The sequence below is a fragment of the Pezoporus wallicus genome, unplaced genomic scaffold (genome assembly GCF_028554395.1).
Source record: "Pezoporus wallicus isolate ANWC-B61680 ecotype Strahan unplaced genomic scaffold, APGP_CSIRO_Pwel_v1 contig_6464, whole genome shotgun sequence".
Classification (NCBI taxonomy): Eukaryota; Metazoa; Chordata; class Aves; order Psittaciformes; family Psittacidae; genus Pezoporus; species Pezoporus wallicus.
In genome coordinates, this window is record NW_026642130.1 from 1 (window position 1) to 482,599 (window position 482,599).

At 50.2% G+C, this 482,599-nt stretch overlaps 17 protein-coding genes and 2 long non-coding RNA genes across 48 annotated transcripts; 13 read left to right on the forward strand and 6 right to left on the reverse strand.

Annotated features, from left to right (window-relative positions):
* Positions 1-198: 198 nt before the first annotated feature.
* On the forward strand, positions 199-1,990 carry CHRNA2 (cholinergic receptor nicotinic alpha 2 subunit). Its single transcript, XM_057427572.1, has 2 exons — positions 199-1,287; positions 1,796-1,990. Exons 1-2 carry the CDS (start codon positions 223-225, stop codon positions 1,919-1,921), a joined length of 1,191 nt encoding a protein of 396 aa, XP_057283555.1. The 5' UTR covers positions 199-222; the 3' UTR covers positions 1,922-1,990.
* Positions 1,991-3,778: 1,788 nt separating this feature from the next.
* PTK2B (protein tyrosine kinase 2 beta) lies at positions 3,779-32,401 on the reverse strand. 7 transcript variants are annotated; one of them, XM_057427569.1, is made up of 31 exons: positions 32,285-32,401; positions 17,409-17,656; positions 16,407-16,585; positions 16,214-16,301; positions 15,745-15,824; positions 15,484-15,546; positions 15,104-15,158; positions 14,391-14,531; positions 13,769-13,843; positions 13,585-13,686; positions 13,229-13,346; positions 12,972-13,011; positions 12,837-12,883; positions 12,517-12,570; positions 12,090-12,187; positions 11,914-11,998; positions 11,364-11,464; positions 11,160-11,275; positions 10,869-10,969; positions 10,596-10,685; positions 9,936-10,140; positions 9,390-9,498; positions 9,195-9,260; positions 7,960-8,085; positions 7,049-7,195; positions 6,334-6,369; positions 6,035-6,062; positions 5,616-5,671; positions 5,201-5,347; positions 4,857-4,937; positions 3,779-4,769 (listed from the first exon to the last, which is right to left on the reverse strand). In XM_057427569.1, the coding sequence occupies exons 2-31, from the start codon at positions 17,613-17,615 to the stop codon at positions 4,554-4,556; spliced, it is 3,057 nt and encodes a 1,018-aa protein (XP_057283552.1). In that variant the 5' UTR covers positions 17,616-17,656; positions 32,285-32,401; the 3' UTR covers positions 3,779-4,553. The 7 variants fall into 7 exon arrangements, with proteins under 7 accessions (XP_057283552.1, XP_057283549.1, XP_057283548.1 ...); XM_057427566.1 differs by lacking the exon at positions 32,285-32,401 and adding an exon at positions 32,021-32,141 and having other exon boundaries at positions 5,616-5,662; XM_057427565.1 differs by lacking the exon at positions 32,285-32,401 and adding an exon at positions 32,021-32,141.
* A 2,067-nt stretch (positions 32,402-34,468) lies between these two features.
* LOC130609027 (uncharacterized) lies at positions 34,469-35,167 on the forward strand. Its single transcript, XR_008974701.1, has 3 exons — positions 34,469-34,552; positions 34,640-34,825; positions 35,121-35,167. It is a non-coding gene; the product is annotated as an uncharacterized LOC130609027 (long non-coding RNA).
* Positions 35,168-40,993: 5,826 nt separating this feature from the next.
* Positions 40,994-54,302, forward strand: DRC1 (dynein regulatory complex subunit 1). The gene is made up of 17 exons (XM_057427690.1): positions 40,994-41,143; positions 42,425-42,518; positions 43,549-43,661; positions 45,259-45,442; positions 46,042-46,179; positions 46,909-46,995; positions 47,584-47,706; positions 50,319-50,458; positions 50,778-50,912; positions 51,038-51,267; positions 51,638-51,810; positions 52,175-52,264; positions 52,685-52,771; positions 53,110-53,273; positions 53,649-53,810; positions 53,917-54,019; positions 54,140-54,302. Exons 1-17 carry the CDS (start codon positions 40,995-40,997, stop codon positions 54,194-54,196), a joined length of 2,229 nt encoding a protein of 742 aa, XP_057283673.1. The 5' UTR covers position 40,994; the 3' UTR covers positions 54,197-54,302.
* A 1,683-nt stretch (positions 54,303-55,985) lies between these two features.
* Positions 55,986-60,793, forward strand: TRIM35 (tripartite motif containing 35). Its single transcript, XM_057427677.1, has 7 exons — positions 55,986-56,073; positions 56,964-57,411; positions 58,373-58,468; positions 58,884-59,114; positions 59,259-59,281; positions 59,725-59,846; positions 60,145-60,793. Exons 1-7 carry the CDS (start codon positions 55,991-55,993, stop codon positions 60,708-60,710), a joined length of 1,569 nt encoding a protein of 522 aa, XP_057283660.1. The 5' UTR covers positions 55,986-55,990; the 3' UTR covers positions 60,711-60,793.
* Positions 60,794-64,915: 4,122 nt separating this feature from the next.
* Positions 64,916-70,665, forward strand: STMN4 (stathmin 4). Of its 6 annotated transcripts, none has more exons than XM_057427679.1 (6): positions 64,916-65,071; positions 67,711-67,769; positions 68,194-68,289; positions 68,928-69,136; positions 69,333-69,524; positions 70,004-70,446. In XM_057427679.1, exons 2-6 carry the CDS (start codon positions 67,757-67,759, stop codon positions 70,148-70,150), a joined length of 657 nt encoding a protein of 218 aa, XP_057283662.1. In that variant the 5' UTR covers positions 64,916-65,071; positions 67,711-67,756; the 3' UTR covers positions 70,151-70,446. The 6 variants fall into 6 exon arrangements, with proteins under 6 accessions (XP_057283662.1, XP_057283664.1, XP_057283663.1 ...); XM_057427681.1 differs by having other exon boundaries at positions 70,007-70,446; XM_057427680.1 differs by having other exon boundaries at positions 68,931-69,136.
* A 4,776-nt stretch (positions 70,666-75,441) lies between these two features.
* LOC130609090 (angiopoietin-related protein 7-like) lies at positions 75,442-86,030 on the reverse strand. The gene is made up of 6 exons (XM_057427693.1): positions 85,599-86,030; positions 81,015-81,237; positions 79,420-79,557; positions 77,838-78,054; positions 76,246-76,441; positions 75,442-75,808 (listed from the first exon to the last, which is right to left on the reverse strand). The coding sequence occupies exons 1-6, from the start codon at positions 86,028-86,030 to the stop codon at positions 75,662-75,664; spliced, it is 1,353 nt and encodes a 450-aa protein (XP_057283676.1). The 3' UTR covers positions 75,442-75,661.
* An 11,447-nt stretch (positions 86,031-97,477) lies between these two features.
* On the forward strand, positions 97,478-100,687 carry POMC (proopiomelanocortin). The gene is made up of 3 exons (XM_057427594.1): positions 97,478-97,564; positions 99,220-99,408; positions 100,064-100,687. The coding sequence occupies exons 2-3, from the start codon at positions 99,280-99,282 to the stop codon at positions 100,685-100,687; spliced, it is 753 nt and encodes a 250-aa protein (XP_057283577.1). The 5' UTR covers positions 97,478-97,564; positions 99,220-99,279.
* A 4,526-nt stretch (positions 100,688-105,213) lies between these two features.
* EFR3B (EFR3 homolog B) lies at positions 105,214-143,523 on the reverse strand. Of its 5 annotated transcripts, none has more exons than XM_057427588.1 (23): positions 143,410-143,523; positions 130,826-130,902; positions 129,699-129,826; positions 126,038-126,188; positions 120,933-121,054; positions 117,789-117,938; positions 116,400-116,534; positions 115,976-116,054; positions 114,232-114,367; positions 113,551-113,712; positions 112,822-112,933; positions 110,971-111,022; positions 110,600-110,772; positions 109,847-109,922; positions 108,885-109,046; positions 108,419-108,550; positions 108,240-108,307; positions 107,780-107,907; positions 107,282-107,373; positions 106,683-106,731; positions 106,242-106,348; positions 106,004-106,053; positions 105,214-105,682 (listed from the first exon to the last, which is right to left on the reverse strand). In XM_057427588.1, exons 1-23 carry the CDS (start codon positions 143,414-143,416, stop codon positions 105,577-105,579), a joined length of 2,454 nt encoding a protein of 817 aa, XP_057283571.1. In that variant the 5' UTR covers positions 143,417-143,523; the 3' UTR covers positions 105,214-105,576. The 5 variants fall into 5 exon arrangements, with proteins under 5 accessions (XP_057283571.1, XP_057283572.1, XP_057283569.1 ...); XM_057427589.1 differs by lacking the exon at positions 143,410-143,523 and adding an exon at positions 142,143-142,192; XM_057427586.1 differs by lacking the exon at positions 143,410-143,523 and adding an exon at positions 134,094-134,534.
* An 8,643-nt stretch (positions 143,524-152,166) lies between these two features.
* Positions 152,167-157,588, forward strand: DNAJC27 (DnaJ heat shock protein family (Hsp40) member C27). The gene is made up of 7 exons (XM_057427593.1): positions 152,167-152,305; positions 152,757-152,839; positions 153,397-153,466; positions 154,402-154,566; positions 155,008-155,130; positions 155,681-155,841; positions 157,195-157,588. The coding sequence occupies exons 1-7, from the start codon at positions 152,270-152,272 to the stop codon at positions 157,325-157,327; spliced, it is 771 nt and encodes a 256-aa protein (XP_057283576.1). The 5' UTR covers positions 152,167-152,269; the 3' UTR covers positions 157,328-157,588.
* A 3,936-nt stretch (positions 157,589-161,524) lies between these two features.
* Positions 161,525-175,550, forward strand: ADCY3 (adenylate cyclase 3). The gene is made up of 20 exons (XM_057427601.1): positions 161,525-162,901; positions 166,680-166,829; positions 169,245-169,375; positions 169,710-169,821; positions 170,198-170,325; positions 171,014-171,172; positions 171,248-171,410; positions 171,489-171,647; positions 171,772-171,914; positions 172,001-172,162; positions 172,242-172,329; positions 172,424-172,540; positions 172,777-173,036; positions 173,121-173,202; positions 173,570-173,728; positions 174,072-174,218; positions 174,349-174,462; positions 174,537-174,663; positions 174,890-175,014; positions 175,277-175,550. The coding sequence occupies exons 1-20, from the start codon at positions 162,227-162,229 to the stop codon at positions 175,457-175,459; spliced, it is 3,384 nt and encodes a 1,127-aa protein (XP_057283584.1). The 5' UTR covers positions 161,525-162,226; the 3' UTR covers positions 175,460-175,550.
* A 2,159-nt stretch (positions 175,551-177,709) lies between these two features.
* On the reverse strand, positions 177,710-182,662 carry CENPO (centromere protein O). Its single transcript, XM_057427546.1, has 7 exons — positions 182,546-182,662; positions 182,089-182,281; positions 180,940-181,109; positions 180,445-180,556; positions 179,382-179,641; positions 178,744-178,915; positions 177,710-177,843 (listed from the first exon to the last, which is right to left on the reverse strand). The coding sequence occupies exons 1-7, from the start codon at positions 182,660-182,662 to the stop codon at positions 177,719-177,721; spliced, it is 1,149 nt and encodes a 382-aa protein (XP_057283529.1). The 3' UTR covers positions 177,710-177,718.
* On the forward strand, positions 182,660-186,048 carry PTRHD1 (peptidyl-tRNA hydrolase domain containing 1). 2 transcript variants are annotated; one of them, XR_008974703.1, is made up of 3 exons: positions 182,660-182,913; positions 183,590-183,861; positions 184,776-186,048. XR_008974703.1 is itself a non-coding variant. In XM_057427600.1 (2 exons), the coding sequence occupies exons 1-2, from the start codon at positions 182,704-182,706 to the stop codon at positions 183,758-183,760; spliced, it is 381 nt and encodes a 126-aa protein (XP_057283583.1). In that variant the 5' UTR covers positions 182,660-182,703; the 3' UTR covers positions 183,761-183,942. The 2 variants fall into 2 exon arrangements, 1 of the variants encoding a protein (XP_057283583.1); XM_057427600.1 differs by lacking the exon at positions 184,776-186,048 and having other exon boundaries at positions 183,590-183,942.
* Positions 186,049-186,335: 287 nt separating this feature from the next.
* On the reverse strand, positions 186,336-317,804 carry NCOA1 (nuclear receptor coactivator 1). Of its 9 annotated transcripts, none has more exons than XM_057427580.1 (22): positions 317,660-317,804; positions 251,437-251,543; positions 245,424-245,590; positions 222,111-222,205; positions 219,406-219,583; positions 217,497-217,676; positions 216,432-216,527; positions 215,484-215,624; positions 214,835-214,982; positions 212,819-214,163; positions 207,145-207,328; positions 203,124-203,309; positions 200,428-200,554; positions 196,073-196,241; positions 192,528-192,842; positions 192,259-192,360; positions 190,791-191,193; positions 189,912-190,086; positions 188,580-188,763; positions 187,667-187,756; positions 186,672-186,728; positions 186,439-186,578 (listed from the first exon to the last, which is right to left on the reverse strand). In XM_057427580.1, exons 2-21 carry the CDS (start codon positions 251,520-251,522, stop codon positions 186,684-186,686), a joined length of 4,416 nt encoding a protein of 1,471 aa, XP_057283563.1. In that variant the 5' UTR covers positions 251,523-251,543; positions 317,660-317,804; the 3' UTR covers positions 186,439-186,578; positions 186,672-186,683. The 9 variants fall into 9 exon arrangements, with proteins under 9 accessions (XP_057283561.1, XP_057283557.1, XP_057283560.1 ...); XM_057427579.1 differs by having other exon boundaries at positions 186,441-186,581; XM_057427578.1 differs by lacking the exon at positions 186,672-186,728 and having other exon boundaries at positions 186,336-186,578.
* Positions 317,805-335,155: 17,351 nt separating this feature from the next.
* PNOC (prepronociceptin) lies at positions 335,156-451,724 on the reverse strand. 4 transcript variants are annotated; one of them, XM_057427597.1, is made up of 4 exons: positions 451,599-451,724; positions 447,697-447,833; positions 443,861-444,287; positions 441,774-442,649 (listed from the first exon to the last, which is right to left on the reverse strand). In XM_057427597.1, the coding sequence occupies exons 2-4, from the start codon at positions 447,814-447,816 to the stop codon at positions 442,600-442,602; spliced, it is 597 nt and encodes a 198-aa protein (XP_057283580.1). In that variant the 5' UTR covers positions 447,817-447,833; positions 451,599-451,724; the 3' UTR covers positions 441,774-442,599. The 4 variants fall into 4 exon arrangements, 3 of the variants coding, with proteins under 3 accessions (XP_057283580.1, XP_057283581.1, XP_057283582.1); XM_057427598.1 differs by having other exon boundaries at positions 447,697-447,897; positions 451,599-451,670; XR_008974702.1 differs by lacking the exons at positions 441,774-442,649; positions 451,599-451,724 and adding an exon at positions 335,156-335,166 and having other exon boundaries at positions 443,644-444,287; positions 447,697-448,051.
* On the forward strand, positions 376,562-378,654 carry LOC130609046 (uncharacterized). Its single transcript, XR_008974704.1, has 2 exons — positions 376,562-377,199; positions 377,376-378,654. It is a non-coding gene; the product is annotated as an uncharacterized LOC130609046 (long non-coding RNA).
* Positions 403,079-411,534, forward strand: LOC130609042 (uncharacterized). Its single transcript, XM_057427595.1, has 5 exons — positions 403,079-403,371; positions 404,467-404,597; positions 404,953-405,010; positions 408,973-409,024; positions 410,876-411,534. The coding sequence occupies exons 2-5, from the start codon at positions 404,491-404,493 to the stop codon at positions 411,349-411,351; spliced, it is 693 nt and encodes a 230-aa protein (XP_057283578.1). The 5' UTR covers positions 403,079-403,371; positions 404,467-404,490; the 3' UTR covers positions 411,352-411,534.
* ZNF395 (zinc finger protein 395) lies at positions 425,799-437,842 on the forward strand. 3 transcript variants are annotated; one of them, XM_057427592.1, is made up of 10 exons: positions 425,799-425,918; positions 430,874-431,132; positions 433,014-433,243; positions 433,620-433,732; positions 434,453-434,688; positions 434,808-434,908; positions 435,902-436,166; positions 436,941-437,033; positions 437,250-437,353; positions 437,540-437,842. In XM_057427592.1, exons 2-10 carry the CDS (start codon positions 430,884-430,886, stop codon positions 437,649-437,651), a joined length of 1,503 nt encoding a protein of 500 aa, XP_057283575.1. In that variant the 5' UTR covers positions 425,799-425,918; positions 430,874-430,883; the 3' UTR covers positions 437,652-437,842. The 3 variants fall into 3 exon arrangements, with proteins under 3 accessions (XP_057283575.1, XP_057283573.1, XP_057283574.1); XM_057427590.1 differs by lacking the exon at positions 425,799-425,918 and adding an exon at positions 426,071-426,306; XM_057427591.1 differs by lacking the exon at positions 425,799-425,918 and adding an exon at positions 426,489-426,630.
* Positions 451,725-461,091: 9,367 nt separating the features above from the next.
* On the forward strand, positions 461,092-470,051 carry LOC130609085 (serine/threonine-protein kinase PDIK1L-like). The gene is made up of 4 exons (XM_057427689.1): positions 461,092-461,755; positions 463,456-463,672; positions 465,637-465,886; positions 469,323-470,051. Exons 1-3 carry the CDS (start codon positions 461,210-461,212, stop codon positions 465,867-465,869), a joined length of 996 nt encoding a protein of 331 aa, XP_057283672.1. The 5' UTR covers positions 461,092-461,209; the 3' UTR covers positions 465,870-465,886; positions 469,323-470,051.
* Positions 470,052-482,599: the final 12,548 nt, after the last annotated feature.

A 482,599-nucleotide genomic window follows, 5' to 3' on the forward strand; every position in this document is an offset into this window, starting at 1 on the left:
TCCCGCTACCCCATCCCATGCTCTGGATGATGCCCAGGAAGGCGAGCCCAGCACTGTGCAGGGATGCTGAATGGGGCCAGAACCTCAAACTAAGGCTCATTCCATCCCTGACAGTTGAGGGACCTCCTGGCCCTGCTTCTCCCTGGGGAAACGCTTCATCCCTCTCTGACCTTCACACCTCTCCATGCCTGCAGTGCTGACGGGGAGTTCGCTGTGACCCACATGACGAAGGCCCACCTCTTCTCCAGTGGGAAGGTGAAGTGGGTGCCACCCGCCATCTACAAGAGCTCGTGCAGCATCGATGTCACCTACTTCCCCTTTGACCAGCAGAACTGCAAGATGAAGTTTGGCTCATGGACCTATGACAAGGCCAAGATTGATCTGGAGAACATGGACCACCACGTGGACCTCAAGGATTACTGGGAGAGTGGTGAGTGGGCCATCATAAACGCCATCGGCACCTATAACTCCAAGAAGTATGACTGCTGCACCGAGATCTACCCTGACATCACCTTTTGCTTTGTGATCCGTCGCCTCCCGTTATTCTACACCATCAACCTCATCATACCCTGCCTGCTTATCTCATGCCTGACCGTGCTAGTCTTCTACCTGCCCTCCGACTGTGGGGAGAAGATCACTCTCTGCATCTCTGTCCTGCTGTCCCTCACCGTATTCCTGCTGCTCATCACGGAAATCATCCCATCCACCTCACTGGTCATCCCCCTCATCGGAGAGTACCTCCTCTTCACCATGATCTTCGTCACGCTCTCCATCATCATTACCGTGTTTGTCCTCAATGTGCACCACCGCTCCCCCAGCACCCACACGATGCCACGCTGGGTGCGCACCTTCTTTCTGGACTTCATCCCTCGCTGGCTCTTCATAAAGCGTCCCCCAGCGCTGCCTCCACCCGAGGGGCCCGTGGGGCAGTACGACCTCCCTGGGACGAGGCTCAGCACCTCCCGGTGCTGGCTGGAGACCGATGTGGATGACAAGTGGGAAGAAGAGGAGGAGGAAGAGGAGGAGGAAGAGGAAGAGGAGGAGAAGACGTACCCCAGCCGCATATCCCAGGCGGGGTCCCACACCCAGGGCAACCAGTGCTGCTATAGCTGTGGGCAACAAGCTAGGAAGACACCAGGGGGGTTGCCCCCCCGGGTGCCCCCCAAGAGGGAGGAGGAGCAGGAGGGCTCAGACCAGGGGCTGCTGCTGTCCCCCAGCATCCTGAAGGCCCTGGAAGGGGTGCAGTACATCGCGGACCACCTGCGAGCAGAGGATGCTGACTTCTCGGTGAGTGGGTGCCCCGAGGGTTGGAGGGAGAGGGGGGTCCCCTGCCCTGGGTGCTGCCTCTTGCCATGTGTACCTCCATGAAGGGGGGCAGTGCTGGGATTCCAGATTGGTTCCCTGGCTACTGAGGACCCAAAGCCACAGAGAAGATCAACAACCACCTCCTGGGAGATGCCCAGTTGAGGGCTCTCTCCGGCTTCTATCCCTGCTGGATGTGAGGATGTCAGAGGTCCCTATTCTGTCCGTGGTATCCTGACCTTGGGGAGCAGAGATGGCCCAGCCTTCCTGCTGGGACACAGCTCGGAGGCTGTACTCTGCTTGTTCCCAAATGATTTCAGAAAACCCTGGGTGGGATTACCTCTGCCCCAAGCAGAGAGGTCCATCCCCCAGCCCAGATGCTCCAGGGGTTTCCCAAGAGGCACACAGCAGATGTAGAGGAAGCCCAGGGTGTTCTAACCTCAAGGGGTCCTGCATCCTCTGCCTGTGTTCACAGCCCCTCTCTGCTCGGCAGGTGAAGGAGGACTGGAAGTACGTGGCCATGGTGATCGACCGCATCTTCCTCTGGATGTTCATCATTGTCTGCATGCTGGGTACCGTGGGGCTCTTCCTCCCACCCTACCTGGCAGGGATGATCTAGGGCCAGGCCAGGCTGCGGTGGGGATGGCAGAGAGTGGTGCCCACATCCAGCCTGACCCTGGGAGGACACGGTGGCAACCATGGAGGACCCTGAGATAGGAAATGTAGGGTGAAGCAGGGGCTGTGCCCTGGGGATGGTGGGGGATGCCTGCCTGCTATCCTGCCCAGGGCAGTTGCAGCCATTGCAGCGTTGAGGAAGGTGTGGAACAGCTTCCCCATTGCTTGAGTTCAAGCTGGAGGCATCTAAGAGAGTCATCTGCTTCCTCAAGCTGCTCCAAGTCCTACCGAAAACCCAAGAGCTGTGTCTGGTTGTGACTCCAGTGTGCTGGGCAAGAAGAGAGGACCTTACAGCCACTTTAGGACATGTCCTGACTGCAGGGTGTTTACTATGACAGGGTCATGTGGTCATCCATGATGTGGGGCAGGTGGTAACACTTCATGAAGAAGGTCCATGAAGAAGGTCCATGAAGAAGTGGTGTGGTCCTGGGATGGAGGGCCCTGCTTGGACACATGGCATGGGGGTTGCAAAGCACAGCCCAGGCACAGACCCTCTGCAACCTGCCAGCACTAGTGGTTGCTTCCACATTTTCCCACAGATCAGGTCCAAAACCACCTGGCTCCCATGACTGCTGCAATCCAGCTTTTAACCTCTAGCTTCCATATAACCTGAAGGACCCATACTTACCGAGCACCTACTCACTTCTTATATGCCCCAAGAGGCACCAGATTTTCCTGCAATGCTTTCTCCTCCAGGAGACCGAGCCATCAGAGCACCAGATGTGGTCTGCAGGGGTTTGGAAACACTGTGCTCTCAGGAGTGAAATGGGCTGGAATAAATGATGCCACAGAGGGACACCCACATCCTGGGGGTGTTGCAGCCGCTCGTGTGGTCTCCAGTGCTGGCATGCTCCGGTGTACACAACTGGGATGGGATGTGTGAGAGAGCAAGTGCCCAGGCACAGCTGGATGTGTGTGGGTATGTGTGTGCATGTTTTTAACATGGTACATGGGTTGTAGTGCTCTGCAGAGCTCTGCTCTGCTCTGTTGAGATCCCCCCCCCTGCAGTCCAGCATCCAGCTCTGGGGCCCCAACATAAGGACGTGGAGCTGTTGGAGCGAGTCCAGAGAGGACACAGAGATGTTCCGAGGGCTGGAGCACCTCTGCTATGGAGGCAGGCTGAGAGAGCTGGGCTTGTTCAGCCTGGAGATGAGAAGGCTCTGGGGAGACCTTAGAGCAGTTTCCAGTGCCTAAAGGGGCTGACAAGAAAGCTGGAGAGGGGCTTTTGACAAGGGCCTGTAGGGACAGGACAAGGGGGAATGGCTTTAACCTGACAGAGGGGAGATTGAGATGAGCTCTTAGGCAGAAGTTGTTCCCTGTGAGGGTGGTGAGGCCCTGGCCCAGGTTGCCCAGAGAAGCTGTGGCTGCCCCATCCCTGGCAGTGTTCAAGGCCAGGTTGGATGGGGCTTGGAGTAACCTGGTCTAGTGGAAGGTGTCCCTGTCCATGGCAGGGGGTTGGAACTGGATGAGCTTTAAGGTCCCTTCCATCCAAAACCATTTTGTGATGCTGTGATAAGATCATGGTTCAGTTCTCTTCTCTGGGAGCTGGGGGAGTCCACAGCCCTCATACAAATTGTGAGCTCCACAGGAGGGAAATGGGGCTTCAGAGATGATGTGGATGCAGCAGACCCAGGTTCATCCCAGCAGCTCTCCCAGGGATGCCACCACTGGGCAAGCACTTCCCCGTGATGGCAGACAGCTCAGAGCTCCAAGCAGCACAACCCTTACTCTTTCTAAGGAGGTGCTGGTGACCAGGACTTGTCCCACTGTATGGGGGTGACAGGCAAGCACAGGCACAGCATGACTTTGTGCATGGTTTATATCAGCCAGAACGAACAACGCTGTGGGAAGTTGCTGGGGAAAAGCCCGAACCGTATGGTTTCCAACTCAAAGCACAAACCGAATGGAGACTTGGTTTGCCATCGTTGCTTACACAGAGCAGCTTGGAGAAAACTCAGCTGGAAGAGGCACCGCTCTCCTGGTTTGTGCCACCAAAGGCTGTGGTCCATGGGGTCCCATCCCTCCCCATGCTCTGCAGGTTTAGGGCTGGGCGTGCTCCGGCCACAGGCGCTAGAAGCGGCTCCGCTATGGCGCGCGGACCCGCTTCCCATCATTAAATAGACTCTTGTATACAATGTACAAGGAAATGCAAACAGTCCCTCCAGCCACCACTCCGGTGGCCCCTGGGGACTCCCGCGCAGCCCCCCACTCCCAGCAGTGGGGAGCAGGGTCCAGGTCCCCATCACAACGTGCCGCCCGCGGCTGGCCATCCTTGGAGGGGCTGATGGACGGACACACGGACCTGCTGGCAGCCAGGGAGCAGAGCTGCCGAGCCAAAGGGATCTTCAGCCACCCTCAGGGATGGCCAGGTCCCCCCTAGCCCCTTCCATTCACCAGATGCCTCCCTTCTTCAGAAGACTGACAAGACGATGCTAAAGACACGAGCGGCTGCAGGAGGACAGGGACAGGAAGGGCAGGACGGCGAGGCAACGGGAGACACAAAAGCCAGCTCCTTTGCAATGCTCTCCCTCTTCTCCTTCCCCACCCCTTCTGCTTCCCTCCCTCCACCCCTGCTCTCACTCCAAGCACAGCTTCACCAGGTTGGCCTGGACCTTGGCTTGGTCCACAGCATCCAGGAGGTTCTTGGCATCCACAGCCAGGGTGTGGGAGGCCGTCAGCATCTGCCGCTTGCACTCCTCGCTCAGCGAGGTGATGGCGTTCTGCTGTGCCAGGCGCATCTTGTTGATGAGGTCAGCCAAGTCCTTGTTAAGCAGCTTCTGGGTCCCCTCGATCTGATTGTGACACACAGGGGTTACAGACAGGGGTGCCACCAGCACATGACCCCATGCCAGATCCCTTTCCCTCCTCCCTGGACCTACCTCAGTGCGGGAGGCAGCGGGCAGGACAGGCAGGATCTCATCGACGCTGCCAATCAGCTTCCGCAGGGACAGGCCCACGTTCTGCCAAGGACACCAATGGAGAGCAGGATGTATTGATAACTCTCAATATTGACCCAAGGACCCAATGGAGGAGCAGGGCATGTTGGAAACCCTGCCATCATTGACCCAAGGATCCAAAGGAGGAGCTGGGAATATTGGAAATGCTCCCTCCTATATATGCAAGACCCTCCTGATATGGATGCTTGGTGGGAACCACTCAGCAGACTCATTCCCAACTCCCCTGTTCCCCATAGAAGCACTGATGTTGTCCCTGTCCTCCCTACCTTCACCACGAGGATGTACCCCTCTGGGGGCAGGAGGCCGATCTCGTTCTTCAGCTGCAGCACAGCCCGCACCAGGTCCATGACATTGCTGTACACCATGTCATCTGTGCGGTCCAGGTTGGCAGTGGGGGCAGGGTGGATGGACTGCTGTGGAGCAGGGACAAATGGGATCAGATAGACCAAGGGGGCAAGGAGGGAAAGACCAAGACCTATGGGGAGCCCTGGCCAGACTCATCCACCTCCCACCCGTCACCCAGATGCTGCTGGATCTCTGAACCCCATGGGGCCTTGGGTAGTCAGAAAAGTGCCATCCTGCAGATGCAGGGGGATGATGGAGATGCAGGAGGCACAATGAGGCTGTAGAGATGGAGGCGTAGGACTGGGACCATGATGGCCCGATCCAGGGAGGTCTTACCTGTGCCCCGAGTCTTGGAGGCTTCTGGGGGGGCCCTGTGAACTCCGCTATGCCATCAGTAAGGGAAAGGAAGGAGAGTCACTCCAGCTGCACCCAGTGACATGAGGGCATGATGCAAAACCCCTGGGACCTGTGCCACATCCCACACCGCCACGCAGCAGTATATCCTTGACCCATCCTGGTTGTTCCACCTCCCTGCAGGGTCAGACCCTCCCTGGACCCCCATGCCTGGGACAAGCAGAACCCCCTCCCCAGGGCAGGCAAAGCTGCTCTCCATGATCTGGGATTTCTTTCATGGAGGAGCCCAAAGCTGGGAAGGATACAGCCCTGAGGCTCAGTGCAGGGCTCCCCACATGCAGCCCCAAAGCGGGTGCTCCTGGGTGGACAGCCCCACTCCCCATGCATCACTGGGCACTCACTGTAATCCATCTCCTTCTCCGGGAGCAGCTGTGGGGGGAAGAAACAGCAAATAAGAGGCACAAAGTCCTGGCTGGAAGCATCGCCATCCCCTCCCAGGGCTTCTGGTGAGGAGCTCCGCACCACCAGTAACCCCATGGACATTTGCAGATTCATTTTCCCAGTGCAAAGGGAATATATGTAAGTATTTATCCTCCTTCCATGCCAAAGCAAATGAGGATCTCCAGACACCTCTAAAAGAAGGAGCCCCTGCACCCAAATACACCCTTAACCTGGGTTCTCCAGGGATGGCACTACTCACCAGAGGAGCGTTGTTGTTCATAAACACTGTTGGGTCCTGCAAAGGGGGAGAAGCTTTGTGAGAGGTGTGGGAAAAAAGGAAAAACAGAGGAAAAAAGGGATTTTCCTGATTTCTGGGTGACCCACGGAACACATCACAGGAATGCAACTCTGCAGGGTCTGGGAATGCAGGTGGGGAAGGGGGTTTATGCCTATTGCTGGTCCCATCTCCACCCCACCCCATCACTCCTATCTGCTCCCCGCCTGCTCCTGGGGCACCAGAAACTCAGTGTGCTGCTCAAACCCCCTCGAAGCTTAATTCAAGAAGCTGTGTGCAGCTGCTCAGGGCAGAGGGGAGCTGGGCTTTGCTTTATCAACTGCACAAGTCAATTGAATAAAGATTTTCAGCCTCCTTCCAAGCCTGTTTCACCACTAGCTGATGCATTAATCACGTGTTAGCTATCTTCAGTCCTGACTTCAAAAGCATTATGAAATCTCATTAAGACATGATTGAAAGCATTTAAAAGTTGCCCAAGTCTCAAAATATCCACTTTGAAATGAAGCAGCTCTGTGACATCTTTATCAGGGGTGCAAGAGGTTTGGCTGCTGGAGGAGCTGTTCCTCCAAGGAAAACCGGGTTTTCCAGCCATGAAGAGCAACCTCATTGCCTGCAGTGGCTCTTTAACCACCTTCACAACGGTGCAAGACCTGGGAGGCCCCAGCTCGTGGCCACTCACCAGGGACTTCTCCTCCTGCCGCAGCCACTGGTAGTCCTCCACCATCTGCTTCTGCTGCTTGTCCAGGACCTGCCGCATCTTGAGCCTCTCCATCTCCCAGAGCTTCTGCGCCTCCTCCCTGCTGCTGGGACGGAGGAAGTCTTCCTCCTGGTGTGCAGAGACAGTGGTGATGGGGGGGCCTCAAGGAGCCAGAGCCCCCCACCCCTCAGTTTTGGCACAGGAGCCAGAGCCCCAGTCTGCGCATGCAAGCCATGCACCAGAACCCAACAGCCATGAACACCCAATCTGGGGAGCACTTGGGTTTCCAGCAGGGAGAGGAAACTATGAGCTGGCCCCACATTTCCCACCACCGCATCCCAGCCACCCTAGGAGCAGCTCAACATAGAGGCACTCAGCAACGTGGCTGTGTTAGCGTGACAGGCAGAGCATCACAGGATGCACCCCAATACCCAGCTTATTCAGGGATAGAATAGCCAAGCTTGGGCTACAAACCACCAGTGGCATTTCAGGTGACAACACCGAGCATGAGGAGGTGACCCAAAGCCCCAAGGAGTGGCAGCCACCTATCCCTTGCTTGGGTTTGGGGACACAGTGCCAGGCGCTCATCCATTAACATGCCTTCACCGGGATGTGCGTGCAAACATGCAGAGCATGGGGCTGGAGACACCCTGGAGCCCTTCACAGGCTTGATCCCTCCAGCCCACAAACAGCACCCATGGGGTGACAGGATTTGTCCTTCCTACAGCAAGATCAGAAGCAACACAGAGCTTGAAGCGTTGGAGGCAGCAGCACGAAGCAGCGTGTGGTACAGCAAGCATCCCTCCTGCAAGGTCCCCGGTGTGCCTGGGATGAGGCCACCCAGGACCAGGATATCCTCTGGATGCTGCTGGATGGGGGGATCCCTCTCTTACCCTCATGCTGTGGCGCTTCAAGACATTGTGGCGGTTGAGTGGTGGGGTGTGCAGGGAGTTGGCTGGAGACTGGTACTCGATGGGGCTGGTGAGCGTAGGGGAGCTGGCACACAGACCCTCGGGCACCTGCGGGCGGGCAGCGGGGGGTGCAGGCACAAAACAGGGCCACGGAGGGTTAGGTTAGTGCACACAGACAGAGCAGACAATGTGGGGGAGAGCAGCTTTGGCACCAGGAACAGCCTTTGCCCTCATGCCTGTCTGTGCTGCAGGGATCAGGACGGTCCTCCCTGCTCAGCTCTTTCTTGCACTGAGCATGAGCTTGAGGCCTCCTGCACTGCTGCTGGACCCCTACCCAGCCTCAAAAGAGCACCCAGAATAGTTCATAGGATCATGGAATGGTTTGGGTTGGAAGGGACCTTAAAGCTCATCCAGTTCCAACCCCCTTCCATGGGCAGGGACACCTTCCACTAGACCAGGTTGCTCCAAGCCCCATCCAACCTGGCCTTGAACACTGCCAGGGATGGGGCAGCCACAGCTTCTCTGGGCAACCTGTGCCAGGGTCTCAGCACCCTCACAGGGAAGAACTTCTGCCTAATGTCTAACCTATATCTCCCCTCTGTCAGGTTAAAGCCATTCCCCCTTGTCCTGTCCCTACAGGCCCTTGTCAAAAACCCCTCTCCAGCTTTCTTGTCGGCTCCTTTAGGCACTGGAAGCTGCTCTAAGGTCTCCCTGGAGCCTTCTCTTCTCCAGGCTGAACAAGCCCAGCTCTCTCAGCCTGTCTCCATAGCAGAGATGCTCCAGCCCTTGGACCATCTTCACAGCCCTTCTCTGGACTTGTTCTTGAGAGCTTACCCAGATGCTCCAAGGACCAGCAATGGTCCTTGCAGAGGCCAAATTCAGCCCAGGTAGCACTAGAGAGCAGCAAACCTCCTCTCCTGTCAGCACTATGTACAAACTTGCCAATGCCAAGCCTGAAAACCCCCCTTCCCTGGGGTGAGAGCCTCTGCCAGCTCCAAGGGGCGGACAAAACAAAGGTCAGGCAGGGCAGGACAGGGCTGAGCCCCCAGTGGTGCAGTGTCCTACTGGCAACATGGTGGAAGGCACTTGGTGATGGTGCAGAGCACCTTTGATCCCCCAAAGCCATAAGCCCCTGAGGGCTTGGGCTCCAGACAGGGTTTTCTGGTGTTGACCCCTTGTTTATGTTCCTGAGGGATGATTTGGCCATGCCACCTTACCTGGAACTGCAGCTTGGGAGCCAGGAGATTGCTCTGAGGTGGTGGCTTGTACCTGGGTCTGCTGGGCTGCAGGGTGCACAGGAGGCAGAAATGCATGGTGGGTGCGAGCCCAGGGAGGTCCCCCTTCTGCAGCACCCACCAATGGGTTGAGGCATGGAGATGAACCTGCCTGCATGGGCTCTGCCCTCTGCTCACCTTTGGAGGCGGCTCCTGCAAGGATGGCGGCTCCATGATTTTGGGAGGCCGGTGGCGGTTGTTCCTCTCCTGGTCCTTGGCCAGCTCCTTCTCCATCAGGTAAATGTCACTGCACAGGGGGAGATGGAGAGACAGACCCCGGAGGGTGCTTTGCCACATCTCCCATACCCCAGAGACCGAAGATGCTTGAGATGGATGGGCCATGGAAAACACAAGGGAGCAAGGAGGGATGGGAAGAGCAAAGGGAAAGGACTGGGTGGACATAGCTTGGTCCTGGCTGGCCACACCAGCATCACCAGTACCCCTGCAAGACCCTTCCATGGGAAGCAAAGTGTTTCCACTTCAGCCCAGGCACTACCACCCCTCAAGGCAGGTGGGCTCAAATGGTCTGAACAGTTCTTTGAGTTCAGGCTTGTCCAGAAAACACCAGACCCAGAATCTTGCCCAGCATCATTTTCTCCTTCACTCACTTGCCCACCCCTCCATCAAACCATCCCTCCCCCCCCCAGCCCATCATCATCATCAGTCCCCTGCCTTCCCGCTCACCTCAAGCTGCAAACCAAGTCCTTGAACTTGGGCCTTTCACTGGGGTCATAGTCCCAGCAGCGCGTCATGAGTGTGTAGAGGATGGGGGGGCAGAGGTCAGGCTTGGGCAGGCGGTCTCCCCTCTCCAGCACTCCTATCACATCCTTGTTCTCCAGCCAGAAGAAGGGCTGCTTGCCATAGCTGAGGATCTCCCACATGCACACGGCTGTGGGAACAAGAACAACCTCAGACGATGCTGAAACTACCAGTGCCATGCTTGTGGTTTTGGGGACCTGGTGACAGTGTCATGCTTTGCTGTGTGACTCCAGGTCATTTGGCTCCTTGGCCATCCTGATAGGGATGGACAGACACCAGGGGCTGTGGGATGTGCGCATAGGCAGCAGGATGGATTATTTGCAGGGAGCAGAGTTTAACTCAGCCCCACAACATCCTGAATTCACTGGAGGAGGAGGATGTTCCTAGATAGCACCTAGCGATGGTTGAGTGGGAGGAAGCTCTGCCCAAGGAGCCCTTTCTGCAAGGGCAAGGCTGGGCTAACCCCCCTGCTCCAGAGCAGGATTTGTCCCTGTTCAGTGAGACGATGCCACAGGAGGTGGATGAAGCCCAGGACCCCACTCTCTCCATGTCCCACCACGCTCCATCCCTGTCCCAGCCACGCACCAAACATCCAGACGTCACTGGCCGTCGTAAAGCGTCGGAAGTTGATGGACTCGGGGGACATCCACTTGATGGGGAGGCGAGTGACGGACGCTGGAGGGAGAGATAGGACAGTGGCAGTGCTCAGAGCAGGAGGGCACCGTAGGGAAGCCAGGTCTCAGCATAGTCCCTGCCTCAGCTCTTCTGTTGCAGGGAGTCCCATTGTGTGCCGACTCTGCTGTCTGCTCTACCCTCACAGGGTTGGAAGAAGCCCCAACTCCATCACACAGCTCTTACCTTTATAGTACTCCTCATCCTCAATGTACCTGGAGAGCCCAAAGTCTCCCAGCTTCACACATTCTGGGGAGGCCACCAGGACGTTCCTCACAGCAATATCCCTGCAAGGAAAGAGACCCTTGGCTGGGGAGAAGGGATGGAGAAGGACAGCTCACAAAAAGGGTCTGCAGCAAAGGATGCTGCCAGCCTCAGCCTCTGCCTGCTCCTGCTACCCACCTGCATGTCCCCCATGGCCCCTGCCTTCCCTGCTATCGCAGCATCCTGCCCAGCTCCTTTTCCCTCCTGCCCTACCTGTGCACGCAGTTGATGGCCTCCAGGTAGGCCAGAGCTTTGCTGATCTGCAGTGCGTAGAGGATGAGCACGGGCACAGCGAGACAGTGCTTGTTCTGCTCCAGGTACTGCCCCAGCTGCAACAGGACAAGCAACAGGGACTGAGCAGGGGCAGGAAGAGTGGCAGGGGAACAGGATGGGTTCCAGTGTCAGAGCCCCTCTCACCTCTCCATAAGGATAGAGCTCCATGATGATCCAGGTGGGCTCCTCTTCTGCGATGCCAATGAGCTTCACGATATGGGGATGGTCCAGCTTCTTCATCAACACTGTGGAGAGACCACATCAGCCCCCCTGCAATGGGGGGACTCCCCTCTTCAGGAGCCCCAAACTCTGTCCTGGGGTGGAGGGGCAGGTCTCTCCATGAAGCTGGAGACAGAGCAGGAGGAATTCCTAGTAACAGCCTCCCGCTTTCCAGCTTCGGGATCTCCATCCAGCTGATGGATGGATCCAGCTTTTCTTCCTGCCCCTGTAGCTATCCCTCCCATAAACCAGGTATTTTGGACATCAGCCCTGTCACAGGGGCTAGGGCATGGGCCACCTCCCTCCTGCCCTATCCTGCATTGCATCCCCAAGCAGGGACCAGATGATGCCAGGACATGGTTTTGTTTCTAACACCCCTCCACTGCAGCGCTGCAACCACCACACTGGTCCTCTGCCTCACTGTGTGAGCCCTGGTGGGGATCTGAGCAGGCTCTGCCCCCACCGAAAGGCATACCTGCTTCACTCAGGAACTTGTCCTTGTTCTCCGGGCTGCAGTCCTTCTTGCAGGTCTTCACAGCCACGTTAATCCTCTCCCCTTTCTGCAAGGAGAAGGCAGGGTGATGGCTGCGTTACCCCACTCCCCCCAGCCATGGAGGAGGCAGGCAGGGCAGGGAGAGGGAGGACGCTCACCGGGGTGGTGTAGATCCCCTCGTAGACCTCTCCAAAGAAACCTTCTCCAAGGATCCTGCCCAATGTGATGTCCTCCCGGGAGATCCCATAGTGCTGGACTTCATGGACAGGGAAACAGGGCAGAAGCAGCAGTGAAGCTGCCTGTACCCCTGCCCATTCCATGGGCAGAGCCCCCATGCTAAGCAGGAAATGGTGATCACCGGGTACCCATCCTCCCATCACCCCCTCAGCAAGGGTCCACAGATCCTGTCCCATGGCACAAGGGGAGATCCCAGGTCCTTCAGCCCCTCACGGTGGTAGGCCAGGTAGTGCAGGCAAAGGTGGGCAGGGCAGGTGGGGATGGGATGGTTGGGGTAGGCAGGAGGAAGTGGGAGGACTTGGATGAGATGTTGACGAGCTAAAGGGCACCCAGGGGGGTGGCACCTACCTCCAGACCTTGGTCTTGAGGACTCATCAGGGATTTCACAATAAATATCAGAGTCTGGAGCAAGAAGGAGGTTGCAGGCAGGGATTCAGGCAGCTCACCAAGGTTCTTGCATCCCAATGGAGTCCAACCAACCCACAGACACGAGGGCCTTTGGGATGCCAGTCTGGCCCTCCCCTAGGATGCTCAGCTACATCTTGACCTCCCAGGCAGAGGGCTGGGGGTGTCCATCTCCACCAGACCCCCAGATCCCTGGACACTGTTGTCCCACAGACCTGCCGGCATCCCCTGGGCTGGTGGGAAGGGAAGAGCTGAAAACTCACCCATGCTCATGCTGTCTGACAGTGTGGACTGCCTCTCCTCCAGGTGCCTGTGGGGCAGAAGCAGGTCAGGGTGAGGGAGCAGAACAGGGTGCAGGATGAGGTCCCAGCCCTGCTCTGGGGCCAGGCGGTACTCACGGGGCTGGGATCTGCGGCAGGCTGATCCTCTTCTCCCGCTCTGTGGAGAAGACAACAGACAGTCATCTCTCAGCCACCCCATCACAGCCTGAGGGGTGCTGGGCCCCCCTGCAACACCTCAATCACATGTGCAGTGAGTTTGGTGGGTCTCAGCTGGGGTCGCTCCAAAGCCATGGGTGACACTGTGGCCATGGAGAATGCGGACTGGGGACATGAAGAGGGACCCTGCTGGGGTCGGTGTCCCCCAGGGTGCTCACCTCTCCTGGGGAAGATGATGAGGGAGGTTTCCAGGTCCCCTTGCAGCCGGCAGTAGCCATCAATGAGGTCAGCCATGTTCTCCGCCTCAGCCAGAGAAGCTGTCTTGATAGCCAGGGACTGGGGGAGATGGTAGGGATGGGGGACAGGTAAGCCCAGAGCTGGGGCAGGGGGCTGTTGGGATGAGGGACAGCCTCTCCTGAGCCAAAGCTGGAGGCAAGACCTCTCTCTGTGGAAATGGAGGTATCCACCAAGTCCTGCCCTGCCCGCAGGGATGCGACGCCACCCCACGGCACCAGGGGATCCCCCAACCCAGCACCCCCTCAGCTCCCTAGGCACCCTCCCAGTGCCTCCTCACCTGGGGGGTGCCACTGAGCCCCAGCTGCAGCACAGCCCGGCCCTCTTCCACACTGGAGCACTTGATGGACTTGATGTGCTTGAATTCAGCCAAGCACGTGGGCTGGGGAGAGGTGTCAACTTTAACGACCAGTTTAAGAGCGGCCAACCCCGCTCCCCAGCCAGCACACAATGCATGCCCATACCTTGGCCTCTTTGCTCGTCATCTGCCGAATGCCCTTGGGTCCAATGACCAGGTCCACTGTGATGTTCCACCCTTGCTGAGGGTAGAAACAGAGGGAGGATGCAATTTGGGTGGGAAGACACCAAAAGGCAGTTTTCCCCTCAACCTGCTGCAATGTGTGAGACACCCTGGGGGAAAAACAGCTTCCCAGAGGAACTTAGAGGATGGTTTGGAAAGCAGATGGTGGATGGTACAAGGCAGGGAGCCCATTGCAGGTGTTCTTCCTCCTCCTGGCCCCGAAGGGGTTCCCAGCACTCCTGGTTTGACACCTTCTCACCCCAAAGGGGTTCAGCAAACTTCAGGCACTGGCTCATACCCCCCAGGCTTGGACCCTGGCATGTGGAAGGTCCCCAGAGCCCCCACCACATCCCCAGCCCCTCTCAGCTCACAGCATCCTCCAAAGAGAAGCCCCCAGAGCTTTCCCCACAGGGACCCCTCTGAGTTGGGGGTGGCCAAGTTCCCATCCAAGTGTGGGAACCATGGCAGGGGGCAGCCCACAGCAGGGTGGCTTTGTCCACCCATCCTATCCTAACCCATCCCATCGCACCCCATCCCACGGATCCCATCCCACCCGGCAGACTCACAATGAGCTCGCAGCGGTAGCTCTCCTGGTCAATGTTGGCGAAGCTGGCGAGGGTGTGGAGGAACTTGAGGATGCATTCCTCCTCCCGCAGCAGCGCGTACTGCTGGAAGGTCTGCTGGATCATCTTCCGGAACTGCTTGGGCTGCGGGCACAGCGGCCGCTGGGAACACCGGGCACAGGCCGGGCACGCAGCGGGAATGTGGGGTGCAGAGGGTGCACACGGACACAGGCACACACGCACACAGTCATATGCATGCACACATTCACCTGCAGATGTTAACCTGCATCCATGCACATCCACACGTGTGTGCAGGCCAGGCTGCCTCCATGTGTGTGCTCTCCTTTACATGTACACAAGCGTGGGCAGATGAGTGTGTGCATACGGGTGCATCAACACATGTGAGCACATGTGCCTGCATGCATGCAGCATACATATACATGCACATATGCACATGCATGCACATACACCTTCACATGTGTGCAGACATGCCTATACACGTATACACACATGCACACGGGTATGCGTATGCAGATACGTCGTCACATGTGTGAGCACAACCGCACGTATGCACAAGTGCAGGCAGATGCACGCACACGTGCAAATCTGTGCGTGCACTTTGAGGTATGCACATGAGCACTCCCAGCCAGGCCTGTGCACGCTCACCCACCCTGCAGCCATGCACCAGCCTGCACGTACCCACACATGGTCCTCACCTTCAGGTTCTCCTGCATCTGCCTGGGGAAGAAGAGGTCCAGACCCACCTCCTTCCTGAGGATCAGAAACCCCCCATGCACATTAACAGCCCCATGGGATCCCTGCTCTGAGTCTGCAGAGCAGTGGGGGGGGGGGGGGATGCAGCAAGGAAGGTGGGTGCTGAGGGGGAATGGGGTGCTCTGGGGGAGAAATCACCCCCATAGATCAGGGTGAAAGGTTCCCATCTCCCCTTCTGTGCACAGGGCAGATGGCTGTGGGAGGATGAGGAGATGCACAAGGGTGAGGAAAGCCATCTGCAGATCCACATCCCCTCAAGACAGAGTGGGGGACTCAGGGATAAGGGGGTTTCTGCCCAGCAGGACAGGCTGTGCCTACTCACTCCAGGAACTCAAAGTTGGATTTCTTATCCAGAGCATTCTGAGGCATGTCCTTATAAAATCTCCTGTGAGAAGGGAGGGACATGAGAAACCCACCTTGTGCTCGCATCCCTCCATCACATCCCTCTGCCACATCCCTCCACCATGGCAAAGAAAGAGCTGGAAACTTTCTTTCTCCTGCAAAACCCTCCACAGCCCCAATCCTGTGTCCTCCCCAGCCCTCCCACTGCAGGAGATGGGTTAGGACAGAGCGAGGTACGTACCTGAGCTCAAGGCAGCCCAGCTGCAGGGCCATGCCTTCGCTCACCTTGCTGGCGTAATTCTGCATGTACTCGCTCCGGAGCTGCCAAGGAGATGAGGGAGTCAGGAAGTGGAGGGGATGCTCCCAAGGGATGCTGTCAGGGATGCTTACAGGAGATGATGGCAGGGGATGCTCCCAAAGGATGCTCCCAGGGTCCATGCCCTTCTGCATCCCACACTGGGATGCAGTAGGGACAAGAGAGGGGTGAAGGGGTTGGAACTGTCCCTGATGGAGATGTACAGGTCTAGCAAGTGGGATGGGACCACAGGGTGTGGGTGAAGGTAAATGGGCTGTAAGGTTCTTGGGGCTCTTGGGAATCATGTTTTCTGGGTTGGAGAGGAGGAAACACCCTCCTGGAGCTGATGGGTGGCTCAGGGGGGTTGCAGAGCAGACTTGGTCGGGGCTAGGGGACCCCCAGGGCCACCCCTGACCTGCTGGTAGAAGTAGAGCAAGGTGGTCCTGTCCTCTTTGAAGCGTTCTATGAAATCCTCTGGCAGATAGCGGATCTGGAGATCATACCTGGCAACAGAAGAGCCCCCGATGAGGACCAGGCTGGAGGAGCTTTCCCTCTAAGGGGACTTGGGTTTGGGACACAGAGAGGGACAGCACCACCACAGGTCCTACCTCCACTCAGCCTCCAGGTGCAGGCACTCGTACTTCTCCTGCACCTCTCCCACTGTGAGGTCCGGGTGCAGCCAATGGATCTCATCTGACTTCACGTGTTTCAGCCGCAGCCCATAGCACTCGGCCAGCTTGATGTCAGGCCCGATGCGGCCACTCACCAGGATGGACCTGATCACCTCCTGGGGTGGAAAGGAGCAGGGCTGAGACCCAAACATCCCTGGCCAGGCTCCAGAGGAGCTTTGGAAAGCAGGAAAATGAGCAGGAAATACAGTACAACTGCAACAGAAATGTCCCTGGAGTGAAAACACAGCCCTGGGGCACATCCACCTGCCCCAGTGGTATCCATGCAAAGCCTCCAAAGATGCCTCCTGCTTGATCTGCAAGAACCCACAGCCTGAACACAGAATCACAGAATGGTTTGGGTTGGAAGGCACCTTAAAGCTCATCCAGTTCCAATCCTCTGCCATAAGCAGGGACACCTTCCACTAGACCAAGTTGCATCTCCCTTGGTGGACACTGTCCCTGCAGCACCCAAGCACAGAGCCACAGCTGGTCCCCAGTGCCCATACATCTTCCCCCAGCTGGAATGCCACAGCGTTCCAGGTAGGAAGGATGAGGAGGACATTGCTGGCCCAATGCCACCATGACCACGATGGAAAGGCACCAATATCACCTTCATTGTACTCCCAGCCCCATGTCTGCACAAGCAAAGGGCAGATGTTGGGTGCAGAAGTCCCACTGGGATGAGCAGAAGGACCTGGGTTCTGGCTGGCAGGACAACAAGAGCTGCTGCTGGCCACAGAGCTGGGTGCTTTGGACTCCCCATGGCTGCCAGAGAGGGCCAAATTTTCTGTGTCCTCCAGGTTTTGGTGTTTCTCAGCCACAGGGCTCTGGAGGCCACCAACGCCATGGGAAAGGGTGTCTGGAAGGGAGCTATCTCTGATGCCAGGCAGAGAAAACAGCCCCCCATTCCCTGCCCCATCCAACCCCCTGCCCACATACCCGGATCTCCGTTGTCACAGGGCACTTCACCAGCTTGAAGTTCTTGCCCATGTTGAAGCTGTTGCTGTAGAAGCAGACCTTGAGGATGCGCATCTCCTCCTTGTCCATCTCCAACGTCCCCATGCCTATGGTGGCCTCCAGCGTCCCGGCCAGGCTGCGAGAGGAGCTGCTCCGTGGGCGACCCAGTGCCTCGGGGATGGTGGACATCCTCAGCACACCTGGGGTGCTAGGAGCTGAGCATCCCTTCCCTGCGGGAGAGACCGTGGGGAGTCACCTGTGGGGTGGGGAGAAGGAGGGTGGGGTACAGATAGCAGGGACACCCCAGGGAGGGTGGGGAAGGGAAGGGATGGAGAGGTGGAGATGGATGGAGGTGGATAGAGATGGACAGAGAATGTAAAGAAAGAGAGAGCGTGACAGAGGTTGTCCTCCCTTTCACAGCACCTCCTGGCCATGCATGGCCACTGTCACCACCAGGACCCCACGGCCAGCTCATCTGAGCCAAACCTTGTGTCCTTGTCACCTCCAGAGCAACACCTCTGTGTCCCCATCACCAACAAAGCAACACATGTGTGTCCACAGCACTCACCATTTTCTCCCCCCCACATGAAACCTGGGTGAAGGTTTCAGGCTGCAGCTTCCCACCACAGACACCTGCAGCTGCAGTTCAACAATGTGACCCCTCAACCAAGCTGAATTTAGCAGAGAGCTTTGGAAAAAAACAGTAAAAAGCACAATGGGGCAAGCAACCAGTTCCCTTCTCCCCTGCAAGGAGGATACTGATTTATATTGATTTGTTCTTTTATTTTTAGAGGAATAAAACCCTCTGAACCCCAAAAATGTCATTTGAGCCAGAAGGGAAGAGGCTTGAGCTCTCCCTCTGCTGAGAATAACAATTAATGTGGCGTGTTGTTGGAAGATCCAAATGGATCCAAAATTATCCTCTTTGTGTGGCTTTCGGGTTTCAAGCTGGGCAGGGCTGGCACAGAGGAGGGATTGCTCCAGGTGGCTTTCTCCACCTATCTGGACATGCAACTGTCTGAGGCCAGGCAAACTCAGCTCGCATAACCCCCAAAGAGGAAAGGAGCTTGTCTCAGCCCAGCCACTGGCTTCCTGGGAATGCACAGGGCTTTGCAAGGAGTGAAAACCAGCCAGCACAGACAGGTGCATGGGATGGATCCAGGTCTGCAAAGAGCTGCTCCAAAGTCATCTTTATGGAGCATGAAATCAACAAGAAAGGTGGAAGTTCACCCGTTAGGGTGCTCCTCAGCTAGAGCCCCACCTGAGCTCAGGCTTTGGGTTACTGATTAAACAGCTGAGAAGCTGTTTGCAAACAGGAGCATTGCAGCTCTCGTGTGTCACACCAGATCTGCTATACGGAAATGTCTCAGCATGGTACAGGGATTCCTGGCAAGGCTGGAGGCAGTTTAAAGCCATTCCCCCTTGTCCTGTCCCTACAGGCCCTTGTCAAAAGCCCCTCTCCAGCTTTATTGTCAGCCCCTTTAGGCACCAGAAGCTGCTCTAAGGTCTCCCCAGAGCCTTCTTCAGGCTGAACAAGCCCAGCTCTCTCAGCCTGACTCCATAGCAGAGGTGCTCCAGCCCTCAGAGCATCTTTGTGGCTTCCTCTGGACTCGCTCCAACAGCTTCATGTCCTTCTTATGTTGCTGTCCTAGAGCTGGACACAGGCCTGGGGGGTGTCTCACCAGAGCGGAGCAGAGGGGGAGAATCCCCTCCCTCGACCTGCTGGTCATGCTGCTGGTGATGCAGCCCAGGACAATGCTGGTTTCTGGGCTCAAGCGCACACTGCTTGGTCGTGGTGAGCTTCTCATTGACCACCAGTCAAACAGGATCAGAGCATCCTTCACTTCACCCATGATAACACAGCCCAACCTTGCTGCCAGCTGCCTTGGCACTGGACCTCTACAAAACCAAGTGGGAGACGGCAAGAAAAACACACAGCAAGGACCTTCTGGCAGAAACCTTTCCCCAGCCTGGCCACTGAGGTTTTCTCTCCCCATTCCCCCATTTCCCCTTCCTCATTGGATTTGCACCATCATTTGCACAGAGCTTAGCGGCAGCTCCACTGTAATTACAGCCTGGTACAGTCCTGTGCGCTCACGGGATGCTGTGTGCTGCCTCCCGCGAGCTTTGGCTTTTTAAAGCAGCTCTCCTGAGTCACTGCCCTAAAAATAAGCATGGCGTAGCCTGGCACTTTCAGGTCTGTACAAAGGGGTTTGCCAGCAGCGGTGCAACATGTGGATGGTGCAGACTTTGTTTTCCAGGTTTCTCTGAGGGAACAGGGAATGAAGCTCTGCATCTCCATGACTGCGATGGAGCATCACTACGACAGTTAACAGGATGCTGGGATGTTAACCCTGGACCTGAGCAAGACTCAGGCCAGCAGCGAGTCCAGCCACACCAATGGTCACACGCAAGTGAGTGAATATGCATCTCACACTGGTCTGGGCCTTTGTTTCACAGCAGTGTTTCAGCCTGCACAGTCAGGACTGTGCAGCAACCCACATCCTTTGCAGAACATCTTGATGATCAGCTCTCTGCTGATGCTCTTTTTAGCTAAGACCAGTTCTCATGCAGGCTCCAAAGGCTGGCTGAAGTGAGGACGACCACAGCACCCCCTCTCTCCATCCCGTCATCAGCCATGACGGTGGGGTGAAGGTGAAGATGAGGCCAACACTGCAATCAATATCATGGATGCTCCATCCCTGAGTGACACCAACTCATGGACTGCATCCACATTACGGCTGTCCAGCACTGCAGTGTGCTAGACAAGTGTTTCCAGTTCAACCAGGCTCAACCAGCAACAGGGTCAAGCAAAGCCAGCAACTCCCTCATCCCAGCTCAGCAGCACACACGGAAACGCCTCCCTTCAGGCTTTTCTGCATCTCTCGCTGCTCTGCAGCAGATGCAGAACCTAAAGAACTTCTCCTGCAGAAATATCTAAAGTAAAGGTATTTCCACTAAATAGCTCAAAAATGAACCCTACATCCTCTGGGTTTCAGAGGGGCCATCCTGGGGTTGGTGAAGTGGGATGACGGCCCAAGCCAGCCCCGGGGAGGGGGAACCCAGGTCTCAGCAGAGGGGGGCAGTGGCTGCCTTCACAAGTGTGCTGGAATTTCTCAGGGCACACAGACCAAAAATATTTTGTTTTGTCTCTTTTTTCTCACTTTCTACTTTCTTCCTCCAGCCCCATTCCCACAGTGCGTCCCTGCACACTCTCGGTGAGCCCATGGGGCCAGGGCAAGGGATGGATGTCCCCTCTGTGTCCCTACCCTGATGAGAGGAATGCAGGGAGCATCCTGCAGGAAGCATCCCTGACCATCACAGTCAGACAGGGCTGGAGGCAGCTGGCATAAGCAAGGGCAGGTCCTGTGTCTCAATGTCCCCTCAAGGCCAGCATGGACAATGGGGGATGGCTCCATCCCTCCAGCAGAGCACCCCCCAGCCTTGTAGTCCCTCCATGTGCCAAATGCCCATTCCAAATAAAGCCAGGAATGCAGTAAAGGCAGCGCCTGCACCCTGCCTGCACCGTCGTTGCACAACGCCTGGGGGCATATCGCTGTGCCGTCTGGCTGGGGGGGACGTGTCCCATATGGACCCAGCCATACTCTACCTCTCAGTTTTGGGGCTGGAGAAGGGGCCATGGCCACAACCTGAGCCCCTTGAACCTCCACCCTCTGCCCACTCAACTCCCCTCTGGCATGGGGCTGCTTCCCACGGGACCCTGTCTCTGTCCCCAGCAGGCACGCTGGGGATCCATGTTGGATGCGTGACACAGTACCAGCCCAGACACTTCCTACTGCGGCTGATAAGTGTGCGCAGAGGCATTTGCATAGCACCCAGCAGGCCGGGACCCCAGGCTGGGTGGTCCCAGCAGGGCGCTGGATGAAGGCAGCAGGCGGCGCTGGCATCTCACATCCCCTTGTTCTGCAAAGCCAAGAGCCTGGGTCCCACCAAGCAAAACACAACCCCAAAGCGGCTGTGCCGAGGGGAATCCAACCCAAGGACATGCAGGGAGCAGGGGATGGGGTGACCTGAAACTTACCCTGACCACCAAGGGGGGTCTCAGCTGCCAGATCAGCCCATGGGGTCCATCACCTCTCATACCAGGACCTGGCACATCCCACCCCAAACCGTGCTGCCCCTTCTTTTGCAGCCACCAAGATGAATCCAGGCTCCATGCAAGGAAAACACACCCCCAGGAGCCACCTTGTCATGGGGACTCCAGCCCAGAATGAGTCACCCCAGGAAGCAGCATTCCTCAATAGCAGGCGACAGGTAAGGCAGGGCACTGCAGGCAGGTATTTAAATGACTCATTACTTTATTGCTCAGGTTCCCAGAGTAACAGAAACGCTCTCACCATGTTTGGCACCTACAGCACCATCCTCCAGCCCTGCTTCAGCACTGAAACCAGGGAGTTTCCACCATGTTACTAGGAGCAGGAATGGATTCTCTCCAAGAGATCGCTGCAGTGGTCCACCATGCTCACAGACTTGTGTCTCATTCCCCATTATTTACCCCAAACCTGCCGTGCCCAGGTCCCATCCATCATTTCAGCCCTGTCCCCAGCGGGCAGGGGGAGCAGGTTTTTCCCTCCCTGCTGCAGACCCTGGATTACAACACAGAAATGCAGCATGTGGCCTCAGGGTGCTGCTGGGACCTCTGCAGCGGCTGGGAGCTGAGCTTGAGCCAGACATGAAACTGCCATGGGTGTAATGACACTGCCCTGCTTGCCATGCCACAGCCTGCTCGACCTCAGCCCCACTCCCTTGCACATCCCGTCCCTGTCCTCCCCCAGTACTGGCACTTGGAGCATCTGTCCCCAACATAAGAAGGACATGGAGCTGTTGGAGTGAGTCCAGAGGAGGCCACAAAGATGCCCTGAGGGCTGGAGCACCTCTGCTATGGAGACAGGCTGAGAGAACTGGGCTTGTTCAGCCTGGAGAAGAGAAGGCTCCACAGAGACCTTAGAGCAGCTTTCAGTGCCTAAAGGGGCTGACAAGAAAGCTGGAGAGGGGCTTTTGACAAGGGTCTGTAGGGACAGGACAAGGGGGAATGGCTTTAACCTGACAGAGGGGAGACTGAGATGAGATCGGAGGCAGAAGTTCTTCCCTGTGAGGGTGGTGAGGCCCTGGCCCAGGTTGCCCAGAGAAGCTGTGGCTGCCCCATCCCTGGCAGTGTTCAAGGCCAGGTTGGACGGGGCTTGGAACAACCTGGTCTAGTGGAAAGTGTCCCTGCCTGTGGCAGGGGGCTGGGACTGGATGAGCTTTGAGGTCCCTACCAATTTAAACCATTCTGTGATTCTGCCATTCTGTGACTTCAGGGGATGTGAGGATGGCAGCAGGGCGCGGGGCCCAGCAGTGGGAGCTGGCTGGGGGGCACAGGGACAGTCCCACTGCCCCAGATCCCAGCCCTGAGCAGGCAGCACTGGGGCTGGCTGGGGAACGAGGGCTCCTCACGTGATGTGTGTTTGCAAAGCAAAGGAAGTGACACAGGCTCCGGATGGAGCTGCCTCATGGGGGGTTGGAGCAGGTACAGAGGTGCTGTGCCCTCTGCCAAGGGACCCCAAAACATCTCACCCCCTTAGCAGCATCTCCTGACAAGGGCCAAAAACACCCCCAGTGGACAACAAGCACCCCAGCCCTCCTCAGGTCCCATCACATTTCTGCCCATCGGGCATCCATATTGCTACAACAGGGGGGTTACCCCCTCAGACAGGCACCCCCCTTTTCAGGCTGGAAAACCTCCGTGTGGTTGGGTTTGGGTGCAAGGCTGGACATGGACTCACATCCCATTGGCCCCCCCATATCGCATCTCCCAACACTGCAACAGCGACCTGCACCCCAACAGCCAGTGAGACGATCCCGGGAATTCGAAGTAACACCCGGAGAGCTGCCGTCAAAGCCCACGCACACAGCTCAGAGGGAGGGGGTGACTCAGGCACGGGGGAAAGATCTCCATGTTCCCAGCACAGAGCAGCACTGTTTATCTGGAGCCGGGGATGGGACGAGGCAGGCCCATCTGGGGAGGAACGGCTCACCAGGAGATGGGGACAGCATGCTGCTGGCAAAGCCAGTCCCGGAGGCGCTGGGATGCTGGTGCAAGGCTTCCCATCAGGGTGCACCGGCACTCCCAGCCCCACATATTTTGGACATGGATAACACAGTGCCTGGTCCTGAAGGCAAAATATCCCCCTGAACTCCTGCTAACTGCTCCCAGCCACCTGCTCCCCGGTCAACAGACCCCAGCAGCCACCCCACAGCCTTTGATGTGCCCCATGGCTGCAGTGTGGGGAACAGAATCCTTCCACCATCACCCCCCCAACCCTCCCCCCCCTCCCGGTTTCAGATGCAAGAAGGTTTGCTACGATGGTCCCTTCTGGTCTGCACCCCGATGGAGATGTGCCAGAACTGCCTGCTTATCTGAGCTGCTCCAACTGGGAGCAGTGCAAAAAGACGCAATCCCCCAAGTAGCCCCAGGCTTTGCAAGAAGAGGGTTTCACCCTAAGTCCCTCATCTGTAATGCCGCAAGAGACACAACTCACAACTGAGCCAGCAAACTGTGTTTTACATTCCCCTGCCCACCGCCTGTAGCTGCCAGACACAAAACTGACCACAGACCAGCTCTGAGATCTGGATTCCTGCCTGTCTTAGGAAGGGACCAAAGTCCCACAGAGGTGCTACAATCCCGTATCACAGGGCTCATCCTGAGGTTCCCATTCATTCTTACAAGTAATAATGTATTTACCACTTGGTGCTTGGGTTTTTCCATGTACATCCACCACCAGAAATGGATCCAACCCTACCCCAGCCAAGAGCAATGCAACTGAAGCATAAAGAAAAAGGGTCAAATGTGCCAACAGCTCCCCACATCAGGCCTGGGAGTCTCTGAAAGCACTTGAGGGTAGCTTTAGGGGGGATGCTAGAGATGCTTCTAGCACTGGGATGATGTAGGAGGATGGATGGGGCTGAGGCAGCATCCCCAGGGCATGGAGCTGGTGTGGGCTCAGGGCTCAACCTTCCCCACCAAGCCAAACCACTCAAACTCACACAACACTGTCAGGCTAAAAACAACCCATGAACAGCACCCAAAGTTTCCCTTTGGGGAAGGGAAACAGCTTCCTGGGAACAGGGTGAGTGTATTTCCCGGTAACCTTTCTGTAGGAGAAGGAAGCAGAGCAGGCGAGAGCTTGCAGCATCATTTCTGGCCTGGCGGGAAGCGTGCTGGTGGGTCCTGGTCGCTAAGCATCCCAGTCGCCAAGCAACCCATGGGAATGGCAGGAGTTGCTGTTCCTGCTTCCCTTTGTGAAGGAGGAGGAAAAGGAAAACAGAGGGTCTGGGGCAAAACTGCCCGATGAGTGAGGCTGGGATGGAGCTGGCATCAGGATGTGCAGTGGCATGTGGTGCCCATTGGGATCCCTCTGCAGGCAGGGGACTGCTCCTGGCTACTTACACTAATTCCACTTCAATTCACCTCAGCTTCATGAAGCAAACTCATCTCCCCTGAAACTCTGGGCTAGGTTGTGGCTTTTTCCAGCAGTAATTTCCAGGGAGGGTGCCAAACTGCAGTGCTTTCCCTGCACCAACTGGGAATTTCAAGCTCCAGCCACTTCTCCACAGCCTGGAAAAGCCCTTGTCTGGGCTCACACCACACCGTGATGACTTCTGTGGGTGAGACACAACCAAGCATCAGCTTGGAAGTCACCCCTGAGCCCTACTTTGAAATTCAATTCCCTTTCCAAACTGCCAAGCTCCACTATTATACTTGGTAGGCAGCTCTGGTGCCACCCATCACAGAATGTTTTGGGCTGGAAGGGAGCTTAAAGCTCATCCAGTTCCAACCCCCTGCCACAGGCAGGGACACCTTCCACTAGACCAGGTTGCTCCAAGCCCCATCCAGCCTGGCCTTGAACACTGCCAGGGATGGGGCATTTTATGTTCTTGCTTGTCAGTCATTCCTAGCACTGCTGCACCGCCTCACACGAGCCTCCACTACCAAACTGGAACTTTTTTACCCTTTGCAAAGTTTTCAGCCTTTCTCTCATAAAGACAAACCTTTTAAGTATAATTGAAACAACAAAATAAGGCAGACGACTCTCTGAGGTACCTTCAACCCTCTGCCTGCCTGGCATGAGCTGCAGAACCACCACCTCAAGCCAAAACAGGACATTTATTCCCCTCGAATTCACCCAAATTCGTTGATTTCTGATTTATTTTCACCAGGAGGTCCTTGGTTTTTGACCTCGAGGTTTTCTTTTGATTTGGACCAGGGCAGCAGGTCCCAGGAGTTCATTTCATGGCACCCATCTTAGCGCAGGGCCAGGGCAGTGATGCTCTCAATGCTGGAGCTGGTTCAGCATCCCAGGCTGTCTCTGCAAGTGGAAGGTCTGGGGATGGTGGGGGATTTCCCGTCTGAAATCCCTTTGTGCTTCAGCCTTCACAGATAAAACCAGACAGTAAAATGCCCCGGTTTCTGCCAGGTGGAAATTCCCAGTCGGCTGGAAGCGGCCCCAGCAGGGCGCCATGGGGACAGGCCGGATCCTGGCAACCCAGGCAGGTATTTTGCCTCTGGCTGCAGCGGCAGAGGGAAGTGAAGGCAATCCCCCTTCCTCCCCTCCTCTGCCCTGCTGTGGGTCACAGCAGAGAGAGGAGCCCCAGCGTGGCCCCAACCAGCTCTCCCCCAGCTCTACCTCATCAAGTGCTGTACAGAGAGGGGGGAAGGAAAAGCCTCTGTGGGGCTGACCGCTGTGAAGGGAAGAGATGGTTTTCTTCACAGAGGCCTGCAAGGGGTATAGCTGGGCAGGGGCAACAGGGTGTGCAGCGTGGAATGCTGTGCAGCATGGCAGGGTGTGCAACAGAGCACAGTGTGCAGCGTGGTCAGGCATGCTGCACGGATGGTCATGCAGTGTGGCTGGACATGCAGTGTGGCTGAACATGCAGCATGGCTGGACATGCAGCGTGGCTGGACGTGCAGTGTGGCTGGACGTGCAATGTGGATGGATGTGCAATGTGGATGGACGTGCAGCGTGGCTGGATGTGCAGTGTGGCTGGATGTGCAGTGTGGCTGGATGTGCAATGTGGCTGGACGTGCAGCGTGGCTGGACGTGCAGTGTGGCTGGATGTGCAGTGTGGCTGGATGTGCAATGTGGCTGGATGTGCAGCGTGGCTGGACGTGCAGTGTGGCTGGATGCGCAGTGTGGATGGATGCGCATGGACATGCAGCGTGGCTGGACGTGCAGTGTGGCTGGATGTGCAGAGTGGCTGGACGCGCAGTGTGGCTGGATGTGCAGTGTGGCTGGACGTGCAGCGTGGCTGGACGTGCAGTGTGGCTGGATGTGCAATGGGCTGGATGTGCAGCGTGGCTGGACGTGCAGTGTGGCTGGATGCGCAGTGTGGATGGATGTGCATGGACGTGCAGTGTGGCTGGACGTGCAGCATGGCTGGATGTGCAGTGTGGCTGGATGTGCAATGTGGCTGGATGTGCAGCGTGGCTGGACGTGCAGCGTGGCTGGACGTGCAGTGTGGCTAGATGTGCAATGTGGCTGGATGTGCAGCGTGGCTGGACGTGCAGTGTGGCTGGATGCGCAGTGTGGCTGGATGTGCAGCACGGATGGACATGCAGCGTGGCTGGACGTGCAGCATGGCTGGACGTGCAGTGTGGCTGGATGTGCAGCGTGGCTGGACGTGCAGTGTGGCTGGATGCGCAGTGTGGATGGATGTGCAATGTGGATGGACATGCAGCGTGGCTGGACGTGCAGCATGGCTGGACGTGCAATGTGGCTGGACGTGCAGCGTGGCTGGACGTGCAGTGTGGCTGGACGTGCAGTGTGGATGGATGTGCAGTGTGGCTGGACGTGCAGTGTGGCTGGATGCGCAGTGTGGATGGATGTGCAATGTGGATGGACCTGCAGCGTGGCTGGACGTGCAGCGTGGCTGGACGTGCAGTGTGGCTGGATGTGCAGCGTGGCTGGATGTGCATTGTGGCTGGATGTGCAATGTGGCTGGACGTGCAGCGTGGCTGGACGTGCAGTGTGGCTGGATGTGCAGTGTGGATGGACATGCAGAGTGGCTGGATGTGCAATGTGGCTGGATGTGCAGCATGGCTCGACGTGCAGTGTGGCTGGATGTGCAGTGTGGCCCCCCCTCTGCAGCAGCTTGCACAAGGCTCAGAGGCAGAACACCCCAAATACTTGCTGGAGACAGTTTCGAATGCAAGACCAGGGTCAGGTTGCACATGGCAAGCTCCTGCCCATGGCAGTGCTTGGGCTGAGGCTGGATGTTGGAGCTGGGAGCCAAGCGGGACCAGTACCAGGACTCTCTGCCAGGCAGACACGTGAGCAGGGAACAGGCAGAGCTCTCGTCCATCAACAAACAGGGCCAAGATGCTGAAAACCTCCATGGACATCACCTCCTGTCCCCACAGCAGGGCAACACCGTGCAACTCTCTGCTCTGAGCAGCGACGTGACCCTTCTAGGGATGAAATAACTCACACCCTGAACCCTGCTCATGCTGTCAGGCAGCTCTTCGCTCACACACGCTGGGCCTCCCAGGCGCATGTGAATCTGCAGCACTTCCTTCTCTGCACAGCGGGACCATCCCAGTTCAGCCCAGAGCACCAGCTAACCTGCCTTACTGGTGGTGGTAAGCAGGGAGAAGCTTCCCTCCACCTGGGATGTGGCTGCTGGGTTTTTCCCTGTGGTAACCTAAGGTCTGTTGAAACTATTTGTTAGCACAAGCACAGCAAACCGCTCGGAAACAGAAAGCCCAGCCGAGCCCTGCGAGGTTTCACCGGGGGCTGATGGGAGCTGCACTCCAACACGTCGTCCTGTTCCTGTTCCCTCTTTGAAACCTCTTCCCCAAATGGAGCCGGGTGGCCTCACTGCGATGCCACCATAGCCACCGGGCCTCTCCCTCCATGCCCCATCCTAGGGGAAAACACAGCCATGCCAGAGGGATTGACACCCCTTGGGAGGATTTTCCACAAGAAAAACCTAATTTACCCCTGTGGCTGCCCAGGGAAAGGTCTCCCTGAGTTTTTTATGCCAGGCATCCCAGGTTACACCCCTGCTGCGTGCCAGGATGCCTTGGTGGAGGAGACGTGGGTATCACATGAGGTCTGCCACCACTGCAATGTGAAGCACAAGCAAGGCTTTGCACGAAAGGTTCCCAGCTCCGTCTAACCCTCATGAGTAATAACTCTGCCAGGGAAAAAGCAAAATGATTCAGACATCGCTTTCCCAGCCCCCAGCGCCTGGAAGAGCCTTTATGCTGAACATTAATAATAGCTAAGCACGAAGGCATGGAAACGCAGAGCCTGGGGACAGTGGCACTTGTGGCCCTGTGCACCAGACCCTTGCACACCCATGTGTCTCATTAGTGTGTGTGAAGCACCACTGGCAAAGGTGAGGGTGATATCCCATGCATATCACCACCATGCACCGTGTCTGCATCCCTGCCTGTCCTTTGAGATGCTGTGCAGCCCCTGTCCCCTGCAGTACTGCCACCGCCTGCTGCCCCACACGTCCCCTGCTCTCCACTGCTCCCCAGGCACATACACAGCAAGGTCCCTTGCAGCTCTTCCTGCTCTGACTCTCACCTATGCCCTTACAGACAAGGTTGTGAGCTGTAAACCAGGGCTGCAGACTCCAGCCCGAAGGATGATCTGCATCCCGATGCTGCCGTTCCCTGCCCGGCACCAGCAAACTCTCAAGCGCCTGGGTTTGGCTCCAGCTATGAGGATCTCTCATCACAGCACCACAGAGGTGAACTCACAGCATCCCCCTGGCCTTTGCCATGCGGCTGATGCCAGCAGGAGCGATGGTGGGGACGGGGCTGTTCTTGGGGTGTTCCTGTGCCCTGGCAAGTCCCAATGTCATGCCTTCCTTGGGCTTCCTCCAGCTCAAAGGAGGGGTATGTGATGGATGCAGTGGGACACTGCACTGGCTGTCCCTCATCCAACAGATCTCGGGGCTCCAATGGCCACCTTGTCCTTGTGCTGGGCCCAGATGGAGGTAGAGGACACTCTCTTGAAGTATTGCCCTGCTTATGAAGCCACCAGACACCCCAGGCTCAGGCCCAGCCACCAGTGCTGACCTCTCCCCACCTCCTTGCCCTATCGCTGGTGCCTTGTCCAGCGCAGTCCCAAGGCACACAACCATCCTTCCCTGCCTGCTGCCTGTCACCAGCTCCTCATCACCCTGGGACAGTCCAAGCCCCACACAGCACTTCCAAGACTCCCAAGTCCATTGCAATCCATGCCCATAGGGTCAGACATCCCCTGGACGTCCTTGTCCCGCGGGACCCGACAGTAGGGCCACTCTTTCCATCTGGGAGAGGTGGGGCAGTTACCCAGCCATGGCTGTGTTAGCGGAAGCGGTGTGTCCCGCTGGGACCAGGCACCCCCGGCTGCATCGAACCCCAGCACAGGGCTCTTGCATCACCCCCTGGTCTGCAGAGCTCCCGGCTCCGGCTCCCCCCATGTGCCCCCGAGCACGGTGCCGGTGAGCGCAGGCAGGAACCGCCCCGCCGCTGGGCAAACATTGACGCCGGCAGGAGATAGCAGAGCCCGGGCACCTCCCGGCACCCGGCCATGGTGCCCCAAACTCCTCACCCAGCACGGCGGCAGCAACACGCCATGGGCCCGCTGCCCCTTTCCTGCACCCTCTCCTTGGCTCTCCTCCATCTCCCCAGCATCCAAGCGTCCCCCCCAGAGCGGGCAGAGGCTCTCACCTTGGCGAGGGCACCGGAGTCACCGTTGTCCCTTCGGGCCAGCCCCGCTGCTGCGCTGCCGGTGCGGAGGGTGCCCCGATGGGTGCGTGTCCCACGGGTTGGTATTGGTGCTGAAACCACTCCTCCCCGGTGCCTGCTTCCGGAAAGGGCTCGCTATGGGTGCCCCCGACGCCGGGACTAGGAGGCAGGAGGTGAGGAAGGCCGGGGACCCCTCACCTCGCCTTCCCCACCTCGGTCCCGCGGGCGGGTCGGAGCAGGCCTTGGGATCGGTCAGGAATCTGGGCAGGGAGCCCAAGGCAGCCGCGTTCCGGCTGGTCCCGCTCGTACCTGGGGGGAGCTGGCTGGCTGCCCGCTGCAGGGCCCCCCCCACCAGAACCATGGGTCAGGGGGGGCCGCCCCGGCACCGCGGAAGATCCCGAAGCAGGAAGAAGGAGAACGGTGCCAAGAGGCGGCCGGGTCACGGGGCACCGCCACATCCCCGGGGCACAGCAATACCTCCCTGCGCCTGGGGTGCACTGGGCCCCCCTTCAGTGCTTGCTTTAAGGCTCCTCCGAGGACCCCTCTACAGCTGGACACTGAGGTTGGCCACACAGACCCCCAGAAGACCTGACCCCGACCGCAGGGCTCTGATGGAATGGTTTGGGCAGCACTGGGGGCTTCTGTGGGCTGAGGAAGAGCTGGAGGAGGAGGGGAGCAATGGGGTGCATGCCATGTACTCAGCCCCACAGCATGCACTGGGGCAGCTGCCGTCCCGGATGTATGGTGGAGGTGGCACTCCCGTGCCGAGTGGGAATGGGGAAGTGGTGGGGTGAAGCTGGCTGGGCAGTTACTCAAACCCCTGGCAGGAGCATGCAGGGTCCTGGGGAGCTGCAGCCCCCCCTGGATCCCATCATCCGTTGCTCAGCAGGTCCCTGCTGTGTCACCCCATCAATGGCTGCACCCTCATCACACAGCCTCATCACCGGCACAGTGGGGTCCCCCACTGCGTGGCATCCCCTGACTCGGAAGGGGGTTCAGAGACAGGTCTCACACAGTCTCCTTCCCATCCCTTCCTCCTCCATTCAGCTCCCTCTCTTCCCTGCTGCCCCTAAATTAACCCTCCCTCTATGCATGATGCCTGGGAGACACTGGTGCTACACCAGGCACAACCTGCTACAGCCGCTGGAGCACAGCTAGAGCATCCCTGTGCAGCTAGGCACGGACCTCCCTGCACCCCAAAAGGTGCCGGGAGAAGAGGCATAGAGACAAAAAGCTTCTGGGTACGAGCAAGACCCTCTGAGGCACCAGGAGAGGTTTGGATGGACATGGGTCAAGCACTTGTCACCCTCTTCCCAGCCCAGCTGAGCCACCGGCGGTGCCGGAGCTCCCTCAGCAGCTCTCCCACACACTGAGAGCAGCTCTGACAGCCTGCGCCCACTCTCCTGCCCGGAGCCAGCCGAGCTATTCAAAAGCTGAAATGCAGTCAAGGGGATGAATGGAGCTACCTCCGCATGCCTCGGGTGGGATGGCATCTCCTGGCAAGGGGCAGGGGGAGGCATGGTGGACAGTGGACAGCTGGAGTGGGGAGAAAGCACCAGCTCCAGGGACCCCGCTATTTGCTGCTGTGGCTTCATGTCTGCCCTGCACACCCTTTCCTCCGCACCCCTTTCCCTCTTCATCCCCTTGTCCTAGTCCAGTCTCATCCACGTACTCCCAAGGAGATGCCTGGGCTCTACACAAGTTTGGGAGAGACCCTGGCACGCTGCTTCCATGCCCTGGCCAGCACAGCCCCCAGGGAGCAGGGCATCCTTTCCCACCTGCTAATCCCTGCCAAAAACTAACCCAAGAGCCCCCCGGAGCCCCCAGCGGATTCATCCCCGTGACTTACAGGAAAGCTGGTTGAACAGTCTGCTGAGCCATCCCATGCTCCTGCACTGAGGGTGAGCTCGTAGCTACGAAACGCTCGAGAGAAACAGGTTTCCCCCCGCCTCCCCCCTTCCATAAACCACCCTCTTCATTGGCACAGAGAGAAGCGATAAAATCTGACGGGATTTATTAATAGCACCTCTCCTATCACTAGGGAGCGGTGCTTCTGGAACGGCTTTGAGCATCCCAGTGTGGGGCTGCTGGAGGGAGGAGAGCAACAACTTACTTTTGCCAGGGAGCAGGGCTGGGGCCGGAGCCGGAGGGTCGGGGAGATGGAGGAGGGCACCAGCTGCAGCTCCGGAGCCACCAGCAGACGTTTAGGAGCACCACGAAGGAGCAGAGGAAGTTTTGTCACGCAGGAGTCACACCGAAGAAGTGGGGAGGCGACGCCAGGAGAGGAGGCTGAGGATGTCCTTCGAGCCAGGAGGGTTGGATGGAGCGGTCCCCACTCACTCCAAGCAGGTAGAGGGATGCTGCAGGTTATTGCTGCCACCTTGAGGCCGGCCAACCTGAGCTCCTCTGTCCCCCCCTACAGCACCCCAAGGATGTGGGGCTCCCCTGCCCCCCACAACCTATAGCAAGTTCCAGCCAAGCAGTAACTGTATTATTTACTTTGATAAGTGGAGCCAGTTTTCATTGGCACAGGTTGCCCAGAGAAAGCTGTGGCTGCCCCATCCCTGGCAGTGTTCAAGGCCAGGTTGGAGGGGGCTTGAAGCAACCTAGTCTAGTGGAAGGTGTCCCTCTCTATGGCAGGAGGCTGGAATTAGATCTCTAAGGTCCCTTCCAACCCAAACCATCTTAGGATTCTATCGTTATCAACCTTGTTTTCACTTAGAGGGGATGAATAATTTTTTACCCAAGTGGCTCAGGCCCCAAACCCCTGAAAAGAGCAGGAGTCAGGGCGGGTGGGTGTCTGCTATGGGCAGCGATGAGGAGACCACAGGCCATGGCAGCACAGGGTGTTGGAGCAAGATTCAGATGCTGGAGAGAGATTCATGGTTCTCAAGTGTTCTTTCAGGAGCTGTCAGTAGGAGCTGGGACCTCATAGGAATATCACCGCCCATGTGAGCATGGGGGGTCCACAGTGTGGGTGCTCCCTGCCAGCACCCCAGCTCTCCTCAGCCCTCGTGAGTGGGAGGGTCAGGCTCTCAGGTTTGGAAGCGGTTGGGGAATCAGGACGTGAGGATTAGCAGGAAAGCACCCGCCATGGTGCTGGATTTGCTCTTCTTTTGCCATCTGGCAGTCCCTGGTGAGGAGACTGCATGTCCCACTGTGTCCCGGAGCACTTTCACCTCTTGCACATCCAAAGGGGCCACACAGGCAGTGGGCAGGGCCAGCTGGGATATCTGAGAAGCCCATAGGGTCCTCCACAAATTATCTACGGGCATATCTCTGCTCATTGACCCCGACTCAGGCCATGTCTGCAGACCCTGGGCTGTCCTTCCTCACCCAGACCAGCCATCCCCCTCCTGGTGCCTCAGTCCAGCCACAATGGGTTCACTCAGCCCTGCAGAGCCAAGATCCTGGCAGGGGCTTGAAGCAGCCCCAAAACCCATCCCCAACACCCCACTTTTCTGTCAGGTTCCTGTCCCAGAGAAAATAAGTGCCCCATAAAAGGGGCTGCCTGGGCTCCAGGTTGGATGTGAAGCAGCTGATGCAGACCTGGAGAGGAGGACCTGCTCCATGAGGGTGATGGATGAGGCTAAGATGATCACGTCTGGCCACCTCCGGGCAGCAGGACCTCTTTTCCTCCATCCAGAGCTACTGGTGGTCACCACTGCAGGGCTGGGAGGCAGCCATGAAGCCCAGAGGAAGAGATTTCCAGCTTCAGCACGGCCAGGAATGCCCGCCTCCGGGCTGTGGGAACTGGTGGCATTGCTTGTGCTGTTGCCATGGGGTTGCCATGGTATTTTGTATTTGCTGTTGTCATGGAGATAAGAGGAGGTTAGGAGTAGGGGCTGATGCCAGGGCTAACAGGATGTACCCCAGGCCCCACACAAAGGAGTTAGAGGCCTGAATGACCTATGGTTCCCTATTTTGTTTGGTTTAACTTACTGGTTCCATGACACCCACTAGCACCACAGGAGGGGTCGGGCCACTGCTACTCCATGCCTGGTTGAAGGACCATGTGCTCTTGAACACCATGGCAATGGAAGCAAGGGGAGCACTGCCAAGAAAAGTCACTGTGACAGCTCCTAAGTGGGGTGGGAATTGCACTAAAAAACCCTTGAGATGAGTTGGCCTAACCATCTCCCATCCTTACCTTCAGGTGCCCCTGGCCAGTGAGAACCCTTGCAATGGGAGTTGTGGGATGGCCTTGAAGTGGAGGTGGGTAGCCCAGAGGGATCATCCCAGCCCACTCCCCACAAATATGCATCACAAACATGGCCTGTACCATAGGAGGTTTTGGGGAGACTCAGGTGTCCCTTTGACAGTGTATAAGCCAGCAAGCAACTGGACACTGTGAGGGATGGCAGGAAAAGAACACAAGAAGGTCGGAGCAGTGTGCTTAGTGTCACCCCAGCCTCTCCTCGCCTCGGGAGGTCTCCCTGGCCTCCCCGATTGACCCCCTGTTGTGTAGAGCTTCTGGAGCAGATGCTGGAAGTCCATGTTAATGATGGAGGAGTGGAAATTGGTGTTGCTGATCTTGACGGCAACCCTGAGCCTTTGGGTCCTCTGCATGCTCGTGCTGCCCTGTGCCACTGGCTTGTTGGCTGCAGTGTGTGTGAGCACCCTCATGTCCTGTTGGCCCAAGTGCAAGTACAAGGTAGGTGTCCACCCTGGTACCACCCCAAGCCCTCCCAGGGCAGGGTTAGCCCAGGACAAGGCCCATCCGTGGGGTGCTGGGAGGGAGCAGTGAACAGTGGCTGCTGCCCACCCAAGCCAGGCCCCTGCTCCAGAGCCACAGAGCAGCTTCTGCTCAGGCACCAGGCTTGCGGCCATGGACACTCCTGTGCCCATGACTCCGCTTACCCTTCCCAGGGTCCTGTTTGCCATGCAGGGGCCCTCCTGGCTCATCGGAGACACCCCACAATAACCCCAGGCACTCTTTCTGGGAGCAGGGAACCTTTGCCAGGAAGTGGAGTTGGAAAAGCTGAGGAGGAAGAACCCAGTAGGTGAGCAACCCCATCCCAGAGCTGCGCCGGCTCTGCAGGGGCTCCTAGCCCAGAGATACCGTTGCACCAGGAGGCCCCGCAAAGGCTGCCATTGCTCATTCTCCCTCTGCCTCCTCCTTTCCCAGGAGCCTTCATCGTGAGGGATGGCACCAGGGGTCTAAGGAGAACCTGAAGGCTAAGTAAGCAAAGCCCTTCCCTTTGCGGGGGCAGCCCCATACTGGACCCCTGTCTGGGGAACCCCACATGTGGGTCCCTCTGACCGTGCAATTGCCAGGGGACGCAACAGGTGGGCAAGGGCAGGACCCAGCACAGAACCAGGTCTTGGGGTCAGCCCTGATCCCCTGAAGAAGCCGAGGAAGGGAAGAGCTTGGGGGGCAAGGGAAGAGGCTGGTGGCTTGGGAGGGCCAGGGAAAAGCTCTGCAGAGATGCCAGGTCTCCAGGGCACTGCTGCTGCTGACACCCACTGCACCCCTTCCTGCAGAGCCCACTGGTGGCCCTTGTGCCCCTCTCTGTGCTCAACCTCTGGCTGCCAAGTGCCTGGCCCCTTGCTCTTCATCTCATGCTGCTGGGCTGGACTTGTCCTGAGCATCCCCACGACCCCACCTGAGCCAGAGCACCCCAGGGTGAGCTGGAGCTCACCAAGCCACTCAGGAGAAGGCAGAGAGAAGATGCTGGGCCCCACAGCCAGCCATTATTCCCCCCACAGAACCCATGCTGGGGATGCTGCCCCTGCAAGGGGACACCAGTACAGGACAGGATCCACGGATGAAGGTGGAGATCTTGGTGCAGAGCTCCTCAGGAACCAGCCTTCCATTGCCAGATCCCTGGTGGAGTCCCTGAACTTCACCCAAATCTACCTTGACCTGCTGGATGAGCTGCAGAATATTCTGGATAGCGGTGCCCTGGGGATGGCGAGGACTTGCAGGCATCATTCTTCGACCTCAATGACCAGGGGACACTGGCAGCACACTCAAGACCGGCCAGGCAGAATGCAGGGGCTCCGCAGCACACCCAAGGGGGCAATACCAGCAGTGCTACCCTCCCCAGCGTGGACCCCACATTGTGCCAGCGCCTGTGGGCATGGGCACCCTCCCCTCCGGCCCTGGCCTGGCTGCACAGAGCTGCCATGGAGCCCCTGCCCTCTGTGGACTACAATGGCCTGGACCAGGGGCTCAGGGTGCAGTGCTTCAGGGAGCTCTAGGCCAAACTGAAGAAGAGCGTGCAAAGCAGCATTTTGGCCAGCTCAGGGGGCTCAGCACCCACAGGCACCACGGATGGGGAGCAGGCAATGCCATCCAAGCTCCGGTATCAGCCTGTCAATCAGTTCAATGCCAGGCCAGTGAACCTGTGAGAAGCTCAGAGAGAGCAGGTGGAGCTGTCGTGGGCAGGGTGAGCACAGCACAGAATCACAGGATACCTAGAGTTGGAAAGCACCTTAAGATCATCCAGTTCCACCCCCCCTGCCATGGGCAGGGATGCCTCACAACAGACCATATTGCCCAACGCTCTGTCCAACCTGGCCTTGAGCACTGCCAGGGATGAGCATTTACCACTTCTCTGGGCAACTCGTTCCAGTGCCTCACCACCTTCACAATAAAGAACTTCTTCCTTATACCCAACCTGAACTTCCTCTCTTTAAGTTTTAACCCATCACCCCTTGTCCTATCACTACAGTCCCTAATGAAGAGTCCCTCTCCACCATCCTTGTAGGCCCCCTTCAGATACTGGAAGGCTGCTATGAGGTCTCCACACAGCCTTCTCTTCTCCAGGCTGAACAGCCCCAACTTTCTCAGCCTATCTTCATATGGGAGGTGCTCCAGTCCCCTGATCATCCTTGTGGCCTCCTCTGGACTTGTTCCAACAGTTCCATGTCCTTTTTATGCTGAGGGCACCAGAACTGCACACAATACTCCAAGTGAGGTCTCACAAGAGCAGAGTAGAGGGGCAGGATCACCTCCTTCGACCTGCTGGTCACGCTCCTTTTGATGCAGCCCAGGATACGGTTGGCTTTCTGGGCTGCAAGTGCACACTGAAGCTGGCTCATGTTCATTTTCTCATTGACCAACACCCCCAAGTCCTTCTCCTCAGGGCTGCTCTGAATCTCTTCTCTGCCCAATCTGTAGCTGTGCCTGGGACTGCTCCAACCCAGGTGCAGAACCTTGCACTTGGCGTGGTTAAACTTCATGAGGTTGGCATCAACCCACCTCTGAGTTATGTCAAGGTCCCTCTGGATGGCATTCCTTCCCTCCAGCGTTATCAACTGACCCACAGTGTTGTTGGCATACTTGGTGAGGGCACATCAATCCCACTCTCCATGTCGACAACAAAGATGTTGAACAGGATCAGGCCCAACACCAACCCCTGAGAGACACCACTCGTTATCCGTCTTTAGTTGGACATTGAGCAATTGACCACAACTCTCAAGTGTATGGCCATCCAACCAGTTTTTTATCCACCAGGTGGTCCATTGTGGAGGCAGTGTTCTCACAGGAGAAAGGATAATTGGTACATAAACTCTGAATAATCCTGAAAGATACAGCAAGACCATGAGAGGCCCAAGGAAGCTTAAGCAAGCAAGATAAGAAGAAGCTGGAATTCACTGAGTTATGAGAACTGTGGACTGTTGGCAAGCTTTCGAGGTCAAGTTCCCACACCTGTGCTTAACCAATTATATGTTAGTCACTTCAAGACATGTATCCAATCATAATATGCCAAATCACTGTAAGTGCATGTAAGAAATACTATAAAAGGCATGGATTTTGTGCAAATAAAGCTCAGCTCTTGATTACATTAATCGGTGTGCTGTCCCCTGATCTTCCGCAGTCCACCCCTCAGATTTTCATCTCCAATTTAGAAACAAGGATGTGGTGTGGGAAAAGCATGGAGGGAGGGATGTGGACAGAACAGGACTGTCTTGGGCAGCCATCAAAGCTGTGGTGTTCAGGTGTTTCTGTACAGTGATATAGTGTAGCCTGGGAGCATTGGGATGGAGGTGAGGGATGTGATGGCTTCTCCCTGACTTCTGGTTTGGATGGGGCTCTGAAATGGGACTGACACTAAAGTGTTGACTCCCTGCAAGGTGTTGTCCCTCTGGCCCCTCTGGAGATGGATGGTCAAGCTGACAGCCACAGGGTTTCTGTGTGCACTGAGCCAGGAGACCATCAACCTCCTCAGCCGCCCCTCTGCCTGGAGGCAGTGCTTCCTGTGCACACGCAGTACTGCTGGGAGGGAAAGCAAGTGGAGATGCAGGATCCGGCACAGATCCAGGAGGAGGCACAGGGCCCCGATGTGTGGAAGGGGCCAAGGAAGGTGGAATCCTGAAGGGCTTGCAGGGGGAGAGGGTTAATGCCAGGGAAGTCCGGGAGATGCCCATGCCACAGCTCAAGGGTAGCCCTTTGCTCAGGGCCCCTGTTTGCACCTCAGGGCCCCCCTCTGCCCCCAGCCTGGGGCTCTGAGGAGCCTCCCTACCCCGGGGGTCCTGCTGGGGGACAAACGGAGCCCTGGTGTCCCTCCTTGCCTCCCTTCTCTCTTCAAGAGTAGCCAAGAAGAGCCTTGGCTCTGCTGGGCCACCCCCCATAGAGAACAGAGAAGTCACTGTGTCTTCCCTGTTCGAAGCAGCCCAGAGTTCCAGCAGTGGCTGCCCAAGACCTGCAGAAGGTACAGGTGAGGTGCATGTGGGCATGTGTCTGTTTTGGGGCCAGGGAGATGGTGGACCTCAGTAAGGAAGTCCAGGAGCTGCTGGACTATTTTAGACCCCCTGATGACAGCCTGGCTCAGGTTGCAGAAATGTCCCTCCTGCAGGTGCCACCAGCACCACCAGTGGCTGCAGGACCTTGCTGCCTGCCTGCCTGCCCCCATCCTGCCCAGAGGGGAAAGCAGAGGCCAGGCTGGTTTGTTCCCTGCACAGCCCAGGACCAAGGAGTCCTCGAGTGCCTTGTGCTCTGCTAGGATGGTCACCTCTGGAGGCCCTCAGCAGCAGAGATCCCCGAAGAGCAGCCATGAGCACTTTCCTCAGGAATGCAAGACCTACGTGGATAACTCATGGTGAAACTAGGCCTTTACCAGAGTAAACCAGTAACATCCTTAAAACATGCCTGAGAGCTCTTTATTTATTGAATGAACAGGTGGGCAATGCCCTCCACGGCTACAAGGGTATCAGGGACAGTGCTGGCAGGGGGACATAGGCACTGGGGCTGTTCTGTGCCTCGTCCCCTCCCTGAGAGGGGCTGGCATGTAACCCCAGCTATCCCAGAGCCCTGCTTCCTCCTCATTTCTGGGCTCCGAGACTTGCAGCTTGAGAGCCCCACAGTAACCACCGGGCACCTCTCCATTCATCATCACTCATCCCCAGTGAGGGATGCACAGCCTTGGGATTGATGTCATCCTCCCGCCTCACTTCTCTAGGACTAAAGCCATGAGTGGACCCCCAGAGGAGGAACGCAAGAGGAGGCCCAGCAGCAGCAGAGAAGTCCCTTGAGGATGCTGGAAGTCTGCTTGGAGAAGTGCACAGGGAACCCCTATTTTCCCAGTCCAAATGCCTTCCACCAGCAATGGGGCCCTATGGGCTTTTCTGGAGATCATCACTGTTGTGGTTTAAACCCAGTCAGGTAACTCGTTCACTCACTTCCCCCCCTTTCTTGCCCTCCCCCTGCTCCCGGAGGGACAGAGAGGAGAATCAAAAAGAATGCAACTCCCACGGGTTGAGATAAGAACAGTTTAGTAACTAAGGTATAACACAAATCACTACTGCTACCACCAATGATAATAATGATAAAGGAAATAACAAGGGAAGAGAATACAACACCTCAGCACCAGCCGACCGATAACTTGCCCCCCCCAGCCCCGACCAAGCACCAACTGATACCTCCTCCAACCCTGCAGTCTCCCAGCCCTTCCGGCTAACTCCCAGTTACATCCTGGGCATGACGTGCTGTGGTATGGAATAGCTCTTTGGTCAGTTTGGGTCAGGTGTCCTGTCTCTGCTTCCTCCCGGCTTCCCCTCCTCCCTGGCAGAGCATGAGGCTCACAAAGTCCTTGGCCAAACCAAAACATCTCTATCAGCTCTGTTCCCGAGCCGAAAGTCAAAACACTGCACTGCACCAGCTACCAAGGAGGAGAAACATGACTGCTACTGCTGAACCCAGGACAATCACCCAGGGGCTGTGGGCATGGGAGAACACTGAACCATTCTCACAAAGCCTTGACCGTCTCATCTCTGGTGGCAGTACTGAAGCTGTAGCCATAGACAATCCCAACACTACGTCTATCAAGACATACTGTTCCCCACTGGAATGCTTCAAGGCTCTGACGTAATCAATCTGCCAAAGGCTCCAATGAACCTTGCCTTACGTTATACACTGGGCATGGGTTTGATTTGCGTGGTTGGCCGTGAGCTTTATCTCATGTCGCCGGCAAGCGGCGAGGATCGCTTCACAGGTGTCCATGGGCACGGGTGTCCCTGAGGGTGGGTGCTGCCAGAGGCGCAGGGCACACAGGACCAAACCAGCAGTGCGGCGCAGGGCACACAGGACCGCGGTGGTGCCTCTGGACAACCCGGCGGCCACGTTCCAGCAGCGATAACTGCCCCGAGACCCCTCACCTGCCCCAAGACCCATCTCCTGCCCCATGACACCCAGGACCCTCCCCTACACCATCCCCGCTGCCTCAGCACCACGACGGCAGCGCGCATGCGCGACAGCGCCCTCTGAGCGAGGCGAGCCGAGCCGAGCCGGGACAGGTGCGCATGCGCGGTGCGGGCGTTGCCTGGCGACGGCAGGACGCGGGTGAGCGGTCTCGGCAGCTGCGGCCTACCTGTGCGGGATGAAGCGCGGAGCGGGCGCGGAGGGTCCGGCGCCGGGATGGCGGGACCCGGGACAGGGCCCTGGCGGCACCGACCCCGGCCCTGGTCCCGAGGAGCGCATCGCCGCTCGCCAGCGCCGCATCGCTGCCCGCCTCGATGCCAAGCGCCGGTGAGAAATGGGGCCCGATTCCACCGCGGTTATGGCGGCTGCACCCCCCGCTGTCTCGCCCTAAATCAGAGCCGGGTCCTGGCGCCTCCGTGCCCTAAACCGGCACCGCGTCCCGCACCTTCCTCCCAGGCCAGCGTCTGGTGGTAGGTGATCTCCTCTTCCACCAGCTGGCACTGGGCATGATGTCCCCGGCTCCAAAGGAGTGCCAGTTCCCCATCCCTCACCCATACTGGGGGGAGTCCCAGTCACCCAAACCCACTGACCGCCAGCACTGGCTCAGAGACCATCCCCACGGCTCAGAACATCCCCTGCCCACACCAACACTGGGGCACAAACTGAGAGGGCAGGGGCCTGACGTGGCCTTACCAACCCTCATGGGATGCAGGATCTCTCCCCAAACCGGCCTTGGGTCAGGGACCACTCTGAACCCTGGACCACTCAGAGGCATTCTGCATGCCCTGCCAAATGGCAGGAGGTCAGAGGCTATGCCTCCAATCCCAGCTCAGCTCAAATTAGCGGATATCCCTGTTGTGTCCCCAGCCTATCTCTAGGGCAGCAATAACCCTTCCCCAAGATATGGTCCTGTCACGGACACTCTGCCCCTGTGGCCGAATCAGCACCAGACCCATGGCATCCGCAATCTGTTGAGTCCCAATCTGGGATGCACCAGCAATGAAGCACACCTTTCCCCAAACCAGGTCTGAACCCACCACCCCCTCCACAGCCTAGTGAACTCTAGGAAAGTGCCTGCTGACCCTGTTACCAAACCATGGGGCCAAAACAGACCTAGGTCACTGACATACACCCCCATTCCAACAGGCTTATTTCCCCCTTTCCAGTCCCAGACCCTTTCTTAAAGGTCAAATTGAGCCCAAGGATCTAGTGTGGGATCCATGCCAATGCTGAAATGGCACCAGACAGAAGCTGGCTGTCTTCATGGCTGAACAAGGGCCACCCCTCCCACCTCCCCAGGTAGTCTCTGCCCCCTGCTCTCCTCCCTCTGGGAAGCAAACAGGGGAAACTGGGACCCCCAAGCCCTGTGCAGTAGCCAGCCATGGGCTCCCCTCCCGGCTTCAGAAAGGGAAGCTCAGAGCCTGTTTTCCCTCTGAGGGCTGTCCCACCCTTTTGTGTCTCCTTTCTGCAGCTGTGGGGACTGGCCTGGGACTAAACCTGCACTGAACTGTGCTGTCTGGGCTGGGATCCCAGGTCCAAGGCCAAGTCTGATCATTAGGAAGATGGTTCTGGTTCAAAATGTCCTGTCTTTTTCCCTTTTCTGCCCAGAGAGGCCCTTGGAGAAGAGCCGGAGCCAAAGGTAGTAGAGAAGAAGAAGGAAGAGCAGAGAAAGAGCCACCAGCAGATTGAGGAGAGCCGGCAGGTGCGGCAGTAGGGCAGGAAGGTCTTCCTGGGGCCCTGATCACTAGAAATTTGGCTTTACCCTACTTTTAGCTTTGTGTGGTGCTCAGAGTTATGCAGCAGCATTTATGTGAGAAGGTGAGAAGAAGCAGGGAAAGAAACTCCTCAGGACTGGGTTGAGGCTGATTCTTGGGCTGGATCCTGGGGATACAATTTTCCTGTGACAAACAATCCATATATTGGTACAATCTGGGACTGACACCATGCATCCAAACCTCAGCACAACACCCCTGACCCATCTAAATATGCAAGAGAAGCAAACCAAGAAGGTGCTCTGTGCACATTCCTCTGTGCTGATGGCCTGGAAGGCTTTGCAGGAGAGGGAGGACCCATGGGTGCATTGAAGTCACAGAATGAGAGAATGCTTTGGGTTGGAAGGGACCTTAAAGCTCATCCAGTCCCAACCCCTGCCACAGGCAGGGACACCTTCCACTAGACCAAGTTGCTCCAAGCCCCGTCCAACCTGGCCTTGAACACTGCCAGGGATGGGGCAGCCACAGCTTCTCTGGGCAACCTGTGCCAGGGCCTCACCACCCTCACAGAGAAGAACTTCTTCCTAAGAGCTCATCTCAATTTCCCTTCTGTCAGTTTAAAACCATTCCCGCTTGTCCTTTCCCTACAGACCCCTGTCTAAAGCCCTTCTCCAGCTTTCTTGTCAGCCCCTTTAGGCACTGGAAGCTGCTCTAAGGTCTCCCCCAGAGCCTTCTCATCTCCTGGCTGAACAAGCCCAGCTCTCTCAGCCTGTCTCCATAGCAGAGGTACTTCAGCCCTCGGAGTATCTTTGTGGCCTCCTCTGGACTGGCTCCAGCAGGTCCTTGATGTGCTCATCAATACTGCCATAGCATGATAAGACAGGGCCTATGGGTCCACACAGGCACCTCAGCATGTGGACAGGAGCCAGACCCTGGGTGGGCATAGCAAGAGTTCCCCCAGTATGCTTTCCTCCAGAGCTCAGGTCCCTGTGTGTGAGATGTGTACCACCTACTTCACAGAGGCTGGCCAAGCTGCAATTTGAGAGCATGCAGATGGTGACAAATATCCAGGTGGCTGCTGACTTGAGGGAGACGCAGAGGAGGGCAGAGAATGAAGATCTGAAGCTGCAGAGGTAAGAGACTGTGTGGTGGGTCTGCACTGTTGGGAAGGAGCAGTGCAGATGTGGTGCAGCTTTCTTGGTCATCCAGGAGCACTCAGCAATCAGGGCTACACTGAGTTTATGTTTATAAGGAAAACTGAGGCAAAGAGCCTCCAGGTCCTACCTGCCACAGCGCGATCTTTACAGAGCTCTGAGGGTCAAGGCTGGTGGCTTCCCCAGCTGGCACTGCAGTACTATGGATGCCTGGTTACCAGTGTCCTACAAACCCATCACATCTTCAGCTCCAGAGTTGCAGAAACACAGCTGGTTCTCAACTTTTCATCCCAGGAGCCTTTACCGTCTATTTGTGGTCCTCCTTGCTCCAGAAGCATATGCACATTTGCCTTTGAGTGTTCCTTGCTGAACAGGTCTCCTGAGCCTGGAGGTGAAACCATGGTGGAGAACGTGCTACTGTTGTGCTAAGAGGTGGCCTTTTTCCGGAGGCTGCCCTCCAGTCATGGAGGTAGAGGTAGTTATTAGCCATAGCAAGGGAATGGGCTGGGACAGCCACATCAGGACGTATGTGAGGAGGGGGAAGAATGTGAGGATGTGCTCATTTGGTGAACTGGATATTAAGGTCTTTGTGGTGAGGGTGGTCAGATGCTGGGTCAGGGCCCCCTGATACTGTAGAGATCTTCTTCCTTGCAGATATTCAGTACATGCCTGGACAAGGCCCTGCACAACCTGCTCTGACACTGAAGTTAATCCTGCTGTGACCGGGGGCTGGTGATTTCCTGAAGCCCTTCCAGCCTCGATTATTCTCTGATCATCTCTGTGTGCTTTCCTGGGCAAACCTGCCCTGCTTCACCAGAGGAGCTGGGCAGCCTCCAAGGGACGGGCTCTTTCAGCCCTGTCCCCAGGACTCGATCAGCTAGGAAACCCTGAGTCCTTGCTCCCGCTGCCTTTGGAGGGCACTGTAGGAGCAGTTTGTGGAAGGCTGGCTGTAGCAGGATGCATGTCCCTTGCTCAGTGCGCTTCCCCGTGGGAATCTCATTAAGGAAACAGGTGCCGTGTCCAGGAACTGCCCGTAGAGCAAATCTGAGGGTGGCAAAGATAGTGGCCGCTGTTCAGCCTGAGCCAAAAGCCATTCACAGAGCACATTGAATGGTGTCTCCAGAAGAGGAATGAGTTTTGCTGGCTGTTCAGCACCGTCTGGCTTTAGCTGGAGTATGGTCTCTGCATAGTTTGACTACCAAGTCTAGAAGTAGCTGGGAGGCTGTTTGGCACTGCTTGTCCATCTCCTCTTGCCCAGAGACAGCTTGCTTGGCAGAAGCAGTAGTGCTTCTTACAAAGGTGACTGCTGCTTGAGCTGAGCTCCTCAGCCTTTTCTCCCTTGGGTAAGGGCAGAGCTGGAGAAATGCCTGTCTGAAGAGAAGGGCATGCAGGATCCCAGCTCTAACAAGCACTTGCAAGAAAGCTGCTGTTCCACTGGCATCTTGAGGCCATTTTGAGTTCAAACTGGGTTATGCAGGAAAAAGTGCTCCTGTAGGCTGGGCCACCAAACCATGTCTTAAGCACTTGCTGCCCTGCCCCAGCTCCCCATTTGCCATGTACTCCTTATTACATGCAGGATGCAGAAGCTGGAGAATGAAGCCAAGTCTAGCGCACAGAAGTTTGCGGAGATCACCTCCAAGTGGGCCTTGGCCAAGGACATGACGATCCCACAGGATCTGTGGCAGCTGCTGAACCAACAGCAGCAGCTGTGTGTGCTGCTTCTGGAGCAGAAGAACAAGCTCATCAGTGAACTGCAGCAGGTAGCATGGGGACCAGGCAGGAGCAGCTCCAAGGCTGGGGAGGGTTCAGGCTCTGGAGGATATTATTCTAAAGCATCCCAGTGTCTGGATCTTCAATTCGCCAGCAGGTGGCTGGGGTCTGTGCAGTGTCAGTTTCTTTGAGTTGAAATCGTGTCACGAGTTGCAGTGCCAGTGTCCTGACATGAGTGCTCTAGCGATGTGCAGTGCACAGGGACAGACACACAGGACACTGGCAGAAGTATGACAAGCTGGCGGGGCCCAAATTACACGACAAAAATAAAAGGCACATGAGCAGAGAGGGGGAGTGGTTTTGTAGAGGGGAAAAAGGCATTCCCACATCAGGTTCTCTTGCCCTCAGAGAAGGAGTGGTGTGTTTGCAACATCTGTCACCTCTCACTCCATCTCACCTGGACCTTTGGCAGTGATGATCTGTCTTTCCTCCCCTCTCTGGCTCTTTGCTCTTAACACCTCTTATTTGGAAAAGACAGAGTCCTGCCCTACCTAGTAGGACCCATCTGGGTCCTACCCTTTCAGTTATCCCCTGAGGATTCCTGGTCAAATCCTTCTCTCTGATTTCAGCATCCACTCTTCTCCTCCAGGAGCTGAAAAACAAAGATGAGCAATATGTGCAGGCCATTAAGAAGCAGTCAGATGATATCCACTTGCTTTTGAAGAGAATGGAGGAACAGATCAGGACCATGGTGAAAACTTACCATCATAACTTCCTACAGATTGAGGTATCCAGTTCATATGGTGGAGGAAGAGCCCAACAACAAAGCCTGCAGCCGCTTGCTTCTCCATACCTATGTCAAAAAGATCTCAGGCTCATTGCACTGGCTGGGTTGACTACTGTGCAGAGCAGCATGGCTGATGTCTTGGTGAATGAGGCTGAAATCTGGCCAAGCAAGAGTACTGAATGGTGCTGAGTGCTGAGGGGCTGGTTTATACCGTGCTGTGAATGACTGTGGTTCAGTGCAGAGCAACTCAGTCATGTACGAAAACTGCTGCTGCTTGATGGCTGGTTATTCATGTCTCTAAAAGCCAGAAAGTACTATTGTGGTTCTTTAGTCTTACCTTCTGCAGAGCACAAAGTCCCACCTCACAGATCAAACCTGCACTTGTTGCTGAGTGAGGGCATCCTTCTCCATTCAATGTCTTGTAAGGTGGAATCAAATGGCTGCCTGATCCAGCTTCACTGCTGATTACCAAGCAATGATTTCCAGTGAGCTGACATTGCTACCCACCACCCAGAGCATCCCTCCCAGCTCCGGGTGGCTGATAGCAGCAGTCCCCTTGGGTTTGCAGAGGGAGGTCTCCTGTTATGGAGACATCAGGCCAGTGTTTGTTCATCAGACAGCAGCAGCAATCTGCAGCCAATCCTCTCCTGGAAGCTGCTGGCCTGGATTAGTGAAAATTGGCAACGAATGGTGCCAACATGATGGTGAAGGGCTCTGTCTTCTTCACAGAAAGCTTTTGAGGAGGAACGGAGAGAGCTGCTGGACAGCAACAGGAAGAAATGGGAGGAAGCCATCCAGGCCCACAATGCACAGGAGGTAAGGTCCATGTGGGATTTAGAATCACTCAATAGTTTAGGCTGGAAAACACTTTTAAGATCCTTAAGCCCAAATGTTAACCGAGCACTGCCAAGAGCACCAGTAAACCATGTTCTTGAGTGCTACATCTGTACATCTTTTAACTTCCTCCAGGGATGGTGACTCCACCACTGCCCTGGGCATCCTCTTCCACTGCTTGACAGCCCTTTCAGGGAAGAAATTTTTCCTAATATCCAATCTAAACCTTCTCTGCTGCAACTTGAGGCCGTTACCTCTTGTCCTATTGCTTGTTACTTGGGAGAAGAGACTGACCCCACCTCACTACAACCTCCTGTCAGGCAGTTGTAGAGAGTGGTAAGGCCTCCCCTGAGCCTCATTTTCTTCAGGCTAAACAGCCTCAGTTCCCCATAGCTGCTGCCCATATGGAAGCAGCCTGTCCCTCAGGAGTGTGGGGAGCAAAGACGCAGTTTTTCAGCCTTCTCTGCAGGGGAATTATCCATGCACGACCTTGCTTTAGGCTACCCAAAGGAACTGATCACAGGAGGAAGTTGTCACTGTTGATAAACAACATTCTCCTTTTGCCCATAGATGGAATACCTCAGTGCCCGCATGAGGAAGGTGGAAGAGTTTGAGAAACAGTTGAGCCAGCTGCGGGTGCAGGATGAGGAGGAGTATAACACCATGAAGATGCAGCTGGAGAACGATGCAGAGGTACAGAAGAGGCTGGTGTGTGCCATGTGGCAGTGGATCAGATCTCCCTGGGCTTTTCTGTGTGTAGCTGGCTCTGGTATGAAAGCTGCAGCTGGTATCTGGTCACCTCAGCTCTTCAGTGTGCACAGTCCAGGCCTGTGTCAACAGGGTGAGTGAGCTGCTGTTCTCTCCATGGATCCTATACCATAGTGTCCCTCTGCCCTTGGCTCTCAGAGGTCTGTAGCACCTGAACTAGGTGTATAAAACATCTGAGAAAGTCAAGGGGTTTACTTCTGACATCATGATTGAGAGGAAGATCAAATTGTGCGACTGTCCTGACACTACATCATTTCAGATCAGCCCAATTTCCTCCTTTGTCAGGGTCTTGGCCTAGGAGGTGTGAGCTTTTTCTCTGACATCTAGCCATCTCTAATGCCCTTGAAGCCCACGTGGTGTGAGAGCTGTAATGAGTTTGCCCATACTCAGGTAAGAGGGCATGCTATAGAAGAGCACAGTCCTCCTAGGAAGCCTAGGGAAACACAGGCAAGGGTTGATGTCTGGAAGGTTTTGCACAACTGCAGGTGAAATATTACTGTTTCAAGGTCCCTGTCAGCCTGAAAGGGCATGTCCCGGGGGGACAGTCCTGACTGTGGGTTCTTCATGTTGATAACCTGGAAGTGACAGAGTGTGTAACTAGCAGCGTGCTGGAGATCAAGGTTCACAGATGGTGATGGGGAGCTGTTGAAAAAGGCACCTGCTGCCTTTAGCTGTAGTTGTAGGAGGGTTTATCTGTAAGGCAGGGGAGGGAATTATTCTTCCTTATATCTATGTGTCCTTGTCCAGGTTTGACAACATCCTTGGGAACAGGTGAGATTGTCTAGAACAGACCAAGCAGACAAATGACCCCTAAGAAAAAGTTGCTGCTTAGGCTGGGAAAGAGTTCTGTAGGGAGATATCTACAGATACGTGTCCTCTGTAAATGCAGGAAAAAGTAATGGGGTTGAGTTTTGGTAGGAAAGATTTAAATTGGCATTCAGAGTTTGGTTTGAAATTTCAAGCTAGGAAAGTGGCAAGGGCTTGGTCAGCAAGAGTGACTGTGACCTTGATTTGCTGCTCTGTGATACATGGTTTTAGGAACAGCTGAAGTCAACTTCTGCTGGGACTGATTTGGTGAAGTTTTCTCTCTTTGGGGCAGAGGGAGGAGCTACACACCCTCCTGGTTCCCTTCAGAAGAAAAGAGAAGTTGGAAGTACCTATTTTCCTGACTAACCTGTGGTATCATTATCCTGAGGTATCTCTGAAGCAGAAGTTTAGCTAATACCTAACAATGAAGTCTGTGGTTTGATGGTTATTGAATACTCACCAGTTTCACTAGATGGGAATCAGCATTTTAAATACAGGTTTTGGGCCATGGCTTTCCTCCATCTGCTATAAGGAGGAGGTCCCTTGGCCCTGCTGGGATTTACCTCCATCTTTTCTTCAGTCAAGCGCTGATCCTAACCAGGTGGGACAGCTTCTGGGTGTCTTCTCAGGCTGCGTGTACACTCTCTGTTGTAAGTAGGGCTACCCGGGAGAGCTCCAAGCCAGCTAACTTGGGTACCAGTGTCTTGCCTGCTTCTAGCCTACCGCTCAGGACTCTTTATCTGCCCTCGGAGATGTCCCTGGGCCTAGAGAGACCCTGCTGGGTATCTCTGCTGTGCAGACTGCTGTGCACAACCAAGCCTGTAGCTGATGCTGTAATTTAGGGGCATGCAGGAGCTTCATACCAGTCACTTCCTAATGTGGAAGAAGTCCTTATAGGCTCCTCAGTAAAACACAGTATTATGAGATTTTTTTCAGACTCCTGCCTCCTTTTGCACCTGGAAAACACACTGATGAATTAAACCACACCACCTCTTACCCATCCATGCAGTCATTCTGCCTGTGATGCCACTGTGCCCCTTGAGCTCATTTCAAAGTGACCTGTAGAGCTGTCAGAGAGCAGTTCATTGGCAGGGTGCAATACCTCCCAGCCCAGAGCAGCCCCAGGAGACTATAACAATCAGCCCATGAAGTGGCTCTTCCTTTCTATCAGCTGTCAAGCAAACAAGGTGCTGGGAACTGAGAGAGATGTCTCCTCCATTGCAGATGTCTCCTCCATTGCACCTGTGGAGCAAAGGGAGCAGAACTCACTGCCTCTGTCCTGTGTCCAGGCTATGCAGTGTGATGCTGCCAAAACAGATGCTTTGCTTGTTTTGTTCTGGTTTCATTAAGACCTGGAGCACAGGCAGTCCTGTGTGTCCTTTCCTCCAGCTTGCCAAATAACTTCTGAGCCTCTTGGTTAATTGAGAGACATGCAGTCCTTAAAACTGACATACAAATCAGCATCTGCATTGAAGAGAGAGCCCAGAATTAGTGCTCCACTGAGTGCAAGTTGGATAAAACATGTCTGCTCTCCCTTCCCCAGACATGGCCCTGTAGCTTGTACTGATGGACAGCCAACATCTCCACCACTCACACATGAGGGATGCCACATCAGCTGGGAAAATGTGTGTGGGAAGATGGGGTTTGGAGACGTAGGATCAGTAGGATCCAGGCTTCAGTGTGGCCTTTGCTTATGGCACAACTTGTTCTCATGTTTTCTGGAATGTCAGAACCTGGAGAGGCAGCTCCAGCAGATGAAAGCTGTTTATCGCCTGAACCAGGAGAAGCTGGAGTTCAACCTTCAAGTGCTTAGGAAGCGGGATGAGGAGAACACCATCATCAGAGCCAAACAGAAGAGGAAGCTCAACCGGTAAAAAAACATCCCTGGAAGGTGGGCTCTGGCTTACCAGCTATCACCTCCCCTGGGCCATTTTTTGGGGAGCCTGTCACCTAGCACAGGCCAACAAGCTCTGTCCCAACCCATCCCCGGGCAGGGGTTAGCCCAGGGCAGGGTCATCCCCAGCACACTTGGAATAGGCTGGCCATGGCCAGCTGCATCAGGGTCACTCAGGCCTTGTCACTGAGTCATTGCTAGTAGATAAACAGCCTCAAGTCCCAAAGCTTTCATACAAGCCGGGTATGCCCAGAAGTGCCTCTTTGGGGTGCCCAGCTTTGCTGTCCCTCCATAGGCTCCACAGCTTGCTCAATAACCTGAAAATAAAACTGGCCAACCGAGAGAAGCAATTCAGAGAGGAGAAACAGAGCATGGCGGTCGACTGCGAGAGCATCAGAGTGCGGTGCAAGGATGTGCAGAGGAGGATGAGGTGGGGTGTGCATGGGCATCCATCCATGACAAAGCCTCAGAGCACCTAAGTGAGGTGCAGGGGGAGCCAGCTCATCGTTCTGAGGCATGGAGCCTGCTTCCATGGGCCATCTCCCTTCTGTACAGGCAGTTTGCTGTCACCAATGCCGAGAAGTTCATGGAGGTCTGGCTTATGAATGAGGCAGAAGCCAAAGGCCTGATGCGGAAAGCCCTCGATGCAGATCACATCATACACACCCAACAGCTGGGGCTGCCCTGGGAAGAGCCTCATTACTGGTTCCTGAACAATGTCGGCCCCCTTGGGCATTATAAGGTGAAGAGGAGGGCGACCAAGCTGGCTGCAGAGGTCCTGACAGGTGGGATGCACAGTGCCCTTGTCACCCTTGTAGCAGTGGGAGAGCCTCACCTTCCTCCGTGATATCTCCTTCTGTTACTCCTGTCCTTGCCATTGCAAGGTAGGAGGTGACATTTTGAGCCCAAGCAGAGGCTGTGCCCAGCCCTGAGCTGGCTCATGCCAAAGCAATGTGAGGATCTTCGTGCTGTACTTTAGCCCAGTGTTCCCAGTTCTGGACAAGCTGACCAGAGATTGTGTCCCAGGTTCTTTGGGGCACTTTTCAAGTCACAGGGAATAATTGTGATTTCCCTGATGACTCCTGCAATGATGTGACTGGGGAGCACAGTCAAAGCATAAAGGCGTTTGTTCGTCCTTCTTTCTCCATGTTTCAGAGGGCAGCTCTGGGGAAGGACAAGAAGAGGAAGGGAGAGAGGAGAAAGAAGAAGTGGGCAGCAGTGAAGGGGGAAAAGAAGACACAGTGAAGGTTGAGGGCAGAGTCACAGCCCTGGGAAATATCTCAAAGAAGACTGCTAAGAGGATCCTGGAGCTCGTGAGCAAAGAGTTGGTGCGTGATGATGTAGCACGTGCCTTGGTCAGGGAGCGGCCATATCGTCCCCTGCTTGCTCCAGCTTGTAGGGGATCTCTTCTGAGCTCCATGTCTTGGGATGAAGGCTTCTGCATGGCACTGCCTTGCTGTGCCAAGCAGCCTGTTGTCAGCTGCCCCAGGGGCTGGGAGAGGGTCTCCAGGTGTCTGTTCCAGAGCCCCCTGGCCCTGCCCAGCTTCACACTGCCTGGCTGCTGTCCACCCTCCCTGCTCAGCTTGCCACCACAGAGATGACACAGCTATAGCATGGCATGGGCTGGCCTCTGGGTAGGGGCAGAGACACTCACTGTTTCTCTGCACCCTCTTCTCTTGCCTGTCTCCCTAGGATTTCCTCATTGAGAACAAGCTGCTGAAGCCCTTGAAAGCGCTGGAGAGGCACAACCGCATCCTCATAAAGCTCGACTACATCTTTGAGGTGAGCTGTGGCTTGGCCCATCAGGGGCTGCAGGGAAGGAAAGCTCTCTGCCCCATGTCCATGGGGTGTAGGAGTCTCAGCCCCTCCAGTGAGGTCAGGCTGGGCTTCTGGGAGTACTCTGGGGCAACAAGGGGAGAGGAGCACTGTGAGAGGGTGTGAAGCACTGTGGCTGGATGCTTCTCAACTCAAGGCCGTCCTGCTGACGAATTGGACATCTCCAGGGCCCCTCCAAACTGTCCTCAGACTCTCCCATCCACAGATAGCCCCAGCTGTCCCACACTATCCCCTTCTTACCACTCGCTCCTGCCTTGAGTGGCATCGCCGGAGGGGTACCCTCTGCTCCTGGGAGATGCTCTTTGTTCCACTCCAACTCCCGTGATGTCTCAGGGGGAGGCTGACCTGGTTCCTCTGCCTCCCCAGGCCATCGGAATCAACAGTGAGGATGACCTGTACCAGCTGCTGGACTTTTTCCTGAAGTACAAATCCCAGGAGGTGGCTGCGAGCCAGGTGGGACCACCAGGGGCAGCAGTGGGGAAGAGCCCAGGTGTTCCGGGAAGGAGGAGCAGAACATCTGAACACCCAGGGAGGGCAGAGAGAGGGAAGAGGGTGTTGACTCTGAAATGTTTCTCTATGATGGGACAAGCGAGTTGAACATGCCAGGGCTGAGGGGATGTAATCTTCTGTTTTGGCCAAATAGAGCCTCTTGCACATGAATTTTTGCATCAGCTCCCTAAATTTGCCAAGGCAAAAGGCTATGGGCAGCTGGAGCTTTCAGGGGGAAGGTGGCTCTTGGGGAGGAGGAGGTGGTCAAGGCACTGTGCCCAACTTGCTGGCCTTCCCTCCAGAGCCAGAGCAGCCCAGGTGGAGATCCAGCTGAGAGCAGAGAGGATGATGGATCTGGCACCCAGAGGGACAAATCCCCTCAGAGCTCGCTCCCATCTGTGCACATCCACACTGATGATGTCCTAAAGATCCTGAAAGCGTTTGTGCGGGACTTTGACAAGTTGAGGTAGGACTATGGGCAGAGTGGGGCAGTTGTCACTAGGAGGGAGCTGGGCTGGGGCACAGCAGGGGCTCTGGGTGGACTGCATTGCCCTGGCTGCAGTGAGAGCTTCCCCCTGCCTGTCCTGCAAGATTACAGAGGGGTGAGGAGGGTCCCACCAAGGCAGGGGTACAGGCAGTGCCTGTGTGAGGGATGACTGGGGATAACGAGGCAGGAGATGAGCAGCAGCAGGGGGAGGGAAGCAAAGCCCTGGAGCAGGCAGGTACCAGCTGTGGGGTCATGCTCATCCATGTGATGATGGCAGTGGTGCTCAGGGCAGCTGAGGGGCTGTTCCTCTCCAATGAGGAGCTGAGCCCCAGGGCTTTGTTCTCTGTCCCCCAGGCAGAGGAAGGGGGAGGAGAAGGAAAAAGACAAGGATAAGGAGGTGCTACAGGTACGGGACAGCTCCAAGGATGGGGAATACTGGGAAGCTGTGGCACATGTTATCCCCGAGACGACGCTGAAGCTGTGGGATGCGCTGGCAGCAGCACTGGAGGACTATTAGTGAGTGCCTGGCAATGACTGCTGGGGACAGGGCAGGCTGGTGGTGTGGCTGGGGAAACCACAGTGGGGCTGGCACCACCAACAATCCTCTGCCCTCCTTGCTCAGTGAGGTCCTCAGGCGGAGGGCCATCCTGGTCACCGAAGCAGGCATCCTTCAGCAGCAGAACTCAGAGCTGTGCCGGTTGCTGGAGAAGTACATCAGCTCTGGGGTGAGTGCATTATCCCCCTCTTTCATCCACCCCATGCTGTGTGCCCCACACAGTGCTCCCAGACATGGGGCCACTGCCCAGAGCCCATCGCTGTCAGGCTCAGGGAGATTTTCCCTACAGTTGAACAGCAAACTGATCTGCCCTCCCACACAGTGGATGGATGTGAACCTGTCCTGACCTGGGGAAACACAGTGAGTGCCCAGGGCCAGGCCACAGCTTTTCTCTGCCCGGAGCTGAAGCTGTGTCTGGGGCCAGGGCTAATAAACCCTTCACAAACCCGGCAGTTTGTGTGTGAATCCTGAGCGCCCTGCTTACCTCCAAAGATGCTGGGGAGCCACAGCCAAGCATAACCCCAATCCAGGGGACTCATGGCACTGTGGGAAAGCTTTTCCCATATCACTTATGCTACAAAGCCATGTGGTCAGTGTCGTCCCTTCTCTCCATGCAGCCCAAGCCAGGACCCTGCACCTCCCAAGGGTCAGCATCCCACTGCTGTGTCCTGGCTTTGGCAGAGCTCACCTTCTTTTACCTGTTCTTACACCTTATTCCCTACTTTTCCTTTTACTGCCCCAACATCTCTTCCCCCCCCCAGAATACCCCCAAACAATCCACTCCCAGTTATTTTTCCCTCAGTGGTCTCAGGGCTGCTACATCTGTACCCAAATTCTGCATTTTGTTGTGGCCACCTTGCATCAGTCAGGCCACCCCCCTGGTTCACACCAGTTCTATCTCAGTCCCAGTACAGACTTTATCTTTAGCCTTGACTCCCGTGCTGAGTGCTAACACAGCACATGCAGTTTCTCATACCAGAGCAGAGTAACACTGTATTGACTTTTTTTTTGCTGTCCTTGAATTGTTTTCACCTTTCTCCTGGTCCCCATGAGGGATCCAGCCATCTCCAAGGGCCGGTGATCCTGTGGGATGGCTTGCTGTCTGCACCCCTGGGGTACAGCAGGATCCATGGGGCAGGAATTCAAATAAAAATGCCAAGAGTGTGAGGGTGGAGGACAGGAAAAGGGTTTTGGGGCAGGGGAGGCAGGGATGGGCAAGCTTCCTGGGGCAGGAGAGCAGCAGACACCACCCAGCACATCTTGGTCTGCTGGGCTCCCAGAATTGCCAAGGCAATCCCCAATCAAGGAGTCAGGGGATGTTCCACCTGCAGTCCTGCATCCAGCTCTGGAGTCCCCAACATGCGGAAGAGGGACGTGGAGCTGTTGGAGCGAGTCCAGAGGAGGCCATGAAGATGCTCTGAGGGCTGGAGCACCTCTGCTATGGAGACAGGCTGAGAGAGCTGGGCTTGTTCAGTCTGGAGAAGAGAAGGCTCCAGGGGGACCTTAGAGCAGCTTCCAGTGCCTAAAGGGGCTGACAAGAAAGCTGGAGAGGGGCTTTTGACAAGGGCCTGTAGGGACAGGACAAGGGGGAATGGCTTTAACCTGACAGAGGGGAGACTGGGATGAGCTCTTAGGCAGAAGTTCTTCCCTGTGAGGGTGGTGAGGCCCTGGCACAGGTTGCCCAGGGAAGCTGTGGCTGCTCCATCCCTGGCAGTGTTCAAGGCCAGGTTGGATGGGGCTTGGAGCAACCTGGTCTAGTGGAAGGTGTCCCTGCCTGTGACAGGGGGTTGGAACTGGGTGAGCTTTAAGGTCCCTTCCTGGGATTCTAGGATTCAGTGTTTGGGAACCTCATTCCCGACAAGGGACGGAGCAGCCTCCAGCTCTTGTAGCTACAGAGGGAAGTGAGCAAGTGGGTGTCAGTGACTCCAGTTCCACCGGGGGAAGGGGGCACAGGAGAGCCCTAATATCCAACACACCCCCCCCCCCCCCCCGACCGTGCTTGTCCCGGGAGGACTGTCATGAACCGTTGAAGATCCCCCCTCAGCACCCGCCCCGGCGCCTGAGGCCCGGCCCCTGCTCCGCCCCGCTCCGTCCCTCTCCGCCCTACCGCTGCCAGCCCTAAACGAGCCCCGGCACCGGGATGCTGCAGATGTCCGCCCGGACCCCTCGCCGCCTGTCGCGGTGGAGGGGCCGCTGCAGGCGTTGCTATTCGCCCTCGGCAAGGTAGGAACCCCCTAACTCCCCTATTCTCCTTGGAACCCGGGAGCACGGCGCTGAGCACTCGCCGTGCACTAGGGGAGCGCCGGGGTCCGGGCACTGGGGCTGCCTCGTGGGCTGCGGTCTGGGCTGTGGGGCAGCCCTGGACGTGGTAGTCCCGGTCCCGGTTAGGGCACCGGAGCAGTACCGAGGTTGAGGATCCGGGGCTGGCGGCCTGGCTCCGGGCCCCGGGTAAAGTACCGGGCATAGGGATCCGGGTCTGGGCACCGGGGCTGTCCTGAGCTTGGGGATCCGGGCCCCAGGGTAGAACACCGGAGATGGGACCCCGGATCTAGGCACCGCGGCTGTCTCTGGCTTGGGGGTTCCGGTCAGGGCACCGGAGCAGCGCAGGAAGTCTGGGTCCGGGTCCGGACCCGGACCCCGCGGGAAAGCACTGGGGGTGCGGGTCCGAAGCAGCGCCAGAGGTGGAGGTGGCGGTCAGGGCACCGGAGCAGCACCGAGGTTGGGTGCCGGCTGCGAGGGTCCTGGTCTGGGCGCTGCAGCAACACTGAGTTGGGGCGCCGGGGTTGCCCCGGGGCTGCCGGCCTGGGTCCGGGCGCAAGTACCGAGTATAGGGACCCGGGTCTGGGCACCGGCGCTGCCCTGGGATGGAGGAGAGCCCCGAGCTGTGGGTCCGGGCCACGAAGCCGCCCCGCGCGGGGTCCGGCCGCTTCCCCGCGCTGTCGGAGCGCGTTGTGGAGCGCGCCCTGGGTGGTGTCAGTCAGGCGAGCGCTGCCCGGGGCGGGAGCGGGTGAGTCACCGGCAGGAAACCGATTGCATCAGGAACGGGGCTTTTTTTCCAGCCGGGAATCCCGGAAAGCGCCGCTCCAATCTCTCTCTATCCCCCCTCTCCCCAGCGCCATGGAGAAAGGAGCCAGCGACGGTGGCAGCAGCTCAGAGGTCTTGCCTTCGTCTTCCACGGCCACCTTCAAGGAGGAGCTGCTGTGCCCCATCTGCTACGACCCTTTCCGGGAAGCCGTGACACTTTGCTGCGGCCACAACTTCTGCAAGGGCTGCGTGAGCCGTTCCTGGGAGCACCAGCGCCACGTCTGCCCCGTCTGCAAGGAGCCCTCCTCCTTCGATGACCTGCGCATCAACCACACGCTCAACAACCTGGTGGAGATGATCCTCAAGGATGAAGGGCAGCGGCAGGGCCGCGCGGCCACCCTCTGTCCCCTGCATCACGAGGAAGCCAAACTCTTCTGCCTGGAGGATAAGGAGCTGGCGTGCTTTGTCTGCCAGAGCTCCAAGCAGCACGAAGGACACAAGATGCGGCCGGTGCAGGAGGTGGCGACGGACTTCAGGGTGAGGAATGTTCTAGGCATAGAGGGAGGAGGGATGGCGGGTGGAGGCACCCCAGTATCTGGAGGGGTCCAGCCCGCACACCCCATGGCACCAACTTGCCAGCACATGGCTTTGACTCGCGCCAAAGTGTGATTGTACCCACCAGTGTGCTGGGATGAGGGACAGAGCTGCCGCACTGCAAGAGTGAGTCCCACAGGAGTGCCCCCAATGCGCTCCCTGCCCAGTAATTACTCAGTGCCACCCCGGTGGTGCTTTGCCCCACGGGAAAGGGGAGCAGGGCGATGCTCTAGGGGTTTGGAGAGCAGCCAGGTCCCTGCATTTCCTCCGCTGGGCTGGGCTGGATCTGGCCACGCTGGTTGTTGCAGCAGCTGATTATTGCAGCAGCGCCTCGGGGTTAGGAGTGTGTTTGGGATGGGGGTTGCACAACTCCCCCGGCCAGGGAGGGATGTGGGATGGGGAGGCAGCCCCAAGCCCTGTGGGGCCAGATGGGTCATGGCTGCATGGGGAGGAGGAGGGGGAGGAGATGGGCTCTGGCCAGCAGCCGGGCATCATGCCAGGATCCACCGTGTTTCCTGGCTGGGAAAGCAGCCGCTGCTGCCCTGACTCAGCCCACAGGGACGAGCCAGATTTCAAATGTGGCGGGGCAGACGTGGGGCTGCTGCTTTGCAAGTCTTGACGGGCTGCCAGCAGCACCAGGGCAGGCAGGGACTTGATGGTGCATCAGTAGAAGGGCTTAAAACAGCAGGGAGGATTTGTCAGGGAGCAAAGCTTCTCTGCCTCACAGCAGCAGCGTGTTTGCATGGCCCTGTGAGGGGCTGACCTCAGCCGCAGGAGGGGAATGTGTGGATGGAGCAAGCATCCTGCTTAACCACATCCTACTGGGCTTGGAACTCTTGTCTTTCTGCACTGGAAACCCTGGGTGTAGGCTTGTGAAGTTCCTGAAGGCATCTCCTCCCCACAGGCCAAGCTGAAGAACATGGAGTCTTCCCTGCGGGATAAGGCAAAGGATTTCGGGGCTGTGCATCGCTCCTATGAGTCCATCTCCAAACACAACCAGGTGCATGGTCCCTATGAGCAGGGAGGCAGTGGATCCAGACGCACGTGTGCAAACACATGCATACATGTGTAAATGCATGCACATGCAAGCACACACCCTGGTCAGGAGAGCAGGTGGCTCTGATGTGGGACACTGCACCCACTCTGGGATGCTTCATCCCTCGGTGAGGAGGGTGATGATGGGGGAGGAAGGACTCAGATGGGGACTTGAGGAGCAGGGTGATGGGGCTGTGCCTGCTGTGGGAGCAGGAACTGGGATCTGGGGAGGGCAGCATGGTCCTGGTTGGAGCCTGGCAGGTCCCTGAGTGCTGGAGCTGGTTGGGGGGGGCTCCAGAGAAGTGCTTATGGAAAGCTGTTGTGAGCCCAGAGGAGTGGGGTGCTCCGAAGGGAGGTGCTGACATCCCCACACGGGGCAGGTGGAAGTGATGCGGCTGGAGGAGCAGATCAGGAAGGAGTTTGAGAAGCTGCATGAGTTCCTGCGGAGTGAGGAGCAGGCACTGCTGGCCCAGCTGCAGGAGGAGGCGCGGCGCAAGCACAGCACCCTTGAGGGCAAGATGAAGCAGTTGGCGGATGAGAGCCGGGCCCTGCTCAACGAAGCCCGCCAGCTCCAGGTGGACCTCAAGAAGGATGACTACACCTTCCTCATGGTAAAGCCCTGCCGGGGTGCTGCCCCATGCTTGGCATCTCTGCTGGGGTGCCAGCAGGGCACTGGGTGATCCTTTCAGTGTTTGCAAGCCCCTGTGAGTCCTTACAAGCCAGGGTCTGATGCCTCGTGTCTCCTTCTCTTTCAGACCCACAAGAACCGCAAGCGCAGGTAAGTCCTGGTCCCTGCTGTGTCCCCTGCCTGGTGGCACAGGGTGCTCAGGGTTGTTGAGCCCCCATATCCTCTCCTTGGGGGTGAATGGGGTCTGGTGCCTGGCTGCAGAGCAAGGTCTCTGCCCCAGGTGAGTTCCTTTTGTGTACCCCTCAGGTATGGGTGCTCCAGCTCAGAGGGTCCCCAGGGCCAGGCAGCACCCCTAGGTGCCTCTGGGCAGGATAGGGGGCACATATGCAGAAACAAATCAAAATTGCAGGTGTTGTGGGAAGCATTAGAACTGTGATGTTGGGGGGATTTGGTGCTGGGACCCTTGTGGGGTGAGAGCTAGGTTTGGGAGATGTGGGGTGCTGGTGGGGAAGCTCTGGCTAAAATGCAGATGCCAGGAGACCCAGTCAGTCCCTTCATCCCTGACCCATCTCCGTCCTCTTCCCCTGCCCTAGGATTGCCTGCACAGCTGAGGAGCCAGAGCCTGTGCAGTCAGGGATGCTTCTCGATGTCCCCAAGTACCTGGGCTCACTGCAGTACAATGTGTGGAAGAAGATGCTGGACATCATCACTGTAGGTGAGGTACTGGGTCCACTCCAAAGGGGTCATCCCAGGGCTAAAGCAGCCTTTGTATGGGGCAGCCTAAGGGGTGGTGGGTGCTGAAGAGGAGCATGGAGCAGCCATGGCCATAGCTGGGATGTTGGAGAGCATAAAGGGTGCTCTGGGGCACTTGCATCCCAAAAGGGAAGCCCTGGAAGGTGCATTTCTCCATGGTGAACTGGGTTAGGAAAGGGAGGGAGGGTGGGTGGACGGGTGGGTGCCTGTAAGCTCATCACTGCAGCAAGCTGGGCTCCTAACACACATCCCCACCACAGTGCCCTTTAGCTTCAACCCTAACTCCGCGGCGGGCTGGCTCTCGGTGTCCGAGGACCTCACCAGCGTCACCAATGGGGGCTACAAGCTGCTGGTGGAGAACCCCGAGCGCTTCACCTCAGCCCCCTGCATCCTGGGCTCCTGTGGCTTCTCCACCGGCTTCCACACATGGGAGGTGGACCTGGGCACCATCAAGAACTGGAGGGTGGGGGTGGCCCGGCTGCGCAGTGGCAGCCACTGGACCTTCCACCATGATGCTCGCTCCGGCTTCTGGTACATCTACAGCCTGTCCGGGAAGGACAGTGAGCTGTGCCGAGCATCCAACATGGCACGGTCTGAGACGGCGATGGGCAACGTGAGACGGATCCGTGTGGAGCTGGACTGTGATGAAGGGGAGCTGTCCTTCTACGACGCTGACCACAAGACCCACATCTACACCTTCCATGAGAAGTTTGGTGGCACTGTCTTCCCCTACTTCTACATTGGGGGTAGACCGGTGGGTGCGATGCCCAGTTCGCTCCGCATCTGTCCCCTCCGGGTCCAAGTCCATGAGGATGTGCCTGTCTAGTGGCCACCATCTCCTGCCACCACTGCCTCTACCTGTATTTGGGGTTCTTCTGGTGCTCTTTTAGCTTTCCTCAGGAAAAAGAACAGGACAAAAGCCATGTATGGATGTACTGTCTCTTCTTTATTTTTTTCTCATTAATAAACATTTTGCTCTTTTTCCATCTCTCGGTGTTCAAATCACTTTTGTTCCTTTCCTGCATCCCTCCTGAATCAAAGCTGGGAAGGCTTTGCGGAAGAGGTATCTCCCTGCCAGGGGGCTGTAAATAGGAAATTAAACTATCTGGGGGCTCCTGAACTCTGTGGGGAGGGAGGAATCCCACGCAGCTTGGCTTTACTCAGGCAGAAGCTTGTCTTTCCCCTCTACAAGGAAAACTATTAGTGGGGACATCCTTGAGAGCAACAACCCATCCCCTCCAACCCTTATCCCCATCGCTTCACACCCCTTGAAGGACTTTTCCATAAATCCCCATGTCCCAGAGCAGGGTGCCGATGTGCAGTTGGGGTTTGGAGGTGGAGGAGGCTCAGAATTGGGATGGGGAGAGACAAAAACAGCCTCTACAACCCCTTGCTGGGTATGGCCTGACATTAATAGTTCCCAAAAGGCTTTTTCCTCCAGCCTGGTGAACCCTTGGGGTTTGAAGATGATGTCCTGGGGAAAGGGGGGGATGCCTGGGGAGCCGAGCTGCCCTCACTGCCTGGTGCTGGCCCAGCCAGGACCTCACCGGCAGGATACTGATATTAACGGGTGGTTTCTATGGTTTCTCACCATTTGCATAGGATGCTTCTTAGGAACTAGAGCTGGGGGTGGAAAAACAACAGGGAGAGTTGGAGGCGTGCGGTGCGGGGGCCACCCAGGGACTCCTCCACCTTCTTGGCTTCAGCTCATGTTATCTGTTTTCAACTGAACATCCCTGGATACTGGGAAAAGAGGAAAATGAGCACAGGCATCCCATCTCCTGCCCTGCGCCATACCCTTATGCTGCTTATCACCCCCTTACAAACTGGCAGTGTCTGGAAATTCGGGCATCCTGCAGCCGGCTTAGGCACAAGAAAGGTGTTGTTTGGGAACAACAAAAGCCAATGGAACTCTCTGGGCTGATGGGGCTGGAGCAGGAGGAGGTGTTTACTCTTTGTAAGGCCTGAAGGGAACATTTACCTCCTGTGGCTGCAAGTGCCAGAGCAGGTGCCCGGGGTGCAAACAGCAATAAAAAGTGAAAAGAGACATTGCTTTGGGCAGTGAAACAGAAGCATTTTGATTTTTTCCAAATCATTCAGTGAAAAACTGGTTTGCAGGAACCGATAGGAATGAATGAACCAGTTGGATCCTGAAGACTCTGCAGGTGTTAGTTTAATAAATGGTACCTGCATCTTCCCCTGGGCTTGATTTTGTCCCACAGAGGCACATAAATAGGTGATGCTTCCCCAGGACTGAGCACTTGCTGGCACACCCGATTTCATTTATTATGATTATAATGATGTTTATTGGTTTAGCCTCATTTTTGGCTGCTCTTGCAGAGGGTGGAGCCCTCTGGCTGCCCAGGATCCCCATCCCTATCCACATCCCCATGCATCCCATCCCCATCCATCCTTCCCCTGCAAGTGGGATGGCTCCATGGGTGCGCATGGGACTCCCTGGTATCCGGGTGGGGAAGAAGGAGTGAATCTAAGCAGGTGAGGGCTGGGGTTGCTGTATAGACACCACCCCCCCCCCCCCCCATCAGGCTGTACTGATCTCCCCTCCCAGCGTTTTTAGGACCGGATGATATTTCGGAGAGGCAGGCAGCTCTCCCATTGGCTCGCAGCCCCGCGATGATGTAATTTCTGACCAATCCGAGGGAGAACAGCACCTTTCCCCCCCCCCCTTCCCCCCGCCCGCCTTCCCTCACCGCTGGTACCCAGCGCTAGGGCTGGTGCATCCCGGAGGGGTGGGGAGCAAAAATGGAGGGGACCCCCCAGAAGGAGGATTCCCGGGATGGCCCAGCCCTGGATGAGGGATCCTGGGGACGTACCCTGCTCTGGGTCCTGAGCGCTGGGGAAGGTGGATGGGGCTGAGACTGCGGTGACTGGGATGCTCCACGTCTTCCCAGGACCATGAATCCTCTGGGATAAGGGGAGTCCAAACCTGCGGATCTTCTCGCTGAAGGATCTGTGGATATTGAATGTTGGAGGGGTGGAGGTCGGAGATGTCCAGGGAGAGGAATAGAGAGAGGGGGTACAGAGCCCTCCTCCAGCCCTGCAACCCCCCGAGTATGGCTGTAGGACGGCAAAACACCAAATACACTCGCCCCATCCTCAGGGTCCCCCTGGGGTGCCCACTCTGGGCAGAGGGGCATCATCCCTGCACACACGGACCTTTCTGCACGGCCAGCCGGATGGAGCACAGCCTGCACACGGGGTTTTCCCGATCTCTCCTATCCCCTCCGCCCATGCTGGCACTGGGATGCTGAGCAAGTTTCCCTGAGCCAGCAGGCTGCAGCCATAGGAATTAGCAAACCCTTTTCTTCATGTTTCTCTTGTGGAACTCCTCTTGCTGCCGGGGCTCTTTCCACCCCAAAACCAGCCTGGCTCCATGGCCAGCCTCTCCTCCTGCCACCTCCTATCCTGGAGATGGTCCCAAACCCAGGGAAAGCTTGAATGTGAAAGAAGTGGTCCATGGCAGCCCACAGTCCCCACCACCCTGGGCAGACCCAAATCTCCTTGGTCTCCGTTTTTGCACCTTGTTTCACTGGCACCAGCACACACTGCCAGGGAAAAGCAGTTCCCTGGGGCAGCCGGGAGAGATGGCAGGGCAGAGGGTGGAAGCCCTCAGGGATGGTGCCCACCAAGTGTCCCCAGAGCCACAGCCTTGCACAGGGTCTCCAGGGACTGAAACCAAGCTCCATTCCCCAACATTGCTGGTCTTGTGGAGCCAGGGGACAAGAAGACAGCTCCAGATGAGACCCCTCAGAGCATCTGCAGTGGCTGAGAGAGCCATGATCCCTGGTGCCAGCCGCATCAGGGACCATCCTGCAGCCATGTGGATCCCCACAATGGCTCTTTGTCCCCCAGTTGGCTGCTGCCTCTTGACTCTTTCTTCCCCTTGTCCAGTCTGTCTCAGGGCTTCAGCTCCTCGCATGTCCCAAGGGCATTCCATCCATGGCACCCACATCTGCATGGGCACATGAGTTCTGTTGAGCTGGGGCCTGGGGCATGGAGCTCGCTCATCACTCGTGCAGAGAGGAGCCTGTTGGAGGGAAGCAACACGTCATTGATACTGTTTATGCAGGATGTGATGGATAACTCAAAGCCAAGCTGCGGTGTCACATGTATGATCTCAACCCCATTTCCAGCTGGGTCACCCTGTCCTTCCTCATGTCCTGCAGCCATGGGCTTTGCAAAACCACCCTACATTTGTTTTCCAGGGGGAACCACCTCCCCATATTGCCCTTATGCTCATTGCATAATAGAGGAGACCAGCACCTAAATATACCCACACGGTTTCCCAGGGGTGCCGGGCCTGTGATCACCGTCAGGAGCCGCCGTCAGTGACAAATAGGTCAGGGTGAAGCAGATCTGGGGAAAGGAGAGTCAGTTTAAGGGAAGGGCACAGCTCTAAAGGGATGTCTGACTTCTTCTGGGGCTCCCTGGGGATCCCCTCTCACCTCAGCATCCGCAGCAGCATCACACCAAAATAGCTTCAGGATTTGGGACTCGGCCTCTCCAAGCTCCCCTTACCCAGTTTGTAGAAGAAGGATAACGAGTCTTATGTGCCACTGGGGCTGGGAATGGGTCACACCGCATCCCAGCCCTGGGAGGATGGAGGGGACACCCTGTTTCTCCCCGCCATGGAGATGACAACCCATGGGTGTGAGGTGGGGGATGCCATTAAGGCCCATTAAACCCTCTGTGTTCCCTTCTTTGTCATTTTGCCAGTCTCCAGCTTTGTCCTGCTCTAGCAGAGAATCAAACCTTGCATTCCATCATGCCCACACCCCTTTCAACCCATCACCCCCCCCCCCAGAACTCCACCAAAACCCCTTTTTTTGGGTTTAAATGCATCTCCCCCACACACCCCCTTTCCCTTTTATCCTTTTTTTCTTCCCCCTTTTAAATACGTTTTCCATTATTATTCCCCCATCCCGAAAATAGCAGTTGGGTGTGATGTCACCGGGCTGGTACCCGGTTCGTAGAGCCCCCGGGCCAATCAGCGGCGGCGGCGCTGCTGCTCCAATGGCGGGCCGGGGAGGTGATGTCATGGGGGCGGGGGGGTGATGTCATGGGGGGCTCCGGGCCCCCCGGCTGGGATGCTCCGTGCAGACCCCCCGCGCCCGCGTTAAAGGAGCCCAGAGAGCGCGGAGGAGCAGCCTGAGCGCCGGCGGAGCGGTGAGTGCGATGGGGGGGACCGCTTTGCTCCACGGGGGGGTGTCTGTGTGTGGTGTGTGTGTGTCTGGTTTGGAAAGAGAAAAGTTCTTCTGGGAGGGGTTGAGGAGGGGGCATTTTTCCAGGGGGGTACCTGGATGCCGCTTTGTGCCCGCGACACCCCTCTTTTTCCCCATCCCTCCATCGTCCCCCAGTACATCCCTTTTGGGACGCACCCGCTGCGACCCGAGCAGGTACCTCTTCCCGCAGGGGGCTGGTGTGTGTTCCCCGCCTCGACAGCCGAGCTCGGGCTGCTGGAGAGCTCCTCGCATTCCCTTCTATCTCCCTCGCTCCACGGGCTTCATCCAGCCACGCGTGGCAGCCCACGCCCATGCTGTGGGGATACAGGGATGGGGCTCAGCATCCTCTGCCCCAGCACCCCTGGGGGGAGCCGTACCCCACTATCCCCAGGACCCCGAGGTGGGGGCGTCACCCTGCCCGGAGCACACTCATCCCAAACGCGGGTACAGGAGCCCCCACCCGGAGGGCAGGGCTGGTCTGAATTATTGATGGTGGCAGGATGCTGGTGGAGGTGACCTGCTCCAGCAGGCGCTGAAAGATTTATTCCAGGGAGGGAGAAAAAGAAAGGGGAAGGGAGGGAGGAGGCAGCTGCCACCCTGTCTCTCCTTTGGAAAGATGGGGTGAAGAATCCATCGCTTCAAGGGGGGGAGTGGGGAGCCCCTCCATTCCTCCATCACCTCCCTCTGCTGCTTCTCCCAGGGAAGGGGATGGAAAATGGGGGGTCCCCACCGGCTCAGAGGATCTACAGTGGAGATCAGGGCGTGAAACCCAATGCATGGGTTTCAGAGATGCAGCTCCTTGGGGTGGCATCGCCCCCTCCGCCATGTGCTCTCCAGGAGCAGGATCATTCCCACTGATTCCCAGTCAGTGCATCTCCCTGGGAGCAGGATCATTCCCACAGCCTCTCCACACTGGGTTTTGAGCGAGGTTTCAGACCGGGGGTGACAGCAGCAGCAGGTCCCAAACCACACCCCGCTCCCCTTGGCTGGCCATGCAGGTCGGGGGCACTGGGGTGGCAGAGAGGGAAGGGAGCTCATCATGGAGGATGTTTCCTCTCCAAATGCCTTGAACAGCATCTTCATCCAGCGAGGAGGAGGAATGGGGCTGCTGACAGCATCGCTGGTCATGGACCCCATCCTCCTCCCCATTTCGGGTCTGATGGGTGATGTCTTCATTTTATCCTCCAGCCAGGGCATGAACGCCACGTGAGGTCTGGAAGCAGGGGTTTTTGTAGCACAAAATGCATCCAGATACCAGGGAAAATGAGGATTAGGGCTGGTTGTGCAAGGGATAGGGAGGCACGAGCAAGGCAAATGGTTTTTCCAGCCAGGCACATCCTCGTGCTGGCACACGATCCATCAGAGCATCCCCACCCTGCTTCGGCACTGTGCTTGGCAGGAGCTGCCCTGGGCAAAACCCTTCAGCCAGGTGAGGAGCAAACCCCTGTGTAACCCCCAAACCCAACAGCCCTGGCTCCAGGGGTCACTGAGAAGAGGGGGGCATCTCCAGGGAAGCTGTCCCCAAAAGGTGCCCCCACATTTTGTCCCTGTGTTTCCTCCCCAGCAATCCCTGGAAGCTGTGGGCAGGTTATTTGTGCAATCCCAGTGTCAGATCTCAGCAGGATGAGGGATGAGGGGCTGGGATTTCTCTGGACCCTCCCTTGTTCAGCTGGGTTGGGGGTGTTACTGCTGTGGGACAGCAGTATACAGATACTGCTCCTTCCCTGGGAGGCTGCAAGGATTTAAGACCCTATTTTAAAGAATGGATTTTTTCTTTCCCTTAAAAACAAAAGCCATGAATAATTCCATAAAACAAACTCAGCCCCCATTTTGGCACAGCTGGGAAAACCCTCTGATGCCACTGACACCCCACTGTGTCCCCCCGAAACCTCGAGAAAGGAGGATGGCCCTTGTTTATTCAGGTTTTAATGAATCTCTGGGTGCTGCTGCCCCATGCCAGCTCTTGTGCTCACTCTGGCAGACGGATGGGGAGCCCTGGGGATGCCCCCACACCTCACCCACAGCCACAGAGACCCCTGGAGAGGGGGATGCAAGAGGTGGTCCTTCTGTGTGTGGTCTGGCAGGGGCTGAGCTGAGGACTGCGGCTCTCTAGACGTGAATGGAGGGGCAGCAGGGGTGTGCTTGGGTCACAGCAGAGGCTGTGCAAAGGGGTCACCCTTGTCTGCGGTGCATGTGTGTGCGCATGTGTGTTCCTGCTGCTCCCGGCACATGTGTGCACATGTGTGGGCTGTGCAGGCTCCTTCCCCACCAGCTGCTGCCATCATCCCAGTGCGTGCCCATCTCACCACCAGTGTGTGTCCACCCTATCTGGCGAGTGCATGTCCAACCCATCACACCATCCCAGGGTATGCCTATGCCAACAGCACATACCCATCACACCGCGCCACGTCTGTGTGCCCCTCACACCTCCCAGTGTGTCCCTCACCACACTGGTGGGTACCCATCACACCAGTGTGTGCTCATTCTGGTGTGCAGGGTGGGAGGCTGTGCATGGGCAGTGGTCATGGCAATACCCCCAGCCCCTGAACACCCAGCACTGATCCTGGCTCTTTCCTTCTCCAGGCCCCAGGAACACTCTTTGCTGCAGACACCCAAGGATCTTCAAGCCATGACTCTGGCTGGTACGGTACCATCATAGGGAGAGGGGACAGCATGGCTTTTCTGGCCCTATGTATCCAACCCTCGCACCTACCCCATGCTGGGGCACCCCTAGTTTGAGCAGGACCCCATCCAAACCACCCTGGGGATGGCTGTGCCCCAGGCTAAGCCGTGCCCTGAGATGCTCACAGCATCCCAGTGGGGACAAGCAAGGTGTCATGCGTGTGGTTAACACACCAGGACAGACATAACCCATGTGGCCATCAATAAAGCACCCCACCCCTGAGTGCCTCAGTTTCCCCTTTGCACGCTTTGCTTCCCTAGGTCAGTTCACCCTGCTTGCAACATCTGGGCACATTCAGTGCCGGCCACTATCCCCATCCCTGTCCTCCCCTGGCACATGGAGCCTCCCACTCTTCTGACCCCAATCCCACCGTCTCTTCCCAGCTTATAAAGAGAAGATGAAGGAGCTGCCTCTCGTCTCCCTCTTTTGCTCCTGTTTCCTCTCAGACCCCCTGAGCAAGCCTGCATACACATATGAAGGTAGGACCCTGCTGCCCACCCGTGCAAAAGGGGTGCATGAAGGGAGGGATGCAGGGGTCTGCAGGAATCCCTTGGCATGAGCAGGGTCACCTTCAAACCAAGAGGGGTGGCTCCACAGTTTCTGGCAGTGTCTGGAAGCAGGGGGCTGGGTTGGGATGGGGGGGCTCTGGCAGCTCTGCTCCTTCACGGCTCCACCACGGCTCCACCATTGCACGAAGCACCAGGCGTGGGCGCGGTATTTTTAGGCAGACGGTGCCGGGTGATTCAGGCTGATTCATGTCAGCAGGTTCAGAGGCGACAGCGGCGATGGAGGGGGATGCCCAGCCTTGGGGTGCTCATCCTGGGTAGCTGGAGGTGGGGGGGAATCCGCAGAAAAAGGAGCTTCACGGTCTTGTTCCCATTCCCTGGAGCAGGGTGAACTCTGCCTTGCTTGCTCACCTCTCCCTCGGTGGGATGCACAGCCCCTCATCTCAGCCTCATTAACAGGTGTGCATATCCCAACGCATGACAATGGGGTGCTATAGGGTATGGGGATTTGAGTGAAGGTGGTGGCCCTTTGGTGGGGCTGCAGGTGGAGGTGGTTTGCCCGAAGGGATGGGATGTGTCCGTGCTGGTGGTCACCCCGTGTCCCTCTCCAGCAGACACGGTAGACCTCACCTGGTGTGTCATCTCCGACATGGAAGTCATTGAGCTCAACAAGCGCACCTCAGGGCAGTCCTTTGAGGTCATCCTGAAGCCCCCATCATTTGATGGCATCCCTGAGTTCAACGCTTCCCTGCCCCGGCGACGCGACCCATCCCTGGAGGAGATCCAGAAGAAGCTGGAGGCGGCAGAGGAAAGGAGGAAGGTAAGTCCAGTGGCTTCTGTGTAGCAGTGCAGCATGGGGACATGCCATGGGGACATGCCATGGGAACATGCAAGCTTTCACTCAGCAGCATACACCCACCTCTGGGGACAGTGCTGAGTCTGGAGAGGGTGGTTTTAGCCAGGTGGGGATGGGACCCATGGTCCCCATGACCATCATGTTTACTTTGTCTGCGCAGTACCAAGAAGCCGAGCTGCTGAAGCATCTGGCAGAGAAGCGGGAGCATGAGAGGGAGGTCATCCAGAAAGCCATTGAGGAGAACAACAACTTCATCAAAATGGCCAAGGAGAAGCTGGCGCAGAAGATGGAGTCCAACAAGGAGAACCGTGAGGCCCATTTAGCAGCCATGCTGGAGCGCTTGCAAGAGAAGGTAAGAACCCAGTGAGGAGGGATGGGGCAACATGCTGGGTCACTGGTCCAGGAGGGTGTCACGGCACACTTGGGCACCCTGCATGGCTCTTGGGCTGGCTTTATCCCCTGGGGACACCACCAAAATGGGAGCCACCTCTTCCCTTCCCACCATGCAGCAATACCCAAGTGCAGCATCCCACCCGGGGTGGGGGGTCCTGCCCAGGGATCCACCAAGCCTGACGTGTCCATAGGCTCACGAGTGGTCGGCGGGTGGAGAGCTGGGACCCATACCTTTTGCTTTCCCCATGTCCCACCATGATGGCTGTGACCCTTCACTTTCAAGCTTTCCACCTCCTGGGTGGCAGATCTTCCCCTGGTCCCTTCCCTGGAAGCTGTGGATCCATCAGCTCCCTGGTGGAGCTGGAGGGGTCCGTGCTGCCGTGCTAGGAGATGCTTCCACCCTGCCAGCTTGTGCAGACCTCTTCTCTCTCCCCGAAGCAGGTCTGTTCCCAACCTCAGCATGGAAGGTCCCACCCTCACCACCTTCAGCTCCCTCCAATACATCCCTTCTGCAAGGAGCTCGCCCAGTGCCCTTCTCCAAACGCCTCAGCTAGCCTTGGGTCAGAGGCAGAGAGCACGAGATAATGAAGGACAATCCGAGCTAACCCCATCTCCTTGGGGCTCCCGGTCCATCCTGTCTGGTTGACGTCTACCTCCTAGCTAGAGGGCGAGGACAATCTGTCCCTGAGTGCCTCCACAGTCCTTAAAACACCCCAAGGGGAGGAGAGGACGCTGTTGACCCATCGGTGGTGTCCCTCGGGGGATGAACCTCGCGAACGCCCTCGTGCCTTCGAACCCCTCTGAAGCCGCTGGCCTGCCCGTGGGGACCCTGACGTCCATCCAGCTAACGCGTGTCCCCCCCTCCTTCCCTCCTACCCCCTCCCACAGGACAAACACGCGGAAGAAGTGAGGAAAAACAAGGAGCTCAAGGAAGAGGCCTCCAGGTAAAGAGGCAATGGTTGAACTGACAGCTCCGGGGAGGTGGCAGAGGCTGCCGCAGCGCAAGGTCGGACGGTGGAAGGGTGGACGTTCCTCTGCTTTCTTTGTTCGTGAATGTAAAGAGTTGACCAGTGAAGCCATCCTAGTCGTTTTGGGGTGGGTGGGGAGGGAGCAGAAAGGAGGGAGGGTGGGAGGGAGGGAGCCGGCTTCGGGATGCCCACCTCCTTGGTGGGTCTCGTGTGCCACCCATCAACCAGGTCCGGAGAGACAGCCAAGAGCTGGTGAAGCGGAGGAGGTGAACCCCCCCCAGGGAAAAGCTGGAGGGGGATGAAGTGGGTGGGGAGGGAAAGGGGGGGGAATGTGCGTTGTGTGTGACTTTAATTTGGTGCTGGGCAGGCAGGGCGGGCAGGCGGGCATCCCTCCGGCATCACTCTTCTCCTTCATCCCACCCCATCGATGGGCACCATCTTTTGGCGTCCCTCCCTCTCTTTTTCCCGCCTGGACTCAAGGTTTCTTGCCCCGAGCGAGCATTATTTGCCCATAGACCTTACAGAACCATTTTGGGGAAGGGGGAGAAGAGATCCCCTGCCTTGGAGGTGATCAGAGAGTGAGGCTCACCAGCTCCAAAGGCTTTATGTGTAGGAGATGCTGATGATCCTTTTCAAGGGAAAAAAACTGAAAAGCCCATGACTTCCCAAAGAGCTGGTGGGTTTTTTTTTGGGGGGTGGGGTGGTAAAAACCTCCTGAGAATCATCTCTGTGGGAACTCTTAGATGAAATCCCCTTTTCTGCTTTAGAGCAGCTGGAAAGCCATCGGCTTCTAGAGGTGGTGGCTCAGATGGCTATTGAAAAGGGAGTGAGAGCAGGAGAGGAAAACAGGGCAGGGCTGTGGAAACCATGATGGAAGGGACAAGGAAAAACAAGAGGGAAAGCAGCAGCAGGCAGCGGTCCCAGTGCTGTGGTGCCCTGGCACCTCATCAGCCTCCAACCCTGATGCTAGCAGAGGGTTTGCTCTCCGCTATGGCCAGACAAGGCTTCCCAAGCTCTGATTCAGGTCTGGAGGGAAACGCATCTCTTTACCGGTGCTCCAAGATGCTCATCCAGGCCCCAGAGCCCTGGGGGGAAGAACACGGGAGAGGGCAGCGGGTGAAGGAGATGGGGGGGCTGTTCCAGCTGTGGCACGAGCTGTCCTTTTTTGTATACAACAGTTGTAAATAAACTGCCTTGGCATTTCTTTCGTTTTCTCATGATCTGTGCAGTGTCTTCCGTGTGGCTTTTTTTAGAAGGGGCATCCCAGTGTCAGACTGGGAAGGGGAAAGCGACCAGGGCTGGGGCAAATGAGGGTGGGAGGGAGCTTTTGTATCAAGGGGATGGGTCTGTTTCACCCCCACGGCCCAAACCCCAGCGTGGTGGGACTGCTGCAGCTTTGGAGTCCTTTGGCCCTCCAGCACTATCGGCCCCTTGCACCCAGCTGTGCACCCTGGGCTCATGCACCCCTGGGGCACCCAGTGGTGATGCTCTCCTACACCACACCTGAAGCAGGGAGCTGGAGCCAGATTGCAGCCATGTGCTGGGAGCTGGCTGGCATGGCAAGGAAGCACGGAGGTAGCTGGAGACATGCCGAAGTCTAAGCTGAGGCATTCTGTCTATTCATGGAGCAGGCAACAGGGAAATGTCACATCCTCAAGGCAAGGGGAAGAGCCAGGGATTTCTTGTTCTCCAGCCCTAAGGAGGAAGCAGCACCAACTCCCCTCTTGTTTTTCCTCACCCTGAGAGAGGTGACGGCATCAAATGTTAGGATTAGCACTCCAGAGGGGACAATTGCCCCTTCCTCCTGGTCCAAGGAGGTCCTCCCTGCCCTGATCCTCTCTGATCTGGGCTCAGCAGGCCCTCTCTGACCCTGGGAAGCCTTGGAAGGTGAGTATCCAACCAAAGAGCTGGTGGTCCCATGGGTGTGGGATTCAGTGCCAACATTAAAACAAAGGCCAGGTGGGGACTCAGACCTCCCTGTGAACACAGCAGCCGTGCTCAGGGTTCCCATTATGGGCAGGTATAACAGCAAAGGGGCCGTATCAAAAGGAACCATTCAAGAAAGGACACAGGACCAGTGTTCATAGAATCCTCGAATGGTTTTGGTTTCAAGATCCAGCCCTCACCAAGGATTTCTTGATGACCACCACCCCAGTGCCCCTTTCCTGCATTTTTTCCAGTCTCAGTCCAGATGCCTTTCCCAGCCATGGGACTGGAGACTGCAGAGCATGGGCTGGTAGCCCTTATAAACCACCTCCATCTCCAGTAAGGACACTAGGTCCTAATTATCACAGAGGTGGAAATACTTGCATTGACCTAACACGTCAGATGTAAACTGTCCTTGGACCTTCCTCTGTTTTGAGTAGCTGTGAGCCAAAACAATGTAAGGTCCTGTAGCTGTTCCCCCAGCAAGATACACACATACACACAGAGCTCAGCAGCAGCTGGTAGCCCAAGGTATTCTGCAGCAAGAATGGGCACGTCCAAGTGTGCAGGGGCCTGCAGGGCTGTCTGGTCAGTGCAGCAATGCACAGACCCTGTGGGGTGTCTGCCTCATGGCTGCACTCAATGAGGCTCTGTCATTGTAATTTCCTGCCCCATATCACTTTAGACAGCTCTATAATGCGACCAGCCAAATTAACAAGGCAGGGGTTAGCTTGAGTATGAAAGGGAAGAGTGGAAGAAGGAGCCAGGCTCGCAGTAGGGCATCCTGTCCTGAGGGGAGTCAGACACACTTTCCTCCCCCAGTCAGGATTGAGTGTACAGGGTCATTTGATTGAGTGTTTTTAGTTTCTTGCTTAGCCACACACTGCTGTGTGCTGCCCAAAGCCCAGCACCCAGCAGATCATAGACTCATAGGATGACAGAATCATAGAATGAATCATAGAATGAAGCAGAATGATTTGTCTTAGTGTAGTCCAATATGAATCCCTTAACTTTAGGGGAGTTTTGGGGTGCAGAGTCTTGCAAAGCCACCTGTAATCAGACAACTGTATCAGGAATGCCATAGACGGCCAAGACTGCCAGTCATGACATCAGATACAACAAATTTGATTATGGATGTAACATGATTTGGACCAATAAATAAAAAATAATTAGGGGCTGATTCGGCTTAGAAAAAGATGTGATAAAGTAGAAATAGAGAGAAAAAGAGGAATAAGTTATGGAACTGGGTAAGGAACACGGGAGAATGGGATCTTTCAGTAGATGGAGGATGGATGCCTACAGACAGTGGTGACTCTGACCTGAGTACTCAGTTACATGGGATACCCTTGGACAACCTGCTAGACTCTCCATCAGGGCTATGTACAAAAGGTTTAGCGCAAAGGTTAAAAAGGGAGACATTTGCACCCTGGTATGAACAGATGTGGAGAGGGAAGGATAGTAAAGTAATACAGCAACAGTAGCATGTGATTCATAAGATTTGCAATACCTTTATCATTGTGTTCAATAATGTGCAAAATCAGACTGTAGATTAATAATGATAACATTAATTAATTAGGTTGTTGCTTATTCAAGTGATTTATCAGTGTCTTAGTAGAGGATTGCTTAACCAGGGGACATCATGGCCTTTTGAACACCTGCAGTCCAAAGAGGGAAGGTCAGGTCATGAAAGAAAGGCATTATATTAGAGATGCATATGCCATGAGCCAATAAAGCTCTCCTCCCACTGCTGGTAGTGCCCAGATGTTCATGATGCATAATGGTACAACCGCATGTAGGCCAGCCCATTGCAATTCCCAAACATCATCAGACGTGTCTTAGGAACATCCCCTAAGGAAGACTACCAAGACAAACCCAGCAGAGGGAAAGACAAAGGATGCTGTTTCATTATGTTACAGATGTTAGTCTGTAGGATGCTTGGAAGGTAACTTTTCTGCTTCATTTGCCCAGGAAAAATGAAGTTCCAGGAAAAACGTAGTCCAGAATACTGTAAAAAACCTACAGAAACCATCAAGGAGTGAGCAGAGCATCAGTTGGGAGGCAGGTTTTTGAGAGGAACAGTGCTTTGTCTACAATATATCTGCTTTTCCCCTTTGCTGAACCCTCTTTGAACTCATCTGTGCACATGAAACAGGAAAAAGAGAATCTAATTAAATATCCATCATCAAACACAATAAGGGCTGAGGCCAAGTCCCAGCCTCCATCTCTTGATAACTGCAAAGAGGCAAAGTCAGGAAAAAAGGAGGGTCTCTCACTGCAACTACAAGTGGAAATGTAAAGACAGCAACAATGACTTTTCTTTATCCACTGTAAGGCAGTAAAAAAAAGACTTAAAATCATGTCTAATCATTCCTGTAGACCACTTTTAGGGTGCATACAAAATTGGTTACAAGTTCTTTGCCAGAGAAAGGACATAAAGGTAAAAATGGAATGGAAAAGTTGGAAATCTTTTCATTTTGAGTATTATTACTGCAGCTAGCTCATGTCCACATGTGTAACACAATCTCTGCCAGACAAGGTGAGGGTCACTGCACACCTTTCTCCTCATTTGCTTGTGACACTCTTCCTGGGTGATGCATGCTGGATTTCCTGGCTTTCCCCAGGGCCATCTCAGCACCCTAGCACAACCCTGCAGTGGTGGACCTTCAAATACGTACTCGGTGATGTGAACAAAGAAACTCTGCCAACACCAGAAAGTCCCACCTTACAGCACAGTAACTGGTTTATCACATCCCATGTGGAAAACACACACAGAATTGTTGGTTCTTTGCTCCCTTCTAAAATACCATTGGGTTGGTGGCCAGAGCACTCAGCATCTCCCTTCAGCTTAAGGTTCAGCCTCAGTCCATCATCACTCCATCAGATTTAGTCTCAAGCCTTGGGGATGCCCAAGCCTGGCAAGGACTGCTGCTACCCAGTGAAATGGCAAGCCAAATGCTTGTCTTTGTAAAGCCTTTCTCAGCAGTTACCTCCACATTTTTAGAAGAGCTTTTACCACCCAAATGCTTGTTGAGGGTCTTGACACCTCTGCTGGTTCAATCCTCTCAAAGGCAAACAGGCAGCAAGAGGCATGGTGACATGGTCCCTCCAGGTTCTCCAGCATCAGTTTTTGCTCACAGCAAACTATTTCCAGCTCTCTATCCCCAGCGTTCAATGCGAAGAGAAATGAACACCCCAGGTTCCTTCACGGGGAGAGGTGAGGTCGGAAAGTGCGCGGTCGAATCATCATCACCACCTTCCTCAGGGAGTAGTAGTCTGTGTCCTTCCATGAGTACCACACGATACCATCCGGCCCCAGGGCCTTGCGATTTTTAATGGAGTATCGGCCGCCCTGTGGTGCAGAGGAAGAAGGATGGTCAGGTATGGGAAACACACGGAAGTATCATCAGGAAGGGAGCATCAGAAAACCAATTGCTCTGAAACACTGGAGCAAAGAGCTTAATGACACTATGGTGAAAACAGCACGTAAAACCTAGCATTTTCCAAATGGTCCCAATGGAGCTGGCTTCCATCCATCTCAGTATGGGTCACCTGTACCACAAGTTTCCACCATGCAGCCCCATCCTCAGTGTGCAGAGATGTCACAATACTTGTACCTGACCCGTGGCACAGAAAAAGCCAGGCTGCCTTGGTGCCCAGCACTCATTTTGTTCCCTCCCTGGACAGCAAGGCAATCCAGGAAGGACTGCTGTGCTGTGAGGACCAGCAACCTCCTCCCAGCCCTGGATCTCATGTGCTGACATCTGCATCCTCATTCCTCCACCTTACCTTGTAGTACACCCCATTGAGGTTGGAGAAAAAGCACTGGTGGTACCACCAGCCTCCATGGGAAATCTCAGCACAGATGTTCCCTGTGTCGGGTGTGCTGAAGCTCCTCTTGTTGTGGTACCAGGCAAACGAATCCTCCACTGTCCCGCTGAACCCATCCACATGCAGGCGGTAATAGTTTGCCTCGTCCTCAATACTGCAAGCAACAAAGGTGGAAGTGTTCAATAGGGAGTGTTTGAGTCTCCTTTCCAACCTGGTTGTTGCATTCCTGGTGTGGACACCTAGCAATCATCTTGCTGCTCTGGCCAGCCTCCCTGCTATGATTCATCACTCTAAAAGCCCAAGATTGTGTGTTTTTCCCTTCAGTGGGATGTGCATGATTTTGTCATGACTCAGGGCACTTGTTATAGGGCTGAACCAGGCAGGCTGTGACTCTAAAACCACAATAAAGGACTGCAGCAGCTTTGGCAAGGCAGTCCCTCTAATTACACAGCACTACCTCCTCTCCACATAACAAGCATCCTGCTCTTCACCTAAATGGAGCTAATGAGTAATCTCTCCCTGGGTTAACAAAGACTGAAGGTCAATGCCATTGCACATGACATCTGATGAGAAAAATCAGGATGGCCATTCAGAGCACACACTTGCTCCTGGGGGATGCTCTAATGCACACTTAGGAAATCGGGATTTAAATCAAGTTCTTCCCTGTGAGGGTGCTGAGGTGCTGGCACAGGGTGCCCAGAGAAGCTGTGGCTGCCCCATCCCTGGCAGTGTTCAAGGCCAGGTTGGACGGGGCTTGGAGCAACCTGGTCTAGTGGAAGGTGTCCCTGCCTGCGGCAGGGGTTGGAACTGGATGAGCTTTAAGATCCCTTCCAACCCAAACCATTCTGTGATTCCGTGATGATTCTACTATATTTTTTTTTTCCAGCAGTTTTGGGGTCTATTCAAAGACCTCAGGCTTTAATGTATCTAAAGTTCAGTGCTTCCCTTGAACATCCTCCTGTGGTGGATTACTTCCACAAGCATTTCCAGTAGAGACAGGGAAGGAGTTCATTTGGGACAGTGTAGACAGATCTGGTCACCTCTGATTAAGAAAGGGTGTGACGGGTGTAATATGGATAAATAAAACACCAGTGGAGGGGAAGGGCTATAGACACTATAAGACATTACATCGGGCCCAGCAAGCAGAAGCCATGAATGGAGAGGGCAAAAAACAAAACATGACTAAAATAGGGAGATGCAGGAGGGCCTGCCCAGCAAGGACTCAAAATCCTGGTTTTGACATAGAGATCAATAATTTTTGACAAAAAAATCATATCCCATAGCAACTAGGGACTGTCCATTGCGTCCTGCAGCTCCCTTCCCCTAGGGATGCTGGCCAGGGCTGAATGACACTGAACATTCCCTAGCTTACACAGCAGAAATTGATGGTCAAATCCCGGTGGGAAAGAAAGGATAAACAGCCTGGGCTCAGTCTGAAATATATTCTAGACAGTGTCACTCTGACCTCAAAGGGGTTCCCATGCCTCAAGGTCTCCCAGCACTGAACCAGTTGAACTATGAGAAACAGGGACGGACACCCCAATTTCTACCTGAAGGCCTGGTAGAAGGCATGTTTGTGCTTGCTGTTCCAGTCCTCAAGGTCGATGCGAAGAGAGTAGTCCCCTTGGTTTGTCATCTTGTGGATGTTCTCATTGCCCAGCCAGAACTCGCCATTGAGGTCCCCAAAGCCCTCCTTGTACTCGTTCCAGGTCCGGTTGAAATCAACTGAGCCATCCTGACGCCTCTGGATGACTGTCCAGCCCCCACCTGCCAGGAGAGACATAATGCAAGCTGGGAGCATCCAGGGAGCATCCACGGGGTCCCAGACAGACTCCTTAGTGATGTCATCTAGAGGTGACCACCTTAGAAGGATCCATCTGCAGCTCAACAAGGTAATGCTGCATCCCACCAAGTGGCAAAATAGTGTTGGTTATTGCACAGGGATAAAAGGTCATAGAAAAGTGCTCCCACCTCTCCCACACTGGTTCATAATGATGTTCCACTTTGACTGTCTCAGATTTTAAGGTGGTTTTAGATGAGAGGGAGCTGGTAGTTCTCAGGAGGCAAATGTTTTGGGCCTGGAACAAACCAGAGATCCTGGAGTTTGGAGATTATTATGTACTGTTCCTGCAGCACCACAGAGGCACACGAGCTCTCCCAGTATTGTCTCACTGTCTCCATCTGCTCTCCCATCTGTCCAAATTACTCTCTCCTCTCATTTTATTCCAATATTGTAAGCTGGGGGGGGAGACTGAGAATTGGGACCATCTTTCTATTTGCTGTTTGTACAGCCTGTCACTCTACAGTGTCCAAGATTGTGTTGATGGTCAGGCAAATAATAGAGATGACATAACAGAGGCCACATTGTTTGAACAGCCTGTTTCTTAATGACCAAGGCTGTGTTCACCTGTAGATTCCCCAACAGGCAAGATGCCTACATGTAGGGAGCTGAACCCCTTCCCCCAGAATAGGGTGCGTGGATGAACACATCCATCCAGACCGGAGTAGATCCATGGGGCAAGGAACTGCCCCATTTCCTTGCTGATTGACATTGTTCCTCCAAAACTGAAGTGTTGCACGCTAATTTTGTTAGTAAGTTTGTGCCTTGTGATGACAGGACTGTCTCCATATGAATATTTAGATAGAAAGGGTCGGAGAAGGCACCTGCACCCTCGTTTACAAAAGAAATGTGGGAGAGCATTTATGTCCCTCCTCCTCACTCCAGCACAGTTACAACTGGTGATTGCCCACACATAGCTTTCAACTACACAGAGATGCTCCAGATACCCCCAGTGAGCAGCTGCTACCCCACAAGGGATTATTTTCCCCTAAGCCCTGTGTCATGTTCACTAGTGCAGTGCAAATATCTTGGATGCATGAGGACATCCTAAAGACCACTGAACACCTGCATTCAGGCAACTGAATTTGAGCAATTTGAATTTGAGCAATTCATCCAAACCCTTTCTATATCCAGCAGAGAGAACAAGTCCTCTGTCCTTGGAGAAGAGCCCTTCTGCTCCCACTGACTATAAGGTAGCCTCAGAATAACTCAGATATGAGACACAACTCTCAGGTGGGACAAATCCCACCCAAAGCTCTGCTGGAAGATGCTGTCGGTGCCTCCAGGAGTACCTTCAGTGTCCATCTCACACAGCACTTCAATAGGCATCCCTCCGACTATGGGCATGATGCTGTAGACACCAGACCGCCGCAGCCCATTGTAGTAAACTGAGGCACAATCTATGGGGCAGTTCCTGCCGTGCCTCACCTCTAGGAAAGGAAGCAGAGAAACGCAGTGTTTAGTGCATGGTGTGGAAGAAGGGGCACACAACAAAAGCCAGCACAGTGTTCATGCAGTCAGTCAAATAATCCTGGATTTAGACCTTCTTCTGGAGCTGAAAACCTCCGAAGCACACTGGCTTCGTGTCTGAGGGTAGTGATCAGTGATAAGGTTCCTTAGCTGAGCTCTGCTGGGGCTGGAGAATGGTCTTTGGTTCAACTCTTTTGTTAATGGCAACACAGAAATTATATGAGTTTCTCAAGGCTCAAATTAGATGGTATCTCACACCTTAAAGGTCTTCTACACTGATAAAGAATAGGCTGGTTCTCCAGCAATGGTCAGTGCAGACAAAAGCAGGTGGCTTTCCCTCTCCTAAACTGGTGCTGTAACACAAACCTGGGTTCTGTCTTACAAGGGAAGGGGATCAAAACCATTCTGGTGAATCTAAAGAGGTTTTTAATCGGGATATGATCAGAGGGCTGGAGCACCCCTGCTATGGAGACAGGCTGAGAGAGCTGGTCTTAGTCAGCCTGGAGAAGAGAAGGCTCCAGGGAGACCTTAGAGCAGCTTCCAGTGCCTAAAGGGGCTGACAAGAAAGCTGGAGAGGGGAGATTTAGATTCAATATATGGAAAAAGTTCTGTCCCTCAACCTGAATTCCAGCCTCAAGGGCTGGAAAAATATGCTGGAAAAGTATCAACTCATCCTTCTCCAATGCACCTCCTAGACACGGGATCTGGGGCATGGGGACCAGACTGGCTCATCTAGTTTTGTCTTCTCAAAGACCACCACCCCTTGCCATGGACCCACAACCATGAACTCAGTTTCCCTGCTAGCACCTCCAGGCTGAGCTTTGCAGAGGCTGGCTAGCCTGTGGCCCTGTTCAATCTTGGCATGGGAACCCCTCTGAGGAAAACAACCCAAATCCTGGCAAAAATCTAAATGCATTCATTAAAGAAAAGTGTGAGTAATAACAGAAAAGAGGTTTGTTTTTTTTTCAAAGTCATAGAGTTTCATTAAAACCCTAATTTCATGCTGTGATTTTTGAAGGAAAAAAAAAATTGTTTATGTTTTGTGTGGTTTTTCAGATGACAAACAGTCCCTGAGTCTGTGAGGAAAGCTCATGCAGCTGACTGCAGTGGGGTGATGGTGGGAACAATGCCAGCCTGGTTGTCAGAGCCCAAGCAGGTCCTTGCGAGCATTTTACACTACCCATAGAGACAAAAAGGAGGCACTGAGGGACAGGACCCATCTCCTAGACAGCATGAAAGCCATCCCTAGAGGTGTCCATTGCTCTGAGGAGCCCTCCTGGGAAGGCAGGTTGGGTGAGATCAGACTCCTGGCCAATGCAAAGGAGATTTAAAGCAGTTTCCCCACAGCCTTTTCCTTCGCTACCCGTGAGGGAGGATGAAGTATCCCATCCCATCCATCCCAGCAGCTCCCCGTCACCTGGATGGTGCATCTCCTCCTGCAGCCTCATCTCGGCAGGACCCAGGCAGGTGGGGTTGCGCCAGGCCCAGTCAGTCAGGACAGAAATGTTGTTAATCTGCGCCTGCATGTCGTAGAGCAGCGTGGCCTGGATGTGCTGCAGGGTGCTGGCCTCGCTGTACCGATGCTCCAGGTCCTGCACCCGCTGAACCAGGCTGTGGTTCCGGCTGGATGCCTCCTCGTGCTGTGGTTAGGGAGAAAGGTGCCATGTGGGAGATGCCTGGGGACCGACATGGCCCCAGGACCTCATGGAGATGGGCAGTCAGGGGAGCAAGAGGACAGAGGAGCACTTGCTGCGTGCATCAGCAGAGATAAAAGACCCCAAGGATGGTGCCTGCACCCCATCCCCATACCAGCCCCCAGCCCATCATGGGAACCATAAGTAGCTCAATGTTCCCAGGCTCTGGTGCAGGCAGGGCATGCACAGGCAAGCTGCAAGAACAGGGAAACATATAGGATATACAAACACCCTTCAGTCTGCAACCTGTTGCAACATGGAGGCAGCCTGGAAGAACATGGAAGTGTTTAGCAATGCACCCCAGCTGGGTTTTCCTTCCAAAAAGTTATCCAGTCTCCTCTTGAATCATATTATGTTTTATAACTTTGCAAGGAGCTCCACAGCATCTCAACATGTTGCAATATGAGCCATCTCCTGCTCTCGGGGCATCAGCTGGTGTCCTGTAAACAGCAGTGACAACACCCATGCTATGCAAGGAGGGGATGTGATGCGGGACCCCAACGCCTTTCGTGACCCTGTTGCTGCTTGTTTTTAGGACAGCCAGTCTCTAATCAAATATAAAATACTCAAAAGCTGGCTGGAGATGCCCTTAGCTCATAGCAGGAGAAGGGCACCCCGAGCCCTGCCAGCGCTCACAGAACTGAGTCCAGCTCTGGGGCCACCAATATAAGGACGTGGAATCGTTGTATCAGGTCCAGAGGCCATGAAGATGCTCTGAGGGCTGGAGCACCTCTGCTATGGAGACAGGCTGAGAGAGCTGGGCTTGTTCAGCCTGGAGAAGAGAAGGCTCCGGAGAGACCTTAGAGCAGCTTCCAGTGCCTAAAGGGGCTGACAAGAAAGCTGGAGAGGGGCTTTTGACAAGAGTCTGTAGGGACAGGACAAGGGGGAATGGATTTAAACTGACAGAGGGGAGAGTGAGATGAGCTCTTAGGCAGAAGTTCTTCCCTGTGAGGGTGGTGAGGCCCTGGCACAGGTTGCCCAGAGAAGCTGTGGCTGCCCCATCCCTGGCAGTGTTCAAGGCCAGGTTGGACGGGGCTTGAAGCAACCTGGTCTAGTGGAAGGTGTCCCTGCCCATGGCAGGGGTTGAGACTGGATGAGCTTTATGGTTCCTTCCAACCCAAATCAGTCTAGGATTCTACAATTCTATGATTCTACAAACACGCCCCGCCACCCACTGCAGACACACTCTCCTGCCTTGCTCAGTGCTCCCTGTCCATTAGATGGCAGAACAGGCCTTAAACAGCACCTCCAAAATCCCACAGCAGCCTGGGAACCCCCCTTCCCTCCCCTGGGCAATGCAACAGCTCTACCCCGTGCTCCCCAATCCATCCTGTGTGGGTCTGGCAACCCCAGACCCCCATCTGCAGTGCAGGGGTGCTGGTTCTCCACCAGCACTGCTCTTTTCTGTCCCGAGTGCATCATCTCTTCCTCCATCACCCACTCGGTGTCACTGCCTGGAGCTCACAAACCACCCCAAGACCCTGGAAAGAAGTGAGCTTGTTTATTTTCTATGTCACAGCACCAGGGGCAAATCTGGATTATTAGATGTCTGTGCAAGCATGCAGCTTATTGAATATCCCTGGGAGCAAGAGATTCGGCACTTGAAGCATCCCTACAGGCAAAACTGCCATGGGGCTGCCGAGGGACAGGGATTTCCTTCCGCTGGAGGGTTTGCATCCCAGAGTATGTTTTCTTCCCTTTCAGCTGCTCCCAGGACTCAGCTCACACCTCGGTCCCCATTCCTGCCAGAACACATCTCAGATTGCTGTTCCCAGGAGATGGCATCACCACTTCTGGGTCATTGTACCAGCAACTAACAGAAACTCTATAATATCTTTCCCAATGCTGCTTGAGCATCATCTGTGTGGCCCTGCTGAAAGCCCATTCAGCCTGCCTGTATCCCGAAATCCAGAGCAGCTAGATAGGCAGGGAAGTGGGAATTACAGCATGCAACGCCACGGTGCTTTCCTTTTCAGGACTGCAATGTCTCCAGCTCTACCATAAATCAGCCACGTCCCCCCTGACCTGCTCTGTGAGCTGTGACTGATACAGGCTCCTTCCAGCTCCTTCACCCACACATCAGCTCTCCAAGTAAACCCCATGATGAGCTCTCCCAGACAGTCCCCTCCTCCATAGTTGATACCTTTCCTTTATTCCTGCTGCTGATTAAAGCCAGCACAACCACGACAGCGACCTGGTGCTGCTCCCTTCCCTGCATCCCCCTGCACTGGTGGGACCAGGGCTGTGGTTTTGCACCTCAAGGTCCTGCTCTGTGCATACCCCAGCCATGCAAATGCAATAAATAGGACTGGCAATGCACAGGGAGGGCTGGGTGAGGGGGTTCCTTATGCTCCCTGAATTGCACTGGAAGAAGGGAAGCATGGCAGAGATGGGGGCAACCTGCCTGGCCCAATTTGGTGTCCCCATAAGCCCGGGAGGAGCTGTGACCTGGAAGAGCCTGTTGCTCTCACTCAGCTCAGAAAGGGATGCTGAGCTCAGAGAGATGTCTCCGCTTGGACAGACAAACCCACGCTGAGCTCCACAGATATACTGATGGCAAACCCCAGGGATACCAAGCAGCAGCAGCCGGAGGCTGATTGATGAGGGCGGATTAAGGGAGCAACAGCTCCTCAGTGGGAGGAGATCTGCCCAGGCTGACACAGCGGTGGAGATGCAGGCATGCACGAGGAAAGCAGCTTCCTGGGCTGGGCACAGGCATGGGGAAATGGCCAGAGCAACACCGCAGGTAAACTCCTTGTGGGAGAATCCTAACACTGGCGGGGAGCAGAGGAAAGCAGCTTTGCTGTTGCCTCTGGGTTCCTCCATTCAGCTACAACAGCCTTTGCAGCATGGAACTTTTCTTCTTGTTTCCCCCACTATCCAGTGCTTGGAGGGTGATGAGGCACACTTACTTCTCAGCTAAACTCTCCTGATTTTGAACAGAGCCTGGTGTGACCTGGTCTAGTGGAACGTGTCCCTGCCCATGGCAGGGGGTTGGAACTGGGTGAGCTTTAAGGTCCCTTCCAACCCAAACCATTCTGGGATTCTATGATTCTGGGCCTCCCATCCCTTTGATTTTAGACTCATGGCAAAAAACTGAGGTTGGAAGGAATGGCTGGAGGCCTTCAGCCCACCCCCCTGCAGAAAACAGGGACAATTTCCAAGCTGGATCCATTTACTCAGGGCCTTTTCTGGTCAAAGTCTGGAATGCTCTACAGATGCTCTCAGAGGATGTCCCCTTTCTGAGTGGGGCAGTATCTTGGTGGTTCAGATGTTGCTGGTACTGTCCCCCCAGGTATAAACTACTTGGAGACCTTCAGGTAGGACCTGGGACCTGGCTGCTCTGGGACACCTGAGTGCATCCTGCATCCCTCTACTCCCCGCTGCTGGTGAGGAGCCCAGCAACACCTACAGCAGCCCCATCTCCTTCAGAGCTGCTTCATGGTGTGGTTCACACAGCTTGGCACACTCCAGCACCCTTGAGAGTAACTTGTCATAAAATCACACCATCACAGAATCCCAGATTGGAGGGGACCTCAAGGATGATCTCGTCCAACTTTTCCAGGCAAAGCATGACCTAGACTAGATGGGCCAGCACCTCGTCCAGCCAAATCCTAACCACTTCCCTAGGGAGATTATTCCAATGTCCGATTGTTCTTACAATGAAAAACTTGCCTCTTGTGTCCTGTGGACAAAACCAAGATGGTCAAGTCCGTGCCCATCACACAGCTGGTGTGTGCTGTCCATGCAGCCATGTCTGTCACACACAGATGGTCAAGGCCATGTCCGTCATCGACACAGCCTTTGTTCTCCCCATTTCTTAAACCTAGCAATCAGAAGTATTGTGAGGATCCTTAACCTTAGGCTGTGGGGCTGGTGAATGGAGCTGGGGTGGGATGAGCCTCAGAAAGGACACAGCAGGAATGGTACCATGGGCTGGAGGTCAGGGATTCTCCTGCTCAGCTGTTGCTGTCTAAGATGTGGTCCTTCACTGAGCACCTGAAACTCCACGTGTAATCTGGGATACTGTTATGGGCAATGGGATGGATCAGCAACCCAAGGCAGGCTTGGAGGTGGAGGAGACAGCACAGATAAAACACTGAGGGGTTTGTGGCTGATGTTAAGAAAGATCAGCCCTGGAAGGCTCCTGAGCCAGGAGCAGCTGGGTTTAACAGATATCCCAGCCTGTGGTCAGAGCAATACCATATGCTTCACCGGGCGTCTTCACCCTGCAAACTGCTGGGAGCTGGAAGGAACCACGGGGAGGGACTTACAGGGACGGGAGTCTGCGAGGGGCAGCCCTTTACCTGGAGCTCAAGGGCTTTGATGCGGTGCCGGTGGTTCCTCAGCTCCTCCTGTAGCTCTGAAATCAGCTCCCGCAGCTCCAGGATCTGCTGCTTGCGCTCCTCATTCTCATGGAGCCAGTAGGACACCTCGTCGGTGCAACGGAACAAATCCGGGCACCGCTGCTCGTCCCCCTGCGGCAGCGTGGCCACGATCTTACAGCGGCCGTTGGGCAGCACCTGGTTGCTGTACTCCCCGCACTGGATCAGGCCCGTGCCATCCTGGGGACCCTCGTGGTCTCTGTACGCCGCAGGCAGGGATTTCTGCAGCGAGGGGCTGCTCAGCGTGGCCACGAAGATGAGGGACAGCAAAGCTGCCCTGGCTGAGCTGGTGCTGGGACAGGCCTCCGTCAGGCAGGGGAGGATGGTCCCCAAGGGGGACACACCGTGTCTCATCATCAAACAGTGCTGGGGAGAACGGTGGCAGTCCTCAGGGCATAACATCAGGTCTGCTGAGTGAGGCTGTAGCTATAAGGGAATCAGTAGGGATTCTAGAGCCAAGGACTGAAGGCAAAGGAGCTGCCTGTCCCCGCAGAGCATCCTCCTCAGTCCCAAGCCAGGATCAGTTCCAATGGGAGCTACTCCGCTCTCCTGGTCAGGCTCCACGTTTTCCCCTCCTGCAGAGCTGCCGGTTGGCTTGGAGGGTGTTAAGGTCTGGCTGGGGATGGTCAGCCCTTCGGGAAGGGCTTACTGCCCATGCAGGACCGTGCATGGGAAGGAGCTGGCTCCTGCGAACAAGGCATTCCACTATGCTGCTGCTCCCTGAAATGGGAATCAAAGCAAGGAGATGGATGATGGAGAGGAAGGATAAACAACCAACCCTCCCCACCATGCTGCCTGCCTGCAGCAAACTGACAGGTCCTCCCACCTTCCCTGGCACCCTCCAGCTATTCCCACAGCCCAGGGACAAAGGGCACAGATTTAGGGCTCTCTCCTTGCCCCTGTGCATGACCTTTTCTTGGCAGATGTAACATAGATGGAGTTATCAAATGAACGGAGGCCATCTACATGAGAAGCCCAGACCATCCCTGGACAGGATCAGACTCCCAGTCAACCCGTCCCTGGGGCAGTCTGGATGGACCCTGGCTGTGGGCTGATTGCCCCACATGGGCTCAGGTCCAAAGGGGGTGGAGGGATGGTGGCCTGACCAGCATCCAGAAGAGACAAATACATTACTTTGTCCCTTTTATCCAGAGAAATCAGGGTCCCCTTGAAGCCAGAGGTGCCCAACAGGGACTCCCAGCTACAGCATCATACTCTGGGTCTGCTCCCAAGGTTTATCCCCACCAAAAGCCGTCCCCATCCCACTGGGATGAGGACAGGAAACTGTGAGGGATGTCATGGCTCCCCAGGGGCACCCAAGCTCCCAGCAAGAGGCACCCCAGCTCCCAACATACCTTCAAAAGTCCTGGCAAAGCTCTATGGTGGTGAGAGCAAAGAGCAGCGAGCACTGTCTGGCCATGGGGATCCTGGTGTGACTGAGGGGGCACTAAATGCTTATTCCCCCTGATCCTATCACTGCACTATAAATAGGGCCAAGAGAGCCGCTGGTCTCTGATGACACACAGGAGGGAGGAGCACAGGTCCTGATGTGACCTTATCAGAGTATGGGGAAATAAGCTGGTGCCTCAGCAGGAGGGCATGGCTTTTTCTTGCCTAGAACTCCCCTGTCCCACCCTGGGAATGGGTTTTGGGGAGAGGGCAGGTTCATCCAGCATGGAGTGACCTGCTTCACCTCAGCAGTTTCAGAGAGAAAGCTTTCCAACCTGGCCATGGAGGGGCCTCACGTCAGAGAACAGCCATCACTTATATTGTTCACTAGCCCGGGGCTTCCTCTTTGCTTTTGCAAGGGAGTGATCATAGAATCATAAAACAATTAGGGTTGGAGAGGACCTTAAGTTCATCTGTCAACAGGCTTGCTTGATTACATATGATAACCATTCAGATGAATGAATGAAACAGGAGGTTTCCATATTGGACAAAGCTGTTGGCTGTTGAGTTTTCTTCCCTTAATGCAAAGAATTTCCAGATTATGTTCCCAGACTGATTCCCATGAATGAAACACTGAAACCAGCTCAGGAGGCATCCAGGAACAGAGGAGCTGCCTGGAGAAGGGGAACTTCATTAGCAAACATCTGCTGGGGTGGCTTGGAGAGGCACTAACCTCACTGGTGCTTCGGCATCTATCGCAGTTGGCTCTGCTTTCAGGGTGTAAAACTTTCAGGTGAAGCAGTTTTATTTCTGTTCTTTGTCTTTGTGGGGCCTTGGTTGGAGCAGAGCAGGAGGATGTGGAGCCTCGGAGTCCTGCCAGCTGAGGACATGTTACTGTGCCCTGCACTGATCTTCTCTGTCACAATAAGCATTTGTGTCTGTATCCACCACCCTGGGTGCTTGGAGAGGAAGGATCCAGCAGCAAGGCCTTGTGCAAGGGGAACCTTCCCCAACCTCATGCTCACTAATGAATGGAGAGCAGCCAGCCCAGGCAGGGAGCAGATCACTCCAGCTCCCCCCAGATGGGAGAACATCCTGAGAACACTCATCTTGCTGGGGCAGGGACCTGGATTCCTCCAAGAATCACACCTCTTCGCACATGCTGCCTCCAGCCAAGCTACCTCTGCTCTTCTTCAAAGGGGGCTTCAACTTGTGGGAGGGGAAAATAAGGCTGAAACATCCTTCCTGGAGCTAGCAGGAGCTGTAGAACAGTTCTACAGCTGTAGAACAGTAGAACAGGGGAATGGAACCTGGAGATCAGCCAGCAAACTCTGCTATGAAGAACAGCAAGAGAAGTGCTGTGTGAAGGCACACCATGGGCAGACAATGGGAAAATGGGGCTAGGGGCCAGGGAAAACACAAAAGGTCCTTTCAGGGAAGGGAGAAGTGGTGGTCCATAAGGATGTGATGGATGTGGAGACCTTTCAGTACTGGCACACCTCTTTGGGCTGGATTTCACTGCTGCACCAGCAAACTCAACTCGCCACCACATGAGTTTTTCCTCTGGCCAGACTTTTACCCTCCAGGGTTGTCCTGAGCCACCCCACACACAGTGGAAAGAAAAAGGATGCTATGGTAGATACCACACCAAAATGATGATAAGATGAATTGCACCCCACAGACTACTCTTCATGGGGTGGTGTGAGGGGGTATCAGGGCAGGGGACCCAGAGGAGCATCTCACTCTTGAATCCTAGCCAAGAGCTCCTCCAGCACAATTAGCTAAAGACCATCTTCTCCTTATTGCATACAAGTGGATAGACTTTTAATATACTTGTCTATAACGAAATCCATTATCCTCATATTTCACAGAGGTCCTACAGTGCTGGTTCCCCCTTTTCATGGCCGGAGGTGGTGGAGGAGAGGAGGTGGAAGAGGGATGGAGCCAAGTACAGCCAGGCCCTTTGTGTGACCACTCAGGAGGCACTCTCCCCATAAAAGTTTGGGCTCCTAAATGGATCTGACCTCCCCTCCTCCAAGCCCCTTTCCCTTTCATTTTCTTTTCCTCATTATTCTTGGAAAAAGAAGAAAAAGCCAACCCTCATCTGGATCATTAGCGTCAGAGGCGGAGACGGCTCCGAATGCCACATGGAAGAGGCAAACATATATTTCATTCAATGCCCCTTGAGTGGTGTTTCACTCAAGGCTGCTCCTCCACAAAGAGAGATGTGAAAATGGTCCCCGCTTGCGGCTCTGCTCCCAGCTGCTGCCCTGACAGGGCTTGATGCAAAGCTGCCTCTTCAGGGAGACAAAGCGCGGCCATTTCTTCTGCCTTCGATTGATGTCTGAGTTGTTTGGGGAGCATTTAGCGAGGATTGGAGGAAAAAAGGGGAGGGAATTCAATGAGAGAGCCTGGGTGATGTTAATAGATAACGGCTCTGAAAGACCCAAGGTTGAGTGCTCAGCCTTTGGTCTGCCTGTCTTTGGCTTCCTTCTCTACTGTTTGGAGGGACCTCAGCCACAGTTCCTTCAGTGGTCCAGGATTAATTGAAGCCAACAGCAAGAGCCCTGGGTACCCCTTGGCCAACTCTTTGCCAAGTTATAGATGCTGATGACACCACACTGGTGGTCTTCAGACGTCCCAGTGAGTAGCCCTCTCATCCCAAACACGATGTGCAGAGCAGAGCCATGAAGCCTGTGCACTTCCATGGTCTCCCATTTGCTTCCTTCCAAATGCAGGAACACAAAACATTTCCATGGGCATGCAACATCTTTTCTTCCAGTGCCATCCCTCCATTCACTCCTCACTGCAGTTTCTGGAGGAGAAGGGGTCCCCACCACCATTGCCCAGGTCTCACCTGTGCTCAATGAGCCTGTGGCCAGCCTTCACCAACTTATATGCCCCTGGTGTGCAAACAAGCCGCTAGCTCTCGCATGGTCTCTCTCTGAGAGAGAAATGTCAAAAATCGCAATACTTTTCCATTTCTCATTCCTGCCCATTGGAGTGAAGAGAGTCCCTCCAGCTATCCCTGGATAATCCTCCACCCCTGACCCTGCCTTGGCCTCCCAGAGGAAAGGACAAACTAACCCAGCCCTACCCTCCCCACTGTTCCAGAATTGCAACGCCCTGAAGTAGGTCCCACCACTAACACCAATAATCAGTGATTTGCTATAAAACAATCAGCAGTAAGAGGTAGTTCAGAGGCTCCTTAGGACCAGGGAACCCCAAATGAGACTAAAACCTCAGTGCTGCTCCACTGACAGGGGTCACGCTCCACGGATACCATCAAAAGCCATACCCTGAGGTACAGGAGCCATGGGTTTCCAGGGCTCATGCTTTCTGCCTGCTCCAAGCCCTGGAGAGAAAGCTGCCCTGGGGAAGGGGTGCTTCCACTGGATGGAGACCTAGCGTCCAGCTGGAGCTGGGGAGCTGCTTTGTGCTCAGGAAGGCACCACAGGGCTCAGGGCTGCTTTGGAATCTTGCAGGGATCTGGCTCTGCCCAGCAGCTTTATTAAGTGCCTTTGCCCTTAATCCTGCTTGAGAGCACCAGTCCTGGGCAGAGGTGACATTCTGAAGGAGCAAGCTCTTGTCTTGGCACCCTGCAGCCTCCCCAATCCCTCTCCCATCCTCTCTTACTTTCTGCAGTTCCAATGCGTGATTTAAAGTGGGTTGAAGTTGCAGAGAGGAGGAAAATGACACGGCTGAGTGCCAAAGGGGCTGGGTGCAGTTCTCCCATGGGACCCCAAAAGCACCAGAAGCTCTGGGTTGCAGGGATGAAGTCCCTGCTGGGCTCCTAAACCCCACCAAAAGCCAGCTCCCCCACCTAAGAAGCTGTAATCCCTCTTAGGGGCATGGGCAGTAATCAGGGATTTGGCTCTGGGTGCGTGTGTGTGTGTGTACAGCATCCGTGTGTGTGTGTGTGTGAGTGTGTGTGTGTATGACTGGCTCAAAAAGTAAAGAAAGGCTCCATGAATGAGGAAAGAAAATGCTGAACTGGGCAATTTTGGGGATGGTCCTGCCTTGGGCTAATCCCAGGGCCTGTGCATACCCATGCCAGGCAGGGGGAGATGATCCAGTCCTGGCCCCAGAGGGATAGCAGGATTTATCCCTGGTGTGTTTAGCCAGCTGAAAGCCAGGCAGCTCCTCCCAGCCCATGGTCTGGTCTGGCTTTGCTGTCACCAAAGAAGGAGCCACATCCCAGGGGACCTCCATGTCCTTAGAGGGAGAGCCGGGACCCAAGGAGCTGCTTTCAGAAGGAGGGGTCTTCCTCTGCAGGGACAGGACCACCAGCTACATCTTCACCAAGAGCAGATGCTGCCTGGGAGCATCCCCAAGCATTGCACGATGGCAACCCAAGCCCTTTTATTCCAGTCAAGTATCCCAAGGCTCTGGGTCCCCGTCACACTCTGCTTGGTGCAACAAATCCTGTCCTGGTGCAAGATGTGCATAATTTCTAAGGGAAACCAGGGTCACGAAGAACAATTAGGAGTTGTTATCTAAGGCAAGCATCCTTTTGAACTCTTGTGTCATTGTAAATCATAGAATCATCATAGAATCACAGAATGGTTTGGGTTGGAAGGGACCTTAAAGCTCATCCAGTTCCAACCCCTGCCACGGGCAGGGACACCTTCCACCAGACCAGGTTGCTCCAAGCCCCATCCAACCTGGCCTTGAACACTGCCAGGGATGGGGCAGCCACAGCTTCTCTGGGCACCCTGTGCCAGGGCCTCACCACCCTCACAGGGAAGAACTTCTGCCTAAAGTCTCATCTCGATCTCCCCTCTGTCAGGTTAAAGCCATTCCCCCTTGTCCTGTCCCTACAGACCCTTGTCAAAAGCCCCTCTCCAGATTTCTTGTAGGCACACTGCAGCTGAAATCAAAAGTGAGGCACTTCTTTACAGAGCAGGGAAGTGGGCCGAGCAATGCTGCTGTAGGCACCGAAAGTCAATTGGCTTAAACAGAAAACTGGAAGAAATGGTGAAAAACAATTCCTTGAAGGGCTATTAAACACCATGACCCACTAATTATCAGCCTCTCCTCCTAACAAGCACAAGCTGCTGCAGCGAAGATGCGTCTTTCACCATGAACTCAGCAGCAGAAAGAAACCTGTTGAAGCTGAAAAGGCTTTCATTCTTATAGGAGCTTGTACGAGTAAAAGGTTCGCTGCAGTCCTTCATGGATCCTGCAGTTATAGTCAGTGCATGATCTATCCAGCGGGGTGATGTGACTCAAGCTCTGTGCAAATATCTGGAAGAAAAGATGATGCCAGAAAACACCTACATTGAAATGTATCAGAAGTCATCCCAGAAAACACCTACAGGCAAAGATACCAGAGTGACAGCGTTCAGGTCCTCAGATGCCTTCAGCTGGCTGTTCTTAGAGAAGTGCTCAATTTTGGTTCGAATCAGAATTAGACATAATTACAGAACTTAGTGTATAAATAGGGCTGAGGAGAAGGCACTGGCATCAGAAAGCTGAAGTAGAGCAGCAAAAAGCGCTATTAGTTCACATGCCACACAGCCCTTTATTTCTTCCATTTTAAGTCTGACCCTGCTTTTATCAAAGGTGTAGGAAAACCAGTTGACCGCAGTAGAAAGGAAAAGAACCTCTCTCTCTGCAATGAAACTCATGTGTGCCATGAGGGAGTTTGTTTTCTACTGGAGGCTGCCCTGGGCTGCTCTTGCTCTGGAGCTCAGCACCTTCACATGAACTTGAGCCTGGTACAGGTGCCTGCTGGGCCAAGGAATCAGGGGTGGGATTCCCAGTCCCTGATTTCAGAGCTGTTCTTGCTCCTAATGAGAGGCTATGACCAAGCAAGCACCAGCATTTTCCTCCAAGAGCAAGGTGCAGGGATTATGTTTCACTGCCTGCTGTGGGCACGGGGGCTCAGAAGGGCTACCTTGATCAAAGCCAGCTGGAAAACACTGCTGCAGATGTGAGAACCTACATTTATGCACCAGGAGAAGCCCTAATCCTGTGACTGACCTGCCAGCCACTGGTCCCAAGGCTCAGATTTAAGATCAATAGGTCTCTTCTGGATTCAAAATCTCCAGGCAATGGAGAAAGATTATTTTATGCTGGTGTCTCCTGCATTATATCCTGCACAAGCCCTTAATGCAGCTGCCCTGCAGATCCATCCTTATCTGCTTCGTCAAACACAAGATGAAGATAGTCTGGATGGAGCAGAGTCCTCAGCATCCTTCCTCACCCCACCTGAGTGCTGCACCTGGGCAGGAGCAGAAGTGGGTGCTGAGCCCAGGAGACCTGGTCGAATGGTGGAATAGACTCTGCTTTTGTGAGAACCCCCTGCAGTCCTGTGTCCAGCTCTGGGGCCCCAACATAAGAAGAACGTGGAGCTGTTGGAGTCCAGAGGAGGCCACGAGGATGCTCCGAGTGCTGGAGCACCTCTGCTATGGAGACTGGGCTTGTTCAGCCTGGTGAAGAGGAGGCCCAGGGAGACCTTAGAGCAGCTTCTAGCATATAAAGGGGCCAACAAGAAAGCTGGAGAGGGGCTTTTGACAAGGGCCTGTAGGGACAGGACAAGGGGGAATGGCTTTAACCTGACAGAGGGGAGATTGAGATGAGATCTGAGGCAGAAGTTCTTCCCTGTGAGGGTGGTGAGGCCCTGGCACAGGTTGCCCAGAGAAGCTGTGGCTGCCCCATCCCTGGCAGTGTTCAAGGCCAGGTTGGACGGGGCTTGGAGCAACCTGGTCTAGTGGAAGGTGTCCCTGCCCGTGGCAGGGGTTGGAACTGGAGGAGCTTTAAGGTCCCTTCCAACCCAAACCATTCTGTGATTCTATGATGATTCTATGATTTACAATGACACAAGAGTTCAAAAGGATGCTTGCCTTAGATAACAACTCCTAATTGTTCTTCGTGACCCAGGTTTCCCATGGCAGGGGTTGGAACTGGAGGAGCTTTAAGGTCCTTTCAAACCCAAACCAGTCTGTGATTCCATGAACTGTCTGCAGAGCACTGCAGGAAATCTCTCCTCAGATAACAGGGAAGGGGACTGACTGCATCCAAGGGCACGTGTCTGTGCTGGAGCGACATGCAGGTCCTAGAACAAACCTGCATGGACGTCACAAGGTATTTGCAAGCCCCAGAGCACATCTTGCCCATTGACGTGGCTGTTTACAGCCTGGCAGGACGGGCACCTCGCATCCCGTGGGATTTGAGCAGAGCTGTGATATTCACACCTCGACCTGGAGCTGATTCACACCCAGGTGTGACCTTGTTCTCCAAATTAAAACAGAAAGGCCAGAAGTCACACAGGTAAGGCACCCCTTCGCCCGTGGATGCCTCAACCCTGTCCTGCCCTGCCGGGAAAGGTCTGCACGTCCTGAACGTGTGGCTTCTGCAGGGACAGGTTGTGATGGAACCACCAGGTCTCATTCAATGTAACCCTCTAGAAACTCTCCAGAGCTGAGCAGTTTGCTGGAGCAGAGCCCTGGGGCCATGCCGTGGTGCTGGTCCACTCAGAGCCAGGGGTTGGAGGATGCTGCACTTGCAAGCATGTGTACAGTGTGGTTACATGGTCCTGGATAGGCTTCATCTCTCCCCTGCTCAAGAAGAAGAAGGAAGAGGTTCCTCCTAATGGGTTTTCTCATTGCTGGAGGGTCCTTTTCTTGTTGGCCTCCTCTTTCATCTGCCTGGGAGTTGGCTGCACCCACTGGTCATTTACACACCTTCCTTGGAAAATACAAATAAGCTGTGTAATAAACTATAATGAGTATTGTGTATTTACACTGGGATAAAGCCCTGCGCTGGGAGGGGGAGCACCCCAATTACAGAGGTGGCACTCCTGAATCCTCCAGAGATGCTGGGTCCCCAGGAGATGCTGAGCTTCCCAGCACTGGGAGCAGGGAGGCTGAGCTCCATCTGCAGTCGTCTCCTGGAAGGAGGACTGAAAGCACCGGCTGCAGGACCGGTGAGCAGGGAGGCATCCAGCACCTAGGGCTGACAAAGCACAGGATGCTTCATCTCAGCCCTCACCTGCAGCTGCTCAACCCAGTGAGGTTTTCTAAATAGATTTCCCATCTTCTTTATAAACATAAACTGCTCACATTGGCCTAATGAAGATGGAAAAGCCTTTAAAGTGGGAATCATAGCTCCAGTTTGGGCTATAAAGTACCTCAGAATAGCTCTCCATCAGGGATAAATATTGCAGATTGAGGGATCTGTCAGGGGGAGGACACAGAGGAGGTGTGAAATGCTACAGAGGCCATTACAGTATCACAGTATCACAGTATGTTAGAGATTGGAAGGGACCTCGAAAGATCATCTAGTCCGATCCCCCTGCCGGAGCAGGAACACCTAGATAATGTTACACAGGAATGTGCGGGTTTTGCAGTTGCGGGCACTGCGGTGAGACGTGGATGGTTTGGGGATGGATGTGAGTATGACAGGGGTCCAGAGGAGGTGTAAAACGCTACAGAGGCTATTCCCTGAACCTATGGTGCTTTGCTGCCTTAATAACCGGCTATGGAAGGTTTCATCCAGTCTGGGGATAGTCAGGTGAATCTGTTGCACCCCAGTATCATTTGTCAAGGAGGTGCACATGTCTGCAGCCCATTGAAGGACAGCCCACCTCCTTTTGGTTTTCCTCAGCTTCTTCCCTGGCTATTGGGAAGAGAGGAGCACCTCCAGAGGAAATCCCTGCAGGATGGAGCATCTCCATCCTGGGTTCCTCCAGCTCCAGCCTCCTGGTTATGGGCTGTTCTCCCTGGGAGGTTGCCTTTGGGTTGGCCTCTTTCCCTTCTGAAGACTGCTGAGTAAAACAGGAGCAAAGCCTTCGCCCGCCCAAGGCAGGACCGCATCTGCTCCCTGCTGGTAAGATCATGGGCAAACCTTCCCATGTGGCTTTGCTGTGCCCTGTGATTTATCTGCTCCTAAGCATTCAGATCAGCCACTGTGGTTCCTGCAGGCAGGCGGGAGGGATGCTCACATTCCATGTACAGCTCTTGATTGAGCCCAAACCCAACAAACATCAGTGTTAGGGGCTCCAGGAGGATGGTCCAGCCTTCAAGGGCCACCTTGGCATTACATCCTGGGGATGGAAAATCCCAATGAAGATGTGTTTCTCCACCTGAGTAAGCCCAGAGATGGAAAAAAAAAGACTTTATAACCTTAAAATCATCCACTGATCCTGGTGCACAGCTGAGGACTGGTGTCATCACCTGGGAGCAATTTGTGCCCATCACCTCTTGTCTTTTCCATGGGATTCCTTTTAAAATGGGAATCTCCATCTTCTTTCTATCCACCCTTTAAATACTGGAACATGGGGATAAGGTCTTACCGGAGCCTTCTCTTCTCCAGGCTGAACAAGCTCAGCTCTCTCCCCCTTTACTCACACAGCTGCCCAGTGCTTGGATCATCTTTGTGGCCCTTCTCTGGACCCTCTCCAGCCCCTCCACATCTTTTTTGTACAGTAGGGATCAAAACTGCACACAGTATTCCCAGTGTGGCCTGACAAGCTCTGAGTAGAGTGGAGCAATGACAGCTTCATCTCTGCTGGTGATGCCCTCTCTGATGCTCCCCAGCATCCTGTTGTCTTTCTTTGCTGAAGCTGCACACTGTTCACTCACATTGAGCTTGCAACTGCTCTTATATAGAGAGCTGCCAAGGCCAACCCGCCAGAACACAAGTTCTGCTGGGCTTTGGGCTGCTGTGAAACAGGGAAAACATCTGCAGCCCAAAGCTGTTCCAGCTTGAATGGAGTGGAGAGGCCAAGGTCTGCTGTGCACAGAAAAGGAGCAGTGAGCTTGGCCAAGCCATATAAAACGTCCGTGCTCTGGAAAAGCCACCCCAGGCTGGAAAACACTCTCCCACTGCTTCTTCCCTCGAAGCCAGGGGCACAGGATTCCCTGGCACATCAGGCAGCGATATCCGCTGCTGCACCCACCTGCCCTGCCCATGATGAGGATCCACTGCCACCCTGAGACATTTGCTTTCAAACAAATCCCCTTTTATCCCATGGAAAGACAACCCCAAATCCTCAGCACCCATCGGAGCATGAAGCCCTCCCACGCCGGAGCCCATGGAGTGACGGATGCTCCTGTCCTGCACACCAGTAACAAACAACCTGTACCAAACCCACCGCGGTCGGAGCCGCCGGGTACCTGGCGCAGGACTTTCCATCCACACCCCCCCTTCCAGTTCCAAAGCTGCAAAATCAATTAGCAGCAGCATCAAGAAAACTTTGCTGTCTGTTTCGCACGGAGATGCTAATCTCCACACACACACACACACACACACACGCACACACCCCGCGGGGCTGCATCCGGAGCACGCCTGTCGCTTGCTCATCTTTTGTACCTGGAACGGTCCCTCTCGCCCCCCCGCGGCCTCCCCTTCCCTCCGGCAGACGCAGTGGATGTGATCAGGTATAAAAGCCCGCCTGGACCAGCGGCCGAGTGGCAGATGCTCTCCGGGAGCTCTCAGCAGAGGGGGACGGAGGGTGTGCGGTGGCAGCGGGCAGGCTCCCACCCCAGCCACAGGTAAGCCCCGAAAATCAGTGACCCGGCTCTATGGGGCTCCCTGGTGTGCTCTGGGGTGCCTGGGGAGGGAAAGGAAGTTTGGGAAAATACAGGTTTGATGAATGGTGGGGACAGGTCGCTGCAGGGGGGTTACAGGTTGTGATGGATGAGGGCTTCCCAGCACGGGATGGGCAATAACACATCCTCTTCCCTCCCTGCCTCTGACTTATTGCCCCCTGCACCTCCATTCACCATCAGGTTTATTTGCACTATTGGGTGTTCATGTGTTACTGTCCGGACTGTCAGGGCTGCTGTGCTGGGGGATCCAGGCAATGATACCTGCAGATTCAGGCAGAAGACAGAAAGACAACCTTTATGTTTGAATCTGAGCTGTCTCGCTCTTTTATGCCCCTTTCTGAACTGCTGTTTGCTGTCATACCCATCAGGGTCCTTTTTGTGCTGCTGAAGAAAGTCCCCCTGCATCCAGGCTTGAGCTGGTGGCTCTTGCACCAGAGAGAAGGATCAGCTCTCCCCTTCAGACACACATTTTGGGCCAAAACCAGATTTTTCTTCTATTTCCTTTCAATATGAGATGAGTTTTCCTCCCATAGAGCACAGGGAGAGGTGAAACGTGTGTCCACCCTGAGTTAAATACAGCTGCTTGGGAAAGAGTTGGGGTTTACAGAGGGAAAGCAACCTGGGCATCCTTGGGGAGCTTGGAACCTTGGTGACCAGGAACCAACCCCAACCTCATCCTTGATGGCACAGCAGCCATGGCCACTTCAACCCCCAGGTTTCAGCTGGATCCAGGTTAATGTTGGCAGCCCCTGGCATACACCATATCTCAAACACCACCAGCACTGGCCATAGCCCTTCACAAAAGCCACTTCAATATTACCTAATGTAAAATATTCATGCCTTACTCTTCTAATGCTCATTTATTAATACTTATGTTGTGTCTCCCACCACGCAGGAGTTCTGCAGCTGCTCCAGGGGCACGGCAGGGCAGGGCAGGGTAGGAGGGAGCACATATATTTTAGAGGAATCAGCTTGCAAGCCCAAGTGGTTGGTGAAGGATGAAACCTGAAAACAACTCCCTAACATGCTCCCCTTGCAGCATCACTCACCTTTATGGGGTTCTTAGGAGGCAGCAGCAATCCCCGCTGACAGGGACTGTCACCCATGGGAGCAGTGACAAAAGATCCAGGCTCCAGAGAGATGCCTTTTGGTTCAGAAGGCAAAAGGAAGAGGCAGGAAGCAAACGTTGTCCATTATTTGGAGCGGCTGAGCAGGAGCAGAGCGATGCAGGAGGCAGCTTCAGGTGTTCCCTTCCCTTTCCCATGCCTCAGTTTCTCCTCCGGCAAAATCAGCCCCTTGCTCCTGGGGCATGGAGAAGAGCATCCCTGCTTAAGGAGCTTGAAGCAGGAGGAAAGCTTTGAAGAATGAAGGGTTTGCAGCACTAAAGTATCTCCCAGGGGAAAAGCTGCAGCCCTGGCAAAGGGTAGGGCTGGGGGAGGCAGGTCAGTGCCGTAGGAGGGGACCCTACTCCTGCAACCCAAACAGAAGTAGCATAGAGAAGGAAAACACTAAGGTGGGTGCATCAAAGGAACCAGTAAAGAATCTCCTGAACAAGAAAAGGGTGATGTTTTCCTATTTTTCTTGTTTTTTCCCCATAGTTTGTGCACGGTTTCTGGGCCCGCAGCCCCTTGTATCCCCTGTGTGAGCCCCCGGCCAGGATGTGGAGCATGCTGTGGAGCTGCCTGCCCGTGGTGCTGGGGCTGCTGTTCTGGCACCCCACTGATGCCATCAGCCCTTGCTGGGAGAGCAACAAATGCCAGGACATCACCAGCGAGGCCGGTGTTTCGGTAAGCTTGGGGATGAGCACTGCATCTGTCTGCTTTGCTTTCTGACCCCCCTTCCACAGGGACCCCAGGGTGGGCTGGGGGATGAGGGGATGGGGATGCTGACACCATGGAATGAATCACATCAATGCTGGAGAACGCTTCAGACCCTGGACCTGCAGGTTTCAGTATGATCATGCCTCGGCTTCACACTGGGGAATGATGCTGAAGGAAGTTTTTGAGCCTGCAGCATTTAAACTGACAGAGGGGAGATTGAGATGAGCTCTTAGGAAGAAGCTGCTCCCTGTGAGGGTGGTGAGGCCCTGGCACAGGTTGCCCAGAGAAGCTGTGGCTGCCCCATCCCTGGCAGTGCTCAAGGCCACGTTGGATGGGGCTTGGAGCAACCTGGTCTAGTGGAAGGTGTCCCTCCCTGTGGCAGTTGGAACTGGGTGAGCTTTAAGGTCCCTTCCAATCCAAACCATCCTATCGTATGAACCAGCAGCTTAGGTATTGGCTTTACCTCCACCCAAGGGTGCTGCAGAGGGTGGTGGGGACCAAGGGGGTGGCACCCGCATGGGGACCTCAGCAGGGCACAGGCATGAAACCAACTTGTGACAGGTCCTGCTCCATGCAAGCAGCTCCCCTGCAAACCCCTCCTGTACATCTCACCCCCATGCAGGCGTGTGCTGCAGCGTGTACAGCCGACCTGTCAGCCGAGGCGCCTGTCTACCCAGGCAATGGGCACCTCCAGCCCCTCTCCGAGAGCATCCGCAGGTATGTCATGAGCCACTTCCGATGGAACAAGTTTGGCCGGAGGAACAGCAGCAGCGGTGGGGGGCACAAAAGGGAAGAGGCCACGGGGGACAACGCACCCCCAGCATCCCTGCCCACCATCCCACTGTCCCGCCACGAGGAAGAGCAGGGAATCGGGCTAGAGCGGGAGGAAGGCAAACGCTCCTACTCCATGGAGCACTTCCGCTGGGGAAAGCCAGTGGGACGCAAGAGGAGACCCATCAAGGTCTACCCCAACGGGGTGGAGGAAGAGTCAGCCGAGAGCTACCCGCTGGAGTTCAGGCGGGAGCTGGTGCTCGATGGCACCGTGGCATCGCCTGAGGAGGAAGAGGAGGAAGGCCAGGAGGAGAAGAAGAACGGTGGCTCGTACCGCATGCACCACTTCCGCTGGCACACCCCCATGAAGGACAAGCGCTACGGGGGCTTCATGACCTCGGAGCACAGCCAGACCCCTCTAGTGACTCTCTTCAAAAACGCCATCATCAAGAGCGCCTACAAGAAGGGGCAGTGATTGGGGAGAGCCCAATCCCCTCCCATAGCTTTAGTGTCCCGCTGGCATGTGTTTCACTTAGAGATCACTCGTTGTGTCCTTCTTAAGTAGTACTCCCAAGGGGTCTGCTCCCGGGTTCTGCTGGCTGGGAACAGGTTAGGGATACAGCCATCCACTGCTTCGCTGCTCCCACTGGACATGCGCAGGGAGCAGGGATGATGCCCAGTTGGGAGCGCGCCGCATGGTTTTGGTATCCTCACTGAGCTGTACAATACTGTAAATGATAGATTAAAATAATAAGAATGATAAAAATAATAATACATTTTTTTTGCAAGCTAACCAGGTGTCAGCAGTGTCTCTGGGGAGGGCAAAGGGGTGGGAAAAATAACTGCAAAGTAAACGCCTGCAGCTGTGGGGTAAAGAGACATGGCTGGGAATATGGAGCGGGATTTGGGGAGAGGGGGAAAGAACAATCTTGCACCTCCAGCTTGGGAGCTTCATAGGAGCCGGCTGTGGGGCTGCGACAAGGCCAGAGCAAGCACTGGGACTGCGTTTTGGAAGGGTCCAGCTCCTGCTCACCCCAGCAGAGTGTTTTGATCTCAGAGAGGAGCCCCACACTGATGTGATGGCAGTGCTTGCTGGCAGCAATGCAGCACCCTCAGGGTGCTGCCACAGGGAGCAAAGCCACTGAGCTGGGCTTCCCCAGGTAAAGCTATTAATTCCCCAATTGATGATAATGCTGAAGAGCCTGGGTACCAGGGAATCATAGAATCACAGAATCCCAGGTTGGGAGGGATCTCAAGGATCATCTGGTCCAACCTTTCTAGGCAAAGCATGACCTAAGACTGACTGTATGTCCCAGCATCCTGTCCAGCCGGAGATTAACAGTGTCCAATGCTGGGGAGTCACCACTTCCCTGGGGAAATTATTGCAGTAGATGACTGTTCTCATGGTGAAAAATTTTCCTCTTGTGCCCAGTCAGAATTTTCCCAGCAGTAACTTGTGCCCATCGCCCCTCATCTTTTCCATGGGACTCCTTGTAAAAACAGAGTCTTCTTTGTAGCCACCGTTTAAATACTGGAACATAGGGTAAGATGTCCCCTGAACCTTCTTGTTTCCAGGCTGAACAAGCTCAGCTCTCTCAGCCTTTCCTCACACAGCTGCCCAGTGCCTGGATCATCTTTGTGCCCTTCTCTGGACCTTCTCCAGCCCATCCACATGTTTTTTTTGTAGAACGGGAACCAAAACTGCACACAAAGTTCCATGGAAAACTTCATTGCTGCCAAAGCATAACCAGGCCCCTTCCCCCTTTTGTATACTTCCCAGGCAGCAAACCACCAGCATTAATATCATAACGTTGATCTCAAAGATGTCCCAAGGGCTGGAGCACCTCTGCTATGGAGACAGGCTGAGAGAGCTGGGCTTGTTCAGCCTGGAGGAGGCCCCAGGGAGACCTTAGAGCAGCTTCCAGTGCCTAAAGCAGCTGACAAGAAAGCTGGAGAGGGGCTTTTGACAAGGGCCTGTAGGGACAGGACAAGGGGGAATGGCTTTAACCTGACAGAGGGGAGATTGAGATGAGCTCTTAGGCAGAAGTTCTTCCCTGTGAGGGTGGTGAGGCCCTGGCACAGGTTGGCCAGAGAAGCTGTGGCTGCCCCATCCCTGGCAGTGTTCAAGGCCAGGTTGGAGGGGGCTTGGAACAACCTGGTCTAGTGGAAGGTGTCCCTGCCTGTGACAGGGGGTTGGAACTGGGTGAGCTTTAAGGTTCCTTGAACCAAAACCATTCTGTGATTCTGCGATTCTATGAAAGTAGGGCTCATGTCGGCATTTTCCCCCACTCCTTAGCTAAGAGATGGCCCAGGTCACCCTGTAATGGTGCAGGGGCAGCTTGCACATGGCACAGTGCACTCAGTGCATGGTTTGGCTCTTGAAATCTCCATCTGGGTGGTTGAATTCCCATTTTGACTCTCAAATGTGGTTTGTTCACATTCAGACACACACACCATGAGCAGCAACCCAGGACCTTTCTCCACAGCCACATCATTGCAGGGAGATTCTGTGGGACTGGGGAAAAATTGAGGAAATAATTCTAAAGGATGATAAGGATGAAGCCCAGTTTGAGCTGGATCCTGGGCACAGAGCTGGGGGAAGGAAGCTTCTCCATAGCCAAGACCATCCTCCTCCTCACCCCATGGCTTCCCTTCTCCAGCCCTGAGCAACCAGCCATGTATCCTCTTCCAGAGACACGCCAGGACAGCAGAGCCCCAGAGGTGGCAACATCAACATTTATTGGAAAAGGGCATTAAGATGGTGTGTTTGAAAACATCAACGGCCCTTTATACCTGCCTTCTCCTCCCCTGCTCTTGGCTACACACGGGAACGCCACAGTGCTCCAAAATACAGAGATGGAAACGCACACATGCACCGGAACTGCCAACTGCATAGAAATATACTTTGTCATCTATATGCACACAAGTATCTAAACTAAACGTGATGTACAAACAGGTCACTTACACCACGGGTGGGGGGCATTTACAGGTGGAGTTTGGGTCCCAAAACATGGAGGGGACATGGTGAGACATGCCGGGGTTGCAGCCAGCCAGGAGGTGATGGCACCGGCCCTGCTGCAGGGTCCCGCAGAGCAGACAAGGGGGAAGCACTGCGAGTGGAGGGACAGGAGGATGCTGTGCAAGGATAACCCCCGGGACAGCTCCTCAAAGCAGAGGCCGGGGTATTTTCTGCCCCTCAGGACAATGGGCACCCCGAGATGTGCCCTGTGGTTCCCTTCCTTCAGTGTGAGCAAACCTTGTGCTCATTTTCCCACCTTCTTTGTGGTTGTTGAAGAGGTTTGGGGTGTTTTCTCCGCACTGACACAAATTTGGGCATTGCTTTGCCTACTGTGTTTTGTTAAAAGATGGGAACAGCCACAGGAGCAAACGCTTCCTCCCCAAGCAGCCAGCTTTGTGTTCCTGCTGCTCGCCCCAAAACCTGCCCCAGCCAAAACTCAGGCTTCAGCAGGACCAGCTATGACCCAGAGAGGAAAAGGGGCTCAGGAACAGGGGACAGAGACACACTGGGACACTGAGGAGAAGCAGCAGCGAGAGGAGAGCAGGACTGGCACAGGCAGTGCTGTGATCCAGCCTAGAGACCGAAATAAACCCTGTTTTTTTCCTGTCCTCTTAAGCTAGATCATTTCCTAAACCCAGATTAAAGCATGACCACACAAACAAGCGGTGACCTCGGGGCAATCTTGAACTGTATCTGCCGCTGAGGAAAGAAAAGGGGATGGTAGTGTGTAATTACAGCTTAAAACAGCAGCCTGAATCTCTGCAGTGAGGTGGCAGAGAAACAGGTTGTGGCTGAAGCAACCAAGCAGCTGCGTTTACCTGAGTCCCTCCACCACATGCAGAAGCAGCTCCCATGTCTCCAGCCTTAGATCTTTCTGTGCCTCTTCGTGTGGCAAATGCAGAAGCAGCGTGTCCAGCCAGAGGGGAAAGGGATGCCTGAGCTGGCAGGAAAGACCCCCCTCCAGACTGCAAAGCAAGCCCAAGCTTACCTTAATGCACCGACATTTGGGAGCAAGACAGATCCTGTGAGCAACTAACCCCCCCCAAAATGACCTTTCCTCCCCATCCTTACCATCTTCACCTTCCACTTTTGGTTTGGTAGGATGCAGAATTTTCAACCACATGTATCAAAAGCAAAACTCTCAAACATGGGGCCTCATCTCCCCCCAGCCCAAATCCAGTTATCCAGTTCTGTCCTATTGCACAGCAAGAGGCACGATGCAGGGCCTGGAGGGCGGACCCTCTAAAGTGCCTCTTGTCACAGCTAAATCTTTCAACACTGGGGTGTCTTTGTGATTATGGCTCAGGTGACTGAAGATTGGGCTTTGTCAAAGTGTTCTGCTGATAAAAATAATTCAGCAATTCTTTGAGACAGGAATCCCAGGACTGTGAAAACCCAACCCAAGAGTAGGAAAACAGGGGGTTAATGTGTTTCATATTCCCCAGCACGGTGGTTTCTCCTGCCTTGTGTCACTGCCCTGGGTCCCCCAGTCCCACTGGCTCCGCAGGTGCAGCCCGGCTGTGACCAGGGCGAGGGACACGGCTCGTGTGGATTTTGCCAAAAGAAAAAAAAAATGAAAAAAAAGTGGGTTTTCCCAAAGAAATGGTGTTTTCAGGTGACCTGGGACCAGCCAGGCTTCTGTGCGGCCCCGCACTGGGATGGGGAAATCACCACCCTCGTGCTGCACCAGGCAATCCCTTTGTCCAGGGCATCAGGGCACAGTGAGGTACCCAGGGGAATGACCCATGTGCCTAGGGGAAGGTCCAGACTCACAGGCCAGGAGCCAGATGCAGGAACTGAATCCCCTCTAGCAACCTTGCTCAGGCACCATCTCGGGCAGGTTTTGGTTTTGCGGCTGGACCTGGCTCGGGCACACTGCACCCCATCCCTGCTCCTGCCTTTCACAGTCTCCCACCCTCCAGCTTCAGCCCTGCCCCTTGCCAGGGGCTCTTGACATGGCTGACAGATGATGTGGGGGGGGATTCCCCAGAGACCAGGTTTGCTTTATGCCAGGAAGATGTACATGAACAACGTGCTCTGCTCGGAGCCAGAGCATCTCCTCTCCCCTTCCCAAAAACGGAAACCAGCGATGGAGGTCACAGCGAATACCCACCTCCCCGCGCTGCTGTGCCTCCTGCACCACCAACTGCTGTGAAACATGGACACAGAATAAAGTACGGGAGACGGGTTTGTGGGGCCAGCGAATCTGAGGGGTGGCCTCAGTGTCCATGTCCCCACCCGTCCTGCAGGAGGATGTGCTCCCCGCAGGGTCAGCAGTCTCTCCCCGAGAGGTCCTTTGGTGCGAGCTGTGCAGCGGTGGCTCTGCCCTACCAGCGCGGCCACCTTCAGTACACGCACAGGTCTGGGAACTTCATCTCGTACACCGGGATGGAGTGGTTTTGGGGCTGGCCATAGGCAGCTGTGATGGTGCCGGAGGGACTTGGTGGTGGTCTGAAACACAAGAGGTGGAAGGAGGTGGTTTATAGAGGGGTCTGGTGACAAAGGAAAGCTTGTGCAGACAACGTGCATTCCTGCAGCATTGCAGGTCTCCACAGCACCACCATAGCAGAAGGGAACCGAGGCAAACAAACCAAAGGCTGCTCCAGCAGCCCTTGTCCCCTCTTGCCAACCCCAGGCTAGCACCCTTTCCGAGCACATAAGCCTCCTTGATAAGGGACAGAAGTAGCTCCCATTGCCTCAAAGCCAGTGCTGGCCTTGTGGTCAAGACCCCCCCACACTTGGCACAGCATCCTCGGCTGTCACCCAACTCACCGTATGGTGATCTCGAAGATCTGGTTGAGTTTGCTCTGCAGCAGCGTCGCCTGTAACACAGACACAGAGGCTCCATTAGAGCAGCTGTACCCAGGTACCACAGTAACGCAGACGGGACAAACACCCCAGTCACAGCAGGGAGAAGGTGGCCTGGCAAAATGCAGAGCCACACTGCCACTGTCCTCCTCTCCCAAGCAGAGGAGCCACAGAGACGCAGCCTGCCCTGGTCCCCACTCACCCGAGCACCGCAGTGGGCAGCGATCTCCTCGAACGGGGCTTTCTGGAATTTCTCCACCACTTGCCGCCTCCGCTCCCGCTCCTGCTCCTCCACGGCGACGCTGTCTACTGAAGCAGAGGGGAGATGGCTCCCAGCTGCTCCTCACCCACAAGGACCACCGCATCCCCACCTCCCCAGCAGACAGCATGGATTTGGGCATCACTGGAAAGCCAAGGAGAGGGTCTCCAGGATGTGGCTTTGGGACCAGCCTCTCCCAGGGACACCACCAGGGCCAGGCAGAGCTATGAGGTTGACTGGTTGACCTGCAGTCCGGGTGCAATTCCGCCAAGGGGACCCATCCATGTGTGGCATGCACGCACAGATGCGGGGCTGATGGTACCCATACACACACACACCATGCCAGCCACCACCTCTCCTTATCACGTTGGTTCCCCCCCTTACCTATTGCCTTCTTTAGCGTCTCATACGTGATTTCTTCTGCTGGTGCTCTCTAAAGCAAGGGGAGAAGCAGATGAGGCTCAACACACAGCACAGGACACTGTTTTGGGATGACAGCAACCCAGAACCAGTGTCCCAGACTATATTCTTGCACCAAATGAGTCTATCCTTAAAGATCAGGGATCCCTTTCCTAGCAAGCTGTGCTTTTAAAGTGTTTTTTTTTCAGGCTGGACTAGCCAGGCCTTACACCTCAGTGACAGCTCTTGTTGCTAAGAAATATGCTAGGAAATAAAGAAGGAAAATAAATTTGCCACGCAAGCAGCAGTGGATAACCCTTCCAGCTATGCAGCAAACCTTGCAGGCTGGGATCTGTCAGTACCTGGAGGGAACATCAGGGGGAGTTGTTTTTTTTTCTGACCCCATTCACTGCCAGACAGGCCAGGGCTCAGTTACGGGCTCCTGTACTCACAGCCAGAGGAGCAATTACATATGCAGCCAAATGATGAATTAGAGAGGGTGTAACCTCATGCTGTCAGGCTGCTGAAAGCACGGAGTGCTGAAGGGATAAGGCAGCCTCTGCAGCTCTGGTGTAACATGGTACCTGCTCTCGCTCAGGACTGTTCCTTGACTCCACCTCGACCTGCAGGGAAATGGTCTCACCAATGCTCTTCCTCTTGGACAAGCGATCTTCATCTGGGGAGGGAGAGAAAGGGCAGAAGAGCTAATTGCAGCCTCTCCATGGCCAGCAGGATGAGCACAGGCAGCCCCCAGAAAATACAGCCTCACATCTCCTCCCCAGGGTATCCGTCCATCTAAGCCATTCACACAAGTTTATCCAAACCAGCAGGACTGAGGAGTGAGCCAAGCCCAGCAGGGCTCATGGATCCTTCTGCCCAGCCAACTGTGAATGTCACAACCCCAGGAGGTTCCAATTAACCACTTTGTGCCTCAGTTTCCCCAAGGCTGCATCTTTAACAGAGCACCAAAAAACAACGGGGCCAGGTGTAGGACAAGAACTTTACATCACTGTAACTGTGCAGAGCAAGGGACCAGTTTCATCCCTTCCCATTTCTCCAGGATGCCCCAGGGTACTGCATACCTGTCAGCTGGGGAACGTAGGGTGTGCTGAGCCGGTCTGAGTTGTAGCCACTGCCTCCCAGCACCTCACTGATCTTGCTCTGCCAGAAGAAGACCTCTGGGCCCAGGCGGTCAAGGCTCTTGCTCAGCCTGTGGAGATAGAGAACAAACAATGAAGATGGCAGCATCTCTCCTGCTAGGGAACAGTGCCAGCGGGGTTTCTGGTCCCTTTGGGTCAGGAACAGAGAGCTTTCATGGTTTCACTAAGCTCCAGCACAGCCAGGTACATCACACTATTTCTGCACACACCAGCACAAAGCCAGAGGCCAGGAAGGGCTCTCAGCCCACCACAACAGATACAGTCCTCAGGGAGGACCACCCTGAGATAGGGAATGTGTCAAGAGAGCAGTGATGCTTACTGAGGTCCGTGTCTCTGTAAGGGGCCTCATCACTGGGGAAGAAGGTATTTTCAAGGCTCATACCTGGGTCTCTCCACAAACACGTCTTCAGGAAGTAGGTAGGGAGCTTCCTTCTGCCGCATCTGGATGACCTGCAGAAGACAAGCAAGGAGCCAAGCTCAAACCCAGAGGTGGCTTGTAGAGTCAATGCCAGAGGTGCTGCAGACAAGGCTGCAGCCCTGTCCCCAGACCCTCCCTCTCACCTCATGGATGTGCTGGCAGAAGGTGGGCACGGTGGTGAGCTGGCTGATGAGGTTCAGGTACGCCGCACCAAGGGCAAAGAGTGCGCAGCGGTTGTATGCTGTCAGGTTATCCTCGTTGATCTGGGCAATCTCCTGCAGCAGAGACACAGTCCCATGATGAGATACAGATGAACAAGGTCCCAGCACTGTCCCCATCCACCTTGCGGCATCACCTGCCCTGCAAACATCCCAGCTTTTGGAGCTTGAGTTTTGCAGCATTTCAGAGGCTGGGGCAAGGTGACTGAGGTCTATCCCCAGTGTGTTGGGCTGATCCATGGTAGGAAACGCTTACAGCAGATGAGGTGCTTCCTCAGAGACCTCTACTCCAAAACAATCTCTCCCAGAGGCTCCCTTCTTCCCATCACATCCCAGCCTGCCCACCCCAACAGTGCCAAGTGCCAGCAGCACACCCAGCTCCCCTACCCACCTGCACTGCCAGCACCAAGCGGATGAGGTCCACCATGACCTCCTCGTTAGCCAGCTCAATGCTAATGAGCATCAGCATACTGTAAAGAGCCTCATAGTGAGCCTGCACGTTGCTCTCCTCCTTGCAGATCAGGTAGATGTGCCGGTAGAGCTGCTGGCCATGCTGTGGGGACATGGACGGATGTGGTTAGCCCCTGAGCATCCCCTGTGAGCAACGCTGCCATCAACACAGAGCAAGAAGAGCAGCAGGGCCCAGCAAAGGAGCCTCCATCCATGCAGGAGGGAGCAGAGCTCCTCTGGTCACCAAGGTGTGACAATCAGGTGGCATTTTACCATCTGATGCTGGACCCTGATGGGGAAGAGCCACCAGCAGGTCCAAGAGCAGAGCCCAGGGCAGACACAGAGCACTCACAGCACCACGGCCAGGGAAAGGCCTCTGCTGCACAAGCATTAGAGAAATGCTCAGATCACAGCAGAAAAACAAAAGCCGAAACACACTGCTTGACAGCAAGACACAGGACAGAGTAGGGCATACACTGGCACAAGGGAAACTCAGCTCTGTAATAGTTTTTGGTTTGGGGGCTGCATTGCTGCTCCCCAGTGTGTGCAAGGAAATAAACTGATCCCACCTTGCCTAGATGAGCTCCAGAGAGTTTTGCTGGAAGTGTTTTAGGGAGGCAGTGGAAGGAATAAAGTCAGGCAACTTTGAAAGCTACTTGCTAAATAGATTTTGTGATACCAGCACATCCTCGGGTACTCATTTCTTGGGGCAAATAGCTGATTTAGGAGTCTAGAAAGGCCCACACATGAAGCACTGATAGAGACTGAATCCCACTGGCTTTTCCCAGGGACATCCTTAGGTTTAGAGGCATCACGGTACTCCAAAGACTCAGTGTGACTTGGGGAAACAGAGGCACAGTCCTCGGCCTGATCTGCACAAGGACAGCTTGATCCAGACACTACCTTCTTCATGAAGACAGTATCCTGGCGTGAGCACTTGTCCACTTTCAGCTTCAGGACTGAGATGTCGCTGATGGTGCTGCAAGAAAAGGCCAAGGGAAAAGAAAACCTCAGACACTGGAGGGAAGAGGTGCAATTCCTGCATCCCTCAGAGCTGCTGGTCAGGAATGAGATGTATGGGAGGAACTGCTAAAAAGCCAACAGTGTCTTTTAAAACCCATCTGAACAATTCAGATATTCAGGAGTACTGAGCAAAATCACTACAGGATTTCAAGGCAGTGGCACTCAGGAACACAAAGGCAAGTTGACAAAGAAGTGTGAAAGCAAAGTGGGTTAGCAGAACCACAGCAAAACCCATAGAGATGTTTCCATCTGGGATTACAGTCACCTTCCTCCAAGGTAACACAGCATGGACCACATGAGTGCCCAGAAAGCCTCACAGACCACGAGTGTCCAGCAGGCCTATCCATGGCAATGCAATGCAGCCATTGCACCTGCACAACCTCCTGGGACCATTGACTAACCAGTTACTTTCAGCAGTGTTGTCTCATGTTCCCTTGGGCACAGTCTCTCACATGTGGGCACACCTCACCCATATGGCTCTTAGACCACTAATATGCAGTATTAAACTATCCCAGAACTGATACCAGATTTAGTAATAATCCTGCCAGTGCTCCCAGCCCAGCAGATCTCCTCCCAAGCCTGCTCTGCAGAGTCTGCAGGTCCCAGCGCTGTTGAGGAGTCCCCAGGACATACCTGATGGTGGAGAATTTCTGCCTGTTTCCGTGACGGTCGATGAAGCTGATGAGGATCTCCAGGACAAAGAGGCGGATCTCAGCATCCTCCATGAGGGCTGCAGAGAGCAGCCTGTCCAGGAAAACACTGGGAAGTGCTGTAAGCATGTTACTGCACTGGAAGCCCACAGAGACCTGCAAGCATCAAAGAAAAATGGTGGCAATGTGAGTGTCACTTCAGAGGGTTACCCTCTTTCAGTTTAAATCCACCCCCCTTGTTCTATCCCTCCAGGTCCTTGCAAAAAGTCCCTCTCTGCTGCCATGCCAGCAGCTGAGAACCCACAGGTCTTGTGAGGGAGGGATGCATCTGCAGGGCTAGTGACAGATTCATACCTGGAGGAGGGACTTTAGGAGCATTATCTGTGTCAGCCGATTCCGATTCTCCCTGCCATGGAGAGAGGAAAGAAATGGTAAATCCAAACGAAAACAAGACAACCCTCCTTCCATACAAGGATGGAAAAGCCTCAGAAAGGGCAGGACCAGTTTCCCATGAGTCACCACCACAAAGAGCTATGCCATAAAGGTCTCTAGCAGATGAGCTCCAGATTTAACAGCCAGCAAAAGACTGCCAATGAAATGATGAATACCAAAGTCCACATCCTGCCACACACATCAGAAACAAGGCAGCACTCGCATCTCTGGGCAGGCACAAGCTGAGCTCAGGATGATGAGCTGAGATCTGGATGTTCCCATCCCCATCCCACAGTGACTCCCAAGGCACTGGTTTTGAACAGGCTCCTTACTTTAAAGCAGCTGCAAATTGGTGAGATGAAGTCCAAACTCCCCTGTCCATGGAGGTACCCCTATTCCCTGCTCCCATCTCACTTCTTACGAACCACACTTCTGCTTCAGCAGCATGGAGCGGGTTATGCAAAAAAGGAAATCTTGAAAACTCAGTCTTTCCTGGCCCCGGGGGACACACAGGGACCTCCCAAGGGATTTCCAGCCTGCCCCACAACACACTGCTTGTGCTGCCTATCTCTGCTTAGGGACTGAGCTACACCACAAAGAGCAGCATCCCTGTAAGCTGAGCTGAAGGCTGCCGCTCCTCTGCAAACTCCTGGTTCACACGCAGCGCAAGCACCATCCTTCACACAGTGTCAGATGAGATTTAAAAGCTCTCCTGAAGGAAGCTCATGAGCTGACAAAGGAGCAGTGACAAACAGCCTGGCACAGCCAGCCTGGTACTGAGAAGTGACTGCCACCCTGGAGCTATGAGCCCAATTGTGCTCCTGCAGCAAGGAAAGCTGCCCTGGCTGAATGGCACCCAGCACCTACTGTGTCTCCCACCGTGCGAATCGGGATTGAATGCAGGAGTCAGGAATCACCTCCACGTGAGAGAGGAGCAGAGCATGTCTCCTATCAGCCAACAAAGTCTCTCTCCCATCAGAGACAAGTGGGAAGAGCCTGACCATACTTAGAAGATAAATATAGCATGAAAATCTGTTTGCTCCTTACCTACATGTTTCAGCACTGACACCCTGCTCCAAATAGCTCTCATGGTCTGTTCCTACACTTCTTAAGCAATTCTGTTGTTTGGGTGTTTTCCCTTCCTCCTCTTTCTCCACTGCTGGGTATAAATATCACCTCCCGCTAAGTGCTAATAAAAGCTCTGAGGCAGCTCAAAGGGGCCACACACCAGTGGTTGGAGGCAGGGATGAGCAGCTGGTCCCATAAGCCCATACTCAAGCTTCTCAAAAGCCTCAGGCAGCCCCCACTCACCAGCAGCTATCCCACTGCCCTGAGACATCTGAAGTCACTCCCCTGAATGTTATTTTCAGTTCCTGGCTAGTTCTGGGTGACATGCCAGGACGGAGCTCCCAACAGCAGGTACCTGAAGGAATGCAGAGTTCATGCAGCATAACTGCCTGCAGACATCTTTCCCCCTTGATGCTCTGGTGTTTCAAGGGGCATTTGTCATCGTATTTGCAGCAGACAGCAAAGCATTTGAAACAGGAATCGCACATTGCTCAGCTTCCCTTGCTCAGTTTCCCCTCAGTGAAGCTCTCAATGCTCACACTTTCCAATAACATGCCCAAATCCCAAAGACCCATCTCAAGGTGGGAACAGTTTCAGGAGCTCCCCAGCACCTTCAGCGATGTGTTTAAAGCCCTAACACAGAACAGTGGCAGGAAAAGCAGGGCAGGGGGTAGAATAAGAAGGGAAGAAGGCATCTGTACTCACCCAGCTTTGCCAGCCTCAATGGATTGCTGTGTGGAGGGTAGTGGCACCTTGTTCATGATGAAGACCATCACCTCAGACTGCTGGTAGGTGGGCAGTGTGCTGGCGAAGGACCCTGTGAGAACAAGAGCAAGCTGGCAATGTGTAAGGCACAACCCACCATCCTCAGGAGGACACAGTGACATGGGGTCTGCCTGCCTGCCCTGCTCCAAGGCAGCTGCCGGACCCTATAGCCAGACTGGGATAGCACAAGGCTTGCCTGGATCCGGCACTCGCAGGCAGATTTACCTTCAGGGTGATTCAAGGCCCATCAAAACACCTCACAGGTGTGGCAGCCCCAGGCTAGGGCAGGGTGAGGCTGTGAGATGCCAACCCCTGCCTTTGCCCCTTCTTTTTTGGGGTGCATCCCCATCCTCAGCAGCTGCAGCAAACTGACACCTGCTCTCTTTCCCTCCTCTCCCTCCTTTCCTCAGGGTCTCCTGCCCATGGAGAAACAGGACTCTGGCAGCACACAGCAGATCTGCTGGGGATGACCGGGGTTGTAATGCCACCTGCTGATAACACACCACCACGCTTGCAGCACGCCACAGAGAAATCTGATTTCTGTCACCTCTTTTAGCATGAGAGTGACTTAGTTTCACCCCAGATAATCCTGCAGATGCTCAAGGCAGAAACCTATCACACAGGGGGGCCACCCACCAGCACCTTCGTGGGGCACTGCAGGACACTCACCTATGGTTTTAATGACGGCCTCCTGAAACATCCTCTCCTCATGCTCTTTGATGATCTTGGTGCTGACACCGGCACCGCAGTCATAGCTCCCCGTCAGCGCATAGTCAATGCTGAGCCTTAGCTGCCTCAGCAGGGTGTTAAACACCTCCAGCACCGTGGGGCCTGTGGTGGTGAGAGGGAAAAGAATGGAGCAGCACCGGAGGAGAGCAGAAGTTTTCCCCATGGAGATGGAGGGATGGAGGCTGTTTCCCCCAGAACAGCATGGTTTATGCATCCCAACACCCCATAAGCAGGTTAAAAACCAGTTTGGCCACACACATAGTGACTTCTAACCCCCACCACCTTCCTCAGTCAAGACAATGGAGAATTGTCCTTCCAGGAGCACTCTCATCATATTTACAGCAAGCCTTGAAAACCCCTTTTCCTCCTGTCACAAAGGCTGCCATTGCAGCCAGCCCTCTAGGTTTAGGTCGCTGCATGTGGGCATGGGTGCTGCTTTCAGGAGTGCTGAAATGGCACTGAAGAGATCCCCAGCATTCCTGGACCTTCCAGGATCCCCCATTACCAGCTCATACCTGGGGTCAACCCAGAACCCAGCCCAAACCTCTGGCACCCCTTCACAATTCCCACTGCAATAAAAGGGTGAAGAGGTGGATGGAGAGAATAAATTTATCTACTTACCAACAGATCCGGAGGCTGCGATCACCGCTGCCTCCGAAAGGACCTCTACGATGCCCGCACGCACGGTGGCTGCGCTCTTGCTGTTGGCATCCAGGTGTCCCAGGAGCTGCTGGATCACGAGGTGGGAATGCTGTGGCTGGAAAGAGGGTGTGAATGTCAGCATGGGTGCCGCATGCAAGAGGTGACAGCCTGTTCGTGTGACCCTCACAGCTATCAGGGATGGACCCTGCAAATGCACCCAGCTGCACCAAGTCCCTGCCTGGCTCTTTCCAAGACAGCTCCAGATGCAAAATGAGAGGAGGCTGCAGGAAGCAGCCTGTTTTACATAACTGAGCAAGAGCCTGGAGCAAGTTGCAGAGTAAAAGAACATCTAAAGAGCTGTATAGATCTAAGGAAATTGTGAATTAATCCCAGGGATTTCAGAGAGAAAGGACTTGCTTTTGCCAGGGTTTCCCAAACACATCTATACTTCAAGTTATCGTGACCCTACACCTCCAGTATGCATTAACAGGATTTTATAAAATCTAGTAGCAGTGTAAAAGGGTTTAGGCAGTTTACAAGATTAAAAACAAGAAACAAGAACAGGGGGTTGTGATCTGCTTTTCACTGTAAGAGTTCTCCAAGCAGAGCCATGGCTTGGCTGAATCCAAAAGTGAAGCAAACTCCCAAAGGTATGAAGTAGGACAGCAGGTCTGGGGCATCCTCAGCAGACTGGGAGCAGGGTGGGAGGCAGCACCATGCCCTACAGCACACAGGGATTCATGCAAACAGAGCTGCATTGAGATCCATGTGAAAGAAGAAAGGATGGACATTTTCCCATCTCTTTGGGATTTACCTAAACTGCATTTCCAAGGTCCGCAGTGAAAAGGGGATCATAGAACTGTAGAATCACAGAATGCTTTGGGTTGCAAGGGATCTTACAGCTAATCTAACTCCAAACCCCTGCCATGGGTAGGGACACCTTCCACTAGACCAGGTTGCTCCAAGCCCTGTCCAACCTGGCCTTGAACACTGCCAGGGATGGGGCAGCCACAGCTTCTTTGGGCACCCTGTGCCAGGGCCTCACCACCCTCACAGGGAAGAACTTCTGCCTCAGATCTCATCTCAATCTATCCTCTTTCACCTTAAATCCATTCCCCCTTGTCCTGTCAAGAGGAAGAGCCTGGCGGGGTCTGTCTCTGAGCATAGCCAGGTCTAAGGACAGGGATGCTGGGCTGCAGGCACTGTAACAATGCCTGGTTTGCCTAGGGCACGTTTTACCCCTGACAGCCCCTCTCCTTTTCTTCAGGAATGAAGAGCTCAGACTGATTTACATAGCAGTGATCTGAAAGAGGCAGCTTTCCATTGGAGCCCAACTGCTTCCTCTGGAGGGTTTCACAGCATTCCAGCAGCCCGTCTGATTCAGCAGGGCTTTGCTTTCCACTGAAAGGGAGGGAATTGCTCTCGGGACTTAGATACAAGCTCCATGAGCTGTATCACACACCACACACAGCTGGCACAGAGCCAAGCTAACTAACACCTACCAGCCACGTCCCTGTACACCCCCCAGCCCACACTGCCATCCACATGGACTCCGCTTGTCTCCAGCCACTTTGGGGCACGCTCGGTGAGCGCTGGAACTCAGCACTGCCGGGATGCGGCAATGCAGTGGCAGCTGCTCTGACTCAGCCCAGTCATGGTGGCAGATGCAAGCACTCCCAAGCATGCACGTGTGTCCCCAGTCAGAGTCCCGCCAAATCCCTACCTGGATTGAATACATGATGATCCTGAAGCAGCACGTGGCAAAGATCTTTGGCTCCCAGAGCGAGTGGTTATCCAGGTGGCTGGAGAAGAGATGGAAATGGAGGGAAAAGTAACTGTAAGTCCCCCAGAGCCTGCAGGGGTGCAAAGCAAACACCAGGGATAGCCAGAGGCAGCAAGGATCTAGCACTGCAGCAGAGGGCAGGTACACAAACTCCTTGCTGGAGTGACTTTTCTCAGTGACAGCTATCTATCCCATGCCATCTTCTTCGCTGCATCCAAAAGTGAGAGCTCAGCCTGAAATGCAGTCCCCATCTCCACTGCCAGGCTGAGGGGAGCCAGAGGAGTCCATTCCTTCACCCTAGCTCTGGCCTGCATTGGCTGTTTCCCCGTGCCTCAGTTTCCCTTATGCCAAACGCATGACTTACATGAGGACGGGCTTGATGGCGTTCTTGATGTTGCCGTATGCTGCTCGGCCCAGCAGCTCCCGCAGGCACCTCTCCGCCAGCTCCGTAGGACTCTCCTTCTCCTTCTCAGTGGCTTGCAGCGGGGAGGGGGAGCGGCTGTGAAAGCAGAGGAGGGCGATGAGAGCGGTGCTGAGTTTGCAGCAGCAGTGGGGGAGAAGAGACACAGAACCCGGACAGGGAAGGTTGGAGCAAAATGGTCGTGGCATCTGCCTGCACCCCATGCAGCACAGGGCTGTGGGCTACCCCTTGCACAGCCCGCAGTCACCCCGCAGCAGCCACATGTCACCCTGCCAGGCAGATGGGGTACCTTCATCCCAGCAGAGCCCGATGATAAAGCGCTGCTGGAATGGAGCCAGACCAGAGAGCAGCATGGTGCATGGATTGTAGAGGTGGGGGATGTGCCAGGATGGCCCTGCTTGCAGCACCAGGCTGTGCCAGGCAGCAGGGATAGCCCCCGCATCCCTGGGACCGGGAGGATGATCGCAGTGCTCAGTGCTGGAGCAGGAAAGGATCTTATCAGCGAGGACGCAGGACATAATGTCCTCCCAGAGTGGACACATCTTCCCAGGGGAGGAAGAGCAAAGCAGTCACGGCCTGGAACAAATCACCCTGAAAACGCACACCCCAGAGAAGATACATCCCCTTTTTCCACATTCGAACTTGCTTGGCATCACACAAACACCATGCATGCTTTTATCACCTTGATGCTTCTGTTTACAAGAAAAAAGGAAAAGGCATCTGGCCAGAAGTCAGCTTCTCAAGGCTGATATAGCTCTCTTAACTTTCAAAAGGAAAATCTCAGGAGGAATTCACACCTACTTCTCTGCTCTTCGCTTCTCAGCTAAGTGACTCCCCATCAAATACACAGCTGGTGGCAAACACGCAACCAGCACAGGGTTACACCAGAAGAATGGAGGGTCAGCGAGCAAAGACACATTTCAGTTCCTGAAATCCCTCTTGTCTGGCTTTAAAATAGCTCTTCAGTACCATTTAAGCAGAAATCCCTCACAAAGGTCAGCCCACTGAAAGGGCAGCTCAGAGCCTTTGCAAACAGCATCCCTTAACTGCAGGGATGGCACAGAGAGATCTCTGCTCCATGGGAGCCATGGTGTCCTGCAGCGGTAAAGACAGCAATAACCCTCACAGCACTGGGTAACATGCAGAGCTCCTGCCACCTGCAGCACCCTTCACCGAGGTACATAAAAGGTTTCCCCTCTGGCCACTCATTGCATTTGCCATGAGCTGCAGGCACAAATCAGCCTGCAATGCCTCTGCCCTGCAAAATCTTGCTGAAAAGGACCCTGAAGCTGCTAGCAGAGCAAGTGGGTCAATGCAGCATCAAGTTCTTACCTTTCAGACTCCTCCACATGCTGTAAGTTGAAGAGCAGCGAGGGCACAATTTTGTCCATGTGCTGAGGGTCCCAGATGTTGGCTTGGAGCTCATCATTCACAGTCTTTCTCACCACTCCTTGGAGGCCTTTAATGCCAGACATTCGGATCCTGAACAGCAGATTTACACCAAAATGGCACGTATCTACACAGTATACATTATTTTACATCTGCATAGACAGCTGAAAATGTGCAAGAACTTGGAGAGAAGGTACTGATTTACATGTTACCAGAGGGATTCATGCAGGTGATGCCCTACTTCCCAGCTGCAGGCCTGTTATACCCCAGGGCAGTCTTCCTGCCTCATATCCCCCAGATATGGGCTTCCCACAGCCCAACATACATGAGCAAGAAAGGCTCTGAACCAGCTAAAATCATCCTGGCAGCAGCAGCCAGCTCCCATCAATCATCTTTCCCAGGACACCCTTGGGCTGCATCACCAGCAGAATGATCAGCAGGTTGAGGGAGGGGATTCTACCCCTCTGCTCTGCTTTGGTGAGACACCCCCTCCCCACCCTTGCAATACTGTGTCTAGCTCTGGGCCATCAACGTCCATCCAGTAAGGATGTGGAGCTGTTGAAGTGAGACCAGAGGAGGCCACAAAGATGCCTTGAAGGTTGGAGACAGCCCGAGAGAGCTGGGCTTGTTCAGCCTGGAGAAGAGAAGGCTCCGCAGAGACCTTAGAGCAGCTTCCAGTGCCTAAAAGGGCCGAAGAGAAACCCAGATAGGGGCTTTTGACAAGGGCCTGTAGGGACAGGACAAGGGGGAATGGATTTAACCTGACAGAGGGAAGATTGAGATGAGATCTGAGGCAGAAGTTGTTCCCTGTGAAGGTGCTGAGGCCCTGGCACAGGTTGCCCAGAGAAGCTGTGGCTGCCCCATCCCTGGCAGTGTTCAAGGTCAGGTTGGACGGGGCTTGGAGAAACCTGGTCTAGTGGAAGGTGTCCCTGCCCATGGCAGGGGATTGGAACTGGATGAGCTTTAAGGTCCCTTCCAACCCAAACCATTCTATGATTTCCCCCATTCCCAGCAGCTGTAGAGGTGAGCTGCACCCATGGGGATTCTGGATGCTAAGGACAGTGCTTTTTGACACCTGTGTCCTTTCTGGGTCCAAAGATCCTAACTCTGCTCTAGTCAATAAAGTCATCAATTAAAATTTCCCTACACAGCAGGATTCCCAGGTCTGAAACTAAACTCCCAACACCCACTCAATGCCCAAGAAACATAGCACGTCCTGATCTGCAGGAAAAAACACATTAAATAACCTTTTCTGAGGTCTCCCTAATGTATTTTTCAGATCTAATCAAGGCAATAATCTGACTGACACACAATTCTCGAGAAAGGAGCTTTGAGCAGGACCAAGAGCCCAGGAAAGTAGCGTGCTCCTTTTTAATTACAGGAGCTGCAGATTTTCTCTCTTCCAGTCTCCAATGCAATTTAGCCAGCATCACTGGAGCCCTGAAGGTCAAGTGAGAATAATGAGCCTTCTGCATTATTTCCTTATTAAGAGGGGAAAAAAAACCCAAACCTGTCAGTCTGCAGTGTTAAAAAGAGGCAAGCCTGGTCCTTGGAGACAAGCTGCCATGAGAACTGGCAAACCTCAAGGGTTCACCCCTCTGCAAAGCAACCAGCCCCTGGTGCAGTAGCTCTGGGAACAGCAGCAACATGATGTGCTGGGCTCTACTTAAAACTAGTCCATGGCAGCAGTGGCCTCCTGCCCAGAGCCTCCTGGTGGGAGCCACAGGTTCTATGCCATCGGTGCCTCATGGGGCCATTTCAAGCGCTGGATCTTTTTAAATACACCACCAACAGGCCTGGCCTTGGCAGCAGTAAACAACATTAATCTGTCTGCTTTAGTCATAATTAATCCCTCTGGGGTATGTTTCCCATCACAGCAAAGCAAATCAGTCCTCAACGCTGTCTAGAGAGATGGAGCCACCTTTAAATGTGGAAAATAACAGACCACATGGCTGCAGGAGGAAGTTTGTGAGAGAGCATTCATTCTGCTAAGAGCAGGAGCCTCTTCCCATCATCACCATCCTTCCTTTGGGGGCCAGGATAACTTCTTTACCTCCTAATCTGAGTTCCTAGCTGTCCACAGGCCATGGCCCCAGAGCAAAGACGATGAATGCTTAAAGATGCACTGAGGCAGCCTTGTAATGGGCAGACTCCAGGGGTTACCTGCTCATATTTTGCCCAAAGAAAAGAAGTTGGAAGCCTAAGGGCATGTCACTGGCTGTGGTCAGATTGAGTACAGCTGCTGTGCTCTCAGGACATTTGCAAATGAAAACCAACTTCTCTCACACCATGTCCTGAGCTGCAGCAGCAGCAGTGTGACCAGCAGATTAAAGGGAGAGGATTCTCTTCCTCTCCTCCACTCTGGTGAGACTCCCCCTGCAGACCTGCATTCAGCTCTGAAGCCCCAACATAAGAAGGATGTGGAGCTGTTGGAGAGAGACCTTGAAGCAGCTTCTACTGCTTAAAAGAGCCAACAAGAAAGCTGAAGAGTGACTTTTCACAAAGGCCTGTAGGAACAGGACAAGGAGGAATGGCTTTAGACTGACAGAGGGGAGATTTACATGAGGTCTTAGGAAGATGTGAGGGTCGTAAGGCTCTGGCACAGGTTGCCCAGAGAAGCTGTGGCTGCCCATCCCTCGCTGTGTTCAAGGTCTGGTTGGATGGGGCTTGGAGCAACCTGGTCTAGTGGAAGGTGTCCCTGCCCATAGCAGAGGGTTAGAACTGGATGAGCTTCAAAGTTCCTTCCAACCCAAACCATTCTAGGACTCCGTATTCCCACACAGCAACAGAGGCTGGGTATGTGCTGCACCATGATTTCTAGGCTCCTGTTTCATCCTCCCATACAGTTAGCAGGGTTTAATACTTAGTAAATAAGGGAGGATAGAGAACAGCAGCCTGAGTGCACCCAACTCTAGGGAATCACTGTGCATCTCCATGACAGCACAAAGCAGTCCTGCAGCCTGCATTAAACCTGTCCCCAAAAGCAGGTGCTTCTCCAGGGAAGGCAGAGGCTGGGAGCATAGGAAATCCTCCAGGGTACGTTCACAGAACCAGCAGGACCAGGGACACCCTGCTCACAGCACTCACTTTGTCCGGATGTCCAGGTCATCATGGCTGGAGTGGCACATCTCACTGAAGCGGGAGACGAAGAAGTCATAGCTGCGGTGATAAGATGGAGTGTCCTCTTCTATGTTGGCAAACTTCACAAACTGGGTGAGAAGAAAAAGGAGGTCATCCCTTAGGGCATGCCAACAAAAATATTTTTCCAATTCCTCTCCAAACCACCTTTGTGGGCTTCACTGCAGCAGCTTGGTGTGTGCCGATGGATAACAAATCTGGCTGCCTAGCTGCATCTAGGACACAGGTCCCCAAGTGGGAAGTGTCCCCAAGTGTCACCACAGAGCCCCACTGACCTCCAACAGTACCCAGGCCCAACCAAACATCACTGCAAGCCTCAGCTACCCCTGTAAAGGGCATTTAGAGGTGCAACAAGGCTCTGAGTTAGGGATCCTTAATATGTTATATGCACTAGTAACAGGAGATAAATTTGCCCCCAGCTTCTTTCAGTCCTTCCAGATGGCAATAAAACCCAGCCAACACTTCCCAAACACTGCTGCAGGGGTGAAAACAGCCTTGGAAGTGCCAGTGGATAAACCAGCCGTGAGCAGGTTCTTAACCACATCCCAGATCTCGCCTGCAGCACCAAACAGCACAAGGTCCCATTGCTCCTTTCCAGTACAGCCGCTCCAAGAGGCACAGAGCTTGCCAGAAATGCCAGCTGACCAACAGATCTGGCTGCTAAGCTTTCAGGGAAAGAATTTAGGAGGAAGAAAGGATAAACATGTTTGCAAGCTTTCTTCTTAATTCCCTAACTTATTCAGAGCTGGGAAAGCCCTTTGCAATGGGAGCAGGGTCTCCAGGCAGCACCCACATCCTTCTGCCAAGGCCCAAACTCCATGAGAGACTGGAGAGGTGCCACTTCTGTGCCATACAGCCACAGAAGAAAGGAGAGGTGAAAAGTAACTTCATGTGGGTCCTGATGGTAGAGCTGGGCAAGATGGGTATCATATTATACACAAAGAATTAGGTATCTAAAGTCTAGTAGCCTAACATGACTCTCAGGAATATCATTATTCTGATAAAAGCAGAGCAGCCCCCATGTCAGTGAGGTTGGAATTGGATGAGCTTTAAGGTCACTTCCAACCCAAACTATTCTGTGATTCTATGATTCTATAACTGCTGAGTTCCTCTTCCAACTAGAGGACCTAGCCCACTTACAAGGGGTTACCTGTCCACCTGGCATTTCTTAGGGTGCTCAGCACCCTCTGGACATGCCATGCTGCACAGGAGCTCCTTCTTTACCCTAACCCTATCCGCAGGCTTTTCTCACTTCTTGCTCTGCATTTGCTGGCATCCAGCCCCACCAGGACAGCAGCAGGCAAATGGCCCACCAGTGCCCCTCCACAGCTGGCAAAGCCAGCCCAGCATCCCAGTGCATCACACAGACACTGATTATCATGCACCCGCTGTGCCGGGCTATTAATAATGTCAGCTGCAAGGGCTGGCTCTGCACAAGCAAAGGAGCTGCTGAGCCCCGCCAGGAATTGTTCCCAGAGTGCAGGGACTGGCTCCAACTGATAAACTCTTCTTACTCACCAGAAAAATGCAGGGCTGTTATATAAGAAACCTCTGTATCAGTCAGCGCACAAAGTGGCTATTTTAAGCTCATAGCAACTCCACGTGCAACTAAAGGCGAAGGCAGGGTGCAGAGTCAGGAGCAGTAATGGGACTCCCCTCAGCAGCTCTGGGAGAGCTGTTTCAAACATCCCAGGAGAGCTGTTCCAAGTGTCCCGTGGATATGAAGCACCATGAAATCAAGGAAGGGAACAGCTTCTCTGCAGCTAGTATCTGCAGGTATCAATCACACAGCCACATGAAGGACAGGAGCTCATTTCGTGCCATCAGGACACCAAACAGGGTCACCTCATCAGAGCTCCTGAATCTGCCAAGGCCCTGAGGATTGCCAGCTCACACATCCACACCAGCAGCACCCTTGGTTCAGCTCCCTGCCCCAAGGGCAGCTTCTCCAGCTGGCTCCCAGGCACAGTGAGCCCTGCCATCCTCTGTACTGGGGCAACAGACTTCCCACAGCTATGCCCAGTGACACTGGATGCAGCACATTGGTCACATCTGCCAACAGCTGGAGGCAGCTGCCTTCTCTGCATCCATTTTCACAGCCTCTGGCAGGGTCAGAACTTGTAAAAAGCATCCTAGAACAGCAAAAAATCAGCCCCAAAGCCTCTTCATCCTCCATCTATAGGAAATTTTTAGGAGTCTCCCATTTGCTCAGACTGTTGGATTTTTCCAAGACTTGGCTGTCCCTGCAAGGATGCTGTACCAAGCAGCAATTACGGGAGATGCCCACCCTGATCCCACTGCCAACCCATACCCAGTGGCTAAAAGCAGCACCAGGACACATGGAAATGTCCCAGGGAGAGCTGGGCCAGCAGGAAAGAAGGCACTGAACCTTCAGAGAAACCTTCACTAACAGGCACCACAACTCAGCTGAAAAGCTGCTCTACAGCTTCACGTGGGATTTCCACTGGGAAAACTGTTTAAAACATTGAAACACAACATGATTTCTGCTGTGGTTTGAGGGGGTGCAGAGCTGGGCAGTTTAGGGCTCCCCTGCTTGAAGCCAACAAGCTCCAACTGAAACACGGCTGGGAGCAGGGAGCAAGCGCAGGGGAGATGAGAGGAGCACGGCTGCCTTGGAGAAGCAAAACAAGGGCTGGGAAGAGATAACGCTGCTACCTATAAATACATCAGACATAAATACATCAGAAGAGAAACATCAAGGCGGGGGAAGAGCTGTTTAAATGAAAGATCAATGGTGGTTTGAGGAAAAATAAAATGGGAATGACATCGAGCTGGAAATTAGATGGTTCCTACCCAAAGAGGGGAGGTTGCCCAGCAGACTCCTAACGAGGATGAGAAAGCAAAGTGGATTTAAACTCCAGCTCCATATGTTCACCCTGGGGATTATAGGATGGGGTTACAGTGATCATGGGATGCTGGATTTTCGCTGCTGCTTCCAGCGTGGAGCCTGGAAGGCTGGTCCTGGGATCAGCCCCACCACAGCCGCTTGGGATCAGCCTCGGCTCTGCGTGAGGAGGGAGATGTGTCTCAGGCGAGATTTCACACCACGGAGAATGACTCACTTGGAGCAGGTTTCTATAAACAACCTCCTCCTGCCTTTGCCATCAGCTCCATTATTGTGAAGATTGCTTCAGACAGCACTCTCTAATTAAGCACGAGCCTGAGGCACATTCCTCATTAGCAGATATAGGAAGAAGTGTCTCATTATCATTAGTCACTTTCCTACAAAAGCCCTCAAGTTTTCTGTGCTATTTGCCCTGTGAATGCCGCCACGCTTCAGAAGGGAAAAAAAAACCCAAACCATCACTAAACCGTCATTCCTGATCTGGATTCCTCATTAAAACACTCGCTCCCAATTCCTGACTGCAGTGACAGCAGTGCTAAGGAAACACCTATCTGTGGCCTAGGACAGGCTGAGGGAGCTGGGCTTGCTCAGCCTGGAGAAGAGAAGGCTCCAGGGAGACCTTAGAGCAGCTTCCAGTGCCTAAAGGGGCTGACAAGAAACTGGAGAGGGGCTTTGGACAAGGGTCTGTAGGGACAGGACAAGGGGGAATGGCTTTAACCTGACAGAGGGGAGATTGAGATGAGATCTGAGGCAGAAGTTCTTCCCTGTGAGGGTGGTGAGGCTCTGGCACAGGTTGCCCAGAGAAGCTGTGGCTGCCCCATCCCTGGCAGTGTTCAAGGCCAGGTTGGAAGGGACTTGGAGAAACCTGGTCTGGTGGAAGGTGTCCCTGCCTATGGCAGGGGGGTTGGAATTATATAAGGTTTGACGTCCCTGCCAACTCAAACCAGTCTGTGATGATTCCATGACCATCCCTCCTCTCCATGTGTGCTAGAACATGGGAGGTTTGTTCCATCTGTGCAGGAAACATGAGGCAGGGCTCTGTCTTGCCTTGACCCAATGCTTGTGTTGGGGCTGGTCTGCTGAAGCCTCTGCCACAGCACTGTGAGGCCCTGCAGCAAGGGCTCTCCCTTCCCCAGCTCCATGCCAGCAGCTCCCATTGAGATGCAGCTCCACTGAGCTTGTGTCCTACAGGAACTTTTCCATACAGGCAGATCCCAGCCTGTACTGCACTCCTGGATTGTGTGTACTCAGGTGTAAGACCTTACACTTGTTCGTGTTGAACTCCATAAGGTTCTTGTTAGCCCACTCTTCCAGCCTGTCCGACTCATCCTGCAGGATGACTCTCCTTTCCAAAATGTCCTCTTCTCCACTCAGTTTGGTGCCATTGGCAACTGGTAAAAGCTCAGGGCTGAGCTGTCTACATGTTTCCAAGGCACAAGAGAGAGCGCCAACCCAGTCCACCCTCCTGCCCACAGGATGATCTGCGCCATCTAAACCCCACCTCTTATAAAGCAGCAACAACAGATGCTGCTTGTCCAAGGCAAGCTACTGGGCACTGGCAGAGCCCTCACAAGCCAGGCTGTTATTTACACCCAGTATTCCCAGTAAAAAACAACAGAAAGGCCAAGCACAAGTGGCAGCTAGCTCTCAGCCAGGATCAGCAGTTTGGATGCTGGAGGATGTCAACTTTGTTCACTCAACTTTGCTCATTCCGCCTTTCCCCTCATTTTATGTGTGTCATTGTCACATCCCCAGTCCACCTAAGCCATTTATTTCAAGCAGCAGCTCTGTTTAAGCCAGCCTTTTTCTGAGCACAAATAGCTCTCAAAATCCATGAGGATCATCTCCTAAGTTGGTCTATTGTGCAAAACTGCTGACAGCCCCCGAGTCCTCATGCTCATTTAGGAAAAGCTGAATTCAAGAGAAGAAAGGCATGGCAGAGATCAGAGACCAGCGACTGGTTGCAGACAATAAAAAGGAGGGACAGCACACACGCAGCACAGCCAGGGCCTTGGAAATTTCATGCATGGCAGGAAACGCGAGGGGACCCCATAAATCCTCCCCTGTTACTTCTCCCCGTTCCTCCCCAACAAAGTCTCCTGCCCTGGTACTGTAAGAGACAGTGGTGACAAGCAGGGCTGAAAGCAGAGGAGAGGGCACTGCCACCTCCTGATGCACTGCTACTCACCGAGTTGGTCCCCAGGATCTGCAGGTTTGGCTTCTCTGACTCCAGCAGCTTTGCCACCATCTTCAGGAAGCTCTCCACGAAGAGGTTGATGCTCTGGCAGTGGCAGGCCATGAGGAGCTGGTCCAGGGCCTCCATGGCAATACACACATACCTGGGAGTGGGCAGAAGCCAGGGTAACTTCCCGACAGCAGACTAGGCACGCGGTCATCCCTCCTCCTCCCCTCTTCCAAACCACCTGGGTGCCCACCAGCAAAACAGCAACCACTTTTACACCCAATACACTCTCAGGATATTTTTAGATGGTGTTTGCTGCACCCAGCACCAGCCTAGCAAGGATCCAACAGCCTTGGGACCAAAGTCACCAGCAACACCCTGCATCTACCCCCACACTGCCTGTGGGCTTCCCTTGCCTGAACTGGTCTTTATATCCTGTGAGGGAACAGTGGACTTTGTACAGGGTGGACTCAGCATCAAAGGCAACTATTCTTGCAGAACACCTAGTCCTGCCAGGGATAACTCAGAATTAGACAGACGTGCTCCAGAAAAGCTCTGCCTAAAGAAAGCAACCCTACAAAGCATATTCATATCACCAAACTACATACATATCTGTGGAAGCTCCTGCAGAACCCACCCTCTGGCAGCTGGCTATGCTGCAAGCTGCCACAGTGCACTTTCAGGCTATTTATTAAACCATCTCTGCAACGCTTACCTCTGAGAGGAAGCTGGAAAACCTTGTGCCCAGTGATGAATCTCAGCTGGGTGCCTGATACAGAGGTGACAAGTTTCCATGCGGAGGGACACCTTCCACTAGACCAGATTGCTTAAAGTCCCATCCAGCCTGGCCCTGAACACTATCACGGTCATGTTGAGCTTCTCATCAACTGCAGGGTCATGTTGAGCTTCTCATCAACCAACACCCTCAAGTTCTTCTCCTCACGGCTGCTCCCAATCCAGCCTGTATTTGTGGTTGGGATTGGCCCCGACGCAGATGCAGGACCTTGCACTTAGCCTTGTTGAATTTTATGGGGTTTGCATGGGCTGACTGAAGAATTTGTCAGGTGTTGCTTCACATTTTCAAGACAAATTGGTTCATTTGCTCTGGCAAAATCTGTTTGCACACTGGTGCTGCAGCTCTTCATACATCAACAGCATTTGGTCTGTTGCCAGCAAAGTGGCAGATAAATTTGGCAGTGATCACACTGACCTCCAGCTGCTGCTCACCCACTGCACAAAGCCCAGTGGAGAAGCAAATTCTGGCCTCTGGGCACTCTGGGCAGGAAATGCCCAGAATATAGAAAACCAACAAATGGTCATTGGACCAAGTCTCACAGCTCCCGTTCTTCTCACAAGACTTCTGAGTACCCAAACACCTGACAAGGACCTGGTACCAGGACACTGGGAATAAAACAAGCTTTACATCTCCTTACCACCTCCCTTTGGCTTCTACTCTCCACACAGCTGTGAATCTTTGTACCTTGGCTGCTCACATCAAGACCCAATCTCCTACCATGGCTGAAAGCAGGAGGTAGAAATCCCAGATCCCTTGACATCAAGCATGATTCCTCCTCTAAGCTCCATTTCTCGAGCCAGCTCCTTGCACAGCTGGATTTGCAGCCTGGGTAACATGAAGCAGCCACCAGTTTATGCTGCAAGAGGGAAACCCGAAAGTACCAAGCTCACCAACGGCAAGATGAGCAGGAGCTGTCCATCTACTTGCACCAGCTCTATCTGCACATTCAAGGGATGCTGTGGAGGCAACTGCCCTCTCAGGGTAAAAGGAGGGGTCTGATAAACCCCTGGACTTCCAAGTTCCAGCTGGTAAAAACATGAAAGATTGATCCGTTGAGTCCTCAGAACTGCTGAAACCTGGCTCCAGTCTTAAGTAGATTCTCTGGTGTCTTGTGGCACAGTTGAGCTCACACTGCAGTCTGTCCTTCAGGCACCATTACAGCTCTTCAAGACACTGCAAAATAAGTCAACTATTCCTGGATCCATGAGCAACTACCCATATGTCAAACTGGGTTAAATCTGACCCAGAGGGAAAAAAGGTACAAAGAGGTGACTGACAATCAGCATGAGGCATCAAGCTCCTTTCTCATAGGAAACAAGGCTGAAAACAACATTCTGTGCCCAATATTATTGCAACAGCATGGCTTCCTTTTTGGGGACGGCTGGACACAGGCCACCAAGAGGGAAAACCAACACTTGTGCAGTTGTCACCTCCGACCTACTCCAACCATCCTCTTACAGATGGTGGGTTGCATTGCTACAAACTCAAACTGGAACACTTCCTCCTTTTAGCAGTAAAGGTAACAAAAAGGTGACAACCAACAGGCCTGACATCAAGGCTACCTTCATCTTGCATGCAGGAGAGGAACCCACGTGCTCTGCTGCTCTTCTGAAGCCCAGACGTGGTCTCTGCAGCAGCTCTGCTGCTCCAGCCACCACCAACCTACAAGCAAAAGGTTGATCCAAACCCATTTCAGGCATTTCAAAGTTAGACTTTGAAAATTAGCTGGTGCTCCAACCCAATTATGTGCCTATATGCACAGGCAGTGGAGGAAGGAATATATTCCCCCCTTCACCCACCGAGGCTTGTCATTAGATGTCAAAAATCTTTGAAAGCCATTCTTTTCCCAACACAGCAAGCAGAGCCTGTTAACATCCACTTAACCGCAGATCATCAGGCAGAGCTTTGAATGTCCTGTCACTCCCAATGACGGGAGATGCGGATGAGGCTTTGAAGGTTTTCCAACTTTAACACTTCTTAGGCAGGCTGCTGGCTCCTCTTCCCCCAGGATAAAAGGCAGGCTGAAGATCATGGCACGAAGCTGAGCTGTGTTTGTCTACCACGGCTTTGTTCAGGAGACAACAAGAATCAATCCAGGAGCTATTTCAAAGGGAAGGAGCCCTCCCAAGCTCCCCCAGAGTTTCTAATGAGGGCAGTCAGCTATTTCCAGACAAGTGCTGCCCTCATTGCAGTAAACACGCAAAGCCTTGCTGGAAGTGATGGGGGAAGGAAGATGAAGGCAATAGGGCAGCCAGGACCATACAGTCAGACAGAGCAAACACATCAATCCCCATCCAACCCAATACATCCTGCCATGTGTTTACTGGAAAAGTGTCAGCATGCTGCCCCTCATCCTTGTTCCCACTTATGCCATGTCACCATGCAAGTAGAGATGTCCTTGGGGTCCAACACACCCAAGCTTGTCCTAAATAACTCCCAGCAAGCTGCAGACAGTTTAGCTGCTTGCCTGCACCTAGCCAGGCTTCCATCTGGCTCTGGAAGAGTGTGAGCTTTTAAAGGCCGGCAGGGTGCCACAGGCTCCTGATGATGGCAGTCCTGCTGCTGGGGACAAATACCATACACACATAGGCTCCCCAGGCACAGACAGCACAATGCCAGAGAAATACAACATGGCTCCCAGGTTGACTGGTCCCTTGCAGCTTTGCAAGGAGTATGCACATCCCTGAATGCTCCCATGTCTCCCTTTTGGAGGCAGGACATGCTCAAGTCTGTCACAGCGTGCTCACAGATTCAGGACAGCCTGGAGCAAGCAGAAGTTGCATATCCCACATGTGCCACCCCTTGCCTGGGCCTCCTCTGTTATCATCATGCCAGTCACTGGGGTGACTGAAACAGTCTCCCAGGCCTTACCCATATCGGTGCCGGCTCACATCTCGGATGAGCCGCTCGGAGAGGTAGGCACCAATACGATCCAGCTTCTCCGGAGCAGACAGGGCATAAAATGTCAGCTTCTCCATGTTGGTCTTCACCAGCCCATCCTGAAACAGAACCACACAGGGCATCATGGCCTCACACCCAGACCCAGCAATCATCAGGAGCATCTATGCAGCAAACACTGGCAGCAATGCCAGAGGTTTGGAGTAGATCCCAGCACTTCCCCACACCTTGTACACAAGGAAAGGCAAACGAGGACTGCATTTAGCCTTGGCTGAGGGCTCTCTGATGCTCCACATCCAGGGGTGGCCTCCGTGCAAGCCTCCATTGAGTACCCCAAGAATCATTTGCTATTGTCTAGCAATGCCCCAGCACGGAGGGGGACAGGGACAGACAGGGACATCAACACCTCCAGGCTGCTGTGGCCAAACAACACAAACGTGCCAAGCTGCCAGCTCCAATCCCCTGCACATGGAAAACTGCAGTGTTTCCTCCTCCCTACATGGCTCAGCATCAGCTTCTTCTCTTGTTCAGCTTTGCTGCCAGTGCCATAACAAAACAGGCACTCACTGTCTCCCTGGGTGACCCTAGTCCTGCTATCCTCAGTCAGGAGCCCCTCTCTTCCACTGCCTTCCCATCTTGGCTGTGAAAATGAGGTCAGATTTGGGATGCTCCAGACACAGCTGGCAGAGCATTCACCATCACCAGCTGAGCGAGGCAGCAAACAGGGCACCAGCTTCCCCACATCCTGGAAGCATAAGCAGCTTTTGAACTCAAAAGACTGGATGAGGCCCCAGGAGAGCCCTTGCTGTTAGAAGCTGCTTTCCTCATCCTGCAAAGAGAAGGATGTACACCTTCAGGTCCAGTCCCTCATCCTCCCATCCCTTCCAGCACCTTTGGGAAAGGAGGTCTGTCCCTCCAGGGAAATGTGGCTGGAGGAGCTGCTTCTGTATTCCTGCTCACAAGCAAGCTTTAAAGGAAAATTCAACCCTGCAGGCATGGTCTTATGTCAAAGATCACCTGCCTCCCAGGATCTGTTTCTGGACAGGTCACACCATGTCCCTGCACCAGAGCTGCAGCACATGAAGCAGTGCCTCATTTACCTCTGGGTCCTCAGGGAAGATGTTGTCAACGAGTCTTTTGTAGCGAGGACGCAGGGCGCCGCAGCAGCCGCACACACCTGGAAGAGAAAAGACAGAGCTGGTCAGCTTGGACAAAATCCTCACAAAGGTGCCTTTGGTGGAGAACATATCCTTGGATTCAACAAGGAAGCCTGGGAAGAGGACAGGGCACCAAGCTGGTGACATCCCAGAGTTCTGCAGCCAATAAAAAAAAAACAAGGAAGAAAGTTACAGCTGAGAGGCAGGGAACTGGCTGGTGACCAGCATCATTTGACATAGGACGGCAGGGTTATCTGCTTTTCTCACCCCCAGAGACCAAGATGTCCAAAGTTCCCCTAAATCTGTGCCTCTCTATCTCACAAGGTCCTCCAATGCAGGTCCTTGGACCAAAAGTTCTTTTCTCCTACCATTCACTCGAGGACACACTCCTCACACCCTGCCCCATGCTCCCCATCAAGCCAGCAGCGATAAAGAGAGCACACACTGCTGGAAACAGCAAGACAGAAAAAGACAAGAGAGCATCTTATGAAGGCTATGAAAGGAAAATGCATTCTGTTTGCAGCTCCAAAGCTGAGCTGTTGAGAAACACCAAACACCTTTGACTGCCACCCTACCTTTGGGCTGCTGGACCACCATCCCTGGCCCCTATGGGGACTATCAAATGACCTGTGTTTCGCAGGACACCGACACAACCATACCCAGACCTGGCAGTGGCTTCTCCCCCATGCACAAGTCATGCCCTGCGCAGCCTCTTCAACACCCAAAACCCCTCACAGCAGCAACTCCACAGGCCAGCAAGTGGCAGAAAAGGCAGGCATCAGCCTCATCCCAACCCCAAGCAATGCAATCAGCCATAGCCACCAGATACCCCAAATGTGGCTGTGACGCCCTGCTTCGCTTTCAGGGAGCTGCCAAGGGAGGAAGGGATCCTTTGCAACCTGGATATTTCTCCCTGTGCCATCTTCTGCTTCTCAGAACCACAGCACACCCTCCGCAGTAGCTGGGGATCGCCTCATCTTCAGCTTGGGAACAGCCGGCGGTCCAGGTTGGTTCTAGAGCATCCATGGTGCTCCCACATGCACCAAGCATGGGAACACCAGAGAGTTCAGCATCCGTGGGCACCTCCACCCTGAATAAAGCATACCAGTGCTGCCCTGTCTCCTGGATGCTGCTGAATATCTGCAGAGTTTGTTTATTTAAGAAAAGGGAAGCAGGGGAGGGAGGATTGTTGGATGCTCTCCCCTCCCCAGCACTGCTCCAAGGACTTTGCACGCCAGGACCCCCTGCTCCAGCACAATGCATTTTTCTCCAGGGTCTGGCGTTACTCGGGTGCTGCACCCTGTGGAAGGACACTGATGTCAGCCACCCCAAAGAACCAGCCTTTGCGAGCCCAGGGAAGCGTGAGTAATTCGGGGCTGCTCTTTGGCAGCCATCACCAAGAAGCAGAAGCCAGGGGGACAAAGGCTGTGCTGGTGGGAGCCAGCGACCGCTCCCACTGGAACGCATGAGCTCACGCCTGCTCGCGCCAGCTCCTGGCACCGGCACCGCTCGCTTCCTGCAATGCGCTCGCTCGCTTCCTGAACACGCTGCCTCCGCTTGCTTTGGGGTCCCCTTGGGGTCTCCAACACCAGCACTATCCTGGCAACACAGCGGTGGCAGAGAGCTCCTTCCATCTCTCATGCTTTCCCTGCCAACTCCTCCACACCTTCCCACTCTCCAGTATTTCTAAGTCTCGTATCCACTGCTCTCTCTCCTCCCTTCTCCGCTGCCTCCAATCGATTTTGTTCTTTTTCAAAAGTACCTTTAATCTGGCCTCTTAATAAATTCTCGTTTGTCATTCACATAAACAAGCACCTGATGATCTCCTGAATGCTGTTAATGAATTCCCCTTGGTCAAGAGAGCCGAGGCAACATGGCTCATCTCACCTTGCCAGGCCACATGCATGAAGCTTCAGCATGGACCAGGAGCTCGCCCTGCAAAACAGCTGGAGAGTTTCCCCATAAGGGATCCTATTAGCAAAAAAGCAACATCCCCTCAACCTCCTGCAGCCTCCTTGGTAATTATCTCACCTCCAGAAATGTGACTTTGGAATTTTTTGGGGATTAATGCACATTTCTAGCCCTGGGAGAGGAGCAAAGAGCCCAGCCAAGCTCCCAATCCATCACCCTCACCCTGATGAATGAATCTGAAGAGCAGACTCAGCACAGATCCCATCAATAATAATTGCATAATTAAATGTAATGCTTTCCCTCTCACCTAACAAGACCTCTTCTTCCAGAAGTAGGAGATTTTTAAGGTCTCTCCTAAAGAAAGCAGCAGCAGGGGAGAGGTGAAGACCTGAAGTGCATGCCTGCAAAGGGGACCCAGGGGCCCCATTAGTTCCACAGGGCAGAAGGATGAACATGGTCCAGAGAGGGAAAGGCAGGAACATTGTTCAATCCAAAACACATCAGGACACTGGTGTGTAGGATCCCACCATGGCCCAGCAGAAGGACAGAGCCCCTCCTGCATTGCAATGTCTCCAGGTGAGACTCTATGATGTCTAGTAAGAGGGCTGAGCTCCCTGCAGCAAGGCATAGAAAGGGTCTCTTTCACTCTGCTTGCATGAAACCAAGAGAAATGAGAAACTTTCCTGCTCCAAACCCTTGCTTTCTGTTGGTTTTGCCCAGCACAGACATACGTAGGCACAGACAGGAAGACTGCAAATCCTTAAAAAAGCAGAGTATAAATGACACAGACCTTGAGGAAAGAGGAAGATTTTCCTTTGTTTTATTTCCCCCACTCCAAGCTGTCTCCAGAGAGCAACAAACCTAAGTCTGGTCCTGATGCCAGAGCTGAAATCAGCCCTTTACTTGATCTATACAGGACCACCCCCAGCACCAAACCCTAATGCTGGGGCTAGCAACGACCCCCCCCAGCCTGGCTACTGACAAGGGTCTCAGACAGAACATTTCTTTTTCCAGACACTGGTTTCCTTTAGCACCCACCACACTGATCCCATGCACCTTGTACCCCTGCACCAGCACCACTGCAGCCACAGCTCCAGCCCTGAGCAAGGCACTGACTGGCAGCATCCCCCTGCGAGGACAAAATCCTGCAGCCACAATGCATTCCTCCAGCCCAAGCTGGCACCAGGTATTTAAAACAATAGAAAGATGACACCAAAGGTCATCGGCAGCCACAGCAGCTTCCCCCTCCCAGGAAATCCAACCCCACACACTATGGAAAAGCAAAGCCAGGAGACGGTACCTGCTCCGGCCACGTGCAGCATCTCCCAGGAGCAGACAGGGCCGGCGGCACAGAGCCGCAGCGCGGGGCCGAGAGCCCAGGTAGTCAAAGCCATCGCGTCCGGAGCGAACCGGGGGGCGCGGGGTGCCGGGTACCGCTCTCCTCCTCGCCGAGCGGCGGCCGGGGCCGGCCCAGCGGCAGCATCCCTGCAGGAGATGCTCAGCCGAGCGGGAGCAGCCGTTTAAATAAATAAGGGAGCTTTCAGCACGGCTGCTGAGTCACCGAGGCGGCTCCGATGGCAGCTGGGAACGGCGCTGGCTTTGCTCTGCCCGCGTCTGCACCGGTACGCGGGGGTGGCCGCGGAGCTGGGAATTTCGAGGGAATGGGGGCAGCTTTTCAAGGTCCCTTGAGCCCAAAGCTCTCCCGCTGGGCACACGAAGCATCGGTCGTTTGTGGGCAGCACTAACAAGGGGGGGAGGTTCAGCAGGTCGGAGCCGACCCCGAAACAGCATCAGGGATGCGATAGAGACGCAGGCATGGACCAGCACGGTGCGTCACGCTCTCCTCCTGCTGGCAGCGGGAACCCAGGATAAGGGTTTTCTTAAAGATCAGGTAAATAGAGGCACAGAGAAACGTGACTCAACCCTCTCCCTATGGAGGGAGTAAGGTGGGAAACCCAGAAGCGGCACTGGCTCCCACAGCTACCCATGGTACATGTGTCACCTCAGTCTGGGGCACCCCACTCTTCACCACCACTCTGAGCCACAGCAGGTCACACCTGTGCTCTTGCAGGGGGACAAAGCAAGCCAAAAGGGTCTTTTCCTTTGATACCGCAGCTCTGAGAGAGTCGATCTAATTGGGGATAATGACACTCTTCCAGTCCCAGCGACTGCTGCTCACTGCTATAACCCCCACTTAGCTGCTCAACTGGCTTAAGCCCCAAGGCGTTCAGATAAACTCGTTGCATGTGCTTCCAGGAGGGTGGTTCGCTGGTACCAGCTGTAACTGGGACTTTTGGGATCCAGCATGACCAGGTGAGAACAGGACACAGGCTCAGCTCACCTCCCAAAATGACCTTGCACTCCCAGGGCTCCAACCTTAAACCTTTTCTCATTAATACCCCTCCCCCCTTACCATTTTAATAGCATCCTGGCAATAAGCATGGCTGGAAAACATTATGGCCATATTATTTGATGCCTAGAATTTACTTCATAAAGGCACTCCAGCTGATTGCAAATAAATCTTAATTAAATCATGCAAAATCCCTCATTAAACCTAATATCCCATGAAGGTCACTCTCTTAACCCTAGGCAAGCACCAGCCTGAAGGTAGGGGTTGTACTGCCAGCCCAGCCCTGGCATCCTCCAAGCCCTGCACTGAACCAGAGACCTTTCCCTAATCTGCTTAGCAAAATCTCATTTATGCAAGAGTCTCCTTCATACTCATCCTCTGACTCCTTCAGCCCTTTAGCACCCAGTGGGTGAGCCTGCCTGGGGAAAAGGATGAAGTCTCCCTGCTATGTGTTAGAAATGCCACTGAGCAACATTCAAATTGGCCCAGAGACCAATGAGCTTTATTTTCCATACACCTCAGGATGAGCAGAGGGATGGAGTGAGGAGCCCCAGACCATGGGAAAGGAGAGAAAAATATCAGCCAAGGGATGAAACAAGTGATGCTGGCAGAGAGAAGGGACAAGCTCACTGCTGCGAGGATGGCAGGCACTGAGAAAGATGCAGGGCACTGCTTGCAGACCTCCTCCTCCCTGAAAGCTGTTCCCAGGGGAAAGCCTGGAGCCATAAGCAAGCATGGCTGGGAGGTCCTCAAGGAAAAGGCTCGCTCAGGCTCCTCTGAGCTCCTGCCACCAATTTAAGAGGCAGGAAAACCTCTACATTAAATACCCAGCTTCTGTGCCAGCCAGCTTCCATGTGCACCCTCACAGGGGCAGGGCATATCCCCATGTAAATCAGTGCAACCCCACAGGCAGGCAGAGCTGTAAAGCAAGCTAGTAAATCTCTCTCTAATCGTGTTTAAGAGAGCCAAACACACTGGGCACCAATTAAAATGCAGCCCAGCACCCTCCTTGCAGCGTGTGGTGCCGGGAACAGGGCAATGGCATCCCCCAAGCCAGGAGGGGAATTAGATCGAGCAGTTCAGATCAGCCCAGTGCAAAGAAGAGCTGTTGGAAAAGAGAAGCTATGAAAAGATGTGGGACCTTTACCACCTCTAGCAGGGGAGGAAGAACTGGGGAAATGGCTAAACCCAGCTCACTCTTGCAGCTCTGTATATCAGAACAATGTCCTGATGTTAGTAGCTCCCCCATCCCTGGCAATGTTCAAGGCCAGGTTGGATGAGGCTTGGAGCAACCTCGTCTAGTGGAAGGCGTCCCTGCCCATGGCAGGGGGGTTAGAACTGGATGAGCTTTAAGATCCATTCCAACCCAAACCATCCTGTGATTCCATGATTCCTGAACAGCTCATGCTGCACGGCTGTGGCTTGTTCCCTTCCCCAGTCATTAATTGCCACTCATCCGAGTGTCCTTTGGCAAGAGTCAGCATCTGCAGTGGGGGTGTTGTAACAGCTGACAGCTCAGCTGTGAGCAGGGACACTTCCGAGGACATTGCAGAAGACCCAAACCTTTGAGGGCTTGTCACAGGCAGTTCTGTCTCTTGGTGGCAGCATGAAAGTACAGCAAAATAGTTCAAGGCACCAACAGCAAAGGAAGAGCAGAGATGCCGGGGACTGGCGAGCCAAGGCTGCCACTGCCAGGATGTACTTCTCATGTGGCTGAACAGGATGGACAGGAGCATGCTGGAGAGGGAAACACTCACCCAGACATTGCCTGCAGCCCACCGGAGCCGTCACCTCACAGCCTTTTAGCTCAGCAATTAAATTCGCAGCTTCCCCCTGGCACATCTCCACACGATGCTCTCGCCTCCCTTCCACCAACGCAGCCAGGGCTTGCTGGGGCAGACACCACAGTCATGGGGTGCAAAACAGATCCATGCAGAGCCCCAGCATACAGCTCTGTGCACGGGCTCCCCCAGTCCCATGCAGGGACCCCCCAAATGGGAGCTGTTGTGGAGGTTGAATCCATGCTGGTGCCAGCAGGTCTGAATCCCACCTGGATCTGCCCAAACACCCTGCCATCACCCCCTTTCCGAATGCAAACAGCTTGAGGCACACCAGCACCGAATCTAGCTTTAACAACTCCATGGTGAGTGGTGGGATGTAAATCAGCCCCGCTGCCAGCTTATACCAGCAATGGATTTGGCTGTCCATTATTCACACTCCACTGCTCGGCTGAGCCTGCCGCTCCGACACCACAGCACGCACACAGAGCTTCAATAGCAGCCAGATTAATTAATATTTCACAGCAGTGATTAGACTTGAGCATTAAGACCACACCAGCCCTTTCGGACACAGAGGGAAAACCACCCATTAAGGTCTGAGCTGCGTGCTGTGAGGTTTGTGTTACATATCTGGCGTGCCGGCAGTGCCAATATGAGGGGAGAAGGGGAGTTAAGCGCCTTAATGGGTGCCTAGTTTCATTACACAACACATGGCAGAGAAAACGAGCATAAATAGGAGGAAAATCACTCAAACTCTGGCCTTGATGGGCTCCTCAATGCGAGGCGTTCACCTGTTGTCTCAATGACATGGTGTGTCCCATCTGGACCATGTAACCACATAGGTGTGGAAGCTCTGGTGGGTCTGAGGGTCCACCCAGCATCAGGGCCAGCCTCTGAAAACTACTTAATTAAGAACCAGGTTCATTTAGCAAGCCAAGGGCCTTGCCCCATGCAGCGATGGGTGCAACAGAATAGCTCAGGACATTGTGCAAGGTCCTGCACGTGGGTCAGGGCAGTACCAAGCACAAACACAGGCTTGGAAGACTGGATTGAGAGCAGCCCTGAGGAGAAGGACTTAGGAGTGTTGGTCAGTGAGAAGATCCCCATGACCCAGCAATGTGCACTTGAGCTCAGAAACCAACCGTGTCCTGGGTTGCATCACCAGCAGCGTGACAAGCAGGTCAAGGGAGGGGATTCCACCCCTCTGCTCTGCTCTGGTGAGACCCCTCCTGCAGTCCTGCATCCAGCTCTGGGACCCCAACATGAGAAGGATGTGGAGCTGCTGGAGCAAGTCCAGAGGAGGCCACAAAGATGCTCTGAGGACTGGAGCACCTCTGCTATGGAGACAGCCGGAGAGAGCTGGGCTTGTTCAGCCCGGAGAAGAGAAGGAGAGACCCAGGGAGACCTTAGAGCAGCTTCCAGTGCCTAAAGGGGCTGACAAGAAAGCTGGAGAGGGGCTTTTGACAAAGGCCTGCAGGGATAGGACAAGGGGGAACGGCTTTAGGGGGAGGTTGAGACTGAGGTTAGATTGAGATGAGATCTGAGGCAGAAGTTCTTCCCTGTGAGGGTGGAGAGGCCTTGGCACAGGTTTCCCAGAGAAGCTGTGGCTGCCCCATCCCTGGCAGCGTTCAAGGCCAAGCTGCACGGAGCTTTGAGCAACCTGGACTAGTGGAAGGTGTCCCTGCCTGTGGCAGGGTATTGGAACTGGATGAGCTTTAAGGTCCTTTCAAACCCAAACCATTCTGTGATTCTATGATAACATAGGGAATGCTTGCAATTTTGAAAGGTTTTTGGAGAATAAAAACCAGAACAGCCATGCAACACCCTCTGCCCAGTTTTGCACATTAAATAAATAACACAGTAAGGAGACTTGTGAGATGCTGACCACATACATTTCTGTTGTTTCCTATTTCCCCAAGATAGGCTACTTTAAAGCCCACAGTCAGTTTTAGTTTTTGGCAGAAAATCTGACTGAACACCCTCATTTACAGATAGACAGAAATGTGATGGGACACACTTTCTCTCCAGCCTTATCTGAGTTGCTCACACTCCCTGCCAAGTGCGAGCAACTCCAATCCAAAAGGCAAAGCAAAAGAGCTACAGCACTGCAAAGGGCTCAGCCCAGAGCAGAGCATCTCTGCAAGTGTGTTTTCTCATGTGATTTCTGATGGTGCAAGCGATTTCCAGAGTCCTTAAGTGGTCAGACTTGATCAGTTTTGAGGGGAGCAATGCCAGCTCCTGGCCTGGCACAGTCCCCTCTAGCATTTGCTCCAGACAGAGGAGTCCTCATCTTCACAGGGAAGCTGTGACTGCCCCATCCCTGGCAGTGTTCAAGGCCAGGTTGGACAGGGCTTTGAGCAACCTGGTCTAGTGGAAGGTGTCCCTGGCTATGGCAGGAGGGGTGGACTAGATGAGCTTTAAGGTCCCTTCCAAGCCAAGCCCCTCTGATTCTATATGATTCATTGCAGGGGTCAAATCCTGCCTGGATACAGCAATACCACCTGGAAATGAACCAGGAAAAAAACAAACTGGACTTAGCCACAGACATTGAGGTTTAACACAAACCTGCATGAGAATTGCAGCTGGGTGCCTCAGGAAAGCCCCCAGTGCTGCCAGCACCATAAATAGCCCCTTTTCCTTTACGAGCACTGAATTAATTTGCAGATCAATTAGTAAAAAAGCATAGAAGGAAAAAAAAAGCCAAAAAAAAAAAAGAAAAAAGCAGTTTAATTGCATTTCACATTCCCCTGCTGAGCCATCCAGTCCCACCAAGTGCTATTTATTTAGCGCAAAACCCATCCGCTCGCGCGGCTGCTGGCTGTGACTCAGTGGCACTCAGACAGCTCACAGGGACCTTGCTGGCACCCACCACCGACACCACCTCCTCCCTGGGTACCCGAAAAACCTCATTTCCCCTGCTCCAGCTGCTGCCAAGAGAAAGAAAAGGGAACCTTCTCTATTTCCAGCTCTGCTGATGTGGGAGGAGACAGCTCGTGCCGGCTACCAGAAAGCAAAGCGAGGAAGCATAGAGGAAACAAACTGTGGTGAGTGGCTGCGGGGCCGGACAGTTGGGATACAGCTCCCAAAGACTTGCTGATGCTGCTCTGACACATGCTGCCTTCTCATCAGTGCCAAAAGCATGGCAGGGGTCTTGAAGACAAGCCTCAGTGGGAAGCCCCCCATGGAAACATACCCCATCCCATCTCCGCAGCTTCCTTTCTCCCCGCTATGATCTCCCTACAGCCCTGCCCCTGCTCCTGGAGTGTTTTCAGTTCAAGGAGCTCGCCCTGCCTTTTGCACATATTTCTGAATTAAAGCCCAGCCTCCTGGAGACGCGGGAAGGTTGCTGGCAGCTGAGTACACAAAGCACTAGGCTTCTCCTGCAGCCAGGGCCATGGCACAGCCCCTGAGCATGGGGCAACTGTGTTCTCTTGACAGCCAAAGCTTGATCACAGTACCCCAGTTCCCATGGTGCTAAATCTCCTGTGGCGCAGCTAATCCTCAAGCCTAGCTCAGGACAGAGCTCCCATCAGAGATGGGAACACTGACCTGAAGGCTCAGCTCACAAAGCTGCAGTTTGCACAACTCCAGCCACCCAGCAGGGTGGTCAAACCTTGGCTCCTGCATTTTCACTGGTGACCACAAAAGGTAACTGAACCTGGGCTGAAACCAGGCACATGATCCTCAGTAACCCCGCTCCACGTGCATGGCCACCACCACAACATCACACCACAAGACACGGGTGGAGGTACAGCCATGCCAAGCACACCACTCTTGCCCTGCACACACAGACACCAGCCTAGTGTGAGGTGCCAGTACTGCAGGATTAGAGGGGATGTGAAGGACAGGAGGGTGGCTTGTGCCCCCCATGCTGCCCCTCTGACCACCTCCCGGGGAGGCAGTGGTTCTCCCCCATCATGAACAAGTGTCCTCCACTGCTTTGTCCTGTTCATGGAGAAAAAATCATCCCTGCTCACCCATCTAACCCTTCTGCCCAGGCCAAGAGACAGTTAAAAGAGAGATTAAAAAGATACCGATAATCCTGTGCATTCCTAATGCAACTTTCATCTGAAGTATCCCACAGAGCTTTCCAGCTCCTGGATGCTTTCCAGGATCACAAGCAACAGCAGTGCCTGGCCAGGAGCACTACCAGGGAAGGGACAGCCTGGCTTTTGTCCTCAAAGTCACATTCAGATCCCCAGAGATGCTTTGCCCTTCCCACCCTAAGGAGACACTGGGTATTCTGGAGCAGGGGCTTCCCTAAGATGCTAGCAGAGGGTTCACCTGCAGGTAAGAGGAGCCATGGTCCAACGTGGCATTCTCCATTGGCAAGACAGGCTGGCCATGCAGCCACGGTCCCAGGGGACAGCCAGCGCATGTCACACTCCTCAGGACAGATCATTAAAGTGACATCAGGGGGGCTGGTGGGGCGTTTGGGGTCCCATGGCTCAGCTCTCCCCCAGGGCTGTGGAGGGGCTGGGGTGCACTGCAGCTCCCCAGCAGAGATTACCACCTGCTCCAGGTTGCTGCAAATTGTGCGGATGATGACAACAGCTCCCTGCAAATTCCTGTTTGCCAGCAGCCAAAAGAACACACACTCACATACACACACCCCCCCCCCCCCCCCCTTCCCCCGCGGCCAAAATCAGCCCAAGCCCCATTGGATGCAAAAGCCCTGAGCAAGAGAGAGGTAAAGGGCACCGGCCAGAGTGTTTGGGCAGTGCGACTTGCTGTCCTGCTAGGAAAGCATCACCAACCATCCCACACCAGACAGAGGGGCGCTGTGGTGGGAGCAGGTGAGAGAACCCCAGCATGGGGGGCCGTGGGGGACCATGTCTCCAGGGCATGCAGCAGGCTCCTCGCAGGCTGCGCAGCCAAGGAAAGGAGGGAGGCATCCCCCTCGTTTTGCGGGTGGAAAAATACCAGCTAAAAGACCTGAATGACTCAACGGAGGCCACGGAGGAGTCAGCACCGTGAGGCAGAGAGGAAAGGAACAAGAAATGAAACCCTTGCATCCTGCCTCAGCTTCCTTCCATCCCAACCCCACTAGAAAGAGCTGCGCTCCCCAAGCCCACCAGCTCCGACATCCCAGCGCATCTCACGACCTCCTATCTGCGTGAGAGAAGGGCCCCACTGAGCCCCCACATGAATACCCCATCACCCGGGGGGTTGGCACCCTGCCCACCCATCTCCCTCCTGCCACATCCCGCTGTGCACTCACCCCTGGCACCAGAGCACCTCGCAGAGAAGGGGGCTCAGCCAACAGCACCGAGGTGACCTCACAGCCCTCGGCGGGCTGGGAGCCCCCCCCAGGAAGGGCACTGGCCAGAGGCTCCCTCCTTGCGCCCCTCGCACAGCACTGACAGCCCTGGGAAGGATGCTCGGGCAGCGGGTGGTGAGGATTTAAGAGCCACCCGGCCACCCCCCGCCCTTCCCAAAAGCTCCCAGCAGCTTAATGCGCCTCTGTCCCGGCCGGGGGGGCCGCCAGCTGCTCCACCAGCTGCTCCCCATTACACACCCACTATCACCCTGCCATGCACGGGGGACCCCATATGCCCAAACTGCACAGAGTGGTGACAACAGCAACAGCACGGCACGGGGACACCAGGGGGGCAGCAAACCCCAAACACCTCAAGGTGAATGGGCCCAGATGGGGATGGGGTCTGCTCTACACCAAGGACCTGGCAGCTCCCCACCACTGCAAGGAGGTGGCTGGATATAGGGCCAGGGTCTCCCAGTCTGGTGAAGAGTGACATCCTAAACCTCCCCCCCACACACTTCCCAAATAACCAGGTGGAGCTGAAGAGCCCTATACAGGACCCAAGGCTTGCCTATGCCATGGGCTGGGTGATCGCAAGCAGCATGGGGGTCACTGGCTCTCAGAGAAGCAAGGTGTTCCCATGCCTGGGGAGCTGGCGCCCAAGGAAAATGCCCCAGTGACAGAGAATGCGTTTGCAGCCCTTTATGGGACCACGGCGTGTGTCCCAGACCCCAAAGAGGTGACACCCTGCAGAAACTGGGAGGATGCACAGCTCTGCAAAAGACCCAGGTCCCCCCAAACCCAAAGAGGGGTCACCTCCAGTACCTACAGAGATGCATAGGTCTATATTAGGACCAAGGTTGCCCCAAACCCAAAGAGGCGGGTGACCCCCCCCAGTAACTTAGGGTGTGTACTGCCATGCAAATGACAACGGTCCGCTCAAACACAAAGAACGATCACCCCGGTAAACGACGGGTGCACGGTGCTAAACAGGTTAGAGATGCCCCCCACCCTCAAGAGGAATCACCCCCAGTAAGTGGGGGGCGCACAGCCCTGCAAACAATGAGGTCCCCCTGCCCCGGAACGGGAGAGCCCCTAACCGGGCCTCGGGGGACGCACAGCCCTGCCCCGGGGCGGGGACGAGCCCAAGTCCCCGCGAAGCGGGGGGCACGCACGGCCCCGGCCCACCAGCACCGCCCCGCCGAGCTCGCCCCCCGCGGGCACTCACCGTACATGGCCGCTGCCGCCGGCCCGGCGTGGCTCGGCGCGACGCGGCGCTGCCCGGCGCGGCTACAAGCGGCGGTGCCCGGCCCGGCTCTGCCCCACCGAGCGGCGCCGGCCGGGGGCGGCACCGGGGGGCGGCACCGCGGCGGTGGCTCCTCCCGCCGGCCCGACCGCAGCAACCGCCCGGCACTGAACGGTCCCGCCCGGCCCCTGCGGCACCGACCCCGGGCCCCGCGCGCGGTACCTCCTCTGCATCCCCGCCGTTCCCCCGCCCGGCACCCCCCAGCCCCACCGACACAGGGCAACCTGCCCGTGCCTTGTTCCGCACCCAGCAGCGGGTCTGCCAACGAGCCGGCATCGGTAACACACCAGGGATGCCCTGAGCATCCTGCCCTTGATGGGGCACAACCCCGAGTCCCAGTCATGGAGACCGAGTGATGAGTGGTGTCCGTCAGCGGCAGGTGTTGGAACTGACGCTGCTCAACATCTTTGTCACGACATGGACTGTGGGATTGGCCTCAGCAAGTTTGCCAGTGACACCAAGTTGTGTGGGGCATCAGCACCCTGAAAGGAAGGGATGCCATCCAGAGGCCCATGGACAGACTGGAGAGGTGGGACAGTGCAAACCTCATGGAGTTCAATAAGGCCAAAGGCAAGGTCCTGCACATGGGTTGGGGCAGTCCCAAGTACAAACACAGGCTGAGCAGAGACTGGATTAAGAGCAGCCCTGAGGAGAAGGACTTGGGTGTGTTGGTTGATGAGAAGCTCCCCATGACCCAGCCGTGTGTGCTTGAGCCCAGAAACCAACCGTATCCTGGGCTGCATCATCAGCAGTGTGACCAGCAGGTCGAGGGAGGGGATTCTCCCCTTCTGCTCTGGTGAGACCCCACCTGGAGAACTGTTCTGTGGTTCTGTGACCCCAAATCCTAGCAGAGAGGTTTCCTTCCAGAGCTTGCAGTGCCCCATGGTCACCATTCACACCTATTATCCCGGGAATGCATCCCTTGGAGTGTTGCACCCAGCTGCTTTCCCCCATGGGGAAGAAACAAGGCAGGTGATCCTCCTATCCCACTGCCAGCCCCATCAAGCACTGGCATCTGCAGCCTCCTGAGAGACAACCGTGAACATTGCAGCCTTTTCCTGCTCTACCCAGCCAGGTGGGAGCTCTGCCAGGCTCCTGAAATACAGAAGTGTGCTCCTGCTGCCAGCAATGAGGGCTGCAGACAGATCTGGGTCAGCTTGGCTGCTTCTAGAAAGTCCCGGAGAGCAAGATGGGGAAGCTTGGACAGGCCTGGGGAGGCAGGGACACCAGGGAAAGCCCTGGGAGCACTTGGGAGGAGGTGCAGGGCAAGGACAATTCCTCCCCGAGGTGCTTTCAGTTTTCATTACTGCTGCAGTGCCCTGAGCAGCAGCGAAACAATGCAGCCATGCCCTGCTGCTGAAGGGGAAACTGAGGCAGGGAGCCACCCTGTCCAGGCTCTGGCAGCTCTGGCCGCACCACAGGCACTGCCCTGGTGTTCCCAGTGTGCAAGTGCATAGCTGCGGGCCATGGAGGTTAGCACTGATCACTTCCCACATTTCACCTGGCTGTGCCATTGTTGTTGTCACCTCCCAAAACCTGTAACTCCCACTTGAGACCACAAATGCCAGTGTGGGATGCCAGCCTGCCCAACACCCCAAGCAGGGAGGATAGGGAAGAAGCATAGCACAGCGCAGCACAATATCACACAGCCTGACTCAACATGGTGTTTCACGGCACACTACGTTGTGGCACAGCATGTTTCAGCACAGCACAGCCTGGCACAAGAAATCTGGCATAGTTTGGCATAAGCCACACACCATGGCACAGCACTGCATGACACAATGCAGTGTGTCACTGCAGAGTACTACACAGCAATGCCCAGCACGGCAGAGAATCCCAAGGCCATGGCACAGCACATCAAGGCACAGCACCAGCTCTTCTCCTTTACATCCCACCATTTGGACCCATCCCATCTCTATTCCCTGCTGTACAGACCAACACAGAGACTTTGTGCTGGAGCCTGTCATGCCCTGGAGCCGCATGTACCTCCCACAGCCGCCCCACAGCCACAGCATGTCCCACGTATGGCAAGACTGACACCACTGCAAAACCTGAGCCCTTCCTGTGCCAGACTCCATTACAAGCATGAGTGACACAGTGAAGAAAAGATGCTGCCCCTGGACATGGCTGGGGATAAGGCTCGAGGTGACAGGGTACTTCGACCAGGGAGGGACAGGGGACCAGGGAGGTGCTGGCACCAGTACGCTGGAGATCTCCTCCTCCCTGGGCTTTTTGCTGCATCTCTTCCCACACAGCAAAGCCCCCCGGGCTGGATCGTCTAATTAGGCAATAGCTGGTGCCTCACAATCCTCTTCGCAGGAAAATGACGTTTTAATTAAAACATTTGGGAAGTTAATTTGGTTGCTGATTCCCCGGGTGGCAGAGCAGCCGCATGATGAGTCGTGTTCCCAAGGGACTGCGGGGCTTTCAAGGGGGACATGGCAGCAGCCACAGCCAAGGGATGGGCTCCTGAGCATCTCTGGTCAGGTCCAGATTCAGAAGCAGTCCTAAAGTCCTTTTTATTGTGGATTAAAAGCCTCAGAGTAAAATCTGATGATGAGGGAAGGATCTGAAACAGACATGGCAAATCCCTCCCAGCTCAGAAGCCCTCATCCCCTTGCTCACAGGGATTTGCGAGGCCATCGGACACAGCAGTTATCAGGATGGTGCTGCAGGGCAGCCAAGGAGAAGAGATCTGGGGCCAGCCAGCACCAAACCCACCATCATCAACAATCCCTGACCCCCCCACCCCCCCACCCAGCCCACACCCAAACCATGTAGGGCTGGTTTGAAACCCAAAAGTTGTTGCCACTGGAAAAGCCCAGCATAATCACTGCCCTCAAAGAGCAAGGAAGGACATGGGAATCCCTGCCCAGGGCCAGGATGAATCCACAGTGGTTGGCGAGGAGGTTGAGGCCACCCCTAGCACGTGGCTCCTCCTGATTCATGGTGTAAGACAACATGTACAGTTAAAATCTGCCCATCACCAGTGCTGCCCCATAGCCCCTACCTGTCATTGCCACAAAAGGGACACCAACATGCTTTGGCCTTGCCCAGAGGGATCAAAGCACACTCCCCCTCATCTCTCCAGCAGCTAAGGGGGCTGCTGAATCACTCGTGGCCTGGGATGCTCTGGGGACACATGGATGTGTCCCTGCTTAGGGCTCAGGAATGTTGTGTGGAGCTCGGCATGGTGGACAGGGTGGGTACATGGGGCACCAAGATTGGCCACTGAGCCCTGGGATCCCTCTCTGGGATGGCTCAAGGGAAGCTGGATGGCGGGCACAGGGGGAAGGCAGCAACATGGAAGCAGCCAGAACTGTGACAATCACACCGGTGGGACAGCATGGAGCTGCTCACCACGGGCGCCTCCTTTGTTAGACACGTCCATCCCTGGTCCATCTGCTCCCTCCTTCCTCACATCCCCCCTGCTCTCCTGCAGCTGTTTCCATGGCCACAGAGCTGCTGCAAGCAACTGCAGCAACTGCAGCAGGGTCTTCACCACTGAGCCCTGCATCCCTCCTCCAGCCACCCACCTGGGATGGAACCAGAACACGGGCTACTCCCACAGCTGCTCCTACATACCAGCACCTGGCCTTAGGGTGTTTGCTCCAGCTCACGCACACACCTGTGTCCACTCTGGTGCCAGCCATGTCACTGCATGATTCTCAGAGATGGGCTCTTCCTATGCCCTGACACATGCAGCGTGCCACCTCTCACAAGCCTCTGTGTTACTTCTTGCACAAGGATCCATTTCTTGCACATGTGTGGCACAGGAGGAACGAGGACCTGTCACAGTGCAAGGTGATGCTGCCTGCATGTGGCTCACTTGCAGCAGCAGTCTATGGAGAAGCTCCACTGAAAAGCCAGGGGCTCCAAGGAGTGCATCTGTGGGTATCTCTGCCGGGAACACTGGTGTTTCCAAGGGTATCATCCCGAGATGCCCCAGGTCCAGAAAACACTGCAGGCAAATCAACAGGTCACCTGAGCCTGAGACACATCTCCTTGATGCTCTGGGCTGACATGATAGCAGTGCCACAGAGAATCCTACAATCCCAGGTTGGAAGGGACTTCGGGGATCATCTGGTCCAACCTTTCTTTGCAAAACATGACCTAGTCTAGATGTCCTAGCACCTGTCTAGATGAGTTTTAACGGGGTCCAGTGTTGTGGAGTCACCACTTCCCTGAGGAGATTATTCCAACGGCTGATTGTTCTCATAGTGAAAAATTGTCCTTCGTCATAGTGAAAGCATCCAACCAGAATCTCCCCCAGAGTAACTTTTGCCAATCACCCCTTGTCTTTTCCATGAGACCCCTTGCAAAAAGGGAATCTCTGTCTCTGTAGCTATCCTTTAAATACTGGAACTTGGGGATATGGTCTCCCCGGTGCCTTCTCCAGGCTGAACAAGCCCATCTCTCTCAGCCTGTCTCTATAGCAGAGGTGCTCCAACCCCTGGAGCATCTTCGTGGCCTCCTCTGGACTCGCTCCAATAGCTTCACATCCTTCTTATGTTGCGCCCCACAGCTGGACACAGGACTGCGGAGTGGGGGGGGGGGGGTCTCACCAGGGTGGAGCAGAGGGGAAGAATCCCCTCCCTTGACCTGCTGGTGATGCAGCCCAGGACACGGTTGGTTTCTGGACTCAAGCACACACGGCTGGGTCATGGTGCGCTTCGCATTGACCAACATCCCCAAGTCTCTCTCCTCAGGGCTGCTCTCAATCCAGTCTCTGCCCAGCCTTATGTGTGCTTGAGACTGCCCTGAGCCATGTGCAGAACCCTGCCCTCGGCCTTGTTGAACTCCATGAGGTTTGCACTGTCCCACCTGTCCAGCCTGTCCATGTCCCTCTGGATTACATCCCTCCAGCATGTCAATCGTACCACGTAGCTCAGTGTCATCAGCAAACTTGCTGAGGGTGCCCTTGATCGCACTGTCCATGTCATGACAAAGATGTTCAATAGGATCCATTCCAACACCGATCCCTGAGGAACACCACTTGTAACTGGTCTCCACTTGGACACTGAGCTGTCGACCACAGCTCTTTGAGTGTGACCATCTAGCCAATTCCTTATCCACCAAGTGGTCCATCCATCATATACATACCTCTCCAATTCAGAGACAAGCATGTCATGTGAGACAGTGTCAAATGCTATTCACAAGTCCAGGAAGATGACTTCAGTCACTGTTCCCTTATCCACCAACAGTGTGGCCCCATCATAGAAGGCCACCAAATTTCAGTTACCTCAGTACATATTAGTACTTTGGTTTCAGTCTGACACCCCCAGGGATAGAGGTGGGTCTTGGCCTTATGCCACCATGACAAGACAATAACCTTTTCCCCTACCAAATAAGGGATGAAATGCAAGGCTAGCTCTGCCTCATACATTATTTCCAGACCCTGTGCATACGAAAGACAGAACTGGCACAGACATAGAATGGAGGTGGGAGGTGACGAGAGGTTAACAAGCCCAGATGGTGCTTCTGCAACACAACAATTAAAAATGATGGTTCTATCAGGGAATTTGGGATTCCTCAGGCTGGTCCAAGTTTCCTGTATGGAGAAGAAGCCATGCCCTTCTCCCTGCCTGCCTGGTATCTGCCGCCATGTCAGTCTTTGCATGCTCAGATATTAAGTCCAGTTCCGCATTAGTGAATTACAGGATTTGTTGTCATTATGACCTGGATAATTGCACTACTGATCTGTATTTATAACTGTACTGTTATTTAGAGATTGAAATTGTTTATCCCTAAAGCTGCTGGTCTGGTGTCTGCCATATCCCAAACCTACAAGTCAGCAGGGCTGCTGTAAGCCCTTTCACTGCCCAAACTCAGTGAAGAAATCAGCACAGTGCTAATATATCCCCCTCACCCTCCTGTCCAAGCACAGAGGGGCTCTCTTCCTCCCAGCCCAGACAAAACCCCATAGGGGGCTTTATATATGATAGCAAAACAGAGACGAAATAAATTGCCTTCTTCTTTTCTCCTCTTTTCCAAACAAACTAAAGGACACACTTGACCCAGAAAGAAATGCCCAAAGAAAACCTTCACTTCATCTCCCTAACACCGCTGGGATCAGGGCAGGACAACGTTTGACTCCTGCATGGCAGTGGGAATTATAAGCCCGTTCCCACGCTACTGCTGAGTGGGTAGGATCCCTGATGGCTTGCAAGGGGGCACAAGGTGAAGAGCTGCCCAGAGATGTCCCCAGTAGCATCCCAAGGAGGAGAAAAAGCCAAATTCACCACATCAGCTTCCAGATGGATTTGTAAAAAACAGTAACACCCGTACAACCAGGATTGTCTGATCAAGGGTGCATAGGACCAGTGGAGGAAGGGTTAAAAGTATCAGCTTAAACTGGCACAGAGGCATGTGCCTGGTTTCATCAAGCAACCAGACAGCAGGAAGATGAAGAACAAATCGAAGATAAGAAAGGAGAACAAAGCTGAAGATAAGGTGACATGAAGATGAAGAACAGAGCTGGAGCCATAAAACACCCAGAGATGGATAATGGCGAGACTCTTTTGGCAAAGATTTATGAGACCAGATAATGATGCAGAAGATCCCAAACAGCCCGTAACAGACCTGTCAAAAAGCAGCATCTGGTTGCCATTCAGGAGAAAGCCAGAAGAGGTGATAAAGAACCAACAGCCAGTGTCCCCAGTCCATAGCAGATTAGTAACCCCACACATCTGCAGCACCCACTTCAGCCACCTCCACCTCCAGACAGGGCCTCTCAACACCCAGTGCTCCCAGCAGGACATGTGTGTATGGGGGGAGGCCATAGGTTCCCCAAGCTGAGGACAGAGGAAGCCCCTCCCATATCCATCTCTATCTTGATAGTGAAGTCCTCAGAGCCAGCAAGTGCTCAAACTACACAGGCCCTGCCAAGAGGTGGCTGTGACCACCCTGCAAAGAGGACCTCAAAAACCTCACCTGTGTATCCCCTCCTAGAACCTTGTGTCCAAAGCATGAGGCAAAGGTTCCCCTTCTTCATACAATCTTGCTGGACTACAAAAAGCAAATTAGGACACTACTTACAAGGATCCCTATGGATGGCCCTGTTGCAGGCTACCCCCTGCACAGTGATGGGCCCCTGTACTCAGACCCTGTCCCAAGATACCACGGGACCACTGCTAGCTCTGGTGTCACCAAAGGCCCCCTGTCCCAGCAGTAAGCAGCATCCTCCCCTTAAGAACCTTTTTCACAAGGGGCTCATCCTTTAGGGAGGTTCACTTACCCCTCCAAGAACTGATTCAACACCAACCCAAATAGCTCATAACCAAGACCAAAACAGCACCTCCCATCCAACCCCCCCCCCCCCCCCCCTCCCCCCAGGTTGTGAGCTGAAGCCCACCCAACCTCCCCAACCTGGCCTATTCTCTATCCTCCACTGACACAGCTGAAGCAATAGAGGCTCCAGGCTGGGGTGAAACACCTCCCACAGCAAGTCATGGGCAACAAGAGATGTAACTGCTCTACCTGCAGCCCTCCAGGGCCACAGAGACCCTCCCAGCTCAGCCTTCAAGGACAGTGGGATGCCCTGGGAACACCCAGGACCATACTATGCTATATGGTGCTGCTTTGGAGCCCCTGGAGAGGCTGGGGTAGGGCTGGGGACGTGCTGCTGAAGGCAGTATCTGAGGACAGGCCCTGGCAGATGTGCGGGGGTGGCTGCCCGGGGCGGGAAGGGGGCCCTAGGCCAGGATGCCCTTCACATGGCACCTCACTGCCGACCCCCAGAGCAAGGCAAGTAGGTTAGGGAGAGAAGGAAAGAGGGAAGGAAAGAAGGAGGGAAGGAAGTAGGGCTGACACCCGGGCCCACACCACATCCATCCCCCCGCCCGCACCTCACTACCGCCCCCTGCGGGACGTTAACAACACCTGCCAGAGCCAAATCTCGCGAGAACCTCGACTTGAGGCTTGAGGGGGGTTAGCGAAGTCTCGCGTGAGCGGAGGCTCAGCGAGCTGAGGCGGCCCCGGGCCCGCTGCGCTCCCTCCCTCCGTCCCTGGATCCCTCCCGCCATCCCTTCTTCCGCCGCCTCAACAGGGCCCGGCCCGGCCCACACCGCCCCGGCCCGCCATGGCTGTGCCGGCGGCAAGGTAGGCGCTGCGATTGGTGGGAACCAATCAACGGCAGGTTTCGCCCTGCGGTGCGAGGCGGGATGTGGGGGTGAGTGGATGCTTGAGAGCTCTGGGGGCGGGGCCTCGCGCCGTAACGCCGATGTTTATTGGCTGCATGGCAATGGGGCGGGGAGTTGGCGGTGGGTGGCATGGTGGCGGCCTCACCCCGCCGTGGTCTCCTGCGTGCCCGCGGCAGACCCGGTGCGGAGCTCGGGGTACCCTTCCGGGCCCCTCCATACCGGCATGGGCGGGCAGGGCCCGGCCCGCGGTCCCTCTCTGTGGGGTTGGGTTTCTCCGCTATCTGCCAGCTGAGGAGCACTCGTTCCTGTGTCGGCTCCCTTTAGAGGGAGCCCGCGTCACCGTGCTGCAGTCACAGATACCGTAGTGCAGCGCCTGAGGGCAGGAAGCGTGCATCCGGCCCTTAGTGCCCTCCTCGGGGCAGCCGGAGGTTGCTGGGGTTGACCCAGCCCTGCTCAGCTCACCTTTAGTCAGGGGTTCACCAGGACCCCTCCTTTCCTCCTGCGGTGGTGGATGACCCGGCTCTTCTCCAGATGTTGTTCCTTCTCCCAGCCAGGTTCTGTTCTGAAGTGCTGCTCTTTTTATTTGCTAAACAAATGCCAACAGCACAAGGACTCCCTTGGGGCAGACAAATGTCTCGCGGATGGCAAGCAAATCCAGAATGATCTTGCAGAACAGAGTGAATGGGCAAAGAGGTTGCAGGTGACATTTATCCTTACAGCATTTATATCCTGATGGCTGATAGCAGCCAACTCCTCTGCTTGCACTAAACGGTATCTCTGCCAGTCAGGGGCAGAACCAGGGCTGGAGGGACCCCATAAATGCACGACTCCTTCAGGCTGGATGTTTTCTGTGGGGGAATAAATTAGAGTTCTTGGCACTCCCAATTTGCAAGCAGGTAAGGAATAACTGATAACCAGTGGCTTTCCCTTCTTTTTGCAGAAAGAAAACTGCTCCTGGTAAACATTGGTCCTTTGGTTGTGGGTTAATTATCTCATTTAGGGACTTAGGACAGAGTTGATGTCTTTGCAGCCATCCAGCTGATGGAGGCTGTCAGCAAAATCCATGTTAATGTGAATATTATGGTCTAAGGTGCCATCCTGCTGAGGGTCCCTTTTCTTTTCACCCAGAGCTGCATTATAAAGCGTTACTGTGAGAAGAGGTTCGTTTCCAAATACCTGGCAACTATCGGCATCGACTACGGCGTCACAAAGTACGTACCTTTGTGGTGAGGAGCAGCAAGTGCTTGGCTCTGCCAAGGCTCCTTGGTTTCCACAGCATAATCTGAATTTTTGCCCTGTTGATAAAATAATCTGCATAATCAGCATTCCTCTGATAGCACAGCTGCCCAGTACCATGTTACATCCAGAGCTGGTGGTATCCACCTTGTATGAAAGGCTCTAGGGGTTCTTTTCTGCCCTGGCACTCAGATCTTCCTACTGAATTTACTGAGGATGTTGAGGCCCTGGCTTAAGTTACCCAGAGAAGCTGTGGCTGCCCCATCCCTGGCAGTGTTAAAGCCAGGTTGGATGGGGCTTGGAGCAACCTGGTCTAGTGGAAGGTGTCCCTGCCCACAGCAGGGATTGGAACTGGATGAGCTTTAAGGTCCCTTCCAGCCCAAATGATTCTGATCCTATGATTTTTCTGTCCCTGATCACCCAGCTCTTTCTCTGCAGAGGGCTGGCAGCGATAAGGGGTGTTCCTGTGGGGACACAGACTGTGCAAGGGCTGAGGAGGAGCCTTCTCAAGCATTTCCCACTTCTCTTTCAGAGTGCAGGTCAGAGACAGAGAGATCAAGGTGAACATCTTTGACATGGCGGGACACCCGTTCTTCTATGAGGTGAGGCAGACCTGGCCTTGGGAGCACACCACAAGGCTACTCTCAGCGGACCCATCTCAGAAGCGTTTGGCACCCCTCAGCTTTCCTCAGATCTGCCTGCAATTGGGTTTCGGGGTGGGAAACTTGAAAATATATTTCTCCAGGCTAAACAAGCCCAGCTCTCTCAGCCTGTCTCCATATCAGAGGTGTTCCAGCCCTTGGAGCATCTTTGTGGCCTCCTCTGGACTCACTCCAGCAGCTCAAAGTCCCTATGTTGGGGCTGCAGAACTAGTCAGTACTCCAAGGGGGTTCTCAGCAGAGCAGAGAGGGAGAGTGGGTGGGTCCTGTAGCTGACTGTAAACACTATTCTAGCAGCTGTCCTGGGGGTCTTCGGACTCCCCAGTTGCTGGCACTGGGCATACAAGCCACAGAGGCTGCAGCCTCACTCCAGCTGCTGGTACAGACCCCCTTATGCACACCTGCATGCATAGAGACATGTTGCAGGTCCCTCCAGTAGCTGGGCTTAGACATGTAGTCAGTAGGTCAGGTGGCTGGCGCCTGGATCTTTGCTTTGCCCTGCTGCTGACACACAGCCTATGACACACAGGGTATTACACACATCCCAGCGAGCCTCTTGGTGGGCTCACAGACCTTCCAGTCTCCCCAGGAGCTGGTCTGACACCTTGTCTGCCGTTGTGCCTCTGCTTTTGTGTGTTTGTGGAGATGAATCTTTTATGGGTTGGTCACAGTCGTGGTGGGCCTGAGGGCAGTGTGCTCAAGGTGTTAGATGGGTTCCCCATCTGTCATTTTTATTCACTCTTCTGTTTGTGAGGAGATGAGATTTTTGTCACAGAGCCACATAGGTGCCAGCTAAATGATGATCACCCAAACCTACCAGGCCCTGTGCACTCATCCTGGCTGTCACCAATGCCCGTGCCCTGCCTTTGTCCCCACAGGTGAGGAATGAGTTTTATAAGGACACACAGGGAGTCATCCTGGTCTATGATGTTGGACAAAAGGAGTCTTTTGATGCACTGGACACGTGGCTGGCTGAGATGAAGCAGGAGCTGGGCCCCCATGGAAACATGGAGAACATTGTCTTCGTTGTCTGTGCGAACAAGGTGGGCTGTGGGGGGAAGCCAGGCTGCTGTGTGGTCCTGATCAACAGCCCTCGGGGCTTGTTGTGTTCCTACCTGAGCCCAAGCTGTTGAGCTACAGCAAGGGAAATGTTAGGTTGTAGGAAAGACCTAAGAACCAGATGTGTGTGTGAGGAGCACTGGAGACCACATTTCAGAAGGGTTTTGAGAATGTGGTGGCCACATGTCAGGAAGGGATCAAGTAGAGGTGACATTGTCTCTGGACTAAACTCAAAGGCCCTCTTCACTTGTATTTTCTGTGTTTTCTTCCCACGCTGCCTCCATCCCTTCAGGGTAAGCAAACAGCCTCTCCAAACAGACAGGCCTCTTACCTGCTGTTAGATGATCATCCTTGTAGCTGTGTTCCTCCAGCTGCCGCTGCATACCCTGGCTGGTCTCTCATCTCTGCCTTTTCTCCTGGTCTAGATTGACAGTACCAAGCACCGCAGCGTGGATGAGAGCGAGGGGCGGCTCTGGGCGGAGAGCCGGGGCTTTCTGTACTTTGAGACATCAGCACAAACAGGAGAAGGAATCAATGAGATGTTTCAGGTGAGGGGTAATGAAGGTGGGGAGGGCACAAACACCACACTGAGCTGGGATGCGATGGCAGGGTATCCCCTGAATTGTTTCCTACAAAACCTTTTGGCGCTTTGCCCCAGAGGTGTCTTCCCAATGAAATGTTGCCCTGAGAAAGCTATAGCTGCTTAGCTCAGGATTAGTATTGGTCCTCCAAGACCTGAGCTGGCCCTAGCATTTTGTTGTTCAGAACTAATGATCCCACTTGCTGCACTGGGGAAATGAAGCAGAGATGCTTATATCACCTACTCAGGTCTAGCACTGTTCTGAAGTGGGTTTGAGATAAATGTAGGGCTTAGCCTCCTCAGTCTGTCCCACAGTCCTTGCAAGGACTGGATCCGTCCAAACTGGGAATCTCAGCTCCACACGGCCCAGGCAGTGAGAATTGAACATTCATCAGTCGCACAAATGCTCCCCCAGGCTTCAGAGGATGAGCCTGCAGTCAGCAAGGGCATTGGGATCTATGCACTGCCACCACCTTTGGGGACCATTCGTTCCTGCTAACTCCTCCCTGTGTCTGCAGACTTTTTACTCTGCCATCATTGACCTGTGTGACAACGGCGGGAAGCGCCCTCCTTCCAGCATGGGTGTTGGCTTCACCAAAGAGCAGGCAGATGCCATCCGCAGGATCCGCAACAGCAAGGACAGCTGGGACATGCTGGGGGTCAAACCTGGAGCCACGAGGTGAGGAAGATTGCAGCATTTGACTGGCTGTCTGTAATCTTTCTGACCTGGCAGGCTGGTGGCATCTGTGATCTTTTAGTGACCTACCTGCTGATAAGCTCATGTTGGTTTATATAGCAAATGGGCACAAATATCTAGCCACAAAATTAAGGCAATGCAAAAGAGCCCCTTGGTCCTGAGCACCAAATTTCCTTTTAACAGACAAGCCAGGCTGGAGGAAAGGGGAAATGATGAACATGAGAACCTCAGGCCTGCCAGACTTGCATCCTGCCTTCAGGCCAAACTATCTCTGGTCGCTCCCTTGCCAGATGTGTTTGGAGCAGTTCCTTTCCCTGCTCTCCAGTCTGGAGAAGCTTTTGGGCTGCTGTAAAGGCTGCTGCCCACATGTCAAGAAGAGATTGATTAAAAAGCTCTTCCACCTGGAAATGGTACTCCCAAAATCAAGCTTTCTCTTGTCTTCCTCAGAGGACCTCTACCCAGGTGGAAGTGGTCATTGCCGGTGTAAGAGTTTGGATATTGAATCTCCCAGTTCTGCTGTATGACTTGAGCAGCTGAAACAAGCTTCCAGAGCTATGCCTTGCTCTCCGAAACATGAGGACTACCCTTGTGTGCTCCATGCAGTGGGACTAGAGAGGAGATCTGGGGATAACATATCGTTCAGGACTCACAGTTCCTCCTGTTGGCTCTCTGAAATGTAGATGTTAAATCTAACCACTTCTCCAGCCCCCTGTCATCCATGGGGAGAGATAAGCAGCTCTGCAGGGCAGTTTGTGCTGTGATCACCAGCCCACACGGACTCACCTCCCTCAGGAGGTGCTCTCCTCTCTCTACAGCCTGCAGCTGGAGCTGTCTGCCTTGGACCAGGCACCCAAGGCTTAAAGGGCTGAAGTGATGTGCAATGCCTTCGCCCAGAGCGTGTAGGCGGTTTGATGTGAAGCTGAGTCAGGGTGCGTGTGCCCCCACGCTGTCTCCCAGCTTTCTGCTTTCCTGGTGCCAGAGGCTCAGCACACCAGGACACGTGTCAGAGGCACATGTCTGGCATGATGGCAGCGTTTGTGCTCACATAGTCCCGTGATGGAGGGGGTGTATCTGCCCCAGGAGAGGGGTGCTGCCTGTCCTCTGCTCATGCCACAGCAAGAAGTGCCCTGTGTGCTTCTCTGCAGCTCTTTCTTCATAGCAACAGCTCAAAAGCCCAGAGGTCTTTAGTGCCATTCAGGGAAAGGTTCAAAAGCATCTCCACAGGGCTGTTGAGCACCAGGGGAGTTCCTGGTCCTGCTGTGCTCTGCCAGCAGAGGCAAGGCTGAGCCCGGCTGTGTGTCATGTGGGTCTCCTCACTTTTGCCTTGTCTCCTAGGGATGAAGTGAACAAAGCCTATCGGAAGCTGGCTGTGCTGCTCCATCCTGATAAGTGTGTGGCTCCTGGCAGTGAGGATGCCTTCAAAGCAGTGGTGAATGCCCGGACTGCGCTTCTCAAGAACATCAAGTAGGGAACAGAGCTGCTCAGAGCTGGAAACTTTCCCCTCTTCCCGTGGGGCACCTCTTTCCTCCTCCTGCTTACTGCTGGCATGGACGCGGGCTCTCCCAGCACCAGCCGTGGCAGCAGGACTGCATCAACTGTAGCACCCTTGCGATGTGCTGGAAAGGGGCAGAGTGCTGAGGAGGGCAGAGGCACCCCAGAGCCCTCCCTGCGTCCATGGCCCCAGGTCGTGGTTGGTGTAAGTGCTGAAAACAGTGAGGTTCCCACCTTCTCTACTGTGTTACACCTCAAGAGAGTTACCAGCCATGGAGGAGTTTGGGTGCGTGACTAAGCTGTGGATGCAGCAGGGGCAGAGAGAGATCTGATTTGAAAGCATCGGTGTCATGGGTGGAGGATGCCTAGGAGGAAGCCCAGGAGAGCAGTGAATTGTCAGTCGTGGGTTCTCCTAGAGCCGCCTCTGCAAGGCTGGAAGTGTTGGGATGCACTTGCCAAGCACTAGGGCACTTCAGCATCCTGGGCAAAGCTGTCTTCTGCCAGCTGACATCCAACAGTACTGCTTTTGACAGTGAGGAGAAGGGCAGGTTGCTCCTGCTTACTGCAGGGAGAAACTGGCTCCCAGAGTGTCCTTTTCCCCTTCCTCCCCAAGCTGTTGTGGTGCCAAGAACAGTCCCTTTGGCAGGACTGGGGCTCTTCCACCTACTTACCACACAGCACAGAGTCTCCTGCCACTGTGTCCTTCCACCTCCCTGAGCTCAACTCCTCGGGAAGAGCCCCTAAGGCTCTTCCTCAAGCAACTGCTCCCTCTCTCTCATCCCTCTATTCACACCATGCCAGCAAGCTCTGGGTAGGTGCCACCACCTTCTATGGGTGACAGTCCTCAGCTGTGGGTGGTCCTGGGTATTTGCAGGCAGGAGGAGAGTGCCAACCCAAGGGGGAGGCAGTTCACCCTCCACTTGGTTGCCTGTCAGCTCTGCCCTTCCTCCCCTTGGCCAACTTCATCTGAGCTTCACCCACACTGCAGAGCTGTGTGGGTGTCTGCAAGCTGCCTGCTCACTTGGCATCATGTCACTCTCATGTTAAGTGAGGGGTGGAAGGGCCGTGTCCTCCCCCAACCCTCTCTTCTCACAGTAGCATATCACCCTGCTTTGCTGGTTGTCTTACAGGTTGCCGATCAGCAGGTAGGTGCAGGTTGCCCCCTTGTAGTCGCAGCTGCTGTTTGATTTGAATAGTCTTGTTGATTTAGATGGGAGCATTGCTGGTCACCCCAATAAGGGCTTGCAGAGGCTTGAGACCCGGCTGCTGTGATCCTGAGGGAGGTGAGAGCTGTGAAGGCTGCCAGGCTCTTAGGAGAGACCAAATGGGAGATTCCTTGGGCTTCAGTGTTTTTTTCAGGACCCAGTTTTATCTCCTTGCTGCTGCATGAGCTTGGCAGGTATGGTCAGGACACAAAGCCATGAAATGAAAGTCACTCAGTGTGTCTATGTGTGTCCTTACCTCACCCCACAGATACCCTGTTCAAGTGTTTTCTCCTGTGGTCAGTGCAATATGTTTTGTTTTGGTTTGTTTTTTTCCACTTCAAGGCAGTTTTTCTGTGTTTCCCCTTCAAAATACATCAGAAATCAACAGTAGATCCCACACACACTTTTTGACAGCAAACATTAATGGACTTTAAAGCCAGTATCATTTTGCTCTTGCTCTGGTTTCTGGCGTTGGGAAGAAGTAAGCTATCCTGCTGGGAAACACTTTTTGCTCCTCCAGTGTAAAAATGACCAAGGGGATATGTTGCTACAAGAGATTAATGTTTAAAATAGCTCCATTTTCCCTCTCCTGGATGCATAAAAAGCTGGACTGGGGGAGGTCAGCAGGGCAGGCACTGCAGCTGTGGCAAGTTACGCTGACAGGGTCTCGTTCCACACATTTTGTAATGCTCTGGAGTTCACTGGAAACCTCCCTGCTTGTCTGGTGGAGGAAACCACTTAATACTGGCTTCAGACCTATTTCTCTGTATTTTTTTCCCCCATTGAGAAAGGTAAATAATCCTTTTGCTGAATGGTGCACTTCATTTCGAGGGTGAGATCTCAGTGCCTGGAGTGGTTTAAAGGCTTCCTGCTGCTCAGGGGCTCTCCAGGTCTTTTGTGCTATGCATGGTCGCTCCTATTTGCTCCTCAGGTGACTCTGGCTGTTAGTCTTGGGGTTTCTGCTGTCTGTTTACAGAGCTGACTGGACCTTTGGAGACCATTACACATGCATGTCACATCAAGCCATGTCAGTGACCTTCTGAGTTGTGTTATTTTTATAAATTAAACCCCCCCTTTGGAACAAAGGAAGCCCTGTGAGCTGTCCTCCCGCCTGCTGTTAATGTTTAATTGCCCTTTGACTCATTTCTCTCCTCCCCAGCTGGGTCTGGCCAAGGCTGGTGGTGAAGAGCTGCCCTCGGGGGTGATGATGGAGGTTGTGAATCAACTCCGCAGAAGTGGGAGCTGGGTGAGAGATCTGTGCAGGCCTGGGAGTTCCACAGGGATGTGATGTGGGATGCACCCAGCTGTGCTAGAGCCTGGCTGTGGGCAGGGGAGGCAAAGGGGTAGCACCATCCTTGCTCCATGCACACACACCTGTAGCATGCTTGCTCCGTGCCAGCTCCATCAGGACCCCAAGCTCAAGGTCCTTGCAGCAAAGCTGCTGCCATCTAGGCTCTGCCTCAGGCCCAAGAGTCCTGTGTCCTTCTGCCTCATGCAAAGAGCAAGTCCTACTTCTGAAGCATGTGTCCTGCTGTGAAAGCACCAGGATCTGAATCCAGATGAAGGCGCTTCCCGTTCAGCATCCAGAAATGCAACCAGGAGCCACCCCTGAAGATCTGTGGAATGAGAAACCTCCCTCAATATGCCTAGAGGTGCTGCCCTGCCTGTGTTCTGCCTGGCCCTCAACACTCAATGGAGCCGACAGGCAGGGAGGACACAAGGATTTCTGGTCTCGCCCATGCCCAACAGCTGCTGTCTGCTCCTTGCTGCCACTCTAGGCGCGTGCACCCTGTAATGTGTCCAGGAATTAACCCTCCTCTGGAACAAGGCTACGCTCATCCTGCTTCACAAACCATCAAGGTCCCCTTGCTGGCCTTCAGACCAGTTAACCTTCCCAACCAGGGTGCCCTATCCATGGGGAGCCTGGAATGGGTTGGCCTGGGCTCCCCATGGTAGAACATGTCCCAGGGCGGGTGACCAGGACTCCTGTCCCTGTCTCGTGCTGGCCAAGGCACGGGCAAGGCTGGGCAGCAGAAGCCCCTGCATGCATCCCGCTTGCCTGCGCTCCTCTTCAGCTGCAGCAGGATGGGAGTAACACTGAGCATGCCCCAAACCTCAGGGGAGCTGTGGCATTGGCTTATCATTTTGTATTAATTACACAGAAGCAATTACTTCCCTGGCAAAGCAGCCAAGATGGCCTCCTGTTAGAGCTGCTGGGGTAAGGACATGGGGGAGTGGAGTGGCCACAGCTTGATGGGGCCAGGTGTGGTTCTCCAGTACATCCGGGAGGACTTCTTGCAGCATGGTGACAGGAGTGATTCAGGGCACCTCCATCAGCTCTGAACTGCAGCCAGTGTTCCAGATCCAGGGTGCAAGAGGAGAGCTGAAACATGAGGAAGAAGAAGGGTAGCTTTCTGAAGAGCTTTCAGGGGGGTATCATCAGTTTTGGGGATGATTTGGGTAGTGTAGGCAAAGGAGGATGTGCAGGGGGAAGTCCTGGTGTTTCCCTGCTCCCCTGTGGAGGAGAAGCTGTTGTAAGGGGTCTGTGACCCCGGGGTGGGGGGGAAGCAGAGTCGAGCTGAAGACAGCCTGGCAGGTTTTAGGATGTATAGCCTGGCACCCTGCTCATCCCCCAGGGTTGGGGTGCCTGGCGCCTAGCGAGTTGGTTCAGGACGTGTGGGTCCCTGTGGCCGTGCAAGCTGCTGGAAGCAGGTGATGAAGAGGATAGAGTTGACAGCAGCAAAGCTGCAGGAGCGAGGGAGGGACACCGTTGGGGGCAAATCCACCCGGGAACAGGCTGGGTTCCCGGTCCCCGGCGGCAGTGGGGCCACCCCGCAGCCGGCACCGACAGAGTTACTGAAGGCGGAGACGCACCGGGGCGCACCCGTACCGGCACGGCCGGCGGTGGGGGCCCGCCCCGGCCCCGGGGAAGCCCTGCCCGGCCCCTCCGTCCCCAGAGCCGCTGCCATGCACCCGCCGCCGCCTCCGCTGCCTCGTACCCGGCCCCGCGGAGACCGAGCGGGCGGCGGGGCAGGGCGGCCCCGGGCGTAGGGGGCGGCGGAGGCGGGCGGCGGGGCCGCCGGAGGATGCGGCTGCGGCCGGGAGAGGAGAAGCGCAGCGGATCGGATCGGATCGCTCCTGGCAGCGGGGCGGCACCTGCGGTGGCCGGGCTACGGCCCCTGGCCCTCCGTTCCTCCGTCTGTCCATCCTCTCCATCCCTCCACCCATCCGTCCATCCATCCCCGTGGAACGAAGGATCTCGGAAAGGGGCAAAGACAGAAGGAGCGCCGGGGATCGCCCCCCGAAGCGGTTGCCCTCGAAGGAGGAGCAGGGAGGCATCGCGACATCTTTCCGCTCCGCGTCGCTTCGGTTGCAACCTGGCAGTGCGCAAGGGCTGGGGAGAAAGCTGGCAGGGAGCTGGGCAGGAAAGCTCCTTCTGCTCCCGGCCTCCTAGCACCGCACCGCCGGTTGTTTATACTCATCCCCGTTTCCCTCCGTTGGCCGCTCTTCGGCTCGCAGCGGGATTGAGGGTTAGGGCTGCGGGAGAAGGCGAAAGGCCTCGCTGTTAGGTGGCCGGTGAGACGGGGATGCTGCGGGCATTACCCCACTGAGCATCGGGGCGCGGGGGACCGCGGCATTTCTGCGGGGTCGGAGCAGGGGAAAGCACCACGATGCCCAGGAACAGGGCTTTTTCAGAGCCCGAGTGCTCGGCTGAGTACTCCGCCGACTATTCGGTGAGCCTGCCGTCGGACCCTGAGCATGGCGTGGGGCGGACCCATGAGGTGACCGTGCGGAGCTCGGGACCCTGCCTCTGCCTGCCTCGCTTCATGCGCCTCACCTTCACTCCCGAGTCCCTGGAGAACCTCTACCAGACCTATTTCCGTCGCCAACGCCATGAGACCCTCCTGGTGCTTGTGGTCTTTGCCGCCCTCTTCGATTGCTATGTCCTCATCATGTGCGCCGTGGTCTATGCCCCTGACAAGCTGGCCCCAGTGCTGGCAGCGGTGGCCGGACTGGTCACCCACGTGCTGCTCTTCATCCTTTGCAAGTACAGGCTGCTCCCCGAGCGGGTGGCGCGCAGGTTCCTGCCCTACGTCCTCTGGGTCCTCATCTTGGCCCAGATCTTCTGCTACCTGGGTCTCAACTTCTCCCGCTCGCCCGAGGCCAGCGACACGGTGGGCTGGCAGGCTTTCTTCGTCTTCTCCTTCTTCATCACTCTGCCGCTGCGCTTGGCGCCCATCGTGCTCATCACCGCCATCTCCTGCGGCATCCACACGCTGGTGCTCGGTGTCACCGTCGCCCAGCAGCACCAGGATGCCCTGGATGAAGGCACACTGCTCAGACAGGTACAGGGCCAGTGAGGGGACATGGGGTTCCCTGTGGTGGTGGGGTGATGGGCAAGTAGTCCCCATTTGGTGCTCCCATGAGTTACTGTGGGGTCCATCTCCGTCCCTATGCCCTGACCCTAAAACTAGGTTTGATCCAAACCCTGTAAGCTGATTGTGGTGTTTGCTGGGAGCAGGGGACTCCCCATAACATATCTGGGGTATTGGGGTGTGTAGGAGCACCCACCTGTGCTGGGGCACACAGCCACAGACCTGACCTTGCAAGCACAGATCCGTCCCCAGGAGCCACCCGGGGTGCATGGATTCATGGAGTTAGGCTGCTGGGGAAACTGAGGCATGGTGTAGAGTGCAGGCTCCCTGCCTGGAGGCCTTGCTTGCTCCAATTCCCCTTTGAATTGCAAAAATGGCTAAAAGTGTCCCCACATGGCCATTTTTGGCAGAAAGGTGGCAGGAGCTCAGCTTCCGGGCTCACAAGCATTCACTGGAGCTTTCGCAGGAGGAAGAAGCTGGGCAGCCACTTGGACCCAGTGTGGCTCTTGGGCAATGGCCATCACCGAGCCCTGCGCCTGTGGCAGAGTCCAGGCTTGCTTTTTGGTGACTTTCTGCCCAAGCCAAGCTGGAGAAACAGACTCTCCAAACCTAAACATGGCCATAAAGATGGGCTAACTAATTCATGTATGCAGTAAAGGAGGGGACATGGGGCTCAGACTGGGGAGAGCGATCCCTGGCCCATCGTATTCTTAATATTTCTTGGGAAATATCCCCCTGGAGCAGCTAGAGATTGTTTTTATTCCTTAAATCAGTGGGTTTCATGGCGTGGCCACAGCTGGGGTGGAGGGGGAAAAAAACAAGCCAGAGCTGAAAACTTGTGTGCCAGTGGCTGCTGATGGCAGCAGGGAAAATCCCACTGGAAGTATCTGTTCTGCCCCTAATGGCTTGGGCTCCGTGGGAGGATGCTATGGGAATTTGGAATGCTCTGGGTCAGGTCCTCAGAGACCTCCAGTTTTTCCCAGCCTACATAGGAAGGGGGGAGGGGGGTGTATTTATTTGTTTTTTTGTGAGGTTTGGGAAGCGTTGAGCCTGTGATCACTCTGAGGATTTGGAAAATGGAGCCTGTTCTCCAAGAAGCCCAAAGATACTGGGTTTTTCCTGTCTCTGGGTGGGTGTTTTGGAGCTGGTCCCCTGGCATGGGACATCATCTGGTGGCACACAGGGCTTTGCAAAGAAAAGCGCTTTTTGGGCACCATTCCTGGAGCTTGCTAGGCTGGGTGCTGGGGCGGCAGCATGAGTGCCCTCCCAGTAATGCTCGGGCGGAAGCACTGCACCAAGCAGGAGAAATCCCAGAGCACCAGCAGCTTTCCCAGGTTTTGCTCCTTCTCTGGGATACAAGGAAAACTCTTGCTGCCACCTCCCTGGGATGCAGGAGGAGAGGGGCCATGTGGGCATCCCCCTGGCTGGCAGCAGGCATGAGCCGCTCTGTTAATCATTGCCGTGGCACGGAGAGTCCAGGGCCGGTAAAACCTTGGCAACGCGGCATGTCTCTGCCTCTGCCTGCTGCAAAAGGAGGAACATTATGTCCAGAAATAAACATCATATGCTTTATTATTATAGCTGGTGGTGCAGCTCCCGGAGGGCATCGCTATTAATAGGATGAACCAGAGGATGTTGCTTGAGTGGGGCCGGCACAGCCTGGCAGGGTTCATGAGAGATGCCGACAGCTTCTGTCCCGCTGCTGGCTGTCGAGAAGGAGCCCAAAGACTGGAATCATGGCAGGGGTCAGGATTTGGTGGTGTTTGAGGCTGTATCTGCCACGGTTGTGTGCGAATCAGCTGCAAAGCATCCCTGGGCTTGGCCAATGACCTGGTCCCCGTTTGGATGGCCCTTGCGTATCCTACCAGGATCTTCCCTCCGGGACATGGATGGGGTTGGATGGGAAGGAGGGATAAGGCTTGTTCCACTGGCTCTGCACCCTCCTGTGCATGTCTTTCTGCCCCCAAATTACTAAGTGCAAATGATAACCAGTGGCTGTGCCAGGAGTGAGGTCTCCTTTGTGTTGGGGATTTCCCTGCAGCATCTGGAGTCTTGAGATGTGTTTTGCATTTCAGAGCACTTGCTGGTGGAGGTTTTTTGGGGCTGAGCATTCATTGCATGGCTGCAGGATGCAGACGGAAGATGCTCAGCATGGGACTTGGCTGTACTGGGCAAGCAGATCCATAGGTTTTCTGGCAGCCCCAGTGTGCTGAGCTGTGCTGAACAGTGACAAGCTGCTCCATGCCCATCCAGCCTGGGCAGAGCATCCCTTTGTCATGACAATCCGAGAGGCTGGTTAAAAATAGCAAGTGTCTGCTTGGTTTGGGGATTTCTTTCGGTGCCCACCTCCAGATTGCTCTTTGCTCACAGTCTGCTGTGCCATGGGTGCAGGGGCTTCCCAGGGATCCCCAGCTGCAGCAGCGGGATCTGGGGCAGGATCCAGTCCTGAGGCACCAGCTGAGGGTCCTGGCTGCTCTCCCCTGCTCCTCATGTTCTTTTCCTCCCAAGAGAAGTGAATATTTCCTTGCTGCAAATCATCTTAACCCCAGTGTGGTGCTGAGCCAGCACACAGTGACAGGCACTGTATTTACTGCTGCATGTGGCCTGTTTGTCTGTGCCTCAGTTTCCCCCTGTGTGGAAAGGGTCAGCAGCTCCTCCCTGTCTCCGTATGGTGAGGCTGAGCTGCTCGGGGCTCAACGCTGCTGGGTGATAAAACCTCCAAGGAGAGGACCAGGATCACATTAGGACTTTCCTCTGACCACGCTGGGCTATGGGGGACCAGGGATGGGAAAAGGTTGGTACAGGGGAGTTGGGATCAGAAGGATGTGGAGCATGGCAGCACATCCCCAGTGGAAATGAGCCCAGGAGCAGCTCCGTGCTCTTCCCACTGCCTCCTCCACGCTGGCTGTGACACAGCCCATGGCCCACGTCCCCATTGCCACTTTGGCATAGCTGGAGCCTGTTATAACATCCACCCTGTCCCTCATCCCCTTGCTAGACTAAACAAACCAAACACATTCAACTTTCCCTCATCAGTCAGATTTTCCACGAAGGACTCTTTGCTCCCATCTCCAAACCTGCTGTGTCCCTTCCTGGGCTGCAGGGACATGGAGCCCAGTCCATGGGGACAGGGTCCAGCCTGGAGGATGGGGTCCAGCCCATGGAGCTGGGGCCTAGCCTGTGGGACGGGACAGGTCCAACCTCAGGGGCACTGGGAGGGATGCAGAGGGGCAGGAGCATCAGTAAACCCACGATTTTAGAGTTTGGCCGCGGTTTCATTCAGTTTTTCTGCACAGAGGGCTGCAGTTCCTGTGGAAGGAGCGGGTGGCACGTGAGAGCCACCTGCCTTCAGCAGCACCATCCCCTGGGGCTGCACCCAGTCCCTGCCAACCTGCTGCCTTTTTCCAAAACATCTCTGCGAGGTCTAATGAAGTGGCGTCAGCCCACGGGGACCACGCGGCCTCCAGGGATGCTCAGGGCATGATCCATGAAGGGTCTTTGCTGCAGATCCCTCCTGCAGAGCCGCCGTCACGTCCCCCATGAGCCCACCAGCAGTTCACAGTGGCTGGGATTTGGTGATTGATCTCCAGGGTGTATTTTATGTCCTCCTCCAGCATTTTTCCAGTCTAACCTGTCAGGCTGTGCTGCCCACACAGTGCTGTGCGGTGATACCAGCACCATCCCTGGGCCATGCACGGACTTCCTCTTGGCTCCACTCACCCCCATCTCCTTTTCTCTGTCCCCAAAGATCCTGTCCAACGTTGCCATCTACCTTTGTGCCATCACGGTGGGCACCATGTCCTACTACATGGCTGACCGCAAGCACCGCAAAGCCTTCCTTGAAGCGCGCCAGTCCCTCGAGGTCAAGCTCAACCTGGAGGAGCAGAGCCAGCAGCAGGTAGGAGCCACGGCTGCGTGAGGTGACAGCATGGGGACAGGGCAGGGGATGGTGATGGGACACTGGTGTGGCTTTGAGATATGGATAAAGCACCCTCAGACTGCACCCTGCATGGTGCTTAGAGACTGTGGTGGGTGGTGATGGGAACAGGAGGACCCATGGTGGGAAATACATTTGCAGCTTTGCACCCTGTGCCCAGTTTTGGGACTCTCCATGTCAGCGTCCTCTTCCAGGGTCTGCCAGCTCCTGCCATAGCCACCACCAAGCTATCCCCATCCCTGGGCATGGTGACAAGCAGGTCCTCATGTCCAGGCAGGGCCATGTGGCATATCCCTGTCACTGGGCACAGCCACACAGCAGGTCCCTGTCCTCAGGCACAACCACAGGAGAGGTCCCCAACCCCATGCACAGTCACACAGCATGTCCCTATCTCCAGGCACAATCGCATGGTGGGTCCCCATTGCTGACCGTACATCAGGTCCCCATCAGGCCCCCAGCCATCTCATGGGCTTCTCCTGCAGCAGACCATGACGGGAAGGGCGAGCTGACAGCAAGCACAGCCATCCGCTCTGTGCTCATCCCAGGGGGGATGCCCCATGCACACGGCTGCGCCGGCACTGTGCTGCGGTGACCAGGCAAGAGCAGCGGTCAGAGGGCAGCAGGCAGTGTGGTGCCAGCCGGCTGTTCCAAAGCTCTGTTGTCTCCAGCCGCCGTCCAGTGATGAGCTGGGCTAATTTTAGAACCTTATCTGGGGCCTCTGTCTCCATCTCCCGTCTCTTATCTGGTTGATCCGCTGCCAGCAATTTGCTCCCAACGGCAACAAGAGACACGTGGCAGGGCCCGGCCAGTGCCACTGGCATCCTCTTTGCTGCAAAACCTGTGTGGATGCTCTGATGTCTAATAAGGGATTAGATAAAGGGAGAGGTTTAGGAGAAGGCGGCAAATCCTGAGGCTGGGGGATGCTCAGAGTGAGAGCGCTTTGGAGGCTCCAGCTTGCGGGTTTGGAGGAGTATAGGAAGGAACATGGGTTTATTACCACATAAGCTGTTTCCTTAGGGAATTGAGCTAAAAATAGCCTGTGATCTTGCAGGAAAGGCTGCTAGCAAGAGGCTGAGTGGCTCGGGGCAGCGGGGCCATGGAGCAAGGAGCAGTGCTCATTGCCAGATGTATCCTTCCTCCTTCCGGGCCACCAGTGATGGCTGAAAAGACAGCCCCACAGGCAGAGCTAAGGGTTAATGGAGCTGAGAAGCTCCTGCACTCCTCCCCACCTGCACTCCCTGGGGATGGGGACTGGGATGGGGACACAGTGCCGTTCCTCCAGCAACAGCCCTGCTGCGGCTGCGCACAGACACCCCCAGTCCTGGGGGAAAACCCACTTCAGTAACCAAGTTACTTACATTTAGTACGAATCCCCACGCACAGCCACATTCATCTATCCCTCCTCCAGCTCTGGGGCTGCTGGGCCAGCAATGGGTTCCTTTCCCCAAGTGGGCTTGATCCTCCTGGGATCAAGTTGCTTGAGTCCTATGCTGGTTATGGGGCACTCACCATGCTTTTAAACTGTTAAATCCTCCCTGGCGTGGTTTAACCCCAGTCCCTGCAACCAGCCCTGACCCAATCAGGCCCAAGCTGGGGCAGCTCAGAGGGACCGTGTGGACATTGGTGCAGCCCCCAAGGTGGCTCCCAGCCCCATGTCACAGGTGTATTTGGGCTGATAAAAGCTTGGCCAACCCAAATCGTTTTAATTCTCAAGCTCCCAGAGAGGGGCTGGGCTCTGTATTGTGCCTGCAAAAGGGATCTGGGGAGCACAAGGAAACTTGCAGCTCATCAGCTGGAGTGCAAATAAGTGTGTGAGACTGTCCCTCCTTCCCACAGCTCCAGGGACAGGCTGCAGTACCCCTGCACTCCTACCCTCCCATCCTCCCCTGGCTGGGATTTATTCCCACTTGCCAGTTTATTCTCAATCTCAATGAGAACTTGTGAAACATGGAGGAAATGGCTAGAAGCAGAGGTTGGCACCACCATGAAAGCATGACCAAGGGGGACCTACCACCTGTGGGTGCATTCTCTCCATCTTTATGTGTAGGTTTGGGGTTGGGTTGATGGCTCCCAGTGCCCTGGGGTGCCCTGGGGCACCCTGCTCCAACCTCACTCCTTCTGCCTGGAGCAAAATTCACTCATGGCTTCTTCCCTACATGTGGCTGAGAGCTTCGGCTAAAGACCTGTCTGGGCTCTGGGATCCACCCAGGAATAGTCAGGCCCAGCAGTGAGGGCCCAGGAGCTTGGAATTGGCACCATGTGTTTGGACTGTGACTTTGTACTGTGTGTTGGCACTGTGTATTTGCACTGTGTGTTTGAGCCATGACACGCTTGGCTTCGTGTCATGGCAATCTCTGTCCCCTACCCCGTCCTCAGGAGCGGCTGATGCTCTCCATCCTGCCCAAGCATGTGGCTGATGAGATGCTGAAGGACATGAAGAAGGACCCAAGCCAAAAGGAGATGCAGCAGTTCAACACCATGTACATGTACCGTCACGAGAACGTCAGGTGAGACTGTCCTGCCTCCCCCTGTGCCATCCTTGTGGGGAAAAAAACTTCTATTTTTTTTTGCAAAAATGTGTGTTTTACTGTCCTGGCTAGAAACAGGGGAAAAATTTGTGTGGTTTGCAGCTAAAGCAAAGTGTGACAAGGGACAGCCACCAGCCAGACCATGGCTTGGGGCGCCTTTTTGCTTCAGCCCTGGTTTGCAGAGCATCATTTTCAGCTGCATCCCAAATCAGCCTTTTCTTTGACTTGGGTGCCCTAGTGCAAAGGGATAGCAGGGAAGGGATGTCCCAGGACACACACTCCGGGCTGATCTGCTCACCATTGCTCCCCACAGCATCCTCTTCGCAGACATCGTGGGCTTCACCCAGCTCTCCTCCTACTGCAGCGCCCAGGAACTGGTGAAGCTCCTCAACGAGCTCTTCGCCCGCTTCGACAAGCTGGCAGCTGTGAGTGTACCCCACCATCCTGACACTTGACGAGTGGGGCAGGTCTCAGCCACTGTCCTGCTCCAGCCCCAGCTGAATGCTGCATCCCAGGATGGGGATGTGGAGGTTAAAATTTTACTGTTCTGGGATGCTGGAGATGCCCTGCCCTCTGTTGTAAAAATAGAGTTGGGAAGCAGGGGGGCCTCCCCCAGCCAGGGACCCACTGAGCCCTGGGGGGAAGTGGGGTGGGAATGGAAAATCCAATGATTTATGTCCCTGCTGGGCGCAGGATTTCTGTGTGGGTCAAGGACAGCCTGGGAGAGGGATGGGGGCAGTGAAGGAGTTGGGGATGTCTCAGCTGATGGTTGTGGGGCTGACAATGCGCCCCCATCCCCAGAAGTACCACCAGCTGCGCATCAAGATCCTGGGCGACTGCTACTACTGCATCTGCGGGCTGCCCGAGTACCGGGAGGACCATGCCGTCTGCTCCATCATGATGGGGCTAGCCATGGTGGAGGCCATTTCGTAAGGGCTTTCTCTTTGGGGTGGGTGCCAGGGTGGGCAGGGGGCACTGGTTTGCTCAGGTGCAGCTTCTGCAAATGCCAGCCGTGTCCTGGGCTGCATCACCAGCAGCGTGAGCAGCAGGGCAAGGGAAGGGATTCTCCCTCTCTGCTCTGCTCTGGTGAGACCTCCCCCTGCAGTCCTGCATCCAGCTCTGGGGCCCCAACATAAGAAAGACATGGAGCTGTTGGAGCAAGTTCAGAGGAGGCCATGAGGATGCCCCAAGCTGGAGCAAGAAAGCTGGAGAGGGGCTTTTGACAAGGGCCTGCAGGGACAGGACGAGGTGGAATGGCTTTAACCTGACAGGGGAGACTGAGATGAGTTCTTAGGCAGAAGTTCTTCCCTGTGAGGGTGGTGAGGCCCTGGCACAGGTTGCCCAGAGAAGCTGTGGCTGCCCCATCCCTGGCAGTGTTCAAGGCCAGGTTGGATGGGGCTTGGAGCAACCTGGTCTGGTGGAAGGTGACCCTGCCTGTGGCAGGGGGTTGGAACTGGATGAGCTTTAAGGTCCGTTCCAACCCAAACCATTCTATGAATCTAAAAGTCATTATATACTGAGGGGTGGTAAATAATGATGGGGAGTCAGGATGGGGATGGGCTATGGGGTGGGGATGTGTTGGGACCCCCCCATATTGACCTTGTCTCCCCTCTCCAGCTACGTACGGGAGAAGACCAAGACAGCGGTGGACATGCGGGTGGGGGTGCACAGCGGGACAGTGCTGGGGGGGGTGCTGGGGCAGAAGCGCTGGCAGTACGATGTGTGGTCCACTGATGTCACCGTGGCCAACAAGATGGAGGCGGGCGGCATCCCCGGGTGAGCATCTGCAGAGGGTGGTGGGGAACCAGGTGCCCTGCACCCATGGGTGACACTGGCGCCCGGTGCCGGCAGGAGGGTGCACATCTCGCAGAGCACTATGGATTGCCTGAAGGGTGAGTTCGAGGTGGAGCCGGGTGAAGGCGGTTCACGCTGCGAGTACCTGAAAGAGAAGGGCATTGTCACCTACCTCGTCGTGGTCCCCAAGCAGCCCCTGCGCAATGGCATCAATGGAGTGGTGAGTGGAGGCAGCAAAGCCGTGGCAAGCTGCGGCAGGGGGGACACCCCACTGTGACCCACCACCTTCACCTTGCAGAAGCTGTCATTGGCCTCAACCCATGGCGGCTCCCCACCATTGGTCAACACAAAGGAGCGCAACGGCAGCCTCAGCCTGGCCTACATCAGCCCTGAGGAGCCTGAGGAGCCTGACTCCAGGGTGAGGGGCACCCTGGAGTGCGGAGAGGATGATGGAGAGGTACAGCCTACGTAAAGCAACCCCATTCCAGCAGCTCCAGGGGCAGCTGTTAGCCACACCGTGGTGGTTGGACATCCCACTGACGCTGGCATGGTCTTGCTGATGCTCGGCTGTGCCGGCGCAGGCAGTGAACCCCTCCTTCCCCAACCCTCGGCGGCGGCTGCGGCTGCGGGACCTGGCCGAGCGGGTGATCGACGCCTCGCAGAACGAGCAGGAGCTCAACAAGCTGCTCAACGAAGCCTTGCTGGAGCGGGAGTCCATCCAGGCGTGAGTCACCCCGGCCGGCAGCAGAGTCCAGTGCAGCTTAGCGCAGCCCAGCGCTGGCAGGCACTGATGGGTGCTGTTGCCAGCAGGCTGAAGGGGAAGAGCACCTTCCGGCTCTCCATGCGCTTCATTGACCCCGAGATGGAGACACGCTACTCAGTGGAGAAGGAGAAGCAGAGCGGGGCAGCCTTCAGCTGCTCCTGTGTTGTCCTTTTCTTCACCGCCTTAGTGGAGGTCTTCATTGACCCCTGGTATGTCAGGGAGATGGTGGGGATGGGTGGCCTCAAACCACTGGGCATGAAACCCATCCCACCTTGGGCTTTTTGGCAGGTTGGTGGCCAACTATGTGACCTTTGTGGTGGGGGAGATCCTGCTGCTCATCCTCACCCTCTGCTCATTGGCTGCCATCTTTCCTCGGGTGAGACAGGATATCATTCATGGTGATGGGACACCGTGATGTCTATGATATCCCATCACTGTGTCCCACCTGAGCAACTTTCCTCTCCCCTCAGGTCTTCCCCAAAAAGCTTGTGGCCTTCTCCACCTGGATCGACAGGACCCGCTGGGCACGCAACACCTGGGCCATGGCTGCCATCATCATCGTCACCATGGCGGATATTGTGGACATGGTGAGCCACCAGCCTGGGTGCCAGCAGGGCTGGGCCTGCTCCAGCCTCCATCCAAGCAGTCCATAATTATGCATAGTTGATAGTTAAAGCAATTAGCAGTGCTGCACTGTAGGGGCAGAGAATTTAGGTTGGGTGTCCTCCTCCTGCTCTGCAAAGCACCCTGTTCCTTTGGGTGGCCATGCAGCCCATGGAGAGGTGCACCTTGACCCCTCCTCACCCTGCCCTCATGCCCCCAGCTCAGCTGCTGGCAGGACCACAGCGGGATGGGCAACGGGACAGCAGGGCCACCCCAGGCAGGCGGCTGCGGGGAGCAGCCCAAGTACTACAGCTACATTGCCCTGCTGGCCTTGGTGGCCACCATCATGCTGGTGCAGGTCAGCCACATGGTCAAGCTGACCCTCATGGTGCTGATCACTGGGGCCACCGGTGCTGTCAACATCTACGCCTGGGAGCACATCTTTGACCAGTACGACCGCCGCCATGGCCAGCAAAGCACGTAAGGGGTGGCAGGGGGGTGGGCACGGGTTGCGGGGCACAGCCATACCCACCGCACATCCATGCTGTGTCACCTCTGCCACAGGTCCTTGCTGGTCCCCTCCAAGTATTCCATGACAGTGATGATCTTCATCGTGATGCTCAGCTTTTACTACTTCTCTCGCCATGTGAGTGACTTGTTCCCCTCCCCTCTGCGCCTTCATCCTCAGCCCCTGTCCATATTGCTTGTAAGCTCCAAGGCAGCATCTCCAGCTCTTCTCTGAGGAAGCCCATCTAAGGGCTCTCCAGGACCACATCACTTCCATCTCACCCCCACGGTTAGGAGTGGGCAGCAATATGGTGGCCCTAAGGCCCATGCTTGCCCCGCGAGGATTCTGTTTGCGCCTTGGAGCAGGTCTCAATTCCCCAGTTAGGGCTTCACCTTGTGCCAGAGCCTTCTTCCAAGCTTACACCAGCCCCACAGGATGCTCCCAGCACTGGAAAGGACCCATTGGTGGGTGGCAAGTGGGGGTGAGCCCGATTCCCCACCCCCAGGTGGAGAAGCTGGCCAGGACCCTCTTCCTCTGGAAGATAGATGTCCATGACCAGAAGGAGCGGGTCTATGAGATGCGGCGCTGGAATGAGGCCCTTGTCACCAACATGCTGCCTGAGCATGTGGCCCGGCACTTCCTGGGCTCCAAGAAGCGGGACGAGGTGAGGGGGCACCCAGGAGGGGGCATTTGCTCCCATTTTGGGAGTGGATGGGATAGGCTTTGGTTTGTTGAAGATGATGCATGGTTTCATGGGAGGGTTTAGATTTGCTGGAGGTGCTGGTGTCATGTGTGGGCACTTGTTTGGTTGCCCGAAGTGGTGAATGCTCCATCCCTAGCAGTTTTAAAAGCCAGGTTGGATGGGGCTTTGGGCGACATGGTCTTGTGTGAGGTGTCCCTACCTGTGGCAGGGGGTTGGAACTGGATGAGCTTATGTTCTTTTCAACCCCAATCATTCTATGATTCTATGTCCCTGGCCTACAACCACCATCCCATCCTGTACCCAGGAGCTGTACAGCCAGTCCTACGATGAGATTGGCGTCATGTTCGCCTCCCTCCCCAACTTTGCTGACTTCTACACAGAGGAGAGCATCAACAATGGGGGCATTGAGTGCCTGCGGTTCCTCAATGAGATCATCTCTGACTTTGACGCAGTGAGTTAGGATGGAACCGGCCGTGGGGATGGTGTGGGGCTTGGCTAGACTTTCCCTTCCTGCCCCATCTAGGGGCAGAAGGACCTGCCCTGGCCCTGGGGTCCCTGAGGGTCTTGTCTCCATGACTCAGCTCCTGGATGAACCCCAGTTCCGCTGCATCACCAAAATCAAAACCATTGGCAGCACCTACATGGCCGCTTCTGGAGTGACTCCTGATGCCAATGCCAATGGCTACAGCACCAAGGTGAGGGGTCCCCATGGGGATGGGGGACAGTAGGGGCAAGGGGTGGGCAGGCCTGATCCATGCTGCTCTTGCAGAAGGAAACCCTCTCAGATAAGGAGCGCTGGCAGCACTTGGCTGACTTGGCCGACTTTGCCTTAGCCATGAAGGTGACACTGATGAACATCAACTACCAGTCCTTCAACAACTTCATGCTTCGTATAGGCAAGTCCAGTAGCATGGGGCAGGGTCTACCTCAGCCTCCCTTGTCCCTCCTTCCCCAACAGTGATGGCACACTGGGCAGCAGCTGCAGTTCAGCAGCTGAAGGCAGCAGGGCTGGGGGAGCCTCATTGTCCCCACAGCTTCCCTGGGACAGACCCTCCTTCCAATTAGGATGTCCTATCCATGTCACCAGGCACAGAGATAACCTCTGTTCCCTGTCTTTTGCAGGCATGAACAAGGGGGCCGTGCTGGCAGGTGTCATTGGTGCCCGCAAGCCACACTACGACATCTGGGGCAACACGGTGAATGTGGCCAGCAGGATGGAGTCCACTGGCGTGATGGGGAACATACAGGTGCAGTGATGAGGAGGGGACAAACTGGCTACCCATGGAGGGGTGCAGCTCTCAAAACACCCCAGGCTGTGGGTGGGAGGGGAGAAGTGCTGCTGGGAGCACATGGGAGGGTTAGTGCTGGCTCCTCTGAGCTGGGCACAGGGGAAGGTGATGCTCAAAGGGCACCCCAGGACAATGGGATGGGAGCTAGGCCCTGGGGGTCGCTGCTCCCTGTGCCATGTGCCATACAAGGACCTCTCAGCCTCCCAACATTTCCCTGCAGGTGGTGGAGGAGACCCACCTCATCCTGAAGGAGTACGGCTTCCGCTTTGTGCGCCGGGGAGCCATCTATGTCAAGGGCAAAGGAGAGCTGCTCACCTTCTTCCTCAAGGGCCGGGAGAAGCAGGGCTCCTTCATCAGCGGCTCCTCCGTTACCCTGCCCCATCAGGTTGTGGACAGTTCATGAGGGTCCGGTGCCTACCCACCATCACAGCCACTGCCTCCTGGCATTGAGCAGGGCGGCTCGGGGAGGGACCTGGACACGTCCACCCCACCGCCATCCGGATCTGAAACCAAACTTGAGAAACCATCCCCTTGGCACAGCCCTTTCCAAGCCCCTGCTTGGATGTTCCTGGTGGGGCTTTGTTCTACTGCACCTGCAGCTGAGCAGGAGGGAGACACGGGCTCCTCCAGCCGCTCACGCTCGAGTGCAAGCACACACCAGCTCTCAGCCCCTGGAGGGCATGGGCCTGGGGACATGCAGCTGCACCACCAGCCATGCAAGGGGACAACATGACATTAAAGTAGCACCACGGGCCCTGGCTGCCACATGCTCGGCACGAGGAGATCCAAACTCAGGGCCGGATGGGAAGACACCACGTCTCTTCTGTGTGCCGGGAGCGGCAGCTGCAAACTGAGAGCATCCGGGACTTGCTGTTAGTTTGTACCAAGTTCATCCTCGTCACAAACCACGGTAGTTAGGAGATGGGGGAGCTGGAGAGCACACTGCTGCCTTTGACTTGGGAAAGAAGAAAAAGGAACCAATATTGTGTATTTCAGATATATAAATATATATGAGTACAGATTGACATTTATATTTTTAACTGTGCCTGTTCCCTCCCTGCAGCAGGGTTTGCGCTTGCCTTGGACACTGCCCCGTGGATGCTGCAGTCACTTTGCTCTTGCTTGATGGAAAAGAGGACAAAGGACCAGCTGAGGAGGGGACCGGTGTGTTAAAGCTGGTGCTGCCAGGGCTGGGAGAAGGGAGGCACACACAGGGTGTAATTATGCCGCTAGTTTCTTGAATAGAAGCAGTTGAATTTCAAAGCCTGATTCTGCGCCTGCTTTGTTGTGGAGCTTTGGATATAGTGGGAAGGGGTTGGTTGCCTTTCTGAGGGCTTTGGAGGGATCCTCAAAGGGGAGGCTGAGCACCTTGCACCAGTGGCATTCACTCCTCTGCCTCCTTGGGGCTCCAGTGGCTCTGGCAGCAGAGCACCTCTACCTCAACATTGGGAATGGCAATAGAAGGAAATCCACATCCACAACCCTGTCCTCACAGGGCCTGGGCTGCAGGTGCAAACAGCACCCACAGGGACAAAGAGTGATGCTGGAGAGAGGAAGGCACCCACACCACCCAGCACATCCCTCCCAACAGTGCTTGTACACTGGGATACAAGCCCAGAGGCAGGATGGGTCTTACAGCCTGGACCTGCCTCCCTCTGTCCCCCACACACAGGGTGTTATGCTCAAGACTGGTTAAGCCTGGCTTTACCACAGTGGCCTCAGTGACAAGCTGTGGCACTTCACTCCAGCAGCTTAAAGGTCTGGCTCCCACTGACTTGCCCCTAAAACACAGCCCAGCCCTTCACCCCACATCTCTGCCTCCCCTCAACAGGAAGGTGCACAAGGTTAGAGCAGAATCCTTTCTGAACTCACAGCTGCCCCTCAGATGCAGTCATAAGAAATGAGAGATGGGATTTAAAAAACAGTATTTTCTCCTATTTTATTCTACTAAACCACATTATAAAGCTAAAGGAAATTAACAGATGATTTTTTTCTAAACAGGACAATTTTGGTAAAACAGAACTTTTATTAAAAAGATGTTAAAGTACTGTTACAAGGCAAGTTTTAAAGATCTGACCCAGACTTGAAGCACAACAGGGCACCAGTGAAGCTGCCCCGTGCCTGAAGCGCAGGAAATAGCAGGTGTAAAGGCACTACTGGTATGAAATTTCTGGTAAACTCAGTGTTGAGGCTCAGGGGTTGGGGGTTAATGCAGCCCTGCTGAGGGCAGGGGCTGCTGCTGGCAATAATTAAACCTCACCTCTGTCCCTCAGCCCCTTCCAGCTTCTAACACAAAGTCCTTTCCTGGCTATAATAAGCAGAACACCAATTTTGCTGCTCACTCCCCTCTTTGTGGGGTGCGCTGGACGATCCGCAGGACACTGCCCCCAAAACACCGAGATCCTGAAGTTTTAATACAATGTCTAATCCCAGATGTGAGATGTTTCCTGCAGCCATGAAGATCTGTGGCACCAACCACAGAAGTCAGCATTCAGACACGCGAGCAGCACAGCGCTAGGGAAGATTACCTGCAACAGGAGAGCCTGAAAGCCTCGAGGAAACATCGCTCTCAAGATTCAGTCACTCGCTACTTGGGAGGTTCCCAGCAGAAGTCCATGGAAAACACCTGTGCTTTGAGATCAGCTCCCACAGGCAGGGCAGCTTAGGGTGTCCTATCCAGGGTTTCTCCTGCACTGCTGAAGGAGCGGAAGGCTTTGTGCAGGGGCACGCGGTGGAACAGGTCCGAGTGAGCTGTGGCAGCCTCTGTTAGAATTGGAGCAGCATCCGCTGGCAGGGAGAAGGATGGATCAGCGGGGAAAGGAACACCACATTGCCAACAGAAAACTATTTACTTCTCATTCTTCTCCTGTTCTGAGGGAGTCTCTTGCTCTCCCTCACCACACAGTTTTAGTTCTCATAACCCTTCACCCTCCTTCCCGATCCTTCAGAATGCTGCAGCTCCCCCACGGGATTTGACGGCTGCGGAAAGCAAGTGCCTTAAGAAACACCCACTGCCAAAAAGTGAGGACAGCAATGCAGGAGCCTGGGCCACCTCACTGCTCTCTTATCTCAGAAGACACTCATTGGATTTAGTCTGCAGGAGGCCACAAGGATGCTCCAAGGCCTGAAGCACTTCTACAGAGGAGGAGAAGCTGAGGGAGCTAGGCTTGTCATTGAATGGTCCAAACCATTCTATGACTAAGACTTGACAGCTTCCAAGTTTCTGGCTAGATTTGCTTGCCAGACTCTCCCACGTGCACAGAGCACACTAGTACAGGCTGGCCTCTATCTGTGGGACCTGTGGAAACAGTGTCCTGATCCAGCTGGGACCATACCAGACTGCACTTTGAGTAAGCGAAAACCAGGAATGAGCAGCCTGTCCATCTGAAGCAATCCAAGCTTGCACTCAAACTTTTCCTTCTCACCCCCATTGTATTTCCCTCCCTCCAGCCATCCCATCTTGCCAGTGTTGCAAGAGATCTGTGCTAGGGATGAATTACAACTGCTTCAAAACCCAGCACTGATTACACACAATTCCTTCTATAATCTTTTCTTCCTCAGAAATATGACAGCTTGCTCCCTTTTGTCCTTAAACTCAACAAGAAAGAACCCCCACTCATCTGCAGAACCACAGTACGCTTTGCCCACCCCATCTGCCCCAGACAGACCCCTGCAGGGTCTGCTTACGTGTGCAGGAAACGATGACTTCAGTGGGGAGGCTGCGACAGAGATCACCATAAACCAGCCTCACGTTGAATGGAAATGTCTTGCTTTTACTTGACACGTTGTAATTAAAGACCAGCAAGTTACACAAGGAGTTTCTCCGCAAGGTTCCTTTTATCTGGTCTGAAAAGTGCTCCTGAAGGGACAAAGACAACTTCTGAAATGTGAAGCTAGGAAGGAAGTCCATCAGCACAGGGCTGGGATTTTGGTAGGCGCAGTGCCCCAAGCACCAGCCTGGCATGCCCTTTGAGCAGTCTTTGCATGGAAAAGACTTAAATAAACCAGTGTTCTTAAGAGTTTAATAAGCCCCTAAGCCATGCCCTCCAGCAGCTTTTTACAAGATCACAGCTATTTCTGCTTAGGGGCCTCAGGAGCTTGGCAGTAAATGTTAACCGACCGACCAGACAACACCCAAGTACGTGACAGTGGATGGAACTGAGTTTACAGACATGAGGTAACTTAGCAAAGTTCTGAAAACCACAACCATCAGTGCTTCACATAAAGAAAACTGTCAAGTTTCCCCCCCAGCACTTCAGACTCCTAACACTTGGTATACCACAGGGAAAAGGATGGGTGAAGAGTATTGCTGCAGCCACTGGTACCTGTAACTGGTCTGCTTGGTACCTCCTCCCAACATAAGCATTCAGGTGGTCGGACAAGACGGATAAGAAGCGCCTGATGTCCGTCTGCAAGTACTGCTTGGCGATCTGCTCCAGGGGGATGAAGGAGGGGACAGAGTGGTGGTAAATCTGCACTTCTGACTTGGTGAGCAGGTCCAGGGAGTAAGAATCCAAGTAGGTGCCCTCGTAAGCTGTGCTGATGCAGAAGCACACTCCCTGCCTGGTCAGCTTCCCACTGATCCCTTGGGTCCAGAGAGAGAGGGCTTTACTGAGCAGTGCTTTAACTCATTGCCACAGGACATCTTTGTTGAAGCAACAAAGGCTGTATGAGGTGCTGGGTCCTTTTCCTAGGCTTGCTCAGGGAGCATCCTAGGAGGACTTGCAAGAGTTTAAAGACATAAAACGCAGCAACTTTGTAAATAAGGGACCTCTAATATATTCAAGCAGCGTAATGGTAGCTTAAATTCCCAATAACCAAGTTATGCTGCCAATTCCAAACACAGTCCTGGCTCCAACATGATAGGGAGAGCAGTGTGTGCTGTGTGAGGAAGGCAGTGCCTGGCTGCCTCAAGGAGAACAACAGGAGTACTCATGGTGGGGCTCAGCCCCCTTGCATCAGGCAGGACTCACATCCTCACACTGTCCAGAACAAAGGTGATTCTTTTTGGAAACCAATATTTTTAAAAGCCCAGAAGCAGATAAAAAGAGGGTGCTGACCTCACAGGCTTGCTTGGAAGACCCAGAGTACTGGATACTTAAACTCCCTAATTCTCAAAGATTTCATTCCTAAGGCAGTTACACATTTTCCAGGATCCAGGTCTTAGTCTAAATGATGTGGTTCAGTAAATAACAGTTCCTGCAACATCCCAGAGGCCTCCTGTGAAAGGCAGGAAACTACAAAGCTACTGCTCTTCCAATGGTTTCAGACTCTGAAGGCTTCAAGCACAAGAGCAGCAGTTACACTTCCCATCAGGCTCTGTTTCCAAAATTTAGCACCCCAGAAATGCAGCCATTGGCAGAACACACACAGATCTCAGGGTGTTACCTGTGAGGTAAAAGACCTGCAGCATTGCCTGAAGGCTTTTTATCTTCCACTGTAAAACAGTCTTAGGACTGGCCTGTGCTGGATCTGATGTGGCTCCTTCTTTGTCAAGTTGCTACAAATGCCAGAATAGAAAAAGAGATCAGAAATCACTGACACAAATGTGTCACCTGCAGGGAACAGGATACAGAGAAATAATAACCTGGCTCTGAGAAAAGCAAGACAGCATTTCAAGCAGAAAAGGGGAGAAATGAAACAGAAGAGGAGGGAAGAGCTCTTTCTTGACTTCAGAAACAGCCCCACAACCTGCAAGCAAGTAGACACAAGAGTTCTGGACTACACGGCACTGAAAACAGGGGACACCAGGACTGTGTGTCACTTAAAAAGGGAAAATAAAAAAATGATATGAGTCTATATAAGTAACCTCAGTGAATACACCCCCTGAGAGCAGGAACAAACCAGAGCCCTCCACCAGATCTGCAGTGAGCCCTTTATCACCTTCTTTTCCAGCAGATCCACTTTAGCCCGCAGCTCATCCCTTTGGAGTCTCAGCTCCTTCACTCTTGCTTTCAGCCTGGTGAGCTTCTCTTCTTGCAGCTCCTTTTCATGTTGCTTCATGGCTGCCTCATGAACCCGCGCTTCCAGCATTTCCAGGTGAGCAAGCACTCCTGTAAGGAAAAGCACAACAAGCTCAAAATTCCAGGCTAGGATTAACAGTGGTCTGCACTATGGAATCCAAAACAAAGTAGGTCCAGTGCAGGTTCATAAAGAAAGTACATACAATAACTGTTCAGAAAGAGAGAGGGCGGGCAAACATTTGGTGAAAAGGCTTTGGGGAATCTGGGATGGCAGAGTTGTGGTCAATGGCCTGATGTCAAAGTGAAAGCCAGTGGCATTTCTCAGGGCTTGGTGTTGGGACTGAGCTGTGTGATACAGTGGACATGCTGGAGGGAGCGGATGAGATACAGAGAGACCTGGACAGGCTGAAGAGGCGGGATAGTGCAAACCTTTTACAGCTCAACAAGGCCAAGGGCAAGGTCCTGCACATGGCTCAGGGCAGTCCCAAGCACAAACACAGGCTGGCGGAGACTGGATTGAGAGCAGCCCTGGGGAGAAGGACGTGGGGTTGTTGGTCAACGAGAAGCTCTCCATGACCCAGCAGTGTGTGCTTGAGCCCAGAAACAAACCGTGTCCTGGGCTGCATCACCAACACTGTGACCAGCAGGTCGAAGGAAGGGATTCTCCCCTGCTCTGCTCTGGTGAGACACCGCCCTGCAGTCCTGCATCCCAGCTCTGCGGCCCCAATGTGAAGGATGTGGAGCTGTTGGAACGAGTGCAGAGGAGGCCTGGAAGATGCTCCAAGGGCTGGAGCACCTCTGCTATGGAGACAGGCTGAGAGAGCTGGGCTTGCTCAGCCTGGAGAAGAGAAGGCTCCGGGGAGAACTTAGAGCAGCTTCCAGTGCCTAAAGGGGCTGACAAGAAAGCTGGAGAGGGGCTTTTGACAAGGGCCTGTAGGGACAGGACAAGAGGGAATGGCTTTAAACTGACAGAGGCTTTAACCTGACTGAGATGAGACCTTAGGAAGAATTTCTTCCCTCTGAGGGTGGTGAGGCCCTGGCATTGGATGTCCTGCCCCAGACAGCTCACCATCCCATGCATTCATATTCCCTTTGTCCATCTTCCCTTGTTGCTCTCCTGCGAGCAACAAGACAGACGTCAGCCTTCCTTGGCCACACTCCACCCCTTGGGAAGTGGTGACGTGGATGCAGAAAGCGCTCTTCCTCAGGGAACCTTCCTCCTGCTGCTGCAATGAGACCCCCGTGAAGCGGCGGGGGCCGGTCTATTAGGCTGAAACGACACAAGTTAACACGTTACTTGAAACCAGCCCCCTCAGGAACCCTGCACCCGGCCGGGCAGGGACGGACGCGACTCGCGGGACATGGAAGAGCCGCCACAGCGCCGGGGCCCTCCCCACTGGGCCGCGACCACCGGGGACCCCACCGAAGGACAAAGGGGGAGCTGAGGACCTCCGCGCCAGGGCCCCGGGGTGCCCCAGCCGAGGGTGCCCTTCCTGGCCCGGCCCCACAGCAGCTCCCACACTCACCGCAACGACTGGCGCTCGAACTGCGCGCCTCCACCCCGCCGGAAATGCGTCACCAGATCGCCCGTCCGTTCGCCGTACAACAAAATGGCGGCGGCGACGCTGCCTCTCCACAAGCATCACTCCGCCTCCCAGTAGGCTGTTCGGCGCCGTACGGCAGCATGGCGGCGTCCGGAGCGGCAGCAGCGGCGCTGGTGCAGTACGTGGTATTGCGGGGGGATCTGGCCCGGCCGCCGCGGTCGTGGCCGCTGGGCGCGGTGGTGGCTCAGGGCTGTCACGCCGCTCTGGCAGCCGCGCACAGACACCGCCAGCACCCCGACACCCGTGCCTACCTGGAGCTGGGCGGTGCCATGCGTACTGTCGTGCTGGAGGTGCGTGGGGCACGCCGGGAGCCGCGGGGCATGCTGGGAGCGCCGCCTCAGCGGGGCGGCCGAAGCGGAGGGGGAGCGGCACAGTGCTGGTGGGTGGGAGTGGGGCCGTGGGTCTGTGGGTCAGTGGGCATCCGCGGCCTCAGCCGGGCCCAGCGGGAAGGGGGAGGTCGGCTCTGAGTCGCCTTACCCTGGGCTGCCCTCGCGGTCCCAGGCGTCCCTTCCGCCACACCCGGGGAATGAACCGCGGCCTCATGCCCTTCGGGGCCGCACGGCAGCCCCTGCGTGAGGGCGAGGCGGGGTGGTGACGGGAGCAGCCCCGGTGTGGGTGTAGGGTTGTGCAGAGTTGTTTGCTGAGCCAGGCCAGCCTGCCAGGGAAGAACCTGTGGGTTTGAGGGCGTACAACCTGTGCTGGCTCACAACCCCTCTTTCCTACTCCAGTGCTTGCAGAGGCTGCAATGCAGCCAGGATCTGCCAGAGCAACATGCTTCTGGGGTAAGAGATAAAGTATGGGGATTGTCTATATTAACTGTATGCAGGCAGCTGGCTGCCTTCCTGGCCTGGCCTCAGCACAACCTCCCTTGGTTTGCCTCTTCCCCGTGGCTCCCACCCCAGCCCTTGCGCACACTGTCCCTCCCCAGGCTCCGGGTCTCTCACAGCACACTTTGTCTCTCCCCAGGCTCCGGATGAGGCCGCCCTGACGGCACTGGCAGAGACCCTGAAGCAGTACAGCATTGACCACGAAGTGTGGACCGAGCAGCCTGAGAACACGGCCACCTGCCTGGCGCTCAGGCCCTACCCAAAGGACCAAGTGCACCAGCACCTGAAAAAATTTAAGTTATTGAAGTGACCGGGCACTGGCAGCTCTCCTGGGCCAAAGCCGAGTTCACCCCTGGGTGGGAGTTGGGAGGAAAGCTGCTGTGCCTCAGGAGTGCTAATGCTCAGCAGCAGGTAGTCATCTTGCACGGTGATAGCATTTACAGTGTGAAACACCTCTTTGGTGGGGAGGATTAAATGTTATTCTGTGCAGAATGTGACTTTGTTATATTAACTTGCTGTGAGCCATCAGTGTGCTTTTACATCTCCACCCTGCAGTGTGAGCAGGTTCAGTTTTTAGGTCCAGCTGCATTTGAAAATCTCTCTGCTGCTTTTTAGGGCTGGGCTTTCCGTTGAGCAGCCCTTTATGCTTCCCTGTTGCTAAAGAAGTGGTAAGTGTCCCATCGCTGGCAGTGTTCAAAGCCAGGTTGGACAGAGCCTTAGGTGGCATGGTTTAGTGTGAGGTGTCCCTGCCCGTGGCAGGGGCATTGGAACTGAATGATCTTAAGGTCTTTTCCAACCCAAACCATTCTATGATCCTCACGGCTGCTTTCCCTGTGCCCGTGCTCCACAAGCTGCAGACACAGTGTCCCGGTCCTCCCCAGGGATTCTGGGCAGTGTTCCCGGTGTCTCCCACCTCCATGGCTCTGGCCCCATGCCGCATACCCTCTTCCTCGCTCGCACCAGAGGGGCCGGTTTATCCATGGTTCAATTCTCAATGAACCCTGCCAGGAGCCGTGCGAGCAGCAGAGGGCGGCAGCGCCCGCCGAGCCGGGACTCGCTGCACATCCCGCGCTGCCCCTACAGTAAAAACGTTTGCAACGAGCGGCTTGGTTAACACAAAAATTGCGTTGTCAGCTAGAAACACGTGTGCCCCAACTCTCTCCGTCCTGGGCGTGCTGTTAATGTCATTTGTAACCCCCAATTTCCCCTTTTTCCACCACTAAAGATGAATGTGGAGCAGCTCCTCACCGCCTTGAACTCAGGGCTGGAGGGTGTGCGCTGGCAGGACTAACCACACGCATGCCATGTATATATTTTCTCTACAGCGCTTTGGGATTTAAGAGGCCCCCAAAACTCTGTGCAGTCACTGATTTCCAGCTTCCCAGGGCCACGAACCGTAGTGACAGAGGAGTTCCCAGTGTGAGGACGGGGTGACCCCCCCCCCCCCCCCGCTGCCAACACCATCGGCACTGCTCCGGCATCCCCACCAGCATAGAAACACCAAAACGTTCGCTGGAAACTCGGGTTCTTTGTTTTGTTTCTTTTCTTTTAACTCTTGCAAATGTCAATCGATAAAGCCACACATTTTTCCACACACCAGCGCGATTTTAGAGGGGACTGGGGGGAAAAAGCCCCTCCACAGCCACCCTCCAATAAAAGTCAGCAGTAAATATTAAAAGCAACCCGGATTAAAAGAGAAGAAACCAAATTTATACAGAGCTCAGAGCTATTTACAGTGACAGGCTTGAGGGGGAAAAAAAATAAGCTGTCTCCCAGCAGAGAATTCAATTATTATTATTATTTTATTATTATTATTTTAAATAGTTTAAGCTACCTCAGCTGTTAAACACAATCAAAGCAGAAACAACCGACTGCTTAATTTTATTTCATATTTAATCAGAAAATTTTATCTACAATAATTGACAGACCCCTCCCCCCATCCTTCCCCCTAAAAATTATTGCAGTTTTCTCCCCAAACTGTTCTGTTCTTGTCCTTTTTTTTTGTCTTTTGTTGTTTTTTTTTCCTCCTCCTGTTGCAATATACAAGTTGTAACCCCCCCCCCCCCCCCCCCCCCTTTTCGCTTGGAGGCCTGAAACCAGCATAAAACATGGAAAAAATGGTGGGTCAAAATACTCTGGGTTTTGTTTTTTTGTTTGGTTTTCTGTTTTTTTTTTCTTTAAAACCGACAAACTCACGATTGCTAGAAAAAGCTGATTGTACGCACAAGCGGGCTGGGGCGGAGGGGAGAGAAGGGCTTTTGTTTGAAGCGTGAATAACAAAAACGACTTTTCCCCGCACAAGTCCAGCGCCGATCCCCTTCCGTGCCCCGCGCCGAGACGTGATCAGTGACAGATCCAGCTGAAACTGAGATTGCTCTTCCTCCTCCTCCTCCTCCTGCCGCCGCCGCAGTCCTCCAGCTGCCTTCTCCCCCTCCCCGCCTCCCCGAGAAACCTTCCTCCGGATTAAGAAGCCAGCAAAATGATTACAAAAATAAGAATCATCTGTAATTTTGGCTCGAGTAACCGACCGTCCCGCCTCGTCACTTCGCCCACATCCAACGCTTTGTAAAATAAAAAGAGAAAATAAAAGGGGGGGGGGGGGGGGAAGGGCAGGAATTTATAGGGGAAAAAGGGGAAAATAGAAGGGAGGGAGAAAGAGGAAGGAGGGGGAAAAGGGGAAGAGGGGGAAAAGTGGAAGGGGAGGCAAAAAGGGAAGAAGGGAGAGGAAAAAGGGAAGAGGAAGGAAAAAAGGGGAGGAAAGGGGAAGAAAAAGAAAAAAAAAAGATTAAGGGGAAGCCCCCCACCCCCTCAATAAAACACCCCCCCCCTTTTTGCTCCAAACACTACGAGCTGAAGAATGGCTGCGGGTTGAGATATCAAAAATCTCAGAAAAATATATAATATATATATTTATATATCTCTGTACGTCTTCTTATTTAAATTTCACATTCCTCGAAAAGCGGTTATTCAGTCAGTAGCTGCTGAAGAAGGCTCTTCTGCTGGCCCGGTGGCGGCGGCGGCCCGGCGCCGTTCTTCGGGGTGCCCAAGGAAGCCGGCGGGTTGAGGTAGGGATCTCCTACCAGATTCACTGTACACTGTACGTCGGCAAAGACCTGAACCTGTTGTACCTGCTGGGACACAAAAGAGAAGAGAGGACTTAGCGGGGCCGGGGCAGGGGCCGGCGGCGGTGGATCTGGGTACTACGTGAAGTGGAAACTCACTAGAGACTTCCTCTAGTCTGGAGCCACCCCAGAGAAGAACTCTTCTGTCTTCTTGTCCTATAAAAAGAAAACCGCTGCAACTCATTCGGCTCTGCGAGGTTCATAACGTTGCTCATCCAAAAAAAAAAAAAAAGAAAAAGGGAAAAAAATGGGATTTTGGGGGAAAAAACACCCCCAAAAAACCAGCCCAGCCTGGCATCCCCTGGATGGAGGGGAGCCGCAGTATGGCGGCGTGCCAGTGGTCGTGCCACGACGTGGGGTGGTAGCGGTGGTGAGCGAGGTCCAGCGCGGCTGTTTGATCGAAATTAAGAGCTTTGGTGCGTCTCAGTGGCGCTGCCGGTGTGTCCCTATAGCTGAGCAGCTGGGAAGGGAGACGCAACGCCGGGACACTGGTGGATGTTGGAAGAGATGGGGATGGAACCAGATCGTCCCCAGGAGCTGGAGGCATCAGTGCTGGTGTGTGGCTGGGCACACTTTGGTAGTGCTCAGAGGGATGGGCAGCATCCAGCAGTGCTGCCTGCAGGGGTGGATGCAGCCCCCAGAGCCTCCCCCATCCAAATTCCCTCACTCCACCACTCTTTTAACGTGGTGGCCTGACTGCACCCCGGTGGCGCAGGCACCAGCAGCCGCTCCAGTGATGGCCGAGCCTAGGAAAGAAACTATCCCCCTTTGCTGTCAGCTGGGAGCCGGGGAGAGGGGCATTTAACACCAACACTCAGTTGTTTTTCCAGCTCAGCTGCGGTGCCACTGCTCTTCCACACCAGCGAGGAGGCTGAAAGCGCTCACGGCAACAGTGTGAATTTTGATGTAAAGAGAGTTGGTGAGCAGTGCTGGCATCCCCAAGGGCTGCTGTCACCCAATGCTGGTGGGACCATGGTAGCTTCAACTCAACTGGGGCCAGCCCCAGCAGAAACCAAGCGTGCTGAGCCAGCATGGCTGGTGACCCGTCAAACTCCTTGGGGTACCTGAGATGTGCTTAGCAGTTTCTTACTGACCTGCGCCCCATCTGCTTCTGTTTTCAAAAGGTCAGTGGAGGAAAGCTGGTTGCAGTAAAGGCCCGCGGGTCTCAGCGCCGGGTCATTTACCTGTCAAAAGCAAGATCCAGGCTCAGCCAGGAGGATCGCTAGCTGCCCTCTCGAGCTGAGTTTTAGGGGGATTTGGGGAAGGGATGCTCAGGATGGGGCAGTGCCAGGGGACTGTGCTGCCAGCATCCTCCCTGCACTGTGACCTGCACAGTTTTGGGGCATCAATGCGGGGATACCAGTGGACCTGTTTCACCCTTCTCCCCACCTCCTGAACCTCTGCCCGGTGCCACTGCTGGCTCCGGGGGCATCTCACCCCCAGGGACTGTGAAATGCCACCCAAACGCTTGGCAAGAGGGGCAAATGCCTGCAGCTCAGCCTGTACACTGTGGCCAGCTTATGGGAGGGACCAGTCCCCTTCCTTGCTAAGCCCTTTGGCTTCTCCCCAGGGAGACTGCAAGCTGGAGCCCGCAATGTCCAGCATAAAACCAGTAGGCCAGGAGTTTAATGATGCCGAGACAAACCCCAGCAGCTAAAATAGTTGGAGGCATCTCAGTCTGGCCTGGGGAGGATCTCGCAAAAGGTCCTGTATCCAACCATTTCTCATTCCCAGTTTTCACAGCTCCCCAAGGATGCATGACTACACATGCACCCACTGCTAGCCCACTACAGGTGTGGGAGATGCTCAGCACAGCCCTACATTCCTTGAGGACACAGGGGACACACTAGTGGTCTTAGGCTCCAGCACAGTGATAATGCCAGTGGAGACAGGCAGACCTTTGGTGTTTTTCTTTTGGACACTGGTAACCCCAGGGCCAAAGGAGTGAATGCTAAATCCCTGTGAGCTGAGTGAGCATCCCAGGGGCAGGGATGACATGGAACTGACCTGCTCTGAGCACATGGAGTTCATCCCAGGCATCTGCAGCGAGTTCATCTGCATCTGTCCAGCCATGGGGTTCATGTTCTGGACATTGGTGTTTCCTCCCGCCATGGAGACAGTGATGCTCATGTTGTTGTACATGCCCTGCTGAGCAGGCGCTGGCTGGCTCTGTCCCGCTTGGCTGAATACGCTGAGGGAGGGAGAAAAAAGCATCACCTGGGTGTATGTGGTGGGGAGAAGCACCTCGAGGTGTGGGTCGAGACTCGGGGGTGGCCTGAGCTGCCACAGTAGCAAGCCTGTGTTTTGTGAATGCCAAGACTGACTGTGGCAGGAGCCCTGCTGGTCCTCGGGGGACAGTGGGAGTGTCAGGAGGACATTAGAGGTGCTGCCTGCAGCAAGGCTGAGCCAGCATGGAGGCTGGAGGAAGGGAGGTGGCTGCTGCAGAGTCATCTACCCTCTGCTCCTGCTGGAGCAGGAGGCTGCTCAGTTTGATAGGGGCTGGTGGAACACCAGTGCCAAGAGAGGGATCGTTACAGGGCTTTGTGCTGCATTAAGGGTCAGGCAGATGCAAAGCCCCATTTGATGTGACACTGAGTTCACCCCTTGACACTCCTTCCTGTGCCCTCCTCAACACCCAATTGATTCCAAAGCTGCTCCAGGCAGAGGGAAAGCTCTCCATCGCAAGGCATGAAACATCCCAGCTCCAACAGAGCTCCCATCTCATTCCACCCAGCCCAGTAAACCTCCTGCTCTGTGCTGCTGGACCAGGACAGGCTAGCTGGGTTAACTGGACATATCCAAGGCAAAACCAAGGCAAACCACGTGAGGTTTTGTGTTTCTCCCTCTGCCCCATTTCTGGAGATCTGATGCTCAAACGTGACTCATGCAAAAAAGGCAACAAGTCTCGTGACTCTTCCGTTAGTTAAAGCTGGACACATCTTAGGAGGGACAGGCAGTGACCTGGGACTGCTGGTCTTGACTTGCTTTATTGTTGTGTTTTCTAAGGCCACTTTCATGAGACATAATTAAGCCACTTGTTTAATTAAAAATGAAAGACATGCTTCATGTCTTCCTCAACACAAATGCTCATTCATTTAAACACTGTGGGCTTTTGGCTGCCTCCAAGCTGAGGCAAAGACACGGGCCCGGGTTTATGGTGACTTCTGGAGCACATCATGGTAGGAGAACATGGCCTGAGCTCAGCAAGTGTCTTCAGCCAGGTGTCCCCTACAGGCACCACTGTCCCTTACAAGGGCATCATCACCTCAGTGTCAATGTGCCACCTGCTCTGTGTGTGTGTCACCTGTGTGCTCCAGGCTATCCCCACCATGATCTTACTTGCTATTCCCCATGGCTCCTTGTTGCCACGTTTTCATGTCAGGTGACTGGTAGCCCGGTGTCGGTGGAGCTGGCTGCAGCATAGGGCTTTGCGAAGGTGGGAGCTGGGGTGACATCAGGGGGCTGCTGGGGCTGAGTGATGGAGCAAAGGTGGGTTCGCTCTGCTGGCCCATGCCTGGGGAAGGACAGACAGTGTCAGAGGTGGCCAGACCCCTGCCATCAGCCCCGATTCCCTCCTCCTCCCTTGCAACTGCTGGCATCAGACCAGAAGCATCAGCCGTGACTTTCGGTCTCAGAGTCTCTGGTTTTCATTTTGAGCAGCTGTATCGCTCAAATGCAAATATTTCAGGGATGAAGGAGCAGGGAAACCCCCCTCAAGTGGTTTCCATCAGCAGGTGTTCCGCTTTAGCATCACACCTGGCTGGAAACTAGCCAGGGTAACGATGAGATGATGCCAAAGGGGGTTCCTGTGGGGCTATCGCAGCCACTGAGTAGTTTTGTCTACTCACTAGTGATGCTTGAATGTGAAGATATTCAAGACAGTGCCCATCTGCACTGGCTCATCTCTCAGGAGCTTGGTGCCCACACAAGAGGCATAAGATGCCTGCAGCTAATTTCAGCCATTCCAGCAAGGCTTTGGCGTTTTTTAGAGCACAGATATTTAAGGAAGGGAAACGTAGAGGACTGCCTTGCAGATCCATTAGCAAGGAAGAAGTTGTGGAATTATTTTCCCAAACAATAGCTTCTTTTTTTATTGAGATTTGACCAGAATAGGTCCCCCTGGGAGGTGGAAACCAGAGACCAGACCAGCACGCAGGCCAGGTGAGATGGCTGGATGAAGCCAGACAGCTTTCCAGCGCAACCAACTGCTCAACGTACCTGATCCTGAATACTGGAAGATGTTCTGCTGCATTTGCGGGGTCATCCCAGCGCCGAACTGCCCTCCGACGCCACCCATCATCCCCCTGTTCACCATGCTGCTGCGGTTAGCCAGCGCGGCGGCCTCGGGGTTGGATGCCAACGGCGAGAAGGGGCTGGTGGAGGTGGGAGGGTTTCCCGGGGTCGTACCGTAGTTTGGGGGGTAAGGGAACTGCTGTGGGGGTGCCTGGGGCAAGCGAGCGGCTCCGATCTGTACCGGGAGCCCAGCGGAGGGTGGGAGGTTGTTTCCGAAGCTTTGCTGCCTCATCAGGATGGCTCGCTGCTGCATGAGCTGCCGCTGCCGGTGCTGCTGGCTGTAGAGCTCGCGCTGCCGCTGGGCCAGCATCTGGGCGTTGAGGGGAGGCTGTGGAGGAGGAAGGGGGATGCCCTGGTTATCACCCTCCAGTTCTGGCAGGCAGCTCAGAACACCCCCAGCTGCAGGTGCTCCCCTTCTCTGGCTCGGGGTGCCTGTCCTCCTTTTGCAAGGAAAGCTGGAAAAGCCCCAGAATGCTCAGAACTGGTTCATTTGCAGGGCAGAGCATGTTAGAGCTGTTAGAGCTCATCCCCTGCACGTGTCAAATGGCAGCACTCTAGGGGTGGTAGCATCGCCTCAGCCAGGAAAACAGGCTCTCAGTCACCTGGCTGCCACCGACCTCCCCTCTCTGCTGCAGGACCCCCTTGTGCCCTCCCTCACCGAGATGCTCCCACACACCAAAGTCTGGAATCCCTCACTTCAACTCTTTTGGTTGTGAGATGTTAAACCCCCCCGCCATTCCAGGAGCTTCTCCATCACTATGGGCTCATTCCCCCTATGGCTGAGCCAGATGTGTTGGAACTGATCATCTTAAGAAGCCTGACATCAGCAGCTGAAATTGGGAGATACAACGGGAACCATTCGGACCTCTTCCCTACCACTAATGCTCCCCACAGCACATTAGGGATGCCACACCACTTCCCCAAAGGCAGAGGCTTCTCCAAGAAATGGAATAAAGTCACCAGAACTTGTTTGTGCTTTTCAACTTCTCCTCATACCCAGCAGCTGTTTTATCCACTTTATTAGAAGCCAAACAAGAATTTATGTGCTGGGGATTTAAGAAGGTTCACCAGAGATTCTGCTGTTTAAAGGATGGCACCTATTTCCTAAAGATCCTTCTCAATGAAACACATTAGCACATCCTTCTCTAAGCATTAATATAATTATTTCTAAATATAAGTATTTATACCTTAAGCAGGTGGAGGAGCTGGAACAAGGGTGAAGAAGATAAACCCAACCTACAGCAGCTTGTTTTGTAGCCACCACTCTGCATGCAGGAGAATTTCTCTCTCCCGTTAACAAGAGAGAGGAGAGAGCCAGGCTGTGCTAACAGGGTGGGCATGGGATTAACCCCCATTTTTTCCGAGCTGGAGGACCATCCCGCATCCCACTTACCTGCGGTGTGATCTGCTGCTGAATCCCTGCCCGCATGTTGATGCCCACTGGGGAATTGGCTGCAAACTGGTTGAGGATCGCCTGCCGGTTTTGATGGATCAGCTGGAGGGGAGAAAGAAAACCCAGGGACATCTTCAACACTCCAGTGCAGGAGATTCCCACCTATCCAACCCCCTTCGACTGGGCTGCATGGGCTGCAGGCAGGATGGAGGGTCTCTCCATCCCCCTTGCCTGCAGCCCTGGGATGTGAAGGGGGGGGGAAGAATTACCTGCTGCTGCCCCTGCAGCCGCTGCTGCAGCTGAAGTCGCAGCTGGTTGGGGGCCGTCGGGGGCCTGTTGAGCGTCTGCCGGGGCTGCATGGCCATGTTGGTGGGGAAGGCGCCGCGGGGCGGTGGTACCTGCACTGGCATGGGTCCGAAGGATGGCTTCTGCCTCACCATGCCAGGAAAAGCGCCGGGGAGGTTGGCGGTGGGAGAGGCGGAGGAGTAAGGCTGGGGGTACATGCCGGGTTTCTGCTCCATCATGAGTGGTGGGGTGGCTTGTTGGGGCTGGAACCGCTCCGTCAGGGCTTCCAGCCCACCTCCCTGGTGAAGGCAAAGGGGAAGAAAATATCACTTTGGAGCTCCACCAGACACTGAACTCCCATGTGAGAGCTCAGAGGGGATGAGGGTGTGTCCAGCATGGGGAAGATAGCTTGTAAGGATGCTGCTGCCTGGAACCCTCATCCCCTGCGCCAGGCTCCAGCCCAAGCGATTCAAGTGCTGCATCAAGGAGAGCATTAAACACCTGCTCCCTGGGGCTTAGCAAACCTTGGAGGGATGGAAATAATTTCTTTCATCTTGTTTGGGAGCAAAAATCAAAGCCAAGCCAAAGGGCTCAGGGCTCATCCCCCTGTGCTGGTGGGGGGCAGCAGGGTAGCAGTAGGTGATGCTGTCTTCCTCTGCCTTCCTGCAGGGTCTGCTAGCACTGAGCTGTTCATCTGGGCTCCAAACTGCAGCAGGCCTGGTTGGACAGACCCTAAGGCTTGGAGGATTGACCTGAATCACAGAATCACAGGATGGTTTGGGTTGGAAGGGACCTTAGAGCTCATCCAGTTCCAACCCCCTCCCATGGGCAGGGACAACTTCCACTAGACCAGGCTGCTCAGAGCCCCACCACAGCTTCTCTGGGCACCCTGTGCCAGGGCCTCACCACCCTCACAGGGAAGAACTTCTGCCTCAGATCTCATCTCACTCTCCCCTCTGTCAGGTTAAAGCCATTCCCCCTTGTCCTGTCCCTACAGGCCCTTGTCAAAAGCCCCTCTCCAGTTTCTTGTCAGCCCCTTTAGGCACTGGAAGCTGCTGTAAGGTCTCCCTGGAGTATTCTCTTCTCCAGGCTGAACAAGCCCAGCTCTCTCAGCCTGTCTCCATAGCAGAGATGCTCCAGCCCTCAGACCATATTGGTGGCCACAGGAAATAGTTTGTGCTCTCTCTCCTTTCCTGTTTTTGTGCAGTTCAGAGGCTCAGCTGGAGGCAGAGGGTTCCACCTGCCCCAAGGGTACCTCAGACACAGCCATGTCAAAGGGTGGGAGCCGTGAACCCCCAGGACTGGGAGAGCTAACAGAAGGCATGGCTTTACTTCTGCCCTGCTCACAGACACCCCTTGCTAGTATCTCATGGGAGACAGGACCTTTTGGTCTGTGGTACAGCCATTCCTATACAAATGATCCATTTTACAGCCAAGGGACAATTTCCACACCAGCAGATATTCTGCACTGCTCTAGCTTGGCTCAGGCACAGAAATGTGCTGTTTGAGCTATGAACCCATGGAGAAGTAACAACTTGGAGCCAGAAGCCTGAAGAGAAAGCTGTGTGAAGAGAAACCACACACAGCGCATCCCCAAATCCCATTGCCTTTAGTATTTAGGTAGATGGTGCCCATCAAAGCACTGAGGCTTGAAGGCAGGGATAAGGCTATGTGAATGGTGGTGAGGAAAAATCTATTGCTTAGGATCAATTAGATAGAGCTTACACAGTTCAAGGACTGGGTACCAGGACATAAACCAGCACCATGCAATGGTCAGAAATGACAGACCTGTTGAAATGAGGATTTTTTACTCTTTTCTCCCCAAACTACCCAATCTCCAGCTGCCTCTTGGTTAAACTGGGTGTGGATCAACCCATCCCACCATGGTAGCACAGAGAAGACAGTGGGTTTGGTGAAGTCAGGCAATGTGAACCCCTACCTGCCAAGAACACAGTCTGGAGGGGAACTACCAACATGTTTTCTTCCCAAAGATGCCTTTATGCTGACATGTTGTTTCTCTAAAGATATATTTCAAGCAAATATTTCATAGAACTATTCAAAGTATTTCTGAGGTTCAGCCGAAGCCATGGAAAAAAACCAAGATTCCCATTAATGAAATTATCCCTGGATGGGAGAAAAGCTGGGTCAGGGTCCAAACATGAGATAATCCCCCCGAGCTGGGTGTTCCTTGTCAAGGGAAGCGCCAGATCGGTGCAGGGATGTGTGGCAGCATCAGGTGCCATCCGAGGGCATCTCAATCCAGTGGTCCGATGCTGCTGGAGCCTGTCTGGTGCAGGAATGGGTTGCTGTGGAGCTGTGCCAGCTGAGTCTGCAAAACCCTTGTGAAAACACTGAGCTGTTGCAGCTGCATCTTTGGCAAAAGCATCTCTGCTCCGAGGCTGAACTCCCTACCCCTAACTCTCACAAATAGAAAAGGGCAGGTGGTGATTTTGGAGACACAGCCTTGAGAAGAGGGATGTGGGAAATACCCCACTAAGGCATCAATTCACTGACAGGTCCCTCAAATCTCCAATGAAAAGATAAACCCTCACAGCCGTGCAGCACAGGGCATCCCACTGGGGCTACAGGAGGAGATTTCCCACCCCTGGGCTGAAATGATGCAGGATCAGGTGCTGAGCAGTTGGAGGGATTTGCTCTGAGAAGCTTCTTTCTTAGGACACACCATTTATCAACAGGCTTTTGATTCTGTTCCTTGTTTTGGAAAAAGCATGTGTGTGGGTGCTATGGGGCACGGAAAAAGAAACCACTCAAAGACAAATCCCAAGCGATCCATCTCATTTTCCATATCCCTTACGAGCTCCCCTGCAGCCAGCTTCCTCCCCTTGCCATACCCTGTTATTTATGAAACCCTGGACCCTTCCAAGGCATCTTCCCCAAGGGGTATCTGCAAAGAGGGAGCCTCCACTGGAGCTCAGCTGCAGGAACTGAGGCCCCAGCACTATCTGAGTAAAAGCAAACCTCATTTTTGCAGTTTTTCCCTGTGGTTCAACCCAAGACAGAAGGGCAGCTGCACTGTAAGCCAATCTTGACAGTAAGGGCTGCACGGTTTCATACCAGCGAGGCCATTAGATATATTATTAGGCAGCACAACCCAGGCTCAGGAATCCCAGGCTGTGGGATTCCAGCTGGAAGGCTCCTCCGTGCCCTAATCCCCCTGGTAAGGTGGGGAAGCGGCACAGCCTGCCAGCTCTCCCTGTTACATGAGCCACCCGGGGCTGAAACTGCTTGGCCGCCTCTCTGCCAGGCTGCTGGTTCTCATGGGGGATGGAGTTTGAAAAGCAGAGAAGTGAGATATTGTATTTCATGGGGCTACTTTCCAGCTTTTTTGGCGCGGGGGGAGAGAACAGCGTGGTGTTAAGTATCATCTCTGAATCTGATGCACTCGTGTGTTCCCACTCGTATCTGGCCTTACCAGATGTTGGAAATCCTCCTCCATGCTCATGTCAAGCCCCAGCATCTGGCCCCATATATGACCTCAAGGAGGTCCCATGAGTGGGTCTCTCTTTACCTGGACCAGTTTGTCGATCCCTAGAGCTCGATCCAGCTCAGCCAGCTCCGTCTCGTCCTTGCCGCTGAGGAAGGAGACGAGCTGCTCGAGCAGGGCTTTCTCATCATTTCGCCCCTCCGGTGTGGTGGGAGGACACAGGAGCTCATCCAGCTGTGAGGTGATGCACTGGCTGCAGAGAGAAGTTAAGAGGAGGCATGTTAAGGTTTATGAAGCAGGGAGGAGGTTGAGCTGGGTGATGCTCGAGCGACACAGCCCCTGCGGCTGTGGGGACTCGCTCCCACCCTGCAGCACCATGCAAACCCTATGGAATGCAGCCCCATCCCCTGGCTCTGACACCAGCTGAGCCCACTGAAGATCAAGCCCCGTGTCAAAACCTGCTTATAGGGATGAACCTCTCCACAAAACTGTTTTGGGCAGTGTTTTGGTGAGGTTTGGGAAGAGAAGTTTGGTACTTTTGCAGGCTTTGCTCCCACAGGCATTTTGGGCAGGACAGCAGGAGGCAGAGCAAAACTTCTGCCGGCACGAAAGCAGGGAGGCTTGGATGGAGCTGGAGCAGCTGGAAGCAAAGCAGCTGAAGGCAAAGGGGAACCTTTGGGCTGCAAAAATACGATTTCTGCAAAGCTCGCTCAATATTCTTTGGGAATAAGATTAATATGTAATGAGAGACATTCCAATGATGTGACTAATTGGAGTCAATCGGATTTGCCGGGTCTGTCAGGATGAAGAGCCGTGGCACATCACGCTCGCAGAGAGGCACCAAGGCGAGGGCTCGAACGTGCCAGCAGTTCCCAAACAGCAGACATGTTTATCCTTTTAGCTCCAGATGAGGACCAGATGTACAGTAAGGAACTGAAGCCAATCTGACCGAGACCGCTGCAGCCAACACACGCAGCCTAATCCAGGGAAAAGAAAACTCAGCACTGGGACTTCTTAAATTGCAGAGCATGAGCAGAGAGGGAAATGGGGAGACAGAGGTGAAAAGCAGGATTAGGTTCACTCCGTAGCCAAGGTCCCTGGTACTTGCTGCTTTTATCAAACCCAGTTTTCCAGTGCCAAGGCCAAAGGACAAGGTTTGCTGCACAGACATCATTCTTGATGAGGAAGGAAGGGACAAGCTTCTGCTCCATGTTAACAGGCAGCTAGAGTTAAACTTCAGGTTGGCACCATCTCTTCAGCCCATGCTGGATTACTGCATGGATGGCAAAAAGTTGGTTTATAAAGAGATTGTGGGGATAATACCTTTATGTAATAAATAAATCTTCAGCACATCCTGCCTTGCAGCCCAATCCAGCTTGCAGAGCTTTCCTCACTCCTCCTCTCCTCCAACTCCATGGGATGGTGGGGTTCAGATGAGGCTCCAGGCAGGTGACAGGCGAGCAGAGAAGATCCTGGACCCTGTGCATCCTGTCCTCAGTCCTACTGGCTTGGTGTTGCAAAGGTTTTCTATCCACCACAACCCTTCAGGCTTTCTTTAAGGTGAAAACTCTGATTCTGCATGCGGCAAGGAGGAGAAATTCATCTGCTTGCAGAGATGGTGTCAGATGTTGCTTGAGGTCCTGTAAAACATCTCCCTGGCATGGCCTTCAAGCGCTGTTCCAAAAGGCTGCAGCTCTCCAGCCCTGCACAGATGGCCTGGAAACCTCAGGCATCTCAGATGGCACAGCATGAGGCAACCGAATCAGGCCCTGGGTGGCACGTTTGACCTTGGGGGATTAGAGAAATGTGTGAGAGAACGGTGACCTGGACTTGCTTTGAGGAGCTTTGGATCTGGTCCAAGGTGTCCCTCTTCCCAAGAAGAAACAGCAGCAGTTATGCTCGGGACGCAAGAGAGGGGATGTTGTAGTTGTCCCACTTGGTCAAGAGGCAAAGGTATGTGAGGATTTGGGGAACAGGAGAATTTGAAAAGGAAGCTCCCATTACCTAGGACACACCATACTGGGAGATCTGGGTACCACCACCTCCTTAAACAAGTCCAGGGCCTTAGCCAACCTCCAGCTAACATAAACCTCCCAGATGGGAAACCTTTACAACCCCCAGAGCAAAAGCTCTGATGGTCTGATATTAGCTTAAAATATTTCTTGGTCCTGTAATATCCGCAGAACAAAGGCTCGGTCTGATTGCTCCAACTGTGGTCTCCACCATGTGGATGGGCAGCTGCTGGGATCATTGACATGTCCCAGGATGAGTGTGTCTTCCCGAGCTGGAGCACATCTGCACATCATGAGGACCAAAGTCCAGAGGCTTTCCCTAGCAGAACCTCTTCTCTTGGCTGCAATACAAGTGGGATTTTGTAGCTGATGACCATGCCGTTAGTGGAAACGTTTAGAGACCACCAAGGCGCTGCCAAGGCAGGTTTCACCCGTGATGCTTCATCAGACCCACAGCTAATGAAGATATGAGAAGGAACTGAGCTGGGAACCAGTTTCTTCCAGTGTTGCCTCTGCCCACCACCTCTGGTAGGAACCACCATTGCCTGGAAACGCTAATTCAGAGGAACAGAGGCTCACCAGGAGGAGCTCTACCTCTCATCTTGCTGTCATCTCATGGCCCTGGCTCCACTGGAGGCTCCACTGTGTGGAGACCAACTTTGCTGTCGGGAGCTGATGGAGCCATGTGTGGGAAAACCACACAGCATGGTTTTCCTTGCTTTCTCCCCCTTCAATGATGAGAAAATTAGTACCTTGTAAAACCCTAACCAGGCTGCAGTTTTGAAGTGTGGCTGAAACCGCTGCTCTCCGAGGCAGGGACTCTGTGAGACTTGTTACTTCCACGTCTCACCAGGCTTTGGGCAGATGCAGCCGCTCCATTGCTCCGACCTTGTCTTTGGCACAGGCTCTGCCCTGAAAACCACCTGTGGTGTTTTTCCCACCTGAGGACTCACAGGGTGCTGCTGCCAAACGCTTTCCTCCTTGATACCCGTGCAGGTCCCAAGCCTTCCACACCAACCTGGGTCCTCAATAATCCTGCTGCGAAGGGCGAGCCAGAATAAGATCCATCTCCCTTCCAGCTGCACCAGCTCAGGGAGACAAAAGTGTCTACACGCAGCCAGACCAACTCAGTGCATGGAGCACAAGGCTGCTGAGTAAGGTAAGGTCATTTTTACCCCATAAGCAGCATTTTAAGGAACATTCATAGCTTAAAACACAGGTTGATGTTTCTGGCAGCTTTGCCCTTTGCCAGGTGTGCCCCACAGATCAAATAATGACACCATCAAGACTTAAAAGGAAAGTTACTCCCTTGCAGCAAGGGCTTGGACTGATGTAAATGCTCACATAAACCAGGATTTATCTCACAGCTCTTTCAAGCAACAAGAGGCTAAGTCTTTCCAGCAGAAGTCCAAGATCTGGTTGCAGCACTTGAAACCACTCTGCAACTCTCTTATTTGGCTGAGTGAAGAGCTTTGAGAAGTTAATCTGAATTTAGCCCTGGGAAAAAAAGATGTTTGGCTACTGTGTTGCTCAAATACAGCTCTTACATGTATCTTCTTCATAACTGGAAAACAGAGATTGTCCTCATCTGCTAAAGACTTTAATTAGTAGAGGAAACTCTGCCTCTCCAAAAATCAGGGCTGGCTTTGGCAAGAGGATCCATGAGGAGCTCATCAGTGCTGGCTCTTAAAACAGGTCAGGGTTAGGTACCAGAAGCCCTCATCAAGCCAGGGGGAGGAGTCAACCTCTGTCTCTATCAAATCTATCTCCATGAGCACTGCTGCCAGTGCTGCTGCTTCAGAGAGAACTTTGGAGTCCCCTTGCTCAGCAGAGCTGGGACCCCTGCACTCCATCAGCACAGCCGGGCCTGCTTCTGACCTCTCATCCCAAAATATCTGACCTATGGTCTCCTCCAACCCATTTATAACCAAGGAGTTGATACCGGAATTTGGTGACAGAGTGATGTTTTACTTTGGGCAGGTGATGACCCCATGTCTGCTCCATTGGACATGGACCCAAAAAAGGTGGTTAGAGGACAGGAGGGGGTTATTTTACCTTGGATTAGAGCTGTAATAATTTTAGCTGAAGCCAACCAAGCACATGGGGACTGCAAAGAGCTGCAATTGCACGGAAACATAAAACTGTTCTGGGGTTCGCCAGATCCCACTGCCCCTGGTGAGAAGGGATGCTGGAGAAAACCAGCCCAAATATTGGCACTGGCAAGGGATCATGGGGACCTGCAGCTTAGAATCATCATAGAATGTTTGGGTTGGAAGGGACCTTAACGCTCATCCAGTTCCAACCCCCTGCCACAGACAGGGACACCTTCCACTAGAGCAGGTTGCTCAAAGCCCCATCCAACCTGGCCTTGAACACTTCCAGGAATAGAGCATCCCTGGGGGAAGCCACCAGCCCTGAGGCACTTACTCTTCAGGTTTATTCAGTGTGGCTCGATTCATGGCTGCCATACTGTTATCTGTCCAGGGCATCTGGTCCCCCATTCCTGGCTGTCCAAACTGGTGATCTGGCACTCCCATCTCCAGCTCAGGCATTCCTGGGGAGAAAAGAAGGATGCAGGAGGGAAAGGTTAGCTCGTGGTCAGGACTTGGGTGCTGCCATGGGGACCTGGCAAGCTCAGGATGCTGATAGTGTCTTAAAACATCCCTAAAAGGGATGTCAAGATTCACCAGTTACGGCTCTTTTCAACACTAAATTACAGATATCAGGTGTGGTTTCCTAACCATTAATTATAAGCATGAAATTCTGTGTGAAAATCCAGGCCAATACTATACACACTGCAGACAGACATGACCCTGTGTAATCCATATGTACAATGATATTAAAAAGTTTCCCTTTACAGCACATTTCTAGTGAGAGTTTCAAAATTTAGCCAAGTTAGAGGATTTCTTATTGAAGGCAAATTGTTACTACTGATGATTTTAGCTTAAAAAATAGCCCACACCCATGAGCATCTCTTGCCTCTTGGAGAAAAGTTAATTTGCACAGGGAAAGAAGCCAATGCAATTAAGTTAAGTTGCAGCAGAACTCGGAGCCCAAGCCCAGGACAGAGAGATTTATAAAGCTGGAGCCTTTACGTCATCCCATTAGAAATAGGAACGGGGACTGAAGATCAAACAGCATCTCAGCTGGACCAGCCCATGGAGGTCCAGGGAGATGGAAGCTGCAGGGGTAAGCACATTTCTGGCTGGGATGGCATCTCTGTCACATTGAGATGTGCTATCAGTGCAATCCCTATGCCAAAACCCCTGAGTTTCCAAGAGAAATGCTGCTGGAGGTGGTTGCTAAAGATGAAAATCTCTTTTCTTTTAACCAAGCTCAGCTGTGCTGATTCTTTTCCCAATAAAACACATTATTTGATTAAAAATGTCTGTGGTTACCCAATGCCTGATGTCCTCGCTGTTGTCACAAGGAGCTTTATGAGCCACCCAGGCCATGGGGGTTGTTTCAAGAAAGTGAAAATAAGATCGCTAAGGGGAGGCAGAGGAGGGAAGTCCAGCTCAGGGATGCTCAGATCCCAGCGCAAGCATCGGCAGAGCAGCTCCTGCCAAGCACTCCTCTATTTCCCGAAATTTCTTTAAAAAAGCCGTAAGGTTGCTTGGCAACAGGCAGAGCCCAGCAGCACCAGTGGCAGCCAGGCCCAGGGGGCTCACGGCACAGTTGCGGTGCAGCCTGTCCCCAGTCCTGCCTCAACTCACCCAGAGATGGTCCCCAGGCTCATTGATTTCTGGTTTATTGATTTCATGCACAAATGTATGGGAATAGATCAGATGCAGCTGGGTCCTGAGGGAACTGTCAGATGAAGTGGCCAAGCCACTGTCCATCCAATTGAGAAGTCGTGGCCGTCTGGTGAAGTTCCCACTGACTGGAAAAGGGGAAATATAATCCCAGCTTTCAAAAAGGGAAGAAAGGAAAACCTGGGGAACTACAGGCTGGTCAGTCTCACCTCGGTGCCCAGCATGATCACGGAGCAGATGCTCCTGTAAACTACACTAAGGCACACAGACAATAAGGAGGTAAATGGTTACAGCCAACATGGCTTCATTAAGGGCAAATCATTTCCTATGGAGACAGGCTGAGAGAGCTGGGCTTGTTCAGCCTGGAGAAGAGAAGGCTCCTTAAGGGGAGACCTTAGAGCAGCTTCCAGTGCCTAAAAGGGCCAACAAGAAAGCTGGAGAGGGGCTTTTGACAAGGGCCTGTAGGGACAGGACAAGGGGGAATGGCTTTAACCTGACAGAAGGGACATTGAGATGAGATCTTAGGAAGAAGTTCTTCCCTGTGAGGGTGGTGAGGCCCTGGCACAGGTTGCCCAGAGACGCTGTGGCTGCCCCATCTCTGGCAGTGTTCAAGGCCAAGTTGGACAGGGCTTGGAGCAACCTGGTCTAGTGGAAGATGTCCCTGTCCATGGCAGGGGGTTGGAACTGGAGGAGCTTTAAGGTCCCTTCCAGCCCAAACCATTCTGTGATGACTGCAGCAACTTTTCTAATTCCATAGTACTGCCATGAAAAGATGTGATCTGTGTTGCTTTCTGTACATGCAGTCAAGCCATTGTGACAATGGTGACAAGGTCTCTCTTCCAGGTCATGTTCAGCATTGCATGATGCATCAAGGGAAGCATCAAGGGAAGCAGAGGAGGGCAGAGAAGCAGAATCCACAACCCTCTGGGGCCCAGGCTGGCTCATAGCGAGGTCTGCAGTGCTTCACCATCGACAGTTTCAGCAGGGTGATATGCGACTGCTGCTACTGCAGCTCTTCTCCTGACACACCAGCTGTGCACTGGGTCCAATGGAAATCAAACAGCCACCAGAGCCTGGGGAACCTAAGCCACCACCACCCATCCAGGCAAGGGGATGCAGCTTCCTCCTCCTGCCTCCCCAGGAACTGGGATGGACAGAAAGGTCTTTCTTTTGTCTGAGACTCTAACAATTTGAACACAAAGGAAAGAATAAGCACAGCTTGGAAGCTCGCTGCTTGGGAAGAGCTGCTGGTGAACGGTGATGCTCAAGCTTCAACCTATAATGCCTTTTCTCCCATGGGACTCCCTGGGAAACCTTAGCATGGCCTGAAGAAGGTGGAGAGGAGTGGGTGCCTGCAGCTGTCCATACCTGTGTCGGCTGGGTAGGGGTTTGGTGCAGTCACGGTGCCCCTGCCCTGCTGGGCTGGCCCATGGGTGTGCGGGCTGGTGCCATTGCTTGCAGGACAAGGAACCGGCCTCATCTGTGCTGGCTCCATGGGGTCGCAGAACTCAAATGGGGTCCGACCCGGCTGCACGCTCTGCCCACTGTTCATCGCTGGAGAGTCATTAAATCATAAAAATAAACAAAGAAAAACCAGCACAAGTCACATCTCTTCCCAAGGCTCCTTGCAGTATCACAGGTACTTGGCAAAGTCATAGAATCATAGATAAGTTTGCATTGGAAGGGACCTTCAAAGGCCAACTGGTCCAACACCCTTGCAATGAGCAGGGACATGCTCAATTAGATCAGGTTGCCCAGAACCACATCCAGCCTGGCCTTTAATGTCACCAGTGATGGTGCATTCACCACCACGCTGGGCAACCTGTGCCAGTATCTTACCACCCTCATCGTAAAAAAGATGTTTCCTCTCACCCAGCCTGAATCTCCCCTCTTTTAATTTAAAACCATCACCCCTCATCCTGTCAGAACAGGCCCTGCCAAAAAGTCTCTCCCCATCTTTCTTATAGGCCTCTTTTAAGAACTGAAAGGCTGTAATAACGTCTCCCCAGAGTCTTCTCCAGGCTGAACAACTCTCAGCCTTTCCTCATAGGTGAGGTGCTCTGTCCCTCTGATCAGTCCTAGCCCCATCAGGGACAGCACCAGCATTGGTAAGCTTGGAAGAAGGATGTTGTGGTGGGATGCCACCTCACCTAAAGCTGAATACTCAGTCCCACGTGTGGCTTGGTCACTTGCAGCCACCCTGGGGGAACCACCACAGGTGACAATAGCCCCAGGCAGCACTGGAGTCCCTGCAGGCTGTGACACACTGTGTAGGCAAGGGGACCCAGGAGCTGGGCTGGTACCCAAAAAAGAGTAGCTGGAGCTTCAAATAATCAGCTGGGCATGAAATTAACAATAATCAACTGGATATAAGAAGGGCAGGGGGCTGGAGGTTGCATCTGTCTAATATATATTGACAGTCTGAACACTGCTGAATGGAGGGTATCAGGACCACAGTGAATTAGAGACACAGCTCTCTTGCTTGATAATAGCCAGATCAACCAGGCTCTGCTCCCTCTGGGGGTGACCCCAGTGCATGAACCATGCCCCCCCTTATGCCTGGCAGCTGGAGGGGAGCCCCAGCAGTGCTGCTCCCCATGCCGGCTTCCTGCCTGTGCAGCACTCATCTATCACCTGCTGGCTTTAAATCAACTAAAATGACGTTGTTAGACCTTGCATTATCCTAATCTTTATTTAGATAAGTTTTTGCAAGTTCAGCTGCTGTTTGCCACCAGGGAGCACATCTCAAATGCTTACATTGAACTGAAAAATGAATGCAAAAGACAGCCTTGCAAGTGGGTGGCTGTGAGCCATGGCTGTTGGCAACCCCTCTCCCACTAAACAGCACCTCTAAATCCTCGGGGATCTGCTTAGGGGTGCCCCATGGCTTTCTCACACAAGTTAAACTCAGTGGTAGTGCCTTCAGCGAGGCTTGTGATGAATCTCCTGGGTGGTAACTGCTATTTTGGACGCTGTAACCCAGGAGGGCAGCAGTTGGCATTTCAAGCTCTCGCAACTGCAGCCCCTGCCACAGACATGCTCACCCTCCTCCCTACTCTAACTTGGATGCAGGATTCCCTTCCCTCCAAAGTCAATAAGCACCACTCTTATTTATGTCAGAGCACTATGAGTGTCCCTGCTGCTGAAGCTACCAACTGTCTCAGCCCTGGGACAAGAGGGTCCTTTCCAAGGAACTATTAAGCTTGAGCAATAAGCTTAACGGTGAATTCAGCTCAGAGGTGAACCAGTACACAGCTACAGCTACAGCGCTGACAGCTCCTTTTCCCCTCCCAGACGTTTCCCTGATGGAGGGGAGGCACAGCATGGCTTCCTGATGCCTCTGCGCTCAACGCAGCTGTCACTCATTGCCCTTCCAGCATCCATCTCTCACGCCCTACCCTGTACATCTTCTGGTAGCTGATACTCCAGTTTATGAGACCCCAAACTCTTTCCCTGTATGGCAGGCAGGGTGATGTTTCAGCCCATAGCACTTTGCTCCAGAGCCTGCCTGTTGCTCACAGAGTGGTTTCTTTTGGGGTTAGAGACCTGCAAGCCAATGCATTGTGGTCCGAAGCTGCGCTGCCCTTGGATGGTCCCCCCGATACCCCACTGCCAACTCAGCCTCCCAGGGGGGCTCCAGCCCACTTCACAGCAGTGTTTGGGCCATGCTCACACCACCACATTGGTTCCCATTCTGCTGCGATGCTCCTACCCTTTTAAAGGCTCTGCTTCTGCAACCCGAGTCCTCCGAAAATATCCCAGCCCTGCCAGCCAGAGCTGCCTTGCGGGCTTTGTGCTGGGCTGGAACCCAAAACCTCCTCATCTCCATTTGCTGAATAAGTAACAGGGCAATTATCCCGCTGTCGGTAGGATGTGGACCAGCAGCTAACTGGTTTATACCAGGCCCCGCTTCTCACCCTTCCTCCTTCTTTCTGCTCTAGAACCTGCACTTCAGCATTCAAGACTCAGTGTGATTTGTAGTAACAGTGATATCATAGAATCATAGAAGCAATAGTTTGGAAAAGACCTTTAAGATCATCAAGTCCAACCTTTAACCCAGCACTGCCAAGACAACCACTAAAGCGTATCACTGAGGGCCTCACCTATGTGTTTTGTGAACACTTCCAGGGACAGTGACTCCACCACTTCCCTGGGCATCATGTTCCAATGCCTGAGCACCCTTTCTGTGAAGAAATTTTTCCTAATATCCAGTCTAAACCTCCCCTGGCGCAGCTTGAGGCTGTTACCTCTTGTCCTATCACTTGTTACTTGGGAGAAGAGACTGATCTTCACCTCACTACAACCTCCTTTCAGGTAGTTTTAGAGAGCTATATGGGGGATGCGACAGATAATTATCTCCATGAAAAGTCAAGTGCAGGATGGGAAAAGCCCCATGGGGCCAGGACTCGCTCTGGCACACTGCCCTGGGGATGCTGCAGTACCAAAGGGAACAGAGGAACATCCCTTGCACCGCTGGGCTTGGGGCTGGCATGGCAATGTCCATTACAGCAAGTGAGCAGTGTAGGCTCTGATCAAGCACACCACCATGGCAGGAGCTGCTGGGTGCAGTTATTTGTGCAAATTTATGCTGTAATCAGTAAAAGCTTGCTTTCCCCATGGCAGATGGGGGTGGTTTGCTGGGAATAGCTGTGCCTCTGTTATTGCCCACCCTGGGGAAGCCCACCCCAAAGAGCCCCACCTTGAGCTTCTAGACATGGTTTTGCTATAAAACACCCTGAATTTATTACTTGCCTGTGGGCTCCTTCAGGAAAGAAATCCTACTTATTGTCATTAATATTTTAAACTGCTCACTTTGGAGAAAAATCAGGTCTTTTTATTTTTTTGGGTGCCTAGAAAAAGGTCCTGATGCTGTATCCAGGTATACTAAGTCTCAAAACCCTGTCTGAAGTGCCAGTGATTTTTTGAAACCCCAAACACAGAATCACAGAATCATTAGCGTTGGAAGGGACCTTTGAGATATTTAAATGCATTAATGAGACCCCCTCTCAGTCTTCTCTTCTCTAGACTAATCAGACCCAGCTCCTGCAATCTCTCCTCATAACAGAGATGCTCCAGACCCCTGATCATCCTTGTGGCCCTCCACTGGACCCTCTCCAGTAGCTCCTGACACCTCAGCCTGAGCCTGCCTGCTCCCTTGTGATCAAGTATACATGTCTTGGAAGGAGCGTGTCCCTCTCCTCTTACATCATGGCTATTTGCAGGTGTACCAAGGGGTTCACCATCACTGGTCTTGCACCAGGTCCCCCAGAGCATCCCCATGGCAGCATCCAGGTTGGTGATACCCTACCCACCTGCAGCTGAGCTGGTGACAGGGAAGACCCTCCCCTCCCAGCCCCTGTAAGGGACCCAGTTTTGGGTGGACACATACGGTTGAGTCCCGCGGGGGCTCTGGCAGCGGTGCTGGGCTGCAGGGGAGCTGCCAGCATCTCCGGTTTGACAGCAACGCCGGCCACGCTGCTCTCGTTCCTCTCTGGTCCACACAAGCCAGGCAGCTGAGCCGCCTTCTCCAGCGAGGGCAGGAGCTGGTCTAGCTGCTCCAGCTCGGCAGCGAACTGAGGAAGGAAAGAAAACCATCAGAGGTGGGTGATTCAGCCCAAATACAGCATCAGTGAGACCGAGTGCTGCTTTCAGATGCATGCAGCCCCCCAAGTGCTGCTCCCCCCATCCCTTTGCTTGCTAAAATGCCAAGCATCTTGAACGGATAGAGAACCAGCCCCACATCCCTCTGCCTGGCAGAGCCAGGGGGTACAAGGACTGTTCCCAACCCGCACACAGGTCCTCACCCCAGAACCTGTTCCTCGGCAGCAGCTTTGAGATGCTCGCACACTGCAATTAGCATAATTATTAACGGTATATTTAACCTCCAGCTATTTAAAACAGGAGATAATTTGCTTTGTTAATATACATATGCTTAGGCTGAAATGATAATAATTAAAAAATGGTCTTTTCTAAGAAACAGAAGTGACTTTTTGGAACAAGTGTCCAAAACTGACACGGGCCTCGGGCATGTAATTACCCTCAATGGGGTAGTAAAATATCATTCAGCTTTTCCAGCCTTCATCATGGCTAAGAGTGGAAAAGTTTAGCCCGGGGACTCAAATAAATGGGAAAGTTACTGAGCAAGGAATTTGCACCAGTGGCTATAATAGTGGTTGGGATTAAAGGGGTTGAGATAAATGAGTTTTAGCTAAAAAGAAAAATATCTCAAGGGTAACTAAATGCTTCAAAATCCAAGGATGCACACTGCTTCCAGAAGAGCCACTCCTCGGCACCAGGGAAAGTCTGGCCATTAGCACAGGGTAATTAATAGAAAACTTGACAGCACTAGGGAAAAACTTTGCATTTGACAGAATGACAGAATGGTTTGGGTTGGAAGGGACCTTAAAGTTCATCCAGTTCCAACCCCCTTCCACTAGATGAGGTTGCTCCAAGCCCCATCCAGCCTGCCTTGAACACTGCCAGGGATGGGGAGGCTACAGCTTCTCTGGCCAACCTGTGCCAGGGCCTCACCACCCTCACAGGGAACAACTTCTTCCTAATGTCTCACCTAAATCTCCCCTCTGTCAGGTTAAAGCCATTCCCCCTTGTCCTGTCCCTACAGGCCCTTGTCAAAAGCCCCTCTCCAGCTTTCCTGTTGGCCCCTTTAGGCACTGGAAGCTGCTCTAAGGTCTCCCTGGAGCCTTCCCTTCCCCAGGCTGAACAAGCCCAGCTCTCTCAGCCTGTCTCCACAGCAGAGGTGCTCCAGCCCTTGGAGCATCTTCGTGACCTTCGCTGGACTTTCTCCAACAGCTCTACATCCTTCTTATGTTGGGGCCCCAGAGCTGCAGGGAGAGTTCTCATGAGAGCAGAGTAGAAGGGGAGAATCCCCTCCCTTGACCATTGATGATGCGCTGGTCTGGAGAGGATGGAGAAATCTGGCAGGAATTGGGATGCTGGCTCAACAAGTGGCTCTGACATCAGCCAAGACACGAGGCTGCAGGCGACAGCCTCTGCCTGTGATAAACAGCTGGGAGGCCACTGGCTTTGAGCATCCCAGGGATACCTATACACTTCCCTGGCTGAAGGAGCGACATTAAAGATCTCGGTTCACCAAGGCAACATATTTGCCCCTTGCCAGAAGAAATCAAGGGAAGTTTTCCCCTAAATCCTAGCTGGAAATATTTAATACATCAGATCTGGTGTCTACAGGAAGCTCCACCTTGGGATGGGCCCTCTAATAATGGTGGCTCCATTGAAACCACAAGCCCAGACCAGCACCCAAGACCTGAAAGACTGTGCTCATGCTCGCCACCACGGCAGAGATTTCCTTCTTGAGCTTCACTGCTCTTTTCTCCCCTTTCCTACAGCCTCATGATAGCACCTGGGTAGATGAATTGGTATTTTTAGTATACGTGACAGGGCACATGCTTGTTCTCCCTTTACAGTAGCATTTTGTGAATTAAATGATGTTTAGATGACACTGATGATGAAAAGTGCACTGCGAGCAGCAGGCATCAATATTACAACTTATAATGGACTAACCAGTCTTTTTCTTCCCCCCCCCATATCCTTTCTATCAAATCCTATCCCCAGAGCCCTGACAAGCAGAATATCCTCCTAAACCCAGGCTCACAGAGAGAATTAAATGCAGCAAATTCAAGTCCTGCAGTGGAAGTTTGCATGTCTCAGCTCTTCCAAGTAATGTAATTTCTCGACCAAGCAAAATTTCTTTAAAGCTCAAGTTTGCAAAACAAAGAGAACTGAAACAAGTTGGAGACATCCACAACACAGCAGAAATACATCTCAACTCCACCTCCTCCTGCAGGGAGGTAGTTTTGGAAGCAGAGGGAGAAGAAAGGCACAGAGACAGCTGTGGGCATCCAGAACAGATGTTAAGTGGAGATAAAACAGGAGCGGTGATGTTCTTGCATTGCTCACTGGGTATCCTGAAGAGGTTGGAAAATGGAGAGTTGGGAATGAAGGACATGTGGTAGGAGCAGGGTGCTTATTAGTTGTTTTCCGGAGCACTAAACTTGCACCTGGAACCTGTGCCCACTTTAATGGATATTTGATTTCTCCTCCACATCTAGAAAACACATGGTGCTGGGGCAGCTCAGGCCATCCAGAACTGCTCCAAGAAGACTCAGATCTCCACGACCTATTTCTGTCCCCAGATGGGCAAGAAAAGCCATGGTGTGAGGGACGGAAGCTCAAGGTGGCTGAATATTTCTGAACAGCTTCTTCTTCCCCCAAACTCCAGCTCCCAGCAGAAACAAGGTTCTAAAACAGAGCCAACCAAAAGGCAAACCAAGGGAGAGCATCTCACTTCTGGCCTTCATCCTTCACACAGCTGGTTCCTAGGATGCCCATGCAGGAAATCAGCTTGGTGAGGAGAACAGAGATGCATCTAGGTGGTACCCACCCAGCAAACCTGGGACACCTTCCACTAGACCAGGTTGCTCCAAGCCTCATCCAAGCTGGCCTTGAACACTGCCAGGGATGGGGCAGCCACAGCTTCTCTCTGGACTCCACTGTCCACACGTGATGGAGCACTACCAGGCTCAGGCTCTCCAGCATCATGCTCAATGGCAGACAGAAGACAATCTGACCCAAGGAGAAGTTTCCTTTTCACAGAGCTGAAGTTCAGCTCATGTCTTGAAGCACAAGGATGAGAAGCCCTCCCAAAACCTTATTCTTTTCCTTCCATTTTTTTTTTTTACACTTTTAATTCCTTTAGCTCTTTTCCAAGCCCAACCCAAGTATCTTCTTTTTTTTTCACCCTACAATCAGGGGCTCTGAGCACCCCCAAGGGTATCTCCATAGCATAAATGTGGAAAGGAAATAACTCCTTCGAAGCTGAAGGCACGCTGCAGAGCCTGCCCCACAATTATTTTGCTCCTCATTGACATTTTGATTCTTCAAATAATCACACATGAAAACAAAAATCTAGCAAGTGCTAGATTTTATTTGGAATGGCAGCTCCTCCTCCCCACACCGCACCAAAGCAGCCTGTAACAGAAAACACGTGGAAATGGAAGCCTGTCCTTAGCTTCTGAGCAGTGAAGGGTTGTTCACTCCTCAGAAAATGCATTTTAAGACTCCTCTCCAGCCTCCTTTATTAACCCTTTGGAAGCATTCGGTACGGTCCAACGTATAATCCTGATGCTCTCCAGCTGCCTGGGTAGGGAAACTTGGAACAGAAAAGCCACAAAGGAGCCTAAAAATGTTTGGCTGCTTCTAACAGTGTAGGAGAGGGGCTTATAAACACATCCAGGCTCAAGTCAGCCAAGCTGTGTGTGCTTGTTCAAGAGCTGAGCACAATTAGCTAGCACAAGCTCAATTAATTGACAGGGCTTTCTGCCCTCTCCAAGGGATGGACTACCTGAAATCATCACTGGTGGTCAGCAAAGAGCCTGCCTGCAAGTGAATCCTGCACACAGATGTCTGGGAGACCAGGCAACGAAAGCTCTTCCCATGTCCCAGCATTTTGCTTGGTTTGAGCTATAACCGTGCTCCCCAATGTGCTCCCAGCCCTGTGAATTCAAATTGGGGTGGCTCTGTCCAAGAGCCCATGCATCTCCCAGGAGGATGCTGTGCCTTCTGCAGGAGCACTGCAGTGGGGACCCGACTCACTGGTGGGTAACTGCTTCACTGCCGACCTGTAAGCTCCCATAATAAGCACATCATGCTTTTCATGCTTTGGGTCTTCCTCATCTAAAGGCGCATTAATCTTTATGATGGATCTCAAATGGGAGATGACAGAATCACTAAATGGTTTGGGTTGGAAGGGACCTTAAAGCTCATCCAGTTCCAATCCCTTGCCACAGGCAGGGACACCTTCCACTGGACCAGGTTGCTCCAAGCCCCATCCAACCTGGCCTTGAACACTGCCAGGGATGGGGCAGCCACAGCTTCTCTGGCCAACCTGTGCCAGAGCCTCAGCACCCTCACAGGGAAGAACTTCTGCCTAAGATCTCATCTCAATCTCCCCTCTGTCAGTTTGAAGCCATTCCCCCTTGTCCTGTCCCTACAGGCCCTTGTCAAAAGCCCCTCTCCAGCTTTCTTGTTGGCCCCTTTAGGCACTGGAAGGTGCCCTAAGGTCTCCCTGGAGCCTTCTCTTCTCCAGGAGGAGAATACTACTATGTCCAGGGAGGACATACTACCTAGCAAGCAGATGACACCGGGAAAGTACATTACAGACAGAGATGAGGAGTGTGATTCGCACTCGCCCGTAGGATAACTGACCGTGGCTCCCAAGCCAGCCCAAGCCCTTAACCTTATTAAGAAACTTATTGTGCTTTTGTTGTTCGAGGTGCTCTGAGCACTCTGTTCCTCAGCCTGGGTCTCCAAGAGCTGGCAGCCTCATTTGCCGCAGTCTGTAAGCAGGTGATCAGCCCTGCTCTTCATGTCAGCCGCTCTCTTCTCTTTGCTTAAAAAGGATTAAGCAGCTTTATCCATGTTACCATCTCCCCTGGCTTTCAAAAATAAGAAATCTCTTCTATTCATAGCTGTGGGTAATGAATATTTATGCACCCAAATCTCTATTGCAGAGATCTGTCACTGGATTATTCAATTTAATAATACTTTTAGGATAACTAAAAGGCCCATATAATTGCTTATCTCAGGCAACAAGAGGGCAATGGTTTGAAAATTCCCTGGGACACGAGGTCTGAATGCGCCCAGAGGTGCAGAATTAAGAACCTTTTTGCATGGCAACATGCACGTGGTCTCCTCCTCACTCAAGCTCACCACCTGCTGCGAGGAGCTGCATTTCTTTCTCATTTTTATACACCTTAGTGAAGTTTTTTCCTTCCCTTCGCACCACTGCCTTGTAGAACTGTGCAGCCAAAACATGAAACATCTGTACAAAAGGGGATAGCTCTGGTGCTGGAGAAAGTGGCATCAGCACAGAAGGTTGCAGGACATTTCCCCACACTTCTCCCAGCCCCACCGCCTTGCTGTGGAGGGAGCACGCTAGCAGGTTTGGGGGAAACTGCTCGCAAAACACAACTTGTCAAGAGCATCCCACCAGCACAGATGCAGATTCAGATGGGTCAACTCACCTGGCCCTGTGTCTCCAGCTTGACCTCCTCTGCAGCAGGAGGCTTCGCGAGTGGCACCGGGGCTGTGTTACAGGGCTCCATCTGCTCTGTCTTCTCCACCTTCACCTTTACATCATCCAGGCTCAGTGCCGGGGCTGCAGCAAGCTCCTTTTCATCCTTGTCCAGCAGATAGCGCAGGAGCTGGTGATCCTTGACATCTTTTTTCTTCAGCGTGTCTGGCTCCAGTTTGATGTCTGGGTTGCCTGGCAGCTGGTTATGAGCCGTGGGAGTGGTGGTGGGGTTTGAGGTGCTCTCCTTCTTCTCGTGCTCCATGGCCAGGCTGGTAAGATCGGAAGGGCTGCCCTCCTGAAGGAGTCTATGCAAAATCTTGTGCCGCTCAGTCAGCGAGCTGTGCGAGGAAGGGCAGGTGCTGCTGGGAGGGTTGCTGGAGGCCAAGGTGGCCCCGGTGCCTGCGCACACTAACGAATCTTTGCAGCTCGTGTCCGCATCAGCATGTCGAAGCTGCTGCTCCGCCGTGGTGGCCAGGAGCTGGACCAGCTTATGGCTGGTGGCTTGGGAGCACTTGTTGTCCCCCTCCGAGAGCCTGTCGCCTGTGTGCAGCATGCCCGAGTCCAGCGGTTTGCCATCCCCTGAAGCACCATCTGACTGGATCATCTCGCTCAGGATGGAGGCAATCTCTTTGCTGTCCTTTGACTCTGCTTTCATGGATTGCATGGCAAGGCGGCCGGGTGAGCTCTGGGAGCTGAGCTGTCTCAACACGGGGGGTGGTGTGGAGTAGCCCACCGGCGTGCTGGGACCTTCGGTCAGTCCCTGCATAGAGTTTATGGGGGCACTGGGAAAGGGTCTGTTGCCACCGGTCCCACAGCTGCCCCCACTGCCACTGTTGGCCATGCCCACGGGAGAGTGCATGGTGGGCATGGTGGGTGAGAAGGGATTGCTGGGCACTCTGGGCCTGGGCACCAGCCCTGGGCTGACCCGATGCCTCGGAGACATGAACTGTGGTGGCGTAATCCCTGGACTATTCATGGGGGAGCTATTGAGGTTCAATGTGTGGTTACTGTTCTGGGGACCGGCTTGTCCCTGGCTTAAGGCAACGTTGGCTCCTATCTGGTTCCCAGGTGAACATCCAAAGCTGGTTTGGCTGGTGCTGGAGTTGCTGTTGTGGAGGCCGGCGCCTGGCTGCTGGTTCACGTTGGTGGCCAACATGCTGCCGTTGGAGGGAGGGATGGAAGGTGGCAGGGCCATGCCTTGCCCCGGGGAGATGCTGGGGTTCAGCGAGGGGCTGACCCGGGGAAGGGACATTGCCGAGTTAGTGTTCTCCTGGGGTGAGAGCATGCCATGATCCCTGCAGGAGACAAAAAGGAGAGGAAAAGTGTCACTCAGGCAGCTCCTGCCACCCATCCATGCTGCAGAGCTCTGAAGCTTGGAGAACAGGAGCTCTGGTGGTCTTAGCCTTTTCCACTCCACCAGCACTTCTGGATCTATTTCAGTAGCATGGACAGAGTGCAGAAGCTTTAATATATCCAGAAATGTGATGCTGCTCAGAACTGCAGCCACTCACTGGCTAAACCCTGAAGGCATCACCTTCTCTGGCTCTTACTTTCCCACATGGCTATAGGATAACCATGCTTCAACAGCACTTCTTTCTGTCCCTGCCCCCTCACGTTTCTGCAGCACCACCCAGGTCCACAGCCTCACCTCTCCTGTCCTGCCAGTTTGTCAGAGCCTCTCCCTCCCCAGATATTTTAAGTTCTCCAGGGCAAGGCAGAAATGTGAAGCACGTCTATAAACCTCCACCTGAACTCCTGGGGCCACCTCTTTGCAAAACAAGAATAAACAAGAGCAACAGAGCTGCCTTCATGCTGGTTTTCAGCCTCAGGTTTCCCATGGGGATCACATCTCCAAACCAGGACCACGGACCACCAGTGGATCCTTCTTCCACTGTATGGAACAGGAACTTTGATTCCTGTATCGTCCACTCAAGCAGAGCTCAGTAGCAGCATGTTGGGAACGTACCTGTCAATGACATGGATGCCCATGATGAAGGGTTGCATCTCTGGGCTGGAGGGATAGCAGAGCTTACACTTGGTGTGGGCACTAAGCACTGTCCCGTCGCTCAGGGTGAATCGGTATGAGGGGCTGAAGGCTGTGCCACGTGTTATCACTGAAGGAGACAACCAGAAACATATCAATCCCCTTAGAAACTCAACCACCAGCCTATAACACACAAGCTGATGAAGTCCAGCAGGCTGGGAAGGTTACAGGGGCCGAGAGACCTCCTGCTCCTTCATTCCTGCCTTCTCCACACCCCTGCTGTGAGCATCCTCGCTGACACAGCAAAGATGCTCGTGAAAGAGCTTCCACTTCTCCTGCTTAGACACTGGGGGTGGTATTTGAAGACGGCAAAGGAAAAAAATAAATCATATTTAGCTCCTGTTCGTCTCAATTCTGTATTTCCTGAAAGGTGAGGGGAAACCTCCCGGCTGGTGGAACTCCTCCAGTGTTACTCAGCCCTTTCCCCTCTCTCTATGGCACTTCATAATTATTATTGCAGCGTTTGTTTTTCCAGAAAGCACTTATCCAGCAAGGAGGATCGTGCCCCAGCTTCTCCTTGCAGATCCTGCTGCTTGGCAAGACATGCCAGCCAGGAACAGAAGTTCCTTACCTTCTTGAAAGAGCTGTTTGGCGTAAGATGGCTCCCTGCCCTGCGGCTGGAAGAAAGCATAGATGCATTTCCGCACCAGATCTTCCCAGCCTGTCCTCCCGGCGGCTCTCAGGGAACTGGTGTCAATGGAGATGATTTTACCTGGGCAGAGAGAGAGAAGCCATGTTACTCAAGGACCACATGAGAAGTCTCTCAGCGCAAATAGGTCCATAAATGTGGGAAATGAAGCCACGTCCTATTTGGCATCAGGCAGCACGGGCAGGAGCACAAAAGGAAGTGGAGGTTCAAGAAGTTTGCTCTGGAGCATGCACTGACCTTTACGCACACCTTGGTCAGCCGAAGCGGACGTGAAACCTAACAAGAAGCACTTTGGTGCAGTAGGATTCTTGCCACCCCGGGACTGGGGTCCCCAGACTTGATGTGTTCCCAAGTGGCAGGACACCTTGCCAGCCACCTTGCCCACACCTGGGGAGTCACCAAGCAGGACCTACTACCTGTTTTCTCCCTCAACATGAAATGCTAGGCAGTTTTGTTGGCTGCTTACAGCCACAGGCAGGGAGCAGTGAGCAGAGAAAACATTCATTAAGGGTTGTAAGGCTGCAGGCAAGTCCACAGTGATGATTAACTACCAGAAATATGGTCACCAGAACAGTTAGAAAGCTCCAAAAGGTGATGACTGTTTCATTCCCATCAATCAGCAACCTTAACAGCCCCTGAAATTCAAGGGCGCAGAGAGGGACTGAATGTGTTGCATCAGTTGAGATGTAAACTCAGTTGAGGTGCCTCCAGTTGAGGTGTGAACCACATCGGTCCTAGCAGGCAGCACTGCCATTTGGAAAGCACAGGACTGTGTTCATGCTATGGGGTCCTGCACTGGGCCATTGTCCTCTTATCCCCAGCGAACAACTCCTCCAGATCCAGGATTCCCCAGCATCACCAGGATGTTACCTGTGGTGTCCTGCTTGGTCACAAAGGATTCGGAAGGGGCGACAGCTGCCGGTCGAGGTAATCGTCTCGCAATGCATATCAGACACGACTGGAAATCTGCCAAAGTGGGAGAAGGGACCAACAACGTGAACATCAGACATTACAATCACCACCTGTAATTTAAGGTTTTAATTAAAATACCACTGCTGGGCTCAATTGCTGTGTCCTGCCCTGGAAGTGTTTACCCTGAGCAATCCTCTGGCCCTTCAAACCAAATAGGCTCTGTCTAAACTCTACAAAATTTGCTGGAAAAGAGGCTTCCAGTGCTTGGAGAAATGAATTGTAAAGGCTTCTTGGACCTGGCAGTATCGTACAATAAAAGTCAGCACTAAAAGCCAGCAACTGTCGGCTTCAGGCAAAGCATTTGGTCATAAAATACCATAATTTATTCCTTCCAGTCATGATCTCCTGTGTAAACCGCAACGGATTAATCCAGCTAATGCACTGGAAAAGAATAGCCAGGACATTGAAAGGAGAGTTAAGGCACTTGCAGGAAAACAATGGCCCTCACAGTGCTGAGGAAATCCTGCCTGTCCTGAGTCCCCAGGGAGATCTGTCTGCAGGCAGCTGATTCAACCCCAAAACTGTGTGGGTAGCACTGTGGTCCAGCAGTGGTGAAGGCACAAAGTGGGGCATCAGGCACCCAAGTGACTTGCTGAGAAGGTCCTGCAGCCCACTGGCTTTGTGGGTAATAAAATACTGTTCCTTCCTTAAGGAATTCCAACTGCAAGCAGCCCCAAAGGTGGCTCTGGAGAGGCAGAAAAGCCAGGATGGCTGCAGGACGTTTGCTTGGAGGGAAAGGGAGAGTGAGAAGCCAACAATGAACTTCAGGCATCTCCACCAGTATCACCACCATGCTGGGCAACATTTGTGCTGGGATAGGAATAACCAGCCCTACCAGGCAGCCCTGTGGGATGCTGGTTGGCTCTCCTCCTGCCTGCACTACTGTCCCCATCCTGCTCCTCCTCCTGCACTGCCATCCCCATCCTGAACAGAGGGTCAGAAGCAAAGGATGCTCTCTCTTACCTTCTCCTTCCTCCTTGAAGGACTTGGGCTGGGAGACAGTGAAGCACTGCATCACCTCGTAGCGCTGACGAGCCTCCTGGTTCTCCACGCCTGTGTCGTCGGGTGGTCGGACCAGCATCCTGCAGCTGAAGGTATGGCTGCTGCGCCTGGTTGTTTCTTGAGGCCAAGGAACTCCATTTACTGAGGGATGAAGAAAGGAGAGAGAAAAGAAGTTGTTGGGAGCTGCATTGTGCACACATCCTCCCTGACTTCCCAAGGACCCCTTGGATAACAGGACAGAAGGAAAAGTGATGGCATGGGGGAAGAAAGCAGTTCATTGTCCAGGTCAGGGGTGAAGACCCCATGCTCAGGCCCACACTCCCAAATGGGCCCTAAGAGCACCTACAATCCCAAATGAGATCAGCACATTGCTGTGAGACTCATCAAGCTGACATTTATTAATTGCTCCTTACATCGCTGGTTAGTGCTACCATCTCCATCTTACTGGCAGGGAAAATGAGGCAGTGGGGCTCTGAGTCACTTCCAGAGCTTGGGAAGACTCCTGCCTCTTGCTGTTCTACTTGAAATCCCGCTGAAGTGATGATCCAGGGACTTCTCCAGCAAGTCCAGTTGAGCATCTCCACAGAAATGAAGTTTTCCTTTGCTTCCTTCTCATTTCTGGGGTAGCTCGGCAGCAAGTTCTTCTGGTACTGCAGCAGCAAAAACCTTCCCCTTTGATTTTTTTTCCTATAACCTGGCTTTTTCCAGAAACCTGTGGACACCAGTTGGCTGATTTTTCTAACCCTCTACAATATCTTTGTAGATATTCATGTCCGACCCAAAGGATTTTGCCACCAGCAGATTATGAAGCTTCCATGCAAACTGATCTACAAGAAGTGCTGAGGGGCTTGTAACATCCAAGAAAAGACAAAATACCCAGCCTTAAAATGGGCAATCATAGGGAAATGATGCCTGAACCTCAATAGGCTCAATGTGATGAGTGCCCATAGATTTAGGTGGTTTAAGACATCGTTGTATTTACTCAGAAAGAATACAAGTGTGAATTAAAAAATCCCAACCAAACTACCCCAAGCTACTTGGAAAAGGCTCGTTTTCCTTTTGTGTCCCTTCAAAGGTGTGAGTGAATGAGGGACAAGTGATGTCTCACCCATGTCAGCCACCAAGAGAATGCTCGCCTCCAGTCAACAAATAAAACCTTCTGCTTCACTTGCCTCCAACACCCCCCAGTGCCTTCACCACACAACGCTTCCTCCCACCCTCACAACTGTTCATTTCCTGGTGCAGGGAACCACTGAGAGCTCAAAGTTTGCACTGTGACCTTTTCTTACACCCCAAGGTGCAGCAATCCCCACACCATATGCTTGGCAAACTCTTGACAGGCTCTGAAACCAGCTAGGAACAACCACCCTCCAGCTAGGAGGACATCCTGAATGAACTGGGATAAGCCAAGAGGCTCAGCCGCCCCACATCAAGGCCTCAGAATCTTCCTCCTCATTTCCCTAAAGCTTCTATAATGGTCCTCACTTTGGGCAGCTGAGTTGATTCTTCCCACACACAAGCCAAAGTTGAAGGCAAAAATTTTTGTAGTAGAGAAAGACAAAGGGAAGATGACTTGAATATTGTCATCCACCAGGTATTTATTGAAAAATACAATACTAATTAATCTAATATTAAAAAAATTAAAATTAAGTGGCAGATTCTCACTGGTAGGATGCATTCACTAGGCAAAAGTTTAGAGATTATTACCTGGCTTGAATATACCTCTGAATTTAACAGTAAACAGTACAGAAATTAATAACATACAAAAATAATTTATATAAAAAACATTATAAGGCCAGCACAACAGCATTTTTGATAGCACCCTCCAAGCACCAGCTAATAAAAATACCCACCTCAAGGGTTTTCTTACCTAGAGACTTTGGCAACAAGTTCTTGACGAACTCAGCGTGATCCCCCACGTGCAGGATGCTGTAGACGCTGGTGTTCATGAGCTCCTCCTGGTTATAACCCAGGTAGCTGGTCACATTCTCAGAGACAAAGACGATCCTCCCTTCACGGTTCACAACAAAGAAGAAGCCATCCAATGCCTGCAATGGGAGTAAACTCGGTTAGTGTGTAGGCAGAAGGTCCTGGAGCAGGTCAGGATACTCCTTGACCATGGGCAACATTCCTCTGCCTCTCACACCTTGGCTTCATCCCTGCTCTATATTACAGCAGTGATCAAATACAGCACATTTGCTTAAACACTTATTCAGGTCTGTAACCTCCCCTGCTAAGGACCACTAAGGATGGTGCCAACCGAGGAGAAAAAATCCTCTTCCAAGGGTTAGAGCAGTCAGAAAGGCTAATTTGGCAAGTCACTGAAATTAAGCACATGCCCGATTTGCTTAATTGAGAGAGCCTTTGCATTGTGCAGAATAACAGTTTTTTTTCATGTATTTAGGATGCAAGTGACAATTCAGCCCTGCAATTAACTGGAGAAGGACAAGTGTGACCCAGACCCAATCATACAACACGGGGAGAACTTTTGCTGATTTTAATGAGGACACCATCAAGGTTTTTAATTCATGGCTGTGGGAACAGGAGAGGTAATGCTTTCTGGTGCTGAGAAACAAGCTCAGAGCTGCAGAGCCCGGTGCTTGTGTGAGGAGCTATTGAGAAGGCTGATTGTTGATTTTTACTCTTCCAGGCACGCATTACCTAAAATGCTTCATCCAGGCAGGATGTGGTTTTCCTGGAGTGTATTTCCTATTTAGATTGCTCATCAACAGTAAGCTCCGATGGACCATGATCCTGCAAGCAGATCTAGCCATATCATAGAATCACAGAACCACAGAACCACAGAATCATAGAATCTCTTCTCCAGGCTGAACAAGCCCAGCTCTCTCAGCCTGTCTCCATAGCAGAGGTGCTCCAGCCCTCGGAGCATCTTTGTGGCCTCCTCTGGACTCACTCCACAACTCCACATCCTTTTTATATGGGGTGTTCCAGATATATATATCTTAAGTTGCTCCCTTGACCTGCTGGTCATGCTGTTGGTGATGCAGCCCAGGACATGGTTGGCTTTCTGGGCTGTGAGCACACACTGCTGGGTCATGAGTAGCTTATCCTGGAGTAGGAGGTGGTGCAGGTACAGGAGAAACTCATGATACCCAAACAGTGGCACCTGCAGCATCCCCTTCTCCTCCTCCCCATCCTCCAACTTGCCTGTGCCAGAAAAGTTTCTCTGATGGAGAGCATCCAGGCCTTATTCTATCCAGTTTCTAAAAATCAAGATTTACTGTAGAGCAACATTAAGTACAAGAAACAGGAAGCATTTAGAAAAGAAAAAAAAAAAGATAAGAAAGAAATCTTTTGTCAAAATGGTTCTGGCAGATTGACTGCAATTTTCCTTATTCCCAGCTGTTGCCAAGACAACCAGCCTTTGCACTTCAGATTCCCAAAAAACCAGCTCTAGACTGGATGGCAAACCCTACCTGGACCCTTCTCCCCAAGGAATGCTGCTTTTGAGGGGCTGATGGAGTGGGAAGGGGCAGGGGAGCTCACAGGCAGAGCAGCCGGTGGGGACCCAGCTTGCACACCTCCCCCTGAGCCCCCATTCCTTCAGCAGAAACACCAGACATTTATCCATGGTTTAAATATTAAATCACATTATCAGCTGAATTTCTTATAGAAGTCAAGCTGAAATAACAGGTCAAGAGGCAGAAATCCTTCCTAAAAGTTAATGAGGTGCATTTTAATAGCCTTTTTTTACCTTCACCTTTCTGGGTTTGAAAACCTCACCTGAGCGCAGGGCATCCGGAAGAAGCTGGAAGTCATTTGGGGAATGTTTTTAGGGATGGGAGGTTAAAGACTGCTTAGGAACCAGAAACCACTAATGGCTTCTTGGGGTCAAGCTGCATGGAAAATAAACTAAGGGTGGTAGGGGCTTTCATCCAGAGTGAGTCCAGAGAAGGCCAAGAAGATGTTTCAAGGGCTGGAGCACCTCTACTATGGAGACAGGCTGAGAGAGCTGGGCTTGTTCAGCCTGGAGAAGAGGAGGCTCCTTAAGGGGAGACCTTAGAGCAGCTTCCAGTGCCTAAAGGGGCCAAAGAGAAACCCAGATAGGGGCTTTTGACAAAGGCCTGTAGGGACAGGACAAGGGGGAATGGATTTAACCTGACAGAGGGGAGACTGAGATGAGCTCTTAGGCAGAAGTTCTTCCCTGTGAGGGTGGTGAGGCCCTGGCACAGGTTGGCCAGAGAAGCTGTGGCTGCCCCATCCCTGGCAGTGTTCAAGGCCAGGTTGGAAGGGGCTTGAAGCAACCTGGTCTAGTGGAAGGTGTCCCTGCCCATGGCAGGGGGTTTGGAACTGGGTAAGCTTTAAGGTCTCTTCAAACTCTAACCATTCTGTGATTCTGTGGTTCTGGCTAAGACTCACTTTTCAAACCACCTGCTGAAACAAAGGTCTAACATCAGTTTACCTGCAACTCAGGCCAGGGATCTGCTTGGGCTTAGAGCATCCCAGCTGTGACCCACTGCCTTCCTCCTCTGTATTTCACTTTCTTGATGTGCTGCTTTGTTTAGGGCAGTAGCAGAAGCACAACAGCATCGGTAACAACATCATAGCACCTACCTCCAGAAGAAGAGGTCCCAGAGACTCCTTCTCAATCACCCCTTGGCTACTGGATGAGATGTCAGACTTCTGGACTTCATCATCAGCTGCTTTCTCTGTAGCAAAGGAAAAGGGACGTTTTCAGCCTAAAGAATGTCAGTGTACTACTGAATCATTACCAATAATAAACAGAATATTGACTGCTTGTCATCCGGGCAATGCAGGATGTGCACCAAAAGACTCCAGCATTTTCATTTCATCCCTCAGTCCTGTGTAAGTATAACATAATTTCTAACGATTTATTAATTATTAAAAAATAAAGGCACTTATTGATCACAACCTACTGCTAGCAAGAAGGAAAAACCCATCTTAAGGAGAAACCTGCAGAAAGAGGCATTCAAAATCAACATTTTGAGAAGGAAATGGTGTATCCAGTTTAGCATGAGCTACAGTATTTAATCTGGAATTTTTCGGACAATGCTTTAAGAAATAACTGCTGGGAAGAATTCACAGAGAATGGGCTGTGCCAAAGGAAACGTGCTGGAGAAAAAATGTGCAGGGAGCACCCCAGATGGCTGTCAGCTAGGAGCCAGTGGGAATGGGATAGGAGGAGAGCACCTGACATGGAGCGGGTGAGGATGCTGGAGGAGCCCAGCCCCAGCCCTGCCAGAAACTCTCATAATGTGTTGCTGAATAATCCCTTTAGGAAAAAAACAACTCAAAAAACACACAGAGAAGGCCCTGTTATTTATCTTGCACTCCCCCAAAAGGTGCTAGCCATGTTGTGCAGCTGCGCCAAGGAATTTGGGATAAATCCAGTAGTGAAATGCGGGTGGTAAGTGGGATGTGAGGAAGCCAGAGATCACGGGCCAGTAAGCCATGATGTCACTGCCACTTCAGGGTTGTTTCTTTTTGCTCCTCCATATCCATGACTGTTTTCCACTGGGAAAGCTGGGAGAGTCCCTTAGTCTCTCAGGATATGATCCAGGAAGGATGGGGAGCACAGTAGCCCTTGTCTCCACAGGATGCAGTTGAGGATAAACCCTGATGGCTAGGAGTGACTTGGGAGACTAGCAGCACAAGCCTGGGCTGGGCATTCTGGGGCTATAGAAGTATTTGCAAAAAAGTATTTAATTACTGTTTTATCACATGGTTTGGGTGAAATAAGTGCAGAAAGAGGCAAATGGGAGCTAAAACTTGATGGAGAGGACACCTGCTTCATTGATAGGGCATCAGTTAGCAAGGGAAAAGCAGGGATGTCTCTGGTTGCAGATGCTTTTTGCCACAGTGATGTTTTGCTCTGAAATGTGAAAATGCAAGCTCCTGTGGGGACAGCTAGAGGGGCAGGGTATCACCCACTGCATGTCAGTGCCCATTAGCACTAGCAAAGGAAATTAGCAGTCGTGCAGGATGCAGAAGAGTCCAGGAGTCCGGAAGCATCTTTGGTCCAGGCTCACAGGGCAGCTTCAATGCAGGTTTTGATTAAAAATTAAAAACACTGTTGTGGCTAGATGAAAAATGACTTAAACATGGTCCTCTATTAATTTTACACCATTTACAAGATTTTCCCAGGTACCAGAACCACAAATGCGGCTTTACAACTGAAAATTAAGACATGTTCTTTCTGTCTGTTAGTTATTGATATAAAGATGCTGGGGCTGGGATGCAGTGGCGATCCAGGGGACAGTCCAGGGGATGCAGCCACATCCCTGTGGGCTGTGCTTTCCCGCATGGCAGGAGAAACAACCTGCCAGAAAACCAAAGGGATGCTCAGAAAAACCTGAGGACCACGTGCGTAGTGCTGGGAGCTGGAGGCAGAAAATGGTCCCAAATTGGTTCTAAGAGGGATGACAGCAGGACAAGGGAAAATACTCCTTAACCCACAGTGTCTTGTGTTAGGACCTGGAAACCTAGATGCATCAATAAATACATGTTTATCAAATGCATTGACATGTATCAACATGTCTATACACATATCAACACACCAGGCTGACCAAAGAGCTCTGTTCAGCCTATGTCGGTCCAGCCCAGAGGGCAGGACATGTTTTGCCATGATAAACATCCATAAAGCCCAGTGGGGTGCATGCCAAAGGAGCAAGACGAGAGGTTTCTAGCACTGCTGAAGGTTTCTAGGACTGCTGAAGATTTACTTCTTATCTCTCTTGACACTGGTCTTTGTTTCTGGTCATCTCGGAGTCAAGGAAGCCGGTGCCCTGACTTGTCTGGAAGCAGAAGCTAAACTATTCGCTGTTTTGCAGCACATGGGATGCACTGTTTATTATGCTGCATCAAATCCCTTAAAGCTCCTGCTCACCTCCTCTGTGGTGGCACATCCCAGCAATGCAAAACTCCTTCAAAGTGTCAGTGATCTCCGCTAAGCACTTCAGTTAATGTGCTTAAACACAGCTCTTCAGCTTTTCCATCCTGAGCATGTGAGGAATACATTAACTCATTAATTTCTATTTCCTTTATTTCCAGCATTAATTGCAGTGGTGGCTCTGTGCTGGTGACGGGATGATGCTCTCAGAGAGCACCGATCATGGGCCAGGCATCCCCTGTGTTCAACACAACCAAGGACAGAGCAAATTCCTAGTTCTCCAAGCTCATAATCTCATTATAAAGCTGGACAGACAGATTCACATGAAAATAAACCATCAGGAGCAACGTGAACCCCAGCGCTGCTGCTGTTTGAGGCTGCCGGGATCCAGCTGCGGGGGCTTTGGCAGCCTCGGGCATCATAAATCCCCATCAGACAATAAAAGCCCGGCACGCCAACGGCCCCGATTGGAATCTAATTGCTGCAAACATAATTAAAGCAGGTTGTGTTTTTTTTTTCTTGCAGCATAGAAAGGAGCTATTTTAAAGGCACTCCTCAAATTACACCCCAATTTTATGACATCCAGGGAGATGTCTGGGTGCCTCCAGATTCTATAGGAGCTGCAAGATACTCAGCACCCAAAAAATATTAGGTCAGTGGGCTTGAACTGCGAGGTAAGTGTGTTACAAACAGGTCACCCAACACCACTGATAATTGCAGCGGGCACAGGACCCAACACCCACTGCGATGCCTGGGAACACCGTGGTCACTTTGAAAACAGTCTTGTCCTGTGCCAACCCCATGCAGCCAAGCTTGGCACAGGCAGAGGTGACAGTCCCAGCTCAGCCCTGCTATTTCACAGCCACACGAACCTCCTGGCTAGAAGCCACTGATTCTTTGCAGGATTAGAAGGGATGGGGAAGGCACAGGGCTGGTAAGAGATGGAGGACGCTGCTAAAGCACACCAGGACTGGAATATTAATGAAAAGCTTGGATGGCCTGATGCTGGACATGATGGCCAGCTGCACGAGGTGATGGGTACAGATTCTGCATCACTGAGAGCTGCTTTCCTGGTCCCTCACCCTGGTGGTACCCAGATGTGGATGGGGCTGCTGGCCAGGCTGCTCTCACTGTGCAGCCCCTTCCAGGCTCAGCATGATGAAAGGGAGGCATGGAGCAATGCTGGTGGAGGGGAAAGGGGTGGGAGCTGAGCAGAGTAAAGAGTTAACAACCCTGGCAAGCTGCTGAAATGGGGGGATGCCGGCAATTTGAGATGTGCAGATGGGTAGCTGACCCATTCAGAGCATTTTGCCCCCTGATTTTAGAAGACATCAATGTAGAAAGTCTAAATCTTTTGTTGATAAAAGCCCAAAGCCAAGAGCACACACAGGAAAGGCAGCTTGCTCATCCAGGGTGTTATTTCTTCCCCCTGCAAAACGACAGTGCAGTATGTAAGCCTCCTCTGAAAACTGGCTCAGATCCTCTGCCTCAAAACTGCATTGCATGGAGCAAAGCTGAAGGATGTGGCTTCAGCAACTGGGTACTACCATCCCCATGCCCACACTGGTGCAGGGTCACTGGTGGTTTCCCCTTTCTTTGCCTCTTTTCTCTCTTTACATTATTATTGTTCAATTTTCCAACCTCCCTAGTTCACCTTGGCTGCCTCCATCCCTTTAGCAGGTCTTCTGCTCTTTCTCTACCACCATTTTTGGTGGCATAAAGCACACCAAAATCATCCCCAGGATCCTGCACTTGCCTCCTTCCACTACCAGACCTCTGTACCTGAAAAACTGTACCTGGAGAAAATCACGCATCCAAGGGAGGGAAAAGACAAGTGTTGTAGAGGAGCTGTGACCTCAGCCACAGCTGGAGACCTTATCTGGACCAATGCTGAGGCCTTGAGGATGAGAGCCAGATCCAAACAATAGGAAAAGTCCCCCCAAAGGACTTAACTCATCACTTTTTACTCAAAACACAACAAAGTCCCATGTCCAGGACAGCACCCACACCCCAAGGGGTCAGAGAAGCAAGGATGTGGCACCAGAGCGATGGCAGGACCACAGGGAAGGGAGTTTAGAGGACACCACTCAGAGTCACTCCAAATGGGGTGCAGGGAGTGGAGGTGGGAAGATGTCCACCACTGATGTACATTTGGTGTCTTGGGAAGTCAGCATCGGCCCTGCAGGCACCATTGCATGGAGCTCCATCCATAGCATCCAGGGCAGGCACTCCTGCCTCCCCATCCCTTAAATCTGCAGTATTAAATTAAACTAATACAAGCTATCTGATTCTGCTCTTCATTTCAAATTTTGCAGCTAAAATGCCTTTATTTTTGCCCCATAAAGGAGAAAGTAATATCTGAAAAATAATTTGTTGCATGTGGGGCTCCTAAACCAGGAAATAAAAAATTCAAAACAGGATTTTGTTGAGAAACATCATGAACACAGAAGACCAGAACAATTGTTTCCACTTGCCCAGCACAAAACTTTGTAATATATTGCATTTTGAGTTGTGAGAAGCTTGCTGCTGCTCCCCAAGGAAGCCTCATGGAGAGGCCCCCATGGTTGCAGGCATGATGGCCAGGACCCAAACACTGCTCCATGCTCCCCAAGGCTCCTTTTCAACCCAAAATTTCTATGGTCAACATTAATTTTTCATTTCTTATGGTAGAAACATGAAAAGTCTTTGGGTTTTGAGTTTGTATTAAAAATTCAACATCTTAAAAGCAAAAAGCCCAACTGAGGAGGACTTGCAGTCTTTCCCAGAGTGTGTTGGGTACCCCTGTAGGTACCAAGGATGAGAGAGCAGGGAAAGGTCTTGCATCTGGGTTGGGGCAGTCTCAAGCACAAACACAGACTGGGTGGAGACTGGATTGAGAGCAGCCCTGAGAAGGACTTGGGGCTGTTGGTCAATGAGAAGCTCCCCATGACCCAGCAGTGTGCGCTTGAGCCCAGAAACCAACCGTGTCCTGGGCTGCATCACCAGCAGTGTGACCAGCAGGTCGAGGGAGGGGATTCTCCCCCTCTGCTCTGCTCTGGTGAGACCCCCCTGCAGTCCTGCATCCAGCTCTGGGGCAACAACATAAAAAGGACGTGGAGCTGCTGGAGTGAGTCCAGAGGAGGCTGTGAAGATAGTCCAAGGGCTGGAGCACCTTTGCTATAGAGACAGGCTGAGAGTTGAGATTTAGAATCATAGAATCAACTAGGTTGGAAAAGACCTCTAAGATCATCAAGTTCAACCATTATCCAAGCACTGCCAAGACCACCACTAAACCATGTCACTGAGGGCCTCACCTGCACAGTTTTTGTACACTTCCAGGGATGGTGATTCCACCACTTCCCTGGGCAGCCTGTTCCAGTGCCTGAGCATCATCTTGGTAAAGAAATTTTTCCTAATTTTTCTGAGGCAAAAAATTCCTAAATTCTTCTTAACTGCCTCCTGTCAGGCAGTTGTAGAGAGAGATAGGGTAGCCCTGAGCCTTCTCTTCTCCAGACTAAACACCCCCAGGTCCCTCAGTCGTTCCTCACCACACTCGTGCTCCAGACCCTTCACCAGCTCCATTGCCCTTCTCTGGACTCCCTCCAGCACCTCAGTGTCCTCCTTATAGAGAAGGGCCCAGAGCTCAACACAGAATTCGAGGTGCAGCCTCACTAGTGCCCAGTACAAGAGGATGATCACTGCCCCAGCCCACAGCCCTTCCCTCATCAATCAGGTGGTTCAGCTTATTTTAGAAGGAGATAAGTTTAGTCAAGCAGGACCTGCCCTTCGTGAACCCATACTGACTGGGCCTGATCCCTCCATTTCCCACATGTCCTTTATGATCTCACTTAGGATCATCTGCTCCATGACCTTCCCTGGCACTAAGGTCATGCTGACAGGCCTGTAGTTTTCAGGGTCTTCCTTCGTGCCCTTTTTGTAGAGAGGCATCACATTGGCCAACCTTTAGATGAGCTCTTAGGCAGAAGTTGTTCCCTGCGAGGGTGGTGAGGCCCTGGCACAGGTTGCCCAGAGAAGCTTGTGGCTGCCCCATCCCTGGCAGTGTTCAAGACCAGGTTGGATGGGGCTTGGAGCAACCTGGTCTAGTGGAAGGTGTCCCTGCCCTTGGCAGGGGGGGTGGAACTGGAGGAGCTTTAAGGTCTCTTCCAGCCCAAACGAGTCTGTGATAAGATGAAGAAGGTGATGCAATGCCTAGAAAACACAAGGGAGCACCAAGCACAACAGTTCCCCATCCCTCTCCCATACAGCGCAGATCCGCAGGCTCCCTGAGGGCCATGCTGACTGAACCCCCCAGATCTCAGACAGGATCTGCTCTATCTGCTTCTTAAAAGATGCGTGAGAAAAAGAAAAAACAGATCCACATCTGTAATTTCCCAAATGAGGAGCTTTGATTTTTAGTTAATTAAAATCAGATGGAACAGACTTGGTGCACTCATGGATTGAGAGCGTGACAGAAAACTGTGTCATTAATTACTGCCTGCTATGAGGTTCATCAGCCCAGTAAAACCAACATGAAAAAGACCCTACCATAAAATAAACTCATTGGCAGAAGCTGTGCACTGAGTGCACCTTCTAGTGGGGCAGGGAAAAAATGGTTTAAACAAGTCAGGAGGGGTGAAAAAGACAATAGTATTGATATAGGAAAGCAGCAGGCGAGAGGATCTAGACCACAGAAATGGGAACACTTTTGTCTTTTTAAACAGGTGTCTAGGAGGAAGACATGTCTAGGGCCATAGGGATATGTTATGGGAAAGCCTCCGAGGACCACTGGCTGCTGCTAGTGGTGGTGTCCCAGCTATCCAGGGGGACTTGAGGTCCTGAGCTCACTTCCAGCCTCCCCTTCAGTCTCAGCAAGCCCGAGCACTCTCCTCCCCATCCCTAGGGGTCAACATGAAGAGGAAGATCCAACCTCAACTGGGGGATGAAGCCAATTTCCAAGGAAGACCATCCTACATAGCCTCCAGGGCTCACATGTGGACTACAGCAATGATGGCTTCTTTGGAGGAACTCTAAATCAAAATTCAATCTGTGGAAGCTGAGATTTGCCCAACGCCCCCCTGTTCAACGTCAGCATATTCACACAGAGGCAGATGCTGAAAACCCAGCCCAGAGTCCTCTCTTCTTCACTTCCACAAATACCAGATTCCTCTCAAACACTGTATGGAAATCAGCAGCTCTTAGGTTGTATAACTTTTTATTCTAGTAGGAGGAAGGAAATTATCTGATCTATGAATTTAAAAACTGTGGAAAAATACAATCTGTGAGATTCAGAGCTTGAAAATACCAGTGCAAGAAATAGCAGAGCAGATCTTGGCTTTCAGAAATCAGCACAGCTCCTTCAGAACCCTGTACTCGCCTGCTTTACACCACCCATCACAATGATCTACCAGTGACAAGCCCCAGGGTGCTCCCCAACCATCTGCTGTAATGCCAGGTGGGAGTGCCAGGATGCTGAGATCCCTCTGATGGACCACTGGATGGAGATGTTTCCACCTGAGCTACTTTGTCTCATGCTCGCTTTATAGCCAAAGCAGAGAGGCATTTTTAGAGGAGATTCACCAGATCCATTTTAGAATCCTATTTTAAGATAGATTCTAATTTGGGGTCTTTTGGGGGGTGCTGTTATCCATTAGCCCTCCTCTACAACCAGCAGTCAAACATATTTTGCTCTCTTTCTCTTTTTTTCAGTGAGAGCTGAACACCTGACTTCACCATCAAACTCCATCACTGGCCCTAAAGAAAACAAACCATGCACCTTCAGAGTTGGCAATGCATCGCTTGCTCTAGCCCTGAGTATTTCTATGCCATCCCAGAGAATGTCCTCACCAACACAGCCCCAGGTGGCTCTTCAGACACACCTCGAACCCTTATTTTTTCATCAGTGCCCATGCAAAGGTACATGTCAGGAGGACACATCTAACCAGGCAGACAGCCAGGGAAGGAAACTAAGCCCTTGGGGTGTACAGAACCAACTCTAGTGCCCATTGGTGAGGACCGAAGACTGAAGCTGGTGGCCACTCCAGTTGCATCAGTACTGCCAACAGTGAAGACAGATCGGCAGAGAGCAGGACAGTGGGGATGTCCTGCTGTTCTCCATGTCTCACCTGAGCTTCTTCCTTTGTGACCTGGCTAGAAAAGCAGTCAGAAAACAGTTTTCCATTGCTGCTGTACTGGGAATGATGACAGCTCTATCTAATGCTCTTACAGCTATTTTTCATACTACCTGCAGCCCAAGAGCCCATCCTTAACAACCCGCAGCAGCACTGGGAATTTACACTAAAGCCCAAGGCCAGTCCCAGCAGATACAAACATCTCCAACGACTGCATAAAACATCAAACCATAAAAGGATGAAACCATGCAGAGTTATTCATATAGCAGCACAGATTTGCTGGTGGGACACAGGATTTATGTCAAGGTTAGTGATTTCAAAGTACCTTTTAAATTGTATGAGGAAAAGCTCCCACAGGCCAGCATCTAGATTAACACAGCAGCTTAACTTCTCCTTCCACTTGCCTAAAAAAACTTTCAACATGGATATTACAAAAACAGCACAACATCCCACAATGCTCCAATGCAATTCGGCATATGGAACTGTGGCAGGCCCTGTCAGCAGGAGACCTGAGGGCTACAGCCACCTCCACCATGCCTACAACCAACCCCAGGAAACAGGCACTCCTGTGTGCAATATAGGCAAAACCCATCTCTGTACCAGGTCTTCAGACTGGTGATCCAAAGATCAAGCAACATTAATTCTGCACGTGTCTATGGGCTGCTCCCCAGTTTTGGCTGCTCCTCCAAATGGTATTTCCCCTCTGTCCTGGGTTCAGCAGTAGCAGTCATGTTTCTCCTCCTTGGTAGCTGGTGCAGTGCAGTGTTTTGACTTTCGGCTCGGGAACAGAGCTGATAGAGATGTTTTGGTTTGGCCAAGGACTTTGTGAGCCTCATGCTCTGCCAGGGAGGAGGGGAAGCCAGGAGGAAGCAGAGACAGGACACCTGACCCAAACTGACCAAAGAGCTATTCCATACCACAGCACGTCATGCCCAGGATGTAACTGGGAGTTAGCCGGAAGGGCTGGGAGACTGCGGGGTTGGAGGAGGTATCGGTTGGTGCTTGGTCGGGCTGGGGGGGGGCGAGTTATCGGTCGGCTGGTGGTGAGGTGTTGTATTCCCTTGTTATTTCCTTTATCATTATTATCATTGGTGGTAGCAGTAGTGATTTGTGTTATACCTTAGTTACTAAACTGTTCTTATCTCAACCCGTGGGAGTTGCATTCTTTTGATTCTCCTCTCCGTCTCTCCGAGAGCAGGGGGAGGGCAAGAAAGGGGGGGAAGTGAGCGAACGAATTACCTGACTGGGTTTAAACCACGACACCCTCTTTTCCAACATAGAGGATAAAGATTTTGAGGACACGAATTCTGGTTTGGGGTTTTTTAAAACTTCCTTTCTTACTTTTAAACCCAGCAACAGACACAACCAAGTTCCTCAGGACTATACAGTGCAAATAAATTAAGAGTCTTTCTTTAACCCATTTGGCCCTTTCTATAAATGGCAAAGAACATATTCCAGCACTGCCCTTGTCCTCACCAACTGCTACATAATCAACTGAACGGCAACCTGTGACATCCTTCCAAGTGAGGGATGATGGACAAATCACACACTTTTCTTTAATGAGCTTAAAACAGTACTCCCCATTAACACTCCCATTTTCCAGCTGAAGAAGTCTCATGCACAATGACACACACTTCTGCAGCTCTTGCTGGAGTGGATTAAGTTAAGTGACACCTTCTGAACTGAGATACTGTTACATGCCATACAAGTGATCACAACCCAAAAGCCACCGGGGCTAGCTTTAACCACTGCTGCTTTCACACACTTAGCAGTTCACCAGCTGGGGGTTCTCTCTTGAGGGACTCCAGATGGACCTGCAAGAGCACATCTGTCCATGCCCCAAGGCAAAGAGCATCATGCACTGTCAGTGTACAACAGCACCTGGTGTATAGATGAAGATCCAAGACACAAGTCCCTGCTCCGACCAATAAACACCACTTTCTTTAGCAAAGTTTATATGGAAAACTGTGTTATTCTGCTTCTGAGAAAATCCTTGTGCAATGGCAAAGAGCACAGAGCAAAGCATGCTGCTGCTAGAACAGAAAGAAAAGGGTATTTCTTTCTGTCTTCACACCTTTTACAGTTAAACATTAATGGTGTCGAGATGTCTTAAGTAAAAAAGGCTGGTTGTCTGAACAATGTCAGGAAAAATTATACGGTGCTGAGTGAATGCAAAATTAATGAGCACTGAATGCTGACAGGAGAGAACAGGCATAAGGAGCAGAGACTTTTTTATAGTCGATGCTGAGATCAAGCAGGTAGAACATCTCCATCTTGCTGGGGGAAGGAATAAAGGGAGAAAAAAGCTTTCATCTCGAATCTGAAGAATTTAATTCTTTCAAAAACTGTGTCAACTCTGCATGGCCAAATCTGCAGAGATGAGAAAGGGCTAGATGTAGTGTCCTCCCCAGACTTTAATTCAGCCCTGGCATAGCCTTCATTCTCCTCCTGCAGGCATAAAACACATTGCAACACGATTTTAACGATCAAACTTAATTAATTTTGCAAAGAATGAGACTGTCTTTTCTCAAGGCGTAGCATCTCGAAACCCTGGTCCACAGCATGCTGAAGTCCATGAGAAGTTACTACTAAAAATTCACCCGTGTCAACCGTTAAACCAGCTTTATGTTCAAGTTGCACAGGCACGTCAAATATGTGAACTGCACCGGCAGGAAGACGCCTGCCAAAGCGTGCAGACAATGCAAAGCTCGAGCACGGCGAGGGGGGAGCTGACGCTTCCCATGCACAGAGCAGCACTCCCCTCCCAGCCCCGCTCCTCCAAACCCGGCTTTCTCGCACCTCCCATCTGTCTCTCCTCGGCTGCAAAGGGAGAGCTGTCAATCGCAGCTCTTGACGGGATCGACTTGCTTTTTCTGCTACGCCAAAGGGATCTGTTTGAGGTACAGGCAGACTTCATGGGGCAGTGTGAATGAATTGAGGGCACTGTAACGTGCATATGAGCGTGGTCAGCAGGTGCAAATGCAGCTCTGGGTCATGAGGTGCCCCCAGGGGGACAGGCATTGGCAGGAGCAAGCTATGTGGTATGCAAAGCTAACTAAGGAAGAAAGGAGCAGCGTGGTTTGGGAAAGCGCCCAAAGAAGATGGAGCCTCCTGGTATGGGAATCTACCCAGAGAAGGTGGAGCCATGTGGTGTAAGAAGCCACCAGAGAATATGGAGCCTTGTGCCATAGGATTCCACACAGAGAAGACATACCAAGACATACATGCGAAGACTGCTTTCTTGTTGATCTGCACAGAGCCTGCTCAGGAGGACCTCACCTCCAAAATGAACTTTAACTCTTCCAGTGCAATCACTACCTGCAGAACTGTGGGAGCAGCACCAGATGCTGGATGCTCATAGTGGGTACACGAAGGCACAAAGGGTGCAACTACTTCTGTAAGAACCATATCCATTATTTCAGAAATTTGGAGTGGTCCAAACTATTCCCTGCTTCTATAAGAAACCATCCACCCATGTAATTCACTGTCTCAGCAAATCCCCTGAACCAAACCTAGGACAAACATTAGCCTGAGGAACCTGATCCACTATTCCAGTGTTCATCTACTCCGCTCATCACAGTACGGACTTAACGATTTAAAGGGTAGTTAGCTGAGACTGGAGGTTTAATTAATGAAAACCTGTCTTGGAGAGTGGACTTCCTAAACAGCAAGGGCAGAAGGAACAGTGAGAAATACCATTTAAAACCAGCCAAACAGTGTCATTTGCTCTCTACCCAAGGCTCTGGTGAGGCTTTAAGTGCCACCAAACACCCCACGATGAAATCCTGGGGCTTGGGGGAAGCAGAAGAAGCCAGATGGGGAGCTCAGCAGCTGAGCACCAGGGAATAACGTAGCCCCAGAGGGAGCAAAACCACTCCTGCATCTCTCATGCTCATGTCCCAGCAAGTTTGTTTGCTTTGCCCAACCATACAGCTTGGCATAATAAAAGCTACTATCTCATTGTACAAATCTCCTTTTATTTCCTATGCTTGCAGGAGCGTTAGGAGGATTAAGGTCTATAAACGTCTGTTCAGGGGAAAATCTGGAATGAAAATGGAAGGACTTGCATGCCTGGCTCCAAGTTCGGTTTGTTGTTTGTTGGTTTTTTTTTTTTTATCCTAAGAAAGAGGTTTATTGTATTACTTCTTGCTTTTTAGGCATGGAAATGCTTGTACTGATGGGTGCTCTGACGGGTTAATAACTCAGATGAGCACTTGCAGAGATGTGTTGGGATGAGCTTCCCTTTGAACCAGTGTCTTGCAGTTACTTGATGACTAGCTCAGATGACTCGCAGCTGCTGGAAGAGAGGTGGGATGGACCCTTGCCATCCTACTTCTGCACTCAAAGGGCTGCCAGGCACAGATGAACCTTTCTGATCAACCACCAAATGAGCCAGGGTCCGGAGCAGAGGGAGGACAAGCAAAATCCTGATGGGATGCCATGCTGGGGGAGGAAGAATCTTAAAACAGGTTTTTTCCATCTCTATGAAGGATAAAGAAGGCCAGGTTAAAGGCTTTAAAGAAAGAGGGTATTTTTTCCCTCCTCCTTTCCTGCTTCTCTTAAAAATGAGATTGAATCAAGAAGGTAAAAAAAAAAAAAAAAAGGAAAAAAAAAGCTAATCCAGCACAGCAGAAGGCAAGAGGAGGAGTGATGAAGAGCGATTTCTACAGGTGGTTTATGACTCTCTGCATGATCCACACGCCTATTACATCCTATCAAATCCTCTTACAGTGAGGTGCTAAAGGATTTATTAGTTCTTGACAGTGTGAGATGTTTAAAAGCTTGAGGATGTAATAACCAAATGTTCACTTGTTAAAATCAAGGCACCGTTTGGAGAGGTCTGTGCAATTCTTAGCAGCCTCCCCTTCCCCTTGGTCTATATTTAAGTTGCCAGCTAGATTAAACCTGTCAGAGCAGGGATGAGAATTTTATTGACATGCTCTTTAGGTGGTACGGCTCCATAAAATAAACATATACAGAGGATGCTCCCTGGTGTGGCTGCACAGGCAGAGATTTTTATAGTACTGACCTGGGGGAGTTTGTATCTGAAATCAATCCCTGATATAAAACAGATTCCAGAGGATACGGAGAGACAGACTTCACAAATGTCTGCAGGGAGTGTGGGCAGGGATGCAATCCGTTTAACATTTCATGTTGAAACCAAACTGCAGAGAAGGAGAGGGTGTGAAATTCCCCAAACCTGCTCCAACAAACTCTTCACCTCTTGTGTGTGAGGTGCAATTAATTACTTTGATAATGTGGAGGGTTTAATCCCAGGAAGGGCTCAGGATGCAGTGTGGGGCAGGGGACCAACAAGGATGTTCAGGAAGCAAAGTGAGGGCTCTCACCCCAGCTTTGCACTGGCAGAAGTTGCTGCAGACAAGGGACCCAGCTCTCGAGGCATTTCTCAAGATATTTAGATTTACAGAGATGAAGGCCAGGAGAGTAGATTCTCCAGTCTGATCTCTTGAATATCACAGAGCCATCAAAGTTCACTCAATTCCACCAACACGAGTCTTGAACTTCTGTTTGGCTAAAACCTGATGCAACCCACTGCTTCCCTTGGCAGCTGGTCCCCAAAGCAATCACCCTCCCAGTTGTAACTCTGGGCCTGAGTCCTAATTTGTTTTTGTCTGGCTTCAGTTTTGAGACATTCTCTGTTATGCTGATTTAAAAACCTCTTTAGTAGCCAGCATTTTCCATCCTTGTTAGTGTTTATAGTGTCATCACCATGTACCCACTCCCTTTTTTTGACAACCCTCGGATACACTCAACAGAGCTCTTCAGCCTTCCAAGCTGCAAGACATTTTCTCCAGCCCCTGGCTCATTTCTGTGGCTCTCCTCTCTGCGTCTCTGGATTTTACAATCTCCTTCCAGCATGGATGCCATGCCTGAGCTCCAGTTTTGTCCCACCAACTCCATGCACGCACAACATCACCCAAGATGCAGAATAGTACTGAGATCTAGCAGAGACTCCCAAGATCCTTCTATGAAGTTCCTTTCAGATCTTCTGTATGAAAGGGTATATATGAAGATCCTTCTATGGTTGTGTCAAGATCCTTCCATATGATCTGTCCAGAAGGATCATACCAACCATAGAAGAAACTCAATTTGGAGAATAAAGGTGTTTCATCAGCATAAGGAGAGGTCACCAGTGGTGTTTCCTCTAGCACCCGAGATAAGGTACTCATGCAGGGAGAAAATACAAACCAGAGGGTGGGCTGACCCATTCACATGGAAGAGGACCAAATGGTACAAAACCTACCCAATTGCTCTGCTAAACTGCTAATTTTTTCCTCCTTCTACTACTTTAAGGTCATGCACTCTCCATTCAAGAACATGAGCTTTTGCTACAAGTTGGGGATGGTTTAACGGAGGTGACAAGAGGAGACAAAAACCATTACCTCCAGCATGCTAGGAGTGCTACTGGCAACAACCAAATGCTACTGGTAAGATCTGGTACGAAAAAATCATGACAGTTTGAACCAATTCACTCAGAAAAAATGAAGTTCAGTTGGAAGAAGTACAGAGAAGAGCTATTGGGTTGATTAAAGGAAAAACATAGCTATCACACACCAAGATCCCAGGAGAGCTCGGTTTGTTGGACAAGTCAAGTGAAGATGGAGAACAAGAGCAAGAGCTTCATAAAAATACCTTCATAGGGAAGGGTGGAATTGCCAAACAGAAGGAAGAACAAACCAAATTAAAGGGCAATATTGGCACAGGAATGATCTGAAACTCATTTCCACCGAAAATGAGCAGGTGGTTTCATTGTCTTCAGAATATCATAAAGATTCCTGGAAGGATGAAGTTAAACAGTTAAAAGGACTGTATCTGTTTGTACTCTGTTTACCTTGGATCAGCCTCACACTTAAGGGCTTTCAGCGGGCACCTACAAAGCCAAGGAGGAATTCCCCCTCCTCGCTGATGTCTGATCTGGCCTCCAGGGTTTGGTTGGTTTTCTTTCTCTAAGATGTGACAATAAATTGGCTATGGGGATGGGATGAAAGCGGTGTTCATCCCCTCCCTCTAGTAACTGGAGCAGCTCCATCAGGGTTAACCCAAACACCAGATCTGGGATGAAGAAAGAGCCTTCCTCTCAAGCACCTGGCCAAGAAGGTCCTTCCTGACCTCAGGAATGAAGGTGGAGAGACCCAGAGTCTGCAAAACACCGCTCTAAGGCAAAAGCCCTTTTCTGACCTCCCTTGAAGCAAACAAAATCAGGATAACTCCAATAAAGTCAATGCATTTAAAGAGGAGATCACAGCACCAGGCTGACAGTTGTAGCCTGAAGAGATTCCAATCTAATTTTAGATTTGACACAAACCTTAATGTGGTTTTAATTAATTAATTAAAAAAAATCCTTTAATTAATGTAAACCCCTTAAAGCAGTTTTCATTTACTCCATTTCCAGGAGACATTTCCACTTACATTGCTCTCTCAGATGCCATTCTGCTGCTTGCTTTTGTTCTTCAGTCAAACCTCAAATGTTAGACCTAAACTTCTGTTTATAATACATCCCTGGCCTTGAAGGCTGGGCTGCTTTGAGCTTAGGCTATTTCTCGAGCCTTCACTTTAACGGCTTTCCGAGTAATGGGATTTCCATCTCTTCTTTGACTATGCAAAAACTCTGCATCTTATTCTTCTGCTACATGAAAGTGTCTTCTTTTGGGTCCACTGAAGGACCTCTGTGTTGACTCAACACACAAAAGCTACCAAAAACTACACTTGAATTCTCTGAATCCTAACAGTTTTAAGTTTACCTTGATTTCTTGCATGCAAGGCAACATCACCATTGCTACTGTGATTAGCAACATCATAGGAAGCCAAAGCCATGATGCACGCTCCACCTTTAGCTGGCATCAGTGCAAATTCTGTGTCCTCTTGGCCACCAAGCCAAGTCAAGCGTGCTGTCACCTGCCCTCCTGGCAGCAACACCCACCTTGGGCAGCTCTCCAAGCCACCAAGGAAGGAGCTCAAATGTGATGTGGGAATGTAGTAGAACACCCCCAACATCCAGAGTCCTTGGAATCTCTCTCTCTGTTGGCTCTCTTGATGGCTACTTGTACTTGGTAGAGTGGCTACTGGCTCATTTCTTCAACCTGCTCCATCTGCATGGCCAGCTTGGGTACCACATCCAGGTGACTACCACATACTGCACCCAGTTTTGGGACCCCAGTGTAAGACAAACTGGAGTAAGATCAGCAGAGGCCACCAAGATGGTCAGGGCCGAAGCACTGATCCTGTGACCAGAGACCAAGGGAAGGGGTTGCTCAGCCTGGAGCAGAGATGGCACTGGGACAGCTAACAGCAGCCTGCCCATGCCTACCAGAATTTATGGAGGTGATGGAGCCAGGCTCTTCACAGGGATGGATGGTGAGAAGATGGAAAGCAATGAGTACAAGTGAAGCAAGAGACGTTCAGGTGGGACAGGAAAAAAATCTTGTTCACCATGAGGCCAGCCAAGTGCTGGAGCAAGCTGCCCACAGCACTTGTGCCTCTCCATCCTTGGGGGCTTCCAAAGCCCAACTGGGTAAAGCCCTCAGCAACCTGGGCTGATCCCAGAGCTGCCCCTGCTTTGAAGCCATTTATCAAACACCACCACTATCAGAAATGGAAATGAGATGGTTCCAGCCAGCCAGCCAGGTAAAATGCGAGACTTCTCCAAGAGGAGACTGGATTACAATATAGGGAGAGGGAGGTACTGAAATGAGAGAGTATTCAAAATATAAAATGAAAGAAATAATGCAAACATAAACAAGGCAGAGCACATTATGCAGAAGGTACTTTCCCTTGGCAGCATGAAGGCAGCAGTTCCAAGGACCTGGGAAGTTTAATCAGAAACTGGAAATACTGCCTGTGCTTCAATGCATGTCTAGAAAGATGCATTCAAATTGGAGCTTGTGAAAGAAGGATATGCAGACCGTTTAAGAGGATTTGAAACAGAAAAAAAAAAAAATGCCTTAAGGCTTTAACTCCATTATCCTGGTAAAACAAACCCAAGAAAGGGAGAAATTACCAAAGGCTCCTTCTGCTCCTGCACCGGATACGTCCAGCTCCTTTGCAGACTCAGTAACATGGACATCAGCTAGATATTTCCTCAAAGCAAATGAAAGCCCATGTACAGCTCCATCCCCAGGGGCTGCAGACACAAACCTGTGTGGACTGATGTTAACATGGGAGCCTGGACCTGGGCAGAAGAAACCAGCTGAAAGACTCTAATTGTTCTGCACTGGATTCCTCTGCCTTGGGGTAAAGCTCGCCAAGGGACCTCATCTCTGCAACTTGCTTCCACACATTGCATGCAATTACTCACTTTGTGGTTTTATGGGAGTAATTTTATGATCTTTAATAATGTACCACATCACTCAGCTGCTGGGACAGGAAGGGGCTCTTTACTGAGTGCCCAAGGACAAGGTCTCCTCTCCTCCTAAAACCTCATGCTGCTGTTGCAGGCTGTGGGAGAAGCCTCTTCGCAGGCCACCACTTCACCATTTTTTGACCACCACTAAATACAAAGCCAAGGCTTTTTTGTTTCCTTTTTAAAGCTCACCACATGTTGGCATTCCCAAACCCAAGAAGAAACTCAGCATTCATCCTGAAGAAGCTTCCATATATCCTGCTGAAGACTCAGGACATCCCCCCCCAACCCCGAAGCTGTACATGTATATCACAGAATAAATTCAGGGCCGAATTTATGCATGTGACAAGACAGCAGAGGAACTTAATTAAAAGAAAGCCACTGACAGCCCACTGATCATATGCAACAGAGCAGCAAAAAATCAATAACTATTTCATATACTTAATTAACCTACTGTTTTTACCCAAAAGGAAAATTACTTCACCAAGTAGGTTAACTTTCAAATGGGAGGTGGTCTTAAGTGAAGGATCCTCTTCTTTTGGGGTTTGCCCTAGTGACAAGGGAGCACAAACTTCCCCGAAGGAGCCCATCTTATTATGGCCACACTTCAGAAAAAAACCCACAAAGAAATAATAAGATGTCAGGAGGACACAACTACTCCACGGTTTTGTTGGACTCAAAAGAGAACACCTCCATCAAGTTGTGGAATTCTTGTGTACCCTGAAAAGAGACAGAAATACTCATATCCCTAAAACCCCAGAAAATTATTAAAGTAAAAGCTTCAAGAAATACCCTTCTCCCCCTCCCTGCCCAAAGTAACTCAGCTTAAAAATTGAAGGTCATCTTTGCAGGTCAAGACAGTAACAGTCAGGAAAGAAAGCTAATTGTTTGCCCAGTGCCCTTTTAAAACACCCCCAAATCAGGTCATTATTCTGTAGCATGACTACAGAATAAAACTGCATTAATAAACATCTAAATTTCTTTTTCCTTACACATCTATAAGAATAAATTCAGCAGCTCCACCACTGAAAAGCAAGACTGGAGTGGGGCTGAAGTTGTCATCGATGGGATCATTCGACCCTCCATTGCCATGAGAAGCCTTGCACTGCAAAGACAAGCAGTGACTCAGGGTCCTTCATGAGATGAGCTAAGTTGCGCAAATCTAAGCAAATACAGAATAAATCCTTTACTTTGGCAACTGCAGAGTAAATCTGCTGGGGCTTTTGGACCTCGCAGGACCAGAAATTCATGAGCATCACCCTATGTGTCCTGGAGGGGCTGGGAGCCGTGCCGCGGCTGCTCCTGGACCAGGTAGCTGCCGGCTCTGCGCACTGATTCCCGCAGAAGCCGAACATACGGTGGCACAGCGGGAGTGACTGCCAACGAGCGGCGATGAGCAAATGCAGGAAGGATGGGGGAAGGAAGTCCCTTGGATGCCAGCAGTGGTAGAGTCACTTGCGATGCCTTACGAGGTGTTTCAAGGGCAACTCTCGGCAGCTGCTTGAGTTTGTAGGCGGCGTAATGAAAAGCTCAATACTATTTGATTTATTCTATTAAGGTGCTGCATTTATACTCCTGCTCAGGAAAGAAATTAAACAGCCTATCAATGGAGAGGGCTTTTGGGAAAAGACTTGGTGGCTTCATCTTAAAAAAGGACACTGACAAGGTTGGGAGCTCTGTAAGGGAGATGAGATGACTCCTCTGCCATCTCCCACCTGTCAGATATCTGCATCGCTTCCGTAAACCAAAGGTTTCTACCCTCCCAAAACTGGGGCATTTGGTTTAAAAAAAAAAAAAAAGAAGGATGGGGACCTTCTGGATTGAGTCCAGAGGAGGCCACAAAGATGCTCCAAGGGCTGGAGCACCTCTGCTATGGAGACAGGTTGAGAGAGCTGGGCTTGTACAGCCTGGAGAAGAGAAGGTGCCACAGAGACCTTAGAGCAGCTTCCAGTACCTAAAGGGGCTGACAAGAAACCTGGAGAGGGGCTTTTGACAAGGGCCTGTAGGGACAGGACAAGGGGGAATGGCTTTAACCTGACAGAGGGGAGATTGAGATGAGATCTTAGGCAGAAGTTGTTCCCTGTGAGGGTGGTGAGGCCCTGGCACAGGTTGCCCAGAGAAGCTGTGGCTGCCCCATCCCTGGCAGTGTTCAAGGCCAGGTTGGACAGGCCTTGTCACAACCTGGTCTAGTGGAAGGTGTCCCTGTCCATGGCAGGGGTGCTGGAACTAGGTGAGCTCTGAGGTCTCTTCCAACCCAAACCATTCTATAATTCATTCTATGACATCATTTTACAGAAAAGGAACAAAACAAGTGTGATCTGTGCATCAGTGCAGCTTTTCCAGTATCTCTGCTCATTTCTGCACTCTTGTGTGACCAAGATGCCCTTTTTTTTTTGTGCTTGCAACCACACATTATCCACCTTCCCCTTGGCAACCGAGCCTCCTCCCTGTCCTGCAGCCTCCTGACTCCATCCCAGCTCCACCACGCTGCCCTGATGGCTTCTTCTACCAGCCTTTACATCACCTCTGCTTACCCTATAAGCCAAAGAGTGACGCAAATCAAGCAGTGAAGCTGTCCAGCTTCCCTCCACCCTTTGGGTTTTGATCGCAGCAGCACTGCTCTGAATTAAAGCAACCTTGGACGACCTCACCTCCGCATGATGGATGGACATCAGCTCAGTCTCACGGCATGGCTCCTCAGAAGAGGACCAACCCCAGGAGAGGACCTCCAACATCCATGTGCTGGGAATGATGCCAATCTGAATGCAAAGGGGAGCAAGGTCCACATGGATGGACTGTTGCCCTGCAGAGCATAGGCAAGATGCTCAGAGAGATCTCCTTGCTGACCTCCACACCAGAAGACCTTAAGGGCCTTTTCTCCTCTTCCATGGCAAATGACCGTGTGCCAGCACAGCCCAGGTCTCCAACACTAAAACCAACTGACTCAAAAACCAAAAAGAACTTCTGTGGGACGGTCAAAGGCTGAAAAATTAACTGTCTGGCCTCTTCCTCCGCTGCGTTTATTGCTGTCTTGGCAGATGAATTTCAGGTTGCTGCCACAGCCGCAACCGCTTGTTCTGCCAACTGTACATTGCTAACTTTGGAAGGTGTCCAGACCTAGGAATCTTTTCTAAACGCATTTGCTTCATACTTTAAATAGCAGCCCAGCAGGCAGGGGGATGGGAGGGAGGGTTCGGCCCCTGCGTGCGATCCATCTGCAAGCTTCTGCCGGCTCCTCCACCCCTTTGCGGGTTGAAACCGAGGACGATCCGTGCAGGACGGGCAGGCAAGGGGAGAGAGCCAGCAGGATGTAACCTCTAAACCCTCCAGGGTTGGCAGTGGGGAGGATGCTCCCCTCTCCCCTGGCACTGCCACCTGCACCTGCCCCTTCCAAAGCCCCCTGGCTCCATGTCAGGCACATCATAAATTACATTAATAACAGGACTTTGCCTGTTTTTTTCATTGCAATCTGCTCTGCTACGAGGTTTAGCATCATTTTCCCCACTATTATTGGGCTGAGCAGCATCGTTTGCTGGAATTTCTATGATTCTGTGATTTGTTGGGACGTCCTGAGCCCACTAAAACACATCACTGCAAAGTCAAAACTCCCCGGCTCCACTCTGTTACATGAAATTGCATCTCCAGGTGGTTTTCCTATAGAGCATTAGAAGGAGCACAGCCACGCGCTGCAGGATTATGTTGCCGTTCACAATACTTTAGCAACAAAACTACATCCTCAGCAGTTAGCAAATATTAATCAGCTTTATGGCCGTGAAACAGAGAGGAGGAGGAGGAAGGACATGGGCAGGGAAACACAACATCTAGCATATTGATATAACTACAAGGACAGACAATTAATTGTCTCTGGCCACAAATATTCTGACTTTTTGCCATAGTTTTTCTGCCTCCTCATGTGAAATGTTCTCATGGTAAACAGCTAAGAACAAATACAGGTGAAGTTTTCTTTTCTTTGGTGATTTGGCACTGCACTAGATAAGCTGGCAACACAGAGCAAAGCTCAAGGCATAATATTTTTAAGTAGTGCTTGTCCTAGTTAATGTTCACCCCTGCTGTGCAATGTCAAGAAAACTAATGAACAGTGAAGTGGCAGCGAGCAGGAACCTGGGTGTACTCACCCGCTACCAAACTCCTTTCAGAGCCCAGGCACAACGTGAATGAAATCTAAAAGCGGTTGTCCTGGTTTATCAGGAAGCCTGGGCTGCCTGTCCAATGTGAACCAAATGCTTTGCCCCAAAATTTGGTGTCTAAAATAACAGTGAGCTGGGAGGCCCTATGGCAGTGTGTGGCTTGTGACAGGACAACGGAGAATGGCTTTAAACAGATTAATGGGACAGAGGGGAGATTTGAATGAGATCTTAGGAAAAACTTCTTCCTAAGAAGGTTTTTCCTGTGAGGGTGGTGAGGCCCTGGCACAGGTTGCCCAGAGAAGCAGTGGCTGCCCCATCCCTGGCAGTGTTCAAGGCCAGGCTGGATGGGGCTTGGAGCAACCTGGTGCAGTGGAAGGTGTCCCAGCCCATGGCAGGGGGGGTTGGGACTGGATGAGCTTTTAGGTCCCTTCCAGACCAAACCATTCTGTGATCCTGCAGAGTGCCTGTACTTGTGCACCCATGTCCTAGCCACGGGCTTGAGTGAAAATCTAACATCTTTTATCAGGCAACACTGCTCTGCTCAGAGTGCAGTGGGAGCTCTGGCAAAGGCAGCACTTGATGGATGACACGCTCTCAGCACTAATACTGAGTGGGATTAGCCTTGTTCATGAAGAACAATGTTTTGCACAAAGGAAAAAGTATTTGAGTGCACAGGGCAGCCCTTAGCAGGCATGATGCACAGCAAGCTCGTGCCCACCTGCAGCAGATCCAGGACGGATGTCGGGATTGCAAGGACCTGAACAAATCCCACTCATTCCTCACTGCACCTCACCCCTTTTCCTGTGCATTGCTTGAGCCCTGTGGACTTCCGCATTTCAGTCTATGAGTTGATACTTGGGGTGAATTTTAACCTTTATACAGCTTCTCAAGCATCTCTTCTCTATTCCCAGAATGGAGGTGGATTAATGTGCCCTCTAATCTGGTTGGCAGGAGAACAGGGGACACGGTTCTTCATCAACTCTTGCATATCGTGTGGCCAAGCTATCAGTACTTCAACTTACCCAGCCATAAAATGGGGTTTTGGCACACAGTTAACAGCAGTATTACTGATAAGCCCATAATGGGCCTGATTCTGAAAGTTTAACAAGCACTTCTGATTGTTTTAATCTATGGAGTAATTTCAGGATGAATCATAAACACAGAGTAAAATGCCACCTTGACCCAGAAACAAAGGTGGCATCTCAAACAAGCCAAGCAATGGAGACAAAGCACACCCTTCCATATTACTGCTTCCATATTACTGCCAATGGACTGATTATGTCATGATTCTCCATCAGTTAAGTCACGATTATTCACTGCAGTTTAGTGTCTGAAGGGTACCATGAGAATGCTCTTACTCTGAAGGTTTCTGACAAGCCAAGACAGGAATTGCCGCCTTACCTTGCTCCAACCTCTTCATCTGCTGGATCTGATCAACCGTCTTCTTTAGGATCTTGCATTTGTCGGGTTTGACACTCAGAGTGTCGATGTCCCCGATGTTTGCAGATAGCAGCTCTGCCAGCTCCTCTAAATATTTGTTCTCCTGTTCCCGTCGCCGCTTTTCATTGCTGTTAGAGAAGGGGGAAAGAATTCAAAGTCACATTAATGACTTTTTCTCACTTCCCAATCTGGTCACACCTGGGCACTGGATAAGAACCCCAGAATACAAGCACTGGCTGGAGCAATGACCACACTATAATCCAAATATCTCAAAATACTGGGGAGCTCATTCAGGCCTTTGTCTGTTTTTATGCATATATTCAAAATTAATTCATAGGGCTAGCCAGACACTCCTAACAAAACCAGACCTCTAACATTCAGGACTCTTGTCTTCCTCTCAAATATAGTTATAAATTATATATATACATAAATATAAAAGAGTTACATACAGTCTCCCATTCTTCTACAGCCACCATTCCAGCTGTTGCTAAGTTTAATTCTAAATTCACGCATAAAAGCTAACAGCATCCACCAGAGTTCACAAAAGAGAAAATTGGAATCAACAGTGACAAGAGGAAAATGAAAAATATTCATGAGATCAACCTTTTCATCCCAGCGAAAGCAGATTTCCTTTTAGCTGCAGAAGCCCAATGCTCTCCCATCAACTCTTTGTAAATTTCGGGAATTGAGAACATATTATTTATGTGCTACGGCACAGCCATCATTGAAGCCACACTGTGACATATTCCTTTACCAAAGATGTTGCAAGCATCAGAAACACCAAAATGAAAGGTGCATTTGTGAGAGACACAGAGACACACTTTCCCTGAAAACCTTCTTCTACATCAACTGGAGGATGAAATGAGAACACCACAAAACGCCCAATATGGTTCTGCATTACCTGCGATGCCTTTTATCAGGCTGGTTGTCAATAAGCCACCTAATATTTTGTTGGGACCTCCACAGCACCAGTTTAAGAATTACTGCCTGACAATCCCCAACATTTACTAGATACCAAGAAGTTGCTGAGATGCCTGTAGGCATGATGAGATGTTCCTGTCCTCAAAGAAGCCGACCACTCACACAGGGGCTGGGAAAACACCGGTTACAAAAGCTGAAGTCTGGCTCAGTAGGCGATTTGCGTCCCACTGTAGATGCTGTTGTGTTGTGCTATGTGGTAAAACAAGCTCTGCTAACAGCTGAAGTCTTTGAGAAGAGGTTTGGTTTATTTTCTCTGCTGAGAGTGCAAGCCAACCAAAGGCATTTGATACTGTCTCCCACAGCATCCTCACAGATAAGCTAAGGAAGTGTGGGCTTGATGATCAGGTAGTGAGGTGGATCAAGAACTGGTTGGAAGGAAGATGGCAGGGAGTTGTGGTCAATGGGGCAGAATCTAGCTGGAGGTCTGTGACTAGTGGAGTCCCTCAGGGGTCAGTGCTGGGACCAGTGCTGTTTAATATTTTCAAGAAGGACCTGGATGAGGGAACTGAGTGTACCCTCAGCAAGTTCGCTGATGATACTAAACTGGGAGGAGTGGCTGACACACCAGAGGGCTGTGCTGCCATTCAGTGAGACCTGGACAGGCTGGAGAGTTGGGCAGGGAGAAACTTGATGAAATTCAACAAGGGCAAGTGTAGAGTCTTGCATCTGGGGAAGAACAACCCCGTGTACCAGTACAGGTTGGGGGCTGACCTGCTGGACAGTAGCGAAGGGGAAAGGGACCTGGGGGTCCTGGCGGACAGGAGGATGACCATGAGCCAGCCAATGTGCCCTTGTGGCCAAGAAGGCCAATGGCATCCTAGGGTGCATTACAAAGGGTGTGGTTAGTAGGTCAAGAGAGGTTCTCCTCCCCCTCTACTCTGCCTTGGTGAGGCCGCACATGGATTACTGTGTCCAGTTCTGGGCCCCTCAGTTCAAGAAGGACAGGGAATTGCTTGAAAGAGTCCAGTGCAGAGCCACAAAGATGATTATGGGAATGGAACATCTCCCTTATGAGGAGAGGCTGAGGAAGCTGGGTCGCTTTAGCTTGGAGAAGAGGAGACTGAGGGGTGACCTCATCAATGTTTACCAATATGTAAAGGGTGAGTGTCAGGATGATGGAGCTAGGTTTTTTTCAGTGATGTCCAGTGACAGGACAAGGGGCAATGGGTGTAAACTGGATCATAGGAGTTTCCATGTGAACATCAGGAAAAATTTCTTTACTGTGAGAGTGACAGATCACTGGAACAGGTTGCCCAGGGGGGTTGTGGAGTCTCCTACACTGAAGATATTCAAGGCCTGCCTGGACAAGTTCCTGTGTGATGTACTCTAGGTTACCCTGCTCTTGCAGGGGGGTTGGACTAGATGATCTTTTGAGGTCCCTTCCAACCCTTAGGATTCTGTGATTCTGTAAAGCATGAATATACTTTGATAACAGCAAGGTTACAGAGGTACTCTCAGAAACCGTATCTGTCCACAGGGAGATGAGACACCACCAGCCCTCCCCTCTAAGGAGCTCCTTAGCTAGGCTGCATAGATGTTTCCCGATTTTTTTACTAATTCCACTTTATTAGCTCAATATCCAGGTAGATATTGTCTCTTGGGCACTTTTCTTCTGCTCAAACTTGCTCTCGTCATGACTACTCCATGATGAACCGCCCCTTGCCTCCCAAGCTCACTCTCCATGACCTCGTTTCTCCTCCTGCTCATGTCTCTCCAGATGTCGTGGCTGCCCAGAGGAGCAACACAGATGACTGTGCAGAGCAGCAGAATCATGGAATCATAGAACAGTTAGAATCAAAAAAGAAAGTTAAAAACTAAAGACAAACCCATCTGTGGGTGTGAAGAACATAAGCTGTTTGGGCCACCATGAAGTCCATGAGTGAGACCTTCCGTGGGATACATATGGTGTGACCTAGAAACGCCTCTGCAATGGGTTTGGGTGAGTCTAAGAGCCCTCACTTCCCCAGCAGGCATCTCCCAATGAGAACTAAAGGGTCACAGGCAGCAAGAACAGCTTCACAGAGGTAGGTTGAATGTCCATCTGCTGCAGAAGTGCAGGGTCTAGCCATGGACCTCAGCCTCCTTTTGCATATGTACTGGTGAATGCCAGCACTGGCGCGCTCCCCAGCAATGGGCAGGCAAATGCTTGTCAAAGGAGCTGAGTGAGTATTTAAGTTAAGGTTAAATTAATTCCTATCTCTCCCTGTGAAGCAGAAAGCAATAGCAGAGGGGAGAGGAAAAAAAAAATCCCTCTGTTGTGGGTGAGCTCATTTCATGAAAACTCTTAATGTTGCTGTTGCTGTGGCAACTTTCAAATTGTAGGAGGGAGAATTGGCCAATTTTCCTTACATAAAAGCATCATGAGAATATTACGGCAGTGGGCTGTTCTTTATGACTCCTAAATACCATCAAAAGCAATAGTTAAACCTTCTAGGTTTTAACAAAGGAGTTTTGAAGTTCACTTTGCTGTGGAGTACATCATGGAGGACTCTGGCCAGCCCAGGGAGGAGGACGAGGTCTCTCCCCACTGCAGCTGAGAGCTGGGAGATGGTCTGAAAGAAGATGAAGCACTGGTGAGGACATCTCGTCTGGATTTTGTTAACATGTTTAGCTCCGGTGTTTGGGGTTGGATGGCCAACCCAATAACAAGTATTCGAGTCAACTCTTTTAAAATTGCTTGTAGGTGCTTTGTAGATGTTAAAACTTGTGCTTGGACAAAGGAGAATCCTTCATCCAGAAGTTTCTGCTTCTCCACAATCAGAATGGTTTGGGTTGGAAAGGACCTTAAGATCATCCAGTTCCCTCCCCCCTGCCATGTGCAGGAACACCTGACACAAGACCATGCTGCTCAAGGCTCTGTCCAGCCTGGCCTTGAACACTGCCAGGGATGGAGCACTCAGCACTTCTTTGGGCAACCCACTCCAGTGCCTCACCACCCTTACAGTAAAGAACTTCTTCCTTATAGCCAACCTGAACTTCCCCTGTTTAAGTTTTAACCCATTACCCCTTGTCTTGTCACTACAGTACCTAATGAAGAGTCCTTCTCCTGCACCCCTGTAGGCCCCCTTCCCATACTGAAAGGCTGTTAATGAGGTCTCCATGCAGCCTTCTCTTCTCCAGGCTTCTCCCCACCTTTCTTAGCCTGACTTCATACGGGAGGTGCTTGAGCCCCCTGATCATCCTCGCGGCCTCCTCTGGAATTGCTCCAACAGCTCCATATCTTTCTTATGTTGGGGCCCCAGAGCTGGATGGAGGACTGCAGGGGGGTCTCACCAGAGAGGAATCAGGGGCAGGATCAAATCCCTTGACCTGCTGGTCACTCTTCTTTTGATGCAGCCCAGCACACGGTTGGTTTTTGGGCTGCAAGCACACACTGAAGCTGGCTCGTGTTCAGTTTCTCATCAACAAACACCCCCAAGTCCTTCTCTGCAGGGCTGTTCTGAATCTCTTCTCTGCCCAACCTGTAGCTATGCCTGGGCTTGCTCCGACCCAGGTGTAGGACCTTGCACTTCATTTTGTTGAACTTCATGAGGTTGGCATTGGTCCACCTCTCAAGTGTGTCAAGGTCCCCCTGGATGGCATCCCTTCCCTCCAGTGTATCAATCTGTTCATTTCTTGTCCTATATATTTTGAAAGACCCCTGGTGTCAGCTGTAGAAGGTCTTCTTGGGGTGCTGAGGGGTTAGGAAACAAACCACAAGAGATTTGTTTTCCAAAGGCAGACCAGATGAAGCACAGCTAGGTGTGTGCTCATTCAGCTGGAAACCAGTTCCCTCAAGAAGAGGTGTCCAAGCCCACCTTGCTACCCATGGCTCTGTCATGGGGACTCAAGGATCCATGGCTTCATCCCAAACTCACCTCCTGGGCAAGGACCAGCCCTGAGACCAGTCACTAGACAGCAGCAAAGGCTGCAAGAGCTCTGACTCAAATGACTCAGCCAGAAAGGGGAAACATTTCACATGACTACAGAGTATCTGGTAGGAATAAGACAGCTAGAAGTGCTATCAAAATGTCTTCTGCAATTCAATGGCACAGCTAAGCTATGAACCACTTTGTAAGAAGGTGTGGGAACACTACAGAAGGGAGATGCTGCAACCAAGAACAGAATAAACAGAAATCCTCGAACACACACTTAAGATCTCTCTACTGGAACACTGCAGCCTTTGCATTTATTGTCTAGAATATCATGTATGAGCTATAAGTGCTAGAAAATACACTTGGGCTTTGCTCAGTGCATTAATATTCTGCGATGATGACCGAAACAGCATCCCAGGCAGCAGAGACATGGAGTCAGCACCATACGTTCATCCTTACCAACAGAATGTATCACCACGAAAAGAGATGCCCAGGATTCACAGGGAGCCTAGAAAAGCTCATGGAAGATTACAACTGCCTCTATTCAGGACTTCATAGCCTAAATCAGTTGGCAAAGTAGCTGGGATAGGAAGGCTCAGTCATAAGCTAAAGGTGCCTTTCGCAGTGAGCTGAACTTTGAAACAGCCACAGAAGTGAAGATATTTCAGACAGAAATATTTTCTGTTTCGTGATTGCATCATGGAGCATGAGGGTCTCCACTGAAGTTTCTGAATATTACAAAACCATGGATTTCTTAGGAATCCGGCGTGAAGAGGCAGAAGGCTTAGGATGACCTGCAGACCTTGCAGAAGTATCTGCCCCAAATTTACCCTGAGAAAGCCTTCCTGATGCTCTGAGTGCTCTCAATTTGCAAAATCAATACATTAACTTTGATAACAAGCCTCTAATCATCATTTGCCACCTAACAACAAGCAGAGCAGATGGGGAGCCGCATTTCCATCATGCTCCATCTTCCACCGCAGCCACCGCTAAAAGCAAAGCGAAGTTCTGGTGGGAAGTGTGAACATTTCCGAGTGGCTGAAACCTGGCTCCATCTGCTCGAGCAGACGGGACAGAGCGACGCAGTGGGAATGACAAAGTAGCCACGGCAGGGGATGGATTGGGAGTGGTGCACATACCTCTGGGCTGTGTCACAGGGAGAGCCTTTCCTCTTTCGAGAGTCAGGGTTGGCAGGGTCCGTTGAGCTGTCCCCAAGGCCACTCATGTTGGTTAACCTACTTTGCACCTAGAACAGGAGAGAGACAGGTTAAAGCTTTTTGCAGCTGCAGGAGGAGCGGTTCCTACACAGCGGAGCCAGAAAACATGGACCAAGTGACCTCTGAAGAGGTAACTAATCCAATGCAAGCCTTTCTGACTGAATCAACACCTTGTTTGTGAAGGAAATGGTGCAAAGGAAGACAACATGCAATCTTGTTACCCTCCTTTTGGTGTCCCCTGGTGACCATTTGGCCAAGCCCCCACCATCAGCACCATCATCCTTATACCACAAACTGCGCTCTTCCACATAGCCCTACAGATTTTGACTTCCTGGCCTTTCACCATTTTAACAGCTACCTAAACACAGCCTGTTTCAATGCTTTGTTTATGCATGTTTGCTTTTGGTTAATCCCCTTCTCCTGCAAGCCTGCTCCTTCAGCCCATCTTCGGCTCTTCTGCCATCTCTCCCCAATTCCTCTGACTCACGGCTGGCAGAGGATGCTCCACCCCTTGCATTGTGTCTTCATTCCTGCTCCCCCACCACCTCCTTTCCCCTCAACACATGGCCTGGGCTTTAATTAGAGCTGCAAACTGACTCATCTCTTAATGGGATGTGACACCCTCCCACAAACCCCTTCCCCATCTCTCGCTGAGGCTGCCTCCCACCCATGGTCCTCCCAGCCCCAACCTTCTGGCAGAGAGCTTCCCCTCATAGCCAGTCCTTGGCCAGTCCCAGCAATAGGCACCTCTGGGGTCCCAGCTCTCTCCAACATGTCTCCAAATGGACATTTCACCATTATTTCTTGAGTGTAATTTTAACAGATGTTGGGTGAACCAGTCCATGTTATGGCAAATGTCAGAACAACCAAAGGAGGTCCAGAAGTCATGAGGATTGTAACATTGCTAATGCTCCTTAATAATCAGTTTTATTTTTTACATTTAACTGAATAAAATGCTGTGTAAGCCCAACACGGGCAAGAAAGCCAATTAAGGCTTCTTTCTGGAAACTTCACCATGAAGCATGTTAAAAGCTTTTAGCCATAGACCATGACGCTCTTAGACCTGAGAACTCGGACAGTCCACTCCAACAACCTAAATGGCACTACATACATCTACAGTGCATAGTAATAACTTCATACAACATGTTAAAACAAGGAACAGAGCTTCTTCAGAAAATAACCCAGCTGTGCATGTCACTTCCCTTGCTTTGCAAGAGCCATTCAGTGATTTTGTCCAGTAACCACAACAGTTCAACACTGGATAATGCCACCCTCCAAACCCTTCCTTTAATTTTTAGAACTGTTTATGATTGTAAGAAGATAGAACTCCTGAGAAATAAAGTAACAGGACCCTGGGCAAGAACTTAGTAGTTTAGAGGGTAGAAGGACCAAGTCCTTCAGATTAATTCTCTTCATTTCTCCTATTACTTTCTAAAAATTGGTATGTTAATGAGCATTAAAATGCTGACAGATTGTGATAAAATGAACCCTAGAAGACATGTCCACAGTTCCCACAGCCAGATCCCCACACCCCCATGTTTTATTCAGCCTGCCCGAAAGCATGGACCTTCAGCGGTCCAGCATCTCCCACCCACTGCCCAGCCCGGCACAAGGCAGCCACTTATCAACAGCTGTCGGCACCAGCTAATTTTTGTGCTCAGACAGGTGACGATTAAATCCTCACCAGCTTTTGAAAGTCCTCTGAAACTCAAACATCATCTACAGAGAGGCTTCATCTAACCTTAGTGCAGAGGAATGGACACACCTGTGAGTATCACCTCCACTCCCTGGTTGCTTGAAGACCCCAGTGCTTGTATTAAAACCCAGAAACCCAACTGTATGCTGGGGTGCATCACTAGCAGTGCAAACAGCACACTGAGGGAGAGGATTCTCCCCCTCTGCTCTGCTCTCATGAGAGCCCCCCTGCAGTCCTGCATCCAACTCTGAGGCACCCAACACAAGAAGGACGTGGAACTGTTGGAACGAGTCCAGAGGAGGCCATGAAGATGCTCCAAGGACTGGAGCACCTCTGCTATGGAGACAGGCTGAGAGAGCTGGGCTTGTTCAGCCTGGAGAAGAGAAGGTGCCGCAGAGACCTTAGAGCAGCTTCCAGTGCCTAAAGGGGCTAACAAGAAATCTGGAGAGGGGCTTTGGACAAGGGTCTGTAGGGACAGGACAAGGGGGAATGGCTTTAACCTGACAGAGGGGAGATTGAGATGAGCTCTTAGGCAGAAGGTGTTCCCTATGAGGGTGGTGAGGCCCTGGCACAGGTTGCCCAGAGAAGCTGTGGCTGCCCCATCCCTGGCAGTGTTGAAGGCCAGGTTGGAAGGGGCTTGAAGCAACCTGGTCTAGTGGAAGGTGTCCCTGCCTGTGGCAGGGGTCGGAACTGGATGAGCTTTAAGGTCCTTTCCATCCCAAACCATTCTGTGATTTTATAATTCTATCTGCGCTGCACACAGTGCTACAGGGAAAGAGCCTGTCTTTCAGCACCACACAGGCATTTCTGCTAACGCTTCTGTCACCAGTGCTAAGGCCAACAAGGTTCCTGAAATCATTTTAGCAATGTTAGCACAGCTGATTGATGCTGCGGGCATGAGGGGTTGTCCACCAAAGTCAGAAACTCTGAGCAGATGCCAGCAAGCTAACCATGACCAGGGATTCAAGTTCATCCCCCACGTCTTTGGCATGCTTGCAAGTGGGAATGATGCCAAAGTGAATATAAGGAAGGGGAAAAAAAAAACAAACTCTTGAAAAAAATTGGAGATTGGAAAACTAAAAGCACTGCATCATCTGCTCTGGGTGAGAAGGGCTCACGGAGGGTTTAGACAAGCTTCCCGGGGTTTAAAACCTTCTTGAAATAAAAACATTGGATCACCAAAACACTGAGTCTCTGTAAGTGGTGTTGCTCTTACAGGTCTTGATCTTTCAACTCAGTAACTGAATTAAAAGAGAAAATGAGCAGGGATACAGCAGGTAAAGTCAACTGTCCCACTGAGAAGCTCCACTGCGGGACTGTGGCTTGGCAACAGTGACCATATGCCCTAGAGAGGTGAACTAAGGACAACACTGCAGCCTTAGCTGAAATCCTTGGCTTGAGTTAAGCCCTTGATGTAATACATCCAGTGTTTCTTTTTATTGTAAAAGTAGTTTATTTTATGGCAAAACTTGGCACAGCTGACAAGCCAAAAAATGTCATTTAGTCTAAAAATAAAGAGAATGACTCAGTTCAAAAGCCCTGTTGAGTCGGGGCAAGACAAGGGGTTGATGTCCCCTGTGGAGGGCAAGGGTTGGGCTGCCGGTGAAAGGCAGCCCTGCCTGTTGCTGCCCATGCTCAGGGCCTTTTCAGCAGAAACCTGATTTCTAAACACCGGCTCCTTGTAGAAACATTAATATTCTGTTGGCTTAAGAAAGCAAACAGAGGCAGATAAAAGATGGTGGATGGTAATCATAGAATTGTTCAGGTTGGAAAAGACCTTTAAAATCATCTAGTCCAACCATTAACCTAGCACTGCCAAGTCTACCACTAACCCATGTCCCCAGGCACCACTTCTACACTTCTTTTAACCCCCTCGAGGGATGGTGATTCCACCACATCCCTGGGCAGCCTGTTCCAGTGCTTGACAGCCCTTTTGGGGGAGAAAATTTTCCTAATACCCAATCTAAACCTCCTTGATGCAACTTGAGGCCATTTCCTCTTGTCCTATTGCTTGTTACCTGGGAGGAGAGACCAACCTCCAGCTTGCTACAATCTCCTTTCAGGTAGTTACGGAGAGCGATAAGGTCTTCCCTGAGCCTCATTTTCTCCAGACTGAACACCCTCAGTTCCCTCAGCTGTTCCCCATCACACTTATGCTCCAGACCCTTCACCAACTTCGTTGCCCTTTTCTGGACCTGCTCCATCACCTCAATGCCTCTCTTGTAGTGAGGGGTCCAGAACTAAACACAGGATTCAAGATGCAGCCTCACAAGTGCCCAGTACAAAGGAACAATCACTGCCCTCATCCTGCTGGCCACTCTATTGCTCATATAAACCAAGATGCTGTTGGCCTTACTGGCCACCTGGGCACAAGCTGGCTCACGTTCAGCTGTCTGTCGACCAATACCCCCAGATCCCCAGGTTTGGAGCTTCTCAAAGGTGGTTCTCCATATCCACATCATTGTGCTCACCTGGTTCTTACTTCAGAACACTAGTCCCTGGCCCCTGCTGTTACTACCACCCTGGTGCACCACTGCATCTGCTCACCAGAGACTAATCAGTCTCAAAGAGATTAATTGGAAGGAAAAAATAAAGGAGAGGGGGAATGGATAAGAAGCTGAAGTGACCTACCCACGGCCAGGCAGATGAAACTACCTCTGATTCCTGACCCTATACTCTCTCCCTTATCATCAGTCCTGCAACGTGCCATACTGGAGTGTCTGCCTGAAGTCTGCCTGAAGAAGATGCTGCTTCTTGGGATGCTAATGAATATCCTAGCAGAGACCAGAGCCTTGACATGGAGGATGAAGCGCCACTCACCATCAGTATTCTAACACAATGAATATGATCATGATATGAATGTAATCTCCACATAAATAAAAAATAACAAAAACCAGAAAAAGGATGTGAATTGTTGTGGTTTAATGCTTCTGCTCTCCTAATAATGCCAGCCCATTTCCAATAGCTTCCCAAAGACAGCCATCGCTACCTCTAGCAGATACAAATAGCTGGAGTGATTTGAATTGACAGTGTGGAAGATGGAGCTGGCCACCAAATACTTACTTCTAACAGAACTGCCCATTTCTAAAATAAATTTCCCACATTTTGGAGGAATTTGACCCCAAAAAACACTTACAAAATAACATCTATTGGAGAGGAACACAATTAGTTGGCTGTTTTTAAGAAAACAACAATGTTGGAAAAGTCCCTCATATTACAGCTATTTATCATCAAAATATAACCCATCTGTGCTCACGCAGTCTCAATTAGAGGTAATTAAGAGCATACTTGGAGTGTTGCAAGGACACGTCTATATTGTTCTCCTCACAAGTGCATCATCAGCTGCTCCTCTCATCACCAGGGTCAGAATTCTTTTTAAACTTCCACAGATTACAGAAGAAACACTGAAGCTGTGATGTGGATAGAGAAGAGGCAATGGGTGACAAAGACTGAGTCACTTGTTAACCTACTGTTTGTGGTGTTAATTTGGGGGCGGGTTTATTTAAAAAGACCTGCTTTTTCTGACTGCATCCCCAACAAAAAAAAAAAAGGAGGGAGATGTAAAGTCCTGGTTAAAGGCTGGTTTTTTTTGTGGCTGAAGTTGCCAAAACCGCATCACATGTTTTGTGCCACACTCCTTGGGTGCGGAGGGGATATCCCTGGATCCATACACCATTGCTCCAGCCTGCAGAGATGTCTGCCTTCCTCTTTTCTTGGTACCTTACCCCAGTTTCCCTGCTTTGTTTTCTTCTGCCTCTTACCTTATCTGAGAGACCCCTGTCTTAGAATCATAATGCAAAGTACTAACCACTATATGATCACACCTAATGATCATGGATCAACAGTCATCTTCTGCCTGAGCCTTGTGCAGATGCTGTCAGACGGACCCTCTGGGATGTCCAACCCAACAAGTATTGCACAGCCCAGGAAGCAAGGACAACTGGGTTTCTCTTGGTTTCCATTACTTGTCTTGGCCTGAACATTCCCTTTTGACATTAAGCAATGCTTCCATCGTTATGGTAATAACAATGAACCTTGAGTCAAAGCTGGATAGGACACACTCAAGGTTACCAGGAGGGCTTGCAGCAACGCTGTCTTGAGCCTACATCTCTGCAGTCATTAGAGCTTTAAGAGGAGAGAGTTGATGAATAAAGATTTACTTTGGGGAGGGGGGGAAGTAGATGTCCCCATGTCCATCCAGCCTGGAGGGAAGGTGTTTGCTTTCCTTCTTAGGAGATGAGTGGGACATGCAGAAATCTTAATTATCACTGGCTCTGTGGAGGCAGCAGGCTAATAAAAGCTGTCAGCTCGGGGATGCGGTGGAGCGAAAGCCTGCTGTCTCAATTCTCTGCATCTGCACCCACCTCCTGGTCCTGCAGGGTAGGGGACGGGAAGGACGCATGCGATGCCTACACCCTTTAGGACAGGCTTTCCACTGCCACCAGCATGGAGGAGAAAGGACCTTGGTAGGTCAGGTGGCCCAGGCAAGTCGTTCCTATACCGCACTCTTGCTGTGCTGCAGGGGAGATAAGTGAAAACATTGCTCATGCAATGTGGGTTAAAAACCCCTGATCAAGAACTCAACTGATCTGCAAGAGATTAACGTTATGAAAGATTTAACATTTTGACAGCTAAAAATGTTTCTGAAGATGAATTCCACTTCTCTGCCTCATTAATCCCAACCCTCAGGGGGTTGCAGCAGGGGGATGGGGGACTCATCCCAGGTTGCAGAGATAAGCAGAGGCACAAACCAGTCTTGCAGATCCAGACCCTCTCATGGCAGGGAAAGCAGCTGCAGCTTGGGGAGCACAGCACCAGCTCTCCTGGCAAGGGGACATGCTCAGGCTGCAGAATTTGTGGATGTAATGGAGGGAACAAGTCAAAGTTTAAATTAATTTCTTCCAAGCTGTTTACTGGGTCAGACTCCAACAACACAGTTTCCTCTTTTATACGCAAGGATGGAAAACTGAGTATTGAACAAGCAGCTCTCTGGGTGCTGGCAAACCCTGGGAATTAATTGGCCTATTACTTACAAACCACTCTGAACCTTCTTGTAAAGGGTACCCTGGAAGTGCCAAGTCCCGGCACGCACCCAGCTATGGAACACCCAGCAGTGGTCCATGACCTGGCACTAGACCTCCCAGGGGCTCTTTCCTCTTCAGGACCAATAGAGCTGATCTATTCCCATCTTGTGTGGGCTGGTTTGTCTGTGGAAAGTAAGAGAAGCCCTTGTCTTCACAACCACCCATGGTGTTTGCCCATGGTGGGTGAGCCAGCACCAAAAATCAACTCTCTCATCTAGAGGTCCTGTAGACCCATGTCCTCTTCAGAGCAGCCATGGGAAGGAGTGAATTCATACTGATGTGTCATGGTAGACAAACAGGATGCTAATTCCACCATCTGTGGCCCCATTATTCCTATAAGTTTAACTCTGAGCACCAGAGACTGCTCCATACTGCACAACAGAGAAGATAAGCTTTGCTCTCCAAATCTGGGCTTCTCTATCACCTTGTACCCACAATGAATCAGTTGCTTTGGAAAGGTAACATAGGTTGTACAACCCACAAAATCAAATCTCTTCAGCTAAGGAAATTTTGCATGTGATAATAAAAAGACATGCATCCAAGTGAATTCTTTAAGGAGGAAAGCACTGGAAGTATGTGCTCTCTACATGATCCCTAGGAAACACAAAGAAGAAAGGAAAGGGGTACCTAAATCAATGTCCTGTGGACTATGTATCCTCCTTAGTGAGGCAATGGTCCAAAGAGATGGTGTGAATTTTAATACAACCATCAACTCTATCATACTTGCAACTCTCAGACCCACAGCAGTCATTACCCTTTAGCCCAGGGATAATTCCAGCAGCCAATTTGTTTTACAAATGAATGGGAAAATACGGGAAAGGGTCTTGCCTTAGCATGATGAAAATGAATAATCCAGCTGTGGGAAATCAATATTTGATGCCTAAGGAGACCTCTGAAAATCCACCACACCACTCTGTTATTTTCCCAAGCTCTCTTTAAAACTCACCTCAGCTAAAATACAACAGACAGGAGATAACTGATGTGCTGCTTATTACACTAATTGCAATCATCCCCTGGTTACCTGGTGTACACCCACATCTGTTTGTCGTAGCCATCTGTTGTCTGTCTTAATTAGATTGTGGGCTCAGAGGGGCAGGGACTGCCACAGCATGTGATTTTCTAAGCCCCTGGCATCCCACTTCCATCCAAACATCTCCACCCTACCCCATGGCACTTGCACGGCCAAGTGACACCGCTCCAAATGCAGAGATGACAGCTAGAAAGTAGGAAGCCAAAAAAGATCACAAACCCACCCCAAAAGTAAAGCAAATAAGCTTATCAGAATCACACTTGAACCATGGAGGGTTTTCAGGAGTAAATGGTCACCCATGGCTTCTGCAACCTGTCCTAACTTTCTAGGATTCACCTTCTGAGCTGCTCTGGGGTTGTTTGGAAGAACATCAGGGCACCACGCCAAATCCAAACCAATCATGAAGGAAAGATGAAAACAGGGAAACTAACTTCTCCTACTCAAGTAGAAAAAATACAGAAAAACTAAAAAGGATGACTTACCTCATGTCACTGCTCTTGATGTTGCTGCCCCAGGGTGAGGGGAATAGAGCCCACCAGCTCCAGCAAAGCCTCCAGAAGGTGCCATATTGCACCTCATCGCTCCACATTAATTTCTGGAGCACTGAAATGCTTCTGATAAATTATTAGCAGCTTCAAGCATTAGCTCTTCCAGCTAAAACACACTGTCCTATAGATTCTTCTAAGCCTTCCCCAGAAGGTGTCCACTTACGAGATAGTTCCTGGCTCAAGAGATCAGCAGTGCTGGCAAAACTCATCTGTGTGTTCCTTTGATACTTCTTCATCCCCTTCTCCTGAGGATGCTCCTGCCTGATCTGTGTCTACATTTGCTACCAGCTAGCAGTAACTAGGATAGGATCATGCTGCTGCCATGGGACTATCAATGTCCATGGCAGAACACCCTTGGTGCAACTACCCAATGTCCTCACTATTTGAACTCAGATCCATCTTCAAGTGCACAGGACAGGGAGGCCCTGAGCCTCACCAGAGTTCAGCAGACTGAGCTACGAGCAAGCAGGGGGTGAAGGTTCCTCTTCATGAGAAGCCAGGTTCCCTCCCAATATAGGTGCCCACCTTCTCTCAGCTGTGGCTCTTACCTCTCTTCATTTCAACCTTTTTCCCAAGATCCTAGACAAAATTAAGCCCCAATTCATTTCAGCCGCACAACAAGACATTAAGAGACAGATACCTTGGTGATCGGTAAAATGGGAACCCACCACATATTTTCAGTTTGTATGGGTCATAACTTCATTTCAGCTGAGTTATTCTACCACCACCACTTGCTACACCCATGGGAAAACTCCACTTAAAAGGATGACGACACATTTTCCCTTGAAAATTACACTGATCAGGTATTTTAAGACCATGCAAAGATCTCAGAGTATTAAAACCACTTTGGTTTTTATCCTCATTAGAAGCCCAATAGAAATTCAAATTTCTTCTTATACCAGCTGTTTTCCCAAAGCACGCCAACTGCCTTATTATAGGGTTGCTCATGAATGTCAGCACGCACTCCGCAAGCGTTCGCATCCATGTATTTCTGCATATTCAACAACCAGAATAAAGGCATTCAACTACAGAGCTGTCCATGGGAGGGGAAAACCAAACCCACCTGGGTTGAATAAGAACCACCAGCTAGGTGATGGGATGGTTGCAGACATTACTATAGTGGTGGATGCAGGGAGGTTTAAGTCTCATTTTAAGATCTGGACTTCAGTGCCATCCTGCTTAGATTTCATAGAATCACAGAAAGGTTTGTGTTGGAAGTTCATCCAGTTCAAGTTCATCCAGTTCAAGTTCATCCAGTTCCAACCCCTGCCACAGGCAGAGACACCTTCCACTAGACCAGGTTGCTCCACGCCCCGTCCAACTTGGCCTTGAACACTGCCAGGGATGGGGCAGCTGCAGCTTCTGTGAGCAATCTGTGCCAGGGCCTCATGACCCTCACAGGGAAGAACTTCTGACTAAGAGCTCATCTCAGTCTCCCCACTATCATACATGGTTAATATATTTGGAGGCAGCAAGGCTGGTAGCAAGGTGACATAAATGAACATACACTGTTGGAAAGAAAACAAAGAGCGGTGATGTGCTCCTTCAGCTAATGTGCTGAAAAGACAATTCAAGACTCAGTATGCATAATTTTAATTAAAAATTATTGTTTTTCTTGTTGCCCACCTCCTTTTAGGGACACCAAGCACACTGACCAGTATCAGGGAGGGAAATTTAGCTAGGGGACAGTAAAAATGGCCATCCTCTGCTTACATGAGAGCAAGGGCTCATGGTGGGCTCTGCATGGGGGTCAACCCTTGCCCACTACAACAGCTCTGTCCCGTCTCTGGGAGAAGATGCTTTTCATCACACTGCAAGCAGGAACCTTGTTCTTTCAATGCAAAAATGTATTACCCTTTTTATTTTCCACTCACTTTGCACTAATAATGGGAATATGTTATAAACACAAACTGGGGTGAACCCAGAAATGGATATGTAATTTAGCTGCCATCCTTGAGCAGTATTCCTTGTGGAGCCGCTCGTCTCTCAACACCAACAAGGATCGCTTGGCAATGTTTACAGCAGAGATAAGATACAAAATAGAACTGCAAGAAGCATAACCTTTTCTCCCAGTAACTGATAGGAAAAGTGGGTTAATTTATACAGCTTCTGAGAGGGAAAAATAAGGCTAATTCCCTCACAGTCACAGAACATTACACACTTAGTTTCGTATTACGCTTGTGAATTACACATTGCAATTACACCATTTTCTCCATGGGGAGAAGAAAGTATTTGGCACAACGTACAAATACATCAGGTTCTCATGTAGCACAAATTAAACTGCAGCACAAGCACATGTGGCTTCATAAAAATCACTGTAACTCACAAGCAGCAAAGGCATTAGTGCATCCTACATTGGACCATGGCACTGGAACCCCATCAGTAGAGATTGTACTCGGCAAGCCCCAGCTTTCCCTGGCAAAGCTACCCCCAACACCTTTGACCAGAAGGCAGGGAGCAGGATGGAGTGGGGAAAAAAGACTTCTCAGGAGTGGCATCAGGGTCTGTACCCTGTAAACCTGCTGTGTTGTGTTTGGTTATGGACCTGCTATAAGGGGGATGCTGGGCTACAAGTCCTTCTCTCACAGATTTGCAGGACTTATTTATCTATATATACAGACACAACCCTAACACATTTCATAGAATCATATGAATCACAGGATGGGTTGGGATGGAAGGGACCTTAAAGCTCATCCAGTTCCAACCCCCTGCCACAGGCAGACAAATTCCACCAGACCAGGTTGCTCTAAGCCCATCCCACCTGGCCTTGAACACTGCTAGGGATGGGGCAGCCACAGCTTCTCTGGGCAACCTGGGCCAGGGCCTCACCACCCTCACAGCCAGGAATTTCTGCCTAATGTCTAACCTAAATCTCCCTCTGTCAGGTTAAAGCCATTCCCCCTTGTCCTGCCCCTGCAGGCCCTTGTCCGAAGCCCCTCTCCAAGTTGCTTGTCAGCCCCTTTAGGCACTGGAAACTGCTCTAAGGTCTCCCCAGAGCCGTCTCTTCTCCAGGCTGAACAAGCCCAGCTCTCTCAGCCTGTCTCCATAGCAGAGGTGCTCCAGCCCTCAGAACATCTTCATGGCCCCATCTGAACCCACTCCAACAGCTCCACTTCCTCCTTATGTTATGTTCTTATGCACTTGCATTATATCTTGGATACCTCAAATACATGGATTAAATAACAAACCTGGAGTGCTGGCCTGCAGCTGCAGAGCAAATTCTCCAGCCTCAGTAATGCCAATAACGGACAGCCAGCAACCCCATCTTCCAGACTTGCATCCAAATAACATGTTTCAGGGAAGGCACGGTGTGAAAAGGCAGACCTAACAGCTCCCAGACAGCCATACCAGTTCCCCACTTTTTGAGCACAAAGCGTACTTAATTAGCATCTACAATGCAGTGAGGCAAACTAAAATTAGTTTAAAATTTAGTCCTTAAAATCCAGCAGTTGATGACCATCACACCTGTCTGCATTTCTGTTCAGCTTCTATCATAAGCCTCAGCAAGACCCACCGATATTCCAGACTGGGGAGGAGCTGCAGGGTGGGGAAACTCTTGGATTAAGCTGTATGTTTTTGTTTGAGGAGCCTGAGCAAACTCAAGATGCCTTACACTGACTCAATATAAAATATACCTGTTAAGAAACCCAAAAATGCCAAGAAGGTGAATTGGTGGGAGGGCTGAGACCTCAGATCTAATGACTAAACCTCTAGCCATGCTTTGAAGATACCTAAAAGAGGGCTATTGCATCAGCCAGTTTTAAATCTACCCATTTTTCTTTTGCTATTTCTTGCTTTATTTTGTTTACTCACATCCGTCCTCCTTTTAGTCAAATGCTTTGGAATACTTCTGCTTTCTTCTGCACAGTTCCACCACCAGTAATATCTGCAGGTGCAACAAAAGTCACTGCAAGTGGCAGGACAGACGCCCCTCTGCTTCTCTCACCACTATCTGGGACCTCTGGTTTCCACTCACCACTATCTGGGACCTCTGGTTTCCACTGTCCATCTCTGGTCTGCTTCTCCTAAGCTCTCCATAAGACTTCTGGTGCTCACACTGCGATGTAGGTTCATTTTACTCAGACTCTCCACCTTCAATTTGTTTGTGAGAGGAAAGCCAAAATGTTGAGGATCACAAATGGGAGCTGTGAAAATGTAAAAAGACTTCAGTGGGTGGAAAAGGAGAGATGACAGAAGAAACCCTCAATAACAGTCTTCACTGGGAAAGAAAAAGGCAAGGCTGCAAGGTCAAACAAGCCAGGGTGGGACTGAGAGGAGTGACACCCTTACATCTTAGTGGGATGTGAATTTGTCACACCATCATAGAAAGGTTTGGGTTGGAAGGGAACCTTTGAAGACCACCTAGTCCAATCCCATGCCATGGGCAAGGACACCTTCCACTAGACCAGGTTGCTCCAATCCCTGTCCAACCTGGCCTTGAACACTGCCAGGGATGGGACATCATAATTTTCCACCAACAGCACATCTCTGAGGAGAATGATGATCTGGAGAAGCTCTCACTGCCCTACTGTATTCATCAGCCATGGGTGCTTGCTAGGGGGAGGAAAAGCCAAAGCTGCAATACCCTCTGCAACTGGACAAGCCTCCTGAAGACAGTCTGCTGTCTTCTGGTGCCGTCTACTGCCATCTCACACAGGGACAAGGTCAAACCACAGAGGCAGGTGCAACATGAGGCTGAAAAACCCCAGGAGACCCTTCAGGTTTGGGCTGCAGAAACCCAAATATCTCTGAGATCTCATGAAAAGCAAGAGTTAGAGGAAAGTCGTTCTGGCATTGTCCCCAAATGACATTTTATCTGCTAAGAGAATTCTTCACTTAGCAAAGCACGGCATTATAGAGCTTGTTTGAAAAGACTGCCATGGTTTCTCTGTGAATAAATTAATCAATTTTATTAGACTTGATGCTAAATTCCTGACTGACGGCTCCAGTGCTGAAGATGCAAGCTGCTGGCTGGCTGCTGTGGAAGAAATCTGGAAGGCGACAGCTTGAAGAGCTAACCAGGATTCAATGAGCACACCAAAAATAAAAATATAAGAGAGTGTGTTTTTTAGCCCCTTGATCACCATATCATTATAAAATTCTAGTTAGATTGCCTGGTATCTAAGTATCTGAGGATTAACAGACAGGGCAGGGTTATCATGGGTTTAACCATCCATGGTAAAGTGTTGGCTATCACTAGGATTTTGTTGAAGGTTAAACACATACACCTTTTTTCACAGAATTAAAAATAAATAAACACCTGATTGCTGAAGACAAAAAGCTTCAGAAAAACTTAACATAAAACATCTACACTAGCACCTTGCATGCCTCAACCTGGATTTACAGTATCCATCTGCTTCCTGAAAGTCTTTTACCAGCTACCCACATTTTAGGTGTATCCCTGTCTTGGGTTCAGCAGCAGCAGACATTTTTCTCCTTCTTAGTAGCTGGTGCAGTGCTGTGGTTTTGACTTTCCGCCTGGGAACAGCACTGATAACACCAATGTTTTTAGTTGCTGCTCAGTAGTGTTTAGTCTGACCAAGGACTTTCTGAGCCTCATGCTCTGCCAGGGAGGAGGGGAAACCAGGAGGAAGCAGAGACTGGACACCTGACCCAAACTAACCAAAGAGGTATTCCATACCACAGCACGTCATGCCCACTGTATAAACTGAGGGCAGTTACCCAGAAGGGTTAGATCACTGCTGGGTCGGGCTGCGTATCGGTTGGCAGGTGGTGAGCAGTTGTATTCTCTTCCCTTGTTATTTCCCTTATCATTATTGGTGGCAGCAGCAGTGATTTGTGTTATACCATAGTTACTGGACTGCTCTTATCTTAACCCCCTTTCGATTCTCCTCCCCATCCCTCCAGGAGCGGGGGGGGAGGAAGGGGGGAGTGAGCGAGTGGCTATGTGGTTCTGAGTTACTGACTGTACTTAAACCACAACAATTCCAAAAGGTTCTGGGCCAATTCTCCCCTCAAAACCACACAGACACCCAGGAAGAGGACAAAAGAGGTGTGGAGATGCACAATCACTGGACTGGGTGTAGACCAGGGACAGAGGTGTCAACCAGAGCCCCCCACACCTTCTAATCCAGAGGATCCTTCCAGAGCACTGGGAGCAGAGCATCATTTCCACTGGGATGCCACAAGGGGACTGTTTAACTGGAAACAGTGTTCTCTTGTTAAAAATAGTCCCTTAATTTTACAGCCCCCCACCGTGTGGGATGCTGCATGGACACATCATTGGTGCAAAACATTCATCCTGGCCATGCTTCAGTGACCACTGAGAGCTTGGGGTTTTAGCCCAGCTCCAAAACACAACCCAACTCTTCTCCAAGCCGCACACCCCAACTATTTAAACAAGTTACTAATTGCTCTTCTGAAAAGCATTTTTTTTTCTCAGTGCATTTCAAAGACTTGAGAAGACATGAACCTCTATTTTGCTATTTCAAAAGGTCCTACCATCGCTCACAGGGATGCCGAATGTGGTGTCACAAGCAGAAGGTTTTGCTCACCGGGACCATTAATTTACTCCTGACCAAAGCAAACAATCCATCAAAGCAAGCAAGTGCTTCACCTTCACAATTAATGTCCTACCCTCAGGTAACCAACCATATCAGCAAGACAAGCTAAGTGCTGTGCTGCAGCTTTTTAAATAGAGAAGGAAAGCCATTAGTAAGATAGAACGAAAAAAACCCACAACACAGAATTGGGTTTCTTTTCTGCCAAAGTAAAACTTTTGAAAGGCTGTATAGGGGGATATTAAAAAAAAATAAAACCACACAGAAAGAAAAATGCAGCTTAAAAAATAAAGCATTAACAGCCTCTTCCAAATGAAACCAAACCCTTATAAAATCAAATGAAGATCTAAGCAGAGAGTAATTGGATTACTGGTGTTAAAGAAACATCCTCAAGCTGCCTTGTCCTCTACCCAAGTTGGGGTGATGCATGACCAAAGCCACACGTATGGTTTTTTTCACCTGTGCAGGTTTCAGAGCTACATAGACCATCTGTAAGCCGAGAATCAACACCAGCTTCTCATCACAGCTGAGTCAGGGCAGAGACCACCTTCTCACTTGCAGAAGGTGGCACAGGGTGCACCATCCTCCTCCTTGAAGGATGAAGAAAAGCCTCCAGTCTCTAGAGGACATCCTACAAGATTTTGCTGCCAAAAGGGATGAAGATTGTTGTCACCGACTGATGATACTGCCTTAGAGAAATACGGCCGCATCCTTGATGTTTCCTGAGCACATTTAGTGGTGTGGAGTTTTCAGAAAGTATAAAAAATAAGCAATGTATCACACCACATCTTGCTCTCAAGCAGATGATAACTGAGATACAGAGTGCTACCAGCATGAGCTCTTCTTCCACAGCCAGAGAAGGTTTGCAGAGCATCACTAAGGATCTCCTAAACCACTCAGCGGTGTGGGGGAGAGGTAGCTGATGGTGCTCAGAGGGTATCTGCTAAGCCTTTCCCTATTTATTAACTTAATTAGGGATCAGGCAGCTACTGAAATTTGCATACAAGATTTTGAAGAGATATAACCATTGCTGAGAACAAAAACGGATTATGAAGCATCCCATGGAGTTGAAAAATACAGGCAAGAAATGAAATGAAACTCGGTCAAACACAACTCTAATCAATAACCAAGAGGGAAATAACCTCAGCCCCAGGGACAATTGGCTCCTACTGTCATTTACTGGGTTGGGGTGGTGTTACAGGGTTTTTTTTTAAACATTTAACAGTAGTCAGATAATACTTAGCAAGATACTGGATGGCAGCTTTGCAGAATGCAGCAATGATATAGCAGTGCTCATGGATATTTGGACACGGTCAGCAGAGCATGGAGAATGAAGAGTTTGGGGTTTTAGAAGGCATTGGTAGCTGTCTGTACATAATTAGCTGAGCAAACAGAGGATTATACACAGCTGAGATCACCTTCTCAGCAGACAGATAGCTACAATTGGTCCTAAAAGAACAGAATGAATGACAAAGTAATTAAAGGGAATTATAAGATTAAAACATAAGATTATATGAAATACAAGATTAAAACAACAAAGTGGGTGTAGTATGACCAAACCCTAGTGAAAAGGAGAAGCTGCTTGAACACAGCAGGTCTGAATTGCATACAGTACCCCCCGGTCTGTGTGGTCCCTGTGTGATCCATACAGTGAATGCAAAGCAGGGGGATTTTCAAACTGAAATAACCTGGGATGAGGAGTCTTGATTTGGAAGAGCAAGATCATCAAGGAGCTTCCCAAGAAGGATGGCAAGAGAGGCACAGGAATTATTTAGAATAATTACAGCAGGATCCTTCGGGAAAAGGAACGGAGCTGCTTTGGGAAGAGGAACGGAATAGGTAGCAAAAGGTTTATTTTTACTTTCATGAATGCAAATGCAGAATAGTTTGCTTCAGAAATCAACCACTTCACCACCATCGGCAATGCTGGCTAGTGTTACAGCAGAAGACCTGAAACACCTCCACAACATCCTGACTTGCAGCCCCCCTGCCGTGTCCCAGCTGGAAGCAGGACCATCCTCTTTGGATGCCACCAGCATTGCACCATGGATCACTTCAGCCGACACCAAATCCCATGAACTATGGTTTCATTACCTTCAAACTCAAGCTGCGTTTACCTCCTGCCACTCTGAAGCAAGGGGACCCAAGACCTGCCACTGATGTAGAAGAAGGCTGAAGCACCTCTACTATGGAGACAAGCTGAGAGAGCTGGGCTTGTTCAGCCTGGAGAAGGCGCTGCAGAGACCTTAGAGCAGCTTCCAGTGCCTAAAGGGGCTGACAAAAAAACTGGAGAGGGGCTTTAGACTGTAGGGACAGGACAAGGGGGAATGGCTTCAAACTGACAGAGGGGAGATTGAGATGAGACCTTAGGAAGAAGTTCTTCCCTGTGAGGGTGGTGAGGCCCTAGCACAGGTTGCCCAGAGGAGCTGTGGCTGCCCCATCCCTGGCAGTGTTGAAGGCCAGGTTGGACAGGGCTTGGAGCAACCTGGTCTAGTGGAAGGTGTCCCTGCCCATGGCAGGTGAGTTGGAACTGGATGAGATTTAAGGTCCCTTCCAACTCAAACCAATCTGTGATTTTATGATTCTATACCTGAGCAAGGTTCCAAGAAGCTACCATTTGCTCCTGCTTATTACAAATACCCAGGCACTCAGAAGTAAAGTACAAAAAAAAGAGGGGTTCCTAGAGAGCTACAGACGAATGACAGCTAATACTGTAGGAAATGGGTTGGATTTCTTACTATTTATTTGCATTATAGTAACACCTAGAGACTATGATCAAGAGTAGAGACCCGTTACTGGAGGAGGCTCTATGGGGAGGATGCTGCTACCTGGAAGTATTTCCAAAAGAAAACACATTATACAGTGAAATTGCCTGTGGGTTGTGAAATGGTAAGTTTGAGATCACACAGCAAGCCAGGAACTGCCTCTGAGACACCAACCAATATTCAAGACATGCTCAAAAATTAAACTCTGTGGTCTAAACCTGACCAAATCAGATCAGGACTTTTGCATCCTTGAGGGTACCACAACACCAGGCTGCCAGCCTGTAGTGGTATCATCCTCTGTCTGCTGGCAGTGGCTTACCTGGCTCTTCAGAGTCCTCCTTGAGGTTTCTTTCTCTGCCTCCAAGTTGCAGAGGTCACAGTTATCCCAACACACGATGACGTGCTAAGGCAAAGCAGGAGGAAAAGGCACAAGGGTGACAAGCAGAACGAGGAGGGGTGAAACGCAAGGCTGAAGAGACCCCTCTTAGAGAAGAACTGGGCAAACTGCAGGGAATGCCACTTCAAAAATGCAGATTAGTTTTTCCTCTGGTTTTCAATTATCTTAATTTGCGTCAGGGTTAGATTTCAAAACACCTCCCTCTCTTCTCAGCTGATGTTTTAGACTAACCACATGGAGGAAGAAGTAAAAAAATAAAACCAACCCACCCAGCAACGGTAGCGCGCAACAGAGGCAAAGTTGTAGCTTGTTGCATCATTATTAATCCCTTATTACCATCACTCACAGCTGCAGCAGACGTCTCCAAAACATGAGGATCCCTGCCCTGAGGTATTTACAGAGCTAGTTAGATGTGATATAATTAAGAGGTAAATAAGGCAGTGGGGAATGTACTGGGAAGAAGGAGGGGGGAGAAAGACACAATTAACTTCAGCAGCTTTGCAGAGGCTACCCCTATTTTACATTACTTGTGTTGTGCCCACAAACCATTGGGCTCTTTTTTGGGAAGCCATCTGGTGTTTTAACCTCTGAAAACCCCCAGCACCAGTCTCATTTACCCACCGCTTTCCTACTTACTGATGCTGCCAAGTGGGATCGTACCTTGGCTCTTCCAGCACTGCCCAAACACCCCACAGACATCCTGTTTCTCTCCAGCTTCCTGTCTCCATCCCCTCCATTACAGTCAGCGTCCCTCTTCTCTCAGACAATCACTCCATGGCAGATTTAACAGGGCAGCAAGCAGGCAGCATAGGTCAGAATGGCTCAAAGAGCAGCAAAGTAGCATCCCTACATCTGCTTGATGCCTCTTGTCCTTCTTGGACATCCTTTCTGCTCATGTTCTGAAGTCACAACATGACTTTAGATACCCTCCCTGTTTCCACATCACCCTCCAGGACCACAGCTTTTGCCAGTGCAGCACCAAGTAGTACTTTGAAAAGATACTTCCCAGGTCTTAAAAAGCAAATGGGTTATGAGAGGAGGACGAAACTTAACCACAAACCCTACTGCCCTTCTGGAAATGTGTTCAAGACCAGGTTGAATGAGGTTTTGAGCAACCTGGTCCAGTGGAAGGTGTCCCTGCCCATGGCAGGGCGTTGGAACTGGATGAGCTTTAAGGTCCCTTCCAACCCAAACCATTCTGTAAGTCTATGGTCCCACAAAAAAACAGCCCCTCAAAACTCAGCCCGCAGGGAACTACTTCAGGAGCTGCCTGAGCAGACAGAAAGGCACTTCCTTTGCCATAATGCAGGCAAATATCGACAAGCTGAAGGAGAGCAGGTATGGGTGAAAATGCAATGGGTAGAAAATGCTACTGGAGATCACGCTGCACAAGGACAAGTATCTAGCAGTTGTGAGCACTGCTCTGCTGCTACATCCACTCCTCCCTTCAGGCTGTGCAATGGCAAGAGGTAACACTGACCAGCAGCAAGCTGGTGCCCCTGTGCCCTTCCCAGTCCTCTGACTATAGACCCAAGCCCATGAACAGCATTCCATAGTAGGTAATTCCTATTAATTTCAGACATGGATGCACACATCATGTCCTGTTCGTGTGCGAATCCCAGACAGGTTCGGAGAGCAACATAGATAAAATCAGCACAGGGAGGGATCCTAAAAGCTGCTGACAGCTACCTGGGTAACTCAGAAGCTTCAGGCAAGGCGTGTGAGAAGACACTGCTGCACATCACACTGATCATGTTTGAGAAGAGGAAATTCATGATGTAGATGCAACCCTGTTCCAGTTTGAGGCTGGATCTCACCCTGGCTGGAAACCACCACAAAGAGAAATGGGAGCTGAGGCTGATTATAGTGAGCTCTCCCACCCATCCATCTGCACATCCATCATCAAGAGCCTTTTCTAAGAAGACAACCTTTTCAAGACTATCTTGGATAACTGCTTCTTGGCTGGCAAAAAGCCTGGAGAAGAGCAGGTTCCTCTGTGAAGACCAGAGGAGGACGGGAGCAGTCAGAGCCCTGCAAAATGAAGGACCATCATGGGACCCCACGGGGAGCCCAGCAGCCTCTCTTGCAGAAACCCAGGGCAGACCTTGACTGCAACCAGGACTAACCCTGCACAGTGCTACACATTCCACTTCCAACCACCAGATCTGGGAGATAACACCATATCCCACACCCTGAATCACAAATATTTTATTTCCACAGTTGAAGCTACCCATTTAATTAAAAGCAGTCTTGATAATTAAGGTTTCCAAGCAAACCCCTCTTCTGCAGCCACACTGGCTACAGAGATCTTCATTTCCTGGGGATGCAAAGAGGAAGAAATAGGGCTGGAGCTTCTCGGTGCCTTAACGGGTTGAATCAGCCCATGCAAGGAGACCAGGGGGAATTCACCGCTACTCACTAAGGCCCAGGGTGATGGAGCAGCACTTTGGGATGGGGCTGAGCCTTGTACACAGCCAGGGATCACTGCAAGGAGCAGCATCATTAGAAATAACATATTTTTTTTAAGCTTATGTAGCTGCACTGGTTACACCAAGTGGCAGTAAAAGGAGTGGGTGATGATCAGCATGCTTAAAAAAATCCTAAATCACCATGCTCAGCATCGTAACCAACATTTTCATGACAAGCCACGCTAAAACTTCATCAAAACAACTGCTAGCAAAAACAAGGTACACAAAGATGTTTCGACATCACACTCCCCCAAGTCCAAACTTCGAGACACAAACCTGCTAGGAAAAGTATAAAAGGAGCAAAAATAATTGCATCATTTCATGCCCTTTGAACAACCTTTGGATCCTGATGGCTTTTGCCAGGAAGAATAACGAAAGTCAAACTAATTAAGCAACGAACATGCCCACAGTACAAAGTGTGAACATTTTAAAGGCTGGCAAGTTATTAGGAAGTGCTCAGCTCCCAGCTCTGCTTTCCTGCTGTCACTCTGGGAGCAACCATGATGCAAAAGCTGATTTGATTACATGTAATTTCTTCATTTTAAGCATTAAATCAGAGCTCAAAAATAGGGTATGGTGGAAACCATCAATTTTGAAAACATCTCTCACCTTGATAACAGGCATCTAGCTTCTTTTCTTGGAATTAACCCAATGCTGCTGTCACAGCTACCTGAACAGCCACAGGAAGATGTCCCAGACAACCAGCAGACACCAAACCATGGACACCCTAAGTGTGCTGGTACCTACCAATGAGTTGGCTCCATATTTTTGATTCCTGACCCTCCCACCCTAAAACTGCCCAGCCGAAGCTCTGCCCAGCTGCAGGAAGGGGTTTTGTCCTTCACTACCTCTTTTCTCTGCTGATGGGGGTTATCTAAAGTCAACTAGAGTGTCTCAATATCACCAGCAAGCACAGAAAACCTGGAGCACTGGGAGCCAGCACACGTGGATGCCCTGTATTTGTGTTGGCAGCAATGGGCTGGTGATGCCAGAGCAACATCACCATTGCTACTGTGGCTGGCAACATCATGGCAAGTCCAAGCCACGACAGATGCTCCACTTCAGCTGGCAGCAATATAGATCCTGTGTCCTCTTGGCCACCAAGCAAAGCACATGCTCATGAACTAAACCATTTGCTTGCTTCACCCCTCCCTTAGTCCAGGGTGACCTCTCCAAATATCAGAGCTGATCTGGCTTTGTCCACTCACAAGGGACAAAAGTTTCTTCCCGTGTGTTTCCAGGTAGGACCAACAACAACAGCAAAGAGAGTCAAGTCCTTTCATCTCATATCAGAGCTGGGAAAGAGCCTGCGAACCATGGAGAGACTCTTCAGACTGGTCTGAGTGAATGCGGATGATGGTTATGGAAGCACCAGAAGGAAGAAAGAGCAGAAGAAGGGCTAAAAATTGGCAGATGTTGATGGTACCCAGGGTAAGAGATCATCAAGATTTTAGCACACATCTACCTGCAGTATGTCAAGAGACTCAGTAGTGGAGACAAAAACCAGCAGGTAAATCCTGGGATGGGACAGGGTGGATGGACTGACCACTGTCTGCTCCTCCAAGGTATGAAGAGGCACATGCAAACCCTCAAAAGCCAGGAGATGTGAGGAGCACAGGAGCTGCCATCTCCATCAGATCTGGACATAAGCAGCTCGTGTCCACCACACGTCTTGGTCCCACACCTTCCTGGATATGAGAATGTAAGCATGGATCTGTGAAACCCATTTTGGATTGGATTTATTTCAAAGTAAAATCACCTTCCCCTGCTTTAAGGTCTTGCATAAAGACTTGCTTCATCGCTGATGCAATGCTGAAGCATGATTTCCCACAATATGTTGTTCACCGAGATTTCACCCTGGTCACCACCATTGTCAACACATCCATAAAACTGCTAGAGGATGGTGTAAGAGGAGCACAGAGAAGAATACTAAAAAGCAAATATCACAGAGAAACCACAAACTTGTGACAGATTTCAGGTCCCAGCTCTTCTCAACCCTTTTGGCAAATCACCATCTCTCTATACTATCTTTACAACCAATTTGCCCATCTTCAAGACACACAATGCCTTCTGCTACTTTGCCTGGTCCTACGTCTGGGTCTTAAGTTTTTAGAGGTTCTTTTAGTGCCACAGTGCCCCTTTTTGATGGAAGATCTACATCAGTTACATGAAAAAATTAAAAGGGGTGAAAAACAGAGCTCTGATAATGTAGATGGAGATAGAAGACTCAAAAGCAGCATCACGATACCCAACGCTTGGACCTTTTTCTTGCGCTATTTATTGATACTCCGATGTCACCAGTGACAAAAAAAAAGTGAAAAAAATGACAGAGGCAGGTTTGGAAATGGGAGTTTGCTCGTGCCACTCAAGAGAGGTGCAGTGCTGCTTCCAGCTACAATTTATGCAGCGTTTTAAAGGTTTACATAAATCCTAAACAATCTTCTACTTCACTCCAGCTTGTTACAGTGATTCACATCCCAGTGAAGCCACTTTCAATGTTGTATTTACCATGGAAAGCCCCACAACACCTTCCCCCACGCACAGGGCTCAAGGCAGCACCTGTATTTATATTCACCCTGTGTAATCCAGCAACTCCAAGGCAGCTGCCACGCAGGCAGGGACCATCCTGGACCTAAGGAGCAAGTTTAGGGCAGGAGAAATTCAAGCATAACACCTCGTGTGGGAGCCCACTGACACAGCAACCCCACATGAACTTCAAAAGGGGAGAGCTCTTCAAATTGTGCAATGCTTTGCTAAAGGGAACCCGTACACATGTGAAATCATTAACTCCATCTGCTGCTTTTACTTCTTTCATCAATGATTAACGAACATTAAGCAATAAGCATTTACTTTTTTCTTTTTTTTAGAAAACTAATGTCCTTACTTCTGCAAGTCGCCGTGAGGATTCCTGCCAGCTCTACCCTGCTTAAACATTTACACATTGATTTTCAAGGTCACCGCTGAAACACGTCATTTTCTACTTAGCACATTCTCCTCCAAGCGCGCGGCTATATTCAATGCTGGGAACGCTGCGCGTAAGGGCACAGCACCAAAAACACCCTCAGCAAAGTTCAATCCGTAAAAGAAATCTGAAGTAAAATGCCCGAGGGAAGGCAGCCTTGGAAAATGCAAATACCATTCATTACCCGGACGCTGCTGGCTTGTCTTCGCGCTGTTGTAGAAATGCTGAATAAAGTGACAGTGAAGGTCCGTCCATACCCCCCCCCGCCATCCCACATCCCAGCCGGGTCACAGCAGGAGCCCCCCTGCTCACTTCCAAACCCACCACCAAAATCACCCCCCATACCACTACCAACCCCAGGGGGAAGGAGCCATCGGCCCTTACCTGAGAGCTCCCCAGCTCTGCCAGTCTGGGCACCGGCTGCGCAGCCCCTCGATGACGAACATGCTGCCGTGAAGCTCACCGGCTCCCCCGTGCTCCCCCCATGTGCTCCCTGCGGGGTTGGCGATCCCTTCAGCGCCTGCCGGCACACGGTGCCGCTGCCATCGCGGGAGAAAGGACTTGCCACCAGCTTCTCCCACTCGGTTCCCGCTCTGGCTGGTTGCTAATGAAACACAACGCGCGGTGCCGGCGCCGAGCGAGCGCTGAAGACACCTGCCAGGCAGCTCCGACAGCAAGGGAGCGAGTGAGAGCAGCAATGCTTGCAGCTTGCTGTGGCTTCAAACAGAACCGGTCCCATCCCAGGGACTCTAACATTGAAAAAGTAAATAATACACCTTGTGAAATGAAAAGCAATTTTGCTTTTTTTTTATTATTATTCAGGCACAACACAGGTTTTTAATCCGTGTGTCCCTGTAAAGTGCCATCCCTGCTGAATGTGTCACAGATTTTATTAAACTTAACCCCACAGCACTCTTCTACACCACAGAATAATTATTATTTCACAGGAGGAAAAGCTAAGGTACAAAAAAAATTCCTTTACTTCAGTCATACCAGCCCTCTTGCACCTCCCGCGTCTCAGCCTCCATAAAAAGGGACATTTTTGCATCTAAAAGCAGCAGCTCTTTTATCCTTCAGCTTGGGAAAGGGGCTGCTCTGAATGTCAGTTTGGACTTAGAAACTGGTGACCATGGGATAAATCCAGGGTCAGGCTGCGCATCATCCTGGCGGTGATCAGGACCCCAGCCTGGTCTTCTCCCCAGCACTGATGTGCACCACAGACAGTATATGCAGCTACAATTTTCACAGAATCACAGACTGGTTTGGGTTGGAAGGGGCCTTAAAGATCAGCTGCTTCCAACCATGGAGCTGGGCGAGGGGAACCCAACTCAGGGGAAAAAGTCCCCAAATTATAGTCACCCTTCTGCCTTCCAGCAATGGGACCTGTCTCCAGAGGGGAGCTTGGTCCCAATCACCCTAATGCCCAAGCAGGAGCATGGGGACTCACTGTATTTTCATCCCAAGAGTCACATCGCAGGCACCATCAAAGTCTGGATGTTATTCTGTTTTTGAAGAGTATAAATAAAAGTAAACAGGAACCTTAAGGTGTTTGGGCTGTAAAATGGCTCTTTTGATCCAGATCCAGGTATTTTTGATTTTGCCATTAGTGTGGCATCTGAACATCTGATTTTAAGAACCCTGAAGAAGGTCCTTCCTCCACTGCCCTGCTCAGAGGAACTTCACTTCTCTAATTCTCTTCATCAAAACCATTTCCATCATGGGATTTGCACAGCACAGCCACAGACATCAAAGAACAGGAGGAGAAAGTGCTTCAAAAGCCATGGAGGGAAGAAACTTCGAAGAGAAACTTGAAACAGTGTGTGCTGGTAGGATGGAGAGATGTACAAATGATGCTCCAGAAAAAAGTTAGCAAAGGAGAAAACACTTGGGGCCACTGCATCAGGGTTATATCAGTATCAAGGAATAAAAGCCTAAATAATTAAAAAAAAAATTAAGAGGAAAAAGGGTAGGAAAAAAAGAGCTGGAGATAGACATGGAAGGAAGTCCCAGAGAACTGAAACCCTATATAGATACAGCTGCAGAATAACTGAATTAAAGACTAATATCCAGGTAGCATCTTCCCTGCTCATTGCAGGGGGGTGGACTAAGATGACCTAAGGTCCCTTCCAAGCCAAACCATTCCATGATTTTATGACTTTTTGTCCAGGGATAGTAGCATTTGCATGTTAGAGCTTTAAGGCTCCTTCCAACCCAAACCATTCTACGATTCTATGAATTGGGAAGTGCATAATATAAATTAAAAATTAAATGACAAATATGGGAAGTTTCAAGAGTTCACCAACAAATTCCACCCCTTCAGCTGTTCACATTTTTATGCCTTCAGCAGCAAAAAATCACCCTTTCTGGAATGGCCTGGCTCCAGCAATGGATTTGATTCCAGCTGCTGTGTTAAATGAGTGATTAATAGATGCCTTTGTCCTGGCTGCATCTGCCTTTCATGAGAACATCAGCATTAACCTGGGTGTAACACCCCAATTCTGCCTTTGGTGTATTTTTCACTCCATCTCTTCACTTTCAAGGAGATTTGAAAGAATTGGAGGAGCAGAAGCTGATGCAGTATCACTGTAAAAAGGGAAATTAAACCAGTAAACCCGACTTTCCAGTGCAGAGTTAAATAACACAAAGAATTTGGAATACAAAGAAACTGCAGAAGCTACAGAGCTCCTGCAAGGAGCCCAGCTTTCATTTTCTTGCCCATTCTCCTGGGCACAGTGATTAATTATGAAGGCTGCAGAAAACATGCAAGCAGAGGGGAGATGATTCCCTGCCGGCAGCACCGAGCCCCAACCTTGCACGTGGCTCATCCATCACCCGAACCACTGGCAAACCTTCTCCAAGGGACGCGTCTGCTGCCCACAACCCAACCACACACCCTGCTACAGCCTGCCAGCAAGCTGGGAACTCTTCCTGACCTTCAGCCGTTCCCACCGACAAGAACCACCACACACAGAAACTTCTACTTCAAGATGGTTTTCTTTCTCCAAGATACTTGCTAATAGAACAGCAGAAACTACGAACTTTTCTACATAGTTTAAAATAAATTAAAAGGGAGGGGAAAGAAAAGGAAGGGAAGAGAAGGGAAGGAAAAGGTGAAAATAAAACAAAAATTAAATAAAATAAAATAATAAAATAAACCAAACCTTGTGACAATTCAATGACACCATCAGATCGTACCACTGAGCATCTCAGTCTCAATTCTGCATTGACACGATTATACAAATACTGGTTCTTTTTAGGTTTCCTCCTAAATCAGGGGTTTGAGCTAAAAGGCTCCAAATGGTTCATCTCAAGCAAATTAGCTCAGAACAAGTTTTAAAGTCAATGATCCTTCCTTCCAAGTTCTTCTACCCTCTAAACCTGCTGGCATAACCTAAATCATGCCAAGCCCATCACAAGGCACCACCTTGCTATTAAATCCCCAACTCAAGGACCAAGGTTTGCGGAAAAGGAATGAAAAAAAGAAATTAAGGCTGTTCTTGTCAAATATCCCTGTGTGGTGATATTTGACACAGGGCACTCCAAGCCCAGATCTTCCTTTCTTTAATGTTGACTTCCATGCTTGCCTTCGAAAGAAGAGGTGGCACGTGCAGCCCCAAACAGACCGTAGTTCTTGGCTTTCCATCTTATATCAACAGCAATGGTACCCAGGGTATCTTCCAAAAGCTCTTCCAAAATTGAAATTTAAAACAACTGTTGACTACAAGAATGCAATGAAGAAGCACAAATCACACAGGGATGGGACACAATGGTCTGGCTGCTTGGCATTTCCAGGCATAATGACAGATCTGAGGTTTCATGATGACAGGCAAGAGTTGTGGATGCCTCATCATTGGAAGTTTTCAAGGCCAGGTTGGACAGGGCTTGGAGCAACCTGCTCTAGTGGAAGGAGTCCCTGCCTGTGGCAGGGGGTTGGAACTGGATGAGCTTTAAGGTCCCTTCTCACCCAAACCATTCTGTGATTGTATAATTTGAGTCCCTTCAAAAGACCTCAAGCCTGATCTTGTGCAGCTGTGGGCAACAGCATGTAAGAGAGTTATAAAATGCTGACAAATCTGAATTCTCCACTCCCACCATTCAGAGTTTCCTGACTTAAATGAGTACAAAGAGATGGAGAAGTAGTATACAGGAATGTGGAGTAAGACAAGCCCTAGCACAGTAGCCTGCCTATTTGTAACAGAGGTAAAATGAGCAATTGACAGTGACCTTTAAAAGCCAGCTTCTCAACAGATGTCATTCCAGGTTAGGGAGGGAAAATGAGGTTTAGTTTATTTGAGACACGGCTGCCTCACAGTGAGCAGATGACACTCCAGGAGGAGAACTTCAGAATGAAAATTATTTTCATGATGAATGAAACATTGTTCCAGTATTTAAAGGATGGCTACAAAGAAGATGGAGACTCCCTTTTGAAAAGGATTCACACTGAAAAGACAAGGGGAGATGGGCACAAGTTGCACCTGGGGGGATTCTGGTTGGAAATTAGAGGAAAATTTTTCACCATGAGAACAATCAGCACCGGAATAATTTCCCCAGGGAAGTGGTGACTCCCCAACATTAGACAATTTCAAGATTCGGCTGGACAGGGTGCTGGGCCATCTACTCTAGGTCATGCTTTGCCTGGAAAGGTTGGACCAGATGATCCTTGAGGTCCTTTCCAACCTGGGATTCTACGATTCTGTGAAGGAATGGAAAATGTTCTTCAGGTTTTACAACTGCTCAAATTAACTCCCAGCCTCACCTACGTCCCATGAGGGCTCTCTTGGAGAAGCCTGCAAACGTCTATTGACTGAGAGAGCTAACACGGCAACAAGAGCAGATCAGATACCATCAGTTACCTCCACTACTCTGTGCCTTGTGCTTTACACACAAACCCTACAAATCACCCTATATTGACCAGCTACAAGGATCTTACCCAGTCAACACCAGTCTGTATCATATACTAATTATTTATACAGACAAACATTCCACATGAGATTTTCTTGATGCTCTAGCAGCCAAGAATTTCTCCAGTAACCTGCAGCTTCTCTCCGTAGATGGATGCCCTCCTTTTTTTTGACAGCATCTCTCTGGCCCACCTGCACATGGACCAGTGCAGGAGCTGAGCAGAATAAATACAGCACAAACATGGCAGGCTCAGCACTTTGCCAAGATGATTAAATCAACACGACTGCATTAACATTCTATGACAGCCAAGCTCCAGAATTGTTTCTTACTCTCTCCAGGTAGCAAACAGCAAAAGAGGAGCATCCAAGGTAAAGATACATGCGGGAAAGGAGGAACAAAACAGCTTTGTTTTGTTTAAAAGAGCAACAAAACCACGCTGCACGTTCAAGCCTTTTTTGCTGCCAAAGCCAGCAAAATCAGCACTTTCTAAGGCCAGCTTCTTCCATCCCTTAAAACAAGCCATAGGAAACTGGAAAAGTGGATGGGTTATGACTTCTTATCTAGAAAATGAAGTTCATGGTAAATGTCTAGATTAAGCAACTGTCAGCACTTAATGTTTGTATTTACTCCAGTTCAAAAGAGCAAACTTTAAGTAAAAACTGAATGTAATTAAGCATGTCCCATACTTTCAGGCATACCAGCTACAATGGGGAGCAAGATCCCTTCTAAATCGATGAAACACCTCTTCAACCTTTGCTTTTTCCAGCCTCTAAGTTACAGCCTCTGACACACCAGTGTGATGTTTAGAAGCCTAAAGTCCCTTCCAGCCCAGAGGCTGGATATATTGAGGAAGAAACTGGTGACAAAACACAACTCAGCCAACCTTGCTCATCTGAGAGAGGCTTTGAGGTTGCCCAGTCCCTGCTCTGCATCAGCAGCTTAAAAGCTTAGGGAGGTGTCTGTGCATGTGTGTGGCTGTTACAAATTCATGGCAGCTGAAGCTCCGACAGCAAAACATATATAAAACATAGGAGAAGGAGGACATGGAGCTGTCGGAGTGAGTCCAGAGGAGGCCACAAAGATGCTCTGAGGGCTGGAGCACCTCTGCTATGGAGACAGGCTGAGAGAGCTGGGCTTGTACAGCCTGGAGAAGAGAAGGCTCTGGGGAGACCTTAGAGCAGCTTCCAGTGCCTAAAGGGGCTGACAAGAAAGCTGGAGAGGGGCTTTCGACAAGGGTCTGTAGGGACAGGACAAGGGGGAATGGCTTTAACCTGACAGAGGGGAGACTGAGATGAGATCTTAGGTAGAAGTTCTTCCCTGTGAGGGTGGTGAGGCCCTGGCACAGGTTGCCCAGAGAAGCTGTGGCTGCCCCATCCCTGGCAGTGTTCAAGGCCAGGTTGGACGGGGCTTGGAGCAACCTGGTCTAGTGGAAGGTGTCCCTGCCCATGGCAAGGGGGGTTAGAACTGGATGAGCTTTAAGGTCCCTTCCAACCCAAACCATTCAGTGACTGTATGATTCCCTGCCTTGTTGGGGATATATACAGACACACCTCCCACTGTTTTGTCCCCAGAACTCCAGCAACCTACTCAGAGCTGTGTAGAACTTGGATCATCCTTATCTTGCTGGGGATCCCCATACACACTGCATTGGTTTTCTCCCCTTCTGTGTAACTGGCAGGCTTCAGAACATGAGGATTTCAATAGCTGCCATGGTCTTGTTGCTGTTGGGGGCATTTGGGGAAGTCTCTGTCCCTTCCACTGTGGTGGGAGGAGGCTGCACAAAGAGCAGAGATGTCCTCAAATGGTCTATGCATGGATCATGTCCAGGACAAGTCATGAGCTGCTTGCTTAAATCAGCCACTGTGGAAGCAGACATGGCATGTATGTAACTGCACCTTAGGACATACCCCCAAAGGAAAGGCGCCCCACAATTAACCTGCAGCCCAGTATGCGCAGAGACCACCCCTGAAGGTTGCACCAGTGTGCTAATGGCATTGGCCCCAAGCTGGTTGTCCTGCTGCGTGATCCCTTCTGAATCAATGAAACACCTCTTCAACCTTTGCTTTTCTAATGCCAGAAAAACATAGTTCTTTGCACTCTGAGGTACTTTCTAGCCCCAAAATGCTTCATAAACACCATGGCTGGGAGCAGAGTGCTACATGCAGACCCTCCCCTTGCCTCTTCACTCTTCTTCCTGTAGCTTTAATGCCTCATAAGAGGTTCAATAACAGGAGTAATTATAAACCAGTTATGAAAATAGCTGACCTCCCATGGAGCAGAGAGGTCCTAAGGGTTCAATTACATGACAAGAGAAGACAATCAAGAGACACCCTGGGTTCAGCCTCACTTTTACAAACGTTTTGCCTTTGTTATTCTTACCTAATTGTAACGGGTTAGGTAACCAACCTTAATTGTGAGCCAGCTGCGTCTGTAGTGTACACAGCGGCCCCCGGTACCAGCAATGCCTGTCAACAAAATCATCTCTGCTGATCCAGGATCATCCAGAGCATCCTACCTATTCCCAAATGGGAACAAACACAATCACAGAATGGTTTGGGATGGAAGTGACCTTAAAGCTCATCCAGTTCCAACCCCCCTGCCATGGGCAGACACCTTCCACTAGACCAGGTTGCTCCAAGCCCTGTCTAACCTGGCCTTCAACACTGCCAGGGATGAGGCAGCCACAGCCCCCCAAAAGCTCGTTATGTTTTTGAATTAAAGCTCCAATGATGATATTGTTTTCATGCAATGCCACTTCCTTCTTCTTCAACAGAGTTTGTACCTAGAAAACTTGGGGAAAAGATGGGTTTGGGGTTAAGGCTCATCATCAGGAATCGCCAACCATGGATTGTCAGGGATGGGACACTTTTCATGTGGTAACCTCCAATCTTCCTCCCTTTCAAGCACGAAAAGCAGGAGAAATGATTCTGCAACTAACCACAAAGGGGAAACTAACTTATAATGCTGATCTTATTTTCCAGATCCTCAGATGGAAACACAAGGCATTTCTATGGTGCCACCAGAACCATGGGGCAGCACAAGGAAATTAGTATCACAACTAAAATAATCCCAGTCTGACTACTAACATGCTCAGAAACTCATTGCATGTACAATGTCTGCAACAGAGGGATGCAGGACACATCCGAGTCGGTCTCCAACAAGGTACACGGTGGTCTCAGTTCCCACCACACATCTCATCAATAGCCATGGAGCCAAACATCGTGCAGAAAGTTCTTCTCCAGCAGTGCAGCCATCTCTGAAGGTGCAAGGAAATCAGCGCCAGCCTCCACCCATCCATTACCATAAGGATGTGAAGAACCGAGCCTGGTCTATTATGAATTATTTTAAAAGGAAGATCTGTGAGCCTATCATCATCTCCACACTGCCATCAGCAGCAGTTAGAGCAAAATTATATACTACTAGCAAAGCAATTTGATAAAATAGCTGCATTACAGAAGAGCGTACCCTGAGATTGCCGAAGGCGGCACGTGCAAAAAGGGACAAAACTCACAGGAAATGTTGAAATCCTTAACCCTTAGGGATTCCAATCTCATTATGTTCCAAAGATTCAAATGTGCATAAGCTTCATCTTTTCATTTGTGCATAGAAAGAGAAAGCCCTGACCATTTTTGGCACCGCACTGAGGGCTGAGGCTCCACCAGGCAAAGCATAAAATGAGGCCAGACAAAAAAAAGCAGCAGGGACAAGCAGCTCTCACTGAAAGATGGACACAGCAGGAACCAGGAACCTCTTCTTTTTTACAGCAATCCTGCTGCTCAGCAAAGCCTTTGCTCTGAAACATGCTGCCCCCAACTTCCAAACCACAGCAGGATCCTGATCCTCTGCCCTCTCAGAGGCAGGATCCGGCTGGTGTGACAGGGGGTTGCTCAGGAGATGGAGCACTGGAATGACCTCTAAACACCCAGCACCAAAGAGCTCATGGCTGCCCTATTTATAAGAATTGTTTCTCAGCAAACAAACAGACAAAAAATATTAATTCTCAAATTGCTATGGTTTAAAAAGCTGCAAAGCGGGAAAACTACAGACAACTGCCTCTTCCTGACATGCAGTAGCGAAAGGATGAAAGACCACGTGTTCCCTACAAGTAGCTGCTATCTGTAGCCCGGCAGCTGCCTTTTTATGCCCAGGAGATGTTTTGAGTTCAGTATAATCCCTCAGAATCAACCTCTGCTTAGTTTTCTTGCAGAGCCTTCCCACTGAAGTCAGTGATGGACCAGAAAAGTCAGCATCTTCATCTTTCCTCTTCAGAGCACCAATGTGCACCTCCACCATCAGAGATTAGGAGAAAATACTTTCCCAGGGCAGGATAAGGTGTAGCTGCCACTCCAGGGATATTTTCACATCTTCTTTAAGCTGCTGCCATCAGAGAGGGGATATCAGATCAGCAAGACCTCTGCTCCAAACCCACTAGAGCCATGCATTGCAACAGGACCCAAAGGATCTGAGAGTGAAGTGTTATTATGATTGGCACCACGCAAATACACAGAATTAGATTTTCCCTGCCCCAGATGTCAAGCCTGAACAGATTAGACTAAGTGAAAGGAAAAAATAAATGGCCATCTCAATTTTGTAAGCAGGAGCTCCAGCCAGAGATTTCTTGCCAAAAGCCCTAAGGAAAACAGAGCTGTGCCAGCCCAAACCACACAGGAAAGCTGATCACCACAACCAAATGCTTTGGTTCTCCCTCACCTACTTCACACTTGGGTCTATGAACCCATCTGGGGACCAGGCAACTGGGAAGATGAAAGCCATACACTCCTCTTTCTTGCTTAAAATTTAGTTTTCACGTAAGCAGTCACGGCAACCTCCAAGCTTAGACCAGACAGCATTTCAGCAGCACCTCCACATCTGAAAGGTGGTGAGATGTTGGAGCAGGTTGTGCAGAGAAGCTGCAGATGGCCCACCACTGGAAGTGCTCACGGTCAGGTTGGAGAAAGCTCTGAGCAACCTGGTCTAGTGGAAGAGTGTGCTCCAGGGAGACCTTACAGCAGCTTCCAGTGCCTAAAGGGGCTGACAAGAAAGCTGGAGAAAAGGGCCTGTAGGGACAGGACAAAGAGGAATGGCTTTAAACTGACAGAGAGGAGATTTACAGGAGATCTTAGGCAGAAGTTCTTCCCTGTGAGGGTGGTGAAGCCCTGGCACAGGTTGCCCAGAGAAGCTGTGACTGCCCCATCCCTGGCAGTGTTCAAGGCCAGGTTGGACGGGCCTTGGAGCAACCTGGTCTGGTGGAAGGTGATTCTGCCCATGGCAGGGGGGTGGGATTAGATAACCTTCAAAGGTCACTTCCAACCCAAACCATCCTGTGACTGTATGATCATGTTGATAAACCAAAATTCAAATGTTAAAGCCCTATCCAAAAAGACAACTACCATTTTACAACTCACACCTTCGCTAAGAAGTAGGACATCTTGTTCGTGCTGGAGAAGAGCACAGTGCAGATCCTGCTCCCCAGAAGAAAACAGACCAGTGCCTGTTTTTTGTCCCTGCCCTGGGTTCTCCACGTCATCAAGCATGTGGCAGATCTCAGTCTCAGGAAACTCGTGGGTGTAAATGGGTCACTGGTTTACTGACTACGCAACACGGCGATTTCCAGCTGATGTAACAGAAAATAAAGGCAGGTGATGTGACTCCATACAACTTCTGGGAAAACCACAGCCCATTCCAGACAGGGGACACACCAGAAAAGGCCTGTGAGCATGTGTAGGAAGAAATGAGCATCACTTCTGAACGAAAGCAAGCATGAAAGGCAGCACGCTAGTGACAGTGGTACCTCAGGCACTCAGGGCAAGACAAAGGGGTCCAGTGTCACCAACCACAGCTCAGTTAACTCAGCAAAAATCCTGGGGAGTTTAGAGAGAAAAAGCATCTTTTGTTCATGGAACTGCATGATTAGACCAATTTTGGTACAGATAGATTAAACACCAGGTACAGGAGATGATGCTTTAACAGCTACTGAAGGAGAGGAATGATAATCCCTATGGGGAAGGTATCTCCCCACTCTTGCATATCAGTCCTGCCAGAATGAGGTCATTGCGCCCTATGTTTACCCCATGCTGCCCATGAACACAGGGCATCATGTTCAAACTGCACATGCTGGAACAATACAACTGAGTGAGAGCAGGATCCTTTGCCCTGGAATCTCCTACAGCATGCACAACCACAAAGATCGGATGATGAAGGAGAGAAGCCCTTGGAGAAGCACTTCTCAGGGGGGGGCTGTGCAATGCTCTGGATATTAAACTTAAGTCTGTTTTAAACTTAAGCTCTTCAGAATTTGATATTCTCTCTGCTCAGCCATATTCACTTGCAGAGCAGGTCCTGCAGCATTTTCCCCAGGCTGAGCAAGATCGTTCAGGGGCCAAGTCTCCTGGCAAAGAAGCAGCACATTGTACGAGGGGTGTAGGCATGGTGGTCCTGTGCTCCAAGCAGTCTCCAGAGCTTGGAGAAGAAAGATTTAGGCTATGTTTCCAAACCTATGTAGGAAAGGACTGGCCATCAGGATGGTTACATTTGAGCAGCACTGTTCACAGCCCCACGACGACCTTGACAGCATTCCTCAGCCAACATGTGCTTCCCAGATGATAAAGAACTCTCCCTAGAAATGGCCTTTGTAATCACACAGTCAAAACAATCACAAACTGAAAGCTGCTTTCCCAAAACATGGGTTTCATGTTGGAGATTGTTACAATCACAGTATCTGCAAGAACAAATATACTCAGTCACACAAGGCTCAGATTCCTCAGCGAAGGCTGGGAACCAGCAACTGCGAGTGAAAACTGCTTTGGATGATACGGACAAGGAAGATGCACCTACTGCGGTGACAAAGGACTGTGCCTTTCATTGAGTTTTTTTGTTCACCTGAAGAACCAAACCCCACCCTAAAATGCCACCCCAAAATGCATGGAAATGCAGAGTGATGGAGCCACTGGCAGGGACTTCTCCAAGCACAACCCAGCAGTACTGGAGACCCAGCTGAGATCCAGGGTCTGGCCTAACAGGCCAAAGCTGGAGCTAAAGAGCACCTAGGACAAAGTTATTGAAGGCCAAGTATCTCCTGGGAACCCCCATCTTCCAGTACCACACGCACGGAGCAAAACTGCTTCATCCAAACAACCTGGAAGAAGAGCAAACCCTCCTGCTTCAGGGATGTATCAGCTATTAATTACCAGGGATTAGAAAGACATTTTCTTTGGAGAGAAGATATTCCATCATTCCCACTGATTTTTTTCTTGCAGGTTCCTGGCAATGCTGCATGGTGCTGGACATTGATGAACTCTGGTTCCCCACTGACCAATGCCATCTGTGCGCTCCCCAGGTCGTACAGCCCATCTCCTTGCTCGGTGTAGTTATACCGCATTTATAAACTGCATTTAGCTCATCTCTAGAAACTTTATTAAGCCGACAGAAGTGGGAATGCAGCGTGACCAACCTCATGAAGAAAACCAAACCGAACCCATTTCTAAGGACTACTGTAATGCTAAAGTCCAAAAATATCACGTTTCTCACGAGGCTTTGAAACTGAAACCAAAAATGAGCTGGGAAGCAAAGCCATGCTCAAATTTAAAAGTATTTTTAAGAGCTTCTCTATTTCAAAGTGCTTACTGTCCTACAAAAACTAAAATAAAAAAAAAGGTGAAGCATTTTTCCAAAATATTTTTAATGGCTCCCAAGCAGTCTCTGCACCATAAGATCTCTGCATTCTAACCAAAAGTCACAAGTGTACATGAGTTTCTACAGCAGTCACAAACTGCATAGCTTTGGTTTCCAGATCAACACAATTCCTCCCTTGCCCAGGACAGGGAAAAATCCCACCAATGGAATTACAGCAGGTTCATAATTGCTTAAATTTAGCTCAGCCGGGGTTTGTTTCCAGCTACATCATAGTAATTTTTATATATATATAAATGTAAGTACATTTGTATTCCAAGTTAATCAGATTGGGGTTGTTTTTACCTTAAGCTGGATCCTTCAAACAGGTCTGTTGATAGATTTTAGCAATCACACGCTGCTCCAATGATATTTCCAACACAGACAAACTTTTAAGGAATCACAGGATGGTTTGGGTTGGAAAGAACATTAAGGCTCATCCAGCTCCAATCCCCTGTCACGGGCAGGGACACCTTCCACTAGACCAGGTTGCTTCAAGCCCCGTCCAACCTGGCCTTGAATGCTGCCAGTGGTGGGGCAACCACAGCTTCTCTGGGCAACCTGTGCCAGGGCCTCAGCACTCTCACACTAAAGAACCAAGTGAAGACTTGGGGGACCCCAAGGCGTTCACACATGAGCTGGCACAAGGTATGTTTTCACTTAATATTTGGAAAAGCAGGTATCCTGTCTGACAGCCAACACAGCACCTCACCATCCCACTTCCTGTGACCAAGAGAAGCAGTATTGATTTTCATTACAAATTCAAGCCCTTACTTAAAAAAATAGTATTAAAAGTGGTCAGAGCTCTTAAAGGGCTCCTTCCAGCACGGCTGAAACAGCCCAGGCTGTGATCAAGATACAACCCACACCAGCAGAAGAGTTATTTTACTGCAAACACAGCCACTCCCTGCAAAAGGTTTACAAACCCGGAAGATGACTTCCCCTCTGTGTTATTATTTCAACACCACAGCTCGTGCCAGCACAGTGCTGAGGAGGAGACATCACTTCTTTTCCCATGTTTCAAGGAAATCAGGAAAAAGCTTCAGATGAAGAGTAGACACATGGGCTCAGCTCCCCAGTGCTGGTGTATTGCCCCTCCAGGCCACTGGTGAGCCAAAGCATGCTCACCTGCATGCACATCACTGTGGGGGGGGGACTTCCAGAGCTGGGTGATAATATCATGATGACATGCCACAGAATCACTAAATGGTTTGGGTTGGAAGGAACCTTAAAGCTCATCCAGTTCTAACCCCCTGCCACAGGCAGGGACACCTTCCACTAGACCAGGTTGCTCCAAGCCCCGTCCAACCTGGCCTTGAACACTGCCAGGGATGGGGCAGCCACAGCTCCTCTGGCCAACCTGTGCCAGCGCCTCACCACCCTCACAGGGAAGAACTTCTGCCTCAGATCCCATCTCAGTCTCCCCTCTGTCAGGTTAAAGCCATTCCCCCTTGTCCTATTTCTACAGGCCCTTGTCAAAAGCCCCTCTCCAGTTTCTTGTCAGCCCCTTTAGGCACTGGAAGCTGCTCTAAGGTCTCCCCAGAGCCTTCTCTTCTCCAGGCTGAACAAGCCCAGCTCTCTCAGCCTGCCTCCATGGCAGAGGTGCTCCAGCCCTCAGAGCATCTTTGTGGCTTCCTCTGGACTCACTCCAATAGGTCATGATGTCACTGCACACCTTGGCCATGGTTCTGGGAGCAGGCACGAGGCACGTGAGGCTACTCAGGCTCAGCAGCAAGGTAGCCATCAAGGCACTTCTCCAGCATCACCTTGTTCCAGCTCTTGGTGGGCAAGGCACCAGCAGGTCCTGGCCACAAAAGCAGCTGGATCAAAAATGGGGTTGATTTTCTCATTCAAAGAAAGAAGGAAAAATAAACAGCGTTTTGCCACAATCTTGGATCTGGTAAACAGTGCACTGACCCGCGCTCACTCCCCAGCACTACATACCGCAGTCAATACTGCAAGTGTCCACATGTGGCCTACTTCAAACAAGCTATTTTTACCCAACAGCACCCCTTTAAGAAAAAAACCTCTCCTCCATTCCCATCTAATTCTTCAAATATTCTCAATTAAGAGAACTATAGTAGAGCTGTGCAAGGATTGCTGGGGCAGGAGGCAAGGGAAGATCTTTCCATCTCCTTCCCTTCTGACTTCTTTCCCAGCACAGGGGTGAAGCACTAGTGACAGCATTAAGCTTTGCATAGGAAAAAGTGTGATCTGCAAATTTTGGACTGTAAAGTCACTGTACAACATCCTTTTTGCTAATCCAGACAGGGGTAAGAAGCTGCACTGCCTTTTCAGTGTGCAATTAGCAGGCTGTTCAAGTTGTCTGTTGGGTGTCAGGATGCCAGGGGATGATAAAGCGTCCTTGGACTGTGCTTAGCGAGGACAAAGGGATTGCAAGTCGGATGGATGAGCAGGGCAGAGCAGAGGCACAGCAAAACCCACAGCTGGTTATCGACAGATGTTATCTTCCTGCAACACTGAGAGGGAGAGACCAAGCTGAGAGAGGAAGGAAGACTTAAAAGCTAATGAATAATACCAAGAAATGGAGGTTTTACTGTCTCACCTCTTGACTTTTTGCCCTATAATTAGAAGTATTACACGATTATATAGATGCATTTTCTGCTCCAGTGGAAATCTGGAAGCAAAACTTTTTCTGGGATTTCTATGGAGTCCTTCTGTAGGTCTCCCTGTAATCAATTTCATAGCATCAGGTGCCCCAGCAAACCCCAGAGCTATGGACAGCCTGAGCAGGACTTAGATCTGAGTTTAGAGAGATTAAACTTCATTTCAGGGTCTCCAGGGTCTCTTCTAATGTGAGGTGTAAGAGAATTGCAATTGCAGCATCAAAAGGCTGTAGAGGGATACCCCTAATTCACAGTGACTACAGAACTGTCAATCATCCTCCGCAACAAACACACTTAATGGAAAACACATCTTAGGCCCTGATTCTCGTGGAGCACTTTCAAATCAATACTTCAGTTTACAAGCAAGGTACTATTTTGTTTGTCTGCAGGAAACATCATTCAGACCAAGAACTGAAGCTCTCTCCCTCCTGTGCACCTTTATGATAACACAGATCTAAATTAGAGGGATGGGAAAGGTGGATAAGGTGGTTTTCATACCTAGTAATCAAACTGCAATTACATTGCCAGTAGAAATTTGGCAACCACATTTCTTCCTCCAAAAAAAAGAAATCAGTCAGTCACAATGTAACACCACTGCGAAAACTAACCAGCATTGTAAAGATAACCAAACATGCTTATAAAACAGCCTGCTCACAGTTTCTGTCTGCAATCTATTGAGTACATTGTGGTGGCAACCACTAGAAGAATCAAGCACTGCCTAACCAAGGGCTCCTGGCAAGCACTCTAGCTGGGGCTCATCTTTACTCAGTTGAAGCATCCCCACAGCAGCTCCTCACCCAAGATACCCTGTATAAATCCTGGAGAGGAACAAGCCCCTCCAGGATATGGTTTTCAAATGTCCACCTGCTTATATAAGTGAACATCTGAAACAGGCAATTGCTCTTGCAACCTTAAACAGCTCACCTTTCTTCACATTTAGATTAGGTAATCACTCTAGATCCCCAGCAACAACAGGCATCACAAACCTTCAGAGACATGACTCTCATCTTCCTGATTAATGCCCAGTTGGAAAACCACCATGTTCTGGATACTTTACTGCTGGATATCTCACATGGCTGTGAAGATAAAGGCTGCTAACCTTACAGAACACATTGCATTAACCTCAGCTCCAAGCAGGCTGCCGCAGGCTCCTGAGCCCACGCCAAATCATCAAATCATAGAACGGTTTGGGTTGTAAGGGACCTTAAAGATCATCTAGTTCCCAAAAGAACAGCTGGGGCAGAGTCTTACATCAGGTCAGGGTCTCCATTTGATGTAGAAGGGTGCACAGGATGGGGAGGTGATGGAAAGACATGGTCACAATTGATTCAGATGGGACACGCAGGTGAGGGAGAATGAGTGGCTTAATTCTTCAGGAATGGCATTCATTACCCAGGAATTAAACATGCAGCAACGCTCCTTCTAAGAAGGAAGGTACAAGTTCAAGCAAACATACCTGTGAATACTTATAACCTTTCCTTATGTAAGAGTCTGTAAGCTTCTATGCAAATTTTGTGGCCTTTGGATACTTTCCGAATTACCATCCTACCTCTGGAGCTGTTATGCTTGAGCAAGCTGAGCCTCAGCCATGACTCTGCACTGAAAAGCACACCAGAGCCTTTTCTTGGTGAATCTGGTATGGCTGTGACCATAGAAGTGAGGCTTTCCCCATGCAGCACACCCTGCCAGGTTTGTAAAGAAGATACTGCTAAACAATTATGAAAACATACAGTTTTGCAGTTGTAGTTCACCAACCAGCACGGCAGCCCAAGACAGTGTAACTACTGGCACCTGTGCCCCAGGCTTCCCCTGGGATGAGACATTCCACTGACTGGTTTCCAGCACTGCCAATGTGCTGACACAGGCCACTTTCAGACCCTTAAAATGTAATTTATGGGTAATGTCAACTTAAGGAGGTACAAGGGTTGGGTTGGCCTGGCCAAGCTGTACACCCCGTGGCTAACCCCAGGCCAGCTGCCTTTCTTAATGCTGCTATAGGAGTACATTGTAGGAAGAAGCATTTCTCTCCATCTAGGGATGGAGGAAACTAATATAGCTTATTTATTTCTGCGGCAATTAATCCAAAGTCACCACAAACAAACAACAGTCAACTCCTAGCAGAGGTTCAGTTTTATTCCCACTCCTTTCCAAGGCGAGGAACATCCTCTAAGCTCATCATAACCTGTGGAGTACCTGCATGACAGCAAAATTTCTCCCATCTGCAATTATGAATTTTCTCCAGCACAAGCAAGTTGCCAGAAATGCATTTGTTAAGAAAAATAATAATAATTAAAAAAACATCAGCAAAACGTGAACCCAGCTTTCTGGAAACTTTTAAGAGAGCAAGAAGAGCACATTTGTGCACACAGACAACCTGTATGAGCATGGGGTTTCACTGGGCTCGCACGCATGGTGCAGGTGAGAAGAAGAAGCAGCTGCAGGACTTGTCGCACATTGGTTGGATGCTCCATACTGCCGCTACGTTGCTGGTGAACCTTCATCTGCTCAAAGGTCTTCACCCTTCCCCTAGTGCCACTGAGCCTCTTTCCCTCCCCAGCTGATGGTGGCACTAAAAATAGGCTGGAGAACTTGCAGAACCCCAGCTGAACACAACCCATTGCATCACTTGGATCTATGGATTCATTAAGCAACCCTCTTCCGTAATCAAGACCCCATAACAAGTGTGCGGGTCCCTTGCAGGCATGCCTTGCCTGCATTGACATGCACAGGAGAAAGTCCACCCTAATACAGGGCTATTTTCAGCAGCGCTCGGTAATTGTTAAATTGCTACTTACTTTGTGCCAAAAAACCTCGGCACCCAGCAGCTGGCGTTAGCCAATGTTTGATTAAATGCAGTTATGTGTCCTTACATAATAACTTCAAGACTGCTCCACTGGCAAGGCGTATAATCAATTATATTGCTGTTCAGTACATCCTGAAATATTAGAAGCTCGTGTCCTAATTAAACAGTTTATTCAGGCAAAAACTAAAATTACAGTGGATAATTATGTAACAAATTAAACATTTTCACACTGTAATCAATATCCCTAAACGCCAGGTAACTACTGATGCTGTGGCACGATAAATACCTAATGCATTACCACCCACTGGAGCAAGGGATTTACAGTTTATAATGAAGTTAAATTTTTCGTGAGAGTTTCAAAACCACACCACAACCCTGGGACAATCCTGGGAAGGCAGCACCTTCCTTCCTTAATGTAAATTAAGTTGTAGCAATCATCTCTCTGAGCAGCTTTTGATGGTTTCAGCTACAGTTACTCTGGAAAGTGCACTGATCTCCTCAGGCTGGATGTCAGTGGGGGGACATCACATCTCAAACACTTTATAATTGTATGTAACAATGAGTTATACATAATAATATATAAATACGTAAACTTAGGTGTATAAGTGTCTATATAAGTATATATTAATAATATATCAATAAATTAATGTACATAACTCATAAATCTAGAGACTCATGTATTGATATATTCATATATAAACCCATGTACATAGGTCATTATATATAAATGTATAAATAATACATAAACATATAAACTCATGTATACAATTCATATATATACACATAATCTGATGTATCAAGCATATATAAATACGTAAACCCAGGTATATAATTCATTGTTATGTACAATGATACAGTGTTATATACGATATATATGTGTGCACACAGCAGCCTCATAAGCATACACCTCTTATTTAAAAATAGTTTTTAAAAAGGGGGGAGAAATCAAACCTTTGAGGCATTTACAAGTCTCTATTTTTGGTGTACCACACACATCTTTTAGCCACATTTTTTCACCCATCCTCTATCCCTCCAATCCTCTCAATATTTTTTTTAATGACCCATTTCCGTCACCCACTTTCTCAAGTTAGAACCTTCATTTCGACACATTTCCTTCACTTTCATTTTTACTTTGTTCTCCTTCCCTATTTCTCATCTTTTCCACTATGCCTTTTTAAAGCCTTCCAACATGAAATTACATTATTTTTAGGAGCACAGAGGAGCTCTCGCTTAACTTGACCTAGGTTTACTAAACATCCTCTGCACAGAGTGGCTGTTGCCAGTCTGGGGGTCTGAAGCAAGACGATCCTCATAGGTCCCTTTCAACTGAAAATCTTCTGTTCTTTTTTAACCAGAAAATTCTCATAGAATCAGGACAGTTTGGGTTGAAAGGGACCTTAAAGATCATCTAGATTCTCAGTGTTTGTTGTAGGGCTTCTTACATTTCAAGACATGAATCTTCTACAAACATAGAATCACAGAATGGTTTGGGTTGGAAGGGACCTTAAAGCTCATCCAGTTCCAACTCCTTGCCACTGGCAGAGACACCTTCCACTAGACCAGGTTGCTTAAGGCCCCATCCAGCAATGACTCTGGTTATATTCTTCTCTGTAATCATAATGTGCTGGAGTATCAGAGCACATTGGGTTCATTTAGGCTTAATATTGATGTTTGACCATGGAATGGTGGTCAAAGAACCATGGTCTTGTCCACTGCTGACCAGTCACATGCTTGGAATTGGCCAACCAAGACATCTGGCACATCCAAAGGATGTAAATTCAACACCTGGTGGTGGCACAAACGACAAAACGCAGAGACCAGACAGGCCAATGCCACCTTCTGGTCCTGATTTTGGTGACAAATTCTTACATTCCACTAGGCACACTTCTTAGTTTTATTTTTACTGGGGGCTCTTATTACTACTGAGGCTAGACCAGGGAAGTCTGATGGTAGAAGATGAGCCCAGAGGGGCTGATGCTGCAAAATGAAAAGTTTCCTTAGAAACTGTAAAGCACATTTATCAATTTATTTTTTTTAAGACACCAGGGGATTTCAGTACCTAACCTGACATGAGCCTTCTTTCTGAAGTACACCTAAACACAATGAGATTCAGAGCTCACATGTGAACACGGACAGACGGATGGACGGATGGATGAAGAAGGAAGAAAGCAGATGCTAAATTCCAGCACTCTCCTATGCTGATTGTCAGGGAGAAATGCAGCAGTAGAGGCTACAGCTGATTTTAACTTAACCTGGGTCTTGTCCCAGTTTGTAACTATTATTTCCAAGCTTTGCTAAGCATCTAAGCACATCTAAGAGGAACCAGAAAAGCACTCCTACCCTGGAGCTACCAGGGGTCCTGCTACATAATAAATTACAAATTATAGAAATAAAAAATAATTATTCACTTTCATGGGGATTTACCTCAGTATCTGTCAAATACTTTAAAATACATTTTGAGTATTTGTTCTCATACAGAAATTAAATCCCTCACTGACTGATCATCAGCCAGTTCTCGGAGGCGGTGGAGGTTTCAAACAATAAACAGTCTTCTTCTAAAATGCTGTTTTTTCTCTAAGTATAGACTTTGTAAGGTTCCTGTTCTTATCAGTTAGGGTTTGTTTGAGGGGTTTTATTATATATCATACATTAAAATCCCAACAATGGAAGTTGGGCTTTGTTTTTTCCCAACGCTCGCCTATCCAAAGCAATAGCCTTAACTATTTATTGAGATTGTCCACCGTTCACACAACAATTTTGACGTTAGCCACCAACAGATCCATGAATTTAGACAAATTTAACTAAACCAGCAGCATAGCAAAAATATAAACTGTCGACATCGGTTAAGGAGAAATACTCTATGTCAAATGTATTTGAAGGAGAGCACACACCATTGCAAAATATAGTTATTAGGTGAAGTTTTATTGCTCATTGATGAAGAGCTGGGCAAATCCCTCATCTCCCTCCTCCTCTCCTTAATCCAAGCATGCTGCCAACATGGTAAAAGCAAGAGAAATTTGCAAAGAGGAATTACACCTTGGGACCATGAACATGACATTTGCTAGTAAGTACTCCCCCGAGCATCCACTGATCTAACAGCACTAGAAAATTCTGCATGCCATGAACTCATGGACACAACATGCCGGTGGGGAGAGGGGAAGACGTGTGACAAGCAAAGGAGAGGAGGGATCTAACCTGTTGTTTGCCTGTGGCTAGGTGATGGTCTCCCAGCTGTAATGGTCATGTAGGCGCTGGAAGATGTAGGGTAAAGGATTTTACATCTACAGTGGAACAAATTAGAGTGGCTGTTGTTGAGAGCTGTAAATAAAAAAAAAAAGAAGAGAAAGAAAAAAGGAGGGGAGGAGGAAAAACGAGGGGGAGAGGACACGAAAAAAAGGAGAGGGGGGAGGGAAAGGGGAAAAAAGAGGGAAAAGGAGGGGAAAGGGAAAAGGAGAGGAAAAGGAAAAGGAGGGGAAAGTGGAAAAAGGACAAAATAAGAGGAAAAAGAAAGAGATAAAAGGAAAAAAGGGGGAAGAGAAAAAATGGGGAGAAACAGAAAAAAGGGAAAACTGGGGATAATGAGAATAAGCAAGGGGAAAAGAGGGGGGAAGTCATGGAAAGGAGGAGAAAGAAGTGGAAAGGGACAGGAAGAGGGGCAAAAGGGTAAAGAGTAGAGGGAAATTTGGGGGGAAAGAGGGGGAAAAGCGGGGAAAAGCAGGGAAAAGGGAGAAGAGGGGAGAAAGGGGAGGCAAAGGAGAGGGAAGGAAAAGAAACAGCCAGGAAAGGGGGGAGAGCGGGAAAGAGAGGAGAAAGGGAGAGGGGACAAAAAGGAAAAAAAAAAAATCCCTATCTAAAGGGAATTTCAGGAATATCTTTTTTCCATCACTCACTCAAAATGATGTTTTCACTTAATTTGATGGTGGAAACCCTTCTCTAACCCACGGTCTGGGTAATATTTACAACATGAAGCCTTTGGTCTTGCCCATCTACTTAGGCCAGTGACGGAGCTACAGTTTAGGATCATGATCCTTTCAAATTCCCACTCTCTGCATTTCACCCTGGCACTGGGATTATACTACTGAATACTTTTTGAAGAACTCTCCATTATGAGTTGGACACTGTGTTCAAGTGCTTGACTGTGGCTCTCTTGGACACTACAAGGACGATGAGGAGGAGGAGGATGAGAAGATCTTCCTGCCAGGGCCAGATCTGGACCCATGCAAAGACTCACTCTTGCCAGAGAACGACTGAATGCATTCCTCACAGAGCAGAGTCCTGTCCAACACGCACAGGCAGAAGGCACCACTCCCATGAACTAAGCCTTTAACATCTGAATAATTAGCTAGTGGGTGTTAAGGCTAAAAGGCTGCCTTAATTGAGTTGAAGAGGGATGGGCTAAATCCTGAAGAAACTTCAGATTTGGCAGAGAGCAAAGCTTTGTGAAATTCCAGGACACGTTCGCTGCTCCTCAAAGCACAGCAAAGCTAGATGCTGTACAAGTACCTCGCTGCCTTCAAAACACAACTAGGAAGAGTACCCGTGCTACCTCTTAAAAGAAACCACAAGCCGTAAAATCATTAGAGAGTAAAAATAATGTACTCTGACACAACAAAAATACATCTGATTCCTCACCGCTTTCTTGTGCCAAAACAGGACAACACTGTGCCCAGTGTGACCTCCACATGCTGAGTGCTCACTCTGCCACACACCAGGAAGAACACAGTTCAAAGACAACAGCCAAAGGAGATCTGCACATACCCCATTTGCCGCTGATACTGTAAGATAAACAGCATTTCATGGGAGCAGATATGGAAAAAATGGGAGGGTTGCCTTAGGCCTTGGAATATGCAAAAAATCCCCCTTTCATGTTGTCAGCTAAATATGGGCTGGTCTGTAACTTTGAGGAAGGTCTGGCTGCAAAGTAAAAATAGGTAACATCCCATTCCACCTCATCTCATCCCATCCCAGCTGCATCCCCCTCAAGTTCCTCTGCCCTGGATGAGTGGTACGAGGAGGTGGCAACCACTGTCTGGTGCAGCCATCAAAATCCAGCAGAGTAGTTTCCAGAGCTAAATGTCAAACCCATGGGGGTTTCACAAACCTCCCATCATTGACACTCAGCACTTCTGGACATCCCCAAATGTCTTCCACAGAGGAAAACTTGCTGCTACTCAGTCACAGTAACTGATAAAAAGTCCATTTAATAAGGAAAGGTCAACCATTCACACACACAAAAAAAAACAAAAAACAAACAAACAAAAAAAACCAGACAAAAAGCATTTGCTAATGGAAACGGCCATAGATCCCTGGGTGGAAACAAAATTGGTTTCAACTAACTATGGCAGGTTCCCTCTCCTGACATAAACCAAACTCTTCAGGGCATTATTCTATACTCCAACAGACAATGATTCTTCCCAGGAGGTTCAGCAGCACCTTGGCAATAGAAAAATAAAGAACTGCACCCATCTTCTGTGCCAAATGTTCCCTCTCAGCAGGTAGGAAAAGATGTAGTGCATTTAGTGAATGCTCCTCCACTAAACACCAAAAACCCGCTGGCATTCCCCTGGCCATGGGAAACATCCCAGATCACATTTTAAGCAATCAAAAAGGCTCAGCATCACAGGTACATGGGCCATACATCTGATGTTGTGGGGAGAAAAATCATCTGTGCTAGGAAAGAGCAGTAAGAGGATTTCATGAGATAGGAGTATGGAGGGCAAGAGATTTATGGTTTGTTCAGGTTTTATCATTTTCATAAACTGAGCCTGGTTTCTTTCTCAACTGAATTCACATTAAATACATACACTCTGCCAATCCCAAAATCATGGTTGATGAGGGGCTGTGTCCAGGAATCTTGCATTTAGCGCAGATTTGCATCTGTCTGGCTATGCCTGGCAGTGGAGACCTGGGAAAAACCCACTCGCGGAGTGGGGCTTGCTGCAGATCCAGAGCAAAGCAACACAAAAACCAGCACATTTCAAACTAACCGATTTTGAAGCCCGGCTTTGGAAGGCTCAGAAAGCAGCTGGCTCTCCTGGGAGGCTGCTCCAGGCCTGCCCTGGCTAGATCCTGCAGGTCAGGGGTTTTAATGACAGGCAATCACCCAACAAAGACAAAGTACTTTTGTTTCAAGGGCTCACTCTGCTGTTCCATAGAGCGTAACTGTCTTCAGCAGGTATTATGGAGCAATGCTTAAATGAAGAGAACCAGCAAAGTCCTAACCATTTAAATTCACATCCTCATCTCCCTGGCTATAGCTCCAAAAGTGAGTTCACTGCCACACTTTGCATTTTCATAGACTTAGTGACCATGTTGAAGTATTTTAGGAGTGTTGAACTTCACAGCACACCCATCCAGTAGGTGTTACTTTCAGAAAAAGTACCGAAAAAGAATTTCATAAAGAGATTAGCTTGCCAACAGCTGCCAAGAAATACAGGGAAGAACCTGAATGTACTTTCCTAATCAACAACCTGCATTTTAGAAGCAGAACATAGTGTTCAGGTTAATGGCAGATAACCCAGCAATCCTCAACCCATGCCTTCCTTCTCCAACAGTAAACAAAAACAAAGCAAATAAGAAATTACTGCAGTCTGGTGGGGTTTTTTTGGTGTAAGGGGCTTCACTCCTTCTCCAGAAATTCCCAGAGCAAAGAAGACAACTCCTCCTTCCCAAGCTGTTCAATAGAGAAATCTCAAACTCTAGAGTGCTGATGACACCTCTGGGGGGATGCATCTTCCTAACAACCCAACCTTTGCAGATTCCAGAAGGGAACTGGAAGATAAATCCTTCTCCTAAGTAATATGGAGGTTGCTTTGCCCATGCTGCGGCTACAGGGAGGACTCAGCTTCCCAGAACATGGAATAGGTGCTAAAACACAACCTCAAAGAGCACATCTCAAAATAAATTAATGGGGCTGTTTTAAAGTGCTCTGAAGACTGAAAGATGACCAGGATAGAGCGAAACTCCACACAAGCCGTCTTCCGGCTCATGCCCATTCACCACAAAACAAGTGGACAACTTAAAATTGGGATGGAAAGACCTAAAAGGGGATATGAAAAAAGAAATAAAAGTTGATCATGATGGGAAGCAGCCTCTCTCACATACAAACACATTGGCCTGGAAGCAGAAATCCCATACTCCAATTCAAATAAATCACTGCTATTCTGATAGAACATAGCCTTTCAGAGCAAAAAACAGTGAGACAATTTAGGCTCCTTGCCCAACATCAAGTATTGTCAGGGGTAAAGCAAATTTCTGACCCAGCATTACTGCAATCTAATCTCTAGATAACATCTGACTGCCCATATGATTGCACAGCGCAATATCCTGCTTTTAAATGCCAGTCTGCTAGGAACAAGAATTGCCAACATACTCTCAAGCATCATATAAACGCTCAAAGAATGAAAATGAATCACAGCAGGAAGGAAAAACTTATCACTTTAATGTAGTATTAATTACAGTTTCTTGTGACCAAGAAGCAGAACTGCTCTTGTTTTACAGGAATGCCACAGAAGCGCTATCACATATTGCCCTGAGGTGGAACAGGCTGGGGTTACATGCCCAACTGAGTAATTTCCAAGTACCACCTGCAACTCCTGAGCCTGAGACACAAAGATGCTCAGCTTCCCGATCTCCAAAAGGCTGCACAAGAAACTACTAATACTCTCTGCCTTCAGAAAGAAACTGAAAATGTCCTTATTTAGTCACCCTTATGAGAAGCCAAGACTCCAGCCGAAATTCTACCCTTACAATAATAGAATCACAGAATGGTTTGGGATGGAAGGGACCATAAAGTTCATCCAGTTTCAAACCCCTGCCATGGTCACAGACACCTTCCACCACACCAGGTTGCTCCAAGCCCTGTCCAACCTGGCCTTCAACACTGCCAGGGATGGGGCAGCCACAGCTTCTCTGGGCAACCTGTGCCAGGGCCTCACCACCCTCACAGGGAACAACTTCTGCCTAAGAGCTCATCTCAATCTCCCCTCTGTCAGGTTAAAGCCATTCCCCCTTGTCCTGTCCCTACAGGCCCTTGTCAAAAGCCCCTCTCCAGCTTTCTTGTCGGCCCCTTTAGGACTGGAAGCTGCTCTAAGGTCTCCCCAGAGCCTCCTCTTCTCCAGGCTGAACAAGCCCAGCTCTCTCAGCCTGTTTACATAGCAGAGGTGCCCAAGGCCTCTGATCATATTTGCAGCCTTAAACATGTCCCCTTCTACCACCAAAAGCAGAGAAGACCTTACCACTATTTGCAGCATGCTTTGGAGCTCCATGGTGAAGAGCAAGCTTAAGATGCGAATATCTTGGGTTATGAATCCATTGTTGATATTAAGACCTGCCACTATTGATACTGTTTTAGCACTCTACACAGAAATGCGCGTAAGCAGAGCAAATATTACATCAGCAAACACAGCACGTGCAAAGATAGGCTCCTCCTCTCCCAGCTTCTCCAGTGGTGTCCAGCAGCACTGGCTGGGGGTTACTCGGGTTAAACACCCGGTGCCCTAGCCAAGATTTAGTGCAGTGCAAATTGCCAAGCGGATGAGACAGGTGATCCCAAAGATGGAAACCAACAGCCTCACATGAATTCTTAATAAAGACACTTCCTCAGATATCTGCTTTGTAAAAACTAAACAACAGCAGCACCAAAAAAAAGAGAGACTGCTCAATGTAACAACTGCTTTTGTTTTCAAGCTATTCAAGTTACTGAACTTTCAAGCACAGCTACAGGAAATGTGTTTTATAAGGTTGCCAGTGTGGAGCACTCCTGGTACCCGGCAGGATGCTCTGCTAGTCCAGGCTATCTGGGCTAACATTGTCATTTACTTCACATGGAAGTGCTGCATCCGAGCTGTGCTTATGGTACAGTAGATCAGCGTAGAAGGGACTGCATCTGAGCTGTGCTTATGGTACAGCAGATCAGCGTAGAAGGGACACTGGTCTTTTGAAATATAATTAACAACCTGGATTTAATGTAGTTTCAGTGATGCACGCCAACAGACCCCACTTCATGAACAGGTTTTCCAAATATTATTCTCTTCACGCAAATATAGAAATGTCTCACATTTTCTTGACTGTTTATCCCCTTCTTGATTCATCCAGTGCACTGCATTTCCATCTGGATAGATTCACCAAACAATGCATTTCAGGTACATAAGGATTTTACAGGTCTTTCAGATTTCATTCATTTTCCTTAGAGACCTGCCCCTAGAGTCAGCTCCAAACCCAGACCCAAAACCATGTATACATCTAAACACCACTTTCTGGTTTTGAAGGAAAAGCTTATACCATTTTGCACCTGCTCCCTAGGGAGAGAAAGTACCCAGCAAATGTGCTCAGGCAGCCTTTTAGCAATACATTTATCTAATACACAATTTCTCCCTTTTTTTTTTGCTTTACTGCAGCAAGACTGATCTGCTGCTTCGTTATATAATTTCTACTTACGTTCTCCTTTAGGGTTTCTCCTTGAAGCAGGCTGCAGAGAGCTCAGGAGCTCTTCAACAAAGGCAGAGCTGCCTTAAGAAGCTTGCAAAAGTTCAGGAGGACCCGCTGGGAAATACTCCCCAAAACCATGTTGATTTGCAGAGAAAAATGAGACAGAGCTTTGTTTCATACCGCCTTTCCTTCGCATCACCTTCAAGCTGTATGGAAACACCACGAGCCATTTTGTTTCACGTGCATGTGAACGACTGACTTGACAGAATTGCCGCAGGCTGAAGTACAGAGCCCCCTCGCTAAGCTAAAGCTAAAGCTAAAGCTAGAGTTAAGCGTAGCTAAAGCTAAATCAACAGTGTTTTGCACCTGCTTTGACCAGTGCCAGGCAGCAGGACCAAACCCGCATCCTCTGCAAGCACAAGTGCTGCAGGCACAGATGCAACCTGCCTCCCCAGCTGCTCATCCTTAGGTTTGCAAAAAAATCCCCAAAAGCATTAATAAAACCTAGCAGAATAAGGGTTAAGGCATTAAAAATATACTTGGGAAAAAAAATAAATAGAAAGATTTGTAATTAAGCCCAAAGAAATGGGACGGGGCAGCATCACAAACCATACCTTATTTCAAGGAACTGCTGGAAAATTATGCATCCCTTGCCCTAAATACAGTGTGTGCATTAAAAAAAAAAAAATCAGACTGGTGATCAGATATATTTAAATGGGGAAAAAGAGCAAGCTCACAGCATGGAAATAGGTGTAAACGTGCCTCAAATCAAGTTAAAATGAATGTCTGTTGTAAACAGTAGGAGCACAAGTGCACATAGACAAATGCATGGAGGAAAGGGGGAAACCAGGAGGGGATCAGGGGAGTCCAGCTCCCTCATGGAGGGAATGTGAGGCCAAACTAATTAAAATGCACAGCCCTTGGAGAGTTTCAGGAGGAAAGCACTGAAGAAATAAGTCCAAACCGACATTATTAAATCACAGATATTAATAGTGGAAGAGAACCACAAGTATCTAGTCTGTTAAAATGGAGGGCAAGAAATGCTCAAGCCATTTCATGAAGCACTGTCGAGAAGCAACCACATTAAAATCCTTTATAGATGATACTCAACACTCTTTAAAGCTGTTTCTACAATAGGCAACTGCCTGAGAAAATACAGCAGAACGGCTGGGCTGCTCCATATAATGTGTTTGAAAAATAGGACATCCTTTGAAAGATCCCACTGAGGTGACAAAGGGCTGCGAGCCATAAGTAACCCAGTGTCACTTCTGTTGAATTCTCCCCCAAAATTCATCAGTGCAAAAATGCTCTAGAGAAATAACTTCTTGCTTTGGCCACTAGATCAGGAATGAATTCAACAGTTCCCAAAAGTACAAGAAAACACAAGCAGAAGACCCAGTCTTTTAAAGAAAACATCATCTGGGAAATAAAGGAGGGTGTGGGGAACCTACCTGCCTATAAATCCCTGGAATTTGGTATAAGGTCAAGTATCTATCAGCACAAATTGTTAGAACTGAAGGCCAGTTTACGTAACAAAACTTGTGCACATAACAAACACATTCTCTGTGCAACTGTAAATTCAGCGTTGCAAAAACATTTCTGCAGCAACACGCTGAAGCTGCCAGCAACGTTTTGTTTGAAAAGGGAAGATGAAACCCAGTGTAAGAACAACCAAAAAAAAAAGTAACTGGCATTTATGAAACCATTAAGAGAGAGGGAAAAATTTGCCAGTTCACAATGATCTGTGAATGTGCATGGGGCTAAGTTTCAGGACCGCAAAACAGATGTGTGTGCAATTCCTGCAGCTGCACAAACAATACAGGCAAAGAAGACAGCTCCAGCACTCCAGCGTGAAGTTCAGAGTGGTGCAAGGATCCAGCTTATTTTATACCCATGCCATCACACTGTGATATAAGTAACAGCTTGATTTTCCCCTCCCTAATTAAAGCCTGTGAAAACAAAGCAATGAAAAGCCTCAGCTGCGGTACAGCTACTGCAGTGCTGGGAAGGCTGAGGCTGGGGATGCTGCTTTTAGGAGATGGCAACTATGTGACACCTGCGTAATCACAGATGAATCACAGTAATTGTATTAATATCAAAAATGCTTGACCTTGAGGGCTTTTAAGAAAAGAGGCTATTCCTCTCCTAGAGCTACAGGATGGTGTTGAAGATGCCAGAGAAGGACACAACAGCCGCCTCAGCAAAGCAGTCAACCTGGGAGGTGACACCCATCCTCTGATGGAGAGTGTGGCAATACAGGCACACAAAAAAGATCTCTTATGAGCATCTGATGTGTTTCATGAAGTCATATACCTCTTACAAACAGAAGGAGGGAACTATTCTTGAGAAAAGCTGCACCACCAAAACCAAATATCATGGAGTGAACAGATAATTTAATTGACAAGTCTCACCCACATTATGCTCGTGTCAAGACAATCAAGTCTTTTCCTTCCCTAAATTACTCTTAGAAATAATGAAGAATGAGGTTGTTATTAACACTTTTAATTTTTATTCTTCTCTTTAAAAACACAGCTTTCAAATGAGAACACATCAGGGGTGGACATCTCCTCCCAACGGAAAGTTCACTGCAACCACCTGCAACACTCATAAGCAAGACAAATGGCTCTCACCAGGTCTCCTGTCAAGGAGGATGCCATTCTTACACAGTGAGCAGACATTTAGTTAGCTGTCATGAAATATTTATTAGTCTGCTGATGAGTTAATTAAAAATTTTAATAAGATTTCAGTACTTACTGAAATTATTTACCCCATGTACAGTCATGGTGTTGACAATAGATGGGTAAGTGGTGTATGAGTGATTTTATTTTTTTTAATGACTTACCCACTTGTCTGCAAATGCTCCAATCATTGCTAACAGCTGTAAAATTTATCTGTCCTTCATATTTAACATGTAAAGAGTTGCTAGATTGCTTCTACTCTGTCATTCACCCATTATTATTCCATCAGTTCCAAAGACCACTGCAGCATCCCAAGCCCAGACACAGTGTACAGTAAATGACTGATGAAATACTTCACTATCAACACTCACATTAATAACAGCAGGGTGGAAAAGGTCTTCAGGTTAACTGCAGACCCTTGCAGGAAACAACAAGCAAACAACATCTAATTGTAATGAAGTATTTTCATCTGCTGGAGAAATGAGGATGAGATAGGATTACCATTGTGTCACGCAGCAATGCCATTCTTCAAGGGATATTCATAAATAATACACTTACACAAAGTGGAAAAACTTCCTCCCATTTTTACCTCAGTCAGGAGACTGCTGTGCAGCTGTATTTTCCCTCTAAAGATAGATGGAGTCCAGAGAAATATAGAGCAAAGGGAGCTCATTTGTGACATTATACTATTATATTTAAGGAAAAAACACTGCAGCTGTATCTGTATATCATCACTCTGACATGTGCTTGGGTTTCTAATTACTTACTTTCATGAATTAAAGACACAGGAGAGAGGGATTAAAGACGAGACTGCAGAATGTGAGGAGACAACAAATGTAAGAAATTTGGAGGAGTCTCCCATTCGAGTGAGCTGAGAGTCAGCAACATTCGGCAGCTTCGCTTCCCTCTCTGCTGCAGGGATCAAAGCAGGGAGAAATATTAATGCTCTGAAGTTATAAAGACGCATGAAAACCCTAATGAGCATTTTACACTGCAGATGTGTGAGCAGAGCTTCACTCAGTGCCATGCAAGGCACAAGCTGCAACACAATCAACTTTAAATGGCCTTCAATTTCTAAAGAGCTTAAAAGTGGCTGCCAGATGAAAAAGGCACAGTAAAGCTGCTTGCTCCCATGTAGTATGGTATAGACGAAGGGATTTCTACTAGAAATTAATGTCATTAAATTCAACTGCTGACCATGTACATGACCACTAGCAATACCTTTATTTGTTTCCGAAGTGCGCCCTAAGGAGTTTCTCCCTGCCTTAGGTAAGGGCAAATCATGCCTGACAGATTCAGTGGCCTTCTATGGCAGAATGACAGTGTTAGTGGATAAGGCAAGAGCAACTGACATCATCTACCTGGACCTGTGCAAGGCATTTGACACCGTACTGCACAATATCCTTGTCTCTAAACTGGAAAAGCACAGATTCAACAGATGGACCACCCAGTTAAAGGAACTGGCTGGATGGCTGCACTCAAAGAGTTGTGGTAAATGGCTCAATGTCCAAGAGGAGATCAGTGAGGAGTAGCATTCCTCAGGGGAGCTGGAACTAGACACCTTTAAGGTCTCTTCCAAACTATTCTGTGATTCTGTGACAACAGTCATTCATGGACCTGGACTGGACTTCTTACAAATTTTAGTAAACTTCCATTTTTGTTGTTCACCAACTGCCAAGAGTAGGAAAACTGAAGTTGAGTCTTGGGACATCTCTGGTCCAACCTTCTCTGGGTTAGCTCTGGGGCATCTCCTCACGGTTTAGAAGTTTTTCCTTGGATCCATCTGAATCGCCCTTGTTCCACCTCCACTGAGCAGAATTCTACAGCTTACAGCTCTCGTATATGAAGCTGTCAGTAACACCACTGGGTTCCATCTGAATCGCCCTTGTTCCACCTCCACTGAGCAGAATTCTACAGCTTACAACTCTCGTATATGAAGCTGTCAGTAACACCACTGGGTTCTGTTTTCATGTTTGTCAAGATCTGGGATGACCTTCCCTTGTACAAGAACATCCATTTCCTTTGCTGTTCTTTCATTTGTGCAATTATGGGGTTTGAATTGCCCATTCAGATTTTTACTGCCTTTATTCAGGAATGTTTGTTGAGTATTTTTCATTAAACTTTCCACTTCAAGTATGCAGTTTCACTTACTTTCAACTCTCTGGACTATTTACTATTCTGGCTGCAATAAATTTAAGGCTGCTTACATCAGAATTTTATTCCAATATCTTAATAAAAGATTTTCCCTTCATTTGCTACACATTCAGAGATATGCAGAAACCACTCAGCTGTATAAATCCAGTGCTAAAAGACATACCATCCATCTGATATTCCGTTACTTTGTTATTAAAATTGGCTAATTAGTTTGCCTTTCCCTCTTCACACTTGGGCTTAAGACAGTAGAGAATTTCCCTACAGATAAAATTGGTCCCTTCTTAACAACCCATTCACGCTTCTAAAAGGAATACGCTTTCTCCCAGGTGACATTTTGATACGAACTGTAACAAGCAACAGGGCAATTTTCCTTTGAATTTCATTTTAACTTCACCAAATATATTTTAATATACATTCTGCAGTTCATCTGTAGCTGGGATTGGTGACAGCTCCATTAAACAAATGTATGCCTTTCATTGTATAAAGAAACTCTGGGATAACAAGGTGGTGGAAGCATGGGTGGGGAGGGAAAGAACATTAAAGCTGAGGCTTTATCAACCTCATGAGGCTTCACTGAAATCTGCAAGGGGAGTCTAAGGTCTTTATGAAAATAAAAGAAAAAAAGCATCTATGAGGAGTTTGCTATATACTCCTGCATATTTAGGCCTATATATTCCTACTGCCTCATCCTCTTTGCAGCAGCTAACCTCTTTCCTAACTTGCAACTCCAGGAGGTAAGTAAATTCAAGGAGGAAAGGAAATGTTATAAATATATGAAATACAGGGTGAAAAAATCTCATTTTATGGGAAAACATCACTTAGCTTTTCACCCAGAGAGACACTTTAGTTCACATGTATTAGCTACCTTGCTGCCACATACCTAGGCAGAGCCTCTCTGCACCCTCTCCCTCCTACTCCAGTGGGACATAGGGCAACACAGAAAATTTCTCCGCAGATGCTGAATTTCACCCGGAGTTGATAATTCTTACCAGCAACGTACTCTGAAGTTTTAAGCATCATTTGAGGTGTCTTGAGATGCTGGCATGTCAGGGAAGATGAGGACAGGATGCCACAGAGGAATGCTGATCAAGGATGAGCAAAATTAAGATTTGCATTCCAAATCATGAGGATTTCATGGCTGTTGTGCTTCTAAAACTTTCTTGTAATGAAAATTATTTGCCTGTATTTCTACTATTGCAAATGACGCTGCTGTCTCTAGCTCACAACACTGACTTAATAGTAAATAATTTAAACCAATATTTGGGCAGAACTGCCAGGAAATACTTTAAATTTTGTCCTTTCCTGATGGCAGCAGTAATGTGTGCATGTGTTTTAACACATATACCTTAATTTTCAAACCACAGGAACCGCATAGCGATAGTTCTCTTTGTGAGAAGCAGAGCCATGTAATTAGCAAAACCTCCCTGGCACCATTGAAAGGTATTCACAACAACTTAGCACAGGAGTAGAAAACCACCAGAAAAATTCTTCTCATTTCTTGTCAGCCAAGCGCTAGCTTTGGGGTTTCATGTTTATCTCTTGCAAGTTTAACAGAAACAGATCTTACCACTCTCCTGAGTTATTGACAAGTGGTTACACAATTCCCACCAGCTCTAAAAAAAATGGTTTTAGTGATAACTGGAATATAAAAAAGCCTTCCCTAACCAAAAGCAAAAATGATTCTTACTAAGGGTTTAAGCCATTTAAAATCTTCCTCTTTCAAAGACAAGATTAAAAGTAGGGAAACAAACAAAAAGGCAGTTCTGAGCAGGTTTATTTGTTGGTTTTAGAAAATCAAAGGGCCTCCTTTTCAGATATCACGCTGTGTTATGGTTTTCCCAGAAGCTGCTGTGAAGAGCAGGTCTGCCCAAGGCTTTAGATTGAAGGAGGGTAGGTTTAGACTGGACATAAAAAAAGATATTTTTTACTATGAGAGTGGAGAGACACTGGAACAGGTCACCCAGAGAAGCTGTGATTGCTCCACACATTCCTGGAAGTGATCAAGGTCAGGCTGGACAGGGCTCTGAGCAACCTGGTCTAGTGGAAGGTGTCCCTGCTCATGGCAGTGGGGTTGGAACTGGATGAGTTTTAAAGGTTCCTCCTGACCTAAAGTATTCTGTGATTCTCTGACTCCAATCCTGGTAACCTCTAGATCATCTTCTATGAACAAAAAAAAAAAAAAAGGCAGAATTTCTCATACTTCTCTGGCTTACAGAGGCAGCGACCACAGCCATGGCTTGCAGGGAGAATAAGCAATTGCCAGTGTTTCACCTCCAGAGAGCTGATAGCCAATGGCAAGCCTGACACCAAAGAGGTACTCTTGAGAAGGTCAGAGCAGTAGCTAATACAAACTGACAAAGAGGCACCAAAATAGCTAAAACAATAGAAGAAAGTAAACAGGCACCGATTTATTCACTTACATCCACAGGAAGGGCTTCTACAGCAAATATTACATTAGGTAAAGAACACCAAATCATTAAGTCCCAAAAACTGACAGACTCACTTGAGTGAGGTTTTCAATTAAACAATACACCATCTTTGTGGCCCAGGAAATAGAAATTCCTCGAGGACAGCAAAGAACCCAGCAGACTAAAAAGCCATTAACACATCAGGGATCGTTTACCATCCCGTTGGATGCTGATTACAATCCTGCTCAGACAAGATACAAACACATTTCTACCACATCTCCTCAGCAGAGCAAGAACTACCTACATGGTGGGGCTGGAGAAAACATGAATTAAACTTCCACTGTTCAACAAACTGCCACAGACATGAGTTAATGGGTATAACCCACATTAATGTTGTAAACTAAAGGCAATGTTAAAATGATCACTGCAGAAGTGGCTGTGGCAGATTAAGATGCCCCCATTCCCAGGTTGTCTGTGGAGAATCCCACACTTGGCAGCCAAATTGTTCACGTGAGCACTTCTCACTTGCTTCAGCACAAGAAGCTTGGGTTGAAGCGCTGCTGGAGAGGGCTCAGCCCAGCCTGGAGGACTCGACTGCGCTGCTGGATGAACTCATGGAAGCCACTATCTTTGCCGTGTAGGTTGTGACCAATGGTGGAGGGACGATTACATTGGGTTACACCAGCATAGGCATCACCAGCAGAAATAAATATGTCATTATCCCACTGTACTCAGTGCGTGTCAGGCCACACCTGGAACACTGTTTTCAGTTTTGGTCTCAATTTGGACTCAGCTGCTGAGGTGAGCAGCTCGAGAGAGGACGCCTTCAACACCGGAGCGGGGGGGAGATCAGCGTCCAGGAGCCTCAACTCAGAGCGGCGAGAGCCACCGAGGGAGCCTCAAGCCCTTCACAGGACCTGCCCAGAGCCGGCAGCTCAGCTGACGAGAGCAGGGACTCACAGGGGGCGGAGCCTGGAGCAGCGGCACCAGCGCTGACTGGGTAAAAACCTGCCCCAGGGAGCGCAGCGAGGCAGTTTGTGCGGGACGGTGAGCACTCGCCCTGTGAGCAGGGCCCGGTCTGGGAGCTCTGCTCTGGCTGCCTCGGCGGTGGCAGCGTAGGCACCCAGACAGAGCCGATGAGAGGGGAGGCTGCAGTGCAGAGCTCGGGGTGCAGAGAGGAGAGTGCCTGCACTGGTCTGGTGAGGGGAGGGTGCCCAATGGGCGGGGCTGCACTCGGTGCTCCCTGGTGCTGGTCCTCCTGCAGCAGGGGCTGAGCTGCGGGATGCTGTCAACAGACTGCGAGATGTCAGGGAAGCTGAGAGGAAGCAGGAATGCTTGCTCCTGGCCCAAACTGTGCAGGGGCCTCAAGCGTCCCCTCTAGCTCATGAAGGAAAGAAGGAGGCACTCTACTGGTGCTGCCAGGAAGAAGTGACGGGTTGTAGTAGCAGGGGACTCTACACTGAAAGGGACAGAAGCACTCATCTGCCGGCCAGACCCCGTCTCAAGGGAGGTGTGTTGCCTACCACGGGCACGGATCAGGGATGTGGCAGAGAGGCTGCCTGCTCTAGTAAGTCTCACGGGCTATTACCTAGTATCTAGTGATACATGTGGGTGCTAGGGATATAGATAGCAGTAGCCTGGGGAACATAAAGAAGGACTACAGAGCCCTGGGGGAGGTGGTATGGGGCTCTGGAGCTCAGGTAGTCTTTTCATCAATTCTCCAGCATACAGTGGAGGACCTAAAAAAAGCTAGGAGGATTGGCCAGGTTAATAAATGGTTAAAAGGGTGGTGTCATAGTCAGGGGTTTGGGTGCCTTGAACACTGGACCCAAGTTTGTAGGCCAGGTCTAGTGGGGGGTGGTGGAGCTGGTCTGATAAAGAAGGGGAAGAGCAGTTTTGGTAGGAGGCTTGCCAGACTGGTCAAGGAGGCTTTAAACTAGATGTGTTGGGGGAGGGGGGCATCATTCCGTTCCAACACACCCAGTCAGTTGCCAGCACCTATAATAAATGCTCAGAGCAATGTAGATACATTCCAGCCGCTCCAGCCAATGAGCCGGCTTCATTTAGAGCTCGGCTCAGATGCCTCTATACAAACGCCCGTAGCATGGGGAACAAACAAGAGGAATTAGAGATGTGTGCATGTCTATGGGGGAATGATGCCTATTATATCATTGGTACCACAGAAACATGGTGGGATGGCTCCTATGACTGGAGTGTTGGAATGGAAGGTTACAGGCTCTTTAGAAAGGACAGGCCTGGCAGGCGGGGAGCGGGAGTTGCCCTTTATGTTTGGGATAGGCTGGAGAGTATGGAACTCTGTATGGGGAGAGGTGATCAGTTAACAGAGAGTTTGTGGGTCAGTGGGTCAGGGTTAAGGGGAAAACAGCGATGGGAGACATTACTGTGGGGATCTGTTACAGACTGCCTGAGCAAGAAGAACATGTGGATGAAGCACTCTATAGACAGATAGGAAAAGCCTCACGCTCGCAGGCCCTTGTTCTCATGGGTGACTTCAACCACCCTGACATCTGTTGGAAGGACGGTACAGCCCGGCACAAGCGATCCAGGAGGTTCCTCGATTGTGTAGAGGACAACTTTCTTCTGCAAGTAATAGAGGAGCCAACAAGGAGAGGTGCCATGCTTGACCTCGTGCTCACCAACAGGGAAGGGCTCGTTGGAAATGTGACGCTCCAGGGCAGCCTTGGATGCAGTGATCATGAGATGGTCGAGTTCAAGATCCTCAGGACAGTGAGAAGAGCGTGCAGCAAGCTCACTGCCCTGGACTTCAAGACAGCAGACTTCGGCCTCTTTAGGAACCTGCTTAGTAAGGTTCCATGGGATATAGCCCTAGAGGGCAGGGGGGCCCAAGACTCTTGGTTAATATTCAAGGATCACCTGCTACAAGCTCAGGAGCAATGCATCCCAACTAGAAGGAAGTGCAGCAGGAGGGCCAGGAGACCTCCTTGAATGGATAAGTTGCTGCTGAGGAAAATTCAAATGAAAAAAGAGGCTTATAAAAAGTGGAAGCAAGGACAGGCGGCCTGGGAAGAGTACAGGGATGTTGTCCAGGAAGCTAGGGACCAGGTTAGGAAAGCCAAGGCCCAGTTAGAATTAAACTTGGCTAGGGGTATTAAGGATAACAGGAAGGGATTCTACAGGTACGTAGCAAATCAAAAACAGACTAGGGAGAACGGAGGCCCCCTCAGGAAGCTCTCAGGAGAACTGGCTACACAGGATTTGGAGAAGGCTGAGGTTCTGAATGAATTCTTTGCCTCGGTCTTCACTGGCAAAGGCTCTGACCAAACCACCCAAGTCCTGGAAGGCAGATGCGGGGACTGTGAGAATGAAGACCTTGGGCCCACTGTAGGAGAGGATCTGGTTCGAGACCATCTTAAAAACCTGAACGTGCACAAGTCCATGGGACCTGATGAAATCCATCCATGGGTCCTGAAGGAGCTGGCAAATGAAGTTGCTCAGCCACTGGCCATCATATTTGAAAAATCATGGCAGTCAGGTGAAGTTCCCGATGACTGGAAAAAGGGAAATATAACCCCCATTTTCAAGAAGGGGAAAATGGATGACCCAGGGAACTACAGACCAGTCAGTCTGCTGTACAAAAAAGATGTGGATGGGCTGGAGAGGGGTCAGAGAAGGGCCACAAAGATGATCCAAGCACTGGGCTGGCTGAGAGCTGGGCTTGTTCAGCCTGGAGAAGAGAAGGCTCAGGGGAGACCTTAACCCCATGTTCCAGTATTTAAAGGGTGGATAGAAAGAAAACAGAGACTCCCTTTTTACAAGGAGTCACATGGAAAAGACATGGGGTGATGGGCGCAAGTTTCTCCAGGAGAGATTCTGGTTGGATGCAAGAGGAAAATTTTTCACCATGAGAACAATCAGTCACTGGAATAATCTCCCCAGGGAAGTGGTGACTCCACAGTGTTGGACACTGTTAAGATTTGGCTTGACAGGATGCTCAACAACCTAGTCTAGGTCATGCTTTGTCTAGAAAGGCTGGACAAGATGATCCTTGAGGTTCCTTCCAACCTGGGATTCTAGGATTCTATGATCTCAGACCCGGTCAGCTTTTCTGCAGCTGGTGTGTGATCACAGTCAAATAATTGGGCTGGATTTGCATAGAAATGTGAAAGCCTAAAGAAAAGGTGCATTTTCTTGAAATTTCTAGGACGAGTGAGGCAAATAGATGGTTTGTTCCAAAAGATAAGCAAAACTGCTATCTGGGTATTAAACCAAAGTAGCCAAAATAGATCAAATCAAAGCAACATTTAATGGAAGATGAGCAAATCTTTACTTAGACACTTTAATTTTTTGAAGGAGATAAGCACCAGAAGTTCTACACAATGGAAGAAGCATGTGTCTCAGATACTTCCTGTATAAACAAGGCTCACAATCTAACTGTCCAACTATAGGACTTACATATGGAAACAAGAGCATTTAATGGTATTTTTGGAAAAAAGGAACATAAAGAGCTCTCAGATGTGAAACTACAACCAGCTCCCCTATCACAACAGTTCTTCCTTAATTTTACACAGAAAAGCCAGAGTCACCAGCAGACATCTGAAATCCCATCGACTGTTTTCTTCTCAAAATATGCTTGAAACCTTGTTTTTAGCACTGCGCAGGTGCCACAACATATAAACATCTAACAGAAATAGGTATTTCAACATCACACAAACAAGGACTGCAGCAGAATCAAACCACCAAATGAAAACAAAACAGGGGAGACTTGAACACCTTCAACAGGGTGAATGCTTGTAATAGAGACTTGTTTTGCTCCTGATGGCTGGCTCTAACATCTTCGTGATGAATATGGAAAGAAACACAGGCCTCCACATGCTTATTCTAACTTTTCATCTAAAAAAAAAAACACCCAACCAAAAACAAACTCCCAAAAGCCATAAAGACTCAATTCCTCAGTGTTTGTATTTGGCAACCTAAAAAGAGAAACACATCTCCTGCTCTTGTGGCTGCAGGCTGGCCAGCAGAATTACAAGATGCCTGACTTGAAGTTGTGATATTGCTGGTGGGTGTCCTCTGCAAAGCAGCTGAAGCTTCAGAAATCTCCCTGCATGTGGTCCATGGCAGCTGTCCTGTCCACTCTAAACCAGGCAACCTAGAGAGCCTTTTTCAGTGGGCATGGTGGGGGTTCCTGGTTTCTCTGTGCTCTTTACTTTTTAAAAGCAAGGCTTCAGGAGTGCCCCAATGACTTTAATTCATACATGGCACAACAAGTCTAGGATTTCTTCTTCATAAGTCCCCAAAAGTGCTGTGTGCATCTTTGTCTTGATCAGCAGGACTCCATTTCAAACACATGGCTGAAACCACATCCCTCTCTAAAACTAACAAAAGAGGTGGAATGATTTAGAAGTACGGTGACTGCCAAGCCCATCAACTGTGTCCTTCCTAAGCCGCCAGCAGCCCCTGGGAAAAGGGAACGGCAAGGCAGAGGTTACCACTTCAAGGAAACTCACCTGTGGTAAATACATCTCACGAGATACCATTTATAAAGTGTTGCAACACTTGAAAACACCGTTAACAGCAGGAAATGTATTTAAAGTGGAAGGAATATAATCATTAAGGCATAAAAAGGGAGTTTCAGCTCAACAAAGACCTAGGGCTAGGGTGGGGGAGGGAGCGTCTCAGCAGTTGCATTTACATTTTTTCATCTCAAAGCCCCATCACAGGATAAAGGGGATGGGAACTCAATCACAGCAACTGAATTACATGCCAAGCCAAAAAGTCCATTTGCTGGAGGAAAGAATGAAATTTGATAAGGCAGGTGGGGAAAAAAATAAGGAAATGCTGCTAGGTGCCAGGTGGGATGAAGGCAGGGCTCCCCCCAGCTTCCCCTACACAACTTCAGCCCATCAGTCCCCTAAATTAGGGGAAATCCAGAACAGCCAAGGAGGCACCTCACCCTTGAAATTAATCTAGAACTCACTCTTCCTCCTCACAACGATATCCAATTTCATAGTTAAGAATTTAACCCTTTGCTTGCATCCATCAAGCTGCCTGACATTAAGAGATGTCTCATGTAAAGCCTGGCCAGTGCTGGGTTCAGGATTTGTACTGATTGTTTGGAGAGGACATGGGGAAAGAACTAAATAAAGAAGAAATGCTGTGTATAGCCCAGCCTGCTGCATGCTCCAGCCCAAGACCCTGGGTCTGCAAACTCCAACCTGGGCAGGTATTCATCCCACCTGGAAAGCAGAAGGTCAGCAGCAGGGAGAAACCACTGCCACCCTGCAAGATCACCTCTTCAGAAGCTGAAGCTGGTCAGAGAAAAAACTGAAGACATTTTAAGATTTGCAGGAGCTAAGATAATTTTGTTTGCATGTGATATGGCTTACCCGCTTCCAATCAAAGTGTAGCTGTTATATCCAGGGGGAAAGGTGATCTTTTTGCAGTGAAAAACCCTGAATCCCATTTATAAAGCAAAGCGCAGTTTAATAATTAACTCTGAGCAGCACTCCCAGAACTGGACTGGGGCTCTCCTGGTTTCTTACTACTGACAGGCAGCCCCCCCAGCTCCTCTCTGCCTGTACAACTCCAAGCTAACACTCAGGACAGCACACAGCAACGCAGAAGTGATATTATTTCCAAATTTTACAACCATGCCCAATTACTGCCATCATTTGGGCTAGAAATGAAAGATACCAAGGCAGAGAGCAAAGAGCCTTGCCCAAAAACACAGGGCAAACACTAGACAAACAGATCAGGGCATGGGGAAGGGGGGGGTGGCTCTCTAGCTACCACCATCTTAGGTGCCGATTATCTACCCTCTGCCCACCAAACAGATGAGGAGAAGACATGTAGAACAGGGTCACTGACATCTCCAAGCCACCACAGCAATCTTCCCACCACAATTCAGGGAAGCAGTCAACTGAAGGACACAACCCAGTGGCCAAAGCAGCCTATGGAGGATATACAGCACCAGTATCTTAATGGGACCAGTATTTACACCAAACTGAAGAGCATCATAGAAGGAAATGACCCTCAATTCAGAGGGAAATATCCTATTTTCCATTGCACTGTAGCCAAAACCAGTTCCGACACACAAGTTTCTTGCAACACCAGCAATCTCACACAGGGAATTGTGATACAAGCCATATAAAATTCCATCAGACCAAACCAGCTGTACATGTAATTATGGCATGTCAGCTTCAAGTTGGTTTTCCAGTGGAATTAGCAGGGGTACAGGTCCTCCCCTCTCCTGTGTCCTCACGGTCCACATCAAGAAGTACTACTGGTCCTGATGGAGAGAGGCTGCAAATCTTGCAGCCGTGCAGTAGCTGCAGCAAACACATCACCCAGATGCTCCCTGTTTTACTATTTTATTCATTTCTAAATATATTCTACTGTCTTCCTGAGTTACCACTCCATTACAAGAATCTTCCTTTCAGATATTGCTGGCTGTGGTCAAACCACAGAAGTGTTCAAGTTGTTACATGCATCAGCTAGTAAGAGCTACCAGGATGCTGAGTACACACTTCTTGCTCTGGAAATTGTAGTAGCCCTTACCATAAAATATTTTGATTTCCTAAGTTCATGACTTTTAAAATTCTCTAGTTATGGACTCAATTCAGCTGATCAACACCATGAGCCAGCTTACAGCATAACACTGACTTACCAAAACCACGTATTATTCTTTAACACAAATCCCTTGCATACCATTCTGCCACTGCAGCAATTAACTATTCAGTTTTGCAAAACATATTGGGAAAGAGCAGTTGATTCAGGCAACAATTTCATCTTTATGAGCTTTTAAAACAACTCTTGTAGCTACATATGCAATGCAGACTGACTGCACATCTCATACAAAAACAACCCAAAGAATGCCAAGGACAGAGAAAAACAGTGACTTGCGCTTTCAGCAGTCTCAATAATTAATTCCGCATGAAGAGGTGCTCCAGTAAAAAACCACCTCCATGACAAGTTTAAACATTTTGTGGCAGAGGAAAGAAGAAAGAGAGACCTACAACCTTACCTCTGTCTTCCCGAGGTGAAAGATGGTTCATGGGAAAAACTGGACTCTTCAGTTAATTAAACAGCAAACCATCAGAATCCTAGAGCCTCAGCAAACACCAGCATCGACCTTCCATGGACAGTCTTCACATGAACTCTTCTGATAGGGGACCAGCACCAATTACTGAGTCCTGTGGAGAAGAAGACAGTTTGCTTGCATAATCTTTCATTTCAGTTTCTGAATTCTCATTCACATGATGGAATTTTCAGTGGTTTAACTAGAAAAACAACAAAATTGAAGTCAACTATTAATTCACAGCAGCAGCATTCATAGCTTGCTGCCCTTCTCAATACTATCAATTGCAAGGTATCTTCTTTATTTCATTGGAAAAGAACTCGTCAAGGTTCCTCAAGCTTTAAGCTACCTGGGGAAATAAAGTAAATGAAAGCTTAATACTGTTTTTTTGTAAATTCTTCCCTCACTCTTTGCCAATGCCACTCCTAAGAAATAAAGATTACCCTCCAGAAAAACACAGCATGGATCGTGAAGCAAATCTGCCATAGTGAAACAGCATCTATGCAACGCAGGAGATAAAAACTAGCACCAGAAAATTACAGTCAGTGTTTACAGCCAACAGGCTGCAGACCACCACCGAACTCATAAAACTCAAAGATAACGAGATCCTTCCCTGCCTCACAAAGGCATGGATAGTAAATTGCTGTTGTTAAGCTAGAACCTTATCAAGGGGGTTTCTCCAGTTCCTCCTTTTCCACAGACTCTCTGTATTACCTTTGATAAACAGGTAAGCTCTGGACCTGAGATAAGCATAACTATCTCTCTCCCAAAACACATATGCCATAAAAAGACACCAAGACTGCAGTATCATAGAATCATAGAATGGGTTTGTGTTGGAAAGGACCTTAAAGACAATCCAATTCCACACCCCTGCCATGGGCAGGAACACGCCTTCCACTAGACCAGATTGCACTCTCTCTCCCTCACAGGTAACTAGGATTATTGGGTTAAATTTATACTGCTAAATTCCAGCATCTGAAGTTAGATGAGAGGAGTACCACCATGAATTCAAAACCTACTTGTCCCTATTGCTGCTCCTACTATTACAAAAGAAATTATTTACATGGATACGGTCATTAGTATACTGTCTAACTATTGTATCTGTCATTAGCAACACAAGACTCTTACAAATCAGTCTTTGCGATTTACTCATGAAAAATCACACAGGCAAAAGGAAGGAGAGAAACACAGACAGCAGCATTGTCTCCAAGGCACTGGTAAAGAGCAACTGTGGAAGTTTACAGATCCACATCTGAACCAAAAGGTATGACTAGAGCACATCCCGACAGGAGACAAGATGCCTGCCTCGTTAAGCATCCCTTTATTATACACACATGCACATAAATGAACACAAAAGATGCACAAACTTCTGTATTGCTCGAGCTTCCAGCCTGAAAGTTGCATTTTACCAGTAGCAGACAATCCTTTAATTTCTAAATAATATATATGTTATATACATGTAACATACATAAGTATATATATTCAATACATACAATCTCTATAAAAAAGCAGGACCAGCTGCTTGCATTACCCCTACAGTAAATAGACCAAATAATGCTGAGGAACATTAAAACCAGAACCACATAAATAATACTGGAAACTTTAAGAAGATTCCCAGGGCAAGGTGTGTCTGGGAGGGTTTAAGCTCCCAGAACTAAAAGGGAAAGATGCTCCTGCTTTAAAAAAAAATGAAATCTCTCTCCTCAACCTGGCTCTCATGAAAGTGAAAGCAGCAATCAGAAGAAAATGTATATACAGCAAAGAGAAGACAAAGTAAACTGTTGGTATATTAAAATGCACTCGAAATTACGTGAAACAGCAAGAGAAGCAACATACAATGAGACGAACCACAATACTCACAGGTTTGAGCGCATCAGGTTATAAAAATTATCTAGGAACAGCAAATCCCAGCAATGGCCGAGAGCTGTTACTGCACAGAAACAGAGCAACCACCAGCAGTATTATAGGAACGGCAGAAGAATGCAACAAATATTTCTGTTCATTAATTAAGAAAGAAACCAGATGGTGTAGTCGTGCCACAGGAAACATTTTCTATTCCAAACAGCAATGCAGGCAGATGTGAACTAACAGCTAACAGAGCTGGTCCTTTTAAAGTCCGGAGATCTACAACTGCATCCCAGGGGCTTTAAAAGAGCTGGACAGGAAAAACTCTGGATCATTTATCATAGCTTCCTGCAAGGGTTAACTTGGGAGGTTTGAGAGCATTGGAGGACATGCTGCTGTGTCAATATTTTAAATGCATGAGCAGGATGACCAAGCTAACAACAGGCTATCAGTCGAGCTCACATCCTAGGGAGAAAAGGAAAATGCTGGTATAAAATCTAATTAGGAATTCTATGAAGTAAATAACCGATGACTATCGACACACAGCTCTTAAATCAATTGTACGTGTTTTTTATTAAGACGACGAGATTGGCTGCAAACTGTAAGAGCCCTGATGCAACATACTCAGAACTCGGTAAATCATTTAACTTTGCAAAGTATGATTTCTCAAGTAACTGGAATTACATTACATAAGTTGGAATATATTAAACAGATTAATAATTGGCCAAGCAACAAGTCACAAAACATAACTAGACCATCATTAATCACGTGCTCATACAGAAATCCCAGAAGGAACAGCTCTCGTGCCTACATTACTCATCCCCCTGCAACCCATCAGCAAAAGCCACCACAATTCAGAATCAGGCTGACTCCTAAAGCTGCAGTTAGTGAAGCACACGAGGTACAGACCCCTTACCAACATGACTACAAGCAAAGACCTTGCATGTTTTTACCACCAAACACAAACTTGCATTTGGGAAGAGGAACCCTCCCCAGTCCAGATGAGATGTGACACACCAGCAGCCTCTGAAGCCAGCGGCAGCCTGCTCAGTGCAAGAACAAGGGGGCAAGAAATGAAAGTAGCAGGTGGTGAGTCCAAAACCAAACCAGAGACAGCAGTTTCTTCACATATGACCCCTTTAAGCGGTTTAGCCCTTGCTGCAGGATGTTGTGCACGCTAAACATCTGCGCGAACTCAAGGGAATACTTGCCATGTCACAGAGCAGATACCCACAATGGTTACTAATAAAATGCACATCATCTCTGGCTGGGAAAGTCCTGGAGATGTTGAAAGATCAGAGGGTGGAAAGTTGGGAGAGTGTCTGCCCAGTTCTCACATCCTTCTGGAGGCTCCACAGGGCACAGATCCATCACCACTATGTTTATAGTCTCATAGTGTAGAGGATACTGTACTGTGGAAAAGACCTCAGTGGTGATGGACCACCAACTACACATGGCTTCCCCGTGCAGCTTCCTTTGGCATCAGCACTACAGGGTCCACGTGCATGAAAAAAAAATCCTGAGTGTTGGAAGCTCAACACTATTTCAAATACAACTCGAGGAGGTCCTAGAACAGTGCAGGTGACCATATGAGGTACTAATAACAACCTCTCCTCTTCCACACACGATAAAGCTGTGGCTTCTGAACCACAGGCAGCCCCAGAGTCACCCCGGACTGCAGCACAGTCACACGAGAAGTAGTGGGGTGATGCCATCCAAGGGTCATCGGATGATCTGAGCACAGATCACCACAAACATTGACACACAGGTCGATGACCTATGATCATCACAGATCAGCAGAAGAAAGCAGGTTTGAAAGGCAGAGAGAAATATGTACCTCATTTAGACAGCACCAAAGATCTTAGTAACAATCATCATCATCACGACCATCATCATCTCAAGCACAAATACAGGCTGGGTAAAGACTGGATTGAGAGCAGCCCTGAGAAGGACTTGGGGGTGTTGGTTGACAAGAAGCTCACCATGACCCAGCAGTGTGCGCTTAAGCCCAGAAACCAACCGTGTCCTGGGCTGCATCACCAGCAGCGTGACCAGCAGGTCGAGGGAGGGGATTCTCCCCCCTCTACTCCCCTCTTGTGAGAGCCCCCACTGCAGTCCCGCATCCAGTTCTGGGGTCCCAACATGAGAAGGATGTGGAGGTATTGGAGTGAGTCCAGAGGAGGCCACAAAGATGCTCCAAAGGCTGCATCACCTCTGCTATGGAGCCAGGCTGAGAAAGCTGGGCTTGTTCAGCCTAGGAAAGAGTTGGAACCAGATGAGCTTTAAGGTTCTTTCCAACCCAAACCATTCTATGATTCCAGACATAATTCCCTGACAGAACCATTCCATTCAAACATGTTCTTCCATGCCTCACATGCTTTCTTGTTTTCAACCATATGAAGATTTTGCTAAGCTTTCCCAGGTCATTACTATGCACCTGGTCTGCTGACCACTACCAGCAATCCATAGATCACAGTAAAAAGCTAAAGGAGGTGGATCTTGGCCTTTCTTTCCAAAACATAATACCTTGAGGCAATAATAAAAGATGCTTTACAAGTGCACAAGCTTTCAGTTTAAGATGTAAAGAGATATGGAAGACAGGTAAAAGAATTAAGTATCCATAGATTATACACCAACAGCCGACGATACTTTTTCCTTTCATAAGAAAGCCCTTTAATTAGTAAGAAAATGCACTTATAAACATGCAACATAAAAAAAAAACAAGCCCTTTCAATAAAACTTGCACTGACTGGTGACCTTTCCTCTTTTTTTTTTCCCAAATCATTTATTCACCAGTTTTTGCTTAAACTATTGACAGCTTTCACTGAATGTTTTGAAGTGATTTGGTTTAGGTGTATCCATGTTTTTCCCTCCAAACCCATCACAGCTGGGTTGTTCTATGCAACTCGGCAAAGCACAAAGAAGAAATATCCCATCCAAGTCAATGGATTGGATCCTGGTTTTAAACAGTTGAAGCTAAGGGCAAGAATGAGTTATCCACAGTCTTGGTAAGCATATCCTCTGAAGCTGCTCTGAGCAAAATTCATACCAGATGACCTCCTGACACCCCTTCCATCTAAACCATCCTGCATGAAGTAGAGCAGATTCAGTGCATCAAAAGTTCTCCTTATCTTATAAAGATTTATTCAAACACACACAGGACAGCCTTGCTGAATCCATCAGCCTTTCCATCTGAACGCCTGCTTTGAAAGTCTACTAATCAGTTGAAAAATGACTGGAGAGTATAAAGAAGCTAAAATCTAGCATCATGTTTCACAGAATCATGGAACAGTTTGGGTTGGAAGGGACCTTAAATACCATTCAGTTCCAACCCCCTGCCATGGGCAGGGACACCTTCCACTAGACCAGGTTGTTGCAAGCCCCGTCCAACCTGGCCTTGAACACTGCCAGGGATGGGGCAGCCACAGCTTCTCTGGGACAACCTGTGCCAGTGTCTCACTGCTGTTATAGTGAAGAATTTCTTCTCAAGGTCAACTGCTAGTACATTTTTCAGTAAAATATACCCACTAAACCACTTCAGACATTCCAGAAACCAGAAGAAACAAATTCCTGTCCTCCTTCATCCAAGCTAAATCTCATCCAAAACCTTTCATCTTTAGCCTACAAGATTTTGCAGTCCGTTGAGGTCATGCGCTTTCTACTGCATCTTCAGCCATGGATCTATAGGGCTTTGCAAGTGAGTTCTCACACAGCCTGCGATAAACTAACACCACAGCACCTTTGAAGTGGTCATCGTTTAGCATGTGAAACAACCATCTTTCAATACGTCCCTTGTTCTATTTTACTTAAGGCTCTAAATACTTTATCAGTGACTGCTGAATAACAAAACACATGAACAAGCGTCCACCCTGAAGGCAGGACCAGAAAGCAGCCCTGCTCTCGTCATCTGAGTGGGCTCCAGACCTACAACATGAAGACAACATGGCTCTGAGTTTGTCCAACTTCATTCCATGCTGCAACCACAGGTTCCTCTCTTGTCTTTCCACCACAACACTTTGTTCCATTGGAACAGGCTGCCCAGAGAAGCTGTGGCTGCCCTATCCCTGGAAGTGTTCAAGGCCAGGTTGGACAGGGCTTGAAACAACCTGATCTAGTGGAAGGTGTCCCTGCCTGTGGCAGGCAAGTTGGAACTGGATGATATTTAATGTCGCTTTCAACCCAGATCATTCTGTGAGTCTATGATTCAGACAACTCTTTCAAGGCAATACTAATTCTCACTCCTTTAAATTTGATTTTGTTTAATAACTTACACACAATTTTGGCCATCTGGAAAGCCTGTTCTTCTCCTTAACTACTTTTTCATGTACTACTGCCTGATTTATACCCAATACCAAATAAGAGTTGCTGGAGATAAAAAAAGAGAAAAGCCGTTTTGCAAGAGGGCTAAATCCGTTTGCCAGTTAACTGATGCAAATTAAAAGGTCAGAAAAACAATCACTGTATTTGGAAAGAATAACTTTACACAGCTAAGACCTCAACAGAAAAAAAAAAAAAAAAAAAAAGAAGTATTAACTTTGTTCCAGTAAAGCAAGTTGTCTTATCTACCCATGAGGAAGTTTAATAAACAGCTTTCTGTACTTCTAAGGTTTTGAACATGTGCCAGGTTTTGCAGGGATCTCACTCATCCTAGATGAAGCTGCAGGGCTTTAACTGAAAAGCAGAAAGTGTCAAATATGTTTTAAAAAAACATCTGAAGGAGAAATTGATTTGGTTTGTTCAGTTACCAGATCGATAGCAACAGACAACGCTAATACTAAAGTCACATCTGCAAATTGCTCCTACCACTACTGACCAAGGCCAGGGAATTAACCTGCCAGCTCCCACAGCCCAAGATAGTCCCATCAGACTGGAAAGGCTCGTTATGGAGCCCAGGTCAGGAGCCCTACCAGACTTGCTAACTTGAGGCAAGGGCAGCTCTGGGTGCTAATAGAGGCTCGTAGGCAGTGCTTCCAAGGCAAGGAAAGGTGCAGAAATAACTCCAAGGTTGGAGCAAAGCAGCCACAAAAGCATTTTAGGGACTACCACTCAAGTCTTCTGGTCTTGACAGGCTGTTCAGCAGTCATCCTTGGGAATATCTGAAGGACTGAAGAGACCAGGCTGAGTTTCACTGCCACATAATTCAGGTTTTTTCCAGTTGAGAGATAAGCAATGAGGAGAAGCTGAGATGGAGGGCTGTTGAGTCCCTAAAACCCAGCTATCTCCAGGTGACACACAGGAAGAGAAGAGCTCAACAGAAAGGAAAAGCTGTATTTATGTATGTAACACCACTTATAAGAGAACTTCTTTCAGCAGGTCTCCAAAACAATCTCATATGTCCATGAATGCTCAACCTGTTGCACGTCTCCTACAACATCACTGCCTGTTCTTCGTTCACCTGTATCATCACAACACAAAGCCCAGAGGTCCCAATTTTGATATTTATGCCATCACAATAGCACTTTGCTGGCAGAAGTTCTCAGCTGGACCACTTAAGGAGCTTCAGGCAGTGGAAATCACACAAGCCAAAACCTCTCCCTTGCCATGACTCGGCCATCATCAGCTCTGGGGAACACTGAACTGATGCAGGCTCCCGCAAAGAGAATAAACCTGAAAGCTCTTTAGCAGATGACACTTTCCAAGAGAGCTTTAGCCATCCCACCACAGCACATGCAAGCAGGACTCCTGGTTTGCATCCCGAAAGCAGAAGTGTACTTTAAGGGGAGAAAAAAAAAAAAATCCCGAATCAAAACCTGGAACATTTTTCTATCCCCACACAACCCAGCTCCCCAGGTACCCACTAACTACATTTTGCCAAATTACTCCATAGCTTGTTCCTAGCCAAAGGAATCATTAGATTTATGTCCAGAAACTCTCAAGTCATTAACAACCTTAACTGCAAACATTATATTAGTTTTTAATAACTTCCTGATATAGATTAGATCCAACATTTTTCCTCCCTCACTGGCTGAACGTGAACTGCACAAACACACTAATTTCTGGAACAGAATCCACATTCTCAGAATATTCGGTTTCTCTCATCAGGGTAAATTTGGTTTCAAGCCAAACAGCATATAAATAATTATTTACACAGCTCAGTACTCCTGCAGTGCTCAGGTTTCTTTTCTTCCAGCACCTCACAGTTATCTTAAGAAGTGTCTACCATCATTTGCAAACTATTTTGTCAGGCTGATGCCAAAGGGTGATAACCGCTTGCTTGCTCGATGTCAGCTCCTTGGAAAGGCTGAAATTGCATGATGTTTCCAAAGGACTATATTTGAAGTTATCTCTGAGTAATCTAAGAGAGATGATCTGGTACAGAAGAGAGTAACTGGTTTGAAGAGCTGTGCAAATGCTAATTCTTCAGGCTGGAAAGAAGATGCATCTTTGAAGGTGGAATTTAAGCTGTCACAGGTTCCCTGTTCCAACAAACCCAGCTCCTACAACACTTTAAAAATAAACCCCTAATCTGAGACCTCCTGCAAAGAACAATCTTGATTTTAGGAACACGAGACTGACTTTTAATTCTTTCCTACTTTTTTTTTGCCTCTCTACTCAATGCCAGTGACAATGATTAAACAATGACAAATGGGTTTATATAGGTACCATCATGAAACAATCTGCTGTCCAAGTAAACCATAAGTGATGCACAAAAATGCTCATGCAGCAAGCAATGCACAGACACTGGTGGCCTCAAACCCTTCACGATCACTTGAACAGCTGCACACTGGATTACAAGTACGTGGTACGGTACTTTAAACTGTTTACTTTCTTACTGTCCATCATTAAAATGGGCTAAACAACAAGCACCAGCAGTTTGGGACAGATGTTATAGTCTTGTTTTACTCCACAACAAAATGTAATTTAAAAAGACTATAAGAGAAAGTTTAATAAATAAAATATATAAAGGATATTGCATATAAAATTACAGAGTTCAAAACTTCTCATTAGAATATTAACACAGAGAAGGTGTACCAGAGTCCAACTTTGACATTAAATCCTGTCTGGACTTCCAGCACTTAATTATCCTTGTCTTACATTTTTAACACTAAAGATGCTCTAATGTCCTGGCATCGTAACAATGATGGGGCAGGCATTAGACATTGTGAAATCTAATTCTCTTGATTTCAATGAACTTGGAATTTCAGCTACATTAGACCTCACATATAATTTCACAAGGGCCTGAGTCATGCTGAGTCAAGAGGGCTGGAGCACCTCTGCTATGGAGACAGGCTGAGAGAGCTGGGCTTGTTCAGCCTGGAGAAGAGAAGGCTCTGCAGAGACCTTAGAGCAGTTTCCAGTGCCTAAAGAAGCCAACAAGAAAGCTGCTTTTGACAAGGGCCTGTAGGGACAGGACAAGGGGGAATGGCTTTAACCTGACAGAGGGGAGATTGAGATGAGATCTTAGGAAGAAGTTCTTGGCTGTGAGGGTGCTGAAGCCCTGGCACAGGTTGCTTGGAGAACCTGTGGCTGCCCCATCCCTGGCAGTGTTGAAAGCCAGGCTGCATGGAGCTTTGAGCAACCTGGTCTAGTGGAAGACGACCTTGCCCATGGCAGGAGGGTTGGAACTAGATGAACTTTAAGGTCCCTTCCAAACCAAACCATTCTGTGATTATATGATTCTAGGCTTGGCAGCAAGCGTAAGATGAAGATGCAAAGTACTCTGCATCATCACACGTACACAGCTCTAATAAAAATGCCACTGTCCTCAGGCCCTATGATTTCAGATCTGTATCTCATCACCTTTATTGAATCGAAGTTCATTATATCTAGAAGCAATTTAGAAGTTTCTGAGAAGCTGACTCAATAGGTTTTTTTAAAAAGGAAAGCTAATAATTTTAGGATGTTCTTTAACGCTTATTGCCTTAATGATTAAATCAATTGGGCCAATGAAGGGGAAGAAAGAGATGAAGACAACCTTCTGAAACAACCACCACTTCAAGAGGTGAAAACTGTTCCCTCACTGCCCTCATTACTCACATCATTATATGAGACTTTTATACAATGCAGATAGCTCAGATAAACAGACTGGATACCAACACAGAAGTACTGTGCTTATTATAATCCCTGGCTGACAATTAAATAACACAAAGCATATTAATACTAAGAAAACAATTATGCTGAAGTTATAACTCCATATATTATGGAACAGGGTAAATCCATATATGCATAATATACTAATATGTAGCTATAGCTACAGAAAGAAAATTCAGTAGCAAAATGGTAATTTTGAGGACTCTAATGAGTGAAAAAAAACAATCCTCTAAAGTAAATCCTTCAACACTGCTATGTTACTGCACACTAAAATACAGAACTGTTCAAAGAGTTTAAATGCATTTTTATCTTTTTTTAATTATTTCTGTATTGTACTCAAAAAAAAATAGTGAGACTTTGGGGGAAGAAAAAAGCAAGCAACCAAACAAAACAAAACTAAAACAAAACCCAAACCCCCCAACAAATTACTTAAAGAAGTATGAATGTTTCTAGAAGGCTTCATCAGTCAGGCCCAAGGATGGGAAATGGCTTATGCTTCTTTCTTGTTCCAAAGACAGGAAAGGTGGGTGTCAGGCAAAAGAAATTCCATATATAAGAGCGTCCAACATGCAAGCTGCCACTGCACCCAGCAAAGTACCTGTATCACCATGGATGAGGACCATTAAAGGAAATATATAGCCAAAGCTTTTAAGATGACATGCTTATCAGCCTGAATACTTAGCCATTATAATGCCTTAGAAATAAAGGATTACTGGAAGTAGAGGGCCTGTGTTTATACAGAAGAGCTATAGTGAACTGAAAAGCTTTAAAGCTCTTTCTCATGTCTTTATGCTTTAAAAAAAAAACCACCACCAAAACCAACCAAACAAACAAACAAAAAAAAACACAAAAAAACCCAACACTCTTAAGATGCCCTACGTATCGGTATTTAAAACTTTAGCTATCTGAATGCTTTGCCTGAACTGATTCCCAATGGAAATTGAAAATTCTCTCCCCATTCTTTCATGTACTATTTCAGCTTAAACATTTCACCAACAGTGCTGCAGAAGGTAAGCAAGGGGATGCCGAGGGTGGATGTCCCACCCCTGCAACAACCATGATGAGATGGCCATGCTTGCAGGACCGAGACAGCAAAGACAACCTCTTCACAGCTACTAGCACTTGCTGCCAGACCAGACTTTGTCATCATAATTTCACATATAATGCCTGTTCTGTGCTATAAACTGGCCTTGACTGGGCACTGGGTGAAAAAAGCAGCTCCAGACAGTGGACAGACGACTGTATAAAAGAAACAATAACTACTCAAACAGAAGAGTCAAGGGTTAACCAAAGCTTTTCCCTTTCTCTGCTGCAGTCTCAATTAGCTTGTGAAATCTCCTACCACACAGCTACTCTCCTTTAAGCCTGTTTTCCAGTAATTTTAGAGAAAAGGGATTCCAGCTGCACACTCAGACTATCAAAGTGTCAGTGCTAATATACATCCTCCCACTCCTCTGCTCTCACATCCATCGTGTTCTACTGGCAGTCCAGAGCAACCCTGAAAATACATCATCTTGCTTGTTTTGTGTGCGGTTTGCCATCAAAAAAGGCAGGGAAAGAAAGAGGCTTTTCAGAAGTTGACTATAGGCATGCAAGTTGGATATGATGTGATAAAAGAGGGGAGTAGGGGTGGTGGGGAATTGTTTATAAACTGCTTGAAGTCAATCCATCGAAATGTGCTTCCTGCAAAATACGCCTCTTGCAGAACCTCAGATCCTGCAGGCAAACCAAGCCCTTAACATTCAAGTTTCTCGCATCCATCAGTCCAGAGACCGAGCTCACCACTGCTCTGATCCTTCCAGGGAAACCAGCTCCAACAACAGTGGATTTGGCTGAGAATTTCCACCTGTGGCTAGTGGCAACGTGAACAAGCCATTTTCTGTGAAGCTCCTCAAACCAATCCCAAACCACTGCCTTTCCTTTTCGGAATTAAAAGCAGATGGTAAACAAATCAAAGGACAGTTATCTAAACTACTGCTGAGATTCAACATCTCTCTTCATTATCCAGCTGAAATATATTGTTTTCACATTCATACTCCCAACTCCAATCTGTTTATTGGTTTGCAATAGTGGGGAATTTCCTTCTCCTTTTCCAATAGCAACTTGGTAACCACAGCGCATTTGGCAATTTCTGAGACAATATTTCTTTGAACCATTAACCAAAAGGGGCTGGAAATGAGAAACAGCTACACTGGAGGTGGTGCAAAGATGCACTCCACTGTAGAAACTTCAGCAAAGATCAAATCTCCTGAAATAAGTCCTTGGTGCCTCCATTTAAGGGAAGAATTTGATCTACCCTTTTCTGACAAACAAGCTAGCAGCAAAGCGAAGGATTCAGAAGTGTCACCTCCAATATCCATTCAGAACCTGTACGACATGCAGCCTCCAAATCACTTTGATATATCGAAGAACAGCACTTTTTATGGGTAAAGCCACCTTAAGGAAACCAGGGGCTGTAGACACTTCAGGTGGGCATGAACAACGCGCCCAAAACACGAGTGAAGCTGAGCTCTCCACACCCCAGAGGGATGCTCCTCTAGCCCACCCCATGGTGCTGGACCTTCCTGGCAGATGCCATACCCACACCAGAGGGCCACCAGGCCTTGGCTGCCAGGGCCTTTTTAATTTGCAGACCCATGTCTAAAAGCAGAGGCAATCACCATAGTAACAACCAAGGTGTATTTGGGCAGAAGATACCAGGGTGAAAAAGCACCATCCTGAGGTCTCCGGAAGTCCACAGGTCCTGAACTTGGCACACTAATTCCTCTGTTGAGCCCAGAAATTCTGATCATCTCCAATTATACTTCATTCAGGTAACTAGAAAGGGAACACATAGGAAAATATGGATCTCAACTGAAGCATCCCTTATAAATAGATTGCTCCAGCAATGTTTATACTCCACACAAGAGCACTCCAGCTGCGATTTGCTGTATAGAAACACAGTCAGAAGGGAGAGAACATTGCAAATCCAGAAAAAAAAAAAAACAACAAAAAACAAACCACTGTCCATTACATGTATTAACCAAAACTATAACTATCTTCTAACCCATTAGGATGATCTCTCAATTTCAATGCCACCCTGAGCTATACAAGAGGGTGGAAAGAAATGAACCCTTGTTCTCACCTGAGCAATGAAGTGGTTATCGCTAATTGCAGTAGCAAACAACTCAACAAGACATCATAAAGCAGAAGGGAGAAGGAAACTTTGGAAAATCAAGGCAAGCTTCCTTCTTCTTTGGTTCCTGCAGGTGTAAAATGGGAATTATTGATGCAGACACCTTTTGTTTAGTGCTATGGGGTTTGCTTACTGCACCCTGTAAAGCATCAATGTCTCCTGCACAAGCAACTTTGAAAAAGTGTCACAGGTCTGGAAAAGGAAATTACATGAATCCAAACAGGTGGTTAATCAAAAGGTTAGCTTCTGCTTCTGCAGCCAGAGAAAATAGAATTTTCTTTAGCAAAAATCAATCATAGAAATAATACAAACACCAGTGGCTTAAGTCAAAATAATAGTTTAGGTCAAACTGGACTTAGCACATCACCCTGCTCATCTCAGCATTCTTGACTTTTAGTAGTTGAGCCTTAAAATCATGTACGTCATTATAGGTCTTCTGGGGTCTTTCACTGCTTCTGCAGGCACCTCCCCTCAGAAAGGGTTGCCAGAAGAAGCTGTGGCTGCCCCATCCCAGGCAGTGTTCAAGGCCAGGTTGGACAGGGCATGGAGCAACCTGGTCTAGTGGAAGGTGTCCCTGCCTGTGGCAGGGGTTGGAACTGGATGAGCTTTAAGGTCCCTTCCAACCCAAACCATTCTGTGATTCTATGATTCTCCCAAGGTGACACAGGCAATGAGCTTAGCAGCATGCATTCTGGTCACATTCCCAAAATGCAAACAGGCACAAAGAATGGAATCTATTCCATTTCAGTGGCAAGATTCTCATATAGCAGCAGCCAAAATCACTGGATTATCGCATAACCCCAGCTGTGGGCTACAGTAGCGTTCTGGAGGTTTCTTCTTGGTGGTTTTTTTTTGCCAAACACACCAAATTGGAAGGCATAGCACCAAAACCTCCCCAACATGCCAGCAGAGTGTTGTTGAGCACTGGACTGCAGCAGGAGATGGTGTTAAAATAAGCTTTTTGGAGATGAGCTTTATATATAAAATTTCCATGGTTACCTCCATGCAAGTTACTATGGATTAGATGGGCGTAAGTACTTATTTTTTCCAAAGCCATTTGTAAGCATTTAAGAAATTTTTTCCATTCTTGCCTCAAAGTATTTCATACCATTAGCCACTGTTTTTCTGATCATATACACTATGCATTAAGCCTCAACCAAAACTTCATTTAGTATTTTACAGTTTACAGGAACTGCATTAGAGGTAGGTACGATAAGATATATGTTTATAGAAAATGTCAAGCTAATCTTGACAGGCAGCAAAATCCTAGTGTGAATTAAAGGCTACAATATAGTATTTTATCATGCTACCAGATGAAACAGCTGCTGGATCAAACTGATTTTTCCAGACATCGAAGAGAAGTCAGGGGCCATGCTCGCATCGATAACCATGACTAACACCTACGCAACTGTGTTTAAACCATTATATTAATGATTCGTGTCCTGACTGAAGGAGCTCAAGCTAAAGTGGTGGCATTTTTAGTCCAAAGAATAAAATCCGTGAGATTATCTAATTAGAGCTTTTTCTGCTCAGCATCACTTATGGAAGAATCTGGAAAGAATCTCTTGATTTGTATTTTTAGCAAAACATTCAAGGCTGTAGGACACTACTACTAGAAGGCCACCTACAACCAAAGTACAGCAAGTCTAGGGGCATGCAGACTTACATGCAGATCTACATGAGAGTATGTAACTGCAGATCTACATACTCTACACCAAGTTCAGTCACCCAGCTGGTTGAGCAACAAACACACAACCTACCTATTCCAGCATTTCCTTCAACTGAAACTTCTGAGAAATGGACTTTTATAAGCATCTGTGAGATTTATTTTCAATGTTATCCCAAAAAAGGTAAGCACTGTTTTACACAGGATGCCAACACATGACAGAAGATCCCAGCTGGAAAGCCAACTCGTCCATGAGAAAGAAACATTCAGATCAGCGAAATGGGTCTTGTCTTTCATGACCTGCACTGCCCAAATATGACAAAATGACAACTAGATTTACATGGTGGATTTTATATCCATCCAACAGCCAGCCTTGCTTTGTATCCCACACCCAGCTTCTGTTCTACCCCCACTCAAATACTCACGTCTTGTCTGTTCTTTCTTGGGCATAAAAATAATCCCCAAAAATGTAAGGCAGAGCAGACAAATAATTCATTTAAAAGGTCTTGGTCCCATCTGACTGGAACTATGGGTGTGTTATAATGGAATTAAGATACAGAAAATGAGTTACACACCCCTGTTATTTGCAGTCCTACTTATCTTCCTCAAACTGCCAGAGGCATCCTAATCCCCAGTTTCAAGAGAATCATTTCTTAAAAATGAAAGGGAAGCAATTTTCAAAGCCATCCCACCTGGCTTGGACTCCAGGCGTGCTGGCAGCACGGGTATGGCTCACCAAACTAAGGTTGCCCCCAACACTGGCCAAAGCCAGGCTGCCCTTTGCCTCCTGCAACAAAACCGACAAGCTCCTGTTTCACACTGGATTTCCATTGGCTTCACATGGCATCGTAATGAGAGGACAGCACGGAGACAGGCAGATGTGACCCACAGCTGTCGTTGAAGAACAATACCCAAACGCTGGGAGGAGATACGTTTGGGAACGTGTGACTTTGTGCTGGATCAGCCAGTCCATTCATCCCCATCCTCCCTTCAGATCTGCTATTTTAGCTCTGCCATTGCTGGGCATGTTGCCAAGAAACAGTAAAGATGATTTAATTTCTGGAGGAGCAGTAGGAAAATTGCAAATCTGGGATAATACGATAAAGACATCATCTTCTTTGTGACTTGTGCCACAGAATACATGGATATGATATGAAGATACTTGTCACTAAATGGTTTCTTTTCACTGTCTTATCACCCACTCAAGCAAAGCTTCATCAGATTGCCAGGACCTCTTAGAGCCGGAGGTTTCAACCACAGAACCACTCCCTTAAGTTAAAACAGCTTTCCATGAAGTTTTACAAAGTGTCTGTCTTTTAGTTTGGACGCTGTAAGATGTGATTTCTTTACCTCAGTACACTTTGAGAAGGAGATACAGATAAGTAGTGATTTTTAGAACTATTCTACTGAACAGCAGCATGCAGGCTAAAGGCAACTATTTTATCCCCAAAGATGTTGCAAAGCAATAACGTATGTAAAATATGCTTTCAAAAAAGAATAATACCTTTTTAGATCAATCTTCAACAAGAGCATGATCAAAACCATACAAGAATCTGAAGATATCTAGCCAGACAAAAACATTAAACAGAAAAGCAGCCCTAGATTATTTGTTAAAAGGATCTATTCCCCTTCTTTTCCTTTCTTTAGAGGTTCCCAAGCGCTATTTAGGGTGGGCCAGGTAGCAGGACACAAACCACCAAGAAGATCCAGACCATTTACACCACAAGATGCAAGATGAGCGTCCTCTGCTATCTCCAGGTGGAGTTTTGCTCGGCTTCTCAAAGCCAGGCTCAGTGTTATCGAAGGGTAAGACAATCCAAATATTACCCATGCAAATCTACACCTGCACAGGGACATTGTGTTTTAAAAGAAATGGCTTTAAAGCACATTAATAGTTGCTGAAATTCTTCATCTTGGGAGCAGCCCATCTACAAACATTTTGTGTTTTCAGTCATGCTAGAGCAAATTAACTCCCCAGTGTTTGAAGTCTGAAGTGAACTCGCTCCATGGTAATTACCTCCTGTTCTCCTACAAGTAGCTGCTTGTGCCAGCCCAACTTGCTCTTGCTTTGGGAAGCGATGCTCCAAAGTGCCGCTGTAGTACCGTGGCTGTTTACGTTTCTGACGAGGAGCCTAAAGAACTGTTTTTCCTCCCCTGCTTTAGAAAACTCTCTCCAGAAGAACTTGGAAGACCATGGAAGCTTTTAACAACAACAAAAAAGAAAACCAAAAAAACAGAGAAACTGACAAACACCATTTCAAAACTGCTTCCTAGAGTGAAGCAGGTAAAATTATCTTGGATGTGTGTTTTTCCCACTTCATTAAGCCAGGCTGAAAGGGAGAATTCCCTGGTGATTCAGCGCATCGTTTGAAAACGTGATGCTTTTATTAAGCCTGAACAAAGTGAGGCCTCCCAAGGAGGCACTTGATTTCTGAGCACCTGGAAATGTTCAAAGCTTTGCTGGGTACTCAGGGTGGGTCCATGCAAAACATCCATACAAAGAGCAGAGCTTTGCTGATAAAGGTACAAGCCCACAGGTATCAGCATAATATTGATAGCACCTCCAGGAAAAGGATTTACTGGCTTTAGTTCTCCTAGAAGGGTTCAATACAGCATCAGCGAATTAGTCCAGGCCTCAGACATATAAAAAGATTCAAGGTGCTGGAAAAAAATGCAATGTGCGTTTCTCCCTTCCCAGCCCTCAGTTATCTGCCTGTTGCCAACACACACCCTCCTCTTCTGAAGTTTTCACTACATCTACCTGTTAAAAATTCACACTCTCTTAAACACAAAACACCCAGTCCCAGAGGCCACCAACTCTCCATGTCAGGTGGTTTTATATTTTAGGGTGGTCTCCTCACTTTTCAATGTAACCCACAGCACTGTGCAGCTCAGCAGCAGCAACTGGCCTTTCTCTTCCCCTTAGCTCTCACCAGAAGATCCCAAAATGCACAGAAATTAGCCAAAAGTCCTCCACAAACTTGATGCTCTTGGCATCTAGGAGAGACCCTTGTGGTCCTAACCCAAGTCTTGATCTCCAAGCTCACATCACTCCCCTCTGAAGCTTTATTTCACAGTCCTTACGGATGCGCAATATAAAGGGTAAAAACATGGAGAAACCAGAGATCAGAGACTGCCCCAGCAGACAGAAATTGAACTTAATATGCCTTAAGAGTGCTCGAATATAAATAAGTATTTTAAAGTTGATCAAGTGGTAGCAAGCTTTAACATGCTTACAAATATCTGCTCACAGGAAGAAAAAAAGCATCAGGTAGGAGGATTTGGTTATACACAAAATGTAGTCATTTCCTGAAACGAGCAAATTACAGGAAAATATTTTTTTCATGTAGGAATGTGATCTTCAAGTTGATTTTCCATGTAGGAATGTGATGATCCAGTTGATCAACTGCGAAGCTATCCAACTGTGTAGGCAAAGCTGGGGAAGCAGCTAAATTCACCTTGAAGAAATACCATAATAATGAACCTGACACATTTTCTCCCACATAGTGGGGCTATGTGGAGATCATCCATAGGAATCCAAAGGCAAAACCCACTGGAGGGTGGGCCAGACAAAATACATCAAAATCCAGAAGCTAGGTTCAGGCAAATAAATGCTATTTACTAAAAAAGAGGATTGAGATCCTGTCCATCTGGCAAATATCTGAGACTTCCTCTTAAAGCTCTCTTGGCTCTGCAGGAGCAGGACTTTATCCTCTAAGGAAAAGAGATGGGAAACAGCTCACAAACCTCCCCTGTGCTGATTTTAGTCCCTATGGATGTGATTAGAGAAACAGTAGTTTCTTCTCTTAATTCCCAGCATAGGAAATAACAGATTGGGAGATGATGTTATCTTTTCCAGTTTGCCTAATAAGAATGCTAAAACTCTTTTAACATATAAAAAACATAGTCTGGCTTCACCTTTACATGCTTGGGATTTGGAAAAGGATATACAAGTTTGACTCTCCAAAAATATGCAACTGTATCAGACAAACTGAGATAAGGGACATACACACTGGATAATGGACATACACACCGGATAATGGACATACACGCTGGATAATGGACATACACAGAATCATAGAATCAAATAGGTTGGAAAAGACCTTTAAGATCATCAAGTTAAACTATTACCCCAGCACTGCCAAGTACACCACTAAACCATGTCACTGAGAGCCTCATCCACACATTTTTTGAATATTTCCAGGGATGCTGATTCCACTGCTTCCTTGGGCAGCCTGTTCCAATGCCTGATCACACTCTGTGAAGAAATTTTTCCTAATATAGAGTCTAAACTTCCCCTGTGCAGCTTGAGGCCATTACCTCTTGCTCTGTCACTTTGTTACTTGGAAGAAGAGGATAAGGATACATAGGGGACACATGGTTGTAATGCAAAGCTTGCAAACGATGGACCCATGTCATGGTTTCGGCCCAGGTGGCAACCAAGTACCATGGAGCCACTCATTCACTCTTACCCCTTCCCAGTGGGATGGGGAAGAGAACAGAAAAAACGTAAAACCCGTGGGTTGAGATAAGAACAGTTTAATAACTGAAATGGGCCTGTAGGGACAGGACAATGGGGAATGGCTTTAAACTGACAGAGGGGAGATTAAGATGAGATCTAAGGAAGAAGTTCTTCCCTGTGAGGGTGGTGAGGCCCTGGCACAGGTTGCCCAGAGAAGCTGTGGCTGCCCCATCCCTGGCAGTGTTCAAGGCCAGGCTAGATGGGGCTTGGAGCAACCTGGTCTAGTGGAAGGTGTCCCTGCCTGTGGCAGAGGGTTGGAACTGGATGAGCCTTAAGGTCTCTTCCAACCCAAGCCATTCTCTGAACCTATGATATAAAATAAAAGATAATAATAACAATAATAATGAAAAGGAAAAAAAGAAAGAAAGGAATAAAGACAGACAAGCGATGCACAATACAATTGCTCACCACCTGTTGACCAATGCCCAACCCGTCCCCAAGCATTATTGGTGGCTTCCGGCCAAACCCTCCAGTTATTATACTGAGCCTGACACTCTGTGGTATGGAATACCCCTTTGGCTAGTTCGGGTCAACTCTACTGGCTGTGCTCCCTCCTAGCTTCTTGAGCACCTGCTTACTGGCATGAACCTGGGAAACAGAAAAGTCCTTGATTTAGAGTAATCACTACTTAACCACAACTAAAACATCGGTGTGTTATCAGCATTATTCTCAGACTAAAGCCAAAACACAGCACTGTACCAGTTACTAGGAAGAAAATTAACTCTATCCCAGCCAAACCCAGGACAACCCAACACAAACACCTGTAACTTGTTAACTGTCCTGGCAGAGGTAACTGTAGCCAAGAACTTTAGTCAACTGATGACAAAGGATATTTGCACCAGGCTTAAATGGATATTTCATTAATTATGTGAAAATGAAGCTAAGAGTAAGCAAAGATAGAGACCTCTCTTATGGAAGCAGAGGTCAGAAACTAAGAACTTTTTTAATTTCACAGATAACAACAAATTGACATCAGTAAGAAATAACATCTAACAAATGCACTGAGAAACATGAGCTTGAGATTTTGTAATGCTAATATTTGTGTGCAGCAAAATTCACTGAAGCAACCCCATTAAAGCTTCCCAGTTTATGAACCTTCTGCATGTGGGGAAAAAGAATCAATTTGAGTTATAACATTCATAGTCTACTGGAAAGTGCTGTCCCCTACCAAAGTATGTTTTCAGGAGTATTTAGGGATTCTGCATGCAGGGTGAGATGAAAAGTTAATTTTGTGTAAAAGACCTGACCAATTTATTGGACCAGCAGATCTGAAGCTGAGCAGTGGAGATGCTTCTCCTTCACCACTAAGGAGTGGGGCATGTGTGGCAGCATCCACCACCTGCCCAGGACCATGCAGCAATGCCTGTTGCATTCTTGCAATGAAAAACCTACCCAAGATGAATGTTTTGCCTTGCCATGTTCTTTGTACAACAGAGGATTTAAACTGACAGAGGGGAGCTATTAGATGAGATCTTAGGAAGAAGCCCTTCCCTGTGAGGGTGGTGAGGCCCTGGCACAGGTTGCCCAGAGAAGCTGTGGCTGCCCCATCACTGGCAGTGTTCAAGGCCAAGTTGGACAGGGCTTGGAGCAACCTGGTCTAGTGGAAGGTGTCCCGGCCCGTGGCAGGGGTTGGAACTGGATGAGCTTTAAGTTCCCTTCCTATCCAAACCATTCTGTGATTTGATGATTCTGTGATTCTTCAGCTCTTCTTGGCATACTGCATTCTCTTAGCTGTGAGGTGTTCAGGGTTCAGATGACTGCAGCAAATTTATTTTCCAATTAATATATAATTTTCAATAACCATTCATTGAGCTTCCTGCCCTTAAACTGTTTTGCTTAATTCATATATCAAGTTTGGCCCTTCTCTATGCTAAATACATGGCCACAGGGGACTGGACAAGCCTCAGGTCCAGTCCTCCGCAGCCCAGGTTATCTCACACCCCCAGCAGCAAACACCAGCAGCTGACTTCCAAGGACAAGAAGTGCTGCTGGAGGTTGCTGCTGTGCTCAAGACACATTTTTCCAAAAGAAAGTGCTACTATTCCACAAAGCTGGTGAAACAGGCATTTCCCTTCCCATTCACATAAAGCCTTTTGGGTGTGTCATCTTCATGCTGTATAAGAGAGGAAGGAAAATATGCTAAAGATTTAGAATTTCTGAATTAATAATATGTAAAAATATAAATTATAGAAAAATACAGCATGAATATATTAAGATTCAAAGGGATTTTTGCTGACCTCTGAGCTATTCTGATGTTGCATTTCCAGTCTCCAGGAGGGCCATACAGGTAAGCAGAAGACTAAATGTCACTATCTTGCAAACAGTGGCCTCCAGCTTCCAAATCTTAAACCTTCCTGTGACACGAACAGCCTGTAAGACCATCCAAGCTGACCCCTAAAACAGCAATTCCAAGCTGTTTGCAACACACTAGTCTTTTCTAAGCAAGAACTTGCAATTTTTTTCTCTGTGCAGACAAGCACAGGTATGAATCCTTGTCACTTTAGGTTCTGAGCACAAGAAAAAGCTTACAAATCTTCTGAATATAAAATAAGGGCTCTAATGGAGGAACTCAGTCTGAACCTGACCCTCCCTACTTGGCAAGTTCTTCCATTTCAATGATCTGTCCCTAAACAGACCCTTCCAAGAGCTGAGAACAACTCCCTCCAAGAGCCGGGGAAAGGGGAAAGAAGGACTGGATGCGAAGCATAGCTTACTATATGGAAATTATTATTTTTTTAATATTATGCTTCCAATAGTTCTGGCATGGAGCAAAGAATTACACCATTTATCAGAACCTGGGGATTCTGGACTCCTGAACTCCTGGGACTCCCAGTCCTAACAGGTCTTCTCCTTAAAGAGCCACGGCAGATGCTGAAGATTATTTGTCCCTTAATGATTTTGTGCTGAAAGTGCCTTCTCCTCCTTTAAAAAAGCTGGTAAAGAAAACCCAACAAAGCTTACTTGTTACCATTTCTTGGAAGAAAAGGGCCCACAGTCCATTCAGCCTCTCTTCCTCCTCCTCCGAATAAAACGGGAAGCCCCGTACCTTGAGCAAGCACCCGTTTCCATGACAAGCTTGGCACTTGCGTTGGAGTCTCTAAAGTCAGAAGGACGAGATGCCAAGCAGCACACTGCTCCAAAGGCTACCCAAGCTAGAACCAATTCTCTAGGACAAATATGCTAGGTAAACACTAATAACATAATCTACTTAAAAGCACTATTACTGATGATACAGAACTACGGTGAATTTTCTAATACAAAGATAAACGCTAGCACAAATATTTGTTTAGTGCTAAACAGTAAAAGCAAGCAGAAGCAATTCTGGCCTAGAGCAGCTCCCAACAAACCGGAGCTGCCTGAACACCGTGATTGCTCCATCGGGCTTTAAACCCACTGCGGGGGGGGGGGGGGGGGGGGGTGTGTAATTTTATAAAGCAGTATTAATATTTTATGATTGCATTCTTCTGCATTCCAAATATATAAATAACTCCAGATTGCTGAATGCTTCAACTCGACCCTTTTCTGCCTTTTTGTGTTGCAGCGAGCAGAAAAAAGTATATACTAAGTATAATGAAATGCAATCTGACATCATGAGTAATCCTAGGCTTGTTCAAAGACTGTATCTATAAAAGAATATGATATCAACCTAGCAGGTCTGTTTAACAGAGACATGTAGTAATGCAGATCTAATGGAACTGTAAAACTGAAAAAGCAAGACAACAGCAGGAACACTCACTAATTTCTCCTTTCACTTAATTCTATGTAGATGTATTCTGTGGTCAACTACGTGTAGTCACGTAGAAGAGAAGCAAGAGAAGCAGTCTGAGGTTGCTATAACAAATGACAGAAGGGGAGAAACCAGGATCACTGCTACCAGCAGCCTCTCTGCTGAGATTCTGGCTGTCACAACTAACAAAGGAGCTCAGGGGTGAAGGCAATGATTCCCCACTATGAGAATACACCCTGAAATTTTCCACACACATGCTAAATTTCTGAGTTCATCCTTTCCTCAGGACTTAGTCATATAATCACAGAACATCAGATAGGAAGGGACCTCAATGATCATCTCGTCCAACTATTCTAGGCAAAGCATGACCTAGAGTAGATGGCCCAGCACCCTTCCCAGCCAGATCTTAACAGTGTCCAACACTAAGAAGTCCACCACTTCCCTAGGGAGATTATTCCAATGGCTGGTTGTTCTCATGGTGAAAAATTTTCCTCTTGCATCCAACCAGAACCTCCCCAGGAGCAACTTGTGCCCATCACCCCATGTCTTTTTCATGTGATTCCTTGTAAAAAGGGAGTCTCTGTTTTCTTTCTATCCGCCCTTTAAATACAGGAACATGGGGACAAGGTCTCTCCTGAGCCTTCTTTTCTCTAGGCTGAACAAGCCCAGCTCTTTCAGGGCTTTCCTCAAACGGCTGCCCAATCCTTGGATCATCTTTGTGGCCCTTCTCTGAACCTTCTCTAGCCTGACTTCTTCTAGTTATTCATATACATTAAATTCTCTTCATCATACACTCAATTGCCTTTTTAGATGATAAAGGAGAAGCAATCTGTAAGTCTCATCTCAACCTAAATTCAGTATTTTCATCCTTTCCCTTTAAACACTTAAACCCCTACAACTAGTCACTGGAAAATACCAGTAACAAACACATTTCACTTAAAACAAGGAAACACACACATAAAAGGCCATATAACTCCAAAGGATAACAAAGCCATGACTGCTCTCCCAGTTGCACCATTTCAGTCTGCTGCTTATACTTTCTATTTTTGCAGAATTGCACTTTCACATTCATAACCAGCCATCCAATATTTTGCCCCCAATGCATCACACACCATTAGCCCATCACAGCCTCAACAGGTTGTCTTATGCCACTGAAAACTTTAAGAGTCCTTTTGTAGACTACTGAGGTCCTACCTCAAAGTTACATGTCAAGGAGATACTCCCAGACTAGGGACAATGCTAAGATCCAAAATACTGACCTTGCCTCAACAAAGCAGAGGCTTTAAGCTAAGTCAGTATGGACCAGCCCCACCACTGGTGCCACAGGCTGCAGGAGAGCCTCTTAGATTGTGGACCACAACATGTACTGGTCTTCCCAAAAACCGAGCCATTGAGCAAAGAAACAAGAAATAGAAACCACAGCAAAATCATTTCACAAAATAAAAGGACATAGCCACCAAGGCTATTCGAGAATAAAAATGCTATGCCCATCTACTTCTCGTATACTATCTTACTATTATGGCTAAAGCATGCAAATAAAAGTAAACCTCAGCCCAATTTAACTATAGCAGAAGTTACAATTGCCAGTTTATCAGCATATGGAAAAGGAATGACACTAGAAGGAAGAAAAACCTTGTAAAACGGCAGACCGGTTCTACAGAGCAGTATGGTATGTTTTTCTAATACATAATAGATCAAATGGCTTAATGGAAAATAAGCTCATTTCTGACGGAACAAACATTCAAGGGCATGAAATACTGTTTTAAATTATTTCACTTATAGAAAAGAAGGAAAAAAAAAGTCTTGGCTGAACAAGTCACATGCAAAATTGCAGTGCTGTGCCAGCAGCTGCAGGGCTTCGACAGAAACCATGCCGGCAAACGGCTATCATGGCTTTAAAGCCTCACAACAGTCTCTTATTCCTCCCATTTCTAAGCTACGCTTTCCCATCATACATCACAACACCACGATATCCTGAAGCCCAAATACATCTGCAGCTCCCATCATGCCAGCACACTTCTTTCTCCCCCTCGTCTGATTGATGGGAATCACTTTGGTGAAGAGATAATTTCTTGCTTCATTGTATATGTAGTAACAGATCCTTTCCTCTCCATGGCAAGAGCATTTTATGTGGTTATGAAGAACACTCACGGTGCCAAGTCCTCAGTGCAACAATAAGAAAAAAGATCACCGAGTTTCCTTGAGAAAAATCCTTATGACTCTTTCTCCAGTATAGAAAGAAAAAGAAATATAATATGCAACCTTATGTTCAAAATTACTAATGTCAAATCTGCTCAGCTTGCAAGTCAGTTTTATTTTTTCTTAACTGCCTGCCTTGTAAAGTCACCTGGGAGCTAAATGTCAACATAACTTGTGCTCTGGAACAAAGCCTCTGCAATTAGACTATTTCATTACTGTACCAGGTACATTAAATACATTTATCACATCTCCTTATTTTTGTTGTTTTACTTACTTTAATTTTGTTTCTTCTTACAGCATGCCAGTAAAGTCTGTGTTACTAGGAAATAGAATATTTAAAATCATGTTCTAACAAAGAGATCTCACACGTTAACATAAACCAGAAGTGAGTTTATTACTTACACACACCTTTACAGAACCATATTTATAGGGAAAGACACCAGCAGAACTGCACTCGGGTACAGGACACCACAATATATATTTCTGTCTTGAAAATCATTGAACAAATCCACTTGAAAAATACCAAGCTTAGCCCCAAGGCCACAAGGAGAAGTGGTTTAGCAGGTAAAACGAGACCGCCCATCCTTTAAAAACCCAACCGAACACATGATGGTTCTTACATAGAAATACAGCACAGCAAGCAGCTCAATTTGGTCAGTAAGTGGTTTTTAGCTCAATATCATCCAGCAAAACAAACTGGCTCTTCCTTTGAAATGCCAGGACCTCCAGCAATTACCCCCCAACCTCCTAATTGACTCAGCAACTGGAGAGTTTAATTTTGGAAGCCTCATCTCTGCAGCTACCCTTGATTTAATTTCCCATAATCTTCAGCAATAAATTACTTTTACTCGGGCTTTGCCTCTATGAAATTACTCAGACAGAGTTAAAACATGAGGAAGAGTTGAAGTGGGAAAGCTAGCAGTCGTATTTGAAAGGTTGTTATTTTACACCAAATTATGCTACCAAAAAGAAAGCCTTGCACTATGAGTCAGAAGCTAAAGGTAAATACCTACCACAAGGTCTCAAGTCAATATGAGCAAAATGAGTTTTGTAGATGTCCCTCTCCCTGTGCAATTTGCTCACTTACTGCCGCATATTTTTACTCTCTATGAGGATACACCATAAAGTTTTCAGTGGTTTACAGTTTCTCTGCTTCTCATTTGGGGTTTAAAAATAAAATAAAACCATCAAAAACAAAATTGAGAAAGCAAACGCTTAAAATCAAATACTGAGGAATAATGCAAACGGGCACAGAGCAATGTCAAAAAAAAACAACCCAAACCTTAAAGACTTCGGCACTAGCTTTTCCGAAAGCCAGAAAGACCATTAAAACTGTATTTATTTAGATGAGAAAACCTTGCTTCAACACAGACCATGCTCCGGCAAAACACTCCATGTTTCGTACATGGAGACAACTCCAGCACACAGATAACCATCCCAATTAATAAAGCAAAAGCCCTTTTCCCCAGATTTAGCAAGCCTAATAGGTTAAAGTACATGTCACACCCTTTCTCTACACCCACTACATAACTCTCGGCTTTGTTATGTAGACAAGCAGGCAACCAGCTTAGTAAGCATCTTAGTGTATTTACAAAAGGCCTCTACATTAGCACTCAGATATTATGTAAACTAAGCCTTTGCGAGAGAGAGAGATCCATTGCAGAACAGAGAAAAACAGACTTTTCCCAAAGGGATCACTATTTTGAAACAATACTTTAAAGGCTCTACCACATGCTGCTGACCCATACAGACAATTAGAAACACAAGCTCACCAAACAATTAAGGGTTTGTCGTTGGCATGAAGAAAAGTGGAATAACTCCTAAAAGTAAATGTCAGCTTCGGAGGGGCATATATGGCGATTTGGAGAGGATAAACGTGCACAGTTCCAACGTTCCCAGCATCATCTATTTTTGGTATAAGCTGGTAGAGAAATAAGGCTAAAGGAATAAAGGAGCAAGATTCAGCATGCTCAAAAGCAGAGCTCACAGCAATGTTAAGGTTCCTGCAGCATCTCCAGCACAACCTAGCCCTCTCCCACCACCCCCAAAATCCCCCGGCACACCAGATTCCACATCTCCTGGTCTTCAGCAGAAGGGAACAAAGGGGCTGAGATGAGGCAAATGGAGAGGGAGGCCAGCACAGATAGCCAAAACAGAAGTGTACCTCTTCCCATCCTTACTTCAACCCTCCTCATCTCCTTTGTTCATGGGACAAGCCTGTAAATTCTCAGGGTGAGGGGCACATACCTGTGAAGTATTGATTTGGGATGGTTATATCCAACATTACGCTCTTCCTAATGGATTCCCAGCCCAGTCCAGATGAGGAATAGAGAACGAAGATGGTCCCAGAGAGCCATGATGAGACCATACACTTCATAAACTAGGTCATTTGTATTTCTTTTAAATAAGGTGTGGACTATAGCACCATCCCTACAGCAGGAGATGCTGAGGCTCCACGTGCCTCCAGAAGCATTCCTCCGTCCTCGTGCTCCTCTGGGTTATAATTACCAGCAAGAGCCACAAACACACGCTCAACCTTCCTCCTTGGCTGGGTTCAGGCAACTGGGCTACAAACCGATTTATGAGGCTGGTATCCCTCAAGACACAGCTCCAGAAGACAGTGTCACAGGCATTTCTAATTGATTCCTGCTTTGGAGCAGAGCAGCCAGACCCCTATGAATAGAAGCTGCAGAAGCTCGGGAAATACTCTTTTTTCCCCATTTTGAAGGAGGGGATTTTCTGGCTCCATTATTTTCATCACTCTGACTCAACACAGGCATTTACGTACGTGCATAGATATCATATGCAGATGGAGCTGCTATTAAAGGAGAGTTAGTCTCCTGGAAATGACAAAAAGTTCATTTCTACTCATCAAGGGGTCTTGTAAAACACCAGTCAGCAGTCAGGCTCATCCCTCAAATGCAAGAGCAGGTTTTGCAGAGTAAAATTTTCAGGAGCTCAGAAAACTATAGCTGTTCAAGCCCCACATAAATGCCAACTCCCTAGCAACACAAGCTTCCTATTCTGGAACAAAAGCTCTCCAAGAAAGCAAGCTCATCCTCCAATGAGGTCAGAGAAAGCCTGATATCAGGAAAAGATGCTACCACTCAAGCTACAGGAATGTGCTAAAGCAGTGTCAAAAAGACATACAGAAAAACTCGTTTTCCTTCAAACCAGCACGGAGCACAGCAGGGAGCTGGGTGAAAGCAGCAGCATCCCCAGGGGTGTCTCCACCCTCAGGCACCTTACAACATCCACCCAGTACCTGCTCTTCCAGTGCCCATCTGACCTCCCCAGCCTAATGAGCTGTGCTCAGCATAAACCTGACTGCTTTAAACACAAAGCAGGATCTGTCCTGCAAACCAAGCAGTGGATCAAAAATTCTGCAACACTGAGAAAGCAGAGAGAAGAAACATTGGATGCCAAGAGTTACTCGATACAGATTATCAGAGACAGACATTTATCTCTTTGGCTTTTTTCACCTTTTTTATCCTCACCCGGGTGCTGGAATAGCATCACATAACTCGGGGTTCATGGGGCTGAGAGTTCCAGCACCGGTACTTTTTGATACAGATTACATGACTTTGACACTGTGCTGCTTCGCACCATGGGGTTCAGACTCATCTAAACCCTTATTTTGTCAAGGGAGGTTTTGTGACAACTGGATACAACCTCACATTTCAGGCGCTTAAAACATCTCTCAATTCCTCCTTTTGTAGTGCATGCTGCAGTGGTAATGGTTTCCCTATTCGCTGCTCGTTATCAGTCATCCAGATCCCTCAGAAACGAGCTTTCTTAAAACCAGTTGAGCATATCACACCAATGTAAGAATTAGGTTACAATTTGAAGCCTTCTGAAGATTAAAGCCAATTATTTCTAGACTTTTACCGTGGTTTTCTTATTTCCTCACACAAGTTAAACAAGTTTGTTAAGGTTATGTGACCTTCTGCAAATACATCCTGCCTCTTTTTAACTCTTAATCTTGCTCTAAGTGTTCGTTTTTGTCAAAGAATTACACAAAAATTGTAACTATTTCACAAAATTTTCTCACTAGATATTTATAGGGTATCTTTCTGCTGGAATATTAATTCCTTTTAAGCAGCATTCTTAGTAAAAACTCTATTTCATTTTATTTTGAAAGGGATGAGCAACAGCCTGCGATTAACACTCCTTCCAATACACCAGAAGTAGTGCTATGCTAGAATCACAGAAGCAGGAACGGCTTGGGCTGAAAGAACCTTGAAGCTCATCCAGTTCCAACATACCTGCCATGGGCAGGGACACCTTCCACTAGACCAGGTTGCTCCAAGCCCCATCCAACCTGGCCTTGAACACTGCCAGGGATGGGGCAGCCACAGCTTCTCTGGGCAGCCTGTGCCAGGGCCTCACCACCCTGATAGGGAAGAACTTCTGCCCAAGATCTCACCTCAATCTCCCCTCTGTCAGGTTAAAGCCATTCCCCCTTGTCCTATTTCTACAGGCCCTTGTCAAAAGCCCCTCTCTAGATTTCTTGGCAACCCCAAGAGCACTGGAAGCTGCTCCAAGATCTTCCTGGAGTCTTCTCCAGGCTGAACAAGCCCAGCTCTCTCAGCCTGTCTCCATAGCAGAGCTGCTCCAGTCCTCAGAGCATCTTCCTGGCCTCATCTGGACTCACTCCAACAGCTCCACATCCTCTTTATGTTGGGGCCCCAGAGCTGGATGCAGGACTGCGGGGGGGGGGTCACTGGAGCAGAGCAGAGGAGAAGAATCCCTTCACTCAACCTGTTGGTCACAGGTCACATTGCTGGTGATGCAGCCCAGGACACAGTTGGTTTCTGGGCCATGGGGAGCTTCTCATCAACCAACACCCCCCAACTCCTTCTCCTCAGGGCTGCTCTAAATCCAGTCTCCCTCAACCTGTATTTGTGCTTGGGACTTCCCCAACCCATGTGCAGGACCTTGTGCTTGGACTTGTTAAACTTCATAAGGTTTGCACAAGCCCAACTCTTGAAGTCTTCATTACTTTATTACCAACAAGAACAGCATTTGGCAGCCTTTAGATTGTTGTGGGGCTCCACAGATAATATCCTTATGGAACTTTTTAAGCAGGGTAGTAGCTGTAGCTGAAGCAGGTGTTTGAGATTTGAGTAGGAAAGCTTGAAAATTTAACTGCTTTTAAAAGCAGTTTTCAAAGCCACTTGATGATATTGACAGTGAAGTACTCATCACTGAAGCACGAAATATTTATATGTTTAGTGCTCAGCATCACACAGGACAACCAAGAGACAACAAGTCCAGGATCAGCTCTGGTATCTACTGATGTGTGCAGCCCTCATGATCCTCAGGACGTGCAAGATGGTTGGGCAACACCACCCCCATTTTGCTGGTCAAATCAGCAAACCACCAAGCAGCCATTTCACTTTCTGGAGATTTTTTTCCTTTCCAGAATCCTTCAGGTCTGAATACAAGCAGCAGACGGATTTCAGCCTTTAGCTGGAAGCCAGATCAGTTTTTTGGGAGTGCTGAATCAGTCAAAGGAAATGTTACAGAGAGATCGCAATGAAGTAGTAATTAAAAGCATTCATAACATCTGAATTTATTCCCTTTACCGGCTTCCTATTCCTCTTTTTTTTTTTTTTTAATTTCAAAATCTTGGCTGGCTGCTCATTTTTCAGTGCATCTCATCTTTATTCTGAAAGCAAGAAGGCAACTGAGCCTTCTTTTGTCTGGTCAGCACAAACAAGCTGAAAAGATCTGGGTTACGCAGCAGGCCGGAGCTGCAGAAGTTCAGACACATTGCAGGAAGTTGACTGCGCAGAATTAAATCCCAGTTTCCTCTCTGGGACATGTATATTGGCTGGAGATATTTCTCAGTAAAAAATAAGGGGATTTTTGCATGCCTCCAATTGGAGGTGTTACACCAGTTGAAGAAAGGGACCAACAGGACTTTTCATAGAATGACAGAATAGTTAGGGCTGGAAAGGACCTTAAGATCATCTAGTTCCAACCCCCCTGCCATGGGCAGGGCCACCTCACACTAAACCGTATCACCCAAGGCTTCGTCCAACCTGGCCTTGAACACCACCAGGGATGGAGCATTCACAACCTCCCTGGGCAACCCACTTCAGTGCCTCACCACACTAACAGGAAAGAATTTCCTCCTTATATCCAATCTAAACTTCCCCTGTTTAAGTTTTAACCCGTTACCCCTTGTCCTGTCACTAATGAACAGTCCCTCCCCAGCATACCTATAGGCCCCCTTCAGATACTGGAAGGCTGCTATGAGGTCTCCACGCAGCCTTCTCTTCTCCAGACTGAACAGCCCCAACTTTCTTAGCCTATCAGCTATGGACACTAAAGCAGAAGCTTTTTTGAATTATTTCGTTGGTTTGGCATTTCCCCTTCCTCACAGCTTTTTTTTTAATATATGTTCTTTAACAGCAGAAAAATATAATTCACAGGAAGCAGATGTAAGAGTGGAAATTTCTATGAATTCATCTTGCACACCCCAAAAGCAGGACAGGTCCTGGAGTCTTGTTTTCAAGTGCTTTGCTGAAGGAGGCAACAAAGCCCCTGCCACCATACTAATGCAACTGCCTATTTTGAGACATTCCATAAAATCCCAGAATGATTTGGTTGGAAGGGACTTTAAAGCTCATCCAGTTCCAACCCCCTGCCATGGGTAGGGACACCTTCCACTAGACCAGGTTGCTCCAAGCCCCATCCAACCTGGCCTTGAACACTGCCAGGGATGGGGCAGCCACAGCTTCTCTGGGCAACCTGTGCCCACCACCCTCCTTTATATACTGTAAATGTAGATTTAAACATTTTTGAAGGCTACTCCATGCAAGCTGATCTGTTTTCTTCCAAGTCCACAAATTCTTGCAGACAAATACTCAAAACTGACCAAAATTATTTTTAAATACTTATTACCCCAAATCTGATACTTGCTTTTAATCTTCTTAGTTTTCCTCATCTTGTTTTCCCACTGTATTACTTTCTTTACAGTTCAAACCTTCTATGGTTTAATGCCAGGCTTGCTATTTTAAAAATACTACTTGAGATGATGATAGGACTTATTTGGCTTCAGAGCACAAGTCTTGACAAATGCAATTATTTGGTGCTTTTGCAGGGAAAATTCGACTCCTACCAAAACAGCCAGGTCCAACACCAAGATCCAATGTAACCTGGAAAATCCTTATTGCTGCATCTCCTGGTTTTGGAGTGGAAATCTCAAGCTTCCAAAACTCATGGGATAAGGAACAGGCTGGCTGCCCTCAAAGTGACTCTTACCCTGATGATGAAGGGTCTTCATCATTCTCAGGTTTTAAATAATCCACTCTCCAAAATAAGTTCTTCCATGGTCTCTCATTACCCCAACTTCCTGATATGTGAGCATTTCACCACACTTCTTATTTATTAGGTCTCTTCTACCTCTTCCAGCATTTCCCAATGAGGTACAAGTTTCCTCTATGCACATCCCTACCTGAAGTAGTTCCTTGGGATGCACCCTCCATCAGCCCAAACCATTATAGTTTCACTAAGTCCAGTAGCTAAATTTATGCTATCTGAGATCATCTCCTCTACTCCTACCTCTCCATAGCTCAAATCTCTCTTTACTATGCTAATACTCTCATTCCCCATAAAGTTTGCCTACTAGAGACCTCCTCATCCATCCTGATCCACCACTTCGCGGGTGATTTGTGTTGTCTGCTCCACACTGTAATTTACTACTTAGCAGAGGCTCTTACAAATTTAACAATTATGAAATAACTTCTTCGGTGTTGGTCACACTGAAATACCTTACACTGAAAAAATACTCCTGGCTATACTTTATAAACTATATAAAAAAAGAAATACGCCATCAGCAGTGAGGGCATGTTTTGGACACTGCATTCTTCTCACATGCAGTGTAGCTTCCTCCATATAAATCAGTGCTTGTTTTGCAATGTCTTCACAGTTTTTACAACTATTAAACAATAAATAAATCAAAATAAACGCCATTCACTGCTGGCATCACATCTGCTTTCCCCTTTTTTGATTCCCTTTGAGATCTTTTTCAAAATTAACAGTTTTATGGCCTTATTATAGTTACAATGGTCAAAATCATCTTATTATGCAACCTGTTGAGACATTTTGAAAGCATCACAACTGGAAGCAGTGATGAGGTATTAATTACTACAGTGTGAATAAGTAGTTTCATCCTTCTGATGTCCAAAGATGGGACTGTACATGACTCTTAAAGGGAACAGGAAGATTTTCATTCTCAGATTGCTCTTCAAGAGGCTTCTCCTGAAGTTCTCAAGTCTTGGCTCCTACTCTGCAGAATTCCACCAACAACTTACTACAATCTCCCAGGCAATTTATGATTCTGGCAAGACTCAGTGCAATCTATCACTTGGGTGACAGACAGAACATAAACTGTATCCTGGCTGACATCACCGCTGTAGTCTCTAGTGAAGTCAGAAGAAACTATTACAAAATGAAAAACAATGCCATCAGGATTGCACGCTTTCCACCGCTCCTAGAATTCCACAGTTCTTCCTCAACACATGTTATTTTGTTTAAAACACACTTGCTTTATCCAAGAGGACTTCTACCATCACTATTAACTGAAACACTCAAAAGACTAACTAAAATAGTACAAACTATGACTGAAAGCAGGACAAGGGACGTTGTCACAATTTTCAAAGCAGTTGCTGTACTGAAACTATGTAAGATTTAACTATATTTTTAAATAACTAGTAAGGCCTTTAATAAAATCAAGTATATAAAAAAGGGCTGAAGCTACTAGAAAATGAGCAAGTGGTTTGATGTTACCAAGAAGAAAAACTGAAGAGGACTAAAACTTGCTAAATTATATCAATTCATAATTCATAAACTAAATTAATAAATGAATATATTCCGACCCTCCTGTAATGAAGTAAGGCTTGGATTTCATTCACTACAGCTTCCTACACCACAATTTAGCCTTGCTACATAGTCCTAATGAAACCTTACAGAAAGGTAATTAAAACAGGTAGACCCTTTACATTCCCTAATTCTAAAAGCAAGGCTACATCAGGCTACAAAAGAAACATATCCAACCCTCTGGGAAACTAGCTTGCTAAAATATTCCAAAAACCACACAAAACCTTGAGTAAATGCCATTCATACATCAGAGATAGGCCACCAGAAATTCCAGCCTTTGTTCGAGGATAATGCCTCCTACCCAAGGAAAAGTCTCAGTGAGGCTCGTCATTAACTACAGACACATCAAACTATTGCACAAGTGAGGAGACTCTTCCTACCAAGACACCAACAACAAGGACTGCTTTATCAGGTGAATCATCAAGGTCACAGGCATCCTCCCATGTTCTCATTCCTCAAACAAACCAAAATGGAAGATAAACACTCACATATAGCTGCTAAATCCAAGGACTCAAGGCCCACTATTATACACAAGTACATAGCAACTTGTCTAAACTGGAGAGAATCACCATTTTCCAATAAAATAACAGTTTGCTCAAGGATTAAAACTTCCAGAGGTAAAAATGTGCAGAGATGTCAGCTGCTACAGGCGTCACGTCAGCCCCTTCTCCCCACTCCAGCTCTGAAGACTTGCATGACAGCAGACTACATGAAGATTGACATTTCTACCTCCCACCTGCATGGGACTGCAGCAGCCTAGAAACTTTTTCCGAGTACCCTGTTTTTCTGACAGACATTTGTATTATTACCATATTCTTTCAAAACTGAGCAATTAATGCAATGCTGACTTGGCAACTCAATCAAACACAAAAGAAACCTGTCCTATTTAGCTGCCTAACACATCCAAGCATGGGCAAAAATCTGCACCGCTGTACCAAAGCCTCCCTTCCCACCAGGAAAGGAACAATAAGAGATTTTTCTACAAAAATTAAGTAACTTAATTAGCATGCGTAAGTACTTATATCTATCCTTTAGCCTTCTGCCTTCCATGCCAGCCACCTTCCTTCTTTTCCAATACCTTTATCTGTCCAGTTTTCCTCATCCCTTCTTTTCATTGTCCCTCATATTTCCCCTCCACAAAGAGAAATATTAAAATATCAAAGCCATATCCTCTCCTCCATAGATATTCCTCCTTGTATTCCTATAATGGTTTTTATAGTTTTTCTTCTTGCTCACTTGCTGTTTCTGTAACCAGGATTGCAAGGTGCTCCCTTCAGCAGGGGCTTTTAAAGGAGAAATGCTTTGTTGAAACCCTGCCTGCCCAGTGGCACATGAAAGGAACTCTGAATGCCCACCACATGCACAGAAAAAAAGGTTTGCTTTTTTTTTTTTAACATTATTAATGCATTATTACTCACACAAAAAGAATGCAGCCAAAACTCATGGAAGAAATGAGGGCCAACATTAAAGTGTTTGTGTACTTGTTTACTTCTCTTGCTAATGGTCCTAATTACAGAGGCTATGGTGGTTTAGTAATTTACCTTTCAGGGTACCAAAAATATTTCTAAAAATCCAGTAACACCCATGAAACTTTATTTAGAAAAAGAATAGGCTCAGATGAAAGGAAAGGTACCCAACCTCTATCCATGCCAAAGAAAGCGGACCGCAGCACAGGCAACCCATATGAAATTTCTTCATCAGGATGCTATATGCTGAAAAGTTGAAAGAGCAGAGCAAAGATCCTCAAGTAGCATTTCAAACTGAAGAGAATATGCTGTAAATAGTATTAGCCACTCAGGCTATTCATTTAACAGGTTTCTGCTGCAGCTGAGGTGTGCCAAGGAGCTTAGTAAAGCATCCAGGGGCCTGCTGGATCACATTTCAGACAGCACTTTCATACTTAAGCTCAATAAAGACTGAGTTTAACCTAAATAGACATCCCACTTAAAGTGACAGCTATCCTTTAAAGAGTAAAAATACTTTTGAACTTTTCTGTAAGTGTTCTTCAACAGTTTAATCTCGCTTGCAAAAGTTTCCGAGCAGTCTGGTATCAGTACATCATGCTCCTGGGCTGAAGATTATGTTCAAGACCAAATCTAGCTACACGTCTACAGGGAACTGGAAAACCAAGCCTGTGGATGTACTGCAATGGTCTTTTTATCTAAATCAGTTTAAATAAATAGAATTTGCACCTGACTGGAGACAGGGTATAGATAACGAGCATTCCTGACACACCAGTTGCAAAACCTGCACACTGCGGTTTGAGACATGTCCATTTCTATACTTCTAGGCGCCTGAATTCTGCTCTCTTCCACAGCCACAACATCACCCAAAATCTTTCACTATGTTTTACAGCAAGACAGCCTATGGAAAAGGCAACAGACTTTGCTGGCTAAAAAACTTATTTATTTGGACATACTGGTTTTCAGCCAACATTTTAACAAACTTGAACTTCCAAAGTGGCTTAAATTAAAGAGCACATCTCGAGCTGTGATGGAGATACAGAAAAAAGCAGTGGCAGGAAAAGAACTGTAATCAGCTGTAGTTTACCCCCAAAAATCTGCTCAGATGATACTTTGATGCCATTTTTCACTATAAACCCATAATCTCATAGAATTGTTTGGGTTGGAAGGAACCTTAAGGATCATCCAGTTCCAACCCCCTGCCACAGGCAGGGGCACCTTCCACTGGACCAGGCTGCTCCAAGCCCCATCCAACCTGGCCTTGAACACTGCCAGGGATGGGGCAGCCACAGCTTCTCTGGGCAACCTGTGCCAGGGCCTCACCACCCTCACAGAGAAGAACTACTTCCTAAGAGCTCACCTAAATCTCCCCTCTGTCAGTTTAAAGCCATTCCCCTTTGTCCTGTCCCTACAGGCCCTCGTCAAAAGCCCCTCTCCAGCTTTCCACTGGAAGCTGCTCTAAGGTCTCCCCAAAGCCTTCTTTTCTCCAGGCTGAACAAGCCCAGCTCTCTCAATCTGTCTCCATAGCAGAGCTGCTCCAGTCACTGGAGCATCTTTGTGGCTTTCTCTGGACTTGCTCCAAGAGCTCCACATTCTTCTTTTGTTGGGGGCCACAGAGCTGGACACAGGACTGCAGGGGTGTCTGTCTCACCAGAGCAGAGGGGGAAAATCACCTCTAGCATGTGTAAAAATACAGGGTCAGGAGCACTTTCTGCTTTTGCAGAGCAACCAAAAGCCTTCTGCTGCAAGCCTTAGACTGAAAAGCATTAATAAAGCAAAGAAAGTCTAAAGAAAATAATTAAAATGTACAGAAAACAGGGAGGAAGACAAGCAAGCTAGGACCTAGGATGCTGTTAAGGACCATTGGCAGTCTGTGGTCAAGCCAGATGGCTCTCACAGGGATGAGCAGCGCTACCTGCCTAGACTTGACTGGCAGTGAGCAAGATGGAAAGCGAGTTTCCATGATTAGCGCAGGAGCTCCACTACCTATGTATAGGTGTAACCCTTACAGCCCAACATCCACAAGCCCTAGGCTGGCAAGAAGACCCTGACACTGAAGATCACCAAGGCTTTTCCCCAGGTTTAACCAAACAGGATCATCACTGACATAACAGCTGTCATTATCTTGCATGAAAGCAGTTCCCATTTGCTTTTTTCCTTGCTGGCACAAGCCAGAGACTTCTCCTGACAAGAGCTTCTCTCCAATGATGCATACAGCACTTGTCCTTAAAGCAATTACACAGGCTATGAGTTATTCACCATGTCAACAACAATTTCTCTCCTACAGACCACAGCGGCTTAGGAAAACACACCGCTGAAGTTTGCTTCTCTGCCGAAGAGCTTCTCTTCAGCTGGGCACATGAGAACAAGAACAAACAGCACCTCCTCTCCCTGTCCATCCCCTGCCTCAGGAACATGAAGCTGCTCTGCCCAACTCCAGCTAGTAAACACTACACAACCAGCATCCCTCGGAAAGAAGGATAGTAAACACATTATAAACATCATTCATTTTTCCAAAGCTAGTGCAAGGCTATTGCTGCAAGTTTCTCAAAAATTATTATTTCAGTTTTACTGGTTTCTGGAAATAACTGGTTAAAGCTACAGAGGCTCTGACAGCTCCCAGCTCCTCACAAATTCATGTTATGAGCTGTGGTTTCCTGTTTGTTATGTTTTTTCCAGTATACTTAAGAAACCAACTTGAAAATAAGTTGTTTTGCCCCTGACCCCCAAGGTTGAGATTAAACTGTGTAAACATCTGTTTGAGGTAACAAGTTGGTCTTGCTTTCAGAAGAGGAAAACTTACTAAATTCAGGGTCTTCATTGCCTCCCTTTGTAAGCATATGCCTCCTTTATTACTTTTAATAAACCACTCCTCAATGAACATTTAAGCGTTCAAAAAGAAGCTGAGAGAAAGCTTGAACCTCATTCTAATTAGGCTCTGATAAAAGAGTCAACCCATTTCTTCACGCACTGAAAAGCAGTCATTTAGACTGTCATCTTGGCGGGTGAATTAATTTTCTTAAGAGCAAGTCAGAAAAGGAGAATGATTCAAGTTAATGCTAAGAACCTAGTAAACACTCACAGCATTTACCCAGGTTAGGCATTATACCACCCTTCCTATAGGGAAAAAGGTCAATCGCGTAGTAAAAGCGAAATACTGTTGAGTCAGGACACCGGCAATCCAGCCCCAGTTCTGAAATCAGGCAGCTGCAAGTCCTTGGCCGTGCTGCTGAAAGCTTGTGACTCCGTTTAGTCATCTGCAAAATGAAATGTTCGGTGACACTGCAAGAGCACGTCCACGCACGCGTGCGAAGCGCGATTATTGGAACAAAGAGGCTGTCGAGATACCATGGCTCAGCCCGGGGCATTTAGCACCATCGGGCCAGGTATTGCATGCGGCTTACAGCAGTAAAAAGGGTATTCCTGCAAGCAGAGTGTACTTTACTCAGGGTGGAGGATGAGTCGGCATAAACTGTATTAACACACAGAACATTTTGCCAAGAACAGGATACAGATAGAGCAGCAAAGGTATACACGTGGCCTCTGAATAAATGACTTTGTTCTCCTTTTGGAAAGATTACTGGAAAAAAAAAAAAAAAGTCCAGCAAAGGCAAACACTCTTTGCTGAGCTGCTCTTTACTAGAAGGTGATGTTCTGCTGCACTACAACACACGCTGGATCTAATTATCCTAATAGAGTCACAGTAGGGATGCACTAACTATATTGTCTCCAGCAGGTTACCGGCAGGAGCACCCTCTCTCTCTCTCTCCACTGCACCGAATGACTCCCGAAGCCGTGGAGCAGCACACTCCAACTAGCTGGCCAAGGAGAGTCCCAAGCAACCGAGAGGAAGAAGCTACTCTCAGTCAAGCTGGGGTAGTAACAAGGAAAAGAGCGTTTCAACCTAGCAGGCATGAAATCACTTGCTGCATGCTACCGAGCTCAGTTGAGATATCATCTGTGATCCTCAGATGGTAAGATACACTGGCTGACACAAAATGGAAGCAAGGGAGCTGGAAAGAACCTATCCTTGGTATTGTAAACCCCATAGCATGATCCCTTTTCCTATACAAAGCCAGTGAGCAAGGCGCTTTATTCCCCTGGGATGGCACATGCATTTGGCAGATTGAGAAATCTGTTGTACTTGCATCTAATATTCCAGTGAATCAGTATTATTTTTAAACCTATCCGCTTCTGAAGCCTTTATATGTAATTTCACAAAACCTTTACAAAGGAAGGGTGTGAAGAGTTATATTCAAGAAAACATTTAGGTTTACTCCCTTTTCTCCCAGCAAGTCATCCTTTACCTTCTCATCTGCTAGTGAAGTCTGCAGAATGTAGACTTTAACAGATCATAAGCAAAAACTATTCTATGCAACTACATGCAAAGTTTTATACTTTCATAGGAGACTGGTAATTAATTTCTCTCTAAAAGTTACTGTACACGTCAGCCATTCCGGCCTTCTGTTGACAGATGAGGCATATTAGAAGTCTGCCTCCAAGCTATCACGGAGGCACAAGTCTGGCAGCCTGATACACGTGATGCCTTTAGAAATCCCAGGTGTAAAACATACCAATTTCATGGAGCACGCCACGGGGCGTTGCAGCTCAGCCCCGCCACTTGAATTTCCAGTTGTGAAAGTGCACTGTATCCATAATCCTGCCTAATGCACGTTTTGGCTGCAGTGACTCTCACCAATAAGGTTTGGGGTTTTTTCTGTTGATAAGACTATTGCAGCCATAGGGGTTTGTCTTTGAAATGTCCTTGAAACAGAAGGAGTCAGAAGCTTCTGTATTAACAAAATTAGGAAGAGATATTCTCCTGAAAATCACAGAATGGTTTGGGTTGGAAGGGACCCTAAAGCTCATCCAGTTCCAACCCCCCTGCCAGAGGTAGGGACACCTTCCACTAGACCGAGTTGCTCAAAGACCCATCCAACCTGGCCTTGAACTCTTCCAGGGATGGGACACCACTTCCAGGGAAGGGACAATCACAGGGAAACAGGCAAAAACTCAAAGTAACTCATGCACCTCTGAAAACACAATCTATAATATAGAGTTATAAAGCAATTGTTCTGGGCTTTGCAAGAAATTCTCTTCCATCAATTTTTTGATACTTCGCTATTCCAATTTTTAAAGCAGGTTCTTCAGCATTTCACATAGAAGTTGTGAGCAGTAGCATGGCCAGACTGTGCTGAAAAAGGGCTTCTAAGAGCTTTTCTCCCAAACATCAAGTTAAATGATAAACAAGAAATCTCATTTCTTACAGAAACCTGTACATCAGACACAACAACAGCTGAAATTTTCATTACAGAAATCCCTAAAACTTCAGCTTATGGTTTTAGCATCCAAATGGAAATAGGTAGGAGCCAGTGCTGGCATCTTTTTTTCTTTTAATTCCACTGGGAAACTTTTCTATTGCTCCATGCTTTCAGGCTGTGTGCAATTCCCCATTTTGCTTGAAGCAAATAGGCAGTGCGAGGCAAGGCATAAACTGCTCATGAGCTCCGTGCCAGAAACGACCCGCTCAGCTCCCCAACATGACTCATCCCCAGCAGCACGACTCAGCTCCCTCCAGCCCTACACTGCAAGTTCAAAGCAATACTTCCCCCCCTTCCCAAGAACAAAAAAACATCAGGTCATGTTCTCAGCAGAATATCAAATACAAGAAAATCAATGATTTACGTCATTCTTTAAGTTGCAATTGGCAAAAAAAAGGGGGGAATATTCGCTGTACTTACACGGCACATGCGTATCCAATACACTTGGAGCAGAAATGTCATTTAAACCATTCCAGCAGAAATTACAGTCAATTCCAGAGACCCTAGCAGGGTATAATACCCTAAACAAATGTTGCCAAAACATAAAAAAACCAAACAGATGGATACCACGTGCATCTCTTGGAAGCAAATACAACCTTGCCCAGGATAAAAATCTTCATAAACAATAAAGCCCTGACTATTTTTAGCTTGACTTAGAGGACACAAGGGTTTTACAAAGACATTTACACCAGAATTGACAAATTACAATAGTAATACACCCACTCGTGTAACTGTACTACATATAGTAGATATTCCTTCAGGAATTGCTTTCAAATATCAAGAGAAAAGAATGCTTCACTCAGGACACAGGACTTATCGGGCAGGAGGAGCAGTGTTACAGTGCACAATCGCATCCAGCATTGCTCATCTCCTCAGTGCCACAGTCCCAAAGACAGTGCTTCAAGTAAGTCCCAGAGATAGGGGACTATTAAGGTCTAGTGCTGCAAGTATTGTATTATAAAGCCTTGGGTGGGGCTTCACCTACAAACTTTCACATTAAGATGCAGTTATTCAATTAAAGCAAAGGAAAAATAAAACCCAAAACAAAAACATGCTACAAATCTGACACTTGGGTCTCACTGTAGTCTAGTATCAGCATCCTATGATACTAGTCACATTAATGAATTTAAGTTGAAATGCAGCTGCAAATTACATGAAGAGACTGATTACACAGCCTAATGGGAAATAACATTCTATAAATTTCATAAATTTCAAAACAAGTTTGCAGCATGAAACAAGACAGAGCAACATAACGGCACCTTGGAGCCCCTAACATAAGGACATGGAGCTGTTGGAGCAGGTCCAGAGGAGGCCACAGAGATGCTCCAAGGGCTGAAGCACCTCTCCTATAAAGACAGGCTGAAAGAGCTGGGCTTGTTCAGCCTGGAGAAGAGATAGCTTCAGGGAGACCTGAGGGCAGCTTCCAGGGCCTAAATGGGGCAACAAGAAAGCTGGAGAGCGGCTTTTGACAAGGGCCTGTAGGGACAGGGCAAGAGGGAATGGCTTTAAACTAACAGAAGGGAGATTTACATGAGATCTGAGGAAGAAGTTCTTAGAAGTTCTTCCCTGGTACAATTCCGTCAGCCATAATCAATATTGCTACGTCATAAAGTATCTGCTATGAGCAAGGTGGAAACATTAATTACTACTCCATGTGCACAACCACGGGGGAGTTTCTCAATCCACGCTCCTTGAAGAATTTATCAGCTGATCAGCTTTACTTATGCTGCACTTCAGAATAACTCCTTCCTCTCCACCCTGGCTCCCGAAGTGAACCCAGCAGCCTCTTCTCTCAATGTGCCTGTTGATAAACTGATATTCAAATGCAAACCCAGATTTTCGAAGATGCTAACTATCGGAAGCATCTTAATGGCTTCATTAGAAAGTAGAGCTCTCCATCGACACCAGAGATCATGCCAGTACATCAAGGAAAACAAACATCAGTTTCTTTTATTAAAAAAGTATCTTTAGGTACTGCCATAGCACTAAAAGTAGAGAGCACAACCCAAGGACTACAATATTTCATTTTTCAAAGTATCATTATTAAATACACACACATCAATAAGCAGCAGAGATTTTTTTCAACATACAAGTACCCATTTTCTGGGGAAGTGTTACAAAAAAGCAAGGACATTTTGCTACCCGGTCACAGCTCACTCCACAGGTTTATAACTTTGGATTAAAAGATCCAGTATCAATGCTGACTAGAAAGGATCTTTTGAAGGTTAAAACACAAGAGTTACACATCAGAAAAACCTTAGATCCATTTAAAGCTCTGCCATAAACATCCATGTAGATTTTGAGTGAGTCCAGTTAAGCCAAATCAGAAAAAACACTTTTCCTCGAGAATGTAGGAGTGATTGTGATAAGGGTGAATTGCACTACTTACACCATCGAAATACAGCATAATCACTCCCAAATGAATTCGTGTATGAAACAGTTAATTCCTAGAGTTCCTTTCTGTAGACAACCTGACTTTTCTCCTTTCTTTTTTTCTTAAGAAACAATTATAAATCATATTTACAGGGGTGAAGTATTTCCATTCTAGCATCTTCTCATCACTCTCCTGTAAATTCAGCTTTCTCAGGAAAATATGTTCAGGTTTGATGGCTGAAACTCCTGCCTCTAACACTGATTTGGACTTTTTTCCCTTTTCAGTTGAAGAAGTCCCTGGGAGGAGAGGAAAAACCTCACACCAATTACCTAACAGTCCCAGAGAGCCCATGTATCTAACGGCCACAAAAACATCTATAGCTGAGTTTCCAGAGTTCTCCTTCAACTCCTGGAGCCTTTAATCTATTGAACAGAAATGGTAGCACTTTTATATCTCACGAGAAATACTAAAGACAAATGCAGATGAGTTTAGTGATTGTGAAACTCAACTACCATAGCTGCAAGGACTACAGAAAAAAAAACAAAAGAGCAATACACACAGTTTCAAATTCAGAGCAACAACGCAAGTATCAGACCACACAACAAATGCTGAAGGCAGGAAAAAAAAATTGAGCCACTGACCACCACTCAAGCAAACTCCACCCTCTGCTCTAAGTGTCCTGATGCAACAAAACCAGTATGTAATTCATAGATCATCACAGAATCACAAAATGGTTTGGGTTGGAAGGGACCTTAAAGCTCATCCAGTTCCAACCCCCCTCCCAGATGCAGGGACACCTTCCACTAGACCCAGTTGCTCCAAGCCCCGTCCAACCTGACCTTCAACACTGCCAGGGATGGGGCAGCCACAGCTTCTCTGGGCAACCTGTGCCAGGGCCTCACCACCCTCACAACCAAGAACTTCCTGAGATCTCATCTAGTATCTCCCCTCTGTCAGTTTAAAGCCATTCCCTCTTGTCCTGTGCCTGCAGGCCCTTGTCAAAAGCCCCTCTCCAGATTTTGTTGACACTGGAAGCTTCTCTAAGGTCTCCCCAGAGCTTTCTCTTCTCCAGGCTGAACAAGCCCAGCTCTCTCAGCCTGTCTCCATAGCAGAGGTGCTCCAGTCCTCAGAGCATCTTCCTGGCCTGCTCCAGACTCACTCCAAGAGCTCTACATCTTTCTTACACTGGGGCCCCAGAGCTGGATGCAGGACTGCATGGGGGGTCTCCCCAGAGCAGAGCACAGGGGAAGAATCCTCTCCCTCAACCTGCTGGTCACACTGCTGGTGATGCAGCCCAGGACATGGCTTGTTTCTGGGCTGCAAAATTGCGTAAGTGTATTTACAAGCATCAAAGTAGTGCCAGAGTGGAGCCAAAAATTCTGGCTTTTCTGCACTGAAAGGGTAGTAACATTATTTAGGCAACAGTTTTACAAACATCCTTAAATACTTAGACCTCTATGCCATGAACATAAACTATTCAACTGGGACAGGCTGCAAGTGAATGTTGTTTAATAGATATTGCCATCTTCAATAAATTAGGCTTACATGAAAAATAGTTAATAACACTCAAGTAGGCTATTAAATACTTCCCACTTACATATGCAGCACATATTAAAGAAGTGGCTAGGTAGTAACTAAACAAATTCCCATTAAAACACAAATACAAATGTCATATTTTACAATTATATTGCTACAGTGATGGCTATATCTGCCCCGCTCATGTCTGACTTCATAAAGAGTCTACTGTTGAACACAGACAGCTCACCCAAAGTGATTTTCATAACAAAACTCTGAATTTTAAAATACTATTTCCTAAAAACTTTTGGTAAAATGTTGTAGCTGCATAAGACCCACTGTCCAAAACAGTAAATTGCAACTAGGGCTGAAAAAGGGTAAAAAAAACATTACATACTTGAGCAAGCAGGAGGGTTTTTCAGCTATTTTCCCCTTATTTTCTTTTACTGTAAATACACATTAAGTCATTACTATCTATTCTATGATTCTATGATTACTCAAATATTTATCTCAACACTTCATGACTATGAAAACTGCTGATATACTTTTACTCTGAAAATCCTTAATCACAAGCATGCCAGCAATAGACTACAGCCCACGGTTCTTACGTGACATCTTATAAGTAATGCTACTAATTGCAGTGAAGGTTATTTGAATTTAAAGGCAGTTGAAGACAGAACTTAAACCCAGCTTGGGTGTATCAGCACAACAGGAACCAAGGTAAGCAAAATGCAGACCACAGGTATTATTAAATATAATGCTTGCATGACTAAAAAAAAAGTGTACCAAATATCATATTACAAGACATTTCAGAGGTAAGGCAAGAAATGACAAATACACTTGAATCATGGCAGTCCCTCCCTAAGCAGCTTATTTGTTTGTTTAGTTTCAGGCACAATGGGAGCTTGGGCTAATTCAGGTTGCCTGTTACTACCTCATTATAAATACTAATTACTACTATTACTTACTAAACGTTTATTTGGGTTAACCTATAATGTAAGCCAAGATGCCTTTTCAAGTCTATCTCAGAAGCCCAGAAGGAGCAGTTGCGATTCCGGAGTGCAAAGACAGTATTTTGTACAGACTTTCTTCTCCTCCCAAACACGCACTACAGTTTCAGGGAGAATTCCAGTCATTTGGAACACCAGAAATCCTTCAGAAGGATGCATTCATTGTGCAAAATAATTCATCTGAGTCTTTGCCCACAGCAGCGCGAGGATACCCGCTGGAAGCAAAGCCTTTCAGGGAGAGGAGGGAGAGGTGCGTTCCACTCTTCTCCCTTTAAAGAGTGAGGACTTTGGTTTAAGTTATGTTCGTAGTTTCGCAGTTACGTTCAAAGGGCTTTGTGATCAGCTAATTAATGGTTGATACGTGACATGCTTGTTCATTTTTGATAGGTGTAAAATCAAGGAGGAGGACGAGCAAATTACTTCAGCTAAAAAAAAATACCACCCTGTTTCAAGCCATCTCAAAACAAGGAAACCTAAAAAGTTCTTTAGCAAACAGCAGCATATCCACAATCACCTGTGCATTCAGGCCCTTCTGGACTGACTTCATAGACAACATTTTGATAATTCTTTTACCATTTCATAGCATAAATAACTGAAATCAGTACTAAAAATGAGGCCTGAGAGCTGTACTCACCAGTGGGGGGGGGGGGGGGGAGGAACCAACACACAACAAAACACAAAACCAAAAGACAAAAACCCAGTTAAATTATTCTATAGACAGCAATACCAAGTGATTTCAATCCAACTAGCTTTTGTGCTTCTGAGTTCTGTGCTGCTTTAGCAAATCCATGTCTGTGCCACAGCCAGCCATGTCTCCCAGTACAATCACACTAATTCACTCCCACATGAGAATTCTCATAGGTCATTTCAGGAAGGAAAAAAAAAAAAAGAAGAAGAAGAAGAGAAAGATAAGGGCTTTTTTTTTTCCTTGGCTTTTTTATTTACTTTTTTGTAATGAGGATAAGGTTCAAAAAAGCCAGGTACACAAAACCAGCGATGTATTCAAGGAGCTTACAGAGATAAGACTATTCATAACATTTTCAGGGACCTTGAACAGAGTATGTAGCAGCCTTATACAGCACAGTAGGAAATGAGGCTGGAATAAAAAAAAGCCTGGTTTCAATACTTAAGGAAAGGAAAAAAAAAAAACCCATCTCTGGAAACACAAGTGACTGCAAAAGAGGAGAAAGACCATCTTCAATTTTGACAATCTGCTGTAAACAGGGGGAGGGAAAGAGCTCAAGGCTCAGACAAGGATTCTTGATGATAAATATTATAGCCACCAGTACCTGATGGTTCTATGCAAGTGATCTAATCCCCTCACTCAGCATCGCACAGTCTTCCCCCACATGCAATATTGTTTTATTCCATCTTCACCACATGTTGCTCTCAAAACCACATTATAAGAATTTCAAGAACCAGCTGAATGTAGCTGCTGGATTAGGAGAGGAACCTCTGCCACCACCTGAAGAAAAAGTCAAATCCTCTGAATATCATTAATCATATGAATCACAGAATGGTTTGGGTTGGAAGGGACCAGTCCCAACCCCTGCCACAAGCAGGGACACCTTCCACTAGACCAGGTTGCTCAAAGCCCTGTCCAACCTGGCCTTGAACACTGCCAGGGATGGGGCAGCCACAGCTTCTCTGGCCAACCTGTCAGGGCCTCACTGGCCTCGCCACCCCCACAGGGAAGAACTTCTGCCTCACATCCCATCTCTCTCAGCCTGTCTCTAGAGCAAACGTGCTCCAGCCCTCAGAGCATCAAAATGATCTGAGTTTGCATCAAAACAATTTTTGTATCAAAATTATCAATAGTTCTACCCCATCCTGCTAGTGAATGGCCATCCAGCCACGGGTGGATCTATCCACAAGGATCCTAGTAGCATTTTTGTGAAGACCATCTCCGTTTCACTTCTCAAAAGGGAAAAAGCAGCTCTCCTGCTCTCCATGTTTGTATTTTCTAACATGAGCCTTCCTTGCCTGTACTCTTTCCCTGTACTCTTTCATTATCTTTCTAGTGATGGAGAAACAGAACAGCCTTTTAGAAACTTCCAGCACTTGGAAGATGTAACTTCCACTCATCATAACAGAGAACACTTAATCCTACGGCCTGCTCATGTGTTTGAAGTTCCAGACAGCCCTTTCTCACTGCTAGGAACACAAGAACTACCCTCCTTGTGCAGAAACCTTTGTGAACATTGAGAAATGCCTTCTATCTACTGAAGACATCTTCTGAAGGTAGAAACTACTCACTGATTAAAACCAGTTTGCAGCATCACAATTTCCTAAATTATTTCACCAGAGAGGGCTGATGAGAACAATAGCTCTGTGCTGAGCCACATGCATCATTCTGCGGGTTAGGAGAGAACTCGTTTAGTGCTCTAAATCTCATTATAAGTTGCTGATCAGGATGTAAAATACGCACTTATCTCTGAGCTGAAGCCTTTTAAACAGCTTGAAACAAACTCAGCTCTTCTGTCTTCAAGTAGCAGTTGTTTCTTATTCCTTGCACTTCAGGAGGCCTATCTGAAGAACTCTCTTGGTAAACAAATTAAAATTATATTGCTATATTCAATTTAGACAATTTAAAACAAAATCTAAACACTGCAGACCAACTGTTCAAAGAGTAAATGCAGATACAAAGGGGTCAAATACTGGATTGCCAAATTTCCCCGTGGCGAGCTGGACAAGCCTGTGCCCATCTGTGAAATGGGAATATTTTCCTATTCCGCAGAGATGGTGCTTACACTTGTGAAAAGTCCCAGGAGTCTCTGGGCAGTGAGGGGGCTTTGTTCCAACAAGCAGGAGTTCTCAAAGGTGAATGAATTTGCAGCAAGCCATGACTCCAGGGGCAGATGGAGTGGTGCAATAGCTCTGACAGTGCTATGCTGCCAAACACCCAACTCCAGCAACTCCAGTGGATTTAGTATCAAAGTTTCCCCTGTCAGCAGATTAATAGGCAGCACAGAGGGAAGAAAACATTTCCAGGCTAGTATTCTTTGGGGGTTTTGTTGCTTTTTTTAAATTTTAATGGCTGCTCTGTGTATTTTACCCTTGCACTTTAAACCTCTGCAATGAAATCAAAATCTTGTTTTACTAGAATTGTTTAAACTGCTTTCACAGACCCCAAAGAGTTTATTTCCAACTTGCCAGTTGCACGTGAAATGTATGAATTACAGAATGTAGGTATTTTCCAGCATCCAGGAGGAAACCCAAGAGTAAAAGCATGCTTCTTGTTTTCAAAATACCTCCTTAAAAACCCTTCAGAAGTTATTTAATGCTGTTTTCAAGAAGTCCGTGGTATCTCTGTAATCATACATTCTGTGGCAAGAGCAGGAATTCAGGAATCCAGCTCTCCTTGCACGTAGCACCATGCACACACACCTATAAGCAAGTCAACAACCGCAGCGACAAGCAGGGCTGTGCTAAGTTTGGGAACTAAGGCTGCAGTTCTTCTGGAGGCCATCACCAGCAACGTGTTACTGCTTTTTTAGCAACGTACACACATGCTCAACCTCCCAAACCAGCTTCTTTCTTCCTGCCCTTCTACTGGATAACGCTTCTCCCTGGCAGGACTTGGTCATCAATCTTTCCGTGCCCCAAAATGAGAACCCCAGTGCTGTCCCCACCCCACCTAAAAAGCACACCACATTCCCCACGAACCAGGACATAAAAACAATGTTTATTCTCTTTCTGCACCAGCCCAGCCCTGCTGACCTGACCTGACCAAGCCATGACACTGCACCACCTCCCTAACACTGAATGCCAAAACCTTTGCTCCCCATCTTCCACGCTTACCCCAGCTTCCCAAAATAGGACTCACTGCACATCCTCACCCAACATCTCCATCCTTGCTCCTTTACAATCTCAATCAGAAGCACAAGCACAACTGCAAACCCCAATTTGATGGCTCTTTGCAATCATCAAGAACTCCTGAGTGCCACCCCAAGGACCCACCTCCATCAGGGGCCCCACAGTAGAATCATAGAATCACAGAATAGTTTGAGTTGGAAAGTACCTTAAGGTCATCTAGTTCCAACCCCCTGCCATGGGCAGGGACACCTTCCACTAGACCAGGCTGCTCAAAGCCCCATCCAAACTGGTCTTGAACAGTGCCAGGCATGGAGCAATAACCGATCTACATTCAGCAGCAGGAGTTTAATTGCCTTCACATCACAAAATACTCTGTTCTAAAGCAGCATGCATACTGCGAGCATATGCATGCCACAGTTGGGGAAACTCTGCTCTAAAGAACGAAAGCCATCAGATGCCTGTCATCAGAGCTACTTGTCAGTGACGCAGAGACCACTGGAGCCAAGCCTCTGGAGGTTTGCTGGCAAATTCAAGGAAAGTTTCACCCAATTTAATAAATCCACATATACAGACAGAGCGGTCAAGTGCACGAGGTAGTTGAGAATAGCCTGTCAAGTGCCTTTTACCTTTCACCAACACCCTGCTACCTGGGCTAATTATCCGATAGCTGTGATTCTGTTTTATTCACCTGGGGGGGGGAAGAGGGCAAAAATTGGAATAATATTTCTTTGCCTTGCAGAGGCATTGCAAAAAGTAGCCAATACTTGTGTGACACTCCATTCATATTGAAAATGAATGTCACAAAGCAGCTTATCACCTAAAAACATTAGAAGAAAATTGAGTAGGTTGCAAAATCAAGCACTAAAAAGTATAGTTATACAGTAATAGATGATCATCTGTGCAACCTTAATCCGTTCCATTTTGTTAGTCCAAACCATACAGTGAATAAGTCAGAGAATCTATGGAAAAATCTCCTGTGGCTACAAAATTGCAAGTACAATTGCATCTGGTTTTCCTAACTTTTGAATGTCCAGCTTTACAAACAAAATAGCTTTTGATATAATGGAAATCCCCAGGTTGTAGTGCTAGTCTGCGATATCAAATTGTACTTTTTTGTTATGCTATATTGAAACATCCACAACATCAGAAAACTGTAGCACATTATGTCACATGGAAACAGATGTAATTAATAGTTTAGATAGTTTATTTTCCCATTTTCACTGTACTTGAAAAATAAACTAGATTAAAGTATATTTACTAGACAGTTATTTTCCATACAGTGACCTTTGTATATACAGTATTGTTTCCATTTCCAACAACAACAAAAGCCAAATAATATCAGGCCAAATGCTACTTCCAATGGCATTTTTAAATTCATTAAAGCTTTTCTTTTCACTTATTTTGGGCCATCAAAGGGATCATCACCGCTGCATCTTCAGAAACACAGAAATTTATGCCGACTCCAAGTCTGGGTGAACTGTTTTAAAGGTTAAAGGCGTAACTATTAATCTAGCTGTCAGAGAAGTGCTGGGATCCCACAACTTCCACTATGCCTTCAGCAGATACTCCACACTGAAGACTAGCTGATTACAGTAAAACACAAATCTGGGAATGCAATTTCAGAAACCCAGGGAAAAAAAAAAATCACCTAGCCGTTTTTTCACAAAGAACATTTAAAAACTAACTCTGTAGAAAAATATTTGTTGGACAATAGAATATAGTTGAAAACATACCAAGAAAGCTTGCGAACAGTATAAATAAAAAACATATTCTAAAATGCTGGAGTTTCATAACCTTAATTTAAAATAAAGCAAAAGTTACGTGCTGCCAAAGGCAGAGCTGGTTTCAGGCCTTGTTCCTACCCTGTGAGTCAGAGGCCCGCATAACATGGTGTTTTACCTGATCCTTCACCAGCAGCTCTCACTTATTCCATAAACCAACATTCTTAAAATGACATTTGGTGACACAAACAGATGTATTGCACACATCGGTTCCATTTCAAGAAATTCTAACTATTCATACAATAGCAAATTAGGCTTCACCCTGATGACATTTCAAGACATGTTGGGATTTTGTGCTCAATTTTGCAGATTGTCACAAAATTTTACAAAAGCTGAGATATAAGAACATTGTAACATTTGTAAATGCCAAAATGTCATACCCTTAACATGCATGCAGCATTTCATTTTGATTAATTTGGTCTAGGGGAAGGTGTCCCTGCCTGTGGCAGGGGGTCGGAATTGGATGAGCTTTAAGATCCCTTCCAATATAAACTATCCTGTGATTCTATGATAATTATTAAATTTGAATGTCTAAATTGTATGAGAATGCAGCATGATCTACTGGTTTCTGCTATAAATGTTTCCAAGGTGTCCAGTTATAATTGCTTCAATCCTACTGCAGCATCTTCCATCATTAAAAAAATACTTGTCTGGTATTCACCCCTCAGCTGAGCGCCATTCGCAACTGGAGCATGGAGGAAAGTCTGGTGAACTCATCCTGCCAAGCTTTCCTGTGAACACTCTGCTTGGAAATCTCTGCTCATAAAAAAGAAGCAGGTAGCATAACTGCCAGCTGTTTACAGAATTAGTGGGAAGACCCAGAACTCATCTTGTCAGCCATCACATTTAAGAAAGGCGTGAAAGACAAAGGGATTGAGTTTACCCACCCAGTCTACAACAGGTTTAACTCTAGGCGGTTGTTTATTTTCACGCACGATTTTGCCAGTAGGATTTAAAATAACTGGTCACAAGCATGTGTCAAAATCCTTTTCATGTTAGTCAGATTTTTGTTAAAAAGAAAAACAAAACAACTTCAAAGACAGAGGCTGACTAGTGCTTCCACTGAAGAGTTCATCTCTGAACTTATTCAAGGTCTCTTAAGTATATTGATAAAACCAGATAAAAAGTCTCAGATTAAGAGCAAAATAAGGGCTGCAGGGGAGAGAAGAAGAGAGGGAGGATACGTAGCAAGCATGGCATTCCCAAGAAATAAGAAGTAAGTGAAGTTACACAGTCCAAGCTGGAAGATTTCTTGTACAATTTACACATGAATCCGATTTAATGGTCTGAAAAGCTCAGGGCTTTTCCCTTCTGTTTCCTCAATCCACCAGTTACACAGTGTTAACAGAAAAGGAAAATAAAAGAGAAAAATATATTCAGTTTTCACTGTTAAACTCTCAGTGCACTTTTATTGAAAAAATTATACTACTACTTTTTTATTATTCTTATTGAAACATCAAATACTGTTCTGAAACCTTCTGGACAGGGGACTGCCAGGCTGTGGGTTGAAATCTCTCTCCCCTTCTGAGGCCCTTATTTCCAAAGACAGCACATGCTACACACAAGAGAAAACACTAAGTATATAACTTTATCAACACCTAACCATTTCAGTATGTGTGACACCATTTAATACCATTTGATCCTAGGGTAGTGTTGTGATCTAAACTTACCCCTCCATTCACAATCAGGACCTGAATTCCACATCTGTGGGAAAGCTACTGATTTGTTTGGGTTTTAAACAGTTCCTCATTCATAGTTTCATCATACGAGTACAAGAAAAAAGCCTACTTCTTGCCTTGCCTGGCATATTGCCTTATTTTTGAAGTCCTCACATTCTGAAAATCCAAAAAAATGGAACTCTCAGGATTTCAGATGTCACATTAAAAAAGGGAGAGGGAGCAAATAAGCCAAAAAGACAACGTTTAAAGTTTGTTTCATAGCATATTTCATTATAGATAATTAAAAATAAGCATAAATAGCTCAAAATAGGTATTTTAGTGATTTGTGTTACAGAAAAGCTAGTTGCAGGATCAGTCTTGACTGGAACATTTCTGACGCTTGTTTAAAACGGAACCTAACCCTTGAGGGCTTTTTCTCCGCAGAAAAACCCATCTATGCCCCTCCACTGATCAGTTTAAGAAGCTGACAATTTGTGGATCCTTAGAGCAAAATATGAATACTATAGAGATCACCAACCAAGGCAGGCTAGCAAACTGCTGACTTACGTATACACTGCTCTGTTTTGCTTTCCTAGATCACCTTCCTGTAACTCAGCAACTTGCATCAGCTTCACTAAATCACAGCAAATCTCTGCGCAGACACACACACTGGTTTAAACACGACTGCCAGGACAGCTTGCCTCAGCTTACAGAACATAATAAACCAGTAAGCAGGTTTAAACAGATTTAAGAATATCTATGTGCAGATTTACCTAAGTTGGTTAACAAATCTACCTAGTTTAGGCCTTGCAACCTCATCCCTTGGACCTGAGCAATTGGGTGAGGTCTGTGCACAAAAGTCCATCCCTACTTTTTCCCCCCGCTCACCCAAGAGCATCTAAGGGAAACATCCTGCTGCTCCTTGTGCTGAGATGTGTTGGAGTTGCTTCCCAGTCAATTAGGTCAACTGCATGAGAACCTACCTATCTGTTCAGGGGAAACAGTAGGAATGGTATTGCAGGATTATCAGCGCAGAAGCTATTTAGCCTGTGTTTTCCCTGCGGAGCATACTGGCACTAGCCCAAAGCCAAGCGAAGCCTAGTTTCTAACCTACATTCCCAGCCTGGTAAATTAGTTCAGGCTTAAAGAACCTCCAAACCAGTTCAGCAGTTTTGGTTTTCTTTTTTCCTTTGTAAATGACAGGAGCCCAGGTGAAGTGCATGGTGCTGACACATCCTTTATACCTAGACCAGGCCTCTGAGTCCTTTAAAATTTGTCCCACAGCAAAGCCGCAGCATTTCAAATGGTCAAACTTTATATGGAGATGCTGCCATAGTGGTAAAAACCTGTTCTGCATCACCCTGACTCACATGTGTAAGGCTACGTATGCAAAGAGTTGAAGCCATTTACAAGCAAGCCATAATTTTTAATATTGCAGCTACAGGCAAACATCCTATTCCAGCTCCTGCTGTGCCAGGGAAAGAGGTTAAAGCTCCCGGCTGTTCTCAGACCCATCAGCAGAGCTGGTCCTGTGCATCCTCCCTCACCCACCGTGGCTCTGAGGGGCTGGATCAGCCCTGGCGGTGGGCTCAGCCCAGCTTCAGCAGCACAACAGCAGGCCGTCAGCTCCCAGAAGACGATGAAGCACTTGTTTGCTGCAACATGATTAAAAATAAACCCCAAAACTCCGTATTTATGTTGCTCACATACTGTGTCTACTGCTGACCACCACCAGCCAGCTGCTTCCCCTTCACAACTCTGCTCCTCTGCCTCTAGGTTTAGGCTGAAAGTTTTGGGAAGTGGAGTGCACTTTCGCTCCATTTTTGCCTCACTCCTACTCCACTGAAAACCCAGCCTGTGCCTGGGGTTCCTGGATGCTGCAGCAATACAAATAACATGGAACCGCCAATAAAAAAATTGCTTGTTTGCATCTGCCAGCAATTAAAGATCCTATGTAGAAGCAATGGCCACATGCTACGGGGTATTACACACTACACTGGCCTTTCAGGAATACCTGCTTAAAATATTTATCTGTTAGTCCAAGCCCTTCCTGCTTAAAATCTTGTCTTTAAAGGCAGAATCCACTTTAAAAACTATTTTTTTAAATTCCTTTGATCAAAGAGATAAGAACCATGCTTCAAAGAAACAGTCAACCGAGCAAAACAAGAATAACTCGTCATATAAATAGTTTCCTTATACAAAATATACTGTTTTTCAGCTGGCAAACTATTTATGTAGGAGACGGGATATTTTTAGTAGTAGCACTCACACCTTCATTTCTAACAATCATTGCAAAGTCTCATGCAAATTACCCCCCTCAGATTAACAAGCAACAAGGTGCTGATCTCCAGCAGATATGTTCCTTGAAAAATATGCTTCTATAATTAAGCTTAATTATCCTCAAGGCTTCAAATGTTCATAGCAGCCCACCCAACAACCCCGCCAAGAGACCCAAGACAAGTCAACAGCGGGCACAATGTTCCCAAATACAGACTTTTACAACAGAAGAACAGTGACACTGCTCCAATAAATCTACAGTGGAAGTGTATGACTAATTGTATGAATTAGTCATGCAGTTGTGAGCATGTGTCGTAGCATTATCAGAGGGCAAGGCTTGGGGAAAACACATGAAAAATCAAAATTGGCCCGTAGAGAATACGAAGTAAACGCTTGCCTTCCGAAGAGCCAAACCTCCACTCGCGTCTCAGGAAGCCTATTTGTTTTGGAAGCAAGGATTTGTGCTGCCATATTGTTTGGCAACACGTTTCAAACAACAGATACCCATCTTGAGCAAATAAGTTGAGATTTAACATTTCATCATGCCCATCGGCTTGGAGCCAGGTGCAGTACTGCCAGAGTTACTACTGTTTTATTATCTACCATCAAGAGCTGTTTGTCCCCTTAAGTGGCAACTTGAACTTTAATAATTTTCACAAAACAGCTCTGCAAAGCTGCAGATACTACACCACTTTTCAAGCTTCCCTGTAAATTTGTGGCTTTGTATCCAAGTTTTCCTGGTTTATAACACTTCTCTCCCTCCTGCACTGCAAGAGGCCCAGGTACATAACTACACCTGTATCACATACTACATGTACTTCCATACGTACATGTATTTTTTACTTTCTCTTGTGTAAGAAAGCCAATGGGCACAGCGTAGAGAGTTCAGAACACATACACGTTTACTGAAATATTCTACAAGCAGAAGATCACAACCTCCAAACCGCAGTGGGACTGCACATTTCCAGACAAGTATATGAAGCATCTTCTTTGTTCATATACGTTTATCATCTTGCTGCTAGAACTCAGCAGGTATATTACTCCTTATATATAGACACACACAACTCTTACACACACATATATAAGTATATCCTGCCAGCCCACACAAACCCAGTCTTTTTTTTTTTCTCAGTCTAAACCAGCAACACAAAGAACACAAGCCATGAGACAGGGTGAAGAACATACAAGCACCACCCACACGAGTCCAAATTTCCAGTTTTAATACACTTTGCTGTGTCACTCTTTTTTTTTTTTTGGCTATGCCATACGTGGGTAGTGAACATTTGATATCTACTGTACGCTGATTAACCTTCCAGCAGAAGCAAGCAGCAGCCCCAGCCAGTGCTAAACACCTTTCCACCTTTGCAAACATGATCTTTTGGGTGCAAAAGACACTGGAAGATCATTACCCAACACACACGATCCAGTTCTCAGCCACTGAAAGGTCAAAACGCACCTCGGAAACCAGAGGGCTCAAGCATGTCTAGCAACCTACATCGGAAGGAAACAGCCTTTCCACAAACAGATTTTTCTACCACTAAATGTCATATTCCAGCGGCTGGAGCCCCACCACTGCACAAGCCAGGGCTACCACTTGCATATGCACCGCAGGTATTTAGGATTATTCGCAGTCGGGTGCTGGTCCATGCCTCTAAGAGAAATTAAGCAAATTTAGGGCAAGCACTCTGCCAGAAGCAGGGAGGCAGACACTAGATTCACCACCAGCCTCCTGCAGAGCCCCCCAAACCTGGAAGCTCAGACACCCCTCAGGGAGCCCAATTCCCCACACACCCTGCCTGACAACTCGGCTGTTCCCTGATTCGATGGCCCCAAGACGCACCCGGTACCTCACGGCCACCCCCACCTTTCCCTGACAACCGCACCGCTGCCTTAGCCCTCAACTTACTTGCCTCCTCTGATAACCAGAACCGCCCTGCCGTGGCTGGAGGTGGTTTTGGGGACCACAGACACACACACCGAGGGGGGGGACATGCGATGCCACAACGCAGACAAAGAGCTGTCACCTAAACCGCCACCAAACGAAGCGTCCTCCCTGCCCGGGGAAGTCCGCGGGTACCCGCAGGCCCGGCCGCGGCTCCGCTGCCTCCCCTCAGCCATCTTCCAGCCGGGAAGAGGCTGGGGGTGGGGGGGGGGGGGGCGAGAAGAGAAAAAAACTGCTTTTTCACTTTTGCAATCAACTTTACATTAATAAGGGGTGAGGGGTTATAAAGGAAAGGGAGGGCTGGGATTCCGGTGCCCGGACCGGAGAGGCTCTCCGCGCAGGGTCTCCCGGGGCGGCCCTCTCAGCCCCCCGTGAGAGAAGGAGGGCGGGCGAGGGGGGAGAGGAGGAGGAGGAGGGGGGGGAGGCCGCGGCGCCCCTCCGCGCTCCGCCCGCCGCCATGGCAGCCCCGGGGCGGGGGGCCGGGTCGTCCCCCCGTGACAGCTGCACCTCCCCGCAGGCCAGGGGCTCTGCGGGGGCCGGGGGCGGTGTGCCGACCCCGCCAGACACACCCCCGCCCTGCGCGGCGGGGAGCCCGGGCCGCCCCCCCCCCTTCCCTCCGCCTGCCCGCCCGTCCTCCCGCCCCGCCGCCAGCTGCGGCGCGGCCGGGCGCCACTCACCTGCCGCCGCTGCCTGGGTGACAGCCGCCTCCCCCCGCCGGGGCTGAGGCCGCCGAGCTCAACGGGCAACGCGACAGCGACTCCCCCGGCCAGGCGGCGGGGGCGGCCCGGGGGGGGCTGCCGGCTCGCAGCAGCCCCCGCGGCGATCGCGGTGACCGGAGCACGAGCGGCGGCGGGCGTTTCTGGGGGCCCCGGTTCCCGCTGCCGGGCTCCCGGGCACCCGGGGCCCCTTGCCTGGGCAGCGCGGCGCGGCTGCGGGGCTCCGGCTCGCTCGCCGCTTTCCCTCCCGGTGGGACGGGGCGGAGCTGGACGAGGACGAGGGGGGCGGTGACGGAGGAGGCAGCCACGGCCCGGGTCGGATCTCTCCTCCTCCTTCTCAGTCGGTTTCAGCCGCCATCTTCCCCTCCCGTCGCCGGCCCCTCGCCGCGGCTCGGATCGGCCCGGCCTGACCCAAGCGGCAGCACCGCGGGGCGGAGGCGCTGGGGAAGCCGCAGGCCCGCCGCCCCCCGAGAAGGGGTAGGGGGAGTGGGCGCCATCTTGGCGGCAGTGGGGGCGGCCGGGACCTGCCCGCTCTGGCCCGGGGGGGGGTCTGGCGGCACCGGCCGCAGGCAGGCGCTGCCCGCCGGGAAGCCCACTTCGCCGGCCCGCTGTCCCGCTGGAGCCATCACTCCTGTCCCCATACTGGCCTCAGCTTCTGGCCAGCCCTCCCTACCCCTCACACCTTCCCGGGCTGAGGCATGGTGCAGCTTCTCCTGCCTCCCCCAACATCCCAACGCCTGGCTGTGGGGCCAGGTTCGGCAAGCCCAAGGTGACAAGGTCTTGCCCTGCTCATGTGGCAGGAGCTGCTGTCACTGCAGGGGCATCCAGTCCTGGAAGTTACCTGTTGGGTTTTGTTTTCCAAGGCTTCACAGAAGACTTATCGCTTTCATCTTGTGTTGGTGTTGTTCTCCATTTGGCATCAAAAAGACTGAAATGTGCCTTGGATCAGCTCAGAACACCAAAACAAAGTTTAGTAAGCAGTATGGGATGATAGATGGTCCCACGCAGACCTCAACCCATCGTTTGGTCTCTTTACTGTCATTTCTGGCTATTTCCACGCAAAGCTGCTGCGCATGGATAGACCACAATTGTTCTGTCAACTATTTTATCACATTCAGGCTGCATCTGGTTACATTATTCATCCTCTGTGTGGATCTGTGAAATCCCCAAACACCTCACGTGTCACGAGGCAAAACAACTCAATGGGTTTAACAGCTAAAATAGACCAGAGCTTCAGGTGGCTCATTTTCCTCCATGAGGGCTCTTTATTCCTCATGCTTGAGAGTGCCAATATTACAACAAAACAAGTTGGCCTCAAAAGGCCCAGTCAAACACACAACGTTGCAAATCCACCCAGTGTGGTCACCCACATTGTCATCTGATCTCAATTTTTGTCTTCCTTGGAAATCTGCACCTTTGTTAGGGTCCACACAGTCACCTCTGAAGTTCTCTGCTTCCCAGAAAAACCCCACGCAAGCTGTATTTCATAACTGGTTCCTTATCTTTGGAGCACCTGTGAGGGGAATGGGCAGGATAAGCCTGAGTTAACCCTTCGGCAGGTAAAGGGCTAGGGAATATTGATTGCAGGCTTATCAGTTATTTTGGGATCTGTAAGACTTTTCTTGGACTATTTTATATCAGTTGCAGCCAGGTTAACTGTGTGTGCATATTATATAAAATGCTGTATGTTGTGTCCATCTTCAACTAGACAAATAGTAAACTTTTTTTTTTTTAGAGTTTCAGGCCTGTGTGTGTGAACAAAAGCATCAGAATGAGCGGGGAAGTGGTGAAAGTACAAGACAGAGGAGATCAGTGACCTGAGATCACACACCCACAACAAATCTGCTGCAAAAGTCATGCTATCCACAAGGTAAGGAGCGAATGCTTCTGATTCTCCTTTAATTGCATTCTTGGTAGGGGCTGAGGCAACATTAACAGCCACTGCATGCTGCTGCATGACCCTTCGTTGCAACACATCTAGGTGGAAGTGCTAATAGATTCCTTCTGGTCTTGTTCACTTCATGACAGCAGCGAGGGAAGGAAGCTGTGTAAAAGTCCCAGCGTCTTCCTGAGCTGCCAGCTCTCCACTGCCTCTGCAGGTTTATGCCCACTTTGGTTTTATTCAGGCAGAAAACGCTCAGCCTTCACGACCAGAGCGTAATGTTAGAATATTCCCCTCCATGAAATCCTCACGAGAAAGTAATATAGGAGCTAATCTCAGGCGGTAGGGACATTGTAAGTTTTCACTGATATTAGCACTGAGAAGTATAAGACCATTTTTATTACTTAATCTGCAAGTTAATTTTTAAATGGAATGCAGATATAAACAATGCTGGGTTTAAGCACATTACAGAGCTGTCAGGCTTTGACAATTTAAATGAATGAGACTTCAAAACGTATTATAGAAAAGATTAAATGCCTCATTGAAATACGCACAAAATAAAAATGAAATCCATCAGCAAAATTAAATTACTTCAAAACTTACTAAAATTAAGTCTAAAACAAAGGCCTCTCCTGCCAGGTAAGTGATTTCATGGTGGGTGAAACTTTATCTGAAAGCAGCTTTAATTTCCAACTGACTTCAAATGACAAATAATTTGCTATTGTTAGATCTTTTCTAGCCTGAGCACTTTGTAAAACAAGATGATATGATTAACTTCATTTTACATATACAAAGCAGTGTTTAAGAGGTTTAAGCATAGGTCAAGCAAGAGTGATGGAATCACCAACCAGAACAGTGTCAGGGTCTCCTTGTTGTCCTGTTTCCTGCCATAAGCTCTCTGTGTGACTCTGTCACTTGTAGCCCATTTTTTCCTTACAACTTACTTGGGCTAAAAGCCATTTTCAGGCTTTAGTTCAGATTATGAAGCAGCCAATTTTGAGTTTCTTGTAAATCACAAGGTAGGCAGAGTATAGTCATTAATCTAAGAAGGCAAAATTAGTAATACAGAACTTTGAAATTTCTTGGCCAAACTCAGCATTGTAGTAAGTAATAAATAATTTCTTTGGTGATAGTATTGCCTCTACTTAGTATGAGTATCGTTCTTTAGAGCTGAATATGGGCTTGAGTCTGTTTCAGGCTGAGCTTCTCTCTCACTACCAACTTACTTACCCCCTTAAAATGCAACAGAAAATTTTGGATTGGTCTAAATGGAGTGTTGAATAGGAATGCCAGGAGAGGGAGCACCAGGAGGAGCAAATGGTAGGAGAAGGGTACAAGAATGGCATTTGGTGATGGCATCTGGACTAGCAGGTTGCCAGGATTGCAGCATGCATCTGCCTGCGTGGGGCCTGTCCACCTGTGAGAGCCAGAGGAACGTCTTTCCAGAATCACCACTGTCAGCTCCTACAACAGCTGAAAGGCCGCGCATGGAAGAATTGAGACCTGAGGATGAACATCACTCGGCCTTCAGCTCATCCTGAGGTGAAACAGAGCGATGGACACAAGCACTTCACCTGAGGGTCCTACCTGAACACTGTGTGGTGCTTCAAGCATGCATGATTCTATGCTTAAAACCAGCTGCATTCTACTTTTTTTTTTTGCCTCCTCAGGTGTGAGGTGCAGGTGTGCTGTGCTGTTGCTGTAGTGTTGTTCTGTCATTTCCTGTGCAACAGTCTTTTTGCTCATGTTCAAGACCAAAAGATATGAAGGTTTAGGGTTTTGCAGCAGAGGATGCATTTCACTAAAGAAAAAAAAAGCTCCAAGCCAGGACCCAGGATGCTTTTAACACACTGATTTAACATCTTTTCTGAACCTCTTACTTTTACAACTTTGCAAACACACTTTAGCTGAAATTAATGCACAACCCTGTAAAGGTGAATGGGTTGTTTCACATTCAGACAGCGATTTAGCATGTTCCAGTTCACACAATCACCTTGGCCTAGCTGCAGACTGCGGGGCTCGAAAGAGCACGGCGGCACGCCTGAAGGAAATCCTTCCCCAGGATGGTTGTTGGAGGCAGCGCCTGCTCCCAGCACCACTCGGGGAAGCCTTAATGAAAAGCAGCTCATCAGCAGTTACGTAACCTAATGATAATCCGGCTCAGGCCGGGCAATACTTAAAGCCACAGCGTCTCTCTGCCATGACCTATTTTATGCTCCATGCAAGGGCAAAAGTATGTGGTTTGTAACTTTGCTGGGTCTTTTACCGTGGAGTTATTGCCTGTCAGTACGAAAGCCCCCTGCGCACGTTTCTTCTGCTTTCCTGGCTGCAAAGCAGCCGCTTCAGATTTGTCAGTGGCTTTTTATGGTATCGGCTCCAAGCACAGGCACAGTAGAGAGCAAATTGTAAACAATTAAAAGGAAAACACTTCATGTCCTGCAGGAAACTCAGCTTACTTTAATTTCAGCCTCAGAAGCTGCAAAGGGTCTGGGGATATGTTGTGAAGCACTTCTAATGCCATATTGAACAACACAGAAAGCTTTTGTGTTTTTATTAGACCTCAGAGAAGAAAAATGTATGTTTCCATATTCCAGGGTCATATTTACATTTGACTTAAGAAATTCATTAGGATGGCACTGGCATAACTCACACTAGTACGAGTGGTAGCCTCCTGTAATCATTATTTTTTTTTTTTACCTCTCAATCTGCAGAAGTATCAACAAGAGATTAAACACAGAGATGTTGCTTCAGATCTCAGCATTTAATCTGACCACAGATGGTGTCAAAAGAGGGACAGCCATGCAAAAAAGCAACAGATTTTTTTCCTAAGCAATCACTTTTTTGTTTAATAAAGATAGAGGACAAGTAGCCATGTATAAGATATAGAGGAAAAACCTCAGTTTCCTACAGTTCCTCTCCTAGAGAACTTTGAAGCAATATTAATGGCCTGATTTCTGTTAATGATTAATAATGCATTTATATTTATGGGCTTTAAAGTTATTATTGTTACTAATTCCTATCTTTCATAGGATAAATATTTCATTCCTTATAACACTGGGTGAGTTAATAACATGGCTGGTTTCAAAAATAAGGTTATAAAGTTGTGCTGACTGTAAGAATACTGCCTGTTTCGTGTAGGTGTACTCAGCGTGGATGACACTTATATTTACATAACATAACCTGTTGTTTTCCAATAGTGATGCCAAAGCTTCATATTTACTGCCACAAGGAATACCAGGAATTGCAAAAATATGCTACCACTACACTATCAGATCATATGGATCTGCTGATCTCTTACAGGTTGAAAAAGTTGTTAAAGCTAATTCAGAGCATTTTCTTAAAGCTGATTTTTATTGCCCGACATGAGACAGCTTAAGGTCAGAAATCTAATTACTTTCAAAAATATTTACAAAACTTAATATTTGTCCTGCTTTTGGCTGGGACAGAGTTAATTTTCTTCTTAGTAGGTGGTACAGTGCTTACTTTATTTCAATTATTAAACTGTTCTTATCTCAAACCAGGAGTTTTACCTTCCCCCCCCCCCCCCCCCCCGATTCTCCTCCCCATCCCACTGGGGGTGGGATGTGAGTGAGCAGCTGTGTGGTACTTAGTTGTGTGCTGGGTTAAACCACACCAGTGTTGGTAGAAATATTTAATGACATTTAAAAGGAATAATATTAACCAAAACCAAATTGTTGTGATCACGTTTGTTGGCTTTCGAAATGTCTTCCTGAGCCTGCAACCAAAACACTGCCACATTGTACTAGCATTTAAGAAACAGAAAGTGGAACTAAATGTAGATTATTAAAATAACATTGCTGATTATAAACTCCAAAGAGAAATCATGTAACCTCATTTTGTTACTTCATCTGAGTGAAAGGCTAAAAAAAAGGGGGGGGTAGAAAATACAATTTAGTCATCTCAGGTATTACTAATCACAGAAGTAAAATGTATATTAAATGCATTTAACCATGCTTCAGAGCTCTTTAAAGTGGACTCATTAAATCAGATGTGAAGGAGTTGCTTCTAGATGATGAAGGGGTAAGGGTTAACCAGCTCCTTTCAGCCCAGTGAAGGTGCCAAGCCCTTGCACAGATCAGCTGCACTGGGTTGGATCACGTTGTTATCAGTGCCTGCGTTTGCCTGTATCTGCAATTCAGCCCTCTTAGAACATGCCCAGCTAACTGGCTAATAGTGAATAATGAAAAAAAAAATAATTATTTTCTCCTTCTTTCTTCCCTGTATTTTTTTGTTGTTGGTTTCTAGGTGGCCTGTGTAAAAAAGAATTGCTTGTCGCAGTCTGTTAGTAAGTGGAATGATAACTCCCATCAGAGTTGGTACAACTTGTCCTTTTTTGGCAGTCATGCCAGGGAGACCAAGTACTGAAGAGGGAATAAAGCAGAGCTATTCTCTAACCCTATAGAGATGATCCCACTGAGAACCCCCTCTATTTCCTCATCTACACTTAAAGGCTGTCAATTTTATTCAAATATCTACTCAGTCAGTGAAATACTTAACCTACTTTTAATGCCTTTAAAGTATCATCTGCTTCACTAGTTTGAAGAACACTAAAGCCCTTGTGCAGCCAATAGGCATTTAAGTGCTTACTTTTAAACCCATGAGCAGCTCCACGAAACACCCAGGACCTGCCATCAGACAGACCTGTTAGTCTGTCTACTTCACCCCATTGTTTCCAACAGCATGTAACAATTCCTGCTCCTACACCTTGCTTCCATCTCCCTCCCCTCAGTGCATTAGGAAGAGCTAACTGGGGATCTTGCATGGTGCCACCATTGTCCCTCCCACCAACGGTGTGGAAATCACCATGGCAATCACCAGGTTTCTGTTGCATCTCTCCCTGTCAACAGAGGTTTAACACCACACCTTTCCTGTTAGCAGTAGTATTGCACCTTCAAGCATGAGGTGGAAAATATCTATTTTTTTTTTTTTTCCAAAAATTGCTGTTGGCCCTCACTATGAGGGTCCTGGGTACCTTGTTATCTTTGAAAATGCCTCAGCCTGCCTGGTTTCTGCTATGCTCCTGGACTCCATGAAATCCTCTGCAGCTAATTAGGTTCTCAGTTGTACCAGAGACCCCTGCCGAGGCAGATGCGTTAACCTGGATAACAGATGCACCAGAAGTGATTAGAAATGCAAGAAAAAAATAGGGAAGCAGTCAAGGAGATAAGAAAGAGGTAAAGGTGGAGCTTCAGGAGTACAGAATGCAGGATAAATGGGAAGTCACGCTTGTAGTTAAAGGGGATGAGTTCTTTGTCAGTTCAGATCACAAAGGGAAGATGGGCAACCTTGACACAACCTGAAATTTATGGATTGCAAGCAAAATTTTCTCCATTTTGTCCTCCACAAGTAGTGCAGAAGAAGAATGAAAAGTCACTGAGTATTAAATGCTGGGTTCCTCTGCTTTGCTTGCTTTTCTTTCACAATTTGTGTATATTTAATGTCTTTCATTGTTTGTCAACTGCTGTGGCTGAGTTGGAAGAGAAGAACGGGCACAGAGCAACGGCCGGGAAAATTTGGAAGCAATTCCAGTGTCAAACGTGGGAAACTCTGTTTCTGTTGGTGCAGGTGCCTCCTCCTATGGATAATTTTTACCCCTTCCACAGCTTTGAAGACAAGGGAAAGTTGTTGCACTAGATTTCTAACATTGTTAACACTTCAGGATGCTGCAGGTCCTGAGTTCATGGAAGGTACAACGTTCAGGTTAAAGATGGTAAAACCCTAAGTATGAGAGGTTATCCCTGTTCCAACTGGTTGGAAATTAGTGTAAATGAGAGGAATTATAACAGAGCTTGGATATCTAAGCAACTTGAGATGTGGTTGGAGAATACCACAATCTATGAGTATAAAATCCCAGAATACAGTGATAAATAAGCCAGGAATGAGACACGTTTGAATCATAGCTTTCTCCTTTTGAAACTGGGGGTCATTCATGAGCAAAAGAAACCTGTAGGTTTATCAATACAAGACTTCCCCTCAGTGGTAACAAGGCAGTGGCATGCCCTGCTGTTACATCACAAAAAAAAAATATTTTTATTTTCTTTTTCAATGGCAAAATCCAGCAAAAATGTAGCCTCTAAGTAAAGGAAATATTTACAGCATGGACTTATGACTGGGCTGGGTGTAATGGTATACAACATTGTGAGAGGGCTAAGAGATAGTGTTTTATGAGCTGAGTTTTTAACTCCTTCAGCATAGAAACTAGAACTGCCTAAATCAGGGGTACAGCACATCATGTTCAGTGTTCACACATCATGTTCAATGTTCACACATCATGTTCAATGACAGGGAATATCAAATTGAGGAATCAAATGAAAATTTAATTAAGTCATATTAGGATTATAAGTAGGATCAAAAGCAATAGAAATGTGTCTAATTTTACAGTAAAAAGGGATTAAAACTGAATAATATTTTTAGCATTAAAAACTACAGCTTTTCCCCATGTGCAACTATTTTCCATTGAGACTACTGATGGTTCAGTAGGCTCTCTCAGTAACAGCCTCTTAGCTCAAAAATACCTATCACCATAAATATATATTATATAAAAACTGATGTCCAGGTTGATTTAAGTTCCAATCCTGGAAATTAAATGGGACCATATTATTAAGAGATGTGTGCTAAGGTATTATGCATACAAAACAGAAATCAAAGCCTGACTGCCAGAAAATCTATGTCTGGGCAAACTGCACTCACATTACCTCAGATGATTTATCAGTCGCTGTGCCTAGTCAATATTAAAGCTCAATAGTTTGGTGACAGTATACTAACAGATTTAGAAACACACTGTGAAAATGGAGTCAAATAGGTCCTACTAAATGCAGTCTGAAAGATCTTGTGCTCCCACTGAGGGAATAACTACTTGTGCATGGCACCATCTAGTAGTTAATGGTTCTCAGGCACATGACAGAGGAGATGGGAGCTATCTTTATGTTGTTTCCCTGCATCTGCCTTGGTAGGGGTCTTACCATATAGCTGACCCCCCAGAGTGAAATGTGTGCATAGTGTCTCTCATGCAGATAAAGATGTAAAACACATGCAGTGTTCACCTCCTGGTTCAGTCAAGACTGTACAGTATGGTATCCCTTGTGTAAACTTACAACTGAGTAGCAACAACTGTAGTGAGGAACCAAAGCTTAACAAACTGGCAGTCAGCAAAAAATCTTTCTATGAAGTTAGTTTATGAGCTGGTCACCCAAAGCCACCTGCGGTTAGCTTTGCATCATGTAATTGTCCTATTTGGGCCTAAATGTCAGCTTTTGTTCTCCTCATCTCGTAATGAAATAGCATCAGTTTGCCCTAACATGCTATTTAATATTGTTAGGAGCTCTGAATCCCCTCCCTTTCTGCAATACCCTGATTGAGCCAGGATTAAAGACACGCAGCTGTGAATTTCCACAAAGCAGCTATATACGATTCCTCTACATACTATCTTTTCTGTAACCGAAGAATTTGCTTGCTTGTTTTCTAAACCACTTTCAGCGCAGAGCTCTTCACAGATCTGTCTACAATGATGTGCTTGTCCTTTTCCTGAAAGATGTAGCTGAGGAGTAGTTTTTCTCCCGGTGCATATTCCATTGCAGTTCTTACCAATGCAACCTGCCACCATGTTGCTGCTTTGATTTGCATCGCTTCCTTTGAGAAATGTCTTGTGTTTTCTCTAGACACTGCCAAACCAAGCCTCACCTGCAAATCCTGTCTTTACTGCACATCTCCCAGTCAGGCTTTTAATAAATGCCTTAACAACTAGACACTGCAGAGCCCTAAGTAGCAGTGATGTTAGCTTTGTAATCAAGATGAAAACCAACTATTTATTTTTACTCTTTGCTTTTAGTTTCCTAACAGTTTCAATGCAAGTCTCCAGCTCTCTGGCTGTTGCTTCACTGCTGGCTTCAGGGAGCCAGTGCTGTCCTGCAATGCAAGCGTGCAGGTGAACAGCTGGGAGAGCAAGAGAAAGGTAAAGACAAGGAAATGGGAATTCAGAAAGAGGCAGGTAATGTCCATATTGAAGGAGAATGACTGCAACAGAGAGGAAGCTAAAGAAAGAAATGAAGTCAGATTGGAAGAACCATAGGAATAAGGAGGGAGAGGAGAAACTGGAGATCGTGTTAAGCAACCTGTTCTACTGGAAGGTGTCCTTGCCTGTGGCATGGGGCTTAGAACTAGACGGTCTTTAAGGTTCCTTCCAATCCAAACCATTCCATGATCATAGAATCATAGAATAGTTAGGGTTGGAAACGACCGTAAGATCATCAAGTTCCAACCCCCCTGCCATGGGCAGGAACACCTCACACTAAACCATGCCACCCAAGGCTTCATCCAGCCTGGCCTTGAACACCACCAGGGATGGAGCATTCACAACCTCCCTGGACAACCCATTCCAGTGCCTCACCACACTAACAGGAAAGAATTTCTTCCTTATATCCAATCTAAACTTCCCTGTTTAAGTTTTAACCCGTTACCCCTTGACCTATCACTACAGTCTCTAATGAAGAGTCCTTCCCCAGCATCCCTATAGGCCCCCTTCAGATACTGGAAGGCTGCTATGAGGTCTCCACGCAGCCTTCTCTTCTCCAGGCTGAACAGCCCCAACTTTCTCAGCCTGTCTTCGTACGGGAGGTGCTCCAGTCCCTTGATCATCCTCGTGGCCCTTCTCTGGACTTGTTCCAACAGTTCCATGTCCTTTTTATGTTGAGGACACCAGAACTGCACACAATACTCCAGGTGAGGTCTCACGAGAGCAGAGTAGAGGGGCAGGATCACCTCCTTCAACCTGCTGGTCACGCTCCTTTTGATGCAGCCCAGGATACGGTTGACTTCCTGGGCTGCAAGCGCACACTGAAGCCGGCTCATGTTCATTTTCTCATTGACCAACACCCCCATGTCCTTCTCCACAGAGCTGCTCAGAATCTCTTCCCTGCCCAACCTGTAGCTGTGCCTGGGATTGCTCTGACCCAGGTGTAGGACCTTGCACTTGTCATGGTTAAACTTCATGAAGTTGGCATCAGCCCACCTCACAAGTGTGTCAGGGTCCCTCTGGATGGCATTCCTTCCCTCCAGGGTATCAACTGAACCACACAGCTCGGTGTCATCGGCAAACTTGCTGAGGGCGCACTCAATCCCACTGTCCATGTCAGCGACAAAGATGTTGAACAAGACCGGTCCCAACACCGATCCCTGAGGGACACCACTGGTCTCCAGCCGGACATTGAGCCGTTGACCACAGCTGTTTGCATGCAGCCATCTGGCCAATTCTGTATCCACCAAGTGGTCCATCCATCAAATTGATGTCTCTCCAATTTAGAGACAAGGATGTCATGTGGAACAGTGTCGAACGCTTTGCACAAGCCCAGGTAGATGACATCAACTGCTCTACCCCTGTCCATCAGTTCCGTAGCCCTATCATAGAAGGCCACCAAATTGGTCAGGCAGGATTTCCCCTTAGTGAAGCCATGCTGGCTGTCACCAGGTACCTTGTTTTTCATGTGCCTTAGCATGCCTTCCAGGAGAATCTGCTCCAAGATATTGCCAGGCACAGAGGTGAGACTGACTGGTCTGTAATTCCCTGGGTCATCTACTGAAAATGGGGGTTATATTTCCCTTTTTCCAGTCATTGGGAACTTCACCTGACTGCCATGATTTTTCAAGTATGATGGAGAGTGGCTTAGCAACTTCATTTGCCAGCTCCTTCAGGAGCCGTGGATGGATTTCACCAGGTCTCATGGACTTGTGTACATTTAGGTTCTTAAGATGGTCTCGAAGCAGTTCCTCTCCTACAGTGGGCCTAGGGTCTTCATTCTCACAGTTCCTGCATCTGCCTTCCAAGACTTGGGTGGTGCGGTCAGAGCATTTGCCAGTGATCCCATTATTCTGTGTGTTCATTTAAAAGCAGAAACTCTGTGTGACCTGGAGTAGTTGCATACGCCTGGATCCATCCCATCCCATTTTAGCACTCACTGTGGCACCAAGGCTTCCTAAGCAAGTTGTCCCATCCACCTTCAATGCCAAGAGGCCCTGGACAAGCTGCCCCATTGGGGTCTTCCCACAGGTTCCCAGGGAAACGTGTGCAGCCAAGTCTCTAATTTCCAGGCCACCACCAGGTATATCCACACCAGAGGACACAAATCCTTGCCTCAGTTCCTCCAAGTTGCACACCTGCAAAATGGTGGTAAGAGAATTTCTCTTCCATAGGGATGTTGTTGTAAGGATGGATACAAAAATGATTGGGAGGCATTCGGGCACTGTGTTGGTAGACACATGAAGGAGGACAGAAGTGAAAGAGAGCAGAGAAAAGGAATAGTGAGAAATCAGAAGAATTAAAGGTCAGTCAGAAAAGAACTGCATCTCATGGAGAACATTCTCCACTAAGAAGTGAAAGACAAAAAGAAAGAAAACCCAAAGGGACCGTAAAGTGATTCTTTATTTTATGGAGACTTTCCACTTCTTTATTCAATTTTTTGAATGCAAGTTTTATTAGTGGTTTTGGCTCTGCCATTGCAAACAAATCAAGCAGCACTACCAACAGCAGACTGGGAGGAGGTGAGATGCTCTTGGAAGTGGGACATCATTCTCTTTCTCCTTCTGAAAAGCTGGCTCCGTTAAGCCCACTGCTGGGAAGATCTGCCAAGTGCCATGGATGCTGGTTTCTAGTTGTTGATTGACTTCTTAGAAAGCATAACCTTACTCTGTGCAGGCCAATTTTGCAGGGTTTACCTTGCTGAAAATACACAGAAAATAGTGTAGGCGAAGGTTGATGCACTTCCATTACCCATGTGACACCTCCATGTGAGAAAGTGCACCCTGATGGCTGCAAAATTAAATTTAAATATGTTTAGACACAGTGATCTTACAGGTGTTTTCCAATCTAAATGATTCTATGAATAGACTAGAAAATATCATATAAAATACAGATTATAAAACCAGCACTGTACCGTTGGAAATGTCCATCTATCGAGTGTCTCTTTGCCCCAGAGTTTTGTGCAACCATTGAAACCATCTTAATAAACACAGTTTTGGATAATTTGGGAAATTCTGGTGCTAGAGAGTTATGGTCAAGGATATTCCCTACATTAAGATTACAGGGTTTGGGTCCCCAGGATTTTCTCATAACCATTTACATGTGTGTGTATGCTGAGGCAGGGTGGGGAAGAGGTCCTTCATGTTTTGCTCAGCAAAGGAGGGCAGAGATTGTCCTGGAAGGAGCCTCCTGGCATTTTCTTGCTGTGAAGAGCTGAGGAACCTGCTTGCAGAAGCCAGGCATGTTTTGTGTTGGAAGAACAGAGCTGTGGATGGGAACTGCGGACATAGCTACACTGCAGACATGACTTGGAAGTCTGAGAAAGTCGCTGAGCTTGCCTGTGTCTGTGTCCTCACTGATGGAACTGAGGATAACAACACTTACTGAAGTACCAGATTACAAAGTTTTATTTGTATTTACATAGTGCTTTAAGATCCCGACATCAGAATGTTGCTTTATAGCTCAGGGAAGAGATTTTTCTCTGTGTCAGGATTTCTTCCTGGAACGTCTCGGCTTGTTTTTTGTTGGCTTCTTGTTTTTTTTAACTCTACCTCCCTGTTCCCTTAGAGGTTTGGTTTCTCATCTTTGTACTTGATCTTCTGCATCAGAGAACTACTGCTGCTACAGCCATGCAGCCCTCTCTCTGCCCATGCAGATGACAAATTAACATTTCACGTCAGAGAAATACTTACTATTTCTTCAATCCCTTTTGTTCTTGTAGTCACAGCACTTCCCGAATTGTGTGGCTGACCTCCCTGGGGAAGCTCTGCTTTCTTCCCAGAGAGACCAGAGCAAGTCCAAGGACAGTGAAAAATGGAATATTATTTTCTTGCTGGCTTAGTGATTTTCATTTAGGATTCAGCAAATGCAAAGCCATCTGCTATGTATGAAATATCCAATAATAGTTCTCCAGTTGCTGAATTCTGAGTGGAAACAAGCCAGCAAGGGAGGCAGAGAGCCTGGCTTGCCTCAAACCTCCTCTGTAAGCATACACAGGCAGACTGCACCAATATCTTCACCACCTGATTGTAGCAGCATTTCCAAACATGCAGGTAACTTGAAGATGGAACTGAAGGTCAGAGGAAGATGACATTCAATTTGCCTTCTCTTGGTGATCCTATGTATTGCTTTTCTTTGTTTAATGGGTGTATGCTGACACAGTGCCTTAGAAGAACATAAAATAACAGTGTTTTCTCCTGGAAGGTCTGATTCTCTCCAACCAAAGCCTGTAGGACCTTTGTCAAACATAAAATTGCTGGGAGCAGGTTCAGGAGATAAAATATTATCCCTAAGATCCAAATCAATGGATGATAAGTGAAAAAAGATACAGAAAACTTGGCAGCAGGTGGCTTATTGTATAAAAGCTGCTTTCAGCTTTTCATGCCCAAATCCATTTTGTTTCCTTGCAGAAACACAGCACTTCAAGTGCTCCTTCAGACACAGCTCTTTGCTTTCTGTTACTTTCACTGAGCTTTCTTGCTTTTGTTGAAATTCTTTAATCTTCTCTCCTTTCCTGAAGTTAATACTATGTTATCCGCCAAATTGGCTGATAGTACTGACTTGAGTCGTTGGGTTTAGAGCTGTTGGGCTGCACAATTAAATGGGGATGATTCAAAGTTTTGCCAAAGCCACTGTTTCAGACCATCAGCACTGCTGAGCAGACCTTACCTGGACAGAGGACTTGGGCATTAGCACAGCTGATATAGTTAAATCGATGCAAACCTCATGTTAGTATAGAATTAATGTAAATTGTGGCTTGCCAAAAATGTGGTTTGTGAATACCTGACTGTAGATCTGCTGGGGGCTGATTATAAGAGGCAAGGACTTAGTTTAGACAATTCGTGCTTAGGAGGTTATAGGTCCACAGAACGGCCCAGGCTGGAGGGGACCTGGAAAGATCGCCTGATCTAGGGATAGAGCCTAGATGAGATTATCTAGCACCCTATCTCACTGTCTCTTGAAAACCTCCAGCAATGGGGACTCTACCACTGCCCTAGGGAAGTTGTTGCAGTGATTGATTGTGCCCCCTGTTAAAGATGTCTGTCTTTCCTACTTCTTTTTCTCACTTTTCTTACTTTTCCTTGGCAGCTGTAATGACAAATGTAATTTTTTAGGTGTAAAATGAAGCTCCGGTTCCTGCAGCTCCATGCAGAAGAGCTGGGGAAAGCTGGACTTAGCAGCAGATAGTTTCCCCACGCAACCATGAATTTCACTGATTTCTGTAGATGAAAGAGTCTGCAATAAATTGTAAGTACAAGCTGGGAAGGAGGAGGACCCAGCCCTGCATGGAGACACTGTTGGGTGCTGTGCTGCAGGCAGGGTCAGTGCAGCCCCCAGAATGCTCCCTGGGGTGTCCTGCAAGGCCAGGACCATAGGTTCCGGGGCAGAGGGGAACAGCGACCTGCAGGTACCACCTCGTAAACAATAACCCTTTATTTCATAGCCAGCCTTATCAAAATTAACATAAGCAGGAGGGGCAAAATGCAGTGATCTCCATCTGGTCCTCTCCGCAGGGGAGCTGATGCTCTGCAGGTAACTACAGAGAAAGCAAAGCAGGAAAAATCTTCCTGGATTACCCATAAATAGATACACATTTTTGTAAAAACCACAGGAAGTTCATTCGGTAGCAAGCGAGCAGGCATGTATTGCACACCCTCTCTGTCAGCAGCCGTGCTGCAAGAGGAAGGATGCTGAGTAGGAGCGAGGGAATGCAGTAACCCGTGGCAAGATGGAGGAGGAGTTGGTCCCCAAGGAAGCAACCTGTCTGCACTCCATGGAGTGCCACATCCCCTGGAAAGGCAAAATGGGGCTTTGCCTTGATGGAGAAAAACCTGATACAAAGCTCAAAAGCAGAGATGCTGGGCTAATATAAAGGAAGGCTGTGTGGTGATGTGATTTCTGCTTATTATTCAGACCACATTAGTAAAATCTCCAAGAGATTTTGTTCACAAACCTCTGCTTCATCCTCACAGGTCAAACAGCTTGATGTTTCACTAAAACAAGCAGCATGGGCACCTCCAAGCAAGACTTCTTTGGGTTTTGCACTCTGAAAAGGTATTTGCTCTTTGGAGAGCTCCAATGTTTGGGTTGCCTCTGCCAGGGAACAGGCAACACTACCTCCCAAACTGGGCATCACAACTCTGACAGGGCTTCTCCACTGATAGTGGAGAGTGTTATCTCTTTAGATGGTATAAAGATAGTCTGAGGGGGGTGGAAGGTGACAGCCAGGAGCAAGGCAGGAGTCCCCAGTTTTGTGACAGCTCTTCCCCATAATCTAATCATAGAATAATTGAATCACAGAATGGTTTGGGCTGGAAGGGACCTCAAAGCTCATCCAGTTCCATCCCCCTGCCTCAGGCAGGGACACCTTCCACTAGACCAGGTTGCTCCAAGCCGCATCCAGCCTGACCTTGAACACTGCCAGGGATGGGGCAGCCACAGCTTCTCTGGGCAACCTGTGCCAGGGCCTCACCACCCTGGTAGTAAACAATTTCTTACTTACGTCAAGTTTAAATCTACCCTCTGTTGGTTTAAAGCCATTACCCCTTGTCCTATTACTACAGGCCCCTGTAAAAGGTATGTGTATCATGATTAAAAAATGTGTATCATAGTTAAAAAATACATATCATGGTTAACAGGAGGTCAGCAGGGTCAGCTTAATTCTGTACAAGTTATCCCCAGCTCTCAAGCTGGCCCTTGGAGCGCTAAGAAGGAGAAAGAGACCTGAGAAATGCCCTGATTTATATTAGTAATCTAGGCATGGATTAGCAAAATGTGAGAGAATGGTACAATCTGGTTGCACCATCCTCTACATTGAACACAGCATCACCACATTTGCAGATGAATGGGGCTGTTTCATTAATAGCTAATACCTGGGCCAGAAAACTCTTCCATTTAAAATCGTTAGTGTAATGGCAAAGGATCTTCCTGCAGCTTAGAAACGGACTGCATGACTTCTGATTTTAGATTTTCCCTTTGGATAGAGTTGTTTTTCTTTTAGCCTCCTTCACTCCCCTCATGCTGGGTATAACAACAGGATAAGCAGACTCTGACGCCGTTAAACAACAGATGAAAGATGCAGCCATCGTCGTCACTGAAGACATCAGGCGTGTGGTATTCTGAGTTATGTGACCTATGGGAGAATGACAAGAAAATCCTGAAATTTTATTCTAAAGAGGAAATTGTGTGGCTATGAATGAATCTTTGTGCTGCTAATGAACCCGTTACCAGAGCTTGGCTGGTTGCTGGTACATACAGGGCAATAAAAACCGGACTCATTTTCATGTTTATGCAATTCAAAATATGTGAGGCAAAACGCTTTATCCCAAAAAAATTCCCTGTTGCAGAAACCTGCTGGAGAACCTGCTTTATTGAGGAGTGTGAAAAATAATGCACTGGTGAACTCAGGAAGTCTGATACAGGTGGAACTGTGCCTTTAGGTGAGTTTTCTCATTTTGAGGGTAATATTGCGGGGCTTGCTGTTTCATTAACCCACTGCCATCCAGCAAAGGCTGGTGCTGGGGTGCCTGTGTGGGGAGTGGCGGTGGTGGCACCTGTCCTGGTGCAGTCAGGCATTTTGGACTTTGGAACCAAACACCTTCCCGCATGAACTAGACCTGAGACAAGCAAAGCCAGGCAGGAGCTCAAGGGAATATCCAGAGCCTACCAAATCTCTGCCATGCCCATGACACCACTCAGGACATTCTGTACACTCTGGGAACCCCTATTTTGGAGTTTCAAAGGCATTGGTTTCATGGACTGATCACCCCATACACCTCCTATGACTCCTATGCAACCACCAACTTTCCGTCCATTTCCACCAGGTGCCAGATCACCTCCAGAATGTTTGCACCTTGCTGCAATGGGTGATGGCATAGGGGAAATCAAATCTACTGCCTTCCCACAGGTCACATCCGTGCAGTGGGTTTTGCTCCTAGGTCCAGCGTTTCCTACTCCCCAGACCCCTCTGAATGACTGGGACCAGTTCACAGAAGATGTTGGATGGGGCTCCTTGGGAGCATACTGCTGGTGTGCAGAGGATCCCATTTCCACTTAAATTGGTGTGAGTTTGCCTCATAGCAAGAAGCAGGAGTTTAGATTTCCTTAATTCATCTCCCGGCTCATCGTGCTTATCACTGAGTCTTGGGAGTGGTGAGGAAACTTTCCTGGGCAAAATGGGAGATGATGGAAATTGATGTGAATCCTTGAAGATCCTTGATTTCCTCAGCCTGTGGATCTGACCAAGGCTTTGCTTTCCTCACCTCATGTTGAAAGGGGGATAATTTTATTTACCTTTCTCTTAAAGATGTGGCAAGGGCAAGTGATTTTGAATCTTGCTTTGGAGAGTAAGTTCGGAAGTGTCACTATCAACGACTATAGTCCTTTCCAACAGTAAATTTAAAAGGAGAATTAAATGTGAAAAGGCACCACTCCCACTATTAATCTCTTCTCTGCGCTGTTTCCTTTACTCTTTTATACTGTCTCATTTTCAGTCCCTTGCCAACAGCTCCTTGGCAGCTCTCATAAAAGCAATTATCATCTTTAGTAAAGTTTTTTGCTGTATTTTTTTTTCTTTTTTGCTTCATTCTGGAACTGAATATTCTTCATAATGTCATTCTGTCAGTCTCAGACTTCACCAGCTGCATCTGGCCTCCTGCTCCAGCTTTTATGCCACGTGCCCTCTCTTAGCACTTCTGAGGTTGCTCAAGGAGCTTTTCTCTTTTGCTTGAGAAGATGCTCAACCCCATGCAGACCCGAGATGCTTTTGATTGAGCAGGAACTGGAAGCAATCCAACGCATCACTGAGCAGAATTAAAAATACCACCTTGTCCACAGTTCTGGAGAAATTCATGTGCTTGAAGGGCAGGCGCTGCATCTCCAGGAGACACTTCCAATAACCTCTAGCTTTATTTTGGCCAAGGTTGTACCTGAGAAAGGGACAGGGAGCCCTGCTCTTTAGAGAAGCCATCCTGATAAATGGTCCAGATCAGACTTGCAGATCTGAATTTCTCCAGTTGGGGAAGTGGAGAATCAGAGCCAAATTGGCAATTTTGATTTAAATCCTCTCTTTTTGCTTTAATTACATTTCCTGTTGGCTTCTTCTCTCACTCTAGATGGTGCGCGGGGTGACTCTGGGATAAGCAGACTATTACACAGCTCTGATTTCCTTGGCCTGAAGGATGCTATTTTTCAGCTCATCCTGTTAAATAGCTGCTGTTCAGAGGCTAGGAAAGGCAGAACTGCTGCTCTGGATGTCCCAGCAACATCTATCAGGAGCACCCACCTAGATGTTGACATCTGCACAATCTCTTGAGCAAATGAAATGGGAGGGTGTTCAACTCCAGGGTCTAAACTAGGATTGTTTATATTCAAACACGTCAACCTGTGTTTGACTTTCTTGAGACCTGTCTACCAACAGCCAAGAGCTGACCAGTGGTGCCTGAAATACCCTATCCAGCAATAGTCATCCAGATGCTGTTTTCTGTACTACTCATTTCCCATCCCTCTTGAGCACATTTGACTCTAGCCTTTAGTGTCTTTGTGCTATAACATGCTGTGTTCAGAGTCCCAACACGCATCATGGGCTATGAAGATGCTCTGAGGGCTGGAGCACCTCTGCTATGGAGCCAGGCTGAGAGAGCTGGGCTTGTTCAGCCTGGAGAAGAGAAGGCTACAGGGAGACCTTAGAGCAGCTTCCAGTGCCTAAAGGGGCTGCCAAGAAATGTGGAGAGGGGCTTTTGACAAGGGCCTGCAGGGACAGGACAAAGGGGAATGGCTTTAACCTGACAGAGGGGAGATTGAGATGAGATCTTAGGCAGAAGTTCTTCCCTGTGAGGGTGGTGAGGCCCTGGCACAGGTTGCCCAGAGAAGCTGTGGCTGCCCCATCCCTGGCAGTTCTCACGGCCAGGTTGGAAACAGCTTGGAGCGACCTGGTCTAGTGGAAGGTGTCCCTGCCTGTGACAGGGGGTTGGAACTGGATGAACTTTATGGTTCCTTCCAACCCAAAACATTCTGTGATTCTATAGTTCTAAGTGCAGTGGATGCCCTCAGAGATGCTGCTTCTCCTCCTGCCCCCTCTGCTCACTCCCCAACATTTCACCTCCAGAAGCCACTGCAGAAAACAAGGCACATTCCCCAATGTATGCCTTCAGGAATCCATGCTTGGTTTGTAGATTGGTAGGTGCTGGATTCTCACACTTTACCCCCAAAATTCTGCATTAAGGACTGTGGATGGCCCCTCCATGGCCCCTGTTGCTATGCCAAGAATCTGCTCACTGATCCTATTTTTTCTTTGCAAAAAGGCCTGAAATAGGGATGCAACTGTGAAATGGTGAAAACCTTTAGGCTTATAGAGTTCTCCAGGAGTCTTTGGAGACGGGATGGGATCCCAGGCATCAGCGCAGGCAGTGAGGGACAGATGTTCCTAATTGAGCTGAACATGCCTCATCCCTCTCCGAAATCATCTTGTTGCGGCAGTAGCTCTGCTTCCCTCGTTCCCCTCCTGTGAGCTGGGATCAGGCTGAGTGGAGCAGAGCTCGCATGCAGTATCAGCGGGTGAATGCAGTCGTTACAACCCGCTGTTACACTTGGTTTCCTTTTGTAAGAAAGATCCCCTTCATCCTGCCGGCTGGCCGATGGCTGGGTGTGCTACACATCACTGCATATTTTCCACTTGAGATCAATACCACAGTCCCTAATGGCTTTGAAGAGTGCTGCCGGCATCCTGTGGACCCCAGGTGCTTCACTGGGCACTGCTCAGGGAATAACACGAAGTAATTCCCCACTCCCAGCCCCATCGCTGCACCCCTCTCGCTGTCATTTCTTCTCCTCCATCCCATCATCTTTAAGCAGAGCTCTGCCAACACTTTATTTTATTATATTCAACCATATGAAAAAGCTCTTGGCAAGAAACCCGGCTGCTCTGAACTTATTTGTTGTATTTTGTTGTTTCTTTTTATTTTAACAATTCTGCATTGTTTCGGGCTGTTGTGCTCCCTCGGAGGCTCGAGTTTCGTGCATTCATTTGCTCTTCTCTTGTCAAATCTGCCTTTGGAGCTGTTGTTTGGCTCTTATATGAGCCCTCTTCCATCTCCAACCATTCTTTTTCATTTTAAGTCCTTTTTTTTTTTTTTTGCCAGCTCTAACTCAGTTTAACCATGCTGCAGATTCAATTTCTGCACTTTGGGATCAAAACAAAAAGGAGAATAATACCAAAATACACCACTTAATGCTACCACATTAATTTTGTGGTGGCTCCCAAAAGCTAAACTAACCTTGAGGAGATGTGATTGCAGCTGACTCTGCATATGTCACTGTGATACCAGTAGTTGTAAACTTACACAACCACTGTGAAAGCCAGGGATGGCAATTGAGCTCAGGTCTGCACTTGGAAAAGGTGCCCCCAAGTAATAGGCAATTTATAATGGTGGAAATGAGAGGAGAATTGGAATCTTTTGCCCTTTGGTAGATTCTACATGCTACCATCTTGCTGCCCAAAGAAACACTTTGCATCCTCATTGCAATAAATATATTAAATGACAGCAACATTTTTCTGTTCCTGGCTGAAGGCTGGGGACTAATCACATTTCCTCTAAGCCCTTCAAGATGACAGATCTGGAGGAGCTGCTTCAACTCAAGGTCAAATCTGGCTTCCCCTCATAAACTAAGGCTTTACTCTTACAGTGGAACCAGAGGACAGTTTCTCTTACTGGTAAGGATGTGGCTGGTGGGTTTTGCTCTGATTCCCTGCATGCAGCAGGATCATGTTGGAGATTTCTCTGTTCTGGCCCCATCAGTCCTGCCACCAAGCAATGTGCAATCCCACTGTCTACTTTTCACAGCTAGAGAAGTCTCTTGTACTGCATCTTTAATACTTGTTCTTTGCCAAAGCCTCTTCTTTTATTTTATTTTTTTTTTTTTTTGGCAGTTTCTCCTTCCACTTGTGATGAGCATTGAGTCCCCTCTTCTGCTGCGTAATGGGTTCAATGCAACACTTGGTCTTACTTTGGAAAAATGCCCCTCTGCCCATTCTGCCTGAAATTTGGGATTGGTGGAGTCAATGGGTACTGGATCCCTATTGCTTAAAGATGTATCTGGCATGGATGCAGCAGGAGGAAGAGAAATAGGAAAGTCCAAGTGTCACATCTTGTCCTGGGTTCAGCAGTAGCAGTCATTTTTTCTCCTTCTTGGTAGCTAGTGTAGTGCAGTGTTTTGACTTTCAGCTCGGGAATAGAGCTGATAACAAGGATGTTTTGGTTTGGCCAAGGACTTTGTGAGCCTCATGCTCTGCCAGGGGGGAGGGTAAGCCAGGAGGAAGCAGAGACAGGACACCTGACCCAAACTGACCAAAGAGGTGTTCCATACCACAGCACGTCATGCCCAGGATGTAACTGGGAGTGAGCCGGAAGGGCTGGGAGACTGCAGGGTTGGAGGAGGTATCGGTCGGAGCTTGGTCGGGCTTGGGGGCGAGTTATCGGTCAGCTGGTGCTGAGGTGTTGTATTCTCTTCCCTTGTTATTTCCTTTATCATTATTATCATTGGTGGTAGCAGTAGTGATTTGTGTTACACCTTAGTTACTAAACTGTTCTTATCTCAACCCATGGGAGTTGCATTCTTTTCGATTCTCCTCTCCGTCCCTCCGAGAGCAGGGGGAGGGCAAGAAAGGGGGGGAAGTGAGCGAACGAATTACCTGACTGGGTTTAAACCACGACACATCTGAAAGGGAAAATGTAGATGACGGCTCCAAAGGAGAAGCAAGGGGACCTTGCACATCTTCAGTTGCACCTCCATGGTGCAACCACATCCTCCATGAACCTGATTTTGAAATGCTCTGGCTCCGCAGCACAGATGTCCACCCCGTGCATCTGCACCAAGCACTTCTGATACCCTCACAGAGAGCCCCAGGTCCCATGGATGGGGACAGTGAACCCCCTTCCCACAGCCCCTTGCAACCCCAGGAGCTGCTTAAATGTGCGTGGGAAGTGCAGTGCAACACATGGAGCTCACCAATGTGCTGCGGCTGCTTTTGGATCCTGGGGGTAATGATTTCCAGCTGGTCTCCCACTCCTATTCTGGATGCTGTTCCTCAGCTTGTCTCGCCTTTGGCTGGCTGCCTCCCTCCTCTCGTCCTCACTGGAAGAAAGCAAGGCTTCTGTCTTCTATAGGAAGTTGCAGAGGGCTACAAAATCCTGGGATTTGTGGAAAGGTGTGAAAGCGCTAACCTCAGAAGGATGCCTACCATTATGGTCAGCAGCATCACCCCTGCATAGAAAGGTCCAGGATGGGCCTCCAGGAACAAGGAGTCTCCTTTGGAGAGTGACCATGGTGTCTTACCAGACATCAGAGGAGATGATGGGGAAGTTGATGAGATGAATCATCAAAGCCACTAGCTCCAGCACTGAGCTTCATCATCTCAGCTGGTGATCAGTTGTCACCTAAATACCCCCAAAATACACCTCAATGTGGCAATAGCTACAATAGTGAGCTTCAACGTCTTGGGTTGAACAGGGCAGGGACACCCTTCACTAGACCACTTCCAAGCCATGTCTAACCTGGCCTTGAACACTGCCAGGGATGGGGCAGCCACAGCTTCTCTGGGCAACCTGTGCCAGGGCCTCACCACCCTCACAGGGAAGAACTTCTTCCTTATATCTAAGCTATTATATTACACATATTATATAGCTTGGTTGCATATATAATACACCACATAGCTTGGTGTATATATAATAGAGCGTATATAGGGATCTACATATTTATTACTGTATTCTTTGTAACTAGATTATTATATCTATTGTATAATCATGTCCATTACATTATTTTTCATGTAAGTAGCCAGAAATCTATTCAGAAAAGTCCAAAGGAAAGCTGTAAACCCCCAGACATTCTCTGTGATTTGTGGTATTTACTCAAATAGGACAACCCATCTTGGTGGGGCAAGGAGGGGGGATGAGAGGGTTTCACCCATGGCTCCCCCATCTCACATTCCTGTGCCAAGCAGTGACTGACACAGGCAAGGTGCTGAGGACACTGGGTTTCCTATGGGGCTGGAGGGGTTCCTGTGCCCCAAGCTAAGCCTGTGCTTAAGTGCAAGGGCACTGGGCTTCTGAACTGGCTGCTCTGCTGCCTTGGGTGCTTTGTGGCCCTATAGATATATTGAGAGTCCTTGTTCTATGATCAAAAGATGAAAGATGTTTTCCACTCCCCTGCTTATTTAAAAATCTAGGAATTAGAGTTTCCTCTGCTTCCTGGTGGGCTAGGGCTGTGCCATCCTATACATCAACCAGGAAAAGGAAAGAAAGGAGGCAAATGATTTTAATTCCTTCAGCTTTCAAGTAGTTTTTGCACCTGATGTTGTTCCGAAAAGCAGCAGTGAAGGGAAATACCGGTGCTGCAGAGAGCAGCCACCCATACCAGGGCAATACTGAGAGCCGGAGTGAACCAGAAGGTTCCTGGGATCCCTTGGAGATGGGAAATCAGCAGAGAAAGGGTGTTGTGGTGTCACCCTGGCTGAACCCTGCAGCCACCCACACCAAAACCCATTGCAACACCACTGGGTTACTTGTAAGAAACCTTTAAACATCAGCGGGTTTCTTTCAGGCAGCATAATTGGGCATTAAAATGGTATAAACTCGACTTCAATGTATGTGGCATTGCTTTCCTGAGTTGCACTGATGGGCCAAAACCTCCAAATGCAATTCCCAAGGAGGAGGTTTTAGCTACAGGTGTCCATCACTTGGTCAAGCTGCTTTTAAAATACACAGGAGCCTGGAGATGTCATGAGGAAATGGAAAGGAGCAGACGCAGGCACACCATGGAGCTGTTTCTCAGCCTTCTGGAATATTATAGAAGTCATTAAATTTTGAAGCAAGAACGTCAGAATGGTACAGCAGCTCCAGCCAGCTTAAAATAGGGTGACAAATGACTGCTGGAGACAGAGGGCTTAATTACAAAGCATGAAGGGACAGAATCATCAAACATCACCATTGCTCCCACTTTGGGAAGATGACAGCTTGGGTCTCGCTTGCTGCAGTTTTGGCAGCTGTTGTTTCATCCCAGCCCCTGGGTACTCAGCATCTTGGTGCTCTCAGGATGCAAAGCTAACGGTGGGACTCCTTTGCTTTCTCCTCCAAACTGGAGCATCCTCAAAGATGCTCCTCGGAGGATATTTGTAGCCCAAGGAAACCTCTTGGCCGGATGATGGGGATTTTGGAGGGTGCTTTAGTGCAGTGAAGCTGCAGGATGGCCAGGAGCTGGGTGGTGAATTTTGCACAGGAAAAGCAGCAGCATTAGGGCCAGTGCAGCCCATTCTGCACCCATGACACTTGCAAAGCGATGGCCAGCTTAGAGCCAGTGCCAGCTGCTGGGTCATCCCCTTCATTCCATTCTGTTTCATAGTAGAGCCCACAGCTGAGCAGCACAGAGACTGGTACCCACTGAGGTCCCACACTGAGTTCTCATCCCATGAACTGAAACCTGACCAAACTCACTCCACCCCTGGGACCCTGCAGGATGCAAAGTCCTCAGGCAAGGAGTGTGGTGAGCTGGTGCCTGGTTTTCTGCAGCTTGGGCTTCTGAAGCACAATACTTTGGTGAGGATTTTTGTACCCTTGAACAAGCTTTCCTGATTGCTTAAGTTAATTTAATAACACCTGGGCAGGTGGAGGGGCTGGAGAATAAGCTGGGCCATGCTCATACCTCCCAAAACTGCTCAGTGCTCTCCTTGAAAAGCAAATACCAGCTTTATGTTTAACTCACTGTAAGACCAGAGAACCTCTTGAGATGTGTTACGGAGCTGCACTGAGAAAGGCCAGCTCATGCCCCTCAGTGACATCCCTGCTGCCCCGATCCCTCTCATCTGCAGCTGAATCACTTAGGTAGGAATTAAAAATCAAATCTCAGCTCATTCAATCGACATGCAACATGTCCACCTTTATTCATATTCACACTGGGCTCCCCCTTGCATGGCTTCAGCTGACAGAGAATCAATTCACACTGTTGAAGGAGACAGATCTCCAGCCACCACAGTGCAAATCACCTGCAAAGCTGCTGATGTTCACACTGGAGCATCCTCCTCTTGTAGACAGGCCCTGGGCTTACTGCTCTTGAGCCAGTCAAATGAACCTTTAGTTTTCAGTGGGACCTTTCTTTCTTTGGTGATGGTGCAGTTGGTGATGGTGCACACCTCTTCTTTGGTGATGATTTGGATTATTTCAACATTTGTGCAGAAAAAAACACCTGGGTTTTGGTCTCTGGATGTTCTGGAGCACTGATCCGTCCCTCTACAGCAGGAGCTCAGAGCCAGCAAAAGACTGGGCAAAGCCCCATAGCATTGCAGCTTCTCCCCAAAACCTACCAGGTCCCAGCACATTTATAGCATGGAAATAATGAAGGGAAAAAAAAAGCTCCAAATTTTTACTGTCAGAAGTGTCATTTTCTACAAATCTCCCTTTCATCAAGATGATTTTTCCAAACCATTTTGCCAGCCAACAAGAGAATATTCCATCGAGCATTTTGCTGAAGAATTTGATTATCTCCATCATCTTTCAGTGGCGGCGGGAGGGAAAAGCACATCCCATCTCCTAGGTCGTGCTGCCCTCTGCAGAAAATCTGCTGCCGGAACCCTTCCTGGATGAGCTCGCAATAAACCAAGTATCCCAGCGATGATGTCCCGGGCTCAGAGAGGCAGCGAACCGCTTGGGTGTGATGTCCGCTTCCCAGGACACGCGGCGGGGCCGGGATGCTGTGATCCCACATCTCTGCAGGCAAAATGGCTTTTTTTGCCCAGAACTGGGCTTCTCCCTCTGCTGGGACAAGGCAGTTACTGTGTTTTGGTTACGACAGTGTTTTCGACCTCTTTTGCGTGTGTTTGTCCATTGGCAGCCACCCTTACTGGGGTTCTGCGCACATCAGCTTGCAAATGCTGGCTGGAAGGGGAGAGTATTATTATTTTGGTTGTTTATTATTATGTACTATTATTATGTATTAGCATTATTTCTTGTTACTAATGTATTATTTTATTTGTATTTATTATTAATGATTGATTTTGGTTTACAGCCAAGCATGTGTCCATCATTGGCAGCTGGTCCAGTTGCTCCTGGCCCTGTTAAACGGGGAGGTGATCCAGGATGGAGAGTGATCCTGGGCATACAGGGATCCAGCACAGCTGGAGGTCCAGGATGGATGTGATCCAGGATGGGGGATGAACCAGAGTGTCCAAAATTCTGGGCAAAGGGACAGGAGTTGAACAAGAGGTGGGTGGCCAGGGACTGCTTGGGAGAAGCAGGAAGGGACTGGCTCTGGGGGCTCTTCTCAGTGGGAAGGCTGGCTCTGGGGGTGCAGGGACCCCTCCTGGAGCTGTGGGTTTCAAGGCTGTGGGGTCTGGGGATATAAGACCCCTCCCTGGAGCACAGGACCCGCCTGAGGGCTGTGGGTTTCCGGAGTGCCGGCTCTGTGGGTGCAGGACTCCTCCACACATTCCCAGTCTCACAAGTATTGTCTCTGGGGGTACAAGAACCCCACCTGGGGTACCAGAACCCCTTCTGGGTTGCAGGTCTCTGAGCTGCTGGGTGTGGGGGTGCAGGACACCTCCTGGGAACCGGGATCCTTCCTGGGGGTGCAAGTTTCAGGGATGCTGGGAGCGCAGGACCCCTCCTAGTGGTGCAGCCTTCCCCTGACATGGAATCATGCTCGGTCGGGCCCGGGTGCTGACGGGTGTCCTGCGGGAGCAGGAAGCCGGGGTGCGGCGGGTGCCACCCAGCCACCGCTCCCATCCAAAGTTGAGCAGCGAGAGGAGCCGCCTGCGCCCGGCACTGCCGTGGGGTGAGTGGCTTCCCCGGGGTGGGGGGGGGAACGGGGAGGTCCTGAGCCATGGGGTGACCCCAGCCCCTAACCCATCCCCACCCTGCGCTGACGTGCTAAGCAAGGTGGGGTGCAGGAAAGCACCTTGAGCTGAGGCCGGTCTGGCTCGTCTCAGGGCACAGTTGGGGAAACTGAGGCAGAGCAGGTTGGCACAGGGTGTGGTGGGTTGGAGGGCTCAGTGGTGCAGGACATCATGGGTGTCCCAGACCCAGTGTGTGTCCTAGGGCTGGCAAATCAGCTAAAGGAAGATGCCTGGAGCATCCATTAGGAATAAATCCCTAATGAATTTTGTCCAAGAGGCAAAAGCACCGCCAGGCTGCAGCCTGCCTTCACACCCAGCCAGGGGGATCCCGGCTGTGGAGCTGCCGGACTGTGGGGTTCCCGACCCCCGGCATGGCTCCAAGGGCTGGGATGTCATGCCGGGAAGGCTGAGTCACAGCCGGCAGAGCGGGCTCAGCCTGTTCTGCGTTTCGGTTTGCCGGGCTCTCATCTCGAAGGAGGGCTCAGGGGAGCTCAGTTCACCCGAAATTTTAAACAGGGGGGCTTGGGAGGAAGAAGAAGCTGGATTTTGGGGCAGAATGCTGGCAGTGTGTTTTCCCAAGGGTGGTGGTGGGTTCAGGGGCACCGGGGGAGATGCAGTGGGTACGCCCGGTGCAGCAGCATCACTCCCCATGCCCCAGCTGGTTTTCCCGCTTGCTGCCCCGCGCAGCAGAGATGAGAGCAGCCACTGCTCCGAGAAGGCAGGATGGGGCATGACTTCCCTGACCCTGCCAGCAAGAGGGGCCATAGGTGCCACCACTATGTGTTTGTTCAACACATGGAGCTTTGCTGCACCTGCAATCACACTAAAATCCTCTGCCTCCTGGGAAGGGAGAGCAGGGTGGGATGGTGCTGGGCTGAGGGTATAAAGGGATGGGGACGTATCCCTGGAAAACTTGATCCTGATATTAAAGGGAGAATGGGAGCCCCCTCCAGCACTCCCTACCCAGCCCTGTGCACCCTGTTATTACCCCAACCCCCTTCCAGTGGCCTGACTTGGGCTTCTTTCTCCCTCAGGTCTGCCTCCCTGCTGGGGGCTCGATGGCTCCAGTGCTGGCAGTGGGGTCAGCAGCCACAGTGGCCTGGGGTTTGGCCACCACTGGCTTCTTGCTGCTGCTCCTGCTCCTCCTCTGCTCCTTCTTCCACAGGTATGTTTGGTTGGGACAAGGGGCAAAAAAAGAGGGAATCTGGCTTCTTCCCGAGGGTTTGCCAAGGATATTGTGGGCTCCAGGGAAATGTCATGGGTGGAGAGGGGCTGTCACTGTCCATGCCCATGCGGGATGGCAAGCAGGGAGCTCTGTGCTGGCAGATGCTCTGAGTGCAACCAACCTCTGCAGCCAAGTGGAGAGGGGATGAGCACTGGGGCAGGGGACATAGGGGTGAATAAACAGAAAACAGCAGCAAGACGAAGGGACGGGGGAGCTGTGTGACCTCTGAGCCCACCTTGACCCAGGCATCCCTGGGGATGGGCTGCAGCACCGCTGACCTCTCCTTCTTCTGCAGGACAAACCGGCCATCTTCCACCCAGAAAACAAAAGAAAACCCTGAGTCTGTCCAAGGGGTGAGTCCCCGAGGGTCCCCACTGTGTCTTCGGGTGGTTGTCAGTGGCTCATATTCCCGCTGGAGGGAAAGGTGGTGGGATGGGGGCTTAGGGGACAGTGGCCTGCCCCCATATGTCCTCCAGCCCGTGTGTCACACATGCTTTGACATCGCTACAGTGTCAGCACAGGGAACATAGAATCACAGAATCACAGAATGGTTTGGGTTGGAAGGAACCTTAAAGCTCATCCAGTTCCAACCCCCTGCCACAGGCAGGAACACCTTCCACTAGACCAGGTTGCTCCAAGTCCTGTCCAACCTGGCCTTGAACACTGCCAGGGATGGGGCAGCCACAGCTTCTCTGGGCAACCTGTGCCAGGGCCTCACCACCCTCATAGGGAACAACTTCTGCCTAAGAGCTCATCTCAGCCTCCCCTCTGTCAGTTTAAAGCCATTCCCCCTTGTCCTGTCCCTACAGGCCTTGGCCAAAAGCCCCTCTCCAGCTTTCTTGTCAGTCCCTCTAGGCACTGGAAGCTTCTCTAAGGTCTCCATGAAGCCTTCTCTTCTCCCTACTGCCCAGTTCGCATATTGACCACCACTGTTTACAGCATCTCTTAATGTGTTGTTTTTTTTTTGTTAGGGGATCCCCTCTAAATTTACTCCAGTATTTCAGGATTCACACTAAAGGGGTACAAGGGGGTATTTTGGTTGAGCAAGCCACACCATACTATCTCTTCAACTAGCCTTGAAAATGGATGGTGCTGGAGTGTCAGGCCCATACCCGGTTGTCACTACCAGCGCGAGGGTTGGGAGGGACTATGCTATGACAAGTAGGAGGGCCACTGCATTGCACCTTGAAGCCTGGGATGCAGGCACGGGGTGGAGGGGTGTGTGTGTGTGTGCTGAAGGTGCAGGTTTTGGTAGTAGCAAATATTCAAATGAGAGCTCTGAAGGCTGAAGTGGAGCAGGGTTCCCTGTGAACAGCAGTTGAACATGGGTCAGTTGGCTCTAAGTGATAGGCGAGCACTGCTCCAAAAGGGCAGGCGATGGCCTCCATTGCCCTCAGCTGATCAAAAGGGAGTCAGGTTCAGATCCCCTAATCCAGGGAGGTGCCCAGTGCAGTGATGCGACCGATCTGGAGAAGCCAGTGAGAGCCCTGGGGAGAGTTCTCTTTTCCTTGTGAAGGGTTGGGTGCCCTGGAATGGGTTCACTTAATGTTTAATCAAAACAAAGCACTGCAAAGGCTCACGGTGGGTGCTGACACGTTGTGATTTCTGCCCAGTGGTCTGAATGTCAGAATGAAGAAATTCAATGAAGCGCAGGTGAACAGTGGGAGTAACAATGACTCAAGGTAGCCAAATGCCTCATCATCTAATCACTGATATGCACAAAGGGATGAACAAGATTCCCACTGTCCCTATCCAGTGAAACTACAGCCAAGGGAACAGACTTGGCAGAATCAGCGGGGAATGAAGGCTCTGTTGAGCTTGACTCTAGTACGGTGCTGCGAAGAGACATAAGAGGTGTAGAGTAAATGGGAGGCTGAGTGTGTGCTCAGCAGTGTGGAGCATCCTGCCCGCCAGCATCCCAGCCATTGGTGAAATACCACCTCTCTGTTTGTTTGTCCCTTACCTGGTGGGGCAGGGGGGAGAGCCCTGAGGGAGGCTCTTGCTTCTGGCCCTGCTCCAGTGGCAGTGGCAGGTGGGGAGTTTGAATGGGCAGTACACATGTAGAAGCACAATGCAGGTGTCTTAAGGTGAGCTCAGGGAGAACAGAAACCTCCAGAGGAGCAGAAGAGCAAAAGCTCGCTTGCTCTTGGGTTTCGTACAAATACCAACTCGTGATCCTCTTGGCTTTTGCTCTTTGGGTTTTAAGTAGGAGGTATCAGGAAAGTTACCACAGGCATAAGTGGCTTGTGGCAGTCAAGCTTTCAGAGCAGCGTTGCTTTTCGATCCTTCGATGATTTCCTCCTGTTGTGAAGCATTAGGTTGCTCACCTTCTAATAGGGAGTATGAGCTGGGTTTAGACTGTCGTGAGACCGGTTAGTTTTACCCTTAATGACGACGTGTTGTTGCAACAGTAATCCTGCTCAGCACAAGAGGAACCGCAGGTTCAGACCCCGGTGAGTGCGCTTGACCGAGGAGCCCTGGTGCGAGGCTACCATCTGCAGGCTTATGGCTGAAAGCCTCCGAGTCCCGCCCAGACGCGGCGACACTGCGGGGGCACCGCCGCGCCCGCAATAGCTGCCCGCCTCCTGCGGAGCGGGCCCGGTGCCGAGCGACCGGAGGGGCGGACGAATGCGGCTCCGCCTCTCCCCCATCGCGTACCGCGTGGCACTGGGGCACCCGGCGCTAAATCGTTCGTGGACGACTTGATGCCGGGGCAGGGTTTCGTACGCAGCAGAGCAGCTCCCTCGCTGCGGGACGCGCTCCCCCACGCTCTTCCCTTCCCTCTCACCGCGGCGCGGGGCGGGGGGGCCGTCGCGGAACGGGGGCGGTGGGGAAAGGGGATAGGGCTCTCGCCCCAACACCCCCTTCCCAAGTGACAAGTGACAGGACAAGAGGTAACGGCCTCAAGCTGCACCAGGGCAGCGCAGGAGAGGTGTAGACTGGATACTAGGAAAAATGTCTTCACTGAGAGGGTGCTCAGGCTTTGGAGCAGGCTGCCCAGGGAAGCGGTGGAGTCACCGTCCCTGGAAGTGATCAGAAATAGACGTCCTCAGGGACATGGTTTAGTGGTGGACTTGGCAGTCCTGGGGTAATAGCTGGACTTGGTGATCTTACAGGTCTTTTCCAAACTCGTTGATTTTACGATTCTACGTTAGAAGCTTATTAAACTTGCTGCAATCTTTTTATGGAGCAGTTTATGCAGAATAACCATAAACAGAACCAGAAGCGGAAACAGGTTTTCCACTCACCCAAGTCCCTTGTATTCCTTGTTCAGTATCTCATGGAGGCATCGCGCTGCTGTGTCACTTACTGCCCAGCTGCAGGAGGGGGGACCTGAGGTGTCTCAGATCACTGCTCCCCACTCATGCAGCAAGATGATCCATGCAAGGCAGTCAGTGCAGTCCCACTGGGGTCACCAGAAATGTTGTCCCTCAATAAAGCATCCAGTACCTGCTGTGCCAAACACCTACACACAAAGCTGAGGTACTGTTTTAATTCCAAATCGCACCACGTCGGGTGCGTGCTGCTAAACCACAAAGCTCTCACCCCTCGCTCTGCACCCTGTCCACTTTTGTACATTTCAAACAGGAAAAATCCGTGTTTTCCGGGTATGTCACACCCTGTGTCTGCTATCATTGGCTCTTCCATTCTCTCGCCTCTTTTTAAAGACACAGCACGTACTTCTTTCACCACGCACATGCTCTGGGGATGGGGCTTGGGCTGGTAGGGAGCTTTTGCCGTGTTAATGACTACAGGTTAATGCAAAGTTCAGAACAAAATTCCTCATTGGCTTTATCAGGTTTCTTTTCATTCTCTGGGATGATCTACTTCAAGGACAGAAATTCCTGATTAGAAGATCCTTACAAAATCATGTCTTGTCAATTGAAGGGCAGACTGACCAAATGCTGGCCTGTCACGGGGAAAATCATTTGTAACTGCCACACAAGTGCATGAGTGGGTGCTTGGCATCCTCTCCAAGTGCCAGGAGAGGATGCAAAAGTGCTGGGGGGGACAGATGCACACGTGCTGGGTGAATGCACAGGCACCAGGAGGGGATGCACGAGTGCTGGGAGGAGGATGCGTGAGTCCCTGGGAGCATGCACAAGTACCAGCAGAATGCACAAGTGCCTGAGGAGGGCTCCAAAAGGACTCTGGGGGTTAAATGAGTGCCTGGAGGGGGATACACAACTGTGGGGGAGGATGGATGAGGGCTGAGTGAATGCACAAGAGCCAGGGGGGACACACAAGTGCTGTGGGGAGAGGTACAACTGCCCAGGGAGGCTAATATGTGAGCAACCATTTGTTCCTGCTGCAGGTGAAGCTGGCAAGGCTGAGCTCCAGCGACAGGGGAGCAGCGCTGCCAGGAGGTAGGTCCTGTGACGGGGATGGTGACTGTGCTCCTCTGCCATCCCTGGTGCCACTGCTGTGGGTGTTCCCTGGGCCCTCAAGCACCCAGGGACGTGGGTGCTCCTGGGGAGCACCTTCCCAGGTCCTGCTGTAGGTGTGGGATGCAGCAGGATGGGGATCCCCATGCTGAGATGCTGGGCAGTGGTCGAAGGTCCCTGGGCTCAACTCTTACTCAACCTCACTCAACTGATCCAGCCCTGTTAATGATTTGCCCAGCTGATGAACTTGGAGGAACGCAGGGGCTCGGCAGGACTTTGAGCCAGCCCTTGGGCAGATGTGTGGGGCTGCACCCCTGCACCCCCCAGCCAGGGTCACTGCAGCCAAAATTGGGGAAATCAGTGAAGCTCATTAGCAGCAAACAGCTATTTCAGTTCCCTGACATGCAGAAGGGATGAGGATGCCCTATGGCCATGGAGAAGGGGCTCGCAGGAGGCTGCGTGGTCCAAAAGAAGCTCCTAAACTTCCCAGTTACAGCAATGTATCCCAGTAAAACCTGCCACAAGTCCCAGCTCCTCTGGCAGGATCGTGTCAGGTGTTTCAGAACACTCCCTTGGCCTTCTCTGTGGCCTCCTTTGTGCTGATAAGAAGGGAATTGCTTTGAAAAGCTTTTAAAAAGATGGTTTAATGCTCCAAACCTTCCCACTGGATTAAGTGTTCAGCCCATTTGCTTTTCCACAGAGACAAGATGAGTTTCTCTTCTCGTTTGCTCCAGGAACCCTTTACTTAGCGTGCTGGGTAACAAGGATGATTACAGCTCATGTACTAATAATTTCCCTTTTTTATGACACCGTGGCTGAGCTTCAAGATGCTCAAACGAAATTCCTGCTCCTCTTTGCACTACAGTGGGGGTTCCACAGTATTTCATGGGGTGGCCCCACCAGCTCACCCCCTCAAACCCTATTCATGGGGCTCCCCTGGCTGCAATTCCCACTCCCAGCAAGGTATCCCGAGCCCTCTCCTGCTTTTCTGCAGTGGGGCAGGGAGGGGACCCCCGACAATGAAGCCTTGGCACCTTGGGGTGCACAGGTGGGATGCTGGGGTTCACCACAGTGCTCTTGCAAAGGGGGTCACACTGGGGTGCTCATGCTGGAGTGCTCATGTTGGGGTGCTCAGGTGGCAGGGGCTGCTTTCTGCCAGGACAAAGTTGTGGGGTAGGGGAGACTTCAGTGGCCCTGAGGGGCTCTGTCGCAGATCTGAACCCACCTCTGTGCTGCGCACACACACCCCAACCACAGCTGGGGCACCCCAAATCACACGGGACCGCCATATCTCTGCATATTTACTGCAGGAGGAGAAACACCAAGGTTACACAGCTTTTCCAGTCTCCTTCTCCTCTGGGGCGAGCAAACCGGCTGAGCGTCCTGCCTCACCGGCTCCCCATGTTGACAAACCCTGCACAGAGCACAGCCTCCTTCTTGGATAAATATTTGACCAAAGGCATGAGCCGCTGTGCAGGAAGGAGGGTGGCAGGTCCCAGCACCACACTGGCTCCATGGCAGGGAGCATGGCCCCGCCAGCGACCCAGGATGCTTGCACTGGTTTTTCTTTGCTTATTATCTTGCTTACTAAGAGTGGAGAGTGGGGAAGGAAGTGGGAGCAAGGCACATTTAATTACTGGGTGCTACTTTACCCTTGCATCAGCCAGGGATGCTCCCCAGTGTGATGGCTCTGGGGGTACCCACTCCAGTCTAGTGGGAGGTGCCGCTGCCTGTAGCAGGGGGGTTGGAACTGGATGAGCTTTAAGCTCCCTTCCAACTCAAACTGCTCTATGCTTCCATGATTCTACAACCCCCAATTCTCCCTCCCTGCAGGCACCCCCTCTCCTGGTGAGTTGCAGGATAAACCCACAGGAGGAGATCCCAGGCTGCATGTGCTGGGCTGCATACCCAATTCCCACACACTCTTCGAACCAGCCTTGAGGACTCCAGAGTTTCTGCGGCACCGGGAGCTGCCGGTTCTGCCGGGGGATACCAGCACAACCATGGTGGATCCTATGCCAGATCCCGATGGACGAATCTATGAAAGCATCCGGTACAAATCTGGGATACAGAAAAAGCCTGGGAATGCTGGCAGCACCCCAGGGGACTCCCCATCTCTGTCCACCAAGGATGAGCCGAGCATCTCCATGCAGGAGATCATCACTCAGGAGGAGCCAGGCAGCGAGGGGAGCCCCGTCCCTGTGTATGCCCGGGTGTGCAAACAGCGCCGGCAGCCTGCCAGGCCCCCTGAGCCCCAAGAAGAAGAAGAAGCTCCATCACTGCCGGAAAAGCGCTTTGATGTGGGATAGGATACCCCAGAGATGGTTTGGATCTGCCTCAAGCCCAACCTGTTCATACAAGCATGATGGAGGGTTTTCCTGTCTGCAGACAGCAGCCATGGAGAGCTGCCTGCTCCCTCCCCAGATCTGACATTAAGCATAGATGGCCCAGGTTATCTCTTGCCATCCAGCATGGGTGTCCCTGTGTGCCTCTCCAGGGCATCCCCATTGCCCATTGACTTGTGGGGAGCGGGTTGTGGGTGACCCCCACATGTGGTTGACTGAAGAAAAACCACAGAAGAAAAATGTGTGATTATTTTTGGAGAAGGTCCAAAAAGAATCCAAAAATGAATACGGTGTTTGGGGGGGTTGATCAAGTCTGAGCCAGCAGTGTGCCAGCAATGGCACCCTGCCTTGTGTCAGCAATAGTGTGGCCAGCAGGATGGAGGCAGTGATTATTCCCCTTTACTCAGCACTGGTGAGGCTGCACCTCAAATCCTGTGCTGATTTCTGGGCCCCTCACTACAAGAGAGACATTGAGGTGATGGAGTGGGGGTCCAGAGAAGGGCAATGGAGCTGGTGAAGGGTCTGGAGCACAAGTCCTGCGAGGGACAGCTGAGAGAACTGGGGGTGTTCAGCCTGGAGAAAAGGAGGCTCAGGGGTACCCTATCGCTCCCTACAACTGCCTGACAGGAGGTTGTAGTGAGGTGGGTGTCTGTCTCTTCTCCCAAGTAGCAGGCAATAGAACAAGAGGAAACAGCCTTAAGTTGCTCCAGGGGAGGGTTTACATTATATATGAGGAATAAATTCTTCCCCTAAAAGGTTGTCAAGCACTGCAACAGGCTGCCCGGTGCAGTGGAGGAGTCACAGTCCCTGAAGGGATTTAACAGACGTGTAGATGTGGTGCTCAGAGACATGGTTTAGTGCTGGCCTTGGCAGTGCTGGGTTAACGGTTGGGTTTGATGATCTTAACGGTCTTTTCCAATCCAAATGATTCTGTGATTCCACCTAGGTTGGACTCCCTGTGAAAAATCACCTGTAGGAATGTGTTGCTTACATGGATAGAGAGCTGTGTAAATAGTCCTTAATTGCTATTCTAATCATTTTTAATGGGCATGCTGTGTTCTCCTTCATCCCTGGAGCAGTTTGGATGGGTTCTGCTGGAGGCACAAGCATCCTGCCATGAAGGCTTGGGCAGGGGTGCAGACAGCAGCAGCGTTTTGCTGGATCCTAGGTGTGGGCTGGACTGATAGAACGGTGGGGCTTGGCTTATCTCCCCCCTCAAAAGGCTGGCAGGGCCCTGGGGAGGCCTGGAGGGCAGCATACAATAGGAGCAGCAGTTATGTGGCATGACTGAGATAATGCTGTTGTGCCTGCTCTCAGGACATCCCTGTACCTCCGCTATGGATGCAACCACCCACCAGGCCCAGGCAGTTTCATGGGGACCAGCATGGCCCCATCTCCCCCTTCCATGCTTCCCACCACCTCTCATTTGCCATTTGATGGCAGCCACCAGTGGATGCTCATCCTAAAGCGGGCATACCCAAGGAGACCTGTCACATCCGTCCCACCACTGAGGCACAAGGGACTGGCTGCTCCCATCTCCCAGCTCTCCATCCCAGCAGTCATCCATCCTCTCCTCCCTCCTTCTCTCACTATATAAACCTCCAAAGCAGCCTGGGCTACAACCTCAAGCACTCCTCCTCCCCCTTTTGCTCCTGAGCTCAGCATCCTGGCAAAAACACAAACCATGTCCCACCAGGATGTGGCATCATCTCCCCAGACTGGGCTTTTCCCCTCCTGCATCTGCCCCCACCAGCACCAACACTGGTGGCCACAGGCCACAGTGGAGAAGCTGGGAGGAGACTTTGCCACAATGTGGTGGCTTTCCCGAGGCTGAGTCAGGGAGAATGAAAAAAAAAAAAAGGATTTCACTTTAAAGGGAAAAAAAAACCTCCACCAAAAAAATAAATACCCTGCAAGGTTATTCCTGGCCCAGGAGCCGGGGATGTTTCTATTTTCACTTGTTTCTGGATGGCAGTGTGCTGCTGCAAGCGGACGGGTGAGTCAACTTGCACAACCCCGGCACGCTGGGTCCAGCACAACTGCGCTGATGTGACTACGTTTGGTGCGGCGAGGATTTGGGTGGCTCGGGGCCATGCAGAGTTATAGGTTTCTGCTCACCCGGGTCTTGCTCTTGCCCTACAGACCCACCTTCCCCCTGCAGCACTGGCTGACATTGGTGGAGGGAGGGGCTGCCACTCAGGGGCTACAGATAACTGATCCCGCAGCGTGGTCAGGGCTGCTGGGATCTGTATGCTCACCTGCCTTCTTGTGCACTCATCTACCTTCCTACGCACTCACCTGCCTTCGTATATGTTCATCTGTCTTCCTAAATGGTCATATGCTTTCCTATACACTCACCTGCCTCTCTATATACTCAACCACCCTTCCACACATCTACCTGCCTTCCATATGCTCAACAGCCTTCCTATATGCTAATCTGTCTCCTATACACTCATTTGTCTTCCTATACAGTCATCCATCATACACCCCACCTTCCTATTTGTTCACCTGCCTTTGTATATGTTCACATGTTTTCCTGTAGGCTCACCTCCTTTCCAACACACTCATCTGCCTCCCTGTACAGTCATCTGCCTTCCTGTATGGCCACCTGCCTTCCTGTACACTCATCCACCTTCCTGTACATTCACCTGCTTTCCCATACAGTCCTGTTGTCCTATGCACAGAGGCTGTTGGCATCATCCCCTGAGCTGGAGCAGCGTCTCCATAGGCATACAGGAGGGCAGGCATCTACCACTCCACACCATCTGCAGCCCTATAGAGAAACATCAAAAACTGAGATTAAAGGGAAAAATATTGTCTTCCCCAGCAGGTTTCTCTCCTCACAGCTTTGCTGTCACCCACAGCACCCACCCTGCTCCTCCACACAGGGACAAAGGTCCCAAACTGTATCCCAGTGCTGCCAGGAAGGAGAAAGGTGACAGTTCACTGTCCTGTGAGGAGTGCGTGGGGGCTGGAATTGCTTGAAACGCCACTAAAGGAGATGAGGTCTGGTGCTGCTGGTGGAATTCTGTGCGAAACACCGTTTTAATAAAGAGAAAATAAAACAATGGGGGCCAAGAGATGCATAAAGGTCCCCAGCATTGGGTCAAGTCTGACCAAACCCCTCACACCTGCACTGCTGCAGGTAATTTTAGTAGTATAAGGGGAAACACTAAATTTTCAGGAGCGTGATGCACGAAGATTTGATAAGACTGAAGATTTTCCTGGATTGAGCCTGGTTTTCCGTGGTATCCCAGAAGGAGCGTGTGGGCATCTCCCTGTCCCTCAGTAAGTATTAACCCATTGGTTGATTTGCACTGGGATGGAGATGAACACTAACAACAGCTTTATGAGTGTCCTAAAAATAAGGGAGGGAGGTTAGAGCATTTGCAAGCTCGTCCATCAATCACAAGGGTCAATCTCTATGAAAGAGGATTCCTTTCATCCAGTTCTGCCAGAATTATTTGCGTTTAGATTAAATGTACCTAAAAGAGGTGCCTCTGGACATTGTTGGTGTTGTCCTTGGAGCCCCAAAGAAGAGGGTGGTGATGTTCCTGGTCTGTAGTCAGAAGCGAAATAACTCAGGACTTTTCTCCACTGGAAAAGGCAAAGGCCAAACTCCCCTCTCCGGCCAACCAAAGTATCTTTCATTAAAAAGGGAAACACATTAATCAAGTAAAAACCAATCAACTCCTACCTCCTTTCCTATCACAGAATCACAGAATGGTTTAGGTTGCAAGGGACTGTAAAGCTCATCTAGCTCCAACCCCACTGCCATGGGCAGGGACACTTTCCACTAGACCAGGTTGCTCCAAGCCCTGTCCAATCTGGCCTTGAACAGCGCCAGGGATGGGACAGCCACAGCTTCTCTGGGCAACCTGTGCCAGTGTCTTACCAGACTAGGGTAAAGTCACTCCCTGTTTCACCTCCAATAGCTGGAGCAGGTTGGTGCGTGCTGCAAGATGCGTACAAGAAGATGGAGGTCAGAGAAGGTGGTGAGATGCTGCTGGGTGCTGCTGGTACACCTGGGCTCAGAGGGAAGCCCTTGCAGATGCAAAGAGGTGGGCAGCTTCTGAAATACCCATAGTATTTCACAAATACCATGGCGAAGAGATGCATTGCAGCAGGACGGGCTGTTTGCAAAGAGGGGTGGCTCTGGCTGGTGGAGGAAAGCCCTAGGGCGGTCAGGAGGCCACCCCAAAACACCGGCAGCAGCAGAGCAGCTCGTTGGAAAAACAAACAGACTCCAGGGCAACAGACAACCGGTACGGCGGCTGTTAGGGATTTTCTTTACGTGCCGCTCAAAGGAGAGGCCAGTTAATTATTAATTTTCTATTTTAAATGAAGCAGAGTTAAGTAAGGAGGGTTGGCTGGGTAAAAAGCCCAGGACTGCAGGGAGGTGGAGATCAACAGAGGCAGGGCCAAGAAGGAATTACTGTGATCCTAAAAGCCCACTCGGGGAGTGGTGCTGAGATCTCATCTGCTGTCAGCAAGCCTTAGGGGAAGACAAATCCTGACTGTGTCATGTGCATCCAGAGGCCTCCAACCCCTCTCCCCTAGCTCAGGTGGAAGATCTCTGTAGGGTGCTCCCAGCGCTCCCAACACTGAGACCTTTTGGAAGGGAGATCCGGGATAGGACAAGCCTTTGCTGATATCCCTATGAAGAGTCTCAAAGCCTTCAGCAACCTACAGGTTGATAACTTTGTGAGCCAGAAGTGACATCTCTGTACTTAACAGCCCTTGGTGGACCCCTATCTGTATGTCATATAAGCTTCTGGAGCAATGCGAACCTTTAGTAACCCAGAGCATCCTGCAACAGTCTCACAGCTCCACAGGAGACTGAGATGGAAGGCTCCATGTGGTTTTGGACTTGTTGCAAACTGGTTTCACTCATTATCCCACCTAATAAAGGAAAATACACTGTCTCAAAGCCATTCACCATCTTACAGACCTCTGTCACACTCTTCCTTGGCCTTCTTCCTCCTCACCAACGACACAGTCTGTGCAGATCATTATATCCCCCTTAACTCAGAGCTGAAAGAGCTTTTTCTTGCAGTGTTGCTCCTCCAAACCTCTCAGCATCTCCATCACATTCTTCTAACAGACAATTCCTCCCCTAACAGCCACGCTACGCTGCCCACTGAGAGGCAGTGGAGAAGCTCCAGCTTGCGCCCGGTGGTCTGACCCATGGTGAAGAGACAGGCTTCTTAGCCTGAGCGCCCTGGCTTTTTTTCCTAGATGCTGCATATCTCATTGGCTTAGATCCACTCAGCTTCCAAAATAAACTAAGTTCAGACGCAAGACACAGCCTGTGCCTGGTGCACTTGACTGAGTGCTTTGTGTAGACCTGGAGATTCCTCAAACTGTGGGGACTGTAAGACAAGAGCAGTGCTGGGAGTGAAAGCAAAGAGTTAAAAGTGAGCAAGCCAAAGGGAAGGAGGGGAAAAAAAAAAAAGAAAAAAAGGCCAGAGTTTATTAAAAAAAAAAAAAAAAGTAGAAGCAGGAGCAGAAAAGGAAACCCATGAGCCCTCTCGGCTTCTCCTTGCTCAGACCGCAAAGAGGAGGGGAGGTTGGAGCCCACAGGAGGTCTCATCTCCCAGAGAAGTCCCTGCAACTCCAGCACTGAGCAAACCCCTTCCCTAGCAGGAGCAGGAGAGGGCCTGCGAGCTCCTCAGTGTATCGCCGTGTTTCCTAAGCCCCCTTAAGAGGCGTACCCGCTGCAAAAAGCTGGTAATCGCTGGGTTTCGACATTTCCACAAAAGCCAGGGGCTGCAAGCGGCTCAAAGCACCACTTCCTCCGGTAAAACACACTGGGGTGCTTACAAAGCCCATGATTTGGAACTGTGGGATTTGGGATGCTCCCCGTGGGTGTCCCAGCAGCCGCTGGAGCAGGAGTGGGGAGCCAGGAGCCAAGTGGCTTTGCTCCCTTCCCCCTTCCCAGCTCCATCGGCAGCTTGTTGAGACGAGTCGGCGCTGGCCGCTGCATGCTTGGCAGTGAGGGAGCAGGGAGCCTTGCCCGGGTTTGGCTGGGCGAGTTCCCTGGGTCGTGCACAGCAGATTTGGGATAAAAGAAACTAAATCTGTTGTCTGCTTGTAGCCTGTGTAACAAGGAGAAGCCGCAGTGGTGCAAGCACACTGTGTGTAGGCACACCTGGAGGATGAAGGATAACAAGGCACAGTCCCGTTACCATACCAGGAACTAATTACATGGTTACAGAAAACTACAAGGAAAGAGAAGGGGAAGCACAGGAGTCCCTGGATGATTTTAAGGTGATTGCTCCCCAAAGGAGCTTTGACAATGGGGTTTGCTTGACAACCTGCAAGAGAAGAGCTCCCTTGCCAGAGCAGGTGCTGGCTTTGGTGGTTTTGCTTTGATGTGGCCCATCCAGTGCCCCTCAAACAGAACACTCATATCACATTTACAAACATTTTCCTACTTGCATTAGAAAAAACAATTTTAACATGTGAGTGGGGTGTCTCAGTGGGCCTTAGTCACAGGGTGCCTGAGATAAAAGCACCCTGACATTGATTTTTCAGCTAATGGTGATGTATCAAACAAACGAAAATGTATTATTTTTATATTTATATAAGAATATATATAATTTTTCCCCTCTTTCCCCCCCTTAAGAACTTGTTGCATCAAGTAGGGGCTGAGGGCCAACATCTGGAAGCAAGACAGAGGCAGCAGAGGCAATCAGGAGACTTGCAACCCAGCCAAGGGCTCTGCAAACCTCCAGCAGCACCCACCTCTCCTTCTGCCACAGCCCCCTCTGAAAAGCACGAGGAGAGGAGGAGTAGGCTGGAGCACTGGCAGTGCTGCTCAGAGCCCATCGCAAGCACAGGCTTCATTACACATTTACATCATTCTTTCCTGTTTCCTTTTTTGTATTGCAGTTGGAAATCCGAAGGGTGTCCGGGCTGCTGCTGAGAGCTCCTTTGCAGCCATGCCACGAAGCATAAACAGCCAGGAGCCCCTTATTACACTGTACATGGACAGGGAGCCAAACACCCTTTTTCATTTTGAAACTAATACACCCTCGCCCCTGAAATAAAAAGCACATGTTTTCTTTTTAAAACATGCTTACTCTTTGCAGTTTGTTTCATCTGAGATTGCTCTGCATGAAAAGCATTTGTGACAAACAAAAAGCAGGAGTGCAGCACCAAGCGAGCGTCCAGGACACTAGTTTCTGCCTTCTACATGAGATGCTGCAGGCTGTTTGGTTTATAACATGGAAAAGAGCCTGGAGGGCATCTGGATGGAAGCAAAAGTGCAACTGGCTGAACTGCATAACCAGGAATTACAGTGGCACATCACCATCCTCCTTGTAACTTAGAAACAACACAGCAGCAGCTGAGGGCTGCAGGACGTGTGTGGGTCAGAGCTTCTGCTGTGGATGCTGACATGACAAGCCTCACCACCTCCACGGAGGTTTCCTGGGTTCCCCTGCTCATGTGAGATGCTGTGGATAATTCTGTTGCAGAAAGCTTCCTCCGACATCACGTTTCCCTTCTCTGTATGCGGCTTTGCAGATAATCTTTTCAAGCACCTCCCAATGTCCTGTTCAGCATCCCATACGCTTCCGCATGGGAGAGCTGGCAAAATTGCTTTGAAAGGGCGCTAGGATCAAAGCACCAGCTTTTGTGTCAGCAACTGGAACAGGCACATTGCAATAACTGGCTTGCTGAAAATATAGAAGAAAATAAAATAGGATTCTTTCACTTAAAACCAATAAGCACATCAATTATTCTTTGTGGATACACACTTCCCTTCTCCCCAGACCAGTCTCTGACCACACAATGTTTACCGCAGTGGCTCTGGATCAGGCGAGGGTTTGTAGCTGCTTGTAAATGTGGGAGGCTTTTCCCCCTCCAGTTTGTTGAGAGCATCAGCACTGGGATGGTCACACAACCTGCTCCCAGCCAGCGGCAGTGCACAGGAGCACACTCTAAGCCAACTGCATGCTCACCAAGGCATGCAAGAACTTCATCTCCTCCCAAGACCCTAACTCCAACTTTTCCTACGCAATGAAGAAATTACACTCTACAAAACAGAGATGAGCAAGGCAGGTGCTCTGAATCTCAGCAGTTGGCTTCTTGCAAGAGATGGTGCTCGGCCATGGCTTCCTCTCGCAGCTCCCAGCTCACCAAAAGTAGCCAGGGGGGAGATGGACCATTTTGCATGGCCACTAAGAAACTCTCCCACCCTGCAAGCTGTGGTTTTGCAAGCCTTACTTTAGGAAGGTAATTAATTGCTCGCAGTGTGTGAAGTAATCAAAGTCCTGTTGAGACTTCAAATGAAGCATGATTAACTTTGAATCAACTGAATCCCTCAGAGATGCCCCAGCCCCCAGCATAACTTTGCCATGGGTCAACATTCTTGCCTCCAAATAATTTCCAGGCATGGATGAGGAGATGGCACAGACTAGGGATGATTGCCAGGAGGCAGCTGGGATAGTGACTCTTTTCTCAGGACTAGGAGAGTTCAGTGGTGGGGATGTGGCCAGACTTCATCAGTGGTCCTCAAGGTCTTAGGGTTGCTGAATTCACCAGTATCGTTGTTGCCACTGAAGTCAAAACTGGGAAAAACAAAAAAAGGAAACTCTCCCAAATCCAGCTGGCTTTTGGTAAGGGCAGGATTTTAGGCAAATATTCTCCACCTACAGCAAGTGTTCAGGCATTGCACAAGAATGAAGGGTTGAAAGCAATAATTTTAGACGATGTAGCCTCCATCTTAGGTGGACACCATGTCCCACAGAAGAGGCTCCTCACTTCTGATGGCCAACCTAACTGTGCTGACAAGCTCTGAGGTTCTGTGGGATGAAACACCCTACAAATGGGGGGAGAAGTCTGATTTCCAAACGGATGGCAGTGACAAGATCCGACTTCAGTGAGTGCCTGTGCCTTGAGTCTGGGAGAGTTTTTAGATCTTCTGCTGGTCTCAGATGTGGATGCTCAATTTGGGAAGGAGGATGATGAGCAACGATGCATCAGTTGACTTGCGTAAGTCAGCACAACTGCAGCCATCAGGAAGATGAGCTTCTCAGGGAGCCCAAAGGACAGCATCCAAACTCCTGGAGGATGCTTTTTAGGAAATGTTCATACTTTTCTTTAACTTCATCATCTTTTTCTTTGAATTTACTTATTTTTCCCCTATCCTCCCCACTTTTCCCCCTCAAATGACCTGATCCCATGAGCTGAAGATTTTAACAGCATCATGTTCCAAAGGCTGCAAAAATTGGCAACTTTAAGACTCAGACCCAGATCTTCCCAGCCTGCAGATGCCCGGATCACAGTACATACTGGTCCTCTGTAACAGCCTCAGCATGCAGGAAAATCTAGTAAACCCCCTCCAGTTTATTTGGTTAATTTGGTATCAGTGGCTTGGCTCTTATTCATCTCCTATCAAGACAAAATGAATTATATTAATAGATTCAAAATGTCAGTTAAGCAGTTTATCCTGAACTCAGAAATTAATAATCTCTTGAGGTCAAGGGACAGAGACCAAAGTAAAATCCTGGGCACAGCAGTGGGTGGGTAGAACCAAGCCAAACTTCAGCTGCTCAGCATTGTGGGACTCAAACTAACATTTAATATTAAGTGAAAATAAAACTGTAATAGTCATCCTGTGGACACGGTTATTTTATATATGGCATTTTTTTTCAGTTGTGTTTCCCCCCACTTCTGTTTTAAAATATTGAAAAATTAATTAAGAAATTGGGTGTGTTGCTCACATTGCACACATAGCAATATTGGGAAAGGATCAAAGCAGCTATAAAACTCTATAAAAAGAGAAAAAAGAACACCAGAAGTAAGCATATCTTAGTTTTACTTACATAAAACAGGCTAACCCATCACTAACATTAACTGGGATTTTTCCCTCATGAGTTCATGGGGATTCACCAAGATACCCTGTCAGATTCTAAGCAACCATGGTTTCATGGGATAGGAAAGCAAACTTCTGCTGTAGATAACTGGCTTAAAAAAAATTGAGAAACCAAGGGGAGGAAGAAACAGTTTTATGTTCATTCCCCAAGGCAAGAGGATAACAGATGGAATCCCTCATGGACTTGAGCCGGGTGATCTGTCGTTCAACACATCATTACAAAATCTAACCATGGAGTGAGTAGTGAGGTGACAACGTTTACAGGCAAAATTATCCCAAATGGCCATGCCTGAAAACAGGGGAAGATCTCACAGCACGGTGTGATGGGGAGATACAATGGGAGATGTGATTTAGTGTCAGCAAGAAACACATCTTGGAAAAATAATGCTAATCGTACGTATACAGCCACAGGCTCTAAATCAGCTATTACCTCTCAGAAATAAAGACATTTGGGAGTGATTATTGGTAGTTGTCTGAGAAGATCAGCTCAGCAGTAGTCAAGTTAAACATTGGCAGCTGTTAGAAAAGTAATATAAACCAAAATAGTAAACATCATTATGATGGAGGTTAAAATACCACATTTTGATGACTGATGCTGATCTGTCCACCCCATCTCTGAAAGTATATGGTAAGACTGCTAAAGCTACAGAGAAGGGCTATCATGGTTAATCAGAGGGAGAAATAAGCTTCCGGGTAAGGGAAGAGCAAAAGTCTGTGAAGGACGTGACTGGTGGGGCAGAGAGGGAGAAGGTGATAGAGCTCCTGAGTCACAAATACTGCAGTAATTAGGCAGTAAACACCTAAGACAAAAGCTCAAGACACTGATGAAATTCCTAGACAAAGAAAAGCAAGGAAGTTTTTCACATAACACATCAGCCCCTGGTGAAGCTGTGGGGTAGGATGAGGAGGAGACCAGGCGAATTAAATGGGTTCAAAAAGGGACTTAAAGAAATTAATGGATTAGAGGGTCATTAGTGCTATTAAACATGATAGAAGGATACTCTCCAGATTAAAAGTGGACTATTAACCACAGCAAAGCCTTCTACCCTACACAAAACGATCCCCATGTGAGATTTCAAAGGCTGTTCCTGCAGTGCACATACTCATCATTGGCGCTGCCACACTTGCTCACAGCCTAAGCAGAAATGCCACACACAGGGCGTCAACTCCCAATAAAGCCACAGACCTGCTCGTTTGGGGGTCAGGCTCACCCACATGTCGATGAGCTTTACACACTAGCATCGATCACATTGAATTTTATTGGTATACAAAGGAATTAGCTGCCCAGGAAGTACCTGGGGTATTTAAGCAGTGGATCATGCACACTGCTTTAACTTATTGTTAAACACTCTATGCAATACTACACCTGTACTTAGTTTCTAAATCTGGGCTATATACAGGCACTATTAGTACTTATTCTCCTCACATTTACTCTGGTTAGTTTACTTTCAGCTAAAATGTAATCTGACATCAACCTCAAACTCTTGACAATAAATTAGTGTAGTGAGAAACAGGAACGAGCTGGGAAAGACCGACATCAAATAATGTCCTAAAGTGAGCCTTAAACGGCCTTCAGTGAATTTTTCCAAGATTTAGGATAGCTGATTTTTGCAATTATTTATTCACTCCTATGATTTTATGGAGGATTTTTGGTGGGTTGTAAAGAATTTTTATTAAAGCACAGGGATGAAGAAATGCCTGTGGAAGCGGGAAGTGCCTGCCCATGATGTTGCCCGAGTATTCAGCCCAGACACGGCAAGGCTCACTTACACTGCTGCTGCTCATTGCTTCTTGCACTGAAAACACAATGAAAACACAGGATCATTTTCCTTAAACTGAACTTTCTCCTCATTTCATGAAATAAAACGAACTGTGGTCCCCACACGCCAACTCGAAGTTGAGCCACCACCTCTATTCCCCTTATTCCCTGGAGTTCCGGGCTGCACCACTCTGAGGAGCATCCACACACCTCGCCTAAACTGCGGCCACGCCGGACTAAAGGCAAAGCTCCCCATTCCCTACCAGGGAGCGCACCCTCTTCATGGGGCCAGGGCCACGCCAAGCCCTCACGGCCCCTCATAGCCACCGGCCCGAGCGGGCCGCCCGCGGTGCCCCTCCCGGGAGACACTCCCCGACTCGGATGCTCCTCCAGGCCCAAGCGGGGCCTCCGCCACGCTCCCCGCCCCACAGCTGAGGCGCTGGCCTGGGTGACCGGCGGAGGGAAGGGTCCCCTGCGCCGAGCCGCGGCCCCGCCGGCTGCCAGCTCCGGGCACCACCCCGCGGGCCCCGGGAGACTGGAGGCGATGCCCGAACCGCCCCAACCACTCCGAGCTGGCGCCGCACTCGGCCGCAGCGCCGCTAAGGGGGCGGGGCCTTTCCCCGCGACCCGTCGCGTATTGGCCGCAGAGCGGCGCCTCCTCCCCTAATTGGTCCCTTCCGTCTCGCCTGCCGCCCGCCGATTGGCCCCGCGTCCCCCCTCCGCGAACGGGGGCGCGAACGTGCCGGGCGGGTTGTTCCCTGGCCGGGGGGCGCGCGCGGCCGCCTCGTGGGGAGCTGCACGTAGTCAGAGCGGGCGGGGGGGGCGGGAAGGGCACTCCTCGTTCCCGCCAGCGCCGGGGGCGCGTCAGGGACGTCAGTTGGAGGAGGGGGGGGGGTATGGGGTGTGAGCGGCGGCTGTGGGGTGCGAGGGGAGAGGAAGGGCGGCAGTGGGGTGTAAGGGGCAGTCGTGAGGGGAGAGGAGGGGCCGCCATAGTGGGTTAGGGGCAGTCGTGAGGGGAGAGGAAGGGCGGCCATGGGGTGTGAGGGGCGGTCGTGAGAGGAGGGGCTGCCATAGGGTGTGAGGGGCGGTCGTGAGGGGAAAGGAGGAGCTGCTATGGGGTGTGAGGGGAGAGGAGGGGTGGGCATGGTGTGTTAGGGGCAGTCGTGAGGGGAGAGGAGGGGTGGCCCTGAGTGGTAAGGGGTAGTCGTGAGGGGAGGGGCAGCCATGAGGGGTGGCAGTGAGGGAAGATGTTAAGGGGAAATGAGACCTGGCCGGAAGGGGACACCTTAAGGGGAGATGATGGGTAGGGGCAGTCGTGAGTGAAGACCCTGAGGGGAGATGAAGGGTAGCCATGAGGGGTTGAGGTGGCAGCTATGAAGTGTGGGCCACTATGGGGGAAAGATGAGGGGTGACGGTGAGAGATCATGAGGGGATGATCTCCCACGAGGGGAGATCAGTTTGCCCTTATTGACATGGTTTATGGCAGACTTGGCAGTTCTAGGGTAAGGGTTGGACTTGATGATTTTAAAGGTCTTTGCCAGCCTGTGTTGATTCTGTGAGATGAGGGGTGGCTGTGAGTGGAGATCACAAGGGGAGATGAGGGGTTGTGGCCATGACAGGAGATGAAGGGTAGGGGTGAGGCACAATGGCATTGGGGTGTAAGGGGCCACCACGGCAGGAGGGATGGCCATGCAGTAAGTGGGCCACTCAGGACGGAGATGAGGGGCAGCTGTGGCTGCTTGTGAGGCCAGCAGAAGATGGCTGGCTGATAACACTGCCCTCTGAGGAACAGGGCTGAGGTGCCCCACCACCACCCACTGGCTCCTTTCCCCAGAGCGGCCAGTGCACAGTGGTCACAGGGGTCCTGCTCATTGCCAGCCCTGTTCCTCTCCCTCAGCTGCACCTCTTGGCCCCCAAGCCTGGGCATGGGGCAGAGCTGCCCAATGAGGCCTGTGCTGTGGCTGGTAGGGTGCGTGGTACCCTCCTGGCCCCTAGTCCCAGCTGCTCTAAAACGCCTTCACTCGCTTGTTGCAGCAGCATGTCTCTGGAGCAAGCTGCCTTCTAAGGTGCATTAAGGCAAGGGATTTTGTAGGCACCTGCCCTCATCTGCATAGGTAATACCTCATATTTCATTTTAACAGGTATCGAGGTAGCTTAGAAATCCAAGTCTGAGGAGCTTGGGAGGAAATTTATAGCAGCATTGCTGGAAATAGATTATCTTGGCTCCTGTTTGGCTGCTTTGGAGAAGGTGCCTTATTTATCCTGGACAAAATAATGCTAGAAATACTAGAGACCTTATACAGACAAGACAGATTTCACTTTTGAAACGAGTGGATGATACAATTTACCTTGTTGGACAACCGTAGTAAAAACCCAGCTGCGTTCTGAATATTAGTTGGTGGTAAAAATACACTTCTTTTTGAAGCTGGCAATAGGCCCAGCATTTGTCTCTGCTGGCTGACACGCACTAAAACAAATCGCCTTGCCTGTACTGAGGTTTTAAAGGTGAACAGGCTGGTTGTGAGCAGCCCTTCGACACAGGGAAGTGCTTTTTATCCCAGGAGGTATGAATTGGTATTTGGCGGGGGGGCTCCCAAGTAAAGCCCAAAAGTGTGTTAGCCGCTGCCTATGTACATTAATTTTATAATATGATATAAATGAACAAGCAGCAAAAGTGAGAATTTTTGTCATGGGGAATGCAGAAGTAGAGGCTTTAGAGGGGCGGAGGAGCATTCAGCACCCAAAACCCCAAAAGGAGCACTGACGGTATTAATTCTCCCTTACTGCTAAACAGACTTGGTGAGATCAGTGAAGCTGTCCCGGCAGAAGAAAAACCCTTCGAGGTTTGTCTGCGGTCACGCAGTGCCGGGGACTGGAGTCGGGGTCATGGTAATGTCCCTTCCTAAGTAAAGGGACATTAGCGGTAGGTCCCGTTAAATGCAAACCGCGAGGCCCCGGCCGCAGAGCTGCTGTAAACGGCGAAGTCCGGGGGGCAGTGGGGCCTTCACCTACCAAGCCGAGAGCCGGCCCGGAGAGAAGCCGGGAGGGGACAGGGGATGCACCCACCGTCGCCCGCCTTTCCCCTGCGACTGGCGGGTAGCGCCGGCATCCCTCGGGCCGGGCTGGGGCTGGGCGGCGGGGGCGTGCATTTAAAGGGAGCCGCGGAGCCAATGCGCAGGAAGGGGCTGAGCATGTGGGGAGGTTGTTTACAACAGCCCGGCCCCGGGAGCTTTAACCCGGCCGGCGGCGAGGCGCGGAGCGGGGCTTTCCGGACGCTGTGAGTAGCGGAGTGGTGGTACCGGGTATCCTGTGCACGGCCGGACACCTCCCTTCCCTCACCCTCCTTGTACCCCGCCCGATATTGCCGGGAAAAAAAAAAGGCGAAAAAAGGCCAAATAATAATAATAAAAAAACCCCGCGCGCGGGAGCCGCTGTTCCCGCCTGGCCGGGGCCCGGCCGCACCTCCCCCGGCCCCGGCTCCTCCCCGCCCCGCCCGGCGGGGCTCCAGGCCGGGGCCGCCGCGTACGTGAGCCAGCTGCGGCGGGGACACGGATTTCAAAACAAGCTGCGGCGGGGGAGGAGGGCGGGAGCCGCGCCGGAGGTAAGCGCCGAGCCGCGCCGGGCCCACTCCCCCAGTGCCCCTTCGAGGGGGGCAGCCGGCTTTGCCACCCCCTCTCCGCGCCGGGTCTCTGCTATCCGCCGGTGCGGCCGCGCCTCCGAGCCTTGTCCCGTGCATGCCTCCCCCTGTCCGGGGGGCCGGCCCGGTGCGTGCCCCCCATGCGCGGTGTTTGTACCCCTCCCCCCTCACCGGCCCGGTGCATGCCCCGCCCCCCGGCCTGCCCGGTGTGCCCCCCCCCGCTCTTCCCCGTGCGTGCCCCCCGCCCGCCGCAGCCCGCTCCGCGCACACGTGCCCTGCCAGGTGCCGCCCTCCGCGGCAGGCCCGGGCACACGCCTCCTCCTCCCCTGCCTCTGGCCTTGCCATCTTCCCCACGTGCCCTACCAGCCCGCACGGCCGCGGGCCCTGTACACGCAGGCACGCACACATGCCATGCATGCCCTGTCTTCTCCTGCACGCTCGTCGCGGTCCCCATGCGATGGTTTCAAGTCACACTCCGCCGGCACAGCTCCCAAAAAGCTGCAAACTCCCGCCCTTTCCTTCCTGGCTGCCCTCGCTGCCGGCACACACCGTCCCGCCAGTGCCTGGGGAAGTCGCTCTGCCTACACCGGCATTCCTGCCTGCACCATAAAAACCATTTTTAGGCAGGAGGGCGTTCTCCGAAAGCGTTTTCCTCTGGAATCCCCCGGCGTGAGTTAGGGTCGGGCAGCTTTCCTGGTGCTGCCGGAGGGGGTACGGTGCAGCCCGCGGTGACACGTCCGCGGGCGTAACCCAAACCGTGAGCAGTGAGGCGGGTTTAGGAGGAAGCTCTGGGAAAGCGCCTGTTTTGTATTAGTGTCTGTGAGGGTTAGGTCTTGGGTGGGTTTGGCTCTGTCTCGGGGTCAGTAGATCTTGTTACTTTTATTTTTAATAAAGGCCCAAGCTTTACAGACCGCTCCGTGTGGATATCTTGTCACAAGTGCCAACAGGCGTGGGGCCGGAGTGAGGTTTGTAAAGGGCTTTGGGATGTTTTGGGATGATAAGTGGCTTTTTGGAAACCACAGGCTGCAAGAGAAGATGAAAACCTGGGGTTTATTATTGGTTATTGCAGCTTTTGGGATCTCTTACAGGGTGGACTTTGTGGTACAGGTTGCTGATCGGCAGAAGTTAGGCTGTGTTTGAGGGAACCTACTAGCACTTATACCTAAAAAAAAATGGGGTGTGCTGTAACTGCACATTCTTTGGAGAGGGGATTTGTGCTGGTGGTCATGGTTTGTGCAGCACTGTGGGTGCACGAGTCGCATTTCTCCCAGCAAACTCTGGACAAACAGCAAGCGGGGTGAACGCCAGGGCACCCTCCCCACTTTGCCATGGCCCCCTGACCTTCCTGCTAAATGAAACATTCCTCATTTGCCAAACGAGGCACCCACTTTCCCAAAACCTCCACCAAGGCTTTGCTGTGCTGGTGGCAGCAACACCAGTAGGCACAAGGGCTGACGTTTTCCCCCGGCAAGAGCTGGAAAAATGCCGTCCAAAATATACTCCCGGCATTGAAGCAAGAAATAATCTGGGATCTGTGCCGGCTCTGACCCCTGTGGCGCGTGATTGCTAACAGCTGGGAGGGCTTGCGGCGGCCACAGCAGCGTGGCCTCCTGTCTCCGCCTGCACCGCTGATGCCCTCCCAGTTCTCGCTCTTCTTGCTTTGTGTTTTGGGGCATGGGTAGGGAGGGAGAAGGATTTTTTCGTTAGCGTGTCACTCTCAGTTACAGGCTGTGCGTCGAAATGGGGTCCGGCATTCAAAGGTCTGCTGAAAGCAGATGTGGCTTTTGGGAGGGTTTTCTTCCCCTCTCGTTGCAAGCGTGCCTCTCTCCTCCTTCCCACTCCCCCCCTTGGACTGGGGGAGGAAGGAAAGGGAAGGCAAAATAAAACCACGAAGGAAATGAGAAGCAGCTTCCCACCTTTGGCGTTGCCCCCCCTATATCTGGCCATTGGCCAAGTGCTGCATTCAGACTGGCGTGCACTGACCGTTGGGGAGGCAGCAGAGATTCGGTACCGTCTTCCATGCAGTGGTGGCACCGACATTGCTGCATTGATGCCCTGAGCTCTCAGAGCGGCAGTTCCCAGTGCCTAGGATACCTGAGAGCGAGGGTTTTAGGTGATGTGGGAGAAAATGTATGCTGGTGGTTAATGACCACGGAGGGGCTTTACCGCAGTTTCACTCTGGGATTTGAGACAAACTGACGTGTCACCCTGTCAGCCCTTTTGGTCTCCTTTTGGATTGGAAAGTCTTGTATGGGCATGTAGATCTGAGAACAGAGCTGCTTGGCCAGGTCACCCGTGTTCATCACAAGACATGTACTGTGGGGGAAAAAAAAAGACCTTATCAGACAGAGTGGTCCCAGGAGCATCCCCCAGTGATGCCCATGTGCTGCAAAATCTGGCATATTCTCAGGCAGGGCGAGATGAGAGGGAAGCCCAGGGAGCAGCCCTGCTTGGCTGGCTGCTGCGGCCTCAGATCTTGTTCTGGTAGGAATATGGCAGCGGTGAAGTCCCTCCGTGCTGTGGGCTGGCAGCCCTGGCATGAGGTGCTCTCCACAGCACACCTCCCATCCTTTTCACACCCTATCCCTCTTTCCCTGCTCTGTTCTTTTGGCTCCTAAATAGCTGTTAATTTTCAACTTGGGGACAGTGGGATTTTGGGGGAGGACAAAGAGAGCTGAGCTGAATAACATACAGTTATTCATACAACTGCTTGTAAAATCCTGAGTGTCCTTTGAAGTGGGGCATGGTTTGGAGTAAGTAACCCTTCCTGGGATGGCTGGAGATGAAGAGGAGCAATGAGTTCTCCTTCCCGTGTCAGGAAACCTTTCTCATCCGAGTTAGCATGCAAGACAGTGCTGCGTAAACCAGAAAACCCCACTGTGTAAACACAAAATAATGTGGCATCTGCGGTTAAAATGCTGTTGCTTCGTGACAGTGACCCTGTGCAAGGAGGAGAGGGTCTGGGCACAAGTGCCTGGCAGCTTAGGGTTAATCCTCCCTCTTGCACAAGTAGCAGCTCCTCAGACTTGGACTCCCAGTGTCCCAGGTTACTCTCCAGACACCCTCAGCCCCTGGCCGGTTGGGTGATGCTCATTCACAAACCCAGGGAGGGTGACAGAAGTGGTGGGTTTGTTGTGGTACAAAAGCATGTGGCTTTTATGGTTCACCCCAAGATGCAGGGCTGCATCTTGCCTCCTCTCCCTCCTCCCAATCCCCAGGCACCATCCCCTTTGGCCTCACTGCTGTGTGCATCCTCGCTTCCTGTGCTCCTTGGTGTTGCAATGGAGGAGACATTGGGAGGAGGATGGGACAGAGGAGGACAGTGCATGCTGCTGGGGCCATTGGATTTGTCAGAGCGGGATGAAACATTTGTCCCTAGGTCTGAGTGTCCCTTACTTTTAGGGAAACCTGTAAACCCTTTTTTCTTCTAAAACAGCAGTAAAATCTACAGACACAAAGAAATAAGCCAGACTCTGTAGGGTTGCTGCAGAGGTACACTAAGAGGAGGAAAATGTATGTCAGGGGAAAAACGGGAGGAAAAGTAGTTTACAGAATTACAGAGAGACAGTTTAGGATGAAAATGCTCCAAATTGTTCCTTTTCTAACAAAGCAGGGCAGGAGGATGCTCCTGTTTTGTTGCCAGATTGATCCTGGGCTGCAAGTGTGGAGAAACCTTTTGCAAAAGCACAAGAGCTCCAGAAAAGGGGGAAATGGGGATGCCAGCTGAGAAGGGGCACTGCCTTTTGCTGCCGGAGGGCTTTTGTCCCCTTCTGGGGCAGGGGAGATGCAGGACTGCGCTGGGCACAGGCTCACGTCTAGAGGTCAAGGTTGAAGAGCACCGACAGTGGGTTTTAGCATGGTGGAAGGGAATAGCTGCAATGGCCTCTGGAGCGCATGCCAGTGTTGGCTCAAGAGGCTGCCCTGACTGTGTCCATGGGGTTTCCTTGGAGCTGGTTCATCCCTTTTTTTTTGTTCTCCAGAGTTATCTAGGAATGACCATAAAGACAAGAGCTGAGGGTGTGGGGTGGGATGTTCAGGCATGCTGCTGTCCCTGTGTCCCCAAGGGGTCTTGGCACATGGAAATGTTGGAGCAGCAGAGAGCTGCTTTCTTGGCTCCTGGGATGGTGGTGGTAGTTGTGGGAAGATAATGGTTGAACTTCATGGTGCTGCACTACAGGTAACATCCCTATGTCTTTCTCTTCAGCAGGGTGTCCAACATGGCGAGTGTGCTGTCCAGGCGTCTGGGGAAGCGCTCCCTCCTAGGCACCCGTGTCTCCACCCCTGGTGCCTTGGCCGATGGGGTGCTGGTGGCCACCCAGATCCCTGGCTTGCAGACCGACCTTGGCCGGGCATCTGCCTATGCAGTACCTCAAGAGGATGGATCCTGTACACTGTTAGCGGAGGAGAGCAGCCAAACACCCAGGCTTCCCAGCCCCAGCTGCCAGCAGCTCTGTGCCGGACAGCAAGTACGTACAGAGGCTGTCAGTGTCCTTGGCTGGTGGGATGTGCTCTGGTGGGTGAGAGAATTCCTGGGGCTCTCCAGATGCAGAGTGCATTGGGGATCTGCCATTACTGAGAGTCATTAATAGGTGTTGGTGCTCATGTCCCTGGGGATGCCTGGTGGATCTCTGCTTGAGCTGGTATGGGCCAAACCCATCTCTTCCCAGAGATGTCTCCAATCCTAGGCAAAAGTGGGTCTCCAGAGAAGAGGGTGAGAAGACCTGATGTTCCCTCCAGCATTCTCCAAATGTCTGAGGCAAAGGGAGATGGTTTTTGTACATTCAGTGACTCCCAGGGGATTTATCTTCTATGAATGTGTCCTATCTCCCCATAACCCAAGTTTACATCTGAAGGGAACAGGCAAGGAGCCCCCTTCTGCTACAGGGTTGAGGGCTGATGGTATGGAACATGTGGTGAAGAAGGTTAGGTAAGACTCAGGTGCAATGGCTTACCCAGAAAGAACATGTAGTCCTGCTAGGTCCTAACACTGGGTGTGCCATGGGCTCCTGAGGGCCGTGCCTTGGCCAGGATGCTGCCTAGGACAGGAAGCAGCACTCATTTTTGATCCCACCAGAGCAGTTCCTGCTAATCACTGGCCAAGCAACAGTTTTCAAGGATAGCTGTGAGCTGCTGACATAGAACCTGTTTCTTGGCTGCTACCTGCAAAACTGTAAAACATTTTCTGGGCAGAGCTCATGCAGTGGATTGTAAATAAGGTCCCTGTTTGGTTTTCTGGCTCCTCCTGCCACATGTTCATTAACCACAGGACAGTGAGGGTTGTTCTCTCCTATGTGCTCCACTGTGGAGGATTTTGTTTGCTTGCTTTGCTGCTGTGAACAGCATAAAAATAGTAATGGGGTACCTGTGCCTGTGGTTGTAAAGCTGAAAGGGATGTTGGCTGCTTGTGCTGTGTGTCGTTCGTGGAGAAGTTTTGCTCGTTTTCAGAAAGCAAGGTCAGGGTCTTCTGTGTCTTGATCCCTGCACTGATCATCGTAACCTTGGTCTCACCACAGGTAGCTTTTTCCACCATGGTGCTCATCCTGGAGATCCCACCTGAGATAGTCTTCACGTGCTGCTCCCCAGTCAGGGTATGGGGGTGTGTGTGCATCCCGTGTTCGATGCTTGGTACAACACCCATGGCACTTCCATAAAGAGATATTCCTATAAATAGCCAGAGACACATGTAGTGTCTTTCAACCAGATACATTTCCACTAACAGAAATAGGTTCATGGGTGGTAGTGGTGGAAAACTGCCCAACAGGAGGAGTTTGGGACTCTGAAGAAGGGCATGAGGTGAAGTTTGCACATGTCCTTCTGCCTGAGGAGTTGAGACTGGAGGAGCCAAGGCATGCATTCAGGATCACTTCAGCCAGGAAACCTCTGTTCCCCTGCCCCCCTATGCCTGTTAATCTACGTACGTTGCCAGAGTGTGTAATAATTGTGGGACTCCTTGCAGTAGGATGGCGTGAGAACAAAGCCAAAGCAGACAAACTCATTGGAGAAAAGTCCACCCAGAGTCACAGCATTCAGAGGTGGTTGATACTGGCTCAGGAAATCCCTCAACTTGGGATAGCCAGTCAGGGAGGTTGTGTCTGGGAAGAGCACCTCTCTTGGTGGTAGGGTTGCGATGAACCCTGGCCAGGCCTCTGGTTTCCTGTGAGAGTCCAAGTTCTTCATGACAGGCTCTGGCTTCATCCTGAAGCCCTCCATGGCCCCTTATACTGGAGAAGGAGGAAGAGGGGGAATTCTGCAGCAGGCAAAGGCTTGCTTGTGCTGTGGCAGGACATCCGCCAGCAGCAGCAGGGCAACGGGTGGCACCAACAGACTGCCTCTCATGTCATTTTCAGGTCCTCATCACCTACAACGGGCAGGAGTGTGCTGGCCTTGTGGAGCAGCACAACCCGCTGAGTGACAAGATGAAGGTGCTGCTGCCAGAGCAGGGCTTGCAGGCATGCTGGAGGGTACAGGACGTGCGGCCGGCCATGCTCCAGCCCCCTACCCTGCCTGCCGCTGGTGGTCCCACCCCTGCTGATGCACTGCAGAGATCTGTGTCCAGCAACATCGATGTGCCCAAGAGGTTCGTGCCTTTGGCTGGTGGGATTTCGCTCAGGTGGGAGAGGGGCTCTGGGCAGCTCTGGCAGTGCTCACACTTGGTTTTATGCCAACAGAGCGAGTGGTGATGCTGAGGATATATCTGCCTTCCCAGCATGGGATTATCCAGAGCATGGTTAAATTTAGGATTAAGGGGATTTTAATTTTTTTTTTTCCTCCAAATGGGAAGAAAACATCCTTCCCAGTGACTTCAAAATGAGTCAGTCTATGGAGGGGGGCGGTGGGAGTGAACCTGTGCTGCAGCTGCAGTTTGGTGCCCTTCGGGTGCCCGGTGGGTCATACCTGGGCTGTTTCTCTGCATTTTCCTTGGCATGTGAGACATCTCTCCCCTTTTGGTGCAGGAAAGCTGATGCTGCTGTGGAAATGGATGAGATGGTGGCAGCCATGGTGCTGACAAGCCTCTCCTGCAGCCCCGTGGTGCAGAGCCCTCCCGCTGGCGAGAGCGGCATCCCCCGTGAGTATGCTTTTAAAAATATACGTATATATAAAAAAAAAATATCTGAAAGAAAAGGAGATGTGGAGAAACATGCTGAGCCATTTGGATCTCAGTGCTGGGACTCTTGCTGGCTGCATTCATTCTTTATTCCTGTTTTTGAAGAGTTGCCAGCACTGTGATGGTTCTGGGCTGGAGGTGGCTGGGGAGCAGCACGAGGGTCATGGCAGAGCCCACAGGTGTCAGCACCAGTTGGGGCCGAGTGAGCTGTGATGCCTCTGGCAGCATGGTGTGGGTAACCCTGCTCTCCGCAGCCATCCCAAGGGATCTGGGAGCCCCGCGCAGGAGTCCCATGCCGGGGAGCACCGCTCGGGTGCTCCTTTTTTTAGCTGCAGTTTCATTCCCGAGGGGTCAAATGCAGCCGGCAGGATAAAAATAGCTTCTTGGAGCCGTGGGAAATGTGCGTGCCCTGGTGCTGGCTGCTTGCTGTGTGCTGGCTGTGCCCGTGGAATTGCACTGATGCCAAGGAGCATGGGGAGGGGAAGCAAGGGATAAACGGCTAATAACTGGGAGCTGGCACTGAGCAAAAGTGCAAAGGCTTCACCTTGCCAGCTTTTAACAAAATAAATCATTTTAGGCAAGCTGCTGCTGTGAGTGATCCAGGCTCAGGACTGGTCTCTGCCCTGGGGGGCTGTTGGTTGGCCCTGAGCTGATGGTGGCACATGTGTACCCTCCCTGCAGCCTCACGGGCAGTGTGTGATCTATGGAAGGAGAGTGGTGATGTCTCAGACAGCGGCAGCAGCACCACCAGCGGGCACTGGAGTGCGGGCAGCGACATCTCTACGCCTTCACCCCCCCACCCCGCTGGCAGCCCCAAGTACTCCAGTGAGGGCCTGAGCTCTCCCCAGGTGGATGATGGCTTTGAGACCGATTCTGACCCCTTTCTCCTTGATGAACCCGCTCCACGCAAGAGAAAGGTATTGCTGCTGTGGCAGGGGGTCCCAGCACAAGTGGGGCGGCTCTAGCTGAGCCGGCATCCCGTATAGAGAGGATGCTGCTACTGGGCAGGGAGTGACATGGGCTATCTCTCCACCAGAACTCGGTGAAGGTGATGTACAAGTGCCTCTGGCCAAGCTGTGGCAAGGTCCTGCGCTCCATCGTCGGCATCAAGCGGCATGTCAAGACCCAGCATCTCGGGTAGGGTGAAGATCTTCTTAATCCCTCCCTGACCACAGGTCCTGCTGCTGTGTAATTTGTAATTCCTGCAGCAAATATCCCGAGTGCCAGAGATAGTGGCCTCTGTGCACTGAGTTTGGCAGTTCTCATCCATGTTACAAGAACCACTGTTGTATGTGTCCCCACCTTTAGGTAGCCCAGAGCTCTCGGGGAGGTGTGGGAGCCCCATCTGGGCTTTGGGACTGCCCAGCTTGGATGTGCATTTTTTTACTGGCAGAGTTCAGGTCACTTGTGAACCCTGGGCAGATGCAGACAGGCACCAGCACCACTGGGTTTTGCAGGGGATGCGAGCCAGAAAGCTGTGCCTCCTGTGGCTATTGTGTCTGGCATAGACACCCATGTACCAGCATGGTCATGGCTGCCTCTTTGGCATTTTGCTTTGCTTTGTCCTGATCTCTGAATTCCCCCAAAATAACAGATGGTGAGGATGTGGGGATCATTTTGCTGTGCTCCCCTACTGTGGGCCTATGACACTTTGCACCGCAGCCTCAGTTTTCTCATGCTTTTGTCCATATTCTCCAGTGTGGGGTTTTTTCTCTCTTGCCTTGCAAACATGAACAGTCTGGGAAAGGCCAGGATAGAAGGGCTGCACTGGACTGCCATCCAGTGCCGGCTGGACAAACATGCTGGGAAAATAATCAAAAGGACTTCAGGGCTTCATCTGCAGCTGTGCTAAGTGAGCTCGATTAGAAATGAGCAGGGGATTTTCAGTGGTGCCTGGTCAATATGCCATTTTTTTTCAAGGACCAGAAAAAGGTATTGATCTTCCTTGGAAGTGTGAGCTGCAAAGGCACTGGCTGTTGCTGATCACAGCTGTCTGTTATTCTGGAGTCTGAGGGTGGAGCTGCTCTGGCTGGGAAGGCAAGATCACTCTCCCTCCAGGAAGTCAGGGGCCACTCACCTTGATGGAAAGAGGGCTGCCTTTTCACTGATGCTCCCCTTTCCTCCTGGCAGGGATAGTGCAGACTCTGACCAGCGGAAGCAAGAGGAGGATTTCTACTACACTGAAGTGCAGGTGAAGGAAGAGCCAGCACCAGAGGTGGCTGCCACCACCAGCCCCATATCCACATCTGCCCCCATCATCATCCAGCAAGCCCTGGCAAAGCCAGAGGCGCTGCTGGTGGAGCAGCCAGTGCTGGAGCCCGCACTGGCCAGCAGTGCCCTAAGCCAGTCTGCCCCTAGCTCCTTCTGGCACATCCAGGCGGATCACGCCTACCAGGTGAGCTGGTGGCATCTCCTGGGGATGGGTCATCTCCTGAAATCTTGGCAAAGGGCAGGTCATGATCCTGGTTTTGCTGCAAGTCCCCGCTGCAGCAGGGATGTTTCATTGCCACTCCCACATTGCCACTTCCACATTGGAGGGGCTTTGGTGCCAGTGTAACAGCATCTGGAGCCTGCCTGCCCTTCAGCCCTTGAGCAGAGAGCTTCATTAACGCCTGGTTGAGTGGTTTATACGCTCCTGCCACAGCTCCCAGGCCAGAGTGAAGCTGCTGGCCTCTGCTCCCCTGCAGTTACCCCGTGCTGGTATGCAACACGCCCTTCTGCTGGCAGATAACTGGGGCTGGAATGTGGCCGTGCTGGATCCTGAACGTCTCTGCTGCACACTTGTTGCAGAGGGCACAAGCTTGGAGGCATAGGAAATCTGAGCACCTGGAGTGGTGGCCTTGTGGGCACCCTGAGACAGTGGTCCTCATTGCAGGGGCTTCTTGAGAGCAGAACGCTCTTCTGGAGTTGCCAGCTAGTGCAGGGACAGGGTATATAGATCCATAAGCTGCTGGTGTATCCATTCCTGTCCCAGGGAAAGGATGTGACATCCCCTGTGTTAGCAGGATCTAGCACTGGAGGAGGGCTTGCATGGGGATTTCCATCCCGCCCCAGGGCTTGCAGTTTGTGGGTGCTCTAGGCTGGTCTTTGCAGGGAGATGGATGCCTGTGGGCCACACACAGGAAGGGGGAGCCCTGAGGCAAATACTGATCCCTCTTTTCCCTCACAGGCATTGCCCTCGATCCAAATTCCAGTGTCCCCTCACATCTTCACCAGCATCAGCTGGGCCACTGCCACCTCAACCCTCCCATCCCTGTCACCGGTGAGTCCTGCATGTGTTTCCCCTTCATCCTTTGGGGGGGGCAACGTTGGGCTAGGAGATGAAGAGGGACCTTGTCTCTGCTTTATCGCTTCCCACTTAAAGCATGCAGATTCAGGGACTAGGGACACACCTCCCATTGTCCTGTTGCAGCACTCGGACTGCACAGCAAGGGCGCTGCATCATTCTGCATGCCCTCTAACACCCAATTTCCTGCAGGTGCGGAGCCGGTCACTCAGCTTCAGTGAACCCCAGCCACCAACACCGATGCTCAAGTCCCACCTGATTGTCGCCTCGCCGCCCAGGGTGTCTGTCGGCACCAGGTGAGGGTCCCTCTGGCCAGAGGGGAGCAGAGGTGGAGCCCATCAGCAAAGGGGTCCTCTCCTGCAGCTCTGCTGAGGTGTACTGGAGCGATGCCCAGCTGCTGTTCCAGAGTCTTACCCCTTCAATACATGAAAGTATCTGCAACAAGTTGATAAATGTTATTTCTTGTTTTCCCTCCTTTGCAGGAAAGTCCGTGGTGAAGCCAAAAAGTGCCGTAAGGTTTATGGCATCGAGCACCGGGACCAGTGGTGCACAGCCTGCCGGTGGAAAAAAGCCTGCCAGCGCTTCCTGGACTGAGCACAGCACCACGGTGCCGTGTCCCTCCCCAGCTCCTATCCAGGAGCACCGAAGTCCCTCACTGCTGCAACCAGGGACCTTGGAGGTATCTCTTGCAACCCCAGAAGACACCTCCAGAGCTGCCTGTAAATTCCTCCTCGTGTATATTGTACATCTGCTGGTTTGCTCTGTTTTTAAAAAACATTTTCCAACTTTTTTCTTTTTTTTTAAACCTGGAGAGTATCTCCCTTTGTACAGTAAAAGCTGGGGCTGGGAGGGAAGGAAGCTGGTTCCTCAGGGTTCACGGGAGATTGTAGGTGATTTGGGGACCAAAGACCTTCCTGCATTTCCCAGATCAGCCCTAAAATTTCCCAAACTGCCGCAGCATGGCTGGGGTGAGGCATCGAGGCAGCTTTCTGTGTCCTTTTACTACCTATAGAAGTGCAAATTTCTTGTACCCTTTAAGGGAAGGGGTCTGTAATGATTCTAGCTTTAAGAAAGAAAATGCCATTGGATTGCTGCAAGCCAGGCGGGAGCTGTTCTCGGGACAGGGGTTGGAGGGTTCTTTCCCTGCGTGCATGTGGTCTTTGCTTGGGTCACATCACACCTGTGGTTTGAGCCTACACATACCTCCAGTCAGTTTCACTGACTGTCATTTTTGGAGATCTCTTGGGAGGAGGGAAGCACCCAAAACACTTCAACCAGGAAAACTCTGAGACTTTTTAAGGCAAAACCTACGTTTTAGGCTTTGTAAGTCGGCTTAGCTCCGTGACAATCCAGGTTGTGGTACTGGCCATGTGTTTCAAAACGAGGTTGAGCAATTTTACTCTTTTGTAAATTAATGATTCCACCAGTAAAGGCAGCTGGGAGGACTGGGAAGGCCAAACACTTCAATATTGGCTTTTAAATCCCATCGAGCCTGGGGGGAGTCAGTTTTCTGACTTCCATCCTTTAAAATCTGTATTTACCTGATCGAAATTGCTGGTGCTTTCTTGTCACTGTTGCTGCTGTCTCTGCTCCACCAGCAGCACTGGCAGGGCGTCATGCGTGGTGTCAGACTGGGATGCATGTGGCCCTGGAGCCAGATTCCCGGTCACTGGTTTTCTCCCCTTGCTGGAGCCGGCAGCTGTTTGGATTTGTATTACTTTTTTGCTGCGTTTTTGATAATCACAGTCTCTAACCTGCAGCCATCGAGGCGAGAGTGGTCCCTGCACTCAGCTTGAGCTTGGGTTGGTTTGAAGGACAGTGCCACAACCCAACTTATAGAAGTGAAATCAGGTGGCTGGGAGAGTCTGGTATTGTTCCCAGATCACCATGAGCCCTGCTGCTGAAGGGATCAGATGGGCAGGCGAAGTGGGCTGAGATCCATTTATATGTGTTCCTGGTGCTTGGCGATGTGTTTGGGTATTTTTTGTTGTTCGTTTCTACTTCTGTACATGTAAACAGTGTCTCATCCTGCAGCCTGATCTCTCTGGTATCCAGCTGGCCAAAGCAAAATATGGCCACTGGAAAGCCAGAGGGAAACTCCCCAGGCAGGGAGTGACCCTGCGGGGTTCCATCCCTGGGTGTGTCTGGACACTCTGGCTCAAATCCCAGGAAGAGAAGTGGTTTTGGCTCCGCTTGTTCAGGCTCCCATCCTTGCTGGACTGCAGTATTAGGAGTGAAGCGTCAGAAAAAGCAATTCCCACTTCCGTCGGCATGGGTGCCGAGCCTTTCAGGAAGGGCACTGGGATGTCGTGATGCAGGGTTTTGGTGATGCCGGTGGCTCTCAAGAAGCAAGCTGGTGCTTTGGGAAGTCCACACAGCACCTTGCTGTGTTACCATATTTCAGATATTTTTAAAAATCGGGCTTGAAGCAGCAGAAGAAAAAAAAAAAAGGGTGGATTTGTGCATTCCTCAGCCCACCTTTGCCTCCGCAACACAGAGAGAGTAGGCAGGGCCAGAGATTCTGTTCCTTGCTCTTTATGCCCTTTCCGCCCCACATGAGATGGGGCAGAGCCGGGTCCCTGGCTACATTGGCCAAGCATGGCTCAGGTCTCACTGGTTCCAGCTCAGTTACTCTGGGAACTGTCAAACCAAGCCATCGGGGTGCAGCACCGCCTCCTCCCGCTGCATAGCACTTCCAGCCCAGCAGCGGTGCTGACCTGGCATCAGAGCATTGGAGCGTGGTGCCATTTTATCAGGGGTGCAGGTACAGCTGCTTTTCCAAGGGCTGCTGCGGTGTGGACAGAGCTGAGCAGGGTTGTCCCTAGTGTTCACAGCGCTTTCCTGTTGGGTTTTTATTTTTAATGGAGAAACTGATGCAGGGTGGGTTGGTATTCATTTTTTTCCCTTCTGGTTTGGGAGTATTTTGGAATTTCTACACTTTAAAACAGGAAAACCTTCTCGTATTTTTGCAGAAGTGACAGCAGGCTTCCACCAGGATGGTTGGCATTGGATATATATTTTTATAAATATTTTCCCCCCTTATTATTTCCCTTCCCTTTTATTTTTTAACTTGCTTCCAGCCACCTCCCAACCGTTGGACTTTCCTTCCTAACACTTGAGTCTCGCTGTTCTCAAGAGAGCTCCTCTTCAGCCCCAACCGCAGCACCTAAATCCCGTGTGGAGAGTTTTCCCTCATCCCTGTGGCTGTCTCCCAGAGTGCGAATATGTATGTACGTAAGAACCTCTTAATTGGGCACTAATTAGAGGCTGCTCTCCCTTGTCTGCTGGGATACACGGCTGGAGGGGTTGAGCTGGACCCTGATTGGCAAAGCGAGTGTATGCAGTGCAGGGTGACACCACCTTGTCACTGCTGCCGTCAGTTGGGGCTGCAGGGTCCTGTCACAGGGGACACTTGGCCTTGTGGCCGTGCCACTGGCCAAGCAGGGACAGTGCTGGGTCGAGTGAATTTTCTGTCATGTTGAAGCTTTTTTAGCTGTCTTCCGAGTATTATTTTTATTGTAAAAAAACAAAACAAAACAAAAAAACCCACAAAAGAGAGGGGAAAAAAAAAAAGTTAAATAAAAATGTGAAATGTAATTTTTACAGCAGCAATATGAAATATATTTTATAAGAAATAAAAAGAAAAGTTGCCTGATGCCTCGTTGGCTCTGCCTTGTCCTTGCAGTCCCAGTGTCAGTGGGTGCTCCCGTGTCCCCCAGTGCAGCAGTAGCAGCACTTTCTGCGGCTGCTCAGCCTCAGCCTGAGAATCGTCTTGGCACAGGCCTTCCTGGCACCACTAGATAGCAGTGTCTGCCCGTTCTCCGAGGCAGCAGGTGCTGCGCATCCTTCTTTTGCTGTGCTTTTTTCCCCTAAATACCCTAAATCCAGCAATTTTGAACCTGATACGGGCTTAGACCCATGTGGGTTATGTGCAGGATGGGCTCAGCAGAGTCTCGGGCCTTCCGGTGTTGAGAAGTTGCTTTTTAGCACAAAACCCCCTTGATAACTTGATTTTATTGTCTTTTTTTAATGCATGTGGAGGTGAAAGAGGAATGGGAAAAGGGGAAATAAAGTGGAGAGAGGAAGGGACTATGGGCTGTGGCGATGTCACTCCTCTCCCCAAATCTGGGGGCTTCTGAGAGCAGAACCCCCCTGATTTCCAGTTGGGCTGGGGGTGCAGGTGCCTTCATTATCCCTATGGAAAAGGGTTGTGGGTGGGATGGACCCAGATAGGAATTCCTTTTCTTTCTCTAAAACCCTAAAATCCCTTTTTTCCCCCCAATAACTCCCCAGTCCATCCCATTTTTGGTTAAGGGGCATGTGTGTGACACCACCACTTTCCCAAGTGCCGATTCCACCATCCTGCTTTGCAAATACCACAAATGTACCAAAATCTCCCTTTTTTTTCCCCCCTAAAACCAAATTATTCCACAGCGGAGCAGGATGATCCAGCATCTCCCATGTCTGGCAGAGAGGGGGGCACAGCATGGACCTGCTCCCCAGGCATTGATGGTCGCCAGTCGCAATAGTATCGTAGAAACAGTAAACTGATTTATTAATCCTTTTGCTATGTACAAGTTTAATGGAGAAATCTTTGTATGAAACAATTAAAAAGAACAAGATCTTAGGATTTTTTTTTTCTTTTCCATAGGGATTATTATATTCTATTTGTTTCGTACAAACAGTGAAGGGCAGCGCTGTGGGTGAGACCTGAGCGAAGTCATTCCCAGGATATGCTTTTATTGTCTTATTTTGGTTTTGGGGGGGGGGCAAATTAGGCAGGAGAACCGATTGGCTCTGATGATTCTCCTAGGAGCGACACGGAAAAACCGCATCCTGGCACGGGGACTGGGACATGATGCATGCCAAGGGGGAGACATGAGGAAGGCACGCGCACGGTTGGTGGTGCTGAGCAAAGAAGTCAACCCCAGAGGCTTTAAAAAGCAAGGAAAACACCTTTAAAAATGGGGGGAAATAAAAAAAATGGGGAAAAATGAAAATAATCAGACTTTGACAGGTGTTTTCTGGGTGCAGGGTTTGGAGCTGGTCACTGCTGTGGTAGCCATCAGGTTGGATGTGCGAGCGTGGAGCCCAATGGGACGTGACCCCTTGGCATCCCCCATCCGAAAAGTTGAAACCCTGTGGAAAGCAGTAAGCCCCAACTAGGGAATGCCAACTACTGCTGGGAAGGCACCAGGAGTGTGAGATGGGGTGATTTTCACTGGATCCAGGGTGGCTTTTTGACAGTGGCCAACGCAAAAAGAAAACAACCCAAAATCCGATTGTTTGTTTTTTTTTTCAAAATTCACCTTTTTTCCTTATTTTGCTCAAATTCCCACCCGCTCCCCCGTGCTCTTCTCCCGCCCTCCCCATGGCATCTCACTCCCGTCACCGGTGGAGGCCGAAATTCGTCAGGTTCCGGCTTAAATCTGGCTTTAGTGAGTGAAGAGCAAAGTGATTTTTTCTGCCCGCATGCGAGTCTGAAGCGCTTTGGGGTCCGTCAGAGGGAGGATGGAGGCTGCTGGGGTGGACAGGAGCAGGGTTAGTTTTGCCTGTGCCTGGCGGAAGGTGCTGGGATGCGGTGCCGGAACGCTATAAAAAATAAAAAAAAATAGAGAAAGGAAAGGGGAAAAAAAAGGGGGAAAAAAAAATAAAAAAACAACAACAAAAAAAAGGAAAAATAATAAAAGAAAAAAGAAAAAAGGAGCTGAGCCTCATGGAGGGAGCACGGGCTCCCCAGGGGCTGTGGGGTCAGGGGTACATCCCCTAATTTTGGGAGATGCCACCCAGGGGAGGGGAAAAAAGGAAAAAAGAAACAAAAAAGGGGAAAAAACTAAAATTCTCCCAAATTTACAATTTGGGGAGATAGGGAAGGGAATGGGTCTTGGCAGCTGGAGTGGCAGGGGGCTGTGAGCACCCCAAGAGGGGTGGAGGGAACATGCTGCTCCAAGGGGCAAGGGCTCAACCCACTGCTCAGTTTGGGAGCATGGAGCTGGAGTGTTTGGGGAGGATCATTTAATATCTAAATGGAAGATGTTCCACTTTATTTTAAATTATATTAATTTATTATTTTACTTTATATTTATTTTAATTTCTTATTTTCATTTAAACCATTTAAATAATTTTTAAAAATATAAAATTTGTATTTTCATTTTTTCAGATGCAGTTTAATTTTCCAAGTTTCTAAAATTTAGTTTATTTTTTATTTTTAAATATTTCTTTTCTTTTTTATTTTCTAATTTAACTTTGTCGACTGTTTTAATTTTTCATTTTTTGAAATTTATTTTAATTTTTTATTTTTCCATTTTAAAAAAGCAATTTCACTTTCTTCTTTAAAAAATTATTTATTCACACTGTAAAAATTCAGATTAGTTTTCAATTTTTGAAAGTTCTTTTAATTTTTCATTTTTAAATTTTATTTTAATTTTTCAATTACAATAAATCTGAATTCATTTTAAGGGATTTGTACATGCTTTGGAGGGGGGGTGCTGAAACACCCTTCAATCTACTTGGTGTGGAGGACAACACCTTTGTGCCCATCCTCCCCGGCAGGGGGAAGCTGACAGGAAAGGGCCTTTCCCCGCACACCCTCCAGATGCCGACGGCCGCCCTCAGCATCCCTGGTCTCTAATTTGCCATTTCAAATTAATTTGTTTGGCTCCCTTTTTAATTTGCACCCATGGACATGAGGAGGAGAGGGGTAGAGGGTTGACTTTTTTGGCCATGGCGGACCTAGCCGGGCAGCGCGGGTCTCCATTAGATCTCGTTGTGCTCGCTGATGCCGCCGGCAATGTCGTACTCACTGGAGCGGGGTGACATGCCGAGGTACTGCTTCAGGAACTCGCTAAACCTCTTCTGGTTGTTCCACTTCCTTGCCGACTTGCGGACCCCGATGAAGCCCCCGTACCGCTTCTGCACCCCCCTGGCCATCGGTGCTGGCCACGAGCCACGTGTCCCACGTGGGAAACTGCCGAGTCGTCGGGAAATGTCCTCGGGTGGCTGCAGGAAGGCTCCCGGCTCCTCTTCGACACCTTCATCTTCGGCCTCCCGTCGCCGCAGCAGCTCGCTTACCTGCAGCGGGCTCACCGGCACAGCTGCCACCGCGTCATGCCAGGGATCGCCAGCGTCCTGGAGGTCGCGGGGCCGTGGGGCGGGTCGGCCAGCAGCAGCGGCACACAGCTCCCAAGTGGCCCGTGGCACAGCTTCACCTTCACACTCCAGGATGCAGACCTGCATGGGAAACACAGGGATAGGCATCAGACGGGGTTTGGTACATGGGGTGGTGAACAGTAATACCAGGTGTTCTGGCATCCCCCCACCTCCAGCCTGTCCAGTGATGCAATGCATTGGAAGACACGCATGGAAAGGTGGCAGCAGCTCATCAGCCCTTGCTTGGCCTCATTCAGTGAGGTGCCCCTTCCTAAATCCTGTTCCTGGGCTCCCAGTGGTGGTGGAGACGCTGGAGAGCCATGGCAGCTGTTCACCATTCCTCTCCAGATGCTCCAGTCCTTGCTGGATATGCTCCGTACTTCCCAGTTGACATCCATGATCCCATTCCACCACCCCATGCTCCACACTGCTGGACCTTTAGCTGGGCACAAGGCCAGAAAATCACCCAGCGATGGGATGGCAGAGGTGGGAAGGGACCTCTAGCATTGCCCATGGGTTGTTCTTCCCCAGGGGTAAGACTTTGCTCTTCTCCTTGTTGAATTTCATGAGGTTCTTATTAGCCCATTTCTTCAGCCTGGCAAGGTGCCTCTGGATGGCAGCACGACCCTGTAGTCTACAGTCTGCACCTCCTAGCTCTGCATCATCTGGTACTTGCTGAGGGTGCATCTGCCACATCATCCCAGTCATTAACGAAGATGTCAAGGTCCTCCAGGTTTCAGTCCGCCTCACTGCCTGTTTATCCTGTGCTTCAGCAGCTTGTCTATAAGGTTGTCATGGGAGACAATGTCAAAGTCTGATGAAAGCCAAGACAAGCTTTGTCGCACCGCAGAAAGCTGTCAGCTTGGTCAAGCACTACTTCCCCTTCATAAATCCTTGCTGGCTATAACTGGCGACCTCCTTGTCTTTCATATGTTCAGAAATGTGTTGCAGGATGATGTGCTCCACCACCTCCCTAAGGGCTGAGGTGGGGACCAGCCCATAGCTCCTGAATCCTCTTTCACACCTTCCTCAAAGACATGTGACATCTGCCTTCTCCCAGCCCTCAGAAACCCACCCCAATCACCACATCCCTTCAAAAGTCATCAAGCCTTAACGAAAGGATGCCCTTTGGCTTCTTCCATGTTTGTGCCTTATCCCTTTCTAAGAGGCCTCACGTACCAATGCAGGCCACAGACCCAATACTGCTGTGGGGTAATAGCCCCAGGTGGGCTGGTACCACTAATCTCAGCACCCAGGGGAAACCATCCAGGAGAAGAATGTAGAAGAACCAAACCAAAAAATACCCAAAGAAACCAGAGCTGGAGTGCCCAGAAGGAAAGGGTTGTCTTCCCTTGTGCTGGAGTGTCTCCATCCCAGTATTAGCTTCATGGTGGGCTTAACATGAACTGGAGGAGCCCGTGCTGAAGCACATCAGTGTGTCTTATTGCTACAGGCCATATCCGAGATCAGAACTTTTGCAAACTCTCCTCACCATGGGTTCATTAGCTTTGGCAAGCAGGAAGTGCTACAAGTCCCGATGTGGTGTCTCAGGGCTGCAATTCAAGCATGTAGCAATTGGCTATTTCCACCCCAAAGGGCAGCCAGGCTCTTCAGACAAGCAGTGAGGTGGTGATAAGGGTCCATGTCGACACATCAAGTGTATCCTGTGCTGAGCCAAGATCCTGTCCTGGGATTTCCAAGGCTATGTCAGCATCTAGAGCTGATGAACAGTGTCCTGGCAGTGGCCCACGTTGGAGATGAAAGGTTGATGGATCACACTTGGGTAACAGCTCTGATGAGCACCAGTGGATAGGCTTCAAGAAGAATTACACCAGGTGTCCTATTATCCATCCAAAAAGCAGCACTGTAAACATTCCAGGGTCTTTGACCATTGTGTTGTGGTCTTAATTCACATGGAAATGGCTTCTGCCACCAGGCCATCCCACAGAGTTTTGGGAATCTTCAGCAGACACTAGCCAATGCTTCTCCATGTCCAGGGTTCAAACTACCTTGGGATGCTCCTTCCAATCTTCAGTTGGCATTATTGGTGCCACCAGGAGTTTACACCATCCTAGATGACTCTAGGGTACCAGAACATAGGTGATTCATCCATATATTGAAGACCAGCTCCACCAGCTGTCCCTGTCCTGCCCAGGCAGCTGCGATGCTGGTGCAGACATGCCTGTAACTTCAGGGGGATCTCCTATTTCTACCCCTGAAGTATGGATCATCCACACCACTGGTGGGACTTCTTTGGAAGTGGCTATGGAACTGGTGGTCAATTGCATCAAATCTCACCACGATGCTTCTTCCAGCTCAGACTGAGCCTCGAAAAAACCCAGGTTCCTCTGCTCTTGGTACAAACCAGTCCCTTTGAGATACAACCTTGTACTGACCCATGAGCCAGCAACCATCCCATCTCTTCTCCATCTTGCTGGCCAGGGAAAATAGAGAAAAATGCAGCTCCAGAAGCAGGCCCAGGCAGGAAGGCAGGGGCTGCAGAGACACTGGTACCTTCAGACTGCAAAACAACATGCTGGGGCAAAACCAGAGCAATTGCCCTCCAGAACGTGGTGGCAATGACATGGGAAAGCAGGATTTGCCTGCAAGGGGGTGGCATTGAAGTGGCTCCAGAATCTCCACAGAGCCCTGGAACTCTCCGGTACCTCATGTTTTTGCAGGGATATTTCCCAGCCCTGGGGGCTTCCTGAGCTGCTGGCTCCTTTCAGGTGGATGTCTCAACCTGCTATGGTTTATCATTGCTTATAAATTGGTGAGCAGGCAGGGAGGAAGCGATGGATGATCCCTCAGGAGTGGAGGGGGAGCAGGAGGGAAAGAAATGCTGCTGGGCAGGGCACAGCCACGGCTCAGCAGAGGAGAAAAGAAAGGATTAGGGGCTGAAAGAAAAAAACAAAAATGCTCTTTAGTGGCTCTTTCCATCTGATGTTGGAGGCAAATCAAGACGGTGAGAGGGTCTGCAGGGTGCTTGATGCCCAGCCCCCCTAAACACTGTGGTTCACCAGCCATCTGCAAAGCTGGTCCCATCCTGATGGGGCTCAGAGGGAGATTTGGGTGGCTTCTTGGAGGATGGGGTGGGCATTGGCAGCAGTCTGGGGTTGGCATAGGTAGGGACAGCGATGCTGCAAGCCATTGGGCAAGAAGGTTAGGAATGTTCAGGGTCTTGGGGAGCCTCTTAGGACTCTCCTTGGGCCATTGCAGCCTTGTCCCCATCACTTCCAGAAGCTGATTTGGAGTCTGCATCTTTCTGGACGGTATCCCTGGGGGGTGCCCAAGGAGGAGGGGCAGTGATGGCACGTGGCACCTTTCCCTTGAGGTTTGGTATCAACCAGCAGCCAAAATCCTCCCCAGACACCAAACCCCAACCCAGCACAGAGAGGAAGGTGCCCACCCAGTGTAGTGGGGTACAGGAGGTGCTACCCCCCCGGTGCTGCCCATGGCAGGGGACAAGCCAGCAGGCAGAGGCACTTACGAGGACGTCGAAGCTGTCCCGGTAGAGGTGGCGGTCGCAGTGCAGGCAGTCCCCCCGGCAGTCGCCCCGGGCCCGGGCGAAGAGGCAGAGCAGCAGCAGGTCCCAGAGCACAGCCCTCATGGCGGCACCGGCAGCGGCTGCGGCGCGGGAGAGGGAAAACCCGTGAAGCCAGGACAGCACCGGCACCACCGAGCCCTGCACCTGCACCGAGAAGTGCCCGTTCTCAGCCCGTCCTCCCTCACCCCAGCCCAGGCACGCGTGTTCCCGGTCTCCCTGACAGAATTACACTTTCAGGAAAGGAGCCCCGGTGCCTCCTCATTCTCAAAAACAGATCCCGTGTGTCCCAGCTTAATTTCTTCCAGCCTGTCTCATGGCACGTGTCCCGGACGGGGCTTATTTTAGCAGGTGGACGTGTTGGGGCAGCACGTCCCTGGCTGTCCCCTGAGCAGGGCGCTCCTTATCTGAGCATCACTGGAGCTGGGTGAGGATGCCCCGCTCCGGTTTCCCCTCTGGGTTGTTTCTGTGGCGGTGCCACACCTATCTCTGGAGGGTTCAGCCATTGCTGCTGGCAGGGATTGCTTGAGTCTGAGCCCACACAGCGTGGAGCAGCAAAGCCAGGTCCCAAAGAACCCACATGTGTCCTGCCTGGCTTTGCCAGCATTGGTGACAGGCAGCGACTAAGAGACATGACCGAGGTTGTGTGCTTCCCTCCCACTTCCTGGAGATTTAGCCTGATGCATTCTCATGGCCATCTGCAAGCAGAAAGGTTGGTCCTCCTGCCCCGCTCCTCGCCCTCATGCCTCCAGGGAAAGGGATCCTACACCCCCACGGTCCTTGGGAGCAGGTCCTGGTTCTGGTTTTTAAGGTTTGTAAGCCAGCAAGGGCAGGAGATGGAGGTGATGAAGAGGAGCAGAATAGGGATGTGAAGGTTGGTGCTACCCTTGGTGGCACTGAAGTCCCAGCACTGGAGCAGCAGCACCCAGAAACCCCCATACTGGGATGCTCAGAGGTGAGGAAGACCTCAGTGATGGTGGCTTTGCAACCTGTGTGCTGCTCCAGCACCATTTCAGGCTACTTTCTTGGGGGACTTTAGCACCTGGGGATCCCCATTTATTTCCCACTCTACCGAGGTGGGGAGGGCAACCCCACTCTGCAGTGGAGGCAGAGCACCTGGTGGGGTCCCCAACCAGCATTGCAGTCACCTTTGGTCCCTGCCATCCAGGCAGTGACACAGAGCCTGGCAGCTCCCAGTTGTCATTTGCTGGACAGTACAAGGGGAAGCTGATAAGAGCAGGGATTGAGGCTTAATCTTCATTCAGTCTCATTAAAACTGGCTGGCAGTGTGAGTCAGAGGTGTGGCAGAGAGCTCCCAGGAGAGGGCAAGCTCCCCCCCCCCCCCCAAATCACTCAGCTCCAAAATCGGGTTTGGCAGAGCCAGGGAGGGGGCTGCAACCCACCCCCCAGCCCTGTTCCCATGTCCCATGAGACATCAAGTCCAATGTCCTGGGCTAAGCAGGTCACATCTGGCTGCGGAGGAGGCTCTGAGATTACAGCTCGGCTTTTCTTCCCCGTTAATTGAAAGATGCTATCGGGCGGGCAGGATGCGGTACCCTGCCAGCATCACCGGCCGGGCCAGCGGTGGGAAAGAGGGAAACACCCCCCCCTTTTGTGCATTGGTGTGTGTGTGTCCCCAGATTAAATCAGCCTGTTAAAAGGGAAGGACCAAGTGTGGTGGGGTTTTTTTCTTGCTTCTGCCCTTGGGTGTTTGGGGTGAGGGGGGTTGCAGGTAATGGGGTGGTGACGGCTCGAAGCCCTTCCTGAGTTTCACATTCACAGATCCATGTGAAAAAAAAGATGCCTTTTTTTTTTCTTTTTTTCCCCATTCTTCCCCCTTTTTTATTTTTTAAAATTTTTCCCCCTTCCCCCCCCCCCCCCCCCCCTTTTTTCATCATTTCCCCCCATTTATTTCTCATTTCCCCACAGTTTTTCCATTTCTTTGTATTTTGCTCCATCTTTTTTTTTGGGGGGGAAACCAAACCTGGGCCTTATTTCTTAAGGGATTCACCAACCAGTCCCACTGCTTTCATGTCTTGGGATGCCATCAACCCTGGCAAAGGCTGTGACAGCCCCGGTGTCATACCACAGCCACCTCCGTGGCTCCTTGGACACTGGGGCTGCTCCTGGACGCAAACCTTCCTCTTCCTCCCTGAAAACTAAACCTATCCATCCTGGGAGGGGTTGCCAGGTTATAGCCACTTCATCTCACAAAACAGCTTTGGGACCCCCCCACTGCTCCAGGCTTCCCAGAGGGTGCATCCTCCAGAGTTCTCAATCCAGTGGAATGACCCTCATTAATATTTTTGGGGGAAAGAAAGAGGGTTTATTTAGAAATCCAGCCTGCAGTTCAGATAATGGCAAGGTCTGGTTATCTGTAAGGACAAGAGGCTTTTATTTATTGCTCTGGGTGGGATGATGTGGGAGATGCAGCCATATGAAAGGGCTGATTTGGGGGGCAGCGGGAAAGATGTGGGATGTGAATAACCAGAGGAGAAGAGGTGGAGGGGAAGCAGGTGTTTGCTGAGATGGGTTTTATTCGCTTGATTTGATGTGATTTGGGGTAGGAGCTTGCGGGCAGTGCTGGGGAGCTACTCCCTGCCTCTGTCTTGGCATTCTGCAGCCCCTTTTCCTATGGGAGATACTAACAGAAGGGATTATCCCAGCAGTAGGATCGACATCCTTCCCCAAACACCTTTGCAAGGGTTTAAATGTAGCGAAGCTCTCGCTTTTCCAGGTCAGGATTAGTCCCGACACATGAGGAGCACATTTAGGAGCTCCTCGCTTCCCACACCTGGAGCAAACCAGCCCAAATTCATGTTTTTCTTGCTAATTCCCACACTGCCCAAAGCCCAGGCCTGATCCAGAGGGCAAGAAAGATGCGATGGGGCAGGATCCAGCCCCGCTGGGAGCCAGCATTGAAGGAGTCAAAGCTTTTTCCAGCCGAAAAAGCGCAATACTGTCCAACAGTGTCCCCCACTGGCACTGGCTAAAATACTTCCCCAGCTCCCCCAAACCCTGGCGATGCCGCTCGGCTTTGTGCAAGCAGCTTTTGGGGGATTTTTAGGGAGAATCGGTGAGGTTTGAGGCTGGGGGCAGGGTTGGCTGCAGATGCCCAGCGCTTGCCAGAAAAAGAAGCATTTTCTTTTTTTGAACCCCCTCAATCAGGTAATTGGCCATAATTGGCCAAAATTAGACACCGCGGCGTGACTATAAACACAGATGTGGGCTCAAGAGGCTGAGAAAGGCTGTTTAGAGGTAAAAAAGCTCAGTAAGAACATTACTCCCTGCGTCCCCATGTCTCAGCCATTCATTCCTGCTTTTCTGAGGGAGATTAAAAAAAATCAAAGCAACAAATAAACCATTTTCCTCCTTTTTGTGCTTTTTCAAGAGGAAAAAAGGGATTGCTCGCAAGCCAGGCATCTCCCGGAGCATCCTGTGGTGGCCCCAGTGAAGTCCTGGCTAGGAAAGAAAGGGGCAGAAATACTGAATGGGGAAAGTCGTGGTACGGCAGCTCCCCAAAAAATCCCCTAAAAATTCTACTCATTCCAGAGGAACCCACCATCACCCCGTGGGCTTCCCCCTGGCTTTGGGCAGGTGGCCTGTGCTGACTCTTGTTGCATCCCTCCGGCTCCACTCTGGTTGATTTTGGGGCTGGATGGCAAAGCTGAAACTTTTCCTCTTGTGGGATAGAGGAGATGGATTTCTCCCTCTGGGAAGATATTTCATTTAACCCTTAGCAAGGAGAGGAATATCTCCGGGTGAATTGGAGCTGGACAAACCATTCTCAAACAAAAAAATTCCCAGCCAAGTCCCCCCAGGATGGAAAATAAAAGCAGATTTCCTACCTGCGGGTGTGCTGTCGGCTGCCGGCTCCTCTGATCTGTGACTTCTCCGGTGCCTGTGCCACGGTGGTATATATAGACAGTGTATACACGCATCCCCACACCTCCCTCCCCGAACACGTGCGTCGCTGAGCCCACCCCCGGGGGCTGCCAGCGGAGGGATGCGCCAGCCGGCAGCTGGGGACCAGGGATGTGCATCCTTCCCCTCCTCCTGCAGCCTTCACCTCTTCCTCCTCCTCCTCCTCCCCAAATCTGGGGGCAGCCTCGAAGGAGGTGATGGATGCTGGCCTTGTGCTTATCCAAAGGTGTGGTGTGTCTGAGCAGCCCAGGGATGGTGGGGTCAGGATGGAGGCTGAGGGGGTGTAAAGCTGATGCAGCTCAGTGGCCCCAGTGTGCCCTGGTCCAGACCTGGAGGGTTACAAGTATCTGAAGGCACCAGCAGCTGGGTAAGCCCCCAAAACACCCCCAAAATCACTGCTCAGCCCTTCCTATGGGGGTCTTTTCTCCCCCTAAGGCCCCAGAAAGAGGCAAAGAGAAGGGGTCTCCAACCCTGTTACCAACCCGCTCTGCCACAGCTGCGGCAACAGCGTGCGGCTACCGAGCACTTCGTATGCATCGATGGCAAGCGTGCGGGTGGGAATAATTGATTTCAGGCTCAGTGGATGATGGAGGGGGGGAGCAGAAAATTCCAACTTCACATTTCACAGATGATGGAAACGCCCGGCAAGCCAGACACAGCCGCATGCCGGCACCTCGCGAGGCGGAGAGCTGGATTTGGGCATTCCGGCATCAGGGATAGATGCTGCCTTTGGTTTGGAAAGGCCAAATCTGTCTCAACCTCCAGTGATTTCTCCTGTAGACCAGCATCACCCCATTTTTCTCCCCATTTAGGTGACCTGCAGCAATAACACTTTTTCCTGCTGGTGCCAGCACGGAGCCAGGCTCCCCCAAAACATCTTTCCCTGCCCCACCTCAGTAATTAAATAATAAAGTCTGCCTCCATGCTGTGATCCTATCTTGGTAATTTCTTGTAATGACTCCCTAGGAAGGGCTGGAGATCGGAGCAAAATGCCTTTTTTGTTCAGATACAGCTATTAAATAGTTGCATTTAATGCCCCCCAGGTGAGACCTCGGATGTGCTGGTGCTTGGGCAGGCATAAAAAAATCTAGAAATTGATGAAAACAGCCAGAAGTGGTGAAACAGCATCATAGGAGTGATTGGAGGGGACCTGCCCAGTGCTGGGGGCAAGATGTGAGCCTGGATTGGGGTGTTTCAGTGGAAAATTTAGGCTGGTGAGCTATGCCATGCCAGTTCCATGGGCAGCCAGGGGTGAAGCGGTTCCACATCTTGTTCCCAGGTGAGCGCTGGAGATAGAGTCTCTGCTTTATTAAAGATATATATATAATCGATGCTTATTTTTAAACTTGAAATATCTATTTGATATATATATATAGAGAGAGATACAGATATTGCTTCATCCTTCCTTAATCACTTGTTTTTTCATAAGGCCATATTCCCTGCCTCTTAGCAAAGCTGAGCAGCCAGAGAAAGGCTTCGCGCTTCTTTTGTCCTTTCCTGGGGTAATTTCACAAGCTCTTGGTGCTGCTGTTCCCTCCGCAGCCCCCCCCAAATAGTAATTTCTCAGCATTTATTGAAGTGCCACAGCCTTTTCTCCCCTAACCTGGCCAAATGGGGTTGCCTCCACATCTCCTTGTTTGAGCCATTGATAATGATGCTGTTGAGCTGGCAGGAGCAGGAGGCAGCAAATGACATCGGGTGACGTCGTTTACAGTCTTGCTAATTAACAAAGGGGTGGAGGGGGGTGATTGACAGCCGAGGTGCCCAAACCCAGCGTGCTAGGCAGGAGAAACACCCAGTTCTGCAGCGTTTCCAGGTTTTTCCAGGTCCAGCTAAGCTCCCATCAGCAGTACTGGGGAGGGAATGGGTTTGGGATCTGGAGACCATTGACTCCTTGTAAAATTAGGATAAAATTAGGATTAATTTTAGGATTTGTTAAGGTTTTGGGGCATTTCTGCTTCAAAGTTAGGTCCAACTGAGCGCTTTCCTCCGCGGTTTGGGGCAGGGGAGGGGAAGAACAGCTCTGGTGAGGCGGAGCAGGAGGATTCGAAGTGACAGGCAATTAGCAGCGAAAAGCAACGATCCTTTTCAGAAAGCGGACATAAAGCAGATGGGATCTGGCACAAGGGAAACATGGAGAGGATTCAAAAGCTGCCTGGAGGATGCAGGAGCTGGAAAACTCGGGAGCTGGGAAGTTTTGTTGTTCCCCAGTCTCATGGATCTTCCCGCAGCTGGAGGGGCCAAGGACATACCCAAGCCTCCCATGTTCACTTTTGGATACTGCTGGATTATTTTCCTGATTAACCCCTGGTGTTTATAGGACAGCAATCCCCTCCACCAAGAAAAACATTCCCCTGAGCATCACTTCATTTCCTGGCCCCTGCTTGGGTACTAGTGCCCAGGAGGTAATTTTCCAGTGGCTTTTCAAGAATCAGACACTTGATGCCAGGGCCACATCCTGCTCACGGGCAGCCTCAGTCTGATGCTTTCATAAGATGAAGGAGCAGTTTAAAAGGCTTCACTGCCCCAGTTTGGGGTTGATAAATGCCACAAGTGGGGTGCAGATAATGCTGCTGATTTACTCCTATTGGCAATGACTGGGGGCAGGGTGAGGATGAGCGTTATGAAGGTTCAAGCTATTTCTGCTCCCCAGCAAGCAGCTCAGGGCTGGGCAGGAGAGCAGGGCTGGCACACTATGTCTCCTCACCAAGCTGGGTCTTGCACAGCCACTGAGCACCGCAGCCAGCTGAGTCCTGCTGGGTGGCAGGCAAGGACTTGCCAAGCACAATGGGAACCTGTTTGCCTCCTTCACTCTTGATAAACCTTAACAGAGACACCTGGCTCTGGGCCATGTGTGGGGACCACTGGCAGCCCTGTTGAGGGTGCTGAGGGTTGCCCGGAGACCTGCCTGCACTGAGCAGGAGGCAGATGCTCTGGGCAGGGGTGGAGAAAGTGAACCTCAAAACTGAATGCAAAGGGTGGTGTGTGTGGGGAATGTAGCTCTTTTCTGACAGGGATGGCTGCCATGGAGGGTACCCTCTGGCTCCATCATTATAGAGGTGAAGGGTGCTGTGGGTGCTATCGCAACTGGGTTGCAGCTGATTCAATTGATTGGGTGGGAAAATAAGCTGATTCTCTCTCAGGTTGGTCTTCCACCACTTTAGTGAGTTGGATGAGCTTTTAAGGGGTTTGATGGGAAGCAGGAGGATCTGGTGGGATAGAAACCCATGCAGATGCAGCTCTTCATGGGCAAAGCAGCACATTATCCTCTGCCTGGTTGCAATGTGGGCAACGATGACTTCACTGCTGGGTCTCCACCACAGTCTGCCTGAAATAAGGCTGGGGCCAACAGTGGATGAGTTGAGAGATTGGGGAAATGTTAAGGAAAAAAAAAAACATGAAAGGGGAGAGCAATCCCTTCCTGCACTTTACATCAAGCAGGAAAGAAGCAAAGATGATATTCCTGTAATAGAGAGACTAGAGTGATTCAGCTTGAGGTGACATCTAGGAAGATCATAATTTCTGCTTGCTGCCCTTCATCCCTGCTGCTGGGAAGGGCTAATTTGGACACAGAAGCTCCACTTTGCATTGGGAAAGGGAGGTATTACCCCTGAGGCCCAAGGGATGTGGCTGCTTCTCTTGGCACTGCCTCAAGGTTTAATCTTTGGAGATGCTGGAACCATGTTTGGATTGGTGCTGAGCACCATAATCTGCTTTGAGGTTGGCCCTACTTTGAGCAGGGTTGGGACTAGAGCCCCCTAGAAGTCCCATTCTGCCTTTCTGGGACTTTCTGACCCAAGGGTGATGAAAGACAGGGACCAAAAAGGGACTAGGAGGGCCTTTATTTAAAGTAATGAAGACAGGGATATTTCACCCCATGGCCTGTAGTGACCACAGGAGTCACAGGATATGGCCATCTCCACCCATCTCCATCTCTGAGCTGCTCCCAGTGGCGATGGGGCAGCTCTTGGAAAGCTGTGGCAGCTGGGGAGCAGCTTTGACCCACAATAAGGTGATGGACTCTCTATCCTGGTGTTTTTTTGAATGAATTTCTGGGACCAAACTGCCCTGACCAGATCATAAATCCTCCACAGCACCTGCTTTGCTTGCTGGTGGTTCTGGAGGTCCTACCTTTCCTCTGGTGTTGGTTTTTGGAGTCCTGTCACATCAACCCTACACAAAGAACAAAGATAGGTGATGTCTTTTTTTGAAGCATCTCCAAATTTGCCATTCAATGCAATTTTTGTGCAGCATCCCGGACCACCCTCCTGGTTACCCCATGCTGGGACACACCATCCCCAAATGTCCCTATGGCTCTACCCTCCTCAGCTCTGCTCTCTCATGGGCCGCATGGATATTAGCTGTCACCGCCATCACCACATGCCCACCTTGGCTTGAACCTACAAAGCAGAGCACAGCTTGACAACAGTCTGCAGCCTTCTCCAAGCAGAACCATGAATAGGTTCATCAAGAAATAAAACCGATGGCAGATACTGCCAGCAACACAAGAGCTCAGCCTCAGCGAGCAGTGGGGGCTCAGTGGGGCCCTGCCAAGTATTTGTGTCATCTTGTTAGAAATTGCAGTTTTATTGAAAACCCGATTGTGCTCATTTAGCTGTCACTCAAACCCTTCTGCAGCCACTTACTAGCGGTGGAACAGGGAGCAATAAGACTTTGCTGAAGATCATCCATCCTTTCACAAATTACCTCTTACTGATGAATTAAGGCCGTTGAGACGACAGCGCCTGAAAGCTGAGAGAATATCTGAATTTCAGAAGAAATGCCCTAAGCCATTATCCCTTGTTATTCCATCACCTGTGAAGCCACATCTGGAGCATTGCATGGGATGCTCGGCTCCGAGAAGCAATGCAGTGACCGGGAGGCCATGGGGATGGTTGGTAGGTGGAAGATGGGATGCTGGGGGTGCTGTTAAAAAGGCTGTGGAGCAACATTTTGTTCGAATGGAGGGAGAAAATGGTAGATCTGACCCCAAATATGCTCCAACATATGGTGTGCGATCCCTTGTACGTCCCCTCCACAGTACAAGCAGGGGATCCTGCTGGAGAGAAGCTTGATTCTGGTATGGGAAACTCACATTATTAGCACCACAGGCTGAATTTTCGGGGAAAAGCTCTTGACTTTAGGCAAATCCCAAAACCATATTTCAGAGCAGAGAAAGAGCTTTGTAGGGAAAAGATTTTAACCCACGGCATGGGAAGTGTGGGCATGTCCATATACACGTACATGGGTTTGGGGCTCCAAACACAGCCTTGGGGCCAGCTGAAAAACTGCTGTCCGAGGCTCTCTGCCTCCCAGAGCATCCAGGAGCAGTGATGCTGTTACCTCTTGATTGCTATATTTATGTTCACCCCCTGGGGCCAGCAGCGGAAGATGGGCAGGATGATGTTCCAGCCATCTACTACTCACTTCTTCCTTTGGGGACACGGCACCCCCTGTCTCCTCATTTTCCCATGAAAAAGAAATCTTCCCTGGGGGAAAAAGTCTGCTTGGCTCAGCCTCGTCTGATGGATGGTGGCAGGGATGGGCTGGCGAGAAACCAGATTGAAACCAGTGACTCATTTCCCACCAGCGGCTATTTCAGGGGGGAAAAGCGGCCGTCCCCACTCCCCCAACATCCATCAGGTGGTCGGAAAGTCCCCGCAGCCACCACCAACACCCACCCCTCTGCCGCGGGGTGGACAAACGAGTTTTCACCCTGATGGGATGTTTTTCTTTCTGTTCTTGCATGCCCACCCCATGCCATCCTCTGCTGGACACAGGATGAAGACACAGCTTCATCCCTGCTGGTACCCGGACCCCCTGTGTCCCCCTTGCTGCTGATGGTTGACATTTGGCTGTGATGGAGCAGCTTTCCCTAGGTGGGAGGGAGATAATTAGCAATCAGCTTCCCTAGGACATTGCCATAGCTTATAGATACCACAATGTCTACAGATGCTGACATGGAGCTGAAAACAACCCAGAATTCCCATCACACATGCCCTGTGTTGGTTTGGGGTAGGATTTGGGTTTCAAGGTGCCAGTGACCCTATCCTGGAGCAGAGGATGGCTCTGACCCCAAAGCACCAGCACACATCCATAGTCATGCAGTCCCAAAACGCTCACACTGCCTCCAGCCAGGCTTATGCCAGGGAAAAGGAGCTTGAAGTTTAACGAAACAGGATCAGCAATCAATAAAAAACAAACAAACAAGCAAAAAACAATAAGGGATTTCTTTGCTCAGCAGCAACTAAATCTCTCCTCTCACACATCAGTCCTGCCCATCTGACCAGGCTTGCACCCTTCACCTTCCCCACTGATCCCAGTGCAGGTCCCAGCATCTTCCCAGCAAGGAGCCTAGGCTGGTATCCACGAAACCACAATGCATCAAAAAATAACCCCCAAACCCTAGCATTTAGTGCTTTGTGAAAGAAAAACTGCTACATCACTGTCGTCTTTAGCACATAAAACCTCTGAGTCACCAGAGGAATGTGCAACGCTTTTTAATAGAGTCCAAACTGTCCCAGCAGGCCCAATGTTTAACATTCAGGGATTTTGATTTATTTTGTCTTTATTAATTTAGATTGCTCCATTAAAATATTCCCCAACCCCTCAGCACCCCAACATGGGTGGCTGGAAGGGGAGAGGCGAGGCATGAGTTGTGAGTTCCTTGCTGTGGGACATTGCCATGGCTGAAGGATACTGCCGTGATAATAAAGGAGTAAGAATCCAGCAGAGGCAATTAAAACCCTCCCTGTCAGTCGGATATGAAGGCAATGGTATGGTACCTCACATCCTACTGGGCTCATCCTCCCCATAGCATCCCCATGTGGAGGCAGGATTTGGGGCTGATGTGCTCCTGGGTGTGTGATACAGCAACTCTGGGTCTGGAGCCTTTTTTTTTTTTTTTAAGATGCAAGGAAACATTTCAGATCAACACAGTGCTTTTATTTCATATTGAGAGCACTGGCTGTTATTAAAACCAATATTGAGGGTATGCAATGGACACACAGGTTGGCCACAGGGGAAACCTCCCCAGCCTTGGTGATTAATGCCAGAAGACCAGGATGCTCCAGCCATCAGTCTGAATCCCAGCTGCAGCTCCTGAATCCCCATCATTGTCCTCCAGGATGACATGTGGGACCAAGGTGGGTTTTTATTTGGTTGCCATTCCCAATGCAAGTGCAACCAGGGTGGATATTCCATGTGTTTTCTTGCTCCTGTTTGCTGGGGTGCAGATGGTCCCAGCTGCTCCTTGCTGGTCCTTCTTCCCAACCCCATCAATGTTAAGGGTGTATTTAGGACACAGATCTCTCCAGCAGTTTAAACACACACCGCAAAGACACCTCGTAATGTTACATTTTAGCCTGGAAACACGGCCAGGCGGACAGTTGCACAGTTGCCAGGCTAAGGGGACAGAGAAACAGACAGACGGACGGAAGGACAGACGGACGGACGGAAGGACGGACGGAAGGTCACTGCCCTCCCCGCCGCGCCCCTCGCAAGCATCAGCTCCAGCACCGCGGCACCGTGGGGAGATTTGGTCTCACCCGGCACCCATCGTCCACCGCAGAGTCTGCTGGGATTTGTAGTTCTCACGTGCTGCCACCGTCACGCAGGCGCACAACTTCTTTTCCCGGGCTGCTTGCGCGGGGGAAGGAGAAGCGTTCGCCGATTGGTCCGCTGGAGGACCCACCTCCCTCTCTCTGACTTTTGATTGGCTGGACCGCGCCTCCCTCCTCCTGATTGGTAGGCTGCTGGCAGTGGGTGGGGCCGCTTGTCGGCGCGGGAATTGCGGCTGCGGCTGGAGCCGGTGGTGAGGAGGATGGTGGCGGTGCGGACGGGTGGGGACGGGACGGGTCTGAGTGGCTGCTGGGGAATGGGGCAGGGACCTGAGGTAGGGAAGGAGCTGGGGGGGGGTGGGTGGGTAAGTGACCTGAGGTAGAGCAGCGGCCTGAGCTGACCACCGGGTCTCACTTGAGATAGTGGGAAGTGCTGGAGCTGAGGGGATGGTGGAGGTGGGGATTGAGGTGGGGCGGGGGTGTTAGGCGGGAAGAGCTGGGCCGGGGCGGGGGGATGGGGAAAGGGGCTAAGGTGGGGAAGGAACTGGGACCTGAGGGTGGGGAAAGTTATCTGAGGGGAGGGGAAAGGCGTTTAGATGGGATGCTGGGAAGAGCTGGGCATGTGAAGCTGGTGGAGGCGGGGTATGGGGAAGGGCCTGGGGGAGAGTGAGGTGGGGAAGCGGCTGAGGTGAGGCAGGGGTGGATGGAGGTGGGGAACCGGAGCTGGGCACAGGGTTGTGTCTTAATTCAGGGGGCGCGGCTGGGATACGGTGGGAATAGGTTTGGTGAAAGGGTTTAGGCTCTTCCCAAACCTGCTTTGGAGAGGAGTGGGGGGGTTGAGGTCTGGGGAAAAGGATGAGAGATTTGAGAAGGGGGCACAGTAGGGGGATAGAGCTTCAGGAAGGATGGGGTGGAGAAGGAAGCTGGGGTTTGCTGGGAAGAGGGGGGTTATGTTGGGGGAGCTGGACTGAAGGTTTGGGAAGGGAGAAGAGTTTGAGGGGAACTGAAGGCTTTGAAGCAGGTGGGATAGGGAGAAGGGGGAAGCATTAAGAGGATTGGAAAAGGAACATGTGGGGCATGAAAGCAGAGAATGATTGATATGTTATTGGGGAGCCAAGCAGAATGGTGCTGAAGAGCACTGGCACAGGCAGAGGGGTGAAACGAGAGGCTGAAAAGGGAGAGGGTTATTGGGGAATAGGGGAGGAATTGAACAAGGGACCATGGGAATTGCAGCAGGAACCTGCAGTAGTCAGTGAAGTGATGAATGACCTGGGATGGGGATCCTGGGAGTGGGACAGGGAGCTTGTGGCAGAGGGGGAAGTGCAGTGTAAGGCTTGCAAAGGGATTGGAAGAGGGTGAGCTGGAAAGAGTGAGCATCAGGGCATGGACTGGTAGAAAATTGGTAGTTGAAGTGCAGGGACATCAGGTAGCCATTGACAGATAAATAAATTTACTGGAGCAGGAGTGAGAGTGAAGATTTAGTGCCAAACTGGCACTTCTGGCTAACTTTATTTCTTCAAAAGTCAATTCTGGTGAAAGTAAGTTCAGTTGTTACCCAGGAGGTCTTGTCTTTCCTTCCCTGCCCTGCTTAGGAAACATGTCTACATAGATCTTTTTCTTTCTCAGTAAGCTTTTTCCACTGTGGACAAATCAATGTCACCTCATAGGTGGTTCTATCCTACTGTGCAGCTAGGATTGTACTCTCTAATGTCTCAAAGTTACCATGGATATAGACTTTCTCTTAGAACCCTGTTTTAGCTGCTGGTTCTCATGAAGCTGCATCATAAACCAATGCATATACTGCTAGAATTGATACGACTTGGAAGTATTTGCAGTTAATGACTGGTAAGCTGCTTTGTTGGGGGAGTTTTAAGCTTTTTATCCCCTTCTCTTTCAGGGTTTTTACTGCAGGTGACTGATTGCCATGAGTTCAAATATTTTCCTCTGATTTGCTGTTCACTGGGCTGAAGTGAGGGATGGCTGAGGAAGCCAAGTACAGCATCATTCGGGAAGTGGGCCGAGGGAACTATGGGGTGGTTTATGAGGCCATCCTTAACCAAACTAGAAGCAAAGTAGCTGTAAAAAGGATACACTGTGGTGTCCCTGAAAATGTAGAACTGGCTCTGCAGGAGTTCTGGGCCCTGCAGAGTATCCAGAGGCAACACGAAAATGTGATCCAGTTGGAGGAGTGTATCCTGCAGAATGGCCAAGTCTTTCAGCCCATTAGTCATCATTACAGGAAATCAGACAGCCACTTGCTACTCATTGAGACCTGCCTGAAAGGACGGAGGTGCATGGATCCCAAATCAGCCTGCTTTCTGTGGTTTGTGATGGAGTTCTGTGATGGTGGCAACATGAATGAATACCTGCTGTCCCGCAGCCCTGATGCTCAGCTGAACAACAGCTTCATGCAGCAGCTCAGCAGCGCCGTGGCTTTCCTGCACAGAAACCAGATAGTGCATAGAGACCTGAAATCCGACAATATTCTGATTTCTCATAGACGTGGAAGTCCCATAGTAAAGGTAAGGGAATAAAACTTTGTTGTAATGAGTATGTACTCTACACAGCAGACCAATACACGCAGGGGAATGAAGGGATTGAGAGTACCCCTGAGGGGAAGGACTGGGGGTAATGGTGAATGAAAAATTGGACACGAGCTGGCAGTGTGCTCTTGCAGCACAGAAGGCCAATCGTATCTTGGGCTGCATCCAAAGAATTGTGACCATCAGGTCAAGCGAGGTGATTCAGCCCCTCTGCTCTGTGAGACCTGTCCTGCATTCAGTTCTGGGGCCGTCAGTATGGGAAAGATGTGGACATGTTGGAGATGGCCCAGAGAAGGGCCACAGAAATTATCAGAGGATGGAGCACCTCTCCTGTTAGTAATGGCTGAGAGAGTTGGGGTTGCTCAGCCTGGAGAAGACTCTAGGGAGACTGTATTGTAGTCTTTCAGTTCTTAAAAATGGCCTATAAGAAAGACTGTGATAGGACGAGGGGTGATGGTTTTAAACTGAAAGAGGAAGATTCAGGCTGGATGAGGAAGAAATTTTTTACAGTGAGGGTTGTAAAACACTGGCACAGGTTGCCCACAGAGGTGGTAGATGAGCCATCCCTGGTGATGTTCAAGGCCAGGCTGGATGCGATTCTGGGCAACCTGATCTAGATGAAGTTGTCCCTGCTCATTGCAGGTGGGTTGGACAAGATGATCTTTGATGGTCCTTTCCAACCCGAACTATTCTGTGATTCTACATGCATACACGTTGTGTGCTTTGGAATGGGCTTTTGATAAGACTTGTGGTACTTGTAATAAGCATATTCAGAACATCTGATATCAGTTGTGGGCTTTTTTTTTTTTTAAGGAGTCTTGGAAGGATATAAAGGTCACAATGGTGTTTTTCTGTAACATCCTTCATCCACTGCTTATCTGTTGACAGGAGCAGTTCAGGGCTCTCAAGCTTCTGCATTCTAGATCATCAGAGAGATCATGATCCGTCCAAAATGAAGCAATATTTTCTGTGCCCTTAAACTTTAAGAACATACTGCCCTGTTATAACAGTATTGCTGCCTCAAGCACATATTGATGTTCAGGGGAGGCAGGGAACGTCTTTGTGCTTCATATTGGTGCCCTGATTGAGATAAGCACTGGCTAGCTGTGCTTATTGTAACAGTAGACTGAGAAGCTGTTCCAGCTCTACAAAAAGCTGGAAGCCAGCTTGCTCCTGAACTTGCAATCCCAAGAGTTCGAGTAGTTAGGACATAAAAAAGTAGGTTGGTGCATTCAGATAATTCATGTTTTGACCATTCAGATCAATAATGGTATTTGTACTTCGACTCGTAGAGCTGTCAAGGGACACTTAAATCCATGTCATCTTAATCACTGTGGATAATAATGGTAATGCAAGAGATTTGGTGCGCTCACTGTAGAACAGTACGAGCTGCTTCTACCACAGGTGTTTTTCAAGGTATGTTAATGCCCAATTAGATGTAATCAGAGTGAACTTGACAGAAAGATGATCAGATGCCTGGTTTGCCCATCTTAGGAAGGGGAGCAATCAACAGGAAAGGAATTGGGAAGGGACAGCTAACAGGAAATAACTAGCTCTTGCTCACCAGTGTTTGCACCCACCATGCTGCGGTGGATTTTGGAGCGGAATTCACTGAGCTGCTGTTTGAAAACTTAGTGTTTGTGAATAACTGATTTTTACTTTCTTTACATGCATTACAGGTGGCAGATTTTGGTCTCAGCAAGGTGTGTCAGGAGAAAGGGAACGTGAACCGGCATCGTTTCTCTTCTGCGTGTGGATCCAACTTCTACATGGCTCCAGAAGTATGGGAAGGTCACTACACTGCAAAGGCTGACATCTTTGCCCTTGGGATCATTTTCTGGGCTATGGTCGAGAGGATCACCTTCCGAGATGGGGATTCTGAGAAGGAATTGCTTGGTGAGGATCAGATCAGTGCTGTCCCGTTGTCACTGAAGGCTCTGGATCTGTAGGGATACTCTGAGAGATGTTCTCCCAGGCATAGTTACAAATGCTGTGGCATATGTGCTTTGGATTTGCCTTTTTCTGGGAATTTGCAGCCCAAGAAACACGAATCTGACTGTTGGGGGGGGGGGGAGAATGTGTTTGGTTTTTTTGTTTTCAAGAGAACTGCAAAGAAATCTTTTTCTTCTGCATGCATTGTTTTAACTTGGTTGCTTCTCATGCTGGGTTTTCAAGTCTTAGAGACATATCACTAAAGCAGAGGGAATGCTTTTTCTATTTAGAAATCATTATTTTATTTGGAAGATTAAAAGATTTACAAATACTCTGGGGGATTTAAAGGCTGAGGGAAAGATCGCTTCTGGCTTCTCTGCTCTCAGGCATTCCTTACCCCAAGGAATGCTCTTCAAAAACGGATTTGGCCCTTGTTATTGCTAAAAAATTATAACGGGAAAAATACTTATAGCTGTTGGTGAGGCATCTGTCTCACAGCTATATTCTTTATAGAGGATTTAGTATCTATATGCTTCCATTTGCTCAGAAATGCTTTAAATGCTCTTAAAACCAAAACTTTTATGGAATTGGACTTACGAGTTTGCTTGTAGCCTTGACTTGGCATAACCAAGGTATGGGATCAGTTGGAACACTGAAAGGATGTTCCAAAGAGCCAAATAATAGACTTGGAAAGGATGTTTTGAAGAGCTTCGTTGCCATCTGGCTGAGTTTCCTCACAGTTTAGAGATGCATGATCTCGCAGGGATGACTCCTCTGATGGCCTCCTTGCTCATTCCCTCCTTCCCCACTGCCGCCTCCTTCCTCCAAATCCCCCACAGAAATGCACGCTTGAAATACTTTGTACTAAATGATTTCAGGAAAGTATATTGCAGTGGAAAATCCATCTCAAGAGGAGAGAATGCCAGTCATGCACATTAGCATAATAATTGAAGACATCTACCCAGGCTCTGAGATCATGGCATACCTGTCTGTCTTTGAAATGTTTAAATTCTTAAAAGGAATTTCCATGAGGAACTTTGAGAAGCTATTGTGCTACTCCTGTAATATTTTTTTTCTATCTTCCAAGTAGGCTCAGTTCTAATTCTCTTATTTGTTTCTTTTTAAAATGCCAAACACTGATAAATGTTTTAGCTCCTGCCTACAGAAATAAGCAAATGGTTGCAGCTGAGACCAAAGCATGAGCAGATTTCATTAAAATAGCTCCCCGCCAAGTTGTGATAAGGAGTGTGCAAGGCCAGCCTTTTCTATGCACAGACAGGTCACTGCCTCTGAAACGTTTATTCTTTGCTTGGTGCAGGGGCAGCACAGCTTGAGTGAGCAAAGCTCTTTCTACTGTCTGGTTTGGAAGCCGGTTAATCATTTTCAACAACCAGTGAAATTTAGATTACCAGGAGCAAATTTACATTTCTCTTCCTTAATCTTGCTGAGGAGAAGTTGGCTAACAGTAAATGGCCTGTGCTGTCATTTGAATTGAAATCCGTTTGACTAACTGAGCAAATAAGTTTTGTGTTTAACTCTTTCCAAGTCACCTCAGCCAAGCATAGTCTCCCTCCCTCTTCTAGAGCTTCTCAGTCTGGTCGTAGGGAGTAAAATGGAGGCAGTTCATTTCAGCAGCCCATATTTCTGCAGATGGTCCATATAGCTGCTTGCTGAGCACACTGTGCTTAAACTTGCTCCCTGTGTTCCACATGCCTGCTCACACAGCCTTGTGCAACATCGTGATTACTATTTCAAAGTAAAAGCCTCTCCTGATAACAGCCTCTCCCAGTATTTGACTTGGCAGTTGTCTCTTAGTAAGTGATAAGCCCTCCAGATGTATTGTTTTCCAGATTGTCTATCCATACTGCACATGACAGTGTTTTGTGCACTTTTACTGTACAACCTGACTCCTTCCAACCTGTGTTTAGGAACTTACATCTGCCAAGGGAAGGAGCTTGTTCCCCTTGGAGAAGCATTGCTGGAGAACCCCAACATGAAATTACAGATTCCCCTGAAGAAGAAGTCCATGCCAGGTGATCTCTGCAAGCTCCTGCACGACATGCTGGCTTTTAACCCAAAGGAAAGGTTGGATGCCTTCCAACTAGAAGTCCGAATCAGGCAGATCTCCTACGGCAAAAAGCGCCAACGTTCTGTCTCCTAGAGATGAAGGACATTCAGGTTAGTGTCTCTGCCAGGCTACTCTCTGTTTATTCTGAGCTTAAAGGGGATTTTCTGTTAGTGACCAAAGCCCTCTAAATCAAATGTAACATATAGCAGTTCTGAAAATTCGGTGATGGGAGTGTGCAGTCAAACTAGAAAAGGCTTCAGTAAGCATTTAGGGAAAGGAATTTGTTTGAAGTGCTTCTAACAAAGAAACTTTTGCTCCCTTAATAGTGTTTGTTCAGAGAATTGGCTGTGCTGTCTGGAATTGCCATCCTGTCCTTTACACTAAACCTCATCTACTTCCACAAATGTGGGCAGGTTTCTGCCGTCAGTTCAGTGTTTAACTCTGCTTGTTTGTTGCGTTTACAATAGATTTGCTAACTAAATAAAAGCTGAATAGGCAAAGTTACTGAATATTTTGTGTTAGTGCATTTTAAATATGGCATTCAGGTATGAGAGTAACTGTCAGATTAAAGACAGATTTATTGTTTTAATTAAAGCACTTTTAATGCTCGGAGGGCATCAGAGATGGATGGCCCAAATGTTCAAGGAGCTTCCTGTCCTTTTTGGCAGGCAAAGGCCTTGATAAATGTCTAGGAAAAGGCTGGACTGGAAGTCTGGTGGTCTTGCCAAGTCCCACAGTGAGGCTGTTGGTTTTATGTGCCCACTGAACGTCCAACATAAAATACAAGGCAGTCTGTCATATTCTCTGTCTTTCAGGAGAGCAACAAAAATACAGAAGGGAGTTTCCAGGATTTTCAAGTCCTGTCTTCTGCTGTCATGGGCTTCATGTTCTAGAATTTGATAAATGCATCATCAAAACAAAGGTTTTGTCTGACACTGTCATTGAGAGTGAGCATCTAGCTGTCCTTGTAGCTAAGGACATTGTCCTTTGCAACACAAATGCCTTTCTGATCCGTTCAATACTCCTGATCTTGTGACAGACTTGTCCTTTAGCTTAAAATGTTCTTGGTCCCGGGTGTTTGCCCATTCTGAACTATTTATAGAGAACAATTGTAACCTTAGCAGCATTTCTTCCTGCTCAAGGTTGGTTGGTTGGTTCCATTGATGTTGGCTCCTCCAACTCTTCCACTTACAAGTAATTTCTGCACTTTAGATGAGTCTCTTCAGGTCCTTGTAAAGTGCTAAGATTTACTATCCAGTCTGGAAATACTCTTCCTGATGTATTCCAGGATAGCATCTCTCCTTTCATATCTGTCACTTAATTCTCTCATAATTACTTTGTGTCCTGAAGCCTTTTTTGACTTGAGTTGCTTCAAATAAATAACGTTCTGGGTTAGAGCAGTTACTTTTGCTTGCAGATGCATGACCTTATGTTTTCTACTTCCAAGTTTTATCCTGTCAGTTAGAAGAAGCAGTGAATGACTGAGTATTTCCTCATCCTTTTTGATAACTGTAATACCTCCACCTTTGTCATCAGCACACTTCTAACTGTGCCAAGGCTGTTAGTTAAAACAGTAATTAAAGAAGACTGTTGCCAGTGCCAATCTTGATAAAACTCCACTCTAGCCTCTTCATTTCCAAATTACCAGTTTCAGTTTCCCCTTGGGACAGGTTAACTGCCTTGACATCTTCCTTTTTGACTAATCCCAGTCTTCTCCGGATTATCTAATACTTCCTTGTGTGGTACATCGAATGCTTCACTAAAATCTCAATGGACAAGACCAACGCTTCTTTTTATCTAGAAAAATCAGTTTTATAGCTGAAAATGCAAACCCTACCAGAGTAACTGGGTCAGTTCTGGGGACTCCTACCTGAAATGGGAGGCCTGGCATACTGTAATAGCAACAGTACCACTAGTTGGCAGGCCAGCCCTGAAGTGGTTAGCCTGCTGCAGAGGAATTTGCAAGGATAAAGAGGAAAAAAAGGCTGTAGCAGCACAATGTCAGGCTTACTACTGTTGTCTTTCCTTGTCATATAAAACCATAATGGTAAATAAGTTTGCAGACTAGGCTTAGATGAAAAAACACCAGCACAGGCAGGACATATCCCTGAAAACCCTGTCTGTCTCAATCCTCTTCATTTACTGTATCCGCCTGGTCTGGAAGAAGCTGGCTGAATACAGATTACGCTTGGAAATTTGGCGTGGAATCGGAGTTGATGCAGCAGTGACTCGTGGCACAGTGCTTTATGCCATGAGGTGCTGATGAAAATGCTGTCAGCAGCTGTGTTAGCATGGACTGGAATGGACCCCAACCTGCCTTTTGAAAATGGGGTTGTCTTAAACTCTGATACATGGATGCTTCATTCTATAAAACAGTCTGATTTCGTATTGGACTTTGCTAATCTAAAATCAGGAGTAGGATGGAAGCTGAGATTCTCTGATTCTAGCAAGGCTAAATCTAGGAGCTTCAGTCGAAACTCTCCAATAGCAAGTTTGACTCAAACAGGAGTAACTTATTTTTCCATAGTTTTTATCATAAAATTGCTTTGTTACCCTAGGGCAGTGACTCTACAGTGTTGGGCAGCCAAACACTAAATCTCAGAACAGCGTGAAAACCATCTGAATGAGTTTTCTTTTATGACTTTAAAGACAAGAATACACCTGTGATTCAGGAAGTCCTTCAGTTTCACATTGCTCAGAATGAGCACAACCAAGCTGTGTTTTGCAGTTGACATGCTGCAGGGAAGGGGCACCATCCAGAGGGCTCTGGACAGGCTGGAGAGGTGGGACAGTGTAAACATTGTGGAGTTCAACAAGGCCAAGAGCAAGGTCCTGCACATGGGCTGGGGCAATCCCAAGCACAAACACAGGATGAGCAGAGACTGGATTGAGAGCAGCCCTGAGGAGAAGGATTTGGGAGTGTCGGTCAATGACAAGCTCAACATCACCCAGCAGTGAGCGCTTGAGCCCAGAAACCAACCGTGTCCTGGGCAGTGTGAGAGACAGGCTGAGAGAACTGGGTTTGTTCAGCCTGGAGAAGAGAAGACTCCACAGAGACCTTAGAGCAGCTTCCAGCACCTAAAGGGGCCCACAAGAAAGCTGAAGAGGGGCTTTGACAAGGGCCTGTAGGGACAGGACAAGGGGGAATGGCTTTAAACTGACAGAGGGGAGATTGAGATGAGATCTTAGGCAGAAGTTCTTCCCTGTGAGGGTGATGAGGCCCTGGCCCAGGTTGCCCAGAGAAGCTGTGGCTGCTCCATCCCTGGCAGTGTTCAAGGCCAGGTTGGACGGGGCTTGGAGCAAGCTGGTCTAGTGGAAGGTGTCCCTGCCTGTGGCAGGGGTGTTGGGATTAGATGAGCTTTAAGGTCCTTTCCAACCCAAACCATTCCATGAGTTTTTACTGAGTAAATCTTGCTTGTGTACCCGCCCTAGTGTATGCTATCAGTGTCCCCAAGGCAGAGCAGTGGGCCAGGGGACCTCATATTTGGGCCAGTGCTCTTGCCAAGCTCTGTTTTATTTGGCAACTTTGGTGTGTTTCCTTTGCAGATATCATTTCCTGCTGCGATCTGGAGGCCTCGGAGATGGTGAATAACTCTGCCTTCCTTTGGAATGAGTGGGTCCATCAGAAGACTGTTGCTGGTGTCCAGTTTTCCCAAACGGTTATATTTAAATGAACAGCAATTTTATTTATTTGTACAGTAATTTTAAGAGGAGAACTACAAAGTATCTATTTTTATCCAAACCTTCAGTGTTTAATTCTATGTTCTTTTATGCAGCGAGTAGCACAGGTGAGAGCCTGGCTGATGTGGTCTTGTCTGTCCAGCCACACTCAGCACAGTCCTAGAGCAGTTTCTCAACTTGCTCTTTTTAAAGCAATCCTTGTGCAACCTTTCACTGCTGTCCTGTGGCTGTGCTTTCAAAGGATGGCAAAGAAACACGTGGAAACTGCCTTGAAACGGGCTTCTCTGCCCCATTGCATGCTGACTGCCTCTCCAGCCCTGGCTTCTCCTTGACAAGGCTATGTTGCATGTCCTTGGCACACAAGTTCATCTTTAGGAGGTTTAATTGGAGCTTTTTTTTGTGTGTAATTCTTCACTGCGTGTTGCTTGGCCATGTAAGTGAGTGATGTCTGCTGAATGAGCTGGCAAAGTGTTCAGTGTCTGTTCTGCAAACTATGAGCAGAAACAAAAATGTATTTTCTTCACAGTAGCTTTTGAATATTCTTGCTTAGATTAACTAAAATGCTTTCTTAAAATAAATACAAAGAATGTTAAAGATGCCAACTCTTGATTAGAACATATGCGTCACTAACACTTAAAGTAGTTTAAGGAATCATGCTTCCTGCTGTGTTAGCTGCTTGTGCCAGCTGTTCTTACAAGGGGAATGAAAAGGACTGAACTGGAATCTTGGCAGGTAAATGGGGAGTCTAATTTACACCCTGTTTGAAAAATATTTTAATGTATCTGTAAACTACCACTGATCTTTGCTTTTCTTAAGGAGCTGGGAGCTCCTGGAACAGGTTCCTCCTGTTCTCTGCTGTTGTGTGGAGGTGAAATAGTGTCCTTCAGGGACAGCTTCCTTTAGTAGGAAAGGAATGAGCTGCCAAAAGGGACATCCCTTTTGGGCTGAGCCCTCCACCATTTGGTTGAGCCGTGGTGAGCTCTCCATCATTGATGTCACACAGAAGTCAGAAATGCATGTATTTATGTTAGAAATAGATTATAAATGTTTTTCCCCCTGTCCTACTCTACGATTGTGACTTGGAAGTATAGATTAGTATTATGTGTTATAAATGTGATTCATGGAGAGGATCTTTCGTCCTGCCATGACTTTATCCAGAGGCTCCACTGGCCTTGCATGGGGAAGTGTAATACTTTATTACCTGCTCCTCTGGGCTGTAACATATGTTTATCATGCACAAACCAGCATTAATTGACCTCTGTCCCAGAAGAGACAACAAATGGACTACCCATAGGAGTGGTCCCCCAAAAGAGCTGTTGTGGGAACATAAAAAAAGCTAATTCAAATGGTTAAATTAAACTTGACTTTGAATTTAGGAAATCCCTAGTCTGATAGCACACTGGCAGATGAAGCATGTGTAGCAATGACAGACATGATCGCTTTGAAGCTCATTCAGCTCTTGACACCTCTGCGCAGACAGGGCAATGGTGACTAGAAATGATCTCAAAATGGGGTCTGGAGCCTCTGTGGGACAGTCACCCTGTTCTGGAGAGCACTTCTGTCTTCTTGCTTTGCAGCTCTATACCTGTAGTAGAGCTCAGCCTTACCTAATTGCAGTTGTTGCCTTGATTTAAATTCATCTTGGAGTCCTGGGGAATCGTAACTCAGGGCTGTAGGCTGGGATTGCCTGACTGCAGCTTTCAGTTAGAAATGCTCTTCTGCTTTGCAGTGCTGCTGTTCTGAAGCAAGGTTTCTTCATCCTTCCCTTCCTCATCCTTCAGATGCCGCTACTCTGCTTTTTGCAGCTTCCAAGCACACTGATGGCCTTCCAGGGCTCTTTAGTTGACCCAGCTCTATTTTTCTGGCCTGCAGGTAGGTCTGTCACACCTGTGCAACACATGAGGAAAACTGCAGGGCACAGAAATGGCCCTTCACTTTTTTTCTCCCTTGTTTTGCTGTGCTGAGTTTCCTCACAGCTGCTGGATATGTTTAGCTAGTTTACCTGTGCTCTAATCACTTGAAACTCTGTGCTTTATAAATTAATAAAATGCTGTGGGGTTTTACTAATGTGTTTTGAAAGTGTGGTAATAGCGAGCATCTCTTCAGAATAATGCGAAACTCCTCCTTTTCTTTAAGGTACCCCGAGTTAGTAAGTCTTACTCTAATACCTAGAGAACTGGTAAATGAATGTCTGCAATGACAGCCTCTAATTTAAGTGCCTGCTTCTTAGGGAAAGAGGCGTGAGGGAGAATCCTGGAGCTGCTGTGTGTAACGCTCTGAAAACAAGCTCAGTATTCAGCAGTGATCTAAAGGGTAAATGTAACATCTGTAGCCAGGAGAGGAACAGAACAACACGGATCCATGGTATTCTCCTATTTCAAAAGCAGTATGGAGCTCATTAATAATTATATAGCTGAGGAAAAAGAAAGAAAAATACAGAGGTTTGTCAGAGGCGTACAGTTTGGGAATGGGAGATGGGAACTTTGTTAAACTCTGGATGTTGAGGAGAAAGTGAACTCCTTATGGAGTGGATGCTCCCCTAATGATGTGAGACTTGAGGGGATGCCCAGGTTTCATGCAGCACACCATAGATGAATTGCTGAACTCCCTGATGAGCCACTCCCTGGTGATAGAAGGGTCAGAGGGTTTAAATCTCTGGGTGGTTATTGAACAGTGGTTTAGAGCAGCCCTTGGTTCCTGGAGTTCCTGAACTGATTTTTTGCTGCTCAAGGAGCTACTCTCTCTGTGCCCTGTTTGAAGACAGGGTTTTTTCTTCTATCTTCTGTGGAGATGGTGCTGCTATCCTCTGTCTCACCCTAATGTGCTGAACCCTGAATATTGCTGCCCATCACTCACTCCTGTCCTGATGAAGTACCTGGGTCTGGGTGAAAACTGCTGCTTTGGTAACTGGAGGAAGGGGTCTGCCAGCAATAACTGCTTGTGTGGATTCCTGTCTGAGGAAGAGAACAGAGATATCAAATGCATCCCAGGGTGACAGACTGCATGTGGGTGTCTTGGCACCTGCCTCTTGGGACTCTGACACTTGATTTTTTGTAGAATCACAGAATGGTTTGGGTTGGAAGGGACCTTAAAGCTCATCCAGTCCCAACCCCCTGCCACAGCAGGGACGCCTTCCACTAGACCAGGTTGCTCCAAGCCCCATCCAACCTGGCCCTGAGCACTGCCAGAGATGGGGCAGCCACAGCTTCTCTGGGCAACCTGTGCCAGGGCCTCACCACCCTCACAGGGAACAACTTCTTAATATCTCATCTCAATCTCCCCTCTGTCAGGTTAAAGCCATTCCTTCTTGTCCTGTCCCTACAGGCCCTTGTCAAAAGCCCCTCTCCAGCTTTCTCATTGGCCCCTTTAGGTATTGGAAGCTGCTCTAAGGTCTTCCAGGAGCCCTCTCTTCTCCAGGCTGAACAAGCCCAGCTCTCTCAGTCTGTCCCCATAGCAGAGGTGCTCCAGCGTTCAGAGCATCTTCGTGGTCTCCTCTGGTCTCACTCCAACAGTTCCACGTCCTTCTTACGCTGGATGCAGAGCCGGATGGGGGACTGTGGTGGGGGTCTCACTAGAGCAGAGGGGGAGAGTCCCTTTGACCTGCTGGCTGTGGTCTTTCTGATGCAGACTACCATAAGGTTGGTTTTCCCTAGGTCAAAGCATAGGCAGTAGTGACTAAGGACAGCGCCCTTTCTTTAAGCTAAGGTCATAATCTCTCTAGAAGGAAAAGAAGAGAGAGATGTGGCTCTGGATTCAGCTTTTTATTTCAAGCAAGCAAACAGTGAAGAAGCTTCATCCTGCTTTGGTGGGGAAAAGTTCTCCATTTTCTTTCTCTGCGCTGCAATGAGCCTTATGTGCACCAGTGTGGTTTGTTTAAACAGCTTCTCAGTGCTGGAGCTGTCCATCGAGACCGGCAGTTAAACTGATTGCTTTGGATTAAGGATGCTTCAGACTAGTTAATGTTTTTCAATGGGATAAATAACATCACTCACATTGATGCAGGATCGCTGGGGGCTGGATTTATCCAGGGAAGAATTAAGCACTGGCTACCGTTCCCGGTCAGTGTCAAGTCAGTCAATACTGCTCTATTTTTCTCTAAAATCAAGCATTGCCTCCAAATCATTCATTAGCAGAATCCTCCATTAATCATAAACCCCAGCACATCTCACCAAACAGCAGAAGGCCTTTTTTTCCCTCTGCCTGTTAAACATTGCATTGGGGCTGGTGGTCTTATGGCTGCTGGGAAGCGTTTTTTGGGACTAAATAAATGCACAAGGTCTGTTAATCACAAAGACAATGAAGGTGCTGGGGCCGCCTGTCACCCAGCAGTTATCTGCAGGCAACTGATGTGCAGATGGGTGGCTGGAAGTACAGATCATACTGAGGGGTAAAAGGCAGCCTGTTGGATTAAGTGTCTCCTCTCAGCAGGGGCTCAGGATGAGATAAGGAGAGCAGATTTGCCAACCTCTTCTCCAGGGTGGGGAGGAGGAAGGATGGGTGGTGTGGACCATGGTTCCAGTGAGAGCTGCAGGCCATGGCATCGGTGCTCCCATGATCCTGAGTCATCAGCCAGAAATGTTCCCTTTGTGAAGTGTTTGGAGGAAAAAATTCATTTCTGCATGGCTGGAGAGGTAAGAATGAGGTTACCATGGAATCACAGAGTCACAGAATGGTTTGGGTCGGAAGGAACCTTAAAGCTCATCCAGTTCCAACCCCCTGCCACAGGCAGGGACACCTTCCACTAGACCAGGTTGCTCCAAGCCCTGTCCAACCTGGCCCTGAGCACTGCCAGGGATGGGGCAGACACAGCTTCTCTGGGCAATCTGTGCCAGGGCCTCACCACCCTCAGGGAACAACTTCTGCCCAGATCTCATCTCAATCTCCCCTCTGTCAGTTTAAAGCCATTCCGCCTGTCCTGTCCCTACAGGCCCTTGTCAAAAGCCCCTCTCCAGCTTTCTTGTCGGCCCCTTTAGGCACTGGAAGCTGCTCCAAGGTCTCTCCAGAGCCTTCTCTTCTCCAGGCTGAACAAGCCCAGCTCTCCCAGCCTGTCTCCATAGCAGAGGTGCTCCAGCCCTTGGAGCATCTTTGTGGCCTTCTCTGGACTCACTCCAGCAGCTCCACATGCTTATATTGGGGCCCCAGAGCTGGACTCAGGACTGCAGGGGGGGTCTCACCAGAGCAGAGCAGAGGGGGAGCATCCCCTCCCTCAACCTGCTGGTCACGCTGCTGGTGACGCAGCCCAGGACACGGTTGGTTTCTGGGCTCAAGCTCACACTGCTGGGTCATGGTGAGCTTCTCATTGACCAACAGCCCCCATGTCCTTCTCCTCAGGGCTGCTCTCAATCCAGTCTCTTCGCAGCTTGTGTTTGTGCTTGGGATTGCCCTGACCCAGGTGTAGGACCTTGCCCTGGGCCTTGTTGAGCTCCATGAGGTTTGCACTGCCCTGTCTCCAGCCTGTCCAGGTCCCTCTGGAAGTTACTGACTTGTGCGGGTGCAGAAGGACTGGAACCACTCCTGGACTGACTGAATCTAGGGACATACTTTTCAAAAAAAAAAAAAAAAAAAAGGGAAAAGCTGTGGTTTAATCATTGATGATGGATACAGGCTATGTCCTACTCAGAACAGGTCGCACTGCAGCACTCGGGTCACATTAGCTGCTTCCCCTCCCATCCTAAACTTTGAACATGTTGCTGCTTTGTTCCATTACGTAGCTGCTGCCTTCCCCCAGCAAAGGAGGCTGTTTCCTCAGCGCATAAACCTCGAATGCTGTGTTTGAATTCAGTTTGCTAAGCATGATCCAGGTACTCTCGCAGGCGAGATGTAAAGGCACCAATGAGCCACTGCTGACGTTGCACAGGAGCATCATTGAGAGGGTTTGAAAAGGTAATGAGTTTTTGCAGTTCAAGCTGTCACTCCCTGTTGTTCTTTCAAGCTTCTTCATACACCTTTAATTGATTTTGCTGAGGCTTTTTGAAGTCAGAAGCAGTGATTTGATCCCTTTTAAACTTCCTTAATTCTCAAAGAGCTAAAGGATCAGAGAAATCTATGTGAAATTGTTTTAAATGGAAATAATGGACAGTCTGCTGGTATTACTCACACCTCCTCACAGTGCTCCCGCTCAGCACAGCCTTGCGCTCACCCCCTTTCTAAAGGGCTGTGTGCACAACAGCCTGGAGTGCAAAGGAGCCACTTTTCCTGGGAAGAGGGAAGTTGGAAGCCACCATCCTGTCGTGTACTGATGGCCTCACAGGGGTGTAAAGCCCGAAAGACATCACCCTTGTCCTCTTACAGGTTCCTCAGAGAGTTTGGGGTTTAAGGTTGTGAGAAAGAGGTTCTGCCCCTCTGCTCTGGTGAGACCCGCCCCTTCAGTCCTGAGTCCAGCTCTGGGGCCCCAACATAAGGACGTGGAGCTGTTGGAGTGAGTCCAGAGGAGGCCACAAAGATGCTCTGAGGGCTGGAGCACCTCTGCTGTGGAGCCAGGCTGAGAGAGCTGGGCTTGTTCAGCTGGGAGAAGAGAAGGCTCTGGAGAGACCTTAGAGCAGCTTCCAGTGCCTAAAGGGGCCGACAAGAAAGCTGGAGAGGGGCTTTTGACAAGGGGGAACGGCTTTAACCTGGCAGAGGGGAGATTTAGATGATATTTTAGGCAGTGAAAACAGGTATGTACAGAGCAATTTGTACACACGGACTTGATACTTTGCTGGGGCTTTTTAACCTTTTTCTCTTAAGCCAGCACCAATTTCTGCCAAAAGCTGTGTGCTGGTTGAACTGAGCTGTCAGTTGGTGACTGAGCAGTCTCAGCCTTTTGCTTACACTGTAGACTGAGGCTAAACCCACCACATTTGCCTTTCTCCCCACAATTATAAAGAAACTGGAAGAGGGAGATTAAAAAAAAAACATAAATCCAAGTGTGCTGCAGCAAGTTTAAAGCCACCAAAGCGGGTCTGTGGTGCGGTGCAGGGGCTGGCAGCCTTCTGTAGCAGTGCTGGGGATGAAATCCCGCACAGCCCCCACGCCAGCCAGCTGAGACGGGGAAGGGACAAAAGGGAAGCAGGCAGCGGCATCGATAAATCAATGCCAAACCACTTCTTTCCCATTCGGAAAAGGACTCGAGGCGAGCCCACAGGTTTTGTGTCGCGCTGTTCAGCCGAGGTCTGCGTGGTGCCGCTTCACCTGCACTCTGTTTTTCCGACCCCCTGACTCTGTATTCTCATTAAGCAGCGCTGATGAGCACAGCCGGATCGTGACTGCTCCATTTTTTACCATCAGGCTCCTCTCCGGCTCCTGCTTCTCTCCATTTAATTCTCTCCTTTTCCTCCAGACCCGCCGCAGAGTCCCCGGCGCGATGCTTATTGCACTGGAGGCAGGAGGCGGCCCCTGCTGCCGCCGCACCGAGGATGCGAGCGGGGAAGGAAAACAAAAGCTGAGTGGCAGGAGGAGATTGATCCTCGAGCATCCTCGAGGCGCTGCTGGCCTCACCGAGAGGGGACCCGGAGTCGTGAGGGGCTGCTGGGTTACTCACCCTTTTTTCTTTCTCTATTTCCCTTTGGTTTTCTTTTTCCCAGTTCCCTTTTCTAATAATGAATACAGCTGCTGGGGTCTCATGGAGCAATGGAGCGAAGCACAAGACCCCGGTGTAGCTGGGTGCGCAGGATGTGCCCAACTAGGATCTGAAAACAGATATTCTTGTGTTCTCCCCAAACCGAGCAGCATCTAATCTGCAAAATTCATCCCTTTCAAATGCAGAGTCACAGAATGGTTTGGGTTGGAAGGGACCTTTAAAGCTCATCTTGTTCCAACCCCCTCCCATGGGCAGGGACACCTTCCACTAGACCAGGCTGCTCATAACAGGGGTCTATCAATCAGATGTAAAAATTACCAGTAACATTAATGACAGCGGAGCAGCTGAGCTGCTCATACTCTGCTTCACCATGGTTATCTCAGCGCTGGAGTCTTCTTGGTTTACAGTTCAGTTCCTGTAATGGTGACGCTTCACCTTGGGCATCTTAGGCTTGAACACCTCAAGGTTTTGAGGTATCTCCCAGCTCCTCCTATATTTCAAGATTCCTGCTGCTGCTGCTGTTAGGCTGTGGTCCTCCACCTTCTCCTGGATCCCCTTCTCCTGGAGCCACCTCTTCCACCCTGTAGGCGTTACTGTCCAGAGGCATTCAGCACCATGCTCTGCCAAAAGCCACTGGCACATCAGGTCCTGTGGCTCTCAGGAGCTTCTTTTTTCCCTAAAGAGACTGTTGAATCACTGTGTTCATTGTGCCTGACCTGGGTTGTGCATTCACAGCTACCCACATAGCTTTGAGGGACAGGAACCACTTCTGCCTGCAAAGCTACAGTCAGTGAGAGCAGGTATTGCACCAGGGTGACCAACAGGCAGCCTTGGGCAGCAAGGAGACCTGCTGGAGGTGTCCACAAGTGGGTTTGTGCTGGGGAGAGGGAACAGGGGGTTGTGCAGGTGCTGTGGTGGATCTGGGTTTTATTTTGCTGCAGAGCTATGTAAGTAGGGCGATGCCCACCAGGTCCTCCGAGGCTGGGCACCAAAGCAGAGGGGCTCAGACGACCTGAACAATGTCGGCACTGAATCATTTTGGTTGGAAAAGACCTTTAAGATTAACCCAGCAGTGCAAAGTCACCACTAAACCATATCCCCAGGTCTAGACATCTTCTAAATACCACTAGGGATGGTGATTCCACCACTGCCCTGGGCAGCCTGCTCCAGTGCTTGACAGCCCTTTGGGTGAAAAGATGTTTTCATGGGTCTGATGCTGCCCCTGACAGGATCTGAGAAGTCCCAGATAGCAGCAGTCCCACACCCTCAGCAGGGTTCTTCTCCCAGCAGCTCTCCTGGGCAAAGATGGGCTTATGCCCATGGCCATGGGGAAGCGAACCCCATCTCTACAGCCCTTGTGCTTATAGCGAGAGGCGTGCCAAGCAGGCACATTTCTAATCACTCCAGCACTACCAAGGCAGGGGCAGAAGGTAATTTAAAAGCAATGAGGAAAAGGCATATAAATAGAAGCAAGAGAAATATCAAAGCTGGCAGAGCTGCTCTTCACGTCAGAAAGCACAAGACTACAGCAAGGAGATCATGGTGTGAGCCCTGGTGCTCTGGCCTGAGGCAAGTTATTACTGCTTGCGCTGCACCTGAGCTCCATGGCACCCACGTGCCACATCTTGGCTGTGTCTGATTGCAGGCAGGCAGAGAACATCGGTGTCCCAAAAAGGGAGAGCAGGAGAAATGCAACAGGCTAAAATTAATGCAGAGATGGGCACGACGCACCCTCTTCCTCCTTCTTCAAAGGATTTTAACCTGGTCATCACTGTTTGCCCATGAAAGGAGAGAGCAGCCTCCATTAACAGCTTGCTTTCTTTATGCCTGCTTGCTTATTTTCCTCATGGGCTGTGAAGGAGCCAGGCACAGGCAGAGGAACACCACCGGCATTGCTGCTCTTGCTTGAAAGCATCACCCTCAAAGCCCCATTGCCTGCCTGAGGCTGCCATGGGTCACTGAGCATGAGGGATGCAGCACCAGCATTCGCTCTGCAGCAGTGACCTGAATCCTTCCTTGGCACCATCCTGATTCAGAGCAAGGGAATTTGGGGCATTCCCAGCCGAGGTTGTATTTCACAGGTGAGGGATCAGCCACAGCCCTCAGGCTGCTGGGGATGATGAGCAAATTGCATTTTCTTGACTTTTTTCATCTTTTGAGCAGTTGTGTAAGGCTGTGTCTGCTTAATCGACCCTGTTCCCATCATGAAGGGAGAAAGAGCTGCAGCTCGTCAATGTGAATCACCTTGGGGGTGTGTGGATTTTGGTGAGGGTTTTTTGGTGTTTCTTTTTGTGTTTTCCATCCAGGAGGCTTCAGTAAACTCTTCACTGATCTTCCACCAAGTCCTGTGTAAAAGAAGCTGGGCTTGGCCACTTAAGGCAATGCTGTCTGCACTTACTCTGCTTCAGACTGGAGGATGATTCATGGCCGCACAAGACAGACTCATTTCATGGGCTGAAGTGCAAAGGCTCCTGGATTCCAAAGCCAGTCTCCCTTTCACAGTTAATTACAGGATGCTCTTAGCCGATTTCCTACACAATAGCTCTGTAAGAACCATGTACCTGTACTGGAATGGATGCTGTTCTCATGGAGGAAAAAACCCAACCCAAACCCATACGTAATAACCTAAACTAAGGTAAAAACCCAGCTGTGCATCTGGATCCCTCTGTGCTACCCAGTTTGTTATTTGGACACTTGGTTCCTCACTGTCGCCCCATGTTAATGAGGCCTAGTTCAAGAAGTGGCCACAAAACTTCAAGCATCACTATGGGAAGGATCAAGATAAGAAGGACATGGAGCTGCTGAAGTGAGTCCAGAGGAGGCCATGAAGATGTTCTGAGGGCTGGAGCACCTCTGCTATGGAGACAGGCTGAGAGAGCTGGGCTTGTTCAGCCTGGAGAAGGGAATGCTCCACAGAGACCTTAGAGCAACTTCCAGTGCCTAAAGGGGCTGACAAGAAAGCTGGAGAGGGGCTTTGGACAAGGGCCTGTAGGGACAGGACAAGGGGGAATGGCTTTAAACTGACAGAGGGGAGATTGAGATGAGATCTTAGGCAGAAGTTCTTCCCTGTGAGGGTGCTGAGGCCCTGGCCCAGGTTGCCCAGAGAAGCTGTGGCTGCCCCATCCCTGGCAGTGTTCAAGGCCAGGCTGGACGGGGCTTGGAGCAACCTGGTCTAGTGGAAGGTGTCCCTGCCTGTGGCAGGGGTTGGAACTGGATGAGCTTTAAGGTTCCTTCCAACCGAAACCATTCTGTAATTCTATGACCTGCACAGTCCCTCTCCTCCCATAAGGTATTTGTGCCTCCCAGGTTTTGGCAGCTAAAGATGTCTGAAATCTTACCAGACTTGGTGGCTTTTTAAATGTTCCTGCCCACTGTTCTTCAAACACAAGAAAGCATGAAACCCTTCAGGACAGCTTTAGAGGGAACCATGGTTTTTGCTTTTCCCTCCTGGCATCCAAATCACAGGCAGCAGCAGAATGAACTGCAGAAAATGATCCTGCCTGAACTGGTGACCGCAGACCCTATAAACCACAGTAAAGCCTCTGGAAAATCCACACTCACCTGCTCAGATGTCCCTCTCCCTGCCCTCCATAAGTGAGTAACACATCCATGGTATTTTTAAACTCGGGCAGCCACTCAAAGGGCTGCCACATGAGGTTTCCTTGTGCCACGGACGGGAAGAGCCATGGCCTGAGATCTCATCCTGACAGGACATGTGCCAGGAACATGCATTGGAGGAACTCCCTGTCCCTGGCAGAAGCACTGGGGCTTGGAGAGAAGTACAAACCAGCTATTCATTTGGCTGCATTTATATCAAACGGACAAATCAATACATCACACTTCAAAACAGACCCGAGCCTGTGCAGACAAGCCCAGAGAGTTTCACAGCAGCTGAGCAAGTGCAGCATGAAATCACCCCAGAAAGAACACACTAATGGGAAGCTACAAATACAACACCCCCCAAAATTGCTTTATTTCTTGATAAAGCTGCTCACACACTCAAAACACATTCGCCTTAAAAACCAAGAAATAAACGTATCCGGTCCATCCCAGATTTGCCGGAGGGGCACGCTTTCAGACGCACGGAAATGGTAAGCATTTCTGGCCAGTACCTGGAAAAAAACCTGGCTGTCAGAGCTGGAAGCGTCAGAGTGATTCATAATTATGTCAGTGGCACCAGTACAACAAATTTTGTGGAAAATCTCAAGGATTCTGCACAGAAATTGCATCTCCTCTCCCCATGTCCCTGTCCATCTCCTCTCTTCGTGCCATGTCAGAAGCGTAATGCGCCCCATTTACCAGTGTCTTGGAGGATGGAAAAAAAACAGCTCAACAAATCAAGAAGCATGAGCTTCCATCTCCCTTCTTTAAATCAAACCTCCGCAGAGGGCAGGAGGCTCAAACACACTCAGCTCGGTACCAGCACGCTGCTCTGTGGTTTGTCACTCCCCGGCCCTTAACCAGGACACTGGTGTTCACCTTCAATAATAACACATTTATTACCAGGTATTTGGACTCTCCTTTCCCATACGTGCGCCGCTTGTGCGTCAGCAGCCGTCAGCACGGCTCTGGCCGCTGACCCTGCAAGCTGCGGGGCAGGAGCAGCAACAGATCACAGCGGCAGAATCGCATTCCCTGCGTGGCACCGCTGCCATGACAGCTTTCCTCCCTGAGCCGCTCCTCCTCTGGGTTAATCACGTGTGTCTGAGCACTCCGGACTGCAGAAGTTTCCAGAAGGCTCCTGACAGAGTCATTTATTAGAGCAGCACCCAAAATGTCAACTTGCTCTGCAAGCCGCTACGCTGGTTTTGATTGAAAGACAATAAAAGAAGTGGATGAGGTCAGGGCTTCTGTTGTTGTTACATCAAGCAGGCAGCCCCAGGCCCGCTGCTTTGGGAAAGCCTGAATCACGAGTGTCAAAGGACATGTCCTGGACGTCCCCACCCCACCAAAGGGCTGGGGAGAGGGATGCAAAGTGCTGAGCTCTTCATTCAGGGTCACAGCTCACTCTGACAACCAACCTCACTCTGTCTGCAAAAATAAGCTTTAATTCTGTCATTCCTGATGTCTGGAACAGGCAACCATCTTCAAGGAGAACCAGGATCTGAGAAGCTACAAGGCAGTGAACCCCACCTCTTCGCTGGGAGAGCTGGGGCCAAATGCTCCCAAAGGCCCTTTCCTGTTGTGGGATGGAGAGGGGAGGAGAGAGTTGGGAACAGCCAGGAGGGATCCCCCATGGACTGATCATGGCTGAGCAACCCTGCTGCCTGCTGTGATGAGATGATGATGTTGTGCACTGTGACATCTCCAAAGCTTCTGACACTGATGCCACATGGCATCCTCATACCCAAATCAATGGGCTATGGGCTGGAGAAGGGGTGGATCTGGAGCTGGAAATACAGACTAACAAAATGAAGTGGAAACCACCAGCATGGTTGTGGCATTGGAGTACATGATGTGCAGGGAGAAGCTTGGAGACCAGAATCAGACTTCCCAGAAGCTCACAGCAACAGGCTGAGAGACAACAGACAAGCTGAAACACTGTAAATTCCAATCAGGAAAAACTTCTTCAACATATGGGTGG

Coding starts and splice junctions, on each gene's coding strand:
- CHRNA2 (XM_057427572.1), top strand. CDS start 223: ATGACGAAGGCCCACCTCTTCTCCAGTGGGAAGGTGAAGTGGGTGCCA. Junction 1,288..1,795: donor CAGAGGATGCTGACTTCTCG/GTGAGTGGGTGC, acceptor TCTGCTCGGCAG/GTGAAGGAGGACTGGAAGTA.
- PTK2B (XM_057427565.1), bottom strand. CDS start 32,057: ATGGGATGGCTCAGCAGACTGTTCAACCAGCTTTCCT. Junction 16,586..17,408: donor CTGTGACAACGGAGATCCGG/GTATGTGGGCAG, acceptor TTTCCACCCCAG/GAGGTGATCAGGTCCATCCT. Junction 15,159..15,483: donor TCCAACTTTGAGTTCCTGGA/GTGAGTAGGCAC, acceptor TCTGATCCTCAG/GAAGGAGGTGGGTCTGGACC.
- DRC1 (XM_057427690.1), top strand. CDS start 40,995: ATGAAGCGCGGAGCGGGCGCGGAGGGTCCGGCGCCGGGATGGCGGGAC. Junction 53,274..53,648: donor CGGGACTTTGACAAGTTGAG/GTAGGACTATGG, acceptor TCTGTCCCCCAG/GCAGAGGAAGGGGGAGGAGA. Junction 53,811..53,916: donor GCAGCACTGGAGGACTATTA/GTGAGTGCCTGG, acceptor CTCCTTGCTCAG/TGAGGTCCTCAGGCGGAGGG.
- TRIM35 (XM_057427677.1), top strand. CDS start 55,991: ATGCTGCAGATGTCCGCCCGGACCCCTCGCCGCCTGTCGCGGTGGAGG. Junction 58,469..58,883: donor CCATCTCCAAACACAACCAG/GTGCATGGTCCC, acceptor CACACGGGGCAG/GTGGAAGTGATGCGGCTGGA. Junction 59,847..60,144: donor GCTGGACATCATCACTGTAG/GTGAGGTACTGG, acceptor TCCCCACCACAG/TGCCCTTTAGCTTCAACCCT.
- STMN4 (XM_057427679.1), top strand. Junction 69,137..69,332: donor CGGCAGAGGAAAGGAGGAAG/GTAAGTCCAGTG, acceptor TTGTCTGCGCAG/TACCAAGAAGCCGAGCTGCT. Junction 69,525..70,003: donor TGGAGCGCTTGCAAGAGAAG/GTAAGAACCCAG, acceptor CTCTCCCCGAAG/CAGGTCTGTTCCCAACCTCA.
- LOC130609090 (XM_057427693.1), bottom strand. CDS start 86,030: ATGAGACACGGTGTGTCCCCCTTGGGGACCATCCTCCCCTGCCTGACG. Junction 81,238..85,598: donor TCAAAGCCCTTGAGCTCCAG/GTAAAGGGCTGC, acceptor CCCTAACCACAG/CACGAGGAGGCATCCAGCCG. Junction 79,558..81,014: donor GGAGGAGATGCACCATCCAG/GTGACGGGGAGC, acceptor TTCCTTTCCTAG/AGGTGAGGCACGGCAGGAAC.
- POMC (XM_057427594.1), top strand. CDS start 99,280: ATGTGGAGCATGCTGTGGAGCTGCCTGCCCGTGGTGCTGGGGCTGCTG. Junction 99,409..100,063: donor CCAGCGAGGCCGGTGTTTCG/GTAAGCTTGGGG, acceptor ACCCCCATGCAG/GCGTGTGCTGCAGCGTGTAC.
- EFR3B (XM_057427584.1), bottom strand. CDS start 131,932: ATGCTTGGTGCATGTGGGAGCACCATGGATGCTCTAGAACCAACCTGG. Junction 113,713..114,231: donor CGCAGCCTCCGGATCTGTTG/GTAAGTAGATAA, acceptor TCACCACCACAG/GCCCCACGGTGCTGGAGGTG. Junction 107,908..108,239: donor GTGTTTGTGGAGAGACCCAG/GTATGAGCCTTG, acceptor CTATCTCCACAG/GCTGAGCAAGAGCCTTGACC.
- DNAJC27 (XM_057427593.1), top strand. CDS start 152,270: ATGGCAAGCAAATCCAGAATGATCTTGCAGAACAGA. Junction 153,467..154,401: donor GACACCCGTTCTTCTATGAG/GTGAGGCAGACC, acceptor TTGTCCCCACAG/GTGAGGAATGAGTTTTATAA. Junction 154,567..155,007: donor TCGTTGTCTGTGCGAACAAG/GTGGGCTGTGGG, acceptor CTCCTGGTCTAG/ATTGACAGTACCAAGCACCG.
- ADCY3 (XM_057427601.1), top strand. CDS start 162,227: ATGCCCAGGAACAGGGCTTTTTCAGAGCCCGAGTGCTCGGCTGAGTAC. Junction 172,541..172,776: donor TGGCGGATATTGTGGACATG/GTGAGCCACCAG, acceptor TCATGCCCCCAG/CTCAGCTGCTGGCAGGACCA. Junction 175,015..175,276: donor GCGTGATGGGGAACATACAG/GTGCAGTGATGA, acceptor ATTTCCCTGCAG/GTGGTGGAGGAGACCCACCT.
- CENPO (XM_057427546.1), bottom strand. CDS start 182,662: ATGCTTGTGGAGAGGCAGCGTCGCCGCCGCCATTTTGTTGTACGGCGA. Junction 178,916..179,381: donor ACCAAGCAGACCAGTTACAG/GTACCAGTGGCT, acceptor TTGTCCCTTCAG/GAGCACTTTTCAGACCAGAT. Junction 177,844..178,743: donor AGTCATCGTTTCCTGCACAC/GTAAGCAGACCC, acceptor TCTCCCTGCCAG/CGGATGCTGCTCCAATTCTA.
- PTRHD1 (XM_057427600.1), top strand. CDS start 182,704: ATGGCGGCGTCCGGAGCGGCAGCAGCGGCGCTGGTGCAGTACGTGGTA. Junction 182,914..183,589: donor TGCGTACTGTCGTGCTGGAG/GTGCGTGGGGCA, acceptor GTCTCTCCCCAG/GCTCCGGATGAGGCCGCCCT.
- NCOA1 (XM_057427574.1), bottom strand. CDS start 251,522: ATGAGTGGCCTTGGGGACAGCTCAACGGACCCTGCCAACCCTGACTCT. Junction 192,361..192,527: donor GGCTGCAGGGGCAGCAGCAG/GTAATTCTTCCC, acceptor TCTCCCCTCCAG/CTGATCCATCAAAACCGGCA. Junction 188,764..189,911: donor GGAGCCATGGGGAATAGCAA/GTAAGATCATGG, acceptor TCCCTCCCTCAG/CGTATTCAGCCAAGCGGGAC.
- LOC130609042 (XM_057427595.1), top strand. CDS start 404,491: ATGGCTCCAGTGCTGGCAGTGGGGTCAGCAGCCACAGTGGCCTGGGGT. Junction 404,598..404,952: donor CTCTGCTCCTTCTTCCACAG/GTATGTTTGGTT, acceptor CTTCTTCTGCAG/GACAAACCGGCCATCTTCCA. Junction 405,011..408,972: donor ACCCTGAGTCTGTCCAAGGG/GTGAGTCCCCGA, acceptor TTCCTGCTGCAG/GTGAAGCTGGCAAGGCTGAG.
- ZNF395 (XM_057427590.1), top strand. CDS start 426,086: ATGCACCCACCGTCGCCCGCCTTTCCCCTGCGACTGGCGGGTAGCGCC. Junction 433,733..434,452: donor TGGCGAGAGCGGCATCCCCC/GTGAGTATGCTT, acceptor CCCTCCCTGCAG/CCTCACGGGCAGTGTGTGAT. Junction 437,034..437,249: donor CCCTCCCATCCCTGTCACCG/GTGAGTCCTGCA, acceptor AATTTCCTGCAG/GTGCGGAGCCGGTCACTCAG.
- PNOC (XM_057427597.1), bottom strand. CDS start 447,816: ATGAGGGCTGTGCTCTGGGACCTGCTGCTGCTCTGCCTCTTCGCCCGG. Junction 444,288..447,696: donor GGGACAGCTTCGACGTCCTC/GTAAGTGCCTCT, acceptor TTTCCCATGCAG/GTCTGCATCCTGGAGTGTGA. Junction 442,650..443,860: donor CGGCATGTCACCCCGCTCCA/GTGAGTACGACA, acceptor TATTTTTTATAG/CGTTCCGGCACCGCATCCCA.
- LOC130609085 (XM_057427689.1), top strand. CDS start 461,210: ATGGCTGAGGAAGCCAAGTACAGCATCATTCGGGAAGTGGGCCGAGGG. Junction 461,756..463,455: donor GTGGAAGTCCCATAGTAAAG/GTAAGGGAATAA, acceptor CATGCATTACAG/GTGGCAGATTTTGGTCTCAG. Junction 463,673..465,636: donor TTCTGAGAAGGAATTGCTTG/GTGAGGATCAGA, acceptor ACCTGTGTTTAG/GAACTTACATCTGCCAAGGG.